Source organism: Aquarana catesbeiana, linkage group LG05 (genome assembly GCF_042186555.1).
Source record: "Aquarana catesbeiana isolate 2022-GZ linkage group LG05, ASM4218655v1, whole genome shotgun sequence".
Taxonomy (NCBI): Eukaryota; Metazoa; Chordata; class Amphibia; order Anura; family Ranidae; genus Aquarana; species Aquarana catesbeiana.
The window spans coordinates 175,660,067-176,236,782 of NC_133328.1; the positions used below are offsets into that span (position 1 = coordinate 175,660,067).

The following is a 576,716-nucleotide window of genomic DNA, read 5'->3' on the forward strand; positions in this document are numbered from 1 at the left end:
ATATAGAGCTTCAACATATATCTATGGACAGGTACAAGCAGATTTTTTTTTTTTAAATAATATTTTTAATATTATCTTCAATAAAAACAAACTCTTCAAAATATGCTGAGTTAAATTTTCTTGGCTTGTCACAGTTGTGCTTCAAAATATGCCATGTGTGGTAATGTTTTCATCTTGAAGACTTTGATGGAATATTCTTTGTCTTTCCCATGAAGCGTTATTATGAAGAGGTGAAACTCGTGGTAGCAGAGCCAATGCAGCTGGCACAAGGATTCCAGAAGTTTGATCTCAGTAGCTCATGAAAAGCCGGTCCAATCCGCTTGGAGGTGCAATAAAGTCTTTTGGGACGAGTTCCCTATTGTTAGGGACCTCCACTCAGGATTTTTTGGGCACCCTGTCTGCAGATCCTTTAACCACTTCCGGACCGCCCGCCATTGATATACGTCGGTTCTTCAGATAGCTGCCATAACCCTGGTATTTTTTACAACGGCGGGCGGTCCGCTTTATGATAAAAGTGGTCTCCGCTGCGGATTCACAGCGAGATCACTTTTATCGGCAGTGTCCCGGTCCGATCTGATGCTATCCCCTGATAGGCAGGAAGTTGAGTGAGGGAATGATGGCCCCCACTCGACTCCATGCCATTGGATGAAGCCAGCAACGTCAAACATCACTTCCGTCTAATAGCATTAAAGGGACAATTTTTTTTTTTTTTTTAAAAGACATTTCGTTTTTTGTTTTTTTATTGCTTTGAAGTGTAAATGTGAGATCTGAGATCTTTTTGACCCCAGATCTCACATTAAAGAGGTCCTGTCATGCTTTTTTTTTCTATTACAAGGGATGTTTACATATTGGGCGTGGCTTAAAGGGGCATGACTCAAAGGGGGTGTGGTTAGAGTCTGAGATGAACGAGGGATGTAGGGAGAAACAGAGAGAGAGAGAGAGAGAGAGAGAGAAAGAAAGAAAGAAAGAAAGAAAGAAAGAGGGATGGAGGGACAGCTGGCCCAGATCCTACACCACAATAGAAATATGTATATTTCAGAAATTTTAACAATCAACAGATAAAGACCTGGTGTTAGGATGATTGAAGCACATTATTACTATTATTACATTGTAATATAAAATGAAATAGTTCAACTCACCATAATGCAGAATCAGTGGGAGCCCTGAGCGTGTCACTTGTCACGTCGCCTGCCACCAGATACCATCAGGCGTCCCCAGCGGAGTCCCTCCTTACATCGGGCGTCCCCAGCGGAGTCCCTCCTTACATCGGGCGTCCCCAGCGGCGTCCCTCCTTACATCGGGCGTCCCCAGCGGCGTCCCTCCTTACATCGGGCGTCCCCAGCGGCGTCCCTCCTTACATCGGGCGTCCCCAGCGGCGTCCCTCCTTACATCGGGTGTCCCCAGCGGCGTCCCTCCTTACATCGGGCGTCCCCAGCGGCCTCCCTCCTTACATCGGGCGTCCCCAGCAGCGTCCCTCCTTACATCGGGCGTCCCCCCCCGGCGGAACCCCCTTTACAGTCTCAGCTGCCATTACAGAATTCCAGAAGTAACAGAGGCCGAGGGGGAACAAAATAGAAGCGGAACCGGCCAGGTGGCTGACAATAGAAGTTGAGCTGCAGCGCCGCCTCCAACCTCCCACCCCGCTGCCAGTCTGTCTGTGACCTGTTGTGGAAAGGGGCGGGGGTGGGCGGCGCCGCAGCTCAATTTCTATTTTCAGCCATCTGGCCGGCTCCGCTTCTTGTTTGTTCTCTGCGTTACTTCTTCTGGTCTTCTGTAAAATGGCGGCCGGCAGAGAAATTGTCTCCGCCGGATGCAGATCTCTAGGGGCAAAAAAAATTTTTTTTAAAAATCGGGAAAAAACTGATTTCCCGGGAAATGTTAAAATCGGGGAAAAGGTCTAAATCCCGGGAATGTCCTGGGAAATTCGGGACAGTTGGCAAGTATGGGTTTGAAGAGGTTAAAGCACATAGTGAGGAGGTGATATAACATCTCCTTGCTGCCTATTAAATGCTCTCTGAAGAGCGATCAAAATAGCAATTGCTCTTGAGACTGAAGCATTTGTGAACAAACCCTTTTTTTTACGGTTTTAAGAGTTGTTTTTTTTTTACATTTTTGGGAGGACTTGAGTCATGAGTCTAAACAGACCCCTGATGTCTCACTTTTGAAAGAGACTGAAGGCGTAAATGCTTCAGTTCCTTTCTCTGCAGGCTCAGCTGCACTGCACAGTGACTGAACAGAAAGTGCGCTGTGCAAACTGGCTTCCTATTCATTTGCATTGCTCACTGTTTATATTCAGGAAAAGAAGCGGCCAGTAAATATAACATATTTACTGACCCCCATGCACTTTAACCTGAAAAGATCCCTTTGTGTGTCCTGCAGCAGCTGGTGAAAGAGCACAGGACGGAATCCGGCAGCACTGTGTGGAGGGGCACACAGGGGGAATCTGAGCTGCAGCCTGCACAGAGGTGGTGGGTCAGAAAGTGAAGGGGGGTGGCACAACTGGAACCAATTCCCCAATGTGGCTCTGCAGCAGAGAGAAGGGGAGCTGGAAATGTTGGGGGGGGGGGCATACAGGGGGATAGGTGCAGTGGCTGGGTAATCAGAAAGGCAGTGGGGGGTGCTGGATACAGATACTGGAACCCCAGTGGAAGGGGAGAGGAGGAGAAGCCGGCTGTGCTGCAGAGGGATCAGACCCCAGGATCGGAGCAGGGTGATTAGTGCAGCCAGGTGTCAAAATTGGCAACGGCTCTGGGATTTAGCAATGGATCGGTGGGACACCGGGTTTTCAATCAAATCCCAGGACAGCCTGGCCCATTCCGGAATAATTGGGTGGTAGGGGTAGAAGAAAGATTAGCAGTGTTATGCCGGCTAGGGGTTAATGGTGGGCTGGAGTTTGGGCAGGGCAGAGAGACTAATGTTTCTGTTGTTGGATCAGGCTGGTTAGTGAAGCAGTGGGTGTGGTCTTGGTGGTGGATAATGTGATGAATAAATCATAGTCCAAATGCTAAAAGTGAGAAAATATGTAGATAAAATGTCCACTTGTGTCGACACACCGAGGGAAGAACAGAAGTGGATCGTTGAGGTCGAGAGTGAAACATCATCAATGGTGCTCAACATCAATAAATAGAAAGAGATGGGTACTCTTACCGGATAGTGCAGGTAAAAAAGGGGAATTTTTATTGCTAAAAAACTATAAGGATAAAATAGTGATCACAAAGATAATAACAAGGGCAGCATGGAGAGGGGGGTTACCCCCTCTCCATGCTGCCCTTGTTGTTATCTTTATTGGATGAGAACAATATCCACTTTGGGCGATCTATGTCATGCTGTGGCTTTGAGGCTCTGTACTTGGAATCTCTACCTGGAGGACCCACCTGACGATCTTTGGAGGTTCGTCGGTTGAAGTCCACTCTGCCAGTTCCAGCATTCTGGATTTCTCTTCCTCAGCCCGATGGAGCTTATTGCCTTACTGACTCCATGTCGCTGACAGGGGAGTCCTCCGTATCCGGTAAGAGTACCCATCTCTTTCTACTTATTGATGTTGAGCACCATTGATGTTGTTTCACTCCCACGGATTTACATCATCCTTACCAGTCCTTTTTGGATCTCAACCATCCACTTCTGTTCTCCCCTCGGTGTGTCGACACAAGTGGACATTTTATCTACATATTTTTCTCACTTTTAGCATTTGGACTATATGATTTATTCATCACATTATCCACTACCAAGACCACACCCATGGACTTGATTTATCGTTTTTTTTCTTTAATATTTTCTTAGCGCTGCATTTTTTACTCTCATTTTATTGTTTTTGTCACAACGTATGCTGCTGCTGATTCAGTTTGTTTTACATTTAGAGCGCAGTGTTTTGTATATTTTCCTTGGTTAGTGAAGCAGGAAGCAGAGATTCAATTCACAAGAGGTAGAGGCCACTGTCTACACATTCTGGGAGGCAGGTGTTCCATCAGATTAGGTAACGGAAGTGACGTTCAATCACCTGCTCATGCGTACACCCGCTAGCAGGTTGCCTACTCTGAGAGAACGCTGTACTCAGAAGAAGACAGCAGCGGACATCTTAGTACACCCACCTATGTCTTGAATTTAAGTCTAATTTTAGCAATAAAATGAGCGTATATACATAAATATAGTATGTTGGTGTCTGTGATGGTTATTTGATGTTAAATTTTGAAAGAAGGTGGCGGAGGCCATGTTGGTACACCCCGCAATGTTCAGCTTTAGGTTTGCAAAATTTAACATCAAATAACCATCACAGATGTCAACATACTATATCTATGTGTATCCGCTCACTTTATTGCTAAAATGACCATTAAATTAAAGACGTAGCTGGGTGTACTAAGATGTCTGCTCTCTTCTTATGACTGCATGTGTTCCATCAGATTAGCATGTGTTCCGTTTTCTAGCAGCTGTACGCATGCACAGCTGACAGAACGTCACTTTCATTATACCTAATCTGACGGGTCGCCGAGGACTGCTGGGGTTTGTGAGTATCAGAGGGTTTGTATCACATTTGGGGCCAAGTTGCATTACGGCTGTGCTAACACAACAAGTCTTCACTAGACAAGAGTGGACTGCGATGGGTGACCTCAGCCCACATTCACCTAGTGGTTCTGGGGGCATTTATTCATTATCCTCAAAAGGAACCCATGCCTGTAATCTTGGGACCCCTATTGTTATATAGGGTCTACATCACTGGAGTCTTCTTCAGCTTTGTCGAATGAGGTAGAGACTCCCCCATGGTGCCCTCAACATGCGCTTGGGACTTTTTGCCTATGTCAGTGTTTTCCAACCTTCTTTTTACTCAAGACACCCTTAAGAATTCTGCACAATCTTGGGGCAGACCAGGAGGTGTGTCCAAACGCGCACCTCTTTTTGCGTGTTCCCATACGTTGCATTATTCAATGGTCTACCCTGTGTGTATGAAACAAGTAAAAAGGTGCCTGAACAATTTTTTCTTGCAACCCTCCTATACAAGCCACATTTGTGCAGAATTTGTGATATTGTCACATGCACACAATGACCACTCTTTGTCATAAATTCCTGCAACTGCTTTAGAGTTGCTGTAGGCCTCTTCGTAGCCTCTCTGACCAGTTTCCTCCTGGCTCTTTCATCCAGTTTGGAGCGATGTTCTGATCCAGGGAGGGTCTGTGTTGTACCAAATACCTTCCACTTCTTAATAATAAAATTCACAGTGCTTCTAGACATTGATAAAGCCTTTTGGCATTTTTTTGTATCCATCTCCTGACTTGTGCCTGTCCGCAACTTTATCCTGGAGATCTGTTGACAGTGCCTTGCCACCCATAGCTGATTGTATGCTTCAGTTGCACTATCTGGGACTCAAATGCCCCAGGAAAGCTCTTTTCATGCTGCGCTATTCAAAATTACCACAACTGATCACAGTTGAAAATCAAATGGCTTTGTGTGCCATTGAGAAGGTGATTAGTTACACCCGAAGGTACAAGTCATTTTTAGGAGGGGGGTGATACTTTTTCCAACTCAGTGATTCTGTTTTTGAATAGTTTTTTTTTTTTTATGACATGTTGATGTTATATCTTTCGCTTGGATGTTATAAGTTGCTCTGAGTAAATACAGCAGGATAAAACAAACTGTGTCTGTCTTCAGTTCAGGCTGCTAAGCAACAACATGTGATTATTTTATAGGGGAGTGATTTTTTTCTATACCCACTGTACCTGCCATTTCTGTGCCTTCTGTTTATTGTGGGCTGCTCCGACCACCTCCTCTGAAGCTTTATGGACCTTTTGTAGTCAGCACCCTTCTGAAAGGCCCAATATACCTGTTAGATGTGGCCAGATAGGATCTATTGTTGGCGGCTACATGCCACCAATGGATAAGGCAGTTCAGCTTAAACTGAAATTTGGTATGGATTTTTTTCTGGAATACAGAATTCTACACATTAGTTACAGTGTGTATCCCATTGCTTGCAAGTGATTGCTTCTACTACAGTGTTCCCCTCAGAGCAGTTGGGTACCATTCTCAGCAGCAGTCTTCCGGCCCTATTGGAGTTTACTGCAGTGATAACTACAGGGAAAAGTTGTGTTGACCAGCCGCCCGCCCCTTCTGCTTTCTCTGCCATTCACAGAACTAGTATTACTACACTCCCACAATGCATTGGATTATGTGAATGGATGAAAGGGCAGTAGGTAAAGGAATTCCTAAAGTCGGATACACACTATTAGTTTATTTTTTCGTTCAACCTAGCTCCGGTCAGAGGCGCTGTACTAACCATGCGAGGTAAGTTCAGCGATCTCCCCAGCTGATCTGTTGTGTTCTGACAGGGGGACAGGCACTGAGAGCACTGACCGGGAGTTGGTCGGATGCTGGCCAAACGACCACGCTCCCCAATGCATTTCACTTTGCCCCCGGAGCTAAATCCTCACAGGGTTTTGCTGTGATGTGCGACTTTCAGGACTTCCTTTCCCTGCTTGGATGTTTTGAGCTGGGACGAGCTCTGTCCCTGTTGCCACTCCCAGCGGTTTGTCATGCAACAGGACCTAGTGGAGCCTTGAGTGGCATTTTTGTTCTGAATGGAGAGGTAGATTAATGGTAAGTCTTGTCCATTCACAGAACGCATGATGCATTGTGGGATTGTAGTAATAAAGAGTTCTGTGAAAACTTTCCTTTGTAGCAGAGGCAGCTTTAAACCCTTGTCAAAAAGGTCTATACCCTGTATGGGGAGTTTTCTCTTTCCCTCCATCAGGGGTGTGTAGGGCATTGAAGGAGCACCCCCTCAGAATGGTCTCCCCTTTTCCTGTTGATTTTTGGTCCTCCTCAACCCCCTCTCTTGCTATGGGCCTAGGTTCTGAGCAAGACAATCAAAATTATCCCTATGAACCAGGTAATCCATGGCTTGACTTATCTGTCTCTTATTGTAAACATGTGGTGGTCTTTTTCCCCCAGCATAAGTTCAGAGGACTTTGTGGGATCAAATTGGCTGGGTATAAGTCCTCCTTCTGTGACTGTTCTGCATCTCCTTGAGGAAGATTCCCCAGATACTTTCCTTTGCTCTGCCCTTATTCATGCAACTGTCTTTAGCAGTGTCTTGTTTCTTATCTGCCAGGTCCCAGGGACAACTCTGGGTGTTTGATTGGATGTTTCCTTGTTCATCCTTATTTTCTGCAGGTATCCCTGCTTCTCCAGTCTGGGGCTGAGATATAATTTCCATCCCTGTGTACCATTATGGGGGTGCTTTCCATACTAATGTACCCTTTTACTCAGGCTGACTTTGTTGGACTGTACCCTTGAGGTTTTTGTGTTATGTTCATTTTAAACATTCTTAGATATTTATTTTTTTTCGAAAGTAGCTGTCTGGCTTGCATGGAGTTTTCTTTCACTTAAGAGCTAGGAGGATAAGGCTTTGGCCTTTCCATGTAGACCAGCTGGTCTTGTGTTAACCACTTCCGTACCGCCGATGTACGCCCCTACTTTGAGGTCGGATATCATTTTTATGGCAGCAGCTAGCTACCATAACCCCGGTATACCCGTGTTCGGCGGTCTGGTACAAGATAAAAGTGGTCTCTGCGGCAGATTCGCTGCAAGATCACTTTTATCGGTGGCGGGAGAGGGGCCCCCCTCCCACCGCGATCTGGTGCCCTCCGACGCTTACCGGAGCCGTCGGCAGCGGCGGAGGCGATCGGATCCTTCCTGCGGCTGTGCATGGAGACGAGTGAGGGGAAGATGGCCCCCACCCGTCTCCATGATACTGCAGGGTGGAAGCGACGTCAAAACGTCACTTCTGCCCATAGCTCTTAAAGGGTAATTTTTTTAAATGACAACATTTTTTTTTTTTATTATTGCATTTTAGTGCAAATATGAGATCTGAGGTCTTTTTGACCCCAGATCTCATATTTAAGAGGTCCTATCGTGCTTTTTTTCTATTACAAGGGATGTTTACATTCCTTGTAATAGGAATAAAACTGACACAATTTTTTTTTTAAACAGTGTAAAAAAAAAAAAGGTAAAATAAATAAGAAAAAAAAAAATTTTTTAAACGTGCCCCGTCCCGCCGAGCTCACGTGCAGAAGCAAAGGCATACGTGAGTAGCACCTGCATATGAAAACCGTGTTCAAACCACACGTGAGGTATCGCTGCGATTGGTAGAGCGAGAGCAATAATTCTAGCTCTAGACCTCCTCTGTAACACAAAACATGCAACCTGTAGAATTTTTAAAATGTCGCTTATGGAGATTTTTAAGGGTAAAAGTTTGTCGCCATTCCATGAGCGGGCGCAATTTTGAAGCGTGACATGTTGGGTATCAATTTACTCAAAAAAAGGAATGTAAGGAAGATAGGGGGCGCTAGATACCATATTATTCAAGTGCTCTAAATAAATAAATCTCCTGCATTACCAAAAAAATGGAAATGTAAGAAAGCTAGGGGGCGCTAGATACCATACTATTCAAGTGCTTTAAATAAATAAATATCCTGCATTACCAAAAAAATGAAAAACATAATAGTGACAAATCATAATTAGATTACACATTGAAGTGCCCACAATAGTGAAAAAAATATATATAGTGATTGATTGTCCACATAAAAAAGTGATTTGAAGTGGTTGAAATGATATCTTTCAATAATCTCCCAATCTTGTTGCTGTAAACAAAAGTACGTTCGTTCAGGGAAGACGTTCATTACGAAACGTACGTCGGAGCGGTACGTGGTCACATGTCCTATCACCCAACAATATCCGGATCCTTTGGCTGCCCCCCTGTGTAAGCTGGAACGCACGCCAGCGTGGAGGAGACATGAAAGGCTTTTTCTGACTGCGAAGTCACCCTGACATGCAAGCAGCCCCAGTGCCGGGTAGGCACCCACCAATGTAAGCAGCCATTTGGCTTTTTAATTTGTTTACTTTTTTAATAAATGGTTTTACGCTATGGAGACTGTTTTTGTTTCCTATGTATCCTTATCCTATCTTGAATGAGCTTGACGGGAACGATCCATGCCTATAATACCAACCACAGTCCGGCCATCCATGTGAGCAGGCACAACCCTGCACAAGCGCTAGTGACTCTCTTTTTAACTAAAGGAGTCATTGGTATCTGGTAAGCAGATATCTACTACTTCGAGGTGTTTTCCTTTTCTTATTTTCCTTTGGTGATGGAAAACCTTTTGTTTACAGCAACAAGATTGGGAGATTATTGAAAGATATCATTTCAACCACTTCAAATCACTTTTTTATGTGGACAATCAATCACTATATATATTTTTTTCACTATTGTGGGCACTTCAATGTGTAATCTAATTATGATTTGTCACTATTATGTTTTTCATTTTTTTGGTAATGCAGGATATTTATTTATTTAAAGCACTTGAATAGTATGGTATCTAGCGCCCCCTAGCTTTCTTACATTTCCATTTTTTTAGGTAATGCAGGAGATTTATTTATTTAGAGCACTTGAATAATATGGTATCTAGCGCCCCCTATCTTCCTTACATTCCTTTTTTTGATTATCTATTTTTTTGATTATTCAAAAATTGGGGAGCAGCTTACACTGATTGTTTATATATTTCCACAAATTTTCTTTATTGTTGGGAATGTTTTCTTACTAGATGTATCACCAGTATATGTAATTCATATATATTATCTGCTATCGACACCACTGGCGCGAAGGTTTTTACTATTTTCCATCAATTTACTCAGCCTAACATTATCTTTCACAATATAAAAAAAAAAGTTGGGCTAACTTTACTGTTTGAATTAAAAAATAAGACAAGTGTATTTTTTAAAAAAAGTGCGCTTGTAAGACCGCTGCGCAAATATGGTGTGACAGAAAGTATTGCAACAACCGCCATTTTATTCTCTACGGTGTTAGAAAAAAAATGTATAATGTTTGGGGGTTCTAAGTAATTTTCTAACAAAAAAAAACAGTTTTTAACTTGAAAACACCACATCTAAAAAAAGAGGCTCAGTCTGAAAGTGGTTAACCACTTGCCGACTGCCTCACGCATATATACGTGAACAGAGCGGCACGGGCAGGCAAAATCACGTACCTGGTACGCGATTGCCTTCCCGCGGGCAGGGGGTCCGATCGGACCCCCCCCCCCCGGTGCCAGCGGCGGTCGGCATTTGTCTAGGAGCGATCAGAGATGAGGGGGAGGCCATCCGATCGTGGTCCCCCCCTCGCGATCGCTCCCAGCCAATGAGAAACATCCCCTGCCTGTGTATAGTACACACAGGCAGAGGATGTGATGTCATCTCTCCTCGGCTCGGCAGTTTCCGTTCCGACGCCGAGGAGAGAAGACATCTGAGTAAGTGTAAAACACTACACAACACAGTAGAACATGCCAGGCACACTAAACACACCCGATCCCCCCCCGATCCACCCCCAATCACCCCCCCCCCCCTGTCACAAACTGACACCAAGCTGTTTTTTTTTTTTTTCCTGATTACTGATTGGTGTCCGTTTGTGACAATTAGAAGTGGTAGGGCAGTGAGTATTAGCCCCCTGTAGGTCTAGGGTACCCCCCTAACCCCCCCTAATAAAGTTTTAACCCCTTGATCACCTCCCGTCACCAGTGTCGCTAAGCGATCATTTTTCTGATCGCTGTATTAGTGTCGCTGGTGACGCTAGTTAGTGAGGTAAATATTTAGGTTCGCCATCAGCGTTTTATAGCGACAGGGACCCCCATATACTACCTAATAAATGTTTTAACCCCTTGATTGCCCCCTAGTTAACCCTTTCACCACTGATCACTGTATAACTATTACGGGTGACGCTGGTTAGTTTGTTTATTTTTTATAGTGTCAGGGCACCCGCCATTTATTACCGAATAAAGGTTTAGCCCCCCGATCGCCCGGCGGTGATATGTGTCGCCCCAGGCAGCGTCAGATTAGCGCTAGTACCGCTAACACCCACGCACGCAGCATACGCCTCCCTTAGTGGTATAGTATCTGAACGGATCAATATCTGATCCGATCAGATCTATACTAGCGTCCCCAGCAGTTTAGGGTTCCCAAAAACGCAGTGTTAGCGGGATCAGCCCTGATACCTGCTAGCACCTGCATTTTGCCCCTCCGCCCGGCTCGGCCCAGCCCACCCAAGTGCAGTATCGATCGATCACTGTCACTTACAAAACACTAAACGCATAACTGCAGCGTTCGCAGAGTCAGGCCTGATCCCTGCGATCGCTAACAGTTTTTTTGGTAGCGTTTTGGTGAAATGGCAAGCACCAGCCCCAGGCAGCATCAGGTTAGTGCCAGTAGCGCTAACACCCATGCACCGTACACCTCCCTTAGTGGTATAGTATCTGAACGCATCAATATCTGATCCGATCAGATCTATACTAGTGTCCCCAGCAGTTTAGGGTTCCCAAAAACGCAGTGTTAGCGGGATCAGCCCAGATACCTACTAGCACCTGCGTTTTGCCCCTCCGCCCGGCCCAGCCCACCCAAGTGCAGTATCGATCGATCACTGTCACTTACAAAACACTAAATGCATAACTGCAGCGTTCGCAGAGTCAGGCCTGATCCCTGCGATCGATAACAGTTTTTTTTGTAGCGTTTTGGTGAACTGGCAAGCCCCAGCGGCCTAGTACACCCTGGTCGTAGTCAAACCAGCACTGCAGTAACACGTGGTGACGTGGCGAGTCCCATAAGTGCAGTTCAAGCTGGGGAGGTGGCAAGCACAAGTAGTGTCCCGCTGCCACCAAGAAGACAAACACAGGTCCGTCGTGCCCATAATGCCCTTCCTGCTGCATTCGCCAATCCTAATTGGGAACCCACCACTTCTGCAGCGCCCGTACTTCCCCCATTCACATCCCCAACCAAATGCAGTCGGCTGCATGAGAGGCATTTTCTTTATGTCCTCCCGAGTACCCCTACCCAACGAACCCCCCCAAAAAAGATGTCGTGTCTGCAGCAAGCGCGGATATAGGGGTGACACCCGCTATTATTGTCCCTCCTGTCCTGACAATCCTGGTCTTTGCATTGGTGAATGTTTTGAACGCTACCATTCACTAGTTGAGTATTAGCGTAGGGTACAGCATTGCACAGACTAGACACACTTTCACAGGGTCTCCCAAGATGCCATCGCATTTTGAGAGACCCGAACCTGGAACCGGTTACAGTTATAAAAGTTAGTTACAAAAAAAAGTGTAAAAAAAAAAAAAAAAACACAAACAAAAATAAAAAAAAATAAATAGTTGTCGTTTTATTGTTCTCTCTCTCTCTATTCTCTCTCTCTATTGTTCTGCTCTTTTTTACTGTATTCTATTCTGCAATGTTTTATTGTTATTATGTTTTATCATGTTTGCTTTTCAGGTATGCAATTTTTTATACTTTACTGTTCACTGTGCTTTATTGTTAACCATTTTTTTGTCTTCAGGTACGCCATTCACGACTTTGAGTGGTTATACCAGAATGATGCCTGCAGGTTTAGGTATCATCTTGGTATCATTCTTTTCAGCCAGCGGTCGGCTTTCATGTAAAAGCAATCCTAGCAGCTAATTAGCCTCTAGACTGCTTTTACAAGGGAATGCCCCTCCCCCCCACCGTCTTCCGTGTTTTTCTCTGGCTCTCCTGTCTCAACAGGGAACCTGAGAATGCAGCCGGTGATTCAGCCAGCTGACCATAGAGCTGATCAGGGACCAGAGTGGCTCCAAACATCTCTATGGCCTAAGAAACCGGAAGCTACGAGCATTTTATGACTTAGATTTCGCCGGATGTAAACAGCGCCATTGGGAAATTGGGGAAGCATTTTTTCACACCGATCTTGGTGTGGTCAGATGCTTTGAGGGCAGAGGAGAGATCTAGGGTCTAATAGACCCCAATTTTTTCAAAAAAGAGTACCTGTCACTACCTATTGCTATCATAGGGGATATTTACATTCCCTGAGATAACAATAAAAATGATTAAAAAAAAAAAAAAATGAAAGGAACAGTTTAAAAATAAGATAAAAAAGCAAAAAAATAATAAAGAAAAAAAAAAAAAAAAAAAAAAAGCACCCCTGTCCCCCCCTGCTCTCGCGCTAAGGCGAACGCAAGCGTCGGTCTGGCGTCAAATGTAAACAGCAATTGCACCATGCATGTGAGGTGTCACCGCGAACGTCAGATCGAGGGCAGTAATTTTAGCAGTAGACCTCCTCTGTAAATCTAAAGTGGTAACCTGTAAAGGCTTTTAAAGGCTTTTAAAAATTTATTAATTTTGTTGCCACTGCACGTTTGTGCGCAACTTTAAAGCATGTCATGTTTGGTATCCATGTACTCGGCCTAAGATCATCTTTTTTATTTCATCAAACATTGGGACAATATAGTGTGTTTTAGTGCATTAAAATTTAAAAAAGTGTGTTTTTTCCACAAAAAATGCGTTTGATCGCTGCGCAAATACTGTGTGAAATGAAACACCCACCATTTTAATCTGTAGGGCATTTGCTTTAAAAAAATATATGTTTGGGGGTTCAAAGTCATTTTCTTGCAAAAAAAAATAATTTTTTCATGTAATCAAAAAGTGTCAGAAAGGGCTTTGTCTTCAAGTGGTTAGAAGAGTGGGTGATGTGTGACATAAGCTTCTAAATGTTGTGCATAAAATGCCAGGACAGTTCAAAACCCCCCCAAATGACCCCATTTTGGAAAGTAGACACCCCAAGCTATTTGCTGAGAGGCATGTCGAGTCCATGGAATATTTTATATTGTGACACAAGTTGCAGGAAAGAGACAAATTTTTTTTTTTTTTTTGCACAAAGTTGTCACTAAATGATATATTGCTCAAACATGCCATGGGAATATGTGAAATTACACCCCAAAATAAATTCTGTTGCTTCTCCTGAGTATGGGGATACCACATGTGTGGGACTTTTTGGGAGCCTAGCCGCGCACGGGACCCCGAAAACCAAGCACCGCCTTCAGGCTTTCTAAGGGCGTAAATTTTTGAATTCACTCTTCACTGCCTATCACAGTTTCGGAGGCCATGGAATGCCCAGGTGGCACAAAACCCCCCCCAAATGACCCCATTTTGGAAAGTAGACACCCCAAGCTATTTGCTGAGAGGTATAGTGAGTATTTTGCAGACTTCACTTTTTGTCACAAAGTTTTGAAAATTGAAAAAAAAAAAAAATTTTTTCTGGTCTCTCTTCATTTTCAAAAACAAATAAGAGCTGCAAAATACTCACCATGCCTCTTAGCAAATAGCTTGGGGTGTCTACTTTCCAAAATGGGGTCATTTGGGGGGGGGGGGTTTGTGCCATCATGGCATTTTATGGCCTTCAAAACTGTGATAGGCAGCGAGGAGTGAAATCAAAAATTTATGCCCTTAGAAATCCTGAAGGCGGTGCTTGGATTTTGGGGCCCCGTACGCGGCTAGGCTCCCAAAAAGTCCCACACATGTGGTATCCCCGTACTCAGGAGAAGCAGCTGAATGTATTTTGGGGTGCAATTCCACATATGCCCATGGCCTGTGTGAGCAATATATCATTTAGTGACAACTTTTTGTACATTTTTTTTTTTTTTTCGTCATTATTCAATCACTTGGGACAAAAAAAAATAAATATTCAATGGGCTCAACATGCCTCTCAGCAATTTCCTTGGGGTGTCTACTTTCCAAAATGGGGTCATTTGGGGGGGTTTTGTACTGCCCTGCCATTTTAGCACCTCAAGAAATGACACAGGCAGTCATAAACTAAAAGCTGTGCAAATTCCAGAAAATGTACCCTAGTTTGTAGACGCTATAACTTTTGCGCAAACCAATAAATATACGCTTATTGACATTTTTTTTACCAAAGACATGTGGCCGAATACATTTTGGCCTAAATGTATGACTAAAATTGAGTTTATTGGATTTTTTTTATAACAAAAAGTAGAAAATATCATTTTTTTTCAAAATTTTCGGTCTTTTTCCGTTTATAGCGCAAAAAATAAAAAACGGCAGAGGTGATCAAATACCATCAAAAGAAAGCTCTATTTGTGGGAAGAAAAGGACGCAAATTTCGTTTGGGTACAGCATTGCATAACCGCGCAATTAGCAGTTAAAGCGACGCAGTGCCGAATTGTAAAAAGTGCTCTGGTCAGGAAGGGGTAAAACCTTCCGGGGCTGAAGTGGTTAAGTACCTGGTTTTGTCCAAGCCTCTGCCTGAGGGCCCATTCTCTTGGCGATTGCCCCATTATTTTTTTTTCTGTTATCCACATCATGTTGTGGGTTTGTTCTCCCTAATTAGGTTATTATGCCTGTTTTGGTAGATTATTGATTTCATAGTCTTTCTACTGGTTCAGGGTCAGTGTTCCTTCGGATGGAGTCATTTCACTCTGAAAGTGATCTCTATCCTGGTCTTCAGCTTTAGGTTGCTCCCCAGGGTTCTCCCTTGATCGTTTGAAGTTTCCCCTGGCTTTCAGGGGGCTTTTCCTCATCTAGTTTAGATTTGGGAATTGGTCCTTCTGGTGCTCCCAAGTTACAGATACACCCTAGTCTCTTATGTGGGTTTGGCAGTGGTTGTTTCCCACTCCTTAGTTGGACTGCTTTTGGATGTACCAACTGTATCTAAATTCCTGTGACTCTTAATGGACGAGAAAGAAAATCAAATATCTGTATTTTCTTTAAGACCTTTCTTAGAGTCCAAAAAGAGACACAAAACTGAGGTATGCTGGGTAGAAGAGGGGTTATAAGGTGACTGCAGTTTTTCTGTTTGCCGGCATCCAAACCTTTTGTAGGCAGCAGTATTACCTGTCTGTATCTGAATTCCCGTGTTCCATAATGGACTCAAAAAATAAATTTTATGGCAAGTACAAAATAATAGGAATTTTGACTTACTGGTAAATTCCTTATCTCGGAGTACAGGACTTGTTTTCTTATTCTTGGGTTATATGGCAGCTGCCTTCAGGTGATTGGAACCCAAACAAAAAAAATTGAAGTACCTTGCAGATGAAGCTTGCATCAGCCATGGCTTGAACATCCTACTGGTAGAACTTTGTAAACATGTAAACAGAGACACCAACAGCCCTGATGTAATGGGCTCTGAAAGGGAAAAGAGGAACTTTGCCTTAAGGCTTATGCAGGATAAAGAAGGTCTTGCCATTAGAAGACAGTGAGGGTTGACTGAAGAATCGAAAGATAAAATAACAGGAAAAAATAATAAACCAGTGAAGCTGAAGAGGGTCCATCATCTAGAGATGCTAGCAAAAACAGACTTACGTAGTGGGGTGGGGGTTAAAGGGGAGGTGCCACGGGGGGGCGTGTCCTTTAGAAGCTTGCCAGTGTCCAATTACCTGAATCGTCTGCATTAAGGTAAAAAAACCTTCTGTGTGCAGCCCCCCCTTAGACTTACCTAAGCCCTATCTTCATCCAGCGCTATGCACTAGAACAGCAGATTAATATCAGCAGGAGCTATTGACGCCTGCTGCTGTCAATCAAATCCTGTAAAGAGGGAACAGGGGTGGGGGTGAGACATGCTGTCTGTGTGTTTGAAATCAAGCAGTTTAATATGGTGGCACACGAAGAGGAGGAGCCAAGAGCGCCAGTGGGGAACCCAGAGGAGGAGGATCTGTGTTGCTCTGTAGAAAACCATTGATTGCACAAAGCAGGTAAGTATAACATGTTTATAATAAAAATACCCTTTACAGTCACTTTAAGATAATGGAGTCTTATGAAATGGGCACAGGGGCAGCCCTAGCAAGTTTTTTTTTGCCAGTGTCCAATCACCTGAAAGTAACTGCATATTACCAATGGTTTAAGAATACACGTTCTGTACTGTATCATTAAGATTTCTTCTTTTCCTCCATCTGCTGAAACCACACGCAGGCTTATGAAATCAATTTATTAGTTGTTGCAACAAAATCAAACCATGAATCCTATTTACAATCAATACAGATAAGTTAGTGTTATTAGTCTATTACTGTCGTCATAATAAAAGGCCTTGCTGGTACAAAACTACAAAAAAGATTTTAACATTAGTGGAAGCTTTTGACTCTGTAGTCCAGAAAGCTAATGGGCATGTGTACCACATCCAGTAAGTAGGCATTTGTTGGGAGTCCATGTTGCCGAGGGAATTGGAAAGTATCAAGCTAAAAGCTAGAAAATACTCTTCAGAATAACCTGCTTTGCAATAACACTGTTGCACTGAAAAAAAAATATATAATCTTGGTACCATTACTCCTAAAAGGCAATATAGCATGTTGTAGATTGATTTGGTTCTGCAATCAACAGTGTAATGATAAAACAGAATGTAATATTAAAAGAAAAGTAACGGTTTTGTTTTTTTTGTAGAATCATACTTGCCTAGCTGGATGCTGCATCTGTCCCGCAACGGCTCTAACACTGAGAACTGAGCGTTCAAACACAGCCGATCGCTTGGTTCTCACAGCTCCATAAGCAGAGAGCTGTAGACTGTCAGTCACCAGCTCTCTGCTCTGCCCCCTCTGTGGAGGCGGTGGTTGCGGCCAGTTCAGGCTCTCAGCGGCTTGCTGAGAAGGTGAGCTGAGTGGCATGTGGGCAGATCCCGACCATATGGTCTGGATCTTTCCTGAGCATGCACTGCCTCTTTGACATCAGCGGACTTTAACCCGCCATCTGCAGAAAACGGGCCACAGGAGTGCAGAACGAGCTGCACTCCTGTAATCCACAGGATAAGTACAGTCAAACAAGCTTTGGCTGTACTTCTCCTTTAAGTCTACTGTAGCAGTGTGATAGAATTGCCCAAAACACTGCTATATGTTCATTCAATATTTCCATTCTCCTAGGAAAAACGTCTACCTGAAGGAGCTCATCACATAAGGCTGCCTGTCAGTATGCTCCTATGCAATACAAGCAGTGTCCACCAGGTGTCAGAATTGTTTCAAAATACTGGGCAGCTCTGTGACTACAAAACTTCGAAAAATATCCACATTGAGAACGATACAAGGCTGCGACTGCTGACCTTTAAAAAAAACTAGCTGCCTGGCTAGCTCTAGCTAAAATAAGCTTCTAATTAGGTCGATTTAAGCTTGGTGGCAGTGCACAGGATTTTTTGTTTTTCATCTAGTTAACCACTTCAGCCCCGGACCATTTGGCTGCCTAAAGACCAGAGGACTTTTTCCAATTTGGCACTGCGTCGCTTTAACTGCTAATTACGCGGTCATGCAATGCTGTACCCAAACGAAATTTGCGTCCTTTTCTTCCCACAAATAGAGCTTTCTTTTGATGGTATTTGATCACCTCTGCGGTTTTTATTTTTTGCGCTATAAATGGAAAAAAGACCAAAAATTTGGAAAAAAAATGATATTTTTTACTTTTTGTTATAAAAAAAATCCAATAAACTCAATTTTAGTCATACATTTAGGCCAAAATGTATTAGGCCACATGTCTTTGGTAAAAAAAATGTCAATAAGCGTATATTTATTGGTTTGCGCAAAAGTTATAGCGTCTACAAACTAGGGTACATTTTCTGGCATTAACACAGCTTTTAGTTTATGACTGCCTATGTCATTTCTTGAGGTGCTAAAATGGCAGGGCAGTACAAAACCCCCTCCAAATGACCCCATTTTGGAAAGTAGACACCCCAAGAAAATTGCTGAGATGCATGTTGAGCCCATTGAATATTATTTTTTTTTGTCCCAAGTGATTGAATAATGACAAAAAAAAAAAAAATTACAAAAAGTTGTCACTAAATGATATATTGCTCACACAGGCCATGGGCATATGTGGAATTGCACCCCAAAACACATTTAGCTGCTTCTCCTGAGTATGGGAATACCACATGTGTGAGACTTTTTGGGAGCCTAGCCACGTACGGGGCCCCGAAAACCAATCACCGCCTTCAGGATTTCTAAGGGCGTAAATTTTAGATTTCACTCCTCACTACCTATCACAGTTTTGAAGGCCATAAAAAGCCCAGATGGCACAACCCCCCAAATGACCCCATTTTGGAAAGTAGACACCCCAAGCTATTTGCTGAGAGGCATGTTGAGTCCATGGAATATTTTATATTTTGACACAAGTTGCAGGAAAAAAAATTACTTTGAACCCCCAAACATTATATATTTTTTTAAAGCAAATGCCCTACAGATTAAAATTGTGGGTGTTTCATTTTTTTTTGTCACACAGTATTTGCGCAGCGATTTTTCAAACGCATTTTTTGGGGAAAAAGCACACTTTTTAAAATTTTAATGCACTAAAACACACTATATTGCCCAAATGTTTGATGAAATAAAAAAGATGATCTTAGGCCGAGTACATGGATACCAAACATGACATGCTGTAAAATTGCGCACAAACGTGCAGTGGCAACAAAATAAATACATTTTTAAAAGCCTTTAAAAGCCTTTACAGATTACCACTTTAGATTTACAGAGGAGGTCTACTGCTAAAATGACTGCCCTCGATCTGACCTTTGCGGTGATACCTCACATGCATGGTGCAATTGCTGTTTACATTTGACGCAAGACCACCGCTTGCGTTATCATTTTTATTGTTATGCCAGGGAATGTAAATATCCCCTATGATAGCAATAGGTAGTGACAGGTACTCTTTTTTTTTTTAAATGGGGTCTATTAGATTACATTAGATTAGATTAGATATACATTTGACGACAGACCGCCACTTGCGTTCGCCTTAGCGTGAGAGCAGGGGGTGACAGGGGTGATTTTTTTTTTCTTTATTTTTTTTTGCTTTTTTATCTGATTTTTAAACTGTTCCTTTCATTTTTTTTTTCAGACCTGACTCTGCGAACGCTGCAGTTATGCATTTAGTGTTTTGTAAGTGACAGTGATCGATCGATACTGCACTTGGGTGGGCTGGGCCAGGCGGAGGGGCAAAACGCAGGTGCTAGCAGGTATCTGGGCTGATCCCGCTAACACTGCGTTTTTGGGAACCCTAAACTGCTGGGGACGCTAGTATACATCTGATCGGATCAGATATTGATCCGTTCAGATAGTATACCACTAAGGGAGACGTATGCTGCGTGCGTGGGTGTTAGCGGTACTGGCGCTAATCTGACGCTGCCTGGGGCGACGCATATCACCGCCAGGCGATCAGGGGGCTAAACCTTTATTCAGTAATAAACGGTGGGTGCCCTGACACTATAAAAAATAAACTAACCAGCGTAACCCGTAACAGTTATAAGGTGATTACTGGTGAAAGGGTTAACTAGGGGGCAATCGAGGGGTTAAAACCTTTATTCGGTAGTATATGGGGTTCCCTGTCGCTATAAAACGCTGACGGCGAACCTATATATTTACCTCCCTAACTAGCGTCACCAGTGACACTAATACAACCATCAGAAAAATGATCGCTTAGCGACACTGGCGACGAGGGGATGATCAAGTGGTTAAAACTTTATTAGGGGGGTTAGGGGGGTACCCTAGACCTAAAGGGGGCTAATACTAACTGCCCTATCACACTAACTGTCACAAACTGACACCATGCAGTAATTAGAAAAAAAAACTGCTTGGTGTCAGTGTGATGGGGGGGGGGGGGGGAATGGGTGATCGGGGGTGAACGGGGGGGATCGGGGGGTGTAATGTGTGTCTGGCATGTTCTACTGTGATGTGTTGTGTTGGTGCACTCACATTGTAGTCTTCTCTCCTCGGCGCCGGAATGGAAAATGCCGAGCCGAGGAGAGATGACATCACATCCCCTGCCTCTGTGTACTACACAGAGGCAGGGGAAGATTCTCATTGGCTGGGAGGGATCGCGAAGGGGGGCCACGAATGGATGGCCTCCCCCTCATCTCTGAACGCTCCCAGACCAAAGCCGACTGCCTCGGCACCGGGGGGGGGGGGGGTCCGATCGGACCCCCCGCCCGCGGGAAGGCAATCACGTACCAGGTACGTAATTTTGCCTGCCCATGCCATTCTGCTGACGTATATCAGCGTGAGGCGGTCGTCAAGTGGTTAAAATACTTTTATCAGCTACTAACCTAGAACAAGCATGCAGATTAGAAAATCAAAGTGAATTTAGTATTTCTGATCTGTAAACTTATTCTAGGTCAGTGCTTGAAAAAGTATTGAAGCCACTGGATCAGCATGGCAGCCAGGAAACTTGCATTTTCAGGTGGATAGGTCAGCAATGTCAGCCTGTGTGCTCTCCCACTACAGGCTTCCTTTAATAGATGTCTACACCCTAAACCAAATCTTAAAATTTGTGGTAGATACTGGTAAGTTGAATCATAGGAAATGACAGCTGCACACTTAGTTCATTTTTTGTACACTGCAAAACAGGACCTGAGGGCCTCCTCTGATGCATTTCACCCAGAACAAGTTACATTACACACTTTGTTTCCTTTTAGTTGTGAGACTGACATGAAATTAACCTGCCATAGTTCTGAGCTCTGCACTGGTGTCACTTGAATCGCTCTTAGTAATACTCCTAATAAAACCTATGAACAAATCGGGAGATCCCACTGTTAGGTCCATGGCAGGTGGGCGGACCTGGGAAATTAAAAAAAAATCTGATCTTTCCACTGGAATCCCTACACAGATAAAGTGGTGTGATTAAAAATACCAGCATCTGCCAAAAACAGAAATGACAGTTTTTGGTTCACTGAACCTTTAAAGCAGTATTAAAGTCAAAAGCAAACATTTATTATATTGCCGCCTACCAATTTTTTTTTTTATAAATGTTGTCATGTTTACCAATTCTTAGATGTGATGGCTGCATTTGCTTTCTTTTTTAGGCTTTCTTTTAACCCGGTGATCCAGCCGTAAGTCTGTTGTTTTTCAAAAGAACAAGCTGTCCTGCGGATGTAACAACAAATAGTAGAGACAAACCATTTAACACTGATGGGTGCTTAGAATAGTCAGTTTTTATTTATTCATGTAAAACCTTTATCCCAAAAGGAAAAAAAAGGTTGGTTGTAACTGCTTATAAAGTATCAGCTGGAGTTGGGCTTCAATTTGTTAGTGTATCTAAATCTGCTAGTGCATCTAACACTCCCCTCATTACCAATGCTGCTGGTTCAAAGGTCTCTGTACTCCTTCATCCAGAGTGTAGGCACTCTAATACAGGAGGTGTGTTAAGGGCCAGATCACCCAGTGAAAAATAAAGGGTAAAAGGCCTAAAAAAAAAAAAATGAATGCAGCCACCACATCTTATGATTGGTAAGCTGCAATATATTATATTTTTGGTTTAATACTGCTTTAAGGAAACATTAACAGTGTATGATATGTCTTGGTCAGGGACAATTAGTACATTACACCTTGTCAGCCTATAAATGTCACAAGCATACAAAGCGCTCTTGTACTGCACAGCACATCATTTATCTTAGTAAATTTCCTAACGTTATGTGGACAGAATCACCTCTCAGGAATAAAAGCAAAGCTGAAGAAAATTCAGCATAAGATATCATGTCCAGCATATAGGAGGGCCCTCTGGAATACAGATTATGATCCACACCTAATTATAGAACTGTACACATTGGATATCTTGGAGAGTAAAATTATGCAGTCCGTCCCATTATTTCTCAAGTCCTTAAAGTCATCCCTGACATCAACTATGCTTCTTAAATAAATGTATACATATTTGTATGTTTCTCCTCCCAAATAATAATATAACATATTCCTACTATCATATGGTTTCCTTCTTGATACGGGCAGCCTGGACTGTTATGGTAGAACTGTTCTTACATTTCATAAACATTCACAGCCATTTTAATTGGCTTTAACATCATTTTGGCTTTTCACTAAATGAGTTGCATTTCAAAGTAATGCCCATTCAGTGTTCAGGGTTGCACCTTGGTTTTGTTAGAAGGAAAGATACACTGCATACAAATTAAGATCTAGCCTTTCCGGGCTATAATGCATTCATCAGTCATGATTATGATGTGCTAACATTACAGCACTGCAGGGCTTCAGAGGTCCTGATTGATTACATAGCAGTGTGGACACTAGAGGAATGTTGTGACAGTGTTCTTTGCAGCAGTAGTTCCCTGGGCTTCATTGATTCGACAGACTGACAGGTCACTCATTACTTGTGCAGGTATGCATCCAGCCACAACTCCCCAGACTCATTGAGAGAACTGCAGAACACACAATGCAAAATAGGTCATACATATTCAGAAAACCAGTAAACAAATCAGCATTATTTTTTGAAAGAAAAAGCCTGCTTTTGGCTGACGTCGCAGATCCGGTCCAGGCTCTGCACGGATCCCAACAATGTCAGGATCCACCCAGATGCCTTACTGGCAGCTGGCTTGGCCTCTAAGTGCACCACTGAGCCAGCTGTTCCCATCATCTCCACAGCCTGGCGCTCCAGTGAGCACTGGAGGGGCAGTGCACAGTCACCGCTCTGTGCTCAGAGCGGACCTGAGAACTGAGCGATCAGTGGTCTTTGATCACTCAGGTTTTCGGTATAGAGCCAGTGGGGGACAGCTGACAACTGCAGCATCTATGTGAGTGTGAATCCTTTTTTTTTTTTTTAATAATGCTTCTCTTTTTAACCATTTTAGACTACATAAAGGCTGGCCAGAAATTGTGTTCATTGCATTAACCAGGCAGGAAATCAGCTGTTCATGGGAATATCTTTCCAAATACAATTGCTACATCATCTCAACTATCTTCTGTTTTACTAAACATAATAAAAACTTTTATATACCAGTATTGTTAAACACATTGACCAGAAATGGCCAAGACCATAGCTGCATAGATAAAGGCAAAAGTACTTACATAGAAGTTGAACAGAAAGTGTGCCCCTGGGAGACAGCCGGGTGCTGTACACAGCGTCCCTGTATGAACGCGGCTATTTATATTCCCCGGCCGTGTCCCAGCTGACCTCTGAGGGAGCGTCATATGGCGTGCTTGCGTCTGGACGTTATTAATAGAATGGATTGTGGGGATTGTAGGCAGCCTGACGAGCGGACCTCCGCTCGATTTGCGCATGTGCACACTAAAAAGAGCAATAGAAGTGGATTATGGGAATTGTAGGCAGCATGACGAGCGGAGCTCCACTCAGATCGCGCTGGTATACAAGCAATAGGGGCAGAAGAGCTTGCTAAGGTGCAGATGAGATGTGTGAACATCAGTTCTTCTGGTTTCTCGTGGATGGTCTAGCATATGCTTTTTAATTTAATATGATTCAATATGTCTATGTAATATTTCTGATTTTGATTTTAATTGGAATATATCTCATTCCAGATAGTGAGATTTGCTCTTTTCGTGTTCATGTTATGTCTCTGAACCTTTGATCGTGTCCTGAAGAAGCCTCAAGGCGAAATGCGTAGATGCACAAGGGCTCACCGTACAAATCATTTTTCCATGTTTTTAACCTTTTTTGAATATTGTAATATATGATGAACTTTTTTCAATAAATACTATGACAATTATTTTTTCTGTTGTTTCTCCATTGTTTCCATGCCTTAAAAGTCCGACGTTTGGTTACTCAATTAGTACCCTTTCCTGTTTCCCTAAATTTCCAGATGTGGCATTAGGAGTGCTTCCCCCTCCCATTCTCGCCAGTCTTTGGGTCCCTGGTGCCGCCTTGTTGACTTTGGGAAGCCGGCTGTGAATTCCTGTGGCTTCACATCTGGCTCCCCACTGTATCTCAATAGTCCTGCAGTTTCTTGGGACCTGTGGCATGCCCCAGGGGGTTGGCGGCAGGGGAGGCGAACTTCACCTAGGCAAATCGAGTAGAAGTGGGAGCTGTCAGAATTAGATACCTGCTCCCGCCCGATAAAATATTTGTAATTGTAAATAATACAATAGCAAGAGAGGAGAGAGGAAGGCAAAGGATTAGTGGAGCTTTTTTTTTAAGTAAAGTTCCGATTTATTGTTCTAGTGAATGCTTTGTAAATTAGCACCAAAACTCTATAAACAAAATTTTAATTATCAGATCAATGACAGGAGTGATTATTTGTTCTCTACTTAATTTCAGAATGGTCAAACAAAAAAAGCTGAAAGAGTTGCAGGAGAGCAGCATGCTGAGGTAAGAAAATGTGTAAAAAAAGGTGAAAACAAGTATTTCATTTTTAAATGACAGTTGCCAATGGTAAACAGTGCTTTAGTAAATTAAATGTTATTCAGTTAGGGTTTACATCAATGACATTGTAGATTTTTATATGTTATATTTTTATGCACCGAAGGCTTTCTCATCTGTACCTAAATATAACCTGTGATGTGCCTTCGACAGGTAGAACTATGATATATAGTGATTAGTGGCATACATTAAATAGCAGCTATAATGGAGTAAAGCAGAGCAGGATTTACTATTCTCTTCCTGCTTTCCTCATTACATTATATATGCTAACCCGATACAGTTTGTCACAAAAATCAATCCTGTAGATTCTCGTGGGCTTGCATTGCAGACATTGCTCTTGATTTATTTGGCTTACTTTCTGCTGCAAGCAAAAAGTTTATAATGGAATCTAACAGCAGGAAAGGTGTCTGCAATTGGAGTATACAATTTCACATTCAACAAACTGCACTAGCATTGACTTTACCTGTTAACATGTATTTATTCCGGCTGTTTTAGTGCTAAGGTTACATACTGTAAGTGCTAGGGTTATATAACACTTGTTTCTAGATGACACAACACAGAATTCATACTTTTTTACACTTACAGATTGGCATTTTGTTACAGTATTTCTGGTGCTAAAAATGCAACCAGCTACGCACAGCAGCTCATAAGAAACGTTCTGCTTTCAGGTTTCTTTCACACAGACAATCAAGGGGGGGTGGTAACACAGGAGGTTGATCCACGTTTTTACTGCTGTCTGACTGCCCACCTACATAAAAGACATGGTGCCTCTTGAGTGGGTAAACATTATGGTGGCAGTCATGCTTTGCATTCCAGTGCTGCAATTTTACTGCTACATGCCAAGCTTGACAGGCAGTACTGCCAGTGAATCTCTGCCATGTACACTATATTGCTAAAAGTATTGGGACACCTGCCTTTACACGCACATTAACGTTAATGGCATCCCAGTCTTTGCCCATAGGGTTCAATATTGAGTTGGCCCACCCTTTGCAGCTATAACAGCTTCAACTCTTCTTGAAAGGCTGTCCACAAGGTTTAGAAGTGTGTGGGAATGTTTCACCATTCTTCCAGAAGCGCATTTGTGAGGCCAGGCACTGATGTTGGACAAGAAGGTCTGGCTCGTAGTCATCTCTCTAATTCATCCCAAAAAGTGTTCTACGGGTTGACGTCAGGACTCTCTGCAGGCCAGTCATGTTCCTCCACCTAAAACTCGCTCATCCATGTCTTTATGGACCTTGCTATATGCACTAGTCCAAATCATTTGGTGGAGGGGGGATTATGTTGTGGGGTTGTTTTTCAGGGGTTGGGCCTGGCCCCTTAGTTCCAGTGAAGGAAAATCTTAAGGCATGAGCATACCAAGACATTTTGGACAATTTCATTCTCCCAACTTTGTGGGAACAGTTTGGGGATGGCCCCTTCCTGTTCCAACATGACTGTGCACCAGGGCACAAAGCCAGGTCCATAAAGACATGGATGAGAAAGTTTGGGGTGAAGGAACTTGACTGGCCTGCACAGAGTCCTGACCTCAACCCGATAGAACACCTTTGGGTTGAATTAAAGCGGAGACTGCGAGCTAGGCCTTCTCATCCACATCAGTTCCTGACCTCACAAATGCGCTTCTGGAAGAATGCTCAGACATTCCCATAGACACACTCCTAAACCTTGTGGACAGCCTTCCCAGAAGAGTTGAAGCTGTTATTGCTGCAAAGGGTGGGCCAACTCAATATTGAACCCTACAGACTTAGGCCTCGTACACACGATATAAAAATCAGAAGGGAAAATTTGTAAGATGAGCTGTCTGCGGATTTTTGGATCGTTAGTACGGTGCATTCGACAGCCGATTTGACTTTTTCGTCAGACAAAAGCTGTATGTGCAGGCTATAAATTTTTTGTCGGATGTGAACTCAATGTCTGATTTTTGGATGGTCAGTACAGAAATCGTCACACAAACGTCGAAAGTACAAACACGCATGCTCAGAATCAAGGAACGACTGGGAAGAGTTTGGTCTTGTAAACTACCTTTCGTAATCTAGAATCTGGTCGGCAATTGAGGAAATGTCGAAATGCAGCGCACATTCTCCTCTTCTTTAACTGGATAATAATGAAGCTGCTTTGCTGGTGATATTGATGTATTTATGCCAAACGTATTTTAAAAGGCATTTGTTTTGTATGATCTGAAAATCGCAAATCAACGCTCACCAAACTTCTACTAACACGAAATTAGCAGAAGGGGCCCAAAGGGTGGCGCTTGAGAAATGAACTTCCTCTTTATACTCTCATAGTATGTCACTAAGTTCGTGTTTGTCAAAGGACAATTTGTGGATAGTTAGTATGCTAGACAAAATCCTGCACACGTGCTTTTGACAAAAATCAGACACTCAGTCGTACAACAATCAAACCGTGTGTACGAGGCCTAAAGCCTCGTACACGTGGTATGATTGTTGGAAGGGGATTGTCTGTTGACAGACTGCTGTCCTAAATTCTTACCGTTAGTACGCTCCTTTTGACAATTGTTGTCCAATTTTCCGCCAACAAATGTTGGATGACAGGCTAGTAAATTTTCACCGGACAACGGCTCCACATCTGATTTTTGTATGGTCAGTACACAAATCCTTCACACAAAGGTCGAAAGTACAAATACGCATGACCGGAACCAAGGAATGAGCTGGAAGCTGTCGGTCTTCATTTTCGTCCAAATGCATTTTTATCCGAATTTCAGGTATTTTTTCGTTATCATTTTAACAAACGATAACGAAAGTGCAGGATCCGAAAAATGAAAGGTCCGACATAAATGCTTTATTTTCATTTTCATTGCGACAACAGTTCGATATAGATAGGAGATTCGACATGATGCTGACAATAACAATCTGTGTCTATCGAACCTGTGGTCGAATGTGCCTAACCTTAGCTCTATTAGTCCAAGATTATTCGACATAGAGAGAAAATATTCGACATAGAGAGAAAATATTCGACGTAGAGAGAAAAGATTTGACGTAAAGAGAAAAGATTCGACATAGAGAGAAAAGATCGCTGCTGGAATTGGGTGGGGGAAGTAAAATAAAAATAATGATGATAATGAATGTTATTGGCTGATTGTAACCAAAGAGCAGGAGCAGTAAAATAGCTAGAACTAAGTACACACGTACAGCCAACTTACTTTCACTTACGATTTGCTAGCAGAGAGAGAAACACACACTGAATCATTTCAGAAGACAGTCAATCTTAGCTGGTCCGTTTGTCAGAGAATCTGAATTATTTAGCAATTAAGCATAAGCACAGCAGCAGAACAATAGTGAAGCAAGCTACAGTTCAACTTAACTTTTTCATAATAATCTGCTGCTATTGTGTTAGGGTTGCAAACTTGATAGTGATACTAGTGTTGTGATAGCTTTTGAGGCTGCCCGTGTGTGTGGGGGGGTTATTATATTATTATTATTATTATTTAATATAGATTCTATATTATAGATTGAGATTCCATATAGATTCTATATACCCTATCTTGTTACCTGTCTGATCAGTGATCACTATCACCAGTCCATTTTCTGTTTGAACTATATACAGTACATTCAACATGAACGACGAAGATTCGACAAAGCAGCGAAAAACATACAAACATCGAATCTTTGGCTTATGGTGTCTGTCGAAAGTTCTAAGAAGATTTGACAGAGCAGCTAAACTATGCAGCGTTGTACAGTTTAGCTGCTCCGTCGAATCTTCTTTGAACATTCAACAGACATCCTAAGCCTTCAATGACAGATTCGGATTTGGATTTTTAATTTTTAATTGGATTTTCGGACGAATGCAATTTTTAAGGAAAAACGAAATGAATAAAAACGAATTTCGGGAGTAACTAAATAAATGTATTTTTCGGACGAAAACGAAATTCCGAAACAAAATATTTCAGTGTGCACATGTCTAGTTCGTAAAGTAAGTCCTGGAGCAAGGGAGCGAAGGGATCAGCGGAGGGACAGCATGACATGTGCGGACTGCACAGTCACGCTGTCAGAAAGTGTGACTTTAAGAGAGGGGGAGTGGTTCTAGGAGGGGAGGCGTCAGGAGAAAAGTATTGGGAGTCTGGGTGGAAGTGACGTCAGTGCTGGGCGGCGGGGAGAGAAGATTCCCACCCACCCTCCCTGTTTTTTTTTTAGGTAAGTACGTAAAGGAGCTTTGGTGAGGCCCTAGGCAGTGGTTTGTGTCTGTGAGGAGGAGGAGATGTGTGTTATATGGAGATATAGCTTGGTTGGTACCCATATATAATATGGGGAGTTATCTGGTACCTTCCGGTTACGAGGGGCTAACCAGGAAGGGGTAAAGTTGGTCATTTGCGAAGGTTGGGTACTGTCTTGCTTTCCGGCCGTTGCGACTCGAAGCCTAAATTTTTTATGGTAGTGTATCGCAGTGACCAGTGGTGTGTGTTCCCCTCCAAGACCCCAAGAGAATATTTGAACGGATATTTTAATAGTTATTTAAAAGGTTATTTATTTGGTTTTATATTAATTTTACTAAAAGGCGGTTAAGGCCATTTACTCCAATACCTTGTCAAGTCTTTTGTGGGAAGGTTTGGAGGGTGGAGAGTATGTGTAAGGGGTAATTTGGGACTGGGGAGTAAGTCCTTCACATGTCATGGAGAATTAACATTTGTAACACGGCAAATAATGAAATGCAGAAATGCAGTGCACATTCTCTTCTACTTTAATGGTATAATAATGAAGCTGCTTTGCTGGTGATACTGATGGAGTTATGGCAAACTTATTTTAAAAGGCGTTTGTTTTCTAGTGATATCAAGAATATTATTATTATGCCTGTTTGTTTTTTTTCGGCAAGTTACCACAACAACCATTATCCCAGAGTTTTTAAGATCAAAGACACAAATATGTTGGTGTCCCTTGTTAATTTTACATTGTATTTTTTATAATGTAACTGCCTACTCCCAAACTGTCATTTGAAGTAAAACACATAGCCAAGTATTATTCTACCCATTTTTTTTATTGTGCAGAAAAAAGTAACACTAATTAAATTAAAATGCTTTCCATGCATACAAAAAATATAGAAAATATAACAAATAAAAACATTAAAAAAAAAAAAAAAAAATACTATAAAATAGTAAGTGGTGAAAGGGTTAAAATCCCCAGTCCAGAGGGGTTGTTGGGGTTCTTGTGGCTGGTATTGCCACTGACCGCCATGCTGCTGTGGTTGGTGGGGTGGCTGTGATGTGTGGGTTGGCTGTGGAGGTGGTGGACGGGGGGGCACAAAATCAGAAATGTGTGTAATTTCTGAAATTTGGCCCATCACCCCCTTGTTGAGGAGCTGCAGGATGAGTTCCTCACACATGCTCCTTTGCACACCGGCCATCTGCCTTAATTTATTGGCCGTCACACACCCAAATGCTTCAGCCTCATCTGGGTCTGTCCGGAGGGCAGTAGTGGCCTGGCTGAGGAAGGCAGCTGTGGCCTCCTCCAGATTCCTGCTCTTCCTGGCCCTTTTAGCAGGAGGGCGTAGAGGAGGGATCTGGGACTCTGTCTGGCTGCTGGCCGCTGGCTCCTCCAGACTGACACTTTCCTGTGTATGAAAATGGGACATAATTAGAATCTTTTTTTGGGTTTGGTCATGAATCACATACAATTTTGATCTCCTCACTGTTGCAAATTGAATGTGGAGAAATAGAAAAGACTATCATTCTTACCCCAGCATTTTTCATTCTTGTTGAAATCATTTTTGGTCACTACTGTCTATTGATATGGAAACCACTTTGTTAAGGCAGAAATATTTTCCCAATAACGTCTAGTTATCATCATGGTATTTTTGGATACAAATATGTTCAACAATTCTATACCTGGGTCAAGCTGCGCTCATCCACATCTTCATCCTGTGCATCAGGACCTGTGCGAACTTTAGGACCTGTGCGGACCTCAGGAACTGTGGCCTCAGCAGACGTCAAAGGGAGCATAGACAGCGATGGTCTGGGTTGTGTCTGGTCTGTCAAAAACTGCAGGCTGTGGTAATACCACAGCCTGGGGACATATAGGTCATCCGCTGCTGCTCGATATCTCTCAGAGTCAAGGACCTTGTTCAGTTCCCTTTTAAATGTACTCCGAAGGTTGGCTATCTTTTGCTTTACGTAGTTGGTGTCTGCCCTGGGGTACACAGGTTTGTACAACTCTACCAGTTTCTCCAAAGCGGCCTTTCTCAGTATTTTATTTGAGCAGTCTCTAATCTTCACCTTCCAGAGACAGGGCAGCTCCCGGTACATGTCAATGAATTGGGGAAGAAATTCTGGTAAAGTGAATTTATCAGTCATGATGATATGATGCCTGCAAGACACAACACAAGACAAACCATAATGTCTGGCTTAACCCATAAGCTGGTCCCAGTATAGGCCTCAATCTAAGCAGTACAGGCCACTCATAGGTGTGTGCAGCCTATTGCATTAGGGTGTGCACCCCAAAGTTCCAACACACATAAATGCCACCTTCTGTCACAGGAAGGGGGCTCTGGTGGTGGGAGGCAGTCGATTGGAAGCATATTATGGTACACCCTAAATACTGGTGTAACGTGTTCCTAAAGTTGAACCTAGACTTTAATATAAAGGGGGCATTTACACTGGCCACTGGCACCCCCAACCACCCACCTGGTGCTGCTTCTGGATAATACTAATGCACATGGGGTGATTAGGGTGTGCACCCTGTGCGCACGCCTATGAGGCCACTACCAACTATGCCCCAATTTCCAATAGTTCCTTAGCTTTCTGGTCCTTTCGTGCGTTGGTGATCATTCGTCCTCCACTCCAAGATCGTTCCTACGGCTGTTCCATCGACCGTGCGTTCTGGCTTTATACACACTGGGCATGAGTCAAACTCCGCTCTCAGTGTGTCATGACGCTGGGGCGTTACCATCTCTCTTCTGCATGCGACACACACGGTGGAACATTGGGGAGGGAAAACATGGCGGATTCGGCAGATTGCAGCCAGCCCCATGGTGGTGGAGCTTATAGGAGCTTATATTGTCCTAAAAAGGGTTTGGGGACCCGGGTCCTGCCCCAGGGGACATGTATCAATGCAAAAAAAAGTTTTAAAAACAGCCGTTTTTTCGGGAGCAGTGATTTTAATGATGCTTAAAGTAAAAAAAAAAAGTGAAATATTCCTTTAAATATCGTACCTGGGGGGTGTCTATAGTGTGCCTGTAAAGTGGCGCATGTATCCCGTGCTTAGAACAGTCCCTGCACAAAATGACATTTTTAAAGGAATAAAAGTAATTTAAAACTGCTTGCAGCTTTAATGTAATGTCAGGTCCTGGCAATATGGATGAAAATCAGTGAGACAAACGGCATGGGTACCCCCCAGTCCATTACCAGGCCCTTTGGGTCTTGTATGGATATTAAGCTGAACCCGCATCCAAATTAAAAAAAGGAAAGGCGTGGGGCCACCAGGCCCTATATACTCTGAACAGCAGTATACAGGCAGTGCAAACAAGACAGGGACTGTAGGCTTGTTGTTAAATAGAATCTGTAATTTTGAACTGGTACATTTTTAACGTGTTTAGCTCCAGCCAAAAAATCTATTTTAAGCTTTTTGGAAAACATGTTGTTTTGCTGTCTGTGCTCCTCTTCAGAAGATTTCACCTCACTTTCTGTCCCAATAACAAATGTTTTTAGAAAATTTGGCGTTTTTAGTGAAACAAGGATTGGAGATAAAGCATCAGTGGAAAGGAGAAATGTTTTTCCCATATTAACTCTTACAGGAGAGAATTTCCCTTCCTAGGGGTAAATTTCATCTCACTTCCTGTTGTCTCCTTCCGTTTGCAAGTAGGAGTCGTTCATAAGTTGGATGTTTGAAAGTAGGGGCCTGCCGTATATACTCTGCAGAAATTGTGGCTTTAGGTGTTGGTGTTGCCACAACACTGTAAGCCCTCACAGGGCCCTGCTGTGAAGTATAAGATCAAGAATTGTAATTACATGCCCCTGTTGAACAGGGGAAGAAAAATTGGGCCTTTGGTGATGGTGGTGGTGCTGGTGCAACAACACTGTAAGTCCTCACAGTTACTCTTGGTGGGTGCTGGAATGGGCCCTGCTGTGAAATATTAGATCAAGAATTGTAATTACATGCACCTGTTGAACAGGGGCAGAAAAATTGGGCCTTTGGTGGTGGTGGTGGTGGTGCTGGTGCCACAACACTGTAAGTCTTCACAGTTACTCTTGGTGGGCGCTGAAACGGGCCCTGCTGTGAAATATTAGATCAAGAATTGTAATTATATGTCCCTATTGAACAGGGGCAGAAAAATTGGGCCTTAGGCACTGGTACTGGTGCCACAACACTGCAACCCCTCACAGATACTCTAGTTGGAGCGCAGGAACGAGCCCTGCTGCAAAGTATTGCATCAAAAATTGTAATTACATGCCCCTGTTAAACAGGGGCTGAAAAATTGGGCCTTAGCCACTGGTGGCTGCGCCCAGAAACAAAAATGTTCTTACAAGCTATCAGCATGATCATTGAGGAGGAAGAGGATAATCACTCAGCATAACAGGATAGTCACTCAACATCAGCATAGGCAGTCTTGAAGGGATCTGACATTTCAAAAAAAATTATTTGGTTACATCAGCATCAGGTGCTTGGTAGCTGGTGGTGATCCAAGACTGATTCATTTTTATGAAGGTCAGTCAATCGACGGAGTCCGTGGGCAGACGCACCCTGTGATTGGTTACAAAGCCTCCAGCAGCACTGAATGTGTGTTCCGAAAGAACGCTGGATGCAGGACAGGCCAGTAGCTCAATTGCATACTGTGCAAGCTCTGGCCAGTGATCTATCCTCAAGACCCAGTAATCCAGAGGATTTTCGGTGGGAAAGGTATCCAAGTCAGATCTTGCCCCTAGGTATTCCTGCACCATGTAAAACAGACGCTGGCGATGGTTGCTGGAACCGATCATACCTTGGGGCAGCAGACTAAAAAATTGTCTGAACGCATCGGTCAGATGGCCACCTTCTCCACCGCTCCTTCTTTGACTGACTGAAGCCTCAGCAACACATTGTCCAGGAACAGCAGTTTGTAACCTCCCAGTCTCTGGGAACGCATTGCACAGAGCTTTCTGCAAGGCCTCCTGAAGATGTTTCATCCTCTGCTTCCTCTGCGACGGCAAGATAAGGTCCGCAACCTTACCCTTGTAACATGGATCAAGGAGGGTTGCCAGCCAGTATTGATCCCTCTCTTTGATACCATGAATATGAGGATATTTCCACAGGCTTTGCAGGATCAGGGAGGCCATGCAGCGTAGGTTTGCTGAGGCATTCGGTCCGGAGTCCTCTGGGTCACTAAGGGAGACATGATCCGCAGCCACCTCCTCCCAGCCACGTACAAGTCCATGGGTTTCTTGGGACTGTAAATGATCCCTTAAAAACTGCTGCTGATGCTGAGTGCCAGGCTCCACCTCCATGCTGACACAATCCTCCTTTTCCTCCTCCTCCTCCTCCTCTTCCTCTTCCTGTGTGATCGGCGGGCACGCAGGAACACTGTCTGGATAAAAGGGGGCCTTGAGAGGTAAGGAAGTCCTCCTCTTCCTGCCTCTGTTCTGCCTCAAGTGCCCTGTCCATTATTCCACGCAGCGTGTGCTCCAACAGGTGGACAAGGAGGACAGTGTCAATGATGCATGCACTGTCACTGCTCACCATCCTCGTGGCCTCCTCAAATGGTGACAGGACAGTGCATGCATCCCTGATCATGGCCCACTGACATGGGGAAAAAAAACAAGCTTCCCTGACCCTGTCCTGGTGCCATAGTTGCACAGCATGGCCAACGTTGAGTTCCACCTGGTGGGCATGTCACAGATTAGGCAGTTCTTGGGCAGGTTAAATTCCTTTTGGAAGTCTACCAGCTGAGCACTGGCATTATATGAAATGCACACAGACTTTCCTAGCCTGCCTCAGGACATCCTGTAAGCCCGGGTACCTGCTCAAGAACCGCTGCACCACCAAGTTAAGGACGTGAGCCAAACAGGGCACATGGGTCAGTTGTCCCTGTCGGAGGGTGGAGAGGAGGTTGGTGCCATTGACGCAAACCACCATTCCTGCCTTAAGTTGGCGTGGCGTCAACCACCTCTGAACCTGCCCCTGCAGAGCTGACAGAATCTCTGCCCCAGTGTGGCTCGTGTCCCCCAAGCACACCAGCTCAAGCACCACATGGCATCTTTTGGCCTGCGTACTTGCGTAGCCCCTTGAACGCCTAGGGAGCAATGCTGGTTCCGAGGACAAAGCACAGGAAGAGGCCATGCAGGAAGAAGAAGAGGAGGGGGTGGAGGAGAGAAGTGTGTCAGAATCGCCAGTACTGGCATTTTGGAGGCGTGGTGGAGGAACAACCTCCAACACTACTGCACCTTGTCCTGCATCCTTCCCAGCTGCCAGCAGAGTCACCCAATGCGCAGTGAAACTTAGGTAACGTCCCTGTCCATGCCTGCTGGACCATGAGTCAGCAGTAATATGCACCTTACCGCTGACCGCCCTGTCCAGCGAGGCCAAGACATTGCCTTCCACATGCTGGTAGAGAGCCGGAATCGCCTTCCGTGAGAAAAAGTGGCATTTGGGAACTTGCCACTGAGGAACCGCACATTCCACAAACTCACAGAAGGGGGCAGAGTCTACCAACTGAAAAGGTAGCAGTTGAAGTGCTAGCAATTTTGCCAAGCTAGCATTCATGGGGCATGTGGATGGCTGGGAGTGAACTTCTTTCTGCGGTGCAGCAGCTGGGGCAGGGAAATTTTGCCTGGTACAATCTGACGTTGGTGTACCGATAGTAGATTGCCCGCAAGTACTTGGCTGTGACACACCTAATTCTACACCTTCATTCCTCTCAGTGCAGGTCTCAGAGAGGACTGAAGGTATAGTGGGGTTGGAGATCCCAGCTGATGAGGAGCAAGGAGAGGTCCTCTTTGTTCTTTGGTGTGGGTCTTTTAGGTACGCTTGCCAACGAACTGCATGGCAGGTCAACATATGTCTGGTCAAAAAAGGAAAGGGTTCCGGCGCTCCAAATATTGTGATGCCTTCAAAGGATGGTGTAATATTTGCTAAAAATGTCTCATCTAATGTAGAAAATATAGAAAAAACAAAGGAGAGGAGGCAGCCATCCTCAGAGGGTGTCCAAGGACCTCTGTCAGCAAACAAATGAAAAGAAGGGGGGTTGGGAGGCGCCAACTCTATATATACTGACAGATAATGTTAATATAGTGCAGTATACACACTTACTAGTTTGTAGCTTCAGAATGGGGTGGCGGTGTCCATGAAACCCAAAGATGATGTCCTGTGATATGCTGGTGCTGGGGTGCAGGCTTCGGTTGCCGTCTATGAGTTCAGGGGAAGCAGTACTCCTGGATGGTGAAGCAGATCAGCGGTGTCCAGTGTATGGAAGCTCCACGCTAACCACCCTGGAATGCAGAAGAGGACCTGACGTCAGCAGGGCACGGAGAGCATCCAGCCATGGGTAGTGAAATATACAGGCTACGCGCTCGTGGCTCACAGCTCCTTCTACTGGCCTGTCAGCTCTCAGGAGGAGAGCAGTTTAAATAGAATTACAGGACATAGGACTGAAAGGAAGTGGGCGGGGGGTCCGCGGCTGTGGAACCATAACAGCCAGCGGACCTACATTAATGCAAATGGGGATAAGATTTAAAAGTCACTTAATTGTATGAAAAAGCACTTTATTATAAAGTATGACAATGAAAAATATATTTAAAAAAATGATATATGTGTGTATAGATAGATAGATAGATAGATAGATAGATAGATAGATAGATAGATAGATAGATAGATAGATAGATAGATAGATAGATAAAATAAATAGAGAAAAAAAATAAAGAATATATATAAAAAAATTATATATGAGAAAAGTATTAAAAATGCATGGAAGAGCAGAAAAAAAATTGTTGAAACAGTGGAACACGTAGGAGCGTGAAATTTTTTGGTAAAAAATTATTTCACTATGGGCCAATGGCAAAAAAACAGTAGGAATAAAATCTACAATAAGGAGTGTGTCTCTATTTCCTCATTGAGTCCCCCCGGCGAGAGGTTGTTCAAAGAATATATCCAGTAGGTTTCCTGCTGACATTTAAAACGTTCTGCAGCAGGAAGACCTCTGGGGATGGCCTCTATAACCCAGACTTTGAGGCCTGTGGTGGATTTTTGATGTTCCTTCAGAAAATGAAGAGGGACACTGTGTTTGTCATGGCCTTTCTCTATAAAGCGTCTATGTTCGCCAAACCGCTGATGTAGGGTGCGTATGGTTCTGCCTACATAGAATAGGCCACATTGGCAGGTCAAGCAGTATACCACGTGCTCACTAGAGCAATTGTAAATTCCTTAATGGTGTATGTTTTTCCTTGGATGGTAAAATTTTTTTGGCCGTGTTCGACAAATTTACAGGTGAGACATAGTTTCTTCTTACATTGATACATTCCCACTATGTTTCACCTGTAAATTTGTCGAACACGGCCAAAAAATGTTACCATCCAAGGAAAAACATGAAAAAAATTTCACGCTTCTATGTGTTTAACTGTTTAAACAATTTTTTTTTTGCTCTTCCATGCATTTTTAATACTTTTCTCATATATAATTTTTTTATATATATTCTTTATTTTTTTTCTCTATTTATTTTATCTATCTATCTATCTATCTATCTATCTATCTATCTATCTATCTATCTATCTATCTATCTATCTATCTATCTATCTATCTATCTATCTATCTATCTATCTATACACACATATATCATTTTTTTAAATATATTTTTCATTGTCATACTTTATAATAAAGTGCTTTTTCATACAATTAAGTGACTTTTAAATCTTATCCCCATTTGCATTAATGTAGGTCCGCTGGCTGTTATGGTTCCACAGCCGCGGACCCCCCGCCCACTTCCTTTCAGTCCTATGTCCTGTAATTCTATTTAAACTGCTCTCCTCCTGAGAGCTGACAGGCCAGTAGAAGGAGCTGTGAGCCCTGAGCGCATAGCCTGTACATTTCACTACCCATGGTTGGATGCTCTCCGTGCACCGCTGACGTCACGTCCGCTTCCGCGTTCCAGGGTGGTTAGCATGGAGCTTCCACACACTAGACACCGCTGATCTGCTTCACCATCCAGGAGTACTACTTCCCCTGAGCTCATAGACGGCAACCGAAGCCTGCACCCCAGCACCAGCATGTCACAGGACATCATCTTTAGGTTTCATGGACACAGCCACCCCATTCTGAAGCTACGAACCAGTAAGTGTGTATACTGCACTATATTAACAATATCTGTCAGTAGGGTTGTCCCGATACCGATACTAGTATCGGTATCGGCACCGATACCAAGCATTTGCCCAAGTACTTGTACTCGGGCAAATGCTCCCGATGCTTCAGCCGATACCTTGACTGTCAGCGGTGATGGACGTGTGGGGGAGTTACAAGCTTCTCCCCCCGCGGCTTTCAGCTGCTTAGTGACATACAGTGGTGATCGGTGCTTGTAATTCCCCCACACGCGATCACCGCTGACTGTCACCTCCTCCTCCTTAGTCCTCCTCCGTTCCTCTGTCCCCCTCCGCTGTCCTGCTCCATTGCTGTGTCCCCCTCCGTTCCTCTGTCCCCCCCCCCGCTGTCCTCCTTCTTTGCTCTGTCCCCCTCCGCTGTCCTCCTCCGTTCCTCTGTCCACCTCCCGCTGTCCTTCTTCTTTGCTCTGTCCCCCTCCGCTGTCCCCATCCGTTCCTCTGTCCCCCTCCGCTGTCCCCATCAGTTCCGGCTTTCCGTTGTCCCCCTCTCTCTTCGTCTGTCCCCTCCGTTCTGCTCTCTCTCCGCTGTGTGTATGGAGAGAGTCAGCTGACTCTTTCCATTCACATAACTGAAACATTGTAATCTTCTGTGATTACAATGTGTCAGTTTATGAATGGAGAGAAGCTGCTGTGTTCTCTCCATTCATTCTCAGTGCAGCTGACGCTGCAGAGAAAGGGACTGGGGAATCTCTATCCTCAGTCTATTTCTCTGTCTCAAGGGGGAGATATCAGAGGTCTGTTAAGACCCCTGATATCTCACCAAAGCCCCCCAAAAGGGCTGATTAAAAAAAAAAAAAAACACACACATAGTGCAATAAAGAATAAAAAAAAAATTGTAAAAAATAATAAATGTAAATGAAAAAAAACAAAACAAAAACACACACACAGACACCGTTCACTATACCACCACCCCCACCCCACCCGCCCCCCCCCCTCAAAAAAAAAAAAAAAAAAAAAACTGTCACGTGACATTAAAAAAAAGTATCGGTAATCGGTATCGGCGAGTACTTGAAAAAAAGTATCGGTACTTGTACTCGGTCCTAAAAAAGTGGTATCGGGACAACCCTATCTGTCAGTATATATAGAGTTGGCGCCTCCCAACCCCCCTCCTTTTCATATGTCTAGTCAAGCATGTGGTGCCCAACCGGGAGTTGTTTTGCCACTCGAGATACACTTGAGACATATGTAGCAAATAGCAGCGGTGGGATCTGATGCACTCGTCTCAAAAAAGGCCCAAACCAAAGAACTTTTGGAATAACGCGCAGAGACAGCAGCACCCTGCACATGCGGAGCTCTGCGGTGTGATGCAGTCAGTGTGCTGCCCTTAGGCTGGCCCCTGGAGGGCATCCTGCCTCGTTGGTGATGTGCCTCCTCCTCCTCCTCTCTCCTATCAGGCACCCATGTGGAATCAGTGACTTCATCATCCCCTCCCTCCTCATCACTGGAGCAAACTTGGCAGTATGCTGCAGCAGGGGGAACATGACTGCCAGATTTCTGTCTTTCTTGGGTACCCCCTCTGTGTGGGCTCACGTTACTGCCTTCCTCTAGCTGAGTACCATCAACGGAGCCTTCAAAACGATGGGCATCCTCCTGGAGCATGTACCCAACACTGTGGTCAAACAGTTTGAGGGACTCCTCAGGAGGACATGGTGGGGCTAGGGAAGGAGTCACTGATGCCATTGAGCCGAGGGAAGAGGCCGCATTGGCAGCTGCTTTGCCAGACAAAGTACCCTGAGTCTGGGTGAGAGAGGATGAGGACGATGAGGGCAGTTTGGTCATCCACTCGACCAAGTCTTCTGCATGTTGAGGCTCAACATGGCCAGCTGCCGAAAAAAGTCCAAGCGTGTCCCACGGCCACGGGCTGATGAGAATGCACTGTGTCCACGACCAGCACTGTTGCCTCTAGACACAGAGCCTGCTTGCCCTTTTTTATTGGCTTGTGACTGTCTGCCTCTCCTTGTTGGCCTTCCAGACATACTATTGGCCTGCAGTGAGCTGCACAAAACTGGGATGGATGTATATATATATAGAGATTATACTGAAGCTAGCAGAATCAACTGCCTGCCTGTAGTATTATTAGTATGATAACACCTGCACTTGTGTTCAGGTAGCTATACTGTAGGTGCAGCTGTGCAGGGTACACAGTACAGTAACTGGAAATACTTCAAGAGCCTACACAAGCACCTGGCTGCAGGTAGCTATACTGTAGGTGCAACTGTGCAGGGTACACAGTACAGTAACTGGAAATACTTCAAAGAGCCTACACAAGCACCTGGCTGCAGGTAGCTATACTGTAGGTGCAACTGTGTGGGGTACACAGTACAGTAACTGGAAATACTGTAAAAACACCTGCCTGCCTGTCAGTATATTAGGAAGAGAAGAACAGGATCTAGCTAAACTGAACACAGTATATATATATATATATATATATATATATATATATATATATATATATATATATATATATATATATAAATACACATACACATACACACACACACACACACACACACACACACACACACACACACACACACACACACACCACCTGGGATGCATAAATATACACAATACACTGAAAGTGCAGCTAACCTGCCTACTCTGTCTAACTTAAATCAAATGACACTGTCTCTCTCTCTGTCTATCTCTCTCAAGCCGGAACACACTACACAGGGCCGACGTACAGGCGGCCTTATATAGTGTGGGGTGTGTACTAAACCCCCTGAGCCATAATTGGCCAAAGCCTCCTTTGCTTTGGCCAATTACGGCTCTCTGTACACACAGCGCTGTGATTGGCCAAGCATGCGGGTCATAGTGCATGCTTGGCCAATCATCAGCCAGCAATGCACTGCGATGCCGCGGTGAATTATTGGCCATGACGCGCCACTCGAATTTGGCGCGAATGGTCCATATCGTTCGTAATTCAGCGAATGACCGAACACACGATGTTCAAGTCGAACATGGGTTTGACTCGAACACGAAGCTCATCCCTAAGCCTTGCTAGTGTAGACATGGGTAGAGGAGAGGCCCCGGGCTCCCAGTCACACAGAGTCAAGCTTGCTAGGATGGTCCTCATATATCCACATATATGTTCGCTTTGGCCCTCACTGTGACTCGTGTCAGGGGATTTGATGTCCACAATGACAATGTCTGTTCTGTGTCCAGGAGACAGGTCCCATAATGGTGTATTGTTTCTTTTTAGAGGAAAGAGTGTGATCAGCTCACCCAGAATGTTTCTTTGGAGCCATGGGATCTGTCTCCTGGACCCAGCACAGACATTGCCATTGTGGACGTCAAATCCCCTGACACGAGTCACAGTGAGGGCCAAAGCGAACCAGAAGAGGAATATAGTATTCGGGAGCCTCTTGTTTGCGCAAGTAAGTATTCTTGGAATCTTGCTTCAAATGTGTATACATGTCAAGTGTCTAGATGTCCAAACCAAACACCCACGCCACACATTAGCAATGTGTGTAGTGCCTTAACATTAGCATGGAGAAGGAAAAGGTGGAAGGAGCTGGCAATTATGCTAGGTACCCAAGTTTGGGAGACCCAGGCACTAGGGCCAAGATTACAGTGCAGTTGCAGTGTGTACATTCCCAGTAGTGTAGGTGTCTGAAGGGCAAGCAGGTTGCAAGCAACAATAGACTGGGTAGGTAAGTATTTCCTTAATTTGATTAGTAACTTGACCATAACTCACTATGTAGGGCCTCAGCCACTTGACCATCTTTCCCTTAACCACTTGCCGACCGCCTAACGCACATATACGGCGGCAGAATGGCACGGGCAGGCAGAATCACGTACCCATACGTGATCTGCTTCCCGCGGGCGGGGGGTCCGATCGGACCCCCCCCAGTGCCAGCGGCGGTCGGCATTTGACTGGGAGCGTCGGGAGGAGAGGGGGAGACCATCCGATCGTGGCTCCCCCCTCGCGATCGCTCCCAGCCAATCGGAATCCTCCCCTGCCTGTGTGTAGTTTCACACAGGCAGAGGATGTGATGTCATCTCTCCTCGGCTTGGCAGTTTCCGTCCCAGCGCCGAGGAGAGAAGACATGTAAGTGCACAACACACACACAAACACAGTAGAACATGCCAGGCATACTTTACACCCCCAATCCCCCCCCGATCGCCCCCCGATCCCCCCCCAATCACCCCCCCTGTCACAAACTGACAGCAAGCAGTATTTTTTTTTTTTTTTCCTGATTACTGCATTGGTGTCAGTTTGTGACAGTTACAGTGTTAGGGCAGTGAGTATTACCCCCCTTTAGGTCTAGGATACCCCCCTAACCCCCCCTAATAAAGTTTTAACCCCTTGATCACCCCCTGTCACCAGTGTCACTAAGCGATCATTTTTCTGATCGCTGTATTAGTGTCGCTGGTGATGCTAGTTAGGGACGTAAATATTTAGGTTCGCCGTCAGCATTTTATAGCGACAGGGACCCCCATATACTATCTAATAAATGTTTTAACCCCTTGATTGCCCCCTAGTTAACCCTTTCACCACTGATCACCGTATAACCGTTACGGGTGACGCTGGTTAGTTCGTTTATTTTTTATAGTGTCAGGGCACCCGCCGTTTATTACCGAATAAAGGTTTAGCCCCCTGATCGCCCGGCGGTGATATGCGTCGCCCCAGGCAGCGTCAGATTAGCGCCAGTACCGCTAACACCCACGCACGCAGCATACACCTCCCTTAGTGGTATAGTATCTGTACGGATCAATATCTGATCCGATCAGATCTATACTAGTGTCCCCAGCAGTATAGGGTTCCCAAAAACGCAGTGTTAGCGGGATCAGCCCAGATACCCGCTAGCACCTGCGTTTTTCCCCTCTGCCCGGCCCAGCCCACCCAAGTGCAGTATCGATCGATCACTGTCACTTACAAAACACTAAACGCATAACTGCAGCGTTCACAGAGTCAGGCCTGATCCCTGCGATCGCTAACAGTTTTCTTGGTAGCGTTTTGGTGAACTGGCAAGCACCAGCCCCAGGCAGCGTCAGGTTAGCGCCAGTACCGCTAACACCCACGCACGCAGCGTACACCTCCCTTAGTGGTATAGTATCTGAACGGATCAATATCTGATCCGATCAGATCTATACTAGCGTCCCCAGCAGTTTAGGGTTCCCAAACACGCAGTGTTAGCGGGATCAGCCCAGATACCTGCTAGCACCTGCGTTTTGCCCCTCCGCCTGGCCCAGCCCACCCAAGTGCAGTATCGATCGATCACTGTCACTTACAAAACACTGAACGCATAACTGCAGCGTTCGCAGAGTCAGGCCTGATCCCTGCGATCGCTAACAGTTTTTTTGGTAGCGTTTTGGTGAACTGGCAAGCACCAGCCCCAGGCAGCGTCAGGTTAGCGCCAGTACAGCTAACACCCACGCACGCACCATACACCTCCCTTAGTGGTATAGTATCTGATCGGATCAATATCTGATCTGATCAGATCTATACTGGCGTCCCCAGCAGTTTAGGGTTCCCACAAACGCAGTGTTAGCGGGATCAGCCCAGATACCTGCTAGCACCTGCGTTTTGCCCCTCCGCCCGGCCCAGCCCAGCCCACCCAAGTGCAGTATCGATCGATCACTGACACTTACAAAACACTAAACGCATAACTGCAGTGTTCGCAGAGTCAGGCCTGATCCCTGCGATCGCTAACAGTTTTTTTTGTAGCGTTTTGGTGAACTGGCAAGCACCAGCGGCCTAGTACACCCCGGTCGTAGTCAAACCAGCACTGCAGTAACACTTGGTGACGTGGCGAGTCCCATAAGTGCAGTTCAAGCTGGTGAGGTGGCAAGCACAAGTAGTGTCCCGCTGCCACCAAAAAGACAAACACAGGCCCGTCGTGCCCATAGTGCCCTTCCTGCTGCATTCGCCAATCCTAATTGGGAACCCACCGCTTCTGCAGCGCCCGTACTTCCCCCATTCACATCCCCAACCAAATGCAGTCGGCTGCATGAGAGGCATTTTCTTTATGTCCTCCCGAGTACCCCTACCCAGCGAACCCCCCCAAAAAAGATGTCGTGTCTGCAGCAAGCGCGGATATAGGCGTGACACCCGCTATTATTGTCCCTCCTGTCCTGACAATCCTGGTCTTTGCATTGGTGAATGTTTTGAACGCTACCATTCACTAGTTGAGTATTAGCGTAGGGTACAGCATTGCACAGACTAGGCACACTTTCACAGGGTCTCCCAAGATGCCATCGCATTTTGAGAGACCCGAACATGGAACCGGTTACAGTTATAAAAGTTAGTTACAAAAAAAAGTGTAAAAAAAAAAAAAAACACATACAAAAATATAAAATAAAAAAAAAATAGTTGTCGTTTTATTGATCTCTCTCTCTCTATTCTCTCTCTATTGTTCTGCTCTTTTTTACTGTATTCTATTCTGCAATGTTTTATTGTTGTTATGTTTTATCATGTTTGCTTTTCAGATATGCAATTTTTTATACCTTATGCCGCGTACACACGGTCGGACTTTCCGGCATACTTGGTCCGGCGGACCAGAGTGTGCCGGACAATCCGCCCGTGTGTGGGCGGCGGCGGACTTTTCCGGCGGACTTCTTCCCAAAAGCCCGCCGGACCTAGATTTTAAACATGTTTGAAATCTTTCCGTCGGACTCAGTTTCGGGCGGAAAGTCCGCTCGTGTGTGTGCTGGTCCGACGGAAAGCCCGCTCGTGTGTAGGCTGGTCCGACAGACCAAATGCGACACGAGGGGATGGTATTGCATCTCGCGCTCGCTGCAATAGGAAAAACAAATCTTCCTATTGCGGCGAGCGCGGGGCATACCAGGCCCTTAGGTCTGGTATGGATTATAAAGGGGAACCCCGCTACGCCGAAAAAACGGCGTGGGGTCCCCCTAAAATCCATACCAGACCCCGATCCGAGCACGCAGCCTGGCCGGTCAGGAAAGGGGGTGGGGACGAGCGAGCGCCCCCCCCCCTCCTGAACCGTACCAGGCCGCATGCCCTCAACATGGGGGGTGGGTGCTTTGGGGGAGGGGGGCGCCCTGCGCCCCCCCCCCCAAAGCACCTTGTCCCCATGTTGATGAGGACAAGGGCCTCTTCCCGACAACCCTGGCCGTTGGTTGTCGGGGTCTGCGGGCGGGGGCTTATCGGAATCTGGGAGCCCCCTTTAATAAGGGGGCCCCCAGATCCCGGCCCCCCACCCTATGTAAATGAGTATGGGGTACATGGTACCCCTACCCATTTACCTAGGAAAAAAGTGTAAGTAATAAAACACACTACACAGGTTTTTAAAATATTTTATTAAACAGCTCCGGGGGGGGGATCTTCCTCCGGCTTCGGGGGTCTTCTTCCGGCTTCGGGGGTCCCTCCGCTTCATCTTCTCCCGGCGTCCGGTTGGTTCTTCTCCGCTCTCCGGCCTCTTCTCCCGGTGTCGCAGGTCTTCGGCCGGCCCCTCCGCTCTCTTCATGTAGCTCTATTGCGAGCGGAGGTCCGGACTTCTGGGCTTCTTGGCTTCTTGGCTTCTTGGCTTCTCTTCCCCCAGATGTTGACACGACGCTCTCTCCGGCTGGACTGGTCTCTGAGGGCTGCGTTGTGACTTATATAGGCGGAGACCCCGCCCCCATATGATGTCACAGTCCCTGGGCATGCTGGGACTGTGACGTTTTAGGGGGCGTGGTCGACCACGCCCCCTAAAACGTCACAGTCCCAGCATGCCCAGGGACTGTGACATCATATGGGGGCGGGGTCTCCGCCTATATAAGTCACAACGCAGCCCTCAGAGACCAGTCCAGCCGGAGAGAGCGTCGTGTCAACATCTGGGGGAAGAGAAGCCAAGAAGCCAAGAAGCCAAGAAGCCCAGAAGTCCGGACCTCCGCTCGCAATAGAGCTACATGAAGAGAGCGGAGGGGCCGGCCGAAGACCTGCGACACCGGGAGAAGAGGCCGGAGAGCGGAGAAGAACCAACCGGACGCCGGGAGAAGATGAAGCGGAGGGACCCCCGAAGCCGGAAGAAGACCCCCGAAGCCGGAGGAAGATCCCCCCCCCCGGAGCTGTTTAATAAAATATTTTAAAAACCTGTGTAGTGTGTTTTATTACTTACACTTTTTTCCTAGGTAAATGGGTAGGGGTACCATGTACCCCATACTCATTTACATAGGGTGGGGGGCCGGGATCTGGGGGCCCCCTTATTAAAGGGGGCTCCCAGATTCCGATAAGCCCCCGCCCGCAGACCCCGACAACCAACGGCCAGGGTTGTCGGGAAGAGGCCCTTGTCCTCATCAACATGGGGACAAGGTGCTTTGGGGGGGGGGCGCAGGGCGCCCCCCTCCCCCAAAGCACCCACCCCCCATGTTGAGGGCATGCGGCCTGGTACGGTTCAGGAGGGGGGGGGCGCTCGCTCGTCCCCACCCCCTTTCCTGACCGGCCAGGCTGCGTGCTCGGATCGGGGTCTGGTATGGATTTTAGGGGGACCCCACGCCGTTTTTTCGGCGTAGCGGGGTTCCCCTTTATAATCCATACCAGACCTAAGGGCCTGGTATGCCCCGCGACGGGGCTAGCAAGGTGTCAATCTCGCCGATAAAAGCGGCAAGATTGACATCCTTCTCTAGTCCCGTCGCACCTGAGTCACGTTCAAAATGAACGGACTTGTCCGTGTGTGGGCAAGTCCGTTCATTCTGAAAGTCCGCCGGAACTCCGGCGAAAGTCCGTCGGAAAGACGGGCGGACTTAGCCCGCCGGAAAGTCCCGGCGTGTGTGGGCAAGTCCGTCCGTTTTAAAGTCCGGCGCACCTGGCGGACAAAGTCCGTCGGAAAGTGTGCCGGACCAAGTAGGATAGAAAGTCCGCTCGTGTGTACGCGGCATTACCGTTTACTGTGCTTTATTGTTAACCATTTTTTTGTCTTCAGGTACGCCATTCACGACTTTGAGTGGTTATACCAGAATGATGCCTGCAGGTTTAGGTATCATCTTGGTATCATTCTTTTCATCCAGCGATCGGCTTTCATGTAAAAGCAATCCTAGCAGCTAATTAGCCTCTAGACTGCTTTTACAAGCAGTGGGAGGGAATGCCCCCCCCAACGTCTTCCGTGTTTTTCTCTGGCTCTCCTGTCTCAACAGGGAACCTGAGAATGCAGCCGGTGATTCAGCCAGCTGACCATAGAGCTGATCAGAGACCAGAGTGGCTCCAAACATCTCTATGGCCTAAGAAACCGGAAGCTACGAGCATTTTAGGACTTAGATTTCGCCGGATGTAAACAGCGCCATTGGGAAATTGGGAAAGCATTTTATCACACCGATCTTGGTGTGGTCAGATGCTTTGAGGGCAGAGGAGAAATCTAGGGTCTAATAGACCCCAATTTTTTCAAAAAAGAGTACCTGTCACTACCTATTGCTATGATAGGGGATATTTACATTCCCTGAGATAACAATAAAAATGATTTAAAAAAAAAAAAATGAAAGGAACAGTTTAAAAATAAGATAAAAAAATAATAATAATAATAAAGAAAAAAAAAAAAGCACCCCTGTCCCCCCTGCTCTCGCGCTAAGGCGAATGCAAGCGTCGGTCTGGCGTCAAATGTAAACAGCAATTGCACCATGCATGTGAGGTATCACCGCGAACGTCAGATCGAGGGCAGTAATTTTAGCAGTAGACCTCCTCTGTAAATCTAAAGTGGTAACCTGTAAAGGCTTTTAAAGGCTTTTAAAAATGTATTTAGTTTGTCGCCACTGCACGTTTGTGCGCAATTTTAAAGCATGTCATGTTTGGTATCCATGTACTCGGCCTAAGATCATCTTTTTTATTTCATCAAACATTTGGGCAATATAGTGTGTTTTAGTGCATTAAAATTTAAAAAAGTGTGTTTTTTCCCCAAAAAATGCGTTTGAAAAATCGCTGCGCAAATACTGTGTGAAAAAAAAAATGAAACACCCACCATTTTAATCTGTAGGGCATTTGCTTTAAAAAATATATAATGTTTGGGGGTTCAAAGTAATTTTCTTGCAAAAAAAAATTATTTTTTCATGTAATCAAAAAGTGTCAGAAAGGGCTTTGTCTTCAAGTGGTTAGAAGAGTGGGTGATGTGTGACATAAGCTTCTAGATGTTGTGCATAAAATGCCAGGACAGTTCAAAACCCCCCCAAATGACCCCATTTTGGAAAGTAGACACCCCAAGCTATTTGCTGAGAGGCATGTCGAGTCCATGGAATATTTTATATTGTGACACAAGTTGCGGGAAAGAGACAATTTTTTATTTTTTTTATTTTTTTTTGCGCAAAGTTGTCACTAAATGATATATTGCTCAAACATGCCATGGGAATATGTGAAATTACACCCCAAAATACATTCTGTTGCTTCTCCTGAGTACGGGGATACCACATGTGTGAGACTTTTTGGGAGCCTAGCCGCGTACGGGACCCCGAAAACCAAGCACCGCCTTCAGGCTTTCTAAGGCCGTAAATTTTTGATTTCACTCTTCACTGCCTATCACAGTTTCGGAGGCCATGGAATGCCCAGGTGGCAAAAAACCCCCCCAAATGACCCCATTTTGGAAAGTAGACACCCCAAGCTATTTGCTGAGAGGTATAGTGAGTATTTTGCAGACCTCACTTTTTGTCACAAAGTTTTGAAAATTGAAAAAAGAAAAAAAAAATTTTTTTTTCTCGTCTTTCTTTATTTTCAAAAACAAATGAGAGCTGCAAAATACTCACCATGCCTCTCAGCAAATAGCTTGGGGTGTCTACATTCCAAAATGGGGTAATTTGGGGGGGGTTTGTGCCACCTGGGCATTCCATGGCCTCCGAAACTGTGATAGGTAGTGAGGAGTAAAATCAAAAATGTACGCCCTTAGAAATCCTGAAGGCAGTGATTGGTTTTCGTGGCCCCGTACGCAGCTAGGCTCCCAAAAAGTCCCACACATGTGGTATCCCCGTACTCAGGAGAAGCAGCTAAATGTATTTTGGGGTGCAATTCCACATATGCCCATGGCCTGTGAGAGCAATATATCATTTAGTGACAACTTTGTGCAAAAGAAAAAAAAAAAAAATTGTCACTTTCCCGCAACTTGTGTCAAAATATAAAACATTCCATGGATTCAACATGCCTCAAAGCAAATAGCTTGGGGTGTCTACTTTCCAAAATGGGGTCATTTGGGACGGTTTTATGCCATCTGGGCATTTTATGGCCTTCAAAACTGTGATAGGTAGTGAGGAGTAAAATCAAAAATGTACGCCCTTAGAAATCCTGAAGGCAGTGATTGGTTTTCGGGGCCCCGTACGCGGCTAGGCTCCCAAAAAGTCCCACACATGTGGTATCCCCATACTCAGGAGAAGCAGCTAAATGTATTTTGGGGTGCAATTCCACATATGCCCATGGCCTGTGTGAGCAATATATCATTTAGTGACAACTTTTTGTAATTTTTTTTTTTTTTTTTGTCATTATTCAATCACTTGGGACAAAAAAAATGAATATTCAATGGGCTCAACATGCCTCTCAGCAAATTCCTTGGGGTGTCTACTTTCCAAAATGGGGTCATTTGTGGGGGTTTTGTACTGCCCTGCCATTTTAGCACCTCAAGAAACGACATAGGCAGTCATAAATTAAAGGCTGTGTAAATTCCAGAAAATGTACCCTAGTTTGTAGGCGCTATAACTTTTGCACAAACCAATAAATATACACTTATTGACATTTTTTCTACCAAAGACATGTGGCCGAATACATTTTGGCCTAAATGTATGACTAAAATTGAGTTTATTGGATTTTTTTTAGAACAAAAAGTAGAAAATATCATTTTTTTTCAAAATTTTCGGTCTTTTTCCGTGTATAGCGCAAAAAATAAAAACGGCAGAGGTGATCAAATACCATCAAAAGAAAGCTCTATTTGTGGGAAGAAAAGGACGCAAATTTCGTTTGGGTACAGCATTGCATGACCGCGCAATTAGCAGTTAAATCGACGCAGTGCCGAATTGTAAAAAGTGCTCTGGTCAGGAAGGGGGTAAAACCTTCCGGGGCTGAAGTGGTTAATACTTTTTACTCTTCTTACTAGGTCATGATTTTCCATGATGTACTATTGGCAGAATGAGTGCAGATATTTTGCATTGTTTGAAGGAACTGGAGCAAATCAAGGAGGCTGCCACTGCTTTACAGCGAAGAATCAGAGATTTTGTGGACATGCTTGCCAAATTCTAATTTCCTCTTGCCTGGTCTGAAGTTTATTGTTCCACTTGTTGGCTTCTGTTTCCCCTTAATAAGTACCATGTTTTTATGACTTTAAAATGTGAAAGTTTAGGGACAGAACTCAGTGTTTCTCCACTCCACTCCTCTAGGTGGACCACCAGGTCCTGTTTTCTAGATTTTCCTCAGTCTATAAATGACTGTGCGAATTACTAACAGTGAAAATGACATCATCACCTGTGCAAAATTCAATAAATGTCAAAAACATGACCTGGGTTTTCATCTTGAGGAGGAGAGTTGGGAAACACTGCCCTAACTATTGTGAATTGTAATGTTTATGTGTTTTTTAGAATCTAAAACAAAAAATATGAAGGTGCCCACAAATTGGGCCTTAACATTCTTATTTCCTCCATGATCCCATGCCTAAAATGTGTGTAGTTCCATACATCTATTTTTCAAAAGCCCCAAAACACACAGTGTGTCAACATGTGCTATCTCCCATCACAGTGTATCAATGGATGCATTTTGGGGGTGCAACCCCTTCCTCATAACTAAAGTAGCTCTGAGGAAGGGGTTGCACCCCCGAAATGCATCCACTGATACCCAGTGATTGGAGATAGCACATGTTGACACACTTGTTTTGGGGGTTTAGAAAAATAGATGTTTGTAACTACACACATTTTAGGCATGGGATCATAAGGGACATATAATTGTTAGGCCTCTAAGTGTACGTGGCTTAAAATTTTGGCTTTTAGAGGGGTGAGATCACCCCATCTGAGGAAGGCAACATCCACACAGTCTTAGGATACTAATGTCTCGTTTGCCCTTCACTTTACCAAATTCAAACTTTGTAAGTTACTGAGTTTTGGATGTGTATCTAATGGTTTAAAACATGCCTGTCTAGCCACAAAAAAAGGAGAAATAATGCAAAACACACATGTTATACACCAAGATGTTGGTTTGTTTTAAAACCTTAAAATGCACATGTGAATGTGCTTTGAGTAAAATGTTTTTTAATAAACAATGTGTGGCTTATTATTTCATTGCTCAATACCAGTGTATTTTGTAAGTTGTAGTTACAGTGACAATGTGCTCTTAAATGTGGACAACTCCTGCCATTTTTAGTCCTCCAAAAAAATTAAGGAGTTGTAAAGAAATAGTGTTTTTGAACTTCATGCATTAGATTCATTAAGAACAAAAACATTGTGTGTGTGTGTAGCAGACCCACAGCACACCATAATAGCTAGCTGAAGAAGATATTGTCACCTCATGTAGCAATTAAGGTACATTTTCACTATTGGAGGAATTAAAGCCCATTTGGGAACATATTAGACATATAAGAAACACAGACAACAGTATTTCAAATGAAATAGGAGTATATGATCTCAAAAAAATATAAGAAATGATCAGCTACAATTTGCTGCCAAGTCACTGCCCCTCTACCCACAAAATATTCAAGGTATTTCTGACTTAAATCTCGGGCAACTTGTGAGGGCAATTCAGCACAGGCATTTTCAATAGCCATCAGTATGCCCACAGACGGACAAGCTGCAGCCTCTTCAGCTGGGCCTGCCACTGCAGGGTCCAAGTCTCTTGGCAGTTAGGCTAGGTAGCTGGTAGCATTCCTCCTTAAAAAATTATGTAGGATACAGCAGCACAGGACTACATGGTTTAGGATTGCCAGGTTGATTGGAGTCAAAAACAGCCCGAAACGAATCGATAGGATGTCAAAAGCGTTTTTGACCACCCTTCTGGCATGAGAGAGCCTGTAATGGAAGATTCTCTGCTCTGGGGTGAGGTTCCTCATAGGAAATGGCTATCAGATGTTCCTCCAGAGCAAAGGCCTCATCTGCCACAAAAACAAAATTGAGGTCCTCAACATTCTTCTCAGCAGGTGGCAAGTTTAAGGTGCCATTCTGGAGCTGCTTGTAGAACTCTGTCTTCATAATCACTCCTCCTTCAGAGTTGCGGCCGTTATTCCCAACATCCAAATACAAGAACTTGTAGTAGCTGGCATGACTATGCTGCAAAAGCCCTTAAAGTTAAAATAGTAGGATCCAGAGTTGGCTGGTGGTACAATCCGGACATGCTTGCCATCAATAGCACCACCACAGTTGTGAAAATCCCATTGATGATGGAACTGGCCTGCAACTTCCTGCCATTGCTCTGGGTTGGAAGGAAACTGTGGATTAAAAAAAGAAAAAAGAAATTACTACTTATGCACATAACAATGCAATCAGATTTGACACAAACATACTTAGCCAACATAAGGATACAATTAAATAAGTATTTAAAGACAAAAGTGGAAGGTCAACTTATCTGATCCCCCCCCCCACTCTGGTGGCCCATTAGACAAATTTTAGGGGGGTAATGGGTAGATGTTTTGGACAGATAAACCTCTCCACTTTCATGAGAGATGTTTGCATAAATAATCAGCGATACTTTGGCAGCCCCTCCTTACTTACACTATTGGCAGCCCAGTGGACAAGTAAGAAGTGTCATAATCTAAAAAGCTGGATACACACTGTCCAAATTTCATCATATTTTGACATTACGATTTAACCAATCAATATAATAGGAGACAAAAACTTAAGAAGTTTTAATTTGTAGGTAATCAGGCAGGCCCTTGCAATACATGGTTTGGGGAATTTATACAGAAATTTGAACACAAAAGAGGGATAGCGTGTATGGATTTTTCCATACAAGTCAGCAGATAGAGTATTTGGATCTGTTGACTTAGCATTATTTTTGGGGCTAGTTCCAAATGAGTTTGGGGCCCAAAAAAAGGGCCTCTTGCACTCTGCCTGAATTTGAGGACACCAATAATGTTTTGTATACGTTTTAGGGGTTGTTTAGGGTAAGCCCCAAAATGTAGCTGACAAAAAACATTGTTAAGTTACCAGGCTAGGTGTGTATGGGCCCAGGATAGCATGCTGGGGAGGTTAGTGAAGGAAAATATGCATGTAGGCCAAAAAGGAGCAGGAAAAGATTACAGCATGCATGAGGACAAAGAGGATATTATAATATTGATAATTATGTAATCAACAAATTAATAAAATACATTAGCAAATATAAATATATAGAATGTGATTTTAAAGGTAAAAACTTACCCCAATATAGTCCTTCTGCAGGACTTGAATGATGGCTGAGCAGGTCTCTGGAAGAATGACTCCAAGAGCTTGGGGGGAGATCCCAGTAGTAAACTTGAGGTCCTGGAGACTTCTCCCCATCGCCAAGTACCGCAAGGTGGCTATGAGCCTTTGCTCTGGAGTGATGGAAAGCCTCATCCATGTGTCCTGCTTCTTAATATAGGGGGTCACCAATGCCAAGAGGTGGTGAAAGCAGGGGTCTGTCATCCGGAGATAATTCCGAAAATCATCCAGGTTATTCTCCTGGAGCTCCCGCAGCTATGACATAATTGGTCACGATTAAGCAACACATTTGTGGTCCAAGAACTCCTCCTGTTCCTGGACTTGGGTCAAAGCAATAACTCCTAGCCCAATAATCACACGTTATCTCCTCTGATTACACAACATGGCTGGTTGACAAACGGCCGCTCAGAAACAAACTGAAAAGCACAAACTGAAAAGCGTGAATCGACACTCACCAAACTTCTAACATGAAATTAGCAGAAGGAGCCCAAAGGGTGGCACTTGAGAAATGAACTTCCTCTTTATAATCTCGTAGTATGTCTAGTACGTCACTACGTTCGTGTTATCGAACGACAATTTGTGAAACGTTAGTATGCAAGACAAGATCCTTGCACATGCCCTTTTGACAAAAATCAGATGCTCGGTTGGGCAGCAATCGTACCGTGTGTACGAGGCTTTAGATTGGGATGCCATTTAAGCTCATGTGCATGTCAAGACAGGTGTCCCAATACTTTTGACAATATAGTGTAAGTGAACCGAAATGCAAAATTGCAGATCAAAATAAAAAATTGCCACGCTAAATAAATAATATTCAGAAGTTAATCATTAAATAATAGTTCATAAGGTGCTTTGGACATTGAAGTGAATAGTGATGAATAAATAAACAAAGTCCATTGAAGTGAAATCCAAACAAAGTTGATGGTTTAAGGCCCATACACAAGCTTAGATTTTCAGACGTCAGTTGTGTTACGACTACTGATCGTCCGAAAATCTTACTGTTAGTATGATGCTTTCGACAGCCGATTTCACTTTTTCGTCAGACTAAAGCTAGAGGTGCAGACTATAAAATTTTTGTCAGATATGAACTCAACATCTGATTTTCGTTTCATTAGTATGGTTTTCGTAAAAAAAAAAATTTGTAAGAGCAAGACTATGCATGCTTAGAAACTAAAGAATACATACAAAATTATTCAACACGTTACGACACTTCTGACGTTGTATTCTGTCAAACGAGAATTCTCGTATTGTTAGTAACCTCTTCACTTTCGACATGAGATTGGCATGACACAAAAATCAGACGTTATTTCGTCCGAAAATTAAAGCGTGTGTGCGAGGCTTTAGATGAGTATCCACCAGGAGCACCTTCACTGTGATAATTAATAGGATGTAGGCTTACTAGATCTCTAGACTCCACAGTATAGGAGTCTAGACAAGCGTTTGGAAAATGACCCGGCACTTAAAACAAATTCCTCAGTAGTTAGACTGGAAAGGATGGTAATATGGCTGGCCAAGCAAGCCCCCAGTGTTCCTCAGACGTGACCAAATAAAGAAGAAAAAGGGGTCAACATAGTGTAAAACCGTAAAGCACTTTAATTTGAAAAAAAGTTGATAAACACTTACATCAATCCAGTAAATAATCAGCAGTTAAAATAGTAGTTCCCAGGATTAAAAATGACTTGTATACAAGCTCAGATGTGTGGTTAGTTCATGTCAGAACACTGGGGGCTTGCTTGGCCAGCCATATTACCATCCTTTACAGTAGTAGTTAGCTACTGAGGGATTCGCTTTAAGCGCCATCATTTTCCAAATGCTTGTCTACACTCCTATACTGTGGAGTCTAGAGATCTGGTAAGCCTACATCCTATTAATTTTCCCAGTGGAGGTGCACCTGGTGGATACTCACCTAAACCATCACTTTTGTTTGGATTTCACTTCAATAGACTTCTTTTATTTATTTGTCACTTTTCACTTCAATGTTTAAAGCACCTTATGAACTATTGTTTAATGATTAACTTTTGGATATTATTTATTTAGCACGGCAATTTTTTATTTTGTATCTTTTTACACAATTGGTTCTATTGTGACATTGCAAGCAGTTTTATTTCACTTATTATTATCACCTGCGCAATAATACTTTTTTCTTTAAAATTGCAGATCAGCAATAAAAAGGCGAAAAAAAAATGCATCAGGAGGCAGCAGCCTACTGAATGCCCGAGGACCTCCTTTCACAGTTCTATGAACTGCAATTCACAATGGATGACACCACTGCAAATTATAAAAGAGCCTAGGAATGTCATTTGCTTAAATTGCTAGTTGAAATTTGTGGGTATGACGGGTATCTGGATCTTGTTATTGGATGGTGCTGCAGTCTGGACAGGAAGAAAAAAGGGTTGGCTTCCTGGCCACCATGCCATACTGATTGGCTTTAAAACAGGGAATTCATGAATGAAACTGGCCATAGACTATTCCCACCATGCATGGGCAGGTTAAATGTACCATGTTGATAGATCAAATGACTTGGGTACAACCAGCCTGCCAGATATTTTAATGCAATTATTGCTAGCAGCTGTTATAGTCGCTAGCAATAATCACTGTGCTTCCCCCCCTCATCGGGAGAACACAATGGTTTAGCGGAAGGGATTTCCCTGTCAACACTGTCTGTGCAATAGGAAATGCATTTGCTTCCTCTAGTCGCGGCCTTTTGGGGGGGGGGCAGACAGGGGAAGCCATCTCCGTCGGGAGAAAACAGTGATTATTGCTATCAGTTACAGCTAGCTAGAATTAATTGCAAGGCTGGTTTAACCAAATTTGATAGATCGATCAACTTGGTACATTCAGCCTGCCCATCCTGCTGAATCGGTGGTGATTCGAAACCATGTATGGCCAGCTCAGGCATACTTGCCATGAAAGGTGTGGACCCAAGTTGTGTTTGTGTTGGATATGCTCGTGCATAGGATTATGGCTGCATGATCTACCTCACTTTAACCAGTTGCCGACCGCCGCACGACGATGTACGTCGACAGAGCGGCACGGGCAGGCAAAAGGGCTTACCTGTACGTCCTTGCCTGCCCGCGGGTGGGGGGTCCGATCGGACCCCCCCGGTGCCAGCGGCGGTCGGATCGAGGTCAGGGTCAATCAAAGGTGAGGGGGAGGCCACTCATTCGTGGCTCCCCCCTCGCGATTGCTCCTGGCCAATGACAAGCTTCCTCGGCTTCTGTGAATGTAAACAGAAGCGGAGGAAGTGATGTCATCTCTCCTCGAGCCGGTCTTTTCGTCCCGGCGCAGAGGAGAGAAGACATCCAAGTAAGTGCACCAACACTACAGTAACAGTAGAACACGCAGGCACACTTGTCACCCCCCTGTCATCCCCCAGTCACCCCCTGATCACCCCCCTGTACCCCCTGTCACTCTGACACCAATAGCAGTTTTTTTTTTTTTCTGATTTATTGCATTGGTGTCAGTTTGTGTCAGTTACAAATGTTAGGGCAGTTAGGTTAGCCCCCTTTAGGTCTAGGGTACCCCCCTTTAGGTCCAGGGTACCCCCCTAACCCCCCTAATAAAGTTTTAACCCCGTGATCACCCCCCATCGCCAGTGTCACTAAGCGATCGTTTTTCTGATCGCTGTATTAGTGACACAGGTGACGCTAGTTAGGGAGGTAAGTATATAGGTTTGCTGTCAGTGTTTTATAGCGACAGGGACCCCCATATACTACCTACTAAAGGTTTTAACCCCTTGATTGCCCCCTAGTTAACCCTTTCACCAGTGATCACCATATAATTGTTACGGGTGACGCTGGTTAGTTGGTTTGTTTTTTGTAGTTTATTACAGTTTTAGGGCACCCGTCGTTTATTACCTTATAAAGGTTTAACCCCCTAATTGCCCGGTGGTGATAGAAGTTAAGTTTTTAGGATCAGATAAGGTCTGCGTCGCCCCAGGCAGCGTCAGGTTAGCGCCAGTACCGCTAACACCCACGCACGCAGCATACACCTCCCTTAGTGCTATAGTATCTGAACGGATCGATATCTGATCCGATCAGATCTATACTCCCCAGCAGTTTAGGGTCTCCCAAAAAAACGCAGTGTTAGCGGGATCAGCCCAGATACCTGCTAGCACCTGCGTTTTGCTCCTCGGCCCAGCCCAGCCCAGCCCACCCAAGTGCAGTATCGATCGATAACTGTCACAAAACACTAAGCACACATAACTGCAGCGTTCGCAGAGTCAGGCCTGATCCCTGCGATCGCTAACAGTTTTTTGGTAGCGCTTTGAATCAGTCGCTGACAGTCAGGAGCTTTTTTGCCTGTGAGTCTCACTAGTGTACCCCTAAATTTAGAGCCCAAAATGGCAAATCGAAGGTACACTAGTGAAGAGGCCTACACGTTTCTGAGCATGACAGATAGTGAAGAGGAAGTCACTCATCTGTCAAGTTCAAGCTCAGAATACGAACCTGTAGAGGACAGCGGCTCCATGACAGATAGCTCTGATGACGGAGTTGTGGTCCCTGCTAGGGTCAGGCGTACCAGACCCCAAACTTCTTCTTCTGTCCTTGAAGTGCAAGAACTGCAGGGCTCTCGTAGTGCCGCTACTCCTTCTGGTGAACTGGCAAGCACCAGCGGCCTAGTACACCCTGGTCGTACATCCAGCACTGCAGTATCACGTGGTGACGTGGCGAGTCCCATAAGTGCAGTTCAAGCTGGTGAGGTGGCAAGCACAAGTAGTGTCCCGCTGCCACCAAGAAGACAAAGACAGGCCCGTCGTGCCCATAGTGCCCTTCCTGCTGCATTCGCCAATGCGAATTGGGTACCCACCCCTTCTGCAGCACCCGTACTTCCCCCTTTCACTGGCCAACCCGGAATTCAGGTGGAAACAGTTGACTTTATGCCACTGGATTTTTATTCACTGTTTTTCACCGAAGATCTCTATAGATCTATTGTGGACCAAAGCAATTTGTACGCTGGTCAACACATCGCCGCTAATCCCCAGTCCTCCCTTGCCAGAGATTGTAGACCAATTACGGTCTCCGAATTTAAGATCTTTCTGGGCCTTTCCCTCAACATGGGCATAACCAAAAAGAGTGAGTTGCGGTCATATTGGTCCACTGACCCAATTCACCATATGCCCGTGTTCTCTGCTTCAATGGCCAGGGCACGATACGAGCAGATTTTGCGGTTCATGCACTTCAACGACAATGAACTCTGTCGTCCTCGTGGAGACCCTGCATACGATCGGCTCTACAAAATTCGGCCCCTCGTAAACCACTTCAACCAACGTTTTGCAGACTTGTTTACTCCCCATCAAGTTGTCTGCGTTGATGAGTCCCTGATTAAGTTTTCTGGCCGCTTGTCCTTTAAACAGTACCTTCCCAGCAAGCGTGCCAGATACGGGGTCAAGATGTATAAGCTCTGTGACAGGGCCACAGGCTATACATGTAGTTTTATGGTTTACGAGGGCAAAGATAGTCACGTAGAGCCGACAAACTGCCCTGACTACATAGGAAGCGCTGGCAAGATAGTGTGGGACTTGGTGTCACCCTTATTCGGAAAGGGGTACCACTTGTACGTGGACAATTATTATACGAGCGTGCCACTTTTTAGTCACTTGTTTGATCAGCAGATTGGAGCATGTGGCACCGTGCGACCTAATCGCTGGGGCTTTCCCCAGCGGCTTGTAAAGTCCCGTCTTAGGCTGGGGGAGAGAGCCTGCTTGAAGTATAATAATTTACTCGCTATGAAGTGGAGGGATAAGAAGAATGTTTTCGTTCTCACCTCCCTTCATGCAGACACGACGACCCAAATTACTACGGCGACTGGTGTTGTGGAGAAACCCCTCTGTGTCCACGAATACAACCTTAATATGGGAGGGGTGGTCCTCAACGACCAGTTGTTGGCGCCGTACCTAATTGCCCGTAAGGCCAGACGCTGGTACAAAAAAGTGTCTGTTTATTTATTTCAATTGGCTTTGCTGAACGCTCATGTGCTATACAGAGCTTCAGGACGGACTGGATCCTTCCTTAAATTCCAGGAAGAGATCGTCAGAGCCCTTCTGTTTCCAGACGGTGCTCCACCTCACCTTCCCAATCCAAATGCAGTAGGCCGGCTGCATGAGAGGCATTTTCCTTATGTCCTCCAGAGTACCCCTACCCAACGAGCCCCCCAAAGAAAATGTCGTGTCTGCAGAAAGCGCGGATTTAGGCGTGACACCCGGTATTATTGTCCCTCCTGTCCTGGCAATCCTGGTCTTTGCATTGGTGAATGTTTTGAACGCTACCATACACTAGTTGAGTTTTAGCGTAGGGTACAGCACTGCACAGACTAGGACACACTTCCACAGGGTCTCCCAAGATGCCATCGCATTTTGAGAGACCCAAACCTGGAACCGTTACAGTTTTAAAAGTTACAGTTATAAAAAAAAAAAAAAGTAAAAAAAAAAAAATACACCAAAAAAATATAAAATAAAAAAAACAAAAATAGTTGTCGTTTTATTGTTCTCTCTCTCTCTATTTTCTCTCTATTGTTCTGCTCTTTTTTACTGCATTCTATTCTGCAATGTTTTATTGTTATGTTTTATCATGTTTGCTTTTCAGGTATGTAATTTTTTTATAGTTTACTGTGTTTTAAACATTTTTTTGTTTTCAGGTACGCCATTCAGCTGCAGCACGGATTTATTTATCTTGACAGCAACAGCGTTTGCTCCCACGATACATAAAGCCGTGACTCCAGCGCTGTCGGAGGTGATTTCACCACCACAGTTACATACTTCAGCATATATGCCGAAGCGTGGGGGCAGAAGTGGGTGGAGGAGCTATTTGCTCCTGCCTTTTGCGGGAGGATGCCCCCATGCTTCGGCATATATATATTTTAGGTAGGCACAGGTTGCGTTAAATGTTTTATTTTTTACTATGTTTTTTTTTGTATTTGCTTTGCAGGTATGGTAAGTATTACTGTTATACTGTAATGTTACTTTGTTTTTTGTTAACCATCATTTGCTTAGCAGGTACGCCATTCAGTTGCAGCGCGGATTTATTTATCTTGACAGCAACAGCGTTTGCTCCCACGATACATAAAGCCGTGACTCCAGCGATGTCGGAGGTGATTTCACCACCACAGTTACATACTTCAGCATATATGCCGAAGCGTGGGGGGCAGCAGTGGGTGGAGGAGCAATTTGCTCCTGCCTTTTGCGGGAGGATGCCCCCATGCTTCGGCATATATAAATGGTGCATGTATGCCCATCATTAGAAGTGGGTGGATGAAGGGAGGTATTCTAATGGTGGGCATACCCACCGATCAATATCTTTTTTTCATTCAGCCCACAGGCTGCATTAAAAAAAAAGTTTACAATATATGCCCAACAAGGACCAGCAACGTACTGGGATGTTGCTGGACTTTGAGTGGTTATACCAGAATGATGCCTGCAGGTTTAGGTATCATCTTGATATCATTCTTTTCAGCCAGCGGTCGGCTTTCATGTAAAAGCAATCCTAGCGGCTAATTAGCCTCTAGACTGCTTTTACAAGCAGTGGGAGGAAATGCCCCCCCCCCCGTCTTCCATGTTTTTCTCTGGCTCTCCTGTCCCAACAGGGAACCTGAGAATGCAGCCGGTGATTCGGCCAGCTGACCATAGAGCTGATCAGAGACCAGAATGGCTCCAAACATCTCTATGGCCTAAGAATCTGGAAGCTACGAGCATTTCATGACTTAGATTTCGCCGGATGTAAACAGCGCCATTGGAAAATTGGGAAAGCATTTTATCACACCGATCTTGGTGTGGTCAGATGCTTTGAGGGCAGAGGAGAGATCTAGGGTCTAATAGACCCCAATTTTTTCAAAAAAGAGTACCTGTCACTACCTATTGCTATCATAGGGGATATTTACATTCCCTGAGATAACAATAAAAATGATTAAAAAAAAATAAAAATGAAAGGAACAGTTTAAAAATAAGATAAAAAATCAAAAAATTAATAAAAAAAAAAAAAGCACCCCTGTCCCCCCCCTGCTCTCGCGCAAAGGCGAACGCAAGCGTCGGTCTGGCGTCAAATGTAAACAGCAATTGCACCATGCATGTGATGTATCACCGCAAAGGTCAGATCGAGGGCAGTAATTTTAGCAGTAGACCTCCTCTGTAAATCTAAAGTGGTAACCTGTAAAGGCTTTTAAAGGCTTTTAAAAATGTATTTAGTTTGTCGCCACTGCACGTTTGTGCGCAAATTTTAAAGCATGTCATGTTTGGTATCCATGTACTCGGCCTAAGATCATCTTTTTTATTTCATCAAACATTTGGGCAATATAGTGTGTTTTAGTGCATTAAAATTTTAAAAAGTGTGTTTTTTCCCCAAAAAATGCATTTGAAAAATCGCACGCAAATACTGTGTGAAAAAAAAAAAATGAAACACCCACCATTTTAATATGTAGGGCATTTGCTTTAAAAAATATATAATGTTTGGGGGTTCAAAGTAATTTTCTTGCAAAAAAAAAATTATTTTTTCATGTAAACAAAAAGTGTCAGAAAGGGCTTTGTCTTCAAGTGGTTAGAAGAGTGGGTGATGTGTGACATAAGCTTCTAAATGTTGTGCATAAAATGCCAGGACAGTTCAAAACCCCCCCAAATGACCCCATTTTGAAAAGTAGACACCCCAAGCTATTTGCTGAGAGGCATGTCGAGTCCATGGAATATTTTATATTGTGAAACAAGTTGCGGGAAAAAGACAAATTTTTTTTTTTTGTTTGCACAAAGTTGTCACTAAATGATATATTGCTCCCCAACATGCCATGGGAATATGTGAAATTACACCCCAAAATACATTCTGTTGCCTCTCCTGAGTACGGGGATACCACATGTGTGAGACTTTTTGGGAGCCTAGCCGCGTACGGGACCCCGAAAACCAAGCACCACCTTCAGGCTTTCTAAGGGCGTAAATTTTTGATTTCACTCTTCACTGCCTATCACAGTTTCGGAGGCCATGGAATGCCCAGATGGCACAAACCCCCCCAAATGACCCCATTTTGGAAAATAGACACCCAAAGCTATTTGCTGAGAGGTATAGTGAGTATTTTGCAGACCTCACTTTTTGTCACAAACTTTTGAAAATTGAAAAAAGAAAAAAAAAAAAACGTTTTTCTTGTGTTTCTTCATTTTCAAAAACAAATGAGAGCTGCAAAATACTCACCATGCCTCTCAGCAAATAGCTTGGGGTGTCTACTTTCCAAAATGGGGTCATTTTGGGGCGGTTTTGTGCTATCTTGGCATTTTATGGCCTTCAAAACTGTGATGGGTAGTAAGGAGTGAAATCAAAAATTAACGCTCTTAGAAATCCTGAAGGCGGTGATTGGATTTCGGGGCCCCGTATGAAGCTAGGCTCCTAAAAAGTGCCACTCATGTGTTATCACCGTACTCAGGAGAAGCAGCAGAATGTATTTTGGGGTGTAATTCCACATATGCCCATGGCATGTTTGAGCAATATATCATTTAGTGACAACTTTGTGCAAAAAAAAAAAAAATTGTCACTTTCCCGCAACTTGTGTCAAAATATAAAATATTCCATGGACTCATCATGCCTCTCAGCAAATAGCTTGGGGTGTCTTCTTTCCAAAATGGGGTCATTTGGGGGGGTTTTGTGCCATCTGGGCATTTTATGGCCTTCAAAAATGTGATAGGTAGTGAGGAGTGAAATCACAACTTTACGCCCTTAGAAATCCTGAAGGCGGTGCTGGGTTTTCGGGGCCCCGTACGCGGCTAGGCTCTCAAAAAGTCCCACACATGTGGTATTCCCATACTCAGGAGAATCAGCAGAATGTATTTTGGGGTGCAATTCCACATAAGTCCATGGCCTGTGTGAGCAATATATCATTTAGTGACAACTTTGTGCAAAAAAAAAAAAAAATTGTCACTTTCCCGCAACTTGTGTCAAAAAATAAAATATTCCATGGACTCAACATGCCTCTCAGCAAATAGCTTGGGGTGTCTACTTTCCAAAATGGGGTCATTTGGGGGGGTTTTGTGCCATCTTGGCATTTTATGGCCTTCAAAACTGTGATAGGTAGTGAGGAGTGAAATCAAAAATGTATGCCCTTAGAAATCCTGAAGGCGGTGCTTGGTTTTCGGGGCCCCGTACGCGGCTAGGCTCCGAAAAAGTCCCACACATGTGGTATCCCCGTACTCAGGAGAAGCAGCAGAATGTATTTTGGGGTGTAATTCCACATATGCCCATGGCATGTTTGAGCAATATATCATTTAGTGACAACTTTGTGCAAAAAAAAAAAAAAAATTGTCACTTTCCCGCAACTTGTGTCCAAATATAAAATATTCCATGGACTCAACATGCCTCTCAGCAAATAGCTTGGGGTGTCTACTTTCCAAAATGGGGTCATTTGGGGGGGGGGGTTGTGCCATCTTGGCATTTTATGGCCTTCAAAACTGTGATAGGTAGTGAGGAGTAAAATCAAAAATGTATGCCCTTTGAAATCCTGAAGGCGGTGCTTGGTTTTCGGGGCCCTGTACGCGGCTAGGCTCCCAAAAAGTCCCACACATTTGGTATCCCCGTACTCAGGAGAAGCAGCTGAATGTATTTTGGGGTGTAATTCCACATATGCCCATGGCCTGTGTGAGCAATATATCATTTAGTGACAACTTTTTGTAATTTTTTTTTTTTTTCATTATTCAATCACTTGGGACAAAAAAAATAAATATTCAATGGGTTCAACATGCCTCTCAGCAATTTCCTTGGGGTGTCTACTTTCCAAAATGGGGTCATTTGGGGGGGTTTTGTACTGCCCTGCCATTTTAGCACCTCATGAAATGACATAGGCAGTCATAAACTAAAAGCTGTGTAAATTCCAGAAAATGTACCCTAGTTTGTAGGCGCTATAACTTTTGCGCAAACCAATAAATATACGCTTATTGACATTTTTTTTACCAAAGACATGTGGCCGAATACATTTTGGCCTAAATGTATGACTAAAATTGATTTTAATGGATTTTTTTTATAACAAAAAGTAGAAAATATCATTTTTTTTCAAAATTTTCGGTCTTTTTCCGTTTATAGCGCAAAAAATAAAAGCGGCAGAGGTGATCAAATACCATCAAAATAAAGCTCTATTTGTGGGAAGAAAAGGACGCAAATTTCGTTTGGGTACAGCATTGCATGACCGCGCAATTAGCAGTTAAAGTGACGCAGTGCCAAATTGTAAAAAGTGCTCTGGTCAGGAAGGGGGTAAATCCTTCCGGGGCTGAAGTGGTTAAAAATAAACATGATTGCTATAAATCCTGAAACAAATGTTTGTGTGGACCAATACAATCTTTACTTGTGCTGAGGTCTGCTTGATGCTAATCTAACTGTATATCTTGTAAGGGGTGTTGTGTCCTTTTGTCTGTGAGGCAGTGTAGTTAGAGTACTTTATTAAGTTCAGGCATGCATCAACAGAAGCAGGAAGTGAAACCAACTTGTACAGAGTACTGAAAGAATAATACATGTAAGAACTGTAAATAGTGATATCTACAGACTAGAAGAATAAACACCACATATTCCTCTCATAGTACAAAAGTCTTTTTCCTCAATGTGGAAAAATACAATCAACTAAAATGTAAAGAATTATATCACAAAACAGTACGTAGCATTTTAATAACATCACATTATCATTGGTCCACATAGACCTTCTGATTCTGTGAATATGTAAGGGTAGGTAAAAGAAGTGCCCGATATCCAATGAGAAGCAAAGTGAAAGTTGAATTTGTAATTGTTTTATAGAGTAGCAGCAAATGATCAAGCCAACGCATTTCAGGGGAACAGAGACCCCCCTTCTTCAGGGCTGTTGCTGTAGCTTAAATCAAACAGCAACTATTCCGATTTCGGTGTCACAGACACACCAATTTGGGATACATCCCGACTGACCATTAGCATACAGCAACAGCCCTGAAGAAGGGGGAGTCTCTGTTCCCCTGAAACGCGTTGGCTTAAACATTTGTTGCTACTTTCGATAAAACAATTACAAATTCAACTTTCACTTTGATTCTTATTGGATATCAGGTGCTCTTTTTACCTACACTTACAAGTATATGCGGAAACTACCTCAAAGCTGTACCCAGAGGTAGCATCCCAAGCCTCCCAAAAGGGCTCACCATCACCTTTCTGTCAAGTTGGGCTGGAATCATCGGGAGAGAACTCTTCCAACCCACCCCCAGTATTACCCACTCCCAGGACTTCAACTGAGTGAGTCAGTCCAGCGTGATCTACAACCCTAAACAGTGAATATGTCTAGGCAGTTTAGGGTCCTGGTCTCCAGTTTGGTTGTTAACAGCAGGGATAGGAAAATATTCATTTTATGAGATTTCTGAAAAGTCCTGCCTATAGCATTCCATTTGCATTCATCAGACAGTTCAAAGGTGTAAGGTCCTGGTTGATTGTCACTCTAAGTAGATAGGAATATTTGTTGCTGTTTCAGTAAGCCATGTTTCTTAACTTTAGGCAGGAGTTCCAGGCAGAAAGTGTACTTATCTTGCACCATGTTTCTGATCAGTATATGCCTTGCTTTTATCAAGTTGATTTTTCATCAAAAACTTTTTGAGGTACAAACATATATTATTACATTCAAGTACAAAAATATGCCACAGAATTACCCAGAGTACCTTGAATGAAGAAACACATCCCGTTGATTTTTATCAGTCTGAGAAATTGATGATTTCAGAGGCAATGGACTTTGAAGGAGTTGCAGGTCTGTGTCAGGGCTGGGCTCATCCCTTCCTTCTCTGAGCTGGCCGCTCAGCTGTCAGCTAATTGCCAGCTCCCATCTCTCTCCACAGTTACTCAGCTGTTGTTAATATCCTGCTCATCAGTCCTGCCTACTTAAGCCATCCAGTCCAGAGGAGCTCTGCCTTCGCCTTGGTCAACATCACAAGAAACATCTCCTGCGTTCCTGTTTAAAGACTGGCTTTGCTGACATCCCTCCTGGCTCTGGATCCTGCTTGCTGTTCCACTACTTTGATCTCTGACTTCTGGCTTGGCTGACTATCCGTTCCGGTTACTGAACTTTGGCTATGTTTTGACTACGTTTGTTCTTTTTACTTTTATTATTAAACAAGTGTGATTTAACTGTACTTCTGTCTCAGTCTGATTTCATGGTTTCTGACATTCTGAAACCTGTAATTTTGTACACGTTTTTCTGCCATAGTAATTCAGTTGGTGGTGCTTGTGTAGACATGTAAAAACTCTAAAGTAAAAAACTTTCTAAGATTTCCCCATAAGATTTCTAGTCTAAAGAAATTATTTACAGCTCCTCCCAAATCAGCCAATTACTACTACATTTACTTATGAAATCTTCAGTTTATTACCCTATGTACAATATTTCCCTCTTTCAGAAAAGATTCAAATTCAAACAAAACAAATTGTGGCCTGTAGTCAGACACTTGCTCCTTTGAAATACAAAAACACTCATTTTGACCCTTCAGATCATCCTCCTAATTTTTACCACCATATATACAGTATGTGTGACAAAAAAAAAGTAATGATTTAGAACAGTGGGAGTCATCAGTGATGACAAAATGTAAAAAAACTCTCCAATATCGTGGTCTTGTTCCACATGTCCTTCTTCCCAAAGATCTATCACATCTCTAGGAATGCGATACTCTTGTCTCGTTAAACTGGACCAATTCCCGGGACTCAAATTGCAGTGTCGTCAGGACGTAGCTCCTCCTCCCTTATTTTCTTACGTTGTTTCGTCGCTACAGGACGTGGTCACGGGATGCGAGCAACGTCCTGACCCACCGCTTAAATGCAGAGAAAAAACACTGCTTCATTGTGGCAGGAAAAATAAAGCGCCATCCCATCTAAGGGAAACACTAAGGGCAAATACATATAATTATGTCCCTGATAGACATACCAAGACTTGGTAACAATATGTGATTCGGCACAGCCAAAACTGACATACAATATATATAAAACAGTGTAGCGCTAGACTGATAAGAATACGCATATATTAGTGTATGCGAGTAGACCAGGACCCATAAATGTGTAAATAAATACAAAAGAAAAAGTGTGTTCTCCGTCACGCCCACCTTAACGTCTTCCTACAGAATCACAGCTGCACGCTAAGAGGGCGGAGACTGTCGCTAGGGGAATTAGAGAGAGAGGGGCAGCATTTACTGAAACCGAGTCAGACATTTTTACTAAGGTATCAGAGGAAGCCACGGGCGGGTCTAGACTAGCTGCGCCACCCGCCAATGTCACCAGTGTAGAGAAGAGAGGCATTTGTGGTCCAATCTTTATTACATCCGGTGGCCAAATCCTTGCTGTACCCTGTCTGGAAGCCCCTCTTGGCTTGCCATAAGAACACTTGGAGAACACCTGGAGATTATTGGCGAGGACATCTTCTGGATTCATACATCCCTATTGAGCCTGTTTTGACCCCCCTGAATAAGGGTGGTCGCAGGCTGTCCGGTAAGCCTCCAACTTTAATCCCTTGGTGGTGGGCAACAGCTGCGGTGGAATATTGAACCAGAATTTGCGTTGGAGTGTCACTACGTTTTGGGACTTTTGTTCATAACTTTTGGGACTGTCCTAATTTATTTATTTCAATTTTTTACTTTCACTGTGATCACTAAGTATAAGGATCAACTAACAATACATAAGTGAACAGAGTTCCTTATCACATGTCGATGCAATTTTAATTTTTGCTGCCACATTGGTCCACATAACTTACTTTGAGTTCACCATTTTTGTATACTTTTGTATATATATATATATATATATATATATATATATATATATATCAATTTTTGTTTTTAGATATATGTAGGTGCACTTGATTAATTTTTAGTGTCACAATACACGCTTATAGACACTGAATTGTTCTAGATTAAGTGGTATATGGTTTTCTTTTGTATTTATTTACACATTTATGGGTCCTGGTCTACTCGCATACACTAATATATGCGTATTCTTATCAGTCTAGCGCTACACTGTTTTATATATTGTTTAGTTTGTGTGCCCTTGTATTGGGGTTATTGTGTTTTAGCCGCAGGACTCACTTCACGTCTTTTTCACTTTTTAAATTGAACACCGAGCGCAATTTCTTTCCCCTTCCTTTTCCTTTTTGCAATTTTAAAACTGACATACAGACATCAAAAACCTGTGGGCTAAAAAGGTGCTATTACAAAATTCTTTTTAAATAAAACATATTGAAATACAATCTAATAAAAGACTATAATTAATTATGTTTAAATAAAAATTTTAAAAAAATTAAAAAATTGGCACCATAAGCGCACAGTCTGTAGGTGGTCATTGAGGGACATAACTCCAACAGCCCAGATGATCTGACCCAAATGTCCTAGGCCATATAGAGATACAAATAGAATTCAATGCCACTGGCCAGAAGAAACAAACTAAATGTGGGTCGTGGCTCAGATGGTCTGGGTCACTAAACTAGAGTTAATAATCCCATATTTCATAACCTCCATATGGCTGAGAAATTAATATTAATAATCCATAAATAGGGTCATTGAATGCTCATAAGAGCAGAACCAAAATAGTAACGTCTCCCTGAGATAAGAAGGCACCCCAAATCGAGAAAGTAATACAAACACCAGATATTAAATCAAAAATACCTTAACAGTCAAAAATGAATCAATAAAAACACAGTGGGGTTCACATATATGTAAAAAATGTTAAAAAAAAAATAAAAATAATAAAAAATAAAGAATAAAAATATCTTGCTATAACCATAGTAACGCAAGGTATCTAAGAGTTGTCAATAAAAGAATTAACATCAACATCGATGTTAAGGCCAAATGGGGTATAGGTCTTTAGCTTATAAACCCAGGCCATCTCTAATCTCGAGATGCTCCGAACAAGAACGCTGCCCCTCCAGTGGGGCCTAAATTTATCGATTCCCAGGAAGATGGTGCCTGTGGGGTCTCTGCCCTGAACAGTCCAATAATGTTTCGATACAGAGTGCTTAGTGAATCCTCTCCTGATATTATTAATATGCTCATGATCACACCTGCAGGGGTCTTTTAGTCCGGCCCACATACTGCAGGCCATAAGGGCACTGCAGCATGTAGACGACCCCTGAGGTGGAACATGTAATGAAGGGCTCGATGGTAAAGGATTTTCGGGTACAGGTGGAAGTGAAATTCACAGACCTTCTACTCCTGCAACCGTTCAGAGAGCAAACCTGACACCTCCTACATTGAAAATACCAGGTCAGTTCAGAAAAAAAGGTAGGTCTTGAGGTGGGAGGGTCAAAAATGTTAGGTGACACTTTGTCCTTAAGTGACGGTGCCCCCCTAAAAACTACTTGGGGTTTATCTGGTAGGATAGATGTCAACACCCTATCATTTTTTAAGGATATGCCAATACTTGTTGATAATATGTTTGACCTTAGAGTGTTGGCAGGTAAAGTCAGTGACAAAGGGACAGCGAAAGGAAGCATCGACTGGACCCTTGTCTCGCACTGTGAGCAAATCCTTACGGTCCACTTTAACCACCTGATCCAATGTGCTAGCAACAAAATCAGGGGAATAACCCTTAGCAAAAAACCTCTGAGTTAAGATCTGTGCCTGAGTCTGGAAGGTGGCAACATCAGTGCAATTCCGTTTTAGTCTGAGAAACTGGCTCTTGGGCACAGATCTGAGCCATGAAGCATGGTGGCAGCTATCATGGTTTGAAGTATGTTGAGGTAATGAATTCATTATTGCATATGGAGATGGTAAGGTCCAGAAAATTGATCTGCTCCGAGCTGGCCTCATAATTGAGCTGAATGCCCCTCTCGTTGTTATTAAGAAAGCACATGTATTCAGATAGATCAGAATCAGTGCCATCCCACAGGAGGAGGATGTCGTCTATGTAGCGAACCCACAAGGCCACCTGGGGCCTTGGCTGGGCATAGACGACATCCTCCTCCCATCTGGCCATGAACAAATTCGCCAGACTAGGGGCATATTTAGCCCCCATTGCGACCCTTTTATCCTGGCGATAATTCCCATCGAACCAAAAAAAATTATGAGTGGCTGCAAACTCTAACAATAACATAATAAATCCAATTTGTTCATCAGGGAGATTGGACAATCGATTAAGATGTTCTAAAACGGCCTCCAAACCCAATTGATGGGGAATAACCGTGTACAAGGAGGTGACATCGGCTGTCACCAATATCATCCCCTCCCTCGGTGTGAGGTTGGAGAGGAGATTGATGACATCCCGAGTGTCCTTGACATAGGACCTCATAGTACGCACTAGAGGTTGTAGGTAAAAGTCTATGTATTTGCCCACCCGGGACGTAATAGAATCGATCCCACTAACTATAGGACGTCCCGGGGGGCAAACAAGGCTCTTGTGTATCTTCGGCAAATAATATATTATCGGTATCCTAGGTGCCCTAGGGACCAAGAAGGCACTTTCTTTCTTATTCAGGATACCAAGATTGGAACCCCTGATAACCAAACGTTCCAATTCGGTTTTATAAGCTGCGTTAGGATTGGATGGCAATCGGGTATAGGTAGTGTCATCTCCCAGAATGCGATACATTTCCTGCATATAGTCACTCTTATTAAGGATGCCTATCCCGCCCCCTTTGTCTGCACAGAGAGATTCTATGCCAAGCTGGATGTCCTTTTTGCTTCTCACAAACTTCACTTTCATGTTGTCCAACTCCCTCAAGGCCAAATCCCTGAAAACTTTAAGCGAAGGGGATAAATGGCCAGGGGGGTTAAACAGAGATGCGTTGGACAAACCTGAGTGGGAGAAGCCGTCAATCAATATCCTAGAGGGATTAATGGGATTTGCAACCATATACCTTTGGATGTTGAGTTTTCGAACATATTTATGGATGTCCATATAAGTTTGAAATGTATTGATATTCCGGGGTGGGGCGAACTTTAAACCTTTGTCCAGCACCCTAACCTCAGAGTCAGTCAGGGTCTGAGAACTCAGGTTAAAGATCCCAGTACCATCTATGTCCTTGGTCTTTTTTGACCTAATGCGCCTCCCCCTCTAGTTCCTCTCTTAGTTCTACCAGCCTTTTTGTACCCTGGTTGGATCTGGGAAAATCCCAACTCTGATGTCTGGGGTTATACAAACTGTTAGTTCCCATACCCCCAGCATGGTTAAATGCATATTGGCCACCAGAGTTCTCAATACCCTCCCTTATTTCAGGGGATGGTTGATAGGGGCCTTCCTCTGGACACTGAATATCTCCTAAAGGTAAGAAATTATTCTGTACGGGTATGTTATAACTGGTGGTATAATCTCCTTCATAGTGTACCACATGTTGCTCCCCATAATTATTAGGGTGAACATACCCAGGGCCCCGAAGATGGGGTGGAATGGATGTACGATGGTCAGAGTAACCACCTTGTGAGTAGCCATTGTTTATATAGCCATTATTAGTGTTGGGTGCAGAGCCCCGCCCCCGAGGTGGGGGTGGGCCCCGCATCAAACCCCTACCATGGCCTCGCTGAGATCCACGATGTGGAGAGCCATGCCTATAAGGCTGTTGGGGTAAGGGTCCATCACGAGATCGATACACCCCAAACCCAGAATGACTGGGGTAAGGGTATAGAGCAGGAGAACGCTTAACGTTCATCCTCTGGGGAAGTGGCTGTACCCCTACTGGGTAAGAACGGGCCTGCTGGGGCGGTGCCACACCATGGTTAAAATTGTTCACTGAACCTCCCTGAGTAACAGTCATGGCCTGGTTGTTGGGATATGGGGCAGTGTCCATAGAATGGGTGGCTTCACCACTCTGTTCAGCAAGTAATTTCTTTTGCCACTCAAACACTATATGGGACTCATAATCTGCTATATCTCTATTAAATTTCTTCCTTTTCTTTAGTTTTTGTTCTCTATCCTCCTTTTCTAAAAGCCTGAGCAGGTTTTTGGATATATCCAGATATTCCTCTCCTGATTGAAAGGGGGTAAGCTTATCCTTGGTCTACCTTATTTCTTCATCAAGTCTAGCCAGTTTACCGGCCTTTCTTTCGAGTAGAAATCTCAGGAGGCTGATACCTGCTTCATTAAAATGCTTATACCAGCCTCCCAAGTCATTCTCTCCCTTTTGGGGGCCCACGTCCCACTTAAGGCTCCGGGGTACCATGTGTTTTTTGACATATGTTTCTAAGAAAGCGATATCCCATTGTGTGTGGATCTCGGAAACAACCAAATTCTTTAATCGCACAAACAACCCACCAATATCAACCCACACAATCAAAAAATGTGTAAGCAGCGACTAGAGTGTTATACAGCACAATCAGATAAATAATAAAAAAAGTTGCGCTAATAATGTAATGTAGGCAACAAATAGATGCCTCAGGATGTCATGAAGGAATGAATTAAATATATAAACAAATTCAATGTGCAAAATGAATAATAAACAAGTGATGTTCAAAAAAAACAAACAAAGGGCGCAAAAAATGTCCATATGATCTGTGCGCAATATACAGTGAATGATTAAGAACGTAAAATCCCCAAAAAAGTCCATGTGTTAAAAAAGTGTTAAGCAAAAAACAAAGACCAAAACAAACGAAAAACTATATCCCCAAGTGACAGGTGAAAAAAACTCTTGCTGCAGTGAATGGGGTGCGTAGATGAAACCTCCACCTTGGGAGGAGGAGCTACGTCCTGACGACACCGCTATCTGAGTCCCGGAAGTTACGGGCTGTTCTGGAGCCGGACGACTTTTTTCTTATGCTGATTTACAACGGATGTTTGTAAGTTTACCTTTGGCTTTGTTTTAGTTAATAAATGTGAAGATTTTATGCTATGTGGAGCAATTTATGTTTTTCACGCTGACACACCAATCCTGTTGCGGTCTGTGGAGAGGGTTCCTGTGGACATGATGATATCCAGTGTCTGTCTCTGAGATCCCGGGCTGGGGTTACAGCCGTCTGCCCAGTGAGGTCTCCTATAATTAAGGGACCAACGTCCTCTGGTAAGCGGCAGCATTTTTGAAGGTGGAGGTTTCATCTACGCACCCCATTCACTGCAGCAAAAGTTTTTTTCACCTTGGGGATATTGTTTTTCGTTTGTTTTGGTCTTTGTTTTTTGCTTAACACTTTTTTAACACATGGACTTCCTTTTTTTTGGGACTTTACGTTCTTAATCATTCACTGTATATTGCGCACAGATCATATGGACATTTTTTGCGCCCTTTAAGATTGGTTTTTTGAACATCACTTGTTTATTATTCATTTTGCACATTGAATATTATTTGTTTATATATTTGTTGTCTACATTACATTATTAGCGCAACTTTTTTTATTATTTATCTGATTGCGCTGTATAACACTCTAGTCGCTGTTTACACATTTTTTGATTGTTAGCACAGTATTATATTTTTTCAATTGCAATCAATTGCAGCCACTGTGCCATCAATGCGGCCTCTGTACCCAGCAAATGCCACCACTGTGCCCATCAAATGCAGCCACTGTGCCCATCAAAGGCCGCCATTGTGCCAATCAAATGCTGCCACTGTGCCCATCAAATGCGCCACTGTGCCCATTAAATGCCACTATTGTGCCCCATCAAATGCAGCCACTGTGACCCCCGCTCGCCTGCTGTCTGACCGGCACTTACCCCATCTTGCGGCCTCTGTGCCCATCAAATGCCACCACTGTGCCCATCAAATGCAGCCACTGTGCCATCAAATACAGCCACTGTGCCATCAAATGCAGCCACTGAACCATCAACTGCTGTCACTGTGCCATCAAATGCAGCTGCTGTGCCCCATCAAATGCAGCCACTGTGCCATCAAATACATCCACTGTGTCATTAATTGCAGCCACTGTGCACATCAAATGCAGCCTCTGTGCCATCAAATGCAGCCACTGTGCCATCAAATGCAGCCACTGTGCCCACCATATGCAGCCACCGTGCCATCAATTGCCACCACTGTGCCATTAAATGCAGCCACTGTGCCATCAAATGCAGCCACCGTGCCATCAAATGCAGCTGCTGTGCCATCAAATGCAGCCACTGTGCCCATCATATGCAGCCACTGTGCCATAAAATGCAGCCACTGTGCCCCATCAAATGTAGCCACTGTGCCCCATCAAATGTAGCCACTGTGCCATCAAATGCAGCCGCTGTGCCATTAAATGCAGCCACTGTGCCATCAAATGCAGCCACTGTGCCCATCAATTGCAGCCACTGTGCCCATAAAATGCCGGCATTGTGCCCCATCAAATGTAGCCACTGTGTCCCCCGCTCGCCTGCTGTCTGACCGGCACTTACCCCATCTTGGTGGCAGGTCAGGCAGCGGTGAGCTGTGTCCTCCGTGTATCTCTTCTTGCTTCCTGCTAGGCATCCAATAGCAGTGCCTGTCCTTTTTAGACACTTGGGTGACGGGTATCAGACCCACGCTACCTGATTGGTGGAAAGGCGGTTCAGTGTTAGAAAAGCAAATATTAATTTCTTTTCTAATACACCTGGGTGGGCTCCGAGCGCAATGCTCTGCGCTCCGAGTCCACCTTTTTTGAAGCCTATTAGAGCCTATGGCGGCAGCCATGGATAGATTCATGCAATCCATGAATCTATCCATTCTACATAGAGGGGGTGGCTGGAGAGAGGGGGCAGCGCTCGTGAGCCCTTAATGGACGGGCCGCCCCTGCTCAGTTCATCCTGCCCCCCCCTTGAGGTCACATATTGATCCTTAACGTATTCCTTCATTATGGGATTTTACAATATTTGTGTGTTTTAAAACGTTGGGACAGGGGAGTACTGATTTAATGTATCAGGTACCCATATAACGGTAGTCAGTTGTGACAGGCCCCTGTTTGCACCGCCTGCTTTTGTGCCTATGGGGGGCTCCGCATCATTTTTTGGTAGGGGCCTATACCATTGTACCCATCCCAAGTCCCCACTGTCGCATTATTCATACTCTAGTACTATACTGTTCCTTTTTTGTGAGTTTACTTCTTTATGTTTCTTATATTTGTTCTGACCCCTCCCACTTCCTCTACCACCACGGGTTGGAATATTTTTAGGTATGTTTGCAGGTATATGTTATTGTGGTGCCATTTTAAAGTTTATATTTGATATGCAATAAAGTGTTCATTTAAATGAGCCCAGTGAGTGGATGATAGACATTTCTTCTATATAAAACACATTTTTTCATTTTTTTCAGAGGTGGTTGAGTTGAATCAGGTTTTTACCCAGGTTTTTTCACTTGCTCCTTTGATTTATCTTCCTGGCTGAAGGCTGTAGTGAGAAATATACAGTAATTATAGCTACAGATGTTATATATGAGATAAATGCAATTTCTGTCCATTTACTGTAATTATCCCTTAATACTGTAGAAAATTGGCAGTCTATAGTTTCCTCTGTGAAAGGACCTACACTATCAATAACAAGTGTCTCCAAGAAGAATTAGGGAATGGCACTGGCTGGAGTGGTGGAGCGGTGAAAGCAGATTTGTTATAACTCTGCTATAAAACACATCCAATAAACATTTTTTTAAAATCTAATTTCTTCATCCATTTAGGCCAATATGTATTCTGCTATATGTTTTTGGTAAAAAAAAATCCCAATAAGTGTATATTGATTGGTTTGCACAAAAGTTATAGCATCTACAAACCATGGGATAGATCTATGGACTTTTTTTTTTTTTAACAATCAGTGATTTTTAGTGACACTTTTTTGGGACCAGTGACACCAATACAGTGATCAGTGCTAAAAAAAATGCACTGTCACTATAGAAATGATACTGGCAGGGAAGGGGTTAACATCAAGGGCGATCAAAGGGTACGTGGGCGGTCCTTAAGCGGTTAATATGTAAAAGGTGGTAAGTATTGTACTCACAAACTGACAGATGCTTGTCATATAAAAACAGCAGCTTCAAGTCCACTGAGGAAAAGGCAAGCCCTGGAAACGTGTCTCAATTGACCTGTTGAAGCTGCTGTTTTTATATGACAAGCTTTGACCCATCTGCCAGTTTGTGAGTACAATGCTTACCACTGACCCAGCCACCCAAAAATGACAGTTGAGATAATCTAAAGCAGCATTTAGAAAGATTCAACTTTTGTCCTGTGCATTGAATACACTTTAGAACAATTTTAAGGTACCTGTTCAAGAGTTTGGCCGTATAGAGTTATGTCATCCAGATAGCACTGTATGTTCTGGAGGACTGAGAACATCAGTCTTGAAAATGACTGGGCGCTGAAGCTAATCTGAAAGGTATGGAACATGCCAGGTAATAAATTCAGTAGAGTCCCTACTAGAAAATAATTTATGGACAACTAAAAATGAATGTGACCTGACACGACCAGCAGTCGTGTTACATGACACGAGGCATGTCATTGAATATGATGATACATTAAATATATAAAAAAATTAAAATAATGTAATTTGATGTCGCAATCACATAGAATATCCATGATTTTGAGAAGCATAGTATAACAATGAACAATAATAATAATAATATGTTCCCCTTGGTCCTTTTCCTTTGGGGGGAGGTCTCCTGCCTCAACCCCGGGTGAGACATCATATCCCATGCCACCGCATTTTCCCATATAGAAGCTGGGCACAGCCTATGAGCTGATTTGTAAGTAATTGACCAGTTGTTCGTTCTTGTTATCTTCTTCCCCTAGAGGGCACCATATACTAATAGACATTTTATTCATCCATCTTTTCAGTATAATCTTGCATCTTACTCCTGATGAGTAGGGATGAGCTGAACACCCCCAGATTCGCACCAGAACATGCAAACAGTCAACAAATTTGTGAGAACATGGGAACACCATTAAAGTCTATGGGACATGAACATGAAAAATCAAAAGTGTTAATTTTAAAGGCTTATGCCGCGTACACATAAACGGAATTTTGGTTGGAAAAAGGTATGATGGCTTTTCCGATGAGATTCTGCTCAAGTTTGTCTTGCATACACACGGTCACACCAAATTCCTACCTTCAAGAATGAGGTGACGTCCAACACGTACGACGGCACTAGAAAAAGGAAGTTCAAAAGCCAGTGCGCCACCCTTTGGGCTCCTTCTACTAATCTTGTGTTAGTAGAAGTTTGGTGAGAGACGATTCATGCTTTTCAGCCTCGTGCTTTTTAGTCCATTACTGCTGTTCAATTTGTGCCTGTGGGTTTGTATCTGGTTTTCAGTGCGTGTAATCAGTTCGTATCTGTTTTCCAGTGCGTTCTTGTCCGCTCGTTTCTGATTTTCAGCTAGCTCTTCACAGGCCTCGCTCTTCTTCAGTGTGTTCTGTTAGTTCGTTCTGACCAGCCGACCGTTTTGAAGTCATGTTGCGGGTATGTGCTTGTCGTAGAGTTCGTGCTATGCGGGGGCTTGGTGTTGGGGTTCTTGCTTTGACCCAAGCCCAGTCCATGAACAGGGTGGGAAGGAGTTCATGGACCAAGAATTGGTTACTCCAGCGTGACCAATTCTCTCATATGCCTTTGCTGCGGGAGATCCAGGAGAATAATCCTGATGATTTCAGGAATTTTCTCAGAATGACGGACCCCTTTTTCACCATCTGTTGGCTTTGCTGTCCCCTTATATTATGAAGCAGGACACCTGCATGTGGCAAGCCATCACTCCGGAGCAGAGGCTAGTCACAGCGTTGCGGTACTTGGCCATGGGGAGAAGTCTCCAGGACCTCAAGTTCTATACAGGCATCTCCCCCCAGGCTCTGGGGATCATTATCCCAGAGACCTGTTCTGCCATCATACAGGTCCTGCAGGACTATATTAGGGTAAGTTTTCTCCTTTAACATTACATTCTATGTATTTAATGTATGCTAATATATTGTACTTATTTCATCATTCCCTAATTACCATGATTGGAACATGGTGTGAATGTCCCCTTTGTCCTCATACATGCTGTAAGCTTTTAATGCTCCTTTTTTGGCCTACATGCATATTTGCCTTCACTAACCTCCCCAGCATGCTATCCTGGGCCCATACACACCTAGCCTAGTCACTTAACAATGTATTTTTTCAGCTCCATAGTAGTGCTTTACCCTAAACACCACCTAAAATGTGTATAAATGTTATTTATGTCCTTAAATTCAGGCAGAGTGCAAGAGGCTTTTTTTTGGCTCCCAAACTCATTTAGAACCCCCCTAAACGTTTTCCAATGGGCCATCAGAGGGGGTGAGGAATCTGATAAGTGGACCTTATCTTTTTGTCTTTAAATACTCCTTAAAATAAATGTTATACTGATGTTGGCCAAGAATGTTTGTGTCTAATCTGCTTGCAATGTTATGTGCAAAAGTACTAATTTGTTTTTTTTCTGGTTTGACTCCATAGTTTCCTTCAACGCCACAGGAATGGCAGACTGTGGCCTCCCAATTTGCCGAGCGTTGGGACTTTCTGAACTGTGGAAAACACGTCAACATCGTCCCACCACCCCATTCCGGGTCATACTATTTTAATTATAAGGGTTTCAATAGTATTGTGTTGATGGCGGTGGTGTCGGTGACATATGAGTTTTTATATGTGGACGTGGGGAAGAATGACCAGATATTGGATGGTGGAGTCTTTGCCCAGATGGAGTTCTACCAACGTCTCCAGAGTGGTGGCTTGGGATTGCCACCTGCGGAAGAGAACGTTGAAGGACATTTGTTTTTATCGCTGATAAAGCATTTGGTCTGCGTGATCACATAATGAGGCCATTCCCCCAGAGGACCCTCACCCTGGAGAAGAGGGTTTTTAATTTCCAGCTGGCCAGAGCCAGAAGAGTCGTGGAGAATATCTTTGGGATAATGGTCAGCCGGTTCTGCCTATTTCTAACTGCAATAAATATGGTGGAGTACAAACTTAACCACATTGTGTTATGCTGCATACTGCACACATTTTTTAAGTGAAATTATCCTAATTATGTAGCCTCAGTTGGGCCTGAGGCCGGACTTCATGAACCAACACTGATGGCCCTGGAAGCCGGCCGTCCTGGCTTGCCCCCCCAAAGCGCTTGTGAAGTGCGCCAAAAATATGTCAGTTATTTTACGGGTAGGGGGGCCAGTGCTATGCCAGCAAATTTTTTAATATTTTCAAGATAAAAAAAAAATTGATATGATAAAATCTTGAATTAGATTTACGGCTTGTGTTTCTTTTATCTGTCTCCTAGGTTTTTCTAGTGCACTTGTAGTGCCAAGTGGTTTTTCCATTATTTAAATAACACCCATTGTCACTGTAAACACAGACTTAATACAAAAAGTGGCATTGAGCATTGAAAGAAGAAGCCACACATTGTTGAGTATAAAACCTTTTACTCCGTGCACATGTGCGTTGTAAAACCTTTTTTGGTAAAAAAATAACATCTTGGTTTTATAAAGTTTTACCTTGAATTTTTTTTTTTAACATAAACAGGCATGTTTCAAAACATAACATACACAACTCAGGAAACTTACAAAGTTCAACACTGAAAAACTGAAGGCAATATCAGACATTATAGTGTCAAAAATGTCTTGATATTGCCTTCATCAGATGGGGTGATGTCACCCCTGTAAAAGCCAAATTTAGAAGATGCACACAAATTGGGAGTCAAAATGGGGATTTGCCTCCTGATCCCATGCCTAATGTCAACATATGCTATCTCCCATCATGAGGGGTCAATGGACGTGTTTTGGGGGTGCAACCCCTTCTTCTCACCTACTAGAGTTGTGAGGAAGGGGTTGCACCCAAAAAACACGTACATTGATATCCCCTGATGGCAGATAGCAAATGTTGACACACTGTGTGCATCTTCCAAATTTGGCTTTTAAACTGTATTAAAACTTTAGTTACATTTTCTTTAAAAAAAAAAAGGTGTAATTTTTTGGATTTAGATTCTCCCTAATACATCAATCATGTTCTTCATTCTTTGTTCAGTCTCCTTGGTTTTTTTCCTTTATGAAGTCTAAATCTGACTACAAAACATTATGTCCTGGATTAGCCTTTGTGCACTGTCAGTGGTGAAATGAGTAGATTGTTCTTCCACAACATGCACATCACCTAAAAGAAAAATACACACCATGTATTATAAATATGCAGGCATACCTCTATTACCTGAAGCTGTGGTCTCAGACACTCACCTGTTGTCACTATTTCAACCACCTCTCCTTTGTCCACATCCTCTGGTTGTGTGCTGAGTTCCCCTTCTTTAGTAGGTGGGGGGTCCCTGGTGTCCTCAGACGTCCCGAGTCTTTTCTCCCCTATGAGAATAAAACAAAAGGTATACTTAGCACACCGATATTTGTGGCCAGAAATATGAATGTGAAACATTGCTTTGAAGTGGGGTACAATTGTCTGTTTGGGCAGAGTTCCAAGCTGAAGACATAATTTATTACTTACCTTTTTTGGACAAGTTTCACACATGGAGACACGCCAAGTATCCACTGGAGCACCTGTGTGGGACACCCTAAAAATTTTGTTCTTTTGTCCCACACTAGTGCTCCTGAGTCCAGATGTGCAAATAGCTGCTGAGTGTCCTTTCCATACATTACACTGATATTTGTGGCCAGAAATATGAATGTGAAACATTGCTTTGAAGTGGTGTACAATTGTCTGTTTGGGCAGAGTTCCAAGCTGAAGACATAATTTATTACTTACCTTTTTTGGACAAGTTTCACACATTGAGACACGCCAAGTATCCACTGGAGCACCTGTGTGGGACACCCTAAAAAGTTTGTTCTTTTGTCCCACACTAGTGCTCCTGAGTCCAGATGTGCAAATAGCTGCTGAGTGTCCTTTCCATACATTACACTGAACCAAGTTTGCATTTCATTCTAGTTACAAACACATCTAGACAACAATGTCCTAAACTTCTTTTGATACAAATTAGCATGACCAAATGTAGGTAACCCTGTATCTGCCAAAAACATCGTATGTAGTTGATGAACAAACAATATTTACTGCGAACGATTGCTGTGCCCAAAAGCCTAAAAGTTGCCATTTTAAACTGTACAACAGTAAAGAAAAGCACATGAAGCAGCAAGCAATAATAACAATAGGAACCCACGACAAGTACTTACTTTTTAGAAGCACTTTCTTGATCCTTCTGTACTGATCCTGCTCCCTCAATTTCAGGTCTGACCAGCGTTTCCTCAATTGCTCCATGGATCATCGTACCCCAAAATTCCTGTGCAGATTCTTCACAACTTTAGTCATGATCTTGGCCTTTCTCACATTTGGGTTTAGGTAAGGTCCATACTTCCCATCATCGTCGGCCCTCTTCAAGATGTCCACCATCTCCACCATCTCTACAAAAGCCATATTTGAGGCCTTAAATCTTCCCCTCCGGGATCGGCATGTTTCAGGCTCCGGGCTTTCCTCCTCATTATTGCTATTACGCACCTGCTGTGTCTCAGCTATGTTCATCTCCCACTGCGCCGAAAGAGAAGGGGCGGGGAATATTGTAGAAAGAACGTCAGGGGCAGGCGAAGCGGGCGGAGTTTCACACATGCGCAGTGTATATAAAGTTAACACGTGTGTGTCGTACCTACGTTCTGTGTGCGGAGGAAGGAGGACCGGAAGCACCGAACGTTATAACGAAGGTAACATTTTAACTTGGGACATCAGTGGCCTATACTGATTCTAGATTGAGGCCTATATTGGGATAAGATTAGGAGAGTTTAGCCTATTAGTGTTTTTGTCTTGTGTTTTGTCTTGCAGCAAATATGAAACAATTCAAAGACCCTGAATTCATGGGCCAGTTCATAGACAAATATAGGGATATGAGAAATTTGTGGGAGGTTAAAAACCCCTTATATCACAATAAACCAGCTAGGAAGACATCGCTGGAGAAACTGCTGCAATTTGTGAAGACGCAAGTCCCCGACGCAGACATTGAGTTTGTGGAGAAAAAAATTGGTAGCTTGAGAAGCACGTGTAGGAAGGAGCTTAATAAGGTCTAGGCTTCCATGAGATCAGGAGCAGCAGCAGAGGATGTGTGTGTACCCAGTCTGTGGTACTACAACAGGATGCGGTTTCTGGAAGACCAGATGGAAGCCAGGGAATCACTTTCTACACTTTCATCCAGCCTTCCCTCAACCCTTTCCTCAACCCCAGCTGAGGCGTCTAAGGACCAACCTGGGCCTTCCATGCTGGAAGAAGTGGAGGAGCCCAGCTGGAGCCAGGTATAGTATTTTTTAACATATTTATTGTCCGAAAATTATTGTTGTTAAATAGATGTTATTACTGATAACAAATGAATGATTTAACAAAAAGTGTTTTACATATCAATAGACAGTAGGGGCCAAAAATGATTGTGACAAGAATGAAAAATGCTGGGCTCAGAATGGTAATCTTTTCTATTTGTTAACATTCAATTCGCAACAGTCATGAGCTGAAAATTGTGTGTGATTGATGAACCAAAAACTAAAACTATGTCTCTTTTTCATACACAGGAAGACTTCAGCCAGGACGAGGCTCTGGAATGTGGCATACAGGAGGAGGCGGGGGTAAGTGTCAGCCAGGAGGAGGCAGAGGTAAGTGTCAGCCAGGAGGTGGCGGAGCCCTGTAGCCTCACCCAATCCCAGGTGCCTCCCCTCCGCCTTACAACGAAAAGGGCCAGGAAGGGGAGTAGCGTGGAGGAGGCAGCACTGGGCCTCATTAAGGAGGCTAATGCGGCCCTGAAAACATCCCCCGACACTGAAGAGGCCTATGGCTGCTATTTAGCTGCCAAATTGCAGCAAATGGAGGAGGGCCAACGCTTCATGTGTGAGAATCTAATTTTTCACGCCCTTCGGAAGGGGTTGAGGGGCCAAATTAGTGAGAACATGCACTTATGTGCGCTCTCCCATCCTCCTCCTCCTCCTCCTCCTTCTGCCACAAGTCCACCTCCAGAGCTACAGCCTCCAAGGAAGGCTACAAGGAAGGCTGCAGGGAAGTGTGGAGGGAAGGCTGCAGGGAAGACAAGAAAGTGATGGCCTGGGTTCAGTCTGGTCTGACAGAAGACGCAGCCTGTTGTAGTACCACAGCCTGGGGACATATATGTCATCTGCTGCTGTTCCTGATTTCTGGGAGTCCTGTACCAGATTGTGCTCCCTTAAATATGGACTTCTCAGGCTACCAATTTTAATTTACAAAGAGTTGATGTCTGCCCTGGGGGCCAAAGGCTTCTCAAATTCAAGCAGTTTCTCCAGCGTTGCCTTCCTCTTTATTTTGTTATTATGAGCCAGAATAAATGGAGATATATGAAAATACTTGCCTATGTGTTTTTCTTCAAAAAGGACAGTTTGTTTGTGAGTAGGCAGGTACATTTCAAAAATACAATGTCAAATTAACAAGGGACACCAACACAAACCAACCTCCTTGAGCTTAATAAAAATACAAGATAATGTTGTTGACACATCGAAAAAAAAAATTAGGGAGATCACTAGAAACTAATTTAAAAATAATCCAAATAACAGGAGATCTTGATTAAAAAATAAAAAAAGATGACTATAAAAAATAATTCTAAACATTATCATGGAAATCTGGCTTTAAAAACAAAAAAGATTATTCATGAGATCATGAGAAATAATAAAGAAAGCATTTTGTCTTAACTTTGTGTGAATTTCAGCAGCAAAACAACTTCATTATTCTAGCATTATAAAGAACAAAAAAATGTGCTGCATTAAAAGATCCAATAATTTGCAGCGTGATGAATGTGCTATCTCCATTACGAACGCTAGTTTTACCAGACTGATCGCTTCCATCTCATACTTGATTCTGAGCATGCGTGATTTTTTTGCGCGTCGGAATTGCATACAGATGATCGCATTTTCGGAAAGGAACTTTTACCGACCGAAAAATAGAGAACCTGCTCTCAATCTTTTGCTGGCTGGAATTCCTACAGAAAAAGTCCAATGGAACAAACACGCTCACATTTTCCGACCAAAACCTCTCATCTGAGTTTTGTTGTCGGCATTTCCGATCGTGTGTACGGGGCATTATTTGCAAGTTATTACCATGAAAAGTGTTTGGGGACCTGGGTACTGCCCTAGGGGACATGTATTAATGAAAAAAAAAGTTTTTAAAACTGCCGTTTTTTCAGGAGCAGTGATTTTAATAGTGCTTAATAGTGCTTAAAGTGAAACAATAAAAATAAAATATTCCTTTAAATATCGTGCCTGGGGGTTCCCTTATGCTGCGTACACACAATTGGACTTTCCGGCATGCTTGGTCCGGCGGACCAGAGTCCGTCGCACAATTCGATTGTGTGTGGGCTCCAGCGGACTTTGTTTTCTCAAAAGTTTGACAGACTTAGATTTGAAACATGTTTCAAATCTGTCCGACGGACTCTTCTTTCTAGCGGACAAACCGGTCGTCTGTGTGCTAGCCCGACGGTCTCAAACTGACGCATGCTCTGAAGCAATTACAAGACGGAACCGCTTGGTCTGGTAAAACTAGCCTTCGTATTGAAGCTAGCACATTCCTCTTCCGTGATCTTTTAATACAGCGCAATTTTTTTTCTTTATAATGCGAGAAGAAGGAAGTTGTTTTGCTGCTTCAATTCACACAGAGTTCTCACAAACTACTTTCTTCATGATTTATCCTCATGCCATGACTAATATTAGATTTTTGAAAAGCCAGATCTCCAGAAATAAAGTAGCAAATTTGTTTTTGGATTCATCTTTATTTTTTACAGATTTCAACAATATAGATTTTACAATGTGTGCTAAATTATCCAAAATGTGTTTTTTTTTTGGGGGATTTTGAGTTTCAAGTTACCACAATAACCTTAATAATTTTTATTGTTTTAATGAATCTTATTGAGGTTGGTGTGCCTTGTTAATTAGACATAGGGGGGTTATTTTAAAAAGGCAAAATCATTTTTCACTACAAGTGCAAATTGTACTTGGAATTGCCCTGAAAGAGCATTTGTAAGTGCATTCGCTGTGGATCCGAGGGGCACATGCAAGGAACCCCCCAACAAAAAAAAAAATACTCTTGCACATGATTGTATGATAAAATCAGCAGAGCTTCCCCTCATTTCAGATCTTCCCCTCAGATTTACAGCGACTGCACTTCCAACAAGTGCACTTGCAGTGCAATTTATCAAGTGCACTTTGCAATAGCACTTTGCACTTGAATTGCAAAATGATTTAGCCTTTTGTAAATAACCCACATATAGTCTTTTTGACCTGTACCTGCCTACTCACAAACCAAATGTCCTTTTTGAATCAAAACACATAGTCAATAATGTAAGGTAACGAAAATATCCATTTATTTGGGTCAAAACAGAAATGAGGAAGGCAACACTGGAGACACTTTTGGAATGTGTGAAGCCTTTTGTCCCCAGGACACACATCAAGTTAGAGGACAATAAAATTGGTATCTTGCGCCTAGGGAGCACAGTCAGAAGTCAGACCAGACAGAAGCCAGCCATTCACTTTCGAGTCTTCCCTGGAGCCTTCCCTGCACACTGCCCTGCAGCCTTCCCTCCACGCTTCGCTGTAGCCTTCCTTGGAGGCTGTGCCTCTGGTGGTGTACTTGGGGCAGGAGGAGGAGGAGGAGCAGGAGAAGTGGCTTCATCTGCTATATATGATTTTGCAGTAAGCTCCCCTCTCAAGCCCTTCTGATAGGCTTGAAAAATCATACACTCACAGAGGAGGCGTTGCCCCTTTTCGAGTTTCAGCAATCTGGTGGCCATATAGGTTCCATACGCCTCTTCCGCATTGGGTGGTGTGCTGAGGATTTGGCTGGCTTCGCGAATGAGGGCTAGTGATTCCTCCTCAGTTCAGGTCATCTTTCTTGCCCTTTTGGTGGTAATGTGGAGGGGAGGCACCTGACCCTCCGTGAGGCTTCTACTAGGCCCAGCCACGGCCTCCTCCTCTCTCCCACTGGGCAAGGCCTCCTCCTCTATACCTCTGGGCACAGACTCCTCCTGGCTGAGCTCATCCTGGGTAAAAAAAAAGGGACATACCGGTATTTGTCATTTTTGCTTACGCAATCACACACAGTTTTCAGCTCATGACTTGCAAATATAATTCTAAACAAATATTAAAGGCTATCATTTTGACCCCACCATTATTCTAGCTGCTCACCAATATTTGAAGTCTATTTTTGCGCACTACTGTCTAGTGATATGTCTACATATTAATAATTGTGATGAAGTAATTTTTGGTGAAGCACTTAAAACATTTAGAGGCTTACATCATTAATATTTACACAATCCCAAATTCACCAAAAAAGTATACCTGGCTGAAGCTGGGTGCATCCACCTCATCAGTGATGAAAGGGCCCAGTTCTTCTTGGGACTCCTCAGCTAGGGTGGAGGGAAGGGTGGAGGTGGAGGGAAGGCTGGAGGGAAGGGTGGAGGTGGAGGGAAGGCTGGAGGGAAGGCTGGAGGGAAGGGTGGAGGGAAGGCTCAAAAGTGATTGCCTTGCTTCTGTTTGGTCATCCAGAAATTGCATTTTTTGGTAGTACCACAGCTTGGGGACATACACCTGGTCTGCTGCTGCTCCGGATCTGCGCGACTCCTGGATCTTCCTGTGTTCCCGCCTATACATGTTGCACAAGATACCACTTTTAGTGTCCACAAACTTAAGGTCTGCCTGGGGGACTCGAGTCTTCACAAATTCCAAAAGTGTGCCCAGTGTTGCCTTCCTTGCCTCTCTATTGGAATATAATGGGTGCTTGACCTCCCACAGGTTTCTGTTTTGTTCACACAAATCAATAAAATGTGCCAAAAAATCTTGATCCTTAAAAGGATTAATTTTTGCTGAAAGAAATGACACAAGATAAAAACTGTAATGTCAGTCTAAACTCCCAGTATTATATTTGGCTCAATCTAGGGTACACACACACACACCAAACACATTCACCAAACACATACCCACGTTTAATCTTACCTTCGTTTCTGACGCTCGCTACTTCCGCTCGGACATACGTAGGCCAGCATAATAGCTTTATACACACTGCGCATTTGTCATGCTACGCCTGCGTCGCCCGCCCCTGACCTTCTTTAGTACGATTTGTCCACGCCCCTTCACTCTTCGTTGCGCAGTGGGAGTATACAGAGAAAGATGGCGGAGAGATTATCTGGAACTAGCGCGGAGGAAAGCCCGGAGCCACAACCATCCAGATCCAGGAGGAGATATAAGGCCACCAACATGGCCTTTGAAGAGATGGTGGAGATGGTGTCCATATTGAGAAGGGAGGACTAAGATGGCAAAAAAGGACCGTACACCCGACCCAATATGCAGAAGGACAAAATAATGTCCTCAGTTGTCACCGCTCTTGAACATAAATTTGGCACTAAATGGGCTAAAGAACAATTGAGGAAGCGCTGGTCTGACCTAAAAAGTAGGGAGCCTGAACAATATTGGCGAATAAAGAAGCTGCTTAAAAAAAGTAAGTACTTTTTGTGTGTTCCGAATGAGATACTTAACTTGCATGCTGATCCATATGCTTTTCGTTTATGCTGCATCGTTCGTAAAGACCGCTCTTTGTATAAAACATGATACTTAGAAAATGACGGGTTTTTTTTTTCGCCAAATACGATGGTACAGGGTTTGGACATACATTTAGGTCTTGATAATTTGTTGTATTCCAAAAATGTGGTGATGTTGTGTAGATGTGTTGGAAAATATAATGCTTCTTCAAAAATGATTCAGTGTAATGTAAGCAGTTGTTTCCACATCTGGACTCACGAGCACTAGTGTACTATGTGACACCAGAGAAAATTGTTGTGAGTAATACACATAGGGGCTCCAGGGTATACTTGAGGTCTCTGCATCTGTGAAACTTGCATGAAAATGTGTATTGTTTGGCATTTTTGGGCAGAGTGAATGTAGATCCTGTCTTCAAAAGTTTTGTTGGAAAAAAATGACAATTGTCCACAACTTCTAACGAACGTTTCATATTACTTTTTCAAGACTGAAATATCACTGTGTTTTAACTATAGCTTTTGTATAATTCTCATAGGGGAGAAAAGACTCAGACAACAGTCCAAGGATCCCAGGACCCCCCCCAAGTCACCAGCCTGAAGCTGAAATTAGCCCAAGCCCCAGCCCAAGACCACACACACCCCACGAGCTGGAGGAAGGAGAGGTGGAGGAAGTGTGCGATATTTGCACCCCACCAAGTGAGTGACTGACACCCCAGCTTAAGTTAATCTATTTAGGCGTGCATATTTTACATTTTATATTTTTTTCAACAAATTTTAGGTGATGTTCTGGTTGTGGAAGGCCAAGCGGCGGAGCCATTTAGCACAGACAGTGCACAAAGACTCATTGGCCAGATAATGGTGTGGAATGGCCAAATTGACAGCATGAGAAATCGGCTGGACAGCATGCAACAGGAAATGAAGAACATGATTGATGTTTTGGGCAGAATCTAATAACTTTTTGCCTAAAAACATCAATCATGTTCTTCTTTTCATTGTCAAGTTTTATTTTTCTAAAATGTTTTAACTTGCTAAATACTAATGTCAAAATTTTGCAGATGCACACGGTGTGTCATCATGTGCTATCTTCCATCAGGGATATCAATGTACTTGTTTTGTGTTTGCAACCCCTTCATCAGAATAATGTTAGTTTGTGAGAGGAACAAAGGTATTGCACACACAAAACACGTCCATTGCTCCCCCATGATGGGAGATAGCACATGTTGACTTAAACCTTTTTTTCAGTGGAAATTGTGAGCATCTGCAATTTTTTTTTGTTTTAGATGGGTGACATCACCAGCACCATTATTAACATGTTGAACTTTGTAAGTTCCTTTTATTTTTTGTTCTTATGGTTTTTAAAACCCTGTTGTGAAGCAGAATTTTTTGAAAAATGTATATTTTCGATAAATATGCCGAAACTAAAAAAAAAAAAAAATTGCAAAAAATAAATAAATATTAAAACAGGTTCAAACAAAATGCAACTTTCAATGTGCACACAGTAAAATGTTTTTACTACTACAATGTGTGTGGCTTCTTATTTATCAATAACATTTTTTAGTTTAATTGTGTGGTTACAGTGACAAAGGGCCTTATTAACTAAATGGAAATGCACTTGCCACTACAAGTGCACTAGGAGACAGACAAAACAGAATGTAAAACAGGAATCAAAACAAGAGATTGTTGGCCAAAAGTTTTTATTTTTTTGCTAGAAAAAATTAAAGATCTTGTGGCATTGCAATGGCCCCCCGACCATTAAAATAATTGACATATCTATCACGCACTTCACGTGCGGTTTGGGGGGCCAAGCCAATACGGCCACTTTCCAGGCCTGTGAGTGGTACATCAACACCAAGTACGGCCTCAGGCCCAACAGAAGATACACATGTTAAAGAATGTTGTCTCAAAAAATTGTGCAGAATGCAGCAAGCAAAGATCACATGATTTATTTTGTATTCAGCTAGATTTATTGCGGAGAGGAACAAGCGGAACCGGCTGGCCAGAATCCCAAAGGCATTCTCCACAACTCTTCTTGCTCTGGCCAGCCGGTAATTAAATACCCTCCTCTCAGGGGTGAGTGGCCTTTGGGATGAAGCAAGTGCTCGCCGAGAGCAAACGCTTCATCAGCGATAAAAACTGAGGGGAGTCCATCCACATTCTGGTCATCAGGTGGCAATCCCAGGCCAACAGTCTGGAGACGCTGGCACAGCTCGGTCTGTGCAAACACTCCTCCGTCAGACATCCAGCCGTTCTTCCCCACGTCCACGAACATAAATTCCAATTGTGCCGAGACCACCGCCATCAAAACTACACTATACCCCTTATAGTTGTAGAAATAAGACCCCGAATGGTGTGGTGGCACACATGCTTCCCATCGATCGCCCCGACACAGTTGGGAAAGTCCCAACGGTCAGCGAACTGGGAGGCCACAGTCTGCCATTCCTGTGTGAAGGAAACTGTGGAGTCAAACAAGAAAAAAAAATATAAGTACTTTTAAACATAACTTGAATATTAGATTACACAAAAACATTATTGAACAACAGCAGTTGAACATTATTAATATGTGTTATTTAAAAAAAAAAAAAAGGTCACATTACTCACCCCCTCTGATGGACCATTGATCAATTTGTATATGAGGGGTACTAATTGGGGCCAAGAACACACCTGACAGTTGCAAACATTTGAGGGGGTGGGGGAGGGGTACTAATTGGTGCCAAGAACACATATGACAGTTGCAAACATTTGAGGGGGTGGGGGAGGGGTACTAATTGGGGCCAAGAACACACATGACAGTTGCAAACATTTGAGGGGGTGGGGGAAGGTAAAACAGTACAATGGAGATGACAATATACATTGTTCAAAGGACTATAGGCTAGAGGTATAAATGGACCCAGGATTGCATGGTGGGGAGTAGGGATGAGCCGAACACCCCCCTGTTCGGTTCGCACCAGAACATGCGAACAGGAAAAAAGTTTGTTCGAACACCGTTAAAGTCTATGGGACACGAACATGAATAATCAAAAGTGCTAATTTTAAAGGCTTATATGCAAGTTATTGTCATAAAAAGTGTTTGGGGACCTGGGTCCTGCCCCAGGGGAGATGGATCAATGCAAAAAAAGTTTTAAAAACGGCCGTTTTTTCAGGGGCAGTGATTTTAATAATGCTTAAAGTCAAACAATAAAAGTGTAATATCCCTTTAAATTTCATAGCTGGGGGGTGTCTATAGTATGCCTGTAAAGGGGCGCATGTTTCCTGTGTTTAGAACAGTCTGACATTTCGAAGGAAAAAAGCCATTTAAAACTACTCGCGGCTATTGCATTGCCGGTCCGACAATACATATAGAAGTTCATTGATAAAAATGGCATGGGAATTCCCCACAGGGGAACCCTGAACCAAAATTTAAAAAAAAAATATGACGTGGGGGTCCCCCTAAATTCCATACCAGGGCCTTCAGGTCTGGTATGGATATTAAGGGGAACCCCGGCCAAAATTTAAAATAAAATGACATGGGGGTCCCCCTAAATTCCATACCAGACCCTTCAGGTCTGGTACAGATTTTAAGGGGAACCCCGCGCCAAAAAAAAAAACCGGTGTGGGGTCCCCCCAAAAATCCATACCAGACCCTTATTCGAGCACACAACCTGGCAGGCCGCAGGAAAAGAGGGAGGACGAGAGAGCGCCCCCCCTCCTGAACCGTACCAGGCCACATGCCCTCAACATTGGGAGGGTGCTTTGGGGTAGCCCCCCAAAACACCTTGTCCCCATGTTGATGAGGACAAGGGCCTCATCCCCACAACCCTGGCCGGTGGTTGTGGGGGTCTGCGGGCGGGGGGGCTTATCGGAATCTGGAAGCCCCCTTTAACAAGGGGACCCCCAGATCTCGGCCCCCCCCTGTGTGAAATGGTAAGGGGGTACGAAAGTACCCCTACCATTTCAATAAAAAACTGTCAAAAATGTTAAAAATGACAAGAGACAGTTTTTGACAATTCCTTTATTTAAATGCTTCTTCTTTCTTCTATCTTCCTTCATCTTCTTCTTCTGGTTCTTCTGGCTCTTCTGGTTCTTCCTCCGGCGTTCTCATCCAGCATCTCCTCCGCGGCACCTTCTATCCTCTTCTCCTCGGGCCGCTCTCGCACCCATGGCATGGCATTGACGGGACTTCCCTGTGACATCATGGGGAATGCCACAGGGAAGTCCTGTCATGTCCCGTGCGTCAGAGGGGGACGGGGTCACCGGGTGGCCCCGCCCCCGTTATTTAAGAACCGTCAGACGAGGAGACGCCGTCACATAGCGGAAGCCTCCCTCCATGCCAGCATGGATGCGGAGCGGCCCGGAGAAGAAGATGAAGAAGAGAAGAAAAGAAGAAGATGAAGAAGAAGATGAAGAAGATGAAGAGAAGAGCGGGAGCCTCCCCCCATGCCATGGGTGCGGAGTGGCCCGAGGAGAAGAAGATAGAAGACGCCGCGGAGGAGATGCTGGACGAGAATGCCGGAGGAAGAACCAGAAGAGCCAGAAGAACCAGAAGAAGAAGAAGAAGAAGATGAAGGAAGATAGAAGAAAGAAGAAAGAAGAAGCATTTAAATAAAGGCATTGTCAAAAACTGTCTTTTGTCATTATTAACATTTTTGACAGTTTTTTAGTGAAATGGTAGGGGTACTTTTGTACCCCATTACCATTTCACACAGGGGGGGCCGGGATCTGGGGGTCCCCTTGTCAAAGGGGCTTCCAGATTCCGATAAGCCCCCTGCCCGCAGACCCCCACAACCACCGGCCAGGGTTGTGGGGATGAGGCCCTTGTCCTCATCAACATGGGGACAAGGTGTTTTGGGGGGCTACCCCAAAGCACCCTCCCAATGTTAAGGGCATGTGGCCTGGTACGGTTCAGGAGGGAGGGCGCTCTCTCATCCCCCCTCTTTTCCTGCAGCCCGCCAGGTTGCGTGCTCGGATAAGGGTCTGGTATGGATATTTGGGGGGACCCCACGCGGTTTTTTTTTTGGCGCGGGGTTCCCCTTAAAATCCATACCAGACCTGAAGCGTCTGGTATAGAATTTAGGGGGACCCTCACGTCAATTTTTTTAAAAATTTTGGCAGGGGTTCCCCTTAATATCCATACCAGACCTGAAGGGCCTTGTATGGAATTTAGGGGGACCCCCACGTCATTTTTTTTAAAAACTGATTTAATATGATCCCCAGAGCCTGGGAGAGATGCCTGTTGAGAACTTCAAGTCCTGAAGACTTCTCCCAGTCGCCAAGTAATGTAAAGTGGCAACTTGCCTCTGCTCTGCTGTGATGGCTTGCCTCATGCAGGTATCCTGCCTGCTGATATAGGGGGTCAGCATAGCCAGCAGACGTTCAAAAACGGGGTCCGTCATCCTGAGAAAATTCCTGAAATCCTCAGGATTATTCTCACGGATCTCACGGAGCAAAGGCATGTGCGAGAATTGGTCACGCTGGCGCAACCAATTCTTCATCCATGAACTCCTCCTCGCCCTGTTCATGGACTGGACTCGGGTCAAAGTATTAACCCCAACACCAAGTCCCCACGCAGCACGAACTCAAGAACGAGTACGTCCACGCAACATGGCTTCAAAACGGTCGGCTGGTCAAACAAACTTAGAACAAACGCACTGAAGAACAGCAAGGCCTATGAAGAGCGACCTGAAAATCAGGAACGAATGGACCAGAACGGCCTGCTAGGCAGGTTATGAACTGACCAACATGCACTGAAAAGCAGATAAAAACCTCACAAGCACAAACTGAACCGCAGAAAATGATCGAAATAAGCTGAAGTGTGAAAAGCGCGAATCGTCTCTAACCAAACTTCTACTAACACGAGATAAACACGAGATTAGCAGAAGGAGCCCAAAGGGTGGCGTAGTGGGACTTGAACTTCCCTTTTCTAGTCCCGTCGTACATGCTGTACGTCACCGCGTTCAAAACCATCAGACTTTTGGAGTGATCGTGTGTGTCCAAGTCCGTCCGTTTTTAAGTCCGGCACACCTAGCGTACAAAGTCCGTTGAAAAGATCGCCGGACCAAGTATGCTGGAAAGTCCCATCGTGTGTGCGCGGCATAAGTCTGCCATTTCTAAAGGAAACAATGTCATTTAAAATTGCTTGTGGCTGTAATGTATTGTCGAATCCCGGCAATATACAGTATCTAACAAAAGTGAATACACCCCTCACATTTTTGTAAATATTTTATTTTATCTTATTATATTATATCTTATTATATCTCACAAGGTGCTTGGGGGACCCAAAACACCCTCCCTATGTTGAGAGCAAACGGTCTGGTATGATTCAGGAGGGGGGACACTTGCTCGCTCCCCCCCATCCTGGCCTGCCAGGTTGCTTGCTCGGATAAGGGTCTGGTATGGATTTTGGGGGCCCCACGCCATTTTTTAAAAAAAAATTTGATGTGGAGTTCCCCTTAAAATCTGTACCAGGCCCAAAGAGCCTGGTATGGACTGGGGGGAACACATGCCATTTTTTTTTCTTAATTCTGTCATAGGGTTCCCCTTAACCACTTCAATACCAGTGGCGACTGGTGCTTAAATTTTTTGGGGGGTGCAAACAAACTGAAATATTCTGAAAAAAAAACATCAATTGCAGCCTTCACTATATACCATATGTGCATTTAATATCTAATATCTATATAGATATATGGATTGGTTTAGCACATTGCGCTTTCCATTCCATTTAACCCTTTGAGGTTTGTTTACAAAGATTAAGCGGTGTTGAATTATTCATTGTTATGTATGTTGAACTACAAGAAAATTGTTGCTATGCACGCCTTATAGATAACCAAGAAAATGGCCGCTATGCGTGCCGTATAGATAACCAATAAAATGGCAGCGATGCCATTAATAGAGCGGGCTTCAAGAAAATGGCTGCTCTAACACTTCTGGTTTCTACATTTATAAATAATGTTTGAACAACCAATCTGGTTCCCCTGACAAAGTCATGTGATGTGACGCAACACGTAGGGAGTGGCCAAAATCAGACACACACCGGAAGTGACATGGGAAGGCGTTGAGAACTTAGTTTTTTAACCTGTCTTTGCCTGTTTTTATGTTTTTAATGTAAGAGTCCACCTACTAGCACCTTAATAAAGTTGCCCTGAGTTTCTTTAACCTACTACACCATTGGAGGCATTCTTTCTCTCTTCCTCTATTTTGTGTTCTATTATACACCGGAGCATATTAGGGTGTCTCTGTGGAGGGTATACACTGTTGGAAGAATTGTCCAAGACATCAGAATCTCTGTATGTGAGCAGGAAAAGGTTTCAATAGGATGCTGTGGATAGACATACTTATCCATTGATGCGTATTTCTTCATTTATATGAGGTGAGAGTTCTGTGAGACTACCATTACAAGAGGCAATCTGTGGAGTTCTTTATGGACTTATACTGTCATTAGCTTGCCGTTCCATTTCTTATCCATTTTTTGAACTCTTTCCCTGTAGGATGTTATTGATCTGTTGACTTTTGTGATCTCATATTCATTTTGCAATTTTTTACACTTTGTTTATTATTTTTTCAAGATTTTTATCACTTTTTGGGACATTTATATATGTTCTGTCTGCATTATACAGTTTACACTTTATACTTTGCACTTTATTAATCCCTGAGGGCTTTGCCATCACCCTAGAACCCTTCCTGGCCACAATTAGTCACAATGTTAACATACACGGCATTAAGGTGAACAATAGAATAGAAGTATGCAGCTTATGCTGATGACATCCTATTCTTTATCCAACAACCTTGCATCTCACTTCCGAACTTAATGCCAGCTTTTTCCACCTTCCAAACGATATCCAACTTCAAAATAAACCTCTCCAAGTCCAAAATCCTGAACATCAATCTCCCGAGATCAGAGGCGGATTCACTGAAGCCCCTCTTTCCCTTTAGATGGGAACAAACGACCATGAAATACATGGGTATATATCTTACCCCCAACCTCCACTCCCTTTTAAACATAACTATATTCCCCTATTAAACAGTGTTAGAAAAGACTTAAGGAAATGGTCTGACCTATCCCATTTCTGGTTAGGCAAAATAAATATTATTAAAATGAACATACTGCCTTGAATTCTTTTTATTTTCCAAATGATTCCACTGGGTGTTTCTATAGGGTTCTTTACTATACTACAGACCATGATCTCCCGCTTTATTTGGAGGAACAGCCACCTCAAAGTATCCAGAGAGGTGTTATTTCACTCCAAGTGTTCTGGGGGCCTGGCATTTCCCAACCTTAAGACCTACTACCATGCGGTTGTGTTGTCAAGATTGGCAGACTGAAAATATGCCAGAATCTCTAAGTTATGGGTACAACTAGAACACTCCTTAAGTGGCATAGACCTCTCGGTTGCCCCCTGGATACCCCGCTCCTTCAGGAATCTTGCCCAAACGGCCTCGGCACTTACCACATCCTCCTTGGATGTATGGGACACCCTACACAAAAAATTTTCCTGGGCATTTGACTCCCCCTTGATCCCTCTCCTCAACCATAATTATTTCTTACCAGGCTTAATGGATCCAGGATTCAAATCCTGGGCATCAGAAGAACCTCTCTTGCTGCATCACGTTCTCCAATCCAATACTCTTAAGCCGATTTCCAAGATTCTTCACTCCAAACCAATCACATTTATGTACAAATGTGAAACAATAAAGTGTAGCGCTCATAGAGTGTAGAAGGAACTATACTAGTAATTAAAAAGTCACTGTAGGTGACAATACCATAGATCCAAAAATAAAAGGATTAAAGGTGTGCACCTTAAAAAATACTTGATAAAGAATATTGAATGATAAAGTTACTGTGTCCTCCATTTTATTATTGGTTTATTTCACTTAATTTTGAGACCACACCTTTCTAGTCTTACACACCCACGTGAAATTCACTACTAGAGGTTATATCTAGCCTATTTCTAATATTGTTTTTCTCTTACCAGCACATCATAATGTATAACATATTTGATGTGTTTTTTTCATGTGATTTATTATTAGAGGTTACACATAGCCTTAGTTTTCATTACTATCTCAGTGGTTTAATATTATTTGGGGTTTACTTATCCCCCTTGGGGGTTACACCTGTTTTTCCCCTCACCTTCCGGTTGAATTCATGTGTTATTGCCACTCACAGTAACTTTATCATTCAATATTCTTTATCAAGTATTTTTTAAGGTGCACACCTTTAATCCTTTTATTTTTGGTATCTATGGTATTGTCACCTACAGTGACTTTTTAATTACTAGTATAGTTCCTTCTACACTCTATGAGCGCTACACTTTATTGTTTCACATATTCTTACAATTAGTCTGATTGTTGTGTTGGCTGCCTTTATTTTTATTATTTTTTGGGTTGGTGCAGCATTTTTCATTCATTTATGTACAAATGGAGATTTAATCAAATGCAACGCTTCCTCCGGACTCTCCCTCAACTTCTAAGAGGATTACAAGACCTCCATATTATTGAAGAAGTGTTCAAACAAATTAATCCATGAGGGGATTTCACATTTTTTTACTTTAGTATCCTCTTGTGGATTTCATTTTAGTGTTTGAGTGATTATTTATTACTGCACAAGATCAGTTTATATTACTATTTGTTTATTTTGTGTATTGTGAAGACTTTTAGGTTTTGCTGCAGGTTTTATACATTATTATCACTTGTTTCTGTACTAGGTTATTTATTTGTTTTTAGTAGCGCGAAGGACACCTTTACACAATTGCAGCCTCACTGTGCCCATCAATTGCAGCCACTGTGCCATCAAACGCAGCCACTGTGCCATCAAACACAGCCACTGTGCCATCAAACACAGCTACTGTGCCATTAAACGCAGCCACTATGCCCATCAAACGCAGCCACTGTGCCATCAAATGCAGCCACTGTGCTCATCAATTGCAGCCACTGTGCTCATCAAACGCAGCTACTGTGCCATCAAACGCAGCCACTGTGCCCATCAAGCGCAGCCACTGTGCCCATCAAACGCAGCCACTGTGCCATCAAACGCAGCCACTGTGCCATCAAAGGCAGCCACTGTGTTTTTTGGGGGGTGCAATCAAACTGAAAAATTCTGAAGAAAAAAATATCAATTGCAGCCTCACTGTGCCCATCAAATGCAGCCACTGTGCAATCAATTGCAGCCACTGTGCCATCAAACGCAGCCACTGTGCCATCAAATGCAGCCACTGTGCCATCAAACACAGCCACTGTGCCCATCAAACGCAGCCACTGTGCCCATCAAACGCAGCCACTGTGCCCATTAAATGCAGCCACTGTGCTCAATTGCAGCCACTGTGCCATCAAACGCAACCACTGTGCCCATCAAATGCAGCCACTGTGCCCCTCAAATGCAGCCACTGTGCCCCTCAAATGCAGCCACTGTGCCATCAAATGCAGCCATTGTGCCATCAATTGCGGCCACTGTGCCATTAAATGCCACCATTGTGCCCATCAAATGCTGCCACTGTGCCCATCAAATGCTGGTGTGGAGTTCTCCCTAAAATCTAACTTACTGGTGTGGACTGATAAATTCTGAAAAAAAAAAACATCAATTGCAGCCTCACGGTGCCCATCAAATGCAGCCACTGTGCCATCAAAGGCAGCCACTGTGCCCATCAAATGCAGCCACTGTGCTCATCAAATGCGGCCACTGTGCCATCAAACGCAGCCACTGTGCCATCAAACGCAGCCACTGTGCCATCAAACGCAGCCACTGTGCCCATCAAATGCAGCCACTGTGCCCATCAAATGCAGCCACTGTGCCCATCAAATGCAGCCATTGTGCTATCAAATGCAGCCACTATGCCATCAAATGCAGCCATTGTGCTATCAAATGCAGCCACTGTGCCATCAATTGCGGCCACTGTGCCATCAAATGCTGCCACTGTGCCATCAAATACCACCATTGTGCCCATCAAATGCCGCCACTGTGCCCATCAAATGCTGGCATGGAGTTCCCCCTAAAATCTAACTTACTGGTGTGGACTGGGGGGACAAATGTTTTTTTTTTTCTTACTTCGGTCATAGGATTCCCTTAACCACTTTAATACCAGTGGCGGCTGGTGCTCAAAATTTTTTTTGGGGGGGGCGCAAACAAACTGATAAATTCTGGAAAAAAAAACATCAATTGCAGCCTCACGGTGCCCATCAAATGCAGTCACTGTGCCATCAATTGCAGCCACTGTGCCATCAAACGCAGCCACTGTGCCCATCAAACGCAGCCACTGTGCCCATCAAACGCAGCCACTGTGCCCATCAAATTCAGCCACTGTGCCCATCAAATGCAGCCACTGTGCCCATCAAATGCAACCACTGTGCCCATCAAATGCAACCACTGTGCCCATCAAACGCAGCCACTGTGCCCATCAAACGCAGCCACTGTGCCATCAAACACAGCCACTGTGCCTATCAAACACAGCCACTGTGCTCATCAATTGCAGCCACTGTGCTCATCAATTGCAGCCACTGTGCCATCAAATGCAACCACTGTGCCCCTCAAATGTAGCCACTGTGCCATCAAATGCAGCCACTGTGCCATCAAATGCAGCCACTGTGCCATCAATTGCAGCCACTGTACCATCAAATGCAGCCATTGTGTCATCAATTGCGGCCAATGTGTCATCAAATGCTGCCACTGTGCCATTAAACGCAGCCACTGTGCCATCAAACACAGCCACTGTGCCCATCAAACGCAGCCACTGTGCCCATCAAACGCAGCCACTGTGCCATCAAACACAGCCACTGTGCCTATCAAACACAGCCACTGTGCTCATCAATTGCAGCCACTGTGCTCATCAATTGCAGCCACTGTGCCATCAAACGCAGCCACTGTGCCATCAAACACAGCCACTGTGCCATCAAACACAGCCACTGTGCCATCAAACACAGCCACTGTGCTCATCAATTGCAGCCACTGTGCTCATCAATTGTAGCCACTGTGCCATCAAACGCAGCCACTGTGCCCATCAAATGCAACCACTGTGCCCCTCAAATGTAGCCACTGTGCCATCAAATGCAGCCACTGTGCCATCAAATGCAGCCACTGTGCCATCAATTGCAGCCACTGTGCCATCAAATGCAGCCATTGTGTCATCAATTGCGGCCAATGTGTCATCAAATGCTGCCACTGTGCCATTAAACGTAGCCACTGTGCCATCAAACACAGCCACTGTGCCCATCAAACGCAGCCACTGTGCCCATCAAACACAACCACTGTGCTCATCAATTGCAGCCACTGTGCCATCAAACGCAGCTACTGTGCCATCAAAACGCAGCCACTGTGCCCATCAGATGCAACCACTGTGCCCCTCAAATGTAGCCACTGTGCCATCACTGGTGTGGACTGGGGGGACAACTGCCGTTTTTTTCTTACTTCTGTCATAGAATTCCCTTAACCAATTCAATACCAGTGGCAGCTGGTGCTCAAAATTTTTTGGGGGGGGCACAAACAAACTGATAAATTCTGAAAAAAACCCATCAATTTCAGCCTCTCGGTGCCTGCTCTCAAACTTTGTGTGTCAGAAAATCCGATGGAAAATGTGTGATGGAGCCTACACATGGTTGGAATTTCTGACAACATGGTCCTATAACACATTTTCCGTCGGAAAATCTGACCGTGTGTACGGGGCATTATTGTGAGACTTCCTTTGATACTTGATTATGATTTGTCTTTTATTCAATGTACATGCTTGTAAATTGCAACTTCCTGGAAAATAAAGGAATTACAAAAATAAATTTGATGGTGACTGTTTGTGGACTGCAGTCTTTAAGTCTTTCCACAGATTTTTAATGGGGTTTAAGTCTGGGCTCTGACTAGGCCATGCAAGGACATTCACCCTTCTCTCCTTTAACCACTGTGTGTTCATTTTGCTGTGTGCTTTGGGTCATTGTCATGTTGGAAGGTAAACCTTCTTCCCATTGACAACTTTCTGTAAGAGGGCAGCAGATTTTCCTCAATAATTTGATGGTACTTTGCCCCATCCATTTTTTCTTCTGTCCTGACAAGTGCTCCAGTCCCTGCTGCAGAGAAACAACCCCATAACAGGGCATTACCACCTCCATGCTTTACTGTAGGAATGGTGTTATTTGAATAGTGAGCTGTATTGGATTTCCGTCAGACATATTGTTTGGTGTTGAGGCTAAGTAATTAAATTTTAGTCTCATCTGACCATGTGGCCTCAGAATCTTCAAGGTGCATTTAACCAATTCAACCTCGGAAGGATTTACCCCGTCCTGACCAAAGCACTTTTTACAATTTGTCGCTGCGTCGCTTTAACTGCTAATTGCGCAGTCATGCAATGATGTACCCAAACAAAATTTGCGTCCTTTTCTTCCCACAAATAGAGCTTTCTTTTGATGGTATGTGATCACCTCTGCCGTTTTTATTTTTTGCGCTATAAATGGAAAAAGACCAAAAATTTTGAAAAAAAATGATATTTTCTAATTTTTGTTATAAAAAAAATCCAATAAACTCAATTTTAGTCATACGTTTAGGCCAAAATGTATTCGGCCACATGTCTTTGGTAAAAAAAATGTCAATAAGCGTATATTTATTGGTTTGCGCAAAAGTTATAGCGTCTACAAACTAGGGTACATTTTCTGGAATTTACACAGCTTTTAGTTTATGACTGCCTATGTCATTTTTTGAGGTGCTAAAATGGCAGGGCAGTACAAAACCCCCCCAAATGACCCCATTTTGGAAAGTAGACACCCCAAGGAAATTGCTGAGAGGCATGTTGAGTCCATTGAATATTTATTTTTTTGTCCCAAGTGATTGAATAATGACAAAAAAAAATTTACAAAAAGTTGTCACTAAATGATATATTGCTCACACAGGCCATGGGCATATGTGGAATTGCACATTTTTTTGATTTCACTCCTCACTACCCATCACAGTTTCGAAGGCCATAAAATGCCATAATAGCACAAAACCCCCCAAAATGACCCCATTTTGGAAAGTAGACACCCCAAGCTATTTGCTGAGAGGCATGGTGAGTATTTTGCAGCTCTCATTTGTTTTTGAAAATGAAGAAAGACAAGAAAAACATATTTTTTTTTCTTTTTTCAATTTTCAAAAGTTTGTGACAAAAAGTGAGGTCTGCAAAATACTCACTATACCTCTCAGAAAATAGCTTTGGGTGTCTATTTTCCAAAATGGAGTCATATGGGGGGGTTTGTGCCATCTGGGCATTCCATGGCCTCCGAAACTGTGATAGGCAGTGAAGAGTGAAATCAAAAATTTACGCCCTTAGAACGCCTGAAGGCGGTGCTTGGGTTTCGGGGTCCCGTACGCGGCTCCCAAAAAGTCTCACACACGTGGTATCCCCATACTCAGGAGAAGCAACAGAATGCATTTTGGGGTGTAATTCCACATATTCCCATGGCATGTTTGAGCAATATATCATTTAGTGACAACTTTGTGCAAAAAAAAGAAAAAAAAAAAATTTGTCTCTTTCCTGCAACTTGTGTCACAATATAAAATATTCCATGGACTCGACATGCCTCTCAGCAAATAGCTTGGGGTGTCTACTTTCCAAAATGGGATCATTGGGGGGGGGGGGGGTTTGAACTGTCCTGGCATTTTATGCACAACATTTAGAAGCTTATGTCACACATCACCCACTCTTCTAACCACTTGAAGACAAAGCCCTTTCTGACACTTTTTGTTTACATGAAAAAATTATTTTTTTTTGCAAGAAAATTACTTTGAACCCCCAAACATTATATATTTTTTTTAAAGCAAATGCCCTACAGATTAAAATGGTGGGTGTTTCATTTTTTTTTCACACAGTATTTGCGCAGCGATTTTTCAAACGCATTTTTTGGGGAAAAAACACACTTTTTAAAATTTTAATGCACTAAAACACACTATATTGCCCAAATGTTTGATGGAATAAAAAAGATGATCTTAGGCAGAGTACGTGGATACCAAACGTGACATGTTTTAAAATTGCGCACAAACGTGCAGTGGCGACAAACTGAATACATTTTTAAAAGCCTTTAAAAGCCTTTACAGGTTACCACTTTAGATTTACAGAGGAGGTCTACTGCTAAAATTACTGCCCTCGATCTGACCTTCACGTTGATACCTCACATGCATGGTGCAATTGCTGTTTATATTTGACGCCAGACAGACGCTTGCATTCACCTTTGTGCGAGAGCAGGGGGGGGCAGGGGTGCTTTTTTTTTTTTTTTTTTCTTCATTATTTTTTTGCTTTTTTATCTTATTTTTAAACTGTTCCTTTCATTTTTATTTTTTTTTAATCATTTTTATTGTTATCTCAGGGAATGTAAATATCCCCTATGATAGCAATAGGTAGTGACAGGTACTCTTTTTTGAAAAAATTGGGGTCTATTAGACCCTAGATCTCTCCTCTGCCCTCAAAGCATCTGACCACACCAAGATGGGTGTGATAAAATGCTTTCCCAATTTCCCAATGGCGCTGTTTACATCCGGCGAAATCTAAGTCATGAAATGCTTGTAGTGTTCGGTTTCTTAGGCCATAGAGATGTTTGGAGCCATTGTGGTCTCTGATCAGCTCTATGGTCAGCTGGCTGAATCACCGGCTGCATTCTCAGGTTCCCTGTTGAGACAGGAGAGCCAGAGAAAAACACGGAAGACGGTGGGGGAGGGGGGCATTCCCTCCTACTGCTTGTAAAAGCAGTCTAGAGGCTAATTAGCCACTAGGATTGCTTTTACATGAAAGCTGACCGCTGGCTGAAAAAAATGATACCAAGATGATAGCTAAACCTGCAGGCATCATTCTGGTATAACCACTCAAAGTCCAGCAACATACCAGTACGTTGCTGGTCCTTGTTGGGCATATATTGTAAACTTTTTTTTCATGCAGCCTGTGGGCTGAACGAAAAAAAGATATTGATCGGTGGGTATGCTCACCATTAGAATACCTCCCTTCATCCACCCACTTCTAATGATGGGCATATATGCACCGTATATATATGCCGAAGCATGGGGGCATCCTCCCGCAAAAGTTAGGAGCCAATCGCTCCTCCGCCCTCTGCTGCCCCCACGCTTCGGCATATATGCTGAAGTATGTAACTGTGGTGGTGAAATCACCTCCGACAGCGCTGGAGTCACGGCTTTATGTATCGTGGGAGCAAACGCTGTTGCTGTCAAGATAAATAAATCCGCGCTGCAACTGAATGGCGTACCTGCTAAGCAAATGATGGTTAACAAAAAAACAAAGTAACATTACAGTATAACAGTAATACTTACCATACCTGCAAAGCAAATACAAAAAAAACATAGTAAAAAATAAAACATTTAACGCAACCTGTGCCTACCTAAAATATATATATGCCGAAGCATGGGGGCATCCTCCCGCAAAGGCAGGAGCAAATCGCTCCTCCACCCACTGCTGCCCCCACGCTTCGGCATATATGCTGAAGTATGTAACTGTGGTGGTGAAATCACCTCCGACAGCGCTGGAGTCATGGCTTTATGTATCGTGGGAGCAAACGCTGTTGCTGTCAAGATAAATAAATCCGCTCTGCAGCTGAATGGCTTACCTGAAAACAAAAAAGTGGTTAACAATAAAAAAACAAAGTATAAAAAAATTGCATACCTATAAAGCAAACATGATAAAAACATAACAATAAAACATTGCAGTATAGAATACAATAAAAAAGAGCAGAACAATAGCGAGAGACTAGAGAGAGAACAATAAAACAACAACTATTTTTGGTTTTTTTATTTTATATATTTTTTTGTCTGTTTTTTTCTTTTTTTTTACTTTTTTTTGGTTTTTTTACACTTTTTTTTGTAACTTTAACTTTTTTAACTGGTACCAGGTTTGGGTCTCTCAAAATGTGACAGCATCTTGGGAGACCCTGTGAAAGTGTGTCCTAGTCTGTGCAGTGCTGTACCCTACGCTAATACTCCACTAGTGTATGGTAGCGTTCAAAACATTCACCAATGCAAAGACCAGGATTGCCAGGACAGAAGGGACAATAATACCGGGTGTCACGCCTAAATCCGCGCTTGCTGCAGACACAACATCTTTTTTGGGGGTCTCGTTGGGTAGGGGTACTCGGGAGGACATAAATAAAATGCCTCTCATGCAGCCGGCTTACTGCATTTGGTTGGGGATGGCGAGGTGGAGCACTGTCTGGATACAGAAGGGCTCTGACAATCTCTTCCTGGAATTTAAGGAAGGATCCAGTCTGCCCTGAAGCTCTGTATAGCACATGAGCGTTCAGCAAAGCCAATTGAAATAAATAAACAGACACTTTTTTGTACCAGCATCTGGCCTTACAGGCAATTAGGTACGGCGCCAACAACTGGTCGTTGAGGTCCACCCCTCCCATATTTTGGTTATATTCGTGGACACAGAGGGGTTTCTCCACAACACCAGTCGCCGTAGTAATTTGGACCGTCGTGTCTGCATGAAGGGAGGTAAGAACGAAAACATTCTTATTGTCCCTCCACTTCATAGCGAGCAAGTTATTACACTGCAAGCAGGCTCTCTCCCCCAGCCTAAGACGGGAATCTACAAGCCGCTGGAGAAAGCCCCGGCGATTAGGTCGCACAGTGCCACATGCTCCAATCTGATGATCAAAAAGGTGGCTAAAAAGTGGCACGCTCATGTAATAATTGTCCACGTACAAGTGGTACCCCTTTCCGAATAAGGGTGACACCAAGTCCCACACTATCTTGCCAGCGCTTCCTATGTAGTCAGGGCAGTTTGTCGGCTCTACGTGACTATCTTTGCCCTCGTAAACCATAAAACTACATGTATAGCCTGTGGCCCTGTCACAGAGCTTATACATCTTGACCCCGTATCTGGCACGCTTGCTGGGAAGGTACTGTTTGAATGACAAGCGGCCAGAAAATGTAATCAGGGACTCATCAATGCAGACAACTTGATGGGGAGTAAACAAGTCTGCAAAACGTTGGTTGAAGTGGTTTACGAGGGGCTGAATTTTGTAGAGCGGATCGTATCCAGGGTCTCCACGAGGACGACAGAGTTCATTGTCGTTGAAGTGCATGAACCGCAAAATCTGCTCGTATCGTGCCCTGGCCATGGAAGCAGAGAACAAGGGCGAATGGACCGCAACTCACTCTTTTTATTCAAGCCCATGAGGAGGGAAAGGCCCAGAAAGATCTTAAATTCAGAAACTGTAATTGGTTTCCAATCTCTGGCAAAGGAGGACTGGGGATTAGCGGCGATGTGTTGACCAGCGTACAAATTGCTTTGGTCCACAATAGATCTATAGAGATCTTCGGTGAAAAACAGCGAATAAAAATCCAGTGGCTTAAAGTCAACTGTTTACACCTGAATTCCGGGTTGGCCAGTGAATGGGGGGCAGTACGGGTGCTGCAGAAGTTGTGGGTACCCAATTCGGATTGGCGAATGCAGCAGGAAGGGCACTATGGGCACGACGGGCCTGTGTTCATCTTCTTGGTGGCAGCGGGACACTACTAGTACTTGCCACCTCACCAGCTTGAACTGCACTTATGGGACTCGCCACGTCACCACGTGATACTGCAGTGCTGGATGTACGACCAGGGTGTACTAGGCTGCTGGTGCTTGCCAGTTCACCAGAAGGAATAGCGGCACTAGTACTTCTCTGCTCCATACGAGGGACCTGCGGTTCTTGCACTTCAAGGACAGAAGAAGATTGGGGTCTGGTACGCCTGACCTTAGCAGGGACCACAACTCCGTCGTCAGAGCTATCTGTTATGGAGCCGCTGTCCTCTACAGGATCGTATTCTGAATCTGACAGATGAGTGACTTCCTCTTCACTATCTGTCATGCTCAGAAACCTGTAGGCCTCTTCACTAGTGTACCTTCGATTTGCCATTTTGGGCTCTAAATTTAGGGGTACACTAGTGAGACTCACAGGCAAAAAAGCTCCTGACTGTTAGCGACTGATTCAAAACGCTACCAAAAAACTGTAAGCGATCACAGGGATCAGGCCTGACTCTGCGAACGCTGCAGTTATGTGTGCTTAGTGTTTTGTAAGTGTCAGTGATCGATCGATACTGCACTTGGGTGGGCTGGGCTGGGCCGAGGGGCAAAACGCAGGTGCTAGCAGGTATCTGGGCTGATCCCGGTAACACTGTGTTTATGGGAACTCTAAACTGCTGGGGAGTATAGATCTGATCGGATCAGATATTGATCCATTCAGATACTATAGCACTAAGGGAGGTGTATGCTGCCTGGGGCGACGCAGACCTTATCTGATCCTAAAAACGTAACTTATATCACCACCGGGCAATTAGGGGGTTAAACCTTTATAAGGTAATAAACGGCGGGTGCCCTAAAACTATAATAAACTATAATAAACAAACCAACTAACCAGCGTCACCCGTAACACTCATACGGTGATCGCTGGTGAAAGGGTTAACTAGGGGGCAATCAGGGGGTTAAAACCTTTAGCAGGTAGTATATGGGGGTCCCTGTCCCTATAAAACACTGACAGCGAACCTATATACTTACCTCCCTAACTAGCGTCACCTGTGTCACTAATACAGCGATCAGAAAAACGATCGCTTAGCGACACTGGTGACGGGGGGTGATCAAGGGGTTAACCTTTATTAGGGGGGGTTAGGGGGGTACCCTGGACCTGAAGAGGGGTACCCTAGACCTAAAGGGGGCTAACCTAACTGCCCTAACACTTATAACTGTCACAAACTGACACCAATGCAAAAAAAAAAAACTGCTATTTGTGTCAGTGTGACAGGGGGTACAGGTGGGTGATCGGGGGGTGATCGGGGGGTGAAGGGGGGTGTCTTCTCTCCTCGGCGCCGGATCGAAAAGACCGGCTCGAGGAGGGATGACATCACTTCCTCTCCCTCTGTTTACATTACAGAGGAAGAGGAAGCATTTCATTCACTGGGAGCGATCGGGAGGGGGTGGCCATCAATGGATGGTCTCCCCCTCACCTCTCATCGTCCGCGAACAAGAGCCGACCGCCTATGGCACCGGGGGGGGGGGGTCCGATCGCCCACGGGAAGGCAATCACATACCAGGTACGTGATTTTGCCTGCCCGTGCCATTCTGCCGACGTATATCGTCGTTAGGCGGTCGGCAAGTGGTTAAGGTTGTCAGATGAGACAAAAAATGAATTATTTGGCCTCAGCATCAAGCAATATGGCTGGCAGAAATCCAATACAGCTTACCATCCAAATAAAATCATCCCTACAGTAAAGCATGGAGGTGGTAATATCCTGTTATGGGGATGTTTCTCTGCAGCAGGGACTGGAGCACTTGTCTGGATAGAAGGAAAATGGATGGGGCAAAATACTTTGACACTTTTTGGGGACCAGTGACACTAATACAGTGATCAGTGCTAAAAAAAAATGTGCTGTCACTGTACTAATGACACTGTCTGGGAAGGGGTTAACATCAGGGGCAATCAAAGGGTTAAATGTGTTTCTAGCCAATGCTTGTGTATTGTGGGGGAGGTGTTTTTCCTAAGGGAAAGCAAAGATCCGTGTCCCTGCTTTGCAAGAACACAGGATCAATGCCTTCCCTCCTCATGGAACAGCAATCTGCCTTGTTTACATAGGCAGATCACCATTCTGCCTGTGTACTGAATAATCGGTGGGTCCCTGGGTACGTGATCTGACACAGAGCGGCCACCCTGCTGCAGTATATGTGCAGTGGGCGGTCCACAGGTGGTAATGCAGAGAATGCATTAAGTTAAAAGACCTTCTATTGTTACAACCACTTTAACCACTTCAGCCCAGGAAGAATTGGCTGCTCAATGACCAGGCCATTTTTTGCGATACGGCACTACATCGCAAACAAAATTGACATACTTTTTTTCCCACAAATAGAGCTTTCTTTTGGTGGTATTTGATCATTTCTGTGGTTTTTGTTTTTTGCACTATAAACAAAAAAAAAGTGTGACAATTTTGAAAAAAACACAATATTGTACTTTTTTCTGTAATAAATAGCCCCAATTTTTTTTTAAAAAAAGCTAATTTTTTCCTCAGTTTAGGCCGACATGTATTCTTCTACATATTTTTGGTAATAGAAATCGCAAAAAGCATATATTGATTGGTTTGCGCAAAAGTTATAGCATCTACAAAATAGGGGATAGATTTATGACATTTTTATTATTATTATTTTTTTTACTAGTAATGGCGGCGATCTGCAATTTTTATTAAGACTGCGACATTATGGCGGACACATCAGACACTTTTGACACATTTTTGGGTCGATTGACAATTAGACAGCGATCAGTGCTATAAAAATGCACTGATTACTGTATAAATGTCACTGGCAGGGAAGGGTTTACCACTAGGGGGTGATCAAGGGGTTAACTGTATTCCCTATGTGTGTGTTCTAACTGTGGGGGATGGAATTGACTATAGGAGATGAGAGATTGTGGTTCTCAGCTCGTAGGAACTCACAATCTCTTTCTCCTCTCCTCAGAGAACTGTTCTGCCTCTCATGCCCACGATCGCTCGTGGCCGGTGGTCATTGCAACCACCAGTCAAGAGCATCAGCACCCCCGCTGTGCAGCGGGCGTCCTTGCTATCCTGTTTAAAGGGATCAACATATTGCTAAGACGGTTCGCAGGATCATGCCGACCTGCCACAGTATAATGACGGCAAGTAGTCAAACACACTTTTTTCTTTGTAAATGTCAGTTTTTCTGCAGTAGATTGTGTACCTTGTACAAATGTGCCACTTTACAGGCAGATCCAGGGCATCTCTCAGGAATGTTATTGAAAGGAATCTTGACACTGTATTTCCTATAAGCATTATTAAAATTTCTGCTCCCTGCCAAATGGAGTTTAAAAAAAATTGCTTATGCTCTAATCAATAGCTATTTACCAATAAATAATACATCCAAGGAATCTGCCAACACTATATTGTGTCCCCACAAATAAGAATAGTATATAAATAATAAAAAATGTGGTGCTACCTCAAAGTAAACAAGTGTGATCAGAAATAATAACAATCTCCAGGAAAAGCAAAACTGACCTTCCGGTTTCGGCCATGGCCAGAAGTCACAACACCGGCCTCCTCCCGACGTGTTGCGTCACCAATCACGTGACTTCCTCAGGGCTCTGGAAGGTCCTAGACAGGAACGTCAGTTGTTTTGCTTTCCCTGGAGATTGTTTATGTCGAATACCGCTTATTTTAATGTAAGTTTCTACTTTTTAATAAAACCTATGTGGAAGTACTTCTATATGGTGATTCTTCATATTGTACATGATCACTGCTGACTACAGGAGAGGAGACTGCATTTAAAGTGACATCCTGTAGAGGAATATTTTGCTTTCAAACGCTGTATGGAAGTATGGGTCTTAATTTAAGGCGAGCTGCTAGATTGCACAGTGGTGGAATACAGACTGCACATTCGAGTGTAATCACATCATGCAAGAAGCTACAATATTGCACCTTTATTGTCACTGGACTTTGGTTTCTTTTTCACATTTTTTAATATTTATGGACCTTTTTTATTTAAAGCACTGGAAGTGGACTTTATAATATTAGTCTGGCCAGAGGCGGCTCTAGGTTTTATGAGGCCCTAGGCAAAACTTAGACATGAGGCCCCACTCATGCCCATAATGGAAAAAAATTATTCAAGCAAGTTATCAATGGTGGATGAGACAATGGAGTTAGGGGTGAGTCTGGGCTAAGACAGGATCGCCACCACTACTGGGGAGGCTTGACAGGCAGGAGAAAGATCAGGTATATGACAGGAGTCCCACCACTGCTGGGGAAGCTTGACGGGCAGGATAGGGACTGGGACTGTGACAGGAGTCCCACCAATGTTTATGGAGGAGAAGGATCACAGATGAGGTGTGAGTTTATTTTACAAATGAGCAGTACAAAGTTTGTAGTATAGAGTAAAAGTGATGGGTGGCTGTGCTTTTCAAATAGAGATAAGCAGGATGGTGTAGAGGCAGCTAATCCAAATTATATTGTATGTGCTAGGGGGCACTTTGGGAAGAGAGAGGACTTGTGCAGAGTGGGTGGTCAGATTTCATTTCAAACCCCCCTTCTAGAACAAGCCCTCTCTCCTTCCAAAATGCCCCCTAGCACATACAGTATTCTCTTACTCACTCTCCCCCACCCCCAATCATTGCAAGTATTCTTTTATGTTAACTTGCCCCCCCCCCCCCCGATCCAGTGCAAGTGTTCTCTACAGTACATTAATCATAGACCTCAGATCAGCACGACAGATCATGCACAGTGGCAGCAGTGTCCCTCTTGCTGCCCAGCTCCTCCTCCTGTCTGTAGACATCAGAGCCGAGGAGGCAGCTGCAGCTTCAGTCCATTCTGGCAGCCAGCATCTCTCCCTGAGTTCAGATCGCAGCGCATTGGACACCAAACAGCCCGCACAAGCTGGGGGCGGGTGTGCCCACATTAACGCCCCCCTGCCGGGAAAGTCACTGGTGCCACTTGGCTCTGCTCCAGCAGGATTTAACCTGGATACACTGGCAAGGTCCTGGCAATGCAGGTAATTTACCGGACCAGAGAAGAACCCGAATCGCATCGCTTAGGGAGAGAGACATTCCCCAAAAAGTGATGCTCCGTGTGCAGGCAAATTAGGTGGCCGTGAGGCCCCTGTGAGAGTGAGGCCTTAGGCAACCGCCTAATTTGCAACCGCCTTAGGCAACCGCCTAAACCGCCTATTTAAAAAGCAACCTTTGAGTCTGGCTTTTTTTTCTATCTATGAAATATACGTATTGATTGTCACTAGTTTGCTCACACAGTTGTATTTATTTGTTGTTTGCAGCTCTGGTCATTTGTGCTCACTACCCAGTAGGGTACATTCATTTATATTATATTTCTTCATTTGTATTTTATTATTATTGCCAAGCTAGGGCTTATCTACATATTTCTTTGGATATGCTATGTTTCTTTGGATCTGCTATATTTGTTATGTGCATTTCGAGTTCATTAGATTGTATTTAGGTTTACATTACACTTGTTAACTTTGAGGTAGCTCCACATTTTTAATTATTTACTAAAAATGGTGATTACTATTTTTTTTCAGCTCCCATTGACTTTAATGGGGTTCGGTTTCGGTACCTGAACTTTAGCCATGTTCGCAGAACCCTTCTCTAACCGAACCCAAGTATGTTCCGCTTATTACTAGTTCATACTTCCATCTTATACAAAAGGTTAAATGATAAATCAGATTTTTAGGCACCCCAAAAGGTTACTAATTAAAATATTGTACATACAGAGTACATAAGTACATACACAGAGTGTGTACTGACCACTCCCCAGAAACATCATTTCCTGCTTGTGTGATTGGCTCACCAATTTTCCCAGAAGTCTGCCTAAGATACAAGTCATATTTCAGGCATCCCCTGCAACAAAAATGTCATTTTTGGTGAGATACTCCCTGTAGGAACACGTCTAAAGGGATGCAGGCCCAGCAGATTTCCTTATTAGAGCTCTGCAGGTGCACACCTGATAGATAATTATGAAACCACTCCCACTCAGCACAGAAAGAGAGAGGAACATACAGGGATTTCTTCAGAATAACAAAACTGCAACTGTATTTTATGATCATTAGCATTTGACTCCTTTCACATGACAGGTCTGATCAGGTCCGCCTGTCCATTTTTTAGGTGGACCTGATCTGACCCTCCATTCACTTCTATAGAGTGACTTGTGTCTATTTACACCCGCCTACCTCCAATCCGATCCACTAAACAAAACAGAAAGGGAGCCTTTCCCATCTGTCTAGCGGATTGGATTGGAGAGCAGTCCAGTATAAATGGTCAGCCAATTTGTTTGCACCATCCACCCTTACAACAGAGTGGGCTGCTACCATGTCCACTCTACATAAGCTGAGTGGACATGGACCTGTCATCCACCCACTCAGTGGGGGATCAGTGGACAGATCCCCCGCTGAACAAGCAGATTCTGTCCCTTGTGAAGGAAGCCTTGATAACACACAGCACAGGTTAAGATCATCAGCATTATGGTAACACACAGGCAGCAGTCAGCAGGTGCTATAAAATGGCTGGCTGTGTCACAGTGTGTTACATGACATGGCTGTTGGGTGCTGACCTTGTTAACTTATGACCAATACAATAACAAAATCAGCACCCAGCAGTCATACCATGTGACACACTATAACAGAGCTATGACAGGGAACCTGCTGACTGCTGCCTGTGTGTTATATCATCATAGTAATGAGGTTAGGAATATTTTCATATTCACCCAGGCACCCCTGTGCTGCAGCCACAATGAACTCCAGCTCATATTCTCTGTCAGCTGCCTGCCACCACCCGCCACCCTCACATAAGCCTCTTGGTCTTGGTCTCGGCTCGGCTATGGAGCTGAACAAAGGAAGATCACAACAGGGAAGACAATGGGCAGCAGCTGACTGGGGCTTGAGCAGCCAGCAACATGCGGGGGAGGCGCAGAGTGCACATGGGCCCAAATTTGAAAAAAAAGTCCCTCTACGTCTTCCACCATCACATAATCAGAGGGGGCCAGGAAATAGTAATAATACACCCCCTAAGCTAGTAGGAGCGGCCGAGAGAGGGTTTAACTCAGAAAGCTCTGTTTTTTTTAATTCTGCACTGAACTGTCTGTGAAGTTGCCTGGGCACCCCTTGCTGAGCTGATGAGTCCGGGCCGGGTATAACAGGGCCAGTTGTACTGGCTTATCAGCTGCCTGGATAGTTACACACAGTGGGCCTAACTTGAACTCCCCTCTTCAGCCAAAGGGTATTTTATTTTGTTTTTGTTTCAATAAAAGCAGAGAAGGGTTAAAAACCCTGTAAGTTCTTTTTTATTGCTGTTTGCATCTCTGTTCGAGAGATTGTACCTTATTTTTGATCCTGTTTACCACACAGGAGGTCTCACAAGTGAGCAGTGGCGCAACGGGGGTTGTCAGCGCCTGGGGCAAGGCAGGTAATTTGCGCCCCCTAACTCGTGGACTTTTCTGGGCTATTCTCCGCTCGCTCCAGTCTTGTCACTTGATCCCCTGTGTTAGTCAGCAGTGGCTGTAGTGGAGAGGAGAGAGTGCTTGACAATGGCCAGTAAAGCCTGGAGTGATGAGGTTCCTAGGTCCTATCTGTTGTTGGCAGGGGCGGCACCAGGTGGGTGCTTGGGTGTGCTGAAGCCCCCCCAAAAAATTTTCAAGCACCCTCATAGCACCCCCAAAAATCCCCCTGAGGTATTGGCATAAAACTCACACTTTTTTTTAAATAATATTGTACCTGCTGTGAATCTTGCCTGCTACTTGGCTGGGGACTCTTTTTGAAGAGGAGGGATACAGCCGCATAAGCCGCTGATGTTTAGTTAGTCCCGGCTGAGAGGCGGGGCGGATTGATTCAGAATGCTGTGCAGAGGTGCTACCTTTTAAAAGCCTCTGTGTCACATGGTGCCTCTGCATCTGGCGTAAGAAAGAAGAAAGAAAAGGGGTGGGAGAGAGAGAAAGAGAGAGGGGGGAGAGAGGGGGAGAGAGAGAGAGAGGGGGAGAGGGAGAGAGGGAGAGAGGGAGAGAGAGAGGGAGAGGGGGAGAGGGAGAGAGAGAGAGAGAGAGAGGGGGGGAGAGAGAGGTATTTGATTTATGTCAGCAGCAGGCGGTCTGATCTGCTGCAAGAGGAATCCTGTCCTGTGATCTTGGCACCCTGATTTGCCTTGGACTCTGCAATCATTAGACTGCCCCTCTCCCCACTTCACCAAGATCAGGAGTGCCTGATTTACAGTACCCAAACAGAGCTAGTGCTAGACTATGTTGTGCCCTAGGCAAGGCCACCCCCACCCTCTTAAAACAGCAGAAAATGATCTAAAATAAAGATGCTCCATGCATTCCCCACACCCCCTATACTCACAGCACACTCCATGCATTCCCCACACCCCCTATACTCACAGCACACTCCATGCATTCCCCACACCCCCTATACTCACAGCACACTCCATGCATTCCTCATACACTCCCTATACTCACAGCACACTCCATGCATTCCTCATAAACTCCACATACCCACAGCACACTCCATGCATTCCTCATACACTCCCTATACTCACAGCACACTCCATGCATTCCCCACACCCCCTATACTCACAGAACACTCCATGCATTCCTCCTACACCCCCTATACTCACAGCACACTCCATGCATTCCTCCTACACCCCCTATACTCACATCACACTCCATGCATTCCTCCTACACCCCCTATACTCACAGCACACTCCATACACTCCTCATACACTCCCTATACTCACAGCACACTCCATGCATTCCTCCTACACCCCCTATACTCACAGCACACTCCATGCATTCCTCCTACACCCCCTATACTCACAGCACACTCCATGCATTCCTCATACACTCCCTATACTCATAGCACACTCCATGCACTCCCTATACTCACAGCACACTCCATGCATTCCTCATACACCCCCTATACTCACAGCACACTCCATGCATTCCTCATACACTCCCTATACTCACAGCACACTCCATGCATTCCTCCTACACCCCTGTTAAGTGCAATTCTCAACTCAATTGCTCTCTAGTTTATATTGCTTTGCCAAATCTTAGCTCTTAAAGAAGTAAGACACAGAATCAAGAGTATCTGTATATCAGTTCCGAGCATTAAAAGGTCCCGTACTGTCTGTAGCTGCCCTTCTTTATTGAAGCTTTTATAGGGCTGGTTACACAAACATATGTTTCAGCAAAATTTCCATATAAGGTAACAAGCAGTATATTTCAACATACATGTGCTGGACACCCATATAGGGGAAAACCTCAAGCTAGTCTTGCAACATATGCTGACACGTACACATAATGCAGAGAAATGAAAAACAACTTAAGTAGAACTCTAATCCATTATTTCCAACCTTATCAATTTCCCCCTTTGACATCATCCCCTCCACGATTCTGGGTCCTTGCAAACAAGTGAACAGCCGATACTTCAAAGAGTACTATCCCTGACCGCGGGTTGTCAGAGGAGGATAAGTCTTCTCTATTTACCCTCATCCCTCAAATCCATACCTGCATCTTATAAGCAAAGAGAATAGAAAAGGGGTGATGTCAAGTTACCCTTTTTGTCATTAGAGTTCCTAATACCTTTCTCTTTCTATTCTGTCTGTTCGTGCCTTAAAGGGGTTGTAAAGGTAAAAATTTTTTCACCTTAATGCATTCTATGCATTAAGGTGAAAAAACTTTTGACAGTACCGCCGCCCCCAGCCCCCCCGTTTTACTTACCTGACGCCTCGAATCTTCGCTGCACGTTCTTGTCATCTTCGCTGCAGCTCAGCCTGGTCGCTGATTGGCTGCAGTGGATGGATTGAAAGCAGCGCAGCCATTGGCTCGCGCTGCTGTCAATCACATCCGATGACGCGGCGCGCCGGGGGGCGGGGCCGAGTGATACAGCGAGCGGCTATAGCCGCCGGCTGTATCACGGGAGCGCGCCCGCAAGCACTCACCACCATGCGAGGGAGCTCGCATTAAGGTGGTGAATGCTTGCGGGGAGGAGCTGAAACAGCCGCCGAGGGACCCCAGAAGACTAGGTTCGGGGCCACTCTGTGCAGAACGAGCTGCACAGTGAAGGTAAGTATGATATGTTTGTTATTTTTTTAAAAAAAAAAAATTACCTTTACAACCGCTTTAATCTTCCTATATAAGCAACAGTTTATCACGGCAAGCAGTACAAAAGCTAAAATTAGAATAAGTATCGGATTGAGCATCCAGTTAAGAATTTCCGTAGCAGTGGGTGACCATCCAGCAAATACATCATACCAATGATGTGTTGTTTCATCTCTTATTTGTGAGGATAAATGTATTAATTTCCCTTTATCTATAACCGCAGATATTAGATTATTTTGAAGGGTATGTTCTTGTGTCTCTATGTGTTTTCTAAGTATTTCGGACTCATTTAAGATTTGCCGTAAGGGCTCTAATGATATTATAAAAGATGTAATATCAGTAAGATTATCTACCGTCCATTCTAGATTAAATATTCTATGTGCATCTGGTTCAAAAAGGAAAGTGTCATTTTGCCATTTAAGCATTTTAACATTCTTTACGCATCCTGAAAAAGGGGGCCGTTTTATTTAAACTTTCCATAGTTTCCTGATCATTTGTGACTAAACAAATATGTTGTGGTCCTATCTCCATAAATCTGTTTCCTACACTTACTGGTAATCTCTGAAACTTACATATGTTAGATTGATGTTTCAATAAGCAAGGCTCATAGACTGGAGAACTTCTTCCACAGACTATTCCCTTATTAGTTTTAGCACATAGACTTAGATCATGAGTCATGTTTTGTGTATCTACATAGTGTCCATAAATCTCAGGGTACCAAAATTCAGGTAGATCCTTTCCTATCAGGAGTGGCATCACTATTAACTTACACATTACCTGGACCTCCTCCACTTTGTATACATCAAACCTTCCAGCACACCATCTTTCCTCACATTCAACTTCTTTTCCTGGTACTTCAAACCATGTACTTTCTAAATTTAAACCCTTGAAATAGTTCATCCAAGTGCGATAATTCCCTAATCGTAGCTCATCTCGAGCTCTATTAATTTGAATGTGATAAGATAGTGTAGAAAAAGCACATTGAGTAATGTTTATGAACTTCTGATTTGCTTTCCACAACTCCAGACTGGCTAGTGCTGTGTGATTAACCATAATATTGAGATATTTAGTTAATTGTACCTGGCTAATTTGTGTTTCGAATGTTGTAGGTAACCATTTGCTTGTGATTATTAAACTATCAGCTATGTGACTTCCTGCACGTTTCCACTTATTTTGTATCATTTCCATCTGTATCCCATTCATTATTCCCATTCCGGTTCCTGCAGCCCCGAGAACTGTATCATACCATTCTCGGCGACCTACATTCTGGTAGCTGGGGAAAAGTTACATTAAATTTGATTTTTGTTTTCTGTTGTGATATCGAAACATTTATGCAAGATCTAGGAATAGGAGTTAATACAGAGGATTCGAAGATGATGGGTAGAGCGTCCTCTATCTTTATATTGAAACCATAATGTTGCCATTGTATATATCCTCCTGTTGTGTTTTCCCATTTCCTTACTGGTACAAAATACCATGCTGCACACATATAGGTTGCAGATTGATTGGTACTAAGAGGACCTATTAAATTGAATTGCCCACTTCCCCTTGCTGGTCTAGAACCTTTTCCCTTCTGTGCTCTCTCGTATTCTTTTGAATTCGGAGTTCTAAGTAACTGTAGTAATTTGTCTTTTACTTCTCTCCATGTTTCAGATGGACCTAATTTATGACATTTATGCGGTGTGTTATTAAAGGGCCATGTTAAATTGTCCCTCCAATGGAAAGTTATGTTTACTTGTGCTTGTGATTTGGCTTTTATCCACACTACTGGTGATTCCATATTCTGCATCATATAAAAAGGACCCTCCTGCCCTGACACCGTGAAATTTCCTACCGTATACCATTCGTAGTAAGGATATTGCGTTATACTCTTAACCTGATTTACCCATCTAAGATCAGTACTATTTTCATGAACTGTTACATTGATACCGGGAGTCCATGCATAAACAAACATTTGAAAACATTCAAGTACTATTATCATAGTTAGAAGGATCTTCATTCTGTTTCTCTCGGTTCAGGACTCTTTTTGCAGTGTGATGCATGGATCCAGGCTGCTTTTCCTTCCAATTTCACTGAGGTGGCTGTGGTCAAAAGCACTTGATAAGGACCTTCAAATCTAGGTTCCAATGTCTTTCTGGTGTGTTTCTTAACATATACATAATCCCCTGGTAGCAGTGTATGTGTACCTGCTATTGAGTTAGGGTCTGGAAGAGAAGAATACACACTTTTGCGGATCTTAGTCAGACGTTGTTGTAATTGTATCACATATGCAGTCAAACTATCACATTGCAATTGCATACTCTGTGGAAAGTATAAACCTAATCTAGGTGCATTCCCAAAAAGTATTTCATATGGGGACAATCCTGTTTTCCCTGTTGGAGTGTATCTTATGGAGAACAAAGCCAAAGGCAGGCATTCTGGCCATGGCTTGTTTAACTCTTGCATGGCTTTCTGTATTTTTAGCTTTATTGTCCCATTTACTCTCTCCACTGATCCTGAACTCTGTGGGTGGTAAGGGGTGTGGAAACTTTGTTGAACCCCTAACATGGTCATCACATTCTGCATGATTTCTCCTGTAAAGTGTGTCCCCCTATCTGATTCTATTGTTTCAGGAAGACCAAACCTAGATATTAACTCAGTGATCAGTTTCTTGGCTGTGGCTTTTGCTGTAGCTGATTTTACTGGATAGCTTTCGGGCCAACCTGAAAATAAATCGATACACACGAGGACAAATTCAAAGGGGCCGCTCTTGGGCATTTGTATGTAGTCAATTGGCAGTCCCTGGAAGGGGTATTGGGCCCGGCCCTGGTGTTTTCGTGGGGTTTTTACTCTCTGTCCTGGGTTATTCAGGAGACAGATTTGGCAGGCTGCACAGTAGTTTCTCGCAGTACTACTGAATCCAGGGGCGAGCCATCCTTGGTTCACAATTCTATACATGGAATTGGAACTGACGTGTGTGGGTAGGTGAACTGCCGCTGCCATTGCTGGGTACAGAGAGGCAGGTAGGCATACTTTGCCTCCTTCCCTCCATACATTGTCATGGTCTGGTGCTGCTCCCATCCTGACCCACTTATTTTTCTCGCTCTCCCCTGCTTGCTCCTGTAATTTACTCAGCTGCTGCCATGTTGGTTCTGGGATACTCACCTCTACCGCTGCTAAGGTCTCAGGGCCTCCTTACCCTAGAGCTGCCTGTTTTGCAGTCAAATCTGCAAATGCATTTCCTTTTGCCTCAATTGTCTTTGCGCTCGTGTGTGCCGCTATCTTCATAATGGCCACTCGTTTAACCTTTTGAAGATTGTTCAGCACTCTCTTAATCCCTTCTCCATGTTTTACAGGTGTACCTGCTGCTGTCAGATAACCTCTAACCCTCCATATGTGGCCATAATCGTGCGCTACACCATAAGCGTAGGCAGAGTCAGTGTAAATATTCCCTTCTCGTCCTTTTACGTATTCTAGGGCTTGTTCTAAAGCTTTTAATTCTGCTTCCTGTGCTGACATGTGGGCTGGTAAGGGCTGTGCTTCAATCACCTGTGTATCAGTCACTACAGCATACCCTGTGTGATATTTACCCTTGTCATCAGCAAACCTGCTGCCATCTATGTACAAAGTGTGCTCAGCATTTAAGATTGGTGTATCTGTAACATGTGGGAATCCCATTGTCTCCTGTTTCATGAGCTGAAAACAATCGTGCTTATCTATCTCTTTAAACAGAAGGGTGTCAGTTTCCTCATCTCCTTCCTTCTTAACACTATTATTCCCCCTTGCCAAATCTGGTGACTGAAGAGGCAAAAAGGTGGCCAAATTTAAGGTTGTACAGCGCTGAAAAGTGACATTTGGAGGTAAGAGTAAAGTACACTGTAACCTTAGTTGCCTAGCCATTGAAATGTGTTTGGGCTGAACTTGAGACAAGATTGCATGTATGTCATGTGTGGTGTGCACTACAACTGGATTGTCTGGAACAATCTCTGATGACTTATCTAGGATTATCGACACCGCTGCTACCGCCCGTACACAGGACGGTGAACCTCTGGACACTGGATCTAATGCTGCTGAAAAGTAAGTGACGGGTCTTTGTTTTACATGTGCCTGTGTCAAAACACCTGTGGCGTGTCCAGTGATCTCAGCAATGTACAGATGAAATGTCTTAGTATAATCTGGAATACCGATAGCCTGGTGCAGAAATCAATAACCTTTTCAAAGTGACAAATGACTCATAAGCTACTTCTGTAAGCATATACGGTACAATTTTCAAACAATCGTATAATGGCTGCATCAAAGCGCTAGCGTGTGGTATCCATTGTCTACAATATGACACAATACCTAAAAACATACGCAATTGTTTGAAATTCCGTGGGGGTAACATTCTCTTTATCACTTGAACCCTCTCCTCAGTGAGATGTCTTGTACCCTGTGATATACAATGTCCCAAAAAGATAACTTTTTTCTGACACACTTGCAACTTTTTCTTATTAACCTTGCAACCTTTTTCTGCCAAAAATCCCAACAAATTAAGGGTGGTGGCCAAACAAGTTTCCTTGTCAGGGCAGCATAACAATAAATCATCCACATATTGTAACAACACACAGGAATCTGGTGGTACCCATTCTCCCCTTAAGTACAGGATATATCTTGTGTGATTTACGTTCTATGTCAGTATATGGGGGTGGGATGACTGAGCTGGGGTCAATCAGAGCCTCAACATTTTTTGTTCTTCTATCTTTCATATCCCAACCATCACAATCTGGATTATATTTCCACCTCTCTTCTTTCACTCTATTTGAGACCTTAATTAAGCATTGAACCTGACACATCCATTGCTTCTCTAACACCTCTCCTTGTCTGTCCCTTTTTATTTCACTCCATACATCCGGGTCTAAACCCGCTGCTCCTTTCACCTTAAATTTACGAAGGACATCCTTTAAGTCCCGCGCTTCATCTTTCCCATAGATGTTTTTAATTATCTGTGGCACCGTATAATGCGCCACAATTCCCTGACGGGGTTTCGTGTTCTGCTGGCCCATTCTGACAGTCCGTGCCTAGGTAGCGTGTGGGACACTTAGTGTACAATACAAAATACTGAAAAAGCTACACTAGTTCCTCATTGCCTTCCTTCTAGGATGCCAGAATACTAAAAACCTCTCCGGGATGAGATTTCTGAAATCGAATTACTTTATATGCTAGCCAACTAACAAATATTATGACCAGACTGACAGCTACAACATATACAAGCATTCCTTTAAGTGGCCAGGTATCCGACTAGATCTCCGGGCTTATGGAGACCTTATTCCCCCCGTATCTGGGATCCCTCTCATACACTCTTATCCCTGCTTTATGGAGCAGACAGGGCTTATACTCTCAACCCGCCTATGGTTTATGAGTTAGATGTGAGGTTAAGCATAAGCGTCAGACCCCCCGGAAGGGCGCATTCCTTTGCTTAGTTCGGCAATCCCCTTCTAACTCACACCATCCTTGACAAGGCTCATTCACTTTCTCAACAAGACAGACTGACAACAAACAATAAATAATTCCAGCAATATAAATCAAAATATGCAGTAATTCTAGACTCACCACTACAGAGGCTGGTGTTTTAAAACCAGGAGAACCGTAACTGACAGAATGGATAGGCACAAATCAGGGGAGCACAGAACATAAGAAAAATAAAGCTTTTTCTTACCTGGCCAGGTTTTCAATCTGTGGTTCCCGGAATGCCTGTTCCTTTTGTTCCATCAGTCTCATTCATCCACCTCTTGTAGTATCATCGGTGAGTCCCTGTTTTTGGGCGCCAGAATTGTTAAGTGCAATTCTCAACTCAATTGCTCTCTAGTTTATATTGCTTTGCCAAATCTTAGCTCTTAAAAAAGTAAGACACAGAATCAAGAGTATCTGTATATCAGTTCCGAGCATTAAAAGGTCCCGTACTGTCTGTAGCTGCCCTTCTTTATTGAAGCTTTTATAGGGCTGGTTACACAAACATATGTTTCAGCAAAATTTCCATATAAGGTAACAAGCAGTATATTTCAACATACATGTGCTGGACACCCATATAGGGGAAAACCTCAAGCTAGTCTTGCAACATATGCTGACATGTACACATAATGCAGAGAAATGAAAAACAACTTAAGTAGAACTCTAATCCATTATTTCCAACCTTATCACCCCCTATACTCACAGCACACTCTATTCATTTCTCCTACACCCCCTATACTCACAGCACACTCCATGCATTCCTCATACACCCCCTATACTCACAGCACACTCCATGCATTTCCCACACCCCCTATATGCACAGCACACTCCATGCATTCCTAATACACTCCTTATACTCACAGCACACTCCGTGCATTCCTCATACACTCCCTATACTCACAGCACACTCCATGCATTCCCCAACCCCCTATACTCACAGCGCACTCCATGCATTCCCCAACCCCCTATACTCACAGCACACTCCATGCATTCCTCGTACACCCCCTATACTCACAGCACACTCCATGCATTCCCCACACCCCCTATACTCACAGTACACTCCATGCATTCCTCCTACGCCCCCTATACTCACAGCACACTCCATGCATTCCTCATACACTCCCTATACTCACAGCACACTCCATGCATTCCTCATACACTCCCTATACTCACAGCACACTCCATGAATTCCCCAGACCCCCTATACTCACAGCACACTCCATGCATTCCTCATACACTCCCAGCACACTCCATGCATTCCTCATACACCACTATACTCACAGCACACTGCATGCATTCCCCACACCCCCTATACTCACAGCACACTCCATGCATTCCTCATACACCCCCTATACTCACAGCACACTCCATGCATTCCCCACACCCCATATACTCACAGCACACTCCATGCATTCCTCATACACCCCCTATACTCACAGCACACTCCATGCATTCCTTACACACCCCCTATACGCACAGCACACTCCATGCATTCCTCATACACCCCCTATATGCACAGCACACTCCATGCATTCCTCATACACCCCCTATACGCACAGCACACTCCATGAATTCCTCATACACCCCCTATACTCACAACACACTCAATGCATTCCCCACACCCCCTATATTCACAGCACACTCCATACATTCCTCATACACTCCCAGCACACTCCATGCATTCCCCACACCCCCTATAATCACAGCAAATGCAGCCAACTGTGCTCCATCAATTGCAGCCTTTGTGTCCATAATATGCGGCCGCTGTGCCCACCTGCCCGCTGTCTGCCCAGCACTTACCCCATCATGGTGGCGTGTCAGGCGGCGAGCTGTGGGACGGTAGCACGGCGATGGATGCTTTGTCCTCCGACTCCTCCATGCGTGTCTTCTTCCTGTATCCCTTGGCGCCAATGGGATCGCCTCTGGCTTCAGCCAATCAGGTGCCTGGTATTACATCTGGGCCTCCTGATTGGCTGAGATTTGCGCTTGCAGTGCGCTTTTTTTGAAGCCTGTTAGCGCCTATGGCTCTAATCGGGTGCTTAAAACCCCCCCGCCGCTGTAATTCAGGTGCCTGGAAAGGGCCCGGAAGCCTGAATAGGAGGTGGCTACAGCGGCCGTGGATAGATTCATGCAATGCATGAATCTATGCATAGTACACAGGGGGGAGCGGTGCCGAGCACCCCTAATGGACGCACCGCCACTGGAGCCCAGGTTGGCAACCCATGGACCACGATCTACCAGTCGATCGCATCCAGGTGACTGGTAGATTGGTCCTAGGCTTGCCGACCTTCTGTTACTGATTGTGGATAAAGGCGGCAGCCGGCCACAGAACAAGAGAAGCAGGGCTGGAGGGTGCAGATGGCCGTGGGGACATCAAGCCTGCCTCATGAGCCAATTCCTTATCCATAGTTCAGGTGGAGTGATACCAATAGCACTCCGCCTCTCATTCTTGGTAGCGGAATCCACAACAGCTGGAAGTGCTGCAAGAAGTTAAGGTCAGTGGGCATAATAGGGCATAGTAAAAGCTATGTGGGCACAATAGCAGCTATATAGGCACAATAGCATAAAGATGCTATTGAGCTCATATAGATGCACAATACCAGCTATATGGGCACAAGATGGCATGTGTACACCTTTGGCTGCTGCCTCTACAGGGGGGAAGGTAAAAGTGTGACTCGACCACCAGGTTTTACCAACCCAAATCTCATGTATAAAGAAGCCCTAAGGGTACCACAGCCAAATGCAGCTAAGGGGTGTTTTACAAGTGGAACAGGCACAACCGTTCCTCTAAAAAGTGATCTAAGAATGTTTGAGAGAAACTGGACATCAGAGTTCAAATACCTGGGTGTGAGGGTTGGGACTCCATTGTCCTCATATTATGAGCTGAACCTTCAACCACTTCTTAAAAATTTTTCACAAAAATGTACAGCTTGGAGGACTCTTCCCCTATCACCCGTGGGTAGGGTAAATTTAATTAAAATGGTTTATCTCCCCAAGTTCCTTTACCTCTTTCGTAATGCCCCTTTAATCCCTCCGGCCTCATTCTTTGCAAGAGTGAAAAGTATAATTTCGTCCTTTGTTTGGAATGGCGGATCCCCGCGACTGGCCATTACTACCCTCCAGCTGCCCGTCACCCGGGGCGGCCTGTCCCTACCAGATTTTCAGATCTATTTCTGGGCGGCCGTTCTGGTGACGGTCGGATGGTGGTTCTCACAGCTACAGGACAACCCGGCGGTAACCTTGGAGGCAGCCATAATGGGTTCATACTCCTCTCTCGGCAGTGTGGTGTTTAGGGGGGTGAGGTCTCACCCCGGCATCACGGACTTGATGCGTACAACCATTACTGTATGGCATAAGGCCAGGGCCCGCTTTGCCTCTCCCGAGACATTTTCTCCTCATATTCCTTTATGGGGTAATCCCAACTTACCACACCTGAATACTGTTCCAGATCCCCAGGTTTGGGCAGGGAAGGGCATAGTAAAACTGAAACATATTGTGGTGGGGGGTAAACTGAGATCCTTTGCGGATCTCAAAAGTGCCTACTCACTCCCGGGATGGATGCTGTTTAGGTACTATCAACTCCGGCATGCATACAAGAAACAGTTCCCAGCTCAAATTATATTGAAATCAGACTCTGTGGAGGGACTACTCACTGCTAGGGTCATAGATAGACCCCTCTCCTCCCTATATTTTCATCTGTCCGTAGCTCCATTGAAAAAACTTGAAAAAACTCATGATAGATGGAAAGTAGATATCCCAGATCTGACAGAGGAGGAATGGGAGTCCTGTGTATCATCCTTTGTCACTAATATGATCTCGGCCAGAGACCGTTTTATGCAGGTCAAGTTCCTCCACAGGGCCTATTATACTCCAAAGCGATTGACACTTATGAATCCTAACACTCCCGTGGCCTGTCCTAGGTGTGGTCAGAGTTCTGCTGCGTTCTTTCATATGATATGGTCCTGTCCTCGCCTTGGGGATTACTGGCTTGGGATAGCTGACACCCTTAGACGGGTTACCTCTCTAGAACTGGTCACAGACCCCAAATTGATGCTGCTCAATGTCTTTGACTCTAGGGTAAGGGGTAAATACACTAGACTATTTTTAAATTATGCCACATTTTACGCTCGTAGAGAGATATTTCTTCACTGGAAGGACAATGCCCCACCCACAGTATCCTTATGGCACCTTAAATTGAACTCGGTGCTACCATTGTATAAACTTACCTATACTAACCGAAACTGTCCTGCCAAATTTGACAAGATATGGTCGGGTTGGATAGATGCGTGGGGTACATTGGGGGAGGATGACCACCGCGATGAGGCTGTTGGACCCGCCCGATAATGGTTTACCACTATTTTAATTTTCTGATTGTTTAACCCTGCTTTGAGTACTGTGAACCTAGCAAGATGGATGTGGTCCTTCCCCGCCCCCCCCCCCTCTCTCCCCCCCCCCCCCCCCCTTCTCTCCCCCCCCCCTTTTTTTTTTTTTTCTCTCCAAGACCTTCTCAACTATTAGTCCTGGAACCTATTGTCTTTGATCTCATCTCCTAATGTGATGTAACTAGACACCTCTGCACTTTTTTTTTTTTTATATACTGTTCAAGATGTCGCTCACTTGTTTTGTGACAACTTATGTGATAATACTTCTGTGTACAACTGTGTATATGCATCGCTTGTATTGTAAACATTGAATAAACTATTTTTCTTGTTAAAAAAAAAAAAAGAATGTTTGAGAGGTTGTGAAAAGGCTGATTTAAAGCTATATCTGCCGTGCAATGCATGCAATTGCAGTTTGAAAGTACAACCATTGTAGGTGTAAACCAGGCAGTAAAGAAGTAATATATCGCCTCCTCACCACCTGCCGAACACCTCTGAAAAGAAAAATGCACGTGAATCAGTTTTCAAAGGAGCTTGCTCCAAGTTTCTGTGTAATTCAGTGTGCTGCGATTTTGCAGCCTATTATTTGAATGGCTGCAAATTGCACTAGACTGCACAAAAAATAGTGCATGCACTACTTTTCAAAAATGCACTGTGCCAAATAACATGATGCTGCACTACCTTACCTTAACCTCTGGTGAGTTTTTACCCAGTGGGTGATGGTGTACGGAAGTAGCTGCTAATAGCTTGCAGAGGATTCAATCTGCGTGTAGATAATTCTAATGAACTTTGTTGATGTGAAATTCTAATAGGGGTCACTTGTGTTGCACATTGCACTTTATATGCATGCACAGATTACACTTTTATTGTTTTTAGCACATATTTAATTTATATATTTATTGATACTTTTAATGCTTTTACTACTTTCTTTAAATTATTGTGGCATATATTGTGGTGATAATTACCTTTAGGACATTTTGTGGTTTTTTTTGGGTATGGGACAACGTGCCCGACTACATGGCCTGTTATCAATGTGTAACTGAGTTTTTAGATGGTTGTCTGGCTTCTTTGTGGCTGTTGAATTTTTATACTTAACTACAACCCACTGACTTGAGGTTATTGCTGGCCCTGACATATGCTGGGGGCTATAATTGTCGGCCTCAATTGAGCTTATTTTACTTCACAATCTCTTGAGTGTACCTCCAGGCTCTTTTTAGCCTATACAAAGAGGGAAAGGTGGCACACTACAAGCTATAGATCGGGAAGAATCACTGACATTTGGCCACACCAATTTTAGCCACACCCACACACACACATTTTGTGGCGCGCTTCGACTGGAGCAACCTGAAAATAGGTGTATACATCTTTTCTACATAGGTTAACCAGCATAGGCATTAGGAGGGGGATGGGAGAATTGTTAAGGCTAGTTAGGTTTAAACTGGAAATTTTACATTGACCCCTCCCCATTGGTGGGTATTGGAGGAGTTAATTAAACACATTGTGCTGCATTAGTGGCCACTGGCAGTGTTTTTATCCCCTTCATGAAGGGGCTAATTAACAATGACACTAATGCAGCACAAAGGGGTTAAAAAACTGTCACTGGTCACTAGGAATGTATTTGGGTGTGTTCGGGATCCCACCTGCCCAATCCCGAGAGGAAGCAGACACTGCACACCGCTAATCACAGCCAGTAAGACATTTCCCAATCCACAGCTGCACAGATCGGGAAATGTCTCACTGCCTGTGATTAGCCGTGTGGAGTGTCGGCTTTCTGGCAGGATTAGGCCGGTATGATCCCGAACACACCCAAGCTCCTCTCTACTGGTCACTTATGCATCAGTGACCAGTGGCAGAACATTAACCCCTTCTCACTGCACTTTACTGACTAACAATATTGTTAATTAATTAACCCCTTAACCCCCTCCAGGAGTTAACCAGTCCAGTTCACAGGAAAGAAGAAAGAGGGAGCTGGGTGAGAGAGAGGGGAGAGAATGAGGGGGCGATAGAAAAAGAGAGGGGCTGAGAGAGAAGGGGGCTGAGAGAGAGGGGGTGAGAGCAAGAGAGAAAGTGAGAGAGGGGTGCTAAGAGAGAGGGGGTGAGAGAGAGAGGAAGACTGAGAAAGAGGGGGTGCTGAGAGAGAGTGGGTGAGAGAGTGAGGGGGACTGAGAGAGGGGCAGCGAGAGAGGGAGGGTGAGAGAGAGGGTGCTGAGAAGGGGGTGAGAGAGAGGGGGTGAGAGACAGTGGGCTGAGAAAGAGGGTGGCAAAGAGAGGGGGGCTGAGAGAGAGGGGGGTGAGAGAGAGAGGGGGGGCTGAGTGAGAGAGGGGTTGAGAAAGAGGGATAGATAGGGGGCTGACATAGAGGGGCGTGAGAGAGAAAGAGAGAGAGGGGTGCTGAGAGAGAGGGGGTCAGAGAGAGAGAGAGGAAGGCTGAGAGAGAGTGGGTGAGAGAGTGAGGGGGACTGAGAGAGGGGGGAAAGACAGTGGGCTGAGAAAGAGAGGGGATGAGAGAGGGAGGGGGTGAGAGAGAGGGGGGGCTGAGAGAGAGGATTAGTGAGAGAGGGGGGCTTGGAGAAAGAGGGGGGCAGAGGGGGAGAGAGAGAGGGGGGCTGAGAGAGAGAGGGTTGAGAGAGAGGGGAATGAGAGATGGGGGTGAGAAAGAGGAATGGGGTGAGAGAGAGGGGGGCTGAGAGACAGAGAGGGAGGCTGAGAAAGAGGGGGGCTGAAAGAAAAGGTGGTTGAGAGAGAGCGGGTTAGGGACCTGGGTGAGATGAGAGAGAGACCCCTAGCCCTCTCTGTCCCTATTTGCAGTCCCTCCTCTGCCCCCCTATCCCAGTCTGTGTCTGCAGGTAGGTCTGTGTATCAGTATAATGCCCAGTACCTTCCATGCAGGTCTCCTTCTTGATCCAGGGGTGCTCTGCCCCTGCCTTTGGCTCCCTGGCAGTCTACGCCTCCCGCCCGTACCCCATCATTGTCCTCTGGGCAGAGGCGGCTCTAGACTTTGTGAGGCCTTAGGCATAACTTAGACATGAGGCCCCACTCATGCCCCTAATGGAAAAAATAATTCAAGCGATAAAAATGAACTGCATAAATTGCATATATTAACAGCCTTAAAGTTCTGGTTTCAGTGTCCTCTATCTCAATGCAGGTGTCAGTGCACTCTCTGAGCACTGGCGTGAGTGTGCTCTCAGTGCTGGTGTCAGGGCACTTTTTCTCAGTGCACTCTGTCTTGGTGCTGGAGTCAGTGTCCTCTTTCTCAGTGGGGGTCAGTGTTCTGTCTCTATCAATGCTGTACCTAGGTGAGAAGTTGAGAAGGGGTCCCTGTCCCTAGGGGAGAAGGGGTCCCTGTCCCTAGGGGAGAAGGGGTCCCTGTCCCCAGGGGAGAAGGGGTCCCTGTCCCTAGGTGAGAAGGGTCCCTGTCCCCAGGGAAGAAGGGTGTCTCTGTCCCCAGGTAAGATGGGGGTCCCTGTCCCTAGCTGAGATGGGGGTCCCTGTCCCCAGGTAAGATAGGGTCCCTGTCCCCAGGTGAGATAGGGGTCCCTGTCCACGGGTATGATGGGGTCCCTCTCCCCAGGCGAGAAGGGGTCCCTGTCCCTAGGTGAGATGAGAGTCCCTGTCCCCAGGTGATATGGGGGTCCCTGTCCCTAGGTGAGATGGGGTCTCTGTCCCTCGGTGATATGGGGTCCCTGTCCCTAGCTAAGATGGGGGTCCCTGTCCCCATGGGAGATGCGGGGATGGAGTGGGGTATAGAATTGTCTGTGGGGGATATGGAGTCTCACTCACCTTGAGCAAGTCTGCAAGGGCACGCTTCATGGCTGCCTGGACTTCCTCCAGCAGCACAGACAGGGCAATCAGCATATCTCTGAGGCGAGGAAGATCTGTGTATGATGGGAGAAGGGGGGCTGGCAGACAAGCTTGCGGTGTCCTCGGGCTCTCATACAGCTGCACCTGTGTGCTTAAACTTTGCACGGGAGAAGTGTACAGTACTCCTGAATGGATGCAGCCGACTCAGGGGGGCGGAGCTCTGGCTGGGGATGACTCTGGGCCACGCGGTGCTGCATGGGGAAGGAGAGAGCGACCCAGAGGAGCCTGTGATCACCGGCCGAGCACACAGGCAGGGAATGTGATACTTAGCAGCTAGTGCAGTAGAGGCGGGAGCTCTGCTACTCACCCCGTCCTCCAGCCACCTGGGGGCTGCTATTTCTACCCATCTCAAGCTCTTTAATTAGGCAAATTAGGTAGTTGCGAGGCCCCTGTGAGTCCGAGGCCTTAGGCGACCACCTAATTTGCCTAATTGAAGAGCCGCCTCTGCCTCTAGGCCTCTAACAGGGAACCTCGCCCTTCTCCAGTCTGCTTTAACCACTTCAGCCCCGGAAGGATTTACCCCCTTCCTGACCGGAGCACTTTTTACAATTTGGCACTGCGTCGCTTTAACTGCTAATTGCGCGGTTATGCAATGCTGTACCCAAACAAAATTTGCGTCCTTTTCTTCCCACAAATAGATCTTTCTTTTGATGGTATTTGATCACCTCTGCGGTTTTTATTTTTTGCGCTATAAACGGAAAAAGACCGAAAATTTTGAAAAAAAATGATATTTTCTACTTTTTGTTATGCAAAAAATCCAATAAACTCAATTTTAGTCATACATTTGGGCCAAAATGTATTCGGCCACATGTCTTTGGTAAAAAAAAATGTCAATAAGTGTATATTTATTGGTTTGCGCAAACGTTATAGCGTCTACAAACTAGGGTACATTTTTTGGAATTTACACAGCTTTTAGTTTATGACTGCCTATGTCATTTCTTGAGGTGCTAAAATGGCAGGGCTGTACAAAACCCCCCCAAATGACCCCATTTTGGAAAGTAGACACCCCAAGGAAGTTGCTGAGAGGCATGTTGAGCCCATTGAATGTTAATTTTTTTTGTCCCAAGTGATTGAATAATGACAAAAAAATTTACAAAAAGTTGTCACTAAATGATATATTGCTCACACAGGCCATGGGCATATGTGGAATTGCACCCCAAAATACATTTAGCTACTTCTCCTGAGTATGGGGATACCACGTGTACGGGGCCCTGAAAACCAATCACCGCCTTCAGGATTTCTAAGAGCGTAAATTTTTGATTTCACTCCTCACTGCCTATCACAGTTTCGGAGGCCATGGAATGCCCAAATGGCACAAAACCCCCCCAAATGACCCCATTTTGGAAAGTAGACACCCCAAGCTATTTGCTGAGAGGCATGATGAGTATTTTGCAGCTCTCATTTGTTTTTTGAAAATAAAGAAAGACAAGAAAAAGATTTTTTTTTTTCTTTTTTCAATTTTCAAAACTTTGTGACAAAAAGTGAGGTCTGCAAAATACTCACTATATCTCTCAGCAAATAGCTTGGGGTGTCTACTTTCCAAAATGGGGTCATTTGGGGGGGGTTTGAACTGTCCTGGCATTTTATGCACAACATTTAGAAGCTTATGTCACACATAACCCACTCTTCTAACCACTTGAAGACAAAGCCCTTTCTGACACTATTTGTTTACATGAAAAAATATATTTTTTTTGCAAGAAAATTACTTTGAACCCCCAAAGATTATATATTTTTTTAAAGCAAAGCCCTACAGATTAAAATGGTGGGTGTTTCATTTTTTTTTCACACAGTATTTGCGCAGCGATTTTTCAAACACATTTTTTTTGGAAAAAACACACTTTTTTTTTAATTTTAATGCACTAAAACACACTATATTGCCCAAATGTTTGATGAAATAAAAAAGATGATCTTAGGCCGAGTACATGGATACCAAACATGACATGCTTTAAAATTGCGCACAAACGTGCAGTGGCGACAAACTGCATACATTTTTAAAAGCCTTTAAAAGCCTTTACAGGTTACCACTTTAGATTTACAGAGGAGGTCTACTGCTAAAATTACTGCCCTCGATCTGACCTTCGCGGTGATACCTCACATGCATGGTGCAATTGCTGTTTACATTTGACGCAAGACCACCGCTTGCGTTATCATTTTTATTGTTATGCCAGGGAATGTAAATATCCCCTATGATAGCAATAGGTAGTGACAGGTACTCTTTTTTTTTTTAAAAATGGGGTCTATTAGACCCTAGATCTCTCCTCTGCCCTCAAAGCATCTGACCACACCAAGATCGGTGTGATAAAATGCTTTCCCAATTTCCCAATGGCGCTGTTTATATCCGGCGAAATCTAAGTCATGAAATGCTCGTAGCTTCCGGTTTCTTAGGCCATAGAGATGATTGGAGCCATTCTGGTCTCTGATCAGCTCTATGGTCAGCTGACCGAATCACCGGCTGCATTCTCAAGTTCCCTGTTAGGACAGGAGAGCCAGAGAAAAACATGGAAGACGGTGGGGGGGGGACATTCCCTCCCACTGCTTGTAAAAGCAGTCTAGAGGCTAATTAGCCGCTAGGATTGCTTTTACATGAAAGCCGACCGCTGGCTGAAAAGAATGATACCAAGATGATACCTAAACCTGCAGGCATCATTCTGATATAACCACTCAAAATCGTGAATGGCATACCTGAAAACAAAAAAAGGTTAACAATAAAACACAGTAAACAGTAAAGCATAAAAAATTACATACCTGAAAAGTAAACATGATAAAACATAACAACAATAAAACATTGCAGAATAGAATACAGTAAAAAACAGCAGAACAATAGAGAGAGAATAGAGCGAGAGAGAACAATAAAACGACAACTATTTTTGTTTTTTTTATTGTATATATATTTTTTTGTTTTTTTTTACACTTTTTTTTGTAACTTTTATAACTGTAACCGGTTCTAGGTTTGGGTCTCTGAAAATGCGATGGCATCTTGGGAGACCCTGTGAAAGTGTGACTAGTCTGTGCAGTGCTGTACCCTACGCTAATAACTAGTGTATGGTAGCGTTCAAAACATTCACCAATGCAAAGACCAGGATTGTCAGGACAGGAGGGACAATAATAGCGGGTGTCACGCCTATATCCGCGCTTGCTGCAGACACAACATCTTTTTGGGGGGGGTTCGGTGGGTAGGGGTACTCGGGAGGACATAAAGAAAATGCCTCTCATGCGGCCGACTGCATTTGGTTGGGCATGTGAATGGGGGAAGTATGGGTGCTGCAGAAATGGTGGGTTCCCAATTATTATTGGCGAATGCAGCAGAAAGGCCATTATGGGCACGACGGGCCTGTTTGTCTTCTTCTTGGTGGCAGCGGGACACTACTTGTGCTTGCCACCTCACCAGCTTGAACTGCACTTATGGGACTCGCCACGTCACCAAGTGTTACTGCAGTGCTGGTTTCACTACGACCAGGGTGTACTAGGCCGCTGGCGCTTTCCAGTTCACCAAAATGCTACCAAAAAAACTGTTAGCGATCGCAGGGATCAGGCCTGACTCTGCGAACGCTGCAGTTATGCGTTTAGTGTTTTGTAAGTGTCAGTGATCGATCGATACTGCACTTTGGTGGGCTGGGCTGGGACGGGAGGAGGGGCAAAACGCAGGTGCTAGCAGGTATCTGGGCTGATCCCGCTAACACTGCGTTTTTGGGAACCCTAAACTGCTGGGGACGCTAGTATAGATCTGATCGGATCAGATATTGATCCGTTCAGATACTATACCACTAAGGGAGGTGTACGGTGCGTGCGTGGGTGTTAGCGCTGACGTTAACCTGACGCTGCCTGGGGCGACGCATATCACCGCCGGGCAATCAGGGGGCTAAACCTTTATTAGGTAATAAACGGCGGGTGCCCTGACACTATAAAAAATAAACTAACTAACCAGCGTCACCCGTAACAGTTATACAGTGATCACTGGTGAAAGGGTTAACTAGGGGGCAATCAAGGGGTTAAAACATTTATTAGGTAGTATATGGGGGTCCCTGACGCTATAAAACGCTGACGACGAACCTAAATATTCACCTCCCTAACTAGCGTCACCAGTGACACTAATACAGCGATCAGAAAAATGCTTAGTGGGGGTAATCAAGGGGTTAAAACTTTACTAGGGGGGGTTAGGGGGGTATCCTAGACCTAAAGGGGGCTAACACTAACTGCCCTACCACACTAACTGTCACAAACTGACACCAATGCAGTAATCAGAAAAAAAAAACTGCTTGATGTCAGTGTGACGGGGGGGGAGGGGTGATTAGGGGGTGATCGGGGGGTAATCGGGGGGTGATGGGGGGTGTAAAGTATGCCTGACATGTACTACTGTGTGTGTGTTGGTGTAACTCACTCAGATGTCTTCTCTCCTCTGCGCCGGAATGGAAAATACCAAGCCGAGGAGAGATTACATAATTTCCTCTGCCTCTGTGTACTATACAGAGGCAGGGGAAGATTCTCACTGGCTGGGAGCGATCGCGAGGGGGGGGGCCACAAATGGATGGCCTCCCCGTCATCTCTGAACGCTCCCAGACAGAAGCTGACCGCCTCGGGCACCGGGGGGGGGGTCTGATCCCGCGGCAAGCAATCACGTACCAGGTACGTAATTTTGCCTGCCCGTGCCATTCTGCCGGAGTATATCTGCGTTAGGCGGTCGGCAAGTGGTTAAAAGATTTTGCTCACTTCCTGTGTTGGTGACTACACTGGAAGTAAGGGGCAAAATATCCTCAATGGCTACAGAAACAGCAATACATGCCTGACAGAGGTTTCTCCTTACTACAGTGAGTTGTATTTTAAGTGTTTTTTTATTATAATATTGTTTTGGTCCTCTACAGCTTTTTAGATTCAAACCTTCTTTCTGCCACTGCCATTCATTCAGATAGTCAATGTTTGTTTCAATTTGATAAATTACTATGTTAAGTATTTGTATATGTATGTATATATATACAGTATATACACTATATTACCAAAAGTATTGGGATCAAGGTACAATGTAAAATTGAGGGCGCTCTGGACAACAGGACTAAGCAGGAAATGTTTATATAAGAGCAGGGGTCCGGTGGTGGTAATGGTGATTCTTCAACACTAAGGGCAGCAGCTTTGAAAGTGGAAGCAAACTCTAAAAAACACAAGCAGGAAAAAAGGTGCCTCTAAGTGCAGAAGATTAAAATATTTAATATCCCCAGTGGCATTAAAAACACTTACAAGATCAGAAAGTAAAATAAGCATAACATTATGATGGTAAGAGCGATCCAGCATCAGGAGGGTCCTCAGCTTGTTGTAAGAATCCCAGGACTGTGGGTAAGTAGCGGCAGGGACTCCAATGAAGTTGCCAGCAGATGTTGGAAGATCCTGGAGATGCCGGAGGAAGTCACAGGATCCGAGTCTAGGGAAAACGAAGATCCCGGAAGTGACGTCGGCAGTGAGGGACAGCAACCAGCGTGGAACGGATGTAGTCATCAAAAAGGGACGTGTTTCGGAACTGCTATTGGTTCCTTTTTCAACCTATGGCTACAGGTATACCCATGCATAATTTATACTTTCTGGGCCAGCTGTGGGCGGCGACAAGGGCGGGAGGAAGTAGGAAATGGTGTATGGCATTCTCACAAGGACATGAATCATCAGAATAATGCTAAATACACTATTGGTGAAAACAATATTGATAAAAGGGTAAGTAAACAAGTGGAGGAAGAAATATAAGAAAATATGTATAAATAAATAAATAATTAAAAAATATATATAAAAATATATATAAAAAATAGTATAGAAATATATTGTAAGAAACACTGGAATACTATGTATATAGCCTCACAAATGGAGATGTTAAATAACCAGCAGTGATCAGTCAACTAATAGATAAACTAAAAAGAAATACAAATATAATAAAAAGGAATAAGAAATGAACAAATAAATGCAGGTGATATGCATGCTCGAGAGGAAATATATTGCAAGAAACACTGGAATACTATGTATATATCCTCACAAATGGAGATGTTAAATAACCAGCAGCGATCAGTCAAGTAATAGATAAACTAAAAAGAAATAAAATAAAAAGGAATAAGAAATGAACAAATAAAAGGGGACATCCGCAAACTGTTTCCACAAAGATGGGAGCATGAAATTGTCTAAAATGTCTTGGTATGCTGACATCTTAAGAGTTCCCTTCACTGGAACTAAGGGGCCAAGCCCAACCCCTGAAAAACAACCCCACATCATAATCCCCCTCCACCAAATTATTTGGACCAGTGTGCAAAGCAAGGTTCATAAAGACATGGATGAGTGAGGAGGGGCTCTGGAGGGGGCGGGAGCAGCTGGCTTGGGCTCTCTGTAGCTCAGCTGAGAGGCTGAGCCAGGTGCCAATTAAGGTGCTTCTGGGTGGATCCCGACCATATGGTCATGATCTTTCCGCAGCCTGGACCAGCACTGTGATGTCAGCCGACAGCAGGCTTTAGCCCGCTGTTGACTGAAAACTGATCACAGGAGTGCAGAACAAACTGCACTCCTGTGATCCACAGGAGAAGTACAGACAAACGTGCTTTGGCTGTACCTCTCCTTTAAAAATGACTAATTCCATGCAGAATTCTACATTTACTTGATATACAGTATACTATGAATTGATCTTTATTTATAAGCTACATGTAATTCCTGAAAGCTAGTGCAAGGAATATGTCCTTGTAATGAAAAAAAAAACACAACATTGCCTTGAGGGCACAGCAAGACATTTTCTTAGAACAGTGGAGCACAAAGTAATAAAGGTCATCAGATTTGCTTGTCATGGATTTTGTTGTAGATGGATATAATTATGTGGTTTTAACAGCCTATTATATTGCTAAATGTAAAAATAACTGAATTTGGTGATTGGATATATATCATTTCCACGAAATAGGAGATTTTATTATCGGTAGTCACAAGTTCTGAATTATAATGCCAAAAATGTACGGGCTTAAGGTAGGATTATTTTTGCTGATCTGTACAATGTTTAAGCACACAGATGTGATGAGGAAACATTTCTTCTGCTGTAACTGTGCCAGTGTTTTTTTTTAATCAACAAAATATATTTTTATTGAATAGAACACAAGGTAGTAAAAGTCTGTAAGTACATAGGCATACAATCAATAAACAGCAGTGGTGTTAATCCTCACATCATCACATACATGGTGGTGACTGTATAGCCAACTCGTCAGCACAGGTCGGGTAAGCATTGCAAACTACCCTGAGTACCCAGCTTTTTTTTTGAGAAGGAGATTGTAAACAATTGGACAGTACAAGTAAAAAAAGAAGGCAGGAAAAGAAAAAAAAAGAAGGGGGGAAAAAAAGGAAAAAAAAAACCCAAAATGGTCAAACCACCTAGGAGTATACATTCCGGGTTTTACATATTATTGCAAAGACAAATCTGCTCTGACAGGTCATCCAAGATCCAGTATGAGCATCTAGAGTCAAAAACAGGTAACTAGCATCCCATCAGCAGCCTGTTCAGGGCCAACTGTGGGGGTGCCACATCTGGGGAATTCAACCAACTCTGCCAAATGCTACAGAACTTCTGTGGTGACTTCCTATGATGATACGTTTTTTTTCTCTAATGAGAGTAGTGTTAATCATTTGGATCCACTGTGCCTCCTTCGGGGCTTTCGCTGAGAGCCAAAGTCGAGCAATCAGCTTCCTAGCCAGGTACAGTAGTCTCGTGAGAGCAATGTATACCAGTGTGCCAGTGGTTTAGTGAGTGTGATAATAATGCAAACAAGACACCCCAAGAACTGAGTGTGAAGACACAGGGCGGTCATGTTGTTTGAATTTCATGTCAGCATGTCAATTTGCCCTAATGACACCCCCCCACCACAACCACCACCACCACCACCACCATCCTCCTGCCAGACACAGTAACCCCTCTCCTGTATTAAAGTGTCCCCACTCTTGATGATGGAGCACAGGGGGCACGGCAGACACCAGCATTGTAAGTCTTGGGAGAGGGGAGTGTTAAATGTTGTAGCAGATTCAAATACACTATCAAACTGAAGCCAAAATGACACTTTATGATCAGTTTACAATAATTTATAATAAATAATGATCATTGTAAGCGCCCCTGTCAGGGGGAGATGGTTTGTCATATCCCTCTAACTGCTGTATTTGCAGGAGAGCTTTTTCTGTTGAAAAACAGACTTACTGGCCAGAACACCAGATGAAAATAAAAGAAAGTCTATAAAAGAAAACAAATACAACCATCACATCTAAGAAGTGTACCTGGGCAGTGCGACAGGAGAGGGGTACCTGGGCATTGTGACAGGAGGGGGGGCAGTATGACAAGAGGGGACAGTGTGACCAGAAAAGGATACCTGGGCAGTGTAACAGTTGAGGGGTACCTGGGAATTGTGACAGGAGGGGTGCAGTATGACAAGAGGGGACAGTGTGACCAGAGAAGGATACCTGGGCATTGTGACAGGGGGAGGGCAGTGTTACAAGAGATGGGCAGTATGACAAGAGAGGTACAGTGTGACAGGAACATGTGCAATCAAATGTCTTATGCTTATAATTGTATGCTATGTACTGTATTGTATATCATATTATTTAAAGGGCAATATTATCTAAATAATGAAAATATATACATTTTATGTACAGGACCTAGCACACAGTGCACATAGTTAAAAATAAAGTATATGTTTGTTTGTATGCTTTAAACACATCTTTATTGATTGGAGCTTTTATTATATAAATGTAGGCATAGATACAATGGGGGAGTCGATTTACCAAAACTGGAGCATAAATGTGGTGCATAGTAACCAATCAGCTCTTAGGTTTTATTTCCAAAGCTAAATTGAACAAGCTGAAGTTAGAAGCTGATTGGTTACTGTGCACAACTGCACCAGATTCTGCATGCACCAGTTTTAGTCAATTCCCCCCACCCCCCTCAGTGTCTTCTTGTTTATCATGCCCTGTGATATTCCTACAAGATAATGTTGGTTTCTTGTGTTTAAAATTAATCTGTGGCAGAGACTAAAATTAGTACAAATATGCATGACAAAACTGACGGCTTATGACAGAACCATAACTCTCCCACGTGTCTATACAGATAATGATTTACTCCTAGTCATAGTGTGTAGTGTGTAGACTGGAGCAGACAGAATCTGGAACAGCTGAGCATGGCAACCAATCAGCTTTTAGGTTCAGTTTTTTCAGTAATGTCCCGTACACACGATCGGAAATTCCACCAGCAAAAGTACGATGTGAGCTTTTGGTCAGAAATTGTGTGTATGCTCCATCGGACTTTGGCGGAATTTCCACCAGCAAAAGATTGAGAGCAGGTTCTCTATTTTTCCGACGGAAAAAGTTCCTATCGGAAATTCCGATCGTCTGTAGCAATTCCGACGTGCAAAATTCCTACGCATGCTCGGAAACAATTTGACGTATGCTTGGAAGCATTGAACTTCATTTTCTCCGCTCGTTGTAGTGTTGTACGTCACTGCATTCTTGACGGTCGAAAGTTCAGAGAACTTTTGTGTGACTGTGTGTATGCAAGGCAAGCTTGAACGGAATTCCGTCAGAAAAACCTTCCAAGGTTTTTCTGACGGAAATTCTGATCGTGTGTACGTGGTATTAGGCCCCTTTCACACGGGCAGACTGTATGTCTGTTTTCCATTCATCCGTTTTCGGATGAAAAACGGACATACATGTATCCCTATGGGATAGCGGATTTCAGCGGATTAACATCCACTGACATCCGATGACATCAGTCTCCGCTATGCTCCGTTTCTGGTGACGGAGGAAAACCCTACTTTTCCATCCGGCTGCAGATCGGATGAAAATGGACTCTACAGTCCGTCTTCATCCGATCCTCCATAGAGGAGAGCGGCGCTCTGACAGGTCGGTCCCTGCACAGTGTGCAGAGACTGACCTGTCATCTGCCTGCTCAGCGGGGATTGACAGAGCGATCCCCCGCTGAGCAAGGTGGAGCCTGTACACAGACACGTCCGTGTGAAAGGGCCCTTAAGCGATGAAAATGAAGGCTGGAAGCTGATTGGTTGCCATGCACAGCTGCTTCAAATTCTGTCTGTTCCAGTCCAGTAAATTATCCTCTTTGTGTATTAGGAGTTTTATCTGTCCTATTGTAGATTGTGTTTTATTACTGTGACGGATCACCTGGCACCCCGCCTGGGTGCTTCGCCAAGATACAGTTTTCTCCACTCTGGAACCAGGAACCAGGTATTATAGCTGAACATTGTACCCAAGAACTAGATGACACTAGCTTAGGTGCAAATTGGAACGGTTTGTGTATTAGGAGTTTTATCTCTCCTACTGTTGATTGTGTTTTATTACTGTGACAGACCAACTGGCACCCAGCCTGGGTGCTTCTGCCAAACTGCAATTTGCTCCACTCTGAAATCAGGAACCAGATATTATAGCTGAACTTGCCACCAAAGAACTAGACGACACTAGCTTAGGTGAAAGCTGGAACTGTTTATGTATTAGGAGTTTTATTTGTCCTACTGTAGATTGTGTTTTGTTACTGTGACTGACCGTCTGGCAGCCCGGACAAAGGATTTATATCACACAAAATCATATAACAGCTTGATCAAATTATTCTAAACAATACAAGCTTTAAACAGCAAGTTAATCATCAGTACATATAACAGTACATCTAATGAAAGCGGAGTTCCACCCAAAAGGGGAAGCTCCACTTGTTTGCTTTCTCCCCTCCTCTGCTGCCACATTTGGCAATTTCCAGGGGGGGGGAGGGGGGAGCGGGTCCTAGGGGACCTCGCCGCAACGAGGTCCACTGGAAATTTGGCCCCCCTCCTCCTTCCTCCACCACCATGCCATTCACAATGCAATTTGTGCATGCACAGTAGGGAACCAGCTGTGAAGCCACAAACTCTTCACTGCCAGTTTCCCTTACAAGGAATGGCCTTGGCAGCACCCAAGAGCCAATTGCCCAGATTGGGGGATCCCTGGACAGGTAAGTGTCCTAATATTAAAAGTTACCAGCTACAGTATTTGGTGGGGGGCTGGAGTGCCACTTAAACAGCTAACATAAACACCCCACAATGGTTCGGTAACAAGATAAAGTGAATACAATGCTAGTCACATCACCAAGAGGATTAGCAGACAGACAGAAACAACAGGTGATGCAATTGACAATGGGAATTCAGACCTAGGAGGCACACAATGGGGCAATTATACCATGAGAGAAAGACAGCTTAGTAAACAGATTATAGAAGGAGACCACAGCAACAGGTTGTTTAAGCTGATTATGTTAACATCTGCTCTGAGTCTGGGGGGGGGGGGTCAATGTGGTTTGGCCATAGAGGTCCCAAATCTGTGTCCTGTCCTAGGTTCCCAGAGTCTGTGTGTTTCAGGGAGACATGGACCTGAATCTAAAGCAAAGCCACTCCAAAGATCCCCCAGGCACACACCTCCCATAGAATAGAGCCCCCTCAAAAGTCAAGCCCATAGTCAGTAGGCAAGAGGCTACCCTGCAGTCCCCTCCAAAAGCCCCTGTCCCGGTTGGGTCTGTCACAATTACATATGTGCATGACCATACCTGTAAAACACATTTGAGCACCAGTTGAGCACATCACTTTTTGGTGTATTGTCATTGCCTCTCTACATGGGAATTACATGGCTTTCCCATGCACATACTGTATAATCTATAAAAATACAGATGATTTTAAAAAGATAGATGGCTTATGTCTTTATTGTTTATACTGTATATTTAATAAATAGGGAAGGTAAATTGGAGTCTTAACTTACCTTAAAATATTGCTTGTAATGCACTGTAATGGATACATTTTCTGAATTTTAAGAATATAATATAAAGACTTCAGTGCTGCTTTTGAAAAGAGAATTGTGTATAGATGACAAAAACAAATCATCACAAATGACCATTTATTTTATACTACTTTAAGAAATGCTACAACATAAATTACTATTATTCAAGTGCGGAAATCATTCTCAGAAGGAGAAATCACCCCAGCTGCAGGAAGGCATTACAGCCACTACATCACTAATGATGATTTGAATAGCTAGGAAATATTACATCATTTATCATACTGACAAAAGATCTGACCATGTGTGGCTAGCATATTATATACATAAACAGGACTCTTTGCTATACTATGCAATATAAAAAGTGGGATTTAGGCAGTAAAAATACATTGGCTCTAGAGAATCTAAGAAAAATGAAAATCAGAGATATTCAGCGAAGCCGATAAGCACTAAAGCTTGAGCTAAAGTGTTGTACAATAACATCACAGTATTGTACAGTGTAACAGAGTTATCCTACTAAAATGGAGCTGAGACAGCCTACTAGATCATTGGGGTTGATTTACTAAATACGAGAGTTGGAAGCTTTGATTCAAGAGTGCTGTGAATAAATTGGTATTGCTGAATCTTGGCTTCATTCTACACATGAATGGGCTATTAATCCTTCTGGCTATGCTGTCTTTCAGTAAGACAGGGTAAAATGAATAGGTGTGGGTGTCTGTCTCTATGTGAGAAGTGATCTCAAAGCGAGTGATAAAGAAGACTTAATTACTAAAGAATATGATGAAGGTGGACCATTATGGGTGGAGCAGCAAATGGGTGTGCATACATCAAAGTTAATTATTAGCGTTTGTTACAGACCGCCCAGTAATAATGAAGTGGTGGAGACTCAGCTCCTTGCACTGAAAGAAAGGGCTGCACAGGCTGGGACAGTGATGATAATAGTGAATTTTAACAACCCTGAAATTGAGTGGAGTAATGGCACTGCTAGAACAGTAAAAGGGAGGAAATGTATAAACCTATTACAAAAATAAATTTATGGTACAGTTCATCGAGGCCACAACTAGAAATTATGCTCTGCTGGACTTGTTAATCTCAAACCATGCTGAGCTTATTACTAATGTCCATATAAAAGAACATCTGGGTAGCATGATTTCATTTAGCCCAGGTTCATACTACCCAGCATGCGCAGGGACTCTGGGGCCACGCCCCCTTATGACGCCAGAGTCCCTGCGCATGCTGGGACCATGACGTCGTAAGGGGGCGGGGTTACCGCCTATATAAATGGCTCCGCAGCTCGCACACAGCATTCGAGCCGGAGAGAGCGTCGTGTCAACATCGGGGAAGAAGAAAAGAAGAGAAGAAGCGGAGAGACAGCGGCGACAAGACAGCGGCGGCGAGACAGCGGCAGCAGACCGGGCCCCTCGCTGGCAATAGAGCTGGAAGAAGATAGCGGCGGGGCCCGGGAGAAGAGGCCGAACACCGGGAGAAGTCGAAAGGAGACCCCCCGAAGTCGGAAGAAGATCCCGGAGCTGACTAATAAATTATTCTTAAAACCTGTGTAGTGTGTTTTTTTTATATTGACACTTTTCCCTAGGTGAATGGGTAGGGGTACCATGTACCCCAAACTCATTCACACAGGGTGGGGGGCCGGGATCTGGGGGCCCCCTTATTAAGGGGGGCTCCCGGATTCCGATAAGCCCCCCGCCCGCAGACCCCGACAACCAACGGCCAGGGTTGTCGGGAAGAGGCCCTTGTCCTCATCAACATGGGGACAAGGTGCTTTGGGGTGGGGGGGCCGCAGGGCGCCCCCCTCCCCCAAGGCACCCACCCCCCATGTTGAGGGCATGCGGCCTGGTACGGCTCAGGAGGGGGGGGGCGCTCGCTCGTCCCCACCCCCTTTCCTGGCCGGCTGGGCTGCGTGCTCGGATAAGGGTCTGGTATGGATTTGGGGGGGACCCCCACGCCGATTTTTCGGCATAGGGGGTTCCCCTTACAATTCATACCAGACCTAAGGGCCTGGTGTGCCTCCGAGGGAGGAACCCACGCTGGTTTTTTCATTTAAAATTTGGCGCGGTGTTCCCGCCTCAGGATTCATACTAGACAGCTGTCAGCGCTGCCTGTCACTCATCGCGGAAGGAAAACAAAGTTTTCCTTTCCCGATGACTGAGACATCTCGGCGCTGGCTCCTGCGACGGGGCTCGTAGGTGTCAAATCTCGCCGAGAAGTGCGGCGAGATTGACACAATATCGCGGTCACCTACTGTAGCAACATACTTTCTTGTAATAAAAGAGTTGTAGACTCCAGAGAGCAACATAATTGTGCTCCTGTACAAACATTAGTAATACCTCATCTAGAACATGCAGTTCAATTTTGGGCACCAGTTCACAAAAAGGATATCGGAGAACTGGAGAAAGTGCAGAGAGGGGCAACCAGACTGATAAGAGGCATGGTGGAGCTAAACTCTGAGGAAAGATTAGTTGAACTGAATTTATTTTCTCTTGAGAAGAGGTGATTAAGGAGGATATGATAAACCTATAAATACATAAGTGGTCCATATAGTCAGCTTGGCGTAGAGTTATTCACTTACAGCTCATTACAGAGGACTAGGGGGCACACTTTACATCTGGGGGGAAAGAGATTTAACCTTCACATACAGAAAGGCTTCTTCCCAGTAAGAGCTGGGAATATGTGGAATAGACTCCCTATAGTAGATAGGTTTAAAAAGAGCTAAATGCATTCCTAAATGTGCAAAATAATTTTTAGAGGTAATATCACCAGAGGTAGTTGAACCAGGCAATATCTTTTTATCTCTTGGGGATCAGGAAGGATTTTTCGCCCACTGTGGCAAATTGGATCCGGTTTTATTGGGTTTTTTTTTGCCTTCCTTTGGATAAACTGTGGGTATTGTATAGTGTATATTGAGGTTTTCTGTTTGTATGTGTGGACTAATGTATTTTTTCCACCTAGAATAACTATGTAACAATTTAACTAAAAGAAAATAGGTTGTTCACTTTGCAAATACATTTTCACTTGCAATTCAGGTATTTGCACTATTTACATTTAAAATAAATTTTATGATTTTTAAAATAATATCTGCTTGGAGCTTTAAAATGCAGTGTGCTTTCTATTTAACCACCTGAACACAGACTGTTTCACTTCCTTTCTTCCCAGGACATTTTTCAGTTTTCAGCACGGTCACACTTTGAATGACAATTACTCAGTCATGCAACACTGCACTCAAATGAATTTAAGATACATTTTAGACAGATAGAGCTTTATTTTGTTTTTTTTATTCTTTGCTATATAAAAGAAAAAAGGCAAAACATTTGGAAAACATTTTTTTTCTTAGTTTCTGTTATAAAACTTTGCAAATTAATAATATTTCTTCATAAACAAACAGTCAAAATGTATTCTGATACATTACTTTAGAGAAAAAAACAGGTGTTTATTATTTAGTATGTGTGAAAGGTATTGATTCTACAACTATGGTATATAAACAGTATTTTAAAATTGATCAATGCTGATGTTCTGACTGTGTGTTTTAATTCTAGAGGCCCTGAAATGCAAGGTCAGTACAAATACATCCCAAATTACTCCTTTTTGGAAAGTAGACAGTCTGGTATTTAATAAGAGGCATTGTGAGGTTTTTAAAGTTTTTTTTTACCAAATTATTTGGAAAATGGTGAACGTAAATAAAATGTGTTTTTTCTCCACAAGATATCATTTTTGAAAGTTACATTTCACACACAGCATAGGCTTACTTACAATTACACCCCAAAACACATTCTGATATTCTTCCCAAGTCTAGCCACATAGAAAGTCTCCAAATCCAAGGAGCACCTCCATACTTTCTGGGGGGATAAATTACACATTTAATTTCCTGACTATCCTTTAAACTGTAGGTGGCTCTGGAGCACCAGGACAGGAGAAACACCCACAAAATTACCTCATTTTGGAAAGCAAAGGTATTTTATGAAAGGTACAGTGAGTCTTGTGAAGACTTTTTTTTTTGCCACAAGCTTATGTAAAATGCAGAAAGAAGATTGAAATGTATTTCTTTGCACAAAGTTGTCAATGAAAGTGGGAGTAAACTCCCATACAATAATGTTACCTATAGGTAAGCCTATAATAAAACTTACCTATAGGTACTGTAAATATCTCCTAAGCATGTACCGTTTAGGATATATTCACTGTAGATTCAGCTAGTGATGGTACAGAGTCCTGTGCTGTAAATGGTGGCTCCCACTCACAAAGCTGGAGTCCGCGAACCCAGAAGGAAGAGCGGGTGAAGATGGGAGCGCCTTCAGTGGTGACAGTGCACCGCTGGAAGGCTTCATTTTCAGGTAAGTTTCAAATAATGTGCTAGTATGTGATGCATACTAACAAATTATAACATTGCCTTTCAGGTTTAAAAAAAAAAAAAAAAAACACCCAGCGGTTTATTACCATTTTAATAAGAGGTTTCTAACACACAGCATACATATACCTAAAATTATACCCCAAAACACATTCTAATATTCCTCCCGAACATGGTGATACCACATCATGGTGATACCACATTTGCAACACTTTCTCACAGCCTAGCCACATAGAGAGCCCCAAAATCCAAGGAGCGCCTTTAGGCTTTCTAGACCACATTTTTAAGCAAACTCCCCAAGGTATTTTCTAAGAGGCATAAAGTGTCTTGATAATGTACACTTTTGCCACAATTTTTTGGAAAATGTACAAAGAAATTGAATTTTTTTTTTTTTTTTAACACAAAGTTGTCAATAATAAAGATATTTCTAACCTACAACATGGGCATACTTAGGATTACACCTCAAAACACATTCTGCCCCTCCTCCTGAGTATGGGGATACCACATTGTGAGACTTCTTCAATGTTTGTACTGGTTATGTACCTGACATTACATCTTGCGTATCACAAAATCAACCAACACTGTATATAAATCAATGTACTATAATGATCACCTCTGTACGAGAGGTCAATGAATATATTATAGTGTAGATTCACCTACAGCAGATCCTATTCCTAAAAGCCAAGCAGTCCTAATCTACTGGTTTGTGGCTGTCCCCAAAGCACAATGCTATGTTCACTGACCAGGAAGTACAGAAGGCTGACCAAGGGGTGAATGTGTGGGACTGGTGTCTCACAGGAACGTTGTCAGCAGGACATGCAGGTGGGTCAGTACTGGTGGCAACGGCGTGGTCAGAAAAAAGGCAAAGGATCGGTCAAGGCAGCAGGCAACAACATGGTTAATTAACAGGCCAGTGTCAGTTCAGGTGGCAGGCAGAGATTTGGTCAGCATAGGAGACAATATACAGTCAAATTGTCTGTTCAGGCAGCGAGCAGAAACGTGGTTGACACAGGACATTAGGTACAGGCAAAATGCAGATAGTCAGACATAGGAGAAACACCTTCACTATACCTTCATTAATATAGTAATGAGGTATGGTAGCCACAAAAGCAGTTTGCTATGCAGAAGCCAGGTTATGAGGGACACTGGGACAATAGTGACATGTGTCATGCCTTATTCCATCTTTAGTGTGTACACAACATTTTTTGGGGGAGTCTTCGGCCTGTTTTGTTAAGAGGGATAATATCAGGGAAGTGTCTCTCATGCAGACTGTGCCTGTGTGAGAGGAGATAGAGCCGTTACAGGGGTGTCATGTGTTACACAGTGTTACACAGTGTTTTCATCATAAAAACACCAGTTTCTCCATTGAAACACCAGTGTTTTTCACCAAAGCACCAGTGAAGCAACCTACAGTATCCCTGTGTCCCTGATTGCTAGCCACACCAGTGTGATTTGCCACAAAAGTGCTGATAGTCACAGCTTCCTTGACCACCAGCACCAGTGTACCTGATTGCTAGCGACACCAGTCACACTGTTACCAGACCAGTGCAGCCAGCTAGTGACCCTAATTACTTTGTCATCAGAACAGCGTAAGCCAGTGTAAGCTAGCACCGGTGTCCTGATTGCTGCCACACCAGTGTCAGTATCAACAGAACCAGTAAAGCCAGGGAAGCTAGTAAAGCAAGCACTGTCACATACAGTACAGTGTCAGCATAACCTGATCACCAGCCAGAACCAGTGTCCTGACCACCACATCCAAAACATAGGATGACAATAAGCCGTACGCTCCAAAGAATTGGGCTTTATGGCAGAGTGGCCAGAAGAAAGCCATTACTTTCAGCAAAAAACAAAATGGCGTGTTTTGAGTTTGCGAAAAGGCATGTGGTAGACTCCCAAAATGTATGGAGGAAGGTGCTCTGGTCTGATGAGACTAAATTTTAACTTTTTGTCCATCAAAGAAATGCTATGTCTGGCGCAAACCCAACACATCACATCACCCAAAGAACACCATTACCACAGTGAAACATGGTGGTGGCAACATCATGCTGGGGGGATGTTTTTCAGCAGTCAGGACTGGGAAACTGGTCAGAGTTGAGCGAAAGATGGATGGTGCTAAATACAGGGATATTCTTACGCAAAACCTGTACCACTCTGTGTGTGATTAGATTACCTTCCAGCAGGACAAGGACCCCAAACACACTGCTAAAGCAACGCTTGAGTGGTTTAAGGGGAAACATGTAAATGTGTTGGAATGGCCTAGTCAAAGCCCAGACCTCAATCCAATAGAAAAGTTGTGGTCAGACTTAAAGATTGCTGTTCACAAGCACAAACCATCCAACTTGAAGGAGCTTGAGCAGTTTTGCAAGGAGGAATGGGCAAAAATCCCAGTGGTAAGATGTGGCAAGCTCATAGAGACTTATCCAAAGCGACTTGGAGCTGTGATAGCCGCAAAAAGTGGCTCTACAAAGTATTGACTTTAGGGGGGTGAATAGTGCACATTGACTTTTTCTGTTATTTTGTCCTATTTGTTGTTTGCTTCACAAAAAAAAAATCTTCAAAGTTGTGGGCATGTTCTGTAAATTAAATGATGCAAATCCTCAAACAATCCATGTTAATTCCAGGTTGTGAGGCAACAAAACACGAAAAATGCCAAGGGGGTGAATACTTTTGCAAGGCACTGTGCCAAAAAAAATGACGTGGATGTACCCCCCAAAATTCATACCAGCCCCTTCAGGTCTCGTATGAATATTAAGTGAAACCCCTCACCATTTTTTTTTTAAAAAGGTATGGGGGTCCCCCTGGCCCCCAGACACTATATACTCTGAACAGAAGTATATATACTATACGGCCTGCCCTATATACTCTGCAGAAAAACTGGGCCTTAGGTGTTGGTGGTACCAGAACACTGTAAGCCCTCACAGTTACTCTTGTTGGGGGCAGGAACAGGTCCTGTTGTGAAATATTATATCAAAAATTGTAATTACATGACCCTGTTAAACAGGGGCAGAAGATCCCCAGTTTGGATACCTTAGATTATTTTTCAGTCCATCGATAGAGTGATTACAGACTTTTGCTGGGGTGGGGGGACTCCACGTATTAGATTGCAAGTGCTACAGCAGCCCTGGAAACAAGGGGGGTTGGCGGTACCCAACTTTGTTATGTATTTTTTAGCAGGGCAGTTGGTATTGGCACATAGATGGCTGACTCAACCAGAGGATGATGCTGCAGTGACTTTGGAGGCCGCAGTGGTTGGCTCATATGAGGCACTATCTGGCCTACTATGCAGGGGAAGAGGGGCCCCCTATCATACGTCAGGGTCAATGCACTCAGTTATCAGAGCATGGGACCTGACTAGAAGGGCAGCACTACAGGACGGGGTAGTGTCACCTTATACTCCTCTGTAGCGCAATCCAAGCCTATCCCATTTTTTTGCCTATCCAGATCCAATAGTCTGGACCAGATATGGCATTAAAACAGTGGGTGCGGTGGTTGGAAATGGGGTGTTATTGACTTTGGATGTGCTCAGAATTAAGCACCAGCTCCCTAGCTCGCACCTGTTCCATTTTCTGCTGTTCAAGCATGCTTTTTCGGCTCAGTTTGGGTCCTCCACCCTAAATGTGCAGGCTGGTGACCTGGAATCACTACTCAGGGACAAGGAACTACCCAAAGCCTTATCTACTATGTATAACGAACTGTTCACTGACACTACAAAGCTTCTCACATCCTGTCGTGCTACCTGGACGTTGGATTTCCTGCAGCTTGATAATGATGACTGGGATGATGTCTGGAGCATCACATTTGCCAGACTGTTGTCGGTCCATGATCACCTTATACAGTTCAAGTTTCTTCATAGCATATACTACACCCCCGCTAAATTAGCAAGAATTTTTCTGTGCACCCCTCGAACTGCTGGAGGTGTGATGCACCTGGAGCAGATTTTTTTCATATTTTTTGGCTCTGCCCGCACATCCGATGGTTTTGGGTGGTTGTGATGGACTGTGTTAAGTTATTAACTACAATTGCTATTGCACCATCTATTGAAATTTGTTTGTTGGGCTTGGTGGACACATTAGCACCCAAAAATGTGATCCGTACTCTACTCACATTGCTCCTGTACTATGCTCGCAAAGTGATTAACTTATCGTGGAAGAAACTGCTGGCTCCTACCTTCATGGCCTGGAAGACATTGATTAACTAGGCTCTACCGCTGTATGAAGCTACATATCTCAGTAGAGGGGTACCAGATAAGTTTAAAAAGGTGTGGGGTGGCTGGATAGATGACGATTCAATTGCATCATATTAATTACCCCCTGGTGAATAGATGAACTATGTGGCGGGTAGTGAGGCTTGTGTAAGCCTAGATGGGAACCTATAACCTCTTTTACCACTGCTATTTGGGGATATCATACTGCATATAATGATTGTACATGGTACATGTCCTCCCCCTTCCCCCTTTTTTTATACCTTTACAAGGGTTTAATATAGAAGGATTTCTGATGCCTGTTATTATTTGGTATGGGAGTTGCATTGTACACTGGTGCTGGGAATTGTAGTGCTGAACGTTTATTATGTTCAATGTTTGTATATATCTTTTTTTATGTTTAAAAAAACCTTTCATAAAAAGAATTTACAAAAAAAAAAAAACAGGGCCAGAAAAATTGGGCGTTTGGTTTTGGTGGTGCCAGAACACTGTAAGCCCTCACAGTTACTTTTGTTGGGCACAGGAACGGGCCCTGCTGTGAAATAATATCTCAAAAATTGTAATTACATGACCCTGTTAAACAGGGGCAGAAAAATTGGGCTTTTGGTTTTGGTGGTGCCAGAACACTGTAAGCCCTCACAGTTACTCTTGTTGGGCGCAAGAACGGGCCCTGCATTGAAATATTATATCAAAAATTGTAATTACATGCCCCTGTTAAACAGGGGCAGAAAAATTGGGCCTTGGGTGGTGGTGGTGCCACAACACTGTAACCCCTCACAGTTACTCTTGTTGGGTGCAGGAACGGGCCCTGCTTTGAAATATTATATCAAAAATTGTAATTACTGTACAAGCCCCTGTTAAACAGGGGCAGAAAAATTGGGCCTTGGGTGGTGGTGGTGGCACAACACTGTAACCCCTCGGAGATACTCTTGTTGGGTGCAGGAACGAGCCCTGCTGTGAAATATTAGATCCAAAATTGTAATTACATGCCCCTGTTAAACAGGGGCAGAAAAATTGAGCCTTGAGTGGTGGTGGTGCCCTAAACCAAAAAAATTGTTGGAAGCTAGCATCATCAAGATTTAGGAGGATTAGTATAGTCAGCATAGGCAGTCTTCAAGGGATCCCAGATCCATAGCAAATTCAATCAGTTACATCAGCATCAGGTACTTGATAGCTGCTGATCCAAGACTGATTCATTTGTATACATCCAAGCTGACAACTAGCATTTTGCAGGCATGGTGGCGGAACAAATTCCAATAACACTGAACCCTGTCCTGCATGCTACCAGCTGCCAGCAGAGTTACCCAGTGCTCCATGAAGGAAAGGTAACGTCCCTGCCCATGCCTGCTGGACCATTAGTCAGCAGTAATATGAACTTTACTGCTGACCACCCTGTCCAACGAGGCCAAAACATTGCCTTCCAAATGCCAGTAGAGCACCGGAATGGCCTTCCATGAAAAGAAATGGTGTTTTGGAACCTGCCACTGATGTACAGCACATTCCACAAATTCACGAAAGGGGACAGAGTCTACCAGCTGAAAAGGCAGCAGTTGCAGTGCTAGCAATTTGGCCAAGCTAGTATTTAGACGCTGAATATGTCGATGGCTGGGACCAAATTTCTTTTTACAGTTCAGCAACTGGGGTAGGGAAATTTGCCTGCTAAAATCAATAGGTGGTGTACTGCTAGCAGATTGGCTGCAAGTACTTGAGACACCTATTGCTATACCTTCATTCCTCTCAGTGCAGGTTTTTGAGAGGACTGATAGTATAGTAGAGTTGAAGATCCCAGATGAGGAGCAAGGAGAAGTCTGCCTTTTTCTTTGACGTGGGTCTTGCAAGTGCTGTTGCCAATGGACTGCATGGCAGGTTGTCATATGTCTAGTCAAACATGTGTTGCCCAAGTGGCTGCTGTTCTGGGCATGCTTGATCCGCTTCAGAAATAGGTTGCAAACAGCAATGGTGCGATCTGCTGCACACGTGTCGAAAAAGGCCTACACCAAGGAATTTTTAAAAGTCAGGGGGAAGTCAGCAGCGCCCTGCACCTACAGAGCTTTGCGGTGTGATACAATAGGGTGGCTGCCCCCTAGAGGACATCCTGCCTCGTTGGAGTTATGTCTCCTCCTCACTTTCCTCCTCTTTTCTCTCAGGCACCCAAGTACAGTCAGTGACCTCATCATCCCCTCTCTCCCCGTCACTGGAGCAAACTTGGCAGTATGCTGCAGCTGGGGGAACAGAACTGACAGTTTCTTGTTCTTCTGTGGCATCCCCTCTATCTAGGCTCATGTTACTCCCTTCCTCAACCTGTGAGCTAACATTGGAGCCTTCAAATCGCTGCGCATCCTCCAGCAGCATATAACTGACACTGTGGTTGAATAATTCTGGGGACTCCTCAGTGCATGATGGTGGGGCTACGGAAGGAGTGACTATGGACAAGGAGCTGGTGGAATAGGCCGCTTTGGCAGCTACGTTGGAAGGCAAACTACTCTGAGCCTGGGTCACAGAGGATGAGGAGGATGGGGACGGCTTTGTTATCCACTCCACCAACTCTTCTGCAATAACATGGCCAGCAGCAGCAAAAAAGGACAAGCGTGCTCCATGGCCACCTGCAGAAGATGCACCATGTCCACAACCACCACTTTTGGCTGTAGACACAGAGGCTGCTTGCCCTCTTTTAGTGGCCTGTGAGCATCTGCCTCTCCTTGGTGGCCTTCCGGACATGATGTATTTTTTGTTTTGCAACACCACACTACACTCTATTAGATACTGTGTACACCACCTGCACTGTATTAGAAAGTGTACAATGGCTGCACTGTATTGTATACTGTGTACACCACCAGAAGTGTAGTAGAAACTGTACACACTGTATTAGATACTGTGTACATCGCCTGAAGTGTATTAGAAAGTATACACCACCGAATGCACTGTATATATAGGCTACACAATGCAGAGTATATATTTTTACTAGACTGTAAATATATATATATATATATATATATATATATATATATATATATATATATTAATACACTGCCTGACATCTATTAGAAACTGTACACACTGTATTAGATACTGTATACAACACCTGCACTGTATTAGAAACTGTACAATGGCTGCACTGTATTGTATACTGTGTACACCACCAGAAATGTAGTAGAAACTGTACACACTGTGTACACCGCCTTAAGTGTATTAGAAACCGCCTGCCCTGTATTAGATACTGTGTACACCGCCTGCCCTGTATTAGCAACTGTACAACGGCTGCACTGTATTATATACTGTGTACACCACCAGAAGTGCATTAGAAACTGTACACACTATATTAGATACTGTGTACACTGCCTGAAGTGTATTAGAAACAGTACAGCACCGAATGGACTATAGATATAGGCTACTCTGGATGCAGAGTATATACTGTATATATATATACTAGACTGTATATATATTAATATACCGCCTGAAGTGTATTAGAAACAGTACACCACCGAATGGACTATAGATATAGGCTACACTGGATGCAGAGTATATACTGTATATATATATATACTAGACTGTATATATATTAATACACCGCCTGAAGTGTATTAGAAGCACAAACAAAAGCTCCAATTTTCAGTGAACCACCCCATAATGTTTGCTGTTCAGAGCGAACGGGCAAACTTATGTTCGACCCAAACATCGAGCTCATCCCAAGTGATGACCTGGGGTTGTCACATGATCAGCAGAGAGCACGAAAATGATGCAGAGAGCAGTGCTGATGGTATGACTCCAGCTCTGTTCCCTAAAGCATTGTCCTGTAAGCATGGGCCACCTTAATGAAAACCCCATAAATTAATTCAACCTAGAGGAAGATGCTCTAAAAAGCAATCTGTATCTACTGAGCAGTTTTGGGCAGGTTGCCAATATTTTTTGCCCTGGAAAAGGGGTTCTCAAGATCCCGGAAGCGCATTGATATTGACTTTTAACAAATTAAAACACAACTTTAAATATCTTATGTTCAAATCATTTACATTTGAAGTACCTAAGCTTCAAATCATGCAAAGCCACAAGGGTCTGTCAGCTCAGCAAAATGGCGCCTGGCCCCTCCCAGGGTGATGTCAACACCTGCCTCACACGTATCATCCCTCTGGGCTTTCTCATGTTTACCTGTCATTCGGCGAGTGTCCCATCACGTCCTGGGCCAGGGTTGTCGGGAAGAGGCCCTTGTCTCCATGTTGATGAGCCCCCTCCTCCAATGCTCCCCCCATGTTGATGGCATGTGGCCTGGTATGGTTCAGGAGGGGGGGCACTCACATGTTCTCCCCCTTTCCTGGCCTGCCGGCTGCATGCTCAGATGAGGAGCCAATATGGATTTTGGGGGAACCCAACGCTGTTTTGTTTTAAAATTTTGGTGTGGGGTTCCCCTCAAAATCCGCTGTTTTTTTGTTTTTTTTAAACGGCACTTGTTTTGTTTACTTTTTGCTGACAGTGGGGATTCCTGCTGATAGCAGATGAGTCATCTGCGGCCGTCTTCTCCTTAACAACCAGTACTATTCTGAAAGAAACAAAATAAATGTTGAAGATACAAAAACCGAATTCCGAAAACGAATAGGTCCATATGTTTATCTTATCCATATGATATAAAGGAAAAGAAAAAGAAAATACAGTGCTGTGTAGGATGGAGATGTAAATAGCAGCCAACGCAGCTGTAGATTAAAAGCGATTTGTGTAAATGTGAAAAAAGTGTAGCGCTATTATACCAAATAAGAATTAAATCATGAAAAGTGAAAAACTACTAGAAGACTACCCTACTATACAGAAGGGTATACATAAAAGTGCATAAAGAATTTACCTTAGTGAAAAAAGTGACTTATATTCATATAAATAACTCATGCTAAATAAACAGCATGATATGTGAAAAATCAATCAATGGTCTGATAAAAACGTGAATAAAGTCAATAAAAACAGTACAATAAAATAACTGAGTACATGAATACAAACAATAAAAAATATAATGTGAATATGAAGACCAAAGCTAGCAAGTTCATTTTGGGATTAAACAAGTACACATAATTTTATTAAGTCCAAGGATAATCCGAAACACACTTAGACAGGTAGTCATACAAAGAACAGTGATATCAAATGGGCCACCACCAATGAACAAAAGGAGGCTTACCAGATGTTGATGACCTGGAGAAGCTTACGCCCCCCAAGTCATACTGGCTTGTAAGTCAACTGACTTGATGGATAACCGGACTAAGTTGGCACAACAGATCTTGGGTCAAACCACCAACATTTAAGACATCCAATTTGAAGATAGTATTCCAATAGGGTAAAGGCTCGGTGTTCAAAAATCATGCCGAGATAAATAAAAAGTTCCCATAGCGTGATACCATTTGAATAGGGTTTATTATAAAAAAAGTTGTGAACTCACATGTTAGAGGATCATCAAAATTGGCTTAGTAAATACAGGAGCAAGAGCGGTATATGTGTGTGGGTCCACCCGACGCACGTTTCAACTAAAAAGCCGTCATCTGGGGCGTCAGATGACGGCTTTTTAGTTGAAACGCGCGTCGGGTGGACCCACACACATATACCGCTCTTGCTCCTGTTCACATATACCGCTCTTGCTCAATTTAAAAAAATTCGCCAGGCCTCTTACTAAATACCTTGGACTGTCTACTTTCCAAAAAGGTGAGTATTTGTATTGTCCTGGCAATTTAGGGCCTCAAGAAATGAGATAGGCAGCCATGGGTGTGTGCAGCCTATTGCATTAGGATGTGCACCCCAAAGTTCGAACACACATTCCTTTCTCTGCAGCCTCAGTTGCACTGGACAATGAATAAATGGGATATGCTCTGTGCTGAGTGGCTTCCTATTCATTCAAACTGAAGCATAGTAAACACTTACCTACTTAGTAAGTAAACACTTCACTATGCTTAACTGCTTGCCGACCGCCGACTGTCAATTGACGGCCAGGCGGCGCGGCTCTCGTTGCAGGAGGGCGTCATATGACGGCCTCCCATTTAAACAGGGAATGCACGCGATCGTGTGCACGCATCCCTGTTCCTTTGGTGGCGGCGTGTCACGGAGACACCGCTCGCCACCAAGGGGGGTGAACAGCCATTGGACATGGCTGTTTACCACATGATCGGCCGTGATGAAGTAATGGCCAATCACAGATAGGTCCACCCCAATGCGCACGGCACATGCGCGGGATCGCAAATGCGCTGCGCGTGCACGTTGGTGGCAGCGTGTTCCCGGGAACACTGCTCGTCACCGACGCCGGTAAACAGCCATTGGCTGGCTGTTTACCCACGTGATCGACTGTGATATGTAAGTAGCTGTTACCAGCTCTTCTCTCCTCACACACCGTTTCCAGTGTGAGGAGGGAAGAGCCAGAAGCAGTGAGTTACCGATCTGTGTTCTGTAGTGTCTGCACCAACACTACACCTGTCCCATCGCCCCCCCAATTGTCATCTGTCACCCAACAGTCACCACAGTCACCCCATAAAGTGCACCTGTCACATAAGGGACTGCCATCGGTGACTGTCAGCTGTGCACCTGTCACACATCAGTGACCGTTAGCGGTGCACCTGTCACCTGTCACCCATCAGTGACCGTAAGCGGTGCACCTGTCACCCGTCACCCATCAGTGACCCTCAGCGGTGCACCTGTCACCAATCAGTGACCGTCAGCGGTGCACCTGTCACCCATCAGTGACCGTCAGTGGTGCACCTGTCACCCGTCACCCATCAGTGACCGTTAGTGGTGCACCTGTCAGCCATCACCCATCAGCCATCACCTGTCACCCATCAGTGACCGCCAGTCACCTGTCACCCGTCACCCATCAGTGACCGTTAGCGGTGCACCTGTCAGCCATCACCGTCACCCATCACCTGTCACTCATCAGTGACCATCAGCCATCACCCGTCACCCATCAGTGACCGTGGCCTGTCACCCGTCTGTGACCATCACCCATCAGTGACCATCACCGGTCACTGTCCATGGCCTGTCACCCATCAGTGACCATCGCCTGTCACACCGTCATCACCTATCAGTGAACGTCAGCTGCCACCCATCGAACAGCCCATCAGTGACCGTCACCTTCCACCTGTCACACAGTGTCATGTCCAAAAGAGTATACAACAGTGAGGAGGCGTTCTAGATTCTCTCCATGACCGATGACAGCAACAGGGAGTTCTCATCAGATTCCAATTCTGATTCTGAATCAAATTCGGCATTTGAACCGAATAGTGAATCGGCAAATGATTCTGAGGAAGAATGGGTCCCTCCTAAAAGGGCATGGCACTCTGGAAACCAAGATTATTTCCCCAGGCCCAGTACCAGCGCTGCCACCAGCAATAGGCCCCAGGAACAAATTCCCAGGCCCAGTACCAGCCACTGCCACCAGCATTAGGCCCTGGGAACAAATGCCCAGTACCAGTGCTGCCGCCGGCGATAGGCCCCAGGAACAAATGCCCAGACCCAGTACCAGTGCCACATCACGCCTGAATACCAGCACAGGAAATTCCAATCCAACTACTGGAGTGTCACACCCCCCAAGAGCCAGGGCCTCTACATACATGCCAGATGGTCTTGCCAACCCAACATAGCTGCCTTCCAATTCGGCATCACCAATTATTGCCCCTTTCACAGCACTGCCAGGTGTGCAGACCAACACCCAAAATTTCTCAGAGATTGATTGCTTTCACCTGTTTTTGCTCGACACTATGCTGCAATTTATTGTGTACCAGACAAATTTATATGCCCAGCAGTATATTGCCAACAACCCCCAATCTTCATATGGCTGTCCTTTTGAGTGGAGAGATCTGAATGTGGAGGAGTTCAAATTGTCTATGGGCCTCACCCTAAACATGGGGATTACAAAAAAAAATGAAGGACATGCTTATTGGTCCACCAACCCTATCCACAACATGCCCATTTATTCTGCCGTAATGTCCAGTTCGCTTTTTTTCACTTCAGCGACAACACCCAGTGCCCTCCCCACAATCATCCAAATTATGACAAGTTATACAAGATTCGCCCACTGGTAAATTTCTTTTCCCAACAATTTGCAGAACTTTATGTCCCCGATCAGAATATATGAGTCGATGAGTCCCTGTTACCCTTTTTTTAGGCCGGCTAGGAATAAAGCAATATATTCTTAGCAAAAGGGCCAGATACGGAGTAAAATTATACAAGCTCTGTGAGATAGCCAAGGGATATTTGTATGCGTTCCGCATATATGAAGGAAGAGATTCCCAGCTCCAGCCCCCTGAATGCCCGGCCTACATGGGCACAACTGGAAAGATTGTATGGGACCTGGCATACCCACTTCTGAACAAAGGATATCACATATACCTTGACAACTTTTACACGAGCCTGACCCTTTTCAAACACTTATACATTGCAAAAACCCTGGCCTATGGAACCTCCAGAAAAAATAGGAAGGGCTTCCCACAATCTCTAGCGAACAAAAAGCTGCGAAGGGGGGAAAGAGCATCATTGAGATGCAACGAAGTGCTGGCCTTGAGGTGGAAGGATAAAAGGGACATGCACATGATGTCCACCATTCATGACGACACTACAATTGAGGTACAAAGAAGACGAGGTCCCATTGAAAAGCCAACATGTGTCCAAGATTATAATCTCTACATGGGGGGGTGGATTTCAATGATCAAATGATTCAGCCCTATTTGTCAATAAGGAGGTCCAGATTCTGGTACAAGAAGGTAGCAATTTATCTCACCCATTTGGCCATTTACAATTCCTACGTAGTCTACACCAAATCCATTGAAAGCCCTGCCCCTTCCTAAAATTCATAGAAGACGTTTTCACGTCCCTCATCTATCACCAAAGACCCCTCCCAGAAGACTTTCGCTCTGAGGCTGTTTGCCGACTTCATGAGCGCCACTTCCCCTTCAGCATTCCACCATCTGAAGCAGGCCGAAAACAGCAAAAAAAATGTTGCGTGTGCACCAAAAGAGGATTTAAAAAAGATACCAGATAACATTGTCCCCAGTGTCCCTCCCAACATGGCCTTTGCATTGGTGAATGCTTCCAACTTTATCATACATCCCTAAAATATTAGCCCATATTTTTAACCATTTCCCCATTTTCATCATCTGTGCTGACCATTTTCCATTCTTCCCCAAATAACCATGCCACTGCCTTCCACGTGAACTGACCCTGGCCTGTTTTTTGACTATGCCTCTGCCTACCGTTTGGACTGCTTCCACGTGAACTGACCCTGGCCTGTTTTGTGACTATGCCTCTGCCTACCGTTTGGACTGCTTCCACGTGAACTGACCCTGGCCTGTTTTATTAACTACGCTACTGCCTACCGCTTGGACTGCTTGCACGTGAACTGACCCTGGCCTGTTTTATGGACTGTCCTTTTGCCTACCGCTTGGACTGATCTGTTGCCCTGCTACTGTAGTACACAGGGATCTCACATATGTGAGGGGCTCCAGAATTGTTTTTCCGGATGGAGAAAACAATTTTTTTTGTTTTCTCCGGGTTTTGGAATTTCCAGATTAGGGTCTGGAGTCCGGAGGCTTCATAGAGATTTGGGTGGGTCGCTCTACCCCTGTGCCCCTGTGCACAGGTCTTACCTGATTGGGGCCCTCAGCCTGCTGCTGACTTACTGCCACCATGCCTCTGCCTGTCGCATGAATGGACCACACCGCTACCTGGACTATGCAAATAATTAGCTGTAGCAAGAGGCAGTATGTTTATGAAGGGCTGGAGAGCTGTACAATAATGAGTGTCTGCAGGTAACAGTGTACCAGGACCAATATTATGGATGTGCTGGCTGTCTCTGTCTGGACAATTTCTATGGACTGTGCTGTGCTGACAATATCCTTGTGCTGACTATAGACAATATTCATGCCTGCTGCCTGGATAATTACTATTGCTGTCGCTAAGCACATCCCTGCCTGCTGCCTGGACCAGTGCTCTCCTCTGTGGATACTACTAAAAGCACAGGTAATGCTTTTTTTCTTACCCTTTCCGCAATAGAATTTATTTTGGATTGTAATTCTTGGTATGTGCATGCTATGTGTTAGAAATATGAAGGGTTTTCAAAAATGATAGGTTGCCAGGAAATTATATATGTCATTTATGCTCCTAGAACGCCTGATGGTGCTACTTGGATGTTGGGCCTCTGTATGTGTCCAGGCTGTGTAAAAGTCTCACACATGTGGTATTGCCATACTCAGCTCTGTGAGAGAGCCAAGGGATATTTGTATGCATTCCGCATATATGAAGGAAGAGATTCCCAGCTCCAGCCCCCTGAATGCCCGGCCTACATGGGCACAACTGGAAAGATTGTATGGGACCTGGCATACCCACTTCTGAACAAAGGATATCACATATACCTTGACAACTTTTACACGAGCCTTCCCCTTTTCAAACACTTATACATTGCAAAAACCCTGGCCTATGGAACCTCCAGAAAAAATAGGAAGGGCTTCCCACAATCTCTAGCGAACAAAAAGCTGTGAAGGGGGGAAAGAGCATCATTGAGATGCAACGAAGTGCTGGCCTTGAGGTGGAAGGATAAAAGGGACATGCACATGATGTCCACCATCCATGACGACACTACAATTGAGGTACAAAGAAGACGAGGTCCCATTGAAAAGCCAACATGTGTCCAAGATTATAATCTCTACATGGGGGGGTGGATTTCAATGATCAAATGATTCAGCCCTATTTGTCAATAAGGAGGTCCAGATTCTGGTACAAGAAGGTAGCAATTTATCTCATCCATTTGGCCATTTACAATTCCTACGTAGTCTACACCAAATCCATTGAAAGCCCTGCCCCTTCCTAAAATTCATAGAAGAAGTTTTCACGTCCCTCATCTATCACCAAAGACCCCTCCCAGAAGACTTTCGCTCTGAGGCTGTTTGCCGACTTCATGAGCGCCACTTCCCCTTCAGCATTCCACCATCTGAAGCAGGCCGAAAACAGCAAAAAAAATGTTGCGTGTGTACCAAAAGAGGATTTAAAAAAGATACCAGCTAACATTGTCCCCAGTGTCCCTCCCAACATGGCCTTTGCATTGGTGAATGCTTCCAACTTTATCATACATCCCTAAAATATTAGCCCATATTTTTAACCATTTCCCCATTTTCATCATCTGTGCTGACCATTTTCCATTCTTCCCCAAATAACCATGCCACTGCCTTCCATGTGAACTGACCCTGGCCTGTTTTTTGACTATGCCTCTGCCTACCGTTTGGACTGCTTCCACGTGAACTGACCCTGGCCTGTTTTGTGACTATGCCTCTGCCTACCATTTGGACTGCTTCCACGTGAACTGACCCTGGCCTGTTTTATTAACTACGCTACTGCCTACCGCTTGGACTGCTTGCACGTGAACTGACCCTGGCTTGTTTTATGGACTGTCCTTTTGCTTACCGCTTGGACTGATCTGTTGCCCTTCTAATGTAGTACACAGGGATCTCACATATGTGAGGGGCTCCAGAATTGTTTTTCCGGATGGAGAAAACATTTTTTTTGTTTTCTCCGGGTTTCGGAATTTCAAGATTAGGGTCTGGAGCCCGGAGGCTTCATAGAGATTTGGGTGGGTCGAAGCCTCTACCCCTGTGCCCCTGTGCACAGGTCTTACCTGATTGGGGCCCTCAGCCTGCTGCTGACTTACTGCCACCATGCCTCTGCCTGTCGCATGAATGGACCACACCGCTACCTGGACTATGCAAATAATTAGCTGTAGCAAGAGGCAGTATGTTTATGAAGGGCTGGAGAGCTGTACAATAATGAGTGTCTGCAGGTAACAGTGTACCAGGACCAATATTATGGATGTGCTGGCTGTCTCTGCCTGGACAATTTCTATGGACTGTGCTGTGCTGACAATATCCTTGTGCTGACTATAGACAATATTCCTGCCTGCTGCCTGGATAATTACTATTGCTGTCACTAAGCACATCCCTGCCTGCTGCCTGGACCAGTGCTCTCCTCTGTGGATACTACTAAAAGCACAGGTAATGCTTTTTTTCTTACCCTTTCCGCAATAGAATTTATTTTGGATTGTAATTCTTGGTATGTGCATGCTATGTGTTAGAAATATGAAGGGTTTTCAAAAATGATAGGTTGCCAGGAAATTATATATGTCATTTATGCTCCTAGAACGCCTGATGGTGCTACTTGGATGTTGGGCCTCTGTATGTGTCCAGGCTGTGTAAAAGTCTCACACATGTGGTATTGCCATACTCAGCTCTGTGAGAGAGCCAAGGGATATTTGTATACGTTCCGCCATACTCAGGAGGAGTAGCAAAATGTATTTTGGGGTATCATCTTTGCTATGTACATGCTATGTGTTGGAAATATCTGATAAATGGACAACTTTGTGTAAAAAAAATGCGTTTTCATTTTTTTTCCACATTTTCCAAAAACTTCTGGAAAAAAATGAACCGTTCCAAAGACTCATTATGCCTCATAGATAATATGTTGGGGTGTTTGCTTTCCAAAATGGGGTCATTTTGGGGGCAATTCCATTGTCCTGGTGCTCCAGGGCCTTCAAAAATGTAATAGGTGGTTGAGAAATGAGATGTGTCATTTATGCTCGTAGAACGCCTGAAGATGCTACTGCAATGTTGGGCCTTTGTATGTGGCCACACTGTGTAAAAGTCTCACACATGTGGTATCGCCATACTCAGGAGGAGTAGCAGAATGTATTTTGGGGTGTCATCTTTGCTACGTACATGCAATGTGTTGGAAATATCTGATAAATGGACAAATTTGTGTAAAAAAAATGCGTTTTCATTTTTTCCACATTTTCCAAAAGCTTCTGGAAAAAAATTAACTGTTCAAAAGACTCATTATGCCTCATAGATTATACATTGGGGTGTTTGCTTTCCAAAATGAGGTCATTTTTGAGGCAATTCCATTGTCCTGGTGCTCCAAGGCCTTCAAAGGTGTAATAGGTGGTTGAGAAATGAGATGTGTCATTTATGCTCGTAGAACGCATGAAGAGGCTACTTCAAAGTTGGGCCTTTGTATGTGGCCAGGCTGTGTAAAAGTCATACACATGTGGTATCGCCATACTCAGGAGGAGTAGCAGAATGTATTTTGTGGTGTCATCTTTGCCATGTACATGCTATGTGTTGGAAATATCTGATAAATGGACAACTTTGTGTAAAAAAAAAAAATGCGTTTTCATTTTTTTCCACATTTGCCAAAAACTTCTGAAAAAAAATGAACCGTTCAATAGACTCATTATGCCTCATGGATTATACGTTGGGGTGTTTGATTTCCAAAATGGGGTCATTTTGGGGGCAATTCCATTGTCCTGGTGCTCCAGGGCCTTCAAAAGTGTAAATGGTGGTTGAGAAATGAGATGTGTCATTTATGCTCGTAGAACGCCTGAATGTTGGGCCTTTGTATGTGGCCAGGCTGTGTAAAAGTCTCACACATGTGGTATCGTCATACTCGGGAAGAGTAGCAGAATGTATTTTGGGGTGTAATTTGTTGCATGCATATGCTCTGAGAGAGAAATAACCTGTTAATATGACAATTTTGAAAAAAAAATCTTCATTTTGCAAAGAATTATCGGAAAAAATTACAACTTAAAAAAATTCACCATGCTACTTAATACCTTGGAATGTCTACTTTCTAAAAAGGGGTCATTTAGGGGGTATTTGTACTTTCCTGACTTGTTAGTATCCCAAGAAATTAGATCGTCAGTACATCAGGTGTGATCAGATATGATCAATTTTCAGTGATTGGCACCATAGTTTGTAGACTCTATAACTTTCACAAAGACCAAATAATTTACACTAATTTGGGTTATTTTTACCAAAGATATGTAGCAGTATAAATTTTGGCCAAAATTTATGAAGAAAAATTACTAATTTGCAAAATTTTATGGCAGAAACTAAGAAAAGGCATTTTTTTCACAAAATTTACGGTCTTTTTTATTTATAGCACAAAAAATAAAAAAAACCACTAGTGATTAAATACCACCAAAAGAAAGCTCTATTTGTGTGAAAAAAGGCGCAAATTTCATATGGGTACAGTGTTGCATGACTAAGTAATTGTCATTCAAAGTGTGAGAGCGCTAAAAGCTGAAAATTGGTCTGGGCAGGAAGGGGGTGTAAGTGCACTGTATTGAAGTGGTTAAGCTATGAATGAACACAGTGAGTAAGGCTTCATTCACACCTGAGCGTAGCGCAGCAACAGCTGCCGCAGCATATTTTTTATAGCTTTTTTTGTTTTTTAGTGGATCGTTTTTTCAGCGGCACCATTCATTTGAATACGCCTCCCTCCACTCCAAAAACGCTTCAAAGAAGCTCATGTACCAAATCTTGGCACAGAGCCAGGAACGTTTGCAGTTGTGATTTTTGCCGTGATTGTAGCAGCATTTTGTTATGATTCTGCAATCAAGGGCAGAATCGGGGTGATTCTGCCCGCGATCCAAATCACTGAGACATGAATGGAGCCTGAATGTGTTTGCTCAGGCTCCAACAACACAGCGACCCAGAAAAAGCCACGGAGGGGTGACAGGGCAAAGGACACCAGTCCATACAGTAATCATTAAACAATGACAATTAAAGGAATGGTGCAAAGCTGATCGCATTGTTCAGTCCTGGAGGGGTGAGAGCCTTTAAATGGTGGATCCATCTAGTTTTACATTGTAAGACCAATTTATCAAAGTCTCCCCCTCTAGGATCCTCTGGTACATGATCTAATGCCATGAAACTCATAGCTAGAGTATTGTAGTTATGTTCTAAACCTATATGGCGTCCAATTGGGGTGTTTAACTTTGGTACATAATATACATGCTTATGGATGCCTTTGTGAAAAGAACATTTAGTCTTTCCCACGTAAAATGCACCACAACTACAGGTCATGAGATAGACCACCCCCGTCGTGGTGCAGTTTACCTGGTACAAGGGCCTGAATCGTTCCCCATTGGGTAATATACATGTGTCACATTTCCTAATATAAGGGAATTCGGGGCAATCTCCACATCTATAGGTACCCAGAGGACCCTCCTGTATCGATGGATGTTGTGTGGAGTTACTATGAACTAGTTTGACCTACTATGTCTAAACACTATTTCCGGACTCAATTTGACATATTTCCCTATGATATCATCAGTACTCAAAAGGTACCAGAATTTTTTAACCGTTTGTCTAATTATACTATGATGGTAAGTATAAGTAGTGATAAATTTAACAGTGTCACTCATTAGGGGGTCCCAAATTTTCTGTTTAAAAAGAAGTTCCGAACGTGGGGGACTTCAAGCTTTTTGGTAAGCCCTTTTCAGACATTTTTTACTATATCCATGTATAATGAGCCTATCTCTGACTGCCAAAGCCTCCCTCTCAACATCTTGTGGATTAGAACAGATGCGCTTAATGCATAAGTATTGTCTGTAGGGAATACTTTTGATTAAATTGGTGGGGTGTGAGCTGTTAGCTTTTAAGATGGTGTTACCCGCCATTCTGGACAATGATGTAACCACGTGGCCATCAGGTTGAACGGAAACATTAAGATCTAAAAAAGTGACCCTGTTAGATATGGTATGGGTGAAATCTAGATTGAAAGCATTATCTTCTAGTTTGTCCAAAATTGCTAAAAGTTCCACATATGGTCCTGTCCACACCATGAGGACGTCGTTGATGTATATCGACAAGTCCTCTCTGGCAAAGAGATGTCGCTCCCACCCCCCAGGTACATGCAAGCATACAGGCAACAAATAGCTGATTATTTGTAACCCACAGTTATGTGCGATACTAGAATATAGCGCCTCCGATTGCTACAAGGTTAGCTCCCTCGGGGAGAATCACTCCCTCTAGGGTACTCAGAAGGTCCTGGGTGTCCTTAACATAGGAGGGAAGGCTTCTTATGAATGAATGAATGAATGAATGAATGATTTGTATAGCGCTGCGCATGCGAACTGAATTGCTTCGAGGCGCTTGGATCTATAGATTTTTTTCTGATGTCTCATGTAAGAAGCCTTGTAGCAATGGATGTGGAGGCGCTATATTCTAGTATGCCACATGACTGTGGGTTACAAATAATCAGCTAATTTCTGCGGACAACAGATAAGTACCACTGACCTCTGATCATGTGACATGCGCCGGTCCATCTGAAGCCGCCGCAGCCGTTCTGGTATTGGTCCGGCATCCAGATAATTGATTTCGGCCGCCGGACCACAGCTGGGCACAATTTAGAGAACATTAGTTCTCTTATATGGCACAGTATAAGGGTATCTCTCTCTCTCTCTGCCTGGCACCTGCTGATCAGCTTATGCTGTGACTAATCACAGTGTGCATGCTCCCCCTACCCGAAAGTGCTGGATCGCGTATCAAATACGTGATCTAGCGCAGGGATGCTGCTTTGATTTTATGTTCTAAGTGAGGCAGTCAGCAAGCAGTTAATGGAGGCTTCGCCTTCCTATTATTCTAAGACATACGCTGGGGGGGGCGTGACACAGCCTGTGACTGTCAGAAATCCGCCCACACCATGCTATTACCAACAATAATAAAGATTTGATTTCAAATATATATTTGTATGACTATTTAAAAGAGTTTATTGATTTTAAGATATTAATTATTTATTTTTACTCTGTATTTCAAAGGCATGTGACCAACAGCAGAGAACTAAAAGCTCCTCCTGCTTATATTTCCCCGCAGACACACTGGGAAAAAGCTGGGTCATGTGACAGCTGTATATTGATTAGGAAAAAGGTACTTATATTGTTTTTTAATTAAAATAATTACAGTGCCATCATCCACATACAGCAATAGAAAGGAGAATGTAAAATAAACAGGGTGTGTTTAGTATCACTTTTTGTTTTTTTTTAAATTGTATTTTTATTAAAGAGTTTCAATGAAAATACAAAGAGAGGTAACGTCAAACAATTGTCAGTACAAAATGATTACAATCATTCGAAAAATATTTAGCATAAATTGAGATTTCTAAAGCCAGGTCACAGTGTTACCAAATTTCACAGGTTAACAAAAAAACAGGTATATAAATCATGAAAAGAAAGTGTAGATAGGGATAAGAGGGTGGAAAAGGACCCAGGGAGGGGGCAGTCTAGGTATATTAGTAATTCACATCATTGCTCACTGGGTCTGGGGTTAGCGGGGTCTCAGGAACGCCTATACCAGACAGAGGCGCTCCAAGGGATTCCCACAAAGGAAAAGAGAGGGGGGGAAGGTGGGGGTGCACCATGGAATCTCAGGTGAAATATGCAAATGGAACCGATAGGGCATACATTTACCCTACATGTTCAAGGGAATAATGTGCTCTTAGAGAGTGAGGGAAGTATTTCCGGGGTTTAGCTCCGTGTGGTCCCACAGATCCAAAATCCTCTAAAATTGAGGAAGTGTATCGTGAATAGTAGCAGTGAGGTGTTCCATTCTGCGAATTTGCTCCAATATTTGCAGGACTTATGAGAGGGTGGGTGGGGATAACCATCTCAAGGGTATGGCTCGTTTGGCTGCCAAAAGGATAAAGCCAGATAATTTTTGGGTGTGTTTAGGGAGGTCAGGGAATGGCAAACTTAGGAGAAAGTGGATTGGGTTTAAGGGTAGATTAGCTTCAAAAAGGTTTTGTAAATATATATGAATAGAGGACCAGAAGGGTTGGATAAGGGGACATTCCCAAAAAATATGAAAAAGGGAGCCGATGTCAGCACGGCATCTCCAACACACCTGGGGAGCCTTAGGGTCATATCTATGTAGGACCTCCGGAGTTCTCTACCAAAACAGTAGTATTTTATAGGACATCTCCTTCTGCTCAACACATCGTGAGGATTTGGACGTAACCTCCCATATTTTCTGCCATTGAGGGATGGGGATGGGTTGTTCGATGATTTGGGACCATTTCTTCATGTAGTTATGATATATGGGGGTGAGTGGAAAAACCTCATGTAGATATTTATAAATTTCAGAAATAAGATGAGTTTGGTATGGGCCCTGGGCACATACAAGCTCGAATGGAGTAGGTTTGTGTATAGTGAGAGTGGGGGATTTGGAGCCAAAGTAATGTTTAATTTGGAGGTAAGAATAGAATAAATGTTTAGGAAGTTGGTGTTTCCGTTGAATTTCCTCAAAGGATAGAAGTGTGTGGGTGAGTGGGTGTACAAGATGTTGGAGTTGAAAAATTCCAGCCTGAGTCCATGGAAGCATTCTAGTATATGCTAAACTGTCCGGTATGTCAGGATTAAACAGCACATTTAACAGGGGTGGACATGGAGATGAAAGGGAGAACTGGCGAGAGCATTTTTTCCAAATAGAGAGAGTGAAAATCATCGGATGTAAGCATAGGTTTCTAAGTTGGGTTATAGAGGACTCTAAATTTGTCCAAATCATAGAACAAGGGTGGACAGGGCAAGTTACGTTAATTTCAATGTCTGACCAGATACTGGATGCCATTCTATGCGACCAGACTATGGTCGGCTTTAGATGGGTAGCAAAGTAATATTTGATAAGGTCTGGAGCTCCCAACCCACCTCTGGACCTAGGGGCAAGTACAACCGAACTAGCTATTCGGTGGGCCTTGTAGTGCCAAATAAAGTTAAGGAATGACCTCTGAGTGGCTTTGAGTTGTGACATTGGGATGGGAACAGGAAGGGTCCCAAATAAATAGAGGAGTCTCGGCAGTATAGACATCTTCAGGACATTGATGCGACCCAGGAGAGAAATGGGATATGTGTCCCATTGTCGCAAGAATCGGTCAGTGTCACGGAAGAGAGGGGGAAAATTGGCCTGATAAAGGCTTGAATATGAGGAGGTTAAATTAATTCCTAAGTATTTGAGGGATTTTGTGCACCAATGATATGAGTAATTTTGTTGTAAGGCGATAAGATCTGAGGGGGGGATGAGTATGGGCAGAGCTTCTGTTTTGCTTGTGTTGATCTTATAGCCTGAAAGGGAACTAAATTCTTTAAGCAGAGCATGCAGGTTTGGGAGGGAGATGTGGGGTCTAGTCAAAGTCAACAGAATGTCATCTGCAAATAGGGACAATTTGTATTCATTTTGACATAATGAGACCCCATGGATGTCAGGGTGAATGCGGATGGCTGCAGCCAGGGGTTCCAGGCAAAGAATAAAAAGCAAGGGGGATAGGGGACATACCTGTCGCGTATCATTACTTAAGGAGAAAGCTGGTGATAAGTATGGAGATAGTTGGACTTGGGATGAAGGGCGTGAATATAAAGCCTGCAAATCGGCAATGAAGGGACCTTCAAAACCATAATTAGAGAGTGTAGCAAACATAAAGGGCCAGCTCAGCCTATCAAAGGCCTTCTGAGCATCCAGGCTTAGTATTAGAGCTGGGCGTGTTGTTTTGTTCAGTAGATCAATGAGGTCTATAGTGCGTCTTGTATTATCTCCCGCGTGTCTGGCTGTTACAAAACCCACTTGATCCTTATGTATAAGCCTGGGAATCAAGTGGGATAGTCGATTAGCTAGGATTTTTGTAAATATTTTGTAATCTGAATTGAGTAATGCAATGGGCCTGTAGTTGTCAGGGAGGGAGGGGTCTTTACCAGGTTTTGGGATTACAGAGATGTGGGCATGAAGGAATTGAGAGTGAGGTACGGTACCTTTGAATTGGGAGGAGAACAGGGAAATTAAAAATGGGCTAAGAATTGGTAGAAAGGTTTTATAATAAGAATGTGGCAAGCCGTCAGGGCCAGGGGATTTTTGGGCGGGGAGGTTTTTTACTACATCAGCTAGTTCCTCAGGGGTGACTATCGAGTTTAAAGATAAAAGGTGATCGGGAGAGAGTTTGGGTAGATTTAGGCATTCAAAGAAAGAGTCAAATTTTTCTTGTGTAAAGTTGTAATGGGGGTCTGATTGCAGGCAATTGTACAGTTTGCTATAAAAATCTCTGAAAACCTTAGACATTGTAGAGGGGCAGTATGTGGGAGTACCATCAGGTTGTCTAAGAAAGTCTGGGGAGGAGTGGAAAGGACGAGGTTTCAATTTGTTTACCAACATCCTGTGGGGTTTGTTTGAGTAGTCATAGAATTTCTGTTTGGACCATAATAAAGATTTGTCAATTTTATTCATGTCTAGGGATCTGAGTTGATTGCGTAAGGAAATAACGGCTCGGAGTCTAGCCACCGTGGGGGAGGAGAGTAAAAGTTTCTCAGCTTTGCGAAGTTTGGAGATAGCAGAGGAGCGTTGAAGTGCTGCGTCTTTTTTCATACAAGAGCTTGCGGAAATACAGTGCCCTCTAAAGACGGCTTTGTGAGCCTCCTACAGGGTGGAGGGCTCCGAGACCGTATTATCATTAAGCTGAAAATATTCAACTAAGCTATTGGATAGGTATTCTCTGGTTTCAGGAATTCGGAGAAGTGTTTCGTTGAGGCGCCAATGACAGGTTCTAGGGGATGCAGAGGATAGGGCAATATCTAGATGGACTGAGGACTGGTCTGACCAGGAAACGGGATTAATTTCGGACAAGACTGTGGATGTCAGGAGGGGTGGAGAGATAAAGAAATGGTCTAGTCTAGAGTAGAGTTTGTGAGGGTGTGAATAAAATGTGTACTGCTTATGTGTGGGATGTTTGATCCTCCAGATGTCCAAGAGATTCTTGGCTCTGATGAGTTTCCGAAATGATTTGGAAAGGCGATCAGCGTTAGATGGAGTCTTAGATGGAAACAATATATGCCTATCCTTACTAGGGGACATGGTCATATTAAAATCCCCACCGATCACTGCGAAGGGTTGAGAAAATTTATTGAGGATGTCAAACATAGCAGTGAGGAAATGAACCTGTCCAGAGTTGGGAGCGTATACATTAACAATCGTAAGGCATTGGGAGGGGTACATACAGTCCAGGATAATAAATCTGCCATTATTCTTAATTTGCAAGGGGCATAAGCGGTTAATAAAAATAGCCACGCCTGCTTTGCCAAACGGGTCAGATGCCAAAAAGGATGTCGGAAAATGTTTACTGGCAAATTTGAGAGAACCCCCAGGACGGAAATGGGCCTCCTGGACTAGAATTCAGATTTAGAAGCCTTAAACTCTTTCAGAGCTAGCCATCGCTTCCGAACAGAGTTTAAACCTTTAACATTACAAGTAAACAGTTCTAGTGCCATAACGACTTAACCTGGTGGATATGCGCTTGAAAAGTAACATAGCATTTGTTGGGTGAAGGATTCTATGGTGCAAAGGTTATAGGGAGGGTGTAGAGTAACCTGACAATATTTAAAACATCATTAAAACTGTAACCTTGACAATTCCAATCTATGAAATATAACCACCTCTGGTCATGAAAAAAGACCAGAGGAAAAACACTAAAAGAGACACTATAGAAATGAAAATGTAAATACAATAAAATAGCAATAAAAATGAAAAGTAGCAAAAAAGAAAAAGAAAAAGAAAATCCAGAAATCATCCAAAGAGAAGCCTGGAAGGGCAATACCCTCCAGGAAGCCCAGGTCTGTGCCTTGGGCTGGGAAGGGAAGCATGAGGACAACCAAAAATTGGGTGTCAGAGGATCCCCTTCCATCTACCGGAGCAAAAGACCTAGGTTTTAGAAATAACTAAACTGTGAAAAATATATGAAAAATATATAGGATTGTGAAAAATATAAAACTGGTAAACCAAGGTGTCATAATGAACAGCAACAGTTGAAGTTGAAACACCCCATGGGTAGAATGATGGGTGTGTAGGCCCATCAGAGGGGTAGGCAGTCTCCCAAGAACATCAGGAGGCCAAACAGAAATAACATACAGAGCCGTAGCCATGTGAGAAGTTCCTCAGGTTGAGAGTCTTGAAGATGGGCGCCTCTGAGGAGTGAGATTAGTCTTGTTTTTGCCTCACTGGGGTCCAGATACGGCCTGGAATTGCTGACGGTTTAGGAGTAGCGGGAAGCAGCACAGGATCTTCATCAGGAAGAGGCGGTAGGCATCACTTTCCTGGATGTCACGTAGAGAGTATTGTATACCATCACGGGAGGCAGAGAGGCGAAAGGGGAAACCCCAGCGATATAGGACTTTATGTGTCTGGAGTTCTAGAGTCAATGGACGAAGGTTCCTTCGTCTTGCCAAGATGATGGGTGAAAGGTCACTGAAGATCTGGATCCTGGATCCCCTGAAATCAAGCCTGGATTGATTACGAGTAGCGATGGTTAAGGCTTCTTTGCTGTCGTAGTAGTGAAACCTGACAATTACATCTCTTGGGTTGGATCCAGCCGGAGGTTTGGGGGCTAAGGATCTGTGTGCTCTGTCCAAACGCCAATCAATATCAGGAATTTTGGGGGCCACAATATTAAACAAACTCAGGAGATAAGAGCGAAGGTCTCTATCTTCTACTGTTTCAGGAATGCCTCTGATCCGTAGATTCTGCCTGCGCTCTCTATTTTCAAGGTCTTCTTGTTGGGCCTGGAGTTGGGTGACTGAGTGTTTAATGGCGGCATTGTCTTCTTCTAGGACTTGGACATATTGTACCAGTTCATCAAACTTCGTCTCAAGAGTGGCCGTACGGTCACCTAGTTGATCTATCTCACCTCTCAGCTCTTTAGCAAGTTTCCCTACTTCCTGAGCAATATCGTGGGTGATGGCCTGTAGCCATGATTGCAGTTTAATATCTAGGACATCTGCCGTTAATGGAGCTAGCGTTCCCTATGATGAATTAGGTATAACATCAAATAAAGTACCTGTCATAGGTTCAATTTGCTCACGTGAATCCTGTGCGGTGTCTCCGCCATTTGAAGCTGTGGAAGCAGGTCTGTGCAGGAAGCGGTCCATGGTTGTAGAAGACTTGGAGTTAAACACTGGGGTGTAATTCTTCCTTTGGTCTCCGATTTTTCCCATGGGGTGTACGGTTACTGTAAGAGATTAAGGAGGTGACTCCTGTGGCTGAAGGTGCTTCAGAAAGGTTAACTGGAGTCCCGGACAAACGGAAGGGGGTAAAGTACTAGGCTTACATGTCTGTCACATTTAAAGGCTATGTATGTATCTGGTAAGCCATTCTTCAGGAATGAAGCGGGTTTGGGGGGGTTTTATTTGCAGTGTGTCTCATATTTGGAGTGGGTGCTGTACGTTTGAAGAGGGGCAGTAGGTGGGCACCAGTGCTTGGGGATTAGGCCGAAGAGTGCAGCAATGCTAGCCTATCAGTGTGGGGTCGGTATTTGCTTCAAGGCACGATTCCTTTATAGTTAGGGTCAGGGAGGATGGTACAATATTGTAAGAGCACAGTACCTGGATTGTGAAGGATCTGTCCTGAACGTTAGGCCGCAAGATGGCGGCCGGCCCTGAGTGTCCAATCACCCCCTTTCTCTGATCTTCTGAAGTTTGTTAGGGGTTGTGTACTGACCAGCAATGTGCCTGTTTCAGGTGAAGGTATGTCTGCCGTCCCTTGTACCGCCGATCGCGGTACTCGAGCCCGGGGACACTGGAGGCCTCACAGGCCTCAAGGTGATGGTAGGCCGCAGGAGTCCGGGGTCTGTTTTCGCTGCGTTTTTGTTAAGGGACCAGATCCCAACACAGTCTGATCCGCTCCAGGGACAGTATTCCCGGCTGCAGGTGGATCCGTCTCTCCCCGCTAAGCCGATCGCTCAACTCGAGCCTGGGAATGCCGCAATTCCCATAGGCCGCAAGATGGCGGCGGATATCTGCAGTGTGGAGCCGGCCGCAGCTCAGGTATGACACGAGCGGCTAGTTGGATGTCACCAATTCCCCCGGGGGTCGATGCAGCTGATGCCCAGTAGACATTGGGTAATAGGTGGAGGCTCCTCGGGTTGTTATATGAGGTGGATGGCGGTGGATTGTTGAGGGCTCAGCGGAGCTCCTCTGCAGCACGTCTTGACTCTTCACCGTCCGGCGGACACACCCCCGTTTAGTATCACTTTAATGCAGCAAAAGAAAGACACATCATGCTTACTTCTCTTCAACATCAGAAGATGTACAGCAGTGCCATCAGAACTTGGGGAAACCAGTTGAACCCAGGTACACCCATCTACTCTCCTGAGAAGTCTGGCCAGAAGTGGTCTTCATGGAAGTATTGCAACCAAAAACCCATACCTCAAATGTGGAAACAAGACTAACTGACTCAACTATGCACGAAAACATAGGAACTGGAGTGCAGAGAAATGGCAGCAGGTGCTCTGGACTGATGAGTCAAAATTTGAAACATTTGGCTGTAGCAGTGAGCAGTTTGTTCACTAAAGGCCTGGAGAATGGTATAGAATGGGTGTCTGCATGCAATAATAAAGTATGGTGAAGGTGGAGGTTCCTTGAAAGTTTGGGGCTGCATCTCTGCAAATGGAGTTGGAAATTTGGTTAGGATCAATGGATCAATCAATTTTTTAATACTTAGAAATAGAGGCAGATACTTATCCATCATGTCATACCATCAGGAGGCATGTGATTGGCCCCAAATTTATTCTGCAGCAGGACAATGACCCCAAACAGCCAACATAATTAAGAACAATAACAGAAACAAGGGGACCTGGAAGTGATAGTTTAGCCCTCACAGAGCCCTGATCTCAACATCATCGAGCCTCTCTGGGATTACATAAAAAGACAGAAGGATTTGAGGCAGCCTACATCCACAGAAGATATGTGGTTAGTTCTCCAAGATGTCTGGAACAACCTACCTGCCAAGTTGCTTCCAAAATTTTGTGCAAGGGTACCTAGAATGATTGATACTGTTTTGAAGGCAAAGGGTGGTCACACCAAATATTGATTTGATTTGGATTTCTCTTTTGTTCATTTAATTTCCATTTTAATAATGGATAAAAAATAAACAACACTTGTATTTCTGAAAGCATTTTTAATTTACAGAATTTTTTCACACCTGCCTAAAACGTTTGCAAAGTAGTATATACTAGAGAGTCACTGGGAACTGTCTGATAAAGAGGAATTAGAAACCTATTTTAAAGTAGTGATAAAAGGCATTCTATGTAATACTTATTAGGCACTACATGTAAAACAGCAGTATAAGGCTCTGTGTGGCGAAGTGCAAATTGTTCAAAGTTTGGTTATTGGACACTCAACAAACATGGCATGAAGTTCACAAACCCCAAACATAGTGCTGAACCCCACCAAGGTCTATGGGAGACAAATCTTATTTTTTCTGCCTTTTTCAAGGCTAATTTGTAAGCTCTTTTATTTTGTTAAGGGCATGAGTAGCTGGGCACTGCGGTGGAGGATATACCTTATACCAATGTAAATATTTTTTTCACAAATAGCGTTCAGCATTAAGTGAGTTTTTTATTGCAGCTTTAAGGGCAGCATTAAAAATACAGTAAGAAAAAATGTAAATGGTCACTCGCACAACGTATTAAATGACCAATGTGCCAGAAAATGCTTATGCAAACACCAGGGTTGTTGCATCTTAATGGTGTGATAATACCATAAAAAATTGCAAAAAGTGAAAAACTGCACTACCCTACCATTGTTTAAAGGCGCTAGTGCATATATGAAACAATGCATAAAGTGCAAAACCTAAATCAATCAATGCAATAAATATACAAGTGTTGTGCAATATATGAAAAAAGTGCTTATGCATAAACTGCTGTGAATTCAACAAATTAATAAAAAGTCCAATGTATGTATGTTTATTGCAATGATTGATTTAGATTTTGCACTTTATGCAAAGTTTCATATATGCACTAGCAATTTTACTAGGTATACATTAAAATACGACAAACATAGAAAGGGGGTTAAAAAACACCCTCCATCTACAAGGAGTCAACAGATGCTCAATCCTATTGTATGGAGATAGGAGTCATAATATATCATAGAGTATGTTGAAGTCCAGCAGTAGAATCAATAGGTATAATGTCAATGTAGATCACCAGGACACAGCCCACTGTTGCTCCATACTTTATACGTCAATGCGTTTCACAAATGTGATGCCCCCTTTCTATGTTTGTCGTACTTTAATGTATATCTAAAAGAATTTGATAATCTCTTTTAATTCATACCGCCTCATGCTGTGCCTGCAATGTCCGTTTTTTTGAGAAGCTAGTAATAGCTTCTCTTCTTTTGTATACTTTTCCCCAAAGTTGAGGGGACAATGACCTCATCCCCACATCCTGTCCCCAAAAAGGGATGTGGGGGTTTGTAGGGGAAATCATTTTGCTACAGCCTAATTGACACACAATTACTTTAGAAGGATTTCACATGTTTTATCTCTATTCTCAGCATCAACACCATACAAATTGGTACAATTTAGGCCTCCGTTAATCACAATGACTCACTGCCTGACAATGTTAACCTGTTGCATTCCCGCTGCAAAATGACAAATCCTCGGCTGGCTGCTGTATGTAAATATACTAGCTTGTGATCCTAGGTGACATCATAGCCATATATCACCTATTGAAAAAAAGTGTACTGTCCCTATAAAAAACAAAACAAAAACAAAGCAAGGAAATGGAGAACACACTTCATCATTGAGAGAGTACTCTGCAAGGGTGGCAGCAAAGCCTTTCCCCCTTGCAGGGCACCTTGTCCCCAATGCTGAGGACACAAGGGCTTCCTCCACATGTTTATAAACATCAGGGCAGTTTAACTGGCCAAAGATGACTAGTTTGTTCCCCTATTTGCCAAACTGCAAATAGGCCAGGTTTGGGTTGAATCAGGGGCGGACTGACCATTTGGGCACTCGGGCACTGCTGAGGGCCCGGCCACTAGGGGGCCCCATCAAGGTGGCCAGCCTCAGTAAAACCAGGGACAGTAGGTAAAAAAAATTTTTTTTTTTTTACATCTGTCCCTGAAATATCCCTTAACGACATACTTTTGATGTAAAAATCCCGAGATTGTAGTTGCCCCGCCTCTCCACTGCCTCCTCAGCTAATGGGAACACAGTGTACCCACCCATTTCTCCAGCGTGGCTTATTTGAGATACGAGCAGGAGATACCGACAGCTGGAGGAGAGGAGAGGGAGGAGGGTACAGCCTGCAGTCTGATACAAGGTAAGCTAACTTAGCTGAATGTATTCTTATCAGTGGTTTACCCTGGTGGGGAGGGGGAGGCTGTGTTTCCTCTAGCATGGCTCCTCCTGTCTCTGAAGCAGTTAGATCGATTTTCTGTGTGAGGAGAAGTGCACTGCTTCTGGAGGAAGGACATGTCCTTAATGTCTCCCCCAATCTCTACTACACCTTCCTACTTATTATCTGCCCACCAGTACACAGGTACAGTCCCTCTCCCCTGCATTACCACCTCCTGTGTCTGTGAGCTGCTGGGGCACTACAAGTCCCAGCATGCCAGGAGATGGAGGCAGCAGTGTGTTCAGGCTGATTTTTGGGTGAAAATTGCTGGTGTGTGTATACTGTGTGTCTGTGTTGCATACTGTGTGTGTATACTGTGATACTGTGTATATGTATACTGTATGTATGACTGTGTGTGTGTGTGTCTATGTGTGTACTGTGCATGCGTGCATCTGTGTGTACACTGTGCATGCATCTGTGTAAACTGTGCATGCGTGTGTCTGTGTGTATACTGTGCATGTGTCTGTGTATACTGTGCATGCGTGTGTCTGTGTGTATACTGTGCAAGCATCTGTGTTTACTGAGCATGCATGTGTCTGTATACTGCGCATGCGTGTGTCTGTGTGTTTACTGTGCAAGCATCTGTGTATACTGAGCATGCATGTGTCTGTATATTGCACATGCATGTGTCTGTGTGTATACTGTGCATCCGTCTGTGTATACTGTGCATGTGTGTGTCTGTGTGAATACTGTGCATGCGTCTGTGTATACTGTGCATGCGTGTGTCTGTGTGTGTATACTGTGCATGCTTCTGTGTGTGCTGTGAATGCGTCTGTGTATACTGTGCATGCATGTGTCTGTGTGTATACTGTGCGTGTGTCTGTGTATACTGTGCATGCGTGTGTATGTGCGTATACTGTGCATGAGAATGTGTACACTGTGCATGCGTGCGTCTGTGTGTACTGTGCATGCGTGTGTACTGTGCATGTGTGTATACTGTACGATCCATGTCTGCCCACTGCAGCTCACCAGAAGTCGATCTAACAATCCCGTGCCTGTGAAAAATGCCTTGTTGCCATTTGGAGTCAGCTGAATGGTGAACTGCTGAGCTCGACCTCAGATCAGGCAGCAGGGCAGGCCTGGGTACACACCTGTGCAGTGATATCATAGTACACATCAAGCATGGCTTTTATTCACATGCCCCACTGCCCGATCTGAGGCCAACCACAGCAGTTCACTATTCCGCTGGCTCTACGACTGCACATGCACAGTTCAGAGCTTGCAACATGTGGATTTTTTTTTAAAAAGCCTTTTCCCACCAGCTGCTACCACACCAAGTACCAAGGTGAAAAAGCGTGTGCGAGGGGATACTGATGGAAGGTGACACTCTGGGGGCTGTGCCTTAGGGTGGCATACTGGGGGCTGTGCCTTAGGATGGCATACTGGGGGCTGTGCCATAGGGTGGCACTTTGGGGGCTGTGCCGTAGGGTGGCACTCTGGGGGCTGTGCCGTAGGGTGGTTCTCCTGGGGCTGTGCCATAGGGTGGCACATTGGGGGATGTGCCGTAGGGTGGCACTCTGGGGGCTGTGCCGTAGGGTGGCACTCTGGGGGCTCTGCCATAGGGTGCTACTCTGGGGGCTCTGCCGTAGGGTGGGGCTCTGCCGTAAAGTGGCATTTTGGGGTCTCTGCTGTAAGGTGGCACCCGTAGTGCTCTGCCATAAGGTGGCACTCTGGGGGCTCTGCCATAGGGTGGGACTCTGCAGACTGAGATGTATAGGGAGAATAATGGGACTTTGATGTAAGGGGGGACTCTGATGTGAGCTTAGCGCTCATCCTGACTGCTGTACTCTATGTGTTGTTTTGTTTGTTACTTACTCCTGACCCACTATACTGTACATAGACCTGACCAAGGTGTTCATTGTCTTAACAGTTGCTGGTTTTAATTAAGTTCTTCTGTAAGGTTGCCTCAGTAAGACGAAAATATCCTTTTTTGTGCATAAAAAAATATATATAATGGAAACATTTATTTTAAAAACAAATGATCCTGACTGCGATTTATTTGTGTCTGTGAGATAATCAGTTGCAAGACAGTTATTCGAATTTTATGGGTACATGGTCTGTGGTATGTTTGCATTGTATACAGCAGGTGCAGATTCTGTTTAATACTCCTTTAAGACTCTCCCACTAGCTATGCCCATTGTTTGCCATGGTGCACTATGCATGCCGCAGGGCATCATCTCCCTGGTAGGGGTCCCAGTGAAGTATTTTGCCCAGGGGTCCATGATGTTGTTAAGGTGGCACTGCCCATGAGAGGCTCCTGGTGTCTTTACTGGGTCACCAGCTTCAAGTCTCCTGCCACTCTGAATGTCGCCGAGCTTGGTGCCCCTGCTCTAAAAATTAGGCTGCCGTGTGGCGGCCATCTGTAAGCCTGGGGGCACCATAATCTCCTATTGCCCAGGGGCCCTATAAGTTGTCAGTCCGCCCCTGGGTTGAACTCATGTTCAACTCAAATCGAAAGCTCATCTATATATTTGTGAAAATGTATGATGTAGGGCTGAAACAACTAATCGATTAATCGACAACTAATCGATTATGAAATTAATTGATTACTATTTTCATAATCGATTAATCGCCCAATAATGTAATGGGATTAAAAAAAACTAAAATGAGCCCTTTATAGTACAAAAAGAGCAAATAAATCGCTACTGTAAATATTACTTTCATAGTTCAGCGGTAAAAAAAATGGACCCCTTACAGTAGTGATTATCTGCTTTTTGTGTACTATAAAGGGCTAATTTTAGTTTTTTTAACCCCATTATGTTACTAAACATCTTAGACCTGGTTCACATCTATGTGTTTTTTGATGCTTTTTGCAGAAACGCACTACAGTTCATTTACATGATTTCCTATGGGACACGTTCACATCTATGCTTTTTTCAGCCGCTGCATATTTTGAAAGGGTCAGGGACATTATTTTAACGCAAACATGTGTTTTTTTTGGTTCAATATACTTCAATGGAGAAGCTGCAGAAAAGCATGTAATGCATTTTTGCAGCAATTTGTGTTTTCTAATCTGCCCAACAAATTGGCCAAAAAAAAACGCAAAACGAAAATTTGCAGAAAAATCACATGCGCAAAAATCAAAACGCACAGCAAAAAGCACTGCAGCAACAGATCAAAAGCAAACTGCATAGGTGTGCACCGAGCCTTATACTGGCCGCACTGATCAATTTTCAGACGAAAAATTTTGGTACATTCGCTGAATGGAAGAATGTTGTTTTTAACATTCTGTTTTTAAAATTAATGTAATTTCTGATTGAAAACCACATACGCTGTCTGAAAATTCCTTTGACCAAGAAGTTTTATTATTTCCAAATTTTCCCGTCACTGTGGTTGAAAATGAACTTCGATTTGACCCCACTAACGATTAGAAAATCAAACAAACGTTCTTAAAATTACATTTTTTTTTTTTAAGGAAGACAAAGGGGGGTAATTTACTAAAGGAAAATCCACTTTGCACTGCAAGTGCACTTGAAAGTGCACTGAAAGTGCACTTGAAAGTAAAGTCGCTATAGATCCGAGGGGGACATGCAAGGAAAATAAAAAACAGCATTTTAGCTTGCACATGATTGGATGATAAAATCAGCAGAGCTTCCACTCATTTCAGATCTACCCCTTAGATTTAGAGCGATTGCACTTCCAAATGCACTTTCAGTGCAAAGTGGATTTGCCTTTCGTAAATAACCCCCATTGCTTGTTTGTTTTTCAAATAAAAAAAATTGAACTCTGAGTCTGATGATATTTACCAGATTCACCCTCTAATAGTATATACAGTATATCTCCTCTAATAGTATATACAGCATATCTCCTCTAATAGTATATACAGTATATCTCTTCGGTCTCTTATTCTCAGAGTGGATTAGATATTTTGCTCCCTAAATATATAGTTGGTTATTTATATTTACCACTGCATATAGAGATATTTAAGATAAAATTACCTTTTTTTTAAACTTTACATATTAACTAAATTATACACCACACTTTTTTTTTTTAAGGTTATTAACTGATTAATCGAAACAATAATCGGCCAACTAATCGATTATTAAAATAATCATTAGTTGCAGCCCAAGTATGATGCATTGTGTATTGAAGAATTTTATGGAGAAACATTTCTAGCTTGGTGTAATATAAGGAGAGAAAGGAGACACTAGGGGGCTGATTTACAAAGCATTTGCGCCATGAGTTGCGGCGCACGCCGATGCGCAAATGACATTTTCGTATTTACAAAACATTTGCGCCGGTAACACAGTGCAATCTCCCATTTACTATTCACTTCCCAGCGCACGGGAGGAGGTGACCGGTATGCCACTATAGACATGGCGCACGGCATCTTTAATTTAAAATTTAAACAAGCTGGAAGTGTCAATATTATGGGGGTGATGTGGGTGATGTGAGGAAGTATAGTACTAACTGACCAAGTCACAAATATGCTCAAAATAGAATGAGAAAGTAACTTTCTCTGAACAAGCCTGCAGCAACGGCAAATACATTTAGAACTTATTAAAACGGCATTTGCGCTTGTTCTAATGCGTTAGTTCAGTGCCCCGGCAAAATCTTAGTAAATGTCAAGCAACGTAAATGCATTTGCATAGGTTGAACGGGCGCACCTCTAAACTTTTTTTTTTTTTTTTTTTAACGCTGGTTCACTTCGCAGCTATAATGAAATGTCGGTCCGGCAATACACATAAAAGTTCATTGATAAAAACAGCATTAAGAAAAAAACAAAATTAAGAAAAAAAAATGTGTGGGGTTTCCCCGAAATTCCATACCAGGTCCTTCAGGTCTGGTATGGATATTAAGGGGAACCCCACGCCAAAAAAAAATGGCGTGGGGGTGCCCTTTAAAATCCATACCAGGCCCTTCAGGTCTGGTATGGATTTTAAGAGGAACCCGCGCCAAAATTTAAAAAAAAAATGGCGTGGGGTCCCCCTAAAAATCCATACCCCCAAAGCACCTTGTCCCCATGTTGATGAGGATAAGGGCCTTATCCCCACAACCCTTGCCCAGTGGTTGTGGGGGTCTGCGGGCGGGGGGCTTATCGGAATCTGGTAGCCCCCTTTAACAAGGGGACCCCCAGATCCCAGCCCCCCCACCCGTGTGAAATGGTAATAGGGTACAAAAGTACCCCTACCATTTCACAAAAAAGTGTCAAAAATGTTAAAAATGACAAGAGACAGTTTTTGACAATTCCTTTATTTAAATGCTTCTTCTTTCCATCTTCTTCGAGTCTTCTTCCTTCTTCCTTCAGTTTCTTCCTCCATCTTCTTCTTCCTCTGGTTCTTCCTCCGATCCTCTGCTTCTTGCTCTGGTGTTCTCGTCCGGCATCTTGTACCAAGGCGTCTTCTTCCCCTCTTTGTTCTCGGGCCGCTCCGCATCCATGATGGGAAGCTCCTGCTGTGTGATGCTTCTCTTCTTCTGACACTTCTTATATAATGGAGGGCGGGGCCATCCGGTGACCCCGCCCCTATGAAGCATGGTTCCGTTATATAAGTGTCAGAAGAAGAGAAGCATCACACAGCGGGAGCCTCCCAAAAATAAATGGCGTGGGGGTGCCCCTTAAAATCCATACCAGGCCCTTCAGGTCTGGTATGGATTTTAAGAGGAACCCCGTGCCAAAATTAAAAAAAAAATGGTGTGGGGTCCCCCTAAAAATCCATACCAGACCCTTATCTGAGCATGCAACCTGGTAGGCCGCAGGAAAAGAGGGGGGGACGAGAGAGGGCCCCCCTCCTGAACCATACCAGGCCACATGCCCTCAACATTGGGAGGGTGCTTTGGGGTCCCCCCAAAGCACCTTGTCCCCATGTTGATGAGGATAAGGGCCTCATCCCCACAACCCTTGCCCAGTGGTTGTGGGGGTCTGCAGGCAGGGGGCTTATCAGAATCTGGTAGCCCCCTTTAACAAGGGGACCCCCAGATCCCGGCCCCCCCTGTGTGAAATGGTAATAGGCTACAAAAGTACCCCTACCATTTCACAAAAAAGTGTCAAAAATGTTAAAAATGACAAGAGACAGTTTTTGACAATTCCTTTATTTAAATGCTTCTTCTTTCCATCTTCTTCGGGTCTTCTTCCTTCAGTTTCTTCCTCCATCTTCTTCTTCCTCTGGTTCTTCCTCCTATCCTCTGCTTCTTGCTCCGGTGTTCTCGTCCGGCATCTTGTTCCGAGGCGTCTTCTTCCCTCTTCGTTCTCCAGCCGCTCCGCATCCATGATGGGAGGCTCCTGCTGTGTGATGCTTCTCTTCTTCTGACACTTCTTATATAATGGAGGGCGGGGCCATCCGGTGACCCCGCCCCCTATGAAGCACGGTTCCGTTATATAAGTGTCAGAAGAAGAGAAGCGTCACACAGCGGGAGCCTCCCATCATGGCCCGAGAACGAAGAAGAGAAGAAGACGCCGCAGAAGAAGATGCCGGACGAGAACACCGGAGCAAGAAACAGAGGATCGGAGGAAGAACCAGAGGAAGAAGAAGATGGAGGAAGAAACCGAAGGATGAAGGAAGGAAGAAGGAAGAAGACCCGAAGAAGATGGAAAGAAGAAGCATTTAAATAAAGAAGGAATTATCAAAAACTGTCTCTTGTAATTTTTAACATTTTTGACACTTTTTTTTTAAATGGTAGGGGTACTTTTGTACCCCATTACCATTTCACACAGGGGGGGCCGGGATCTGGGGGTCCTCTTTTTAAAGGGGGCTTCCAGATTCTGATAAACCCCCCGCCCGCAGACCCCCACAACCACCAGGCAAGGGTTGTGAGGATGAGGCCCTTGTCCTCATCAACATGGGGACAAGGTGCTTTGCGGCCTGGTACGGTTCAGGAGGGGGGTTGCCGCTCGCTCGTCCCCACCCCCTTTCCTGACCGGCCTGGCTGCGTGCTCGGATAAGGGTCTGGTATGGATTTTGGGGCAACCCCCATGACGTTTTTTCGGCGTAGGGGGTTCCCCTTAAAATCCATACCAGACCGAAGGGCCTGGTATACCCCTGGAGGGGGAACCTATGCTGTTTTTTCTCACGCTGCTTTAATAGGAAGATGTGTTTTTCCTATTGCAGCGAGCGCAAGATGTACCTCGCCGAAAACCAGCGCGATGGGATTGCGCTGGAAACATTCTCGCGGGTACTGCTGTGCGTGCGCCGGTTCACACGCTCAATAAAGGATTCATGCGGCGTACCAATTAAGGTATGAACTGGCGCAGCACATTCATCTTAGTAAATTACCCCCTAGGTGTAATGCATAGGATGTGGCGTTGCATGTAATATAAAACCTGGAAGCACTGCATGCATAAGAGTGAGGGAAGGGGAGGAAATATGTGTACTACTTGCATAAAGTGCTGTGTTCTGTGTAATAGGCATGTGAAAAAGAGGCAAAAGGCACTGCATGCAGTAAGAAGGCATATGGAACTGTATGCAGTTGAGTGGTCTGTAGCAACAGATATAGAAAAAAGGCATGAGAAGCTGAATGTAATAGGGAAAAACTGCTTGTAATAGAGTGGGGCAAGGCGCTGTTTTGAAGGACAGGCATGAAGCACTGCATGGGATAAAGAGCAATGACAATGAGGCCCTGCATTTAATAGGCAGGCATTAGGCACTGTGTGAATTAGAGATACATGAGTAACTACATGTTATTCAGAGATACAATTGCACCTGCAGTGCTAGAGTCAAAAAGAAGCAGAGATATTGTGACAAATGATAAGAAAGGGTGAAACAGAACCATCAAATCACACCATGTGCTACCTGTCCCAGCCAGGGGTGGACTGACAGCTCATGGGGTCCCCGGGCAGGAGTGGATCATGGGGCCCCCTGTGTCCCTGCCCACACTCAAGCCTCACCTACATACATATTGCACTGACTATATTACAAACATTAGTCAAAGAAATTTCTGTTGTACGGACCTGACAGCAGGGGGTATCACACCCCTCTGAAGGGCTGGGCTATGGAGGGGGCAAGAGCAGCTGGCTTAGGCTCTCAGCAGCTTGCTGAGAGGCTAAGTAAGCCAGGTGCTGGTCCAGGCTTCTGGGTAGATCTGGACTTTAAAAGTCGGGATCTTTCCTGAGTGGACTGTGGACTGGCTCTGTGATGTCAGCCAACAGTGGGTTTTAGATCACTGTCTGCTGAAAACAGGTTACAGAAGTGCAGGACGGATTACACTCCTGTGATCCATAGGAGAAGTACATCCAAACAAGCTTTCCCCGTACTTCTCCTTTAAGGTTCTATGGAAGAAAAGTTATTGAAATAAGGTGGAGTTCAAACTATTCCATTACCTGCTGGGATTAGCGTTTAGGAGTTAAAACAGGCAGTGAGTATAAGCAATCATCTTCCCACTGCCTGTCAAATGCCTCTGAAAAGTGACCTGAGCATAGATCACTTTTCAGTGGAGTGGCAGTGCCTGCTGCAAGTGTAAAGAAGCCTTTGGGTTCACACTGGTGTCCTGGAGTTTGTCACAGAGTTGGCGTATACGCAGTTTTTGTGCATTTTATCCCCATTTTTAGCTGCAGTCCCACAGACTTCTATTAGGTTGTGTAATTTTAATGTGTTTTCTGAAAGAATATCAAAGATGCAGTACAGAGGACATTTCGTGCACTTTCAGAAAATGTTGCAAAAATGTGTAACTTAATAGAAGTCTGTGGGACTGTAGTGAAAATGGAGGTAAATGCAGGAAAACTGTGTATACACCAGCTCTGCAACCAGGGGCGTAACTAGAAATCACAGGGCCCCATAGCAAAATGTTTTATGGGCCCCCCCCCCCCACAAAAAAATGGCGGGGTTTAAATTAAATAGTGGGCGTGGCTCAAAGGGGGTGTGGTTCGAGTCTGATATGAATGACGGATGGAGGAAGGAAGGAAGGAAGGAAAGAAGGAAATAAAGAAGGAAAGAAGGAAAGAAAGAAAGGACAACAGGCCCAGATCCTACACCACAATAGCAATATATGTATTCCAGAAAGTTTAACAATCAACAGATAAAGATACTCCAAACACCTGGTGTTGGCGCTTCAATCACCCTCACCTGTGCCCAATGCAGCGTGACCAGTGCCCAATGTGGCCTGTGTGTTTCCAATACAGCCTCACCTGTGCCCAGTACTGCCTCACCTGTGCCCACTTGTGCCCAATGCAGCGTGTCCAGGGCCCAATGCAGCCTCACCTGTGCCCAATGCAGCCTCACCTGTGCCCAATGCAGCGTGGCCAGTGCCCAATGCAGCGTGACCTGCCTGTGCCCAATGCAGCATGTCCAGTGCCCAATGCAGCCTCACCTGTGCCCAATGCAGCATAGCCTGCCCGTGCTGAATACTGCCTCACCTTGCCCACCTGTGTCCAATGCAGCCTCACCTTTGCCCAATGCAGCATGACCTGTGCCCAATGCAGAGCGACCTGCCTGTGCCCAATGCAGCGTGTCCAGTGCCCAATGCAGCCTCACCTGTGCCCAATGTGGCCTGCCTGTTCCCAATGAAGCGTGGCCTGCCCCTGCCCAATACAGCCTCACCTGTGCCCAATGCAGCCTCACCTGTGCCCAATACTGCCTCACCTGCACCCAATGCAGCCTCACCTGTGCCCAATGCAGCCTCACCTGTGCCCACTGCAGCCTCACCTGTGCACAATGCAGACTAACCTGTGCAGAGGAAGAGGCGAGCCAGTGGCGGAACTACCGGGGAGGATGAAGAATGTATACTGCAGCCCTCAAATGGCTGTTGAGCATGGGGCTGCCTCAGAGTGGGGGGGGGTGAGCACCACCCGCATGGTCCCCCAGCCAGGGGAAGTGAGGAGAGGAAGAGGCGAGCTGTCCGTACGAGCAGAGAGCTCAGCTGCATTAACTTTCATTTGAATTTCCTGTGTTCCCAGGGCTCACCGTCACATAGCCCCACCTCTTGGCCTGGCACCTTTGATGACGTCACATGTCCCGCATTGGACCGGCGTTCTGTCTATCAAAGGTGCCGGGTCAAGAGGTGGGGCTATGTGACGGTGAGCCCTGGGAACACGGGAAATTCAAATGAAAGCTATTGCAGCTGAGCTCTCTGCTCGTACGGACAGCTTCCTCTCCTCACTTCCCCTGGCTGGGGGACTGTGTGGGCGGGGCTTGCCCCCCCTGCCCCCCGCAGTATGCATTCCTCATCGTATGGCTTGCTATGATGGTAGTTCCGCCATTGTCTGCAACTGAACCACGGCGCATCAGTGTGAACCCGCTTGAGTCCTGGTTCTAGTGCGGATTCTCGCATCACATTTCACTCGTCGGCAGTTCACACTGCCCTTTGCAAACTGTTACGGGTGTCAATGCAAAGTTAATGACACCCCCAGATCGGTTTGCATATCGAAGTGAGAACTGTGAAATGGTGCAGGAATCGGATTGCATAGGTGTGAACACCCATTCAAAAAAGAAAATTAAAACTGCGCTAAGGAATAAGTGATGCAAAAATAACGTGAACTTTTGACTGTGAAAAGCAGCAATTTAAAATATATGACACACATATACCAAATCAAAAATAAAAAAACACCTGAATCGCGCTAATATATAACCATAAAAATGATTTTGAAATTGTCAATTAAGAATATTATACACCCAAGACTGGATTGCTGAGGTGCATAAAGTCAAATGGGTATATAAGCTATATTAAATAATACAAATCTCTGTGATCACTAATGATGTGATCTACAACCAAATTAAATACATAATAACAAATTAAAAGTCTCTCAGTAGATAATGTAGATAGTCCACCCGTGCAAAACAAAAAAACAGCATAAAAGTCCACACAAAGAAGGATCTTCAACTGTTGTATAGCGAAAAATTTGTGATCCACCACCAGTGTAGAAGGGGTTACTCCTTACCAGACATAGATGATCCCCCATTACAGAGGATCATAGAAGACATGTCAGCTGTAATGGTAAGTGTATCTCCCGTGCTGGACTGCGGCTGTACCTCAGATCGTCACATGGACCAGATCGGTTCAGATGAAAAACGTGGCATGTAACAAAAAGTAGAAATAACTCAGATCGTGTGAAACCTTTTACATTTATTAATATAAAAAGTCAAAAACACACTTACAAACGTAGTTCGTAATCAAGCCTAGAGTCCGTTGTGTCAGACGAACACACACGGACAGACGCGCTGTGTCACCTCCCTAACTACCGAAACATCGTAACCAAGCCTCGCTCTGAACCGCGGTCCACCAATGAGCGTCCAGATTGCTTAATATGGACCGCGGGGCCAGACATGAATGGCCAGTAAGTATTAGTAGATAATGCCAATACTAAAAAACCTTATAATAAAATAGAACAAAGTACAACTAAAATTTAAAAATAAAAAGAGCCAAAACGTCTCATGCCACTCTGATGTACCTTATATCCCACAGAACAATAACATAAATAAAAACTATAGGGCACCTATGCATGGTTATCTGATATGAGTTCAGCCAAAGGCATCAAGTGCTGATAATATGCGTAAAAAAATAAAAATAAAAATATTAGTAAAAATAATTATAAAAACCTTTATATTAACAGAGGGGCCCTTGATACATATATCAAGGACACACCAGAAAATTGTTGATCAAAAGTTAGTGAGAGATGCATATCGCAATACTAAACAGGAATGCAATCGACATGTTAAAAGTGGTACAAATCAACCCACATGCAGTGTATTGTCCATCTCAGCATTAATATAACTTATATCTGGTAATTGAACGCTCAAATGACCAGCAGCTCTCACTAATCTGATAAATATAAATACCCTGTTTCCTAGAAAATAAGACCTAGCGTGATTGTCGGTAATGGCTGCAATGTAAGCCCTACCCCCCAAATAAGCCCTACCCTGTTTCCCCAAAAATAAGCCCTACCCTGAAAATAAGACCTACAAGGACTTTAACTAGGGCTTATTTGGGGGGAAGGGCTTATATTGCAGCCATCACCGACACTCAGGCTAGGTCTTATTTTCGGGGAAACAGGGTATATAACAAACACTTGAATCCTAACAAGTGATCTAAAACCGGAAGTAAAAAGATTTGGACGATTGGAACCACAGCCACAATGAGAATCACTGACATCTAGTGGTGAAACCACAAAATGTACAGCAAAAAATTATCATGCATTGGATAAACCCACTAAATTCAAACCATAAAATTGTTACTTAGAAATATTTTTTACACTGAACTTTTATATGGAAACTCCAAAAAAAAGAGGAACTGTGACTTGTGCCACAAACATGTAAATTTATAAAATAATAAAAATTAACTATTTTATATTATTTTATAAATTTACAACCGTTTTAAAAATGTTATTTTGTAAATAGGCTGAGTTATTACTCACATTTTTATGGTTAGTATGAGCATGAAGGAATCAAAGATCAAATGTAAAAGCCGTCAGAAATATCCTGTGTTCGTCTGGTTGGAGGTAACGCAAGATGTTTGTAAGCCACGCCCTACGTGTTTCGTCATTGAACATCAACAGGAGCATCCATCTTGCTACACCTCATGTTCTTTGCGGTTGCACACTAATTGTTTATCGGCAGCCATTTTGGCAGAGATACTGCAGACCGGAGCTTATGCCATTCGATTGTAATAAATAGCTGTCAATAACGACCCTGCAGATCCGCTCCATCGTAATGAAGTTGTAACTGATATCCTAGTTGGTGACACGGCAAGACTATTACTACCATTAACCGGCAGTTTTTTTGTGATTAATGCATGTGAACCCAATAAATAAGAATAGAAATATAAATCAAACACTGCATGCTAGTATTCAGGGTATATTATTTTGACGGTGTACACAACAACGTAATGAATTTGATGAATTTAGTCAAATACACATTGAGAAAATAAAAATAATGGTAATAGATTGATAATAAAAAAAATTCATAATAAAAATTAGTATATTGAAAATAAATATATTAAAATTGGTGTGATTAAAAACATCACATACCATCAAAATCATGCTCTATGTAAAAGATGCTTTTGAGGGTTTTATGAATATATTACATTTGACTCATACATTACAATCTATTGTGATTCGTTAGTTTTTTTGGTTTAAAAAGCTATAATCCACTGTTGATTGATCTTATCAAAGTGGGCCTACCATCAATTACCCACTCAGCCAGAACAGCGCCACACCTACACCCTTCTCACGATCATTTCAGTACACTCCACTCAGGTGGAAGTGTACTTGTAGAGGCAGCAGTTCTTTATTCTATCTGTACCTACATTCAATTGCGCGGACTCAACCTTTATTTTATTCCACAATGTCTATGATCGCACTAGTGAAAACCCTGGCTAAAGGAACATGATGGGGCCAACTATTAGCATAGGCTGGTTAAAAGAAAACTCTTTGGATAAAGTTAATGAAAAATTCTGCTGGAGGACAACAGAGGAAAGAGGGGGAGTGAAAGAGATTTGGGAGAGAGAGAGCAGAGTCTGACAGTGCTGCTAACTCACTTGGATGTTCCCAGGATGCTTACACTGGTTCAGTCGGCGGCTTCTGTAGCTATTGGCTACTTGTTTAAACATTTCCGCCTCCACGTTCCTTTCAGAGGCAGCACACGGGCTGCACAGAGCTTGGACGGACACAGGAACAGAGGGGAGGGAGGGGGCAGAGCCGATGCAGCCTCTTCCATTCCTGTGGAGAGGGGGGAGTTGTACTTGCTGGGCTGTTAGAATGTAACAGAGATGCACAGCATTGTGACAATTACAGCCAACATCCCTATATTTATGGATGGCTGCCAACATGGACGGTGCCCGACAACTCACACTCTATTGTTGGCAATGGACTTGTTCAAATTGGTGTGACTCTGACTTTGCGGTGCTGCACAGATTTGAAAAAAAAAAGGTTCCTGCACTATTTATATATTGTGACAATTACAGCCGACATCCCTATATTTATGGACGGCTACCAACATGGATGGGTCCCCCTAGCGGTGCCCGAGAGCCTGATGGGTCAGTCTGCCCCTGCCAATTACAGCCCTCTACACATGATGGTACAGGGAAAGAAGTGGGTGAAGTTGCCGTATGTGTTGCTGTGATCAGGTGACCCTCCTGTGCTCAAGAAGTAACACTACTCCTCCAAGGTGTGTAATTCTCTGGAAGAGGAGAAAGTGACATCAAAGCACTTTCTCATTCATAAAGTAGGATGGGATTGGCTTAAGTAGGGGGAGAACTGACTTTTGTATATCATGGCAGATCTCACTGGTGGCATGTATACTGGGGAGTGTTCTGTGTGTATTTTAAATACAGATCTCTTTGAAACTAGAATACCTATGTGTATTAGGAGTATGGATTCCATTGGTGGTACATGTACTGGGTTGTGAGCTGTGTGTACTGAGTGCAATTCTTACTGGTAATATGGATCCTTGGAAATTAGCTGAGTGTACTAAAGGGCAGATCTGCACTCTCTCTTAAACCTAGGTGGGGCCCTGCATTGCAGGGTATTACATGATATTAATATAAAATAGATGCAACTGCTAAAATCTGATGTAGTTGAAGTATAAAAGAATAAATTTTTCCTTATAATTTTGTATTTGTTTATCCGGTAAAAATCCAGTTTGTTATATATTTTGAAATGCCTGTTTCTCATTTAGTTTAAATCTATGATCCTAATTGACTTGTTTAAAGGGATTTATTATGTCTACCTGCTTCATATATATTCTCAATTTTAACAGCATGCAAATTGGTACAAGTTCAGTTTTCTAATTCCTGAAAGCAAGTCCATTTCAAATTTCATGAAATGAAATGTATTTGTAATGCAGTAATTGAATACCTTTTTTTAAGTGTGAGGCCAGATAAATCCACCCTAGATAAATTAAATACAATTATCATAAAAATATTTTTCATCCTAATTGACAATCCCACTGATTTACATTGACTAGGGTCCTGAATAATATGCCTATTCAGATCAGTCTGTATCTTTTTGGTTTTGGACTGGACAATATGCCATAGTTCAGCTGAAGTCTGGTTTTTGGATTGCTATGCCCAATATATTTACACCTGATTGTCCCCAAGTACTGGCCCTCCCTCCCCTGTACAGGGAACTAGCATATAGTCATATCAATTCAAATTCAGACATTTATACTAGTTGCAATTAAAATACATATAATTAATTTTTAACAAATTGAATTTTTAATACTTGCCTAAATCAAAAACATTTAACAAAATTATGTTTTAAAAAAAAGTAAAGAAAAAAAATTCAAACGCTCTGTACATTCAATTAAAGATAGTACTTTGTGAAGCTGTTGTTTTTCCATCATATTTGTTTTCATTCATAGCTTTCACATCTCGCCCCTTTTTTGTTCCTGTCACATAAGAGGCTGACAGATGGTTTCACACAAGTAGAGGGTTCCTAATCAACTGCAAGACTTCAGTAGGAACTGGTCACATTTGCAGTTCTGTATTTAAGAAGAGAAAGACTGCAAGGTATACAAAACATAATTTCAGCTTTAACCAAGTTAAGACCGGGCCTATTTTTCAAACTTGTTGTTTATAAGTTAAGTTTTTTGCTATTAAATTACTTAGAACCCCCAGACATTACATTTTTTTTTCTAACACCCTAGAGAATAAAATAGCGGTCATTGCAATACTTTTTGTCACGCCGTATTTGCGCAGAGGCCTTATAAGCGCATTTTTTTGGAAAGAATTTACATTTTTGAATTAAAAAATAAGACAACAGTAAAGTTAGCCCATTTTTTTTTATATTGTGAAAGATGATGTTACACCAAGTAAGTTGATACCCAACATGTCACGCTTCAAAGTTGCGCCCGCTCATGGAATGCAACAAACTTTTACCCTTAAAAATCTCCATATGCGACATTTAAAAAATTCTACAGGTTGCATATTTTGAGTTACAGAGGAGGTCTAGGGCTAGAATTATTGCTCTCACTCTAACGATCGCAGTGATATCTCACATGTGTGGTTTGAACACCATTTTCATATGTGGGCGCTACTCACGTATGTATTCGCTTCTGTATGCGAGCTCGGCAGGACGGGGTGCGTTTAAATTTTTTTTTTCTTATTTATTTTACCTTTTATTTTTAAATTATACACTGTTCTTTTAAAAAATAAAATTGTGTCACTTTTATTCCTATTACAAGGAATGTAAACATCCCTTGTAATAGAAAAAAAGCATGACAGGACCTCTTAAATATGAGATCTGGGGTCAAAAAGACCTTAGATCTCATATTTACACTAAAATGCAATTAAAAAAAAAAATTAATTAAAAAAAATGTTTGCTTTAAGAGCTATGGGCAGAAGTGACGTTTTGACGTTGCTTCTGCCCTGCAATGGTATGGAGACGGGTGGGGGCCATCTTCCCCTCACTCGTCTCCATATCTAACAAGAGAGAGGACACAATTGCCTCCGGCGCTGCCAGCAGCTCCGGTAAGCGGCGGAGGGCATCGGAGAGCGGCAGGAGGGGCCCCTCTCCCGCCGCCGATAAAAGTGATCTTGCGGCGAAAGCTTCAGAGACCACTTTTATCTGAAAGCGGACCGCCCACTGAAGAAGAGGATACCGGAGTTATGGTAGCTAGCTGCTGCCATAACAATGATATCCCACTTCAAACAGCCGAAGTATAATGATGGCGGGCGGTCTGTAAGTGGTTAAGTTGTCTAGCCATTTTTGTCTTACGTAAATTTGTTATTTGAGTGTAGCTTCCCCTTAGTTCAGCAAAGGTAATTTTAGTTTTTGGCTTCAGTGTAATCAGTGGAGTGGTGCTTTGCTCTGGTTTCAAGGCTGAGAGTTCGATTGCTTCCCCCTGCCTCTGGAAGAAGCTTCCAGAGCATAGGGAGGGAGATTCAAATGATCAGCTGAATATTTATCATACCCAGGGCAATCCCTCGAAGGGGGCATCCAAAAGGTGGTTGGAGAGGTGATAAATGTGCAGGAGCCCTGAGCAGCCTGTTCTTTCCTTGGTTTGGCCTTGGAGACAGGGTGGCAGACAGCTCCTGGGACACTGAGTAAAAATCTTACTGGGGACTGATAGTTGCGTTGAAGTGAAAGGGAATCAGTGCTAACAATTGCCCTATGGTCTACAGCTGCGGGGTTTTAGATGTGCTGACATCCCCAGCTACCTCCAGAGAAGCTGATATTCAGAGACTAGGGTTAAGTTTGTTCTCTTATTGCTGTTGATGATTGTCTTGGAGTATCGGAGGACCTTAAACCCCTCTCCTGTTAAAGTTCTTGAACAATAAATCTAGAAAGACATCCCCTGGACTGAGCCTTATTTGTCAGTGTGCTTGGGTGACCGGTGGCCTCTGTCCTCTATTTGGGGAGAACCTGTCTGTTTCCAGAAGCCCCTGTGGGGGTTAGCGCTACATGAGCATTATAAAAAGACATAAGTGAAGTCTGAATTATTTTTTAAGATTCTAAAATCTGAATATAAACCTGAATTTCTAAAATAAGCTCTTGTTTACAAAAAATGCACTTGGAAGACAAATAAACACTTCTTGTAAAGTCCCAGTAGGTTTAATGCCTAGGATGTGGGTTCTGTAGATGTGGAGACCTTGGTGGTCCTCCCATGTATGGCCCCATGGGTCTTGGCACCGGTGGGCTTGTCACAGCAATACGGGGTGTTGGCATTGCTGGACCTTCTTGTCTTGATAAGCCTGGGGTATTGTTGTTTGGTGAGGTTATACCACTGGTTGGCTGTGAAGTCATCTGTGTGTTACTCTCTGGAATAAAACAAAACAGGTTTAAGTAAATATCACTATGTTATATATATATGGGTTTTTTACTGTTACTTTTACCTTTGGATCATTTGCTTCTAGTACTGTACATCAGAACTGTAAGCTTTTGTTGAAATCAGCACAGTGGCTCCTGTTGCAGGACATGGTAAGTATGCAGGAGAAGGGAGGAGGGCAGACCACCCGAAAGTAATATTTTAGTTGTAGGTGGACCTTGATAGGCAACGTCAGCAAATTGCTTCCTATTTATTGGTTACTCTAACAGCAGGATCTCTATGCCATAATTCCTGACTCTGTTCCAGTCAATTTAACAGTTTTGGGAATTCCCACACACCTTTCCAGCATGTTTGAGTTTATTATATAATAACATAGATTCCAGAACTGGCATTGGAAACCCATCATCATAGCCACAGCAGGTGTTCAGTTTCAGAAACTCAGATATCTCACCAACAGAGTCCCTGAGATATAAGAAATTGTCAGGCTACTTACTGTACCCTTGAGGTCAGAACTAAGCAACATCAAGGAAGTCCCAGTGGAACATCTATATTTTTCTGGGAACAGCAGTCAAGACCACAATTATTTTCTATGATTGCTGTTGTGTGCCGTAATAATTCTAAATACTGTCTCAATAAAATTATCTCACAGAGCATTGCATTACAGTTTTTGCCCTGGTGCGTTTAAGGGGTTTTACATATATTTTTCCAAAAATATTTGGCGTCTTGTTCAATAAAGGCATTTTTTTTGGCCTTCCATGTACAAGAAGAAAGCTGACACTACCTGCATTTGAAAGCTATAAATGGAATATGGAAAATGTTAAACTATGTTAACAGTACTGTGGTAACTTTCACTATTCTCAGAACAGACTGAATAAAATACCCCATTTTGCTGCAGAAGTGATTGAACTGCATTTAATATTTGATATACTAATAGTCTGTTCTTACAAAAAAGAAAGTGCTCAGTTTCACCTTTGACTACTAGCAGACATAAAGAGATTATTCAAACTTGTTGTGATACGAGTCTCACCTTATAAGAATGTCAACTTGCTCTCAAACCATTAATTAACATAAGTTGCATACCAGTAATTTGTTCTTGCTTCACAATTCCATGCTAACTTCGGAGGCTTGTAAAGATAAGTGTCTACTGCTAGACATGTGCATTCGTATTCGTCCGAATGCATTTTCGTCCGAATTTTGGGTATTTTAGTTATCGGTGTAACAACCAATAATGAACTTGCAAAATCCGAAAACCGAAAGATCCGACATAAACAAATGCTTTATTTTTATTTTCGTTGTGACAACAGTTCGATATAGATAGGAGATTCGACATGACACTGACACTAGCGATCTGTGTTCATCGATCCTGTGGTCGAATGTGCCTAACTTTAGCTCTATTAGTTCAAGATTATTCTACATAGAGAGAAAAGATTTAACATTATAGAGACAATAGCAAAAAAGGTTGAATGTGCCTAACCTAACTCTATTAGTCCAAGATTATTCGAAATAGCGAGAAAAGATTCGACATAAAGATTCGACTAAGCAGTCGCCATGAGCGTACATTTATGGTCAAATGCTCCGCCCATAGGCTATAGAATTCTAATGTTGGTTGAATATAATTATTACTAGTATCATACAACATTAGAATTCTACTATAGCTTGTAGGAGGAACATTCCACCGGAAATGTACGATTACATCGTCGTACAGTTTAGCTGCTCCATTGAATCTTCTTAGAACATTCGTCAGACACCATAAGCCTTCAATGACAGATTCGACCTTAATTATTTCGGATTTTCGGACTAATGCATTTTTTAACGAAACAAAATAAATAAAAACGAATTTCGGGAGTAACTAAATTTATTTTTCGGATGAAAACAAAATAAAAAAAAAAAAATATTTCAGTGTGCACGTGTCTATCTACTGCTACAGTATGTACACACATTGTTTGTTTTTTTCCCAAAAATGTTATGGTGAAAGCCATTGGCCATACAAGGATATAATAAGAAGACGTCACACAAATAGGGTAGACCACCCCGTGAGAACAGGTAGATAGCATATAAACAGCTGGAGTTACCACAATAGATCAATATTTCCAATTTCTAACATCCCCTAACAATCATTAAAGGAAAAAAACAGACAAGACAAGAAACATAAGGTATTTAGAAATGGGGATAGGGAAAAGCAACTGTAATCTAGTGGGTAATCTCTACAGTACAGAAAGGTGATGCTGAAGGCAAGCTGACCTAACTAGCAATTTTCCCACTATAAATTGTTTCAAACTTGCTCAAGAAGCACGCCTTCTGTAAAATTTGTCAAATATCTGATGATTTTTAAATGTATGTTATTCAAGATAACAATATGATCTAGCCTCAAAAGCCACTGTGTACTTTTTCCTTTCCTTCATTTTTAAATTATATGATATCCTTTTTCTTTACTTTTATATATACAGTCTTTGATTTAACAAATTTTTAATCAATGACAAATCATTGCCAGAGTATTTTGGGTTTGCTAAGTGGCTAGCACAGCAGTGCTAGCCACCTGCTTTGAGGCTTGTTTTGTGTTATATTTTTTAGACTGCAGGATTGACTGGTAAATATGAGAACTTAGTTCTGACCATATTAAATAAAAATAAAAAATGAAAACGCCACTGTACATTCTCTTTTATGCTTTGGCTGCAATACAAATGGAAAGGGTAACTTTTTATATCTTCCATCAGGCTGCTCTGTACAGTAAAGTAATAGTTTCCTCTGGATCATTTTTAGGGATAGATTTTCTCATGGTTTTACTGCTTTCATACCTGTTCCAGTAGTCTGGAGCCTAAGTGCATTCCTTGCACTAGGAGGAAGTAATTCTTCCAGGTCCCTCATAATTGAATTAACCTGGGTGTTATTATTCCGTTTATTCTTTTCCTCTTCTCTTTGCTTTGTAAAGAAAATAAAGTTAGTAAACTATGCCATTAAAGAGATAGCAATATTAAAGCCTAAGTCTATAGCTAGGAGAAGTAAAGGTATCCTTTTTCTTACTCCATGGGAAAATCTATTACATCTAAATGAGGCACATGCTAAATATTTAAACATAATTGACTTTGGCAGACCTTGTGTAATGTACCATAAAATAACAACTGCTTGACTAATTACTAAATAGGAGAAAAACATTGAATGCAGACTTCTTTGGCCTTTCCAAATGGTCCTCATTCTGTTTGTTGAAAATAAATAAATATGTCACATTTTATGATGTCTGCACTTACCATCTGCATTTTCTTCTTAAGATCTATGTTTGCTTGCTGATAAGCTTTGGAAACAGCATTGAGGTAATAAATTGCTAATCTGGAAGAAAAAAAAGTTGAAATGGAGATATTTTAACATCACAATACATAAAATATTTGAGCTTTAATATGGATTTTTAGTGGCTGATGTGCATGTCCACTTCTGGAAATGTGAACAGCTTTTTTAACAGTATTGTCTTAATCTTTTATTAAAGATGAAGTAAACCCTGGTGGGTTTTTCTTCATTTCTTCTTCCCTGCAAAGTAAAGGCATAATGTGCTAGCATGCATTGCATACTAGCACATTATGTGACACTTACCTGCAAATGAAGCCCACGTTGTCCCCGCCGCAGGCCGCATCCATCTTCACCCATCTTCCTTCCGGGGCCTGCGGACTCTGGCTCTGTGACTGGCCAGAGCCACGTGAAGAAACAGCATGGGCGGCCATTCCTTCAGAGCACATGCATCGATGACATCATCGGCGCAGTAAACAATAAATATTTACAGTACCTATAGGTAAGCCTTATTATAGGCTTACCTATAAGTACAACTTGCACAAGGAGGGGACAACCTCTTTAAGGGACACAAGGCAGAAGGAATTTTGAGATTTATGGGTTATACTGCCATCTACAGGAGAATTGGACTCTCCCAATTTTTGATGAAATTTTTGGAAGAAATGAGAATTTCCCATATTCCTGTCAAGTCCTGTCAAGTTCCTTCTATAGTCTTCTGCATGGATTATTTTTTTAAATAGGATATTTTAGTATGGAGTTTAAAGTGATTGTAAATGATTATTTTTTTATTACAAAAAAAATAACAAACAGGTCGTACTTACCAGCTCTGTGCAGCGGTTTTGCACAAAGCAGCCCTGATCCTCCTCTTCTCAGGTCTCCCTGCCAGCACTCTGGGCCTCTCCCCCTTGCCGAGTGCCCTGATTGCAAGCTGCTTGCTGTGGGGGCACTCTTGCATGCTCACTCCCAAGCCAGCTTTCTGGGCCCATAAAACAAAGAGAGCGTGGCTCAGCATCCCCCCCGCTCCCACCTCACTCACTGTGATCGACAGCAGCCAGAGCCAATGGCTCCTGCTGCTGCATCTCAGCCAATCAGAAGGGAGAAACCCAGGAGAGCCTCAGGTCTCCTGCACATCGCTGGATCGAGATTGGGCTTAGGTAAGTATTAGGGGGGCTGAGGGAGGAGCTGCACACTGAAGGTTTTTTACTTTCATGCATAGAATGCATGAAGGTAAAAAACCTTTAGCCTTTACAACTACTTTAAGAAATGATCACCACATTTTTACATAGTGTACACCAATTCAAAAAGTACAATTCCATATCAGATTGACATAATAGATCTAGATGTGTGCTTGAATAGTTATATTCAGGATTTGAAATATTTTAATCATAATATTCAAATAGTTCCAAAAGAGTGATTAGGCCATTGTGCCGAAAACAGGGGGAAACATGGCAATATAATTCTGAGACATATAGGTTGTAATGCCATCTACATGAGAATTGGACATTTGCAAACAAAAAAGTGTCCATCTGGATAACTCCCCCCATTCCCATCATGTTTCAGTTTTTTGCTCATGTCTTAGGAGAGTAGACATCTTCTTTCCTTAGAGAGAAGCAAACCTATTTCACTAGGCAATTTTCTCCATTTTTATCAAGACTTTTTTCTTTAATAATTTCTTTTGATACTGCAGAGCCAAGAATACTAAATTTTTCAGTTTTCCTGATCAAGTTTGTTTCTAAATCCAGGAATTCACTGGTCATGGCCATGGACACTGTGGTGATTCAGTTAGGTAAGTTCAACTTGATCTACACTTTCCACCTTTGACGCTCCTTCCTTGTCTTGTCTGCAGAATTACGATGGAGGGAATTATAGTGTTTCTCTTAGCACCTAATTGGTCCTCGTGGATGTGATGCTTGGATCTCATCAGTCTTCTGGTAGACTCTCTGTTGGTTCTCCCAGATCGTCCTATTCACACATTCTATAACCAGGTGGATGCTCGGGCCTCCACTGATGTAAGCTTCAACTGTATAGTCCTTTAGGCAACTCCTAGAACTGCAAGCAGCCCGGATTTACTTAGTTGCCTTGTGGATTGTTAGCATTTCTTTGCTGTTTTGCTCACCTGTCAGTTGGATCACTTTTGGACTTCCCACACATCTCAGATTTCCTTCTGTCCTATGTCCCTTAATTAATGATTAAGGAAACAGGATTTTCAACTTACTGTAAAATCATTTTCTTGGAGACACGGGTCCTACTCCTACCGCTCTATCTTATGTTCACTTCAACTATTGCTTTTGCACAAAACTGAAGCATGATGTGAGTGGGAGGGGTTATACTGTCTGGCTGTCAGTGTTAAACTCTCTTGTAGATGTTAGTGTAATCCATGCTTCTCAGAACCCCTTCTGCCTTGCGTCCCTTAAAGCAAAATTACACTGCATCTGAGCTCCACAAACGAAAAATGCTATTTAATTCATTTTTAATATTCAAAGCAAACTCACTCATCCGTTATTTGTCTGCATGCCTTATTTTCTGAGAAATCTCTTTGATACCCCCCCTAGCATTTCTGGCTGTGGCCATCTTTAGTAAGGGTAAATGACTCATGTAGCATTTACTTCCCGGAGTCCCAGTATCCATTATGCCTTAGCTCAGGCATGCAGGCAGAAGGGTGTGCTTAGCTGAGAAAACTCATCCTCCCCTCCTGAAAACTCCTGGGATGTATGAAGTAAATTGTCTAGTCCCTAGTCCTGGAACCAGGAAGTAACTGAAGAAATGTAAAAAAAAAGGTTAAAACATGCAAATATGATATATATATATATATATATATATATATATATATATATATATATATATATATATATATATATATATATATATATGATACAGTTAGGTCCATATACAGTGCCTTGAAAAAGTATTCATACCCCTTGACATTTTCCACATTTTGTCATGTAACAACAAAAAATGTAAATGTATTTTATTGGGATTTTATGTGATATACCAACACAAAGTGGGAAATAACTGTGAAGTGGAGGGAAAATGATAAATGGTTTTCAATTTTTTTTTTTACAAATAACCATGTGAAAAGTGTGGCGTGCATTTGTATTCAGCCTCCCTGAGTCAATACTTTGTAGAACTCCCTTTCACTACAACTACAGCTGCATGTCTTTTTGGGGATGTCTCTACCAGCTTTGCACATCTAGAGAGTGCAATGTTTGCCCATTCTTCTTTGCAAAATAGCTCAAGCTCTGTATGATTGGATGGAGAGTGTCTGTGAACAGCAATTTTCAAGTTTTGCCACAGATTCTCAATTGGATTTAGGTCTGTACTTTGGCTGGGCCATTCTAACACATTAATATGCTTTGATCTAAGCCATTGCATTGTAGCTCTGGCTGTATGTTTAGGGCCATTGTCCTGCTGGAAAGTGAACCTCCACCCCAGTCTCAAGTCTTTTGTAGACTAACGGGTTCCCTGTCCCTGCTGAAGAAAAGTATCCCAACAACATGATGCTGCCACCACCATGTTTCACAATAGGGATGGTGTGCTCAGAGAGATGTGCAGTGTTAGTTTTCTGCCACACATAGCGTTGTGATTTTAAGACAAAAAAGTAGAATTTTGTTCTCATCTGACAGGACACCTTCTTCCACATGTTTGCTGCAAACAGGAATTTTTATGGCTTTCTTTCAACAATGGCTTTCTTCTTGCCACTCTTCCATAAAGGCCAGATTTGTGGAGTGCAGGACTAAAAGTTGTCCTGTGGACAGATTCTCCCACCTGAGCTGTGGATCTCTGCATCTCCTCCAGAGTTGCCATGGGCCTCTTGGGTGCTTCTCTGAGTAATGCTCTCCTTACCCGGCCTGTCAGTTTAGGTGGACGGCCATGTCTTGGTAGGTTTGCAGTTGTGCCATACTCTTTCCATTTTAGAATGATGGATTGAACAGTGCTCCGTGAGATGTTCAAAGCTTGGGATATTTTTTTATAACCTTAACCTGCTTTACACTTCTCCACAACTTTATCCCTGACCTGGTGTGTTCCTTGGCCTTCATGATGCTGGTTGTTCACTAAGGTTCTCTAACAAACCTCTGAGGGCTTCACGGAGCAGCTGTATTTATTAGGCATGTGCAATTCATTTTGTTCCAAATTCGTTTTTTAATAAATTTCGACAAATTCGTTAATTCGGACATATCCGAATTAACGAAAACCCGTTTAACAATTTTTTCCGAATATTCGTAAATTCGAAAAATTTGTAAATTCGTAAATTCATACTTTCCTACATTAGTAAATTAGTGAAATTTGGAAATCTGAAATAAAAATTAACTAATAATAACTTAACTACTATTACTAGTAACTATTAAATTATAGGTATTGTAGTTTCCTTTCAAATTTGGCTGTTAGTGAACGTAACACATACAAATTTATCCGAAGGTTACGAATGATCCGAAATAACGAATGCCGTATCCAAACGAATGGAACATAATGAATTAATAATAATAAATAACAATAATAATAATAAAAACTTTTTATTATTATTGTTTATTATTCATCTGTTCTGTTCCATTTGTTTAGATGCAGCATTCGTTATTTCGGATAATGCGTAACTTCGGATAAATTCGTATTTGTTACGTTCACTGACAGCCAAATTTGAAAGGAAATTACAATACCTATAATTTAATAGTTAGTTACTATTTCAGATTTTCGAATTTTCGGGTTTTTGGATTTTCAAATTTCGAATTTACGAATGTGCGAATGTACGAATTCACGAATGTACGAATGAATGAATGAACGAATGTACAAATTTACGAATGTACGAATGTATGAATGAAAGAATTTACGAATTGCGATCGTAACGAGTGACCTGAAAAATGAAAAAAAAAAATAAACTAATGAAACGAAAATGAAAATGAACGAATTTTTTGGCTGTGCACATGTGTAGTATTTATACTGAGATTAAATTACACACAGGTAGACTCTATTTACTAATTAGGTGACTTCTAAAGGCAATTGGTTCCACTAGATTTTAGTTAGCGGTATCAGATTAAAGGGGGCTGATCACAAATGCACGTCACACTTTTCACATATTTATTTGTAAAAAATTCTGAAAATCATTTATCATTCTTCTTCCACTTCATAATTATGTGCTACTTTGTGTTGGTCTATCACCTGAAATCCCTAAAAAAAAAACATTTACGTTTTTGGTTGCAACATGACAAAATGTGGAAAATTTCAAGGGGTACGAAAACTTTTTCAAGGTACTGTATGTCAGGCTGCTGGGTGGTGGGCTTTCTGGGGTGTTCGTTGTCATATTTCCCCTGTTCTAGATATGCCTTACAGCATTATAATTCCTGTGATTCTCAGGGAATTTTATAAATGTGATGGTTGCTCTGTGCAGCACAGTGGAAGCTCTGTGCTGCATTGTCACCGCCCACACTCTGGTCAGGAAGGTCAGAGGGGATATGGCAGGCCTTATTCACCAATTACCTAAATGTTGATGTATGGGTGTCAGCGCAGGCCCGAAAGGACTACAAAGTTTACTGAATCGGTCACCCCGTTCATGGAGAAAGAGGATTTGAAAAGACATCTGAGGCTGCCATTGAACAGATTGCAGATTCTCTTAAGGTAAGGTGATGATTTTGCAATGAGAAACTAACAATTGTAACTGGACTTCAGCTTTAAACTCTGTTTGGGAAAAATGCGCCAGATGGAAGAAGTTCAGTAAAGTTGTGCATTGTGTAAAGCAGCCTTTGTCTTTAGATATACTGGAGCTTACATGTTTGGGGAGTGGGACATTCCTAGTGATATTTCTCCCAAGTGGTTGAGGCTTGCATTGATTGATAGTGGCCATGCTGCTCCATCCCTGTATGACAGAGCACAGACAATCATCAGGCACCAGTGCTGTCACATGTGGAGTTGTCCACATGCTCCTCAGTACCTGGAAGTAACACCTGCACCTTTAGCTACTGAATGGTGCAATGTCAGAGTTAAGAAAAATTAAGTATGTACTGCTGGGGGACTAGGCTTTTTAAAACTCAGATTTGCTTTAAAAACATTTGGAAGAAAAATGGGAGAAAAATACATCCTTACATCATAAGAAGAATAGCTGGGATGATTAGTCCAGGATTTGCTATTGAACTGAGAATTTTGGCAACAAAAGGAGGAAAGTCATTCTCCATTGTTTCTTGAATTACATCAAACATTCTCTTTTTTCCACTGAAATCACAAACAAATCAATATGAACAAACACCACATTCAGTTTCTGCTCACCGATTTAAATCAAGAAAAATCTATAGTGTTATGTTCGAAATGTAATATATATACTGTATATATTTATATGAACTGTTGGAAAAGTACAGCTCAGTAAAAATACAATGCCTTTTGTTAAACTGGAGCCAAGTCTCTTAGAGCTGCTGTACCCTTTGTAAAAGTAGATATACAGTACCTTCCATGGGCTATCCATTTTGGGAACTGTACCTCTACTCTAGCCATTTTTATATAGCTTTGGAAAGGGTAGAGATGGATAAGATCTTCTGCTAGTGTTTTAATTTATGTTTTTGTCCCCTGGGATAACCTCTCTATTTGTACCCTTTGTCAATTTATAGAGATATATATATATATATATATATATATATATATATATATATATATATATATATATATATATATATATATATATATACATACAGTTGTGCTCATAAGTTTACATACCCTGGCAGAATTTATGATGATGATCTTGGCCATTTTTCAGATAATATGAATGATAACACAAAAACTTATCTTTCACTCATGGTTAGTGTTTGGCTGAAGCCATTTATTATCAACCAACTGTGTTTAGTCTTTTTAAATCATAATCACAACAGAAACTACCCAAATGACCCTGAAAAGTTTACGTAACCTGGTGATTTTGGCCTGATAACATGCACACAAGTTGACACAAAAGGGTCTAAACGGCTATTAACGATAACCATCCTCACCTGTGATCTGTCTGCTTGTAATTAGTGTGTGTGTATAAAAGGTCAATGTGTTTCTGGACTCCTGACAGACCCTTGCATCTTTCATCCAGTGCTGCACTGATATTCTGGATTCTGAGTCATGGGGAAAGCAAAACAATTGTCAAAGGATCTGCGGGAAAGGGTAGTTGAACTGTATAAAACAGGAAAGAGATATAAAAAGATATCCAAGGAATTGAGTATGCCAATCAGCAATGTTCAAACTCTAATCAAGAAGTGAAAAATGAGGGGTTCTGTTGAAACCAAACCACGGTCAGGTAGACCAGCGAAGATGTCAAAAAAGTATGTGTATATGACAATCAGCGTCACTCTAATGCTTACTAAAGTGCTAAGTGGAAAAATAGTCTGACCCTGTGTATATATAAACTACATAACTCAGCTGCTGTACACTCTATATATAGCAGAGCTGCTATAGTGATATCTAATACCACACCTTGTGCAAATAATACATAATTAAAATAATCCAATCGTTGCAATATCACACAACATAAAAGTCCTTATTATAAACACAATTCTTTATTGCTGTAATTTTCTGTGATAATCTTTCACCACTATGCTTTTCTTTAACCACTTGCCGACTGGCTCACGACGATATACGTCGGCAAAGTGGCAGGGGTGAGCAAAACCACGTACCCGTACATCATTCCGTCATCACCGGCTAGCAGGCGTGCACACGCCACCGGTGGCGCACACAACGCGGGAGCATGCCCACGGGTCCCGCAGACTCGATGTCCGCCGGTGGCCCGTGATCGTGGGACGGAGAGGCAGAACGGGGAGATGCCTATGTAAACAAGGCATTTCCGTGTTCTGCCTAGCAACATGACAGGGATCTACTGCTCCCAGTGATCGGGAGCAGTGATCTCTGTCATGTTCTAGTGAGCCCATCCCCCCTACAGTTAGACGCGCTGAGGGAACACAGTTAACCCCTTGATCGTCCCCTAGTGTTTAACCCCTTCCCTGCCAGTAACAATGGTCCCAAAATAGTGTCAAAAGTGTCTGATCTGTCCGCCGCAGTCACGATAAAAATTGCAGATTGCCACCATTACTAATAAAAAAATAATAATAATAATAAAAATGCCATAAATCTATACCCTAACTTTTAGACGTGATAACTTATAAATTGTTGCTCTTTTTTTGTCTATAGTGCAAAAAATAAAAACCGCAGAGGTGATCATATACCACCAAAAGAAAGCTCTATTTGTGGGAAAAAAAGAATGTCAATTTTGTTTGGGTAAAATGTCACGCGTAATTGTCAGTTTAGTCAAATTACATTCAGATGCTGTAGTATTGCATCTGTTTTATGTGATCTGGCTTAAGGGAAAGTGAGTTCTGGGACCCGCAGGAAGTGGGTTTACCTTGAGTCACTCAAAACTGCCGGGGAGAAGCCTGGGAGGTTGCCATAACAACAGTAGAGAATTTAAGGGCTTGGGTGAGGTGTCCCACCCATCTGCTGAGGATGACCAATCAGAGGTTGATACGCGTGCAGAGGGGAGGAACCAAACCTGTGAAGTCACGCAACCACGGTGGTGAGCAAGTGGATGCTCTTATTATACACACATGTGAGTGTTTGCTTTTATCTTGTAAGTGTCCTCTTTTAAGTGGGGTTTTTTAATAAATTTGAAAAATAGAGAGCATGATGTTTGCTGTATTTTTGATTACATGACACTTAAAACGAGTACCTAAGGGGTGGAGGAGAGTCTAAGGAGAGAGGCTTTTTGTATGGGAGATCAACCCTCTATCCAAGTGAAACACATTGGAAGTAGCTGAAACTACAAAAGGGCGGATGGTGAACAGCTGATCCACAGTAGAAGGGAGAGATCATTGAAGAGTGAAAGATAAAGAGTTATGTTTGTGTCTGCCTGACTCATTCTTGAGGTGAGCGGGTAAAATAGCTGGTGGAGGTGTGCACAAACATTAAGTGTTTAAAGAAAAGCACGGTGGTGAAAGATTATCACAGAAAATCACAGCAATCAAGAATTGTGTTTATAATGAGGACTTTTATGTTGTGTGATATTGCAATGATTGGATTATTTTAATTATGTATTATTTGCACAAGGTGTGGTATTAGATATCACTATAGTAGCGCTGCACTATATATATATTCATATATATATATATATATATATATATATATATATATATATATATATATATATATATATATATGTAACGAGAAAGCTACATTTGGAGAGGAGTCAACAAGGCCTATGATGAAAGGTACACCATTCCTACTGTGAAAAATGGAGGTGATCGCTGATGTTTTGGGGATGTGCGAGCGAAGGCACAGGAAATTTGATCAAAATTGATGGCAAGATGAATGCAGTGTGTTATCAAAAAATATTGGAGGAACATTTGCATTCATCAGCCAGGAAGCTGCGCATAGGACAAACTTGGACAAGGCCAAGCGACCTGTCATTGGCTACAGCAGAAGAAAGTGAAGGTTCTGGAGTGGCCAACTCAGTCTCTGGACCTCAATATCATTGAACCACTCTGGGGAGATCTCAAACGTGCAGTTCATGCAAGACAGCCCAAGAATTTACAGGAACTGGAGGCTTTTTGCCAAGAGGAATGGGCAGCTTTACCATCTGAAAAGATAAAGAACCTCATCCACAAATACTACAAAAGACTTCAAGCTGTCATTGATGTTAAAGGGGGCAATACACGGTATTAAGAACTGGGGTACGTAAACTTTTGATCAAGGTCATTTGGGTAGTTTCTGTTGTGATTATGATTTAAAAAGAGTAAACACAGTTGATTGATAATAAATGGCTTCAGCCAAACACTAACCATGAGTGAAAGAAAAGTTTTTGTGTCATCATTCATATTCTCTGAAAAATGGCAAAGAAATCATAAATTCTGCCAGGGTATGTAAACTTATGAGCACAACTGTATATATATATATATATATATATATATATATATATATATGTGTATATATATATATATATATATATATATATATATATATATATATATATATATATATATATATATATGTATATATATATATATATATATATATGTATATATATATATATATATATATTTATTTATTTTTTGTACAAGAACATGTAGGGACAGGAAAAAATTGAGGTTACACCTATTCTCTAATCCAAAGCCAAGTAGAACATTTTGGCTATATATACACTGTAACTCTAGATATTCAACACAGCATAAGCTGACAAACACCTATATATTAAACAGGAAAAGCAGGCTGCCTCTATGAAACCTAAATTATCAGAAAAATATGTAACATTTTTAATCATGCCGTCCTTTGGATACAGTTTAATGTTTACCCCCAACTGTGCCTGGGTTGCTATAGGATACTGACTGCATTGCTATAGCGATACTCACCTGCTTGGCCATGCTACTGCTCGATGCTCACTTGCATCCACCTCCAGTGCCACAGTTTCCCTTCAAGGCTTTATAAACCTTTCTACCTGCACCTTTTGTTTTTTATCTGCCTAAGATATGCATTGATCATGAAGTTCCATGGTGTTATATGATGTCCTGTACATACAGCTTATAGTAGAGTAAATCTTCAGATTTTTGGTCAAACAGTATGAGGTATGGCACTGCACAGGGTAACACATGGCCTCCATCTGTGGTGGGACAACTGACATTTTCTCTGAAGACTTCTTTGCAGATTGGACACATCTTCATACATATATTCAAGACAATAAAACATATGTAATTCACATAGATGAAAATTTGCTTGAATTTTATTCCCTTTCACTCATCATTAGCAAGGACTTTTAAAATGTACCATGCTTGGAGGGTTTAATTAACTTTGTCAGCAACTGTTTACAATTACACATTTGGAATTTGGTTTGTTCATTCATACCTAAATGGTCCACAGTCAAACGATGGTGGAAGAGACATGATTGTATAAGCCACAGGCAAGAGACTCAAGAAAAGAATGAGGAGGAGAAGTCCCATGTAGAAATTGTTTGATTTAGATGCTTTGAAGACCCGTTCATGAGGAACATTACTGCTCATAACAGCCCAACACTGAAAGTACATTGAGGTGTGCAGCCTAAGGACATTAATTCCGATCAGTCCTGGAGCATAAAATGAGCCCATCCTGTAAAAGAAGCAACAAATACCTTTACGGTAACATATTATTGTATTAATATAACATATACAGCTACACATTTTTCTCGATGTTTAAGGGTACTAAAATTGCAATAAAGCGTATCTTTTTTTCCCCCTTCTGAATCAACTGTGAGTAAAGAATGTATATATAGGGTTTTTCTATTTTTTCTTTTCTGCTATCGGTTGAACCAGATGGGTTTATCTCTATCATTTTTTTACTTTTTGATAGGGTAGGTTATTATTTGGACCATATCATGTTTTATTTCCTCGTTCCAGAGAGCAGAAGTGATAGAGTAAATCTTCAAAGTTTCAAACCCTTCCACACTCTATCCAACTGTAAGCAAAGAGGCTGAAGACAAGTAACAGTGTTTCCTAGTTAACGATCACTGCCAAAGTACGTTAGTCAACTGACTGTTATTAATAACATTAAGACATGCTTTCAATTGGACACATGTTGGCTACAGTTTGCAACTAACCTCAGCCATTAATTAGCAACTGACTTTAGCCATTGTTTGTTTACACATTTTAGAAAGCAAAAAAACGTTTAAATGACTGTGCATTGTGTAATTTACTCATTATCATGCTGCAGTCATTTCAATTAAACGCTTACTATTTAATGAGTGTCAAAATCAAATTAACTTTTTATAGTTTTAAAATATTTTTTACTGAAGAAAAACAATTACAGCTGGTATAATTATTTCTGAATATGCTACAATAAATTTATATTTGTTACATGGTTTAGCCAAAGCTGAAAAAATGACTCCCTTTGTTGCTCATTTACTAGATAACTGTACTAGCAGCCATATATTTTTGGACATCTTCTATATTCTTAACAACTCTAGAGCAGACAGTTTTGCCTTTTCTACTGTTTTGGCCCTTGGCATGGAAGGTTGCTGCTTGGAAGTGTGTATAAGAGACAGCCAAGATCCTCATTATTTTAATGAGACTATTTTGTTTTTTTCTGCTATTGTATTTGAAAGTTTAAATTAGGTAAGTTCAACTGAAGTTGAAAATATATTCTTGCATCTGCTTTACTGTACATACACAATTGCTTTCCTAAAACACTGCCAGATCTTTAGTAATTGAACAGATTACAAGAATATGAAGTTATATAAAATATCCCCACAGCTATTTTCTGACTGGAGCAGAAGCTGCCTGCTTCCCCTTCCAAATAACTACCAGAGCTTTGTATCTTTGTATCTTGGAGCCCTGATCTAATATGACTTCACTCAGGAATTTCATATATATTTATTAATCTTTCTGTGCAATGAACCACTTTTGTCCTTTGTTACCTTGTTGTATCACATATGCTACGTATCAGAACACTGCTTTGGAAAATGCCTTCTCTCTTCCTTTTCGTCCATGTCTTCCCATTCCCCAGCGCCGGCATCAGTGATGAGAAGAGATTGCTGACAATGGCTGCCGGCTGCAGAGCCTGGGTGATGACGTCACCCATAGGCTTACTATGGGGACCCATTGTCAGCTGTTCCTTCTCTACACTGAAGCCGGAGGTGGGACCCAGTCATGTGACTGGACCAGAGTGCCCCAGTATAGGTAAGTGTACAGATCTTTCCTTTCACAGGGTAGATAGAATCCATTTAGAATGGGGATGGGAGTAGATATTTAAGTATAGCTAGTGTTTGATGAACTTTCACTTTAACCACTTGCCGACCAGCTCACGCCGATATACATCGGCAAATTGACACGTTCCCGCAAAACCCTGTATGTACGTTGTCCCCTTTAAGACCCATAACAGCCGCGTGCAGGGTGGACCCAATGAGTGTGGCTGGCAGGCGAGGTTGCCGCTGGCCACCTGAGATCGCGGGCACGAGAATTTGTGTGTGTAAACACACAAATCCCTGTTCTAACCAGGGAGGAAATACAGATCGTCTGTTCCTACTAAGTAGGAACAAGATCTGGCTCCTCCTCTAGTCATTCATATCCCCTCATAGTTAAAAAACACACCTAGGGAACACATTTAACCCCTTGATTGCCCCTTAGTGTTAACCCCTTCTCTGCCAGTGACATTTACACAGTAATCAGTGCATTTTTATAGCACTTATCGCTGTATAAATGTCAATGGTCCCAAAAATGTGTAAAAAATGTCTGACCTGTCTGCCGCAATGTCGCAGTACCGCTAAAAATCACAGATCACCGCCATCATTATAAAAAAAATAAAAAGTAAAAATGTCAAAAATCTTTCCCACAGTTTGTAGACGCTATAACTGTTGCTCAAACCAATCAATATACGCTTATTGCGATTTTTTTTACCAAAAATATGTAGAAGAATATATATTGACCTAAGCTGATGAAGAAATTTGTTTTTTAAAAAACATTTTTGGGGACATTTATTATAGCAAAAAGTAAAAAATATGTTTTTTTTTAAAAATGGTCGCTATTTTTTTGTTTATAGTGCAGAAAATAAAAACCGCAGATACAAACATGAAGATAATTAGTGTAGCACCCTGTTCCCAAATTCATCAAGCCTCTCCCTTTATAAAAGGGCAGCATTTTCCCTTCTTCAACTGTTGTCACCCAAGGTTGACACCTAAAACAAAGCAAAACTAAATTGAATAGATTTTTGGTAATTGTGACTCTCTTTTTTTTCTAATAAAACCCTTATGCCGCGTACACACGAGCGGACTTTACAGCAAACTTAGTCCGGCAGACCGGACTCCGTTGGATAATTCGATCGTGTGTGGGCTCCAGAGGACTTTTTTTTTCCCAAAAGTTCGACGGACCTAGAAATGAAACATGTTTCAAATCTTTCCGACTGACTCGGCTTTCTAGGGTACACACCGTTCGTCTGTGTGCAAGTCCGACGGACCAAAACTGACGCATGCTCTGAAGCAAGTACAAGACGGAAGCGCTCGGTCTGGTAAAACTAGCCTTCGTATTAAAGCTAGCACATTCCTCACGCTGCTAATTCTGTGATCTTTTAATACAGCGCATTCTTGTCTTCTTTATAATGCGAGAAGAATGCAGTTGTTTTTCTGCTTATAGTCACACAGAGTTCTCACAAACTACTTTCTTCATTATTTATCCTCATGTCATGACTAATATTCTAGTTTTTAAAAGTCAGATCTCCATAAATAATGTAGCAAATTATTTTTTTTACTCATCTTTTGAACTTTTATATTTCATCAATATATATTTTACAATTTGTGATAAATTCACAAAAATCTATTGATTTAAATGTTTAATTTTTTTATGGAGTTTCAAGTTACCACAATAACCTTATTATTTTGTATTGTTTATGAACCTTAATGAGGTTGGTGTCCCTTGTTAATTTGACATAGGGGGGTTATTTTCAAAAGGCAAATTCATTTAGCACTACAAATGCAAAGTGCACTTAAAATGGCACTGAAAGAGCACTTGGAAGTGCAGTCGCTGTGGATCCGAGGGGCACATGCAAGGAAACCAAAAATAAATCATTTTAGCTTGGATGATAAAATCAGCAGAGCTTCCCCTCATTTGAGATCTTCCCCTCAGATTTACAGCGACTGCACTTCCAACAAGTGCACTTGCAGTGCAATTTATAAAGTGCACTTTGCACTTGTACTTTGCACTTAATTGCAAAATGATTTTGCCTTTTGTAAATAACCCCCATAGTCTTTTTGACATGTACCTGCCTACTCACAAACAAAATGCCCTTTTTGATTAAAAACACATAGTAAATAATTTTAGGTAAATAAAATAGCCATTTATTCTGGGAAAAACATAAATGAGGAAGGCAACACTGGAGACATTTTTGGAATGTGTGAAGCCTTTTGTCCCCCAGGGTACACATCAAGTCAGTGGAAATCAAAATTGGGATCTTGTGGAGTCCATAGAATAGGGAGCACAATCTGCGTCTTCTGTCAGACCAGACTGAAGCCAGGCAATCACTTTCGACTCATCCATGGAGCCTTCCCTGCACGCTGCCCTGCAGCCTTCCCTCCACGCTTCTCTGCAGCCTTCCTTGGAGGCTGTGCCTCTGGTGGTGTACTTGTGGCAGGAGGAGGGGCTTCAGCCAAAATATGGCTTGTTTGAGTAAGCTGGCCCCTCAACCCCTTCTGAAGGGCCTAATAAAAATTCCCCTCACAGAGGAGGCGTTTCCCCTTCTCAAGTTCCATCAACCTGGTGGCCAAATAAGTACCTTAGGCCTCTTTAGCATTGGGGGTGGGGGTTACTCAGCATTTGGCTGGCTTCCCGAATGAGGGCAAGTGATTCCTCCTCTGTTCGGGTCATCTTCCTGGGCCTATTGGTGGTAATGCGAAGGGGAGGCACCTGGCATTCGGTGATGCTTTTACTGGGCCCAGCCACCCCCTGCCTGCCACTGGGCATGGCCTCCTCCTCTCTACCACTGGGCAAGGCCTCCTCCTCTCTACCACTGGGCATGGCCTCCTCCTGGCTGAGCTCATCCTGTGTATAAAAAAAGGGACATAGTTGTAATTTTTGCTTCCTCAATCACACACAATTTTCAGCTCATGACTTGCAAATATAATTATAAACAAATAGAAAAGGCTATCATTTTGACCCCACCATTATTCTAGCTGTTCACCAATCTTTGAAGTACATTTTTGGCCACTACTGTCTAGTGATATGTATACATAATAATAATTGTGATTAAACTTTTTGTTTTTTAAGCAATTCAAACATTTTAGTTTACATCATTAATATTTACACAATCCAAAATTCCCAAAAAAAGTATACCTGGCTGCAGCTGGGCGCATCCACTTCATCAAGGATGAAAGGGCCGTTTCTTCCTGGGACGCCTCAGCTGGGGTGGAGGGTTTGGTGGAGGGAAGGGTGGAGGTGGAGGGAAGGGTTGAAAGCGATTGCCTTGCTTCTGTCTGGTCATCCAGAAATCTGTTTGGGGTAGTACCACAACTTGGGGAATCCTGTATCTTTTTGTGTTCCCGCCTGTACATATTCCGCAAGATCCCAATTTTATTTTCCACTAACTTAATGTCTGCCTGGGGGACTCAAGTCTTTACAAACTCCAGAAATCTCCCCAGTGTTGCCTGCCTTGCTTGCTTATTGAAAAACAAGGGGTGCTTGACCTCCCACACGTTTCGGTTCTCTTGATAGAGGTCAATAAACTGAGTGAAAAAATCCTCCTCCTTAAAGGGATTCATTTTATCTGAAAGACAAGACACAAGATAAAAAATGTAATGTCAGTCCAAACTCTCAGTATTATTTTTTACAGAATATAGGGTGCACACACATACACACACATTCACACACACACACACACACACACACACATACATACACACACACACAAAACACACACCCACGTTTCAATCTGTACCTTCGTTTGTGACGCTCGCTACTTCCGTTCGAACATACGTAGGCCAGTGGGAGTATATAGAGAAAGATGGAGGAGAGATTATCTGGAACTAGCGTGGAGGAAAGCCCGGAGCCAAAAACATCCAGATCCAGGAGGAGATATAAGGCCACCAACATGGCCTTTGAAGAGATGGTGGCCATATTGAGGATGAAGGACTATGATGGCAAAAAGGGACCGTACACCAGACCAATATGCGGAAGGACAAAATAAAGTACGCTCCATTGAGTGACATTGGTGAAACCAGTCAGGGACCAGCACTGCCGGAGCTGAGGGACTCTCCTAGCTGCCGGAGGAAGAACTCCTCCAGTGAGAGTGGGGGGGCAGCAAAGGGAAAGAAAGACAGATTCTGGTGGTAGGGGACTCAATTCTTAGAAGGACAGAGAGGGCAATCTGTAACCAAGACCTGAAGCGCCGAACAGTATGTTGTCTACCGGACGCTCGGGTTTGGCACATCACGGATCTTGTGGACAGATTACTGGGAGGGGCTGGGGAAGACCCAGCTGTCATGGTGCATGTTGGCACCAATGACAAAGTCAGAGGTAGATGGAGTGTCCTAAAGAACGATTTTAGGGACTAGGAGCTAAATTGAGGAAAAGGACCTCCAAGGTAGTATTCTCAGGAATACTACCGGTACATCGAGCCACACCAGAATGGCAGAGGGAGATTAGGGAAGTAAACAAGTGGTTGAAGAGCTGGTGTAGTAAGGAGGGGTTTGGGTTCCTGGAGGACTGGGACGACTTCTCAGTCGGTAACCGGTACTATAGAAGGGACGGACTGCACCTAAATGAGGAGGGTGCAGATCTGCTGGGAATGAAGATGGCCAAAAAGTTAGAGGGGTTTTTAAAATGGGGGGGAGGGTCCAGAGGCAGAGATAGCCAGCGCGAAAGATATTCCAGAGGGTAGTATTGGGGGCATTAGTGGTAGGTTAACCAAAACACAAAAACACAAGGTGAGTATAGTAGCAAGTCCTAGTTGCAATCTCGAAACACCCAATACAAGGACAATATGCGACCAGTCTAAACTATGTGGCATGTTCACCAATTCCAGGAGCATGGCGGACAAGATGGGTGAACTAGAGATACTGTTGTACGAGGAGGATTTGGATTTTGTGGGAATTTCAGAGACCTGGCTCAACAGCTCTCATGATTGACTGGCAAACATTCAAGGGTATACCCTATACTGCAAGGATAGAGAGGGTAAAAAAGGGGGAGGGGTATGCCTATATATCAAGAATAATGTACAAGTGAATTTGAGAGATGACATCACTGAGGGAGCTAGGGAGGAGGTGGAATCCTTATGGGTAGAGCTCCAAAGGGATGAAGCTAAGGGGAAAATAATACTGGGAGTATGCTATAGACCCCCTAACCTGAGGGAGGAAGTGGAGACAGATCTCCTATCACAATTTGGATTAGCAGCAAGGATGGGAAGTGTTATCATAATGGGGGATTTTAATTATCCAGACATAGACTGGGCGGAGGGTACCGCGCATTCATTTAAGGCTCGCCAGTTCCTTAATGTCTTGCAGTACAATTTTATGGGTCAGATGGTAGACGCACCAACTAGAAATAAAACACTACTGGATCTACTGATTACCAACAATACAGACCTGATCACGGATGTGGAAATACGGGGCAATTTAGGTAACAGCGATCACAGGTCAATTAGTTTCAGTATAAATCACACAAATAGGAAACATAAAGGGAATACAAAGACACTGAATTTCAAAAGAGCCAACTTCCCTAAACTACAAACCTTGCTAAAAGGCATAAATTGGGATAAAATATTAGGAACAAAGAATATGGAGGAGAGATGGGTTTGCTTTAAGAGCATATTAAATAAGGGCATTAGCCAATGTATCCCACTGGGTAATAAATTTAAAAGAGCGAACAAAAGTCCTCGATGGCTTAACACCAATGTAAAAATGCATATAAAAGCAAAGGAGAAGGCCTTCAAAAAATACAAGGTTGAGGGATCATCCTCAGCATTCAAACTTTATAAAGAATGCAACAAGAAATGTAAGAGTGCAATTAGGACAGCTAAGATAGAACATGAAAGACACATAGCGGAGGAGAGCAAAAAAAATCCCAAGAAATTCTTTAAGTATGTAAACAGTAAAAAAGGAGGACAGACCATATTGGCCCCATAAAGAATGAGGAAGGACATCTGGTTACAAAGGATGGGGAGATGGCGAAGGTATTGAATTTATTCTTCTCCTCAGTCTTCACGAGTGAATCGGGGGGCTTCAGTAACCAAAACTGCAGTGTTTATCCTCATGACACAACACAGGAAGCACCTCCATGGTTAACAGAGCACAGAATTAAAATTAGACTTGAGAAACTTAACATTAATAAATCACCGGGACCAGATGGCTTGCATCCGAGGGTACTTAGGGAACTCAGTCAAGTGATTGCTAGACCCTTGTTCCTAATTTTTACAGATAGTCTACTGACTGGAATGGTACCAGCTGATTGGAGAAAAGCCAATGTAGCACCAATATTTAAAAAGGGCTCAAAATACATCCCTGGGAATTACAGACCAGTTAGCCTAACATCAATAGTATGTAAACTCTTGGAGGGGATGATAAGGGACTATATACAAGATTTTAGTAATAAGAACGGTATCATTAGCAGTAATCAGCATGGATTCATGAAGAATCGTTCTTGCCAAACCAATCTATTAACCTTCTATGAGGAGGTGAGTTGCCATCTAGATAAAGGAAGGCCCGTAGACATGGTGTATCTGGATTTTGCAAAAGCATTTGACACAATTCCCCATAAACGTTTACTGTACAAAATAAGGTCTGTTGGCATGGACCATAGGGTGAGTACATGGATTGAAAACTGGCTACAAGGGCGAGTTCAGAGGGTGGTGATAAATGGGGAGTACTCAGAATGGTCAGGGGTGGGTAGTGGGGTTCCCCAGGGTTCTGTGCTGGGACCAATCCTATTTAATTTGTTCATAAACGACCTGGAGGAAGGAATAAACAGTTCAATCTCTGTATTTGCAGACGATACTAAGGTAAGCAGGGCAATAACTTTTCCGCAGGATGTGGAAACCTTGCAAAAAGAGCTGAACAAATTAATGGGGTGGGCAACTACATGGCAAATGAGGTTCAATGTAGAAAAATGTAAAATAATGCATTTGGGTGGCAAAAATGTGAATGCAATCTATACACTGGGGGGAGAACCTATGGGGGAATCTAGGATGGAAAAGGACCTGGGGGTCCTAGTAGATGATAGGCTCAGCATTGGCATGCAATGCCAAGCTGCTGCTAACAAAGCAAACAGAATATTGGCATGCATTAAAAAGGGGATCAACTCCAGAGATAAAACGATAATTCTCCCACTCTACAAGACTCTGGTCCGGCCGCACCTGGAGTATGCTGTCCAGTTCTGGGCACCAGTCCTCAGGAAGGATGTACTGGAAATGGAGCGAGTACAAAGAAGGGCAACAAAGCTAATAATAGGTCTGGAGGATCTTAGTTATGAGGAAAGGTTGCGAGCACTAAACTTATTCTCTCTGGAGAAGAGACGCTTGAGAGGGGATATGATTTCAATATACAAATACCGTACTGGTGACCCCACAATAGGGATAAAACATTTTCGCAGAAGAGAGTTTAACAAGACTCATAAAATTAGAAGAAAAGAGGTTTAACCTTAAACAACGTAGAGGGTAACTAATGTAACTAATGTCCTCAGTTGTCACCACTATTGAGGAAAAATTTGGAATTAAACGGGCTAAGAACAATTGAGGAAGTGCTGGTCTGACCTAAAAACTAGGGAGCCTGAACAATATTGCCGAATCAAGAAGGTGCTTAAAAAAAGTAAGTACTTGTTGTGTGTTCCTATTGAGACATTCAACTTGCATGCTGATCCATATGCTTTTCGTTTATATAGCATCGTTCGTAAAGATTGTTCCTTTGAAACTACATATGATTATAATAAAATGGCATTTGTTTTGCAAGAAATACGATGGTACAGGGTTGTACATTATTATTATTATTATTATTATACAGTATATATATAGCGCCAACAGTTTACGTAGCGCTTTACAACTTGAGGGTAGACAGTACAAATACAATACAATTTGATACAGTAGGAATCAGAGGGCCCTGCTCCTTAGAGCTTACAATCTAAGAGGGAAGGTCAAGAGATACAAGAGGTAATAACTATGGGTGATGTGCTGATTGAGAAGATAAATGTACAGTTGTTAGGTGGGGGCCAGATAGGCTTCTCTGAAGAGATGAGTTTTCAGGGATCGTCTGAAAGTGGATAAAGTAGGAGAAAATCGGACGGATTGGGGTAGAACATTCCAAAGGATGGGGGAGGCTCTGGAGAAGTCCTGAAGGCGAACATGGGATGAGGTGACAAGGGAGTTTGAGAGCAGGAGGTCTTGGGAGGAGCGAAGAGAACGATTAGGTTGGTATTTTGTGACTAGGTTAGAGATGTAGCTGGGGGCCAGGTTGTGGATGGCTTTGTAAGTTATAGTTAGTATCTTGAATTTAATTTGGTGACTGAGTGGCAGCCAATGGAGAGATTGGCAGAGGGGTGTGGCAGACGCTGAGCGGTTTGTGTGGTGGATGAGCCTGGCAGCAACGTTCATGATGGACTGAAGTGGGGATAGCCTATTTAGAGGTAAACCAATGAGGAGGGAGTTGCAGTAGTCGAGGCGGGAGATGACCAGGGAGTGGATTAGAAGCTTTGTGGTGTCATTGGTTAGGAAGGGGCGTATCTTGGAGATGTTGCGAAGACTGAGGCGGCAAGCTTTGGATAGTGATAGAATGTGGGGTCGAAAGGTTAGTTCAGAGTCCAGGATTACACCTAGGACCTTGGCGTGGGGAGATGGGTTGATAGTTGAGCCGTTGATCTTGACAGGGAAATCAGGGGAAGTGGCACCTGAGGGAGGAAATATCATGAGCTCGGTTTTGGATAGGTTGATTTTGAGAAAGTGATGTGACATCCAGGCTGATATGTCTGCTAGTAAGTTGGTAATGCGGGAGGAGACAGATGGAAAGAGCTGGGGGGTGTAGAGATAGATTTGGGTGTCATCAGCGTAGAGATGATATTTAAAGCCATGGGAGGCAATCAACTGTACATACATTTAGGTCTTGATAATTTGTTGTATTAAAATAAGTTTTGGATGTTGTGTAGATTGTTGTGTTTGAAACTAGAATGCTTATAAAAAAATGATTCAGTGTAATGTAAGGACAGGACACAGCAGCTGTTTCCACATCTGGACTCACGAGCACTAGTGTACTGTGTGACATCAGAGAACATTTTTGATGGTAATCCACACAGGGGCTCCAGAGGATACTTGAGTTGTCTCCATCTGTGAAAGTTGCATAAAAATGTTAAGTATTGCAGTTTTGTTAAAAGTGAATTTGAATCCTGTCTTAAAATATTTTTTTGAACAAACAGACAATTGTCCACCACTTCAAAGCAAGAAAAGGGGGGGAATTTGGGACTTTAAAATGAGGCACATATGCAGTGTGCCTCCATCCCTAATGCAAATGTAAAAAACGGGGAGTTTGGGACTTTGATTGAGGCAGTAAACATTGTGAAGGTTATGAGTGGAGGTACAAGTTTATTAATCATGATTACATAATACATCTAAAAAACAGAAACCACATACAAGAAAAACATTGTAGTGAATGTAATTCTCTAAATATTGACATGCACATTAATATGCGTGCATTCAATACAGGCATCAAGGGTACAACAGTGCATACCAACCAAGCGCCACATAGTGGTCTGAATAAAGAGGTTATGACATTAAATGAATAAATACATGTACATGAATCAACTGAACAGCATAGCAGAGACAAAATGGAAACAATATATAAAACCATTAGAACCACGATGAATACAATTGATGATGGAAGGTGTAAATATGCATATTCCTGCATCCCTGTTGCCCGACGCGTTTCGTGTATTGAGAACACTCATCAGGGGCAGGTGCTTCTGGGATATCTACAGAATATAAGGAAGTATGATCAATGGGTCTGATTATAATGTAATATATTGGAGGTGGGACAAAAAGGACCCACCCTGCGTACTTACATGGAAATACTGCGATGAGATGTGGTGAGTGTAGAACCAAAGCTACAACTAGTCCATCATGGGAGCTGAGGTGGCTTAGGGCCGCACGCCAACAGGGCGCACATACAAAGCCCCCCCCCAAAAAGGTCTATTAAGGGAGACACAGGACACAGGGTACTGAACTTCTTGGTGGGACCAGATGGTGGGCCAGTGAGGACAGCCAAGAAGAATCTGGAGAAATAATAAAGATGGTATCATTATATCATATTGTCTATCCACCAACAAGCAATAGATCCAGGCGGACAGACAATACTAGGAGTAAAGGTGTATAATAACCTGGGGAAGGCGTCCTTGGGTCCTGGGAAAGATGTAGAGACAAAATGTAACATCCAGAGATATGGCGTCTGGACTGTGTCAGGGGAGGCCATATATAGCCGCCCAAGGCACACGTGCACCATCCGCCACCAGCGTCACGCTGGATTTGGCAGATAGGGGGGAGGCGTCCCGACGCAGACGGCGTTCACCGCCTGCGGGGAACGCCCATATTTCCCCGCTGCCAGACCGGAGATGACATAACACATGCTGCACGCGATGACGCCAACCATGACGTCACACGTGCAGCGGGAAACGTGGCGCCGATGCACTGTGTGCGCCAGGATCTCCCCACGCATATCCGCCCGCCCAAGGGGGCGGAGGGAAAAGCAGTGGGAGGAAAAAGCGCGCAGAGCGCATCGCAGCTCCCATGAATAGACAGGCAACGGCCATGGATCACAGCCAGACACAAATCAAACACAGACCCAGGTCATGCTGCAAAAATGCTGAACAGAAACCTGAATACCACATGATTGTGTTCAGGATTTTGAACCAGACCCAGACATGATGCATGGTCAGTCCGAGATTGGGAAAGCAAGGTTTCATATTCCTATTTCTGGCCAGAAATATCTCTGTGTTAAGTATACCTTTTGTTTCATTCTCATAGGGGAGAAAAGACTCAGACAACAGTCAGAGGATCCCAGGACCCCCCCAAGTCACCAGCCTGAATCTGGAATTACCCCAAGCCCCAGCCCAAGACCATGCCCACTCGACGATCTTGAGGAAGGAGAGGTGGAGGAAGTGGGAGAGTTTTGCACCCCACCAAGTGAGTGACTGACACCCCAGCTTAAGGTAATCTATTTAGGCGTGCATATATCTAAATACATTTTTCTACACAAATTTTAGGTGATGTTCTGGTTGTGGAAGGCCAAGCGGCGGAGCCATTTAGCACAGACAGTGCACAAAGACTGATTGGGAATCGGCTGGACAGCATGCAACAGGAAATGAAGAACATGATTGATGTTTTGGGGAGAATATAATCACTTTTTGCCTAAAACATCAATCATGTTTTTCATTTCATTGGAACATTTTAAATTTTGTAATTTTTTAAAGTTGTGAAATAGTAAAAGCCAAATTTAGCAGATGCACACAGTGTGTCATCATGTGCTATCTGCCATAAGGGGATCTCAATGTACTTGTTTTGTGTTTGCAACCCCTTCCTCATAATGTTAGTTTGTGAGAGGAAAGGGATTGCACACACAAAACACGTCCATTGATCCCCCATGATGGGAGATAGCACATGTTGACTTTATCCATTTGGACTCACAATTTGTGTGCATCTGAAAAATTTTGCTTTTACATGGGTGACATCACCAGCACAGTTTTTGACATGTTGAACTTTGTAAGTTCCTGTTTTTTTTTTTTCTTCCCCACGTCCATGAACATAAAATCCAATTGTGCCGAGACCACCGCCATCAATACTACACTATTAAACCCCTTATAATTAAAGTTGTAAGACCCTGAATGGGGTGGTGGCAGATTGCGAACATGCTTCTCATCGATTGCCCCTACACAATTGGGAAAGTCCCAACGGTCAGCGAACTGGGAGGCCACAGTCTGCCATTCCTGTGGGTTGGAAGGAAACTGTGGAGTCAAACAAAAAAAAATATAAGTACTTTTAAACATAACTTTGCTAGCAGATTACACAAAAACATTCTTGAACAACAGCAGTCTAACATTTTTTAAAAGTATTATTTCTAAAAATCTAAAACATAAGGCCCACTTATAAGATTACTCACCCCCTCTGATGGCCCATTGATCAATTTGTATCTGGGGGGGGTGGGGGAGTTCAAATTTACTAGAAAACCACACATGACACTTGGAGACATTTGGAGACATTTGAGGGGGTGGGGGTGGGGGGGTTCTAATTTAGTAGAAGACCACACATGACATTTGGAGACATTTGAGGGGGTGGGGGGTTCTAATTTAGTAGAAGACCACACATGACATTTGGAGACATTTGAGGGGGTGGGGGTTCTAATTTAGTAGAAGTCCACACATGACATTTTGGGGGTGGGGGGGTCTAATTTAGTAGAAGAACACACATGACATTTGGAGACATTTGAGGGGATGGGGGGTTCTAATTTAGTAGAAGACCACACATGACATTTGGAGACATTTGAGGGGGTGGGGGTTCTAATTTAGTAGAAGTCCACAAATGACATTTGGGGGGTGGGGGGTTCTAATTTAGTAGAAGACCACACATGACATTTGGAGACACTTGAGGGGGTGGGGGGTTCTAATTTAGTAGAAGACCACACATGACATTTGGAGACATTTGAGGGGGTGGGGGTTCTAATTTAGTAGAAGACCACACATGACATTTGGAGACATTTGAGGGGGTGGGGGGTTCTAATTTAGTAGAAGACCACACATGACATTTGGAGACATTTGAGGGGGTGGGGGGGTTCTAATTTAGTAGAAGCCCACACATGACATTTGGAGACATTTGAGGGGGTGGGGGAGGGCAAAGCAGTACAATGGAGCTGACAATATACATTGTTAAAGGGACTATAGGCTGTAGGTGTATATGGGCCCAGGATTGCATGGTGGGGAGGTTAGTGAAGGCAAATATGTATGTAGAGCAAAAAATGATTTATGAAAAAAACATGCATGCATAAAGATAAAGGGGACACTCATAGCATATTCCAAGCATGGTAATTAGGTAACGATGAAATTAATACAATACATTAGCAAACATTAAATACATATCATGTAATGTTAAAGGATAAAAAACTTACCTTCATATTGTCTTTCTGCAGGACCTGAATTATGGCAGAACAGGTCTCTGGGATTATGATCCCCAGAGCCTGGGGGGAGATGCCTGTTGAGAACTTAAGGTCCTGAAGGCTTCTCCCAGTCGCCAAGTAACGTAACGCGGCAACTTGCCTCTGCTCCGCAGTGATGGCTTGCCTCATGCAGGTATCCTGCCTGCTGATATAAGGGGTCAGCATAGCCAGCAGACATTGAAAAACGGGGTCCGTCATTCTGAGATAATTCCTGAAATCCTCAGGATTATTCTCACGGATCTCACGGAGCAAAGGCATGTGCGAGAACTGGTCACGCTGGCGCAGCCAATTCTTCGTCCATGAACTCCTCCTCGCCCTGTTCATGGACTGGGCTCGGGTCAAAGTATGAACCCCAACACCAAGCCCCCACGCAGCACGAACTCGAGAACTAGTACGTCCACACACCATGGCTTCAAAACGGTCGGCTGGTCAAACAAACAAACTTAGAACAAACGCACTGAAGAACAGCAAGGCCTATGAAGAGCGACCTGAAGATCAGGAACAAGCAGACCAGAACGGCCTGCTATACAGGTTACGAACTGACCAACGCGCACTGAAAACCAGATACAAACCTAACAAGCACAAACTGAACCGCAGAAAACGATCGAAATAAGCTGACGTCTGAAAAGAGCGAATCGTCTCTAACCAAACTTCTACTAACACACGGTAGCAGAAGGAGCCCAAAGGGTGGCGTAATGGGGCTTGAACTTCCTTTTTCTAGTCCTGTCGTACGTGCTGTACGTCACCGCGTTCAAAACCGTCAGACTTTTGGAGTGATCGTGTGTGTCCAAGTCCGTCCGTTTGTTAGTCTGGCGCACCTACGCTACAAAGTCCGTCGGAAAGATCGTCGGACCTAGTCCGTCGAAAAGTCCGCTTGTGTGTATGCGGCATTAGTGTACTATTAGTCACCTTACACATGCTTTATATAATACAACTATTTTTGCATTTTAACAGTGTCCAGCAAATGTGGGTTATAAGCAGGTAAGAAAGTAAAAGGCACTTAATAAATGACAAACAGGCGTGGCTTGGCACCGGACCACAATGGTCACTTTTCACTCTCCCTCTCCCTGATAGTCCTCCCACACCTTCTATACAAAATTCAAACCTTACCAATTCACCTACCCTCCTCCTTCTTTGGCATGTATAAATCCATCTGTCGTGCCTTCATATGGCATAAGAAAACTGCGAGAATAAGTTGGGTCAAGTTGACACTCCCGAAAGGAGGTGGAGGCATTGGTCTTCCAGACATGCAGCGATAATATTGGGAGACCCATCTAGCGTGCACAGTCGATTGGAGGATACATGGCCACTGTAAGGACTGGGTGGATCTGGAGAATTTGGTTTTAAATGCTGATTTACGATACCTACCATGGATAACCAAGGAACATATAGCTCCCCCGACCTTAGCACACCCACTTATCAGCCCCACACTTAACGCCTTTAGTAGGGCCTGTGCCAAATATGCAGTTTCTGCTAAAGCATGCCCAATTACCCCAGTTCGTAATAATCTGGACTTTCCTCCTGGCGTGCCAAGAACCTTTGTGGAGACTGAATGGCCATACGCTGAAATGCTAGCTAAGCACTTCTTCAGTAGAGGCCGTTTCCTACACCAAACTGAACTTGCAGAACGCTCCAATACGGGGTCGTTTCCGTTTTGGCCCTACATCCAGCTTAAGCATTTCCTAGATGATCCAGCACGTAGGGGAGGCTTCACCAGGAACCCCACAGTATTGGAGTCACTGTGTTCACCCCCACAGAGGCATGTTATCTCAGCACCTTATGCTTCTCTTCACGAACAAGCACCAGAAAGTTTGCGCTCGGAGCGGGCCTACTGGGAGTCGGTGCTTGGCAGGGGTATAGAGGAGGAAAATTGGGACAGGATTAACTTCTATCTCCACAAGGGTTCTTTAAACATCTCAGTCCAAGAGAACGGCTATAAATTGAGAGCACGCTGGTACAGAACACCAGATTTAATACACAAATTTTCACCCACTGTGCCGGAGCAATGCTGGAGATGTGGTAGGGAGACAGGATCATTCATTCATATTTGGTGGAGTTGTCCGTCCTTGCAACCTTACTGGCGGAAAGTGCATGAGGTGGCAACAAAGGTATCCTCTCTCCAGTATACTCCGGCACAGTATCTCTTACACTTATCGGAGATACCTAAAAAGCGCTACTATAAATCAATCGCATTACATACCCTGTTTCCCCGAAAATAAGACCTAGCATGATTGTCGGTGATGGCTGCAATATAAGCCCTACCCCCCCAAATAAGCCCTAGTTAAAGTCCTTGTAGGTCTTATTTTCAGGGTAGGGCTTATTTTTGGGGAAACAAGGTAGGGCTTATTTGGGGGGTAGGGCTTATATTGCAGCCATCACCGACAATCACGCTAGGTCTTATTTTCGGGGAAACAGAGTATGATCAATGCGGCTAGGATGTGCATACCAATCCATTGGCGGTCGGCTTTGGCACCGACTCTGTCCGAATGGACTCACCAGATTAACCGGATTGCGGAGATGGAGGAGCTGATCTATACCTCACTTGATAAAATCTCTACTTATACTGCGATTTGGGGCTCTTGGACGTCCTTTAAGGCTTCTCAGTCTTACCTGGAATTTATTAAAGGCTAACTCAGTACCAACGGTGACCCATTTGGATGGTCCCCCACAAAATAGGCAACGGAGAGGGCAGCTGGTGATAATCTCACCCCCTCTTCCTTCCTTTCTTGCACTCATTCCACCCCGGAAGCTCCTACTCCCTTCTCCCCCCACCCTACTCCTCCCCTTTCTTATCCTCACCCACCCTTTTTTTTTCTTCTCTTATACTCCGAGAAACTTAAACAGGAGCTTTCCTAGCTTGCTGTTGGTTTGAGCTCTATTCATTAGCAGGCTTAGGCTCAGGATCGAAAGGACTGGAGATAGATTGTGACACACTTGGTTCATGCGTGTGCACGCTTTTGTTCTCTTTACTGTATCCTGTTTTTACTGGGCCATGCCCAGACAACTATTGTTCTGTATGTGATTGGTATAGATTCATGTAACTCGCATCTTTTTGTATTATTCGCATACATTGAATAAAATAAAATGTTTGTGGGGAAAAAAAAATAAATGACAAACAAGATACCAGACAGTTACTAGACATTCAGCATGATGTTACCATATCATTCCTTGATTGAAGACCAGTCCTAGCACATTACCACTGATATCAAACTCTGCATAGGAAGGCTAAGAGGGATAAACGTAAATGTGTTATTGCTTTCCAAAAAAGGTATATACAATAATTAAAACCTAATTTTTCAAACACAGATTAAAAAAAATCTACACTATGTTAAATAAAAGCATGTAGTTTACCAATTCACTTTCATCATAGGATTAAGACTTATTCTTTAGAGCCCAAATCCAGCCAAAATTTGGCTAGAGCAGGGAAAGGTTAGAACTTCTAAACAGGCCTCACCTTAATAGAAAACATTTTTTGCCGCTTGTGCCTCCTTTAGTACAATTTCCACACTGTTATCCTGATCAAATGAAGTAGAAGTAGGAAGAGTTTCCCTAAATTCATGATTTGTTTAAAACCTATCAAATATGAAATTAGGGTTATTTTTCCCAATAGGAACAGAGATGGTAATAAAAACTAGCAGAGGTTATGATTCCTCAGGATCAAAAACTGAAAAAATACTTTTGACTGGAATTAATTTTTAAAGTTGTGTTACGCTTTTAAAATAAAAATACCCCTATAATACACAAGCTTAATGTGTTCTAGTAAAGTTAATCTGTAAACTAAGGTCCGTTTTGTTAGATTATTACAGCATTTTGAAAGTTTATAAACTAGCATCAGACTGTGGCCATCTTAAGTGTGGGCGTCTGAAGCCAGACTGTATTTCTTCCTGGATTTCATCCTTGCAGATTTCACACATGCTCAGTGCTGCACAAGCAGTGTAATAGGTTTCAGGTCAGATTTCCATAGCAACGGCAGTGTCAGAGGAAGTTACCGACTCTTATCTATGCAAACCTCCCCTCCCCTCCTCCCTCCAGGAACCAGGAAATATAATGCATGTACAAGGAATATTATTCAAGAAATATATCTATCTATCTCTTGTTATACATTTATCTTGTACACACACTCACACACATCTACACTCGGCGGCTACTTTTTTCTGTACAGATTTTCATTTAAAAAAATAATAATAATCTCAGCAACACAATTCATTTATGCATCTAGATGTATTGAAGACGACTTTATAAAGTTCAAACTGCGCATATTAAAAATGTAGAAAAATAGGGCTTGTGTTTTGGGGTTATATGGGATGGGATGGTGGGAGTATTTAAAAGACTGCTTATTTACAACTATTTGCACGAACAACTTTCTCTATGTTACATAGATAATTGTGTTAAAATTGAGAAAATATTCCCCCATCACATTGCATCGCCCGCCGCCAAATCACATCGCCCCAGTACATTGCATCGCCCCCGCACATCGCATTAGCACATTGCATCACCCCCAGCACATTGAATCGCATCAACACATAGAATCACATCGTCCCCAGCACATTGCATCGCATCTTCCCAGCACATCGCATCGCACTGCCCCAGCACATCAAATCGCATCGCCCCAGCACATCAAATCGCACTGCCCCCAGCACATCGAATTGCATCGGCCCCAGCACATCGCATCGCACTGCCCCCTGCACATCGAATCACCCCAGCACATCGAATCACATCTCCCCCAGCACATCGAATTGCATCTCCCCCAGCACATTGCATCACCCCCAGCACATCGAGTCGCATCGCCCAAAGAACATTGCATCACCCCCAACACATCAAATCACATCAGCACATCGAATCGCATCGCCCCCAGCACGTCGAATCGCATTGCCCCCAGCACATCGAATCTCATCACCCAAAGCACATTGCATCACCCCCAACAAATTGAATCTCATCAGCACATTGAATCGCATTGCCCCAGCACATCGAATCGCATCTTCCCCAGCACATTGAATTGCATCGACCCAGCACATTGCATCACCCCCAGCACATCGAATCACATCACCCAAAGCACATTGCATCACCCCCAACACATCGAATTGCATCAGCACATCGAATCACATCGCCCCCAGCACATCGCATCAAATCGCATCACCCCCAGCACATCGCATCAGCACAGTGGGGTGGGATGGGGTGGGATGGGATAGGATGAGGTGGGATGGGATGAGGTGAGGTGGGGTATCGATCTATATCTATATCTATCTATATCTTTACACACACATACACAAAAAAAATTCTAAAAAACAAAAGACAGCAAGAGTATTAAAATACAATATCAATTTTATTAAACATTTGAACAAAAAGAAATCAATAATATACAAAAAAAATTATTTTATAAATTAGTATATATAAAGCATAATATGAGAGAGAGAGAGAGAGAGAGAGAATAGCGAACAAGAGAAGAGCGAGTGAGAGAAGAGCAAGCGAGAGAGAGAGATATAGAAAGACAAGAGCAAGCAAGTGAAGAGCAAGAGAGAGAGAGAGAGAAAGAAATAGAGAAGAGTGAGCGAGTGAAGAGCGAGCGAGTGAAGAGTGAGCGAGTGAAATAGAAAGAGGAGAGAGAGAAATGGAGAAGAGTGTGCTAGTGAAGAGTGAGCGAGCAAGAGAAGAGCAAGCGAGAAGAGAGAGGCAGAAATAGAAAAAGAGAAGAGTGAGCAAGTGAAGAGCAAGAGAGAGAAATAGAGAAGAGTGAGCTAGTGAAGAGCAAGCGAGAGAAAGAGAAATAGGAGAGAGAGAGAAATAAAGAGCAAGCAAGAGAAGAGCAAACGAGAGAAGAGCAAGTGAGAAATAGAGAAGGTGAGCAAGAGAAGAGCAAGTGTGAGAAGAGAGAGAGGGAGAAATAGAAAAAGAGAAAAGTGAGCGAGTGAAGAGCAAGAGAGAGAGAGAAAAATGGAGAAGAGTGAGCTAGTGAAGAGCAAGCGAGGAGAGAGAGAGAGAATGGCAGAAATAGAAAAAGAGAAGAGTGAGCAAGTGAAGAGCAAGTGAGAGAGAGAGAGAGAGAGAGAGAGAGAGAGAGAGAGAGAGAGAAAGAGAAAAAAAGAAATAAAGAAGAGTGAGCTAGTGAAGAGCGAGAGAAGAGCAAACGAGAGCGAGAGAGAGGAGAGAAAGAGGAAGAAATAGAAAAGAGAAGAGTTTTGTTGGGTTTGATTTTTTCAAAGCAGATGTCAGAAAGTGACACCAGACCGGAATCGGAAGTGGCGCAGCGGCCTTCTTGAATGAGGTTTTACATATGCCAATGTAAAAGCATAGAGGGAAATAAAAGCTTTTATGGATTTATTTGCTATACTATTGCCCTTCTTAAATTCTTTTACATCATTATCACTTACCGATCGGTGGAGAACATTGGATGGGGAGCAGAAGGGAGAGTGGATTAGAACTATATTGCGCATGTTGCTCTTCTTCTCAGTGGGCTTGGGAGTCTATATTTTGCACTGGAGTGTTACACGTGGTTGTATGCGGTGGACAGTCTTCCCGAAGGTCACAGGCAGGCCCGGACTGGCCATAGGGCAGACCGGGCATTTGCCCGGTGGGCCGGGATTGCGTGGGCCGAGGCCATCCACTCCATGGCCTGTTGATGTCCAGGCTGCACAGTGGGAGGTAAGCGGCGACCGCGGCCTGGACAGGGTTAACACAGGCCACGGGCGCCACTCAGCTACCGCTATGCGGCCATGCCTGCCTCCTCTGGCGGAACTACAAGTGACGTAAGCAGCTGCATGGGATGAGCTTTGTGTCTTTCTCAAACACAGCTCAGCCTCAGAGCGAACAGTTCCGCTCTCTGCTCTACGCTCGGGTGGACTGCTCCTCCTCCTCCCGTCCCTCTACTTCTGTGTTTGCCCCACACACACACTCAGGAAGATGAGAAGGAAGATTTAACTAGATAAATGCTACAGACAACCTGTGCCTGAGCCTCCATCCTGGGGTGAGCAAGATCACCCTCTCTCCTGCCTCCCACTGTGTAAAACAAATTTAAGGGGTGCTCTGTGGACTCTGATGCAAGAGGGGGGCTTTGATGACCATAGACCCCCTTACATCAGAGTTTCCCTTTGCACCAGAGTCCACAGCATTCCCCCTATAAGCTCGGTTCACACTTGTGCAATGCGGGAACCCTGCAAATCCACTGCGGGTTCCCGCATCACACCCGACTCGCATGGCAGTTCACACTGCCTTATGCAAACTGCTGGGGAGTGTCAAAACAATGTTAATGACACCCCCATTTCAGCTTGCATATCGAACTGCTGTCAGTTTGGACATGAATCGGATTGCATAGATGTGAACACCCATGCGATCCGATTCTGGTGCGGACCAAAAAAGGGTCCTGTGCGTGTTTGGTCCGAATGCGAGATATGTGTATAGCTGAAATTGCAATGCACGGACATCGCATGTGATTTGCACGTGCGGTGCAAATCACATGCGATATCGCACAGCACACTATTGTGAACCTGGCCTAAATCAGGGTTCTCAGAACACCACTTTACATGAGATCCCCCCTTAAATAAGGGTTCCCCTTTACATTAGAGTCCACAAAGCTCCCCCTTACAATAAGTGGAAATTCTGCAGACTCTAAGCGGGGTCTGTGCGGACTCTGATGTAAGGGGACTCTGAAGTAAGGGGGGCTCTGTGCGGACTTTGATGTAAGGGGGCTCTGATGTAAGGGAGGTCTGTGCAGGCTCTGATTTAAGGGGGCTCTGATGTAAGGGGGGGTTTGTGTGGACTCTAATGTAAGGGGGCTCTGATGTGATGGGGGCTCTATACGGACTCTGATGTAAGGGGGCTCTGATGTAAGGGGGGTCTGTGCGGACTCTGATGTAAGGGGGCTCTGATGTAAGGGGGGTCTGTGCAGGCTCTGATTTAAGGGGGCTCTGATGTAAGGGGGTGTTTGTGTGGACTCTAATGTAAGGGGGCTCTGATGTGATGGGGGCTCTATACGGACTCTGATGTAAGGGGGCTCTGATGTAAGGGGGGTCTGTGCGGACTCTGATGTAAGGGGGCTCTGATGTAAGGGGGGTCTGTGCGGACTCTGATGTAAGGGGGCTCTGATGTAAGGGGGGGGTCTGAGTGGACTCTAATGTAAAGGGGAGTCTGTGCAGGCTCTGATGTAAGGGGGCAGTAGGAGCTGGAGATCTGCACAGTGAGCAAAGAGTAAAAGGGAGGTAGGGATAATTGCAGGGGCACTGTAATATAGAGGAACCTATCTGTAAAGGGGCACTGTAATCATTACAGTGCCACTTTACAGTGCTGTCCCCATTATATCACAGTGACCCTGTACATTACAGTGTGGAGGACCCCGACACCAGCCACCTCCGCGAATGCCTTCCGAAACCAACACCCCCACCCCCCCAGTTCCTGGAAAAATTGGCCGCTCAGTCTTAAATGCCCGGGCCTATTTTTTGTCCCAGTCAGGGCCTGGTCACAGGGGTGGATGGTAACATTGGAGGATTACATTGGTCTACATTATTGGATCTAATGTGACCACAGTATACATGGCTTAATGTGATTTTAAAAGGTACTACACTATTATAGTCATTTTGTTTTTTGGGTGAATCATTGACAAATGAAGGTGTCATTGAACAGGTTTTGTGAAGAAAATTACATGATATGTGCAAGATTACATTTATTGGGTAAGAGTAGATGGAAAATGTGGTTGGCGGTGTGCATAGAAGAGCACAGAGTTGGCGGCACATTTTATTCACAAGATTGTATGCGCAATTTTAATTGAAGTAAGGATATTGTTATTTTAAACATACTACACTATTTTTTATGTCACATGGATGAGGGGAACACATAAGGAAGAGAAGAAACAAAGAAAACAAAAACAAGATGCATTTTCAAGTCTGTTACTACAAGCTTTATTAGATCCAGATACAAGGGTTTTTGCATCTGGTGCGAATTCTAGGAAAAGCATTATCTTCTGCTTGCATATTGGGGCTTTTTTTCTTTTGATAGAGACTTTGAATGGACATTTGAAAAGTCTTAATAGCGCTGGTTTTGAGTTTGTAAGCCATGGGCCTATGCATCAGCATTGTTGATGCTAATAGCCACCCCCCTGAAACATTTTTTACTGCACGGGGGTTCAAGCAGGTGCACTCTGTATGAGAATGAAGCACTGCTCTGAATTCACAAGCAGTATATCATAATTTCCACACCACACATGAAGCTGCATTAAGAGGACCTAAAGTGGTTGTAAAGGCAGAAGATTTCTTATCTTAATACATTTGATGCATTAGGATGAAAAACTTTCTGTGTGCAGCAGCCTCCCTCAGCCCCTCTCAGCCCCCTTATACTTACCTGAGCCCCGTCTCTATCCAGCAATGTGAACTAGCGACTCGTCCGTCCGAGACTTTCCCTCCTGATTGGCTGAGACACAGCAGTGGCACCATTGGCTCCTACTGCTGTCAATCAAAGTCAGTTAGCCAATCAGGAGGGAGAGGTGGTGGGGCTGAACCACGGCTCCGTGTCTGAATGGACACAGGTAGCTGCAGCTCAGCTCGGTGCCCCCATAGCAAACTGCTTGCTGTGGGGACACTCAACAGGAGGGAGGGGCCAGGAGCACTGAAGAGGGACCCGAGAAGAGGAGGATACAGGCTGCTCTGGGCAAAACCACCACACAATGCAGGTAAGTATAATATGTTTGATTTTTTTAAAGAAAAAAAAACAGACTTTAGTATCACTTTAATTGACAAAACAAAATAGCACTGGTGGGACTTTGTGGGGGAACTAAAAGAAAGTTGTATGTGCAGATGCATGTACAATTAAGTGCTGCAGAACATATTTTTTTTAAGTGAGTTTTACTTTAGTTCATGAGGTGGCATTTAGGGGAACCCAAAAGCAAAAATTGATATGTGAATGTGTTTCAAGTTTGCACATATCTTGACTATCTTGTTGTATGAGCTATATTGCATGTTGAAGTCTGACAATGGCTACACAGGTGTGTAACTTTCTGGAAGATAAAATATTTGCCCCCTGAAAAGCTTGATCTTGAGCTAGCATCAACTATATAGAGTGACAACCTGTCTAACTGGATATAAAGAAAATTGATTGGATAGGGATCCCTCACATTACATAGGAAATAATAAGATTGTGATATGTGTGGTTAGGCATATGTAGTGACCATTAACTTTTGAAAAACCTAAACAACAATTTTCACATAAAAGTAATTTGGTTAGTTTCCTGGACTAAGATCTTATACAGTTGCTGTCATGAGAGTGAAACAAACAAAATGAGAATTTATATAAACTGACATTGAAACTAGCTTGACAGCATTGCAAAATGCATCCTATAAAGCAAAAAAAGTTAGTTCAAAAAGTTCCTAGCTGTTAGGTTCCATTTGAATCAATTCACTGTTGAACTCTCAGTACAAGTAACATCATGAGGGAACTGTATACTCTACTTGGTTTTTACAGAAGATTAGGTACATTTCTTTGTGAAGTCATTTAACATTCAACTAAAGTGCTGAGAGTTTACAAATCATTCCAGTTCACTGAGACTGAGCTCTCCCTATTAATGCTGCAATTTACTGTGGAGCATAGGTGTGCACAGCATATTGCATTAGGGCGTGCACCTCAAAGCTCAAATACATATAGGTGTGCATGTGTATACATACTGACGGTGTCAGTAGAGCAGTGGCGGGTGCCAGTAAGGCAGAGATTGGTGTCAGTAAGGCAGTGGATGGTGTCAGTAGGTTTTATTAGTATTATTATTTTATTTTTATTCATATCAGGGGTTTAAACAGGGAGAATCTGCACCACACAGGGTGATTAGGGTGTGCCCAGGCACACCTGGCACACCCTGTGCGCACGCCTATGCTGTGGAGTCAGCATTCATGGTATGCAAGTACTGCCAGGGCCGGCCCTACCATGGGACCCAATGGGACCATAGTTGCAGGCGGCATGTAACAGGGGCGGTTGCGGCAGCCAGAATCCCGGATTATCAGTCAGCAAGACTCAGAGACTCTCAGAACGTGGTGCAGAGCAGAGCGGAGCGGAGGCTGTACTGGTCGGCTGTGAGCTGTCTCCTGGCTGCACTGGTTGTTAGAAGCGCCTGCTGCCTAGCAACCAGTGACGTCAGTGGTTGTGGCCGCCCCAGCATTCACAGAGCTCTGCCTCCGCGCCACCGTCTTCATCTTCCATCTCCAGCGTCACAGCATGAGGGAAGGAAAGGCTGAGCCTGAGGAGACCTGCGGGCTGCCTGCTTTGCAGCTGAAAAAATAGTAAGTTAAAAAGTTGAATAAAATAGGAAAGTGGCACTTACTGAGCTAAAACTAAATAGACAATAATAATATCTGTAAATATAAATATAGCAAATATCCAATAATCGTGCTAAAAAATGTGCAAAAATATGCAAAAAATAGTGCAAACAATAATGGTGCAAAGAATGTGCAAAAATGTGCAAATAAAGTGCAAAATAATGCTGAATCTGATAGACAATAAATGTGCAATTATCAGTTGTGCAATAATTGTCTGGGACTTCAAATGGTGTAAAATAAAGTTCTCAGTGCAAAATTGACATAAAAATAAAGTCCAATGTGTAAATCAAGTCCAACGTGTAAACAAGGTCTCTTTATAAAGTGCAATAAACTCCAAGACAAGTGCTGAATAGGGATGAGCCGAACACCCCCCTGTTCGGTTCGCACCAGAACATGCGAATAGGCAAAAAATTTGTTCGAACACGCGAACACCAATAAAGTCTATGGGACACCAACATGAATAATCAAAAGTGCTAATTTTAAAGGCTTATATGCAAGTTATTGTCATCAAAAGTGTTTGGGGACCTGGGTCCTGCCCCAGGGGACATGGATCAATGCAAAAAAAAGTTTTAAAAACGGCCGTTTTTTTGGGAGCAGTGATTTTAATAATACTTAAAGTGAAACAATAAAAGTGTAACATCCCTTTAAATTTCGTACCTGGGGGGTGTCTATAGTATGCCTGTAAAGGCGCGCATGTTTCCCGTGTTTAGAACAGTCTGACACCAAAATGACATTTCAAAGGAAAAAAAGTCATTTAAAACTACTCGTGGCTATTAATGAATTGCTGGTCCGACAATACACATAAAAGTTTATTGATAAAAACGGCATGGGAATTCCCCACAGGGGAACCCCGAACCAAAATTAAAAAAAAAAATAACGTGGAGGGTCCCCCTAAATTCCATACCAGGCCCTTCAGGTCTGGCATGGATATTAAGGGGAACCCGGACAAAATTTTTTAAAAAATGGCGTGGGGTCCCCCCAAAAATCCATACCAGACCCTTATCCGAGCACGTACCCTGGCAGGCCGCAGGAAAAGAGGGGGGGACGAGAGAGCACCCCCCCCTGAACCGTACCAGGCCACATGCCCTCAACATTGGGAGGGTGCTTTGGAGTACCCCCCCAAAGCACTTTGTCCCCATGTTGATGGGGACAAGGGCCTCATCCCCACAACCCTTGCCCGGTGGTTGTGGGGGTCTGCGGGCGGGGGGCTTATCGGAATCTGGAAGCCCCCTTTAACAAGGGGAACCCCAGATCCCGGTCCTCCCCCTTGTGTGAAATGGTAAGGGGGTACAAAAGTACCTCTACCATTTCACAAAAAAAGTGTCAAAAATGTAAAAAATTACAAGAGACAGTTTTTGCTTTATTTTTCCTTTATTTAAATGCTTCTTCTTTCTTCTATCTTCTATCTTCTTTCTTCTATCTTCTATCATCCTTCGGTTTCTTCCTCCATCTTCTTCTTCTTCTGTTCTTCTGGTTCTTCTGGTTCTTCCTCCGGTGTTCTCATCCGGCACCTTCCTCCACGGCGTCTTCTTCCCTTCTTCTTATCGGGCCGCTCCGTATCCAGCATGCGATGTGTGATGCTTCTCGTCTTCTGACGGTTCTTAAATAATGGAGGGCGGGGCCACCCGGTGACCCCTCCCCCCTCTGATGCACGGCGACTTGACGGGGACTCCCCTGTGGCATTCTCCGTAACGTCAGAGGGGGGCCGAGTCACCTGTTAAATAACGTGGAGGAAGATGCCGGACGAGAACACTGGAGGAAGAACCAGAAGAACCAGAAGAAGAAGAAGATGGAAGAAGAAACTGAAGGAAGATAGAAGATAGAAGAAAGAAAATAGAAGATAGAAGAAAGAAGCATTTAAATAAAGGAATTGTCAAAAACTGTCTCTTGTCATTTTTAACATTTTTGACACATTTTTGTGAAATGGTAGGGGTACTTTTGTACCCCCTTACCATTTCACACAGGGGGGAGGGCCGGGATCTGGGGGTCCCCTTGTTAAAGGGGTCTTCCAGATTCCGATAAGCCCCCCACACGCAGACCCCCACAATCACCAGGCAAGGGTTGTGGGGATGAGGCCCTTGTAAATATAAAGTGTGGTGCAAAAAATACAAGTGAAAAACAAAAGAAAATAGAGAGGGGAGTATCTAAAAGAAACAAATCCCTCTCTGGTGAGAACATATGTGAAAAAGGTGTGATCCCAACTACACAAAATATATAAATAGTAACATATAAATAGTGGTGGGTCAGTAAGATGTAGAGTGGGGGGCCTGAAGCCAGGATCTTGGGCTGGACTACACAGTGATCCCTCCGATAGGCAGATGAACCTCCCAGACGCCAAACAGGAAGATGGATAGAAGGTGGTGACGCCCACCAAACAGGACCCAGCTTACTCCGGTTCAGTTGACAAGTGCTGAAGAGCATATAGGAGAAAATAAGAGTCTCCACATAATGTGAATCCGTGGGTGGGATTTATTAATAATAAAAAAGTGGATATCCACAAAATCTTCAATAAAATCAACAGATAAAAAGAGTGCAGTAAAGGTGGCCAGGGCTGGCGTGTTAACCCTATGCGTTTCGTCTTAAGAGACTTCAACTGGGGTACACACCAGCCGCTCACCCACTGCGCTTATATACAAATGGGAATTATCTCAATTACTAGCCTGTGTGGCCAATCGGAATCACAACTTCCGGTGTCCTATTTGCGTTCCAGGCGTCGTAACGCCACGTAATAGGACGATCCGGCTTAGAACGTCTTGGACGTCATGACGTCAGCCGTCAGGAAGCTCCAGGATAAATAGATGTACAATGTACCAACCAAGCCTCCGAGCTGCCAATGGTGTCCTTATCTGAGATCACATGACTTCCACGTCATTACCCAGCACAGCTAAACATACGGGCCTGGTACGGTTCAGGAGGGGGGGCGCTCTCTCTTCCCCCCATCTTTTCCTGCGGCCTGCAAGGTTGCGTGCTCGGATAAGGGTCTGGTATGGATTTTTGCGGGGACCCCATGCCTTTTTTTTTTTTATTTTGGCACGGGGTTCCCCTTAAAAACCATACCAGACCTAAAGGGTCTGGTATAGATTTTGAGGGGGACCCCACGCCATTTTTTTTTTTTTTTTTAATTTTGGCCGGGGTTCCCCTTAATATCCATGCCAGACCTGAAGGGCCTGGTATGGAATTTCGGGGCACCCCCACGTCGTTTTTTTTTTTAATTTTGGTTCGGGGTTCCCCTGTGGGGAATTCCCATGCCGTTTTTATCAATGAACTTTTATGTGTATTGTCGGACCGGCAATTCATTAATAGCCGCGAGTAGTTTTAAATGACTTTTTTTCCTTTGAAATGTCATTTTGCTGTCAGACTGTTCTAAACACGGGAAACATGCGCTCCTTTACAGGCATACTGTAGACACCCTCAGGTACAAAATTTAAAGGAATATTACTAGACATGTGCATTCGTTTTCGTCCGAATGCATTTTCGTCCGAATTTCAGGTATTTTCGTTATCGTTTTAACAAACGATAACGAAAGTGCAGAGTCCGAAAAACGAAAGATCCGACATAAACAAATGCTTTATTTTCGTTTTCGTTGCTACAACAGTTCGATATAGATAGGAGATTCGACATGATGATGACAATAACAATCTGTGTCCATCAAACCTGTGGTCGAATGTGCCTAACCTTAGCTCTATTAGTCCAAGATTATTCTACATAGAGAGAAAAGATTTGACGTAGAGAGAAAAGATTCGACGTAGGGGAGGAAAGATTCGACGTAGGGGAGGAAAGATTCGACGTAGGGGAGAAAAGATAAATAAAAATAATGATGATGATGAATGTTATTGGCTGATTGTAACCAAAGAGGTGGAGCAGTAAAATAGCTAGAACTAAGTACACACGTACTTTGGCTTATGGTGTCTGTTGAAAGTTCTAAGAAGATTCGACGGAGCAGGTAAACTATATGGCATTGTACAGTTTAGCTGCTCCGTCGAATCTTCAATGACAGATTCGACCTTAATTTGGATTTTCGAACGAATGCAATTTTTAACGAAAAACGAAATAAATAAAAACGAATTTCGGTAGTAACTAAATAAATTTATTTTTCAGACGAAAACGAAATTCCGAAACGAAATATTTCAGTGTGCACATGTCTAAATATTACACTTTTATTGTTTCACTTTAAGCATTATTAAAATCACTGCTCCTGAAAAAACGGACGTTTTTAAAACTTTTTTTGCATTGATCCATGTCCCCTGGGGCAGGACCCAGGTCCCCAAACACTTTTTATGACAATACCATGCATATAAGCCTTTAAAATTAGCACTTTTGATTTCTCCCATAGACTTTTAAAGGGTGTTCTGTGGCTTTCGAATTTGCCGCGAACACCCCAAATTGTTCGCTGTTCGGCGAACTGTTCGAGTTGAACATGAGTTTGACTCGAACTCGAAACTCATCCCTAGTGCTGAATCCAAACATGCAGACCAATTCATACGATGTAAAGTGCATGTGCCACAATCAAGTTAGCTTCCAGTGTGGGTGATACCGTTTCCCCCAGCCTCTCACCTCATAGATCGAGTAAATAAGCCAAACAGTGTGGATGATACTGTTCCCCCAGCCTCTCACCTCATAGATTAAATAAATGAACACTGTAAGTTTTTATGAATTATATTAAAAGTATTATCAAAATTACTGCACCATGGAGCCCCCCTCTTACTTTTCCATGTTACTGAGCATTATCATCCTGGGAGTTTGATTGTTCCTGATAAACGGGGGATCGACCTACCGGGAACCGATTGGCCAGTGTGGATCGCTCAAGTTTGGCTCATTTATTTAATCTATGAGGTGAGAGGCTAGGGAGAACGGTATAGTTCAAGGGTGCCCTGACTGGATAAAGATGATAAATTAAATTTTAGTTATCATGATATAAAATAATGAATGTGGGGGCGTGATTTTTTTTAGTGGGGGGGGGGCAGCATTTCATTCTTGGTCCCAGGCAGCACCATGTCTTGGGCCGGCACTGAGCACTGCATATATGGGACAAACAATTATGATGGATTTTGACTTTCAGAGAGCTAATAAACACCCCCATGGGTAGCATGAAACCTTTAATTTAAGATGGAAGGTGTATTCATTAGAATGCTCCATACATCTTTGCATACAGGTTTAAAGGGTTTAACCCCTTGCTAAATTGAGACATACTTACCACAAGAAAGACTGTCCTTGACATTTAAATTGTAACTCTTTTGTTCTTCTATTAAGTTGTACTATAGACATTTGTGTGTGTATATGCAGTATATGTAAATACACTTATGCAAGTTTATATAGTTATTGTTGACATCTTTGCAATCAGGACATTAATGTGTAACTAAAAGAAATTGCAATCAGGCAGGTTCTTTATTGCAGAAGAGACATGTAATGCATTTACCTTTCTTCTCACTGGTGTTCGTCTATTGAAGAATAGGTGAGTATTTCTGCTTTTAGTTCTACTTAAGGGCTGGGCATTTTGGGTCATTCTGATAAACATCTGGATCATCAGGTCAAGTTTAAGCAGACCTATCATCTATATGTATTAGCATATTTAATCGGTGACTAATACAATACAACTCTGTCTTAATTTGCTAATAGATCACTAACTGAGCAGTATACAGGTTATATTATCCTTGTATATTTCCAGTATTCATCTTTATAAAGAGATCGAACAGTGCAACAATATATTGTAATTGCACCTACATATCTATAGAAGGTATTATGAGGCATAGTTGTCTTATAGATGGCTTCTTCTCCTATCTCAGCTATGCATCAGTACTTTTAGAGTTACCACTCGCATCCTTGTTGTTTCTCTACTTTTAGCCCTCCATACCAGGCCACTGAATTTTGGCAGTTGGTCTTCTTGGGTGTGACACATTCTTTTATTTGTCTACTAATAGATTTATGATTGTGTAGCACCCTCCTAGATTAGGATGCTAGGTACATTTAGTTTTTGGCTCCTTCTGTAATCGAGGGAGCAGTAATTGTTTAGCCCAGTCTGTTCAGGGTTCACAGGCTGGGAGTTTTGATTGCTTCCCCCAGCCTCTGGAAGAAGCTTCCAGAGCTCGAGACAGAAGATTCAAATAACCAGCCTGAATATATATTAGGTGCCAGATAATCTCTGGAGAGGAGTGTCCAGAAGAGGGCAGGATGATGATAAATAGTCTGAGATCCCTGAGAGCAGGGTTCCTTCTCCCCAGGAGGTTTTCAGAATCTGAGGGGCTGCTGCTCTCAGGTAGCTTGTGGACTGTACAGCTGCTCTAGAGGCCTCAGTGATATTAGGCCTGAAGGCCTAGATGGACTTTTCTAGGAACTTTTTGCTGAACCTTAACACAGGGATTTTTCTTTCGAGAGGTTCCGTCTCACTCACTGGATTGTGTCCAGAGGAAGCTGGAAGGTGGCAGCTGTCCTGTGGACTTGTAAGTAAAGACCCTAACTTTTTAGGTTTTCTAACAATAAATTACAAAAATTACATCCTTTAGACCAGGGATCTGCAAACCCATGGCCCTCCAGCTGTTGCGGAACTACACGTCCCATGAGGCATTGTAAAATTCTCACATTCACAGACATGACTAATGGGAATTGTAGTTCCTGAGCAACTGGAGGGCCATAGTTTTGAGACCCCTGCTCTAGACTTATTCATTGGAGTTGGAGAGTTTTTGCAGTGGTGGGCAATCCCTGCACTGTTAGGGATGAACAAGCTATTACCAGCGGCCCCTGCAGAGGTAGCACTACAGATGTTTCAAAGTTTGTTATCCTTTTTTTCTGTAGCCTCACCACTTCTCCAGAATTTTATCTTAGACCTATTTTGATAGCTTTTTGGTCATCAAAATGTTGTTTGTTCAAATATGCTTTTTAAAAAATGTAGAGAATCCAGGGAAAACGCATGTATCTATTTCAAAATAATTTGAGGCTTGCACACAGGTGATACCCATTCTGTTAATATAGTAAATTCTGAAGACAGTTGCTTATACTAAAGCTTATTAGTAATTTTACAACAATGCTGGTAATGCATCATGACTTTTTTTGTTAGTAATTTACATAGTTACATAGTAGGTGAGGTTGAAAATAGACACAAGTCCATTAGGGATGAGCCAGATGTTCGTGTCGAACGTAAGTTTGACTCGAACACTGGGTGTTTACCTGTTCGCCGAACAGCGAACATTATGCGGTGTTCGCGGCAAATTTGAAAAGCTGCAGAACACCATTAAAGTCTGTGGGACACTAACATGAAAAACCAAAAGTGTTAATTTTAAATGCTTATATGCAAGTTATTGCCATAAAAAGTGTATGGGGACACGAGTCCTGCCCCAGGGGACATGTATCAATGCAAAAAAAGGTTTAAAAACAGAAGTTTTTTCGGGAGCAGTGATTTTAATAATGCTTAAAGTGAAACAATAAAAAGGAAATATTCCTTTAAATATCATGCCTGGGGGGTGTTTATAGTATGCCTGTAAATAAAATGGCAAAGTTTTCCCGTGTTTAGAACAATACCACAGAAAAATGACATTTCTAAAGGAAAAAAGTAATTTGTTGGGTCTCGGCAACATAGATAAAACTCATTGAAAAAAACGTTATGGGTCCCCCCCATCCATTACCAGGCCCTTTGGGTGTGGTAAGAATATTAAGAGGAACCCCGAACCAAAATTTTTAAAAAAAATGCGTGGGGGTCCCCCCAAAATCCATACCAGGCCCTTCAGGTCTGGTATGCATATTAAGGGGAACCCTGCACCAATTTTTTTTTTTAATGGTGTAGGGGTCCCCTAAAATCCATACCAGACCCTTCAGGTCTGGTATGGATTTTAAGGTGAACCCTGCGCCAACATTTTTAAAAAATGGTGTAGGGGTCCCCCCAAAACCCATGCCAGACCCTTATCCGAGCACGCAACCTGGAAGGCCGCAGGAAAAGAGGGGGGACGAGAGAGTGCCCTCCCTCTTGAACCATTCCAGGCCACATGCTCTCAACATGGGATGGATGCTTTGGGGCCCCCAAAGCACCTTGTCCCCATGTTGATGGGGACAAGGGCCTCATCCCCACAACCACTATTTTTTTTTTTAATTTGGCACAGGGTTCCCCTTAATTTCCATACCAGACCTGAAGGGCCTGGTATGGATTTTGGGGGGGACCCCACGCAATATTTTTTTAAATTTTTGGATCGGAGTTCCCCTTAATATTCATACCAGACCCAAAGGGCCTGGTAATGAACTGGGGGGAACCCATGCCATTTTTTTCAATGAGTTTTATCTTTATTGCCGGGACCCGACAATTCATTGCAGCCGCGATCAGTTTTAAATGACTTTTTTCCTTTAGAAATTTCATTTTGCTGTGGTATTGTTCTAAACACGGGAGAACTGTACCACTTTACAGGCATACCATAGACACCCCCCAGGGCATGATATTTAAAGGAATATTTCATTTTTATTGTTTCACTTTAAGCATTATTAAAATCACTGCTCCCAAAAAAAGGCCGTTTTTAAAACTTTTTTTGCATTGATACATGTCCCCTGGGGCAGGACCCGGGTCCCCAAACACCTTTTATGACAATAACTTGCACATAAGCCTTTAAAATGAGCACTTTTGATTTTTCATGTTCGTGTCCTATAGACTCTAATGCCCCGTACACACGGTCGGATTTTCCGATGGAAAATGTCCGATCGGAGCGTGTTGTCGGAAATTCCGACCGTGTGTGGGCTCCATCGGACATTTTCCATCGGATTTTCCGACACACAAAGTTGGAGAGCAGGAGATAAAATTTTCCGACAACAAAATCCGTTGTCGGAAATTCCGATCGTGTGTACACAAATCCGACGGACAAAGTGCCACGCATGCTCAGAATAAATAAAGAGATAAAAGCTATTGGCCACTGCCCCGTTTATAGTCCCGACGTACGTGTTTTACGTCACCGCGTTTAGAACGATTGGATTTTCCGACAACTTTGTGCGACCGTGTGTAGACAAAACAAGTTTGAGCCAACATCCGTCGGAAAAAATCCTAGGATTTTGTTGTCGGAATGTCCGAACAAAGTCTGACTGTGTGTACGCCCTATAACGGTGTTTGCGCGTTCGTCCAAATTTTTGCCTGTTCGCATGTTCTGGTGCAAACCGAATCGGGGGATGTTCGGCTCATCCTTAAAGTCCATCAAGTCCAACCTATATGTGTGATTATATGTCAGTATTACATTGTGTATCCCTGTATGTTGCAGTCGTTAAGTGCTTATCTAATAGTTTTTTGAAACTATCGATGCCCCTCGCTGAAACCACCGCCTGTGGAAAGGAATTCCACATCCTTGCTGCTCTTACAGTAAAGAAGCCTCTACGCAGTTTAAGGTTAAACCTCTTTTCTTCTAATTTTAGTGAGTGGCAACGTGTCTTATTAAACTCTATTCTGCAAAAAAGTTGTATCCCTATTGTGGGTCACCAGTATGGTATTTGTAAATTGAAATCATATCCCCTCTCAAACGTCTCTTCTCCAGAGAGAATAAGTTCAGTGCTTGCAGCCTTTCTTCATAACTAATATTCTCCAGACCCTTTATTACCTTTGTTGCCCTTCTCTGTACTTGCTCCATTTCCAGTACATCCTTCCTGAGGACTGGTGCCCAGAACTGGACAGCATACTCCAGGTGAGGCCGGACCAGAGTCTTGTAGAGTGGGAGTATGATCGCTTTATCTCTTGAGTTAATCCCCTTTTTAATGCATGCCAATATTCTGCTTGCTTTGTTAGCAGCAGCTTGGCATTGCATGCCATTGCTGACCCTATCATCTACTAGGACCCCCAGGTCCTTTTCCATCCTTGATTCCCCCAGAGGTTCTCCCCCTAGTGAATAGATTGCGTTCATATTTTTGCCACCCAAATGCATTATTTTACATTTTTCTACATTAAACCTCATTTGCCATGTAGTTGCCCACCCCATTAATTTGTTCAGATCTTCTTGCAATGTTTCCACATGCTGCGGAGAAGTTATTGCCCTACTTATCTTAGTATCGTCTGCAGATACAGAGATTGAACTGTTTACCCCATCCTCCAGGTCATTTATAAACAAATTAAATAGGATTGGTCCCAGCACTAAACCCTGGGGTACCCAGTGGTCGGTCTTAGCCTAGGCCAACAAGGCCCAGGCCTAGGGCTGCACTTTGTGGGGGGGTGGCAAAAAGCCGGGAGGGGCGGGCTCGTCTCAGCTCGGCTGTGCTCCGGATGGGGCAGGCTTGTCTCACCTCGGCTGTGCTCGGGAGGAGGCGGGCTCGTCTCACCTCAGCTGTGCTCGGTAGGGCGTAGGCTCACCTCGGCTGTGCTCTGGAGGGGCGGGAGCAGTCACAGTGATGTAATGGTAACCGGCTTTATTATTACTATTAGAAGAAGCACAATGATTATGTCACAGAAGATGCTGTAACTTATCTTGCTTGTCATGTTTTAGAACTTAAGCTGTTTCCCACTGTGATTACAGTGAATGAATGGCTGGAGACTTTTCTATTCACTCTGATGACCATGAGGAGTCATGTCTTCAGTCTCTGACCCTCTCCTGTATCCTGTCTGCAGTATCTGACCATCTCTTGTATCCTGTCTGCAGTCTCTGACCCTCTCCTGTATCCTGTCCGCAGTCTCTGACCCTCTCCTGTACTATTTCTGCACTCTCTGACCATCTCCTCTATCTTGTCTGCAGTCTCTGACCATCTCTTGTATTTTTGTCTGCAGTCTCTGACCCTCTCCTGTATCATGTCTGCAGTCTTTGACCATCTCTTGTGTCTTGTCTGTAGTCTCTGACCCTCTCCTGTATCATGTCTGCAGTCTCTGACCATCTCTTGTATCTTGTCTGTAGTCTCTGACCATCTCTTGTATCTTGTCTGCAGTCTCTGACCCTCTCCTTTATCATGTCCGCAGTCACTGACCCTCTCCTTTATCATGTCCGCACTCTCTGACCCTCTCCTTTATCATGTCCGCAGTCTCTGACCCTCTCCTGAATCATGTCTGCAGTCTCTGACCATCTCTTAAGGTGGAGCGCTAATAGGAAGAGGTGGGGCCTAAAGAGGAAGTGTTGGGGTTTCCAGATGAAGGGGTGGATCTTAAACAGGACAATGGGGTGGGGAAAATTTAAATGGGGTGCCGAAATTTAGTCTTGTCTAGGGCAGAACAAAACCAAAATACACCACTTGGGGTACCCCACTTCCCACCCCTGACAATTCCAAGTACTCCCCATTTATCACCACCCTCTGAACTTGCCCTTGTAGCCAGTTTTCAATCCATGTACTCACCCTATGGTCCACGCCAATGGACCTTACTTTGTACAGTAAACGTTTATGGTGAACTGTGTCAAATGCTTTTGCAAAATCCAGATACACCACGTCTACGGGCCTTCCTTTATCTAGATGGCAGCTCACTTCCTCATAGAAGGTTAATAGATTGGTTTGGCAAGAATGATTCTTTATGAATCCATGCTGATTAATGCTAATGATGCCGTTTTCATAACTAAAATCCTGTATATAGTCCCTTATCATCCCCTCCAAGAGCTTGCATACTATTGATGTAAGGCTAACTGGTCTGTAATTCCCAGGGATGTATTTTGGCCCTTTTTTAAATATTGGTGTTACATTGGCTTTTCTCCAATCAGCTGGTACCATTCCAGTCAGTAGACTATCAGAAAAAATTGGGAACAATGGTCTGGCAATTACTTGAGTTCCCTAAGTACCCTCAGGTGCAAGCCATCTGATCCCAGTGATTTATTAATGTTAAGTTTCCCAAGTCTATTTCTAATTCTGTCCTCTGTTAGCCAAGAGGGTGCTTCTTGTGATGCGTCATGAGGATAAACACTGCAGTTTTGGTTACTGAAGTCCCCGATTCCCTTGTGAAGACTGAGAAGAAGAATCAGTTCAATACCTCTGCCATCTCCCAGTCCTTTGTAACCAGATGTCCTTCCTCATTCTTTATGGGGCCTTTATGGTCTGTCCTCCCTTTTTTACTGTTTATATACCTAAAGATTTTCTTGGCATTTTTTTTTTGCTCTCCTCCGCTATGTGTCTTTTGTGTTCTATCTTAGCCGCCCTAATTGCACCCTTACATTTGTTGTTGCATTCTTTGTAAAGTCTGAATGTTGATGATGATCCTTTTAGCCTTGTACTTTTTGAAGGCCTTCTCCTTTGCTTTTATATGTATTTTTACATTGGAGTTAAGCCATCCAGGACTTTTGTTCACTCTTTTAAAAGTATTTCCCAATGGGATGCACTGGCTAATGCCCTTATTTAATATGCTCTTAAAGCAAACCCATCTCTCCTCCATGTTTTTTGTTACTAAGATTTTATCCCAATTTATATCTTCTAGCAAGGTTCGTAGATTAGGGAAGTTAGCTCTTTTGAAATTCAGTCTTTGTATTCCCCTTATGTTTCCTATTTATGTGATTTATACTGAAGCCAATTGGCCTGTGATAGCTGTTTCCTAAATTGCCCCGTATTTCCACATCCGTGATCAGGTCTGTATTGTTAGTAATCAGTAGATCTAGTAACGCTTTGTTTATAGTTGGTCCGTCTACCATCTGACCCATGAAATTGTCCTGCAAGACATTTAGGAAATAGCAAGCCTTAGACGAATGTGTGGTGCCCTCCACCCAGTCTGTGTCTGGATAATTAAAATCTTCCATTATGATAACACTTCCCATCCTTGCTGCTTACATGATTTGGAAAATCATGTAGAAAGTATCCCAATTACATATTTTTAATTTCCAAGTTGTAACACTATAAAATATTGTAAAGTCCAAAGGGGTAAATATTTATGGTATATGTTAAAAAAGAAATGTTTTATTCAAAGACAAATCTATATAATAAGCCTTCATACAGCTTGTGTTTTTTCCTATAGACCCCTTTCACACTGGAGCGTTTTGCAGGCGCTATAGCGTTAAAAATAGCGCCTGCAAACCACCCTGCTCCATTCACTCCAGTGTGAAATCTTTCACACTGGAGCAGTGCGCTGGCAGGGCGTCAGAGGGCTTTCACACTGGAGCAGTGCGCTGGCAGGGCATCAGAAAAAGTCCTGCCAGCAGCTTCTTTGGAGTGGTGAAGGAGCGGTGAACTCACTGCTCCTCCACCGCTGCTCCCCATTGAAATCATTGGGGCAGTGCTGCGATAACACCGATCTGGCGGCGTTTTGCGGGCGGGTTTAATCCCTTTTCGGCCGCTAGTGGGGGGTTAAAACTGCCCCACTAGCAGCCGAATAGCGCCGCTAAAACGACTGTAAAGCGGCGCTAAAAATAGCGCCGCTTTACCGTTGACACTGGTGGTGGCACAGTGTGAAAGGGGTCTTACTAATACAGTATAGATGTTCATGCTGTTTGTCTTTAGATGTTTATTATGCTGATTAAAGTTCATGGCAGTAGATTTACATTGCAAATTCACCTAGCAGGTTTAAATATACACACATCATCTCAAAGACACTGATGTTAACATATTGCACTTTGCAAAAATGACCAGTTCAAGTAACTGTACATCACCAGTGGGTAGGACCACCATGTGTACATTACTTTACTGCTACTATAATGCCTGAACAAAATAGACATACATTCACTTTTTATTATTAATGCATCTAATTAGAGATCTGATATATTTCATTTGTTTATTATTAATGACTAGACATGTGTATCAAGTTTACAAAAGACAGAAGTAGACAACAAAAATAAAAGGTTAATTTTAAGAAATAGAATTAAACTTACAAACCCAGCTTCCAAGTCCCAGCACCAGCAGTAGTTCATAAATCTAACAAAGCAGGCACGTAGGAAATCTCCAACTAGGATGGTGACATATGTTACTAGTATGTCTGACACCGTCAGCCTTACAAACTCCTAAACAGAATACAAAAAGTGGAAAGAAATGAAAAATCTAGTGATTGATGTGGTATAACTTCAGAGAATATGTAAATCAAGGGTGTCTCTTTGGGGCTCAGGAGCCACATGGGGTTGTCTTTCATTTTGTCTGAGGACCTCATTTACTACATGCATATAGGATGGATAGAATTATATTCTATTAGTATTGATTTTTCAACCATTCAATTACAGAGTTCCAGAAATATAGAAAAAAAAGAAATCAGGACCTCTAGCAATGCATAGCACTTATGATTGGTCATTGTGTCTGGCATACATAGCACTACTGTTGAAGGGCCTGCTTTTTTAAATTCTTGTAGTCATAGTATCATAATACTGTGATCAGTTACAGAATAATGAGTAAGGTTTAATAACAATATGTCTTGTCTGTAAAATTTCTGAATCAGTTTACACATCTGGCCAAATATTAGTTCTGACTAATGCATTTGAATATTCCTCACACATTACATAATGAAATTTGTACAGTATCTGACAGATGTACGTATGTTGACTCAGATCACATAGAGGAGCCAGATAATTTCACAAATGCCGGAGGATGTGAAATGCAAGAATTCAACACCTCTCATGTCCTTCCCATGTGTATTATTGCCAATACTAATTGCAAAAGAAAAAACACTGTTCTGTTTTTTACCTCCTGTATTAACTAAGAACTAAGCACAATGCACAAAAAAACAAATGGACACATGAAAAATCCCTTTAGGAACCCTCAGTTCCTGCTACTTTCTATAGCCATGTTAGAATACTGTTTATTTTGTCATAGTTGCAACAACGGTTCTCATATATTATACTGTGATTATGTGATTATATTGTTCTGCCACTAGGTAGTAGTGTGTTACCGTATGTTTAAAGCTTCCAGAATGTATTATTCCCTCTAGTGAAACTATAATTTTTATCGTGTGTTTTTCTGTTCTTTTCTCTGTAATCTTGTGTGTTCCTGCTGTTTCCAATAAAAGAAGGTCTCAGCCAACACCTTGACTAAGGATGAACTTGGATTTGGTCTGAAAATCGGTACTGACCAAACCCAAAAGGAAGCTGTCACTCCTGACCACTGTTGCCCAATAAACTTTGGACAGGGAATTGCCACCCTGCATCTACACGTACAAAAATGGACGGCACTACTCGTGACATCATTGACTTAATATGGCAACACCAGAGGGCTAATCTTAGCAAGAAATGGTACTTCATTAGAAAGCTATACCAGACTAAACCGATGAAAGGCCAGCACATGCAGGACTATTTAATATGCACTTTCGAATTGGGAGAATGCCTGCTACTGGTCTCCCTAAAAGCTTTGAGACATTTGTTACTGCACTTGATGCTTGTCCAGATGATGTGCTTAACCTGAATATATTAAAGGCAAGGTTGTGGATGAATAAAAGAGATAAACAGAAAGTGCAGTAAAAATGCTCCTACAACTGAATCTGCACTAAAAACCATCAATTGCAATAAGAGTAATATGCAGCATGAAACACGTGAATTGTATGTGTACAAAAAGACAGGTTACTTAAAGGCAAACTGCAGAATTTGAAAAGCTTAAATGAATGAGCAAAAGGGACAATATGTTAAAGAAGAAACTAAAGCTAAGGTGTGAGGAACTCTGAATGAAAATGGGAAATATACAGGAGGAGAGGTATGGAAGCACAGATCCAAAGTATAAATGAAACAGAAGTAGGGCAATCCTTGCACTGCAGGTCTTTAAAGCGGTTGTAAAGTCACTAATCACAAAAAATAAAAATAAAAATCATTCCTAAATACCTTATTTTACAGCGCCGCTATGTGGTCACGTGACCTCCCGGCGCTCTCCTTTCCTGATCCAGGGACTACAGTGGGAGGGACTGAGATTCCCCTCTGATGTCAGCTGGGAGGAGAGGAGGAGAGCGGCAGGAGGCCACATGAGCGCACAGTGGTGCTCTGAAATAAGATATTTTGCTGCATCATTTTTAAAAAATAGACACTGTGCAGTATATCTTTCTGTAACACAGGGGATTCCAGAATTTGTAATTAGTGATTTTACAGCCACAGTGGGATAGCGGTGGGAGGGGTGACTCACACACACACAGACTCCTGAGCTGACAGGTAGGGAGGAAGGGGGAGAGGGAGAGACTGCAGGATGACGGAGGCACGTAAACTGCCCACGCTATCATGGATCAGCAGCCATGATTACTGTGGTCAGCACACAAAGAGGGACACAGGAACAGGCAGGATCAACCAGGTATTTTATAGCATAGAGAGGGGCAAATTGCACAGCACAAGCACTAGCCTGTATATTCTGCTTTAAAGGAACTGGATAATAGGATTTTTAAAACAGCTTACCTGTAAAATCCTTTTCTTTGAAGTACATCACGGGACACAGAGCCATAGTAGTTACAATGTGGGTTATAGGCCACCTTCGGGTGATGGACTCTGGCACACCCTAAGACAAGAAGTCCACTCCCTATATGACCCCTCCCACTACTGGGAGTACTTCAGTTTTTGTAGCAAAGCAATACACGTGTATACCAAAAAGAAAGTAGGGACCACTGTGTCCTGTGATGTATTTCAAAGAAAAGGATTTTACAGGTAAGCTATTTTAAAAATCCTATTTTCTTATTGTACATCATGGGACACAGAGCCATAGTAGTTACTATGTGGGGTGTCCCATAGCAATGCCAAATGAAGGGAGGGAGACACAACAAAAGTAGGGCACCAAGAGACTAGAGGACTTATGCTGCTGCCTGCAGTACACTGCGCCCAAAGGCGATATCCTCATGACCTTTTACATCTACTTGATAGAATCTGGTAAATGTATGGACTGAAAACCAAGTTGCGGCCTTGCAGATTTGAGCCATGGAGGCTTGGTGATGCACTGCCCAGGAAGTATTAACAGCCCTGGTGGAGTGCACTTTAATATGAAAATGTGGAATTTTTCTCTTTAAACCATAAGTTTGGACAATTACTTGACAAATCCATTTAGGAATAGTAGATTTTGATGCTGCCTGTCCTCTCTTAGGACCTTCTGGCAACACAAACAAAACATCTGTTTTAAGAATCTGAGCAGTCGCCTTCAAGTAGACCTTGACTGCTCTCGCCACATCAAGAGAATGTAGTGACCTTTCTTCCATAGAACGAGGCTCTGGAAAAAAATGAAGGCAGAACAATATCCTGGTTTAAATGAAAACCTGACACTACCTTCGGTAGGAAATTAGGATGAGGACGTAATACAACCGTATCCTTGTGAATAATCAAATATGGCTCTTTACAAGAAAGAGCAGCCAACTCTGATACCCTTCTTGCAGAAGATATGGCAACCAGAAAAACAAATTTCCTTGTCAAAAGGACCAAGGGAATATGTCGTATTGGCTCAAAAGGCTGTTTTTATAACACTGACAGAACTAAATCCCAAGGGTTCAGGGGTGACCTAACCGGAGGATTAATCCGCGTTACCCCCTGAATAAAGCTACAAACTAGAGAGTGCAAAGCAAGTGGTCGTTGAAATAATACCGATAAGGCCGACACCTGGCCTTTGATAGTACTCAAGGCCAGCTTCATTTCTAATCCCATCTGTAGAAATTCAAGGATCCTACCTATGACATATTTCCTGGGGTGCCAACCCTTGGATTCACACCAGGAGACATAGGCCTTCCAGACTCTATAATATATAACCCTGGAGGCCGGCTTCCTAGCATTAACCAAAGTAGAAACTAAACTAAAACTAAACCTGACAGCCCACGCTTCCTCAAAATGTGGGTCTCAATAGCCAAACCGTTAAATTTAGCGTTTGTAAGGTAGGATGGATTACCGGTCCTTGCAAGAGAAGGTCTGGCCATGATGGTAGGGTCCATAGGTCCCCTACCGCCATCTTTACGATCTCTGCATACCAAGATCTCCTTGGCCACAAGAATCACCGCCTTCCCTTCCTGCTTGATCCTGCGAAGAGATCACGGAAGCAACAGAACAGGAGGGAATGCAAAAATCAGTGAAAACGAATCCCACGGAAAAACCAAGGCATCTGTTCCGCATGCTAGTGGATCCTTTGTCTTTGACACAAAGTTGTTGATCCTGGACGCAAACAGATCCACGTCCAGAATTCCACATCTTTGACATATTGATAGAAAGATGTCGGGGTGAAGAGACCATTTTCCCAGGAACAACTGCTGGCGACTCAAGTAGTCCGCCTGCCAATTCTCTATTCCTGGAATGAAGACTGCCGAGGCAAGGAATGTTGTTTTCTGCCCAAGATAGGGTATGATTCACCTCTCACAAAACATCTCGTGCCCCCTTGGTGATTGATATAGGCCACGGCTGTGGCATTTTTGGATTGGATCCGGACAGGACAATTCCGTAATCTGAGCGTCCAGGCTTTCAGGGCCAGACGAGCTGCCCAAATCTCTAGATTATTGCTGGACAAGGTCATTTCTGATTTGGACCATCTTCCTTGGACAGACGCTTCTTTTAGGACTGCCAACTGCCATCAACCACCAACTGAGGCTTTGACGCACTTTTGGGGATAAACGCATTGGGAAGTCTAGAGTTTGGACCTTCTTGTTCCAAGTTGATAGGATACTGTTTTGCAGCAGTCTCGAATGTAACTGAGCATAAGGAACATCCTCGAATGAAGCAACCATCTTTCCCAACAATCTCATGCAAAGTCAAATAGAAGGATTCTCCTTTGCTTTGACCACCTAAATCAGTTCCCTTATGGAACTGATCTTTGCCTGGCGCAAAAACACCTTCTTCTGAGCTGTATCTATGATCAAAACCAAGTACTCCAATCTCCTTGATGGTTTTAAGGAAGATTACTCTAGGTTGAGAATCCAACCTGGAGGCTAATGCTCTTGGCACTGGAGAAGAAGCTTGTTTAAAAGAAAAATGCTTAAGCCTCTTCTTAACTGGTAAAAGGGAACTTTTTCCATTAGAAATTCTTTGGATGTATTTATCCAGATCGTCCCCAAACAACCGTTCACTGCAAAATGGAAAACTAGCCAAGAGGTTTTTGCATGGTGCTTCGGTTGACCAATTTTTCTTTTTTTTTTAATTCTTTATTTTATTTTATCAAAATATACACCATTATACAACAAAGAGAGCACAATAAATGATTGCTTTCTACTGATATTCTCATCAATTTCCTTTAAAAGCCCACCTCCCCCTCCTTACCCCTATTTTTGCAGAAAACGCTAAAGGAAGATGTTTAAACTATTTATAATTATAATTATTATTATATTTCCCATCCTTGTCCCCTATCCCATTATCTAGTGATCTCTTCAACATATTTCCACGTTTTTTTAAACTCAAGCCACATGTACCATTTATCATTACGTTCTATCCCTTCATCCCGTTCAATTCCCTTATCGTCAAGACTCTCTAAATTATAAATTTTGTTGACACAGAAAATCCAATCCCTAATTTTTGGGCTCTCCACTTCCTGCCATTTTTTCGGTATTTGCCCTTTCGCAGCATTTAACAAGATGGGAATAATAGATGTTTTATATTGTCTAATTGAACTGTCTGTCCCGTGGAACAAACATATCCACGGGTCTTCCGGGATCTCTTTGTTAGTGACATACTTTATAATTTGTAAAACTTCCTTCCAGAATTCCTTAATGATGGAGCATTCCCACCATATGTGGGCCATTGTTCCCGGTACTTTGCACCCTCTCCAACACTCCGCAGATTTTTCCGGTTGGACTTTGCTAACCTTGTCAGGTGTAGCATACCACCTAACCAGGCACTTATAATTAGTCTCAGACGTTTTTGTATCTACCGCAGAACAATGTGTCAACTTAAATTTTTTTTCTAATGTATGTTTATTACATTGTGAACCCAATTCCTCTTCTCATTTATTGATATATGGCGGGGCATCCAGCTCCTCTCTAATCATTTGTATTCTATATATTCGCTATATATTCTTTTTTTAGTTTTCTCTCATGCACAGTTGCTCCAACGGCCTTAGATCTTCTACATCTCTAATGGGCTGTGGAAATTTTTCAACAAAGTGGGTCAGCTGTATAAACCGCCATGTATCAATCATCATTAACTCCGTGTCTTGTTTTAATTCTTGATAAGTGTTTATTTTACCTTTCTTAGTTATGTCTTTCAATTGTGCACTTCCCCTTTTAATCCAATTCCCACCCACCACCCTCATCCCTGGCTCAAAAAACTCATTATCCTTTAAGTAAATCAGAGGTGAGTTATACTCCCAATTGTTTTGTTTGTGAATCCTATCCCATATTAATAATGTGCTCCCTGTTAACTCGTGCGTATGTGGTCCCAGTGATCTATATTGTGGGGGATTCCATATTATGTGACTTAACTGTGTATTGCTCATGGTGTTTTCTATACTGACCCATCTCTTTTCTTTAGATTCTTTTGCCCATTCCACCACCCTAGACAGGGCCACTGCAATAAAATACTTTTTAAAGTCCGGGATCGCTAGGCCACCCTGTTTTTTTCCCCTATTCAACACCGAATATGCTATTCGCGTTTTTTTATTACACCAAATAAATTTAAATATCAGGCCTCTTAAAGCTCTAAAATATGATTGTGGGAGAGATATTGGCAGCATTTGAAACTTATATATAATTTTTGGAGCTAGCACCATTTTCACTGTATAATTCGCCCAATCCATGAGAGAGGGCGCATTGATATTTTTTTGGCTTCCTTCTTAATTTCTTCTAACAGAGGGATGTAATTTATTAAATATATTTTCCTCGGAGAGTCTGACAGTCTAACCCCAAGATATTTTATATCCTTTCTCAAAGGGAAATTAAATTCTTTAAAGAGTTTAGCTTCTTCCGACTTAGTTATATTTATACTTAGGGCCTCTGACTTGCTGAGGTTAATTTTAAAGTTTGAAAAATCACCATATCTTCTCAACAACCTCAGCAAGTTTGGAATTGTAATTGGAGGATTAGTGAGAAAGAAGAGCACGTTGTCGGCAAACGCCACAAATTTGTGCTCCTCTACACCTATCTTAATCCCACTAACATCTAAATTGTTTCGGATTGAAGCAAGGAGGGGCTCTAAGGTTATTACAAACAAAAGGGGCGACAACGGACACCCTTGTCTGGTTCCGTTTTCCATTGTAAACTGCGAAGAAAAAACCCCATTCGCCTTAACCGTCGCTGGAGGATGGTTATATAATACTTTAATCCATTGGATCATTCTTGGGCCTATCCCCATGACTTCCAATGTTTTCATCATGAACCCTCGGTCTACCCTGTCAAATGCTTTTTCGGCATCCATCGACAGGAATAGACCTGGGGACCCACTTGACTTAATAGCCTCAAGGAGAAGCAACGACCGCACTCCGTTGTCTCGCCCTTTCCTTCCTGGTATGGAACCAACCTGGTCTGGGTGCACTAGGGCGGTCATCCTTTCCTTCAATCTCATTCCCAAGACTTTTGCATAAAGTTTAGTGTCTGCATTTAATAGGGCTATTGGCCTTTAGCTAGAGCAAAGCGTCCTATTTTTGCCCTCCTTTAATATAACTGTTATTGCTGCAGACAATGCTTCCCCTCTCATTTCACAATTCAGACCTAAACCATTCCAATTCTGGCATAGCTTCGGAACTAAAATCTCCTTGAATCTTTTAAGATAATAAATTGTATAACCGTCGGGGCCCGGGCTTTTTCCGGGGGCAGATTCTTTTAACGCTAAATATATTTCCTCCTCTGTAATAGGTCTATCCAAGTCTTCTCTATCTTTCTCGGACAGGCGCGGTAGTCCTGCTGTATTTAAAAATTCTTCAACTTTGTCCATGCTTTCTTGTTCGCCTTGACTCTTCTGTCTTACTGAGTATAAGGCTTTATAGTAATTTCTAAATTCTTCCGCTATCTCTTTAGAGGTGTGGACCGCTTCCCCCTTCTTATTTTGAATTTTTTCAATGAAGTTAATTTCTCTCTTTTTTCTCAACATCCTAGCTAGGTGCTTACTTGTCTTATTCCCCCAAAGGTACCTGTCTCTGGGTGAGCTGTTAAATATCCTTCTAGATTCTTTTTCCATTATATCCTTCAATTCTTCTCTCTTATTTATTAATTTATGAAAGAGGTCCTGATGGTGACTCTTAGCCTTTTTATGATCTTGCTCTAATCTATGAATTTCCTCAAAGAGGGATTTCCGTTTTCTTATTCTCTCTTTTTTTATTCCAGAGCCGATAGATATAAGGACTCCCCTAATATAGGCTTTATGAGCCTCCCAAAAGGTGGATTCTGATACCTCCCCTGTATCGTTAACCGAAAAATAAAATTCTATTTCTTTCTGTACTGTTTCTACTATTTTATCATCTTTTAGAAGGTTTTCTTTCAAATGCCATGTATACGGTAATCTCTGAGTCCCCGGCATTCTCAGCCTCATTGAGACCGGGGAATGATCGGATAATGTTATTTCTTAGTTTCACCTACTAGGTCTAGTAGACTATGGTCTACCATTATAAAGTCCAGCCTAGAGTACGTCCCATGCACAGGTGAGAAAAAAGTATAATCGCATATTTTTGCGTGTTGTACCCTCCACACATCCATAATTTGACATTGATGCAGTCTACGCCTGATCATATTTAGTGAAACTTTACTCATCCCCTGCGCACGAGACGTACTATCCAGAGAGGGGTTCAGACAAAAGTTGAAATTCCCTGCTAGAATAACCTCTCCTGTCTTATAGTCCATCAGCTTACTCAGTACCTGTTTTAAAAATCCGATCGTATTTTTGTTAGGGCAATAGACGTTTGCAAATGTAAACGTCTTACCGCCCATACTACCCTTCAGAAAGAGATAGCGACCGTCAGGGTCTGTCATTCTATCCATCAACAAGAACCTATTCATTCTTGAGAACCCAATAGCCACCCCCTTGGCCCTCCTGGTTGACGAATCACCATATAACCAGGTCGGAAAATCTTAAGAAAAAAGTTTAATGCCTGACTCATGAACCAAATGGGTCTCCTGCAGGAACACCATGTCTGCCCAGTACTGCTGAAGTTCTTTTAAAATTTTATGTCTCTTAACTGGGGAGTTAAGGCCTTTGACATTATGTGATATAAAATGTATTCCTGTCATTTATAGTGGTCTAATACGGGCTCTTGCTTCAGTGTTTAAACTTGTCTTCTGCATGTAAATTATTCTCCTGCAAAATAAGTCTCTTACCTCACCTAAAAATAAGAAAGTCCTATTTTCAAACTTTGCAATAGTACCCTTCAATCACTGTATTTGATATTTTTCCCCTCTATCTAGGGATATTTGGGACTAAAATGTCCAGATTTTTGCAAAAGTCCTGTAAGTCTTCCAAAAACTTCAGTCTAATGCCCCGTACACACGGTCGGACTTTGTTCGGACATTCCGACAACAAAATCCTCGGATTTTTTCCGACGGATGTTGGCTCAAACTTGTTTTGCCTACACACGGTCGCACAAAGTTGTCGGAATTTCCGATTGACAACCACGCGGTCACGTACACCACGTACGACGAGACTAGAAAAGGCCGGTTCAGAACCAAGCGCGGCACCCTTTGGGCTCCTTTTGCTAATCTCGTGTTAGTAAAAGTTTGGTGAGAGACGATTCGCGCTTTTTCAGACTCGTGGCTTTCAGATCGTTTTCTGCCGTTCAGTTTGTGCTTGTGGGTTTGTATCTGCTCTTCAGTGCGTGCAAGCAAGTTCCGCGTGACTTTTGTCACTGTATTCTTGTTCGTTCGTTACTGGTTTTCAGGTCGCTCTTCACAGGCCTTGCTGTTCTTCAGTGTGTTCTGTTACTTCGTTCTGAGCAGCCGACCGTTTTCTAGCCATGTTTCGTATGCGTACTCCTCGTAGAGTTCGTGCTCTGCGGGGGCTTGGTGTTGGGGTCCTGACCTTGACACAAGTCCAGTCCATGAACAGGGTGGGGAGGAGTTCATGGACCAAGAATTGGTTGCTTCAGCGTGACCAGTTCTGTCATATGCCTTTGCTCCGTGAGATCCGTGAGAATAATCCTGATGATTTCAGGAACTTTCTCCGGATGACGGACCCCGTGTTTCACCGTCTGTTGGCTTCGCTGACCCCCTATATCAGCAGGCAGGATACCTGCATGAGGCAAGCCATCACTCCGGAGCAGAGGTTGGTCGCTACCTTGCGGTATTTGGCCACAGGGAGAAGTCTGCAGGACTTGAAGTTCTCGACAGGCATCTCCCCCCAGGCTCTGGGTATCATCATCCCAGAGACCTGTTCTACCATCATCCAGGTCCTGCAGAAGGAGTATATGAAGGTAAGATTTTTATCCTTTTATATCATATTTTATTGTATTGAATGTTTGCTAATATCTTGTATTTCTTTCCTCATTCCCTAATTACCATGATTGGAATATGCTGTGAATGTCCCCTTTGTCCTCATGCATGCTGGATTTTTATGTAATTATTATTTTAGGTCCTTCATACTTATTTGCCCTTCAATAACCTCTCCAGCATGGTGTCTCCTGCCCTATATTCACCTCATGTAGTCACTTAACAATGTATTTTATCAGCTCCATAGTAGTGCTTTACCCCAAACACCCCCTAAAATGTTTGTTAATGTTATTTTAGCTTTAAATTCAGGCAGAGTGCCAGAGGCTTTTTTTGTGGTGTCCACAAATTTTTGGTAACCCTCCCTCCCCCAACTGCTAAGTCAGCTGATCCCAATTCTCTATCCTCAATCATCTATCTGCTGACTTTGCCAAACCCATACACACTATACCCATCTCTTTACTGGTCAGATTTATGGATGAATTCCCCAAAGCATGTAGTGCAAGGGCCTGCCTGTATACTTTCCAATGGAACTGTTTAAAGTTTTTGTATCCTATTATTATCTTGATAGGTAATAGCAGAATGTCCAAATGTCCTCAAATGTGTACAATGTGTATTTATATCTTTGTATTCAGACACTTCTTACCTGTCCAGTGGTCTGCTAATAGTGTAACTAAGGAGGGGCTGTTCCAAGTAATACCCTGTATTTAGGCATTCATCTCAAAATGAAGTGAAGAGGGTTACCTGTCCAAGAGTTCCCCCCCCCCTATAATGTTAGAAATGGCCCATGAGAGGGGGGGAGGGGGAATATGATAGGTGTACCTTATACTTTGGCCTTGTTAAATTCCCCTTATTAAATGCTATCTGGAGGTTGCCCCATAATGTTTGTGTATAATCTGCTTGCCATGTTTCTGTGAAAAAATAGTAATGTTTATTGTTTTTTCCTCAACAGTTTCCTTCCACGCCACAGGAATGGCAGACTGTGGCCTCCCACTTTGCCCAGCGGTGGGACTTTCCTAACTGCGGAGGGGCAATTGAAGGGAAACACGTCCACATCGTCCCACCACCCAACCTCGGGGTCGTACTATTATAATTACAAGGGGTTTAATAGTATAGTGATGTTGGTGGTGGTGTCGGCTAATTACGACTTCTTGTATGTGGACGTGGGGAAGAATGGCCGGATGTCCGATGGTGGAGTGATCGCCCAGACGGAGTTCTACAGGCGTCTCCAGAATGGCAGCTTGGACTTGCCACCTCCAGAGGACAATGTTGAAGGTCTCCCATTTGTGTTCGTTGCTGATGAAGCATTTGCGCTGGGGGACCACCTGATGCGGCCATTCCCGATGAGGACCCTCACCCCGGAACAGAGGGTTTTTAATTACCGGCTGGCCAGAGCCTGAAGAGTGGTGGAGAACACATTTGGAATCCTGGCCAGCCGGTTCCGATTATTTCTGACACCCATCCATATGGCGGAGTATAAACTGAACCATATAATACTTGCCTGCTGTGTTCTCCATAATTTTTTAAGAAAACATTCAGCCAACTATGCTGGCTCAGTTGGGCCTGAGGCCGGAATCCCAAATCCATCAACACTGACGGCGCTTGAAAATGGCCATCCTGGCTTGCCCTCCCTGAATGCCCGTGATGTCCGGTTACGCCACCTGGAGTTCTTTGCGGGTAGGGGGGCTATCAATATGCCAGAGAATCTGTGACACCTTTTTCAAATAAAAAACAAACAAAAGAAATTCTTGGTGGACACTTACTGCTTGTGTTTGTTTTAGCTGACCCTGACAGAAATGTTTTGAGTGCAGAAAATGTCGTGATTGGGTAACCTTATAAAAAATAGTGTTGGCTGGTACTTCCTAAATGCCAAAACACATTTCACTACAAGTGCACTTGCAACTGCACTGAACCTGCACTTGTAGTGCAAAGTGTAATTGCCCTTAGGAAATAACCCCCATTTGTGCATAAAACAGCAATTACATCACCCCAAAAGTGTTGTAGTGTTGAGACAATAATCCACCATTCTTGAGTAAGGCACTTTTTTATAGCTGCACAATCACATGTGCATTTCCGCAAGGTTTTTAAAACAAACCAACATGTTTGTTGTATAACAATGTTTGCAGTAGCATTATCAAAAATTGAAATATCCATTTCAGATAAAACAGGCCTGTGTAAAACCAACAAGAAAGCCAAAAAACTTGAACTTACAAAGTTCACATATGGTAAAACCTGAAGGCTATATCAGACATGAGTATTTAGGAACTGTGTTTGATATAGCGTTCAGATGGGGGGAAATCACCCCTGGAAAAGCCAAATTTGGAAGATGCACACCAAGTTCAGAATGTCAACATGTGCTATCTGCCATCAGGGGGGATCAAGGGACGTGTTTTGGGGGAGCAAGCCCTTCCTCAATGCGACTTTATAATTGAGGAAGGGGTTGCACCCCCAAAATGCGTCCATTGATCTCCCGTGATGGCAGATAGCACATGTTGGCACACTGTGTGCATCCTCCAAATTTGGCTTTTCTAAACATTGTAAAAATTTTAGTTACATAAAACAGGTGATTTTGTGGGGTTTAAATTCGCCTCAAAACATCAATGATGTTATTATTTTTTTTAATAACATCAGTGATTTGTTGCTGGATGTTTTGCAATTGGAGATTACACCCCATGATCTCCCCGATGAGTATCTGGGCACTTTCAGATGTAAAGCGTTCTGGATCACGATCACCTAAAAAGAGATAAAGAACAAAAAAAAAGGTCTCAAAAATCTGCCACCATCCATCTCTTTTACCTGAGTCTGTGGTCGCAGACACTCACCTGTTGTGGTGCCAATCTCCACCACATCTTCTTCTTCCTCCTGCTCTTCTTCTTGGGTTGGTATTTCCCCTTCTTCCAGAGGGGGGGGGCTCTGGTCTCCTGGGATGAGGGGTGTCCTCTGAGTCTTTTCTCCCCTATGTAAAACAAAAATGGTATAATTAGCACACAGATATTTGATGGCAGAACTAGAAATAGGAAACATTGCTTGGAAGTGGGGTACAATTATCTATTTTAGCCGAGTTCCAAGATGTATATTTTTTATTGCCCTTTGTCAAGCTGCAATACTTTACCTGTTTGGTACAAGCTTCACAGATGTAGCCCCCCCTATAGTATACACTGGAGCACCTGTGTGGCCCCCCTAATAAAAAGGGTGTTCTGGGGTCCCACACTAGTGCTCCAGTGTCCAGATGTGAAAACAGCTGCTCAGTGTCCTCTCCTTACACACAATCTAGTTTGCATTTCATTCTAGTAACAAACCCATCTACACAAACAAATATTTGGCATCCAAGTAGGCCCCCAAAAATGTGTGAAAATGCAATGGTGTTCTAGAGGCCGAAAGAAAAATGTTTGATACGAACGAATAATGGGCCCATGAACATTAAAGTTGACCTTTTGAAACGTTACAATTACTAAAAGCATATGGAGCAGAACGAACGGAATAAAGACAGAAAGAATAGGAACACAGCACAACTACTTACTTTTTTACAGCACTCTCCGGATCTTTCGGTACTGCTCTGGCTCTCTCAACTCCAGGTCCGACCACCGCTTCCTGAGCTGATCTTTAGACCTTCGTACCCCGAAATTCCGCTCAAGACTCCTGACCACTTTCGCCATGATCTTGGCCTTTCTGATGTTGGGGTTGGGGTAAGGCCCATATTTTCCGTCATAGTCGGACTTCTTCATGATGTCGACCATCTCCAACATCTCCCCAAACGACATATTTGTGGCCTTAAAACGTCTCCTTCTGGATCGGGACGTGCCTGGATCCGGGCTTTCCTCCTCCTCCTCCTCGTTGTTCGAATTAGCACGCATCTGCTGTAACTCCGCCATGTGCTCTTCACCCACTGCGCCGAATGAAAAGGGGCGGGGAATAGACTAGAAAGAACGTCAGGGGCGGGCGGAGTTACACGCATGCGCAGTGTGTATAAAGCGTAACACGCGTGCGTATTACGTACAATCTGTGAGCGGAGGAAGGAGCATTGGACGCGCCGATCGTAAGAACGAAGGTAAGAGCCAAACTTGTGCCTATACTGCTTCTAGATTGAGGCCTATATTGTAACAAGATTAGGAGAGTTTTGTCTGACATTAGGCTTTGTCTTGTGTTGTGTCTTGCAGTGAACATGGATATCTTAATGAAAGATAATGACTTCATGTCAGTATTCATAGATATGCTAAGTGAGCTGCCCTGTCTGTGGGAGATTACCCACCCCCATTTCAAGAACCAAGCAAAGAGGAAGGCAGCACTGGAGCAATTGTGTGAAATTGTGAAGCAGGTGATCCCCACGGCAGACATCACTTATTTAAAGATTTTCATTGGTGGCCTGAGGAGCACATATCTAAGGGAGCACAAGAAAGTCCTGGATTCCCAGAGATCCGGAGCAGCAGATGACATCTATGTCCCCAGGATGTTGTACTACGACAGGCTGCATTTTCTGGCAGGCCAGACTGAACCCAGGCCATCCCTCTCCAGTCTTCCTTCCACGCTTCCTTCCCCCCCGGCTGAGGCTTCTGATGCCCAACCTGGGCCTTCCAGGCCACATGTGGAGGAGCCCAGATTGAGCCAGGTATAGCATTCCTCTAAATATTTCTGCTTGTCCAATCAATGATGTTAACTAGATGTTAGTTGGGAGTACTAATTTAGGATTGTGATTGATGATGCAAAACATTACAACCATGTCCCTTTTTCATACACAGGGAAGTCTCAGCCAGGAAGTGGCCGGGCCGAGCCGGCTGGCTGATATCAAGGTCCCTCCCCTACACCTGAAAACAGAAAGTGGCAGTAGGACGAGTGCCCTAGAGGAGGCGGCTATAGCATTCTTTTGGAGGGCTACAGAGGTCCTGGGAGCACCCCACACCAGGCAGGAGAACATTGCTGCATTCATAGCATATAAAATGCAGAGGATGGAGGAGGGCCAAAAAGCCATGTGTGAGGCCCTCATATCAGAGGCTCTGGAGAAAGGTATGAGGGGCCAAATTACACCTCACACACAGCTTTGGGATGGTCCTCCTCCTCCTCCTGCAGGTCCTCCTCCTCCTCCTCCCTCTCCTCCAGGTCCTCCCAGTCCTCCTCCAGGTCCTCCCAGTCCTCCTCCTCCTCCTCCTCCGGGTCCTACTCCTCCTCCTGCCACATCTCCAACTGCACAGCCACAGCCCGGAAGGAAGCGTGGAAGGAAGACCAGACAGTGATTGCCCTGGGTTCAGTCTGGTTGGCCAAAAGATGCAGCCTCTTGTGGTACCACAGCCTGGAGACACAGATGTCATCTGCTGCTATCCGGATCTCTGGGACTTCTGGACCAGACTGCCCTCCCTTACATATGGACTCCTCAGGCCACCAATTTTGATGTTGAAGAATTGATGTCTGCCGTGGGGGTCCCAGGCTTCGCTAATTTCTCATGTTGATCCAGTGTTGCCTTCCTCTTTCTTTGGTTCTGATCCCTTAATAAAGGATTTTTGTTTTGAATTATACTCTATGTGTTTTACTTCAAAAAGGACAGTTGGTTTGTGAGGATTCAGGTACATTTCAAATATACAATGTGAAATGAACAAGGGACACCAACACCAAACAATCTCCTGGAGATTAAATAATAAAAGATATCAATGGTGTTGGGGTAACTTGACACACAAAACACACACAAAAATATTCTGGAGTAAAAATAAAAATAACATTGAGCAAAGATCAGCCTTGGAAAAAATCCAAACATTAAAGAAAAAAAAAGGCTGAAAATCCAAAAAAAATAAATAAATAAATAAAACTGTCAGATGTGACAACTAATAACAATATATTGAGGGAATCCCACTAAAAAAACACAAATAAAACTTTGTGAGAAGTGTGTGTGAATATGAGCAGCAAAACGACTTAATTCTTGTCACATTATAAAGAAGAGAGTGCGCTGTATTAAACCATTTTTAACATTGCAGCGTGACGAAAGTGCTGTATCCATTGCGAACGCTAAGTTTACCAGAACGAGCTGTCCCGTGTCGGAATTTCTTCTGAGCATGCGTGGCACTTTGTGCGTCGGAACAGGCCACACACGGTCGGAATTGACGCGATCGGATTTTGTTGTCGAAAAATTTTATCTCCTGCTGTCCAACTTTGTGTGTCGGAAAATCCGATGGAAAATGTCCGATGGCGCCCACACACACTCGGAATTTCCGACAACACGCTCCGATCGGACATTGTCCATCGGAAAATCCGACCGTGTGTACGGGGCATTACTGTTCTTCCGTCTTTTTGCACGATTAATGATGTTGGAAAACCCCAACTGTATCTGATGTCGGCCGTCCCCAATTGTTCCTGAAGGGGTTTCAGTTGGCATCTCTGGGCCAAAGTTCCTGTTGATAAATCAGTAAATATTTGTAAACCTACTCTCTCGTATTTCACAGGATGCTCCTCTGAGATTCTTCCAAATCTTGGCTTTATCCTCATACTGATGGAATTTGATGATAACGTCCCTCGGTATTTCCTCTCTCAGACCTGGGGGCTTTCTGACCCTTTGTACCCGATCAATGTTTAGCTCATCTTCCACCCTTCTGTCTAAGATTGGGTTAAATATTTTTTTCATCTTAGTCTCTAGGTCCTCCCCTTGTTTTTCCGGTAGCGCTCTAATCCTGATGTTTTGCCGGCAGCTTTGATTTTCTTGTTCTTCTAGTTTATATAGTATATATAGTATATCTCGATGGTCAGTTTGCATTTTTCTCATTTGTGTTTTTAGATCTAATATTTCTTGAGCTTGTTTCCCTGTTAATTCGTTCGCTTCTTCAACTCTCTTCAATAAATGGCTCATATCCGTCCTTACGTTTAAAATTTCCGTTTTAATCGAGCTTTCTAATTTAGCAAACATTTCCAGCATTTCTATTTTCGTTGGGATTAAAGCCAAATTTCTTTGTTCTTCAATTTTATTGAGATCAAATTCTCCCGTCGACTCCAACTCTTCTCTGGACTTTTCCCCTTGATCTACTTTATGTTTCACAGGCTCTTTCTTCTTTTCTTTTGTACCCAGCTGCTTTTTTTCCACTCCGGGACTCCTTGAACTCACTTCCTTTAGGTATTTCTGAATTGTACTCGTATTCAAACTCTCTTTGGGGGTCTTAGGTTCTGTTGCTTTTTGCGACCAACCTCTCATGTTCTCTTTTATTATTTCTCTGCCTCCCCCGCTAAGCTCTCAATACTCCAGGAGTTCAAGGAGTCCACTCCTAGGAAACTTATCTTAGTCCCCTTTTAGCGCCTTACACCCAGCTATTGTCTAACCTCAGTTAGAGACTGTATTAACCCAACACTTATTCGCTTTCACGCTCCTTGTGGTGGTGTAAGCACCTGTAGAGTTTTGCTTCTCAGATACTCTCGGTAGAGTGAAAACAAGCAGGACACAAACAATGGGCGTTTGCCATAAACATTGGGATGGCAAAACCAATGCCTTATGCTCTAGGACCCCAAGACATTAAATCCTTTCCATTCCAATCAATTCATTGAAGACATTAATTGTAGCTAAATAATAAAGAGTTCATTTCTAAAGCAGTCTCATAGGGGCGTTCTTGGGGTTCTCGCTTTGTATTGTGGCCTTTGCTTGTAATGACGTTGGAATGCAGTATTATCAAATCTATAGAAGGAAAAAAAAATGAAGAAAATCTTTCTCTTCCCACTGGCTTCTTCTCTGGCTGTATACCCGAGATCATATACCCTTCTGAAAGAACAGGTGCAAAAACACGTACAGTCCTGTAACTCAGTGTGAACAGAGAAGGACAACAATCCCTGAACATTATCAGCAGTATGTCATACAAATTGGCTTCAGTCCATTTGTTGTCACATTCCTGTTTTAAGTACTACCGTACTACAATTAGCATTTAGGGTCTTGAATAAGACTCACACATGGGTCCCGTAAACTGTTAGATTAGTTCTACAGCATTACACCCTCTTCAAGGTTCCAGAGTCCCTTTGTCATACTTTGTTAATATGCTTGGCACTGTCATTTAGGGCTAGTCTCTTTAGAAAGTCTCTGAGGTATTAATAACAGCAACGATTTACTTGTAGAAGCAAAAAAAATCATACCTGGAGAGGAGTTTCTTCATACTGCATTTCTCAATTTTTCAACCATAGAACTCTACGCACATGCACCAGCCTGAGCATAAGCCGTGAGGCCCAGAGAATAGAATCTCTCATAGCGTCTATTGTAAAACATAACGCCCCTGATATCCAGAGCCAAATCTTGGGCCTGCTGATCAGGAATAATCTTGAGCACCTATTTAAACTGGTCTTTTAAGGACTGACATACACCAATCGCTGCCAGCGCAGGCTGAACCACTGAACCTGCCAGAGAAATAATGTTTTTAAATAGGAATTCCAACTTCTTATCCATTGGATCCTTCAGCATTTGAGCATTGTCTACCGGACAAGTCAAGTTTTTATTCACAGAGGTTATAGCAGCATCAATTGCTGGAATCCCCCATTTCGTATTAAACTCTTCCTCCATAGGATAAAGTGTTGAAAACTTTTTTGGAGGAAAAAAACTACTTATCTGGGTGCTCCCACTCAGAATACATAAGCTTTTTTAGTAATGAATGGATTGGAAAAGCATGAATAGCTTGGGGAGGCTTTAGCGAACCCAAACAAGAAGTGGGCTCATTGACTGACCCCGCTACTGGCAGCAAAAATGTGGAGCGGACCAATTCAGTGAGAGATCGTACCAACAACCTTTCAGATTGTGAACCTGATCCTTCTGTATTAGACTCTTCAGAAGAGGAGTCATCAGCTTCTTCCTGGTCCCCTGAGAGAAATTTGTTATCTCTCGCCCCCTGTTCCTCAGTTTGAGTGTCCTGGGTAATGGAAGGGGACCTGTCACGCTTAGTCCCACTCTGGGATGCGATTAACGCATCAATCTTTTGTTCCAAGCCTAAAATGGTTGAGGAAAAAAACCTCTTCAGTAATATATACAGGGGCTGCAGTGTTAAGAGCAGCTTCAACACCCGACGTCCCTGATGGCTTATTCTGACCAGCCATTTCACTGTCAGGGGAGGATGCCATCTTTTTTTAGATGGTTCTAGGCTTTTTTGTGGCTGTAGAAGTCTTTCTATAGCTATTTTTTTAGGTGTTTTTACCCCCCCCCTCTTCCGACCATAGCCCGATGCACAAAGCAGAAGTAATACCAGTAGGAGCGCATCAACTGCTTGAACAATAGTCCAGCCCTGCCGTTACTATTAATGTTCAGCCTGATGCAATAGTAAATGTGTCAATAGGAAATGCCTGTGTCACCAAACCTCTTTCATGTCCCTCCGTCAGCTTGCAGCAGCAACTATGGAGCTTTTAAAAAGCACATTCCCCTCGCTGGACGTTGGAGGACGCCAACGCTGCGCTAAGCCCCGCTCCCCCCTCTGTCTCATTCGGCCCCCCTCCTCTTTTTTAAAAAAGAGTTTTTCCGTGCCTCTGATCCTACGGGATCGTTCAGTGAGGGAGGAATGATGAGGAGGGGACCTGGAAGCTGCCGCAGAGTAGGGCGGCATGCTGATCGCTTTTTTTTTGTTTTCTCCTAACGCTCACCTCATGAAGAGGGGGAGAGTACAGCCTGCATGGGGGGTGTCTGGTAAAGAGGAAAAACCCCCCAAGACTTACCGGAGGTCTGCCTGCTAGCTGGAGAAAAAAAGAAGCCTGCTGCTCCGAACACAGTGTGATCTCTTGAGGAAGCATGAGAAGGTACGTGCTCCATACAGCCCCCAGTGGTGACACTTAGGCATGACAACATTTACTAACTAAAGGAGACATTTCATAAGAAAATTCAAAAATTTCTTAGAAAAACTCCACTTACCTTTTCCGCAACAGGGTTTTCTGTGGTAATAACCCACAGACCCAATCTTCACCCTTCACGGTGGGTTCCGTTAACAAACCTTCAGGAGCCAGGGACCCTCGGGGAACCCACAATCCTGGATCTGTAATAGCATCCCGCCAGTAAAATGGCCTTAATACCAAAAGTAATGGATCCCGGGTCCAGCTCTCTAAAAAGAGAAGCATTACAGGCAAAACTTCGTTTTTTCGGACACGAGGCCCGGGTACCATTCAATTTGGCCTAAAGGACACTTTGAATGGATCTGGCTGCATAGCTAGCCCCAGCAAGGATTGCTCCAGTGGAGCTCAGCACAGCACAGCACATCTTCACTCGTGACCAACACCTTAGACACTGGCAAAAAAACTGAGGTACTCCCAGTAGTGGGAGGGGTTATATTGGGAGTGGACTTCTTGTCTTAGGGTGTGCCAGTGTCCATCACCTGAAGGTGGCCTATAACCCACATAGTAACTACTATGGCTCTGTGTCCCGAGATGTACGATAAGAAAATTTATATTTATTTTTTTAGGGTTAAAACCACTATAAGTATAGCTTTCTCTTCAGGAAAGAGAATAGTTAGCAGCACAGTAAGGACATCACCAAATCTCATTCCAAAATTTGTGAGACTAGAAGTCAGAGGTGCAATCCCTTTTACTCACTTTCCAAATGTGCATCTATGAGACTAAATCCAAAGTAGTGCTTAGGCACAGAATGTTTGCTGTTATTTTTCAGGAGGAATTTAGGACAAAAAGTGACATTTTTTAGGCTACATGCCCATGGACATTTAAAAAATGAGCTGCAAAGCTAGTACCGACGCCAGGAAAAATGCGGCATTAAAAACAAGATTTTTTTCGCGTTTTGCATTGGCATCAATGCCCTTTTAACCACGCTAGCTTTCAGCCACGTTTCTCTGTCTCTATTCAAAATCAATGGTTCCCTATGGGAGCCCATTGATTTGAATAGAAGTCGCACCAGAAGTCGGATCAAGATGATTCGACTTCTGGTGCGACTTGTGTGCTGAGAATTCTGCAGGGGGACCCTGACAAAATTTTGTGTGAGGTTCCCCCCAAGATCCATACCAGACCCTTATTCGAGCATGCATCTCGGCAGGTCAGGAAAGGGGGGGACGAGTGAGCGCCCCCCTCCTGGACCATTACAGGTCACATGCCCTTAACATGGGGGGTGGGTGCTTTGGGGCAGAGGTGGCCCCTGCGCCTCTCCACCCCAAAGCACCTTAACCCCATGTTGATGAGGACAAGGGCCTCTTCCCGACAACCCTTGCCCGGTGGTTGTCAGGGTCTGCGGGTGGGGACTTATCGTGCTCTGGAAGCCCCCTTTAACAGGGGGCCCCCCAGATCACCGCCCCCCACCCTAGGTGAATGAGTATGGGGTACATGGTACCCCTACTCATTTACCTAAATAAAAAAATGAGGTGGCCCCTGCGCCTCTACACCCCAAAGCACCTTAACCCCATGTTGATGAGGACAAGGGCCTCCTCCCGACAACCCTTGCCCGGTGGTTGTCAGGGTCTGCGGGTGGGGACTTATCGTGATCTGGAAGCCCCCTTTAACAAGGGGCCCCCCAGATCACGGCCCCTCACCCTAGGTGAATGAGTATGGGGTACATTGTGCCCCTACTCATTGACCTAAATAAAAAATGTCAAAAATAAACACACTACACAGGTTTTTAAAGTATTTTATTAAAGCAGCTCTGGTTCTTCTCCTCTCTCTTTTGCTCTTTTGCTGGGTCTTCTCCCCTCTCCAGTTCTTCTCCTCTCTCTTCTGCTCTTTTGCTAGGTCTTCTGACTTTTTCCCTCTCCGGTTCTTCTCCTCTCTCTCCACTATCTTCTGCTCTTCTGTTGGGTCTTCTCCCTCTGTTCTTCTTCCGATGTTGACTCGACGTGATCTCCTGGTGTAATGCTGGGTCCGCCGCGTGCAATGACTTATATTGGCATGGGGTGGGGCCACCCGATAACGTAAGTAGGAGGGCACGCCCCTTGTGACGTCACTGCCCAGGGCATGATGGGGCAATGACGTCACGAGGGGCATGTCCTCTGACTTACGTCATAGGGTGGCCCCACCCTATGCCAATATAAGTCATTGTACACTGTGGACCCAACATTACAAGTCAACATCGTCAACATCAGAAGAAGAACAGAGGGAGAAGACCCAACAAAAGAGGAAAAGTTAGCAGAATGAGAGGAGAAGAACCGGAGAGGGGAGAAGACCCAGCAAAAGAGCAGAAGAGAGAGGAGAAGAACCAAAGCTGCTTTAATAAAATACTTTAAAACCTTTGTAGTGTATTTATTTTTGACACTTTTTTATTTAGGTGAATGGGTAGGGGTACGATGTACCCCATACTCATTCACCTAGGGTGGGGTGCCGTGATCTGGGGGGCCCCTTGTTAAAGGGGGCTTCCAGATCACGATAAATCCCTGCCCGCTGACCCTGACAACCACCGGACAAGGGTTATCGGGAAGAGGCCCTTGTCCTCATCAACATGGGGACAAGGTGCTTTGGGGTGGGGGGGCGCAGGGGCCCCCTCTGCCCCAAAGCACCCACCCCCCATGTTGAGGGCATGTGATCTGGATGGTCCAGGAGGGGGGTGCTCACTCGTCTCCCCCTTTGCTGACCTGCCAGGCTGCGTGCTTGGATAAGGGTCTGGTATGGATCTTGGGGGGGAACCTCACGCAAAATTTTGTCGGGGTTCCTCTGCAAGATTCTCAGCACACAAGTCTCACTGCAAGTCGGATCATCTTGATCCAACTTCTATTCAAATCAGTGGGCTCCCATAGAGAACCATTGATTTTGAATAGGGACAGAGAAATGCTGGACAGTGCATAACACTGTGTATGCAGTGTTAAGCCCTGTTAAATCACGTTTAACACCTTCTACCGGCGTTTTTACAGCTCTAGCGCTGGAGCCTCAGAATGCACTGGTCCTGGGTTTTTTTTTAAGCTTAAAAACGCCTATGCCACTTACAGCTCAAAAATGCCATGGTGGGCATGAGGCCATAGGCTAACATGGAGAGACATTTTTAAGCTGCAAAAAACGCTCAAAAAAGCGTCTGTAAAAATGTCAGTGGGCATGAGGCCTTAAGGTATTGCTTAAGCAAAATTAAGATTTCTATATTTTTCCTATAAGAGAGCCACTTTAAATCTGGTTTGCTGTAATGATTTAATATATGTGTTTGGCTTTGCCCTATGTGAATAAATACATTTAAATCTGTATAATGTCAAGGCTGCAAAATTATACATAGTATAAAAGCAAAGTCTTCTTACAACTCCAACATTGGTCTCCCAACAGGGTCCTCTAGGCACGTCGGCTGGATGCAGAGGTGGTGGTGTAGTATCAGTTCCATTTATAAAGGTGGAAGCATTGTAATAATTGTATAGTGTCCAGTGAGTGATGTTCTTTATTATGTCTTCTTGGGCTAGCTTTAAGAAGATATAATTATGCTTAGATGCATCAAGTAGTGATAGTACATTTTAGAAGCAAATTTCAGTAATTTTTTGTCTTACTTTTTCATTGACATCATCCATCAGAGCTAGTAAGAAGGTGTAAAGGTTGCCAAGGAATAAAGCAAATATTCGACCAAGCTGCCACTTTAGAGCCACACGGGGATGGTAATCTTCCAGATTTGCTATTGTTTCAAATAAAGGTGGGCAAAACATCCCAAGCAAAGACATTACAATCTCAACCTGTAAAAGAATCAAATAATTAAATGGTCAGTGTGCAAAAAATGACTATTTGACTTATGTGACAAAGCTAATGCGTTCACTCACTCACTTTTAAAATAAATCTTTAAACTTAACCGCTATCACAAATAAGATGCAGCTAGAGGTGCCTTTATGTATATTTTATTCATAGTGTTTTTGTAGCTGACAAACTTGGGCCATTACATTATACAAGTTTTAAATTGAGCTATTGATCAGCACTTTGGCCCACCAGCTACAACACTTGAATAGTTGACCCAGCAATTCCATTGGCACCTTCCCTGACCAATAGAAAGATAAATGGGCAGCCCAATGTTGTTGCATTCTAGCTGAAGTTCAGATTTGCATAAAAAGAGAGACCCAGATTTTCAGGTGGAAATCTAAAGGCATATGCAGACACATCTAGGTGCCTGCATTTTAATACATTACCTGTTAACAGTTATACAGTTATAGCAATAACAAGTCAACTTAAAATCATCTGGGATTGTCTGTAACTGAGTTCATGTTCTGTGCATTTGCATCTGCATGTTCTGTGTATTTGCATCTGCAAGAGGATATGGAATCTCCATGTGTTTCCTGTTAGTGAAGTTCACATTAGGTCTCCTGAAATTTTTGCGGCAAACATGTCTACTGGTACTGTGGCCAAACAGCTCTGTGACTGATCAGTTTTTAACACATCGTTCCAGAAGACCTGGTGTTTACCTACACTGTATGTAAAATGGCATACTCTAATCTTGCTCTGATGTTCTTTATATGGACAGCAAAGGATTTTTCGTAACACACCTCCCATGTAGGTTGACTTGTGGATGTATGTACTTTGACAGCAAAATAAACAATAAGTATACAGCGCAATCCCAGATGTATAAAAGCAGGTAACTTCCTAATAAATCCTTATGAAATAAAGTGGACTAAGTAAGTTCATAATAGGCCATAGTAGTAAAAACAGTCCATAAAAAAAACTTCAAGCACAAAGCAGTCAACTCCACCAAGAGACAGGAATAGATCTTTGAAAAGGACACAAGGGGTGCCACTAAGTGCAGTATTAAAAACATCCTTAATAAGAAAGTCAAATGTGCACTCATGTAAATTCATAAAGGGAGCGCTTGTAGTTACGGTTGCATCTGTAGAGGGATTGTCCACACACCAGGGAGGAATATTGGCAGCAGCAAATAACATGGATTGATAAGCCAGGGAGCCGCCCATGAGCTGGAATGGAAGGGCATCCAAAACCACTGTGGAATGCAGAACTGGAAGTGGCGTCATAGGTAACACGTCTTGGAGTGCCACTCAGCTCCTTTGTCAGACCTAATAGGCTATGGAAGATGATGCTTGTACTTATAGTTGCAGTGGACCCTGGAGAGGAGGGGGGGCAGCCCCAGCACTAGAGGAAAGGCAGAAGTGCTGCCAGACTACACAGCAGCCTCACAAGACTTCAAGTGTGATTCAACAAACATCCAAATAACTTTAAAATGAAAAAACAAAAACATAATAATAAAATAATAAAAAAATATAATAAAATACAATGATTTTAACACTCATGTAACCTTTCTCAGTGTCAGTATGGTTACGACAAACACAGTGTCCCCCCACACTTTAAGTAACATCATGAAAAACTTTCTGGCGGTTTAAAAGTATGGGTCAATGAAGGTATGCCCAAAACCTACTCTTCAGCTGAAAATTTCATAAAACTGTGTAAACAGGAAACCTACTGAATTTACGTACTGGATACGCAGGCTACAATAGGTCTCAATGAGGAGATAGAGATTAGTATGATTTTATAATAATACTCCTTGTGCTGTTTCTTTCCTTGGGTTATCGATTTCTGACCATTAGTCCCCTCTCCCTCTGCTATTATAAAGTGTACAGCTAATACAGAGTAATTAACAAGATAACATTTCTATAATATTTCTAAGATATGGTTACTATCATTGTATTTTGTATTTTATTATGCCTTATTGTTTTTTTAATTTTAATGTCTTTGGATGTTGATTGGATCACACTGTAATGCCCCGTACACACGATCGGACATTGATCGGACATTCTGACAACAAAATCCATCGATTTTTTCCGACGGATGTTGGCTCAAACTTGTTTTGTCTACACACGGTCGCACAAAGTTGTCGGAATTTCCGATCGCCAAGAACGCGGTCACATATACCATGTATGACGAAACTATAAAAGGGCAGTTCAGAACCAAGCGTGGCACCCTTTGGGCTCCTTTTGCTAATCTTGTGTTAGTAAAAGTTTGGTGAGAGACGATTCGCGCTTTTTCAGACTCGCGGTTTTCAGATCGTTTTCTGCTGTTCAGTTTGTGCTTGTGGGTTTTTATCTGGTCTTCAGTGCGTGCAGCGAGTTACCCTTGACTCTGTCATTGTGTTCTTGTTCGTTCGTTACTGATTTTCAGTTCGCTCTTCACAGGCCTTGCTGTTCTTCAGTGCGTTCTGTTACTTCGTTCTGAGCAGCTGACCGTTTTCTAGCCATGTTGCATATACGTATTATTCATAGAGTTCGTGCTGTGCGGGGACTTGGTGTTGGGGTCCTTACCTTAACACAAGCCCAGTCCATGAACAGGGCAAGGAGGAGTTCATGGACCAAGAATTGGTTGCTCCAGCGTGACCAGTTCTGTCACATGCCTTTGCTCCGTGAGATCCGTGAGAATAATCCTGATGATTTCAGGAACTTTCTCCAGATGACGGACCCCGTATTTCACCGTTTGTTGGCTTTGCTGACCCCCTATATCAGCAGGCAGGATACCTGCATGAGGCAAGCCATCACTCCGGAGCACATGCTAGTCGCCACCCTGCGGTACTTGGCGACGGAGAGAAGCCTGCAGGACCTCAAGTTCTCAACAGGCATCTCCCCCCAGGCTCTGGGGATCATTATCCCAGAGACCTGTTCTGCCATCATCCAAGTCCTGCACAAGGAGTATAATAAGGTAAGATTTTTATCCTTTAATATCACATTTTATTGTATAGAATGTTTGATAATATATTGTATTTCTTTCCTCATTCCCTAATTACCATGATTGTAATATGCTGTGAATGTCCCCTTTGTCCTCATGCATGCATGATTTTTTTTTTTTTGGTCCTTCATGCATATTTGCCTTCACTTCTCTCCACAGCATGCTCTCCTTGGCCTATATTCACCGTGTGTAGTCACTTAACAATGTATTTTGTCAGCTCCATAGTAGTGCTTTAACCTAAATACCCCCTAAAATGTTCAAAGTTGTGATGTGTGCTTGAAATTCTGGCAGAGTACCAGAGGCTTTTTTTGGGGGTCACAAAATCATTTGGAACCCTCCCCCCCAACTGCTAACTCAGCTGATACCAATCCTCTATCTATCCTCAATCCTCTATCTGCTGACTTTGCCAAACCCATACACACTATACCCATCTCTTTTGTGGTCAGATTTATGGATGAAATCCCCAAAGCATGTAGTGCAAGGGCCTGCCTGAATACTTCCAAATGGTACTGTTTAAAGTTTTTGTATCCTATTATTATCTTGATAGGTAATAGCAGAATGTAAAAATGTGCTAATATGTGTACAGTGTGTATTTTTCTCTTTGTATTATGACACTTCTTACCTGTCCAGCGGGCTGCCAATAGTGTAAAGTAAGGAGGGGCTGGCCAAAGTAATCCACATTATTTAGGCATTCATCTCTCAATGAAGTGTAGAGGGTTACCTGTCCAAAACATCTCCCCCCCATAAAATTCCCAAAATGGCCCATGAGAGGGGGGGGGGGGAATCTGATAGGTGGACCTTATGTCTTTGTCTTTAAATAGTCCCTAAAAAAAAGTTAGACTGATGTTGGCCAAGAATGTTTGTGTCTAATCTGCTTTCCATGTTTATGTGCTAAATGAATAATTTTTTATTCTTGTTTGACTCCACAGTTTCCTTCCAACCCACAGGAATGGCAGACTGTGGCCTCTCACTTTGCCCAGCAGTGGGACTTTCCTAACTGCGGAGGGGCAATTAATGGGAAACACGTCCACATCGTCCCACCACCCAACTCGGGGTCATACTATTACAACTACAAGGGGTTCAACAGTATTGTGATGTTGGTGGTGGTGTCGGCTACTTACGAGTTCCTGTATGTGGATGTGGGGAAGAATGGCAGATGGTGGAGTCATCACTGACACAGAGTTCTACAGGCGTCTCCAGAATGGCAGCTTGGACTTGCCACCTCCAGAAGACAATGCGGAAGGACTCCCATTCGTCTTCGTTGCAGATGAAGCGTTTGCGCTGGGGGACCATCTTATGCGGCCATTCCCTATGAGGAACCTCACCCCGGACCAGAGGGTTTTTAATTACCGGTTCCGCCTATTTCTTGCATATTGTAACCAGCCCCTGCTCGCTCGATTTCACTCTCCCGACACTCCTCTGCAGCTATAGAATCAGATTGCAGATCGCAACATCTGATGGTTCGGTCATCCAATGCTCTGGGATTAGAACTACAGCTATGTGCCGATCGAATCCAGTTGTGATAGCTCAGAACAAACACCAGGCAGGCTGTATGTAGGTTCAAACAGGAATCTCACTTTTTATTGATGCACACAACACACTTTTATACACAGCAGTTTGAACATCCCGCCCCCAACAACCACTTTGCTATTGGTCAATTGTAAAGTACACTCGAGTCTTCACTCAGGTCTTCTTGTCCATGCAAATGAGGACTTGAAACAGGGTCAGCAGGGATTGGTCCGATAGCTTGAAAAGGTGGACTAATATGTGTAATGACACAGAGAAGCCCCAGGGGGTAATTAAAGTACATAAACAAACGGTCAAACACAGAACAATGCCTTCCTTTCAGACCATGGAGCCGTCTGGAGGGGGTTAGCCTTAAGACAGGGCAGAAGACCCCCCACTGTTTAATCAAAGGAGAAATACTTCAGTATTCCAAGGTTCATGACACATATCATCCTGGCTTGCTGTGTTCTCCACAACTTTTTATGGAGAAATTCTGTGAACTGTGCTGGCTCAGTTGGGCCTGAATCCAGAATTAATGTAAATGAACCAACCCTGACGGCGCTTGAAGCTGGCCATCCTGGCTTGCCCCCCCTCAGTGCCCGCGAGGTCCGTCTAAGATACATGGAATACTTTGCGGGTGGGGGTGCCATTAATATGCCAGACAATGTCTGAGCCTTTTTGAAAATAGAAAAAAATTTTAACTTACAAAATATTTGCTTACATTTACTGCTTGTGTTTCTTTTAGCTGACCCTGACATAAATTTGGGGAGTCCTGAAAATGGCGTGATTCTGTAACATTAGAAAGCACTGTTGGGTGTTATTTACTAAAGGCAAAGACACTTTGCACTACAAGTGCACTTGAGACTGCACTGAAACTGCACTCGTAGTGCAAAGTGGATTTGGCCTTAGGAAATAACCCCCATTATCACAGAAAACACCAATTTTACCACACTAAAAGTTTTGGAGCATTGAAAGAAGAATCTACACATTCTTGATTATCAATCTTTTTAATACAAGCACAATCACATGTGCATTTATAAAAGGTTTTTAAAACAAACCAACATGTTTGTTGTATAACAATTTTTTTGGTCACATTAATAAAAGTAGAAATGTCCATTTAAGGTAAAACAGGCATGTTTAAAACCAACAAGAAATACACAAATCTGGAACTTACAAAGTTCAACTTTGTTATAAATTGAAGGCAATATCAGACATGAGTATTTATAAACTGTGTTTGATATTGTGTTCAGATGAGGCGAAGTCACCCCTGGAAAAGCCAAATTTTGAAGCTGCACACAAATTGCCGAATGTCAACATGTGCTAGCTGCCATCATGGGGGATCAAGGGACGTGTTTTGGGGGTGCAACCCCTTCCTCTCAGCTACTTTATTATTGAGGAAGCGGTTGAACCCCCAAAACGCATACATTGATCTCCCGTGATGGCAGATAGCACATTTTGACACACTGGGGTTGATGTACTAAAGGCAAATAGACTGTGCACTTTGCAGTTGCTCTCTCCAAGTGCAGTTGCTCCAGAGCTTAGTAAATGAGGTAAGGCTTCAGTTTGCAAAGAGTACCCAATCACGTGCAAGGAAAATAAAAAAAAACTGCATATTTTCTTGCACATGATTGGATGATGGAAGTCAGCAGAGCTTCTTCTTATTTACTAAGCTCTGGAGCAACTGCTCTTGCAGAGTGCAACTGCACTTTGCAATGTGCACAGTCTATTTGCCTTTAGTAAATGCACCTCACTGTGTGCATCTTCAAAATGTTGCTTTTCGTGAATATGTAAAAAAATGTGAACATTTTTTCCCGTAAAAAAGCACAACAAAGTAAGGGATTTGGAGGTGTTTTAAACTCTCCCTAAAACATCAATGATGTTCTTCATTTTGTTTTGAACATCATTGATGTTTTGCTTGATGTTTTCCATGTCCCTATTACATCCCATGATCTCCCCGATCAGGATCTGGGCACTTTCACTGGTGAAATGACCTGGATCCACAACATCACGAGCACCTAAAAATATAGAAACAAAAACACACCATGTATTATAAATATGCCGGCATCCATCTCTTACCTGAACCTGTGGTCGCAGACACTCACCTGTTGTAGTGACAATTTCCACCACATCTCCTTCCTCCTCCTCCTGTTGGCTTTGGGGGATTTCCCTTTCTTCCTGAGGTGGGGGATCTGTTGTCTCCTGAGTGGTGTCCTCTGAGTCTTTTATCCCCTACATTATAAAAAATAGGTATACTTAGCACACAGATATTTGATAGGAATATGAAACATTGCTTGGAAGTGGGGTACAATTGTCTGTTTTGGCTGAGTTGCAAGATGAAGAAATATTTATTTACTTTGTCAAGCTTGAATACTTACCTGTTTTGTACAAGCTTCACAGATGGAGACACCCCTATAGTATACACTGGAGCACCTGTGTGGGACCCCTTAATAAAAAGGGTGTTCTGGTGTCCCACACTAGTGCTCCAGCGTCCAGATGTGTAAACAGCTGTTGAGTGTCCTCTCCTTACCCAGAATCTAGTTTGTATTACATTCTAGTTCCAAACCCATCTAGACAACAAAATTTATTTAACAGAAGTATGCCTGAAAAAATGTTTTGAACTGCATCTGGACAAAACATGGTGTTTTCTAGGCCGAACGAACAATGTTTCATACGAACGAATAATGTGCCCATGAACATGAAAGTTGCCATTTTAAACTGTACAACAGTTAAGAAAAGCACATAGAGCAGCACAAACGTAAAAAAAATAAAGAATAGGAACACATCACAACTACTTACTTTTTTGCAGCATTCTCCTGATCCTTCTATACTGATCGTGCTCCCTTAATTTGAGGTCCCACCACCACTTCCTCAGTTGATCCTTGGATCGTCGTACACCAAAATTCTTCTGCAGACTCTTGACAACTTTCGTCATGATCTTGGCCTTTCTGACATTGGGGTTGGGGTAAGGTCCATACTTCCCGTCATAGTCGGCCCTCTTCAGGATGTCGACCATCTCCAACATCTCCCCAAAGGACATATTTGAGGCCTTAAATCGTCTCCTCCAGGATCGGGACGTTTCTGGCTCCGGGCTTTCCTCCTCCTCCTCGTTGTTGCTGTAATTAGCACGCACCTGTTGTGTCTCCACCATGTGCTCTTCCCCACTGCGCCAAAGAGAAGGGGCGGGGAATAGACTAGAAAGAACGTCAGGGGTGGGCGGAGTTTCACGCATGCGCAGTGTATATAAAGCGCAACACGCGTGCGTAGTACGTACCATCTGTGAGCGGAGGAAGGAGTTTTGGAAGTGCCTATCATGATAACGAAGGTAACAGTTAAACTTTGGCCTATACTGATTCTAGATTGAAGCCTATATTGGGACAAGATTAGGAGACTTTAGCCTGACATTAGAGTTTGTTTTGTGTTGTGTCTTGCAGATAAAATGGATGGCTTCAATGACCACAACTTCCTCCCCTTTTCATAGACAAATACAGGGAGCTGCCCTGTCTGTGGCAGGTCAAACACCCCCAATACAATAATAAACAAAAGAGGCAGGCAGCGCTGGAGAAACTGCTGGAGTTGGTGAAGCCGGTGGTCCCCACGACAACCATCCACTATTTAAAAGCCAAAATTGGTGGCCTGAGGAGCACATATCTTAGGGAGCGCAAGAGGTTCCAGGGTTCCATGAGATCAGGAGCTGCAGCAGATGACATTTATGTCCCCAGGCTGTGGTACTATGAGAGACTTAGTTTTCTGTCAGACCAGATTGAAGTCAGGGAATCCCTCTCTACTCTTCCTTCCACTCTTCCTTCCACCCTATCTTCCACCCCAGCTGAGGCTTCCGATGTCCAACCTGGGAATTCCAGCCAGGAAGAAGTGGAGGAGCCCAGCTGGAGCCAGGTATAGCATTCTTCTACAGATTTCTGGTCAATAAATAAATTATGTTTACTAGATGTTATTAGTGATCACTAATTGCTGATTTAATAAATTGTTTGACATATCAATAGACAGTAGTGGGCAAAAATAATTGGGACAAGAATGAAAAATGCTGGGCTCAGAATGATAATCTGTTATATATGTTAACATTCAATTTGCAACAGTCATGAGATGAAAATTGTGTGTGATTGATGAAGAAAAAAATAAAACTATGTCCCTTTTTCATACACAGGAAGACCTCAGCCAGGAGGAGGCTGTGGAATGTGGCACACAGAAGGAGGCTTTGGAATGTGGCAGCCAGGAGGAGGCGAGGGTTAGTGGCAGCCAGGAGGAGCCGGGGCTAAGTGGCAGCCAGGAGAAGGCCGGGACCAGTAGGAGCCTGACAGAATCGCAGGTCCCTCCCCTCCGCCTTCCAAACAAAAGACCCAGGAAGGGGAGTAACGTGCAGGATTCAGCACTCAGGCTGATTCGGGAGGCTTCTGTGTCCCTCAGAGCCTTCCCCACTCGTGAAGAGGCCTTTGCCTGCATGGCTGCCACAAAACTGAAGGACATACAGGAGGGTCAACGCCTCATGTGTGAGGACATTCTTTATAAAACCTTAACTAAGGGGGTGAGGGGCGAAATCACACCCAATACCCACCTGTGTGAGTTGGACCATCCTCCTCCTCCTCCTCCTGCCACAACTCCACAACCACAGACACAGCGTGAAAGGAAGCATGGAAGGAAGACCAGAGAGTGATGACCTGGGTTCAGTCTGGTCTGACAAAAGATGCAGGCTCTTGTATGACCACAGCCTGGGGACAGATATGTCATCTGCTGCTGTTCATGATCTCTTGGACTTTTGGACCAGATTGAACTCCCTTATATACGGACTCCTCAGGCTACCAATTTTGCAGTAAAATAATTGATGTGTGCCCTGGGGGCCAAAGGCTTCACCAATTTGTTTGGTTATGAGCCCTTAATAAAGGAATTTTTCTTTCAATTATACTCGCCTATGTGTGTTTTCCTTCAAAAAGGACAGTTTGTTTGTGAGGAGGCAGGTACATTTAAAAAATACAATGTGAAATTAACACCAACACCAATTAACACCAACACCAAGCAACCTCCTTGAGATTAAATAATACAAGATAATAATGGTGTTGTGGTAACTTGACACACAAAACACACCCAAACTATTCTGGAGTTAAAAAAAAAAAAAAAAAAAAAAAAAAAAAGATCAGGCTTGAAAAAAATACTAACCAAAAAAAAAAAAAAATCAAAAAATGAAAATTTTTGAGTCAGATGTGACAAATCAAAATATATTGATGAAATCACGATAAATAATAAAGAAAGAAGTTTGTGAGAAGTCTGTGTGAATATGAGCAGCCAAACAACTTCATTCTTCTAGCATTATAAAGAAGAAGAGAGTGAGCTGCATTAAACAATTTAAAACATTGCAACGTGACGAAAGTGCTATATCCATTCCGAATGCTAATTTTACCAGACCGAGGAGTTCCGTCTTGGAATTTTTTCTGAGCATGCGTGGCACTTTGTGCGTCGGAATTGTCCACACACGGTCGGAATTTACGCGATTGGATTTTGTTGTCGGAAAATTTGGAATTTGTTGCTCTCAAACTTTGTGTGTCGGAAAATCCGATGGAAAAAGTCAGATGGAGCCCACACACGGTCGGAATTTCCGACAACAAGCTCCTATCTCACATTTTCCGTCTGAAAATCTGACCGTCTGTACAGGGCATAAGGCTGTAAGACTGCTGTGTAGTCCGGCAGCACTTCCGCCTTTCCTCTAGTGCTGGGGCTGAGAGTCCCTCTCCCAGGCTCCCCTGCACCTATAGGTACGAGCATTGTCCCAAAGCCTTTTCACTTTGACAAAGTAAATGACTGGCACTCTGAAACGCGTTATCTAAGCAACAAATCACCCCCTGGCTTGATGTCACTTCCCATTCTGCTCACAGTGGTTTCAGGTGCCCTTCCATTCCAGCTGACATGTGGCTCCCTGGCTTATCTATCCATGCGGTTAGCTGCTGCCAATACTCTTCCCTGGTGTGAGGACGATCTCTTTACAGATGCTACTGTAATTGCAACTGCTCCCTTTGTGGATTTATGTGAGTGCACATTAGGCTGCCCTAATAAAGTTAGTTTTACTACTACACTTAGTGGCGTCCCCTTTAATGCTTTAATGTACTTTGACCGCAACTGTTACAAAAGTTACCGAAACACCCTGCAAAAAAACTTTGATTTTCCTGGAGGCATTTTTTAGCATCAAATGATCAACTTTTGGGTTTGTTAGTTTGTTTGTTTAGTTTGTCCTGGACAGATCAGCAGTTGTTTTTGAAATCTATGCCACTTGTAGATTTTTTTTTTCTGAACAGTGGAATGATATATTTATTTTTTCAATTAATTGTCACTCTTTTTAAATCTTTTGTCAGGCTTATAGGCATTCATAACTTACTTTCTGTTGACCTTAGGGAGAGCTATTCAGCTTGGCATAATGACACCACACAAACACAAAGGGACCCTAGATGCTTGAGGTTTAAAAAAGACAGATTCTACCTGATACTCCCTAAGGAACTTCTATTTATTGGCACCTAATATGGAACACCAGATTCAAATTTCATGGATTTGAAATGGTGGCAAATGTATAGGTGTACTTATATTTTTAATATGATAAATCTGCATTTTGGTTCATTTAGATCAGGGGTGCTCAACCAGTGGCCCTCTGATGTGGCCCGTGACCTCATTGCTCTGGGATGGCGGGTTGGCAAGCCCCGATCATGGGTTGTGGACAAGCCATCCCAGAGCATCAGTGTCGTGAATGAAACTGGCGGTAGAGAAAGCAAGTGGCTGTGGAGCAGAGGCGCATAAGCCAATGCTTCCTGTATAACGCCAACTTCTGTCACAGGTGGAGTGATACCAAATGTACTCTGCCTGGGACAGCAACAGCCGGCGATACCTAAATGGAAGACTTTTATTAAAGGTAAGTTTATTACTAAAATCACATTGTATATATGGGCATATCTGTTCTGCAGTGATTTAGATCATGAACATAATTATATCATGTCACTTTTATGTGTCATTTGTTTAAAACGATATTAAACCCAAAACCAAAAATGTAATATTTTGCAGCTTACCAAGCAATAGATGTGGTGGCTGCTTTAGTTTTCTTTTTTTCTCTCTGATTTCACCTGGTTATATGGCCAGTAACACACTTCCTGTATTGGTTAGAGATAACTCTGAAGAAATAAGCACTGGAGCCACAGCAGACGGCAGCATTGTCAGTCTGGGGGCAGGGTAGAGTTAAATGTATTAGCAGATTTAATTACACTTACAAAGTGAATCCAAACTCCAGCTCAAACTTTATAATCAGTTACAGTAGTTTTTTTCCTTTAGGGATAAAGGTTTTGCACAAATAAATACAAGCGGATCATTTTAATCACCCTTGCCAGTGTCAAAGCGGTAGGAAAGCACAAAAAAAAAAAAATCTTCTCTCTGGAAATTCATTATGTGCTAGTATGCATCGCATACTAGCATATTATGAAACATTTACCTGAAAACAAAGCCCTCCAGCGGCGCGCTGTCACCGCTGACAGGGCTTCCATCTGCACCCTGTCTTCCTTCAGGGTTTGCAGGCAGCAGACATTTGTTTAGCCGAGCCACAATAATCTCACTCCCGCGCATGCGCACGGGAGTCACGGCCTCAGTGCGGCTCTCTCTATGGTCGGCACCCTGCTAAGGTAAATATCTACTAAAACGGTGTACATTTAGGAGATATTTACTGTACCTACAGGTAAGCCTTATTATAGGCTTACCTGTAGGTATAAGTTTAAACAATGCTGTTACTACCACTTTATGTAGTTTGTCTCATCCATGTAAACCGATTATGCTGGAGAGCTTGAGCTTGTGGAAAACAGACGAAAGAAAGCCTAAAAATTTAAATGTTTTCCTGTTCAATCACTTTGAAAAAATCAAACATTTCCATGGGGTGTACTTAATTTTTCACGTGACTTGTAGAAAACTTTAGTCTTTATTTGAACATTGTATATATAAACTACCTCATTTCTTTCATACCATCCCACATTCTGCATCTTGGAGAAAGTCTGTGAACGCTTCACAACAAAATAAATGAGATAACCGCTCCCGCACAAGCAGCAAATTATCATTACATTGGCCAGGACCCGAAGGAATCTAGTGAGATGAATGTTTTCATCCTTATGACTTTCCTCCTCGTCTACAATAGATTCCTGAAAGAGAGAACGCAAACTACAGAATCACATTATCCCCAAAATTGAAAAGTAATGCTGATTATAGGTAAGGAAAAGCAAACAAAAAAGAAGAAAATCTAGGACATTATTATATCAAAGCAGTCTGGGAAACTGCTCGAGACCTGGCAATTGATATAGTCAGAAAACGGACATAATGTCACTGGAAAATACATTGAATATCATTTAAAAAGCTATAAATATAAGGAAAAATTGAGTCTTAATAATACTAAAGGTACGTCTCAAAGAGGGATATATACAGTATCTCACAAAAGTGAGTACACCCCTCACATTTTTGTAAATATATTATTATATCTTTCCATGTGATAACACTGAAGAAATTACACTTTGCTACAATATAAAGTAGTGAGTGTACAGCTTGTATAAAAGTGTAAATTTGTTGTCCCTTCAAAATAACTCAACGCACAGCCATTAATGTCTAAACCGCTGGCAACAAAAGTGAATACACCCCTAAGTGAAAATGTCCAAATTGGGCCCAAAGTGTCAATATTTTGTTTGGCCACTATTATTTTCCAGCACTGTATCTTGGCATGGAGTTCACCAGAGCTTCACATTTTGCCACTGGAGTCCTGTTCCACTTCTCCATGACGACATCACAGAGCTGGTGAATGTTTGAGACCTTACGCTGCATTTGAGGATGCCCCACAGATGCTCAATAGGGTTTAGGTCTGGAGACATGCTTGGCCAGTCCATCACCTTTTCCCTCAGCTTCTTTAGCAAGGCAGTGGCCGTCTTGGACGTGTGTTTGGGGTCCTTATGTAGAAATAATGCCCTGCGGCCCAGTCTCCGAAGGGAGGGGATCATGCTTTGCTTCAGTATGTCACCATACATGTTGGCATTCATGGTTCCCTCAATGAACTGTAACTCCCCAGTGCCGGCAGCGCTCATGCAGCCCCAGAGCATGACACTCCCACCACCATGCTTGACTGTAGGCAAGACACACTTGTCTTTGTACTCCTCACACATGCTTGACACCATCTGAACCAAATAAGTTTATCTTGGTCTCATCAGACCACAGGACATGGTTCCAGTAATCCATGTTCTTAGTCTGCTTGTCTTCAGCAAACTGTTTGCGGACTTTCTTGTGCATCATCTTTAGAATAGGCTTCCTTCTGGGATGACAGCCATGCAAACCAACTTGATGCAGTTTGCAGCATATGGTCTGAGCACTGACAGGCTGACCCCCCACCCCTTCAGCCTCTGCAGCAATGCTGGCAGCACTCATACGTCTATTTCCCAAAGGCAACCTCTGGATATGACGCTGAGCACGTGCACTCAACTTCTTTGGCCGACTATGGTGAGGCCTGTTCTGAGTAGAACCTGTCCTCTAGAATATCTTTTTCATATTTGTTATATTTTTAAGAACTGTGATTTCCATAGCTGTCAGCCAACCCCATTTTTTTCACAAAAAAGTTAAATCTCTTCATGTATTGCAGTATTATATAGTAATGTTTAGTGCTAATAGATATTTCACTAGATAAATTGTTCAATACTTCTTGTGTGAGGTAAGCATTATGTTCATTATATTGAATGAGACCAAATCTTGATGTCAATAAAATATCAATAGAAAGTAATGAGATCAAATTTTGCAGTTGGGAATGCATCAATAAAGATTAATGAGATTTATCATGGAAACAGCAGGTCATGTAATCAATTTAAATTGGTGTCTCAATAATCAGACATAATCCTGCTAGATGTATATATGTATAACAATCTGTAAACAGAGAAAAAAAACACGAGTACTATCTGTAATACAATAAAGTTGCAAGCATTTCACACACACATATATATTATATATATATATAATTCACACACATATATATATATAATTCACACATATATATATATATATATATATATATATATATATATATATATATATATATATATATATATATATATAATTACATGGTCCATTCCTGAGAGTCACAAATTTATAGTTATAGTTGCTGTTAACAACCCACAAAGGTGTGTGACCTGATTGTGAAAAAACTGCTTCCAACAAGCCTGAATTTATCTCACCAGCAAGCTTAAAGTGGAACTTACCCACTGATATAACAGTTTCCCAAAACAGTAAAATTCAAGGCATGACTTGAATAATGTGGTGTAATAGGAAACTAATCCTATATAGATAATAGAAGAAAAACAGGCTCCACAAAGCCCTTGCGCTATGTGGAGCCTGTTTTTCTTCTATTTTTGAACATTCTATGGTTGTCCATTTGGAGCACAGATGATGGCAGAGAGCTGCTGATTGGAATTCAGGTGTGGAGCCCGTGATCGTTGAGATCTGATCGCGGTCTGGATCTCAAATAGTGTGGGAGAGCGGAGGTTTTCTCTGAGTTTTTTACTGGGACCACGGACCACAAGATACTGACGGAGCCGTTTCCAGTACCTCGGGTCACTCAGATCATACAGCGCTTTTGGCCTCTCTTGCTGTAAGGTAATGAGGGTCAACTTCATTCGGTGAGTAGAGACCTTCACTTTATTAATCGATTGGGAGCACAATCAATTGTTTTTTCACTCCATGGGAAACTGAGCACGGTTTCATTTGAACAAGAAGTTTATGGAATTATTATATTATTATATTATTATTATAATTATGGAATTTAATGCACATTCATTTCCACATATATTTTTTTACTTTCAAAGTCTTTTATTGGTTTATCAAAACAAAGAATACAAACTCTGTAACAAAGTTTCATGACACATCAATTGTTGTACGGCATACCCCTGAGGGGATAGAGTGCTAACAATGAAAAAAGCTATAGAAAACTGTCTAAATATTACAGAAAGGATCAATACCTATAAGGTTGTTACTGAAACACATAATAAAAATAGACCACTAAGTACATTCACCGTTGTCTAGAGGGGCTCAAGGGGATCCCGCCGGCACCCCAAAAGGGATCATGCTGTGCGCGGGAGGATCCCCGGCGCCTCCTCTATCCTATTATTATCCTGGAATCATAGGGTCAAGGATATCGTTGTAAATAAGCAACTGCATGTGACCTAAACCTTCTGTATGAGGAGAAAAAACAAAAATCAGGTATATGCCCCAATAACTAGGAATCTCCTTGCAGGGGATACTTTACACCATTTTCAGAAGGGCTTTTCCTATTCTCCCTCAGCGCGTGAACACAAGAAGAAGAAAAAGAAAAAGAAAAAAAAAAAAAACACAAAAAGAAAAGGCACTAAAAAACAAAATCGGAAAGAAGAGGAGAGAATCGGGAAAAAAGAGGAAAGTAAGAAAGGGAGGCTAACCAGCCATCAGGAGGGTCCCCGCCCCCCAATTTGTCCACTCTTAGTTTTGAGGTTGGACTCCGGGTATGAGAGAAATACCAACGAACTGTGCCCAAGGCTCCCAGACCGCTTCAAATTGTGCTTTTTTGTCATCTAAAATGCTTGCCAGTTTCTCTTGGGACATAATCCAGGAAACTTTGCGAATTGCAGCCTTCACAGAGGCTTTGGGCTGTTTCCAAGCCTTAGCAATGGTGAGTTTTGCGCCTAGTAGGATGAAGTGTATAAGTTTACGTGATTGCTTTGGAGTCTTGGGCAAGCTATCATTGAGAAGAGCTATGGCCGGGGTTTTCGGGATTTGAATCTTCGTTATTTTCCGGATATGGGAGAATATCTTACCCCAGAAGGACCTCAGTCTAAGGCATTCCCACCACACGTGAGCCATTGAACCCAAGAGCTGACACCCACGAAAACACTTGTGGTCAGCTGTTGGGAACATTTTGGAAAGCCTGGTGGGGGTAAAATACCATCTTGTTATGACCTTGATACTTGATTCAATTAGGGAAATATTTTGAATGCCTTTAAAGGCTCTGTCAAAGGAGCTTCTCCATTTAGCAACTTCCCATTCGATGGCAAAATCACTTTCCCAGGCAAGCATATAAGGAGTCTTTTGGGTGTGGAGGGCTAGTGACTGGTAGATAACAGAGATCCCTCCCTCTGTTCCAAGGAGCGCCCACACCATAATTGGTATGGCGTAAAGGCGTTATGTGAGGGAGTGCCTCCTCTCCAGAGTTGATGGAGAAAATGTCTTATTTGGTGGAATCTGAAACGCTCAGAGTTCGGAATTTCAAGAAGCTTGATACCGAGTTCCAGAGAAATGGGTCCCTCATTAGTAAAGAAATGTCCGATTCGGTACAGTCCCTTGTCCAGCCACCAACGGAAGGCTTTGATATCTAACCCAGGGGCAAAATCAGGATTATTAAAGATGTGCGCTAGTGGTAAACATCTCGAGATTAGAGCGGGGTTGTTTCTTAGATTATCCCATAAGTGAAATGTTTGAGATAGAGATGGGGAGAGTATTGGGGGGTCTCTGTTTAGGGGGAGTCCAGAGAAGTCCAGGGTGTATGAGGGGGCTGCTCGTCTCTCTATCTGAATCCAATCTTGTTTCTCTGCCTTAGAGTAGACCATGGAGAGTTGGGCTAGCCTAGCGGCTTGAAAGTACCAGAAAAGCTGAGGAGCCCCCATGCCCCCCTGAGTTCTGGGAAGGAAAAGGGTTCTTTGTTGAAATCTATGGCCTCTCCCCCCCAGATAAATTTGGTGCATTTCCACATATATTTATTACTCATTATGTATAATATTGGTTTAATATTGGTTTAATATTGTTCACTAATTTTGCACCAGGCACATTGCTAGCGCTGTTTGTCTAAGGCCTCATTCTCATGAGGTGGATGCGCTTCCACGGAGTCCGCCTCGGTCCGCCGGCTCAGGAGATCTCTCCGTTGATCTCCGCTGAGCCAGCGGATGACAGGTCCCTCTCTGCTCACTGAGTGGGGAGGGGCTTTTTGAGTGCTGCTGGTTTCTATGGAGAGATCGGATGAAAGCAGACATGTCCGTTTTCATTAGATCTCACCAGATCCGCCAGTGACGGATCTGAATGTAGAGGCATCCGTCTGCTTTTAGCAGATCGGACCGGGTCAGATGTCAGCGGACATGTCACCGCTGACATCCGTCGCTCCATAGACTAGCATGGAGTGCCCGTTCAGGTCCGCATTCAAAACTGACAGGTGGACCTGAACGGTCCGACCGTGTGAAAGGGGCCTAAGGATTAGTTTCCTATGACACCATCTTTTTTCTACTATCACTTGATTGAAACAGCTGCTGCACTGATACATTGTTGTTAATGTGTTTTTTTTTTTTTTTTTAACAAAAAAGTTTATTTAGGTTTTCCAAAACAAACAGTTTTTAAATGGATTAGACATAGATAGAGACATCTTACAAAGTTTTCTTACATTTCTTAACAAATGCAGGAGTAGCAGTCAAATCAACAATATGTTAACAAGAACATTGCACCCATCTCAGGTGGAGGTATAAAAGGTCACATTGATTGCCTTTAGTTCGTACATTTTAATCCCACACTCTCACAGGTAGACACAAAAATCTATTGATGAGGACTAGTTTATATCAATTATCGTGAGCCCCGACCTGGGGGCCTCAGCCAATAGTTAGATGTTTTGCCTTCACCCATGCTGCCCAAATCTTCCCAAATTTTGGGGGGAAATTTCTTCCCATACATGTCATTTTATATAATGGTAATGCCCTATTTATCAAGGACTGCCAAAGCTGTCTGGTGGGTGGCTGTGACTGATTCCACTGTAGTAGGATTGCCTTTCTAGCATACAGTGTGGCGTAGAAGATAAATAGTTTCTTCCCCCATGAGACCTCTAGGAAGTCGCAAATACCCAACAAGAGAGGGATCAGGCTGTATGGAATCATCACTCTCCCAATAGAATTAATATCAGCAAGTATATTTTCCCAGAATTCCTTCACACCAGGGCAGGACCAGACTATATGGAAGAAGTCAGCGTCATCCGAACCACACCTAGCGCACCCCGCTGACCTATCAGGGTAAATTCTCGCTAAACGTACTGGAGAGTAATATGCACGGTGAAGAAACTTCAGTTGCATGAACCTATCTCTAGCCGAGATTGTAAGGGGTAAATATTGCTGAATCCCCCCGCCATAACTCACACAGCTGGGACACTCTAGATGTGTCGTGGGACGCAAATATATTGTACAGTGTGGACAGCGTTTTCTCAGTATCTGGGGATTTAAGTGTATTTTCCACAGGCGACCCCTCCAGATTTAGTGGGCCAGGGAATTGGGACCGGAATGCATGGCGCAACTGAAGGAATCTGAAGAACATATGATTCGGGAGGTCCTTAAGGCATCAAAAGAGACCAGTCGGCCCTGTGCTACTATGTCCCCCAAAGTTTTGACCTCATATCTAGCCCACACGACCGGGTCAGGAATAGATGGAAAGTGAGGCAGACGAGGGTTGACCCATAAAGGAGTCGCAGGGGACCAGTCATTGGGTCCCATGAGCTGTTTTTGGACCGTGTCCCAAACCTTAAGGGTCGTCTTCATGGGAAGAGTCACCCGAAGATTGGATCTGGGGCCTCTATAAACCAAATTCCCCAACTCCGCAAACGAACTAACCAATGCCGCCTCCGTAGTGGAAGCAGGATTAGCCGGGTCCTCCGAGAACCACCACTTAACAGTCACCAGGACCGCCGCCCAATAATATTTCAGAAAACAGGGCAAGGCCAATCCCCCCAGCACACCTGGCAGTTGTGGAGTTGATCTAGCTATTCTAGGAGCCTTCCCATTCCAGATAAATGAGGTAACAATACTGTCCAAGTGTTTAAAGAAGGTTATCAGTATAGAGATTGGAGTTTGACGGAATAGCTGCCCTCCTCCGTGCTGCACCGGAAATTCGGGAGATCACAAGGGGTAGTTAATGTGTTTACTCTAGGCACAAGTGTTTTCACTTATATGCCTTAAATAATAACTGTGCTTATGTTGGCTCCCAGTCAAAACTGTCAAGCCATCAAATGGTTGGTGTTCTAGCTGATCACATGTGCAGTATTATGGCAATTGCAGAACAGAGGCCAAAATGGCAGCTTACTTGGCTGTAAAGGATAGGAAGGTTTAGTTCCTCTTTAACCACTTAAAGGGGTGGTTAAGGTGAAAAAACATCCAACAATACTGGCCCCCCCAGCCCCCCCGTTTTACTTACCTGACCCCTCGAAAGTCCCGCGCTCGCCCCCGACATCCTCTTCGCCGCTCAGCCTGGCCGTTGATTGGTTACAGTGGATGGATTGAAAGCAGTGCAGCCATTGGCTCGCACTGCTGTCAATCACATCCAATGATGCGCCACGCCGAGTGGCGGGGCTGAGTGATACAGTGAGCGGCTATGGCCACCAGCTGTATCACGGGCGTGTGCCCGCAAGCACTCAACACCATGCGAGGGAGCTCGCAAGAAGATGTTCAGTCCTTGCGGGGGGAGCAAGACAGCCGCCGAGGGACCCCAGAAGACCAGGTTTGGGGCCACTCTGTGCAAAACGAGCTGCACAGTGGATGTAAGTATAACATCTTTGTTATTTAAAAAAAATATATATATATCTTTAGTGATCCTTTAACGTCTGCTAACAGAACATTTACTGCTAGCAGATGGCATAGCCGGGCTAAGAGACGTACTGGTAAAAAAAAAAAAAATTATTTAATTTCTTAATTTTCTGTACAATTGGGACAACAATTTACAACTTTAAAAATCTTAATAAATTGCTTGGACTATCTATGTTACAAAAATGGATCATTTGGAGGGTGTTTGTACTGTCCTGGCATTTTAGGGTCTCAAGAAATTTGATCATTACATCAGGATTGATCAACTTTCAAATATATATACCATAGTTTGTAAACTCAATACCTTTCACACAGACTAATTTATACACCAATTTGGGGTATTTTTACCAAAGAAATGTAGCAGACTACACTTTGGCCTAAATTTATGAAGAAATATTATTTGTTTCCAAAATGTTATAACAGAAACTAAGAAAAACAAATTTTCTGTATTTTTTTCATTCATTTAACACAAAATAAATAAAACCCACTGGTGATTAAATACTACTAAAAGAAAGCTCTATATGTGTAAAAAAAATGATATACCGTATATACTCGAGTATAAGTCAAATTTTTCAGCCCCTTTTTTGGTCCGGCCGTGTCTCTCCTGTAGAGCCTTAAAAGGCAGTAAAATACCGTTTTGGAAAATATCTTGAATGTATATCACCTCATATCTTTTCCATAAGGCCCCATGTTGTAGCTGTGCTATTTCCGGATAAGTCCCATTTGACCATATGGGCTAAACTCCGTGTATCCTGTTACTCCCTGCAGGTATCTGATTTTGTTCCAAACTTTCTGGAGAAGATTATAGGTCGGGTACGTCTTATTTGGTTTCCCAAAGGCTAAGGCTTCAAGTGCCACCAGCACCGAGTCTCTTTTTACCGTGTGCAACATCACAGTCTCTGAAGAGCTGTGGGTAGTACGCATTCTGTCAGTCTCCCAACCCATAACTCCTATCAGGTGATGCAGCTGCGCCGCTAGGTAGTACAACCATGGATTCGGCAGGGTAAGTCCCTCCTCATCTTTAGGGAGCTGTAGGTGTTCAAGCTTAATCCTGGGGGGGGATTCTTCCAGATTAGCAGGCGAAATAGGGAGTTAATTCTAAATGTTTTCAGAGGGACCACTACTGGAGAGTTGTAGAGGACCTAGAGCAGCTGGGGCATGAGGATTATCTTGATCAAATTCACCCTACCAGCTATCGACAGGCAGAGTGAGTTCCACGTCTTAATCTGGTTTCGGAATCTTTGCAGCAGTGGGGAGATGTTCAGTCTCCCATAATCTCTTACCGTAGGCGTCACCTGGACTCCTAAATACCTAAAGGATGCGGTCACGGTTATGGAGTTGTTGTTGGGAGGTTTACCCCCTTCATCTATGAGCATTAGGGAGGATTTTGTCCAGTTGATCTGGAGCTCTGAATAAGTGCCGAATTCCGTTATGGCCGAAATGGTTTCCTGAAGGGAACCTTCGACGTCCCCAAGCAGAATCATAGTATCATCGTAGAGCATCAATTTCTCTTGTCTGTCACCATAACGGAAGTCGGTAATATCCGGGTGGTCTCTAATTGTGATTGCCAGGGGCTCTATAGCTAGTGCAAAGAACAGGGGAGACAGGGGGCACCCCTGTCTCGTGCTCCGACTCAGCGCAAAAGTATGGGACATTCTGCCCATTTCCCGAATGGCTGCCTGCGGGCAGCAGTAGAGCAGAAGGACCCAGGAGATGTACGTTTCCACAAATCCGAACCTGTGGAGAACTGCCCATAAATACTCCCATTCTATGCTATCGAAGGCCTTCATAGCATCCAATGAGAGCAGGGCCCTCTGTCCCATGTTGTCTGCCTGGGACTGAATATTCAAATAGAGTCTCCTAAGATTCACCAAGGTGGACTTGTTCGGCATGGACCCCACCTGGTCTGGGTGCACTCATAGGTGTGCGCAGCCTAATGCATTAGGATGTGCACCCTTAACTCAAACACACATGCATGTGTATGTAACTACATATATATGACTCTGGCACATTGATCTCCCTGCTGGCACAGTGAAAGCGAAAAGGATAAACACTTCTCTTATGGCAGAGCCGGTAAGAGGGAGATCTTTCCCATGTTCCTGTTGCTACACAGAACGATAACACTAATGCGCATGGGGGGATTAGGGTGTGCCTGAGCACATCCGGCACACCCTGTGCGCACACCTATGGGTGCACTATAGATGTAATGACCTTATTCAGTCTAATTGCTAGAATTTTAGCCACAAGTTTAATAACACTCTGTAGTAGAGAGATGGGTCTATATGATCCTGGGTCCACAGTAGGGATGAGCCGAACACCCCCCTGTTCGGTTCGCACCAGAACCTGCGAACGGACTGAAAATTCGCACGAACGTTAGAACCCCATTGACGTCTATGGGACTCGAACGTTCAAAATCAAAAGTGCTCATTTTAAAGGCTAATTTGCATGGTATTGTCCTAAAAAGGGTTTGGGGACCCGGGTCCTGCCCCAGGGGACATGCATTAATGCAAAAAAAACTTTTAAAAACGGCCGTTTTTTCGGGAGCAGTGATTTTAATGATGCTTAAAGTAAAAAAAAAAAAAAGTGAAATATTCCTTTAAATATCGTACCTGGGGTGTGTCTATAGTATGCCTGTAAAGTGGCATGTGTTTCCCGTGTTTAGAACAGTCCCTGCACAAAATGTCATTTTTAAAGGAAAAAAATCTCATTTAAAACTGCTTGCTGGTTTAACGTAATGTCGGGTCCTGGCAATATGGATGAAAATCAGTGAAACAAACGGCATGGGTAACCCCCAGACCATTACCAGGCCCTTTGGGTCTTGTATGGATATTAAGGGGAACCCCTCACCCAAATTAAAATAAGGAAAGGTGTGGGGCCACCAGGCCCTATATACTCTGAACAGCAGTATACAGGTGGTGCAAACAAGACAGGGACTGTAGGTTTGTTGTTAAGTAGAATCTGTTTGTAATTTTGAACGGGTACATTTTTAACGTGTTTAGCTCCAGCCAAAAAATCTTTTTTAAGCTTTTTGGAAAACATAGGGAAGGGTTATCACCCCTGTGACATTTGTTTTGCTGTCTGTCCTCCTCTTCAGAAGATTTCACCTCACTTTTTGTCCCAATGACAAATGTTTTTTGAAAATTTGGGTTTTTTTGTGGAACAAGGATTGGAAAGCATCAGTAGAAAGGAGAAATGTTTTTCACATATTAACTCTTACAGGAGAGAATTTCCCTTCCTAGGGGTAGATTTCATCTCACTTCCTGTTGTCTCCTTCCGTTTGCAAGTAGGAGTCGTTTGTAAGTTAGATGTTTGAAAGTAGGGGCCTGCCCTATATACTCAGCAGAAATTTGGGCCTTAGGTGTTGTTGTGGCCACAACACTGTAAGCCCTCACAGGGCCCTGCTGTGAAATATTAGATCAAGAATTGTAATTACATGCCCCTGTTGAGCAGGGGCAGAAAAATTGGGCCTTTGGTGCTGGTAGTGGTGCTGGTGCCACAACACTGTAAGTCCTCACTCGCTCTTGGTGGGCGCAGAAATGGGCCCTGCTGTGAAATACTAGATCAAGAATTGTAATTACATGCCCCTGTTGAACAAGGGCAGAAAATTTGAGGCCTTTGGTGGTGGTGGTGGTGCTGGTGCCACAACACTGTAAGTCCTCACTCGCTCTTGGTGGGTGCAGAAATGGGCCCTGCTGTGAAATATTAGATCAAGAATTGTAATTACACAACACCTGTTAAACAGGGGCTGAAAAATTGGGCCTTAGGCACTGGTGCTGGTGCCACAACACTGCAACCCCTCACAGATACTCTAGTTGGAACGCAGAAACGAGCCCTGCTGCAAAGTATTGCATCAAAAATTGTAATTACACACCCCTGTTAAACAGGGGCTGAAAAATTGGGCCTTAGGCACTGGTGCTGGTGCCACAACACTGCAACCCCTCACAGATACTCTAGTTGGAACGCAGAAACGAGCCCTGCTGCAAAGTATTGCATCAAAAATTGCAATTATACGCCCCTGTTAAACAGGGGCTGAAAAATTGGGCCTTAGGCACTGGTGCTGGTGCCACAACACTGCAACCCCTCACAGATACTCTAGTTGGAAAGCAGAAACGAGCCCTGCTGCAAAGTATTGCATCAAAAATTGTAATTACACGCTCCTGTTAAACAGGGGCTGAAAAATTGGGCCTCAGGCACTGGTGGTGGCGCCCAGAACCAAAAATGTTCTTACAAGCTATCAGTGTGATCATTGAGGAGGAAGAGGATAATTACTCAGGGATAGTCACTCAGCATAGGCAGTCTTTGAAGGGATCTGAAAAAAATTATTCGGTTACATCAGCATCAGGTGCTTGGTAGCTGGTGGTGATCCAAGACTGATTCATTTTTATGAAGGTCAGTCGATCGACCGAGTCGGTGGACAGAGGCACCCTGTGATCGGTTACAAAGCCTCCAGCAGCATTGAATGTGCGTTCTGAAAGAACGCTGGATGCAGGACAGGCCAGTAGCTCAATTGCATACTGTGCAAGCTCTGGTCAGTGATCCATCCTCAAGACCCAGTAACCCAGAGGATTTTCGGTGGGAAAGGTGTCCAAGTCAGATCTTGCCCCTAGGTATTCCTGCATTATGTAAAACAGATGCTGGCGATGGTTGCTGGAACCGATCATACCTTGGGGCTGCGGACCAAAAAATCGTCTGAACGCATCGGTCAGATGGCCACCTTCTCCACTGCTCCTTCTTTGACTGACCGAAGCCTCAGCAACACGTTGTCCAGAAACAGGAGTTTGTAACCTCCCAGTCTCTGGGAACGCATTGCACAGACCTTTCTGCAAGGCCTCCCGAAGATGTTTCATCCTCTGCTCCCTCTGCGATGGCAAGATAAGGTCTGCAACCTTACCCTTGTAACGTATATCAAGGAGGGTTGCCAGCCAGTATTGGTCCTTCTCCTTGATACCACGAATACGAGGATCCTTACGCAGGCTTTGCAGGATCAGGGAGGCCATGCAGCGTAGGTTTGCTGAGGCATTCGGTCCGGAGTCCTCTGGGTCACTAAGGACGACATGGTCCGCAGCCACCTCCTCCCAGCCACGTACAAGTCCATGTGTTTCTTGGGACTGATCCCTTAAAGACTGCTCCTGATGCTGAGTGCCAGGCTCCACCTCTATACTGACACAATCTTCCTCCTCCTCCTCCTCCTCCTCCTCTTCCTGTGTGATCAGCGGGCACGCAGGAACACTGTCTGGATAAAGGGGGCCTTGAGAGCTAAGGAAGTCCTCCTCTTCCTGCCTCTGTTCTGCCTCAAGTGCCCTGTCCATTATTCCACGCAGCGTGTGCTCCAACAGGTGGACAAGGGGGACAGTGTCACTGATGCATGCACTGTCACTGCTCACCATCCTCGTGGCCTCCTCAAATGGTGACAGGACAGTGCATGCATCCCTGATCATGGCCCACTGGCATGGGGAAAAAAAAAACAAGCTCCCCTGACCCTGTCCTGGTGCCATAGTCGCACAGGTACTCATTGATGGCCCTCTGCTGCGTGTGCAGCCACTGCAGCATGGCCAATGTTGAGTTCCACCTGGTGGGCATGTCACAGATTAGGCGGTTCTTGGGCAGGTTAAACTCCTTTTGGAGGGCATTATATGACCAGCGGAAATGCACACAGACTTTCCTGGCCTGCCTCAGGACATCCTGTAAGCCCGGGTACCTGCCCAAGAACCGCTGCACCACCAAGTTAAGGACGTGAGCCAAACAGGGCACATGGGTCATTTGTCCCTGTCGGAGGGCAGAGAGGAGGTTGGTGCCATTGTCGCAAACCACCATTCCTGCCTTAAGTTGGCATGGCGTCAACCACCTCTGAACCTGCCCCTGCAGAGCTGACAGAACCTCTGCCCCAGTGTGGCTCCTGTCCCCCAAGCACACCAGCTCAAGCACCGCATGGCATCTTTTGGCCTGCGTACTTGCGTAGCCCCTTGAACAGCTACGGAGCACCACTGGTTCCGAGGACAAAGCACAGGAAGAGGCCATGGAGGAAGAAGAAGAGGAGGGGGTGGAGGAGAGAGGTGTGTCACAATCATTAGTAGTGGCATTTTGGAGGCGTGGTGGCGGAACAACCTCCAACACTACTGCACCTTGTCCTGCATCCTTCCCAGCTGCCAGTCACCCAATGCACGGTGAAACTTAGGTAACGTCCCTGTCCATGCCTGCTGGACCATGAGCAGCGGTAATATGCACCTTACCGCTGACCGCCCTGTCCAGCGAGGCATGGACATTGCCTTCCACATGCCGGTAGAGAGCCGGAATCGCCTTCCGTGAGAAAAAGTGGCGTTTGGGTACTTGCCACTGAAGAACCGCACATTCCACAAACTCACGGAAGGGGGCAGAGTCTACCAACTGAAAAGGCAGCAGTTGAAGTGCTAGCAATTTTGCCAAGCTAGCATTCAACCGCTGGGCATGTGGATGGCTGGGAGCGAACTTCTTTCGGCGGTGCAGCAGCTGGGGCAGGGAAATTTGCCTGGTACAATCTGACGTCGGTGTACCAAAAGCAGATTGCCCACAAGTACTTGACTGTGACACACCTAATTCTACACCTTCATTCCTCTCAGTGCAGGTCTCAGAGAGGACAGAAGGTATAGTGGGGTTGGAGATCTCAGCTGATGAGGAGCAAGGAGAGGTCCTCTTTGTTCTTTGGTGTGGGTCTTTTAGATACGCTTGCCAACGAACTGCATGGCAGGTCAACATATGTCTGGTCAAGCATGTGGTACCCAAGCGGGAGATGTTTTGGCCATGCGAGATACGCTTGAGACATATGTTGCAAATAGCAGTGGTGCGATCTGATGCACTCGTCTCAAAAACGTCCCACACCAAAGAACTTTTTGAATAACGCGCAGAGACTGCAGCGCTCTGCACACGTGGAGCTTTGGGGTGTGATGCAGTCAATGTGCTGCCCTTAGGCTGGCCCCTGGAGGGCATCCTGCCTCGTTGGTGATGTGCCGCCTCCTCCTCCTCCTCCTCCTCCTCTATCCTATCAGGTGACCTCATTATCCCCTCCCTCCTCATCACTGGAGCAAACCTGGCAGTATGCTGCAGCAGGGGGAGCATGACTGCCAGATTGCTGTCCTTCTTGGGCACCCCCTCTGTCCGTGCTCATGTTACTGCCTTCATCGAGCTCAGTATCATCATCAGAGCCTTCCAAACGCTGGGCATCCTCCTGGAGCATGTACCCAACACTGTGGTCAAACAGTTCGAGGGACTCCTCGGGAGGACATGGTGGGGCTAGGGAAGGAGTCACTGATGACATTGAGCCGAGGGAAGAGGCCGCTGCTTTGCCAGACAAAGTACCCTGAGCATGGGTGAGAGAGGATGAGGAGGATGAGGACGGCTTGGTCATCCACTCGACCAAGTCTTCCACATGTTGCGGCTCAACACGGCCAGCTGCCGAAAAAAAGGCCAAGCGTGTCCCACGGCCACGTGCTGATGAGGATGCACCGTCTCCACGACCAGCACTAGACACAGAGCCTGCTTGCCCTCTCTTATTGGCTTGTGACTGTCTGCCTCTCCTTCTTGGCCTTCCAGACATACTAATGGCCTGTAGCTGCACTAAGCTGGGATATATATATATATATATATATATATATATATATATATATATATATACTGATACTGCAGCTAGCAAAATCAACTGCCTGCCTGTAGTATGAGAACACCACCAACCTTCTACAGGTAGCTTTAGCTGAACACTGTGCAGAGCTTGCAAAAAACTAACTTGTAGCTTTTTTAGCTGCCTGCGGTAGTGATAGGATCAGGAAAACACCACCAACCTTCTACAGGTAGCTTTAGCTGAACACTGTGCAGTGCTCGCAAAAAAATAATTTGTAGGTTTAGCTGAACACTGTGAGGAGGACGCACCACACTAACTTGTAGTTTTAGCTGAACATTGTGAGCAGGACCCACTGTATTAACTTGTAGTTTTAGCTGAACACTGTGAGGAGGACGCACCACACTAACTTGTAGTTTTAGCTGAACACTGTGAGCAGGACGCACTGCACTAACTTGTAGTTTTAACTAAACACTGTGAGGAGGACGCACCACAATAACTTGTAGTTTTAGCTGAACACTGTGAGTAGGACGCACTGCACTAACTTGTAGCTTTAGATGAACACTGTGCAGAGCTCGCAAAAAAATAACTTGTAGGTTTAGCTGAACACTGTGAGGAGGACGCACTGCACTAACTTGTAGTTTTAGCTGACCACTGTGAGCAGGACGTACTGCACTAACTTGTAGCTTTAGATGAACACTGTGCAGAGGTCTCACTACACTAACTTGTAGTTTTAGCTGAACACTGTGAGCAGGACGCACTGCACTAACTTGTAGCTTTAGATGAACACTGTGCAGAGGTCTCACTACACTAACTTGTAGTTTTAGCTGAACACTGTGAGCAGGACGCACTGCACTAACTTGTAGTTTTAGCTGAACACTGTGAGCAGGACGCACTGAACTAAATTGTAGTTTTAGCTGAACACTGTGAGGAGGATGCACCACACTAACTTGTAGTTTTAGCTGAACACTGTGAGCAGGACGCACTGCACTAACTTGTAGCTTTAGATGAACATTGCAGAGCTCGCAAAAAAATAACTTGTAGGTTTAGCTGAACACTGTGGGGAGGACGCACTGCACTAACTTGTAGTTTTAGCTGACCACTGTGAGCAGGACGTACTGCACTAACTTGTAGCTTTAGATGAACACTGTGCAGAGGTCTCACTACACTAACTTGTAGGTTTAGCTGAACACTGTGAGGAGGACGCACTGCACTAACTTGTAGTTTTAGCTGAACACTGTGAGCAGGATGTACTGCACTAACTTGTAGCTTTAGATGAACACTGTGCAGAGGTCTCACTACACTAACTTGTAGTTTTAGCTGAACACTGTGAGCAGGACGCACTGCACTAACTTGTAGCTTTAGATGAACACTGTGCAGAGGTCTCACTACACTAACTTGTAGTTTTAGCTGAACACTGTGAGCAGGACGCACTGCACTAACTTGTAGTTTTAGCTGAACACTGTGAGCAGGACGCACTGAACTAAATTGTAGTTTTAGCTGAACACTGTGAGGAGGATGCACCACACTAACTTGTAGTTTTAGCTGAACACTGTGAGCAGGACGCACTGCACTAACTTGAAGCTTTAGATGAACACTGCAGAGCTCGCAAAAAAATAACTTATAGGTTTAGCTGAACACTGTGAGGAGGACGCACTGCACTAACTTGTAGGTTTAGCTGAACACTGTGAGCAGGATGCACTGCACTAACTTGTAGCTTTAGATGAACACTGCAGAGCTCGCAAAAAAAATAACTTGTAGGTTTAGCTGAACACTGTGAGGAGGACGCACTGCACTAACTTGTAGTTTTAGCTGACCACTGTGAGCAGGACATACTGCACTAACTTGTAGCTTTAGATGAACACTGTGCAGAGGTCTCACTACACTAACTTGTAGGTTTATCTGAACACTGTGAGGAGGACGCACTGCACTAACTTGTAGTTTTAGCTGAACACTATGAGCAGGATGTACTGCACTAACTTGTAGCTTTAGATGAACACTGTGCAGAGGTCTCACTACACTAACTTGTAGTTTTAGCTGAACACTGTGAGCAGGACGCACTGCACTAACTTGTAGCTTTAGATGAACACTGTGCAGAGGTCTCACTACACTAACTTGTAGTTTTAGCTGAACACTGTGAGCAGGACGCACTGCACTAACTTGTAGTTTTAGCTGAACACTGTGAGCAGGATGCACTGAACTAAATTGTAGTTTTAGCTGAACACTGTGAGGAGGATGCACCACACTAACTTGTGGTTTTAGCTGAACACTGTGAGCAGGACGCACTGCACTAACTTGTAGCTTTAGATGAACACTGCAGAGCTCGCAAAAAAATAACTTGTAGGTTTAGCTGAACACTGTGAGGAGGACGCACTGCACTAACTTGTAGTTTTAGCTGAACACTGTGAGCAGGATGCACTGCACTAACTTGTAGCTTTAGATGAAGACTGTGCAGAGGTCTCACTACACTAACTTGTAGTTTTAGCTGAACACTGTGAGCAGGACACACTGCACTAACTTGTAGTTTTAGCTGAACACCGAGGAGGACGCACCACACTAACGTAGTTTTAGCTGAACACTGTGAGCAGGACTCACTGCACTAACTTGTAGCTTTAGATGAACACTGTGCAGAGCTCGCAAAAAAATAACTTGTAGTTTAGCTGAACACTGTGAGGAGGACGCACCACACTAACTTGTAGTTTTAGCTGAACACTGTGAGCAGGACGCACTGCACTAACTTGTAGTTTTAGCTGAACACTGTGAGGAGGAGGCACCACACTAACTTGTAGTTTTAGCTGAACGCTGTGAGCAGGACACACTGCACCAACTTGTAGTTTTAGCTGAACACTGTGAGGAGGACGCACCACACTAACTTGTAGTTTTAGCTGAACACTGTGAGCAGGACGCACTGCACTAACTTGTAGGTTTAGCTGAACACTGTGAGCAGGACGCACCACACTAACTTGTAGTTTTAGCCGAACACTGTGAGCAGGATGCACTGCACTAACTTGTAGCTTTAGATGAACACTGTGCAGAGCTCGCAAAAAAATAACTTGTAGGTTTAGCTGAACACTGTGAGCAGGACGCACTGCACTAACTTGTAGCTTTAGATGAACACTGTGCAGAGGTCTCACTACACTAACTTGTAGTTTTAGCTGAACACTGTGAGCAGGACGCACTGCACTAACTTGTAGCTTTAGATGAACACTGTGCAGAGGTCTCACTACACTAACTTGTAATTTTAGCTGAACACTGTGAGCAGGATGCACTGCACTAACTTGTAGTTTTAGCTGGACACTGTGAGGAGGACGCACCACACTAACTTGTAGTTTTAGCTAAACACTGTGAGCAGGACGCACTGCACTAACTTGTAGTTTTAGCTGAACACTGTGAGGTGGACGCACTGCACTAACTTGTAGTTTTAGCTGAACACTGTAAGGAGGACGCACCACACTAACTTGTAGCTTTAGATGAACATTGTGCAGAGGTCTCACTACACTAACTTGTAGTTTTAGCTGAACACTGTGAGCAGGACGCACTGCACTAACTTGTAGCTTTAGATGAACACTGTGCAGAGGTCTCACTACACTAACTTGTAGTTTTAGCTGAACACTGTGAGCAGGACGCACTGCACTAACTTGTAGTTTTAGCTGAACACTGTGAGCAGGACGCACTGAACTAAATTGTAGTTTTAGCTGAACACTGTGAGGAGGATGCACCACACTAACTTGTAGTTTTAGCTGAACACTGTGAGCAGGACGCACTGCACTAACTTGTAGCTTTAGATGAACATTGCAGAGCTCGCAAAAAAATAACTTGTAGGTTTAGCTGAACACTGTGGGGAGGACGCACTGCACTAACTTGTAGGTTTAGCTGAACACTGTGAGGAGGACGCACTGCACTAACTTGTAGTTTTAGCTGAACACTGTGAGCAGGATGTACTGCACTAACTTGTAGCTTTAGATGAACACTGTGCAGAGGTCTCACTACACTAACTTGTAGTTTTAGCTGAACACTGTGAGCAGGACGCACTGCACTAACTTGTAGCTTTAGATGAACACTGTGCAGAGGTCTCACTACACTAACTTGTAGTTTTAGCTGAACACTGTGAGCAGGACACACTGCACTAACTTGTAGTTTTAGCTGAACACCGAGGAGGACGCACCACACTAACGTAGTTTTAGCTGAACACTGTGAGCAGGACTCACTGCACTAACTTGTAGCTTTAGATGAACACTGTGCAGAGCTCGCAAAAAAATAACTTGTAGTTTAGCTGAACACTGTGAGGAGGACGCACCACACTAACTTGTAGTTTTAGCTGAACACTGTGAGCAGGACGCACTGCACTAACTTGTAGTTTTAGCTGAACACTGTGAGGAGGAGGCACCACACTAACTTGTAGTTTTAGCTGAACGCTGTGAGCAGGACACACTGCACCAACTTGTAGTTTTAGCTGAACACTGTGAGGAGGACGCACCACACTAACTTGTAGTTTTAGCTGAACACTGTGAGCAGGACGCACTGCACTAACTTGTAGGTTTAGCTGAACACTGTGAGCAGGACGCACCACACTAACTTGTAGTTTTAGCCGAACACTGTGAGCAGGATGCACTGCACTAACTTGTAGCTTTAGATGAACACTGTGCAGAGCTCGCAAAAAAATAACTTGTAGGTTTAGCTGAACACTGTGAGCAGGACGCACTGCACTAACTTGTAGCTTTAGATGAACACTGTGCAGAGGTCTCACTACACTAACTTGTAGTTTTAGCTGAACACTGTGAGCAGGACGCACTGCACTAACTTGTAGCTTTAGATGAACACTGTGCAGAGGTCTCACTACACTAACTTGTAATTTTAGCTGAACACTGTGAGCAGGATGCACTGCACTAACTTGTAGTTTTAGCTGGACACTGTGAGGAGGACGCACCACACTAACTTGTAGTTTTAGCTAAACACTGTGAGCAGGACGCACTGCACTAACTTGTAGTTTTAGCTGAACACTGTGAGGTGGACGCACTGCACTAACTTGTAGTTTTAGCTGAACACTGTAAGGAGGACGCACCACACTAACTTGTAGCTTTAGATGAACATTGTGCAGAGGTCTCACTACACTAACTTGTAGTTTTAGCTGAACACTGTGAGCAGGACGCACTGCACTAACTTGTAGCTTTAGATGAACACTGTGCAGAGGTCTCACTACACTAACTTGTAGTTTTAGCTGAACACTGTGAGCAGGACGCACTGCACTAACTTGTAGTTTTAGCTGAACACTGTGAGCAGGACGCACTGAACTAAATTGTAGTTTTAGCTGAACACTGTGAGGAGGATGCACCACACTAACTTGTAGTTTTAGCTGAACACTGTGAGCAGGACGCACTGCACTAACTTGTAGCTTTAGATGAACATTGCAGAGCTCGCAAAAAAATAACTTGTAGGTTTAGCTGAACACTGTGGGGAGGACGCACTGCACTAACTTGTAGGTTTAGCTGAACACTGTGAGGAGGACGCACTGCACTAACTTGTAGTTTTAGCTGAACACTGTGAGCAGGATGTACTGCACTAACTTGTAGCTTTAGATGAACACTGTGCAGAGGTCTCACTACACTAACTTGTAGTTTTAGCTGAACACTGTGAGCAGGACGCACTGCACTAACTTGTAGCTTTAGATGAACACTGTGCAGAGGTCTCACTACACTAACTTGTAGTTTTAGCTGAACACTGTGAGCAGGACGCACTGCACTAACTTGTAGTTTTAGCTGAACACTGTGAGCAGGACGCACTGAACTAAATTGTAGTTTTAGCTGAACACTGTGAGGAGGATGCACCACACTAACTTGTAGTTTTAGCTGAACACTGTGAGCAGGACGCACTGCACTAACTTGTAGCTTTAGATGAACACTGCAGAGCTCGCAAAAAAATAACTTGTAGGTTTAGCTGAACACTGTGAGGAGGACGCACTGCACTAACTTGTAGTTTTAGCTGAACACTGTGAGCAGGATGCACTGCACTAACTTGTAGCTTTAGATGAACACTGCAGAGCTCGCAAAAAAATAACTTGTAGGTTTAGCTGAACACTGTGAGGAGGACGCACTGCACTAACTTGTAGTTTTAGCTGACCACTGTGAGCAGGACATACTGCACTAACTTGTAGCTTTAGATGAACACTGTGCAGAGGTCTCACTACACTAACTTGTAGGTTTATCTGAACACTGTGAGGAGGACGCACTGCACTAACTTGTAGTTTTAGCTGAACACTGTGAGCAGGATGTACTGCACTAACTTGTAGCTTTAGATGAACACTGTGCAGAGGTCTCACTACACTAACTTGTAGTTTTAGCTGAACACTGTGAGCAGGACGCACTGCACTAACTTGTAGTTTTAGCTGAACACTGTGAGCAGGATGCACTGAACTAAATTGTAGTTTTAGCTGAACACTGTGAGGAGGATGCACCACACTAACTTGTGGTTTTAGCTGAACACTGTGAGCAGGACGCACTGCACTAACTTGTAGCTTTAGATGAACACTGCAGAGCTCGCAAAAAAATAACTTGTAGGTTTAGCTGAACACTGTGAGGAGGACGCACTGCACTAACTTGTAGTTTTAGCTGAACACTGTGAGCAGGATGCACTGCACTAACTTGTAGCTTTAGATGAACACTTCGCAGAGGTCTCACTACACTAACTTGTAGTTTTAGCTGAACACTGTGAGCAGGACACACTGCACTAACTTGTAGTTTTAGCTGAACACTGAGGAGGTCGCACCACACTAACTTGTAGTTTTAGCTGAACACTGTGAGCAGGACTCACTGCACTAACTTGTAGCTTTAGATGAACACTGTGCAGAGCTCGCAAAAAAATAACTTGTAGTTTAGCTGAACACTGTGAGGAGGACGCACCACACTAACTTGTAGTTTTAGCTGAACACTGTGAGCAGGACGCACTGCACTAACTTGTAGTTTTAGCTGAACACTGTGAGGAGGAGGCACCACACTAACTTGTAGTTTTAGCTGAACGCTGTGAGCAGGACACACTGCACTAACTTGTAGGTTTAGCTGAACACTGTGAGCAGGACGCACCACACTAACTTGTAGTTTTAGCCGAACACTGTGAGCAGGATGCACTGCACTAACTTGTAGCTTTAGATGAACACTGTGCAGAGCTCGCAAAAAAATAACTTGTAGGTTTAGCTGAACACTGTGAGCAGGACGCACTGCACTAACTTGTAGCTTTAGATGAACACTGTGCAGAGGTCTCACTACACTAACTTGTAGTTTTAGCTGAACACTGTGAGCAGGACGCACTGCACTAACTTGTAGCTTTAGATGAACACTGTGCAGAGGTCTCACTACACTAACTTGTAGTTTTAGCTGAACACTGTGAGCAGGATGCACTGCACTAACTTGTAGTTTTAGCTGGACACTGTGAGGAGGACGCACCACACTAACTTGTAGTTTTAGCTAAACACTGTGAGCAGGACGCACTGCACTAACTTGTAGTTTTAGCTGAACACTGAGCAGGACGCACTGCACTAACTGTAAATAGTCTAGCTGCCTGACTGTGGTACTAATAGGATCAAAAGAACACCAGCAATTTTCTTCAGGTAGCTGTAAATACTGTAACAAGACAAGCCTGCCTGACAGTAAGAAGATAACAGGAACGGATCTAGCTAAACTGAATACAGTGTATATATATAGATAGATATATATATATATATATATATATATATCTATCTATATATATGCAACACCTGGGATGCATATATATACACAATACACTGTAAGTGCAGCTAACTCACTGATTGTCCTGCCTAATCTATATAACTCAAATGAAATGACACTGTCTCTCTGTCTATCTATCTCTCTTTCAATGCCGGAACACACACTACACAGGGCCGCCGTGCAGGCGGCCTTATATAGTGTGGGGCGTGTTCTAAACCCCCTGAGCCATAATTGGCCAAAGCCACCCTGGCTTTGGCCAATTACAGCTCTCTCTACCGACGGCGCTGTGATTGGCCAAGCATGCGGATCATGGTGCCTACTTGGCCAATCATCAGCCGGCAATGCACTGCGATGCCGCAGTGAATTATGGGCCGTGACGCGCCCCACGAATTTGGCGCGAACGGCCCATAACGTTCGGAATTCGGCGAATGACCGAACAGCCAATGTTCGAGTCGAACATGGGTTCGACTCGAACATGAAGCTCATCCCTAGTCAACAGGATCTTTCCCTTGCTTTAGTATTAGGACTATATTAGCTGTGGACATAGAGGGGGGTAGGGTCCAATTTTCCCTTGCTGCATTAAACACTGCCATTAGTTTAGGAAGATGGATATCTGCATATTGCTTATAAATTTCAATGGGGAGCCCGTCCGACCCAGGGACCTTACAGTTAGGGAATTATGCTAGTGCTGTTTGTAACTCCTCCACTGTAAGCGGAGCATCTAGGTCCCTCCTGTGCTCATTCGTGATTTGTGGGAAGTAAATGCCCTGTAGGTAGCTCACAAGTTCCTCCCCGGTGTACTCCCCTGTTGTGAGATACAGTTTCTCATAGAACCCCACCAGTTCCTGCAAAATTAGATCCAGGGAGCTCTTTAATTTTCCCTCTGATGTTCTGATTGCCCCAATAACCGGGGAATGCTGCTGTGAATTTGCTATCCTGGCCAAAACACGGCCCGTGCTTTCTCCTTCCTAAAAAAATGCTGCCTTTGATAAGAATCACTTCTTGTCTGCTGTAGAGGGCAGCAGTCGCTCATTAGCAGATTGAGCCGACTGCCATGACTCCCTAGCAGAGTCTGTGGGATCCTGAACATACCAGCTTCTCAAGCCCCTCCCTCTGCCCCATTGACTGCCTTTTAACCTTGGTAATTTCTGCAATGAATAGCCTCTCAAATCGGCCTTAAAAGCTTACCACTACGTCAAAGGAGAATCATCAAAGTCCTGACTGGCTAGAAACTCCCTCATGCTCTGCTCCATCTCTACGGGAGACAAGAAGGTATTACATCTCCAGGGTGCCTTGGGCAGCCTGGACAGTGGAGCCACAATTAGGCTAATCCTGATATGAGAGTGGTCAGACACACTGCAGGGTTTGTATATCACCTCAGAGATGGATGGGAGCATGGCAAGGTTACAGACAGGTAAATTAATCCTGGATAGTATTCCATGTGATTTGGAGAAGCAGAAAAACTGCCTCTATAAGGGATTCCTATGTCTCCAAACATCCACCCAACCCACCTCATTGAGCAACCTCAGCAATGGCGACTCCCTCGATGAGGCAGACACCCCCAAACTTGGGTGCCTGTCCATGGAGGGACTCAGCCAGCAATTGAAATTTCCAACTATCAGTAATGGCAGATCTGGCCTACTCGCCCAATAGGTCAACAGATTCCGGAGCACCACCACCGCAAATGGAGGAGGAATACATATGCATGCCAAAATACAGTGCAGTGACCCAATGCGAAAATGCAGGAAAATATAGTGCCCTTCAGAATCTATACATGCATCAAACTCTTGGAAGTCTATAGAACTGTGCACCAGCACTCTTACCCCCCTAGAGAAGGAGGTGTGTGTGGAGTGGTATACTTTTCCTGCCCAGGAATACTTAAGACAGATCTGAGTTTCCACAGTCAGGTGCGTTTCCTGGAAACACAGTATGCCTGTGTGAAACTTTTTCAAGCAAGTGGAGATTATCATATGTTTAACTGGGGAACCTAGCCCATTCCAGGATATTACAGGTACTTCAGCCATTTGGAACAATAATATTTGGGAATGCTAGAGTACATAAAGACAATACAGGAATTGGTCATCAGACAAAGTAAGGTTAGGTAGCCCCTAGTGGGGAAGATGGGCCGGCACAGTGTTGGCCGGGTTTGACCGCAGCCAAGGATATTTAAAGTGAGCCATAGGCTAGTAACATCCAATATGCCATAGTTTGCATAGTAGCAGTTTCAGATTCTAATGTCCTTCATGCGAAGCCTGGGGGTAAAAAGGAATAAACAAACAAAGCAAACATAAAACCAGACCGTCTACAATAATAGGTGGTTGGACTATGAACAGGGAATAACTAAGACGGATCTCCCAATCCCTGAATATATAATACACAGATAAAAAGAATGATGGTACTCTTTCAAGAGGGAGTGGGGTTTTTAAGGTGCGACTATTGATAGTAGGTAAAGATCAGTCAGATTAATAAAATATATACATTTTTATTGAAACATAATTAAAATATGCATAGCAGACATAACATGTAAGAAAACACGACCATCCAGTAGTATATTCAGAATTCATTCGTGACTGTCAGCCAACATGTTTCTCAAAGGATTTTTCGCTTCATCAGGGCATAGAACGACATCACTAATTCATTTTAACTGTATGGACAACAGATAAACTGTAATTATATGGTGGCCATGCATGGTTATATATCAGAACATGATGCAAAAAATCTAATAAAGGATTCATTCCAATAATTCTCACCTACTAGTGCAGGCCTAGAAAACAGATCAACCAGAGCAGAGCAACAGGAGCCAATGCACCACAAATTACCTATAGAAAGTCACGGTCCATTAGGGACACTTTAGTTCACAGCCACTTGCAGCCCTCGACATCTGTATTGGGGGCGGAGGGTGGGAACGGTACTTTTCGGTGTGGACACTGCGAATTTTGCCCGTGGATAAAAGAAGGTATAGGATGCTCCCTCCCAAGAGGAGGCTTCTATAAGCTAAAGGGCTATGCAGATTGTTCCACGACAGGCATTGTATATCTCACCATGTGCCGTTGCGGCGCATTTTATATCGGCAAAACCAAACGCCCGTTCGCCAAAAGAATCCAGGACCATCTATATTACCTGGATGCAGGGCTATTGTACACCCCCATTTGCAAGCATATTGGCCTTCACCATAGCTTCGATCCTAGCTTTGTATCCTTTTTTGCCCTAGAAGTCATACCTGACTTCGAAAGGGGAGGAAATGTAGACAAAAAGATACTTCCGCAAGAAGCCAGGTGGATCTTTAGCCAACAAGCTACTTACCCACCTGGCCTCAACACAGCACTCTCTTACAAACCTTTTCTGTGATGGTACGGTTTGGGATGACATGGCTATTACATACAACCAGTACCACCAAATAAGCCTTATATTTTTCTTTCTTTTTTTTTTTTTTTATATTGTCATACTCTATCATATACAGGACCTTTCTGTGATGATCTCTAGTTACCCTCTGTTCACTAGTCCCTCATGCTTTATATCTTTCTACCCCATCACACCACTGTAGTGATTGAGTTGTTATAATGCATCTGTATCTCATTTTTGAATTATGCCTATACATGCCTGTTTTGCTTTAAGGGAAAGATCCCTGTATAGGCTACTGTATAAAACTATGTATGTATATTGAGCTAGATGTATATTTTGTACAGTCTTTGCGGGACTGTTTTACGGGCCCCCTCATGCCAAGGTTGTTGTGTGCTCCATTGGTTGCAATTGCCTTAGACAGGGGGACTCAGACGTCCCTGCCTAAGGGGGCAGAGTCCTTCTCATCTGCCCTCACATGCCCTTCACGCCGCTGAGCGTAGTATGGGCAATGCGCGCACATCTCCGGGAGTGAATGCGCGCGCATTCACCCTGCAGTGTGCGCGCACATCATGTGCAGGGACGTCCAGACCGGAAGTGATGCCGGAGGTAACCCCTGACCTTTTCACTTCCAGTGGGACCGCGCAATTTAAAGATGGGAGCACCGGTGCGCTGTCTGACAGACGCACCCTGCGGCTACCCATCGCTACTGGCAGGAACTGGCTCTCCTGGTTAGGAGCTGCATTATCAACATTTCTCTTCTATAGGTAAGCTGTATGCTGTACGCTTTTTTACATACTGGTGGGGGCATTTGGTCGTTATGGGGGAGATCTAGTGACATTTATATTTATTTATTTTCTGATATTGTGGCCACTATGTTGCTCTGTGGGACTTTGGTGTTCCCATTATGTTACACCTTCAGGCTGCTAAATATATATATATATATATATATATATATATATATATATATATCCTATATAGATGTTCTGATGCTAACCCCCTCCCCTCTTCCCCTTATGGACAATACTATTAGTAATGCCCACAATTAGTCAGCAATTTTTCAGCTAAATATGTCTTCCATATTTGCTATAGCTCCTCCGGGACGCCTACACGCCTGATTGGATGGTGTTCATCCCGCATGTCACGGGGATGGGACGGTGACGTCGGCGGGTCGGGCGTTCAGTACCTGATCGACGTTGCCGCCCGCCCCTTTCTTGGCTTTGCAGCGTGACGTTGGTGGGTGGTCCCCGTGGTAGCGCCTATAAGGGCGTAGCCTCGGCGGTGCTGGCTCTCGAGGCTTTCACTTCACTGGATGTCACGTTCGTTTGGGGGTACTGCCTTCTTCCCCTTACACTGTTCCATACTGCACGCCAGGTATCCTTATTTCTGTCATGTCCTCTCATGCTTTGTCTGTTCCTCTTTTCTCTATATCTTCACCTCAGGGTACTTGGTCTTTTCCCTTTTTCCATCCTCAGCATTCTCAGGTGTTTTAATCTGGATTTCCTTTCAACCCTCACATGGGTTCAATTTCTTATTGGGGCAGTATCACTCTTGTATTCTCACTTTCACACTGCTCTCTATCTCTTGGCAGTTTTGCAATTTCTTCTCTAACCTTCACCTATCACTTCAGGTTTGCCTCGGGGGACCATGCCTGCCCTGGATGGCGCCCTGTGGGCTGCCCCCGTTGATCCATCCATCTCAGCTCCCGGGGGGGTGGCGTCTCCGATGGTCGGGCAGTCTACAGCTCTCTGCCACCACCCTACAAACCAGAATGCGTACGCATGTACTTTGTGTGGGGCTTTTTTATCACCCCACCTTTGTTTCATGTATATACTTACCAGACCAATTTTTTATATTTTCTATCCTAGATAAGATACGCGCTTGCTCCTGACGAGTGGCACAACAGCCACGAAACGCGTAGAGCTATCATTGTCGCGTTTTTTACCAGCGTCATGCATTTCTAACTTTTATTTGGAATTTTTGGAGGCCTTTGGTGTATACTCTTTTATATATGTTTGTGTAATAATATCCAATTGGTGTACCATGGAGAATTTTTGTATTCATATAATCATGTAAAATTGCTGCTATTGCCAATATTTCTTTCCATTTATGATTGATATATTTATGCATGTTATATATTTTTTGAATTGAATAAAATTTTCCTAGTTGTTCATCGATTTTGTTTCCGAGCATTCACGCAATTCATTTAAAGTCCCACCCTTTTCTCTTAGACTAGTACAGGGATGGAAGCGCATGACCACATCAGGTCATGGTTTCATTTAAAGTCCCACGGGATATACAGTCCCAACCACTTTCTAATATAGCTCCTTAGCTTTTATCTGTATACGGCTGCTAATATGCCTCCTATTTAAAAGTGTAGGGATTGGCTCCCCAGCTTACTCTCTTCTACCATACTAGATTAAATTAAATCCTGCTTTAGTACTATTTGAGATAAATGATTTACCACTATTATTGCTATATATAATTATTATTCTCCTCTGATAAGGAACTTAGCAGTCTCCTGTTTTATTTATTACATGTTTTACTAGATTCTTGCCTTGCAACTGTGTGGTCCAGTTCCCCTGTTGGCATTATCCTGTTGGAATCTGGCACCCATGGATATTTTGCACCAGTTGGTACAGTAGATGACTTTTGGCAATGGTGGTGGTTGCTCTGTTTTCTAGACCAGCACTAGTAGGTGAGAATTATTGGAATGAATCCTTTATTAGATTTTTTGTATCATGTTCTGATATATAACCATGCATGGCCACCATATAAATACAGTTAAAATGAATTAGTGATGTCGTTCTATGCCCTGATGAAGCGAAAAATTCTTTGCGAAACATGTTGGCTGACAGTCACGAATGAATTCTGAATATACTACTGGATGGTCGTGTTTTCTTACATGTTATGTCTGCTATGCATATTTTAATTATGTTTCAATAAAAATATATTTTATTAATCTGACTGATCTTTACCTACTATCAGTAGACGCACTATCACCCTTAAAAATCCCACTCCCTCTTGAAAGAGTACCATCTTTCTTTTTATCTGTGTATTATAAAACCAGACCGTCAACAGGACAGGCCAAATTAATCCAACTTGGAACAAAAACATGTAAGGCACTTTTTCTCTACATCTCACGTAGAAAGATCGCATTTTTCTTGCAACGTCACATGCTAATATTATGTCTCCCAGCAGAACAAAAACATAATTGTCCCCTCTTCTCAAGATCAATCGATCGTAGAATCAAAAAGAACGGTAGGGGGGGGGCGTGACCGGACACAGAGCAAGGAAGACGTGCTTGTGCTGAGCTCCGCACAGCCAGCGAAAATCCATTCCCTCTTTCTCACCCCGGAGATCTTCTAAATCTCCAGCATATCTCTCAGGACATCTTGTACCACAACTACAGCTGTTTTTTTGCTGCAGACTCTGCCCGGTTGTGTGCATCCCGGCTCGGCTCCCTGGTCTCTGGGCTCAAGGCCCGCCGCCATCTTGAGGCCTGCCGGCTCCCTTACTCCTACACATCGAGATCCGGGGGTTGAGCGAACACCCCATCTCAGCTCACCAGTAGCACACCTCCGGAAGACATTGGACAAGCCTACAGCGGGGGAGAGCTGCCTGTGGATTCCTAGTCGTGAGCTCCGACATACCGCGGCCTGTCGTCAATCTGCGGCCTGCGGCCTACTGATTCGGCCACATCCTCCTCCCATGGGCACAGTGAGTAGCGGACCATCTGTCTCTCCCCTTACACAGCTAATACCCCTGACAGCGTCTGCCCACTGACCCATTGGCTGTAATCACTGAGGAATCCTTAGGCCCAAACAAAGCGGATCTTCCGCGGCCAGCCGGCTCATAGGAAAGTCCACGGCTTCGGCCTATACACGGAGGTCAGGGGCCATCTTAGGACTCCAGATACACCTGGCTACTTTTGTCTCACTCCATTACAGCTCAATCTTATACTCACTAAATGGTGTTCACCACTGGGGATACTATGCCCTTCCACAGCTACTTAAATAATTACCTTCAAAACAGACAACTGCAAGGCACACACGCAGCTTGCAAATATGGAAGACGTCTGAGATCTGAGCTCCGGCCTCCGTCTGCATATCCGAACCTCCCGCTCCGCAACGCTAGCTTTTCAAGCTTCGGGAGACACGCCAACCTTCCAGGGAACCCCACAGCTACCCTCCGATCGGTGTATGGGTAAAATTGTAAACCATATACTCAAAACAAGCTTCGCAGGCCGTGCTCCGGCAAGCCCACTCAATGGAGAAATACCTCCGGAGGCCTCTTTCCCCGGCCTCAAGTACTCCGGAGGCGGCTGTGAATAAAACTGACAATTTTCCGTTGGTCGCCCCCTCTCTATTTGCTGAAGACCCGTGACAGTGGACATTCTAGATACCAAGCTGCAGGCTCTGCTCCACAGCATCACCCATAACATCACCAGAGAAGTAAATAAGCTAGCCCATGAGCTTAGAGGTGAAATAGATCAGCTAGGTGAACATACAGATAATTTGGAAACTAAATTCGATGACATGGTTCAATATATCCATGTCCTAGAGGAAGAGAATGCAGGCCTGAAAAATACAGTCTCACAACTACATATGCAGCAGGAGGACCTTGAAAATACAGAACGCCACCAGAACCTATGCGTTCGTGGAGTCCCTGAATCCATACCAGATAAAGAAATTCGGCCCTACCTCCTTGCTCTCTTTGTCATGTTGGTACCTCATATTCCTGACATAGAATGGCGCCTTGATAGAGCACATAGATCACTGGCTCCCAAACCTCCTCCCGGTGCTAACCCCAGGAACATCATCGCTCGCTTCCATTTTTATGAGAGCAAGGAGGCCTTGACCATTGCTACCCGAAACAGATCAAGGGTTGAATTTAAAGGCACAAAGCTTCAAATTTTTAATGACTTATCACCCATCACCTTGGCTTTACGCCTTATGCCCAGTCACCTCTCCCTTGCAATAAAACCAAGTCCCATATCCTTGGGGTTTCCCGTTCCGACTGTCGGTCATCAAAGACTGATCACAACACTCCATGCAAGACCTGCAGGAATGTGAGACTTTTATCAAGAACCTAGGTCTCCTATACCAGATGAAGACCTGCAGACACAAATCCCGCCATCTCGACAGGTGTCCACGCCTGGGAAAATCTGGACCCTGGTGCGCCAGAGGTCACGGAAGACACCAGCCACCCCTCAAAGAGCTACACCATTTAAGGGCCCTACCTGAAAGTGATTCTTGAAATATCCTTTTATTCCCTTTTTGCATGTAGGTCTTATTTTTGACATGTGTTTTGAGACTCTGGGCTCAGAGTCAAATTTCCACCCCTGAAGTGCCTCGCACATATACCTGTTTCCTACATTTCCACACAAAACCTCCATGTCAGCGGTTCCCTGTTTTTCACGACTGATCTTGTAGGCTGCCATACCCCCCCCAACATGGTCTTGAATCGAGACAGTGATTTCCTGAGGTTCTCATGTTCCTCAGGCCTAATACCTATTTGGTATATATTTTTTCTTTTTTTCTTTTTGCTAGAGATACTTTTTGGTCTTATCCTGGATCCCCGTTTTTTTGTTTTCTTTGTTTCCCTTTTCCTTGTTTCGGTTGTTTTTTCTTCACACATAGGATCTTTTTTTGATCCACATTCAAAATTCAGTTATATTTCTAAAGTTCCACAATACTGTCATATGGTTATTAATGATGTTTTTATTGATACGTTTTATACATCATGGTGCACATATCTTTACCACTTTCTAAATGTAATGTATGCTCTACTCACTTACCTGAGCTATGGCTGTAAGTATATTTTCATGCAATGTTAAAGGTTTGGGTTCCATCCGCAAACGTTGGCTGGCGTTGAAAGAGTTTAGGGCATCTAAAGCAGAAGTGATCATGGTTCAGGAGACACATTTCAAGGTGGAGGGCTCTTTTAAATTTGCCTGCATCCGATCCCTCTGGAAGGGCTGGAGTGGCCATATTACTGAAACGTAATTCTACCATACGTGTCACATCGACATATTTAGACCCCCCGGGCCGCTTTGTTCTCCTGAACTGTGATCACAAAAACATATAATTTACCCTTGCCAACGTATATGCACCCAATACAGGACAGATTGGATTTCTTGAGGTATTTTTTTAAACACTGCAATCCTTCTCTCAACCTTTCATGGTCATTGGGGGCGATTTTAATTTATGCATGTCACCAACTAAAGACAGATTTGCTATTTTTGCACATACCCCACCTCCCCAGGTCCAAAAATGGGCTGCATCTTGTAGAAAACTTATCAGAGCTCATAACCTCTTTGATACTTGGAGGGTGAAACATCCTACAGCTAAACAATTTACATTTTATTCGCCCCCCCACAAGTTATATACAAGACTGGACCATTTCTTTGTTTCTGTGCCCTTACTGTCATGTGTAGTTAACTCAGAAATTAATACAATTACATGGTCGGACCACGTCCCCATAGTACTAGACCTTCTTATAACCAAGCCTACATCTAGGACATGTCATTGGCGTTTTAATGAGATCCTTCTTAAAATACCTGACATTTATATCCATCTTCAGAAAAAACTGACAGAATTCTTTAAAATCAACGAGGGTTCGGTTCCTGGGGCGTCCACTCTGTGGGAGGCTCATAAGGTCGTCTTCAGGGGAGAATGCATCCCCTCAAGTTCTCATCTTAAGCGAGACCAAGCTCTCCAAAGAGCATCACTTTTACATGCTTTATCTAAAGCAGAGGGGTGCCTTTTCAGCCTTCCCACAGTAGGGCGCCTTAGATCTGTGGTATCATTGCGTAACCACATCAAATCTCTAGACCTAAATACATTTGCTAAGTCCTTGCTTTGATCCAAGCAAAAATTTTATGAATTTGCTAATAAGCCCCACAGAATGTTGGTCAGGGCCGTTTTTAAGGCAGGGCAAAAGGGGCAGCTGCCCTGGGCCCTGTCATTGTTGTGGGGCCCAAAGCAGCTGCCTCATACTTGCCAACTATCCTGGTTTAAATTCCCTCGTCCCCTGAGGTTTTAGTCCCTTGCTGTGTCCTGATATCTCAGTGTGAAGTGCTGCTACTAATGCTGCCCAGCTCTGCCCTTTTGTTGTGTACAGATGACTCACCTGCAGACCCTGTGTTTACATGTAAATTACCGGCATTCATATGTAAATAGCGGCAGCATTCATATGTAAATAGCAGCGTGCGGCGGCATTGATATGTATATCATGCACCCCTGAGGTCATATCCACAGTAATCTCTAGCAGCCAAACAAGCAGAAATCGTGTCCTGTAACCTCTAGCAACTAATCAGTGAGCCGTAATGTGTGCTGTAACCTCTGGCAACCAATCGCAATAGCTGCCTGATCTGATTCAGTAAACTGATTGAGTCTAGCTGCTATTTATTGTATGTCTCAGAGCAGGTGGAGAGAAAAAACTTCATGGGGGCCCCAAGAAAAGTTTTGCCCAGGGTCCAATCAATATTAAAGACAGCCCTGATGTTGGTCAATAAATTAAAGCCAAGACCGGCCGCCTGAAGCCCTGATTTTATTCTACAACCCAACGGTAAACCCACCTATTGCCCCCAACACATGTCCAAGGTCTTTGGTGACTATTACCAAAAACTCTATAACTGCTTGCCTACAGACCAAGTTTCCGAATTCACTCAAGAAAAATTTGATACCTTCATTGCGTCTCTAAATCTCCCTACACTTTCCCCTGAGGATCGCTGAGGACTCAATGCACCCATATCTGCTGCAGAGGTTACTGCGGTTATAAACCAACTTCCGACCCACAGATCCCCTGGGCCCGACGGACTTCCTTATTCATACTTTAAAAGCTTCCTATCGGTTCTAATGCCCCATATGATAGACCTGTTTACCTCCCTGATGTCAGGGGTTGTAGCACATTCCCAATTTCTCCACGCCTTTATTACAGTTATCCCGAAACCGGACAAAGACTTATCATTACCAGACAACTATCGCCCCATTGCTCTCTTTTTATAAAATCTGATTATAAAATTTTCACCAAAATCTTAGCTAACAGACTATCCTTACTTCTCCCTCACTCATACATAAGGACCAGGTTGGTTTTGTTCCCACTAGACACGCAGGTGACAACACTAGAAGAACTATCGATCTTATTGACCTATTGACTAAAACTAAGAGACCCGCGTTAATCCTTAGTTTAGTTGCCCAGAAGGCATTTGATCGCCTAAACTGGTAATTTATGTTCGCTATTTTGGCTAGATATGGATTTTCAGGTCCCTTTATACACGCTCTGAAAGCGCTTTACTCCACGCCCACTTCCCAGGTACAATTGTCTTCCCATGTCTCTCCGCCATTCTCCTTAAGTAACGGTACCCGACAGGGGTGCCCCTTGTCCCCTTTGCTTTTCATTCTCAGTCTGGAGCCGAAGCTATTCGCTCCCATCCAGACATAGGGGGGGTGTCGCTGAGACATCTGGAGTACAAGCTGTAATTCGCTGATGATATCCTATTAACATTGACAAATCCCCATATATCACTTCCTTCTCTCCATGCAACCCTAAATCAATTTGGAAATATTTCAGGCTTTAAAATAAACCCGACCAAAACTGAAGCCCGCCCTATTAACCTCTCAACAGCTATGCTCTCGACTTTACAGGAAAATTTCAAGTATTGATGGTGCCCTCACTCATTAAAGTACCTCGGTGTTCACCTGACCTCCTCATATCCTACTCTTTTTCAGGCCAATTTCCCCCCTATGTTTATAGAGATTAACAAATTATTGAAGACATGGACAAAGCTTCCCTTATCCCTTCTTGGAAGGATAAATGTCCTCAAAATGTCGGTGCTCCCTAAACTCCTCTATCTCTTTGAGACCCTTCCAGTTAAGATTCCAATGTCCCAATTAAAGCTATTCCAACGAAATTTCCTAAACTTTATATGGAATCATAAATCCCATAGGATAGCTAGCACAGTACTTTTTGCAACCCGAGCTGGTGGAGGTTTGGGGGCACCTGACATAATTAAGTATTACTATGCTTCACATCTAAGAGCCATAACCTCTTGGAGGTCTAGATACGCACCTAATAGATGGTCTGAAATAGAAATGGGAATTACAGTACCCGCACACCCATGTTACATGTTATGGCCATCTTCGGACAAATTCATCTCTCAATTACGTAAAATCAGTTTGAATCCGATGTTGTTTACACTTTCAATATGGAAAAGTTGCTCTAGTAAATATACGCTTTTGTCTCCTTTAATAAATATTACTTTTAATCCAGAGATCCCTGATAGCCTTTCTTACGACGCCATGTTGCCATGGACAAAAGCCGGTATTTTTCAACTACGTCACCTGGTTAACCCGGTGACACGTAAACTCCTTGCTTTCCCTGACCTACAATCTAAATATAAAATCCCGAATAACCTTTTTCTATTCTTTCCTACAAATTAAACATTTTTTTTCCACCAAAATCCCACAACTGACCCTATCCATACCTACTGAATTTGAAATGGTGTGCTCCAGAGGTCCTTATGAATCTCACCTCATATCTACTATTTATAAAATCCTACATGCTGCCTCCCCCATCACAGAACAAACTCACACATATATGCTGAAATGGTCCCACATTTTAAACAGACCTATCTTATTAAGTGAATGGAAGAATATCTGGAAAAGTGCATCTAAGATATCTAGATGTGTGACTCAGAAGGAAACAACCTATAAAATACTGATGCTCTGGTACAGGATCACGGAACTTCTATTAAGACAGAAACTGACAACCTCTGGGCAGTGCTGGAGATGTGGTTCATCTTTAGGCACCCATTTCCACATATTTTGGGAATGTCCTTTGATCGTGCCATACTGCTCACAGATTCATGCCCTTTTGGAGAAGGTCCTAGATATCCCTGTACCCCACCAACCTGTATATCTCTTACTAGGCTTACCCCTCCCAAAAACGACAGGAAACTGATGGCTTTCATTTTATTAGCAGCTAAACGGGTTATACCTCAATGTTGGTGTGTAAGAGTTAGCTAGTACCCTACTCTTGCACAATTTTTGTCAGCCATCGCAGATATTCGCAGGATGGAACATATCACAGCCATAATTGATGATTCCCTCCCTAGATTTGATGCTATATGGGGGAACTGGGACTCCTCTGAATATAACATAGAGAATCCCCAGGTAGTCTTGAGTTAAGGGGGTGAAATGACAGATTACTCTGTTGTACGAGTAAAATAATGCCAATAACCACAACATTGCAATTTGTTTCACTAATTAATCCTCTTATTTTTTACCATGATGTGTATGTAATGTCTGACAATCATTTGACACTTTATGTTACTTTCCTCGATGCATAATATGCTACAAAAATATTCCTGCATTAAAATTATACTGCTTTTGATGACTTTTCTATGTGAATGTATACTCTGTTTATGTATACTTGAAAAATACTTAATAAATAAACAATTTAAAGAAAAAAAAGAACGGTAACGTATCGTACCAAAAAACAGAAAAAAGAAGAAAGGGGGAAAAAAAAGGGACCAAAAAGTGAACAGAAAGTGAGCTTTCCATATAAAACTTGCAGGTGAACCCAGTGTATCAGGGATTCGGCGTAGTGGCTGGCAGCAACAGCCATCAGATCAATCACCTTCCTCCTCTCCTCCATGGTGACATAAAGCCTGCTCATTGCAATCCAGCCATAATGCAGCATCTTGGGCTGATTCAAAGAAGTGGGTTTGATGGTTAGCAGTAACTCAACTTGGCGGGGTACAACATGGTGTATGGTAGTTGCAATGATCTTAGATGCCTTTTTACATCTGAGAACTTGGCCCGGCGTCTCTGCATCTCTGAAGAAAAGTCCGGATAAAAGGACACCCAGGCCTCATTCACCTGGACATTGGCCTTCTCTCTGGCTTGTCTCAGCACCGCTTCCCTGTCTCTGTAATGTAGGAGATGAGCAAGGATGGGCCTGGGAGGGGCACCTGGTTGTGGTGGCTGACCCGGTGTGCGGTGAGCCCTCTCAAGAGTAAAGAACTTGGAAAAAGCCTCCTTTCCAAAAACTTCCAGTAGCCATCCTTCAACAAAGGTGGTGGGGTCCCTCCCCTCGGTTTTCTCGGGCAACCCCACAATGCGTATATTGTTCCGTCCCAATCCGTTTTCCATGTCATCAGCTCTGTTATTAGTATCTTTAGCCAGCTGATGTGCTACATGGACCTCCCAAGCAACTGGGGGCAGCTTGTCTTCAACATCGCTCACCCTGCTTTCCACTGCGGTTGTGCACTCCCGGATCTTTTGCAAGTCCTGTCTCAGCAGGGATACATCCTCTCTCAGTCCCCCTAACTGCTCCTTAAGGGTATTTACTGAAGCAGTGCAGGCCCTGGGAACCCCCCCGCCAGGACGGTCTCCCGCACGACATTGTGTTTAAACCACACTGATAAGCATCACTAATAGGCTGCACTAATGGGCACTGATAGGTGACATTGATGAGCACTGAAAGGGGGCACTGACAGACGGCACTGATGGGCATTGATAGGCAGCATTGATGAGCACTGATAGGTGGCACTGATGGGCACTGATAGGTGGCCCTGATTATCAGTGTAAACAATGTACTGATAGTCTTTCCAGTTAACAGCTTCTTTCCTCACACAGACAAAAGGACAGGAAAGGACTGCCGATAACCAGCAAGTCTGTTTACATGTGATCAGCTGTAATTGGCCCTTTACAGTGATCTATGATCAAGACACAGCAGTCACAGAGCGAGCTGGATGCGTGCCCAGAAGGCACGCGGGAGGCAAGGTACTGGGAGGATGTCCAAAGATGCCCTCCCAAATCTAGAAACTCGGATGGAATGGGGAGGGGTGTCAAGGGTGGCCTTCATGGTTTCTTGCACCGGGGCCCTGAAGGATCTAGTTATGCCTCTGTGTCCAGTACTACAGGAACTCTAAATAAGAATGTATAGGTATTGCATAGTGAACATTTTTTTTTTCAAAGAAAAAAAAAGACAAAGTCATATGTTTTCTTATATTTTTTTCTGATATATTTTTCTCTACAAATTGTCATAACCCAGCATGAGGAAATATGGGAATAGTATAACTGTCATGCTATCTAATTCACAAAATCTTTAAAACTAAAATGGGTGTAATATGAAAACTGTATTATTGCCCAACTGTGTATGTGTGCTTCTGGGAAAGTAATAGAATACACTTGAAAGTTCTCACGCTTTGCAGAAAATCCCCAATCAAACAAATCCCAGGATGTCCTCTAACCTACAAGGTCCAATCAATATGTTGTTTTCTCTTGATGAAACCTTTTATTTGATTTATTCTTTTCTCCACTGATTTGTATAGTAAAAAAGATGCATCTGACATTCTAGAGGATTATATATACCAACATTCCTTTTCTATCCACATTATCTGATTAAATGATAAAAAAATGTAGGAAGGAGAACAATAACTGATTACAACATAACATCACGGACTTAATTTACATTAATGATGGGGAATGAATTATGAACCATATTGATGCTGTCAAGTTAAACTACCCCTAAGCATCAGGATTAATAGACTTTTCTTTTTACCTTAAAGCTAGTTGTTATTGATGCAAATTTGTTATCTGCCGTCTCTGGGTTTCCAATCAAATAATCCCAGCTAGTAAACATTTTAAAGCTGAAATTGTAATTCCCATCATCTCCATCAGCAGTGTTTTCGTTGGCATTACTTGCCATCCTGGAACACAAAATAGTTTATATTTAATATGAAGCATACTCATATATTACAAGTCACAGAAAACTTTTGATTGGCTTTTTTAATTAGAGGCAAAATAAATGCAAGCCACATGAAGTCACTGGGGACAATTTTCAAAATGATTATCCCACAAGTTATGACTATAGTACTAGCTTCTGCCTGGAGATGCGTTTGAAGCTATATGACATATTTATTGATGAGAAAGTGAAAAAATACCCATTTGTGTTTTTGGTAAAACAATGATTCAAATGAAATCCTGAATCCTGAGAACATACCCATTTGTGTTTTTGGTAAAACAATTCGAATGAAATCCTGAATCTTGAGAACATGAGGTTTTCAGTAGTTAGAAATCCATTTCACCAACACCAGTGGCACATCCTATTTTATCATAGAGAAATTACCCTAGAGTTTCATATCTCATACCGATGAAAGCTTGGTTGAGGTCAGCGCTATGTCCAGGCCACTTTAGTTTCTTCATACTGAACTTATCAAGTCCATCAAATCATGGATCTGACTTTGTGCACAGTGCTCAGTCATGCTGGAACAGAAAATGGTATTCTCCGCACTGTCACCATAAGGTTAGAAATGCACAATTGTATGACACATCTTTGCAAGTTGTGGCATTAACAGTAGCCTTCGCTGAAAACACCTAAACTTAATAATGTGGAGGGGTGTCCATATACTTTTGTCCATATATTAGGTGTAATGGTCAGATGTTTAAAAACTTTTGGCTACAGTATATAGTATATGTAATCATTTCCACCTATGGCCCCTTCCTAGTTTCCCATCCTTAATTGCAGCGACTCCATTATCCTAGTTTCAACATAAGCTGAATAAAACTTTTTTGCTCATCATATGTTTGTACAAAATCATTGCTCCCATACCTCCAAATCACTCATTGGCTTTCTCTTATCACTAATTTAAATGCTCTCACATAGTATACCTATGTCATCACCCACCATAACCTTGCTTAATTTAAACAATGTTAGAACCTGATGATTATATCAAAACCAATTGTAATTTCAGACAAATTATGGCATTATAAAAATATATTCTACATACAACTCAATTTCAAAATTTAAAAGACAAGTTTATGAATTGAAAAAAAATAAAATATCCAGGCTTTTTCTCTAGCCCCCCTAAATACAGCAAACATCCTCAATAGGTCCTTTCTTACCTCCTCCAATGACTGTGGTGTCCCACAATGTCAGTAGAACAATCGGTAAAAATCTAGTGCTCGGCTGCTAATGCACATGCCCATTTCCTATATATTTAAATTGGAAAAAAGGCGTTGCTACTGCAGCATGGGTATGTCCCATTCAAGTCTATGGGATCATAGTGCACAGGCATGGGCAGGTTAGCACCTGATTTTTAATGGCTGGGCTGCTGTCAGAAGAAGTAAATTAGGGGAAGTTGTAGTTGGCTAGAGTTTACTGTATTAGGGGTTGGGAGCAGTTGCGGCTGGTGAAGTTTTAGGATGTGTCACTTACCTGATGGTGGAGCCCGATATGCAGGGAGAGGCCTCTCTTACAACCCTGACTCGAGAACCCCTGATAGGACAGACAGGAGGCTCGGGAGTACAGCGTGGCACAAGTGCCTGACAGGAACTCTGGTGCTGGAGCTGAGCTGGGTCTTAGAAGACTCTGCAAAGATACTGGCAGTGTAGAAGATGACTGAACTGCAGACTGGTTGAAGACAAGAACAGCTGGAAGCCGGTCACAGCAGTCAGAGAGGGAGGTGTTCTGTAGATCGGAGCACAAGCAGGTGGAGACAGGCCGGGTCGGTAATGCACCTAATGCACGCCTGCGCACGTGCGTGCGCCAAACAACTCTTCTTGTGGGAGACCTGCACACAGGTGCTCTTCTGCCATCTTGGTTGCTGGCTTGCCCTTCTTGACATTGCCCTCTCCTAATGGGCAGCCTCCGGATGCCCAACTGGGCCATCTTAACTGGGTGGGAATCCTTAAAGGATTGGATCAATCTTTTGGCATGGATATTGCGTTCTAGTTCCCACGAGTTTTCTTCCGGGCCATACCCCTTTCACCAAGTATTGAACCTGGTTACGCCTCTTTCTATAGTCCATGAGAGATTCTACTTCAAACTCCACTTCACCGTTGACTAGTATTGGTTCAGGGGGGCCTGTCTTTCGGCTGGTGAAAGGATCAGGAATTGTGGGTTTAAGTAGGGATACATGGAAGACAGGATGCATCTGAAATGACTCCGGTAACTCTAATGCCCCGTACACACGGTCGGACTTTGTTCGGACATTCCGACAACAAAATCCATGGATTTTTTCTGACGGATGTTGGCTCAAACTTGTCTTGCATACACACGGTCACACAAAGTTGTCAGAAAATCCGATCGTTCTGAACGCGGTGACGTAAAACACGTACGTCGGGACTATAAACGGGGCAGTGGCCAATAGCTTTCATCTCTTTATTTATTCTGAGCATGCGTGGCACTTTGTCCGTCGGATTTGTGTACACACGATCGGAATTTCCGACAACGGATTTTGTTGTCGGAAAATTTTATCTCCTGCTCTCCAACTTTGTGTGTCGGAAAATCCGATGGAAAATGTCCGATGGAGCCCACACACGGTCGGAATTTCCGACAACACGCTCCGATCGGACATTTTCCATCGGAAAATCCGACCGTGTGTACGGAGCATAATTCATAGGCCACATTGTTAATCCTTCTTTTAATCGGAAAGGGGCCCACAAACTTTGGACCAAGCTTCTTTGACGGGCAAGCAAGCTTCAAATTTAGTAGGTGTATGGGGTAAATCCGCGCAATGAATTGAATGTTTTAGTTATGGATATGGCTGCTGCCTCTACACATATAATACCACCTAAGTGGAAAGTATTAAAAAATGGTAAAAAAGCAGGAGTAGTATGGCGCTGCCCTTATGGAGACAAAAATTTTTTTTTCTTTTTTTTTCTCTTTCCCTTTTTCCTTCTTTGTAGTGAATGTATTGCCTAGTATCCTTATAGAATTGCTTCTAAAACCTGTATATGTTCAAAAATTGAATAAAACTGACTGGTGGTGAATATTTCTATTCAAAATGAAAATACAACAACTGGTGCTCCAATTGTTCAACAAAGGTGCATTGTGCCCTTTAAGTTAAGTAATAAAGTAGTTGTGGATATAGATGTAATATCATCTAGGTGGAAAGTGTTAAAAAAAAAAAAAAAAAAGGAAAACAGGAATAGTATGGCGCTGCCCTTATGGAGACAAAAAAAACAAAAAAAAAAAAAACACCTCTCTTTAAAATGACTTTATAATTCCTAAAGTGTGTGTGCCAAAAATGAATAAATATGTGACTGGTGCCAAGTCCTTACTGTTAAAGGTACAATTGCAACATAAGGTGCTTCAATTATTCAACAAAAGTGCATAGTGCAGCATCACTAAAGTGACCAGTGTTAAATCATACAAATCCATACAACATTGTACAAAATATCCATCATAAATAGTGACTCTTGTGCTGTGACCAGTATTGGTTGGATAGGAAAAGTTCCGTTTATGAAAAAAACAAGTTCTTTTTTGAGTATTTTGTAGTGTTCAATCTTTGAGGGTCAAATATCTGTAGGAAAGCTTCTTATCCAGGTGCTGGTTTCTTTAATTAGTGCCTTGTCTGCATGCTCTGACAATGCTTGCACTCACCGGATTCTCCTTTCCCCTGCAGGGGTATGGATGGTCACAGTGTCTGCCACTGTGCAGCAATCAAGGATGTCCCCCAAACTTTACTTGCGTATTGTGGTGTAGTAATTACATGTAAAGGAAAGAAGGTATGTCCATCGCGTAAAACCATAGGAGGACTTTTATTAAAACTTAATAGACAAATGTACTCACATTTCAAATTAACAAATCAAGCATGCCAAAAGTTAGCGAATTCCCTTTGTTAGAGGTGCTGCAAGACGTTCGTAACCCGCCCTACGCACGTTTCGTCGTCAGACTTCTACTGACGCCCCAGTAGAAGTCTGACGACGAAACGTGCGTAGGGCGGGTTACGAACGTCTTGCAGCACCTCTAACAAAGGGAATTCGCTAACTTTTGGCATGCTTGATTTGTTCATTTGAAATGTGAGTGCAAGCATTGTCAGAGCATGCAGACAAGGCACTAATTAAAGAAACCAGCACCTGGATAAGAAGCTTTCCTACAGATATTTGACCCTCAAAGATTGAACACTACAAAATACTCCAAAAAGAACTTGTTTTTTTCATAAACGGAACTTTTCCTATCCAACCAATACTGGTCACAGCACAAGAGTCACTATTTATGATGGATATTTTGCACAATGTTGTATGGATTTGTATGATTTAACACTGGTCACTTTAGTGATGCTGCACTATGCACTTTTGTTGAATAATTGAAGCACCTTATGTTGCAATTGTACCTTTAACAGTAAGGACTTGGCACCAGTCACATATTTATTCATTTTTGGCACACACACTTTAGGAATTATAAAGTCATTTTAAAGAGAGGTGTTTTTTTTTTTTTTTTTTTTTTTTTTTTTGTCTCCATAAGGGCAGCGCCATACTATTCCTGTTTTCCTTTTTTTTTTTAACACTTTCCACCTAGATGATATTACATCTATATCCACAACTACTTTATTACTTAACTTAAAGGGCACAATGCACCTTTGTTGAACAATTGGAGCACCAGTTGTTGTATTTTCATTTTGAATAGAAATATTCACCACCAGTCAGTTTTATTCAATTTTTGAACATATACAGGTTTTAGAAGCAATTCTATAAGGATACTAGGCAATACATTCACTACAAAGAAGGAAAAGGGGAAAGAGAAAAAAAAAAAAAAAAAAAAAAAATTTGTCTCCATAAGGGCAGCGCCATACTACTCCTGCTTTTTTACCAAGCTTCAAATTTAAGGTAGAAAGCCAAACCTGATTTCCAGGTTCTAAATTAAGCTCATCTCTTCTCTTTTTATCGAACACTTCCTTATTGTACTCCTGCGTTCTTGTCATTGTTTCTTGTAACAACTTATTGTTGGTATCAAAAAAGTTCAATGTTTCCTGGGCAGCAGGTACTGTACTTTCTGGAATACTGTTGGAAAGGAACAATGGGTGAAAGCCGTAATTCGCAAAAAACGGAGAATGCTTCGTGACGGAGTTGACAGAGTTGTTGTATGCGAATTCGGCAAGAGGTAGTAACGACACCCAATCATCTTGAGAAAAGGATGAAAAACAACGTAAGTATTGCTCAAGCGTCTGGTTTGTCCTTTCCGTTTGGCCATTTGTCTGTGGATGATAGGCAGACAAAAAGGATAGATCAATTTTCAGGGACTCACATAGTGTTCTCCAGAATTTGGAAATAAACTGTACCCCTCAGTCAGATATAATATTTGCAGGAATGCCATGGTGCCTCACAATTTCCTTAATAAAGATTTTAGCGGTCTCAGGAGCAGAGGGTATACCTTTCATGGGCAAGAAATGCGCCATTTTCGATAGTCTATCCACCACCACGAAGATAGTAGTGTAGCATTCAGAAGGAGGGAGTTCCACGATAAAATCCATGGAGATCATCCTCCATGATTTCTCAGGGATGGGAAGTGGCTTCAACAAGCCCCATGCCTTGGACTTGCTACCCTTATTCTGGATACAGGTAATACAAGACTCCACGTATTTCCTACAGTCCTTCAGTAACTGCGGCCACCAAAATGTGCGCTGTAAAAGTTCAGAAGTCTTGTACACACCGAAGTGGCTGGCCAGTTCGTGGTCATGGCAAGAACCAAGGACAGCAACTCGCAAGTCTTCTGGTACAAAAATTTTATCCTGGTACCACAGTAAACCATCTCTTAGTTGCAGGTCTGTACCCGACGGGGAAGGGGCCCCCGAGGAAGCTTGCCTGATTTGGGACAACAGATCTTCCTGAAGCAACAGAAAATTCCCTGAAGACAGGATGGTGTCAGGAGGTGTGGAGACTTCTGGGTTGCTGAATATGCGGGAGAGCGCATCGTTCTTTGTATTTTTTGACCCCGGCCTGTACGTTATATGGAATAAAAATCTGGTGAAGAATAGTGCCCACCTGGCCTGGCGTGATTTCAGTCTCTTGGCAACTTTCAGATATTCCAAGTTCTTATGGTCCATATAGACTAGAATTGGATGTGCTGCTCCTTCTAATGCCCCGTACACACGGTCGGACATTGATCGGACATTCCGACAACAAAATCCGTGGATTTTTTCCGACGGATGTTGGCTCAAACTTGTTTTGTATACACACGGTCGCACAAAGTTGTCTGAAAATCCGATCGTTCTGAATGCGGTGACCTAAAACACGTACGTCGGGACTATAAACGGGGCAGTAGCCAATAGCTTTCCTCCCTTAATTTATTCTGAGCATGCGTGGCACTTTGTGCGTCAGATTTGTGTACACACGATCGGAATTTCCGACAACAGATTTTGTTGTCGGAAAATTTTATAGCCTGCTCTCAAACTTTGTGTGTCAGAAATTCTGATGGAAAATGTGTGATGGAGCCCACACACACGGTTGGAATTTCCGACAACAAGGTCCTATCACACATTTTCCATTGGAAAATCCGACCGTGTGTACAGGGCATAATAGGTACCGCCACTCTTCAAGTGATGCCTTTATTGCCAACAGTTCTCGATCTCCCACATCATAATTTCTTTCGGCTTCAGATAATTTGCGGGAAAAGAAGGCAACCAGATACAAGAGAGCCTTGGGTCCCTGTCTGTGGGAAAGGACTGCCCCTACTGCCGTTTCAGATGCATCCACCTCCAAGATGTATGGCAAGGCTGGATCAGGATGCTTTAGGATGGAAGCAGAGGGGAAAAAGTTCTTGAGGGTTTCAAATGTGGTTTGGGCTTCAGAGGACCAATGAAATGGAATAGCCTGTTTAGTCAGTTTGGTAATAGGGGCAATAATGGTTGAAAATCCTCTGATGAATTTCCTATAGAAATTTGCAAACCCCACGAAGCGTTGGATACCCTTCTTGTCCACAGGGACCGGCCAGTCCAGAATGGCAGCGACCTTCTGAGGGTCCATCTTAATACCTTCCACTGAAATAATTAATCCTAGGAACTGGATACTTTGGCGTTCAAATTAGCATTTTTCGGATTTTGCGTAAAGGCCATGGAGTCGAAGTTGGGTCAACACTTATTTAACATGTTCATGATGCTTGTCCAGAGATGGGGAAAAGATCAGGAAATCGTCCAGGTATATTATAACAAACAGATCAAGGTAGTCTCTAAAAATGTAGTTTACAAAATGCTGGAATGTAGCAGGAGCATTACAAAGTCCAAAGGGCATCACTAAATATTCAAAGTGCCCAAAGCAGGTGCGAAAAGCAGTCTTCCATTCATCACTGCTTTGGATACGCACTAAGTTATAGGCTCCGCAGAGATCCAATTTTGTGAAGATAACTGCAGTCCCAAGTCTCTGTTCAGGAACCAAAGGAAGAGGGTACCAGTTCTTAGTTGTGACTTTGTTTAGTTTCCGATAGTCTACGCAGGGGTGTAGGGTATGGTCTTTTTTTTCTACAAAGAAAATTCCTGCGCCTGCCGGAGAGGTAGAGGGATGGATAAACCCTTTCTTTAGGTTGTCATCTATGCAAGTCTTTAAAGTCTCAAGTTCAAGTTCCGTTAAAGGAAAAATTCTTCCAAAAGGGATTTCGGCCTCAGGGAGGAGCTCAATCGGACAGTCATAAGACCTATGTGGGGGAGAGCTTCTGCTCCCTTCTTACTGAAAACATCCAAGAAGCTATGATATACCTCCAGAACAGATTGACGGGTTTCAGCATCAGAGTCCAGGTAAAGCAGAGGAGAAGGGGCACATGTAGCTTCCTGTAAACAGTGTTGCTGGTTATGTGCCTGTAACCAGGGCATGCTCAAAATGATGGGGAACAGGGGAGACTCAATGACATCCAGACACAGTAGCTCCTGATGGTTTATGGCAACGGTAGTGGTTAAAGGGCACAGTTTCCTATGTGACTGGTCCGGATTTAATGGCTGACCCGTCGGCCAGATGCACAGAAAGTCTCTTTGCCTTGAATCGCAGGGGAACTTGATATCTGGCAGCAAATGACAAGTCCATAAAGCAACTGCAAGCTCCTGAGTCGATGATAGCACTGACCTGGGTACTGGGAGCTGCAAAAAGATGGAAATAGCCATATGGGAAGAGTTGCTTGGCAAGACAGGTGCATGAACAGAAGATAAGGAGAAACCTCTATGAAGTTTTGCGGGGCAAGTCCTCATGTAATGTCCAGATTCTCTACAATAGAGGCACAGGTTGTTGACCCGCCGGCGTGGGCGCTCCTCTGGCGTGAGCGAGGGGCGGAGTAGGCCCAATCACATGGGAGCAGGATTTCTGGTGGTTCTGGTGGTTCATGGAGCCGAGGAGATTCACTCAGACCTTCATTCTCTTAAACGTCTGTCAATTTGAATGGAGAGATTGATGAGGGCATCCAAGGACTTCGGGACACCCACTGGAGCCAGCTCGTCTTTTATTGATTCAGAAAGGCCCATACGAAATTGAAAATGCAAAGCGGCATTGTTCCAGTTTGTTTCGATCTGCCAATGCCTGAACTCAGATATATAGTCCTCAGCCGCTCTGCGGCCTTGCTGGTGGGTGTACAGGACCCTTCTGCAGTGGCAGTCTGAAAAGGATCCTCATATAGTTGGGATAAGGTGTGGAAAAAGGTGTCCAAGTTGTTGAGGGAAACGTCCTCTTGTTCCAGGAGACGGTGAGGCCCAGGACTGTGGCTCACCAAGCAGAAGAGAGATAACGAAGCCCACCTTGGTGGACGCCAAAGAAAAAATCTGTGGTTGCAGGGCAAAAAAGAGTTTACAGGCGTTATGGAAGGCCCTGAATTTACTTCGCTCCCCAGAGAATCTCTCGGGCGTAGGGACCTTGGGTTCGGAAGGCAGCATTTTTACTGAGGGCGTAGCAGAAGTCCCAGACGAGATGGAGGCAGGAGAAGATAAGTCCTGGATATGACCCTCTAATCCAGTATAGCCTCCTTGCAAGTCCTTGACCACCTGGGCCACTTCAGCAAGATGCTGGCAAAGTTCATCCAAAGGGGAGGCTCCCTGCGCGGGCTCGGACATGGCTGTTCGGTACTGTCACGTACCTCATGGTGGAGCCTGTTATACAGGGAGAGGCCTCTCTTACAACCCTGACTCGAGAACCCCTGATAGGACAGACAGAAGGCTCGGGAGTACAGCATGGCACAAGTGCCTGACAGGAACTCTGGTGCTGGAGCTGAGCTGGGTCTCAGAAGACTCTGCGAAGATACTGGCAGTGTAGAAGATGACTGGAACTGCAGACTGGTTGAAGACAGGAACAGCTGGAAGCTGGTCACACCAGTCAGAGAGGGAGGTGTTCTGTAGATCGGAGCACAAGCAGGTGGAGACAGGCCGGGTCAGTAACAGGCAGGCAGATCAGGTACAAGTTCAGAGGCAGAAGCAGAGTCGTGGTGCAGGCCGGGTTGGTAGCAGGCAGGCAGACCAGGTAGAAGACAGGAACGTAGTCAGGACAAGCCGGGATCAGAGGCAGGCAGAAGGCAGGGGTAGTCAGGAACAAGCCGGGTCAAACAGAAACAGGTATTAAGGAACAAACAGGCAGCAGAGATCTCCGGGAAACATTGTAGACCGAATAGCAAGAGGCCTGGGCATCAGTCTCCTTTAAATAGCGCATCTAGCACCAAGAATTGTCACGATGCGCCTGCGCAAGAACAACTCTTCTTGTGGGAGACCTGCACACAGGTGTTCTGCCATCTTGGTTGCTGGCTTGCCCTTCTTGACAGGATGGGGGGGCCCCACCCTTCCTTTTTGACCCCTCCCACTTCTCATAAGCCCCACCCCTTATAGAATCTACTCACTCCATCCCCTGTGTTCCACTTGCTTCCACCCATAGTGTCAGTAGTATACAGCCCGCAACATCATAGCACAGAGTATACAGCCCCAGCATCACAGATCAGGGTATATAGTGCAGCCTCAGTCACAGATATATTAAACCCTCCTGTACATATTACCCCCCTATACATATCACCCCCCCGTACATATTATCTCCCTCCCTGTACATATTACCCCCCTGTACATATTACCCCCTGTACATATTACCCCCCTCCTGTACATATTACACCCCCCTGTACATATTTCCCCCCTCCTGTACATATTACCCCCTGTACATATTACCCCCCTCCTGTACATATTACCCCCTCCCTGTACATATTAACCCCCTCCCTTTACATATTACCCCCTCCTGTACATATTAACCCTGTACATATTACCCCCCTCCATGTACATATTACACCCTTCTGTGCATATTACCCCTCCTGTACATATCACCCGCTTCCTGTACATATTAACCCCATCTGTACATATTGTCCCCCTGTACATATTACCCACCCTAGACAAATTAACCCCTCCTGTACATATTAAACCCCTTCCTGTACATATTACACCCACCTGTACATATTACCCTCTCCTGTACAAATTACCCCCCTGTACAAATTACCCCCCTGTACAAATTACCCCCCTGTACATATTACCCCCTTCTGTAAATATTACCCCCCATACATATTACCCCCTCCTGTACATATTACCCCTCCCTGTACATATTACCCTCCCTGTACATATTACCCTCCCTTTACATATTCACCCCCTGTACATATTACCCCGCTCCTGTACATATTACCCCCCTCCTGTACATATTACCCCCCTCCTGTACATATTACCCCCCCGTACATATTAACCCCCCCCGTACATATTACCCCCTCCCCTGTACATATTAACCCCCTCTCTGTATGTAGTATACCCTCCCTGTACACAATACCCCCTCTTGCCCACATTTACCCCCTTCCTTTTACACATCCCCCCATGTATTGCATTCTCCATGTACACATTGGCCCCCCATCCCCCTACACATTGCTTTCTTGCACTTGTCCACATATGGCTGAGATGTTGCAGTAATTACTGCTAAGCCTGGCAGGGGTTAAAGCTGATGCCATCGCTGACTCACATTCTCTCCTCACATTCTTGAGATCCCCAATCTGCCAACCTGTCAGTTCCCCAGAGTACACAGACAGCAAGGACGGCAGAGCTGAGAAAAGTCACTGAAGCCAGAGTCCTGCAGGCTTCCAAGAGAGAGGTCTGATTCTTACCTCGGGCAGTCACAGCGTGAGAGACATCCACCTGGAGCACGCCTATAGGAGCTGGAGGACAGGTAGGAGGTAAGCCAGGAGGAGGTCTTCCTCCGTCCCCGCCAATTAAAAATCTGAAAGGAGGCCACGTACGAATCAGTGAGGAGTGGGAGTGTTTGTGGGCACAGTGCTTGCTCCCCGAACCCTCCCTTAACAGGGGCAAGTCAGCTTCCCAGCTTGCAATCAGCTAATTGCAAGCTGGGAAGCTTCCCATAGACTGCCGTGTGTCCGGCGCCCGGACACTCTTAAAGGGCTTCTTTTTTTTTTTTTTAGCTTGGGGGGGTCGGCGCCCATGCACCCCTATATGGATGGGCCGCCCCTGGTTAGGAGGAGGGCTGGGTGGTGGTGTTAAAAACTGTGAACTTTACACTGTGATGTTTTTAATCTATTTGGGTTTCAGAATGGGTTGCACAATTCGAAAATAAATATTTTTGCAAAGGTTTATTTTGTATGGGGGGACTCTGATGTGTTTTTATTGAATACACATATATTGAATATACACAAGACCAGTCAATCTAGTAACATGGAAGTTGCCATTGCTAAATTGTTTTTGAAAATGCAAAAAAAACTCATATGCACATGCTTGTTCCAGGTCAGTGACTTAGCAAGAGAAGAATAGAGATAATGGCCCTGGTTGCAACACCTTAAAGAATACACATCAATAGTTGCAGCTCCCATATTTCTGTTTAACATAATGCTTACTTCTGCATATTTATTTATTATATTTGTAGTGCTACCCCTACAGGAGCTGCTTGGTAGATTGGGCTCTGTTCTTCTGCCTCAACTAAGGACAACATCAGCTTCACTGACACACCAGGGTAGCCTCCCTGGCGGTATTCCCGAGTGTGGCTCGGGGTTAAAATTCAGTACCATTAGCGGTAACCCCGAGCCACACTCGGGATCGCATTGCAGGATCCTGGGGCGGCTTTACTTACCTTGTCCCCGGGATCCTGCGATGTCACCCGCAGTGTCCGAGGGCTCCGTCCTCCTCTGAAGCCTCTCCGTGCCAGGCTCCGTTCCCTGCGAGCTGCGCGACGCACGGGGGCGGAGCCTGGCGGCAAATTAAAAAAAAAGTAAAAATCATAACACATACAGTACTGTAATCTTACAGATTACAGTACTGTATGAAATGATTTCACATCCCTTTTGTCCCCAGTGCTTTGTCCCATGCCCTGCATGCAGTTTTACATGATATACACTGTTCTTTCTGCCTGGAAACTGGAGATTGTCCATAGCAACCAAAAAGTGTCCCTTTACGTCAAAAGTGGCTTTAGACCAGCTAGAAAACAGCGATAGTAAATTAGAACACTTGCAGAATTGAGCGATAGTGAATTGTGGGGAAATTTATTTTAGTACTATTTTTTTTTTTTTTTAATTATTTATTTTTATTTATTATATTATAATTTATGTTTTTGTGTTTCAAACTTTATCATACCCGGGATATCTACTAGACTCTGGTTTGGACAGATTTAAGTGTGTTATTGTTAAGATTTACAGACCTACAATATAAAACGCCAAATTTCCATGCAAAATAATTGTACCGCTTTCAGCACCTAAAATCCAAAATAATCATACCGCCAGGGAGGTTAAGGAAATGGATACTGCACTGCTACTGGGAGCACACATATCAATACCCTGCACACAACTAAAGTTCAGTATCAAAGAACAAACATCAGTCTGGTTAGTGGTAAATAAACTCAATATATTGCCACGGGTTGCAGTAAATGGCAGTATGCACTTATATAATAATTAAAGGATTAGATAAATCCCAGTTCACTAGACAATATCTTCACTAGGCTATAACAGCATAGAATGGAGTTCTATGCCACTAAATTAGCGTAAAACTGGTAACAAATGAAATCAACAATAAGTAATGGCGTTAGAAAACAGTAACAGCAATGGTAATCATGATAACTCTACTGTAAACAGTAGGTAGACTATATTCACTTTAGAGTGCACTCTTTATGAATTGCAGCAATGAAATTTAAGACCCTCTGAAGATGTACCTCTTACTAGGGACAATAGGCAAAGTTCTTGTTAAGCAGTCTATGAGTAAACAGTCTTTAGCGCTAGTTCTTCATATGGCTAGCATTGGGGTCCAGTCTGCCTGCATTAAAGTGGATGTAAACCCAATGTCATCCTTTCTAAACTACTGCCATAGGGGTTATCTATAAGGATATACCGTATTTATCGGCGTATAACACGCACCGGCGTATAACATGCACCCCAATTTAGGAGGGAATTTTAAGGAAAAAAAAACTTTTAGGAGGGAAGTTGAAGGGAAAAAAACTTACATTTAAATGCCCATCATTGCAGCCTTCTCAGTGCAGCCTTGCCCCAGTGCAGCCATGTCAGTGCAGCCTTCCCCAGTGCAGCCTTGTCAGTGCAGCCATGTCAGTGCAGCCTTCCCCAGTGCAGCCATGTCAGTGCAGCCATGTCAGTGCAGCCATGTCAGTGCAGCCATGTCAGTGCAGCCTTGTCAGTGCAGCCTTCCCCAGTGCAGCCTTGTCAGTGCAGCCATGTCAGTGCAGCCATGTCAGTGCAGCCTTCCCCAGTGCAGCCTTCCCCAGTGCAGCCTTGCCCCAGTGCAGCCTTCGATCAACGGTCCTTGCTTCCTGGGCTTCAAAATCGCCGACCGCGATTTGAAAATGGCGCCGCCGGCGCAGAAATACACAGAGCCGGTCCTCGGCTCTTTCCGGCGGCTCTCGTTTACTTTCGGCTCCACTCGTAGTCCCGAGGACCGGCTCTGTGTATTTCGGCGCCGGCGGCGCCATTTTTAAATCGCGGTCGGCGATTTTGAAATTTTGACAGCTCGGGATCGCAGGATATCGGCGTATAACACGCACCTGCGACTTTCCCCTGATTTTAAGGTGCGTGTTATACGCCGATAAATACGGTACATGTCTCCTGCATGTATCTTTACCTGTCAAATGTCTTCCCTCTGTCTGTTATTAGACCCAAAAAACTGCATATTCTGTGGGTGGGTCTGTTGTCTGGAGCTCGGTGGGTGGAGTCGTGATGTCAGTAGACTCCCCGCCCACCTCTACACTCCCCTTGTCAATATGCATTTTCTCCTGTGTATTTCTAACACTGAACTTCTGCTGAACTTCTGCTATGATATCTAACATCCAGTGAAAAGACAGGAAAGTAACCACATGACTTCAGCATGCCAAATGCTGAGGTGTGGAACAGCCAATCCTTGCAGAACTGCTGAAAAAAGGAGTGGGGTTGGGAACTAAAAAATAATGCCTGTGTCTTAGGCTAGTGCACGGGATGTAAATCACCTGTCACTCACAGCAAGGGGGAGGATTTGACAAAGTTTTTCTCAGTTTGTCAAGATTTTTCTCACTGAACAATAAAAGAGGATTGCTCAGAGATGGATTAACTCTGTGTGGCAAGACTGGGCTCAAATGATAGGAAATCTTATACTCTACAGTATGATATAAAAAAAAAAAAAAATTCGGGTTTACATCTACTTTAAATGATTCTGCTAATTAGATAGCCAGCCCCTATGTTTTTAGTCTCTGCTAGCAGCAACAAGGTTATTGACAACAGTGTCCTCACCCCAGTCCCAGTGATACAACAACAAGGGTCTCACTGTTTAGATTTCAGGTCACATCTGGATCTGCCTGGAGAGACTTCGGTCCTCAGCACACAACTGCAGGCTTGTAGCAGGTTGATGTGCGCACGGGAGTGTGTAGACTTTGGTCTCCTCGCAGCAGAAACAAAGTTCTTCAGCATTCAACCTGAGAAAATATAACTTTCTCTTCCCTTATACCTAGCTCGCATTGGGAATTGTAGTCCAATTGTCCATGGACCCCCATAGTAAATTTTCTTTCTCAAACTTCATCTCCCATGATTTCATGCTGCCACATATATTCCAGCTTCTACTTGCATAGCCGCATAGCTGCATAGTTGCTTAATTGCTTACTATCCACCGGTGGCATGTGCAGAACTTTCTATTATCTGAAGGAATATGTGCAATAAGACTTGTGATTCCATACGATAAGTGCATAAGACTACTATATACCAGGACAGCCGTATATTTGCAATATTTGCTATTTGCTAATCTGCCTATCTTGCAGTGGTATATTGTATTTAACATTTTACTGTGGGTAATTTATTCTGAGTGCAGTTTAATAATCATGATTGTTTATTCATCAGATCAGCTAAAGACGCTGGATACAACTGGTCGAATTTCACAGAGGGTAGCTGATAAACTACAGAAAGTGGGTTTATCTATGTCCTCTGAGCCTACATGCTCAAATTTTTTTTTAAATACTCTAAAAATTGCTGAAAGCGGCATAGGCAAGTTCAAAAATAAAAAAAAAAGACCTTAGGTTAGTGAGAGGATTAATTAATGCTCGCTCAGCTATAAAGAATGCCACTGCTATTCATGATATCATCTGTCTGCACAAACTGGATTATTTAGCAGTCATGAAAACATGGTTTTCTTCGGCCGCTCCCCCTAGAATGGATGAACTAGTCCCTAATGGCTATAACATCATAAATCATGATAGATTAACAGGGAAGGGGGGAGGAGTGGCTCTTATATTTCGCTCCCAGCTGATGTTCACCAAAATTGATACAGACGAAATGGTTTCTTCATTTGAATTTGCCTCTTTTCAGTGTAAACTAGGACCTAAAGAAACCATGGGGTTAATAATTATCTACCATTCCCCTATAAATCAGCTGATTTCCTAGAGGAGATATGCCAAGTATTCATTAACCAGTCTTTGCGTTATAATAAAAACATTGTGCTTGGAGATTTCAACTGCTGGGCGGATTATGCTGAACATCTAGTCGCCCAGCAGCTGATAAATTTTGCTGCGAATGTGGGGTATACCCAGGGTGTTAGCGGTCCCACTCATACGGCAGGCCACACTCTGGATTGGGTTCTATATGGTGGGCTCCTACTTAAGTTCTTTCCATCCCTTGAGATGATTTGGAGCGACCATCATTTAATCCGGTTTACCCATGATGTAAAAGCGAATAAAAAGGAACCTCATATTCCTAATAGAAACATCCCTGTAAAAATGATACGGAATATATCCAAAGTGTCTGCTGATGATTTTGGCAGACATTTTGTGAAAAACGTAGATAATATAAGTTTTTTTAAATCCGAATCAGTCGCTGAAAAAATTGACCTTTTCAACGCTGCCATTATAAACACCCTTGATTCCCTAGCTTCTTTAAAAAAAAACCTCTATAATAAGGGCACATGAGAAAAATCAGCTTTGGTTCTCTCAGGAGACAAGAGAATTAAAATGGCAATGTATGGCTGCTGAAAGAGCATATAAAATATATGATTAATTAAAAAAATTACAAGGAAGGTATCAGAAATGCCAAGAAAAAGATTTTTACAAACAAAATAAAAAACGCGGCCAACGCACCGGCAGAGCTCTTCAGGGTGGTGAGGCGATTGGCTAATTCCATGTGTGGTCAACCTGAAGAGGAAATCTTCTGAATTGTGAAAAATATTATCCCGTTATTTTAAAGAGAAAATAGAAATTATCAGGAAAAACATTTTATCAGTGGAGGTGGAAGAGATATGCCCACCTTATGCAGGGACTCGTTTCTCTGTATTTTATCCGGTGACTCCAGACGATAATAAAATCATCCTCAAGTCTCTCAGAGCCTCATCCTCATAACTTGATCCCTGCATTGCGCAGTTGGTGAAGGACTCCTCAGATGCTCTGGCACTTTTTATTGCAGACATTGTTAGTATGTCATTTGCTACCGGGGTCGTTCCATGTATTCTGAAGCAGGCGGTGGTTATACCCCTCCTAAAGAAAGCTAACGTGGAGCGTACCGTGTTGAGCAACAATCGTCCTATTTCCACCCTGCCGTTTTGGCTAAAATCATGGAGCGAGCTGCGGTATGGCAACTTCAACCTTACCTGGAGTCTAATAAAATTTTTGATGACTTCCATTCAGGATTCCAACCTGGGAGAGGTTCAAAAACAGTCCTAGTAAAAGTGCAGGATGATCTACTCTGGGCCTTGGATGAGAATGAAGCTTCGGCCTTGGTACTTCTGGATCTGTCGGCAGCTTTTGACACCATTGACCATTCTATACTTGTGGATAGGCTGAAGGTGGTATAGCTCTGGCATGGGTTGCCTCGTTTCTGCGAGACAGGGTTCAGAGGGTAAAGCTGGAACCATTTTATTCCTCTGATAGCTCCCTGTCTTGCGGGGTCCCACAAGGATCAGCTTTATCTCCGATCCTTTTTAACATATATGAGGACGTTGCTGTACATCATTCGCCGTCACAACCTCCCGTTCCATGTCTATGCTGACGACACCCAGGTCAGTGATCTGGGTGTCATCTTTGACTCTAGGTTGAACTTGCGCCCTCAGGTAAATCAGGTGGTGAGTTCATGCCATTTCTACCTGAGACTCCTGAGGTCGACTTTTCGCTATATCGCAGATTCTGATAAGATCATAATGGTCAATGCCATTATCAGCAGTCAACTGGACTACTGCAATGCTCTGTACTTGGGTTTGCCAACTTGTACCATCTACAAGCTCCAGTTGATTCAGAATTCTGCAGCCAGGTCATTGACGGGTGCTGGTCGTTGTGACCACATCACTCCAACTCTTAGATCCCCGCATTGGCTGCCCGTGAAAGAACGTGTTCTGTTCAAAACTGGATCTCTTGTCCATAAGGCATTACATTGACGTGGCCCAGAGTACCTGAAGGAAATTTTTTTTTAAGTATGTGCCTACCCGATCCTTGAGATCAGCAAATTTGGCCATATTAAAGATTCTAAAATTTAAAAAGAAAACATGTGGAGGGAGAACATGTGAAGTACAGGGAGCTGAATTTTGGAACTCCTTGTCTCTGAAACTGAGACTTGAGAATGATTTTCTGAGATTTTGAAAGAAATTGAAAATCAAACAATTTGTACAAGCTTTTGGAGTCACCTAATTTTATTAGGGTGTGTTGGACAGACCCACAGGTTTTGATTTTGTATGTTATCATGCTGGTATACTGGCTCTCTTAAGGTCTTTTAATGCCAATGTCTTTTGTTTCGTGCATCGAGGCCTTCAGGTAAGACTGCGTAGGTCAAGCATTTTAATAAATAAATAAATAACCATCAAGTCTTTTGAGCTCCTTCTGCTTGTCAGCTCCTCCTGGTAGATGGAGGCGAGGTAGTGTTGATCCATTTAGCTGAAGTCCATTGGGAGCACAGAGAGCACTGCAGCATAGTGTCCTAAATTGATCTCTGTCTTTCTAGCCAACCACCCGTGCTACTTTTTTTACTTAATTTATAATGTGAAATGTCTTTTTGCAAAATGATCCACATGCTCAGCATTCCTGTAGAAAAACTACTGTAATTGTAGGATAAGCCACACTAAGTCTATATTTTGCTACCAGCTTTAGCAGACAAGTATGAATTTATTTACTAAAGGAGCAGTGTGTTCATTTTGCACAGTAAATATTTCCATAGTTTAAGCAATTGCATAGTAAAAATCCTATTTTCTTCTTAAATTTCCCTTGTATGGGTATTCAGTGTGAACAGAGTACCACCTTTGCAAAGCTAAGTGAACATTTACTTTGCTAAGTGAACACGCTCTTCTCATTTAATAAATCAATCTCATAAACCCTACTCAGGGAGAGAAGAACAATAATGCATAATTACTCTGCAGCAATACTGCAGAGGAAGTATATCTTGCATGTATAATAATCTCCCATTACATTTATATGTTTACAAATTACCTATAGAAACACATTTTTAAAAAACATTAACATATTGATGGGATTGTTTATCATATTCACGTATATATCAAATTAGAATTCAAGAGACTGTATATTGCAGTAGAGGTTCTTTGAAATTACAGGCAGTCCCTGAGTTATGAACATCCGAGTTACGAACGACTCCTACTTACGAATGGCCTCAATGCCGGCCGCTTGTGCTCCACGCTGGTCCTGGATACCTCTGAGCAGCTATCTTGCAGCGCCTGACACATCCCACTGGCCAGAAGAGCCCCAGATAACATAACTGCATGCCCAGAAGCACCCGGAACATCCCACATCCATGCACAGGTGGAAGTTACACTTACAAATGCAGTGTTCTGACTTACACACAAATTCCACTTACGAACAAACCTACAGTCCTTATTGTGTTTGTAACTCGGGGACTACCTGTATACAGACAACATCACATCAGTTTCCAATTATGTATTCAATGCTAGATATAATACAGTTACTGTATATCAAATAAGTAAAGCTTTAATGACCAGAGTAAAAAAATTCCCTTTGTGTAAAATAAAATGGCTTTCATACTAGCCTATAATGTAAAAATTACCAAAGACGAAAGTTGTATATTAACATAACAGCCAGACTTCTGCTTGCCTACTGTCATGTACAATTGTAGCAATCAGAAAAACAATTGTTAAATTCATAGAGTTTGGCTAAACCCTTCCTTATAAACATGTTTCATATACTCTAAGAGAATCTGGTGTTTTATATTTCTAATATAATGTTCTTAAAAAGGTACCACATAGTACTGCAATAAACACAAGTACAAGATGGAAATCTAAGGATACAACGAAGATGTAGATAGAATGTATTACATTACATTAATGGTTCCATTTTTTTCTCCTCTTAAAGTGGTTGTAAACCCGGAAAAAACAAACAAAAAAAAAATCCTGTAAAACAAAGACATAATGAGCTAGTATGCAGTGGTGTAACTGGGTTTCCAACCACTTTAAATCTGTAAAGCAGTATGCCAGTAGGGTACATATTTGTGTGAAAAAGTATTTGCATATTTCTCACACTTAGATGATTCAGATCATGACTGATTTTAATATTGCACAAAGATAACCCAAGTAAATCCAAGATGCAGTTTTTAAAATATCATTTCATTTATTAAGGGAAAAAAGCTGTCCAAACCTGCCTGTGAAAAAGTATTTGCCCCCTCCCATGCTGAATCCCATGCATCATCATCATATCAACTGTGATTAACCACAATTTTTTGGAACGCTGAGTTCAATTTCACTTGCCACACCCAGGTCTGATTACTGCCAGACCTGTTGAATCAAGAAATCACATAAATAGTAGCTGTCTGACAAAGTGAACACATCATGCCACAATCTAAAATAGTTCAAGAACAGATTAGAAACAAAGTAATGTACATGTATCGGTCCAGGAAGGGTTTCAAAGCCATTTCTAAGGCTTTGGAACTCCAGTGAACCATGGGGAGAGCCATTATCCACAAATGGAGTGGTGAACCTTCCCAGGAGTGGCTGGCCGACAAAAATTACTCCAAGAGCAAGACGACGACTCATCCAGGAGGACATAAAAGAACCCAGAACAACATCTAAAGAACTGCATGCCTCATTTGCCTCAGGTAAGATTACTGTTCATGATTCAACAATATAGCCCTGTACACACGGTCGGACCTTGATCGGACATTCCGACAACAAAATCCATGGATTTTTTCTGATGGATGTTGGCTCAAACTTGTCTTGCATACACACAGTCAACAAAGTTGTCGGAAAATCCGATCGTTCTGAATGCGGTGACGTAAAACACGTACGTCAGGACTATAAACGGGGCAGTGGCCAATAGCTTTCCTCCCTTAATTTATTCTGAGCATGTGTAGCACTTTGTGCGTCGGATTTGTGTACACACGATTGGAATTTCCGACAACGGATTTTCTTGTCGGAAAATTTTATAGCAAGCTCTCAAACTTTGTGTGTATAATAATCTCCCATTACATTTATATGTTTACAAATTACCTATAGAAACACATTTTTAAAAAACATTAACATATTGATGGGATTGTTTATCATATTCACGTATATATCAAATTAGAATTCAAGAGACTGTATATTGCAGTAGAGGTTCTTTGAAATTACAGGCAGTCCCTGAGTTATGAACATCCGAGTTACGAACGACTCCTACTTACGAATGGCCTCAATGCCGGCCGCTTGTGCTCCACGCTGGTCCTGGATACCTCTGAGCAGCTATCTTGCAGCGCCTGACACATCCCACTGGCCAGAAGAGCCCCAGATAACATAACTGCATGCCCAGAAGCACCCGGAACATCCCACATCCATGCACAGGTGGAAGTTACACTTACAAATGCAGTGTTCTGACTTACACACAAATTCCACTTACGAACAAACCTACAGTCCTTATTGTGTTTGTAACTCGGGGACTACCTGTATACAGACAACATCACATCAGTTTCCAATTATGTATTCAATGCTAGATATAATACAGTTACTGTATATCAAATAAGTAAAGCTTTAATGACCAGAGTAAAAAAATTCCCTTTGTGTAAAATAAAATGGCTTTCATACTAGCCTATAATGTAAAAATTACCAAAGACGAAAGTTGTATATTAACATAACAGCCAGACTTCTGCTTGCCTACTGTCATGTACAATTGTAGCAATCAGAAAAACAATTGTTAAATTCATAGAGTTTGGCTAAACCCTTCCTTATAAACATGTTTCATATACTCTAAGAGAATCTGGTGTTTTATATTTCTAATATAATGTTCTTAAAAAGGTACCACATAGTACTGCAATAAACACAAGTACAAGATGGAAATCTAAGGATACAACGAAGATGTAGATAGAATGTATTACATTACATTAATGGTTCCATTTTTTTCTCCTCTTAAAGTGGTTGTAAACCCGGAAAAAACAAACAAAAAAAAAATCCTGTAAAACAAAGACATAATGAGCTAGTATGCAGTGGTGTAACTGGGTTTCCAACCACTTTAAATCTGTAAAGCAGTATGCCAGTAGGGTACATATTTGTGTGAAAAAGTATTTGCATATTTCTCACACTTAGATGATTCAGATCATGACTGATTTTAATATTGCACAAAGATAACCCAAGTAAATCCAAGATGCAGTTTTTAAAATATCATTTCATTTATTAAGGGAAAAAAGCTGTCCAAACCTGCCTGTGAAAAAGTATTTGCCCCCTCCCATGCTGAATCCCATGCATCATCATCATATCAACTGTGATTAACCACAATTTTTTGGAACGCTGAGTTCAATTTCACTTGCCACACCCAGGTCTGATTACTGCCAGACCTGTTGAATCAAGAAATCACATAAATAGTAGCTGTCTGACAAAGTGAACACATCATGCCACAATCTAAAATAGTTCAAGAACAGATTAGAAACAAAGTAATGTACATGTATCGGTCCAGGAAGGGTTTCAAAGCCATTTCTAAGGCTTTGGAACTCCAGTGAACCATGGGGAGAGCCATTATCCACAAATGGAGTGGTGAACCTTCCCAGGAGTGGCTGGCCGACAAAAATTACTCCAAGAGCAAGACGACGACTCATCCAGGAGGACATAAAAGAACCCAGAACAACATCTAAAGAACTGCATGCCTCATTTGCCTCAGGTAAGATTACTGTTCATGATTCAACAATATAGCCCTGTACACACGGTCGGACCTTGATCGGACATTCCGACAACAAAATCCATGGATTTTTTCTGATGGATGTTGGCTCAAACTTGTCTTGCATACACACAGTCAACAAAGTTGTCGGAAAATCCGATCGTTCTGAATGCGGTGACGTAAAACACGTACGTCAGGACTATAAACGGGGCAGTGGCCAATAGCTTTCCTCCCTTAATTTATTCTGAGCATGTGTAGCACTTTGTGCGTCGGATTTGTGTACACACGATTGGAATTTCCGACAACGGATTTTCTTGTCGGAAAATTTTATAGCAAGCTCTCAAACTTTGTGTGTCGGAAATTCCTATGGAAAATGTGTGATGGAGCCCACACACGGTCGGAATTTCGGACAACAAGGTCCTATCACATCCATTGGAAAATCCTATCGTGTGTACAGGGCATAGGAAAGAGACTGGGCAAAAATAGCATGGAACACAAAGGCTCATCTTACATTTACCAAAAAACATCTTGATTATCCCCAAGACTTTTAGGCAAATATTCTGTGGACTGATGAGACAAAAATGTAACTATTTGGAAGGCATGTGTCCTGTTACATCTGGCATAAAACAAATACAGCATTTCATAACAAGAACATCATACCAACAGTCAGACGTGGTGGTAGCATGATGGTCTGGGGCTGCTTTGCAGCTTCAGGACCTGGACGACTTACCATAATTGATGGAACCATGAATTCAGAGCTCTACCAGAAAATCTTAAAGGAGAATGTCCGGCCATCAGTTCATGACCTCAGGCTCAAGTGCACTTGGATTATGCAGCAGGACAATGATCCATAACACAACAGCAAGTCCACCTCCAAATGGTTCAACCAGAGCAAAATGTAGGTTTTGGAGTGACCTAGTCAAAGCCCGGACTTAAATCCAATTGAGATGCTGTACCATGACCTTACACAGGCCGTTCATGCTGGAAGTCCATCCAATGTGGCTGAATTAAAACAATTCTGCAAAGAAGAGTGGGCCAAAATTGCTCCACAGCAATGTGAAAGACTCAATGCCAGCTATCGCAAACGCATGATTGCAGTTGTGGCCGCCAAGGGTGGCCCAACCAGTTATTAGGTTTAGGGGGCAATTACTTTTTCACATAAAGCCATGCAGTTTTGGACAGCTTTTTTGCCTTAATAACTTAAACCATCATTTAAAAACTGCACTTTGTTTTTAATTGGGTTCTCTTTGTGTAATAATAAAACTTGTTTGATGATCTGAGTCATTTAAGTGTGACAAATATGCAAAAAAATTTAAAAAATCAGAAAGGGGGCAAATACTTTCACACAACTGTATAGTGCAGTGGTTCTCAACTCCTGTCCTCAGGACCTACTAATAGGCCAGGTTTGCAAGATAACTGAAATACATCACAGGTGATATAATTTGCTGCTCAGTGGTTTCATTATTCTAGTCTGTATCTCCCCAAGGTTATACATAAAATCTGGCCTGTTAGTGGGTCCTGAGGACATGGTTGAGAACCACTGGTATAGTGCTTTTTGTCCTTATGCCCCGTACATACGATTGGACATTGACAACAAAATCCATGGATTTTTTCCGAGGGATGTTGGCTCAAACTTATCTTGCATACACTCGGTCACACAAAGTTGTCGGAATTTCCGAACGTCAAGAATGCGGTGACGTGCAACTTGTACGACGAACTGAGAAAAATTAAGTTCAATAGCCAGTGCGGCTCTTCTGCTTGATTACGAGCATGCGTGGCACTTTGTATGTCGGAATTGTGTACACACGATCGGAATTTGCGCAAACGGATTTTGTTGTCTGAAAATTTGAGAACCAGAGATCTCAAATTTTGTGCGATGGAAATTCCGATGGCAACTGTACGATGGAGCCTACACGCGGTTGGAATTTCCGACAACAAGCTCCGATTGCACATTTTACGTCGGAAAATCCATCCATGTGTACGCGGCATAACACAAAGAGCACTGCATTTAAATGTATTCAGAAATTATTTTAACTTGCAAGTACAATTAAAAATTATTTAATTTTTAAAACAGGAATTGATACTAGTGATGAGCTAGTTATTCAGCTCACAGTCGGTCTCTTTACTACCACCTCTGACTGCTTCCTGCATCTGCACCCCTCGTGTGTACTATATTTTGGATTGCAGCTCCTCTCATGTCTCACATGGACATGTAGAAACAGGACCTAGGACAAGGAAGACCACCTTACAAATTTGGGCTGTGAGTACAAATGAAGGTAGGAGGCTTTTTGTGTACAGGGGGCAGCTGAGTGTGTACAGATAGGTGTGTGTGTGGGGGGGGGGGGGGGGCGTGTGTTAGCTGAGTGTGTACAGGTAGAGGTGTGTGTGTGGGTGCAGCTGAGTGTGTACAGGTGTATGTGTGTGGGGGGACTGTGGGGAGCTGAGTGTGTACAGGTGTGTGGGGGGGGTGGGGAACTGAGTGTGTACAGGTTTGTGTGCATGGGGGGGTGGGGAGCTGAGTGTGTACAGGTGTGTGTGTGGGGGGGGCACCTGAGTGTGTACAGGTGTGTGTGTGTGGGGGGGGGGGTAGCTGAGTGTGTACAGGTGTGTGCGTGTGTGGGTGGGCAGCTGAGTGTGTACAGGTGTGTGTGTGTGTGGGGGGGGGCAGCTGAGTGTGTAGAGGTGTGCATGTGGGGGGGCAGCTGAGTGTGTAAGGTGTGTGTGTGTGTGTGGGGGGGAGCTGAGTGTGTACAGGTGTGTGTGAGGGGGGGGTAGCTGAGTGTGTACAGGTGTGTGTGTGTGGGGGGGTAGCTGAGTGTGTACAGGTGTGTGTGTGCGTGGGCAGCTGAGTGTGTACAGGTGTGTGTGCATGTGGGGGGGGCAGCTGAATGTGTACAGGTGTGTGTGTGGGGGGGAGCTAAGTGTGTACAGGTGTGTGTGTGGGGGGGAGCTGAGTGTGTACAGGTGTGTGTGTGATGGGGCATCTGAGTGTGTACAGGTGTGTGTGTGTGGGGGGGCTGAATGTGTACAGGTGTGTGTGTGTGTGGGGGGGGGTGGGCAGCTAAGTGTCTACGAGTGTGTTGGTGGCTGAGTGCATAGACGTGTGAGGGGGGTCTGAGTGTGTAGATGTGTGAGGGGGCTGAGTGCATAGAGGTGTGAGGGGGCTAAGTGCGTAGAGGTGTGAGGGGGACTGAGTGTGAGAAGTGTGATGAAATGGCTGAGTGCGTAGAGGTGTGACGAAGGGGCTGAGTGCGTAGACGTGTAAGGGGGGCTGAGTGTATAGAGGTGTGAGGGGGCTGAATTTGTAGAGGTGTGAGGGGGGCTGAGTGCGTAGTGGTAGGAGGGGGACTGAGTGTGTAGGGGTGTGAGGGGGACTGAGCGCATAGAGGTGTGAGGGGGACTGAGTGCATAGGGGTGTGAGGGTGACTGAGTGCGTAGAGGTAGGAGGGGGACTGAGTGCATAGAGGAGTGAGGGGGACTGAGTGCGTAGAGGTAGGAGGGGGACTGAGTGCATAGAGGAGTGAGGGGGACTGAGTGCGTAGAGGTAGGAGGGGGACTGAGTGCATAGAGGTGTGATGGGGACTGAGTGTGAGAGATGTGATGAAGGGGCTGAGTGCATAGAAGTGTAAAGAAGGAGCTGAGTGTGTAAAGGTGTGAGGGAAGCTGAGTGCGTACAGGCATGATCAGTGAAGGGGGGTGCCAGATATAGGATCCGCCCCGGGTGCCAAATGAGCTAGGTACGCCCCTGATTCCTTGGCTTACATACAGTATCCAACCTGATTCATTTTAACCTAAAAAACATCTTTATTAGGCACTTTTTGCTGCTTGCTTTTTTTAAATCTAGCCGTAATAGGATTGAATTGAGAGTTTGAGGTAGCAAACAGAACAGATCTAATTTTTTTTTTTTTTTTTTTAAATTATATACCTCACTCTTTGGTTTTTAAGGTATAACTCCACACAGAAAAAGCATGAGGACTCCTTCATAAAACATTCCAGACATGTATTCGAACATTCAGCCTGGCAGACCTGGAAAGGGGGATAAGCATGTGCCCTCCAATCATACTAGGCCACATGTCCTCAACATGTGGAGGGTACCTTGTCTGGGGGTATCCCCCTAGCAAAACACCCTATCCCCAAGGGATTCCTCCCCACAACCCTGGCTTGGTTTTGTGAGGGTCCATGGGCAGGGAGTTTCTCAGGATCTGAAAGTCCCTTTAAAAAATAGATAATGCAGAGCACCCAGAAACCACCCCCACATGAATAAGCCTTCTGTGATTGGACAAGGTGAAGAGTGTGAGTTCCTTGCCTCACCCCTCTTCCTTGTCCAATTAGAGAATGCTTTGCATTCATTCACAAAAGGAAAAGCATGCTCTGATGCCCGTATCAAGCAGCAGACATTCTGTGTTCAGTATACAGGAGTAGAGATGTAAAATTTCCTGAAATTTTAAAGCCATGGGGAAAATGAAAATTTTGGAAAAACTAACAAAAAAAAAAAATGAAATGTGGAGTAGTTTTACAAATTGAAAGTCATTTTGTTACACTGAGAAGATGAAATGCAGTGTATATAAAAGTACTATGCTTGAAATAAGAGTACAGCTCATTCAGTAAATAAACGGGGAGGAGGAAGGGATGGTATTGAGGATATTGAAATTAGGGTAGTATGTTGTGATGTGGAAGTATCTGTGTATCTCTCTTGCTTCCCTCCTCAGGAAGAGGCTTGTTATGTTATGAGCAACTGATACACTTACTGAGGATCTGCCTGAGGATAATTGGATCGCTGCAATGCGATTTACACGATCTCTAGCTTATAAAAGGCTATGGTGGATGAGGACAACTATCCAGGTGATCGAAGTCGTTCTGTTGATGGTGTCTGGTTATCATGCCCGTATGACCTCCTATAACTTAGAGGTCCAACAGTTTTGGTAAGCGCATTTCTTACAGATTTAGTGTGCAAGAGCTTTGGAGAAGAATATATACGTCCTTCTATGATCAAGGGTTGAAGTTTAATCCATCTATGAATTATTAAGGACTCTTGTCTTTATGCTGATCATACTTTTTTATTGCGCTGCACTTATCTTCCGTAATATATTGTTTTTGGGTTGGTGAATCCTTTAGTGTTCAGCTTGCAATATCCATCTATTTGTTAATTGTTTGTGCTGATTGTTCTCTCTATTAAATAAACTAAACTTGCTTTTTAAAATTGTATTTTTTTATTACAAATGGAATAACAAGGACTGTATATGTTAACCACTTCAGCCCCGGAAGATTTGGCTGCTCAATGACCAGGCCATTTTTTGCGATACAGCACTGTGTCGCTCTAACTGACAATTGTGCAGACAATTTACGTCCTTTTTTTCCCCACAAATAGAGCTTTCTTTTGGTGGTATTTGATCACCTCTGCGTTTTTTATTTTTTGTGCTATAAACAAAAGAAGAGCGACAATTTAAAAAAAAAACACAATATCTTTTATTTTTGCTATAGTAAATATCCCAAATTTTTTTTAAAAAATACATTTTTTCCTCGGTTTAGGCCGATATGTATTCTTCTACAAATTTTTGGTAAAAAAAAAATTGCAATAAACGTATATTGACTGGTTTGCGCAAAAGTTATAGCATGTACAAAATAGGGATAGATTTATGGCATTTTTATTATTATTATTTTTTTACTAGTAATGGTGGCAATCAGCGATTTTTATCAGGCCTGCGATATTACGGCGGACATAACGGACACTTTTGATACATTTTTGGGACCAGTGACATTTATACAGCGATCAGTGCTATAAAAATGCTGTATAATGACACTGGCAGGAAAGGGGTTAACACTAGGGGGAGATCAAGGGGTTAGCTGTGTTCCCTAGGTGTGTTCTAACTGTAGAGGGGATGGGGTATGAACACACAATCTGTCTCCTCTCCCCTGAGAGAACCGGGATTTGTGTGTTTACACACACACACATCACACACATCCCCGTTCTTGTTTTTTCACGAACGATCTCGGGTGCCCGGCATTCATCGCTCCCGTCGGGCACTTGCATCGGCATCAGGGACATGCTTTGGGCATGCGCGCGCACCGCCAGATGCATCTTAAAGAGCCGATGTATTCCTACGATGGCTTGCGCAGGGGAGCCAACCTGTCTCAGTATAACTGCAGTGGCTGGTCCGGAACATTTCACCTATACATGAGAACAGGCAAGCACCCCCTTTCCATCAAAAATGTAAAATCTTCCTGCTAATATACATTTTCAGTTGTTGACAAAGCTGATCCATAAGCATATATTGCTCTTGCAAGAGCTTGATGAATGTTCTCCTGATTTTCAGGTGTCATTTTTTCTACAGTCAGGTCCATAAATATTGGGACATCGACACAATTCTAATCTTTTTGGCTCTATACACCACCACAATGGATTTGAAATGAAACAAACAAGATGTGCTTTAACTGCAGACTTTCAGATTTAATTTCAGGGTATTTACTTCCAAATCAGGTGAACGGAGTAGGAATTACAACAGTTTGTATATGTGCCTCCTTCTTTTTAAGGGACCAAAAGTAATGGGACAGATTAACAATCATCCATCAAACTTTCACTTTTTAATACTTGGTTGCAAATCCTTTGCAGTCAATTACAGCCTGAAGTCTGGAATGCATAGACATCACCAGACGCTGAGTTTCATCCCTGGTGATGCTCTGCCATGCCCCTACTGCAACTGTCTTCAGCTCCTGCTTGTTCTTGGGGCATTTTCCCTTCAGTTTTGTCTTCAGCAAGTGAAATGCATGCTCAATTGGATTCATGTCAGGTGATTGACTTGGCCATTGCATAACATTTCACTTCTTTCCCTTAAAAAACTCTTAGGTTGCTTTCGCAGTATGCTTCGGGTCATTGTCCATCTGCACTGTGAAGCGTCATCCAATGAGTTCTGAAGCATTTTGCTGAATATGAGCAGATAATATTGCCCGAAACACTTCAGAATTCATCCTGCTGCTTTTGTCAGCAGTCACATCATCAATAAATACAAGAGAACCAGTTCCATTGGCAGCCATTTATTTATTTATTTTTTTTAACAAAAAAGTTTATTTAGGTTTTCCAAAAACAAACAATTTATAGCGGATTAGACATAAATACAGACATCTTACAAAGTTTTCTTACATTTCTTAACAAATGTAGGTGTAGCAGATTGGCAGCCATTCATGCCCACGCCATGACACTACCACCACCATGCTTCACTGATAAGGTGGTATGCGTTCAATCATGAGCAATTCCTTTCCTTCTCCATACTCTTCTCTTCCCATCACTCTGGTACAAGTTGATCTTGGTCTCATCTGTCCATAGGATGTTGTTCCAGAACTGTGAAGGCTTTTTTAGATGTTGTTTGGCAAACTCCAATCTGGCCTTCCTGTTTTTGAGGCTCACCAATGGTTTACATCTTGTGGTGAACCCTCTGTATTCACTCTGGTGATGTCTTCTCTTGATTGTTGACTTAGACACACATACACCTACCTCCTGGAGAGTGTTCTTGATCTGGCCAACTGTTGTGAAGGGTGTTTTCTTCACCAGGGAAAGAATTCTTCGTCATCCACCACAGTTGTTTTCCGTGGTCTTCCTGGTCTTTTGGTGTTGCTGAGCTCACCAGTGCGTTCTTTCTTTTTAAGGATGTTCCAAACAGTTGATTTGACCACACCTAATGTTTTTGCTATCTCTCTGATGGGTTTGTTTTGTTTTTTCAGCCTAATGATGGCTTGCTTCACTGATAGTGACAGCTCTTTGGATCTCATATTGAGAGTTGACAGCAACAGATTCCAAATGCAAATAACACACTTGAAATTAACGCTGGACCTTTTATCTGCTCCTTGTAAATGGGATAATGAGGGAATAACACACACCTGACCATGGAACAGCTGAGCAGCCAATTGTCCCATTACTTTTGGTCCCTTAAAAATTGTGAGTTACATATACAAACTGTTGTAATTCCTACACCGTTAACCTGATTTGTATGTAAATACCCTCAAATTAAAGCCGAAAGTCTGCAGTTAAAGCACATCTTGTTTGTTTCATTTCAAATCCATTGTGGTGGTGTATAGAGCCAAAAAGATTAGAATTGTGTCGATGTCCCAATATTTATGGACCTGACTGTATAAATGTATTTTTGGGAGGCCGTGGTTTGTAATCTTTCCTTACTGGAAGATGCTGCTGGTGAAGAAACACTTTGTGATGATCCAGTAACAGCAGCAGAAAGAGTGTTTCTGGAATGAGAACTCTGGAGGAAAAAGCTACTCGCACTTTCATTCTGGTCCTCACCATTTCATTCTATAAATTATTTTTACTGACCTTAGGGCACCTTTGGAATGCAAGGATGTATTTTGTTATCCTTGAAGCATTTGGAAAAGAAGACTTCTCACAATATTTGCAAATTACAGCTTTTGTTTTTACAGAAATTGCACTGCGGAAATGTTTCCACTCTCTAAATGTTGGTCGTTACTTTAGCTGACAATTACGTGGTCGTGCGACACTGTACCCAAAAAAGTCCTTTTCCCATAAATAGAGCATTGTTTTGGTGGTATTTGATCACCTCCGCAGTTTTTATTTTTTGCGCTATAAACAAAAAAAGACCGACAATTTTGAAAAAAAAACAATAATTTTTATTTTCTGCTATAAAACACACCCAATAAAAATTTTTGAAAAATCTAATTTTTTCTTAAATGTAGGCCAATTTGTATACTGCTACATATTTGTGGTCAAAAAAATCCCAATAAGGGTTTATTGATTGTTTTGCGCAAAAGTTATAGCTTCTACAAAATAGGGGATAGATTTATGGCATTTTTATGTTTTTATTTATTTTTTCGAGTAACAGCGGGGATCAGCCAGCGATTTTTAGCGGGACTGCGACATTGCGACAGACAGATCAGACACCAAACTGACATTTGTGACAGTTTTTTGGGAACCAGTGATATTATTACAGTGACCAGTGCTAAAAATATGCACTGACATTGTACTAATGGTAATAATATAAAGGAACCGCGCTACAGGATTGAATTATTATACTACAGAAAGTATAACAAACAATATCAAATATAGAAATTACAAAATTCATAAAAAATCAATCAATTATAAAAACATAAAATAAATTCATGTGACATTGAACAGAAAAAAAGTCCCAACACCAAATCGGTATCCAATGGTGAATAACCAAAATCAATTGTGATAACATAAATTATGAAAAATAAATAACGATGACCGGAGAGAGAGGTCCCCAAACCCAAATCAATGTCCAATGGCGATTAGTCAAAATTCATCGAAAAGCACCCATTGAAGAATCCACCACCTATAAAAATGCACGCTTACCAAAGGCAAGCTATAAACCAGCTTGTAAACGGATATCCACTCAATGGGGACAACACATTCGACCTCCTCAAGATGGAAAGACAAGCAGGAATGCTCCGTCCAGAGGATCAAAGCACTCAGCAAGGGGGACCTTTCAGGCCTGGTGACAACAGATAATACAGAAGGCGAATCTCCCCAGCATACAGCCTCCTTTCAAACAAAACCCCTCACTAAGCATTACCACTCCATGACCCAATCAGAGTGCGCCCTCAGCTTGGAAGGGCTCCTAGCAGCGGCTCACACTGTACTAATGGTACTGGCAGAGAAGGAGAAGTTAACATCAGGGGCGTTCAAGGGGTCAACTGTGTTCCCTCAGTGTGTTTATAACTGTGTGGGAGGATGGGCTGCCTGGAACAACACACAGATCCGTCTTCCCGCATAGCAGAAAGACTGGATCTTTGTGTGATCTCCTGTCAGAACGGAGATCTGCCTTGTGAACTATGGCAGATCCCTGTTCTGTCACTGCGGGGAACGATCACGGGTGGCCAGAGAACATCGAGTCCACCGGACCCGTTAATTGGCTCCCCCGCTGGCCAATCAGCGCATGTGCGCCGCCCACAGTTTGTTGTGTACGAGCGGACGTACAGCTAAGGTGATTCACGCAGGCGAGCCAACCTCCTGCAGTGTAACTGCTGCGGATGGTCGGTAAGCGGTTAAAGGTTAATGAGATAAACTAATTCTTCAGATAAATTTACACTCTTACTTGTCAATTAAGGTCTTAGAGGATATCTACTGTATCCCAACAATCACTCAACTATAGGAGGTACAAAATGGAGCCTACAAGCAAACTAAACTGGAATATTTCCCCTGCAGTGCCCCCTAGTGGAAGACATGCATATTTCTCTTGTTTGAGAACTGCAGTGAGAAGTACAGTGTTACTTGAATTGTATTTCAGGATTTGCTTGTCTTCAGCTGAGAGAATTTGCAATAATTTAAAGGAGTTGTAAAGGCAGAAGGTTTTTTATCTTAATATGCATTAGGATAAAAAACCTTTTGTGTGTAGCATCCACCCCAGCACCCCCCTAATTACTTACCTGAGTCCCATCTCTCTCCAGCGATGTCCACAAATGTCTAAGCTGTCCGGTATACTCCTCCTGATTGGCTGAGACACAGCAGTGGTGTCATTGGCGCCCGCAGCTGTCAATCAAAGCCAGTCAGCCATTCGGGGAGAGAGGGGGCGGGGCCGGGGCAGGGCTCCGTGTCTGAATGGACATACAGAGCTGTGACTCGGCTCCAGTGACCCCATAGGAAGCTGCTGAATGTGGGGGCACTCGATAGGAGGGAGGGGCCAGGAGCAGCAAAGAGGAACCCGAGAAGAGGAAGATCTGGGCTGCTCTGTGCAAAACAAACTGCACGAGACAGGTAAGTATCATATGTTTGTTATTTAAAAAACAAACAAAAAATTAGACTTTACAATCGCTCTAAGACTTTACATAAAGACTCAGAAATCTTTCATTAGCCACTTGCCGACCGCCTCACGACGATATACGTTGGCAGAATGGCACGGGCAGGCAGAATCACGTACCTGTACATGGTCTGCCTCCCGCAGGCAGGGAGTCCGTTCGGACCCCCCCCGGTGCCTGAGGCGGTCGGCATTTCTCCCCTGGTGATCGGAGGTGAGGGGGAGGCCATCCATTCGTGCCCCCCCCTCGCGATCACTCCCAGCCAATGGGATCTTTCCTCTGCTGCTGTATAGTAAACAGCAGCAGAGGAAGTGATGTCATCTCTCCTCGGCTCTGTATTTTCCGTTCCGGCGCCGAGGAGAGAAGACATCAATGTGAGTGTACCAACACACACACATACAATAGAACATGCCAGGCACACATTACACCCCCGATCACCCCCCAATCACCCCTCCCCCCCCCCGTCACACTGACACCAAGCAGTTTTTTTTTTTCTGATTACTGCATTGGTGTCAGTTTGTGACAGTTAGTGTGGTAGGGCAGTTAGTGGTAGCCCACTTTAGGTCTAGGATACCCCCCTAACCCCCCCTAATAAAGTTTTAACCCCTTGATCACCCCCCGTCCCCAGTGTCACTAAGCGATCATTTTTCTGATCGCTGTATTGGTGTCACTGGTGACGCTAGTTAGGGAAGTAAATATATAGTTTTGCCGTCAGCGTTTTATAGCGTCAGGGACCCCCATATACTAACTAATAACGGTTTTAACCCCTTGATTGCCCCCTAGTTAACCCTTTCACCAGTGATCACCGTATAACTGTTACGGGTAACGCTGGTTAGTTAGTTTATTTTTTCTAGTGTCAGGGCACCCGCCGTTTATTACCGAATAAAGGTTTAGCCCCCTGATCGCCCGGCGGTGATATAAGTTAGGTTTTAGGGTCGGATAGGGTCTAGGTCGCCCCTGGCAACGTCAGGTTAGCGCCAGTACCACTAACACCCACGCACGCAGCATACGCCTCCCTTAGTGGTATAGTATCTGAACGGATCAATATCTCAACCGATCAGATCTATACTAGCGTCCCCAGCAGTTTAGGGTTCCCAAAAACGCAGTGATAGCGGGATCAGCCCAGATACCTGCTAGCACCTGCGTTTTGTCCCTCCGCCCGGCCCAGCGCACCCAAGTGCAGTATCGATCGATCACTGTCACTTACAAAACACTAAACGCATAACTGCAGCGTTCGCAGAATCAGGCCTGATCACTGCGATCGCTAACAGTTTTTTTGGTAGCATTTTGGTGAACTGGCAAGCACCAGCCCCAAGCAGCATCAGGTTAGTGCCAGTACCGCTAACACCCACGCACGCACCATACACCTCCCTTAGTGGTATAGTATCTGAACGGATCAATATCTGATCCGATCAGATCTGTACTAGCGTCCCCAGCAGTTTAGGGTTCCCAAAAACGCAGTGTTAGCGGGATCAGCCCAGATACCTGCTAGCACCTGCGTTTTGCCCCTCCGCCTGGCCCAGCCCAGCCCACCCAAGTGCAGTATCGATCGATCACTGTCACTTACAAAACACTAAACGCATAACTGCAGCGTTCGCAGAGTCAGGCCTGATCCCTGCGATCGCTAACAGTATTTTTTGGTAGCGTTTTGGTGAACTGGCAAGCACCGGTGGCTTAGTACACCCCGGTCGTAGTCAAACCAGCACTGCAGTAACACTTGGTGACGCGGCGAGTCCCATAAGTGCAGTTCAAGCTAGTAAGGTGGCAAGCACAAGTAGTGTCCCGCTGCCACCAAGAAGAAGACAAACAGGCCCGTCGTGCCCATAATGCCCTTCCTGCTGCATTCGCCAATCCTAATAATTGGGAACCCACCACTTCTGCAGCACCCGTACTTCCCCCATTCACATCCCCAACCAAATGCAGTCGGCTGCATGAGAGGCATTTTCTTTATGTCCTCCCAAGTACCCCTACCCAACGAACCCCTCCAAAAAAGATGTTGTGTCTGCAGCAAGCGCGGATATAGGCGTGACACCCACTATTATTGTCCCTCCTGTCCTGACAATCCTGGTCTTTGCATTGGTGAATGTTTTGAACGCTACCATTCACTAGTTGAGTATTAGCGTACAGCATTGAACAGACTAGGCACACTTTCACAGGGTCTCCCAAGATGCCATCGCATTTTGAGAGACCCGAACCTGGAACCAGTTACAGTTATAAAAGTTACAGTTACAAAAAAAAGTGTAAAAAAAAAAACACAAAAAAACACAAAAAAATATATAATATAAAAAAAAATAGTTGTCGTTTCATTGTTCTCTCTCTCTCTATTCTCTCTCTATTGTTCTGCTCTTTTTTACTGTCTTCTATTTTCTTTTTTCTTTACTGTATTCTATTATCATGTTTGCTTTTCAGGCATGCAATTTTTTATACTTTACCGTTTACTGTGTTTTATTGTTAACCATTTTTTTGTCTTCAGGTACGCCATTCACGACTTTGAGTGGTTATACCAGAATGATGCCTGCAGGTTTAGGTATCATCTTGGTATCATTCTTTTCAGCCAGCGGTCGGCTTTCATGTAAAAGCAATCCTAGCAGCTAATTAGCCTCTAGACTGCTTTTACAAGCAGTGGGAGGGAATGCCCCCCCCACCGTCTTCCGTGTTTTTCTCTGGCTCTCCTGTCTCAACAGGGAACCTGAGAATGCAGCTGGTGATTCAGCCAGCTGACCATAGAGCTGATCAGAGACCAGAGTGGCTCCAAACATCTCTATGGCCTTAAAAAAAACAGAAGTTACGAGCATTTCATGACTTAGATTTCGCCGGATGTAAACAGCGCCATTGGGAAATTGGGAAAGCATTTTATCACACCGATCTTGGTGTGGTCAGATGCTTTGAGGGCAGAGGAGAGATCTAGAGTCTAATAGACCCCAATTTTTTCAAAAAAGAGTACCTGTCACTACCTATTGCTATCATAGGGGATATTTACATTCCCTGAGATAACAATAAAAATGATTAAAAAAAAAAAAATGAAAGGAACAGTTTAAAAATAAGATAAAAAAGCAAAAAAATAATACTCTTGCGCTAAGGCGAACGCAAGCGGCGGTCTGGCGTCAAATGTAAACAGCAATTGCACCATGCATGTGAGGTATCACCGCGAAGGTCAGATCGAGGGCAGTAATTTTAGCAGTAGACCTCCTCTGTAAATCTAAAGTGGTAACCTGTAAAGGCTTTTAAAAATTTATTTATTTTGTTGCCACTGCAAGTTTGTGCGCAATTTTAAAGCATGTCATGTTTGGTATCCATGTACTCGGCCTAAGATCATCTTTTTTATTTCATCAAGCATTTGGGCAATATAGTGTGTTTTAGTGCATTAAAATTTTAAAAAGTGTGTTTTTTCCCCAAAAAATGCATTTGAAAAATCGCTGCGCAAATACTGTGTGAAAAAAAAAATGAAACACCCACCATTTTAATCTGTAGGGCATTTGCTTTAAAAAAATATATAATGTTTGGGGGTTCAAAGTAATTTTCTTGCAAAAAAAAAAAATTTTTCATGTAAACAAAAAGTGTTAGAAAGGGCTTTGTCTTCAAGTGGTTAGAAGAGTGGGTGATGTGTGACATAAGCTTCTAAATGTTGTGCATAAAATGCCAGGACAGTTCAAAACCCCCCCAAATGACCCCATTTTGGAAAGTAGACACCCCAAGCTATTTGCTGAGAGGCATGTCGAGTCCATGGAATATTTTATATTGTGACACAAGTTGCGGGAAAAAGACAATTTTTTTTTTGCACAAAGTTGTCACTAAATGATATATTGCTCAAACATGCCATGGGAATATGTGAAATTACACCCCAAAATACATTCTGTTGCTTCTCCTGAGTACGGGGATACCACATGTGTGAGACTTTTTGGGAGCCTAGCCGCGCACGGGACCCCGAAAACAAAGCACCGCCTTCAGGCTTTCTAAGGGCGTAAATTTTTGATTTCACTCTTCACTGCCTATCACAGTTTCGGAGGCCATGGAATGCCCAGGTGGCACAAAACCCCCCCAAATGACCCTATTTTGGAAAGTAGACACCCTAAGCTATTTGCTGAGAGGTATAGTGAATATTTTGCAGACCTCACTTTTTGTCACAAAGTTTTAAAAATTGAAAAAAGAAAACATTTTTTTTCTTGTCTTTCTTTATTTTCAAAAACAAATGAGAGCTGCAAAATACTCACCATGCCTCTCAGCAAATAGCTTGGGGTGTCTACTTTCCAAAATGGGGTCATTTGGGGGGGTTTGTGCCACCTGGGCATTCCATGGCCTCCGAAACTGTGATAGGTAGTGAAGAGTGAAATCAAAAATTTACACCCTTAGAAATCCTGAAGGCGGTGATTGGTTTTCGGGGCCCCGTATGCGGCTAGGCTCCCAAAAAGTCCCACACATGTGGTATCCCCATACTCAGGAGAAGCAGCTAAATGTATTTTGGGGGGCAATTCCACATATGCCCATGGCTTGTGTGAGCAATATATCATTTAGTGAAAACTTTGTGCAAAAAAAAAAAAAAAAAAATTGTCACTTTCCCACAACTTCTGTCAAAATATAAAATATTCCATGGACTCAACATGCCTCTCAGCAAATAGCTTGGGGTGTCTACTTTCCAAAATGGGGTCATTTGGGGGGGGGGTTGTGCCATCTGGGCATTTTATGGCCTTCAAAACTGTGATAGGTAGTGAGGAGTGAAATAAAAAATTTACGCCCTTGAAATCCTGAAGGCGGTGCTTGGTTTTCGGGGTCCCATACGCGGCTAGGCTCCCAAAAAGTCTCACACATGTGGTATCCCTGTACTCAGGAGAAGCAGCTGAATGTATTTTGGGGTGCAATTCCACATATGCCCATGGCCTGTGTGAGTAATATATCATTTAGTGACAACTTTTTGTAAATTTTTTTTTTTTTTTTTGTCATTATTCAATCACTTGGGACAAAAAATAATTAAATATTCAATGGGCTCAACATGTCTCTCAGCAATTTCCTTGGGGTATCTACTTTCCAAAATGGGGTCATTTGGGGGGGTTTTGTACTGCCCTGCCATTTTAGCACCTCAAGAAATGACATAGGCAGTCATAAACTAAAAGCTGTGTAAATTCCAAAAAATGTACCCTAGTTTGTAGACGCTATAACTTTTGCGCAAACCAATAAATATACGCTTATTGACATTTTTTTTACCAAAGACATGTGGCCGAATACATTTTAGCCTAAATGTATGACTAAAATTGAGTTTATTGGATTTTTTTTATAACAAAAAGTAGAAAATATCATTTTTTTTCAAAATTTTCGGTCTTTTTCCATTTATATCGCAAAAAATAAAAAATGCAGAGGTGATCAAATACCATCAAAAGAAAGCTCTATTTGTGGGAAGAAAAGGACACAAATTGTGTTTGGGTACAGCATTGCATGACCGCGCAATTAGCAGTTAAAACGACGCAGTGCCAAATTGTAAAAAGTGCTCTGGTCAGGAAGGGGGTAAATCCTTCCGAGGCTGAAGTGGTTAAGGTGTTCATGTTTGAATACCATGTCATAGATATATTATTTATCATGGTAAAAGATGGTAACATTTTTCTGAAATAACCCTCCAAAAAACAACTTTGAAAAAGACGGAAAAAACCCTGTTTCCATTTTTCCCCAGGCTTTCCCATCTCTATGCAGGAGTGCAGCTGCTCGCCATGGGACCTGGAAGCAACTGGAGATCACTGAAGTAGTGGTGTCCACTTTGGTGATTTCCAGTTTCCAGGTTTATACAGAGTTACAATTGGTCCAAGCTATACCAATGTAACTGTATAATAAAGCCATGCCTGGAATCATTCTTAAGAGCTGCCTGGGCAGTGAATGGGCAGCAACAGACTGATAATATCATCACTCTCCCTGTCCTACCCCTCCTTTCTGAGTACTGCTGTACAGAGGACTGCAGAAGACAGATACTGTATCTAGACACATCCTGTTATCTAAAACGACCTGCACTGAAGAATAAATGTATTAATGTATTAATAAATACCTAGTTGCAATAATGTGTTTATTTATTATATGCCTAGAGTTCAGCTTTAAAATTGTGCTTTAAAAAAAAAAATCCTACTTACAGTGCATTCAGAAAGTATTTACAGCATATTACTTTTTCCACATTATGTTATATTACAGCCTTATTCCAAAATGGATTCAATTCATAATTTTCTTCAAAACTCTATAAACAATACCCCATAATGACAACTAGGGATGTGCTAAACACCCCCTGGTTCAGTTCGCGCCAGAACATGCGAACAGGCAGAAAGTTTTAGCGAACATGCGAACCCTATTAAACTCTATGGAACATGAACATGAAAAATCAAAAGTGCTCATTTTAAAGGCTTATATGCAAGTTATTGCCATAAAAAGTGTATGGGGACCCGGTTAATGCGCTAGGGGACATGTATCAATGCAAAAAAAAAGTTTAAATCTATTCCAGACCCAAAGGGCTGGTATGGATGTTGGGGGGGGGGGCACATGCCATTTTTTTCTTCATTCTGCCAAAGGATTCCCCTTAACCACTTTAATACACTGTATTATATACTCTGCACTATATACCCTGCACTGTATTATATATACTACACTGACTGCAATATATACTCTGAACTGCATTATATATACTATACGGACTGCACTATATACTCTGAACTGCATTATATATACTATACGGACTGCACTATATACTCTGTACTGCCTTATATACTATATGGATTGCACTATATACTCTGAACTGCATTATATATACTATACGGATTGCACTATATCCTCTGAACTGCCTTAAATACTATACAGACTTCACTATATACTCTAAACTGCAGTATATATACTATGGGGACTGCATTATATAATCTGAGCTGCATTATATAAACTATACGGACTGCACTTTATACTCTGAACTGCAGTATATATACTATACGGATTGCACTATATACTTTGAACTGCCTTATATATACTATACAGACTGCGATATATAATGAACTGTATTATATATACACTGTGTTATATATTCTGCCTTATACTGTACTATATACTCCGCAATACACTGTGTTATATACTCTGACCTACACTGTGATATATACTACACAACACTGTGCTATATACTCTGCCCTACACTGTACTATATATTTTGCAGTACACTGTTATATACTCTGCCCTACACTGTGCTATATACTCTGCAGTACACTGTTATATACTCTGCTCTACACTGTTATATACTCTACACTACACTGTCATATATACTCTGCCTTACACTGTTTAATACACTGAGCTGACTGACTGCACACTACGCTACACTAAATAACCTGCCTAATCATTCATAAATACTATATATATGGCTACTGTGTAAGCAGCCTTATATAGTGCGGGGCGTGGACTTAGCCCCTGAGCCATGATTGGCCAAAGGCAGAAAAGCAAAATACTCTTGCGCACGGGTGTGTAAGCTAAAGATCCCAAAGGTTCAGGAAGGACTATGGATTTCGGCCTTGCTGCTCTTAAGGATGGGATGTCCTAATGCCAAAAATGAAAAAGAAGAAAAAAGAGCGCACCAGCCTAGTGCATTATCCTTTACAGATTTATTGATTAAAAACAAGATAAAATCTACTCACAAAGGTTGAAGGAACAAATCGCATTTGTAAATTGCCATAGCGGTAATAAATCCAGTGGTAGCAGTTTTCCAGGTCCCAGGAAGGAGGCGTACGGACTACTGCTGGCTAACGCGTTTTGAAGGTTACCCTTCTTCATCAGAGCCTTAGTAGTGTTAATCTCCTGCTGGTTTTTATACATGTGTCCATCTAACCAGGGCTGGTCAGATTGGTTCTGAAACTCCTCCCTTAATTAGTGGGCGGTTCTTTGAGGGGGGGGGGGGGGGAAGAAAGGGATTTTGGTCTAGGCTATGTTGTTATTATTAATAAGGGGCCATGATAAAAAAAAAAAAAAAAAAAACTTTTTATATATTTAATATAGTTTTGGTCTGATTTGATTAGTAGTTCTAATTTAGATATTTTAATTTAATTTTTAATTTTTAATTTTTAAGTTTTAAATTTTTGACACTAATTTTTAAGTTTTTTATTTTTTTATTATTTATTTTTGATTTTTGATTAATATTTAAATATATAAAAACTGCAGGCCGTATGTGATCGGGAGTGCAAACAACCAATAGCAAATAGATTAAAATAGTCCTATTATTACTGTTACATAAGTGAATCAAGACATATCGAGTGTTCCTTGGAGCTCCTCTCCCCTTTAGTCTGTACATTCTAAACCTCAGGAGAAAACTAACCAGAGGTTACAAAAAGAAGAAGAAGATTGGAGACAAAGTAGCATACCTTATGATATGTATGTCTGATGTCACCCCATTAGCTCGGATGGAATGTCTCAGCAATAAACGTAACTGTACCGGCATCTTTTGCTAGCCGGTATCATGTTCCTGTGTATAATAGAGACTGATGGAACGCACGCCGCTCCTCCGCTTCCGGGTTGCGGTCCACAGGGCGGAAGTGCGGTCGTGACGTCATATCCGGTGCGCCCATCGGCGCATACGATTGGCTAACTGTAGTGATCTCCATTTTGTTGAAGGCAAAGATAGAGGCAAGGGGGGGGACAAAAACGTCTAAGCTATGGGTTATATGGGGATACTAAATTGATTAGATTGCATTTTTGAAAGAGATTAATAAACATATGATACACTAATTCGGGTGATGCCACTGGAAGGGAAAGGAAGGGAAAGAAAAAAAGAAAAACTGGGGGAAAAAAAGATAAGCCTAGTTACTGGATGTTAGGCATATTATTTGTCCAAATATACACTGGATGGAGACAGGGGCTATTAAAAAGATGGTTCTTAGAGCTGTAACCAAAGGGTGACAATATACTGAACGCATGTATTTAGAAAAACCAGCAAGAGAGACACTGACAAAGAGATAATAATATAAAATATATATATATATAAAAAAAAAAAAAAAAAGGGGTATAATATATAAAATATATATGTATATATATATATAAAAATACATAAAAATATATATGCATCAGCATAGACATATAAGCACATGGAAATCAGATTAAAATCAATTAGAAGTAGAACCGTATAAAAGTACACAATATGTGTACTTAGTCGATGTGATATAAAAAGGGGGTTGTTATGACCACATATAAAAAAACATATAATGGTTTTTAACATTATTTCTGGTATATCTAGAGATTATTTAGTAGACACCAGCGAAAGGAATAACAGAACTGTTATGTCAACTTACTTTGTAAAATAGTGGTAATAATAGTAATGGTGATAATTTCAATAAAAGGGGAAAGTTTTTATATGGTATTTGATAACGATAACGATTAGATTGTATTAGATTAATGAAATTAAAAATATATATATAAAAAATTATTATTATTATTAAATGATGAATTAATTATATCAGATGAGGTAGATATGGATACTAGATTGTAGAATGTTAGATAGAGCCACTGCCCACTGATAGATGTACATATATATATATATATATATATATACACACATATACATACATACATGCGTACACCCATGATAAATCATGTATAGGCATATATATAAGCGCATAAACATACATATAGCCGCGTAAAGACCCGTGAATGCTATGGTCTAATCTTGTGGTGCATGCATTTTGGACGCCGTCTATGAAAGGGGTATTAAATTAATATGACTAGGATGTATATAAAAAATTGATCTAGGATCTAATAGGATATGACTTATTGCAAGGAAAATGAAAATGAAAATGAAAATGAAATGATAGTGCCTAAAAAAATCTGATATAGGGCAATAAGTAGGGTCTGGTGATGACTGGGTGTCATAGCGGTAATGAATTAATAATATGAAGTTGAATACATATAGAATTGGCCCTCTGCAGTGGCTTGGTACTTGCATTAGACTATTTTATGTATTTCTGGGTCTTCGTTTAGGCCTCCCGGGGCGAGACTACCAAGGGTGAAGATCCAGAAGGCTTCTCTCTTACATAGCCTCTGGTGTCTTCTTCCTGTATCTAGCTCGCCTCCGATCGACTCAATCCCAAATACTCTCATGCCTGCAGGGTTCCCTTGGTGGACCTCTACAAAGTGTCAAGGAACTGGATATTTGTCTCTTAGATTTATGATGCCACATTTATGTTCACCGATTCTGACTCTCATTGGGCGTTGTGTACGGCCAACGTACAGACGCCCACATGGACAGACGATACCATAGATAACATACTCTGTTCCACAGTTTATAAATTGTTTAATTTGGTGAACGCGCCCATCTCTCCCTGCTACAGTTTTTTTCCTATGCCACATGTACATGCATGTGCCACAGTTCTTAATACCACATCTGTAGCACCCTTTTTGGTCAAATATCGTTGTCCAGCTATTAGTCGGTTTGTTGGTAAATGTTTTTACCCTACTTGGGGCTATCAGGCTCCTAAGATCTCGGGGCTTCCGGAACACAATATTAGGGTGATCAGGGAGTGTCTTACCCAAAACAGGGTCGTGTTTCAGAATATTCCAATTCTTTTTAATAACATTCTGAATTTCGAACGCTTTATTCGTATATTGGGTAGAGAAACAGGCCTGTTGGATATCAGAAGTGGTGATCTGGTATCGAGATTTTTTGTTGTTTAAATCTGCACCAGGTGGATCATCGTACAGAGCCAAATACTTAGAAAAGGCCAATTCTATATGGTTGGCTTCATATCCTTTTTCTCTGAACTTCAGCATGAGGAGTTTACTCTGTTCTAGATAGTCGTCTTTTTTGGTACATGTCCGTCTGAGGCGACAAAATTGCCCAAAGGGGACATTTTTTATCCACCTGGGATGATGGTTACTTTTAGCGTGTAGATACGAATTTCCCCCACTGGGTTTAAAGTGAGTTTTGGAGAAAATGTCTCCATCTTGGTCACTCTGTAGTTCCAAATCTAGAAAGACCAAACATTTTTCGTCTAAAACATGAGTAAATTCTATCCCAAACGGATTGTTTTTACAGTGTTCTAAGAAGTTCTGAAGACTTTGATCTGGCCCATCCCAGATAATCAAAATGTCATCAATGTATCTCGCATACAGGACCAGATTTGCCCCAAAGGGATTGTTTTTCCATATAAAGTGTTCTTCCCAAAATCCCATAAAAATATTCGCATAACTTGGGGCAAACCTGGCTCCCAAAGCCTGCCTTTGTCGAATCATGGCTCTCACAGCAGATTGTCCTGTGATTGGCCAAATAATGCAGGTCAGGTGCATGCTTTGGCCAATCAGCAGCCGTCAATGCACTGCGATCTCGCTGTGCAATATGGGGCGCTCCACGGCTTTGGAATTTGCCGCGAATGCCCCATAAGTTCACTTACGTTCGACTCGAACATTGGGACCATCCCTAAGTTTGTTTGAAATCTTTGCAAATTTATTAAACATAAAAAGCAAAAAAAAATCACATGTACACATGTATTCACAGCCTTTGCCATGATACTCAAAATTGAGCTCAGGTGCATCCTGCTTCCACTGATAATCCTTGAGATGTTTCTACAGAAACATCCTTGATGAAAATCTGCTCCAGATTGCTCTGGCCCTCAGACTGGGGCGAAGGTTCATCTTCCAACAGGACAACGACCCTAAGCACGCAGCCAAGATAACAAAGGAGTGGCTACGGGACAACTCTGTAAATGTCCTTGAGTGGGCCAGCCAGAGTCCAGACTTAAATCCGATTGAACATCTCTGGAGAGATCTGAAAATGGCTGTGCACCTACGCTCCCCATTTAACCTGATGGTGCTTGAGAAACCCTGCAAAGAAGAATGGGAGAAACTGCCCAAAAATAGACGTGCCAAGCTTGTAGCATCATACTCAACTTTCGTTTTTTATTTTTAATAAACTTACAAAGATTTCAAACAAACTTCTTCCATGTTGTCATTATGGGGTATTGTTTGTAGAATTTTGAGGAAAATAATGTATTTAATCCATTTTGGAATAAGCCTGCAACTCTCAGGGCTGGGCTCAGCCTTTCCTTCTAACGCCCCGTACACACGGTCGGATTTTCCGATGGAAAATGTCCGATCGGAGCGTGTTGTCGGAAATTCCGACCGTGTGTGGGCTCCATCGGACATTTTCCATCGGATTTTCCGACACACAAAGTTGGAGAGCAGGAGATAAAATTTTCCGACAACAAAATCTGATCGCGTCAATTTCGACCGTGTGTGGCCTGTTCCGACGCACAAAGTGCCACGCATGCTCAGAAGAAATTCCAAGACGGAACAGCTCGGTCTGGTAGCGTTCGCAATGGATACAGCACTTTCGTCACGCTGCAATGTTAAAAATGGTTTAATACAGCGCACTCTCTTCTTCTTTATAATGTGACAAGAATTAAGTAGTTTTGCTGCTCATATTCACACACACACTTCTCACAAAGTTTTATTTTTGTTTTTTTATTGGGATTCCCTGAATATATTGTTATTAGTTGTCACATCTGACAGTATTTTTTTTTTTTTATTTAATTTTTTTGGGGATTTTAAGCCTTTTTTTTGGATTTAATGTTTGTATTTTTTCAAAGGCTGATCTTTGTTCAATGTTATTTTTATTTTTCCTCCAGAATATTTTTGTGTGTGTTTTGTGTGTCAAGTTACCCCAACACCATTAATATCTTTTATTATTTAATCTCAAGGAGATTGTTTGTTGTTGGTGTCCCTTGTTCATTTCACATTGTATATTTGAAATGTACCTGAATCCTCACAAAAAAACTGTCCTTTTTGAAGTAAAACACATAGGAGAGTATAATTCAAAACAAAAATCCTTTATTAAGGGATCAGAACCAAACAAAGAGGAAGGCAACACTGGCTCAACATGAGAAATTAGCGAAGCCTGGGACCCCCAGACATCAATTCTTGAACATCAAAATTGGTGGCCTGAGGAGTCCATATGTAAGGGAGGGCAGTCTGGTCTAGAATTCGCAGAGATCCGGATAGCAGCAGATGACATCTGTGTCCCCAGGCTGTGGTACCACAAGAGGCTGCATCTTTTGGCCGACCAGACTGGATCCAGGGTCCTCACTTTCTGGTCTTCCTTTCACGCTTCCTTCCCGGCTGTGGCTGTGCAGTTGGAGATGTGGCAGGAGGAGGAGTAGGACCTTGAGGAGGACTGGGAGGACCTGGAGGAGAGGGAGGACGAGGAGGAGGACCTGCAGGAGAAGGAGGAGGACCATCGCAAAGGTGTGTCTGAGCTGTCATTTGGCCCCTCATACCTTTGTTAAGAGCCTCCAATATGAGCGCCTCACACATGACTTGTTGGCCCTCTTCCATCCTCTGCATTTTATAGGCAATGACGACAGCAATGTCCTCCTCCATGGTCTGTCGTGCTCCCAGGACCTCTGTAGCCCTCCAAAAGAGTCCTCGGGTAGCCTCCTCTAGGGCACTCCTCCTACTGCCACTTTCTCTTTTCAGGGGGGGTGGAGGGACCTGCAGATCAGCCAGCCGGCTCGGCCCAGCCACCTCCTGGCTGAGACTTCCCTGTGTATGAAAAAGGGACATGGTTGTAATGTTTTGCTTCATCAATCACAATCCTAAATTAGTACTCCAAACTAACATCTAGTTAACATCATTGATTGGACAAGCAGAAATATTTCGAGGAGTGCTATACCTGGCTCAATCTGGGCTCCTCCACATGTTGCCTGGAAGGCCCAGGTTGGGCGTCAGAAGCCTCAGCCGGGGGGGAAGGAAGCGTGGAAGGAAGACTGGAGAGGGATGGCCTGGGTTCAGTCTGGCCTGCCAGAAAATGCAGCCTGTCGTAGTACAACATCCTGGGGACATAGATGTCATCAGCAGCTCCTGATCTCTGTGAATCCAGGACTTTCTTGCGCTCCCTTACATATGTGCTCCTCAGGCAACCAATGAAGATCTTTAAATAGGTGATGTCTGCCGTGGGGATCACCTACTTCACAATTTCACACAATTGCACCAGTGCTGCCTTCCTCTCTGTTTGGTTCTTGAAATGGGGGTGGTTAATCTCCCACAGACAGGACAGCTCCCTTAAGATATCTATGAATACTGACATGAAGTCATTATCTTTCACTAAGATATCCATGTTCACTGCAAGACACAACACAAGACAAAGCCTAATGTCAGACAAAACTCTCCTAAATCTTGTTACAATATAGGCTTCAATGTAGAAGCAGTATAGGCACAAGTTTGTCTCTTACCTTCGTTCTTACGATCGGCGCGTCCAATGCTCCTTCCTCCGCTCACAGATCGTACGTAATACGCACGCGTGTTACGCTTTATACACACTGCGCATGCGTGTAACTCCGCCCGCCCCTGACGTTCTTTCTAGTCTATTCCCCGCCCCTTTTCGTTCGGCGCAGTGGGTGAAGAGCACATGGCGGAGTTAGAGCAGCTGTGTGCTAATTATAGCAACGAGGAGGAGGAGGAAGAAAGCCCGGATCCGGACACGTCCCGATCCAGAAGGAGACGTTTTAAGGCCACAAATATGTCCTTTGGGGAGATGTTGGAGAAGGTGGACATCATGAAGAAGTCCGACTATGACGGAAAGTATGGGCCTTACCCCAACCCCAACATCAGAAAGGCAAAGATCATGGCGAAAGTGGTCAAAAGCCTTCACAAGAATTTCGGGGTATGAAGATCGAAAGTTCAGCTCAGGAAGCGGTGGTCGGACCTGAAGTTAAGAGAGCCAGAGCAGTACTGAAAGATCCGGAGAGTGCTGCAAAAAAGTAAGTAGTTGTGCTGTGTTCCTATTCTTTCTGTCTTTATTGCGTTCGTGCTGCGCCATATGCTTTTCTTAATTGTACAGTTTAAAAGGGCAACTTTAATGTTCATGGGCCCATTATTCGTTTGTATCAAACATTTTTCTTTTGGCCTCTAAAACACTATTGTTTAGGCCATATGCATTTTCCCACATTTTTTTTGGGCCTACTTAGATGCCAAATATTTGTTTGTGTAGATGGGTTTGTTACTAGAATGAAATGCCAACTAGATTCTGTGTAAGGAGAGGACACTGAGCAGCTGTTTTCACATCTGGACACTGGAGCACTAGTGTGGGACACCAGAACACCATTTTTATTAGGGGGCCACACAGGTGCTCCAGTGTATACTATAGGGGGGGCTACATCTGTGAAGCTTGTACTAAACAGGTAAAATATTGCAGCTTGACAAAGGCCAATAAAAAAAATACATCTTGGAACTCGGCTAAAATAGACAATTGTACCCCACTTCCAAGCAATGTTTCCTATTTCTAGTTCTGCCATCAAATATCTGTGTGCTAATTATACCATTTTTGTTTTACATAGGGGAGAAAAGACTCGGAGGACACCCCTCATCCGAGGAGACCAGAGACCCCCCACCTCTGGAAGAAGGTGAAATACCACCAACCCAAGCTGAGCAGGAGGAAGAAGAAGATGTGGTGGAGATTGGCACCACAACAGGTGAGTGTCTGCGACCACAGGCTCAGGTAAACGAGATGGATGGTGGCAGATTTTTGAGACCTGTTTTTGTTTTGTTTCTCTCTTTTTAGGTGATCGTGATCCAGATCCTTTCACTTCAGAAAGTGCCCAGATCCTGATCGGGGAGATCATGGGATGTAATGTCGAACTGCAAAACATACAGCAAAAAATCAATGATGTTATTAAAAAAAATAATAACATCATTGATGTTTTGGGGCGAATTTAAAACCCCACGAAATCACTTTTTGGATTGTGGTCCAATCTTTTAAATTTTTTTGCAATGTTTTGAAAAGCCAAATTTGGAGGATGCACACAGTGTGCCAACATGTGCTATCTGCCATCACGGGAGATCAATGGACGCGTTTTGGGGGTGCAACCCCTTCCTCAATTATAAAGTAGCGTTGAGGAAGGGCTTGCTCCCCCAAAACACGTCCCTTGATCCCCCTTGATGGCAGCTAGCACATGTTGACATTCGTAAATTGGTGTGCATCTTCCAAATTTGGCTTTTCCAGGGGTGATTTCCCCCCATCTGAACGCTATATCAAACACAGTTCCTAAATACTGATGTCTGATATAGCCTTCAGGTTTTACCTAATGTGAACTTTGTAAGTTCAAGTTTTTTGGCTTTCTTGTTGGTTTTACACAGGCCTGTTTTATCTGAAATAGACATTTCGATTTTTGATAATGCTACTGCAAAAATTGTTATACAACAAACATGTTGGTTTGTTTTAAAAACCTTTGGTAAATGCACATGTGATTGTGCAGGTATAAAAAAGTTGCTTACTCAAGAATGTGTGGATTATTGTCTCAACACTACAATACAACACTTTTGGGGTGATGTAATTGCTGTTTTCTGCAAAAATGGGTGTTATTTCCTAAGGGCAAATCCTCTTGGCACTACAAGTGCAGTTTCAGTGCAGTTGCAAGTGCACTTGTAGTGAAATGTGTTTTTGCATTTAGGAAATAACAGCCAACAGTGCTTTGTATAAGGTTACACAATCACGACATTTTCTGGACTCAACACATTTCTGTCAGGGTCAGCTAAAACAAACACAAGCAGTAAATGTCCACCAAGAATTTCTTTTTTTTTTTTTTATTATAAAAAAAAAGGCTTCACAGATTTGCTGGCATATTGATAGCCCCCCTACCTGCAAAGAACTCCAGGTAGCGTAACCGGACATCACGGGCACTCAGGGAGGGCAAGCCAGGACGGCCACTTTCAAGCACCGTCAGTGTGGTTTGATGTAGGATTCCGGCCTCAGGCCCAACTGAGCCAGCATAGTTGGCCGAATGTTTCCTTAAAAAGTTATGGAGAACACAGCATGCCAGTATAATATGGTTCAGTTTATACTCCGCCATATGGATGGGTGTCAGAAATAGTCGGAACCGGCTGGCCAGGATTCCAAATGTGTTCTCCACCACTCTTCGGGCTCTGGCCAGCCGGTAATTAAAAACCCTCTGTTCCGGGGTGAGGGTCCTCATTGGGAATGGCCGCATCAGGTGGTCCCCCAGCGCAAACGCTTCATCAGCAACGAACACAAATGGGAGTCCTTCCACATTGTCCTCTGGAGCTGGCAAGTCCAAGCTGCCATTCTGGAGACGCCTGTAGAACTCAGTCTGGGCGATGACTCCACCATCGGACATCCGGCCATTCTTCCCCACGGCCACATACAAGAAGTCGTAATTAGCCGACACCACAGCCAACATCACTATACTATTAAACCCCTTGTAATTATAATAGTACGTCCCCGAGTTGGGTGGTGGGACGATGTGGACGTGTTTCCCATCAATTGCCCCTCCGCAGTTAGGAAAGTCCCACCGCTCGGCAAAGTGGGAGGCTGCAGTCTGCCATTCCTGTGGCGTGGAAGGAAACTGTTGATGAAAAAACAATAAACATTACTATTTTTACTCTGAAACATGGCAAGCAGATTATACACATACATTATGGGGCAACCTCCAGATAGCATTTACTAAGGGGAATTTAACAACGCCAAAGTATAAGGTACACCTATCATATTCCCCCTCCCCCCCCTCTCATGGGCCATTTCTAACATTATAGGGGGTGTGTGTAAATCTTGGACAGGTAACCCTCTTCACTTCATTGAGAGCTGAATGCCTAAATAATGGGTATTACTTTGAACAGCCCCTCCTTAGTTACACTATTGGCAGACCACTGGACAGGTAAGAAGTGTCTTAATACAAAGATATAAATACACACTGTACACATTTGAGGACATTTGGACATTCTGCTATTACCTATCAAGATAATAATAGGATACAAAAACTTTAAACAGTACCATTGGAAAGTATACAGGCAGGCCCTTGCACTACATGCTTTGGGGAATTCATCCATAAATCTGACCACAAAAGAGATAGGTATAGTGTGTATGGGTTTGGCAAAGTCAGCAGATAGATGATTGAGGATACATAGAGAATTTGGATCAGCTGACTTAGCAGTTGGGGGAGGGAGGGTTACTAAAAATTATTTGGGGACACCACAAAAAAAAAGCCTCTGGCACTCTGCCTGAATTTAAATCAAAAATAACATTTCCAAACATTTTAGGGGGTGTTTGGGGTAAAGCACTACTATGGAGCTGATAAAATACATTGTTAAGTGACTACATGAGGTGAATATAGGGCAGGAGACACCATGCTGGGGTGGTTAGTGAAGGGCAAATATGTATGAAGGACCTAAAATAATAATTACATAAAAATCCAGCATGCATGAGGACAAAGGGGACATTCACAACATATTACAAGCATGGTAATTAGGGAATGAGGAAAGAAATACAAGATATTAGCAAACATTCAATACAATAAAATGTGATATAAAAGGATAAAAATCTTACCTTCATATACTCCTTCTGCAGGACCTGGATGATGGCAGAACAGGTCTCTGGGATGATGATACCCAGAGCCTGGGGGGAGATGCCTGTCGAGAAGTTCAAGTCCTGCAGGCTTCTCCCTGTCACCAAATACCGCAGGGTAGCGACCAACCTCTGCTCCGGAGTGATGGCTTGCCTCATGCAGGTATCCTGCCTGCTAATATAGGGGGTCAGCGAAGCCAACAAACGGTGAAACACAGGGTCCGTCATCCTGAGAAAGTTCCTGAAATCATCAGGATTATTCTCACGGATCTCACGGAGCAAAGGCATATGAGAGAACTGAAGCAACCAATTCTTGGTCCATGAACTCCTCCCCACCCTGTTCATGGACTGGACTTGTGTCAAGGTCAGGACCCCAACACCAAGCCCCCGCACAGCACGAACTCTACGAGGAGTACGCATACGAAACATGGCTAGAAAACGGTCAGCTGCTCAGAACGAAGTAACAGAACGCACTGAAGAACAGCAAGGCCTGTGAAGAGCGACCTGAAAAACAGCAACGAGCGGGCAAGATCGCACAGAAAACTCCGATACGAACTGACTGCACGCACTGAAGAGCAGATACAAACCCACAAGCACAAACTGAACGGCAGAAAACGATCTGAAAGCCACGAGTCTGAAAAACCGCAAATCGTCTCTCACCAAATTTTTACTAACACGAGATTAGCAAAAGGAGCCCAAAGGGTGCCGCGCTTGGTTCTAAACCGGCCTTTTCTAGTCTCGTCGTACGTGGTGTACGTGACCGCGTGGTTGGCGATCGGAAATTCCGACAACTTTGTGCGACCATGTGTAGACAAAAAAAGTTTGAGCCAACATCCGTCGGAAAAAATCCTAGGATTTTGTTGTCAGAATGTCCGACCGTGTGTACGCCCTATAAGAGCTCAGGCTGCTCAGCTGTCAGTTAATTGCCAAGACTCATCATTCCACAGTGACTCACCTGATGATCATTGCCTGCTTGTCAATCAGTCTGCTGGCTTATTAAGCTGCTTGTATCAGATCTATGCCTTCGCGTTGGTCAAGATATTAGAATACTCTCTGCTAGGTTTTCCTATTAAAGACTTTTGCCTTGCTGACTTCCCTTCTGGTTCCTGAATCCTGTTTGCTGCCTCTGACTACGCTGATCTCTGGACTCCTGTTTTACTGGCTTGTTCTGACTACCTGCTCTGGTTACCGAACCCTGGCTATGTTTTGACTATGTTTGCTCTGTTTGTACCATTTTACCATTTTATTAAAGTGTGATTTTTACTGCACTTCTGTCTCAGTCTAATTCATGGTTCCTGATAGCAGATCAGAGTTTGTGGCTTCCTTTAAAAGGGTATCTGATGTTCCCACACACTCCACTTCTGCTGGCAAAAGCCTCCTGTCCGTCAAACAGGGTACGAGAACTGTTCCCAATTACGCCATTGAATTTCGTACTCTGGCAGCAGAGGTTGCTTGGAACAATGAGGCCCTCGTGGCTGCTTTTTCTCATGGTCTCTTGGATAACATCAAAGATGAGATAGCAGCCTGAGTGTTAGGTACCTGGTAGTAGAGCCTGACTTGTAAGAGAAGACCTCTCATACAACGCTGGTTCAGGAGCCACTGGAGTGGGGACAGTGGTCTCGTGAGCACAGTGGGGTAGGGGTGCCTGGTGAGGTGGAAGTCTCTGGTGCTGGAGCAGAGTAGAGATCCCTCCAAGGATGGCTGGACTGCAGGTAAGGTGGTCAGCAGAGAGCAGCAGGCTACAGCACTGGAGATGCAGAGATCACTGGAGCTGGAGCTGAAGGTGCAGCAGCACGGAACGGCAGGCACAAGCAGGGTCAGACAGTCCGGGTCGGCAGGCAATAAGGCAGGTAATAATGGCAGGCAGAAGCAGAGTCAGTAGGCAGGCAGAGGTCGGCAACGGTATTGGCAGAGACAGCAGCAGGGTCAGGCAAGCCGGGTAGGATTGGAGAGGGAGGAATGGTCAAACAAGCCGGGTCAGTATGGTAGACAGATCAATCAGGTGCAGGGTACAAGTTCACAGAAGCTGAAGACGAAACAGCAGCGCGCCCATGCAGCAGGAGGATTCTTATGCGTTCCTTGGCGCCAAACCACGTTAACGCGCACGTGCACACACACACACGCCACGCACCCACGTGCGCCCAAGAGACGCGCTGATGCACAGCAACAGCTGGGGATTGCTGCATAGTCTGAACAGGGGCGCGCCGGCGCATGCGCGCATGCAAATGTCCCAGTCTGGAGCTGACAGATCCCTGACATTGCCCCCCCCAAAGGGCAGCCTCCAGATGCCCACACGCCTTCTTTTCTCAGGATGGGCAGAGAAATAAGCGCAAACTAAACGCCTGACGTGAACATTGCTGTCTGGTTCCCATGAATTACTCTCTGGGCCGTAGCCTTTCCATTTAATCAAAAATTAATTTTTTCCTTGTCTTCTTCTGCAGTCAAGAATAGCCTCAACCTCAAATTCCTCACTTCCATCTACTAAGATAGGTTCAGGAGGTCTGGTTCCTCTATCAGGGAAAGGGTCAGGTATAGCAAATTTAAGCAGTGACACATGGAATACCGGATGAATCCTGAGAGAATCAGGCAAAGTCAGTTCATAAGATACTTTGTTAATTTTCCTCTTAACCAGGAAGGGTCCCATAAACCTAGGTGCCAACTTCTTAGAAGGACATGCTAACTTGATATTACTGGTGGAAAGCCATACCTGATCACCAAGCTGTAAATTTAGTTCCCCTCTTCTCCTTCGATCGAAGGCTCTCTTGCTGTCTGCCTGGGCCTTGGACACTGCCTCCTGCAACATCCAATTGTTGTGGCTGAGGAAGTCCACTGTATTCTGTACTGCCGGAACTGAAGATTCTAGAAGAAAGTCAGGTAGAAAGGTTAAATGAAAGCCGTAATTGGCGAAAAAAGGGGACTGACCGGTGGCTGAATGGTTGGCATTATTGTATGCGAATTCTGCTAAGGGCAGCAGGGACACTCAATCATCCTGTGTGAAGGATGTAAAGCATCTGATGTATTGTTCAAGGGTCTGATTGGTCCTTTCTATCTGTCCGTTAGTTTGAGGATGATAGGCCGAGGACAAGGCCAGTTCAATTTTTAGGATTTCACACAGAGCTCTCCAAAAATGTGAGATGAACTGAACCCCTCTATCAGACATTATATTTGCAGGGACTCCATGTAGTCTGATGATTTCCTTGATAAATATGCGGGCGGTTTCAATGGCAGATGGAGTTCCCCTTAAAGGAAGGAAATGGAAATGGCTGAACACCCCTCAGAACATGGAAGCTCTACTATAAAATCCATGGAAATCATTTTCCAGGGTCTATCAGGTACAGGCAAAGGTTTTAACAGACCCCAAGCTCGATTTCTAGACATCTTGTTCTGGGTACAGATAGGGCAGGAGCTGACATATTTTTTACAAAAGTCTTTCAGGTTGGGCCACCAGAATGTGCGTTGTACAAGTTCCAGGGTCTTGCGGACCCCAAAATGACCTGCCAGCGGATGATCATGAAGTAACGTCAAAACTTTAACTCGAACATCCTCAGGAACAAAAATTTGGCTCCCCTTCCAGAACAAACCATCTCTGCTCGTCAGAGTAATCCCTGGAGGTCTAGATGAATCAGAGGATGCTTCTTTAATCTGGGAGAGAAGGTCTGTCTGCAGGAGTAGGAAGTTGTTTGTGGGCAAGATGGTGTCAGGAATGGATAAGTCTTTCGGGTTGTCGTGCATGCGTGACAATGCATCCGGTTTGATAATCTTTGAGCATGGCAAAAAAGGTGAGAAGAACAGGGCCCAGCGGGCTTGTCGAGGCTTCAGTCGTTTAGCAGATCTTAAATACTCCAAGTTCTTGTGGTCAGTGTATATTAATACTGGATGCATAGCCCCCTCTAACAGGTACCTCCATTCCTCCAGAGCAGCCTTGATGGCGAGTAGCTCCCAGTCACCAACATCATAGTTCTTTTCTGCGGAAGAAAGTTTGTGGGAAAAGAACCTCACAGGATGCATTAGATCTTTGCTGCCTTGACGTTGTGAGAGTACTGCTCCCACCGCTATCTCAGAAGCTTCAACTTCCAAAATGAACGGTAACGACAGTTCAGGATGGCTGAGGATTGGAGCCGAGGTAAACAGTCTCTTGAGATTCACAAAAGCATCTTGGGCAGACTGATTCCAGGAGAAACGGGCATTCTGTTTAGTCAACTGATGGGTACAATTATGGCAGAGAATCCCCTGATGAATTTCCTATAAAAGTTTGCAAAGCCGATAAAGCGCTGAATCCCCTTCTTGTCTAGGGGTACTGGCCAGTCCAGGACAGAGGATACTTTCTGGGGATCTATTTTGATGCCAGTTGGAGAGATTATCAACCCCAGGAATTGGATGCTTTGTTGCTCGAACTCGCATTTCTCTGCCTTTGCATATAGTCTGTGCAAGCGAAGACGACCCAAAACCCTGCAGACATGTTCCCAATGCTGATCAAGAGATCCAGAGAAGATTAGGATATCGTCCAGGTATGCAATCACAAACACATCTAAAAAGTCTCTGAGTACATCGTTAATGAAATGTTGGAAGGTCGCAGGGGCATTGCAGAGTCCAAAAGGCATGACCAGGTATTCACAATGCCCGAATGGGGTCCGAAAAGATGTCTTCCATTCATGCCCAGCCCGAATGCGGATCAGGTTGTAGGCCCCTCTTAGATCAAGTTTAGTAAAGATGGCAGCAGATCTTAACTTTTGGAATAGTTTGGGTATCAAAGGTAAGGGATACCGATTTTTTACCGTAATTTTATTCATTCCCGATAATCTATACACGGGCGGAGAGTCTTGTCTTTTTTGGTGACGAAAAATATTCCGGCACCTGCTGGGGAGGTGGAGTGGCGGATGAACCCCTTGGCCAAGTTTTCATCAACATATGTCTTTAGTGCCTCTTGCTCTTTCTCTGATAAGGGGAAGATACGCCCGAATGGAATCTCGGATCCCGGAAGCAATTCAATTGGGCAGTCGTAGGGACAATGAGGCGGAAGGGAGTCTGCCCCCTTCTTGCTGAAAACATCGATGAACTCATGGTATTGTTTGGGTATGGACTGGAGTAATTTCTGATCGGTGTCAAGACATAGCAGAGTAGCTGAGGAATTGGGATTTTCCACCAGACAGTGTTCTTGGCAGTAGGGGGAAACAAACTTTACTTCTCCAGAGACCCAGTTGAAATGCGGGTTGTGGGCTTGGAGCCAGGGAATGCCCAAGATAATTGGAAACAGTGGAGAGGTAATGGCATCAAGGGTCAGCAGCTCTTTATGCTGGGAAGAAACAGTAGCAGGCAAAGGAAGAGTCTCTTGAGTTACTTGTCCAGACCTAATGTGGGGGCCATCAGCCAGGAAAACAGAGAGTCCATGAGTCTTAGTCCATAAGGGAATATTATGCTGGCTGGCAAAGGTCGAATCGATAAAACAGCTGCATGCTCCGGAGTCAATGATGGCGTTGACTGGAATTATCTTTTCCCAGGGCTGTAAGGAGAGAGGAATGGCAAGGTGGGTAGAGTTGGCAGACAAAGCAGAGAGACTGGTAGACACAGAAGATGAGCACTTACTTATCTTGACTGGACAGTTATGGACATAGTGTCCTGTTCCACCACAATAGAGGCACAGGTTAAGTTGACGACGACGTGCCCGTTCTTCAGGAGATAAGGCAGGACACATCAGTCCTAGCTGCATGGGTTCGGAAGTGTCAGGCATTGAGTTGACTGGATTCACACTGGGTGGAGGTAGGTAGCGAGCTGCAGGAACCGGAGCCCTTGCCGTCATCCAAGCCGGGCGGGTTTGTTGAGCGGAACGTTCAGATCGACATTCCCGGAGGCGATGGTCAATCTGGATTGCCAAGGAGATCAAGGCCTCGAGAATATCTGGTATGCCAACTCGAGCAAGTTCATCTTTCAGCCCTTCAGACAGGCCCATGCGGAACTGATGATGTAGGGCTGCATCATTCCACTGAGTGTCCATGCTCCAGCGTCTGAAGTCTGTGACATAGTCCTCGGCCGGTCTGCGGCCTTGCTGGAGCGCGAACAGGGCTGACTCAGCTGTGGCAGTCCGCTGAGGGTCCTCGTAGAGTCATGGCTTCAAAGAAGGAGGGTAAAGATTGGGTTAAGACCGAGTCCCCCTCAAGTAATCTGTAAGCCCAGGTCTGGGGTTCTCCTTGTAGGAGGGAAATCACAAACCCCACTTTAGTAACTTCCAGCGAGAAGGTTCGGGGTTGCAAGGCAAAAAAGAGCTGGCAGGCATTGTGAAAAGCCCGAAACTTGGTCCGGTCTCCAGAGAATCTCTCTGGGATGAGGACCCTTGGTTCAGGTGGGAGCATCACAATGGAAGGAGCAGGAGCAGGCTGTGCTGGAGCTGCAGCTGAAGAGGAAGCCATGGGACTAGGGCCAGCGAGATTCTGAACTTGTCCTTCAAGTCTGGTATAATTGTCCTGAAGGGATTGCACAGCTTGAGTGAGGGCCGCAAGATGCGTGCAGATCTCCTTCATCGGGGAGGTCTCTCCTGCAGGCTCAGTCATGGCTGTTTCGTACTGTTGGGTACCTGGTAGTAGAGCCTGACTTGTAGGAGAAGACCTCTCATACAACGCCGGTTCAGGAGCCACTGGAGTGGGGACAGTGGTCTTGTGAGCACAGTGGGGTAGGAGTGCCTGGTGAGGTAGAAGTCTCTGGTGCTGGAGCAGAGTAGAGATCCCTTCAAGGATGGCTGGACTGCAGGTAAGGTGGTCAGCAGAGAGCAGCAGGCTGCAGCACTGGAGATGCAGATGCAGAGATCACTGGAGCTGAAGGTGCAGCAGCACGGAAGCAAACGGCAGGCACAAGCAGGGTCAGACAGTCCGGGTCGGCAGGTAATAAGGCAGGTAATAACGGCAGGCAGAAGCAGAGTCAGTAGGCAGGCAGAGGTCGGCAACGGTATTGGCAGAGACAGCAGCAGGGTCAGGCAAGCCGGGTAGGATTGGAGAGGGAGGAATGGTCAAACAAGCTGGGTCAGTATGGTAGACAGATCAATCAGGTGCAGGGTACAAGTTCACAGAAGCTGAAGACAAAACAGCAGCGCGCCCATGCAGCAGGAGGATTCTTATGCGTTCCTTGGCGCCAAACCACGTTAACGCGCACACACATGTCGCGCACCCGCGTGCGCCCGAGAGACGCGCTGACGCACGGCAACGGCTGGGGATTGGTGCACAGTCTGAACAGGGGCGCGCTGGCGCATGCACGCATGCAACTGTCCCGGTCTGGTGCTGACAGATCCCTGACACTGAGACATTCCCACTGAGCTTGAGAAATTGATCACATTTGCCATTCTCTTCGACTCCAGACTCGGAGAGAGACCTTCCTTTAAGGAGCGCTTGCGAAAGCCTCCTGTACGTTTGGCTCCAAACTTTGTAGTCCCACCCTTGCCTCCCTCACCTCTCATACCTCCTGGTACCGAGTCTGCCAGTGAGGTAGAACCCATGCAGAACACGTAGAACATGTCTCTCTGTGAATGAGAGGGCCTTTAGGAGGAGGGAGAGATTGTGCCTTTATTGTGGCCAGGCAGGTCACTTTTTGAAGAGGGGCATACAATCATGTGAGGATCAAGGAGGGCGACAAATGAAAAACTTTGTTTAATACCAGAACAGGCCATTATGAGTACCTCGTAATGCCGTTTGGCAATTGCAACACTCAGGCAGTTTTTAGGAATTTATCAACAATGTCCTCAGAGATTTGTTTGCAGCTATGTGTGGCGGTTTATTTCAAAGATATCCTCATATTTTCCAATTCTCTAGAGAGCCACCACACAGATGTCTGTTGTGTACTTCAGAGGCTGAGCGAAAATAACCTGTATTGTAAATTGGAGAAGTCCGAGTTCCATCGTGAACAGGTTAAATTCCTGGGTTATGTCATTTCCACTGCTGGTTTTTCAATGGACCCAGATAAACTTTTGTCAGTTCTACAGTGGCTCAGACCCATGGGTTTACGTCCACTGCAACGTTTTCTTGGCTTTGCCAAATATTGTCGGAAGTTTATTTGTAACTTCTCGTCTCTGGTCAAACCCCTGACTGATATGACCAGAAAGGACGATAACACACAGAATTGGTCTCCAGATTCCATTAAGGCCTTTGAGAGTCTCAAGGCTGCTTTTGTTACTGCTCCTGTGTTGGAACATCCTGATCTTCCGTTACCCTCTATCCTTGAGGTTGATGCATCCGAGACTGGAGTTGGCGCCCGTCTGTCTCAACATCCTACCTCTGAGAGCGCTATGCATTCTTGTGGCTACTTTTCCAAGAAATTGTCACCTGCAGAGTGCAATTACGAGATTGGGGACAGAGAGTTGTTTACGATGTTTTTGGCTCTTAAAGAATGGAGGCCTCTCCTCGAAGGTACCACTGTGCCGGTTTTCATTCTGACTGACCATAAGAATCTCACATTCTTGTCTGAGGCTAAACGCCTCTCTCCCAGAAGGGTAGGATGGGCTCTTTTCTTGTCAAGCTTCAATTGTATAGTCTCATTCTTACCCGGTGCTAAAAATGTAAGGGCTAATGCATTGTCGCTACAGTTTTCCTCCGCTTCCAAGATGGAGTCGGTTGCTGTTCCTGTGATATCTCCTGATCGTATTCTGGCTATGGTTCGTACCAGTCTCACTTCACCTTTGGGTGACAGAATTCTTGCCGCTCAGATCCATTCTCCTCCTGAGAAACCTTGTGACCGCTGTTTTGTCCCTGAGAGTCTTCGCAGCGCTGTGCTCCAGACTTACCATTCTCCCAAGGCTGCTGGCCACTCAGGGAAGAATCAACTCATTTGGGTTATTTCCCAACAATTCTGGTGGCCTAGTCTCTGCGTTGATTTATCCACCTTTGTAGCTGCCTGTTCTGTGTGTGCTATGAGTAGGACACCATGACACCTTCCAGTGGGCTTTCTACAACCCATACCCAATGGAGAGAGGCCTTGGACCCACTTGTCTATGGATTTTATTGTGGAGATACCCAACTCCCAGGGCAACACAGTTATCCTTATGGTGCAAACAATTATTGCGCTACCTAAAAAAAAGAAACAGGTGAACAGCTACAAACGAATGTGACAAAAAATTCATAAATGGAAATGGGTGAAAATGTAGCACTGATAAACGTAAACAGTGTTAATAAAAAACTGTGCAAACTCAAACATATTAGTCCCAACTGGGTAAGAGTAAAAGAACAACTGATGAGTCCCAAGTGGGTAAGTCCAAAAAAAATGGTGAATTCACCACAAACACATGGTTGTTCACACAAGGAAGAAGTGATAAACTGAGTTGTGTAACATCTGGAAAACAGTAACATCCAAATTGGAATAAGAATGGTTACTCTTACCGGAACCAATGGACCTGGATGTCAGCGACACCAGGTCAGTCAGGCATGGATATCCAGATCTACGGATCAACAGAAACAGTCCAAGGGGTCCAGAAAGGTCCAGAGATCTCTCAGTGGGGTCTCGATGATGGAGACAGCCGATGAGCCGTGAATAACCAGATGGAAGGGTCAGACAGACTCACATCAATGAGGATATGCAAAAAAGAAGGGGACTTCCAATAGTGCAGATAAAAAAGGTAGGTTTTTCTTCGTAAAAACCAACATACAAGATAAAAATGTGATCACAGGTAAAAAAGCAATATGGGAAGTGGTAAAAACTAAGCCCTACGCGTTTCGTCCTACTACTTCTACTGGGGCATCTAACAGCTCCCCCATATTGCTCATATATCTATATATATCTATACAATTGTAAAACCAATTAAAGAAGCAATCAAAGATCAGCAGTAACGGGTTCCCTGATAGGGGAGAACTGGTCACATGACAGCCCATGTTCCAACCCCCTAATAAGGACCTATCATACCGCAGTATACATGGCCCTAAAATCAACTACAAGGTCACCCGGAAGTAGATGGATCCACACATGGTGCAAACAACGTGGGTGGAAAGCACGCGAAAACTAACGTGATGGTCATGTGATCGGCACCGTCAAATCGCAATCAATGCTGTGGACAGGATAAGCACGTAATACACCACCAATCAGGATTAGACAATGTACATATATCCAGATCGGGTCAGCGCTCACCTCGTATCGGAACTGACATCATATGCTGATCACACCAGCGTCATGACGCATGTAATGCATACATATATCTGGATCGGGTCAGTGCTCGCCTCACAACGAGGCTTGGAGCGGTGACCACATACCGGAACTGACGTCATACGTTGGTCACGCCAGCATGGTGATGCATGTAGTGCATCAGGCGCAAGGCGTGAAACAACAAAGGAAGGGCCATGTGACAAGGGCGACCAACATGACTGATAGGGCCGGCCAATTGCACCGAACACCAGTAATGGTGCAATGGAAGTCTAAGTCACGTGACCCACAAAGTCCAGGGGCACGGTCTGTAACAATACCGCACAGCCAACATCAAGTTACCGTAATCATCATAAATATGACAAACCAAAAATGGATATGGAATTAAAAACAAGGACAAAAATACATCAGAGACATGATGTCAAAATCCTAAACTAACATAATAAAAATCACAACATGATAGGGCTAACGATGGTATATAAACTTAACAGAAGTGAAGGAGAAACAATAATTATATAACGACAGGGATGGTCACCCAAAACCAAGAGAACCTCATACGTTAACAACCCCTAAAAATCTGCATTCTTAGAAACGCGACCCAGCAAAAGGGTATTAAACAGTATGCCACACAACGTTTGTGGCAGACGTAAGAGTGACACTTTCCAATCCATGGTCACTCAACGCATTTACTCTATGGAACACTTAACCACATGTGCCACTAAATTTGTAGTCCATCTACTGACTTGTCCTTGTAACAAGCAGTACATAGGACATACAGTGGGGATGGAAAGTATTCAGACCCCCTTAAAATTTTCACTCTTTGTTATATTGCAGCCATTTGCTAAAATCATTTATGTTCATTTTTTTCCTCATAAATGTACACACAGCACCCCATATAGACAGAAAAACATAGAATTGTTGACATTTTTGCAGATTTATTAAAAAAGAAAAAATGAAATATCACATGGTCCTAAGTATTCAGACCCTTTGTTGTGACACTCATATATTTAACTCAGGTGCTGTCCATTTCTTTTGATCATCCTTGAGATGGTTCTACACCTTCATTTGAGTCCAGCTGTGTTTGATTATACTGATTGGACTTGATTAGGAAAGCCACACACCTGTCTATATAAGACCTTACAGCTCACAGTGCATGTCAGAGCAAATGAGAATCATGAGGTCAAAGGAATTGCCTGAAGAGCTCAGAGACAGAATTGTGGCAAGGCACAGATCTGGTCAAGGTTACAAAAAAATTTCTGTTGCACTTAAGGTTCCTAAGAGCACAGTGGACTCCATAATCCTTAATTGGAAGATGTTTGGGATGACCAGAACCCTTCCTAGAGCTGGCCGTCCGACCAAACTGAGCTATCGGGGGGAGAAGAGCCTTGGTGAGTAGGGATGAGCTTCGTGTTCGAGTCGAACCCATGTTCGACTCGAACATCGGCTGTTCGATCGTTCGCCGAATTGCGAACGTTATGGGCCGTTCGCGCTAAATTCGTGTGGCGCGTCACGGCCCATAATTCACTGCGGCATCGCAGTGCATTGCTGGCTGATGATTGGCCAAGCATGCACTATGACCCGCATGCTTGGCCAATCACAGCGCCGTCAGTAGAGAGAGCTGTAATTGGCCAAAGCCAGGGTGGCTTTGGCCAATTATGGCTCAGGGGATTTAGTACACACCCCACACTATATAAGGCCGCCTGCACGGCGGCCCTGTGTAGTGTGTGTTCCGGTGTGCTGAGAGATAGAGAGAGAGAGAGACAGTGTCATTTGATTTGAGTTAGATAGATTAGGCAGAACAGTCAGTCAGTTAGCTGCACTTACAGTGTATTGTGTATATATATGCATCCCAGGTGTTGCATATATATATATACACTGTATTCAGTTTAGCTAGATCCGTTCCTGTTATCTTCTATCTAGACTATTTACATTTAATGCAGTGCGTCCTGCTCACAGTGTTCAGCTAGATCCGTTCCTGCTATTTACATTTAGTGCAGTGCGTCCTGCTCACAGTGTTCAGCTAGATCCGTTCCTGTTATCTTCTAGACTATTTACATTTAGTGCAGTGCGTCCTGCTCACAGTGTTCAGCTAGATCCGTTCCTGCAATTTACATTTAGTGCAGTGCGTCCTGCTCACAGTGTTCAGCTAGATCCGTTCCTGCTATTTACATTTAGTGCAGTGCGTCCTGCTCACAGTGTTCAGCTAGATCCGTTCCTGCTATTTACATTTAGTGCAGTGCGTCCTGCTCACAGTGTTCAGCTAGATCCGTTCCTGCTATTTACATTTAGTGCAGTGCGTCCTGCTCACAGTGTTCAGCTAGATCCGTTCCTGTTATCTTCTAGACTATTTACATTTAGTGCAGTGCGTCCTGCTCACAGTGTTCAGCTAGATCCGTTCCTGCAATTTACATTTAGTGCAGTGCGTCCTGCTCACAGTGTTCAGCTAGATCCGTTCCTGCTATTTACATTTAGTGCAGTGCGTCCTGCTCACAGTGTTCAGCTAGATCCGTTCCTGCTATTTACATTTAGTGCAGTGCGTCCTGCTCACAGTGTTCAGCTAGATCCGTTCCTGCTATTTACATTTAGTGCAGTGCGTCCTGCTCACAGTGTTCAGCTAGATCCGTTCCTGCTATTTACATTTAGTGCAGTGCGTCCTGCTCACAGTGTTCAGCTAGATCCGTTCCTGTTAAATTCCTACTGACCGGCAGGCTTGTCTGGTTACAGTATATAAAGCTACCTGAAGAAAATTACAGGTGTTCTATTTGATCCTATTAGTACCACGGTCAGGCAGCTAGACTATTTACATTTAGTACAGTGCGTCCTGCTCACAGTGTTCAGCTAGATCCGTTCCTGTTATCTTCCTACTGACAGGCAGGCTTGTCTGGTTACAGTATATAAAGCTACCTGAAGAAAATTACAGGTGTTCTATTTGATCCTATTAGTACCACGGTCAGGCAGCTAGACTATTTACATTTAGTACAGTGCGTCCTGCTCACAGTGTACAGCTAGATCCGTTCCTGTTATCTTCCTACTGACAGGCAGGCTTGTCTGGTTACAGTATATAAAGCTACCTGAAGAAAATTACAGGTGTTCTATTTGATCCTATTAGTACCACGGTCAGGCAGCTAGACTATTTACATTTAGTACAGTGCGTCCTGCTCACAGTGTTCAGCTAGATCCGTTCCTGTTATCTTCCTACTGACAGGCAGGCTTGTCTGGTTACAGTATATAAAGCTACTTGAAGAAAATTACAGGTGTTCTATCCCAGCTTAGTGCAGCTACAGGCCATTAGTATGTCTGGAAGGCCAAGAAGGAGAGGCAGACAGTCACAAGCCAATAAGAGAGGGCAAGCAGGCTCTGTGTCTAGTGCTGGTCGTGGAGACGGTGCATCCTCATCAGCACGTGGCCATGGGACACGCTTGGCCTTTTTTTCGGCAGCTGGCCATGTTGAGCCGCAACATGCGGAAGACTTGGTCGAGTGGATGACCAAGCCGTCCTCATCCTCCTCATCCTCTCTCACCCATGCCCAGGGTGCTTTGTCTGGCAAAGCAGCGGCCTATTCCCTCAGCTCAATGTCATTAGTGACTCCTTCCCTAGCTCCACCATGTCCTCATGAGGATTCCCTCGAACTGTTTGACCACAGTGTTGGGTACATGCTCCAGGAGGATGCCCAGCCTTTGGAAGGCTCTGATGACGATACTGAGCTCGATGAAGGCAGTAACATGAGCGCGGACAGAGGGGGTGCCCAAGAAGGACAGCAATCTGGCAGTCATGCTCCCCCTGCTGCAGCATACTGCCAGGTTTGCTCCAGTGATGAGGAGGGAGGGGATGATGAGGTCACTGACTCAACGTGGGTGCCTGATAGGAGAGAGGAGGAGGAGGAGGAGGAGGAGGAGGAGGAGGAGGCGGCAGCACATCACCAACGAGGCAGGATGCCCTCCAGGGGCCAGCCTAAGGGCAGCACATTGACTGCATCACACCCCAAAGCTCCACATGTGCAGGGCGCTGCAGTCTCTGCGCGTTATTCAAAAAGTTCTTTGGTGTGGGCCTTTTTTGAGACGAGTGCATCAGATCGCACCGCTGCTATTTGCAACATATGTCTCAAGCGTATCTCGCGTGGCCAAAATATCTCCCGCTTGGGTACCACATGCTTGACCAGACATATGTTGACCTGCCATGCAGTTCGTTGGCAAGCGTATCTAAAAGACCCACACCAAAGAACAAAGAGGATCTCTCCTTGCTCCTCATCAGCTGAGATTTCCAACCCCACTAGACCTTCAGTCCTCTCTGAGACCTGCAGTGAGAGGAATGAAGGTGTAGAATTAGGTGTGTCACAGCCAAGTACTTGTGGGCAATCTGCTTTTGGTACACCGACGTCAGATTGTACCAGGCAAATTTCCCTGCCCCAGCTGCTGCACCGCCGAAAGAAGTTTGCTCCCAGCCATCCACATGCCCAGCGGTTGAATGCTAGCTTGGCAAAATTGCTAGCACTTCAACTGCTGCCTTTTCAGTTGGTAGACTCTGCCCCCTTCCGTGAGTTTGTGGAATGTGCGGTTCCTCAGTGGCAGGTACCCAAACGCCACTTTTTCTCACGGAAGGCGATTCCGGCTCTCTACCGGCATGTGGAAGGCAATGTCCATGCCTCGCTGGACAGGGCGGTCAGCGGTAAGGTGCATATTACCGCTGACTCATGGTCCAGCAGGCATGGACAGGGACGTTACCTAAGTTTCACGGCGCATTGGGTGACTCTGCTGGCAGCTGGGAAGGATGCAGGACAAGGTGCAGTAGTGTTGGAGGTTGTTCCGCCACCACGCCTCCAAAATGCTGATTGTGACACACCTCTCTCCTCCACCCCCTCCTCTTCTTCTTCCTCCATGGCCTCTTCCTCGGAACCAGCGGTGCTCCGTAGGCGTTCAAGGGGCTACGCAAGTACGCAGGCCAAAAGATGCCATGCGGTGCTTGAGCTGGTGTGCTTGGGGGACAGGAGCCACACTGGGGCAGAGGTTCTGTCAGCTCTGCAGGGGCAGGTTCAGAGGTGGTTGACGCCACGCCAACTTAAGGCAGGAATGGTGGTTTGCGACAATGGCACCAACCTCCTCTCTGCCCTCCGACAGGGACAAATGACCCATGTGCCCTGTTTGGCTCACGTCCTTAACTTGGTGGTGCAGCGGTTCTTGGGCAGGTACCCGGGCTTACAGGATGTCCTGAGGCAGGCCAGGAAAGTCTGTGTGCATTTCCGCCGGTCATATAATGCCAGTGCTCGGCTGACGGACCTCCAAAAGGAGTTTAACCTGCCCAAGAACCGCCTAATCTGTGACATGCCCACCAGGTGGAACTCAACGTTGGCCATGCTGCAGCGGCTGCACACGCAGCAGAGGGCCATCAATGAGTACCTGTGCGACTATGGCACCAGGACAGGGTCAGGGGAGCTTGGTTTTTTTTCCCCACGCCAGTGGGCCATGATCAGGGATGCATGCACTGTCCTGTCACCATTCGAGGAGGCCACGAGGATGGTGAGCAGTGACAGTGCATGCATCAGTGACACTGTCCCCCTTGTCCACCTGTTGGAGCACACGCTGCGTGGAATAATGGACAGGGCACTTGAGGCAGAACAGAGGCAGGAAGAGGAGGACTTCCTTAGCTCTCAAGGCCCCCTTTATCCAGACAGTGTTCCTGCGTGCCCGCCGATCACACAGGAAGAGGACGAGGAGGAAGAGGAGGAGGAGGAAGATTGTGTCAGTATGGAGGTGGAGCCTGGCACTCAGCATCAGCAGCAGTCTTTAAGGGATCAGTCCCAAGAAACACATGGACTTGTACGTGGCTGGGAGGAGGTGGCTGCGGACCATGTCGTTCTTAGTGACCCAGAGGACTCCGGACCGAATGCCTCAGCAAACCTACGCTGCATGGCCTCCCTGATCCTGCAAAGCCTGCGTAAGGATCCTCGTATTCGTGGTATCAAGGAGAAGGACCAATACTGGCTGGCAACCCTCCTTGATCCACGTTACAAGGGTAAGGTTGCGGACCTTATCTTGCCATCGCAGAGGGAGCAGAGGATGAAACATCTTCGGGAGGCCTTGCAGAAAGGTCTGTGCAACGCGTTCCCAGAGACTGGGAGGTTACAAACTCCTGTTTCTGGACAACGTGTTGCTGAGGCTTCGGTCAGTCAAAGAAGGAGCGGTGGAGAAGGTGGCCGTCTGACCGATGCGTTCAGACAATTTTTTGGTCCGCAGCCCCAAGGTATGATCGGTTCCAGCAACCATCGCCAGCGTCTGTTTTACATGGTGCAGGAATACCTAGGGGCAAGATCAGACTTGGACACCTTTCCCACCGAAAATCCTCTGGGTTACTGGGTCTTGAGGATGGATCACTGGCCAGAGCTTGCACAGTATGCAATTGAGCTACTGGCCTGTCCTGCATCCAGCGTTCTTTCGGAACGCACATTCAGTGCTGCTGGAGGCGTGGTAACCGATCACAGGGTGCGTCTGTCCACCGACTCGGTCGATCGGCTGACCTTCATAAAAATGAATGAGTCTTGGATCACCACCAGCTACCAAGCACCTGATGCTGATGTAACCGAATAATTTTTTTTGAAATCTCAGATCCCTTCAAAGACTGCCTATGCTGATGCTGAGTGACTATCCCTGAGTAATTATCCTCTTCCTCCTCAATCATCACGCTGATAGCTTGTAAGAACATTTTTGGTTCTGGGCGCCACCACCAGTGCCTAAGGCACAATTTTTCAGCCCCTGTTTAACAGGGGCGTGTAATTACAATTTTTGATGTAATACTTTGCAGCAGGGCTCGTTCCTGCATTCCAACTAGAGTGTCTGTGAGGGGTTGCAGTGTTGTGGCACCAGCACCAGTGCCTAGGGCCCAATTTTTCTGCCCCTGTCTAACAGGGGCGTGTAATTACAATTTTTGATGCAATACTTTGCAGCAGGGCTCGTTCCTGCGTTCCAACTAGAGTGTCTGTGAGGGGTTGCAGTGTTGTGGCACCAGCACCAGTGCCTAAGCCCAATTTTTCTGCCCCTGTCTAACAGGGGCGTGTAATTACAATTTTTGAAGCAATAATTTGCAGCAGGGCTCGTTCCTGCGTTCCAACTAGAGTGTCTGTGAGGGGTTGCAGTGTTGTGGCACCAGCACCAGTGCCTAAGGCCTAATTTTTCAGCTCCTGTTCAACAGGGGCATGTAATTACAATTCTTGATCTAATATTTCACAGCAGGGCCCTGTGAGGGCTTACAGTGTTGTGGCCACAGCAACACCTAAGGCCCAAATTTCTGCTGAGTATATAGGGCAGGACCCTACTTTCAAACATCTAACTTACAAACGACTCCTACTTGCAAACGGAAGGAGACAACAGGAAGTGAGATGAAATCTACCCCTAGGAAGGGAAATTCTCTCCTGTAAGAGTTAATATGGGAAAACAATTTCTCCTTTCCACTGATGCTTTCCAATCCTTGTTCCACAAAAAAACCCAAATTTTCAAAAAACATTTTTCATTGGGACAAAAAAGTGAGGTGAAATCTTCTGAAGAGGAGGAAAGACAGCAAAACAAATGTCACAGGGGTGATAACCCTTCCCTATGTTTTCCAAAAAGCTTAGAAAAGATTTTTTGGCTGGAGCTAAACACGTTAAAAATGTTCAAAATTACAAACAGATTCTACTTAACAACAAACCTACAGTCCCTGTCTTGTTTGCACCACCTGTATACTGCTGTTCAGAGTATATAGGGCCTGGTGGCCCCACACCTTTCCTTATTTTAATTTGGGTGCGGGGTTCCCCTTAATATCCATACAAGACCCAAAGGGCCTGGTAATGGACTGGGGGGTACCCATGCCGTTTGTCTCACTGATTTTCATCCATATTGCCATGACCCGACATGACATTAAACCCGCAAGCAGTTTTAAATGAGATTTTTTCCTTTAAAAATGACATTTGGTGCAGGGACTGTTCTAAACATGGGAAACACGCGTCACTTTACAGGCATACTATAGACACCCCTCAGGTACGATATTTAAAGGAATATTTCACTTTTTTTTTTTTACTTTAAGCATCATTAAAATCACTGCTCCCGAAAAAACGGCCGTTTTTAAAAGTTTTTTTTGCATTGATACATGTCCCCTGGGGTAGGACCCGGGTCCCCAAACCCTTTTTAGGACAATACCATGCAAATTAGCCTTTAAAATGAGCACTTTTGATTTCGAACGTTCGAGTCCCATAGACGTCAATGGGGTTCTAACGTTCGTGCGAACTTTCGGTCCGTTCGCGGGTTCTGGTGCGAACCGAACCGGGGGGTGTTCGGCTCATCCCTATTGGTGAGAGAGGTAAAGAAGAACCCAAAGATCACTGTGGCTGAGCTCCAGAGATGCAGTCGGGAGATGGGAGAAAGTTGTAGAAAGTCAACCATCACTGCACTCCAGTCGGGGCTTTATGGCAGAGTGGCCCGACGGAAGCCTCTCCTCAGTGCAAGACACATGAAAGCCCGCATGCAGATTGCTAAAAAACACCTGAAGGACTCCAAGATGGTGAGAAATAAGATTCTCTGGTCTGATGAGACCAAGATAGAACTTTTTGGCCTTAATTCTAAGCGGTATGTGTGGAGAAAACCAGGCACTGCTCATCATCGGTCCAATACAGTCCCAACAGTGAAGCATGGTGGTGGCAGCATCATGCTGTGGGGGTGTCTTTCAGCTGCAGGGACAGGACGACTGGTTGCAAATGATGGAAAGATGAATGTGGCCAAGTACAGGGATATCCTGGACGAAAACCTTCTCCAGAGTGCTCAGGACCTCAGACTGGGCTGAAGGTTTACCTTCCAACAACACAATGACCCTAAGCACACAGCTAAAATAACAAAGGAGTGGCTTCACAACAACTCCGTGACTGTTCCTGAATGGCCCAGCCAGAGCCCTGACTTAAACCCAATTGAGCATCTCTGGAGAGACCTAAAAATGGTTGTCCACTAACTTTTACCATCCAACCTGACAGAACTGGAGAGGATCTGCAAGGAGGAATGGCAGAGGATCCCCAGATCCAGGTGTGAAAAACGTGTTGCATCTTTCCCAAAAAGACTCATGGCTGTATTAGATCAAAAGGGTGCTTCTACTAAATACTGAGCAAAGGGTCTGAATACTTAGGACTATGTGATATTTCAGTTTTTCTTTTTTAATAAATCTGCAAAAACTTATTTCTGGACCCCTTGGACCATTTCTGTTGATCCGTAGATCTGGATATCCATGTCTGACTAACCTAATGTCACTGACATCCAGGTCCATTGGTTCTGGTAAGAGTAACCATTCTTATTCCAATTTGGATGTCACTGTTTTCCGGATGTTACACAACTCAGTTTATCACTTCTTCCTTGTGTAAACAACCATGTGTTTGTGGTGAATTCAACATTTTTTTTTGGACTTACCCACTTGGGACTCATCAGTTGTTCTTTTACTCTCACACAGTTGGGACTAATATGTTTGAGTTTGCACAGTTTTTTATTAACACTGTTTACATTTATCAATACTACATTTTCACCCATATCCTTATGGTGGGTGACCGGTTCTTGAAAATGTCACATTGCATTCCACTTAAGAAGTTGCCCACATCCAAAGAACTGGCATCCATTTTTGCTGGGGAGCACTTTCGATTACATGGGCTACCCAAGGTTATCGTCTTGGACAGAGGTAGCCAGTTTGCATCCTTGCTTTTTGTGCACAGTTGGGAATTCAGCTTTCCTTCCCTTCTGCCTATCACCCGCAGTCTAATGGGGCCCCAGAACGAGCCAACCAGTCCTTGGAGCAGTTTCTACATTGCTATATTTCTGACCACCATAACAACTGGTCAGATCTCTTACTTTGGGCGGAGTTTGCTCACAATAGTGCCGTCAATACCACTTCCCGATTGTCTCCATTTATGGTGAATTATGGGTTCCAACCATCCATGTTGCCTGACTCATTTGTTCCTCAGAGGATTCCCATGTTAGAGGAGCATCTCCTTGGTCTTTGCTCTACTTGGGTACAGGTCCAAGAGTCTTTGTGATGTGCCAATGATAGGTACAGACTCCATGCTGACCGCAGGCGCCTACCTGCACCTTTCTACCAAGGTGGGGAGAGGGTCTGGCTGTCATCTCACGACCTTCGACTCTGTGTTTCCTCACTGAAATTGGCACAGTTTATTGGGTCTTTCTGTATTCTCTGCAGGATTAACCCAGTGGCTTACGCTTTAGACCTTCCTTCTGATATGCGTATCTCTAATGTATTCCATGTCTCCTTATTGAAACCTTTAGTGTGCAACCTTTCCACCACCTCATGCCACGTCCTCATCCAGTACAGGCTGAGAACCATGAGGAGTATGAAGTATAATCTATCATTGACTCTGGTAGGTTTTGTGGGTGCATACAGCACCTGGTTCATTGGAAAGGGTAGGGTCCAGAGGAGCGTTCTTGGGTCTCATCCTCGAACGTACATGCCCCTTTCCATAGACATTTTCCCCTCAAACCTGGTGGACCTCTGCGGGGGAGGGGTCATTGAGGAGGCCAGGGCTGGGATCAGCCCTTCCTTCTCAGAGCTCAGGCTGCTCAGCTGTCGGTTAATTGCCAAGACTCATCATTCCACAGTGACTCACCTGATGATCATATCCTGCTCGTCAATTAGTCTGCTTGCTATTTAAGCTGCTTGGATCAGATCTTCTGTGCCTTTGCATTGGCCAACATATCCGGATACTCTCTGCTGTGTTTTCCTGTTAAAGACTTTTAGTTTGCTGACTTCCCTTCTGGTTCCTGATTCCTGTTTGCTGCCTCTGACTACGCTGATCTCTGGACGCCTGTTTTACTGGCTTATTCTGATTACCTGCTCTGGTTACCGATCCCTGGCTATGTTTTGACTACGTTTGCTCTGTTTGTACCATTTAACCATTTATTAAAGTGTGATTTTCACTGCACTTCTGTCTCAGCCTGATTCATGGTTCCTGACAGTAACATAACAAAATTTGGAAAAAGTGAAGCACTGTGAATACTTTCCGGATTCACTGTGTATAGGGCTTGAGTTATAAATGTTAAAATTACTGTATATTATTTAAGTAATCCAATATTACAATATTATGAATTTGATTTTTTTTTTTACTATTGGATAGTCAAGAAAGATTAGAACTACTGTCGAGTTTTTACTGCTGGCTATGTCCCATTTGGGAAATTTTTTCCTCACTCACTGTTAATTTGATGCATATTGGATCAAACTGGCAGTTTGGGACAGGAAGGAGAAAAAATCTCCCCTAAGGGAACAAAAGAAGAACTCAAAACCCAAAAGAGGCACTAACCCTTACCCAATCTACCTAGTACCAGAAAAAAACTACAATGGTTTGAGCTGGGCTTTAATTGAGCTACATAACTACTGTCCCTAAGCAATAGCACTTGGTGACTGCAGACATTTCCATGGTTTGATCAAAGAAATTTATGCAAATGATGGCCAGGAAACAAGTCTCAGAAGTGTGCGCACATATGCAGATGCCCTAAAGTAAGAGGATGGCCTATGATGTGGAAAACTTTAGTTAGCTGGCCTTGAGCTCCCCTGTGCATACATCCATGTGCAAGGAGGAAGGCAGCAGGAGGCATTGGTAATGAGTGCTTCATTTAACATATATTTTTACTGACACTATAAAGTAAAGAAAAATGATTGATTAGATCTCAAATGAAATATACTGCTTGTTATTTGCATGGGTATATTGGCATAACAGCCTAGTTACAGATATGTACTATTAAAGTACTGTTTACAAGCTATATATCAGCTCCTGATTATTAGAAAATACTGAAATATTTTTTTCTAATTATAGATCTTAAGGAGAAAATTTATAATACAAGTTAAAATCAAAATGAGACTAAAATATTTACTTCATTTTTCAAATGTTAAAGTCTGAATAAAAAAATTATAATAACAATCATATTTTAATGACGAAAACAATCCAGCATTACAGGTGTTTTAAAACATTCTAAGAATAATATTCTTCTATCTTAATAACCCCTTGCTTGCTCTTGTAATAAAAGAAGATGTAAGCCTCAAAATAAGTTGTTACAACCACAGGGATTTGTGATAGGTTTTAGTTATATTGTGTGCACATATTCCCAAGTTAGGTATGTATGTGCCTATTGCATCCTAGCTGGATAAGTGTATGTAAACATATTAACAATGTCTATGAAAAGTGCAGAGAAAAATGAATATACACTCAGAAAAATACCCTAAAGTTGTTTTTCATTTTTGCTCACAAGTCACTATTTTAAAATATGAATCTGCAACACAATAAATAATATTTGTATCCTTATTAATATGAACGTTTTTAAATTATATTATGTATTTCAGCAGGAGGCAAAATATTCATAATTTTTTAAGCATTGAAAACTTTAAAGAATTTCAGATAAATTAATTTTCTCCAACAATCCCTTTATTATTCACGGTCAGTTATAGGGCTGATAAATCTAAAGCTAAAATTGAAACATAAAATTCCCTCAAGAAATGTCAGTTATTTTTTATGTACAAGTAGAAATGAAAGGGGCTGATAGGCACTGTTATGCCCTGTACACACGGTCGGAGCTTGTTGTCGGAAATTCAGACCGTGTGTGGGCTCCATCGGACTTTTTCCATCGGATTTTCTGACACACAAAGTTTGAGAGCAGGCTATAAAATTTTCCGACAACAAAATCCGATCGCAACAATTCCAACCGTGTGTGGATATTTCTGACGCACAAAATGCCACGCATGCTCAAAATAAATTCCGAGATGGAACTGCTCGGTCTGGTAAAATTAGCTTTCGGAATGGATATAACACTTTCGTCACGCTGCAATGTTTTAAAATGTTTAATGCAGCGCACTCTGTTCTTCTTTATAATGCTAGAAGAATGAAGTTGTTTTGCTGCTCAATATTCACACAGACTTCTCACAAACTTCTTTCTTTATTATTTCTCGTGATTTCATCAATATAATATTTTTATTTGTCACATCTACCAAAAAAATATTATTTTTTGGATGTTTTTATATTAAATATGTTTTTTTGGATTTTTTTAAAGCCTGATCTTGTGTTTTATTTTTATTTATTTTTTTTACTCCAGAATAGTTTTGTGTGTGTTTTGTGTGTCAAGTTACCACAACACCATTATTATCCTGTATTATTGAATTTCAAGGAGGTTGTTTGGTGTCTCTTGTTAATTTGACATTGTATTTTTGAAATGTACCTGCCTCCTCACAAACAAACTGTCCTTTTTGAAGGAAAACGCACATAGGCGAGTATAATAAAACAAACCAAAAATTTACTAAGGGCCCATAACCAAATAAAGAGGGAGGCAACGCTGGAGAAACAGCAGAAATTGGCAAAGCCTTTGGCCCCCAGGGCACACATCAATTATTTCCAGGCAAAATTGGTGGCCTGAGGAGTCCATATATAAGGGAGTACAATCTGGTCCAGAAGTCCAAGAGATCATGAACAGCAGCAGATGACATGTATGTCCCCAAGCTGTGGTCATACAAGAGCCTACATCTTTTGTCAGACCAGACTGAACCCAGGCCATCACTCTCTGGTCTTCCTTCCACGCTTCCTTCCACGCTGTGTCTGTGGTTGTGGAGTTGTGGCAGGAGGAGGAGGATGATGCAACTCACTCAGGTGGGTATTGGGTGTGATTTCTCCCCTCAACCCCTTATTTAATGTTTGATAAATGATTTCCTCACACATGAGACGTTGGCCCTCCTGCATGTCCTGCAGTCTGGTGGCAGCCATGGAGGCAACGGCCACTTCACCAGTGGGGGTGGCTCTCAGGGACGCAGAAGCCTCCTGAATCAACCTGAGTGCTGAATCCTGCATGTTACTCCCCTTCCTGGGTCTTTTGTTTGGAAGGCGGAGGGGAGGGACCTGCGATTCTGTCAGACTCCTACTGGGCCCAGCCTTCTCCTGGCTGCCACTTAGCCCCGCCTCCTCCTCGCTGCCACTAAACCCCGCCTCCTCCTGTGTGCCACATTCCACAGCCTCCTCCTGTGTGCCACATTCCACAGCCTCCTCCTGGCTGAGGTCTTCCTGTGTATGAAAAAGGGACATAGTTTTAGTTTTTTCTTCATCAATCACACACATCTCATGACTGTTGCAAATTGAATGTTAACAAAAATAAAAGGCTATCATTCTGAGCCGAGCACTTTTCTTTCTTGTCCCAATTATTTTTGCCCACTACTGTCTATTGATATGTAAAACACTTTATTAAATTAGCAATTAGTGATCAATAATAACATCTAGTAAACATCATTTATTTATTGAACAGAAATCTGTAGAAGAATGCTATACCTGGCTCAAGCCGGGCTCCTCTACTTCTTCCTGGCTGGAAGTCCCAGGTTGGACATCGGAAGCCTCAGCTGGGGTGGAAGATAGGGTGGAAGGAAGAGTGGAAGGAAAGGTTGAGAGGGATTCCCTGACTTCAGTCTGGTCTGCCAGAAATCGCAGTCTCTCATAGTACCAAAGCCTGGGGACATAAACGTCATCTGCTGCAGCTCCTGATCTCTGGGAATCCTGGACCTTCTTGCACTCCCTAAGATAAGTGCTCCTCAGGCCACCAATTTTGGCTTTTAAATAGGGGATGGTTGCTGTGGGGACCACCGGCTTCACCAACTCCAGCAGTTTCTCCAGCGCTGCCTGCCTCTTTTGTTTATGATTATACTGCAGGTGTTTCACCTGCCACAGACAGGGCAGCTCCTTGTACTTGTCCATGGACAGGGGGAGGAAGTTGTGGTCATTGAAACCATCCATTTTACAACAATACACAAGACAAACCCTAATGTCAGGCTAAAGTTTCCTAATCTTGTCCCAATATAGGCCTCAATCTCTAAGTAGTATAGGCCCAAGTTTAAATTTTACCTTCGTTATTACGATCGGCACTGGAGTAAAGCCCGGAGCCAGAAACGTCACGATCCCGGAGGAGACGATTTAAGGCATCGAATAGGTCCTTTGTAGAGATGGTGGAGATGGTGGACATCTTGAAAAGGTCCAACTATGACGGGAAGTATGGACCTTACCCAAACCCAAATGTCAGAAAGGCCAAGATCATGACTAAAGTTGTGAAAAGTCTGCACAGGAATTTTGGGGTACGGCGATCCAAGGATCAACTGAGGAAATGATGGTCGGACCTCAAATTAAGGGAGCACGATCAGTATAGAAGGATCAGGAGAGTGCTGCAAAAAAGTAAGTAGTTGTCCTGTGTTCCTATGCTTTATTTTTATTACGTTTGTGCTGCTCCAAGTGCTTTTCTTTACTACTGTACAGTTTAAAATGGCAACTTTCATGCTCATGGACACATTATTCGTTTGTAGGAAACATTGTTCATTCGGCCAATAAAACACCATGTTTTGTCCAGATGCAGGTCAATACATTTTTTCTGGCCTACTTCTCTTAAAATAATTTTGGTGTCTAGATGGGTTTGTAACTACAATGAACTGCAAACTAGATTCTGTGTAAGGAGAGGACACTCAGCAGCTGTTTACACATCTGGACACTAGTGTGGGACAACAGAACACCCTTTTTATTAGGGGGCCCCACACAGGTGCTCCAGTGTATACTTTAGGGGTGTCTCCATCTGTGAAGCTTGTACAAAACAGGTAAGCATTCATGCTTGACAAAGGACAAAAATATTTCTTCATCTTGGAACTTTGCCAAAACAGACAATTGTACCCCACTTCCAAGCAATGTTTCATATTCCTATTTCTGCCATCAAATATCTGTGTGCTAAGTATACCTATTTTTTTTTACATAGGGGAGAAAAGACTTGGAGGACACCACTCATCAGAGGAGACAACAGCCCCCCCACCTCATGAAGAAGTGGAAATTCCACAAACACAACTAGAGGAGGAGGGGGACGTGGTGGAAATTGTCACCACAACAGGTGAGTGTCTGCGACCACAGCCTCAGGTAAGAGATGGATGCCGGCATATTTATAATATATGGTGTGTTTTTTTTATATATTTTTAGGTGATCGTGATGTTGTGAATGAAGGTCATTTCATCAGTGAAAGTGCCCAGATCCTGATCGGAGAGATCATGGGGTGTAATAGGGACTTGGAAAACATCAAGCAAAACATCAATGATGTTCAAAACAAAATGAAGAACATCACTGATGTTTTAGGGAAAATTTAAAACCCCTCGAAATCCCGAATTATTTCAGTTTTTTTGTCCGGAAAATTTTTTGAACATTTTTTGACATATTCTCGAAAAGCCAAATTTTGAAGATGCACACAGTGTGTCAACATGTGCTATCTGCCATCATGGGAGATCAATGTATGCGTTTTGGGGGTACAACCCCTTCCTCAATAATAAAATAGCTGAGAGGAAGGGGTTGCACTCACAAAGCATGTCCCTTGATCCCCCATGATGGCAGCTAGCACATGTTGACATTCGGCAATTTGTGTGCATCTTCAAAATTTGGCTTTTCCAGGGGTGACTGCTGAACACAATATCAAACACAGTTTATAAATACTCATGTCTGATATTGCCTTCAATTTCTATAAAAGTTGAACTTTGTAAGCTCCAGAGTTGTGTATTTATTGTTGGTTTGAAACATGCCTGTTTTACCTTAAAAGGCAATTTCTACTTTTATTAATGTGACCTAAAAATCTGTTATACAACAAACATGTTGGTTTGTTTTAAAAACCTTTTATAAATGCACATGTGATTGTGCTTGGATTAAAAAGATTGATAATCAACAATGTGTGGCTTCTTCTTTCAATGCTCATAAACATTTTTTGTGGTAAAATTTCTGTCAGGGTCAGCTAAAAGAAAGACAAGCAGTAAATGTAAGCAAATATTTGTTCAGTTTAAAAAAAAAAAACATTTAAAAAATGTCTCAGACATTGTCTGGCATATCGATGGCCCCCCTACATGCAAAGTATTCTATGTATCTTATACGGACCTCGCGGGAACTCGGGGGGGGGGGCAATCCAGGATGGCCAGCTTCAAGCGCCGTCAGGGTTGGTTCATTGAGGTTAATTCTGGCTTCAGGCCCAACTGAGCCAGCATAGTTCACAGAATTTCTCCTTAAAAAGTTGTGGAGAACAGAGCAGGCCAGAATGATGTGATTGAGTTTATACTCCGCCATGTGTATCAGTGTAAGAAATAGGTGGAACCGGCTGGCCATTATTCCAAACGTGTTCTCCACCACTCTTCTGGCTCTGGCCAGCCGGTACTTAAAAACCCTCTGGTCCGGGGTCAGAGTCCTCATAGGGAATGGCTGTATAAGATGGTCCCCCAGTGCAAACACTTCATCTGCAACGAAGATGAATGGGAGTCCTTCCGCATTGTCTTCTGGAGGTGGCAAGTCCAAGCTACCATTCTGGAGATGCCTGTAGAACTCCGTGTGGGTGATGACTCAACCATCTGACATCCGACCATTCTACCCCACGTCCACATACAGGAACTTGTAAGTAGCCAACACCACCATCAACATCACAATACTATTGAACCCCTTGTAGTTGTAATAGTATGACCCCGAGTTGGGTGGTGGGATGATGTGGACGTGTTTCCCATCAATTGCCCCTCCGCAGTTAGGAAAGTCCCACCGCTGGGCAAAGTGGGAGGCCACAGTCTGCCATTCCTGTGGGTTGGAAGGAAACTGTGGAGTCAAACAAGAAAAAAAAATTAATCATTTTGCACATAAACATGGAGAGCAGATTAAACACAAACATTTTTGTCCAACATCAGTATAACATTTATTTTAGGGAGTATTTAAAGACAAAGGTATAAGGTCCACCTATCAAACTCATCCCCCCCTCTCATGGGCCATTTAAAAAAATGTTTTGGACAGGTAACCCTCTCCACCTCATTGAGAGATGAATGCCTAAATAATGTGTATTACTTTGGCCAGCCCCTCCTTACTTTACACTATTGGCAGCCCACTGGACAGGTAAGAAGTGTCATAATACAAAGAGATAAATACACACTGTACACATTTTAGCACATTTTTACATTCTGCTATTACCTATCAAGATAATAATAGGATACAAAAACTTTAAACAGTACCATTTGAAAGTATTCAGGCAGGCCCTTGCACTACATGCTTTGGGGAATTCATCCATAAATCTGACCACAAAAGAGGTGGGTATAGTGTGTATGGGTTTGGCAAAGTCAGCAGATATAGGATTGGTATCAGCTGAGTTAGCAGTTGGGGGGAGGGAAGGTTCCAAATTATTTTGGGACCCAAAAAATAAAGCCTCTGGCACTCTGCCTGAATTTAAAGCACACATCACAATTTTCAACATTTTAGGGGGTATTTAGGGTAAAGCATTACTATGGAGCTGACAAAATACATTTTTAAGTGACTACACGAGGTGAATATAGGCCCAGGAGAGCATGCTGGGGAGGTAAGCGAAGGCAAATATGTATGAAGGACAAAAAAAATTACATAAAAATCCAGCATGCATGAGGACAAAGGGGACATTCACAGCATATTACAATCATGGTAATTAGGGAATGATGAAAGAAATACAATATATTATTAAACATTAAATACAATAAAATGTGATGTTAAAGGATAACAATCTTACCTTAATATAGTCCTTCTGCAGGACCTGGATGATGGCAGAACAGGTCTCTGGGATAATGATCCCCAGAGCCTGGGGGGAGATGCCTGTCGAGAAGTGAAGGTCCTGCAGGCTTCTCCCCGTCGCCAAGTACCGCAGGGTGGCGACTAGTCTCTTCTCCGGAGTGATGTCAGGATTATTCTCACGGATCTCATGGAGCAAAGGCATGTGACAGAACTGGTCACGCTGGAGTAACCATTTCTTGGTCCATGAACTCCTTCTCGCCCTGTTCATGGACTGGGCTTGTGTCAAAGTAAGGACCCCAACACCAAGCCCCTGCACAGCACAAACTCTACGATGAGTACGTATACGCAACATGGCTAGAAAACGGTCGGCTGGTCAGAAGAAGTAACAAAACGCACTGAAGAACAGCAAGGCCTGTGAAGAGCGACCTGAAAATCAGTAACGAATGAACAAGAACACAATGACAAGTCAGTGGTAACTCGCTGCACGCACTGAAGAACAGATACAAACCCACAAGCACAAACTGAACAGCAGAAATACGATCTGAAAACCACGAGTCTGAAAAAGAGCGAATTGTCTCTCACCAAACTTTTACTAACACGAGATTAGCAAAAGGAGCCCAAAGGGTGCCGCGCTTAGTACTGAACTGCCCTTTTATAGTCTCGTTGTACATGGTGGACGTCACCGTGTTCTTGGCGTTCGGAAATTCTGACAACTTTGTGCGACCGTGTGTATGCAAAACAAGTTTGAGCCAACATCCGTCGGAAAAAATCCATGTATTTTGTTGTCGGAATGTCCGATCAATGTCCGACCGTCTGTTACGGGGCATTAGACTTGATGAAAAAAATACTTTTTCTCAGGACACTGTTGACACTGTTGGGAGTCTATCCTAACACACCACTTTTACAATGATCTTCCGCAACCACAAACATTTATCTACAATACCAACAGTACCCATCACCGTCTAAAAAATAAACATATATTAAATAATACATAATAGATCATTTCTGTTCTTGTAGACTTGCAAAAGGCATGCGAAGTGCTGAGAACATGTAGTAGCATTACCAATTTAAAAAGTAAAAAAAAAAAAATCAACTTTAAATTCAAGTTAGTTTTTCTTTTAATTTAGAAGAGACAGTGTGGTTGATTTAATAAAGACAAATAGGCTGTTCACTTTACAAAATAATTTTCCCTTTCTTTAGCTAAGTGAATAAGATGAAGGTCTATTAACTTCCATCTTCTAATCATGTGTAAGCAAATATATTACTATTCTTAGCTTGGTGAATATGAATTCACTTTGCAAAGTAATTCAACCCCTTTGTGTCATACATCCAATACATCCATACATTCATCAATATGATTAAAATACATTAAGGGCACAGGCATGATGTCAATTGACTAAATTCATGAAAGCACATATGGTATACAATTGTAATTTTACTTTGAGAATCATCTTAAGCAGCTGTGGTTGATATGTAAGTATACAATATACCATATAGAATGCTATATCATCTAATGGTTACTATTAATGGGACACTGATCCAGAATAAGGATTGTGTATTACTTACTTGGCAACCCTGACACTTGAAATGCAGATGCTTATTTTAGACAAAACGAAACATAAGAATAACAGTTCTGAAGCATGCATGGTAAAAAATTGTGGCAGCTCCCATATATTTCCAGGTTTCTTTTACTGTAAATGTTTAGACTTTTTTAATCTGTACTACTGGCACAAAAGCAAAGAAGAATGCACATGTGTACTTAATAAAAAATAATTAATTGCATTTTAAAAGCAACTGGAAGTAACTAAATTTGACTTGGTATCAGCTTCTTGTAATTCCATATACAGTCAAATTCTGGCTGGGAAAGGGAAGTAAACCATTATGTAAAGGCTATTCGGGTTCTGCTACATGATTTAAGCTGACAGAAAACAAGCTTAAATGAGGTGGGAGCAGATAAGCTAATTAGTGCTGTTACTCCTTTGCTGGCTAATGGCAGCTTGGAGGTGACCATTCTGTATTGTTTGGCTGAAATAGATTCAGGTGAGCAACCTGGATGTGATACCCAGAAGCGCTTTGTACATATCAGGACTGGAAGGAGAGAAGTGCAAATCCTCTGGGAAGTAAAACAACTCTCATATATGTTTGCATACTGTGAATTTAGCGTTTTGCCTGAAGTTGAATTTTAAAGATTTCCTTTTGAAAAATAAATACTACTTTTACTCAATGTTTTTTATCTAAGCTTTCCTATTTATCTTTCGCTGTTAGAGACATTTGGACCATGCCTTATGGGTTTTTGCTCTCCTCTGCATCAACTGTAGGTTAAGGGTTCTGTAAATCCAAGTTTTTTTTAATATATATATATATATATATATATATATATATATATATATATATATATATATATTTTTTTTTTTTTTATTGGTTGTACCTGATGAACATATTGGATGTCTATTTTCGACATAACTTTGTTGATTTATTATTGTAAAAAAAAAACATTTAATAATAATTAGGTGTTTACAATCCTTAAATGTATGTTAAAAGCAGCATAACGACAAAAGTTTTAGGCAGGTGTGAAAAAATGTTGTAAATTAAGAATGCTTTCAGAAATAGAATTGTTAATAGTTTATTTTTATCAATTAACAAAATGGAAAATAAATCAACAGAGGAGAAATCCAAATCAAATCAAATCATTATTTGGTGTGACCATCCTTTTCCTTCAAGACACCATCAATTCATCTAGGTACACATGTACAGTCCTGCAACATCTTGGAGAAGAAACCACAGATCTTCCATGGATGTGGGCTGACTCAAATCCTGCTGTCTCTTCATGTAATCCCAGACAGACTTAATGATGTTGAGATCAGGGCTCTGTGGGGGGGAAATCATCACTTCCAGGACTCCTTGTTCTTCTTTTCACTAAAGATAGTTCCTAATGACATTAGCTGTATGTTTGTGGTGGTTGTCCTGCTCCAGAATACATTTGAGGCCAATCACACGCCTCACTGATGGTATGGCAGGATGGGTGAGTATCTGCCTGTATTTCCTAGTATTGAGGACACCTTTGATCGATCAACATTTAGGATCGTAGATGCAAGTGGTCAGCCAAGGAAACATAATGCAGCAGATGAAAGACACATCATACTTACGCCCCTTTGACATCAGAAGATGGCCAGCAGTGCCATCAGCACAGAACTGGAAGGAACCAGTGGGACCCAGGTACGCTCATCTACTGTCCAGAGAAGGCAGACCAGAAGTGGACTTAATTGAAGAATTATGGCTAAAAAGCCATACCTCCAATGTGGAAACAAGGCTAAGACTAAGTACGTGCCTATATTTCTCAGCATTGATCCTGACCAAATTTGCAACTCCATTTGCAGCCCAAACTTGCAGGGAACCTCCACCTTACTTCACTGTTGCCTGCAGACACTCATTATTCTACCACTCTCCAGCCCTTTGGCAAACAAACTACCCCCTGCTACAGCCAAATATTGCACATTTTGACTCATCAGTCCAGAGCACCTGCTGCCATTTTTCTGCACCCCAATCCCTATATTTTCTTGCACAGTTGAGTCACTAAGCCTAGTTTACATTACATTGGAGGTATGGCTATGAAGACCATGTCTGGCCTGACTTCTCGCGACAGTAGATGGGTGTACCTGGGTCCTGACAGTTCTGTGCTGATGGCACTGCTGGCCATCTTCTAATTTCAAAGGGAAGTAAGCATAATGTGTCTTTGATCTGCTGTATTACGTTTCCTTGACCAACCACTGCATCTACAATCCTCAATGTTGCCCTATCAATGGTGTCATCAATGCTACAAAATACAGGCAGATACTCATCCAGCAAGCCATACTATCAGGGAGGTGTATGATTGGCCTTAAATGTATTCTGCTGCAGGACAACAATCCCAAACATACAGCCAATGTCATTAAGAACTATTTTCAGTATAAAGAAGAGTCCTGAAAGCAATGGTTTGGCCCCCACAGAGCCCTGATCTCAACATCATCAAATTGTCTAGGGTTACACAAAGAGACACAAGGATTTGAGGCAGCCTACATCCACAAACAATCTGTGGTCAGTTCTCCAAGATGTTTGAAACAGCCTGCCAAGTACCTTCAAAAACAGTGTGAAAGTGTATCTAGAAGAATTGATGCTGGTTTGAAGCCAAAAGGGTGGTCAAACCAAATATTTATTTGAGTTAGATTTTTCTTCTGTTCACTCACTTAAATGGATAAAAATCAACTATTAACACTTCTATACCTTTTTTCAAATGTATTTATTTTGCAAAAAAAAAAACAGCAGTACCTCCTTGGAATCTATTATTCTCTGTCAAATATAAATTATTATTACTTACGTTCTAATGACAACCATGAGACTGTATCCAAAAACACCAACACCGACCATGAAATAGGAAAGTGGCAACCTGAATTTTAACCATCCGATTGTACGTTGGTCATTGTAGAAGCCATAAAACAAAACAGAATATTTGGCATAACCCTGCGGAATTTGAAAACATGAAAATGGCATATATCATGTACTTTCTCAAACATTTTTTTTGTTCATCTAAGCTGCTTCTCATTCTGTAAATTGAGGAGGTTGATAAACTCAGCAGCAGCATAAGGTGATATTTAGAGGAAACAATTACACAGCTCTTACAGAGCAGACTGTGTAGTTTATTATGATGTTATTAACTTGACAAGTTAATTCACAACTGCGCTTACTTTAGATGTTGTTGCTAAGATCTCACAATAGTATTGTAATTGTTTTTCTATCATGCTATAAAGAACTACCCTGGTTCCCTTTTAGAACACAGTTCTAAAGCTGTACTATTGGCAGACAATTACATAAACCCTTGCTGATAATAAGAAAAAAGAATAATATACCTCAAAGTCCCAAAGCACGGAGAAATCCATAGCAGTTTTCTCTTCACTCCTAGGCACTGTCTTTCGAGGTAAACTGCCATACGGTAGACCCATTAAAATCTGGTTAGTGGAAATATGACAGTACAGTGAAATATGTGAAAAAAATTAAATAATAACTGATTTTGCAATTTTAATGAAGTGTGAAACTGTTTTAAAGACTTTAATTTAAAATTTGCAAGGATTATCTCAGTGTTGAATGCTTAAATGTCAAAGAGAAATTAATAAAATGTAAACATGTAAATTATAGTTATTCATACAGTAGGCATAGGCATCTAGGCTGTAAACATTAAATGTATTATCACTTAGTTTGACCTTGTGACATCAGGACAAAAAATTAGGCGAATAGATGCTTCTGGGAAAGGAAGCCGCAGACAGCAATAGGTTCTAACCTTTCAACACTTAGATTAAATCATCACATATAAACTTGATTTAAAAATCATTTACAGTCAAGTCCATACATTTTGGGACATCAACACAATTCTAATCTTTTTGGCTCTATACGCCACCACAATGCATTTGAAATGCAACAAACAAGATGTGCTTTAACTGCAGACTTTCAGCTTTAATTTGAGGGTATTTACATCCAAATCAGGTGAACAGTGTAGGAATTACAACAGTTTGTATATGTGCCTCCCACTTTTTAAGGGACCAAAAGTAATGGGACAATTGGCTGCTCAGCTGCTCCATGACCAGGTGTGTGTTATTCCCTCATTATCCCATTTACAAGGAGCAGATAAAAAGTCCAGAGTTCATTTCAAGTGTGCTATTTGCATTTGAAATCTGTTACTGTCAACTATCAATATGAGATCCAAAGAGCTGTCACTATCAGTGAAGCAAGTCATCATTAGGCTGAAAAAACAAAACAAACCCATCAGAGAGATAGCAGAAACATTAGGTGTAGCCAAATCAACTGTTTGGAACATCCTTAAAAAGAAAGAACGCACTGGTAAGCTCAGCAACACCCAAAGACCCGGAAGACCACGGAAAACAACTGTGGTGGATGACCGAAGAATTCTTTCCCTGGTGAAGAAAACACCCTTCACAACAGTTGGCCAGATCAAGAACACTCTCCAGGAGGTAGGTGTATGTGTGTCAAAGTCAACAATCAAGAGAAGACTTCACCAGAGTGAATACAGAGGGTTCACCACAAGATGTAAACCATTGGTGAGCCTCAAAAACAGGAAGGCCAGATTAGAGTTTGCCAAACAACATCTAAAAAAGCCTTCACAGTTCTGGAACAACATCCTATGGACAGATGAGACCAAGATCAACTTGTACCAGAGTGATGGGAAGAGAAGTGTATGGAGAAGGAAAGGAACTGCTCATGATCCAAAGCATACCATCTCATCAGTGAAGCATGGTGGTAGTGTTATGGTGTGGGCATGTATGGCTGCCAATAGAACTGGTTCTCTTGTATTTATTGATGATGTGACTGCTGACAAAAGCAGCAGGATGAATTCTGAAGTGTTTCGGGCAATATTATCTGCTCATGTTCAGCAAAATGCTTCAGAACTCATTGGACGGCGCTTCACAGTGCAGCAACCAAAAAGTTTTTTAAGGGAAAGAAGTGGAATGTTATGCAATGGCCAAGTCAATCATCTGAACTGAATCTGATTGATTATGCATTTCACTTGCTGAAGACAAAACTGAAGGGAAAATGCCCCAAGAACAAGTAGGAACTGAAGACAGTTGGAATAGAGGCCTGGCAGAGCATCACCAGGGATGAAACCCAACGTCTGGTGATGTCTATGTGTTCCAGACTTCAGGCTGTAATTGACTGCAAATGATTTGCAACCAAGTGTTAAAAAGTGAAAGTTTGATGGATGATTGTTAATCTGTCCCATTACTTTTGGTCCCTTAAAAAGTGGGAGGCACATATACAAACTGTTGTAATTCTTACACCGTTCACCTGATTTGGATGTATATACCCTCAAATTAAAGTTGAAAGTCTGCAGTTAAAGCACGTCTTGTTTGTTTAATTTCAAATCCATTGTGGTGGTGTATAGAGCCAAAAAGATTAGAATTGTGTTGATGTCCTAATATTTATGGACCTGACTGTATTTCTTATTAAAATCTTATGTTAATGTGCTTACATGTAACTTGCAGCTTTTACTGATAGAATAAGTGGTTATCCTGCCATGAAGAGATTTGTTAAGGCTCCTCTGTTTTTTGGGTGATAACCTTCTACAACTGTGCTTCTATGTTGTCACCCTGTCATAAGTATACTTGACAGAGACTACAAGCACCCATTATGTAGACATGATTCACCATTGCCATCATCAAGAACTCGGTGCAGAGCAATGATATGCTGCCCTGCTGGAGTGAGTGAATGTAGGCAGGAAGTAGCTGAAAGGAGGAGATCATCAGCACTGAGATGGAAAAATAGTTGGAAAAAAGGTGAAACCAGGATTTTAGCTAGTGAAGTTGCACTTTGCAAGGAATTTTTTTCCCCAGAGCTTAGTGAATGAATTAGACCTCTGCTGACTTCTAGCACCCAGTCAAGTGCAAGCAAAAATGCTGGTTTTTATTTTCCTTCCACAGGATTGTAAATTCTCACAGTCGCTAAGCTCTGGGGAAAATTCCCTTGCAAAGTAAAATGTTCTGTTATAGTCAGGAAACAGAAAACAGGTGCAGCTCTCAAAAGAAGGAACCACTATACAAACTTGAAGTGAAATCCACAGACAGGTGCTCTGGCTCTGATGTCCTCCAACCATCAATAATGCTTGAAATAAATGATAGGGCCGGCAACTCTGAAATCCATATAAATGTCTTTATTTGCTTACATGATAGAGAGTATAATAGAGGTCTAACGCATTTCAGTGGGTAGCCTTGATCACTGCAGTTCTGTTATAGTCTTTGTGACTGTTGAAAAGCCTTATGACTACTTCCTGCCCCCATCAGAAGTAGACTGGAATAGGAAAAGTAAAGAACAAGAAGTAGCAGGAAATATCCTCAATGATTTAGGTATCACTACAGTATCTCACAAAAGTGAGTACACCCTCACACTTTTGTAAATATTCTATTATCTCTTTTCATGTGACAACACTGAAGAAATGACACTTTGCTACAATGTAAAGTAGTGAGTGTACAGCTTGTATAAAAGTGTAAAATTGCTGTCCCCTTAAAATAATTCAACACACAGCCATTAATGTCTAAACCGTGGGCAAAAAAGTGAGTACACCATTAAGTGAAAATGTCCAAATTGGGCCCAACACGTCAATATTTTGTGTGGCCATCATTATTTTCCAGCACTGCCTTAACCCTTTTGGGCATGGAGTTCACCAGAGCTTCACAGGTTGCTACTGGAGTCCTCTTCCACTCCACCCCAACGACATCATGGAGCTGGTGAATGTTAGAGACCTTGCGCTCCTTCATCTTCTGTTTGAGGATGCCCCACAGATGCTCAATAGGGTTTAGGTCTGGAGACATGCTTGGCCAGCCCATCACCTATACCCTTAGCTTCTTTAGCAAGGCAGTGGTCCTCTTGGAGGTGTGTTGGGGGTCGTTATCATGTTGGAATACTGCCCTGCGGCCTAGTCTCCAAAGGGAGGAGATCATGCTCTGCTTTAGTATGTCACAGTACATGTTGGCTTTCATGGTTCCCTCAATGAACTGTAGCTCCCCAGTGCCGACAGCACTCATGCAGCCCCAGACCATGACACTCCCACCACCACGCTTAACTGTAGGCAAGACATACTTGTCGTTGTACTCCTCACCTGGTTGCCACCACAAACGCTTGACAACATCTGAACCACATAAGATTATCTTGGTCTCATCAGACCACAGGACATGGTTCCAGTAATCCATGTCCGTAGTCTGCTTGTTTTCAGCAAGCTAATCTTTAGAAGAAGCTTTCCTCTGGGGGCAACAGCCATGCAGACCAATTTAATGCAGTGTGCGGTATATGGTCTGAGCACTGACAGGCTGACCCCCCACCCCTTCAACCTCTGCAGCAATGCTGGCAGCATCCATACGTCTATTTCCCAAAGACAACCTCTGGATATGACACTGAGCATGTGCACTCAACTTCTTTGGTCGACCATGGCAAGGCCTGTTCTGAGTGGAACCTGTTCTGTTAAACTGCTGTATGGTCTTGGCCACCATGCTGCAGCTCAGTTTCAGGGCCTTGGCAATCTTCTTATAGCCTAGGCCATCTTTATGTAGAGCAAGAATTCTTTTTTCAGATCCTCAGAGAGTTCTTTGCCATGAGGTGCCATGTTGAACTTTCAGTGACCAGTATGCGAGAGTGAGAGCGATAACACCAAATTTAACACACTTGCTCCCCATTCACACCTGAGACCTTGTAACACTAATGAGTCACATGACACTGGGGAGGGAAAATGGCTAATTCACTCATGCTTGTTGCCAGCAGTTTAGACATTAATGGCTGTATGTTGAGTAATTTTGAGGGAACAGAACATTTACACTGTTATACAAGCTGTACACTTACTACTTTACATTGTAGCAAAGAGCCATTTCTTCAGTGTTGTCACATGGAAAGATATATTAAAATATTTACATCTAATATCTAAGATGTGAGGGTGTACTTATTTTTCTGAGATACTGTAGCTAAAAAAAAAAACAACCTAACATAGTTAGTCCCGTTTAAAAAAGACACAAGTCCAATGAGTTCAACCAATAGAAAAGTGAATAAATAAATTAACTGAAAAACTGCATATACAATTTATCCAGGGGAAGCAAAAAAAACCCTCATATAGCATGCTTTGCTCCAAAAGAGGAAAACATTATCCTTCATGATCCTCTAGGGCATTTGGATATGCCCTGGATCAACAGTATATGGGAATATTTAGAACATTGGTTCCAACCATTCCCTTTTCTGAAAAAAAAAACAAATATGAAAATAAATGGCAATTGGAGCTTTAAATCGTATTGATACATGCCTAAATTGACTGAACTTTTTCAACCAAGCTTTTATATCTAAATTGATATTGACCAACCATGCAAGTTGTTTTTGTCTAAATAATTGCTCATATTTTTCTACAATATTTGCAGCTGCTAAAATTCTTTTACATGGTGGTACGTTATATTTACGTTCTAATGGTAATAGAACTATTAATAATGCTACTAAAACACATACAAGCATTAATAATTATCTGTTAATTGATAACGTTTGGAAAGTTGCCTATTTTGCAAGCTTATAGTCATTGTAAAAGTCTAAGTGGTAAAGCACTACCCTTTTATGGTATGGCAAATGCAATGCAACTGTCGGTCATGGTACATGGAACACAGGCAACATCTTGACATGTACTGTTTCTTGTATAGGATATGCAGGTGCTAAGAGGAATTTCATGTTGGCTATGAATAATAATCTTGGGGTATGTAGTATGCATGAGATGTGTGGCATCTTACATGTACCAGCATAATAAATGTCTTTTGGAGTATGTGATATGCAAGTAATGAGTGGAATTTCTTATGCTACGTTTCATATTTCTGATAAGTGCCTGCTGTACCATGTACTTTGTATTACTTATTACGTCCTTTGTGTGAAATCCTCTGTGTTCCTGCTAGCCAGTCTGCTTTCCGAATACAAACTAAACACACTAGGCACAGTGTGGTCAGTTTCCTGCTGTGCTGAGAACTCAGTCTGTTCTCCTCCAATGACCCTCCCCCACCATCCCCACATAGCCTTTCACTGGGAAGACCTGTATACTGCTGTTTCTCCTCCTTTTAGCTCCTTATGAAGGTGAGAACATAGGGTATGTGATCACTTATAAAAAGGGAAAAAACAAGGTATTTGTTCTATGTGTACACAAATGTTTTGCACTATGTGATACTCAAGTAATGACTAGGATTTCTTATGTCACATATACTAGTTCAATAACTGACTCTAGTAGTATGTGGAATGCCATCTATTTCTGGTATTTCTGATGTAACATGTGCCAGCTTAATAACTGTCTCTTGCGGGATGTATTATGGGTATGATTTCTGAAGTAACATGTAACAACTGCTTTTAGCAGGATATAGATTCAAGTTATTAATGGTATTTCTGAAGTTCAGTTCTTCTATTAAGGGAAAATGTTCTTGTGTATAAAAATCTGATTGCTTCTCTTGAGAAACATGTGCACTTATCCTTTAGAATACACTTTTTATACATAAAGCTCTGTCGCTCCATGCTGCGTAATCAGAAACAGAAAAGAAATATTAGCAGAAAGCCTGGTGACAAAAGAGATCATGCTGGGAGTGACAGGCAATTTGTACAACAAGCATTCTACAATAAAGGGGAGGAATTATTGAACTGCATGGCTTGTTTGAGTCACTCCTCATTCAGTGGTGATCCTGAATGAATCCACTACATGGTAGAGAAGATGCAATTGTGGAAGAAATAAATCTCTGACCATATAGTGCGACTTTCACCCATCTTAGAGCTTGTAAACAACAGTCAGAAATATTTTTGTTTTCCATTTTTAAAGTTGAACTCTAGGTAGATATAAAAGACAATCCAGACTTTTTCTCACATTTGTTGTTTGCAAGTAAAAAAATCTGTATTTTTTGCTCGAAAATTACTTAGAACCCCCAAACAATATATATATATATATATATATATATATATATATATATATATATATATATATATATATTTTATTTTTTTTTTATTTTTTTAACAGAGGCCTTGCATTTTTTTTACATCACACTGTTTTTGCGCAGCAATTTTTTTTTGTAAAAAATACACTTTAATGAATAAAAAAAAACCCAAAAACATAATATATGCCCCAATTTAAAATTATGTGCGCTTGTGGAATTGCGCTAAACTACAGTACTTAAAAATCTCCAAAGGTGACGTTTTCAAAGTTTCTACAAGTTACCTGTTTAGAATTACAGAGGAGGTCTAGTGCTAGAATTATTGCTTTCGCTCAGACATTCGCAGCAATACCCCACATGTGTGGTGTAACCACTGTTTACATATGTGGGCATGACCTACGTTTGCATTCACTACTGCGCACGAGCATGCGGGAACAGGGGTGCTTTAAAAACATTTTTTTTTTATTTATTTTATAAAGTTTTTGAAATCTTTACACTAGCCCTTTAAAAACATTTTTTTGATCACTTTTATTGCTATTGCAAGGAATGTTATCATCTCTTGCGCTAACAATACAGCATAAGGCAGGTCCTCTTTATGGAGAGATCTGGGATCTAAAAGACCCTAAATCTCTCCTTTTTGCTTAAAAGCAAAAGATTTAAAAAAAAAAATTATCTTTTGATTTAAGAAAAAATAACATGTTTACATGGCCCAAGAACCAGTCCTCCAATGACAGAAATGAGTGGTGGCCATCTTGCCATCACTTATCTCTATGGGAAAACACTGCCGATGCCAGATGGTTCCCAGGCTCACCAATTGATAATGTAAGCCTAGGTACCACCGGAAAGTGGCAGACCTCTCCCGCCACTTCTAAAAGTGATTCTGTGGCAAATCCGCCGCAGGGACCACTTTTATCTGAAAGCTGGCTGCCTAAGGGAAAAGAAAATACTGGGGTTTATGACGCACATTTACAGTTAGGCAGTCAGCATGTGTTTAATGCAATCTGTAATCATTTATATACTATTTAATTTCTTTTTTATTGCACGCAGTGTAAGTGTACTGAAATTTTAACTGGCATTAGCATCTTGTAGTCAGCAGCACAAGAAGCTAATCAGATCACGTGATAACAAGAGGCATGTTAATTGGTTCCCGACCGGCTCCTGTAGATATACGTCAGCAGAATGGCACGGCTGCGCAAAGTAACCTGCCCGTTAGGGGGATAAGGCAAAGTGACAGAGTGATCACCGTGCTGCTTCTCCTTTCACTGTCCAATCATAGGTGAGTGGGTTATTGAGCAATTGGTGCAGTGACACAGAGAAGGGAACACATGGTCAGGAGGGGAGCACATGGAGCAAGGATGCAGTAGACACAGTTGCCAAGTAACATACCTATAGTGACATACCCCAACAACCACTGCACATAGGGACAAAGAAAAATGGAGCTTTGCAACTTTAACTCACACTTCAATCCTGGCTCTCTTTTCCATCAGTGGCCAGCAGATCTCACATTTTAATCATAGTACCTAACACTGCCTCTGACAAGCAAGCAGTAAAAACTTTGATCTCAGGGTTTAAGAATTGCAACTGCAAAGGCGTGCATCATGTGTAGTCAGCATGTATGGTGATAATAACGCGTAACTGTGATAAGTGGGCTTCCTCATTGCTACTGCACATGGGTGATTTGTCCTTGCTATGTTTCCTGATTACTGCATAGTATTGTGCATGTCAGGTGATGTATGCAATGTCAGCAAATATGGCAGCTATAATCCACACATGCATGGTAGAGATCAGACTTTGAAACTTCTACTGTGCATGTATGGATCATTGCTGCTGTATGAGCATCATCACTCTGCATGTCCCAGCCATTTATGACTGCACATGAATGGGATATTACCATTAACTGTGTATGAGGATATCACTGATGGCTGTGTATGCGCGGGGATATTTTTGATCTATTACCTGCCTGTCTGCTACGTAGTTGGTGGATATTGTCTCTGACATTATTTTCCACTACGTTTGGCAGAAATGACTTCTAATAGGTGTTTTGTATAATTGCCCACCATCTCTGACCTTAACTCTTAAAATGTTTGACCACTCTTACATACAACATTCTTTTTAGTTGCAAGATGTTTGTGGGTTTTCATGGATGTGGTTGCATGGACCGCTCTTTTCAAATCCCCCCACAACATTTCTGTTTCAATATTTTATTGAGGCATAGAAGCCAATATACACAGACCATAGTAAACTAAGCAAATTACACAGGCCTCAGAACAGGACAATAATACTACTGTTCCAATTTACATGCACAGGAAACCACCCTTGGGGTCAAGCTTATAACACCTGAACTACACAATTAGGGTAGGTTGACCCAGGGGCCTGCATACAAAGGCAAAATGAACTAAAAACAGAAAAGAAAGAGGAAAAAAAAAGGGGAAGGAGGAAAAACAGAAGAGGGGATTGTGGGTATATCCCACACTGACCTGGGTCATAGACGCCAAGATGAGAAAGTTACAAAGCTCCCAGGCTAGAAGAGTTTAGGGAGGGCAGTGCATAGGTAAGCCACAGTTTTCAAATTCAATGGAATTTGGATTGTGAGTCTAGAGAACACTTAACAATTTCTCCTTGACTAACAACAGGGTCATATGATCCTTAACAGACTGAAAGGGAATCAAGGTTTTTTTTGGCTATCAATTGTTTGGCTGCCAGAAACAGGTACATAGTCAGTTTATGTTGATAGTAATAAAGGACAGGAATTGGCTGATGAAGAAGGGCTGCTTGGGCATTCCGAGGGACTATTGGGGGGAAAAGGGTTTGGAGGAGGCCAGTCAGGACCACCAAATGTGGACCATGTCCTCACATTGACCACAGCCCCTGAAGCATATATTATTATAATTAGGATTGGCTGTAGAGATCTGGACAGTGACCCAGTACCACCTGAAGAGGACTTTAAAAGCAGTTTCCAGGATGGATGTTCTAAACCCTCCACAACATTTCAGTGTGATTCAAATCAGGCCTTGCCATTGACTGTCAGAAAGACCCATCACAGGGTCTTTACAAGGTCCTGCAGCTTTCAGAAATGACGTCATGTGAGGGATGAACAGAAGACTTGTCAACCGTTTGACTAGACTGGTGAAGAGAACAGAGAGCATCTTGAAATCACTAGGTTTTATGTGTTTTGGAGGGCTTCAAATAACCCTTTAAATAAACTCTGTTGCCAGACCATTTATTTTAACAACCAACCTCCCATAGGGTTACACAGTATGTGCATTTAACATATTTTTTTGCATGGTTTTACCTGTAAAAGTCATCCTTGTGTAGACATCCAACAGCCCTGAGTTTTCTGGTAGTTGTCCCCATCTTGAATGTGATGTCAGCAGTCCCAGAAGACTCAGAGCTGTCACCCACTATAGAATTCCCTTTCCTTATGTAGGGATATGAGGGGCGGAGATGCTGGGCCAGTACCCCAAATAATTACACACTCCCAGGAAAGTAGAGGACTATGATGTGCAAGAGTGCAAGAAGAAAAAGCGAGGGTGTTAAATATTTGACTTTTCTGGAGTAGTCAGATTTTATAACTTCAAAGTTCAAAGGAACAATTTAACTTCATATCAATTTGTTTACAGAAAGGGAAAACACAGCAAGTAAGCATTTAAAATACCCTTTTTCTGTGCTTTTACTTGCACTTTTTTAAGTTTATGACAGGTTCTCTTTAAAATGTGCCCAATTGTATTCATGAGAATATTGTTAACTGTAATAATATTCATAATAATAACAATAATAATAATAATAATATTCATACTTCAATATGGTTGCATGTTTTGTTTGCAACATAAAATGGTCATCCTGGGTGACAAGTTATCAGTTATAGTGATCCAGATCTCATGTTGTTTCAGGAAGAAGGTATGTGACCTATCATAACATGCTTTATATTTTGGTGTATCTGGCAGAAGTAGATTTTATAATTTCTGGTTGTTATAGGTTGTCACACACCATTGTGTTAAAAGGCCCATAGATGTACCATTTAACCATAATATTCAATGTTCTTATTTAATGGATGTAACATCAAACCACAGTGGTGCAAACCCACGCAGGGGCAACAGCAGAAGAATAGCATAAAATGAAAGTGAACAATTCGTGAAATTACACCTTAGGGTAACAAAGGTGGTATGGCACACATGCACAAGGGTATTTAAGAGTGTAACAGATAAGTAGATAAGAGAAGTATACTAAAGAAAAGAGGGGGTGTCCCTATGGCAAACATACACATGTAGTAATAAGGCTAAAAAGTTCAATTTATCAGACGGCCATCTCTGAAGCACTGGAGGGATCAGCCAATCATTTGAACCAGACCCTATCATACTTCCTGGGGCAGCCCCTCTTATGCCGTGTACACACGAGCGGAATTTCTAACAGAAAGAGTCCGATGGGAGCTCTTCATCGTATATTCCGACCGTGTGTATGCCCCATCAGACTTTTTCTGTCAAAAATTCTGATGGACTTAGATAGAGAACATGTTCTATTTTTTTCCGACAGGAAAAAATTACTATTGGAAAAACGCTCGTCTGTACGCTGTTCCGACGCACCAAAAATGACGCATGCTCTGAAGCAAGTACGAGACGGAAGCTATTGGCTACTGGCTATTGAACTTGCGTTTTCTAGTCCCGTTGTACGTATTGTACCTCACCTCATTCTGGACGGTTGAAATTTGGTGTGACCGTGTGTATGCAAGACAGCTTGAGCGGAATTCCATCGGAACTCCGTCGGAAAAACGTTCAGAGTTTATTCTGTCGTGTGTACAGGGCATAAGTGTAGGTGTCTTAATAGAGAGGCAGCCTGTTATTCACCAATTGTTTCCAAAATGAAATGGGGGGGGGGGCTAGTCAGCATACTTGAGCCACAGCTGTAATAATGTGTTCCACCAGACCCAATACACAAATGCACACACAGGGTTGTAAAGGAACAGATATGACACCATTTATTGCCACTAGCACATCTGCCCAGAACACCAGGACAAGACCAGAATATGTGGCAGAAATCACCCAAGGGATCTCCGCATCGCCAACACTCTGGCGGGTGAAAGGATTGCGTCTTATGAAGTCTATAGGGAGTGAAGTAAGCTCTATGAGCAACTTTGAATTGTATGTGTCTGTCCCATAAGGACACCAAAGACCGAAAAGGAAGGTCCCAAATATTCTCCCAATCATCATCCAGGTCTGGTATGCCGTGCTGCCACCAGGGCTGGTGAGGAGTAAATTCAGGGGTGGTGAGGAGACCAACAAGAGGTGAGAGTATAAACGAGACGTGGGCCTCTCAACATATTCTATTTGGAGAACATCCTCCAAGGTCGACTGGACAACAAGAAGAGAGGATTGTGGGGAGAGCTGTAGATAGCGGAATACGTAACTAACAGGGACATTATAGGCTGCAGAAAGTTGGGGTAGTGGAAGCAAGGGGTGGCTGACTTGGGAGTTCTAATGCCATACTTAGTCCCAGCACTAGGCTTCGGGAGCATATAGAAATGGGATAAAGTAGGGTTAAGCCACAAGTGGGAGCTAGAGGGAACAGCCAATTTAGAATAACCTTCAAGTGCCAGACCTGCCTGCTATGCCCGTAGGGTGGTGGTCATAGAGGGTGTGAGAGGGTAGGGAGCTTGGGGGCCTCTGAATAAAAGGAACTTAAGGGCTTCTAAAGGGCGGACCACTGCAGCTTCTAACAGGGTGGCAGGGTTAGCAGGGTCAGGGCTCAATTACCAGGCAGCCTAGACTAAAAGTGTAGCCAGAAAGTATTTGTAGCAATCTAGGAAAGCCAGGCCCCCTTGTGAGGTGGGTTGCATTAAGGTAGATAATTTGTATCTAGGGGATTGAGGCGCCCAGCGCTATTAATTTTTACTTTCAATGTTTTTTTTTTTTTAAGATTTAGGATACAATACATAGTAAGAAAGATTGTTATAACATGCAAAAGCAACATTAATGTAATAGTCCACCATTACACTAACAAGATTGACTAAAGTGGCTCTGGAGACAAACAGAAGAGAGAATCCACAGAAAATAAAAAAAGCGATCACCATAAGGCTCATAACTGCACTGAAGGTCTGTATCACCATTGTTGGCTTGAGGACTGTACGGGTAAACCAATATGAAGCCCAAGATGGTAACGGACTTAGAGGTCAATACACATATGGTGTGCCTATTGGCTCCAGATGATTTCAAAGTGTTTGCCTGTATCTTGAAAAGTGTTTGCCTGTATCTTGAAGGATACTGGGAGTTTTTCATGGGTCATGATCCATGAGACTGAAGTTTTTTTCCATGATCTAGTGATGGTTAATTTATCTGCCAAGAAGATAAAGAACATGGGTCTCTGAGAAGCATGGGAAACTTTCTAGAGTGGCTCATTCAACAGGGCTACTTGTGGGGATTGTGGGCTTGAGACTCCCATCTCTATAGGGTAAAAATTCTATTTCAAAATTCCTGGGGTCTAGGACATGGCATCCCCTAAAACTGCTGTGCTATTTATTTTAACAAATGTTGTTTTGTGCAATATTACATTGATTTTTACTTTTCATGTCTGACTATCAAAACATAGCAGGTCTACTTTGGAATAAAGCCGTTAATACAGTTTTTTAGCCACAAATATTAAACAGAATTAGAAATATTACTTACCTCTGGAATTACAACAAGTCCAAATATTAGGCCAAAGAGAACGAGATTCACCCCATACATCCATCTTAGGAATATAAAATATGAGGCAACAGATGATCCAAAGTGACCTGAAACAGCACAGAATCACAACTGATCTTTTACTATGAAATACAAAGTAAGCAAAAAGCCTCTGCACAGTCCACGGATTTACAGAACATTGCTTCTGCCGACTTTTCTTTATTTACTGTAATGTTCTGCAACCTTTACTGGAGCAGTGACTTATCACATGTTGGATTGCCCAGCAGAATGTCACCAGCAGTGCTAAGACAAAGTCATCTAACTCCTCCTTCCCTTCCCCCTGATGTCTAAGCTAAAATCCCCTCCTTCCTCCCCCAAAACATCCAGCACTAATCTGCACATCCCCCCAAGAAGAAATTCCCTCTGCAAAACCAAAATTGTTCTTAACCAAGAATGCCAAAATTTCCCCCTCATCCCAGTGCAATTTCCCCCTCCCAGCATAAATCTTTGCCCCCCCAATCCCCCATCCCAACACAAATCCCCTCCTCCAGCCCTTCTTCCAGCATAAAACCTCCCCCACCCCAAATTCCCCCTCCCAGCACAAAATTCCCCTCCCCGAATCCCCCCCAGCACAAATCTTCCTATCCCCAGGACAAATTCTTGTTACGACTCACTCATTGTGTCCCCCAGTATCATGCCAAAGTCCCTCCTTTTCTTTCTGCAATATTCTTTCTGAAACATTCTAGAACTTTCCAGAACATTCTAGAACTTTCTGCAATATTCATCCCGAAACACATTGGCTGTTCCAAAAAACTTTTAAAAAAGTCTGTAAAAGCTGGTGTGGTGCTCCCATTCTAAAACTTCAGCAATATTCTTTCTGGAACATTCTGCGATACTCTTTCAGGAAATTTCTTTCTAGACCCCTCTAGAACTTTCTAAGATAGTTTAGAGCTTTCCAGAACATTCTCTCTGGTACATTCTAAAACTTTACAGAACATTTTAGTACTTTCAGCGATATTCTTACCAGAAAATTCTATAGCATTCTAAAACTTTCTGGCACATTCTAGAACATCCCTCATATTCTTTCCAGGGCTCTCTAGAATGTTCTGCAATATTGTTTATGGAACATTCTAGAACCTTCTAGAACATTCTAGAACTTTCCGCAATATTCTTTCTAGAACATTCTAGACATTTTTAGAACACACAGTAGATGGTCAGAGAGCACACACAAACTATAGGAGATGGTCACAGACTCAAGATACCTACAGGAGATGGTCAGGGACTGCACCTATGCTTTAGAAGTTGTTAAAAAAACATCTTCAGGAGACAGCAATAGACTGCAGACACATTACAGGTAACTGCCAGAGATCAATGGAATAGGGAAGTACAGACTACTGCCTACAGAGGCCCCAATGGCCATACAAAAAGTGCCAAAGAGCTACAATCAATCCCAGAGTGTTGGTTGGGCACCAGGACTATAGATCCACACCCATGATGACTATTGTGCCTGTCCACCACATTCTTACTGGAACTTTCTGGAACATTCTAGAACTTTCCGCAATATTTTTCTAGAATATTCAACAATATTCTAGAACATTTTAGAATGTGCAGGAGATGGTCAGAGACTACAGCCATGATATAACATAAACCCCTGGGCGTGGACAGAACGCAAATATGAGGCCTCTCGGCGGGTGGGCCTTGGTGGCGAGCGGCCATATATTTATGCACCAATTAGCAGACACAGCTGTGCTGAGATCTTATGCCCTGCGCGTTTCCAACACAGTTACTGGCGGCTAACATAGAGCTCTAAGTCTCTAGACACTATGAACACTGGGACAGTAAATCCAATGTGCTCTGTTTAACCACTTGCTGACCGTATTACTTACATATATGGCAGCACGGCAGCTCTCCTGAGACAGATCACATACTTGGTATGTGATCCCGCACTTTCAGGTAGGGGGCACGCATGTGATTAGACACAGCAGATGCCAATCAGCGGGTGCCGACCAATGGATGACCGCCAGCACTTTCCGATAATTGCGAAGACACACAGGACAGAGCCCTGCCCATGTAAACAAGGCAGAACTCTGTCCTGTCAGTGGGGAAATAATAAGTTTTTTTTCCTGGTGAAGCAGGGAATAAAATCCATCACTTCCCTTAGTGAAAGCACCACACACAGTAGACCAAAACACTGGCTAGGCACATATTTAACCCTTTGATCACCCTAGATGTTTAACTCCTTCCCAGCCAGTGTTATTACAGTGCATGTTTTTAGCATTGATCATTGTATTAGTGTCACTGGTTCCTAAAAAGTGTCAAAAGTGTCAGTTAGTGTCCAATTTTCCACTTCAACATCACAGTCCCACTATAAGTTGCTGAGTTTGTAGACACTATAACCTTTGCGCAAACCAATCAATATACGCTTATTGGGATTTTTTTACCAAAAATATGTAGCAGAATACATATTGGCCCAAATTTATGAAGAAATTAGATTTTTTTTTTTCATTTGATGTTTTATAGCAGAAGGTAAAAAATCTTTTTTTCAAAGTTGTTGTTTTTTTTGTTTATAGCACAGTGCCGTATCGCAAAAAATGGCCTGATCATTAAGTGGAGTAAATCTTCCGGAGGTCAAGTGTTAGAATATCAGAATTTATGAATGGTTGAGTTCTTATGATAATTGAATTATATATATAAATATATATATATATCTTCTATGTTGTAGAAAAGGTGAAGTTATATAGGTTTTTATACTCATGAAAGTTTATGCTGGTATAGGCTTCGTATGCATTTCTTGGGAGAGATTCATCTCACATATGGATACAATTTAGTGTCGACCATTTCACCTCCCCCCATGGTAAGAGATAAGATTAGAGTCTTTTCGAAAGACACAAAGTTCCAGTATGTTAAGAATAAGCTGTTTCTTTACATTACTATATTTCTTGATTAGTATATTAATAAGAACACTGCATTTTAAATATATGCATACTAATATGTAGGATTTTATATGTTTAAAGGAAATGTATATATTGTAAGTTAAATGATTCTTATTTTAAGTATCTTCATATAGTTCATAGCCCCACCCTTAGGAATGTTGAAGGGATTGAATTTCCCGGTCTTTTCTGTGGGACTATAAGTATAATGAAGCTTTTTGGGACAGGCTCTTTGGAAAAAGGTGGGGGTTAATTGTAGGAGGACAGACAGACTGCGGGGGAAGACTCTCATGCTTGTGAGTTCTCCATGAAGACACACAGACAGACACACACACACACACACAGATCTCAAGACATTGAAGCTTTTACACAGACATATCTGATTTAAACTTTATTTTAAGAATAATCTATTTTTGTATTCTACATTTTGACATTGTTTTTGTAACATTTTGCTAATTGATCATTAAATCAATTTTGGAGGTTTTACACGAGAACTTAATGGATTTTTCTTGGAACTTTTCTCATCAATATGAATTATTGAAATATAGTTATTAATACAGTAACTATTCGAATTTTACATCAAGTGGTTAAATAAAATGTATATAGATCTTACATACTTTCCACTTCTTTAATCTTCATTTCCCATGGTATGCAGGCTGTTCTAAAATTTTCAAAATCCCTTTTAAACTTTATCCATTTCTGAAAGACAGTAAACAAACCTTTTTTCTTTATACTTTGTCACAATCAAAAGTAAGAATAAAAACAATATTACCACTTAAATTCAGGAAAGAGCTAAAGTGGAACGCTTGACATGTCCTTTTCTATTGAGTGTTTGGAAACCAAGCCTAATGCCCCATACACACGGTCGGACATTGTTCGGACATTCCGACAACAAAATCCTAGGATTTTTTCCGACGAATGTTGGCCCAAACTTGTCTTGCATACACACGGTCACACAACGTTGTCGGAAAATCTGATCATTCTGAACACGGTGACGTAAAACACGTACGTCGGGACTATAAACCGGGCAGTAGCCAATAGCTTTCATCTCTTTATTTATTCTGAGCATGCGTGGCACTTTGTGCGTTGGATTTGTGTACACACGATCGGAAATTCCGACAACGGATTTTGTTGTCGGAAAATTTTATAGCCTGCTCTCAAACTTTGTGTGTCGGAAAATCAGATGGAAAATGTGTGATGGAGCCCACACATGGTCGGAATTACCGACAACAAGGTCCTATCACACATTTTCCGTTGGAAAATCCGACCGTGTGTACGGGGCATAACACTTCAAAATACACTTCTACATTCATCAGATGTGCCTTTACCTTTTCGATCCAAACAATGTCTGAAAAATTCAAGCCATTGCTGGCAACTGATTGCTGTTATGCAGATGCTTCGGCTTTAATACTTTCATCAAGTAAAGATACAGAATTTTGATGTTTTCCAAATTTCCCTTTGCAGCATGCTTGTTCCAGGTTAGAATTGTTTAGAACAGTGGTCTCCAAACTGCTGCCTGGAGGCCAGATATTGCCTTTTGCTTGCCTTTTTCAGGCTCTTGGAACACTATTCCTCCCACTAATACACCAACAATGGGGTATAATTCCTGTCACTGATACAGTGGCGGCCGACCGATCAGGACAGGAGGCAGAGCTAAAGAAAACCAGTTTAGCCAGGAGGAGAAGCCGGAAAAGCTCTGGCGCTGTGGCCCTGGAATGGTGAGTGCTGACTTAAGGGAGGTTTTTGTTTGCCGCCCCCCCCCCCTGGAAAAAAGGTTAGCATCAGCCGCCACTACACTGATACCAACAAAAGGGTACTATTCCTACCACTGACTCCAACAATGGTGCACTATCCTTCCTACTGGGACTATTTCTTTCCCTGATACCAACAATGGGGCACTATTTCTCCCACGGACACCAACTGCAGGGCCCTTTTCTTCCCATTGACACCAATGATGGGGCACTATTCCTCCCAATGACACCAATGATGGGGCACTATTTCTTCCCCTGATACCAACAATGGGTCACCATTCCTCCCACTGACACCAACTGCAGGCCCTATTCTTCCCACTGACACCAATGATGGAGCACTATTCCTACCCCAATACCAACAATCGAGCACTATTTCTCCAAATGACACCAATGACGGAGCACACTACCCTTAATACCAACAATGGGGCAATATTCCTCCCACTAATACCCACGATGGGGCACAGTCCTGCCCCCTCAAAGTCTGAAGGGCAGTAAACTGGCCCTTTGTTCGGAAAGTTTGGAGACCTCTGGTTTAGAACTACTAAAACCAGACACAGCCAAGCAACTAACATTTTCAGGAGGCCAGCTTTGGCAGTACCATATTTCTTTCTAAAGAACAATTTCCAAGTACCACACTCCAGGATAGGACTCCAAAAGTGTCCATTATTAGTAGAAGAGTCCACAAAAAATTAGCTATAATCAGCTGTTAAAAAGTAATAAAAACAGAGATAGTTTTTGGACAATTCCTTTATTAAACATAAAAAAACAATAAAATAAATAAATGTCCCCTAATGTAGATTCATCGTCAATCACACCGCCGCCACCACCGCCGAAACCAAAAAAATAAATAAGTAAACACTCTGCCAGCAATGACGGCTAACAGCCTACTGCAGGCTCTGCTGTTTGACAGTTCTTATATAGATAATGGGCGACACTGACCCAGCATGCACCGGTCGGTGCCATCACAAGGGGCAGTGCCACCAGGTGATGTCATCGCATGGCTCTGCCCCTATCTATATAAAAACTGTCAAACAGCGGAGCCTGCAGTAGGCGGTTAGTCTTCATTGATGGCAGATAGGTTTTTTTTTTTCCTTTTTCGGGTCGGCGGTGGCAGCGTTGTCATGATTGATGATGGGTCTACATCGGGGGACATTGTTTTTTTATTTTTTAATAAAGGAATTGTCAAAAACTCTTGTACTGTCTTTATTCACTTTTAAACTTTTTTTGATGAATGGGTAGGGGTACTATGTTAAAGGAGGCTTCCAGATTCTGATAAGCCCCCACCCACAGACTGCCCAGGGTTGTCGGAAGAGGCCCTGGTCCCCATCAACATGGGGGCAAGGTGCTTGGGGGGTGGGGCAGAGCCCCTGCTACAAAGCACCCACTAAACCATATTGAGAGCATGTGGCCTGCTATGGTTTGTGGGGAGGTGCTCGCTTGTCCCCCCTTTCCTGGCCTGCCAAGCTGGATTTTGGAGGTGACCCCACGCTGTTTTTGTTAATTTTCACTTTAAGTGAAACAATAAAAATGAAAAATTATCATAAATATAATGCCTGGGGGGTCCCCTTAGTCTGTCTGCAAAAGTGGCATATCTGTACCATATATAGAACATGATGCAGCAAAAATGACATTTCTAAAGAAAAAAAATGAGTCAAATCACATTTAAATTGACTCTGGTATGGATTTTAGGGGGATTTTTTGGTGTGGGGTTTCCCTTAAAATCCATACCAGACCCTTATCTGAGCATGCAGCCTGTCCCCATGTTGATGGGAAAAAGGGCCTCTTCCTGTCAACCCGGGGTGGTGGTTGTGGGCATCCGCGGGGAGGGGGCTTATCAGAATCTGGAAGCCCCTTTTAACAAAGAGGCCCCCGATCCTGGTCCACCCCTATGTGAATGAAGGCCAGACCCCAAAAAAACACTGATGGCTGACTGCCGAATGCCTCCTCAGCCGGGTGTCAGTTCTTAAATAGGTAAGTATGAGTAGGTGAATGAGTTGGGGCCCCCTTATTAAAGGGGGTTTCAAGATTCCGATAAGCCCCCTGCTCGCAGACCCCCACAACCACCGCCCATGGTTGTTGGGAAGAGGCCTTTGTCACCATCAACATTCGAACAAGGTACTTTGGGGTGGGGGGGCCTGAAAGCACTCATCCCCCCATGTTGAGGGCATGTGGCCAGGTATGGTTCAGGAGGATTTTGGCCATTTTCTTCTTTTTTTTTAACCCCTTTAATTTTTTTTTCCAGCTGGGGAAGCCCGTTGACAGCTGATGATTCATCCTTTGTTAAGAATGTGGATGCCGGCTTCCCGGCCCCGCTCCTTAACATATTGACTGTTTATCGAACTTTTGCTTGGCCCAAACTGTTTGTCCAAAACTACTGATTGTGTGCATATACAGTATTCATTTAAATGATCAGGGTTTGCTGCTGTTACTAAGGCAAAATCCTCAAACTACTGATAACATTACTCACAGCCCTACCCCTTTAAATTCTTATACCCGACTTATGTAAATGATCACAGCAATGTTCCACATCCAACACTATCCACATTACTGTTCATAAATATGCATAAAATTATGTGGATGTAGCAACAATTTATAGTCCACAATACCAAATGTGTGTCAGATACTTAAGGATGTGCCAAACACCCCCGGTTCGGTTTGCACCAGAACTTGCGAACAGGCAAAAAATTCAGACGAACACACGAACACCGTTAAAGTTTATGGGACACAAACGTGAAAAATCAAAAGTGCTAATTTTAAAGGCTTATATGCAAGTTATTGTCATAAAAAAGTGTTTGGGGACCCGGGTCCTGCCCCAGGGGACATGTATCAATGCAAAAAAAAAGTTTTAAAAACAGCCGTTTTTTCCGGAGCAGTGATTTTAATAAGTCTTAAAGTGAAACAATAAAAATTAAATATTCCTTTAAATATCGTGCCTGCGGGTGTCTATATTATGAAACCAAAAGTTTTAACAAAAATTGCGAGTGGGTCCCCCCAAAATCCATACCAGGCCCTTCAGGTCTGGTATGGATATTAAGGGGAACCCTGCGCCAAAATTTTTTTTTAAATGGCGTAGGGGCCCCCCTAAAATCCATACCAGACCCTTATCTGAGCAACCTGGCAGGCGGCAGGAAAAGAGAGAGCCCCCCTCCCGAACCGTACCAGGCCACATACCCTCAACATGGGGAGGGTGCTTTGGAGGGCCTCATCCCCACAACCCTTGCCCAGTGGTTGTGGGGGTCTGCGAGCGTGGGGCTTATCGGATTCTGGAAGCCCCCTTTAACAAGGGGACCCCCAGATCCCAGCCTCCCCCCTATGTGAATTTGTAACGGGTACATTGTACTCCTACCATTTCACAAAAAAGTGTCAAAAATAGTAAAAAAGACAGAAGACACTTTGGGACAAGTCCTTTGTTAAAAAAATAAATTAAAAAATGTCCCGCGATGTAGATCCATCTCACGTCACCCGACGAACCGGAAAAAGAAAAAAAAGCCGCAACAGCTCTGCCTCCATGGGGGGCTCCCGCCGAGTGACGCTTCTTCTCGGTGACATCTGTTATATATCTGGGGGAAGGGCCACCTGGGGATTTTTGTAACTGGGTGACCCTGCCCCCTCTGATGCCACGTGACGTCAGAGGAAGGCGGGATCGCCCCTTTACGTCCTTTACGAAATGGATCTACATCGTGGGACATTTTTATTTTTTATTGTTTAATAAAGGACTTGTCCCAATGTGTCTCCTGGCTTTTTTACTATTTTTGAAACTTTTTTTTGTGAAATTGTAGGGGTACAATGTACCCATTACCAATTCACATGGGGGGAGGCAGGGATCTGGGGGTCCCCTTGTTAAAGGGGCTTCCAGATTCCGATAAGCCCCCCTGCCTACAGACCCCCACAACCACCGGGCAAGTGTTGTGGGGATGAGGCCCTTGTCCCCTTCAACATGGGGACAAGATGCTTTGAGGGCTACTCCAAAACACCCTTCCCATGTTGAGGGCATGTGGCCTGGTACGGTTATGGAGGGGAGCGCTCTCTCGTCCCCCCTCTTTTCCTGCGGCCTGCCAGGTTGCGTGCTCGGATAAGGGTCTGGTATAGATCTTGGGGATGAGATGACCACTACGCCATTTTTAAAAGAATTTTGGCACAGGGTTCCCCTTAATATCCATACCAGACCCGAAGGGCCTGGTATGGATCTTGGGGAGACCCCCACACAATTTTTGTTAAAATTTTTGGTTTGGGGTTCCCCTCAATATTCATACCAGACCCAAAGGGCCTGGTAATGGACTGGGGGGCAACCCATGCCATTTTTTTAATAAGATTTATCTATATTGCCGAGACCCGACAATTCACTACAGCCGCAATCAGTTTTAAATTACTTTTTTCCCTTAGAAATGCCATTTTACTGTGGTACTGTTGTAAACACAGGAAAACTGTGCCACTTTACAGACATACTATGGACACCCTCAGGCACAATACGTAAAGGAATATTTCATTTTTATTGTTTCACTTTAAGCATTATTAAAATCACTGCTCCCGAAAAAGTGCCAGTTTTTTTTTAAAAAATTGCATTGATACATGTCCCCTGGGGCAGGACCCAGGTCCCCAAACACTTTTTATGACAATTATGCCCCGTACACACGGTCGGACTTTGTTCGGACATTCCGACAGCAAAATCCTAGGATTTTTTCCGACGGATGTTGGCTCAAACTTGTCTTGCATACACACGGTCACACAAAGTTGTCGGAAAATCCGATCGTTCTAAACGCAGTGACGTAAAACACGTACGTCGGGACTATAAACGGGGCAGTGGCCAATAGCTTTCATCTCTTTATTTATTCTGAGCATGCGTGGCACTTTGTCCGTCGGATTTGTGTACACACGATCGGAATTTCCGACAAATTTTATATCCTGCTCTCAAACTTTGTGTGTTGGAAAATACGATGGAAAATGTGTGGTGGAGCCTACACACGGTCGGAATTTCCGACAACAAGGTCCTATCACACATTTTCCGTCGGAAAATCCGACCGTGTGTACGGGGCAAAACTTGCATATAAGCCTTTATAATGAGCACTATTGGTTTTTCATGTTAGTGTCCCATAGACTTTAACGGGGTTCCGCGGCTTTCAAATTTGCTGCGAACACCTCATAATGTTCGTTGTTCGCCGAATGTCCGAACAACCAAAGTTCGGCCCGAACTTATGCTTGGGCCGAACCATTCGCCCATCCCTAGTGTCAATGTGAATTCATCTGTGCAATCTCTGTGCTGTGCATACTCAATAACGTGCTCCAATCTTGTGCTTACACTCACCTGAAGGTATTTATCCCATGTATAAGCTTGCGAGTCAGATGCGCCATAAATGATGGTATCTTCAAATGTATACTCTCCATCACTGTACTTTTCTTTTTCTCCTACTTTCCTTCCTCTGTTGGTACAGTCTGCAGGGAAACCTCTGTGTCTCTCATGGGTTTAAGGACAAACAAGGGAGTGCTCCCATAGTGTGAATCAATTTTATTAAAATAATATCAATTTAAAAACAGATTTCAATCACTCTTATAATATCTTGTTACAAGCAAAGCATAGATACCACAGAAGAACCGTGCTGGTGTGGGCCTCATGTGTATGGTATGACGTCATCAGTATAGACCCCGACTTATGCGTTTCGCCCCTCGTCTTCAAATCTTGTCTGTAACAAGATATTTTAACAGTGAATGCAATCTGTTTCTAAATTATTATTTTAGTAAAGTGGATCCACACTATGGGAGCACTCCCTTGTTTGTCCTTACACCCACGAGAGACTCAGGGGCTTCCCTGCAGACTGTACCAGCAGAGGAACGAAAGTTAGAGTATACAACTGGAGATACCATCATTTAAGGCGCTTCTGACTCACATGCTTATGCATGGGGTCCATACCTTCTGGTGAGTGTGGGCACAAGAGAGGAACACATTATTGAGTGTATACATCACAAATTGATTATCAGCATGAGAGACTGGACAGAAGAGTTCACGTTGACATGGATTAATTAAATGTGAATGAGTACCTGGCACGCATTTGGTTTACATCATCGAAGGACTATGAGAACTATTTAAGAGTATTGTGGACTATAAATTGTTGCTACATCTGTATCATTTTATGCATATCTATGAACAGTAATGGGGACAGTGGTGGCCCTTCCATTAGGGGTGCACGGGCATGGCCCCCCCTATCTATGCGTCCGGCCCCCTGATCTACATACAGGACACCGGACCATGGATTCCAATGGGGAGGTTTGAAGCACGTGATTCGAGCCAGAGGCTCTACTAGGCTTAAAAAAAGGGTGGGCACAGAGCACCAATCAGGAAGCGGGTCTTGGTCAGCCAATCAGGAAGGGGGTCGTCAGACCCATCACCCAATTGGCTGAAAGGACAGGCAATCCTATTGGATGCCTAGATCCTAGGAGGAGGAGATGCGCAGCGGAAGCCACTGTGCTGAAGGAGAGGACACAGGAGCCGCTGCCTGCAGCCCACCGCCTATCACCTAGATGGGGTAAGTGCTGGACCGACCGGCACACAGTGAGTGAGGGGGAGAAGTGCTGCCGGGGAGTGCCGCCAGCTGACCAAGGGTGGTTATTTGCCCCCCCAAAAAAAGCCACCAGTGAAAAACCGCCACTGATTGGTGTTGGATGTAGCCTTTAGAGCATTGCTGTGATCATTTATATAAGTCAGGTATAAGAATTTAAAGGGCTAGCGCCGGGAGTAATATTTTCACTTGTGAAAGGTTTAGTATCTTGCAGGTTTAACTTTGTCTCTGTTGTATTAAAATTAGCCCTAATGTGTTAATAAATAATAACCATAGAGGTCTTGATGTGTTCATAGCAATCTGTATGCGCCTTAACATCAGGCAGATGACTCCCTGAGTCCGGTACTTCAGAGCAGACAGTTCCAGAGTCGAGGGATCCCACTCTAGGTCAGTCTTTTGAACTAGCCTCTAGAGGCTGCAAGATCTTCATCTCCAGAAAGATTTGAGAATTTCTTCTGCAACAGACTAGATGGCCTATTCCATATGCTGGACACTGTTGATTGTGTCATTCATTACCACACTGTCTTTCTTATAGTAAATATTGTTTCTGTTTTTAGATCTACTCTTCTAATGACCCCTACTTCCAACAATGAGGTTTCTACACATGCAGGTCACTCCTTACTTCTCTACTAGTAAGTATCCTTTTTTGGAAGGTTGTGTACTACCCTGAGTGGTATTTTAAATTCAAAGGCCTTCAAAGTACCTGATTAATAGAAGATAGATTTTTTTTTAAAATCTCTGACTGAGCTTGGTCCTCTGAAGAAGTCTCTCACTCATCCTTCCTATTCCCTATCAGGTGATTATTGATAGTGCTTGTACAAGGATTCTTAAACCTTGTTCCTTGCAGAGGATTATGTTTTTTACAGTGGTAGGTTGGGTGATTCATATCTTAAAATATCATATAATCCTATATTTAATAACTGGTTAAACAGTTGTACAGTGTGGCTACCACATTCCTGAAACACCTGGGTTTTGGTTGGGAGGACTTCTCATCCTTCTGGTTCACATGTTTTGTTCTATGCCAGTTTGCATTTCAATATATCATAAACTCTGCCTACCCTTTTACAGATGTTGTTGATCACCCCACTCTCTCCCTAAGAAAGATTCAGGATCTTCCTTCCACCTCAAGGGTTTTTTTCCCTTCTCCCCATTTAGATTTCTCTCCATTATGTCAGAATCCCCCCTTTCATACCAGCGTCCTCGGTTCTCCTCCCTTCACATTAGAGTCCTCACTATGCCTCTTTCGCATCAGAGTTATCAGTCCCCTCTTTCACTCTCTCACATCAGAGTCCTCATCCCCCCCCCAACCCTACCACATTCCTGAAAAACCTGGGTTTTGGTTGGGAAGTGTTCTTCTCATCCTTCTGGTTCTGGTCCACATGTTTTTCTTTCCAATAATTAGAAATTTTAGGAATCATACAGAGGTTTATGCTTAAATAATGTCAGATAGTTGTCAGAACAAGAATGCATTTTCCAAAGTGATCAGAGGCCCTGATCAGTTAAACATAGAAAAACCATATCAAAAGGTTTTAGGTCTAACAATCTGGCTCTACTCATTATCATGACTATGGCTATGAGCCCATAGGAATTAGCAACTAGCCACCAAGAAAAATCAACAGATAGAAATGATTATCAAGTAACATTACAGTAGGTTGGTGATCAACATGTGAGATATAAGATCATTGTCATCTAGGGCTAGTCTCGATACCTCAAATCATTTGGTCTCGATCTCAAGAAAATAGAACAATTGGGGAGGTTTAGCCGTCCCCCAATACCATTCTACCAAAAATTATTATTATGGTATAACAGAACCAATAACAGGAAAAGTGAAAAATGAGAAAGAAAGAGAAGAGACAAAAGTAGGAGAAGGAATTCGACTAGAGTAGGTCCCCTTAGCCCGGGCCTCCCCTCACAAAATTGCCCAGTGTTTAGGGAGCTTGAAGATACACAATCCAGGGGTTCCACACTTTTCAAATCTAGCTTGCTTATCTCTACGGATACTGGTCATTTTTTCATTAAGAATATTTTATGTTTCATCAACGTAACATTAATCACGGGGTGATTTCCACGCTATGGTTATTTTAGCTGCTGGAAAAATGAAAAATATGAGAGTTCGTAGATGTTTGGGGATCTCTTCCGGCATGACAGCAAACAGCACTGTTTTGGCACCTCTAGGTACATTCTGTCCCGTCACTAAATAAACCAGATTAAACATCCTGATCCAGAAGCGTCGGACCTTCGGACAGGACCACCAGACATGATACATCTCGCCTTCTTGTCCACATCCCCGAAAACATAGGGGCGAGGTACCAGAGTATAATTTTGCCAACCTTGTCGGGACAAGGTACCAGCACGATAGCACTTGGTAATTTGCTTCCACCAAGCAAGTGTTAAGTATGCCCTTGTGCACTATGGTCAACGATTTTGTCCTCCTCCTCAGTTGTCTCCCCAAAATCCAATTCCCATGCCATTTGGTAGGAAGGTTTGCTATCCTGATTACTGAACAGAGCATATAACTCTGTGATTCCTCCCCATGATTCAGGCCCATGTATGCACTTGTTCCCAAATAGGGTCCTGGTGGTTATGTCAACCTGATCCCTAATTAGGGTTTGCATGAAATGGATAATTTGGCACAGATGATAAGTCACAGGAGGCATCTGTAATGTTTCCTTAAAATAGCTAGGTTGTCTTATCCCCTTATGGTCTATAAAATGCGCTATTTTGTTATGTTTTTTTATCTATTCCAGTTTATATTTCAGTTCATCCCCATCTTTGCCTACCCTTTTATACAGTTGTTGTTGATCACCCCACTCTCTCCCTAAGATGGGTTTAGGATTAATACCTTCTTCCTTCCACCTTAAGGGTTTTTTCCCCTGTGTCCGGTTATATTTCTCTCCATCACGTCAGAATCCCCCCTTTCACACCAGAGTCCCCACTATCCCTCTTTCACATCAGAGTTATCAGTTCCCCACCTCATTCTTTCTGGTTCAATATTTTTTTAAGTTTTAAGAGGGTATGACAAGCCATGGTTTGCCCACACAGGGGCAACATTGAACAGGCACATACAAAACAGTATGTAGGTGTGATAAATAACAAAACTATGAACTGTTAATAGGACCTAAGAGGACCAGGGTAGAGATTAGGTAAGCATCACAAGCACTTCTGCACTGTCCCCAACAGGACATCAGTCTCCATCTAATAGCTTTCAAATCAGGAATGAGAAGGAAAGGAAAGAGACAGAGGAGGAAGAGAAAGGAGAAAGAAAGAAAAGAGAGAAAGGCCCCAGGAGAGGGTGAGTACCACGGATGCGGCACTTGTACAAGCAGGGTGTACAGTTGACCATAGCTAGTTAGGGGCAGGGATGGACAGAAGTAACTTATCCGAGGGTTCCAAACTCTTAAAAATTTTGCATGTGAGTCCTTCAAAATACTGGACATCTGCTCATTAACCATCATAGCTGTCATTCTGGTTTTCACTTCCTGAAAAGCAACAGACGGAGTCTTCCAGGCCTTGACAATAGTTCACTTGGCAGATATAAAAAGGTATGAGGCCAATTTTTGCTGAGGTGTGAAAAGAACTGGTATAGGGCAATGTACTGTAAAAGAGCCTGCTATGCATCCCCCCCTTGATCTTTTCACATCAGAGTCTTCATTTCCCCCCACATCCTTTAACATCAGAATCCTCAGTTCACCACCCTATCCTACTGCATCAGAGTCCCAAGTTTCCCTCCCCCCTGCCTCTCCCTGAAGTCCAGGGTTTGGAGTGTACAACTTTAGCGTTTGGCTATTGACTGTTTTTTTTTTTCTCTGGACATGATCTTTCTGTCCAATCTTGCTTTCCCTAAAGCCAAGGCTTAGGCATGTTAGGCTTATGCTGTTCCTGCAGTTATTCAAAATTTTTATTTTGCTATTGTATGTTAGTACTGTATGATAAAATGTTTGTTTGAATTTCTGTTTGGAGATTTATTTTCTCTCAGGAACTTTTCTCCTGGTCAGGTAGTGTGCTATTCTGCCTGTTTTTTGGTCGATGCTTTGTTGGGCCAAAACTTTGCTGATTGAGGCTCATAATTCCTTCAGGTAGCAGTTTTTCTCCTTGTTGGTGATGATCTGTCCTGGTCTAGAGCACCAGGTCGATTTTCGTTGCTCTTGAGTCATGGCGATTTTGATATTTAGTTGGCCCTTCTACATCTTGCCTTGATTCCTACATGAGTTGTTTGGACCATTTTTAGCACTACTCACAACCCTTTAACACCCTATAAACACACTGGTTTGCTGAGGTGCCTTTCAGTGTCTGGTTGTGCAAATTTCTTTGCAAATAGAAAATCCATTTTTCCCACACATTTTTTGTGATATGCTTTACCATGATCACTTATCAAACCAAAGTTAATCATTTGCGTTTCTTCCCCTGCAATTTTTAGAATGCAGGGGAGCAGAACACTGTGATTATTCTGATGAGTGCCTAAAAGCATAGTCTAAGATTTATAATTAATTATGATTTAGATCATTTAACAAGCAATGATTCACCTTTCTTAAAAGAGCATCACAATTTTACATCTTAAATGTGATAATACGCATTTCCTATTTATGCAAACAACACATAATTTGTCAGCTAGAATATTTTAGGTATGTATTTTTATCACTACATAAACGTGGTATTTTCTAAATTGTTTCAGAAGTTCAGGCTAGTCTGCATTTAATTTCTGCTGTATAGGGTAGTATGTGTCAACACATTGAATTTTATAGAGGCTGATATTCTAAAAGGTTTAAGTTTTACTTCTGTGGTCCTGTGCCCTAAAACAAGTTAGGCTAAAGTCCCTTTTTATCTTCTAAAACAATTGTGCTGTAATGCTTAACTTTAACCAAACTTTTCACTTTTTTCTTTTGCAGTGTGTTTTACTAGGTAATTTCCTCTTATTTCTTATCAGGACCGAATGTGATGAGAAATTTCTCCAGTGGGGACAATAAGTAAAAAACTAATTTTTAACAGTAACATGCGACAAAGTTAGAACATCTCTACTGTCTGGGTCTGCCAGTTTGGGTAACAACCATTCCCCTAATTTTCTTGTCTTGCTGTCACAGAAACAGGAACTTTAGTGAAATTTCAGCATCATAAAAACTTGACAAAAGCATTTACTAAGGGCATCTTCATTTATACTATGTGCCTGCTAAATCCCCCCCCCCCCGGCGCTGCCATTATAGCAAGTGCGCAGATGTGTTTAAGGGGGCTTAAAAGAGCCCTTCAGCACATCTGTGCACTCGCCGGTGATTTCCTATGCATGCACAAGGACTTCCCTAATGACCATCTTTGTACTCAGGACCCAAAGTCCTATGGCACATCTGCGCACGAGCAGGGGGGTGGTTAAAAAATTGTTACTCTCACCCAGGCAACAAATGAGAAGTTCTGCTTTGAAGCATAAATAAATGTCACTAATAAATAAAAGCAATTATGTCCAGTTGTAAGAGAGGGAGGGTGGAGGAGACAAGGCAACATGACATATTATGTCCAATTTAGGTCTATTCAAACAAAAAATCATGTCTAAAATTTTCATCTTATATGTGATGTCAGGGAGCATATAGACCACAAAAGAACTTTTGTGCTTATTGATCAGCCTTCTTCGCCAATTTTGGACTTGAAGTCGTTAAATTCTGAATTCTTCTACATTTTGAACATTTCAAATGGTACATTGTCTACATATTTAAGGTAAGGATGATAAAGAATGTGATTTGGCCATACCAGAAGTATGTATTGATGCTAATTAGACTTGAGGGGTCTTCATGGTTCAAATGGCAATTTGGAAAACAATATAGTGACCTTAAAGAGGAGGTCCAGCCCCCCCCATGAAAAATTAAAAGTCAGCAGCTACAAATACTGCAGCTGCTAACTTTTAATATATTGTAAGAGAACTGTCAGGATGCGCCCGGCACGCACACATGCGCATGCGCGCATTCACGGCATCGGCAGATTTCCTTGCGCAGGAACACACATCTGACAGCATATTTAAGGGTTGCTCTGATTTCTGACAGGTGCTGCTTGATCTTCAGCTGTGTCCTGAGATTCTGAAACCCTGTTTGTTTGACTTGACTTCCTGTTGCTGAAACCCTGGCCTTCCTGACCCTGTTTCTGGACTCTGGTTACTCTGATTACCGGTTCCTGATCCTGGCTTCCTGTTTGACCTTGCTCCTGTTTATACCTTGGTACCTCGCTGCCCACCTGTTACTGAACCCGGCTTACCTGATGACCTCGCTCCTGTCTCCTGTTTGGCTCCACGCTGTTTCCGAGTACCTGTGCTGGCCGTCCATCCTCTCAGCTTTGCTGATTCCAGCTCTTCACCAGAAACCCTGCCTGCACTTCTCAGTCTGCAACACTTCCGTCAGGTTCTGCACGCAGCATTCACAGGCACTCGTGTTCCTCCTGATCCTTGCCACCATCTCTTCCATCTCCAGTGGGGCTTGGATTGGAGATACAAGAGAGGCTGATCTCGTCATTTCAGACTCCTACCAGGTACGTGACATATATGGACACTTACCTGTCCAGGGAGCCCACGATGTCAGCACGGATCAGCTGTCGGGTGCAGCCACCGCCATTCCTGGTAAGGGAACCCAGCAGTGAAGCCTTTCAGCTTCACATCCAGTCCTGTACTGTGCATGCGCGAAGTGTGCTGCGCTTTCTAATTGGTCCGGTGGCGGAGAGACGGGGCCGGAAGTCGGGAGCGGTACCTGTCAAAAACAGGTACCTGTTCCCCCCTCCCCTCTGAAAGGTGCCAAACGTGGCAGCGGAGTGAGGGAGGAGATGGATTGCTAGTGCTAATTGCTAGTGCTAGTAATTGCAGTAGGGTCTTTTAGTCTTGATTAACAGCAAGATTAAAAGTGTTTGGTCAACCAATCAGAAACTCCTCCAGTGTCACACAAAGTATTTCAAGTTTTTAGCTGTTAAGATTCATTTCATTGACACATCATAATTATGGAAGCACAGGTCTAGATGATAACACACATTATTGCATGCATGAAAGCTACCTAGGTGCATATTATAGATGGGACATATATGCTGGATGGTGTAGTGTTTCTTTGTTTGCTATGACAGTCAAGGACTAAGGCCAGCCATTAATGGTGCAAATTCACACAACTCCCCTGTCAACACAGACAGTGCTGACAGGGCAATCCCTCCTGCCGAGCCATTGTCTGCTCCCAGCGGGGGGGCGGGCGGGGGAAGCCTTCCCCACCGGGAGAAGACAGTGATTATTGCTCGCCGCTATCGTAGCGGTGAGTGATATTCTTAAGAAAAACTTAGCAGGCTGGTTGTACCCAGTTGATCGATGGAATCCGGTTCCTGCTGAACTGGCTGAGATTCGAACCATGTATAGCAGGCCTAAGTATATTAAATTGGATTCTGAGGGCCTCTGGTCATTGTAATATTTACAAATACTCTATGGACTCTGTTACCTGTTTGGAAGACCAATAAATGTATCTCTCTGGATGAACCAAGTTGCTGCAGGAAAATTCAGTTTGGATTAGAGGAGTTTGCATCCCATATCGGCTAGCGCACTCTTGCCTCAACAACAATAATCATAACAATAATTATCACTCCTCATCCTTCTATATCACAACACTACCTGTCATATCTATATGTATATTTAAAGCATGTGAAACACTGTAAATGCTTATGCAAAGATAACCAGCAGGATGTAAATGAGATCTCACTAAACAACCATTCTGTCTTTGATGGCATTTTAAGCTCTAACAAGGTTGAAATTTGTTAACTAGGCCATTTTATTAGGCATGTCTAATCAATATAGTGTTAAATTAAGGGAACTTTATTGTCTGAATTAATTAAAATACTCCTACAAAGAAAGTGCCTATGGTGCTTACCTTCAAAAACATAAATTGTAACATAAACTCTGTTTGAAGGCCATTTCTGCATACAATCGCCTGCCAAAAAACCCTAGGATAAAGATTCTGTGGATACTAGATGCATTTAATAACTAAATATATATATTTACTTTTTGTAAAACATATCCCTAAGGATTGTTCAACATATACAGTAGAAAGACATGTTCTTGTCATCTTATTGACCACTTTTAGGGCCAGTGTCAACCTCCTCCCGACCTGCATTTGACCTGCTTCAAGAGGGTTTTGCATTTCCACCAACCTGTATGCAAATACAAAGGCGGTCTGATGTGAATAAAAGCCTATATTAATAATCATGATTATTTGAAAATTATGGGATAAAATGCTTGTTTTTAACACTTTTTCAAGTGAACAAGATGAAGATAGAAGCTGATTGATTGTCTTGCAGAGCTGCTCCAGATTCAGTCTCCTCCAGTTTTGATAAATCCCCCAATTGTTTTTCATTTCATATAGGACACTTTCACACTGGGGCGTTGGGGGCATCGGTGGAAAAGTGTTGCTATTTTTAGCAGCGCTTTACTGTTGATTTAGCAGTGCTTTTTGGCCATTAGCGGGCGCTTTTAACCCCCGCTAACGGCCGGAAAAGGGTTAAAAAAGGCCTGCAAAGCACCGCTGCAGAAGCAATTTGCAGGCACTTCGGCGGCACTGCCCATTGATTTCAATGGGCAGGGGCACTTTAGGAGCGGTGTATACACCACTCTTAAAGCGCCTCAAAGATGCTGCTTGCAGGACTTTGTTTAATGTCCCGCAAGCGCACCACTCCAGAGTGACAGGAGAGGCGCTTTACAGACACTTTGCAGTCGCTATTTTTAGTGCTATAGCGCCTGTAAATGGCCTCAGTGTGAAAGTGGCCTTATAGTGGTCACTTAAGACTTAATTTGTTGGAGGCACCTACATACCAAACTCAATGCTAAGGCAGTCTACTCTAACAACTAATGTATGGCATTTGTCCAAGCATATATGTATGCTTCTTCCATACCTTTAACATCATGACTTTGTAGGCATAAAATTTCTTCCCTTTTCCCTTTCCCAAAGCACCTTCAAATTTCTCCACAAACTTTTGCGCATCCCTAGGAAAAACAAAGATTATAGTTACTACTTCCCACATTGTAGTGGATAAAACAAAGACTCAATATTAGAAGTGCCACACTGGTTGTGTCAACGAAATCAATAGATCGTACATAAAGAAAATTCATAAAATTCAGTTTCACCATCACCATGGGTGTGAGATGAATCCCCCACATTCACAAAGTGCTCAAATCATAAACTTTTGGCTGAACCTTTTGCAGGTTAGCCGCCAAAAGTAAGGAACAATTTATAATGCAGTGCATGGCTACAGTATTGCCCCTGGTCAGCTGAGTCACAAGAGTCAAAAATATGAAGGAATGCACAACCTTCCCCTCTTCCTATAAAAAAGGTAAGTTCAGAACAGTCACACTGTCAGTGTGTTTGTGCTGTTAAAGCGGAGGTCTGCCCAAAAAAGAAAAAAAAAAATTAAAAACCAGCAGCTACACATACTGCAGCTGCTGGCTTTTAATAGGACACTTACCTGTCCTGGAGTCCAGCGATGTCGGCACTGCAGCTGATGTTTCCAGATGTTGAGTGCTGCCGCCACCATTGCGGGTAAGGGTACCCGGCAGTGTAGCTTCACGCTGGGAACCCTACTGTGCATGCGCGAGGCCCGCTCCTCTCTCCTACTGGCCCGGCGACAGGGGAAGGAGGAGGTAGGAGGAGGGAACCCCAGCATGATGTCAATAGCCACAGCTGAGGCTCCCAGAAGTGGGAAAAGATACCTGTCAAAGACATGTATCCTGCCCACCTCCCCCCCGAAAGGTGCCAATTGTGGCACCAGAGGGGGGGAGGAATCAAATGAGCAGAAGTTCCACTTTTGGGTGGAACTCCGCTTTAAGGAGAGCTGACAATTCCGTGTAAGAAGAAGTGTTTTCACAAACTTTAAGCAAGATTTGTGAAACTGTTCATCACTAACCAAATCCAGGCAGATTCACTCAACACCAATTATAACATATGGCACACACATGTCTGAGAATAAATTGTTGTACAGTAAATTTGTTCCAGAAACATGCTTGTATATACAAAGCACTTGTATATCAAAGCAAATTTCCCACATAAGAAATAATGGAAACTCAAATGATTCGTTCCACAACCATTTATTCATAAGTCCTTCAGTTTATAGTCCATATAAAAAGATTATATCAATGTGATAGGCTGTTTTACCGTAAAATGTCCATCCACAAATGGAAGCCTCCACAAGGGGATTAGAAGCAAAATCCAACAGGAGCTACAGAGTATAAAAGAGAAGAGAGGCACCTAAATGTAGCAATATGGTTACATTTAATGAAGGTACAACATTTAGCAACTCACATGGTTGATGATTAAAAGGGGCACATCTAAGTATGCAGGTATCTGGGTAAATCTGTCCACATCTGACCATCCCCCGCACTGCTTGTTCTTACTGCTGTCAGTCTGCAATCGTGACCGGGAAGACTACCCTGCAGTAAAGCGATCTGAAAGCATGGTTTGAACCGCTCATGGAGAGCAGCATGGAAGGGATGACATTGATGGCGGTGAGGAGGATGGTGGACAGCTTTACCCCAGATGTCTGCATACTTAGATGTGCCTGTTTTAATCATCAACCATGTGAGTTGCTAAATGTTGTACCTTCATGATTAAATGTAACCATATTGCTACACTTAGAGGCACCTCTCCTCTCTTTAAGGCCCCTTTCACACGGATGGATAGAATGGTGCTTTTAGCTGCGGATTTTCTAATTTTCTACCGCAGCTAAAAGCACACAATGCTTTCCTATGGCACCATTCACACACTGCGTTTAGCTGCGAATTAGATACATGCGGTTCCGTGCGGATAGAAAAAATAGAATTGACTGCGTCCAGGAGCGACTTAGCGCAGCTATCCACACATAACCGCAGGTAATCGCAGTGCACTGTGTCAGCTGCGGATAACAGCGCTGAGCTGCTCATCGGGAAAGGAAAAATGATTTTTACTTTCCCAATGAGCGACAAGCACGGGGATCCGACTCGGATCCCCGCCAATGCCCAGCACTGTTTGGTATGAATCTTGAGAGGGAACTCCACTCCAAATTTTAAATAAAAAACCGGCGTGGGTTCCCCCCAGTGGCATACCAGGCCCTTAGGTCTGGTATGAATTTTAAGAGGAACTCCCTATGCCAAAAAAACGGCGTGGGGTGCTCCACAAAATCCATACCAGACCTTTATCCGAGCACGCAGGCCGGTTGGTCATGAAAGGGGGTGGGGACGAGCGAGTGCCCCCCCTCCTGAGCTGTACCAGGCCGCATGCCCTCAACATAGGGGGGTAGGTGCTTTGGGGGAGGGGGCGCCCTGCGCCCCCCCACCCCAAAGCACCTTGTCCCCATGTTGATGAGGACAAGGGCTTCTTCCCGACAACCCTGGCTGTTGGTTGTTGGGGGCTGCGGGTGGGGGGCTTATCGGAATCCTGAAGCCCCCTTTAATAAGGGAGCCCCCAGATCCCGGCCCCCCACCATATGTGAATGAGTATGGGGTACATGGTACCCCTACCCATGCACCTAGGGAAAAAGTGTCAATAAAAAAAACACTACACAGGTTTTTAAAGTAATTTCTTAGACAGCTCCGGGGGTCTTCTTCCGGCTTCGGGGGTCTCTCCGGTTCTTCTCTGCGCTCTCTGGGTCTTCTGCCAAGCTCCTTCGCTGTCTTCTGCTCTTTTGCCGCTCTTTTGCTAACGGAGGAGCCCGGTCTGCTGCCTGCTGCCTTCTTCCCTCTTCTCTTCTTCCGATGTTGACACAACGCTCTTTCCGGCTGGAATGCTCTCTGAGCGCTCCGCTCTGACTTATATAGGCAGTGACCCCGCCCCCTTATGCCATCACAGTCCCTGGGCATGCTGGGACTGTGACGTTTTAGGGGGCGTGGTCACCGGTTGATGTTGACCACACCCCCTAAAACGTCACAGTCCCAGCATGCCCCAGGGACTGTGACGGCATAAGGGGGCGGGGTCACCGCCTATATAAGTCAGAGCGGAGCACTCAGAGAGCATTCCAGCCGGAGAGAGCGTTGTGTCAACATCGGAAGAAGAGGGAAGAAGGCAGAAGGCAGCAGGCAGAAGGCAGCAGACCGGGCTCCTCCACTAGCAAAAGAGTGGCAGAAGATAGCAGAGGAGCCCGGCAGAAGACCCGTAGAGCGCGGAGAAGAACCGGAGAGACCCCCGAAGCCGGAAGAAGACCCTCGAAGCCGGAAGAAGACCCCTGGAGCTGTCTAATAAATTACTTTAAAAACTTGTGCGCCTTATACTCATTCGTGACATGACACTATTATAAATATATATAAAAATATAAAACTTCAATTTGAAACTGAAAAAGCTGTAAAAAGGAAAAAGAAAACAAAAGTAAAACTGACCACAAACTATTACATTTTCCCTTTAAAAAAGTTGAAAAGAGAAGAACCCTGGAGAAAAAAAGATAAATACTTATCTTTTGGGCAAGTTGAGTCCAGTTTTCATTCAGTTAAAAATGTACTGGACATAGATGCTAGACAGCCCAGTTATCCAGTTATCCAGATATTATTCTATTTTAAATTTTATTAAGACACCTTATTTTTTTAAAACCCCCATGCTGATAATTAATGTTTTTTCTGGTATTGTTCGAGTAAGATAAACAGCTTTGTTTTAGAGAGAGCACAAATCCTTATAGCTGTCTTGCAAGTATTGAATTGCAACATGGCTTTAATTAAGGCAGTAAATTTGATCTGTGTCTAGATGACGGTAAGAGAAGCTCTTTGCATGTCACAGCTCTGGTTTCAGTCTTGCTGCAGAATTAAAATATTGCTTTAATGCAATTTGCTGTTTTGGGTTGATGTTTTTCTGTGTGATTGCTACAGGTTTGGATGTAATTGCTAGCTCTAAAAGAAATGATAAAATGTGTATTCAGATTTCTGTTCCTCCAAAGCAGGGGCTTATACTAATACTCAAATATATTTTTCTCTTAGCGCCAAAAGTCTGACCCTGGTAGTTTTTGTTATTAAAGGGTTGTAAACCTTAGTTGTTTTGTTTTTTTTTTTTAATTCAAGAAAAAATGTCCATATTTACCTGCTCTGTGCAAGGGTTTTCCACAAAGCAGGCCTGATTCTCTTCTTCTGGGGTGCCCCTCCGGTGCTCCAGGCCCCAACTCTTCATCGGGTGCCCCCACGGAACACCACTTCCCCTGTGGGCACCTGTGTGGGCTCACTCCTGAGTCCCACTGCTGCGTCCATTGATACAGATAGTGGGACTCAGCCCCTCCCCCCCTCCTGTGTCACTGGATTTGATTGACAGTAGTGGGAGCCAATGACGCCTGCTGCTATCAATCTGTCCAATGAGGAGAGAGACAGTGGCTGGAGCCGCTGCGCTCGTGTACATCACTGGATTGGATTGAGCTCAGGTAAGAAAAAGAGGGGGTCTGGATCTGGAGGGAGCTGCAGCATAGAAGGTTTTTCACCTTAATGCATTAAGGTGAAAAACCTTGAGGCTTTACAACCACTTTAAGCTTCCAACACCCAGAACAGTGAAAACAACCCTGTGAATTTTATCCCCCTTAAAGCTGAAGTTGAGCTAAAAAAAAAAAAAACCCTACAGATTTAGGCACATCACTTACCACAGTATAGAAGGATGTTAGACAGCGTGCAGGCAGCTGGATCCTGGAGGTATCTTATGGCAGCTGGATCCTGGAGGTATCTTCTGTGCAGGGATGCCCCATTCACCTCCCGTCTATGAACTTCAAGAGCTGTAATGGTTAATAGCTTTGGTTCTTCAGGCAGAAAAGTAGTAAAGATGGCCTGATGGGGGCACGCCCCCTCCTTTCTCCTCCTCAAATAAGAAACGTTCTTTCATTGATTAAACTACTTGTAACATGATCTGTGAATGGGGAGGAGACTCTTGTGACTGATCTCCCCTAATTACAGATCGCGTTACAAGCAATGTGATTAAAAAAAATAACTTTTCTGAAGGGAGGAGGAGAAAAGAGGGGGCGTGTCCCCATCAGACCATCTGTACCACTGTTCTGCCTGAATTACCAAAATTGGTAACCAATGCAGTGCTGGAAATTCAGAGACAGGAAGAGGACAGGTATTCCTTCAGTGAAGATTTCTCCAGGATCCAGCTGTCTATATAAGGTGGGACATACTTTATTATAGATAAGCAATGTGACTAAAGCTGTAGGGATTTCTTTTTTAGCTAAACTTCAGCTTTAACCCTGCCCTATCTGACCACTTAACCAACCCTTAAAAATGATGCTTTAATCCCCCAAACACTTAAAGTGGTTGTAAAGGCTAAAGGTTTCTTTTTACCCTAATGCATTCTCTGTATCAAGGTAAAAACCTTTCATGTTGAACTAACCCCCAGCCCCCTAAGTACTTACCTGAGCCCAATTTCAATGCAGCTCTCTGCACAATAGCAGCAGTGCCCAATCAGACCCTGTGAAGAGGGAGTGGCGGGGCCAAGCTGCACTGTGCGTGTATCAATAGACACACACAGCCCAGCTCGGAATTGAGCCTGCATGTTTGTCCCCATAGCAAATGCTTGCTATGGGGGCAGACACAGAAGAGGAAGAAGGAAAAAAGTTGGCAATGCTATTGTACAGAGCAGATAAGTAAAACATGTTTATTATTTTAATTTTAAACAAAGTTGACTTTAGAAACGTTTTAACTTTTAAATGAAGCCCTAGCAAGAGACCTTTCTCATTTTAAACCACCTAATCAAACACCTAAAACAAGCCCTAAACCTTTATCAGTTAACCCCATAAAGTGAGCCCTTAACATTTAACTCCCACAACCTTAGCAATGACATCCCAGTACCAGAAGACACCGCGATGGACTAATCTACAAGACCATTTGGAAATACAATAAATATGAATGACGAAAAAATAATACAGGTTATTTGTTCTTCAAGTAGACTTTCAGTGTATCAGGGAAGAACTGCTCTAAGAATGCTGTATGTAATTTCAGTAAATACCAACTGACAGGTTTCACCTTCAGGGTTACCTTAAAACAGAAAGCTTTTTCTTCATGCGCCAGGGCTTGTTCCTAATAGTGGAGATTAATTTCTTCTTTTCCTCAACTTGCTCCATGAGTTTTGCCATTTCTTCTTCAGTAAATGATTCTTCATCAGATGATGAAGCTGAATCACTGTAAGAGGTAAATTAAACTTTATGCTTTATTACTTTATGTAATAATATGTAAAACAAGTATATTAGAGTGTGGCCTCAGGTATTAATGATCAATATGGGATAAAAAAATACCATCATCCAGACTGAAGTATGGCAAATTGAGAAGATGGAAATGTGGGGGCAGTTGCTGATGCTGACCACTACACAAGACCACCTATCGTGGTTAATGGACTATCTTGGTACTCATACAATGACCCAATGCTTTTATGATAAAAAATCTAATTTTAATACAAATCAGAAAAAAGAACTGACATACAAATATTAAAAAATACATCACATTAACTAGCTAACTGCTAATGGGTTCCCCTGTAGAGCTTCTGTTGCCATAATAATATGTAAAGACAACTACCTGTAGTTACCATTTCTGACACCTTTCTGAAAATGTTCATTATTAATTTGTCATTCTGATCTTTTGACTTTAATACCTTGTGCTTCTCTAACCCAAAGCAAGAATGAATCCATAGAAGTCAGGAATTTTGATCTGCATACTTGTTCTTAGCCAGTGATTTATTAAATGGTATCCCCGTGTTCCCAAAATATAAAAATGCTACACAAGCCTTTATTTAATTCAATAGGGCTGATTTACAAAAGCCGTGCGCCATCAGTGAAGGCGCACGGCGAGGTGCAATGCACAACATATTTACGAAACGGTGCGCCGTGAACAGAGCACAAATCCCCCATTTACTATAGTGATCTCGGCGCACGGGAGAATGCAATCTGTGCGCCACTATGGACATGGCGCACAGCATCTTCAATTAATATCAACAGAAGATGGAGGTGCCAATATTATGGGGTGATGTGAGGAACTGCGTGAGATCAATGTAAGCAGTGTGCATGCGCAAGCGGCTGTTACGCTTGTTCACATGCGTTTGTTCGCTGTGTGGCCAAAATCGTAGTAAATGTTAAATAACGTACAAGCAATTGCGTAGGTTGAACCTCTAAACTTGACACATTTTTTTTACGCTGGTTCACCTTTATGTATTTTTTTAAGGAGATTTGCACACAGGTCATGTTAGCACGTTACGTTGCCAACATGCGACATGAACCTTGTTAAAATTATGTAAAAAGACTCTCGCTCCTCTAGCTCCTCCTAAAAGGGCATTTAACCTTCCCCCTCTAATGCATATGATTTCCTTGGGCTAGCTTTTGCTTTTAAAGGGGAACTCCACACTCCATTCTCCAATGCTCTTGTCTCCCTCCTCTAATTCCTTGGATTTCCATGGGCTAACTTTTGCTTTTAGAGGGGAACTCCACACTCCATTCTCCAATGCTCTTGTCTCCCCCCTCTAACCCCTTGGATTTCCATGGGCTAACTTTTGCTTTTAAAGGGGAACGCCATACTCCATTCCCCCAATGCTCTTGTCTACCCCCTCTAACCCCTTGGATTTCCATGGGCTAACTTTTGCTTTTAAAGGAGAACTCAACACTCCACTCTATTCTCAAAAGGCTGTGAGCTGCCTTCACCAATCCAAACCACATCCTTTTTCAGAGCATACGACAGGGCCAGCTAGGAAAGGGGTGTGAAGATTGATTGCCCAACCCCCTCCTGAACCATACAAGGCTACATGCACTCAACATAGCTTGCTGCCTTTGGCGAATGTTGGGCTCAGCCCAATACCAACCACAAAGCACCTTGTACCCACTAGTTTAAAGGGGCTTTCCACATTCTGTAAAGCCCCTTGTCTGCAGCCCCCACAACTCCAGCCTAGGGTTGTGTGGAAGAGGTCCTTGTCCCCCTGAATATGGGAAAAAGGTGGTTGGCTTTTGGGGTGCCCGGGCCCCTCCTGCCCCCAAGTATCCACCCTCTTTCATGGGCTGGCTTGCTGTGTGTTTGGCTAGGGGTTTGTTAGTGTGTGGGAGGGGCACAATATTTTTTTAGTTTGGGGTGGTTTTTTTCACGTGGGGGTCCTCATTTTAACAGACCCAAATGGCCTTGCATGTATTGGGGGGCAAGCTATTTTTTTGTTTTGGGTTAAAATCTTGCAGCTGCAATGTAGTTTTGTAAGTTTTCTCTAAAGCCGTACATCTTGGAAGCAGCATTTTGGATACAGGCTACAGATGCACCACTTTACAGGCAGAGTAAGCCCCCCCCCCAAGTTACTAGCTTTTAAGTAATTTTGCATTTTTAAAGGCAGGAGACATTGATATATGTCCCTCAGGGTGGGATCTGGGCCCCCCCTCCACATTTTAAGGCCAATAAGTAGAATATAAGTCAGCCAAATGGGGACTAGCAAAATTAGCAAGTCAGTTCCCATAGACTGCAATGGTATTTGTTGTATAACTTTTGCCCATGTTAGGCTCTTTGTTTGCCCCCCTGGACCGGGGGGGTGTTTTTCCCATCTGTAATTTTGTAGCATGCTGGATGATGTGCTTAATTTTGGACAGGGGGTGACTTATTTTGTGCTAGCTGCATTTGAGTTGTTCTGGGCATGCTCAGGGACTTCGTTTTTTTTATGTGGCTTTTAGTATGTGAAATGCATTTGTGTTGTTCTGGGCATGCTCAGGGACTTTGTTTTTTTTTTTTTTGTGCTTTTTGTGTGTGAACAGCACTTGGATTTTTCTGGGCATGCTCAGAGAGTGTATTTTTTGGGTTAGTAATTTAAGAACATCCTTAAGAGGTATACCCACTTTGAAGTTCTCTCTACATTGGGTGAACTTTCTTTTCATTCTGTGTGTTTTATGGACTGTGCACGTGTTTTCAATTGCCTCATTAGCACACAAACCTATATTATATAAAGCTTGCAGATAGCATTCTTTTCCTTGCCTTGAAAAGAGGCAAGATTGCTTGATGGCCTAAATTTTCTTTGCTGAGCTCGATGGAGCCAAAGGGGATGCAGAACATTCTGCGGTTTCAGGTTATGCCTGGTCATTTGATAATGTGAGTTTGGAGTTCCTTGTGCAGGATTTGCTGGAGAAATCGGTTGGAGTGGAACCACAACACATCTATTGTATCCAGGACCATGCAGCACCAAGGAACTATGATGTTTCTTTTGTGCATAGAAATTTTTGCACTGGAGTTATTGAGAAGGGTAAGGAATTGGAAAAAGCTAACCATGAGTCTATATAACGCCTTTCATAGTGGAACCCTTGTATGCCACGGAGGAGAAACTATTGGTTGTTCACCTGTTTAACTTCTTCATGGACATTGCCTTGGTAGTGGTCTTTTTGAAGAGATACTGCCCTTCAGTGAAGGGAGGCTTTATGCTGACTAATCGTCTGGGGATCTTTAATAGCAAATTTACGTTTTTTTGTCAAACTGAAGGTGGATTCTGAAGGGATTGTTAGATTGCTAATTTTTCAATAGCAGGAAATAGAGGGTTTCTACTACTACCCCGGTCAACCAACATGCAGGAGATGGCATAAGTTTGGGCATACCAGAGATGAATGTAATGTGGAGATGCACTGCCGGAACTGTGGGGAGGAGGGACATAAGGCTGGGGCTTGCTTGGTCAAGTGGGCCTGTGATATATGTGTCGCATGATCACACAGTGAAGAATTGTCCAAAAGTAAGAAGGGCCTATGTCTCTTATGCTGAAGCTGTCAGGCGCACCACTAAGAGTGGATGACCAGTGTCCACACATGTGCTGTCTGACTCTCCTGAAAGACAGAAAGAGGAGTGGGCGGTGGAGATGGAAGAGGAAGAAAGTGGACACCAGGGTGTAGAGGAGAGAGTGGAGAGAGTAGAAGTGTCACCCACCAGTGTGGAGCCATTAACAGTGGAGAGTGGAGCAGAGGTGGAGAGGGCGGTGGAGGAGGCTGTGGAGGAGTTGGCAGCAGCCTTATAGTGGGAGCCGGAGGTGCAGGAAGCCCAAGAAGAGGAGGTGGAACAGATGGAGACACTGGGTGCCAAGACCAAGATGGACGCTTTGGGGAGCCCTAAGAAGAGAAGGGTTAAGAAATTGAAAGTATAGATAAAGGGGGAGAGGAACCTCTAAGAATAGAGAGAATACATTGAGTTGGACACCGGCGAAACTCAGCAGAGAGACCACGGGACATTGTTGTCAGATTTGGATTTTATGAAGATAAACTGGAGATATGGAAGAAACTAAGAGGAAAACCACCCTTGACATATGAAGGAGCTGAGCTCTAGGTATATGCTGATTTGTCCCAAGAAACCCTGGCAAGAAGACGACTTCTTAAACCCCTTCTAGAAAAGATGAGACAGCAAAATATTAGATATAGTTGGGGGTTCCCAGCCTGTTTGAAAGGATATAAGGAGGGGAGATCGGTGAGAATGCGCTTCCCTGAAGAATTGGAAGGGTTCTGTAAAAAACTAGACTTGCAAATACCAGACATGCCAGGCTGGACAAGGGAGGACTAAAACGCTCCTAGAGGGGGGATACCTACTAGGGGTATTCTATGGTGGAATGTTTTTTTTTTTGTTGGGGGGGGAGAGGGGAGGTAAATGGAGAAATATTAAAATACAGGTCACTCAGATCATGAGAACAGAGGCTGGCTGACCCACCATCCCTCAACTTGAAATCTGGTGAAAGGGTGGAAGGGCACATTGGGTACCACACCTTAGGACAAATAGATTCGTTGAGAGCCTTGATTATCAAGGCACCCAACGAACTAGGGGCCCGTATGGGGCCAAGTGGGGGGAGGAGGGGAGGGGGTGGATTGGGGAGGGAGGGGGGAGGGGGAGAGGGACAGAGGGGGATACATTGTGCAAATACTATGATAGAACAGGAATAACTCGATATAGGCTAGAGGAACAAAAACAGGCAGGAACAGGGGGAAAATGACAACACTTACATTTTTATCCTACAATGTAAAGGGGCTAAATTCACCTTTCAAAAGACATAAAATCTTAAGGGAATTGCAGGCTTATGGGGCAGAGGTGGTGTCCCTACAGGAGACCCATTTGACGCATGATTCAAATATTAGACTATGGTCGAGAGAATTCCCGAATTGGTATTATGGGGATGCAATATCAAAAATAGCAAGGGGAGTGGCGATAGGGCTGGCAAAAAAGGTACATTTTAAATTAGGAGGCATGATGCAAGATCCAGAAGGGAGATTTCTGTTTCTTAAAGGTACACTCGGGGAAACAGAATGCACCCTAGCGAATATATACGCCCCTAATAAAAAACTAAATTCCTGAAGGATACATTGGAGAAACTAATGGACTTCAGGAGTGGGGGATTAATAGTAATGGGAGACCTTAATATATGTCTAGATCCAGAGGTTGATAGTACGTCCGGGGCACAGGGGACGAATAACAGTCAGCAGAGGAAGATAAAACAGGAAATATATAAAAGCCAACTAGTAGATATATGGAGGATTATGAATGGTAAAGCACGAGATTACACGTTTTACTCCCCTGTGCACCGGACGTACTCTAGGATCGATTATATATTAGTAGACCATAGACTCTTGGATAGGATAGTAGGCTCAAAAATAGGAATTATCACACTATCGGATCACGCCCCCATAGAGATGGAGATGCAAATTTCCAGGGCCCAGGGACAACAGTCACTATGGAGAATAAATGAAGATCTATTGCAAAATGAAGATACCTCAAATAAGGTAGAGATAGAGTTAAAAGATTACTTTGCAACAAATGAAACAGGTGACATCTCTGGGTCGGTGATATGGGAAGCACATAAAGCCTATATCAGGGGAATAATAATACAAGAGGGAGCAAGGAGAAAGAAAGAAAGGAAAAATAAAATGGGAAACCTTACAACAGAAATATTTAATTTAGAACAAGAACACAAAAAATATAGAGGACGCCACCAAGCAACATATTTAACGCTGGTAAACAAACGCGATGAATTAAAACAGTTAATGGAACAAGAAACAAAGGAAAAATTTTATAAAATAGCTAAAGAAAGATACCAGTGGGGGAATAAGGTGGGAAAACATCTAGCCAGAATGCTTAGGGAAAAAAAAGCCCTAAATTTCATAGGAAAGATACAAACTAAACAAGGAAAGATGGTCTACGAAACTAAAGAGATAGGTGAAATATTTAAAAACTATTATAGTGAATTGTATACGGGGGAGATGAATGGGGGCCAGACAAATGAAAAAATTAAAAACAGGAAGATAAATGAATTCTTAAAGCAAGCCAAGTTACCTAAGATCACGGACAACGCCAGAGAGTCCTTAGAGAAACCAATTACAGAAGAGGAGATAGTAAGAGCATTAGCGGACACCGCACAGGGGAAAAGCCCAGGCCCGGATGGATTCACTATATACTATTACAAGAAATTTAAAGATATACTAGTCCCTAAGATGTGTAAGTATATGAATGGGTTGGGAAGAGATTTTGAACTAAGTAGTGAGGCGCTCTTTGCCACAATTACCGTGATCCCAAAAGAGGCAAAGGATGAGACCCTATGCTCTAGCTATAGACCGATATCGTTACTAAACGTAGATACAAAAATATACGCAAAGGTCTTAGCTATGAGGATGAAAGAACTAATGAATACCGTGGTCCATCCGGACCAAGTGGGCTTTATAACAGGAAGGGAAGGAAGAGACAATGGGGTGAGAACCCTATTGTTGCTCCAGAAGAGAAAGGAGGAGGGACCCCCGGGTCTACTTCTGTCGAGTGACGCCGAAAAGGCATTCGACAGGGTAGACTGGGGGTTCCTGTTTCAAACTCTAGAAACAATAGGAGTGGGTCCAAAGATGATAAGAAGGATTAAAACATTATATATACAACCCAAGGCAGCTATTTAGATCAATGGATCCCTGTCAACACCCTTTGAGATGAAGAGGGGGACAAGACAGGGATGCCCCCTGTCTCCCCTGCTCTTTGTACTGGCCCTAGAACCACTTCTCGCAACAATTAGAGCCCTTGCAGACTGGGGCGGGGGGCGGTGTCGGCGGTAAAACGCCGCTATTATTAGCGCCGTTTTACCGTCGGTATGCGGCCGCTAGCGGGGCGGTTTTACCCCCCGCTAGCGGCCGAGAAAGGGTTAAATACCACCGCAAAGCGCCTCTGCAGAGGCGCATTGCCGGCGGTATAGCCGCGCCGCCCCATTGATTTCAATGGGCAGGAGCGGTAAAGGAGCGGTATACACACTGCTCCTTCACCGCTCCGAAGATGCTGCTGGCAGGACTTTTTTTACCGTCCTGCCAGCGCATCGCTCCAGTGTGCAAGCCCTCGGGGCTTTCACACTGGGATGACAGCAGCGGCACTTTCGGGGCGGTTTGCAGGCGCTATTATTAGTGCAATAGCGCCTGCAAACCGCCCCAGTGTGCAAGGGCTCTTATAAACAACCTTGATATTGAAGGATTCAAGGTAGGAGAAGAAGAGCATAAGTTGGCCGCATTTGCGGATGACGTGCTCTTCTACATAAGTAATCCCGGAAGTACAATGCTAAGATTTATTAAAATATTAAAACAATATGGCGAAATGACAAATTTTAAGATTAATATGGGGAAATCGGAAATTCTGAATATAAATGTTAGCAAAGTAGAGGAGGAAAAGCTGAAGAGGGATTTCCAATTCTGATGGAAAAAAGAGATAAAGTATCTGGGAATAAGACTTGCTAACTCCCTGGAGAAGATATACAAGAAAAACTATATTCCTCTTTTGGATGAAATAAAGAGGGAGGGAAAAAAGCTTCAGATAAAACCACTTTCCTGGATGGGGCGTATTAATGCCATAAAAATGATCCTCCTCCCAAAGATCACGTACAAATTCCAAATGCTACCAATCAAATTACCACAGGTATATATCAGAAAGGTAAAATCAATAATATCCAACATCATATGGAAAAATAAAAAATCAAGAATTTCGTTAAAGATCTTAAAACAAGATAAAGATAAAGGGGGTCTGGCGGTTCCTGATATTCTAAAATACCACAAGGCAATAATTTCATCAAGAGCGATAGAATGGGTTAGGGATAACCAAGAAAAAAGATGGGTAAACATAGAAAAATTTTATAGTAAAACACGTTTAGGATCTATTATTTGGAATCCTCCGAATCACAGAACGGTAGACGAGAGCACACATTGTTTGACACAGGTGGTCTTAAAGACATGGGATGTAATATATAAGCAATTGGATAAGGTTTATAATTCTCCTTTAATAGAATTAAAAGAAAACAAATATTTTGCACCAGGGAAAATAAGTATAGGTGGGAATTGGATAAAAAAAGATAAAGTACAACATAGAGAGATATTAAAAAAAGGGAAAATAGTCACATTCCAAGAGTTGAAACAAAACACAGACACATGGGTGATAGATGCATGGAGGTACATGCAATTAGACCTCTTTGTGAAGAACTTGCCTCAACCGATAAGATCAGGAGAAAAACTGACGGCGTTAGAAAAATTATGTATTTCGGAAAATACAAAAAATACTATATCAAAGTTATATAAATTGTTATTGAAAGAAGAAGAAGCAGAGGTACCTACATTCATAAAAAAATGGGAAAGGGAATTGGGGACACAGAAAAATAGAAGCACTATTAGAAAAATGTTAGACCTAGCCCATAGCTCAGCAGCAGATATAAAAACAGCCGAGATGAATTATAAATGCTTAGCGAGGTGGTATGCAACACCAGACAAGACGTGTAAATTCCAAGAAGGGAAATCAGCAGATTGTTGGCGGGGATGTGGAGGAGTGGGCACAATGGCTCATCTATGGTGGAACTGTCCGATTATCGAAAAATATTGGAAAAAGGTCTTGGTAACTATTAACCTCCTTGGCGGTAATCCCGAGCGTGACTCGGGTCTGACTTTTACTGTCAGGAGCGGTAACCCCGAGTCACGCTCGGGGTAACAGTGCAGAGCATCCAGCGGAGCCCTTACCTTCTCCTGGGTTCCAGCGATGCCCTCCACTGTCCTCCACTGTCCTCGGCTGTGCTCCGCTGTGATCGCCAGCGCGATCACAGCATCTCACTTCCTAGTTCCGTTCCCTGCGAGCAGCAGCGGCGCACGGGAGCGGAACTAGGCGGGAAATTCAAAAAGTTCAAAAGTTCACAACACAATAACACACATATAAAAAGAGGTGATACAGTGTAATCTGAGAGGATTACATTGTATCATCTCAGATCTCACTGATACAGTGCCCCTTGCCCCAGTGCCCCTTGCCTCCAATAAAATATAATAAGATGGAATCCAAAAAGCGCCATTTCGCTACAAAATCGCCTTTGGAGCAGTTGAATGACAGCGACAGCGACAGCGACATGGAGTTGCTCCCAGAACTCAGCGATAGTGAGTCGTGGGGAGATTTGTCGTCTGACACTGAGCTGACAAGTGACAGCGATGACAGCGGTGATGATCCTGCACCTGACATCAGCGATGTGCGCACTTGGTGCCCTATTGAGTGCGATACGGACCAGGTAGCGCCGCCAAGATTTCCCTTCACTGGATCACCTGGGATGAAGGTCGAAGTTGAGCGTGGCAACCCTCTGGCATACCTGCAATTATTTCTCACAGAGGAGGTAATTGAAAAAATTGTCATAGAGACAAATCGCTACCAACAGCAGCAATCCGCTACGCTGCATGCCAGGTTTTCCCGAAGCAGAAGGTGGGAACCGGTGACTAAAGAGGACATCTGGCTGTTTCTCGGACTCATTATTCTTCAGGGGGTGGTGGGGAAACCACGCCAGAAATGGTACTGGACCACCAACAAGTTATTAGCCACTCCGTTTTTTGGTACTGTGATGTCCGAATACCGTTTTTCCCTCATCATGAAATATTTTCACTTCACTAACAATGAAGAGTTTGATGAGGCCACGCATCCTGCGCCCAAGCTAAAAAAAATCTGGGAGGTATGCCAAATTATTGGGAACAATTTCCAGCGGGCCTACGTGCCAGAAAGGGACGTCAGCGTGGATGAGAGTTTGATGGCCTACAAAGGACGCCTAAGCTGGATCCAGTATATTGCATCCAAAAGAGCGCGGTTTGGCATCAAATCATACATGCTCTGCGAGTCATCCACCGGGTACATATGGAACTCGGTCATTTACACCAGTAAAGGCACGAAGTTCAACCCCAGGTACAGCAATTATGGGATGGCCACATCATCTGTCCTTACACTGCTGGAGCCATTACTGAACCAGGGATATTGTGTGACCATGGACAATTTCTATACGTCGCCGGAACTGTTTGAGGTTTTGATCCAAAACAAGACGGATGCCTATGGTACAGTTAGGCCTAACAGACGTGACATGCCATCTATGTTTGGAAAGAAAAAACTAAAACCCGGAGAAATGGTTGCCTGGCAGAAGGGTAAGATGATGGCAATACGTTGGCGAGACAAGAAGGACGTGTGTCTCATGAGCACTGTGCACAATACCTCCACTGCCACGGTCCACACAAAAGGTGGGAAAGATGTGCTGAAGCCGCAAGTCGTCATAGACTATAATTGCACTATGGGAGGTGTCGACCGAGCGGATCAGGCAATGACCTTTTACCCGACTATGCGGAAACAACAGAAAAAATATTATAAAAAGATTTTCAGGCATCTTCTGGAACAATGCCTTTGGAACGCTTACATCTTGTACCGAGCAGGGAGTGACAGGCCTCTTGTTCATTCAGATTTTATCTGGAAGGTGGCTGAGCAGATTTTTGCCAAACACCAGATGCCATCAGTTGATGCGAACAGACCTGGACGACGTGCTGTTGGTGTTGCCAACCCAGAACGCCTAACAGGTTGGCACTTTATGGACTATATACCGCCAACCGCAAAAAAGGCAGCACCTACCAGGATGTGTGTGGTTTGCTGTTCACACAGAGATGACAAGGGAAAAAAAATCAGAAAAGAAAGCAGGTTCTATTGTCCGGATTGTGACGTGGGACTGTGTGCTGTACCTTGCTTTAAAATTTATCACACTCAGGATGTTTATTGAATTTTCTTTGTCTGACAAATTTCTTTAGTTTGTATTACATTATTGAATAAAATTATATTATTTAAAAATTTAAAATCATGATTTTGTGTTTCAAACTTTATCACATCTGGGATGTCTACTAGAGTCTTGTTTAGTCAGGTTTAAGTAAGTAATTACTAAGAATTGCAGGCCTATAATACATAGCATCAAATTTCCATGCAAAATAATTGTACCGCTTTCAGCACAAAATTCCAGACAGAATCATACCGCCAGGGAGGTTAAAGAGATTACTAAAATAGAGGTAAAAGAGGATCCATGGATAGTACTCTTCCACGGCATAGAAGGGAATGTGAAACAATACAAAGCTTCCCTGGTCCCACACTTAATGCAGCAAAAAGATAAATTCCTAAAAATGTGGGGAAAAGAAAGCCCCGAGATCTGGGATTGGATAAATGCCATGGAGGAGACCTATACCATGGAGCAGATTCATTATAATAAGGAAGAAAAGAGAGAAGTGGACAAATGGAAGTGTTGGAAGGAGTTTCAAAAATCCTGGAGTTTTGCAGAAAAAATTAGGATTTAAACTAGCTATCGAGGGAAATACGGGTATTGCACAAGGGCGGGGGAGGGGGAGGGGAGGGAGGGGGATTTATATTTATACATATATATATTTGTTGTAAAATTGAGAGATTTATAAATAAGATAACATTTTAGAGAGTTGAAGAGGGGGGGGGAACTAAGAGTTTGGTACGGTTAGGTTTCATGATTTCTCTATTATCCCCTTGTAAACCCTTGTAACCCTTGCTTTTGTAATGAAATATTTGCCACGGTGATGAAAAGATGAGAAGAGACATTTATGAGCGGCGAAGCTGCATTAAGTCTCTCTAGAAATCTTCTGAGGTGGCAAAAAAAAAAAAAAAAGAAATTGAAAGTAGAGGCAGCTGGAATTGAAACAAGTAACCTCTTTGAGGTCCTGGGGGATATCTGAGTGGAGGTAGAATCACCAGCACTAAGTCCGGGGACTTTTCACCCGGCCACAATGTCACCTAGTCAGGAGTTTCTGGATGATGAAAGCGTTCTGGCCCTGAGGAATGTATGTCAGTTTTCTGGCTTAAGTGATAGGACTAGGGGTGAATGATGCACATCTTCATGTGAATGAGCATCAAGCTGATGTCCCTCAATGTGAGAGGTTTTGGGTCTCATGCTAGACAGAGTGCTGTTTTTGAGGACTTGAGGGTCAATGGAGGAGACATCATCTGTCTACAGGAATGTTTTTTTAATCGACTGCCCAAACCTCTGGAGTGGGTGGTGGATTACATATGGTCGGCAGTTGGGACAATAAGAATGCTGGGGTAGTTATTATCATTACAAATAGAAATATTCGCATTATGTCACATGTTGTGTTGGTGCCTCAGGGATCCCCCTGAGGAAGACACGTGATTAGCCCTGTGTCGTCACATGTAGAGGAGGGGCCAGGATGGTGGAGGAGCTTGGATACATGCTTGTTTGTTTCTAAATAAATGTTTTAAACTAGTGATAATGCACTATAAAGCCTCTTTCTTGTTTTAAAATTGAGGAAAACTTCTCTGGATTTTCCTGTGGGATCCTGCTGAGCCAGTTTCACTTAGAGCCCAGGAGTGATTTAACTGCTTATGTGGATCACACTGTTGGTGGTGAGTGCATTCACACGGGAGGGGGGGGGACACGTGTGTGAAGTCACCCTCTTCTGATCAGGATTATCATCACTAGAGTCACTTTTTGGACAGTAATAAGTATAATACCCCAATTTGCACTTTTGTCTCTGTGGTTTGATGAAAATTGGGAGAAAAATCTTTTTTTTTCTTGGACACTTGATATTAAGGAATAATACTAAATTTCTTTCACTGTGAGCTTGCTTGTTACACATTTTTTTTTTAATGTTCATAGTTAAATTTTTTAGCAATATTGATTTTCATTGTTTATGGCACTATCTATGCATTTGTAAGGTTCAGTATCACACAGTGCTGCATTTTTTTGTTTTTTGTATAAATGGTACAGGCTTGTATTAAGCACAGGCTGGTAATTTTTTCGGACCATGTGGCAGTGTATGTTGATTTGAGTATGGGTGATAATATTAAGTTTGGTTTAGGGGTATGGAGGATAAATAGTTTATTGTTGCAGGAAGAGCATGTCAAAGCCCATTTTAGTAATGTATATAGTAGATGGGTTAATAGGAAAAAAGATTTTAGTAATATTTTGGGGTGGTGGGATTGGGTCAAAAGGAAAATTAAATTATTTTTTCAAAAAAAGAGTTGGGATAAAAATAGCAGTGAGAAAAGGAGATATTCTAGGTTATAAGTCAGGTTGGCTACATTATATTAATTTAGGAATATGGGCTTTGACATGGCCGATGAAATAGACCATGTTAGGAAGAGGATTAAAGAGCTATTAACTGAAGAAAGAGGAAAACAAATTATTTTTCATGTGAGAGTAAAACACCTGGAGCAGGATGAAAAATGCTCTAGATTTTTTTCAAGGAGGTTTATGAGGAAAAAAGAGTGTTTGAGGGTGTGTATGATGAAGAAGGGAGGGAATGTAAGGGAGAGAATATGTTGGAATGCGTGACTAAATTTCATGAACGGTGGTATAAGGGAGTGTGTGTTGATGAGTCAGATACTAGAATGATTGATATGGTAGAGGATAATTTAGATGAGGATGATAAGGTTTTTTTGCAGAAAGCGGTGAACGAGGAGGAGGTGTGGAAAGCTGTGACAAGCATGGGGGACTAATAAAACCCCCGGGAGGGGATGGCTTACCAACTGAGTTTTTAAAATTGTTTTGGGATATTATTAAGGGGGATGTGGTTGAGGTATTTAGTTACATGATGAGGGAAGGCATTATATCCAAATCTATGAGAGAGGGGGTAGTGGTATTATTTATAAGAAGGGGGATAAGAAGGATATTCGAAATTGGAGGCCTATCTCCTTGTTAAATTCAGACTACAAGGTCTTTGCAAAAACGGTGGCAAGAAGATTATCTAATGTCATTAGTAGGATGGTTAGCAAGACGCAGACCTGTGCAGTGCCGAATCAAATGATCTCAGAGAATTTAATTTAAGTTACAGATATAATTAATTTTTGTAAAAATGGGAATAGTTTGATTATCCTGACATCATTTGACCTAGAGAAGGCATATGATAAAGCGAATCATGGATTTTTGTGGGAGGTTTTGAAGCGGATGGGTATACCACAGCAGCTCATTAATGTAATAAAAGGGTTGTATTGGGAGATCAGTAGTCGGGTTCTGGTTAATGTGAGTTTGGGGCGGGCTATTTTGGTTAAATCTGGGGTGAGACAGGTGTGTCCCCTGCCCCTATTCTCTTTATTTGTTTTATTGATCCACTGTTAAGGATGATACAGAGGGATAAGGTGGTGAGGGGCTTTTTTGGTGCCTGGGAGTGGGGGGGAAATTGTGAAATGTTTAGGTTATATGGATGACCATAGTCGGTGGTGGGCGTAAGAAGGGTGAAGTTACTTTTGTCTATTTTTTGTGTATGTGCAGGAATGAGTTTGAATTGGAATAAATGTAGTTTGGGTGTGTATGGGAGACAAGTGGAATGTGTGGATGATCAGATTGGGAAGGTTGAGGATGGAGTGAGCATTTTGGGTATTGTGTTTGACCATGGAATGAAAGGCAAGCTTGCTGGAATAAAGTGGGAGAAAAGATAGCCAAGAAGTTGAGGTTTTGGTGTCTAAGAATATTGTCGATTTATGAGAAAGTTTTAGTAGTCAAGGCAGTAATCTTACTTTTAATTTTGTATGCAAGCAATATCTTCCCTCCTGGGGAGATAAGATTGAGGAAAATTAATAAGTTATTATTACTTTTTTATGGGGGTTCGAAAATGGAAAGAGTCAAGAGAGAATATGTGTGTAGACGTGAATGTAATGGTGGGTTGGGTTTTCTGAATGTGAGTGTTTTTGTTAATGTATTATTGGTTTTGCGTGGTGAAAGTTTTGAGGAATGGTGGAGTGTGTGCTAGGATGATAGCTTTTTCGGGTGGGTGTTTGTTTAGGAGTTGGGGGTGGTTGGGAAGGGATTCAAGGATAGCGGTGGCCTATGTGGTGGCACGCAACTACTGGGTATTAGAAAAGTTTAGGGTAGAGTTTAAGTTGGCAGATTTAGGAGGGGAGAGGGATAACGTCAGTGGCTGGGTAAGTATGGAGGAAAATGAGTGTATATGGGGTGACAAATGCACAGAGACAGATAGTATGGATGAGTTTGCATGAATGTCTAGCTACAAGGCTATTTATGAAAAGGAGGAATTTGTGTGTCTGATATTTGTCCAAGAATTAATGGGGGTGTAGAAGACAGTGAGCATGTGTTCTGGGGGTGTGGTGTAGCAAAAGATGTGATCAATAGAAGTTAAGATCTGGAGTGAAGGTGAGTGAGTGGAAAATGATGATATATGGCTTGGGAAAACTGGGAAAAGATAAACAGAGAGTATTGTGGTTAGTGTTATGTGCATTAAAGGAAGTGTTGTGGGATGCACGCAACTTGCATGTATATAAAAAGGTTTCGTTAGACAGTAAATCTATAGGATTATGGCTAAGCAAGCTATACTTCTTTTTCGTGTTGGATAAAAAAGGGTGTGGATGCCGAAGGCATCTGGAAGTTTAAAAAATGGAGGATGTTGATTAAAAATTAAGTCTCTACCATGATGTTCTAAGACCTTCTTGGAGACAGTGAATGAGCGTCAAGCTGAATAGTCTCTCGATAGAGTTTTCTGAAGTGGAAAAAAAAAGAAGAGAGTACATTTGGGTGTAACACATGTATTTTGTGTGTTATGTCTTTGCAAAACAGATGTGTTTTAGAGCAAGTGTTTTTTATATCTTTTTTTTTGGGGGGGGGGGGGGTATTTTTCACTGAAATATTTTTGATGTTGTCAAACTGTGTTGTTTGTAGGTTGTTAGTTTCGCTTTGATTTAATTGTCTGTGCTGCATTATTTTGCAAAATCTTCCTCAAGCTGTTGTGACTACTAAATGTTTAAATCCTTAACCTCCCTGGCGGTATGATTATGTCAGATTTTTGCATCTCAAAGCGGTACAATTATTTTGCATAGAAATTTGGCGTTTTATATTGTAGGCCTGTAATTCTTAGCAATAACACACTTAACCAGACCTCAAAACCATATTCTGTTAGTGTCTCAAATTAACATACATGTGTTTTTTGCTTTCCTTGCTCTTTTCCAAAAGTCCTGTTTTGTTGACCAATAAAATTTGTAGCAAATTTTTATGTTTTATGTGTTTTATTAATCTGTTTTGAAGATGCATGCTCAATCCAAGTAATGCATTTTACACCCCACCCCCCCAAACAATTTTCATGCAACAGATTTCCCAGCAGCAGCTTAACTAGGCTGATTGGCATGGCAAAACAAAAAAAGGTGTGATTTGTCTAAAAGCTACTTTCCTGGTGCCTTCATGGTAGCATATGCATGGATTGTGCGTATGCTGCCATGGATAGGCACCAGGAAAGGAAAATTACAGAGAGGTAAGCTTTCCATTTTCCATTTTAGTGCAGTGGTTCTCAGTCTCAGTCCTCAAGTACCCCCGACAGGACATGTTTTGGGAATTAATCTTAGCTAAAATAGCTGTGCAAAATTCCCAGACATTAACTGTGATTTAAAGCAACCTGTGCAAGATGAAGGAAAACCTGCAAACATGGCCTGTTGGGGGTACTTGAGGACAGGGTTGAGAACCACTGATTTAGAGCACTGAGCTAAAATCTAGCTCAAGACAATCCTATTCCAATTGTGGACATTTGAGGGAAACCAAGTGAGTGTTAGAACCCCTGCTTGTCTTTTTTATGTTGGGCTTTGTGTCCCTTTTCTGAAAATTGGCTTCACTTCCTGTCACATAGCCAAACAGGAAGTGAGGGTAAAACCCGACCAATGTCTTTCCTTGGGGACACACAGGTCAATCTAGCTAGTGTCCCCATTAGGCAAATTGCACTCTAACACTTTGTTGTCTACACCCCAAATTATTAGGTATTTTGCGGTATATTAAAGGCTAATCCACTCTGCAATACAAGTGTAATTGCTGTAAATCTGAGGGGAAGCACTGGTGATTTTATCATCCAATCATGTAGAAGCAAAGATGCTGTTTTTTAATTTCCATTGCATGTCCCCCTCGGATCTCCAGCAACTGCACTATCAAGTGCACTTGTAGTGCAATGTGGATTTGCCTTTAGTAAATAAACCCCAAAGTCCAAGATACCTAATAACTTATGTGTACAGAGCAAAATGCTAGAGTCAATTTACCTAATGGGGAAACTGTTTAGATTGACCTGTGTGTCCCCAAGGAAAGACATTGGTAGGGTTTTACCCTCACTTCCTGTTTGGCTATGTGATAGGAATAAATAAATTTGAAGGAGAAACTGGCAAAATTTGTGAGGTGTTTTCACCCTATCAGGGGTGCAGACATCCCCAAAAACTATCAAGACTTCTAATCCCTCTGCACTCTATCCCCAAGCAAAAATAAGAAAGGATTTCATTTAGTTTAACTTTGCAAAGACGCATTTCTAAGTTCAACTGTGATGCATGTCAATGACCCATTTAGACCTTGTTTAATAGAAAACACCAGTTGCCTTTCACTATAAACATTTGTTAGTCCACTCCTGAAAATCTGCATTTGCTTTACTATTAATTTTCATAAAAAAATGGGTTCCTTCAGCTAGATATGCCAAATGCATCTAGATGCGTGACCGCTGTGTATGGGAAATGCGCAACTGCTGTGTGCGCGGAGATGTGTACCTGTGGCGCACACAGCAACGACATCACGCCCCTCCAGAAAGTTGCTTGTACTGCTGCTAATTTCTTCCCACCACCATGCCCCGCTCCCTGTTCTCTGAGGAAGAGATGGTCCTTATTTGCAAATTAAGATAATTTTTTATTTATTAATACATGGGGTGGTGTTTGTGTGGGTCATGTGTGTATGTCTAAATATGTCTAAATGATTTGGCCTCAAAACACACACCTACTTCCTTCTTACTTCCGGGCCAATGTATATTGCTTCCTGCTTCAGTGTGTGTGTATATATATATATATATATATATATATATATATATACACACATATGTATATATATATATATATATATATATATATATATATATATATATACCGTATTTATCGGCGTATAACACGCACCCCAATTTAGGAGGGAATTTTAAGGTAAAAAAACTTTTAGGAGGGAAGATGAAGGGAAAAAAACTTACATTTAAATGCCCATCATTGCAGCCTTCTCAGTGCAGCCTTGCCCCAGTGCAGCCTTGCCAGTGCAGCCATGTCAGTGCAGCCATGTCAGTGCAGCCTTGTCAATGCAGCCTTGTCAGTGCAGCCTTCCCCAGTGTCCATTGCAGCCTTGCCCCAGTGCAGCCTTGCCCCAGTGCAGCCTTGCCCCAGTCCAGCCTCGCCCCAGTGCAGCCTTGCCCCAGTCCAGCCTTGCCCCAGTGCAGCCTTGCCCCAGTCCAGCCTCGCCCCAGTGCAGCCTTGCCCCAGTGCAGCCTTGCCCCAGTTCAGCCTTGCAGCTCGCTGAGCTTCAAAATACACAGAGCCGGTCCTCGGCTCTTCTCGGCGGCTCTCGTTCACTTTCGGCTCCACTCGGGATGGGCGTGACGGTGAGCGGAGCTATCCGAACCTAGCCGAGTACACTCGGCTAGGTTCGGGCGGCGCTCGAGTGAAGCCGAAAGTGGCCGAGAAGATCCGAGGACCGGCACTGTGTATTTTGGTGCCAGCGGCGCCATTTTCAAATCGCGGTCGGCGATTTTTTACATCTGGCAGCTCAGGATCGCAGGGGATCGGCGTATAACACGCACCCGCGATTTTCCCCTGATTTTAATGGGAAAAAAGTGCGTGTTATACGCCGATAAATACGGTATATATATATATATATATATATATATATATATATATATATATATATATATATATATATGTATATATACATATATATATATATATATATATATATGTATATATATATATATGTATATATATATATATGTATATATATATATATATATATATGTATATATATATATATATATATATATATATATATATATATATATATATATATATATATGTATATATATATATATGTATATGTATATATATATATATATATATGTATTGATGTAGGTTCTTGTGTCCACCAGCAGAGAGAAGTTGGGTAGTTGCCACACTCCCAATTCTGGAAGCATAATAATGGTCTAGCACAGGGGTCTTCAAACTGAGGCCCTCCAGTTGTTCAGGAACTACAATTCCCATCATGCCTAGTCATGTCTGTGAATGTCAGAGTTTTACAATGCCTCATGGGATGTGTAGTTCCGCAACAGCTGGAGAGCCATAGTTTGAAGATTCCTGATCACTCTAGCATGTCTTTAAAAAAGGTGGTTTTTCGTGTGCCTTGTTCAATGCCCAAGAAATATCATTTGTAAAATACAAGTGGGTCATGGCACATCTACATTCCAAATTTGGCACTTAAGATGGTCATGCACTATGCATTCTGATTGGCCAATTTCTGTACAACTCGATATTTAGGCAAAATAGGTAATAGGAAGACGCACTTGAACAATTAATTCAAATTATAGGAAATCAAACAGACTCTTGCACTAAATCTAATTTAAGATTTAACTGATTGCAGTGTATGGTCACCTTTAAAGATCAAGATCTGAAAATATTAATTTATTGGGTTTAGAAACTCTTCTCTGTTCTTTGTAATGTATTGAAAGATTTAGGTAAAAAGAAAAAAAACATTTCAAAGATATATTAGAAGTGATAGGAATGAGATTAGCATCAAAAGGGTTAATTAACTGCGAACACCTACTAATTGCCTAACAAGACACATCCAATGAGATGAAATTAACCAATTGTATTGGGCGTGCGCTATTATCAATGACAAAACCGCAGTTACCCTAGCGACAGTTGCAGTTTACATATGCGGGTATTTATTATTGCTATTTGCGTTTCAATGTGCGCAGGTTCGCACTTTTAATTAATGACTTTTCCAGCGCACCAATTAATGTATGAACTGGTGCAGTGCCTTCTTCTTAGTAAATCACCCCCAGTGTCACTAAAACATACCTTCTACTATCTACAGCCAGCTATGGCTTACTTGTGTAGTAGTTTTCTGTACACTGTTGGTCATTTCTTGCTTATTTGATTGGCTCACTGCTGTTCTCTGCAGTGTTCCTCCTATTACAACACTGGGAATGATCATGTGACTGTATGTGGAAGGCTTTTCCAATTAGCATTTAACCTCCCTGGCAGTATTCCCGAGTGTGGCTCGGGGTGAATTTTTAGTACCAAAAGCGATAACCCGAGCCACACTCGGGATCCAGGCAAAGTTACTTACCTTGTCCCCAGGATCCTGCGATGTCTCCCCACTGTGTGTGCGAGCCATGTCTCCGCTCAATCCATCACTGTGCCGGGCTCCGTTCCCTGCGAGCATTGTGACGCACGGGGACGGAGCATGGCACCAAATTCAAAAAGTTAAAAACACATTACACATACAGATTACATTACTGTATCACATTATTTCACCTCCCTTTTGTCCCTAGTGGTTTGTCCAGTGCCCTGTATGCAGTTTTATATTATATCTGCTGTTCTTTCTGCCTGGAAACTGGAGATTGTCCATAGCAACCAAAAAATGTCCCTTTACATCAAAAGCGGTTTTAGACCAGCTAGAAAACAGCAATAATAAATTAGAATCACTTGCAGAATTGAGCGATAGTGATTTGTGGGGAAATTTCTCATCAAACACTGAAAGTAATGACAGCGACAATTCTGCAACTGATCAGTGTTTTTAATTTGATTACATTGTTGAATAATTTTTATTATTATTATATTATTTGTTATAAATATTTATAGTTATTTATTATATTATAATTTATGATTGCGTGTTTCAAACTTTATCATACCTGGGCTGTCTACTAGACTCTTGTTTGGACAGATTTAAAGTGGAGTTCCACCCAAAAGTGGAACTTCTGCTTTAAGTACTCCTAGCTGGGTACCTGGTTTGGAGTGGGACTTCCTGTCTCACTTCCTCCTTCCGACCGCCTAGGCAATTCCTAGGCAGCCCCTCCCTCCGGACAATGTTCTGGGACACGTGACAGCTCCCAGAACATTGCCTGGCCATTGATGGAGCGCAGCGAGGCTCGCGCATGCGCAGTGCGTGCCCAGCTGTGAAGCCGTAAACTGTCACAGCCGGGCACCCACACTCACAATGTCAGCGCCACGAAGAGGAGGGGGAGAGAACGGAGGCTTCGGGTGGCCACATCGCTGGACCATGGGGCAGGTGAGTGGCTGTTTATTAAAAGTCAGCTGCTATACTTTTTGTAGCTGCTGACTTTTAATAAACTCAAAAACCAGTGTAACTCCACTTTAAGTGTGTTATTCCTAAGAATTATAGGCCTACAATATAAAATGCCAAATTTCCATGCAAAACATTATACCGCTTTGAGCATCAAAAATCTGACATAATCATACGGCCAGGGAGGTTAAGAAGCAGGAAGTAGTAACAATGTATGTAACTGACCAGGGCTGGCTTGCTTTTTTCTAATTATATTTTAGAGGATAAGTTCACCTTTTGTAACATCTGTATTTAGGGTGTAACATGTTACTTTGGAACAGTTCCCTGCATACCCCCCTGCTATTTTTTTCTAAAGAACAGCGGAGTAACTCGATAAATGTGGTAGATGCATTCTATAGTTTACACAGGAAATAAAAGGAATGTGTGGAGCAGAGATGCTGATTTGCAAGTATATGTGCATCCAAAACAGTTTTTTTTTCATTTTGGATAAAGATTTCCCCTCACTTCATGTCCTGGGGACATAAAAGGAAATATAAGGAAATCCCTTAACTGCTTACCAACCTCTCCCTGTAGCTTTACTGCTATAGTGTGGGCCGACTGTGCAGAATCACGCTTTTACAGGTAGGGGGCGTGCGCGGCTGTGCTGTGATTCATCACAGCACATGCCGATTACTGGGTCCTAGCCAATGATTGATTGCTGGCACTCAGTGATCGGCTCTGATCTTCCCTGAACACAGTTCTGGCTGTGTTCACTGACAGGGGATCTCGTTGCTTTTTTATTCCCTGCTAAGCGGGGAATAAAAACAACGAGATCTCCAATAAAAGCAGCACACAGTACACGCATAAACACTTGTTAGGCACATATTTAACTAATTTTAACTTATTAGCACTGATCACTATAATAATGGCACTGGTGATGTCAGTGGCAGTTAGTTCCCCCCCAACATCAGTTAGTGTCAGATTGCTCGCTGCGCTACCACAGTCCCGTTATAAGTCGCTGATCACCACCATTACTAGTATAAAAATAAATAAATAAAAAATCCACTATATATCCGTAGTTTTAGTTTGTAGACACTATAACTTTCACGCAAACCAATCAATATACACTCATTGGGGCTTTTTTTTTTTTTTTTTTTTTTACCAAAGACATGTAGCAGAATACATTTTGGCCAACATTTTTCATTTCAAAAGATTACATTTTTTTTCACTTTTATGGGATATGTTTTATAGCAGAAAGTAAAAAATATTGTTTTTTTTTCAAAATTGTAGGCCTGTTTTCTTTTATATAAAAAAAAATTAAAAACACAGAGGTGATCAAATACCACTTATAGAAAGCTCTATTTATGTGGAAAAGAAAATTATATAAATTTTGTTTGGGTACACCATTGCAAGACCCTGAAAATTGTCAACTAAGATACTGAAGTGCGGAATAGCAAAAAATGGCCTGGTCATGAAGTTGGTAAAACCTTTCAGAGCTGTAGTGGTTAAAGTGGATGCTCTCCCATTATAGAAAGGTGTCCTTTTGGGAGGTTTATTTTTGGCCGAGTCATGGTTTTAGCGCTCCAATAAGCAAATCTCATGTCCCCTGCTATATTGGCAACCCTAATGCCCGGTACACACGGTCGGATTTTCCGATGGAAAATGTGTAATAGGACCTTGTCGGAAATTCCGACCGTGTGTGGGCTTCATCACACATTTTCCATCGGATTTTCCGACACACAAAGTTTGAGAGCAGGCTATAAAATTTTCCGGCAACAAAATCCGTTGTCGGAAATTCCGATTGTGTGTACATAAATCCGACAGACAAAGTGCCACGCATGCTCAGAATAAATAAAGAGATGAAAGCTATTGGCCACTGCCCCGTTTATAGTCCCGACGTACGTGTTTTACCTCACCGCGTTCAGAACGATCGGATTTTCCGACAACTTTGTGTGATCGTGTGTATGCAAGACAAGTTTGAGCCAACATCCCTCGGAAAAAATCCTAGGATTTTGTTGTCGGAATGTCCAAACAAAGTCCGACCGTGTGTACAGGGCATAACTCTGACTCAGCAGGTTGAATGTCAGATATCTGAAGATGGACCTCTACTTCCACCCAGAGCTGCAGCCACAGCTGTTGGTAGAGCACAGGTTTTTCGAGATGTTTTTTCTAGAGAAGAAGGATGAAGAATTATGGTAGGAAGAGATTGCTAGTGGAACATTTAAATATTGAAATGCAGGGGCTGGCTAAGCTAACCAAACACCTCCATATACAAAATATCACCTTTGGGTGGGCTGACACCATATAAAAAAATATGATCAATGAAGTTGCAAATTAGTGTTTACAAACACTTTTCCATGTTAGAAATGTTAGAAAAAAAACACAGAATACATTACAATGACAATCTCAGTGGGACATTAATAAACAGTTGCAATAGGTTTGGGGTTCTTTGACAAGATCTCTTGTCTCATGTTATCGATTACATGTCTGTGCATGGCTAACCCTAGTGAATAAAGACTGTTCGTGATAACTACTTAGGGCCCCATTAATAAAGGAGCAATATCGACTTACTGCAGTCATATCACTGCTTTAAACAAATTTATAAATCACAGCTGTATATCTTATATATGTGCTTTATGTGCCACTGGCTTCAGAACTGAGATATAAGTGAAGATCTATTCCTTCTAATAAAAGAAAAAAAGTGCCCAGAGGAAGAGAGTCATGTGACTGGCCTCTCCTCCAATAAGGAAGAGTTATCTGGAGCATATGGCAGAGCACAATCCATGGGAAACTGGTAAACCTAAACTGCAGACACAGTACAGTGGTTATACACTTCCATACCCAGCAGTGAGTGGTATTCGGTGCAAAAAATAGGCTTTGTTTTTCTTCATTATTTACAAAGCCTTGGTAGAAAATTGCATCTTGGAAGGTACCGTAATTGATTGTTTTGAGCAAAAATAATAATTCCATTTAAAATACTGTTGAGCCATGATTGTCTTTTGAGCCTAATATATCACGTGTGTCATACAAATATATTTATTTACTTTGTATTTATATTTCCTGATTTAACAATTTTAATTTTTTTTTCTAATTTCATATCCTATTGAAGGAAGTCTTTTAATTTTTTCCAATTAAAGTCAATTTAAGACTATTTTTTTTATTCTAAAAAGATACTAGGTACTGAATAGGCATTTATTTACTGCTGGAGGAAAATAGTCCCTGAGGTGAAATGCAATAGTATGTAGAAAAAATGCACTGTAATTGTTGGCCACAGGAATGAATCCTGCAGATTGGGGCTAATTGGCCTTTGCCACAAACTGATTAAATATTTGTAGAAAGCTTTACGGCAGCAGGAATGATAGAAAAGGTTGGAGGCTCCACTGATTATGCGGCAGAAGTCATCACATAAAATATAACTAGTTGTAAGGGCTTATGATATGAGCTCAGGGAGTTATCTAATGCCCCGGTGGAAACAAAACAACATGATCTACTGCCTGTAATGAAAATGCAGCATGGATGAAATCAGAAACAGTAATTTAATTTACCTTAAAAAGCTAACATGGAACCAATTTTTAGTAAATGTAGTCGTAAATGCTATTGAACTTATCTTAAAAAAAGGCTGAGCAATTTGAAAGGTACAGTAACTTATCAACCAATCAGCAGTCATTTATTTTTGCTCTTGTGGCTCTAAACAAAAGAAAGTTAAATCTTATTGGTCGCTTTGAGTTAGTGCACATTATAGGGGGCCAGTTTAAGAAATGGTCAGAAATAACAGAGCATGGATTGCATGGCTGTAAAGAAGGTCCCTAGAAATAGTTCTGTGACAACACGTGTCAGAAGGTGAGGCAGAGGCACCTACTGGTACTAACATTCTTACAGCTTTCAAGTGGGACACACTACTGGTGCAATGTTATGCAGAGGTACTGGGCAGGTGGAGAGATGCTTGATATAACTGTGATACATAAACCTGGCCATACATGATTCATTTTTTTCATTAAACCAGCGGTTGGAATGACAAAAAAAATGATCCAATGCCCCTATCTACACATTCAATGTGGATTGGGGAGTGTTTTGACTGTGGGGAGCTTTCCCCGTCATCAGAACACACTGATCAGTGTTGCCGGCTATAGCTGGAGACACCGATCGTCCAGGAAAAACCCGGCAGTCTGGTTTTACACAAGGTGATTGGTAGATCAAATTGTGTGCAACCAGCTTGCCCATACATGGATTGAAATTCAGCCTTTAGTTGCAGCGGCACAGAGGTTAAATCAAATGAAGCTTGTCATATTGGTAAAGACTGTTGCACCATAAAAAGGTGAGTGCGTGTGCCAGTGATATGTTTGTTTGTGATTTTAAATAAAAGGTGTTTCAGTGGTATAAACACATTTTGGAGACATGCTGTCTGGGTACAATGTGATGTGGATGTTATGTGGGTTAATCAGGAGCATGAAGGGGGTAAAACCCTTAATTTAAGGGATTTTTCACAGATTTAAACTAACACAGTAAAAGTTTTTTTTTCTTTTATTGTGTGGAGGATTTACCGATATTAGTATATTTATTATAATTGATTGCTATGCTGTTTTTTAATGACACTGCACTGCCTGATTTTTATATGGCCATAGACTGTTGGGTTTTTTTTTATTTTTTTATTCAGCCAGCGCATTCAGGGAAAAAAGATTCCCCTAGCCACACAAACAATTTGAATGAATAGAATCCTTCCTGCCAGGACATTGTATTCTGACAGAGGGACCTGGCGTTTTCGGTAAAAAATCAGATCAGTGGCTGCAACTGCTGGCCAACAAAAGTTTTCCACTTGTCTGTTTGGCAAAAGTTGAGTAAGAATTGACATCTATCGATTAGGGATGACCACATTCTGATCAAAATTAGGTTGGTCCTTGCTGAACTGGCTGAATTTCAATTTTGTATATGACCATCTTAACCTCCCTGGCGGTATGATTATGTCAGATTTTTGCATCTCAAAGCGGTACATTGTTTCACATGGAAATTTGGCGTTTTATTTTGTCGGTCTGTAATTCTTAGGAATACATCACTTAAATCTATCCAAACAAGAGTCTAGTAGACATCCCGGGTATGATAAAGTTTGAAACACAAAATCATAAATTATAATATAATAAATAACTATAAATAATTATAACAAATAATATAATAATAATAATACTAAAATGTAATAATAAAATGTATGCAATAATGTAATTAAATCAAAAACACTGAAATTTGCTCAGTTGCAGAATTGTCACTGTCATTACTTTCAGTGTTTTTGCCCACGAATCACTATCACTCAATTCTGCAAATGATTCTAATTCACTATCGCTGTTTTCTACCTGATCAAAAACCGCTTTTGACGTAAAGGGACACTTTTTGGTTGCCATGGACAGTCTCCAGTTTCCAGGCAGAAAGAACAGTATATACAGTCAGGTCCATAAATATTAGGACATCGACACAATTTTAATCTTTTTGGCTCTATACACCACCACAATGGATTTGAAATGAAACAAAGAAGATGTGCCTTAACTGCAGACTTTCAGCTTTAATTTGAGGGTATTTACATCCAAATTAGGTGAACGGTGTAGGAATTACAACAGTTTGTATATGTGCCTCACACTTTTTAAGGGACCAAAAGTAATGGGACAGATTAACAATCATCCATCAAACTTTCACTTTTTAATACTTGGTTGCAAATCCTTTGCAGTCAATTACAGCCTGAAGTCTGGAACGCATAGACATCACCAGACGCTGGGTTTCATCCCTGGTGATACTCTGCCAGGCCTCTACTTCAACTGTCTTCAGTTCCTGCTTGTTCTTGGGGCATTTACCCTTCAGTTTTGTCTTCAGCAAGTGAAATGCATGCTCAACCAGATTCAGGTCAGGTGATTGACTTGGCCATTGCATACCATTCCACTTCTTTACCTTAAAAAACTCTTTGGTTGCTTTCGCAGTATGCTTCGGGTCATTGTCCATCTGCACTGTGAAGCGCCATCCAATGAGTTCTGAAGCATTTTGCTCAATATGAGCAGATAATATTGCCCGAAACACTTCAGAATTCACCCTGCTGCTTATGTCAGCAGTTACATCATCAATAAATACAAGAGAACCAGTTCCATTGGCAGCCATACATGCCCACGCCATGACACTACCACCACCATGCTTCACTGATGAGGTGGTATGCTTTGGATCATGAGCAGTTCCTTTCTTTCTCATACTCCTCTCTTCCCATCACTCTGTACAAATTGATCTTGGTCTCATCTGCCCATAGGATGTTGTTCCAGAACTGTGAAGGCTTTTTTAGATGTTGTTTGGCAAACTCTAATCTGGCCTTCCTGTTTTTGAGGCTCACCAATGGTTTACATCTTGTGGTGAACCCTCTGTATTCACTCTGGTGAAGTCTTCTCTTGATTGTTGACTTTGACACACATACACCTACCTCCTGGAGAGTGTTCTTGATCTGGCCAACTGTTGTGAAGGGTGTTTTCTTCACCAGGGAAAGAATTCTTCGGTCATCCACCACAGTTGTTTTCCGTGGTCTTCCAGGTCTTTTGGTGTTGCTGAGCTCACCGGTGCGTTCTTTCTTTTTAGGGTGTTCCAAACAGTTGATTTGGCCACACCTAATGTTTTTGCTATCTCTCTGATGGGTTTGTTTTGTTTTTTCAGCTTAATGATGGCTTGCTTCACTGATAGTGACAGCTCTTTGGATCTCATATTGACAGTTGACAGCAACAGATTCCAAATGCAAATAGCACACTTGAAATGAACTCTGGACCTTTTATCTGCTCCTTGTAAATGGGATAATGAGGGAATAACACACACCTGGCCATGGAACAGCTGAGCAGCCAATTGTCCCATTACTTTTGGTCCCTTAAAAAGTGGGAGGCACATAAGCAAACTGCTTTTAATTCCTACACCGTTCACCTGATTTGGATGTAAATGCCCTCAAATTAAATCTGAAAGTCTGTAGTTAAAGCACATCTTGTTTGTTTCATTTCAAATCCATGGTGGCGGTGTATAAAGCCAAAAAGAATAGAATTGTGTCGATGTCCCAATATTTATGGACCTGACTGTATTATATAAAACTGCAGGCAGGGCACTGGACAAAGCATTAGGGGCAAAAGGGATGTGAAATAACTTGATACAGTAATGTAATCTTACAGATTACAGTGTACTGTATGTGTTATGTGTTTTGCACTTTTTGATTTTGCCACCGGGCTCCGTCCTTGTGCGTCGCAGCGCTCACAGGGAATGGAGCCCGGCACTGTGAGGAATCGAGCAGGGGATACAGCCCGCACACACAGCGGGGAGACATCACGTGATCCTGGGGACAAGGTAAGTAACTTTGCCAGGATACTGCGATGTGATCCCAAGTGTGGCTCAGGGTTGCCGCTTTTGGTACTGAAAATTCACCCTGAGCCACATTCAGCATTAATGCCAGGGAGGTTAAGTCCATGAATATGACCTTGTATCAGCCTGTTGCAGTCCATCTAAAGCAGCTCTGGGAGAACCAGAGGGAGAAGCAGCACATGAAACCAATTAGTTGTGCTGGAGTACAAGGAGAATGCTAATAGGAGAAGAGTGCAGAGCAACATAGGGGGACCTGGGGTGGGAGGAGACTGAATTGCAGCGGAGAAAAATAGGTCTTCTGCCCTGCCAATCAGGTCTGTGCTACGCAGCTGAGCTGTGTAAGTCTCAGAACTGGATGGACAGAAATACAAACCCTTTGGCAGGTAAAACATCTCCCTTATATGTATTTCATATGGGTCTGTAGTTGTTTTCTGGAGATTAGCTTCAAATGATTATTTGTAAAAACTAACATTTTATTTAAAGAGTTATAAAAAATATTTGGAAACATGTAAAAATTTAAATGATAAGCCTGTAAACTTAAGAATATAAAATTGAGCAAATAACTATGTGAAATAATTCTTAAACTGTGAAAATATTTGATAATTAATATTTATGTAGATTAAGCATATTTATTTATTTTACTTGTTAAACAGTGTGCAGCCTTAAAAATCTGCAGTCATGGGGGCAACATAATTAAATTGGCTTAGGGGATTTATTTAGAACTGTTACACATGAGTAAGTAACAAAGTCAAAGCAGCCTTCATACTAATCAAGTAATTAAATTCAGTGCTCCTTTGTGTAAAATATAGTTTGCAAGAATGGATAAGCATGCACATATACAGGCACCAAATATATATTTCATCATACACTATCTAGCAACAAATGCATCTGCTGGTAAATCAATGTAGAATCTATTGCTAAATCAATATAGGATCTACTGTTTAATCAATGTGAGTTCTTCAGGTAAATGAAGGAGCCTTTTAAAAAACTAAGTTCCCAGCTCACATTTCAAAAATAATAACATATTGCTACACAAATAGAAAGGTTATGTTTTGTTATATTGCTTACAATCTCGTTGAGATGTATTTGAACAAATGTCAAACATATAAATGTGCTTATCTACATGGATATTATCATTAACCACTTCGGCCCCTGAAAGTTTTACCCCGTTCCTGACCAGAGCACTTTATATAATTTGGCACTGTGTCATTTTAACTGGTAATTGCGCAGTCATGCAATGCTGTACCCAAACAAAATTTGCGTCCTTTTTTTCCCACAAATAGGAGCTTTCTCTTGGTGGTATTTGATCACCTCTGTGGTTTTTATTTTTTCTGCTATAAACAAAAAAAGAGTGACAATTTTGAAAAAAAACAAACAATATTTTTTACTTTTTGCTATATAAATATCCCCCAATTTTTTTTTTTTTAAACAAATTTGTTCATCAGTTTAGGCCAATATATATTCTTCTACATACAGTATTTATGGTAAAAAATAACAATAAGCATATATTGATTGGTTTGTGCAAAAGTTATAGCATCTACAAACTATGGGAAAGATTTATGGTATTTTTATTATTTTTTTACTAGTAATGGTGGTGATCTGTGATTTTTTTAGCGGTATGGCGACATTTGTGATGGACAGATCGGACACTTTTGACACATTTTTGGGACCATTGACATTTATGCAGCGATCAGTGCTATAAACATGCACTGATTACTGTGTAAATGTCACTGGTACGGAAGCGGTTAACACCAGGGGGCGATCAAGGGGTTATATGTGTGTTCCCAAAAGTGTTTTCTAACTGTATGGGGATAGGACTAAGTAGGAGAGGAGACATATCGCTGTTTCTACTTACTAGGAACAAACAACATGTCTCCTCTCCTCTGACAGCACAGGGAATTGTGTGTTTACACACACAAATCCCTGTGCTGGCACTCGTGCCATGCATGCCATGCCATGCGCATCGGGTCCGCCACCATGCAGGGGGAGCACGCCTTCTGGCGACTCTTAAAGGAAACCCCATACGGGTATGGGTTTTGTGCAGGGGTGCCATTCTGCCCCCCGTAAATAGACGTGAGCCAGTCGGGAACCAGTTAAGCAATTTTGCGTTATACTGTACATTACTCCGAAATAGTGGAAATTGGTCCAGTGGTGGTCAACAATGCAAGTACCTGTTTTAAAAAAACTTAATGCCCATAGATATTTTCAAACACAGACGCAAACCTATCCATTTATCCTCTAATATATCTATTTATAAAATAAATCAACTCTTACTCTCTGTTGTGGACCATCCAAATAAAGTGGTCAACAGCGCTGAAAGTGATACTAAAGTCTCAAGTTTTTTTGTTAAATTTTATAAAAAAATGTTATACTTACCTGCTCTGTTGCAGTGGTTTTGCACACAGCAGCCCAGATCCTTCTCTTCTCGGGTCCCTCTTCGGCTCCCCTGGCCCCTCCCTCCCTCCTGTTGCGTGCCCCCACAGCAAGCAGCTTGTTATGGGGGCACCCGGCTGAGCCGCAGCTCCCTGTGTCCATTCAGACACATAGCCGCGCCCAGCCACATCCCCTCTCTCTCCTCATTGGCTCACTGAGTTTGATTGACCCCAACGGGAGCCAATGGTGCTTCGCTGCTGTCTCAGCCAATAAGGAGGGAGAGTCCAAGGCAGCCAAGTCTCTCGTGCAACATCGCTGGTCGAGATGGGCCCAGGTAAGTATTGGGGGGCTGAGGTGGCTGCTGCACACAGAAGGCTTTTTATCTTAATGCATAGAATGCATTAAGATAAAAAATGTTCTTCCTTTACAACCACTTTAATTAAAACATCAACCCCGATAAGGATCTCCAGAACAGCCTCCTGGTATCCTTAAATCCTCTGGACTGGAACACTCCACCAAAAGTGACAACAAACCATGTAGTAGTGGGAAATAAAGCAGAGCCTCATTGCGCAGTATTATGAACAATCAGCATTTATTATAATACACCAGAATACTCACAAGCAATGAGGATAAAAACAGCATGTCAATCCACCCACCGATGTCATCAGCGTAAGAAAAAAAAAACGCCATGTGTCACTGACAGTGAAGAGAGTACTGGTTACGCATGATTGGAATCTGGATGCTTATTTGAAACCCTGTTTATGTGGTTTAAAAGTGCCTTAGCCTAGCACGAAAATGCAGGCATTGGATTTCCGTGAGGGAGTTTCTTGAGGGGAGTGGAATCACTGGTGTGGTGGATGAAATAGGAGAACTTCACAGCAACTTTTGATTCATTTGTATACTTTATGGACTTTATATTTTTTTGAGTTGATATATTATTAAGTTGAATATTTTTTGATTTTTTTCACTTTTATATATATATTTATATGAGTCACGTGTCACGGGGTGGAGAAATATATATATATATATATATATATATATATATATATATATATATATATATATATATATATATATATATATATATATATATATATATCTGTGTGTGTATTTACATATATATTGATTTATTATATTTAAATGGTTATTTAGTAATTTTCAGTTTCTGTTACCTTGGGGTGACCAAGCATTTGTTTCAACACATGTTTAGCACCACTATTTTCACCTTTTGTCATCTATTCTGATAAGTGGTCAAAATACAGCTCATATCTTATTACTCTTTAAGTGGCAGCTTCCAGATAGGTCCTTTAGTCCTGTGGCGCAGTGGTGGTAATTTGAGTGGTGGCGAGTTTATCTCTGATTACTAACAGAAGGTGTTAATCCAGAATGGTAAGAAAGTTTACAATCAACAAAATGGTTAACTACTGTGCGTGGTAACTTCAGGTGTCCAGGCTCCGCCCAACGCATTTCGTCATGAAAAGTCATCATCGAGGCATATCCATTTATACTCTAATTCACGATGTACCTGCTGACTATCTGATTTACAGAGGACAAATGCAATACACAATATTAGGGCGCAAAATCAGGCAGAAAATTCTATCTTGCCCAGTGCTCAACCATTGCAGAACCCTAGTAAAGGATTGCTGCAATTATGTTATAATGTCAAAATCACAACTACTAAATGATGATTATTTAAAGCTAAACTTCTGGCAAAATACAAAATTAAAGAGATTCTTTTACATAAAAAAGAAAAAAAGGAATTTTGCACTAGGGCCTAGTCTAAAAATAAACATGTAAAAAAGCAGCTAGCATAATACTTGGGTACAAAGTTTAACTGAAATAGAAAAAAACAAAATGTTCAGAGTTAAAGGAATATTACACTCAATATGGAGAGAATTTAAAATGTGTCCCAACCTCCTATTAAAAATGAAACATGCAAAAAACATGCAGTACAAATTATTACCATATAATAACAGAAAAAAACAAATGCACATTGGTGAATAAACATAGAGGCCATGGAGGAGCATAAACAACTGAACGCCAATCCTCAATATTGCAGAGATGGTAGGGAAAGTTCAAAGGCAAGGCAACCTTCTCAGAGTTTATCAGAGTGAACAGTCAGGAAAACTAGAGAAACCTCCAGATCCCAAGGATTATACACACCACCTCTACAATTTGTACTGCATATTTTTTTTGCACACTTCATTTTTGGTGGGACACTGTTAGATTCTTTCCATATTAAGCAAGTTGAGTGTAATATTCCTTTAGCGCTGCACTTTTTTTTTTTTCTTTAAAGAGATTCTAAAGAGATTAAAGAGATTCTACTGCCAGATTTTTTATTAAAGCGTCAACCTGCCAAAGAAGAGCTTTGGCAGGCAAAAAACAGGCAATGAATGGCTGTCAGCCACTCATGCACTGTTCTATGACAAGCAATCCACCGCAGGTCACTCCTTAGACAGCAACACAGGTTTAAACAAGCCCTGAATATGTTACTTTGTCTGTTATACCTGGCTACATAAAAGGTCTCTTTTTGTTTAGTTGACAAGTTGTAAATGTATGCACATGGAACAATAGGTGTTGGATTACTGTAGGAAATCATTAGCTATTTCAAAAATAATAGGGCAGTAAGGTAATAGCCGAGGGAGATATACAAATATGCTAACAAAATAATTTAATTCAGTAAGCCAACCCAAACATAAGGGATGGCCCCAAGTCTCACTTAAGGATAACTGTTGAACTGTAGATAGTGAGTGATTACTGATAATGCAGTGGGACAGTGCAACAGAACACCAAGAGAGATGCCAATCCAAAGAAGGATTTTCCAACCCAGTATTATGGACAAAGCAGAAACTAAGGTACTAATATACAGCAATATTTGTATGTAATGTATTATGATTACATTTAGTATACCATGCATTTCTGTGCCATAAAATATTTAACTTGTTATATTTCAGATAAAATTGTAAGGTATTTAGAAAAATCTTGTTATTAATTATTTATTATAAATTATAAATGATTTAAGGGTTACAATTCTCAAGAAAATTTTCAAATATACTGTGCTTCACTGGCACCAAAGGAAATCTGCTGATCCTTGTAAGCTCTGCCTTAATCCAAAATCCATATATACATGCAAAATAGAAACACAAAGCAGAGCGCACTGGATTATGCAGATAAAAACAAATTTTTTTGAATAAAAAGAGTAAAATTGCACATGCAAAATTTTCCATACTTTGTGGATGTTTTTGCATGTTTCTACCCCATGACCCCTGCAGTGTCCAATTCAGAAATGACCACCCTTAGTCAAATCTCTCCTAGCAAGAGTGTCTTTAGCATCTGTTGTTGTGACTTGATGTGCCTTTCAAGGGAGTTCTCTTAGTAATAAGTCCTCATCAAGCTACTTCATTGTAAGTGCAATTATACCTTTTTTATTCATTAAAAGGTCTTTTATCTGGATGGTCTGGTGTGTCTTGTTTTATGTTCCCATGTGAGAAATTTTGAATATGGCAGACTCACATCAAAAGCCCAACCGGTCAGTTAAGGGGAAATTCAAAGAAACAGACATTTTGCTTAAACAATTTGTAAATTCTAACAATGAATTTATATTATTTGCTTCATTTTGGTCTGTTAAACATACCATTGAAAATGTCTTGTTATATGTGTTATATGTGTTTCGTATGTACAATAAAATCTGTCAGAAATTAAGAGCTGTCCTATTTAGCCCCCTCCAGTATTTATCTTGGACTTCAATATATCTAGTCCCCATGCTTTAGATGTTAAGACAGTGGTTGAACAGCTTTGAAAAAGACAATGGACAAGTCTGACACCACTCAGTTCATAAAAAATGCTTTGTGTTGTCACTCCACATTAAAGGACAATAAATGTTAAGTGCATTTTTGGCTGACCAATGTGTATTTTTCTGCACTTGCAGGGTATTTAATGGGAAAATGTGCATGTATTGCAGAGATGCACTGCATATACAGTATGTTTTCATTTTTCCTTGAAATATGCTTTAACCCGTATAGGCCTTTAGAGTTATCACAGCTTAATGTGTCTGGATCAGCACTGACACTCATTGCCAAATTTCTCTTAGAATAGCATGGTTTCACATTATTTTCTGTCTAAGTACAGTATTTCCTGTTCAATGCTTGACAACGTAAAACAGAAATAACCCCACAGTGTTAAGTGCAGAAAGAAAGAGAACCAGCACATGGATTTGTGGTAATAAATGGTATTTTCAGCATACACATTGTCCTGTGTTAAGTATGCATATCCCCAGTATTACCTAAAGATACACATCCAGAAACAAATGAAGCCAATTGTTAAGCTACTAACAATATCCAGCAAGCCACAACTTTGATGTAAACAGAATGCTCACAATTTCAAGGCGCATTTATTTGGACTGATAACTGTGAGAAACCTGTTAACACTATTATTTTTTCCATCAACTGTCTATGTGAGAAAAAGCAAGAAGCCTGCCATGGTTGTCTTTGAAATAGCATTCTCACACATTCTTAGATCATCAAATCATCAACACAAGATATTGGGGTGACTAGTGCATTGTTGCAATGCATGCATTTTCAGATTTGACTGGACTCTGCTTTTAATCTGCTTTGTATAAATGCGAAACTGACAACATAAAAATTACCACACAGGTTATCACTGAGTTTTAACCAATTCCAGTCTGAGTCAACTCTGACATTTCTCTCATACATGTAAAAATCTGCATTTGTTTGCTAGAAAACTACTTAGAGCCCCCAGACATTATATATGTTCTAAAAGAAATTTCATTTTTTTTTATGTCACGTTATCTTTGTGCAGCAGTTTATCAAATGCACATTTTCAAGAAAAAATACTCTTTTTTGGTGCACATAAATGATGTTACTCTGAGTAAATAGATACCTAACGTGTCATGTTTTAAAATTGCCTGTGAAATGAGGACAAACTATAGAAGCCTACAAATCTTCATAGGCAATGCTTTAGGAGTCCTATACTAGCTAGCCTGTAGAACCACAGGGTAGTTAGTACAGGACTTAGAATGGGGGTGGGAGCAGGTTTAATAATAGATATTATTAGAATGAACTTTAATTTCATGACCTTAGCTGATCTTATAGCAAAACTTACTAATCCATGATGAGGAAGAGACAACTGCATGGATGTACATTTCTAACACTAACATCCTTATTCCCGCTTTCCTAGTTGCATTATACAATCTGCAAGTTCTTATTTGACATGTCTTACTAAGGACTTTGAGGGCTTGATGTTGTCAACAATAAAAGGCATTATGTGCCAAGATGTCATTATACCTCTGATTTCATATTATTTATGATGCTCTTTTGTTGATTATACAAATTTCACATGAAACGGGATTATGCCCAACCATGATGAACCACCTGCTTTAATTTAATCCCACTGTTAGGAAAAGTTTTATGGCAATATTGCAGGTTGAGAGCCCAATGTCATTTCATGACAGCCATGCAATTTTTTACTCGTAATCTATCCTAACAAGGAACTTAGATACATTCAGGGGATAATCCTCTAACTAGGAGCTGGCTGATATTAATATTATATAGCAATAGCAATATAGCCCAATGTAAAGGTTGTGCTTTACATGGGCCTATGAGACGTTATTATTTTTGTGGCTATTTTGACGTCTGGATGCCAGTTTTGTATTTGAACTGTAGACAACTTTGTCTCATTTATATGTGTGTAGGGTAAAGGGTATAATTTATTATTTCTGCATATACATTTTTTCATTTTCAGAATTTTTTTATAACAATAAATTACATTTTGTATGTAATATTGCTAAGTAAAAGCCATGTGAGTATTTTTATTGGTGGCAGCTTTTTGTTAACACAGTGTCTTTGAGCATAAAGGTTTGATCTGTGATGTGTAAAAACTGTTAACATATGTCACATCTGTATTATACCAGCATACCTCTATCCAGCATGGCAGTCTGTGCACTACTGAATAATAAGTATCATGAGTTATCCAGGATAAATAGGATTTTTTGGACATGGTGATAGAAAAGGATAACCAAGGAACTCATTTAACCGATTCACACCGACGTCACACAAATATGCAGCCCCGCTGGACTGGGATTTTTGCCGTGGGTCTGCATATTTGCATACCTCCTTTTGAGCTAGAAGCGTGCAACATGGCGCACTCCCAGCACAGAGGCCGTAGTCTCACCGTGAGCCTCGGGCCCCGTACTAATGACTGGGACCCGGAACTCGAGATTCCGGGTCACCTGATCGCCGTAATGGCCTCTTATTGGCTATCACAGTAATCTGTCACTGTGAAGCCCACCCTCATGTTTTCTTTTTCTGTGAATGGAGGAAGGAGATACACTGTATCTCTCTCTGTCCTTGCACAGAAAAAAAAGTGTGTATAAAAAATAAATTAAAAAATAATAATAATAATAATTTAAAAAATACCAAAAAAATACCTAGAGCAATGTTTGACCGAGGTCAGTGCCAGGGTTAGTGTTTATGTCAAGGTCAGGGTCAAAGGTCAAGGTCAGGGTCAAATGTCCAGGTCAGTATTTTTGGGGGGACAGAATGTAATTCTTTTTAAAATTAGTATCAGTGTCAGTGTATTTTAAGTAGAATAAAAAATAAAGCAAAATGCGCACTATTATTTTTGGGCTATACTACAGGTACAAATAACAACTAACATACACATATGTGGTATTGCTGCGATCGTCAGGAGCAGGAGATTTTTTTTTTGGTTGTTCTTTAGTTCTAGGTTATAGCAACACTATGAAATATACAGCTACATTTTTAAAAAAATGTGTTTTTTTTTTGTTTTTGTTTTACTATTTTAGGCCAGTTTTTCTTTGATAATAAAAATAAAAGCGGGAGACATCAATTACCATTTACCACCAAATGAAAGCTCAATTTGTCCATAAAAAAAACAAGGTACAATCTACCTGAATGCACAAAGTAGTTGTGGTGATATGTACAGTTTTACACATGTCAAAGTCACAAAATTGGGCTTAGGCATTTCGATTTGTTTACCCTTAGACGCGAAGAGGTTAATTTACATTTAAAAGGTATTTCAGAATGGTATCAATCTTGATTTTTCAAATTTTTTTCTATCACCACCCAAGTGGCATTATAATAATCAAAATCCAAAAAGTTACTTCAAATTGTTCTGAGGGATTTCAAATTATTATTATAAATGTATAAAAATTTCTCAGAAAGTATGAAAAAAGAACACAATAGAGTAAGATGCATTGCAATGTCACTAAAATAAATAGTGATATATTGCAATGCAATCAAGTGTACTACTTCATCCACTGTTCTAAATGGAATTCCAATAGTAGAGAATATAACTGTTATGTGTAAGGTATGCAGTATATTAGCATATAGATTACGTATTTGAAACTTAGAATAATGTTTATCACGACCTGCACGATTTGTAATCAACCATTACAATATACAGTATAGACATTATCATGTGTTCTTTTTTTTGTTCAGTTCTAGAGTTTGATAGTAATGGGAAACTAAAATTCATTTAGCTGTTGTATATCAAGCCAGTCACACCTTTAATTGAGATGAAATTATTATACAAGCACACTGCAACAGAAAGGAAATGTTGGGAAATATGAAGTTAACTTTGTAGTAGCTAATAGTCTATTTACAAAACACAGCAGTACCTGCCACTTTTCTTTTTCTGATCTTCACCCTTTTTTCCCTCCTTCTTTTCATTTTGTTCTTCTTTTTGTCTTCTATTTGCAGCATTCCTGGTTCTGTTTCTGTTAGCACCTCTCTTGTTGGATCTGTAGTCTTCATCCTCATCCTCCTCACCATCTTCATCATCTTCGCCTCTTGGTTTACGTCTGGCTCTGGTCCTTCTGTTTCCTCTTATTGATTCATCCTCACTATTATCTTCACTGTCATCTCTCCTCTTGTTTTGGGATTGCTCTCTGCCACCTGGCTTTCTTTTTGTGTTTTCTTCCTCTTCTTCATCTGCAAGGTTGAATTTCCTCATGAATTATTAGTAGGGCCACATGTTAAAGTCCCAGATATACGTTGAAAAATTGTCCTCATTAAAATGATCAAACATTTATGTAATGCTCTTTTATTAAGTGTAGTTATATAGTGTGAACAAGTGGTAATGTGTGAATTAACAATATGATAAGATTATTTACCTTCCTGACTCACTGTATTATTGTTAATGGAACTTCAAATAAAGTACAATAACCCTACATTTGTCAGACTCAGTCATAATGGTGAAAGTGGACACTACACAGCTCCTAATGAATTTAACTATTTTCAAAGCAGTCCGTGCATTCTGCAGTAACCAAGGGCTTTAAAGTTGCCAGCTTGTCTCTCATCCTGAATAGCTATGGTAAGAAAAAGAAACAAACAGACAAAAAAAACTAAAACAATTGACTTGTCCTTGGATCTTGGCTTTTGGCAGGTTCACCTAAACAAGAAAGCTGAGTGACTTCACCAACACCTAGGCAAGGTGGCCAAAAGCCAGGGTTCAAGGTAAGTATTTTTTCCTTGTTTGTGTCTTTTTCATTTATTTATACATTTCTTTCCTTATTTATTTATACATTTTTTTCCTTATTTATTTATTTACTTTGCCCTAGTAATTTAGGATGGAGTGGTTGAGGTTGGGCATACTATATAGCCTTTGTTTGCTATGGACTGTTAGGTCAACTTTAAACAAGGACTAACACAATAAATAAATTACTCTGGGTATCTATTTTGGGCAATCAGCTAAAATACAGTGCCTTGAAAAAGTATTCATACCCTTTGAATTTTTCCACATTTTGTCATGTTAACAACCAAAAATGTAAATGTATTTTATTGGGATTTTATGTGATAGACCAACACAAAGTGGCACATAATTGTGAAGTGGAAGGAAAATGATAAATGGGTTTCAACATGTTTTACAAATAAATATGTAAAAAGTGTTATGTGCATTTGTATTCAGCCCCCCCTGAGTCAATACTTTGTATAGCCACCTTTCACTGTAATTACATCTGCATGTCTTTTTGGGTGTGTCTCTACCAGCTTTGCACATCTAGAAAGTGACATTTTTGCCATTTTTCTTTGAAAAATAGCTCAAGCCCTGTCAGATTGAATGGAGAGCTTCTGAGAATAGCAATTTTCAAGTCTTGTCAAAGATTCTCAATTGGAGTTAGGTCTGGTCTTTCACTGGACCATTCTGATGCCACGTACACATGAGCGGATTTCTCGTCGGACTGAACTCTGAAGGACTTTATAACGGAGTTCCGACGAAACGGACTTGCCTACACACGATCCCACCAAAGTCCGATCGTTTCAAACGTGATGACGTACGACCGGACTAGAAAAGGAAGTTCAATAGCTAGTAGCCAATAGCTAGCTTCAGTCTGTCGGACTAGCATACAGATGAACGTTTTTTTCGATAGGAATCGAGTCCGTCGGAAAGATTTGAAACATGTTCTATCCCTAAGATCCATCAGATTTTTTGACAGAAATGGTCCGATGAAGCCCACACACGATCGGAATGTCCACCTTTTCTGCAGGAAAGTCTGCTCGTGTGTACACGGCATAACACACGAATATGCTTTGATCAAAACCATTTCATTGTAGCTCTGGCTGTATGTTTAAGGTTGTTGTCCTGCTGGAAGGTGAACCTCCACCCCGTCTGAAGTCTTTTGCAGACTCTAACAGGTTTTCTTCTAATGCCGTGTACACACGGCCGGACTTGCCAACGGGCTAAACTCCATCGGCATTTTCGATGGAAAGATTTAGAACATCTTCTATATCTGAGTCCGTCAGAAATGCCGACAGAAAAAGTCCGATGGGGCATACACACGGTCGGAATGTTCGACTGACTGCTCCCATCGCATCGGAGATTTTCTGTCAGGAAGTCCGGCCGTGCGTACGTGGCATAAGATTGCCCTGTATTTGGCTCCAACCATCTTCCCATTAACTCTGTCCAGCTTCCCTGTCCCTGCTGAAGAAAAGCATCCCCACAACATGATGCTGCCCCCCACTATGTTTCACTGTGGGGATTGTGTGTTCAGGGTGATGTGCAGTGTTAGTTTTCCGCCACATGTAATGTTTTGCTTTTAGGAAAAAAAGTAAAATTTTGGTCTTATCTTACCAGAGCACCTTCTTTCACATGTTTGCTGTGTCCCCCACATGGCTTCTCACAAACTGCAAACAGGACTTCCTATGGCTTTCTTTCAACAATGGCTTTCTTCTTGCCACTCTTCCATAAAGGCCAGATTTGTGGAGTGCATGACTAATAGTTGTCCTTTGGACAGATTCTCCCACCTGACCTGTGGATCTCTGCAGCTCCTCCAGAGTTACCATGGGCCTCCCGGATGTGTCTCTGATTAATGCTCTCCTTGTCTAGCCTGTCAGTTTAGGTGGACATCCATGTTTTGGTAGGTTTGCAGTTGTGCCATACTCTTTCCATTTTCGGGTGATGGATTGAACAGTGCTCAGTGAGATTTTTCAAAGCTTGGGATATTTTTTTATAACCTAACCCTGCTTTAAACTTCTCCACAATGTTATCCCTGACCTGTCTGGTGTGTTCCTTGGCCTTCTTGGTGCTGCTTGTTCACTAAGGTTCTCTAACAAACCTCTGAGGGCTTCACATAACAGCTGTATTTATACTGAGATTAAATTACAAACACAGATGGACTCTATTTACTAATTAGGTGACTTCTGAAGGCAATTGGTTCCACTAGATTTTAGTTAGTGGTATCAGAGTAAAGGGGACTGAATACAAATGCATGCCACACTTTTCAGATATTTATTTGTAAAAAAAATGTGAAAACCATTTATAATTTTCCTTCCACTTCACAAATATGTGCCACTTTGTGTTGGTCTATCACATAAAATCCCAATAAAATGTATTTACATTTTTGGTTGTAACATGACGAAATGTGTAAAGTTTCAAGGGGTATGAATACTAAATGTGACAAAACAGGAGTCTCACCACGACACCTATTTAATTTTTTATTTCTTTTTAAACTTTCTTTTAGCATCATCTACTAGTAAATGAAACACAATTTCTGAGGCATGGAAATATAGCTTTCTAGGCTAAATATCATTGTAAGTATTTCAGTTGCTTGATCTATGTTCCTGTATGTCAAAAATGAATAACAATTTCCACAATGTAAAGTGTCCTTCAAATATTTGGTGAAGCCGTGTATATACTTATACACTATGGACATGTATTGATTTCCTTCAGAAATTTACTCTCCTTCTTTTTAATAACATGCCAAGCAACTTTATTTCCCCTGACTCTGTGTTTAATCTTTATAGCCCACCTATTCATTTCAGCAAGCTATGTGATGAAGTCTCCATACTGTAAAACTTAAGGAAGAAGAGAATTATCTTCACAGAACTTCTAAAGAGAAACCATCAGACAGCAATTCCCATAGCTATAGCTCAACTTTGTACCATCAAATGCCTTTTGTAGTCTCCTACAGGATGTTTCAAGTACTCAACAAGAACTGCCTAACTGCCTGTGAAGATATCTAGTGCTTAGTCTACCCACTCAGAATGTAAGATATAATTTACTGTTGCAATATATTATTAAAAAAAGAATTGAAATAGATGAGATTAAATTACTGGAAAACTATTTTAGCAGTTCCTTTTATTTAGATTTTAAAGGTGTTACACAATGGATCATAATACAGGTGTGCTGATTGAATATACAGTATCTCACAAAAGTGAGTACAACCCTCACATTTTTGTAAATATTTTATTATATCTTTTCACGTGACAACACTGAAGAAATGACACTTTGCTACAATGTAAAGTAGTGAGTGTACAGCTTGTGTAACAGTGTAAATTTACTGTCCCCTCAAAATAACTCAATATACAGACATGAATGTCTAAACCTCTGGCAATAAAAGTGAGAACACCCCTAAGTGAAAATGTCCAAATTGGGCCCAATTAGTCGTGTTCCCTCCCTGTGTCATGTGACTCATTAGTGTTACAAGGTCTCAGGTGTTAATGGGGAGCAGGTGTGTTAAATTTGGTGTTATCGCTCTCACTCTCTCATACTGGTCACTGGAAGTTCAACATGGCACTTCGTGGCAAGGAACTCTCTGAGGATCTGAAAAAAAGAATTGTTGCTATACATAAAGATGGCCTAGGCTATAAGAAGATAAAGCTAAGACTCTGAAACTGAGCTGCAGCACGGTGGCCAAGACCATACAGCAGTTTAACAAGACAGGTTCCACTCAGAACAGGCCTCGCCATGGTCAACCAAAGAAGTTGAGTGCTCATGTTCAGCGTCATATCCAGAGGTTGTCTTTGGGAAATAGATGTATGTATGAGTGCTGCCAGCATTGCTGCAGAGGTTGAAGAGGTGGGGGGTCAGCCTGTCAGTGTTCACACCATATGCCGCACACTGCATCAAATTGGTCTGCATGGCTGTCGTCCCAGAAGGAAGCCTCTTCTAAAGATGATGCACAAGAAAGCCCGCAAAGAGTTTGCTGAAGATGAGCAGACTAAGGACATGGATTACTGGAACCATATCCTGTGGTCTGATGAGACCAAGATAAACTTATTTGGTGTAGATGGGGTCAAGCATGTGTGGCGGCAACCAGGTGAAGAGTACAAAGACAAGTGTGTCAATTCAAGCATGGTGGTGGGAGTGTCATGGTCTGGGGCTGGGAGTGTCATGGTCTGGGGCTGCATGAGTGCTGCCAGCTCTGGGGAGCTAGTTCACTGAGGGAACCATGAATGCCAACATGTACTGTGACATACTGAAGCAGAGTATGATCCCCTCCCTTCAGAGACTGGGTCGCAGGGCAGTATTCCAACATGATAATGACCCCAAACACACCTCCAAGATGACCACTGCCTTGCTAAAGAAACTGAGGGTAATGGTGATGGACTGGCCAAGCATGTCTCCAGACCTAAACACTATTGAGCATCTGTGGGGCATCCTCAAATGGAAGGTGGAGGAGCGCAAGGTCTCTAACATCCACCAGCTCTGTGATGTCATCATGGAGGAGTGAAAGAGGACTCCAGTGGCAACCTGTGAAGCTCTGGTGAACTCCATGCCCAAGAGGGTTAAGGCAGTCCTGGAAAATAATGGCGGTCACACAAAATATTGACACTTTGGGCCCAATTTGGACATTTTCACTTAGGGGTGTACTCACTTTTGTTGCCAGCGGTTTAGACATTAATGGCTGTGTGTTGAGTTATTTTGAGGGGACAGCAAATTTACACTGTTATACAAGCTGTACACTCACTACTTTACATTGTAGCAAAGTATCATTTCTTCAGTGTTGTCACATGAAAAGATAGAATAAAATATTTACAAAAATGTTAGGGGTGTATTCACGTTTGTGAGATACTGTGTGTATATATATATATATATATATATATATATATATATATATATATATATATACAAATGTTTTGCCTTTCATTTTTTTTAATTGAATGGGTTGTTTTAAAAGGTGAGAGTTTACATATACTTTAAAATAAAATATACCTCACCCAAAATTAATCCTCCAATAAATACAACTAAAACACTAAACACTATCTGCTGACCTGAGTTCTTTTAAGCACTTTCAAAAATGTTAAGCCCTGTTAAAGGAGAATGTTTGGCCCCCACAATGCATTGGCTTCTTTCCTTAATTAATCAGTTAATGAATTTTATTTTTGAAAAACTTGGACTCTTGGAGATTTGTTTGGCATTTTTCTTATTGGACTGAATATATGTTTTATAGGGAGGGAGCTGGCACATAAGAAAACCTCCATTATTGACCCTTTTAAGCCATTGGACTATGGTTAAATGGGCACATTACTTTGCCATTTTCCCAATCTGCAAATGGCTTGGATTTTGGGTTGAACTGATGTTAGAGCCGAACCTGAAACTTATCCCAATGGGACAGACAGAGGGGGTGAACCTCCCTAGATGGGACACAGCAAAAAAATCTGACAAAGGTTCTAACCTTTTACCAGTCTATCCAAACAAAAAAAACAAAAAAATTTTAGGTATACTTACACTGTAATCTTTCTTTTTATATTTTTACTGTTCAAAACATTAATGTACTACAATAATATTACACATATAAAATTATTTTATGACATGACAATATGATATGTAATTATTCACAAACCTTCTATAGTAATAGCAATGATCAAGAACAGCAAAAATCAGCTGTACCACAACAATTCATTAAGTCATTGAAATGAAATACTCACCATCACTTTCTGTATCCAGCTGTCCATCAATTTCAATGCCAACTATGAAATATATAAATTACAGCTGTGTTTGAATGTGTGCTAAATTCATTAATATTATCCTTATTTTTAAGAACAGCTTTTAATCTAAAATGTATTAAACCCAAGATAATAAGCATGCACTTGCAAAAAAACTGTAAACTTTAGTGACAAAAAAATTATAATAAAAACTCAATTAAATCAAACAGACAGCAGCATCTAAATCACCAATCCGAGTAGGATGTGTAACAAGCTTCAACCAAACAATAATTAAAAGTGCCCTAACCTTGTGATACATATACGTTATTAAATTACAATAGAGACACAATAAAAGTGCATTAAAAATATGATGATTGATGAACTCATCTTAAATTGACATATCTCTACAAATAATGTCCATATAAAATGTCTAAGCACTGTGCAAAAAAATCTATTATAAAATATATACAGTATATACCGTATTTATTGGCGTATAACACACACTTTTTCCCCTTAAAATCAGGGGAAAATCGTGGGTGCGCGTTATATGCTAATCCCTGCTGTCTCTGAGGGAAGAGGAGGGAGCGCCGCTGAATTATATAGAGCTGCGATCTCCTGTGTACCCCTAGCGCTCCGTCACGCACAGCCACGCCTCCTGGCCCCGCATTGGGCCACTGTTCTGTCTATCATATGAGCAGGGCCAGGAGGTGTGTCTGTGAGTGACGGAGCTCCGGGTACATAGGAGATCGCGGCACTGTGTAATTCAGCAGCGCTCGCTCCTCCTCTTTCCTCTGAGACAGCAGGGATAATCTAACACTGGCAAGGCTGCAATGATTGGAAAGGTGAGGCTGCAGCTGGGCACTGAACAGGCTGCATTGTTGGTCAATTTATAGGCTACAGATGGGCGCTGAACAGGCTGCATTGCTAGTCAATTTATAGGTTGCAGATGGGCACTGAACAGGCTGCATTGTTGGTCAATTTATTGGCTGCAGATGGCCACTGAACAGGCTGCATTGTTGGTCAATTTATTGTCTGCAGATGGCCACTGAACAGGCTGCATTATTGGGCAATTTAATGGCTGCAGATGGCCACTGAACAGGCTGCATTATTGGGCAATTTAATGGCTGCAGATGGGCACTGAACAGGCTGCATTGTTGGTCAATTTATTGGCTGCAGATGGCCACTGAACAGGCTGCATTATTGGGCAATTTAATGGCTGCAGATGGGCACTGAACAGGCTGCATTGTTGGGCAATTTAATGGCTGCAGATTTGCACTGAGCAGGGTGCATTGTTGGGCAATTTAAAAGGCTGCAGATGGGCACTGAGCAGGGTGCATTGATGGGCAATTTAGAGGCTGCAGATGGGCACTAAGCAGGGTACATTTTTGAGCTGTGACCCTAATTTTGCTTCAAAGTTCTTTATTCAAAATGTACGTTTTTTTTCCTTAAACTTCCCTCCTAAAATTGGGGTGCGTGTTATATGCCGATAAATATGGTATATGTAGTGCAAAAAGGTGCTCAGATTTTCTAAACATCAATAGTCCCTCTTTCTTTGCCACAAAGGAATGGTGACAACGTGTACCACCAAAGAAAAAGTGCTCCCAAAAGGAATCACCACAAACGATTCGCTCCTTACCAGCTGTTCTGATCCCAAAAAGGGACCATCAGACATCTTGCTGCATAGCAGCCATATACACCATGATCTTGTATGCAAAGGTTCCACAATCACCTAAGCCAAGATAGACTCCAGGGAGGATGTTAAAGTACAGAGGAAAATCCATATAGTGTAGTATTTCACCAAGATTTTAATAAAACGTTAAAATCACACTTACAATTTTGAAGGGATTACACAGCATGTGTTACAAACAACCAGCAGGTCCAAGTGGTCAGGCCAACTTGCTGAATAACATGAGATGTGAGGCCCCTCCCAACATGTTTCTCTGTAACCAGCATTGTCTGTGTAATCCCTTCAAAATTGTAAGTGTCATTTTATCATTTTATTAACCGGGTGCGCATAACGTTATACATCATTCCATCATCAGCAGCTAGCGGGCGCACACATGCCGCCGGTGGCGCATGTGCCTGCGGGTCCCCTGGACTCGATGTCCGCCAGTGGCCCACGATCGTGGCACGGAGAGGCAGAATGGGGAGATGCCTATGTAAACAAGGCATTTCCCTGTTCTGCCTAGCAACATGACGGGGATCTACTGCTCCCAGTGATTGGGAGCAGTGATCTCTGTCATATTCTAGTGAGCCCATCCCCTCTACAGTTAGAACAAACTGAGGGAACACACTTAACCCCTTGATCACCCCCTAGTGTTTAACCCCATTCCCTGCCAGTGATATTTGCACAGTAATCAGTACATTTTTATAGCACTGATCGCTGTAAAAAATGCCAATGGTCCTAAAATAGTATCAAAAGTGTCTGATCTGTCTGCCACAATGTCGCAGTCATGATAAAAATCGCAGGTCGCCACCATTACTAATTAAAAAATGAATAATAAAAATGCCATAAATCTCTCCCCTATGTTGTAGACGCGATAACTTTTGCGCAAACCAATCAATATATGCTTATTGCGATTTTTTTACCAAAAAAATGTAGAATACATATCGGCCTAAACTGAGAAAGAAATTCATTTTTTTATATTTTTTTGGGGATATTTATTATAGCAGAAAGTAAAAAATATTGCTTTTTTTCAAAATTGTCTCTCTTTTTTGTTTATAGCGCAAAAAATAAAAACCGCAGAGGTGATCAAATACCATCAAAAGAAATCTCTATTTGTGGGAAAAAAAGGACACCAATTTTGTTTGGGTACAATGTTGCATGACCGCGCAATTGTCAGTTAAATTGACACAGTGCCGTATCTCAAAAAAGGGCTTGGTCAGGAAGGGGGTAAATCCTTCCGGTTTAAAATCTTGGTCAAATACTACACTATGTGGATTTTTCTCTGTACTTTAACTTCCTCCATCGAGCCTATATTGGCTTAAGAGATCTTAGAACCTTTGCATGCAAGATCGTGGTGTATATTGCTGCTATGCAACAAAGCATCTGATGGTCTCCTTGTGGGATCAGAGAAGTTGGAAAGGAGCTCAGTCTTAGTCCATAGGGTTCAATGTTGAGTTGACCCACCTTTTGCAGCTATAACAGCTTTAACTCTTCTGGGAAGGCTATCCGCAAGGTTTAGGAGTGTGTTTTTGGGAATGTTTGACCATTCTTCCAGAAGCACATTTGTGAGGCCAGGCACTGATGTTGAACGAGAAGGCCTGGCTCGCAGTCTGTGCTCTAATTCATCCTAAAGGTTGAGGTCAGGACTCTGTGTAGGCCAGTCAAGTTCATCCGCCCCAAGGTTGGTCATCCATGTCTTTATGGACCTTGCTTTGTGCACTGGTGTGCAGTCAAGTTGGAACAGGAAGGGGCCATCCTCAAACTGTTCCCACTAAGTTGAGAGCATGAAATTGTCCAAAATGTCTGGTATGCTGGCATCTTACAATCTCCCTTCACTAGGACTAAGGGACCAAGCCCAATCCCTGAAAAACAACCCCACACCATAATCCCCCCTCCATCGAATGATTTGGACCAGTTCACAAAGCAAGGTCCATAAAGACATGGCTGAGCGAGTTTGGGGTGAAGGAACTTTTCTGGCCTGCACAGAGTCCTGACATCAACCCAATAAAACACCTTTGGGATGAATTAGAGTGGATACTGTGAGCCAGACCTTCTTGTCCACATCAGTGTCTGACCTTACAAGTGTGCTTCTGAAAGATTGGTCAAACATTCCCATAGACACACTCCTAAACCTTGTGGACAGCCTTCCCAAAAGAGTTAAAGCTGTTATAGCTGCAAAGGGTGGGCCAACTCAATATTGAATCCTGAGGACTAAAACTGGGATGCCATTAAAGTTCATGTGCATGTAAAGGCAGGCGTCCCAATACTTTTCGTAATACAGTGTATATCCTGTCTACAATAACCATTGCTACTCAAGTGCTTCAAGAAAAATAGTTATATTTCATTAATGATTGTATTTCATTGCCTCTCTGGTATATGGACTTTTTAAAGAGAACCTTCATGTGAGTGAAGGACTGTGCCTGGACTTCTTATGGCAAAGTCAATTGTCTAAAACAAATTAACCTAGGGCCTCAATGTCTGTAATGATTTTAAATGGCATCAGTCACATTGGGGGTTATTTACGAAAGGCAAATCCACTTTGCACTACAAGTGCACTTGGAAGTGCAGCCACTCTAAATCTAATGCCCCGTACACACGGTCGGACATTGATCGGACATTCCGACAACAAATTCCTAGGATTTTTTCCGATGGATGTTGGCTCAAACTTGTCTTGCATACACACGCTCACACAAAGTTGTCGGAAAATCCGATCGTTCTGAATGCGGTGACGTAAAACACGTACGTCGGGACTATAAACGGGGAAGTGGCCAATAGCTTTCATCTCTTTATTTATTCTGAGCATGCGTGGCACTTTGTGCGTCGGATTTGTGTACACACGATCAGAATTTCCGACAACGGATTTTGTTGTCGAAAAATTTTATAGCCTGCTCTCAAACATTGTGTGTCGGAAAATCCGATGGAAAATGTCCGATGGAGCCCACACACGGTCGGAATTTCCGACAACACGCTCCGATCGGACATTTTCTATCGGAAAATCCGACCGTGTGTACGGGGCATAAGGGGTAGATGTGAAATGAGGGGAAGCTCTGCTGATTTTATCATCTAATCATGTACAAGCTAAAATGCTGTTTTTTATTCTCCTTGCATGTCCCCCTCGGATCTACAGCGACTTTACTTCCAAGTGCACTTTCAGTGCACTTGTAGTGCAAAGTGGATTTTCCTTTAGTAAATAACCTCCATTGTGTGTTTACTTGTGTTTAGGTACATTCAGTTTAATTGTGTTTCAGGAAAGAAGAATTCTGTACATCCAGCGGCATATTAGATACTCTGAATTTGTCAAAATACATGTAAACACACATAAACACAAGTAAACTCTGGTAAAAGCACGTACATTACCTCTAAACATAGAAGAACTTGTTCTGGGAAGCATAACATTTTGTTTTACTTCCCTGATCATTTCTTCCACATTTAAATAACCTAAATGCAGGCTTGCTACTGTGTAACTATTTACTTATGAAATTACTGCTGAAATGTGTCAAAAACAATTGTTATATATTTTTAAATATTTATATTTCATTTCTCCTTCTTGTATCTCTATGTAGAAATATGTGCGTTTCTGAACAATTATCAGAATTGTATAAAGCCTAAAGAATGAATAAGGCATTCTGAAAGCTTTCATGTTTAATAACTTAAGTTAGCCAATAAAGGGTATCATTTAAATTCACAACTTTTTGCATTTTTAAAATATGAAATCAGCCATGACATTTTCATTATTGAAACATTTATGTTCCTTTATAATCCTTTGTTATCTTTGCCTATAATTAAAAAAAATAAGCATACATTTTGTTCACTCACCATCTTCCATTATAATCTCCAAACGACTTTTCTTTTTTTTGCCCATTGCAGCAGTCTGGAAATTGCTCTATTAAATTGTCCCAGACAGAAGATACTCCCTCCAGCTGATAGAGTTAAGGTGCTTGAACCTTTTCTGTATTTAGTCGGAAACACATTTTATGACTTTCTCTTTTCGTGCCTGGTGCATGCACTCAGCAAGAGCCTGATATATCTTCCGCTGTGCCGTTCATTTTCAACCTGTGCTGCACCTGTGCTATTAGATTACACTACACATCACTTAAACATGAAGAAAAAGCAGGGAGATCAGATAGAGCATCTTGTGGCCTTTTAATGCAGGATTCATGACTTTTATCTTAGATCATATTATTACCAAAATAAACCTGTTATCATTGTGTTTGTTACTTACTAATAAGGTGACAGGTCAAACGGGTAAAATTTCTCTTTCCTTTGACATACAGGTTATTTAATATACTGATTCAGTGTAATTGGATTTCTACTATACTGGGTTTTTTTTTTAATGTCTTTACTTTATTGCTTTTAAGAATGTATGTCAAGCTGCTATTTATAACATATGCTGACTAAGGATAGCTTTCACTAAGTAGAATGTTTGACCTAGGTAGACTTAATGAAGAAAAAGAAAATGATGAGAATAGCACTTAAATATAAGAGTTACTGAAATATATCAAAATTATTAAAGTGGACTAAAAGGAAATTTCATAAATTCATCAGACCTTGCACTAAATGGCATCTTCATAATTCCATCTGCCCCCCCCCCCTGCCTCATATGAAATTGTCATTCAATAATAGTTAGAAAAAACTGTGGGAAAAAAGTTACAACACAAACCTCTTTTATCCCTATGATGAACCTGTTCTTCTGCGAAGATCTTGGAAATTTAAAAAAACTGAAATATACCGTGCATATTATCAACATACAAAAATGTGATATAAAAATCAAATCAAATCAAATAAAAATTTAACTACACTGAATACCCAAGGCACAGAACATTTTTTAGTGTATGTGCAAATCACCTGCACCAAAATCATTGTGCATATATTAAATGAATAAATAGATAAATAAATAAATCAGGCAGCTGCTGTTCAACCATGAGAACCACAGCTGAGTCAGCGTGCAGTCCACCATAACGTAACGTGATGTAATGTGCGTTCCAAACTTACGCATTTCATCATGCGTAGTGACGTCATCAGAGGCTGGATAGACTAGACCTTTATTTATGCACATATTGGCATGAATCTACTTGATGCCACGTTTCACTATTTATTGATTATTGATATTTATTAGGACATGCGTTGTTTGTATATTAATATATGCATTTGTAAAGGAAATTTGTAAGTTCTTTATATAATTGTATTCTATAATTCTAGAAATAAAAATAAATAAAAACAAAAAGGACCAACAATCTGTATATGACAGAACAGAAAACTCTCAGCCACATCAAAAACTATACAATTGGCTGCAGGTGGGATCTATCCTAACAGGGTGTGTGGACTTGATGTGATGGGTCTGTTATATTTAAATTGTATTTATTATTACTCTCACATCATGGACCACACATCAAGTTATTATGAGACCTTTAGATTTCATTTTTGTAGAAAAACTTCTTATGTATCCCATCCATCTTGGCTTTGCTAAACATTATGGCAGCTGTATTCCAATTAACAACCTCATCTTAATCTTTTTTTTCACTCAATAAATGTAAAATTACAAAGCTGTTATCTTAATCTAAACTAATCCTATTTTTACAAATTTCCCCATTAACCTGGATTTCATTTCCAACAAAAGGTTGTCTAAACCAGTTACAATATAGCTATGTTATTAATAAAATTGTTAAACTCATATCAGAAATGAATACTCAAGTGATAATCTCAGTATCACATCCTATTTCTAATATATATCCACAGATATATTTCCTTAAAGGGGGACATATTACTATCAAAGGATATTCAATTTGTGTAATACACGGTTAAATGCAACCTTCATTTTACCATGTTTGGAAAACATATTCAAAAATAATTGTGATCACATTGTCCATCATTAGATTAATCAACCTGGCACATTTTGTTATAAATGTTTTGTCTAAAAAACAGAAATTGGCATGGTGTCCTTCCAGCTTATCAATGATCTCTCTTCCCAGCTGCATTCTTTCATAGCTCTTAAAGGGCCATTTTGTTTATTTATTTTTTATTGCATTTTAGTGTAAATATGAGATCTGAGGTCTTTTTGACCCCAGATCTCATATTTAAGAGGTCCTGTCATGCTTTTTTCTATTACAAGGGATGTTTACATTTCTTGTAATAGGAATACAAGTGACACAACTTTTTTTTAAAAGAACAGTGTACAAATAAAAAATAAAAGGTAAAATAAATAAGAAGAAAAAAATTTGAATGCGCCCCATCCAGCCGAGCTCACATGCGGAAGCGAACGCATACGTGAGTAGCACCCGCATGTGAAAACAGTGTTCAAACCACACATGTGAGGTATCGCCACGATCGGTAGAGCAAGAGCAATAATTCTAACCCTAGACCTATTTACTAGCTTAGTACAATACTATTTGTGACATTCTACAGAATGTACTACAGCACAATATTACAGTGTCTAATAACTCAACTCAAAACATGCAACCTGTAGAATTTTATAAACGTTGCCTATGGATATTTTTAGGGTAAAAGTTTGTCGCCATTCCACAAGTGCAATTTTGAAGCGTGACATGTTGGGTATCAATTTACTCGACATAACATTATCTTTCACAATATAAAAAGAAAATTTGGCTAACTTACTAACAACTACTGTTGTTTTATTTTTTAATTCAAAAAAGTGTATTTTTTCCAAAAAAAGTGCACTTGTAGGACCGCTGCGCAAATACGGTGTGACAGAAAGTATTGCAACGACCAGCATTTTATTCTATAGGGTGTTAGAAAAAAAAGTATAATGTTTGTGGGTTCTAAGTAATTTTCTAGCAAAAACACCTGTTTTTAACTTGTAAACAACAAATCTCAAAAAGAGGCTCAGTCCCTAAGTGGTTAATATTGTGTGTTTGGCTTCCGTGTGCTTCTTGCTGTGTGTTCTACGTCTGATTCTAGTTACCAATCTTTGCTTGTTCCTGACTGTCCTTGTCTGCTTCATATTCTGACCTTGGCGTGTTCCTTTACCTGCTTGTTGCCCCAATCTTTAGCTATCTCCTGACTATCCTTTGTTGTCGCAGTACCTTCCTGTACTCTACCGTGAGCGTGAGCTGGAAGGCACTGGGGGTCGCGACCTGGAGCCAGACTGCAGCTAAATCCATTCCCACCACTAGGGGCCTCTGGTGAACACCCGCTGGCTCTTAGATTCTGCGCCCAGGGAAATCTCATGCTCTAGCTCCCAGTGAGATTTGTGTTGGTGCTCCAGAATACCTGCTCTCCTGAATCACCTGGAGCTCCATCCGCAGCAGTCAGCCGTAGGGTCCACTACATTGCAGTGCACTCCTGACCCCAACGGGGTGCATCTGTCACCTGGATTCAGGTGACCTGACAGTTGTGAGGCAATAAACCCAACCACTTCAAGATATTTGTATACCCCAACACCAACAGGCAATTCTAAACTATGGGGCTGACTTAAGAAAGAGCTAGAGAATATTTACCGAGCTTAGTAAATAAAAATTGCAATACTATTTGTGACATTATACAGAATGTACTACAGCATAATATTATAGTGTCTAATATCACACTACTATATTTGATGTCATGGTACCCACAATGACATAATATTATGACCGTGACATCCAAATTGAATGACCTCACATTACTTCACATAAAGGGGTATGTGCGAGTACCTCACCTGCAATGCCATCATCATATTGACTGTGAAACCACAGTACCTACAATGACACCATACTATTGACTGTTACATTTCCATACCTGCTATGAGATAGAATTCTTCACAGTGTGCCAACACCAACTCAAAAGGAAGCCAGCGGGGATCAACATTCAATTAACTTGTTTGCTTGAATATTGCATACTCTAATGGGGCGTATACACGGTCGGACTTTTCAGCTACAAAAGTCCGACAGCCTGTCCGACAGACTTTCGACGGACTTTCGACGGACTTGCGGCGGACTTTCTAACGAACAGACTTGCCTACACACGATCACACAAAAGTCCGTCGAATTCTTACGTGATGACGTACACCGGACTAAAATAAGGAAGTTGATAGCCAGTAGCCAATAGCTGCCCTAGCGTGGGTTTTTGTCCGTCAGACTAGCATACAGACGAGCGGATTTTTCAACCGGACTCGAGTCCGTCGGAAAGATTTGAAGCATGTTTCAAATCTAAAGTCCGTCGGATTTGAGGCTGAAAAAGTCAGTTGAAAGTCCGGAGAAGCCCACACACGATCGGATTACCAGCCAGCTTTAGTCCGTCAGCGTCCGTTGGACTTTTGTAGACGAAAAGTCCGACCGTGTGTACGCGGCATAAGATCCTAATATTTTGCATTACTGAAGTTCTTTTTTAAAAGCACCCAGTATTTTTCATATCAGTGTGTATTATTACAGCACAAGACCCTGCCACTGTAAAATGATTGTGGAAAGGACACAGGGTTTCTGCTTTCTCTGGATTTTGATATTCTTGGGCTCCATAGTTTGGAGATTTCTACGTGCTTTAGGAGGGAAGATATCACCAACCCGGTGTCCAGGTCTTGCTGAAAACCAGAAGGGTGTGTGTTCAGGTGCACAGAGCAATTATAATGATAGGCTTGGGCATAGCTCAGGGCTCCCTTCAGGAGGCAGGTGTGTGCTCCATCCTGGAGACTGGCATACTCCTGTTAGGAACAGGTGTGAGCTCCCTTCAGGAGACCCGCGTACTCCCGTCAAGGGACAGGTGTGGGCTACCATTGGGAGAGTTGATCCACTCAAGAGACAGCACTCCATGCTGGAGGAGAGATTCCCTACCCACATGAACGAGAGGTGGGAGGTGGCCATAGGTGTGCGCAGCCTATTGCATTAGGGTGTGCACCCCAAAGCTCAAACACATATGCATGTGTGTGTATATATACAGAAGGTGTCAGGAGAGCAATGAATGGTGTCATAAGGGCAGATACTGGTGGTGTTACTAGGGCAGTTAAAATATTACTTTAATTATTTTTTTTGCAATTTTTTAGGAGGAAAAAAAACTGATTTTTGTATTTATTTGGTGAAATATCAGGGGTCTAAACATTGGAAATATGCACCACAAGGGGTGATTAGGGTGTGCCCAGGCACACCTGGCACACCCTGTGCGCATGCCTATGGAGGTGGCTAAGCATGTCTGGAAGACTAAAAGCTGGGACGACTGGATGAGTCCAGTGGACTAAGCAAATCTGTAGGTCTCAGAGGAGTGAAAGAGCCAGGTGTGCCAGGAGATACCCTAATGAAAGGCCAGAATGTGGGCCCATGCAGCAGGCTTCTGTAGCAACAGGATTACAGTACACAAACACTATAAACTAAGCACTAAGAAAAAAATAATAATATGGCCTTGGATAGATAATTTTGTGGATAGGAGTTTTTGCCTTGTTTACGCCTGCCGAGTTCCTCTGTTCTTTGCCAGGGGCCTAATTTGTTTACCCCATTGTTTCAGTAGAAATTCATCCGTTTTCTCTGGACATTGATATTTTACTTTCCAGTTCTTTGCTAATAACCTCTTTTGTTCATCACTCCTCACCTGAAAGTTTGCTACCGAAGGTGGTAAATTAATAATGTGGATAGAGGTAAAACAAATTGAACGTGCAAGTCAAATATTTGTAAACCATCAGCACAAACTTTTAGAGTGTTAACATTTGCCCCTAGGGCTGACCATATTAGAAGGCAATTTCATAAATACTTTGTGTTTCTAATATCTACGGAAGTGCAAGTCTTAAATAATGAGATGAGGTTTTAGAGGAAAGTGTAACCCAATGATACAAAAACAAGCAACATGTGTTTTAATTATTGATGTCATATTGTGTTGCTTCTCCCTGTATTTGTTTAACACAAAGCCAAGATAAGTAATCTAGAGGTTATCAGTCTTCAGTATTCTGCGAAGTGTCATGTTGATGTCCTTTGCACTACCAAATTGGCTTTTCAAGCGAATTCTATTTTAGGCTTTCATTTGCTAAAATGCAAGAACTTTGGTTTAGTAGTCTATAAATAATAAGACGTTTGACATCACTCACTGAGGTAACATGTAACATTAGCAATAGCGTCTCCTGGTAGCAAATCACACCATTTTTTAATGTAATTATACACTGACAAACTGATTCCCTTAATGATATGCACTCAAGTGAATTGTGTGAATCTATAATGCAATGTCATTTGATAAAGAAGACATTGTTGTGAAATATCAATAAACATTATTTTTCTTTATGGGACTGATGGATCATATCATAGAATTTACACTTAGCAAAATAGGTACATTTAAGCTTTATGCATCTAAAACTTTAGCGTTATCTATATATTTAATTTAAACATTTTATTAAAATATACATTTCAAGCTATGGTTTTCCAATATTATGCTACTAACTAAACATAATAGGCAAATCATTTTATGTTTACAGAAAAAAAAATATGAATTGCGGACTATTGTTAGAACTAGAAAATGTAAAGAAAATCAGTCAAATTTAAAGGTTCTTCTCTTTGTGCAGTTAGTAAACCGATAAGAAGTACTAAAAATAAGGAGCTTGATTTTGCCTTTATTACATTCATGATAAATCGTTTTGAATTTTTTACTTCAAGTGTTGAATGCTATTGTAATACATTTCATTAACTGAATTTCCAAGCGCAAGGATTTGAAAATCTTTCAATCTGTGGATCTGTCGAAATCTGGGGGGAAATGTTCTTCTGCATATGCTGGAGTACATTGTCACAGCATTTTGAGCACCTAGCTTTCCTAGGAAGCCAAGAAAGGAAGTTAGGACAGGAGTCACAGGTAAGTTTTACCTCTATGTAATTCTGTCAAAAAAACAATGCATTGGATTAGCTGCTGTGCATGTTGTACAAAATGAGATGCAGAATTAGCTAACTAGTGCTTTGGTTTTTTTTTTTCAAACAATGAAGGTGACCAACCCACATCCCCAAAACAGAATGAATTGCACAAGCTTTTCCTCTAAATGAGACTCTAAAGGGGTAATAGCCATCTACAGGTCATACCATTATCGTAAAAATATTAGTTTTATTGAAATGTGATTAAAAATTTAAGTGTACAATACATAGACTATACATAGGATGCAAATACAGAGATATGCAAAAACAAAGCAGTTGCAAAAACTACTCTGTTGAACAGACGACAACAGAGATAACCCAGTGTGTTTTGAGTCTGTAATATTAATTCTCTTCTTCAGGGGTAGGTGGTTTTACAGCAGGACGTAAATACGTCTATAATTGATAAAGAAAAAGTATAAAAATATATACATTTCTAAAAGTAGACATCAATTTATTGAGTTACTCAATTATATATACAACAACTGACCGTCTAACTTGCATAGAAACTCAGAAATGTTGCATCCAGATTTAAAAAGGTTTGGAGAATGCTACTGTCTCAAGCCCACCGATTTAGGTCCAAGAAGAGGCAAATGCACCCAGCAGAGCAACCCAAGGCCCCAAAATAGTCACTTACTAAGGGCACTCCAGGACAGCCCCAAAGGATTCCCACATGTTGCCCAGAAGTGATTAAGTATGGCTGAGGACAGAAATGAAAAAAAGAGAAAGTTAATCTGATAATGAAACCAGAAAAAACGTGAGTTTGCCCTAAAAAAAAGGATGACTCTCTTCATGTTAAATCATACATACCTAGCTTGTTATTAGATATTGAGAAAAAACAGTGGAGGAGGACCTGCTGGTGAAGTGATAACACCAGCTTTAGAAAGGCATGGGTTTATACTCTACGATACGCCAAAAGGCAATTGCAAGGCCTATAAAGTAAAAGAAAGGGGAAAAGTAATGAAAGAAAAACAAAAGGATGGGGAACAGGGGGAGGGGTTTTGGGTGAAAAGGGGGGGAAGAAAAAGGGGGGGGTTTGAGGTGAAAAAAGGCAGGAAAGCCGTCACCGTCAAGTCACCCAGTGGCTTGCATATGTATGCATACAAATGGCGATGCTAAACTGCAGCTAACTAGTAATAGCGTAATTTGCCCCAAGGTTTGAAAGAAAGGGGAGAGGAAAATGGGAAGGAAAGAGGGGGAGGGAAAAAAGAGGGGAAGGAAAAGAGGGATAAAAGGAAAAGGAAAGGGCCAAATTGCTAATTTTTACCCCAAAAGGGGTAATTTACCTTAATCAGAGCTTCCTGCCTGTGTGGTCCTATCATCCCAAGGTATGCAGCATAGAGAGGTGAAAACAACAAACACCACCATTATACATGTACCTAAGATCTGTTGGCCAATCCTAAAAGAAGTGTGGGGAGGGGCGGCCATCGGTGTAGCGCCCCTTTGAGACAAAGGCGCACGAACGCCGTCTCCGCCACATTTGCCTGATGGAAGGAGGAAGCTAACCAGCATCACAAGGCACCGGGCACAGCGTGGTGACGTAACGTCGTCAAGCGGAAGGCCCGCCCAGCGTGATGTATTGGCGGTGCCGTCCCACGCCAGCATCTCGTGGCGCACGTTTGAAGCCATGTAAACAAGGCAAAGCCTGATTCCCCAACCTCATGGGGAAGATGCCGAACACGTCATGAAGAACGTCACATTTCAATAAAACTAATATTTTTACGAAAATTGTAGGACCTATAGATTACTATTATCCCTTTAAAGTCCTATCTAGAGGAAAATCGTGTGCAATTCAAAATGAGATGCAGTATCAGATAATATAGATACTTTCCACAACAGGGATCTAGTAGAGCATAGCTATAGGCAGCCTACAATGAATATCAGGATGAAAATGAAAGCAGTTACAAGACCCATGAGTAAGCTTAAATGTACCTGTATGCATAGGCATTGCCAGGGGGTGCAGCGGGCGGGCGGGCTGCATTAGAAGTGGAGGAGAGAGACAAGCAGGTGGATGAGCAGAGATGATATCATCTCTCTCAGCCCACTCCACATCAGCACTCTTCCACCCTCACAGAGTGGGCCTCTTCAATGTCGGAGGTGCGGCGGGGAGCAGAGAGATTACATCATGTCTCCCTGCATCTCCGCTCTCCTGCCCTCACTAAATGGACCAGTGCTGCCAGCCTGCCACCAATGCAGCGACAATGCACATTTGGTGACACTGGCTGGCATGGCAAGTGACAATCCACATCAGTTGACAAGTGACAACCCACATCTAGTGGCAGGTGACGTGGCAAGTGACAATCTGCTAATGGTGTCAGGGGACGTGGCAAGTGACAGTCTGCAAATGGTGGCAGGTGACCTGGCAAGTGACAGTCTGCAAATGGTGGCAGGTAACATGGCAAGTGACAGTCTGCAAATGGTGGCAGGTGATGTGGCAAGTGACAATCTGCAAATGGGGGCAAGTGACGTGGCAAGTGACAATACACATCTAGTGGCAGGTGACGGTGGCAAGTTAAAAAGCTGCATCTGGTGACGGGTGACGGTGGAAAGTGACATGCTGCATCTGGTGGCAGGAGATGTGGCAAGTGACATGCCCAGGGCTCCCACTGATTCTGCATTATCACCAATCTGTTTTAGTGCGATTCCACCCCCCTTTTTTTCTTATTTTATTTCACTGTGTTTGTGTTACATAGATGAATCGCGGCTATAATTGTTATTGTTTATGTATTTCACTGTAGCGCAGTTATTCCCCTCATTTTTCTTACCCCCCCTCGGGCCTGCAAAAATATTGGTGACCACTGCTATGGGCTCTAGCCCCAGATTTTTTGAAGACCTAGCAACACCCCTGTCTGTATGACTGTGAAGTGTGCCTTTTAGGAAATAATGTAAGAATGATGTCCCTTTGATTTAAAAATAACCCTGAACAATTGTGCAATCATCTACAATATCTCATAAGCTCTATTTGCTGTCATTTTAACCTGATACATACATCTTCTGTTCATCCTTGAGTTTTGTTCTGTGAATTTTAAAAGAAAGTAATGCTTTCTTTATCTGCCTGGAAGACTTCCTGTACATACTTATCTTTTCATACTCTCCATAGCACCCATTAAACATGAAAAGGACCAAAGTGACCTGAACTGTTTATCAGTGCATAACATAAATATGGAATTCAATGACAGGAAGAGAATGAGATTCCATGTAGTTTTCCCACTCAGTCGGTTTTCAACCATCAATTTATGTGACTTCAAAATAACTGATTTTATCATGGATGTTTCACAAACACAGACATGTTGTTGCAACGTCCTTTGGAGTTATTGCTTTATATAGACCCTTTCACCAGGCCTCACTTTTTAATTAAAACCTTTATAGTAATTGGGCTTAAATTGTTTACAGGTTTCCATAGTGGTTATTTAAACTATTTTTCCATTTTATGAGCAATGAAAGTTTAGAAGGAATTCCATAAATGTCAGATGTCTATGAGGCTTCAGTTGACCCTACCCCAGCCCTCTAATGGCCAATGTGTCAATTGCTTCTGTGTGGCACACTCAGGACAGCCTTGCTTTGACCAGCATATTATTATTATTATTATTATTATTATTATTATTATTATACAGGATTTATATAGTGCCAACAGCTTGCGCAGCACTTTATAACTTTAGAGGAAACAGTACTGGTACAATACAATTCCATACAGGAGGAATCAGAGGATCCTGCACAGACATTGATCCAACATGCTTGGAAGTTGAAAATTCCTACTACACTTGCATTACTTAAAACTCAGAAAAAACGAATTTGTCCAAAGAAGCAGTGAGGAACCCTTTAAGAATTTAATATACTATGTTCTACTGCTGCAAGGGTTTAACAAAAAGTGATGTGTCATGACAGAATTTATTTTAACTGAGACATCTTTAATCACCATGCTTCCCACAAAAGTACAAGATGATGAGTGGTACTGTAGCAGATTGTTCTTTTCTGTGACAGTGATTTTATATTTCTTGCTCTATTCCCTGTTTCATGCACAAATGAATATTAGTTGCATTATTTTGTTCTCAAAAAGTATGTTCACACAGAACAGAGCTATGTGAGTCAATGAAAAGGCAGGATTTTATGACTGTTAGCAAAATGAAACATTTTAGTAAACACCTTTATGTACACAGCTAAATATTATTCCACATGTTGGCCAACAAACATATTTTCATAACTATTTTTCATTTTATTTAAGAATGAGGAACTCTCAAAGAACAGTGGTGTGCAATTGTAAATCAATAGTTACGCATAGCAGGAAGATGTTAACAAATGATTACTTGTTGTTTTTGTTACTGTTTGCTCTGTGCACAAGTTAATAGGATCCCTTTACTCAAGGCTTGTATACTGAGTGGGAGTGCTAATTTTATTATCATTCAGCACTGCATGATAATTAATTCTTCATTAATTCACTTTAAGTAAAGGAAGACTTGCATGGAATTCTGAGCCTTAATTGATATCAATTCCAAATGCAAAAGTCAAATTAATTTGCAAAATGGAATTCATAGGCAAGAATGTATTTAAAAATAAACACTGAAGCTGAACTACAGGCTCACAAAATAAAATAAATAAACAAGTCCCTAATTCAGTTACAATGTGATGTACAAGCCCTCTAAATTTGCACCTATTGTATGCTGTAGCACATTTTGTTGAAGGAGGCCATAGTTCTACTTTAACAGGAAAAAACCCCTAAGGCTAGGTATAAAAATAGCATTCTATATACTTTAATTGCTAAAAGTTTGCTCCCATAATTTGTTTTAGCCTTGGCTGGTTTTAAAAAATAAGCTAGTATATGTCAGTTCAGACTACAGGTACAAATCAACCATTGTTGAAAAAATGATCCACACGCTGGTTGTTGCTCTTAAATTTTCTTCATTTTATTAAATAGCCACAGTGAACAAACACAGGTTAAGTCAGTTGACGCGTTTCAGCCTATAACGCCTTAGTCATAACCACTAACTAACCATTAACCACTAGACAACCAGCTGCCACAGCTATACTGCGGCAGGTTGGCTCACCTGGGCAAATCGCCGTAGGTATACATCAGCCGCTTTAAGACCACAAGCCGCGGCACGACGACAGAGCCGATGCGCACGTGCGGCGGCCGCGATGTTTGCCGGGCACCTGCGAACGCTCCTGAGAGACACAGAATGGAGATCTGTCAATGTAAACAGACAGATCTCCGTTCTGTCAGGGGTAAGGAGACACATCTGTTGTTCATACTAAGTATGAACAGCGATATGTCTTCTCCTTCAGGCAGTCCCATCCCCCCACAGTTAGAATCACTCCCTAGGACACACATTTAACCCCTTGATCACCCCCTAGTGTTAACCCCTTCCCTGCCAGTGACATTTATACAGTAATCAGTGGCTGTTTTTAGCTCGGATCAATGTATAAATGTCAGTGGTCCCAAAAATGTGTCAAAAGTGTCCGATCTGTCTGCTGCAATGTCGCAGTCCCAATAAAAATCGCAGATCGCCGCCTGAATAAAAATTCCATAAATATATCCCCTATTTTGTAGACGCTATAACTTTTGCGCAAACCAATCAATATACGCTTATTTCATTTTTTTTACTAAAAATATATAGAAGAATACATATCAGTCCAAACTGAGGAAGAATTTTTTTTTTTTATATTTTTGGGGGGGATATTTATGATAGCAAAAAGTAAAAAATATTGTTTTTTTTCAAAATTGTCGCTCTTTTTTTGTTTATAGTGCAAAAAATAAAAACCACACAGGTGAGAAAAAAAGGACATCAATTTTGTTTGGGTACAACGGTGTACAACCACGCAATTGTCAGTTAAACAGATGCAGTGTCGTATCGCAAAAAAATGGTCTGGTCATTAAGGGGGCAAATCCTTCAGGGGCTGAAGTGGTTAATGATTCTGCAAAAGTTTTTTGTCTCTTAGGGTATACTTTTAATTTTTCACCTGTTTGGCTACTAAGTGACAGGTTTCTATTTGGACAAATAAGCTCCATTTTGGTGATTGGATTTATGAAGGGATTTTTATACAATCAAGCTGTCAGCTGGAACTGACAGTTGAAGTCAATAAAGAAAACAGATAGCATGCCATTTTGAGTCCAGAAATCTGTGCCACTAATAGAGATGCTGTTCAATTACATCTATCCCACTGTCTGGGGGACCATGAGTTACAAGCTGTAAAAAGTGTATAATTTTGTTGGCCGTGCACACCACTATGAACCAACAATCAGCTGAGATATGGTGTACCATGAAATCAGTGGACCCGTGTGCAAGATCCAAAGTGGGCCCCCATGCAGTGTCAAAGGAAAAGCTGCAGCACGGCAAAAAGTGAGTGTGGTTTAAGTTGCACTAAATATTTGGCGTGGCTTAAAGGCCTGTGGTTAAATAGAATCTGAGATGACTTACATAGTTCAGAATGTGGTATTGTTAAATAGGGAGTACCTGGGTCCTGGCGCTGCTGAGTGGAGTGGCGCACGTGTTTCTTTGGTAAGATGAAGGTGTATAGCAGTGGGCGTACCGGGGCTCTGGTCCTGCTGAGTGACTCCAATCAGCAGGACCAGGACCCAGGTACTCCCATTGCCACTCTATACACCTGCGCTAGTTGTGTGTGTGTGTCACTCCACTCAGCAGGGCTACCAGGTACTCATGAGTGTGCCATTCCTGGCCGCCACAGTCGCCACCGTGTCAGTACAGGCTGGAGCCGCTTCCAATCCAGTCCTCACATCGTCACCTTGCTTTCTTTTTTCACAGCTCCACCCTTGCAATTTATAGAGTGCGCCAATGCTGGAACAAGGTCATCCAGTGCCCAGGACAAACATGGCAAACTCCTCACCCCCATATACCCCCTTCTAGCACAAATCCCCCCTCTCAGCAGAAATCCTCACTCCCCATATCCCCCTTACAACATACATCCCCCAATCTCCCCTCTCAGCAAAGAGCCCCACTCTCAGCACAGACTCCTCCCCTCATCTCCCTCCTATCAGCAAAAATCCCCCCTTTCAGCACAAATCCTCACCCTCCTATAACCCCTTCCAGTACAAATCCCCCCTCAGCACAAACCCTTGCCTCTGCCTCCTCACCCTCATATAACCCCTTCCAGTACAAATCCCCCTCCCAGAACAAATCCCCCCTCTCACCACTAATCCTCCTCATCTCCCCCTGCAGCATAAATCCCCCCTCTCAGCACAAATCATCCCCCATCTCCCCCTCCCAGCATAAATCCCCCCTCTCAGCACAAATCTTCCTCATCTCCCCCTCCCAGCATAAACCCCTCTCTCAGCACTAATCCTCCCCATCTCCCCCTCCCAGCATAAATCTCCCCTCTTAGCAAAAATCCTCCCCATCTTCCCCTCCCAGCATAAATCCTCCCTCTCAGCAAAAATCCTCCCATTTCCAGTATAAATCCTCACTTTCAGCAAAAATCCTCCCCCATACCACTCCTTTCGGTATAAATCCCCCCAAATCCTTCCTTCTTGCACAAATTATCTTACCCCAACCCCCTCTCCTCACCGTTATATACCCCCTTCCAGCACAAATCCCCCCAGCACAAGCCTGTGCCTCCTTCTCCCCCCTCCCAGTACAAATCCCTCCTCAGCTCCTTCTCCTGTTCTATAAGAGCATCCTGCTATGCTGTGCCTTGTAGTACCCTAAACTACAGGGGACTGAAGAATGGCATCCCACTATGCTGGCACTTGTAGTGCCTCCCTGTGAAGGACTGAGGATTCCTCAGTCCCCCCCACAGGCCAGGGCACTACAAGTCCCAGCATAGGAGGCTGCCATATCTCAGTCCCCTACAGAGGGCACTTAAAGTCCCAGCAGAGCAGGCTGCCACCAGTCCTCCAAACACAGCATGAGGAGACTGCAGCCTTCCACCCCTATACACTCGCTCCCTGACTGCCATACACCGCACCCTCACCACTCTCTAAATTATTATAAATTATTATAAAAGCATGCCAAATTATGACATAAAATAAAATATTAGAACATTTGCTTTAATTAAAATAAAGGTAAAAAGGTGTTTCTAAATAACAGAAGCTACTTTACCAGTGTTATACCTCATCTGCCTTTGTACTAGATCTGCTACAGAGTTAAAAGTCTTCTATCTGATTGCTAGAAGGAGATGGCCAATCATGGCAAATCATTGGCAAAAGGCTTAGATGGGTAGTTAAAGACCTACCCAGCATGTTTCATTTATCCTTTTATCCACAAAATTGCTCTAATAAAGCACCCAATTGTAGTCCAAATTTAAAAGGGGGCACCCCATATATCGTAATGTACAGATTCACTCAGACCAGACTGTTAAACAGGTATACCAGTGTGCACAGAAGGAGTTGGTGATTGGCTGTTACATGAATGTTTTTGCAAGCAAATCTTAATTTTAATATATTACAGATTACCAGTCCTTACTGTAGATGTGTTGACTGCATTTGATTCCTTTTTCAGGATAAGTTTGATGAAAAGGAACTAAGGTCGGGCTGATCCTAGGGACCACTGCCACATCCCATAATTAAAGAGAGAGACAAAAACTACATACCCCAAAGGGATATTACGGGCAGTGGATCGGCAAGGATCAAAAGATTGTGGGTGCAGATAAAGTACAAAATATAAAGTAAAAGTATCAAAATTTTATTAGTACAAAAATATACAAAACGCATACTGACATCTAAAAACAACAGTACAATGAGAGCAATTGGTGTCAGAATATAACTGCTAGAATGTTGCAGTGAACCACAATAGGGGGCCAATAAATGGTCAAAGGTAATTTGTGGGACTGCAACGAAATACCCTACATGTTTCAGAAAAACACAAAAAGACTCATTTCTTTTTATGGTGTGTACTTCCTTCCTCAGGGATTTCAGAAAAGCAGATTATTGTATTTCTAAAAAGAGAAGATACATGCATATATATATATATGTAAGTAAATGTGTTTTGCATCTGCATAAACAGTAAAAAAGATGGTAACATTGTTTAGAAAGCTTAAATTCTCAAAAAAGGGGCAGAAGAAAACATCAAATTAGATGCTAATCCAAAAGGTACTCACAAGACATCTGTTTCTCTATCGCAACAATAATGTACACAGGGATGTTATGAGATGGAACTCCCACGCCCATAGGTCCAGTAGATAAAGGCAATCCTCACAACTAAATCCAAGAGGATAATGGTAGTATAAAAAACAGGAAGAACCTTGATTCTAAATAGGGTTGGCCTTTTATCAACAGGCAGAACAGCAGGTCAGGGCTCACGAGAACCGGCACAGAAAGGCATGAATGGCGCGCATCTAAAAATAGTGAAAAACAGGGGACATTATGTATATCCGTGCACTGTAACATAGTGCGCATTGAGCTATATGTGTAAGTATACCAAGAGAGATAGAAGAGAAATCTCTCTGAATGGGTATGTATAAGTAGGGCACAGATCAAGATACATAAATAGGTAACTAACCTTAACTATTCAAAATAGCCGGTCACTGTGTAGGGAGCTGGGCTCCTCTCAGCTGTGTAGCAGGATTGTGTGTGTTTTTTGACTGAGGTTAAATACCTGGTAATGTGGGAGTGGTATAGCCAAACAGCCAATCCCGCATAGTTTAGAGAGATATAGGTTCAGGAGTGGGGAATAAACTTTTAATGAGGGGCAAGGATAATAGACTTTGAGCACTCAGATGAGTGCACGGTTGTATGTTAACCAATTGCGGTTCCCCGGCCTGAGCGGCGTCCGACCCCAGCGCGTAGGGTAGCACAATGACGTCAGGCGTCGACGGAGGCCGCCAACACGGAAAGAGGGCAGCCTGGCAGGGCTGAAATGGAGAGCCCATTGCGCAGGCGCGGGATGCTAAATCGGGCGCATGCGCATACGTGCTGCTACGAGATGCCTCCGTCCCCGCTGAATGAAAACGGAGGCCTTTCCGTGTCGGGGAGCACCAACGAGCCATTCCGACAGGGACAAAAGGATAAAACCAGGGGCCCAGACAGCTCAAAGTTAATATAAAAGAAAGTATACATTGTAATGGGTATTAAGTAGGTATTAAATGGGAGGAATTTGCCGACATAGCCTCGACTGGCAGGATGTGGGAATCACATCTGTACAAGATAATGGTGTTCCCTAAAGAACAAAAGAGGAGAAAAAAAAGGAATTACAATTAAACATGTAAACAACAAAAGAAACAAATGATTGTTTTAATACTAGAGTCAATCGTACTATCTTGGCAATAACACATTAATATGTCTGGTATAGAACTTGTTTAAAGACGTCCTTCATACAGTTAATACTCCAAGGATGATTGTAAAAGTAGGACAGAGTGGGAAAAGGGTGAGAGGGAAAACAGGAAAAAGAAAAAAGGGGGGGGGAAGAAAAGGGGGAAGAAAAGAAAAACATAATTGGGATTAACGATTTAGAGTTCCTTATTATAGCCCCCTGTAGCGAAGCCTGGAAGGAAAGGCTTCAAATTAAAGGCTTCATTGAGGCTGGGTGGCATAGTCGCGTCAAGTCTTGATATCCAGTGAAGTTCTCGCTGTAGGAGAATTTTGTTAAATTCTCCACCACGAGAATTCGGATGTAGGCGATCTAATACCAGAACGGATATTTTTGGACAGATGCCGTCATGTACTTGGGCCACATGCCTACCTAGCGGGAGATCGGGGTCAGCTGTTTGCATGGCCCTGATATGGCGGTAAAGCCTTTGCCATAGTTGGACCTATGGACGTGGGAGTTCCATCTCATAACATCCCTGTGTTCATTATTGTTGCGATAGAGAAACAGATGTCTTGTGAGTACCATTTGGATTAGCATCTAATTTGATGTTTTCTTCTGCCCCTTTTTTGAGAACTTAAGCCTTCTAATCAATGTTACCATCTTTTTTACTGTTTATGCAGATGCAAAATACATTTACTTACATATATATATGCATGTATTTTCTCTTTTTAGAAATACAATAATCTGCTTTTCAGAAATCCCTGAGGAAGGAAGTACACACCATAAAAAGAAATGAGTCTTTTTGTGTTTTTCTGAAACATGTAGGGTATTTCGTTGCAGTCACACAAATTACCTTTGACCATTTATTGGCCCCCTATTGTGGTTCACTGCAACATTCTAGCAGTTATATTCTGACACCAATTGCTCTCATTGTACTGTTGTTTTTAGATCAGTATGCATTTTGTATATTTTGTACTAATAAAATTTTGATACTTTTACTTTATATTTTGTACTTTATCTGTACCCACAATCTTTTGATCCTTGCCGATCCACTGCCCGTAATATCCCTTTGGGGTATGTAGTTTTTGTCTCCCTTTTTCAGGCTAAGATCATTTTTAGCAAGACAGCATGAAAAATGTCATGTCTCTTTTGTAAACTACTAGTCCAATCAATCCACCCTGTAATGGAGATGAGCACACATGCTAAACATGGCTCCTTCCATAGATACCATGGAGAAGTGACTGTAGACATGAAGGGGCAGGAAATGTGTTATTTGCAGAATTACCAGGTGAAAATAAAGTAAAAATGAATGAAGTCACCATATCTAAGGACTGGTGTGGGATTAGATAAAGTATTAGGAAGGAGCTGTCCAGTGCTGATCCTGGTACAGGCTTAGCAATAGATTATTGATTCTTTCTATATTTTACCATAATTTAAAAAAAAATAGCATGCTCTAAAAAATAACTCTAAACAACTGAAAAGCCACTGAGTTCTTGAGCATAGGAAAGAGAAAAGTATTTATTTAATAATTCTGGAGGAACAAATAGTCCCCTTTACTACCCCTGTGTGCTTTCTCTGATAACAGACAGTTAGGACAGATAAAATATGTAGAAAGACGAAATTAGAGAAATCCCAAAACCAGAAAGAGGGGCTGTTTGTTTCTTATATTAAGATGAACATTTTTTTATTTTCATGGAGGATTCAGGGTTGGTTTCTGGAGAAAGAGGCACCAGGAGTCTTTAAAAGAGAAGTATGGACTATACAAAAAACCCATTCTACTCATTTAGGTGAATGCAGCATCGATCTGATGCTGCATTTGCCCCACGCTGCCTCTGCACTTAAAATGTGGCGATCAAACACCACTAGATTACTCAGTTCTCCCCTCCGCTCTGAGCAGACAGCGGTGACTATCAGTCACCTACTCGCTGCTCTGCCCCTCCAGTGCTCACTGGAGCACTGGACTGTAGAGGGGGCGTGAGCAGCTGGCTCAGCCTCCCAGCAGCTTGCTGAGAGGCTGAGCCAGTCACCAGTTCAGGGTCCTGGGTAGATACCAACCATATGTTCGGGATCTTTTAAGAGCCTGAACTGGCTGAGTGACATCAGCTGACAGTGGACTTTAGCCCTCTGTCAGCTGAAAACGGGTCTGAGGAGTGCAGAATGAACTATACTCCTGTGGTCCATGGGACAAGTACAAACAAAAAAGCTTTGGCTATACTTCTTTAATTCTTCAGAAAAATAGGTCAAAGTAAGAGGCAGTGTTCTTCAAATTTAAAGCAGTTCTGCAGTCAGGTTTAAAAATATTAAAAGTCGGCAGCTTCAAATACTGTAGCTGTTGACTTTTGAAAAAAATGACACCTACCTGTCCAGAGATCCAGTTCTGTTCCCACCCGGGCCGGTTCTTTGCTTCTTTTTGGGTCCACACTAGCATGTTTAGAATAAGAAGCCGGCTGTGACTCCTTGTAGCTTGACAGTCCGCTTCCCACTTTGTGTATGTAAGCCATGCTGCACTGTATGAATGCTCCCGCATTTTTGTCCCAGAAGGTTGCAGACAGGGCGATTCCAGCAAAAATGGGAACGGTTACCTGACAAAACTAGGTACCCGCTCCCCTCAAAAAAAGTTCCAAAACAAGTAGAGGAGTGGGGAGGAGGGCATAAAATGGAACTTCCCCTTCAGGGGTTAGTTAAACTGTTTCAAAGTGGTTGTAAATCCTTACATATACCCAGTGAAGTGACTAGCCTCAGGTGATACACAGAGATGAAACAAATCATTCTACATAAGTTGTACCTGTTTATCTGTGTCCATTTCTTTTGTAGATCATTTTAAAAATGCACAGACCAAAGGATTTTTTTTCAGCTCTAGCAGCAGGGGGCAGGGATTGAATGTCACACATACTACAAAGCAAGAGCACAGAGTTCCTTGATATCTGAGAGCTTATTGGAGGGTAGGGACACACCCCCTGTACACAGGCTTACAGACTCATAGAAGAATGCACAGAGCTATGACTATGAGTCACCTGCTGTTGCTGGCAGGCCATGTCCTGGAAGGCAGAGGTGCTGGCAAAAACATTTTCATCGAAGTAATATTGCAACATATAGCCGTTTTTTTATGCAGCTTTTAACTGTAAAGCTTGCACTTCTTTATTTATGTTGTTGACCCTGGTCCTGTATTGGATGTGATGATGTCATAAGTGCTGTAACCAGCCTGACAGCAAAATGAAGCAGTATTGTGCATCAGTGGCAAGGGGAGGAGAAATCCAGCAGGAATAAGGAATAGGGGAAGTATTTGTACTTATTCCTACTCCCCTAGCCAAATGAGCATTTACTATGTGGATTAGCAAGTGAATAAAATAAAGTGAATGCAATAAAAACTGGCAACAAAGGGATTCATTGCCCCAAGAGCTAGCAATCAGAATTTAAGAACAATTTACTAGCTGAATCTAGTCTCACCCTATACAGTTTGTCATCTTTAGCTATCCCATGTTTTACAGCAGCTTCCAATACCCTGACAGTATGGCTGCGCTGTGCCCCCCCCCCCCTTTTGTAGTGAGGGAGTTTGCTTAACCAAAATGCCCCTTATCTGCCCTTCTAAGCTTGCTTGTCATATTTTAAAGACCGTGCATTGTGGTGTGAAAAAAATGTTACCAAGTAAATTCTTTGGGACTACAAACCCATGGTTGTGGCAAACCCAAACCTCATCCCTAGTCCCAATTATTTGTTAATCAGTTTTACCTGTATCTGAAAGAAAACAGTACCAAGTATCATCTGCATGAGATTGCTCTTACTGATTATCATGTAACAACATCCATAATTGTTCATGTGTGAACATCCAAATCTTAGCCAAATCTTCAAAATACTATTTACCAAACATCGGGCTGAATGGAATGAATAAGACAAATATGGCCACCCTAACAAATATGAAAATAGGCATATTCTTTTTACTTTTTACTCCACTCTGCTACTGTTTGCTGGGTTTTTGAAGACTACTTTAATAACTGCAAAGAAAGCTACAGATGTGTACACACTTTTAAAACAGTAACCTGCTGTGCTAGTATTCTTGGAAACTAATTAGCTACAAAAAGCCTTATTTCAAGGTTTTACATTAACTCTAGTGAAGATTCTTCTAAAAAAAAAAAAAAAAAAACTAATTGAAGTCATGATGACATTGTAAAGGTAAACCCAATTACTTAATAGCTCTGGTCCACAAAATTAAATTTTTGCTTCTTACTTTATTCTGAATTAAGTCTTTAAAGAATTAGAAAAATTCTTACATTTCAGTAAACCCATTTATGCTCAGATGCTGTTCTAAGGAAACCTTCAGTTTCTCAAAGCATTTAGAAACTGTGTCCAATGACCCTGGGATCTTGTGTACAATGATGTTGTTGAACTAATTTAGACCAGGATTAGGGTCCACGTTGGAGCTAGAATTGTAACAGGGATCACTGTGTTAACTAAAGGTCACTGTGCCCAGTGACAAAATGTTAATGCCCCCTACCCCATGACCTCTCTCTTCTGCAGTGTCATCTGCCATTGTTAAAGGTAGCAGGATTGCTGTCAGCATAGACCAGTGCGTTGAATATAAGCTGTCAGAGAGTAGGGTGACAGCAGTGTACATTATTTTGCAGCTAAATTCTCTGTACTCTGTAGCTCCCTAGGCTTTTTCCAGCATCTCTCATCTTAGGGCTTTAGTGTAAATTCTAAACCCCCTACCCCTTGTACTGCTGCAGCAGAACTTTTTTTTTGGCAGAACTACAGACCTCATCTGTCTTATCAGTTTTTATCTAAGATGAATTGAAATTTTTGTAGCCTGGGAAAGACTGAGTTAGACAGACAGGGTTAATTTTAGTGCTGGCTGGGATGACCAGAAGCTCTGAAGGCAATTTATCTACACAACTATGGCCCCTTTCACACAATAAGTCTGCTCAGATCCGCCTGTCTGTTTTTCAGGTGGATCTGAGCGGGCCACCCATTGACACCTGTGGGCAGGCGGATTTCAGCCTGCCATCCTATCCGCTCAAAACAGACATATGGCGATACGTTCATCATCTGTCTTAGCGGATCGGATCAGATCTGAGGAAAACGGACATGCTGTCCGTTTTCATCCAATCTCCCCATAGAAATCAGCAGGGCTCTGACAGGTCCCTCCCTGCTCAGTGATCAGAGACAGGCCTGTCACCTGCCGGCTCAGTGAAGATCAACGGAGCGTTCTCCCGCTGAGCTGGTGGACTTCGCTGAGTGGATTCCCCCATGTGAAAGGGGCCTAAGAGAACTAAACAAATTCCCCTTCATGCATGCCAACAAAATGGGATTTGTGACTAGCAACAATGATCCTGAAGACTTCTTCTGTGCAAATGTCACAAGGGGTACAGGTGTCCACATTAACATCTCCAAACTTCAATTTAGTACTGGATATGTGTTATCTTCACAAGCACATGTTGCTATGGGTATAGTTATGACACTGGATTGAGATTGGGTCTAGTTTACAGCAAGGCCTAGGTTTAGGAATATATTTCCTCGACTACTGCAACTCCCTCCTTATTGGATTACCTTTACATAGACTATCCCCCCTTCAGTCCATAATGAATGCCGCTGCAAGACTCATCCACCTTACCAACCATTCAGTGTCCTCCACCTCTCTCTGCCAATCCCTCCATTGGCTTCCACTCACCCAATGAATAAAATTCAAAGTACTAACAATAATTTACAAAGCCATCCATAACTCTGCCCGCAGCTACATCACTAACCTATTCCCAAAATACCAACCAAGCCGCTCTCTTTGGTCATCCCAAGACTTCCGGCTCTCTAGCTCCCTTGTTACCTCCTCCTATGCTCGCCTCCAGGATTTCTCCAGAGCTTCTCCCATCCTTTGGAACTCCCTACCCCAATCTGTCCGACTGTCCCCTAATCTATCCATCTTTAGGCGATCCCTGAAAACCCTTCTCTTCAAAGAAGCTTATCCTGATTCTAACTAACACTGTTTTATTTCCTCCATCAGCTCATCCCCCCACATCTATTACCTTTTGTATCAATTGACCCTTCCTTTTTAGATTGTAAGCTCTAACGAGCAGAGTCCTCTGTTTCCTCTGGTACCAAATTGTAATGTAACTGTAATGTCTGCCCTCATGTTGTAAACTGCTGCACAAACTGTTGGCGCTATATAAAACCTGTATAATAATAATAATAATAATAATATTTAAAGTCCAATTGTGCATTCAGTTAAAAATCAGGTGCATCAAAGTAAAAGGTGTGCAAAATTTATAGTTCATTTTCTTTGGAAAGCAGCTATAGCCTGAGTAGAAAAGCCTGCCCCAGCCAGCATCTTGCACATATAAACACTTAATCTCTATGTGTAAACAGTGGTCTCTTCGCAGAGGTCTAACAGGCCCTCTGCTGACCTAGAACTGTAGCTCTGCAATCAATCTGTTACCAAGCAGTAGGCATACCATTGCAGGGAAATCACTGCTTCCATGCACAAATTTTCCTTCTCTACAGCATGCTAGCAGGGGACAGGTTAATACATTCTAATGCAGCGTACAGTCCAAATTTGCACCAGGTGTGTCACCCCTATGCTGGAAACAATGTGGTGAAACGGGTACACTATTCCTCCTGCTATGGGCTTGCCCTAACATAACACAATACTGGAAGCAGATATACAATCTCATATCGCAGATTTTAAAAATTAATCTAGAACCATCTCCAGGTATGGCGCTGCTCTCTCTGGGGATGGACCTTGTCCCTCACCATGTGAGAACTTTGCTATCACACATCCTCCTTGCAGCCCGTCTAACCCTGGTCAGACGCTGGAAGGATATAAAGTACCCAGAAATCTCTGAAGTCACACAAATAATCAATACTCATGGTACATATGAACAACTCTACGCTTCCGGGATGGACAATTATTTACTAACTAACAAAAGTGGATCTTGGCATAAATCCAAGTATGTAAACAACAAGATCAGAGGTGAAGCCTCCAGCAAACAATTACTTATTGTAACTAACTGCAACTCTTGACTCTTACTTCCTAGTTTTCTTTTACTTTTCTTGTTTAAGTTTTGTTTAAATGCAACGACATAAAACCATGTTGGTTTTTAGTCTGAATCTAGACTTTAAGGACATGTTTAATCTTAATATCCATAAATGTTATAATCATTAACAATAACTGACGAGTTTATAACACTTGTTCTAATGTGGTATGCTATATGTCCTACAAGCTAATATATCATTCAGATGTCATGTTTGTATTTGTTTGCAGAATAACGGCTATATATGTTAAAACCCAATAAAAAACTATTGAAACTAATGCCGCGTACACACAGCCAGATTTTCCGACAACAAATGTTCAATGGGAGCTTGTTGTCGGAAATTCAGACGGTGTGTAGGCTCCATCGGACATTTTCTGTAGGAATTTCCGACAAACAAAATTTGAGATCTGGATCTCAAATTTTCCGACAACAAAATCTGTTGTCAGAAATTCCAATCGTATGTACACAATTCTGGCTCACAAAATTCCATGCATGCTCGGAATCAAGCAGAAGAGCCTTAATGGCTATTGAACTTCATTTTTCTCGGCTCATCGTACGTGTTGTACGTCACCGCGTTCTTGATGATCCTACAACATTTGAGTGACCGTGTGTATGCAAGACAAATTTGAGTCAACATCCGTTGGAAAAAAAACATGGATTTTGTGGTCGGAATGCCCAATCATGTGAACGCAGCATTAGGATAAAAATTTTTAAATATTGTTTGTTTTGATGCACCCAGAATGTATCTAGCTGATCTAAACTAAAAAGTTAATTTGATCTAGTATTGGGGAACAACTGTACATTTTCATTTTCTATTTGTAAAAAAAAACATGAAATTGACTTAACAAACTGCATTAGAATTTTTCATACATTTTACATGTCATGTACAGATTGCAGATAGTAGAGTGAGACTCCTAGAGTAAGACTCTATCACAAAGGGCAGCTGCGGTAGAATTCTCAATCACTGTGAAGCTGGCCACACAGATTCTGATTATGTGTTTCTCCTTAGATTTGTATCGTGATGGCCCACTTGCTGATGGGGGGATTTCATATTTCCCTATTAAAGTTGTCTCAGAATATCTAAGAAAGCAAGCCTCCAAATCTAGTTACTTCAGATGACTTTATACCAAAGGAATGTCATTACAAACTGACCAAGCCCTTAAAAGGTCATGTTGCTTCAAGGAGTGGGTTGGTCATTTCTTTACATTCGAGTCCTATATATACTACAGCTAAAACTTGTAATAATTGTCTAGTCTCAGAGCTACGTTATGCATGTGCCTGATCTGGTCATCTATGCTACGGCATATAAGATGGAGGGACCTGTGGTGGAAAAGACATCTTTAGTTAGGTATTCATATTACATTTTCTAATATGTAATATCTAATATGTAATATTATGTAATATTGACCAATATCTGGGACACTATGACGGACTATACAGGTACAGAGTGGAAAGGACTTATGTCCAAAATCCATAAGGAATGTGGAGATGACCATGGGATAGAATTGGAAATTGAGGTCTTGATACATAAACTCAAACAGGCATTGGAGAGGAAATCAAATCTTTTCTGGCAGGTCAAGTTTCTGGAACAATATATTAAAGAAGACCTGAACCCGCAAGGCTTGCGGATTCAGGTGTTCCCTAATTTATGAGATTTAAATACAGATTTCAAAAAACAGTGGGAGACCAACCTTCAGGAATGCACAGTAAAAATAATATATGCACTTATCAGTCATTATAATGAGGACATTAGAATCCTCGATAAAGAGTTGATTGAGTTTCAAAAACAGAATGTATCTTTATGTGCCCACCCAAAATTCCTAAAGAAGGATAAACTACTGAACGAACATATTGAAAAATTTAATAAAGATTTGATAAAGAAAAAGGATATCAAATTTGTCAGGGATAAGATGGCATTCAAAAATATGCCTACAGATGGCCACAACAGGGAGGAAAAAAGAGTAGAGGCAGTCAGAAGAAAGTTTCATATAAAAGTGGGATTGATACTACAGAAGGTATTGATTCAGATTCGTCATACAGTATGTCTCTAATGTTCCGTATTTCTCTCCTTTTCACAGTCATCGGGAAGAGGAAGAGGCAGATCCCGTGGATATAAAAAAAGGCACAATACGGGTGATGGCTATAGTGGTGGTGGTAAGGGAAAGAAAACAAAGGACCATGCCCATGACAAGTATCCTGATTCAGATGTGGGTTCTGAGAATAAAGCTGGTGATGGGTCACGTGGTGATACACAGGCAATAGACAAAGGGGCTGGTGGATCAGATATTCTGACAGGTCCAAATCGTACCCCCCTGTCCCCACAAATTTCCATGCAGGCACATGTTCAGACACCTGGAAACACAGGAACTATTTCCAAAATAATGAAAGGTAAGGATTTTCATCTGTTTCCTCCTGTGCAGGACCAGCCCAACAAACGGCTGGCCCCGCACAGCTTGGACTGATATGCATACAGAGGCAAGTAGATGTTGAGCAGCTGCATATTATAAATCTCTCTACAAGGGTTCTTTCCCAGGATGAGACTCAGGTCCTTGCTCTGGGACTGAGTTTTTGTCCAGCCTCACGAGCAGACAATTTTGAATTAGTGAAAGATATGAATCTATTTACGAGAAGGTTGACATATAAATTTATGTATGATAGGGAAAGGAAAAAGAAAACACAAGAACTTATTAATCATGAACAATGAAAGAGTTTCACCGTGAGGGAATTTATGGCATTAAAGGACCTTATGGATTTGCTGGATGAGAGTGAGTCCGCCCCTGGAGGCGCTGGTGGGGTGGGTCCTCCAGATTCATGTCTGGGGGTCCCCCCTCTGGCGCCGCCTCCGGAGGTGGACTCTAGATTCCGCAAAAAATCCACACAATTCCCACCACTAAAAACTAATCCCCACATGTGGACATTTCTCTCTCAAGTAACCGCAGATATTAAAAAATTAAATTTTAGCACTGATGATGCAGAGAACATTACTTTTGCTCAGAAGCAAGCTATTAATGAATTACAAAATGATAGGGACATAAACATAAAAATGGCGGATAAAGGAGGGAATGTTGTGGTAATGAATACCACAAATTATCATGAAATGTGTATGACCATCCTATCATATAGGGACTGGTATGCTCCCATATTGTTGGAAAAAATACAAGAATTCAATCGTGAGTATGATACGTTGATACACAATGCTTTCACGACTGGAGTAATTGATAGGGAGATCTATGAGGCCCTAAAAAATCCTTTCCCGAGAATAGCTTCCTTTCATTCCTTACCGAAAACACATAAAAACATGGAGAAACTGCCTGGACATCCAATAATATATGAAATTAGGACTAAGACTGAGAAAGGCTGTCATTTGGTCGATATTTTCCTACGACCAAACATCCTTGAACTTCCATCATATATTAAAGATACTGGTGATCTTCTAGAAAAACTGTTTAATATCATTGTACCTAGAGATAGTATACTTGTATCCATAGATGTGGAAGCACTTTATTGCAGTATTCCACATACTCGTGGTATCTCTGTGGTAAAAGGATTTCTTGACAGGATGGATGTGATCACGCAACCCCACAATACCTTTATACTACAGCTACTACAACACATACTTACCAGAAATGTGTTTACTTTTGATGGGTCCCTCTACCTCCAGGTGCAGGGGGTTGTGATGGGGACTTGTTGCGCCCCATCGTATGCCAACCTATACCTGGGGGGGTGGGAGTGTACTGTGTTTGCTGATCATTCCTTGTCTATGTATCTGTCCAACATTATATGCTGGTACAGATATATAGACGACATTTTTATGACATGGAATTCCGGTGAAACAGACCTGCTGGGATTCATGGAAAAACTGTCAAAAAATGATTACAACTTAAAATTTACCATGAATTATGACTCAGTGTTAATACCCTTTCTTGATGTTAACTTTAAACAAGGGACTTCACTATATAGAAAACCTACGGCTGGAAACACTATCCTCCATGCCACCAGTGCCCACCCCCGATCTCTAATTAGGAGTATACCATACTCCTAATATTTACGCATTAGACTGAACTGTTCAAAAGAAGATGATTTCTTCAGAGAATCAAAGCTTTTGAGAAAGAGATTACTTGACAGGGGGTAAACAAAAACCACCCTAAAAAAAGCCTTTAATCAAGCCTGCCAGAAAAACAGACAGGAATTACTATTTGGCATAAAAAGGAGCAAACAGGAAGAGAGAGTAAGGATAGTCACCACTTTCTCTGACAACCATGAGACTGTGAGAAAAACTCTGGAGAAATACTGGTATCTCCTTACAGGGGGCCCAATTCTGAAAAAGTACATTGCGGATTATCCTCAGATCACACATAAGAAATGCAGATCATTAAAGGACCACTTAGTACATACCCACTTTGAGGAACCTTGTGGACAAACTGAGAACCTGACAGGCATGTTTAGAAGCAACAATTGTGACTACTGTAACTGGATCCTAGAGGGAGCATCTTTTTTGCTGCCAAATGGATGTATACATAAAATTAAACATTATGTGGATTGCCAGACTACATGTGTAATATATATTGCATTATGCAAATGTGGATCCTTCTACATAGGGAAGACCTTTATAAATTTTTGGAGGAGGATCTACGATCATATTTATTACATTAGGAAGAATTTGTTGTACACCCCCATTGGCAGACATGTCGCTCTCCAGCATAGACATGATACCTCGATGATACAGTTTACAGTGTTAGAAAGAATTTTTGAAGATCCCAGAGGTGGTAATATTGACAAGAAGCTATTATAATGAGAGGCCAGGTGGATATTTAATTTAAATGCCACCTCGCCTCCCGGTCTAAACGAAGCCCTAAGCTATAAGCACTTTTTGGGCTAAGGAACTAAATTGGCTTTCCCCTGGATTTTTCCAGATTCTTGTGGATGGGGTTATATGACATAGAGTCTCCTATGGATATGATCATTCCCACTCAACTGTATATTGTCCAAATAGCCATTTGGTCTAACCATGAAATTAATTAATAGATATTTTTGTAATGTTTGTAATTGTTTTAAAATATGTAAATGAAAGGTTTGACAGTGGGCACTTGTTGTCTATTATTCTAAACGGGTATATTATTCTAAACTATGGTGTATTACCTGTGGCATCTTTAAACAAGAAAATGGTAATATAGGGACTTCGCTATAGAGAAAACCTTCGGCTGGAAACACTATCCTCCACGCCATCGGTGCCCACCCCCGATCTCAATGATTAGTGGCTGGAAGAGGTGCTCTTTTTTCCTAATCTGTCTTTCTATATATGGGGGACCCCCTGCATGGATAACAACTAGCTACAGTGGGACATAGTCCCCTCGTATGGCCTAGGTGGTGGTGTTGCGGTGGTAGGAGTTGGGGGGATAATTTACCCTTAATTTGAATTGACAGATTTAAATTCCTCTTAATTTTAATACTATGCTGAAAGTTTCTGGTAGGCGGTTTTATATTTTATTTTCTATTTTGTCTGCAATATTGAAGATGTAGAAAGATAATAAATCGCGCAATGGGGATAGGTACAAATGTGGTTCAGAACTGCTGCCTCCACAGATGAAATCACCATCAGAGTGGAAAATGCTGGGATAAAGAGAAATTGGATGTGGGTGCTGCGCTGTTCTGGTAATATGGCAATGTGTTGTACAATGTAATTACATGCTGTTGTCACCTCTGGTGAGTGAGTGGAGGTGAAAAAGTATTAAATAACTGAATTCCTAAAAAATTGGATCCCAAAAAAAGGGGGTTTTACACCCAAAATTAGTTTAACATAAAAATATAAAATAATATATATTCTTCAAGAAGTGGTTGGCCCCATGCAACTCACATCTACCACGTGATACTAATATACAATCATATCAAAATATGCCCATAAAATCATATGGTGCATTACTAAAGTGCATGAGAAAAAAAGTGCTGAAGTGAAATGTTGGGAGGGGGAGGGGGGGAAGGGAAGGGAAAGGGGAATGGGAGAGGAAGGGGAAAAGGGACCGGGGGAGAAAATTCAGTTGATGGTAAAGTGACTTGTGCTCAAAACAACAAGTGTTAGAGAAACAATATTGTTTTAAATAGTCTTATTAAGTGCACAAATGGTGCTGTGCTTGAAAAGATTGTTCCTTTTGATAAAACAATATTGTTCAAATCAGTCTTCTTATTCCAGTGTTCCTTAGTGACAGTGCTGTTTATTCGTGCTCCTACTGTGCAAACACTTACCGGATACTATCACCCCTGCAGGGGTATTGTGTGGTCACAGTTTTTGCCACTGTGTAGCAGTTCCTGGTGTTTTTTAACATGAAAAAGAAGGGGTGCCCATAGCGTAAAAACAATTAAAAACTTTATTCCAAAAGTAAACAGAATGGTACTCACATTGTGAAAATTCAAGTAAAGCATGAAAGATCTGAGTTCGAACCATCAAAAGATCGTATACTCGTTTGTTTGGAGATGACGCAAGATGTTGGTCAGGCCCTTCCCTACGCATTTCGTCATTGGACGTCTACATGCTTCTCTTTACATTGATCTGTAATCTAGCTATTTTTTTACTACAAGCTATTGTGCTCGAAGTGTCTTTTTGGTGCTTGTGCGCATGTGCACACTTCTGGACTGGTGTTCATATATAGTGGATGCACTGTGCATGCGTGAGCGTCGCACGGCGCATGTGCAAAGGTCGGTATAATATTCCATCGGCTTTTTAAAGGCTGATTACTGGGTGGAAAAGGACTGACACCCCTCACCCTTTACCGCAATGGGAGCGCCGATGCAGCTGATGGCAATGATTGCTATCCAGCTGTTTGGCGCCGTTTGCAGACACTATTTAAAGCTCCTTGATAGATGCCTGCTATAGTGGTGTTATGTCTTTGGACTCATCACAACAGGTTTGTTGATATATTGATATTTCTTTTACTCTGGGATTATTTCTTATTTATGGCTGTTCTATTGAATTGACTTGAACTTTCTGGTCTTTCAGATTGGTTGTTTAAAACCACAGCGTCTCTTTGTAATAATTATACTTTACCAGCTTAATACAGGACCCTGGAATCTAATGACCAGTAGTCTTTGGTAAGCCTGTTCTCTAGGCATATTCTAGTAAGGTTACCAATACATTAGTTTATTTATTATTTTTATCTATGGAAGTTACCATGGTGTCACCTGCTAGGTATCTTTTCTAGACTGTCATTTACTGTGTCCCCTTGAGACATCTCTTCTAGCTGTACAGTGATACTATATTGCCCTTTAGAGGTATTAATTCTTCTTTTTTACTATTTTTTGATGGTGGGATATATTATCTTTAATAAAAACTGGTCACACTTTGTTTCCCTCTTTTTTCTTTTTTTTTTCTCTATTTCACTCTAAAGTTTCTGCTATGCTATCTTGAGCCCCTTTGACATCTTGATATACACCTGCTAGGCTCTAGCGGGATAATTGCAGCGCACCTATAGCTGAGTGAGTACTTGCTAAAACTAATGCAGTCTTGCCTGTTTAATATATTACTTTAGCTTGCTGTTCACTGACAGCATTTATTTTCTATATGATATTTACTTACCATCTGGATATTTGTATTACCTCTGGTACAATCCAGCACCATTTGGGATGGCGCGGGGCATGCCACACGTATGAGAATTTGCTGTTCTATGTGGTGGTTATCTCTTGCGCCATATCTATATCTCTGCTATGAGGAAATCTCACCCCTGGGATATATATATGTGCCCATTGTCCATAAGTGAAGTATGATTATCTTCCCTTTCTCACACAGAATCCCTCTGCTTGTTGTCAGGCAACTAGATCCTGAGGAAGCGAAAGCGAAACATCGACCAGCCTTTTTCAAGCATTAACAGGGACTATATACACAAATCTATGTGCTATCTCTCTTATCAAGAGCCAAACAATATTTGTTTTTAATGAGATACTGTCTTTTTATATGTATGTTAAATAAAGTAATTATTTTTCTAATAATATTTTGTATTCCTTGCTGGTACCTATAAAGTCCTAATCTTTCAATTAATTTTCTAATATTATTATTTGTATCTGTCATTACTCAAAGGCCCCTTTCACACGGGACGGATCCGTGTTGATCCGCCCCGTGTTTATCCGCTGCTCAGCGGGGATCGCTCCGCTTTCCCCAGCTGAGCAGGCAGATGACAGGGCGGGACCCGCACACTGTGCAGGGACCGCCCTGTCAGATCTCCGCTCTCCCCTATGGGGGATCGGAGGAACACGGACTTTCTTCCGTCCGCAGAATCAGACGAGAGCGGAGCCGGACAACATCGGGTGTTAGCGGATGTACATCCGCTGACACCCTCTATCCCATAGGGATGCATGTATGTCCGTATTTCATCTGAAAACGGATGGATGAAATACGGACATACTGTCCGCATGTGTGAAAGGGGCCAAAGTGTCACTAAACCCACATCATAAAAAAACTCAATAAATGCTGCATTACATGCTGTTCATATTCACTCAGTCACTATGAGATTTGTTTTCTGTATTTTGCAAAAAAACTGGCTGATCCTTCTGTACTCATCTCCTCTTTCTGTCCAAGTCCCCAATTCAGCTAGGGATTTTGCAGAGCAGTGTTGGCAGCCCTGCACATGATCAGCTTTCAGTAAGTTTATATGCTGAGCATTAACTCACAATGACATCTGAGAAGCCCATGTGATTATAAAATCATACATGTGGGCGTATACACAGTGTAAATGACAGCCCACTCCCTCCCTCTTCCTCCATGACCACTAACCAGCTAAACACAATGGGGGAGGGATATTACACGTAGATTGTTCGAGTCTTCACCTCCCTCCTATTTTAAGACAAAGGCTAGAGGGGCGTGACACAGCCTGTGACTGGCAGAAATATGCCCACACCATGTTATTGCCAAAAATAATAATTTGGGATTTCAAATATATATTTGTATGACAATTTAAAACAGTTTATTGAATATTTATTTATTTTAATTCTGTATTCCAAAGGCTGTTTTTTATTTTGACCATGTGACCAGCAGCAGAGGACTAGAAGCTTATCCTGCTGATGTTTCCCTGCAGACCAGCTGGGAAAGAGTTGGGTCATGTGACAGCTGTATTTCAATTAGAACAAAGGTGCTTAGATTTTTTTTTTTATTAAAATAATTACAGTGCCATCATCCATATACAGAAATAGAAGGGACAGTGTAAGTTAAATAGTGTGTGTTTATTATCACTTTAATTAAATGATATACAGTAAGTATTTGTGTGATCTCTTATTGCACGTCTCAAATACAAACCCCGAAAAATGTAAACTATCATGTATCCATGCTAAAACACTTGCCTAAACATAAACTAAATGGGCTGTTTAGGTTTAATCTTCACAATACATAGCTCCCTATAAATCTAAAGGGGATTGTAAGGTTTGGTTTGCACTTGTGGTTGAGGGGAGTAAAAACACATGGTTTAGTCAAGTTTTTACTGCCTCCCAACTGCTCCCCTCAAGCAACAAGGGCAACGAAGAGGGTGTACAGATGCTTTACATCGTGGCAAAAATTATTCCTTCAGAAAGGACACAACTTCCCTGCATCCACATGCACACGGTTGCAGGTTTTTTATGGGGCTAAACAACAGTGAGGAGGTGACATAATGCCTCCTCAATGCCTGTCAAATACCCTCTAAAAAGCAATCCACTGTGGATTGCTTTTTCAGAGGGCTCGGTTAGTGTAAATAAGCCGTAAAAAGATTGTACAATCAGATTAGAACATCTAGCTTTTTACCTTTACAAATACACAAATCTACAGATTTACAAATACAAAGCAAAAATACTACTTACCACAATATATACTGTATATACATAAGGTATTTTGGCAAAATAATTTCCCCCTTGGTGCTGATACTCAACAACCCACTTTTTCCTCCAGGGCCGGACATATACATAATTTTTTGAATTCTTACTCTTTTTCAACTTGGGCCACCCTACAGGAACTGCACAAAGCTACCACTATCAAATATTGCAGATACCTCCAACTGGCATTGGATCATGCCCTAGCGTAAACTGTCTGATTTTCCATATACAAAAACAGTGTTCAAGCCTACCCTTTCCCCTAAACTCATTTCCACTCTTATGTAACTAACCGGTCACAAGACCTGGATGCTTCTATTGACCAAGAAGAATGGAGTAAAGTCTGGTCCAAGGTAGCAAAATGCTCCTAATGCTCCATAATCGTGTTGGAATCAGCCTATAAAGTTCTTTTCTGGTGGTACTGGGTCCCAGCCTGGGTTGCCTTGATAAACCTGAATTCTTTCTCCATCTTGGTTCTTGGTGATCTTGCCCAAAACTACTCTCATTCTGGTCCAGACCTTGTTTCAACTCATAGTCCCCAAGGATGCTAGGATAGTTCCTCTTCATTGCCCAATACCAGATCTTAATCCCATCAACAAAAAGTGGCAATGTATCTCTTCTTAGCTGCCAAACAGATGCTAGCCAAGGCCTGGAAGAAGCCCTCTGTCTCCTTAAAATAAGTCAGAGACTGCATTAACCTGATGTTAACTAATGAAAAAATTTCTAGCATTTTTAACGACTCCCAACCCAAATTCTTGAAAACATGGTAAGGTAACCATGGCTTAGTTAGGCCTTACCTTCTTTACACCCTGCAAATCTATCATACTTTTAGTCTTAAGTCTAGGCAGGGACTCAAGTCTGTGGGGACTCTTCTCCAACCCTTTTTACCCCTTTCCCTCCATCCTTTTGTTTTCCTACCCTGAAATTTTTTTTTTCACTTAAAAGAACTCCTCAGCCCCTTGGGATAGTCTATCTGGCCTGCCGCCCACCAATTCTAAAACAAACCTTTAACAACCCCCCTTGGGAGTATGAACGCGTTTGTTACTTCTGTTGTTATTTTTGTTCTAAAATCTGTTTTCTGCATATGTTTTAGCCCCTGGGTGGGCTTTCCAGCTGTTCTCCTCTCTTGAAAAATCAATAAATTCATCGTATGAGAAAACAGATTATTGACTGATAATTCCTATGCACAGAAACACATCCAGGGCCCTGATGTGCATATGCAATGTAGCATTGGTTTGTACTATTTATCAAACAAGAAAAAAATTAAAGTAAAAATAATACACAGAATATTATGTTTTCTATGTGCCATTGAATTTCTGTATGAAAAGGTAAAGAATATGAAGAGTGTATGGTAGAAATTATGACCTGGATATGTTGGTTTACATTGTCTGCAAGAACTTTTGACTTGCTGACTGTAGATTTATATTTCAGTCACATAAAGGAAAAAAGTTGTCGTGCTGAAAATAAATTGCCTGTTTAGCATTCATGTCTCCACTCTCAGGTTCTGACGCACTGACCTGAGCTGAAAGGCCAAAAACATTTCCAGCTAGCAAAATATAACTGCTTTTGTTTCAAATGTCTGCGTAAAATGTCTGCTGTCTGATAAATTGCTCAGAATTGGTTGGCAGGTGCCAGACAGACAATGAAAGAATGATACAGGTACATTGCTATGGAAAACAAAATTTCAACCCAAAAGACAATGCTATCTATGTTAAAGAGATATTATCACTCCTAAAAGAAATTGTAATGATTTCCATATAAATGGTGCTGTAGATTCTTTCCTGCATCTGTTGTTAATAGTGAAATGTATTTTATTTACCATGTACACCTTAATACATGATAACTGGATACTGCAGTCCACATTTTTATTCTTTTGTGTTTAAAAAACTGTTTCACTTCATGGTTGCTGTAAAACAATTTAAATTAGATGGAACTACAAGTCTTAAAAAACTAATATGAAAACATTTTTGAAACATAGCTTTTGTTTGGATCCATTTTCGAAGTGTAGCACTCTCTTACCCCTGAGCAGCGATAGGTGAGCCCTAGTGGCTTACATGGCTAACATTTCAGCTCATGTATGGTCTTTGGTGTAAGGTGGGACCAAAAATAAGAAGGGTCGACATTGAAGTAATAGTAGGTCCTTTAAGAATAGCCTATTTATAATTTCTGGAAGGGGAAGTGAAGGAACAGCCAGACAAATCCATGACCCTATGAGAGCAGTCAGAATACACCGAATAGGTCAGTCTTTGGTCTTTTTTGGAAGCCACAAATATCTTGAATTATCGGCAATGAATCTTTCTTACCATATCCAGATGGAGATCTATTTAGATCCTCTGCAACACTCTTCATCAACAAGATTCTTTGTGAGCCAAGCTTCAGGAAATTGTTATGGCTTCAGTTTAGATTCTCGGGCCTTCGGCACATATATCAGGTTGGGGCAAGCAATCCATATACAGGCATTGGAGGGAAAAGTGTGTTTTTGAAAGGTGCTTCCAAATATTTATCATCTCCCTAAGCCATACCTGAACACAGCTCATCAGGGATTGGCAGTAAAATACAGATTCCTAAACCAGAGAGTTTACCCTCCTGCATTGCTTACTGGAACCTTCCCCCAGCAACCGGCAAAAACAATAAACCCCATCGGGCTTAGGGAAGACCTGCAGAACTTAGCCTAGCAATAACAGACACTAAATTTAGATATAGACACAACTGCCTAGGGCAGGGTCCCTACAGATGTAATAATACTGTTACAGATTTGGATTCCTCTGATTAGAGAAAACTGCTCTCACCTGCTGTAAAAAGGATTTCCACAGTCATGATCGATTTACACCATCGCACTGCAGTAACGTATGCACATTGAGTGCTTTGCTGCACTGTGGTGGCCACCAAATGCATGTGCACTGCAATGCACAGCATTGCTGTAAAACACACTGTGTCATGTGCATTTTGTTTGGAGGGAAATGCAGCCTGCTCCATTTTTGTATGTGCTGTGGTGCACTTCAGCGCATTCATTTTGTGGTGTGGTGTGATGTAGTGTGAAGGGGCCTTTAGTACCAATACTGTGGCAGGCTACAGTTATAAAAACATATTCTAAGTACACATGGCCTGCTATTATGAATTTACACAAGATTTTTGCCAAATTGAGTTCTCTTCACAAAAATGAAACAATAAATAATAGCTATTCCTGAATGGAATATAGTAAAATTTACCTCTCCGGCCTGTCAGAGGAACTACCAAGCACACTGGAGGACATAGGAGATTCAACACCGCTGGAAGTGTCAGTTTTGTGACATTCATTGAATGATTCTTTTTATCAAATCAGGGTATAGCAGCATGGACTGTGGAAGAGATATTTATTCTCTTCTTTAACCACTTCCCTTCCAGCCATTGCACATAAATGTCCGGCGCTTCCTGGATGTGCTCCTACCATGCTAGGGAATCACAGATCATGCTGCAAGACCACAGAAATTGGCCCTGTACCATGAGATCACCATAACCAAACAGCAATCACACTTGTAAACAAATTGGACTGTAGTAGGCACTCAGGGTGGTAAAAACAAAAAAAATCAACACCCCCTGAGCAGTGCAGTGTCACTATGGTGACATTTGCTGCTCTGCCTGGTGATCAGAGACACTGGCTGACTACAATTGTGACACTCTATAGCAGTGCAGCATGCAGTGTCTCTGATAACTAGGCATAGTAGAACAATGTCACCATAGGGACACTGCACTGCTCTGGTGACAGTATGTAAAAAGAAAAACCATGGTGGGTGTTATTGTACTGCTGTGCCGGTGGGCATATACAATGGCTGGCTTCTCTGATATCACTGTATGTGAGTGCATCCAGCCATTGTCTCTGATCACTGCCACAGCAGTTCATTATTACCAGACTGGTGCAGCCAGTGTCCCCAATCACTGCCACACCAGTTCCAGTGTCATCATAAGGCCTTGTGCCACACCAGTGCCAGTGTCACCAGAGCCAGTGCAGCCAGCAACAGTGTTCCTGATCACTACCACACCAGTGCAGTGTTGCCTCTGCCTGCTGCCTGTATTATCCCTGGCCTTTTTACTGACCACAATTCTGCCTGCTGCCTGGACCAATCCTTTGCCTGTTTGCTGACCTTGTCTCTGCCTGCTGCCTGAACTGACCCATCTGCACGTCCCACTGACCACAATTCAGCAAGACACAACTCTTTTGTGCTTCCTTCTTCAGCCTCCTGTACTTCCTGGCCAGGGAATAAAAGTGAGGGGTGGGGCATAAAATGTCCCCACCCCCACCACATATGGGATTGTGAGAGACTAGTTTAAATTAGTAAAGATTTATTAATAAATAAAAAATATACTTAATTAATACTTACCACAGTTAGGAGAAAGGAGCTGGCAGTCATCCAATAAACGGTCCTCAGGCACGAGCAGATAAGTATAAAAAGAAAGAGGATGCATCATCATACAGGCAGACAGAAGAAGACACAGAAGAAAGCTTGTCCACAACGCTGAAGATGGAGAACTTACTGCGTAGAATGATGGATCGGGCCGCTGCCGAGGATGGCGATGCCTGGCTTTAGCTTCACCTATGACTGCTTCTGGTTCTCTGCTTGTTCTGTCCATTTCTGCGGGGTATGTGGAGAGGATTGCAGAGCCGATTCATCTTCGGCTGGGAGCTGTGTGTATTCCTTCAACTGCCCTCCGGCTACTACAGGAATTTCCGGGTCATGTGCTCAAAGTGTATTTCCTTCACCAGACCCACCTGCTTCTGTCATGATGGTCCCGCCTCCAGAGTCAGATCTCGCCCAGCCCTCTGCTTCGTATGATGGACGTGATGACGCAGCAAGGAGATCAGGGAGACATACTACCAGATCTCTTAAGAGGCCTCGCAGGTTTGACTCTCCAGTCCGACGAGTGTCTGCAAAGAAAGGTAAAATTATTAAGAAAAGGTCAAAAGACTCTGGATTGGCTCTACCTATGAACATGATGGTGTCTAATTTGTTTGAAGTTCTTGCTCCTATTGTTAGCCCTGAATGTTCATCTGAAATTTATTCCGTTGCATTTAATGATGTTTTTAATCGCTCTGAGGTTACTGTGGTTACAGATGGTGGTCGTCGCTCCGTGGAAACGGATTAGATGGCATTGCAACAACAACCTGCTGACGCTAATAATGCATCCATCCCTGTTGTTATGGCTAGCAAGGGTGAGTCCACGGACATGTTACATTTTAAAGAATTTTTGTTCTTCGATGTGTGGTTTAATGTCTATGTTTTCTTCAAATTTTAACAGTTGATTCGCAGCCCCCACTGGATCCAAATATTGCCTCAGAGTGGCTTGCTCCTCCATCTCAGGGTACTCCTATTTCTACTTCTGTTGCTACGGCAACAAGGCTCCTAACGTTGTGGGTTCCTTACTTGTTTCTGAATCTTGCCTAAAAGAGGTGATTACATGTGAATTGTCGCTTTTAGGTTTTCATTTGCACAGTAATATTAAAGAAAAGATTTAGAGAGGCGATTATATTCATATTCTATCGTTGAGCTGATAGGAAGGATGTAGATGAGTTTAAAGATGATAAATGCAGAACAGCGCCTTTGTCTTTTAACAACTGGCTCCAAGTTTTCTGCGTTTTTGCTAGTGTTCTGGGAGAGAGAAGATCTGACTTATGCTGTGGTTTATTAAACATGTTGAAATAATTCTGGAGGCCTACAAAAATTTCCCTGGACTTTCATGGTTTGCTTACGACACATAGTTTCATGAAAATTATCGGTTCATAAATGCATGAAATGGGGAGTTAAGAAAGTAGAATTGTGGCAAAATCTTTTGTTGCCTCAAAAACAATTCCTCAAACAACAACCTGCTGCTCCTACTGTTTATAGGCGAGGAATTTGTTTTCACTTTAATGATGGGCAGTGTAAATGGCCCAATTCGTGTAAGTATAAACATGAATGCAATTTTTGTGCTGGTCTGCACCCAGCTTCACGATGTTTTGAATGATTGTCCGCCAGTTCTGCGGGTGCTTCCAAAGAGCTTTTTCTCAAAATCAACCACCCCAGTGATTCTTCAAAACATGTTGCCATGGCTCCAGCAGTATCCAGAACGTCAGAAGGCACTCATTTTGCATGATGGTTTTTTACATGGTTTTGTGCTGCCATCATTTCGGGGTTTTGGTTGTGATGTTGTTCATAACCTTCCTTCTATCTCTTTACATATGGCTATAGTTCGGAAGAAAATTGAGAAAGAAGTTGAAGAAGGTAGAGTTGCTGGTCCTTTTGCTGCACCTCCTTTCTCTAATTTTAGAATTTCTCCTTTAGGCATTATTCCAAAGAAGAAACCGAATATGTTTAGGTTGATACACCACCTGTCATACATGAAGGGGTTTTCGTTGAATGATGACATTGATCCCGACCTTTGTTCTGTTCAGTATTCATCTTTTGATGATGCATTGTTGAAAATGAGAATGATGGGTGGGTCTGCTTTACTTGCGAAAGCGGACATCAAATCTGCATTTCGATTATTGCCTATAGTTCCAGATGCGTTTAATTCTTTGGGTTTTCACTTTCAAAATGTATTTTATTTCAATAGATGTCTTCCTATGGGGTGCTCCCTTTCCTGCCATTACTTTGAACTTTTTTCTTCTTTTGTCGAATGGGTTGTTAGTCATCATGCGAATTCAGAAAATTGACTTCATTATCATGATGACTTTTTGTTTATTGGTAAAGCAGAATCCGATGATTGCTTATATCTTTTCACCAAATTCAAGATTGTATGTAGGGAATTCGGTATTCCCTTGGCTCAGGAGAAGTCTGTTTATCCAACGCCATGTCTTGATTTTTTGGGGATACAAATTGACACTATTTTGATGGAATTCCGTTTACTGCTGGACAAAATTGTGTGATTGCAGAAATTATTGGATTTCGTATTAGCTAAAAATAAAGTAAGATTGGGGATACTGTAATCGTTATTAGGATTGCTGGCTTTTGCTTCTCAAGTGATGCCCATTGGTAGGATTTTTTCCAAACGACTTTATAGAGCTATATCGGGGTTGTCTTCTCCATATCATTTTGTCAGGATTACTAAGGATATCAAGGATGATTTAATTGTTTGGCATATATTTTTACGCACTTATAATGGTTGTTCCCTTTGGCAATCTCCATTTTGTTCTGCATCAGCGCTTAATTTACATACTGATGCAGCTGGTCATTGGTCGGCAGAGGTATGGCCGGATAGATGGAAAGCAGCGGGTTTAACTTCTAATGTTGTTCTTTTGGAACTCTTTTCAGTTTTGGTTGCTTTGGAACTTTGGGGCATCCATTTTGTTAATAGAAGGATTCTGCTTCATTCAGACAACAGAGGTGTAGTCTTTGCTATTAACTGTTTGTCATCTAGATCATTACCAATTATTACTATCTTACGGCACATTGTTTTTAAATGTTTGTCCTTTAATATCTTGATTAAAGCACAATATATGCTTGGTGTTGAGAATTTAATAGCAGATCATTTGTCCCGTTTACAGATTTCAGAATTCCAGAGATTAGTTTCGGATGCCCTCTACACTTATGTGACCTAGTGTAAATCCTATCCTTCATGTGATCAGAATTTAGTTGCTCCTACCACGTGGGCATTAAACAAGGCAGCGTGGTCATTATGGTATTCCTTTCTGATATCGTCATTGGGGCTACAACGAGCTTCATTCTCGGAAGGCTTGGTTTTGTCTTTCCTTAACTATCTTATGTCTTATTCTTATATTGTAAAGATTTTAGCAGGTGTTTCTTTTTTTATGCGTATGTCTGACGCTGGGTCCTGTTTACAGTTTTTTGCTGTAAAAAGTGCTTTAAAAGGCTACCGCAAACAAAATAAGGTGACTGATTCCAGGTTGCCTATTTCAGGAGGGAATTATTAGCTTCTATTGGCGCCACTACTAGCGATGTATATTTCTTGTCTTATGAAGCTTTATTGTTTAAATTGTTTTTTTGCCTCTGTTTTTTTGGTGCATTACGTGTTTCTGAATTTCTTCCTCATTACCGAATTGTATAAGGTTCATTGGTTCGGAAAACGTGGTATGCAGTGGAAGGATTTACATGGACAATGGCTGGTTCCACAAATTGTCATTTTACGTTTGTCTGGAAATTATATTGGTCATTATAACACGTACACACAAATCAAGTTAGATTTATTGTGTTTGCATGCGGTGCTACCTGATACTGTTTTTATATTTTCTGAAATAGTTCCTCGTTTATATTGGTTACTGTCCCTAGAGCTTAGATACATTGATAAGATCCGCAGACGTCTCAATAGGACATTGATGAAATATATGCCTTCCATAAATGGATTATCCTTCCGACATATGGAACTTGAGGGAGGATTATCGGGTTTGTACAGACCTAATAGTGTTAATTTATCGGACATAGCTCTTGATATATTCAATCTTGACATTCAGACCTGTGTGGAGTTGGCTGTGGCCCAGGGGGTGTGCCATTCTCATTAATTTTGAGCCTCGCGTATGGGCTGTTATGTTGGTTTTAAAGTATTAGCTTGGGCTTATATAGCTGAGCTATAATTATGAGAAACAGGTTTATAGAAAAGGGATACGAACCCGTTGAGTTAGATACAGAGATCCCACGGATTTGCTTAATTGACAGACAGACCTTGTTTGGGGCACGCCCGAGGGTCGCTATGGATAAACACAAGTGGTCTTTTTTTACCACATATTCAGTTCAATTTAGACAAATTCAGAATATTATTAGAAAACATTGGGGAGTTCTCCAGAATGACAGACTTCTGGGGCCTGTTATTCCAGACCGAGCAGTGGTGATTTTTAGGGGCAGCTAGATCTATTCAGGGACAGATAGCTCCCAATGTTATAGATCCCCCCAAGACCATTTCTTTCTTTCAGCAATGTAAAGGATATTTTCCCTGTAGGAAGTGTAACGTATGCCTTAATAACACCCATGGCAGATGCAAAACAGTCACATTTCAATCTTCCGTTACACAACAGATATATCCTATGAAACACTTCACCACCTGTGCCACAAAATGCATAGTCTATCTTTTGACCTGCCCCTGTAAGAAACAATATATAGGGTGCACCATTAGAACTTTTTCCACTCGTGTAAACGAACATTTGACCAACATCAGAGTGGGTAAAACCGATCACAGTGTCCCCAAACACTACCTGAGACATCATAACCGAGATCCCACGTTAACTCAGTTTCTAATTATTGACTAATTTGACCCTAATTGGAGAGGGGAGTCCCGTGTCCGTGGGGTCTCTAAACTCGAGACTTTCTGGATACACGAGTTGCGGTCCTACTCGCCTTATGGCACGAATGTCGAGTGGGACATCAACTCGTTTATTAGCCGGGCTTGATTCTGCCCTCTTGCGTTGGCCTTTTATGTTTGAGAGAGGTTGGTTCACGTCTATTGGTTATTATGGTGGTCATTAACATTTGCCTCTATCCATGCACTTCAACCTACCAGTTTGTATATTGTTCTCTATTTCATTTATTCTAATTATTACACACATTATTTTATTATTTATGTTTGTTTTAATTTTTCATTATTTATTGTATACTTTTTGCCTTGGGGTTTTGTGATCTGTGGTCCCCCTGTCTCACATGCCCCCATAGACTGCTCGTGACACCTTTTTTGCCTTTTGAGCTATGCTGGTTGGTCGTCCTATTACACCATGGGACGTTACACAGCTATGCCCTCCTTCCACACCAGACGGGTTGTTTAACACCAATTAACATGAGACCTACTCGTATTAACTGCGCGCTAGATTTGACGTGTGGCGGATACGTGTTGTGTCTCTTGCTTTGTTCCTTTATTTAGTAACACAGGGAACATCGGGAGCGCGCGTCAGACGTCACCACGTTCGTTCCCTGCAGGCACTTAGACACGTGACGGCACAACGTGAGGAGTCGCGCAGTCATGTGATCCACGCACGCCATGACGGTGGTTTTGTTTACACTAACGTCTTCCGGGTCTGTGACTCATGACGCACACCGTAGACCAGGGAATGGTACTACATTGCGGACACTTCCCTCTGTATCCATTCCTATTGGCTAAGGGAGAGTTGTGTACTCCCATTGCCTATCACAAGACGGTCATATGTTTTTTGCGGGCTTTTTCCTAGCTGCAAACACTGTTTATGAGTCATTTCACCTCCCCTGTGGTTGGTGGTTATAGTAGTATATACCTATTGGTTGTCTGCATTGAGGCTTGGTCAGCGAACGTACAGCTGACACCCCTCCACCAATAGCATAACTGCATTCTCTTATGTCCAAGGATGTATTCCTTTTTAGATATTTATATATATATGTATGTGCAATGTAGGGGAGCTGTTATATGCCCCTGTTGATGTTCTTTTTGGATGAAACACGTTGGGTTATGCTATCTGCTCCCTACATTGCTTTTACTATTGGTGACATCTGTGGAGACCCAGACTTCCATTTCCATCGAAGGGAGCCACTGATTCGATCATCTAAGCCTTACTGACCTAGTGTCGCTGACATCTAGGTCCACTCTATCCGGTAAGAGTACCTTATCATTTTGATCCCTTGGATCCACCACTGTTGAAGTCGCATTTAGTCGTTTGCATGATTGAAGATTCACCCTTCATTATCACATTTTTCCTTGGACGTTGTCATTTATGCACACATTTTGGACTTTTCACTTTGGGATTGATTGTCCTAATTTGCGTTCATTTCCCATAATTGTTTTTCTTTTTTTCTTTTGTTTTCACTTACCACAGAGCATACATCATGTTAGCGCTACATTTCTTTATAGTCTTTGTTTAAAAATTATGGTCACATTTTGTGTAGCAACTGTCACTATATATCCATACTTGCGCAGTATTTTATCACTTTCCCTATAATTATGCTATGTAATATTTTACTAGTATTGCTTAATTAAATTTAATAATTATTATTATACCTATAATAAAGAGCACGGCCTATTCAACCCACAGGTTATTGAGTCTTGAATATTATTTTGTTTGATATATAGAAGTTCTGTCTACAATCCTACATGGCAATCCTGGGGGCAGCCACATACCAGTAGGTTAGGCTTTCTTTGACTTGGAGGATCGGGGACGGCTACAGGTAATGCTACACTAAGCTATATTCCCTGACCATTCATACAGAGGTGACCATTACAGTTCACTGTTTTTAATACAACAGTGTACTGCAATGGTACTGTAATGATACACACTGTCCGGTACATAAACTAAACATTGAAAAAATCTCACACATGCAGTATTGCTATACTCAGAAGGAGTAGCAGAATGTGTTTTGGGTTATAATTCCCAATATGCCCATGCTGTGTGTGAAAAATATCTTATCAAATTGCCAACTTTGGGTAAAATAATTTTTATATTCTTTCTCTATTTTCTTTCTCCAGTTTCCATAAACCTGTGGCAAAAAATGTTTTCAAAATACTCACCATGCCTCTTAAAAAATACCTTGGGGAGTTTATTCTCCAAATATGGTAATTTCATGGGTGTTTCTATGGTCCTGGTGCCAAAAATGCAAAAGGCATTCAGGAAATTAGATGCATAATTTATGCCCCTAGAGAGCCTGAAGGCGCTTTGTGGATTTTGGGCCTTTTTATGTGGCTAGGCTGTGAAAAAGTCTCACACATGTGGTATTGGCATACTCAGGAGGAGTAGCATTATGTGTTTTGGGGGGGAAATGCTAAGTATATCTATGCTGTGTGTGTGACATATTAACCACTTCCCACCCAGTTTATAGCAGATTGATGGCTGGGAAGTGGTTCTGTTATCCTGACTGGGCATCATATGACATCCAGCAGGATAACATGCCGGCGGGTGCCTGTGGGGGCGCGCAGCGCGGCGATCGCGGGTGCTGTGCGTCAGTCTGACACACTGCATCTTCGATCGTGGTGTGGAGCCTCTGACGGAGGCTCCTTACATGTGATCAGCTGTGACCAATCACCGTGCATCATTGTGAGAACCAGGAAGTGCCGGTAAACGGCTTTCCTCGGTTCGCACTGACAGGGAGAGCCAATCAGCGGCTCTCCTTGTCAGAGGGGGGGTCTGTGCTGATAATCAGCACATTTATTATCAGCACAGCCCCCATCAGATGTGCCCATCAGCTGCCAATCAGTGCCCATCAGCTGCCAGTCTGTACCCCATCAAGAACACCAGTCAGTGCCATAACAGTGCCAATCAGTGCCCATAACAGTGCCAATCAGTGCACCATCAGTAATGCCTGTCGGTGCCCTTCAGATGCCAATCAGTAAAGCCTGTCAGTAGCTCCTCATCAGTGCTGCCTATCCAGTGCCATCTATCGGTGGCCACCAGTGCCACCTATCAGTGGCCATCAGTGCCGCCTATCAGTGGCCATCAGTGCCCATCAGTGCCACCTATCAGTGCCACCTATTAGTGCCCATCAGTGCCGCCTACCAATACTCATTAGTGCCACATATCAGTGCCCATCAGTGCCACATATCAGTGCTGCCTATGGGTGCCCATCAGTGCGGCCTATCAGTACTGCATATCAGTGTAGCATATCAGTGCCCATCAATTCTACATATCAGTGCCTCCTCATCAATGCCCATCAGTGCCACCTTGTCAGTGCCACCACATCAGTGTCCATCAGTGCAGCCACATCAGTACCTGTCAGTGAAAGAGAAAACAAAATTATATAACAGAAACAAATAATTTTTTTTCAAAAATGTCGATCTTTTTAGTTTGTTTAGCAAAAAATAAAAACCTCAGTGGTGATCAAATACCACCACAAGAATGCTCTATTTGTGGGAAGAAAATGAAAATTTTTGTTTGGGTACAGTGTTGTATGACCGCGCAATTGTCATTCAAGTGTGACAGCGCTGAAAATTGAACTGGGCAGGAAGAGGCGAAAGTGCCTGGTATTGAAGTGGTTAATTGACATCTTTGTGTAAAAATTTTATTTTCATTCTGCATGTTCCAAAAATTTGTGGCAACACAATGAAGTCTTCCTAAGACTCATCATGCCTCTTAAAAGATAACTTGGGGTGTTTCTTTACAGAATGTGGTACTTTTGTGGGTATTTAACAACTTGCCAACCAGCTCACGCCGATATACGTTGGCAAAGTGGCATGGGTGCGCAAAATGACGTACCTGTACGTCATTCCGTCATCTGCGGAGAGCGGGCACGGGCCCGCCACCGGCAGAACACCCGCCGCGGGTTCTGCCGACTCGATGTCCGCCGGTGGCCAGCGATCATGGCTAGGAGAGGCAGAACAGGGAGATGCCTATGTAAACAAGGCATTTTCCTGTTCTGCCTAGCAACATGACAGGGATCTACTGCTCCCAGTGATCGGGAGCAGTTATCTCTGTCATGTTCTAGTGAGCCCATCCCCCCTACAGTTAGAACATGCTGAGGGAAAACACTTAACTCCTTGATCGCCCCCTTGTGTTTAACCCCTTCCCTGCCAGTGACATTTACATAGTAATCAGTGCATTTTTAGAGCACTGATCACTGTATAAATGTCAATGGTCCCAAAATAGTGTCAAAAGTGTCCAATCTGTCCACGCAATGTCACAGTCACAATAAAAATCGCAGATCGCCGCCATTACTAATAAAAAAAAATATTTATAATAAAAATGCCATAAATCTATCCCCTATTTTGTAGATGCTATAACTTTTGTGCAAAGCAATCAATATACGCTTATTGCGATTTTTTTTTACCAAACATATGTAGAAGAATACAGTAGGTGACCGCGATATTGTGTCAATCTTGCCGCTGTTATCGGCGAGATTTGACACCTGCAAGCCCCGTCGCGGGAGCCAGCTCTGAGCTGGCTCACTCATCTGGAAAGGAAAACATTTTTTTCCTTTCGCGATGAGCGACAGGCATTGCTGACAGCTGTCTGGTATGAATCATGAGGGGGAGCGACAAATTTTAAATAAAAAACCGGCGTGGGTTCCCCCCAGGAGCATACTAGGCCCTTAGGTATGGTATGGATTTTAAGGGGAACCCCCTACGCCGAAAAATCGGCGTGGGGGTCCCCCCAAATCCATACCAGACCCTTATCCGAGCACGCAGCCCGGCCGGTCAGGAAAGGAGGTGGGGACGAGCGAGCACCCCCCTCCAGAACAGTACCAGGCCGCATGCCCTCAACATGGGGGGTGGGCGCTTTGGGGCAGGGGCACCCTGCGGGCCCCCCCACCCCAAAGCACCTTGTCCCCATGTTGATGAGGACAAGGGCCTCTTCCCGACAGCCCTGGCCGTTGGTTGTCAGGGTCTGCGGGTGGAGGGCTTATCGGAATCCGGGAGCCCCTTTAATAAGGGGGCCCCCAGATCCCGACCCCCCACCCTATGTGAATGAGTATGGGGTACATGGTACCCCTACCCATTCACCTAGTGAAAAAGTGTCAATAAAAAAACACACTACACAGGTTTTAAAAGTAATTTATTAGGCAGCTTCGGGGGTCTTCTTCCGACTTCGGGGTCTTCTTCCGACTTCGGGGGTCTTCTTCCGACTTCTCCGCTCTCCGGCCTCTTCTCCTGGTGTCCGTTTCTTCTCCCGCTCTCCGGCCTCTTTTCCCGGTGTCCGGTTCTTCTGCCGGGCTCCTCCGCAATCTTCTGCTCTTTTGCCGCTCTTTTGCTAGTGGTGGCCTGGTCTTCGCCATCTTCTTCTCTTCTTCTCTTCTTCCGATGTTGACATGACGCTGTCTCCCGCTGTTATGCTGTGTGAGCGGTGTGCGATCACTTATATAGGCATGGGGCGTGGTCACCGGGTGCTGTCACCCGGTGACCCCGCCCCTTATGATGTCACAGTCCCATCATGCCCCAATCCGTTGTCGTAAATTCCGAGCATGTGTAGACAATTCCGACGCACAAAATTCCTCGATGCTCTGAATCAAGTACAAGACGGAGGCGCTCGGTCTGGTAAAACTAGCGTTCGTAATGGAGATAGCACATTCGTCACGCTGCAAATTTTTTAATCTTTTAATGCAGCGTATTCTCTTCTTCTTTATAATGCTAGAGTAATGAAGTTGTTTTGCTGCTTATATTCACACAGAGTTCTGACAAACTGATTTTTTTATTATTTCTCGTGATCTCTCGTGATCTCCTGAATAATCTTTATTTTTTTTTTCGCCAGATCTCCAGAATAATGTTTCTACATTTTTTTATCAAGATCTCCTTTTTTTTTTATCAAGATCTCCCGCTTTTTTTTTTATGTTTTTTTTCTGATGATCTCCTTAATATTTTTTGTTGTTTTGTGTGTTAAGTTATACCACAACCTGCCTATTCACAAACAAACTGTCCTTTTTGAAGTAAAACACATAGCCAAGTATTTGTGAAAAAAATAGACATTTTTTAGGGGTCATAACAAAATAAAGAGGAAGGCAACGCTGGATAAACTGTTGAAATGGGTGAAGCCTTTGTACCCCAGGGCAGACTTCAATTATTTGACAGAAAATATTGGTAGCCTGAGGAGTCCATTTAATAGTGAGTACAATACGGTCCAGGACTGCGAGAGATCGAGAGCAGCAGCAGATGACATATATGTCCCGAGGTTGTGGTCTTACAACAGCCTGCGTCTTTTGCCAAACCAGACTGAACCCAGGCCTTCACTCTCAAGACTTCCTTGCACGCTTCCTTCCAGGCTGTGGCTGTGGTGTTGGAGTTGTGGCAGGAGGTGGAGGAGCAATATGGTCCAACCCACATACGTGACTTTTTTTGTGAGTTCACCCATCACCCCCTTATTTAGGGCCTGATAGATGACTTCCTCACAAAATGAGGCGTTGGCCCACCTCCATTTCCTGCATTTTGCTGGCTGCCATGCAGGCATAGGCCTCTTGAAAATTGGAGGTGGTTCTGAGGGCCACAGTAGCCAGCTGAATCAAAGAAAGTTCCTCCTGGCTGCCACTTTCCCCCGCCACCTCCTGGCTGAGACTTTCCATGGCCTCCTCCTGGCTGAGACTTTCCTGTGTATGAAAATGGGACATAGTTTTTGTTTTTTGGTCATCAATCACACACAATTTTGAGCTCATGACTGTTGCAAATTGAGTGCTAACAAATAGAAAAGACTATCATTCTGACCCCAGCATTTTTCATTCTTGTCCCAATCATTTTTGGCTACTATTGTCTATTGATATGTAAACCACTTTGTTAAATCAGATATTAGTGATCAATAATAACATCTAGTTAACATCATTCATTTTTGGACAAGAAATATGTTGAACAATGCTATACCTGACTCAAGTTGTGCTCCTCCACATCTTCTTCCTGATTGGAAGGCCCAGTTTGGACTTCGGAAGCCTCAGCTGAGGTGGAAGGAAGAGAGGAAGGAAGTGTGGAAGGAAGGGTTGAGAGTGATGGCCTGATTTCAGTCTGGTCTGACAAAAACCACAGTCTGTCATAGTACCAGAGCCTGGGGACATAAATGTCATCTGCTGCTGCTCCTGATCTCATGGAATCCTGGACCTTCTTGCGCTCCCTATTATATGTGCTCCTCAGGCCACCAAGTTTGCATTTCGAAGAGAGGATGGTTTCTGTGGGAATCACTGGCTTCACCAATTCCAGCAATTGATCCAGCGCTGCCTTCCTCTTTATTTTATTATTACAGAATGGGTGTTTCACCTACCACAGACAGGGCAGCTCTCTGTATTTATCAATGAAGTTAGGGAGGAAGTTGTGATCGTTGAATTTTATCTGCAAGGCACAACACAAGACAAACCCTAATGTCAGGCTAAACTCTCAAAATCTTGTCCCAAAATAGGCCTCAATCTATAAGCAGTATAGGCCAATGATGCCCCAAGTTAAAATTGTACCTTTGTTAGCACGATCGGCGCTTACGCTACTCCGTCCTCCGCTCACAGATCGTACGTATGACTCACGTGTGTTTTTACGCTTTATATACACTGCGCATGCATGAAACTCTGCCAGCCCCTGACCTTCTTTCTAGTATATTCCCCGACCCTTCTCTTTCGGTGCAGTGGGAGAGCACATGGCGGAGACAGAGCAGGCGCATGCAGAGGAGAGAAGCAACGACGAAAGCCACAAGCCACAAACGTCCCAATCCCGGAGGAGATTTAAGGCCTCAAATATGGCCTTTGTTGAGATGGTGGAGATGGTGGACATCTTGAAGAGGGCCGACTATGATGGGAAGTATGGACCTTACCCAAACCCAAATGTGAGAAAGGCCAAAATCATGATTAAACTTGTGAAAAGTCTGCACAGGAATTTTGGGGTACGACTATCCAAGGATCAACTGAAGAAATGATGGTCAGGCCTCAACTTGAGGGAGCACGATCAGTACAGAAGGATCAAGGGAGTGCTGCAAAAAAGTAAGTATTTGTCTTGTGTTCCTATTATTATTATTACTTTTGTGCTGGTACATGTGCTTTTCTTTACTGTTGTACAGTTTAAAATGGCAAGTTTCAGGCTCGTGGACACAGTAATCATTCGTAGTAAACATCGTTCCATCGTCCACGAATATAGTGTTTTTGGTAGATGCTGGTCAACTACATTTGTTAATGCCGATTTGTATTAAGAAGTTTGTTGTCTAGATGGGTTTGTAACTAGAATGAAATGCAAACTTGATTCAGTGTAAGGAGAGGACACTCAGCAGCTGTTTACACATCTGGATGCAGAAGCACTAGTGTGGAACACCAGAACACCCTTTTTAGGGTGTGCCACGCCGGTGCTCCAGTGGATACTAGGGGTCTCTCTATGTGTGATACTTTACCAAAAATGGTAAGTATTCCAGCTTTAAGAAAGGGAAAAAAATCATGTCTTCAGCTTGGAACTCTGCCAAAACAGACAATTGTACGACACTTCCAAGCAATGTTTCATATTACTATTTCTTGCCTCAAATATCTGTGTAATAAGTATACCTTTTTTTTTAAATTCACATAGGGGAGAAAAGGATCGGGACATCAGAGGACACCAGGGACCCACAACCACCTAAAGAAGGGGAAGTCACCACACCATAACCTGAGGATGTGGGGGGAGAGGTTCATGAAGTGGTTGAAATAGTGAACACAACAAGTCAGTATCTGAGACCACAGCTTCAGGTAATAGATGGATGCCTGCATATTTCTAATACATGGTGTGTTTTTTTTTATTTTAGGTGATGTGGATGTTGTGGAAGAAGAAACTCATTTCACCAGTGCAAGTGCACAGATCCTCATGGGGGAGATCATGTTGTGCAATCGTGATTTAGAAAATATAAAGGAAAACATCAATGATGTTCAAGAAAAAAATGAATCATTGATGTTTTAGGCAGAATCTAAAACACACAAAAATTGTACTGTTTTGTCATGGAATTTGTTATTTTAAATCCAGTTTTAAACTAATTTAAAAGCCAAATTTTGAAGATGCACACAGTGTGTCAACATGTGCTATCTGCCATCAAAGGATATCAAGGTACACGTTTTGTGGGTGCAACCCCTTCCTCGCAACTCAAGTAGGTGAGAGGAAGGGGTTGCACCCACGAAACACGTCCATTGATCCCCCCATGATGGGAGCTAGCACATGTTTACATTAGGCATGGGATCAGGAGGGAAATCCACATTCTGACCCCCAATTTGTGTGCATCTTCAAAATTTGGCTTTTACAGGCGTGACATCACCCCATCTGATGAAGCCAAGATCAACACAGTTTTAACATACTAATGTCTGATATTGCCTTCACTTTTTCAAAGTTGAACTTTGTAAGTTCCTGAGTTGTGTATGTTATGGTTTTAAACATGCCTGTTTAACCAAAAAAAAGGATATTTATAATGTCAAACATAAAAATGTTATACACCAAAGATGTTGGTTTGTTCAAAAAACCCTTTTCTAACGCACATGTGAATGTGCACAGAGTAAAATGTTTTATGCTCAACAATGTGTGGCTTCTTCTTGCAGTGCACTTGTAGTGCAAAGTGGATTTGTCTTTAGTAAATAACCCCCACAGTGCTCTAAAATTTGACACAATCAGGCCATTTAAGGGACTCTAAACAATTAATACATGGTGCTAAAAGGATGATTATTTTTATCCTTAATGCATTACATACATTAACAACAAAAACAATGTATGTGTGTAGCAGACCCACAACATAATAGTTAGCTGAAGAAGAGATTGTCACCTCATGTATCAAATAAGTTACGTTTGCACCAGTGGCGGCTGGTGAAGTTTTAGGATGGATGGAGCCAGACCCGCCCCTCCTTTTTGATCCCTCCCACTTATAAGTCCCATCCCTTATAGCATCCACCCACTCCGTCCCCTGTATTCCACTTGCTTCCACCCATAGTGTCAGGAGTATACAGTTCAGGACAGCTCATCACAGCTCATCACAGGACTCACAGCAGAGTATACAGTCCAGACTCACAGCACAGTATACAGTCCAGACTCACAGCAGAGTATACAGCCCAGAATCACAGCAGAGTATACAACCCAGAATCACAGCATATCATAGCATATAGCATTTCTCACAAAGTCTGGTATATAGCATTTCTCACAAAGCCTGGTATATATAATTTCTCACAAAGCCTGGTATATAACATTTCTCACAAAGCCTGGTATATAGCGTTTCTCACAAAGCCTGGAATATAGCGTTTCTCATTGGTCTCCCCTTCTACTTACGTCTGTCGCATGGCTACTTAAAGTGCAAGTTCACCCTACAGAAAAATCTGTAAGGTGAACTTACACAGGTCCCCCTCCCATTTGTGCCTACTAGTGCCTTCTCATCTGTGCCCACCAGTGCAGTCTCATCTGTGACCACCAGTGCCATCTTATCTGTGACCACCAGTGCCATCTCATATACAGCTATATATACCCCACCTTCCTTCCTGTATATAGAGACTTTTCTCTATCATCACTGACTGCAGATATACATGATTTGTACTGTATACAGCTATATATACAGTAACAGGACAAATGATGTATACCTACCTTTCTCCATACCTACCTGTATACCTACCTTCTTCCTTCCTGTATACAGGACAGATGTACTCACAATGTGTGTATATAGTGTATACAGCTAGCTATATATACACATGACATCCAGGCACACAGGGATCTCTTAATATGAGTGCAGTCCCCCTAATCCACAAGACAGGGGCTCCCCCATTGTAATTACATTGTTCCTGCTCAGGACACACAGGGCCCCCCCCATTAAATGAAGTAACCCCCCCACACACACATACATACAGGGTTTGCTACCCCCCCCCATGTTCCATCACACATGTTGCATTGCTTCACCCGCTCTGCACTCATATTCACCATTGATGGTAAACAGGGATCAGTGTACACAACCGTGACAAGAGGGGCCACTGGCTCTTGCCCCTCTTGCTCCAGCAGACATTTTATTCTCCAGGCTGCACATTGTACTCCCCAGCACAGCCGGGACTTCAGGGGGAGGCAGGTGCAGAGCTGAGTGACAGGACTGCAGACCAATCGGCGTCCAGCTGCATTTGGGTAAAACAGCAGCCAGCCAGACTTCCTGCTGGGAATTATGCAGATAGCAGTGTGGGAGAGACACATCGCTGTTCTCACTGACATGAGGGAGATGAATAAAACAAGTCACAGTCACACATGCAGCCCTATTTGCCGGCGGTGCTGTGAACTTATGCCGACCCTGCCTTGAGTTCTCTCACTGCTGGTTCAGGAGGTGCTGGTGCCGCCTCCTCCTCCCCCAGGCTGTCTCTGGCTCTTTCTCTCTCTGCAATCTGCATAGGACCGGCCCACTTACTCCATCCATCCCCCCTGTCCTCAGGCTCCGAGGAGCCTCTTATACGCTCCTCTCTCTGAATCCACCGCATGCACGCACATGTACTCCAGTCGACACCTCCCCCTGGAGGTGACCGGGAAACCAGAAGTGATGTTAAAGCACCGCCCACTGTCCTCTCCTCTGGTGTTCTCCTGTCCCAGTCGACTCCACCCCCATAGTACCGCCCACTGTCCTCCAGTCCCTGCCTCGCAGTCACAGCCAGTCCTAGCCACTACTAATAGCATACTGACGAATTCCAGTAGAGTGGCAGTGTGTGCGGCGCACAGCTTGCGCCCTGCACATGCCCTAAACACGTGCAAATCAGCTTCCCAGCCTGCAATCAGCTGATTGCAGACTGGGAAGCCTCCCATAGACCGCCGCATGTCTGGCGCCGGTCACTCTTAAAGTGACATTTTTTTTTTTTTTTTTAGCTTGGGGGGGCGGCGCCCAAGCACCCTCTATGGACAGGCCACCACTGGTTTGCACTATTGAAGAAAATGGCCAGAAAGGAAAGCCCATTGGAGAACCTAGGAGACAGCTAAAAGAAACACAAGCAGTAAATCAAATAAAATACTAGTTCATTTAAAAAAGAAGACAAGTTTGAGCCAACATTTGTCAGAAATAAATCCACGGTTTGGTTGTCGGAAATTCCGATCATCTGTACGCGGCATTACTATGCCTATACTGTGTGTTATTAATAGACAGCTTTGTGTAAAAAATTATTTCCAAAATGTGGTCATTTTGTGGGTGTTTCTCCTGTTGTGACACTTCAGAGACGCAAAAATATTATGTTGTTTTGGGGTCTAATTTTAAGTATGCCTATGCTGTGTGTGAGAAATAACTTGTGATAAACAGTGTGATATAAAGTGTGATAAACATTTAAACAAAAACTCACCATGCCTCAAGACTAATTACCTTGGACTGTAAACTTTCCAGAAAGTGATAATTTTTGTGGTATTTGTACTGTCCTGGCATTTTATGTCCTCAAGAATTGAGATAGGCAGTCAGTACATCAGGACTGATCGATTTTCAAATCCATATATACCATACTTTGTAGACTCTATAAGCTTAATACAGACTAAATAATATACACTGTTTTTTTTAACCGCTTGCCGACCAGCCGCTGAAGTATAAGGCGGGTTGGCGTGGCTGTGCAAATCACCGTAGCTATACATTGGCTCTTTAAGACGCTATAGCAGGCGCGCGCGCGCCCTCAGCCTGTCCCCGGAGCTGATTTGCGTGACTGGCAGGTGCGATGTCTGCTGGGCACCCGCGATCGCTCCTGACAGAACCAGAACGGGGATCTGTGTGAGTAAACACACAAATCCCGGTTCTGTCAGGGGAGTAGAGACAGGTGGTGTGTTCCTACTAAGTAGGAACAACGATATGTCTTCTCCCCCAGTCAGTCACATCCCCCCACAGTTAGAAATACACCCAGGGACACACACTTAACCCCTTGATCGCCCCCTAGTGTTAACCCCTTCCCTGCCAGTGACATTTATACAGTAATCAGTGGGTATTATTGGCTCTGATCACTGTATAAATGTCAATGGTCCCAAAAAAGCGTCAAAAGTGTCCGATCTGTCGGCCGCAATGTCGCAGCCCCGATAGAAATCGCCACCATTACTAGTAAAAAAAAAAATAATAGTAAAAGTGACATAAATCTATCCCCTATTTTGTAGACGCTATAACTTTTGCGCAAACCAATCAATATATAAAGGAAAAAAAAGGCGCTGAAAAGATGTGTCCTTGAATGCACCAATGAAAAATCAGCAGCATATAGTGCGATAACACAAAAGTCCAAAATAAAATAAAGAAGCTGCGCTAAAAAGGATTGAAGTATGCCCAAAAAATTACGAATATCCAAATGGAAGCACTTAAAATCTTGCAATCACCATAGTGTGCACACACAAACAAGGTAAAGTGCCCGACCACCGTAGCTGTAGATTAGGCTTACCAGACGGCAAGCTTTAAAGGTGGATGGCTTTCAACCCAGCCTTGGCCTCTAATGAATATATGCTTATTGCGATTTTTTTACCAAAAATATGTAGAAGAATACATATCGGCCTAAACTGATGAATAAAAATAGTTGTTTTATATATTTTTGGGGGGGTTAATTTATTATAGCAAAAAGTACAAAATGTGTTTTTTTCAAAATTGGCGCTCTTTTTGTTTATAGCGCACAAAATAAAAACCGCAGAGGTGATCAAATGCCACCAAAAGAAAGCTCTATTTGTGGGAGAAAAGGATATCAATTTTGTTTGGGTACAACGTCGCACGACCGCGCAATTGTCAGTTAAAGTGATACAGTGCCGTATGGCAAAAAATGGCCTGTTCAGGTAGGGGGCAAATCCTTCCGGGGCTGAAGTGGTTAAACCAATGAAATGTTGCAGAATACATTTTGGCTCAAATGTACGAAGAAAGATTATTTATTTGCAAAGTTTTGTAACAAAAACTAAGAACATTTTTTTCTTTTTCAAACTGTTAATTTTTTTCCCTTTATATAGTAAAAAGTAAAAAAACAAGTGGTGATAAAATACTGCCAAAAGAAAGCTCTTTCTTTCTCAAGAAATTACATAACATTAATTTGATTATAGCGTGATTATGTCATTCAAAGTGTGACAGCACTGAAAAATGAAAAATGTTCTGAACAGGAAGGGAGTTTAAAATACCTGTCTACAAGTGGTAAAGGTGCAACTGTTATTTCAAGTATATTTTTTCCAGCAAAGTAACTTTAGCCACCTAAAGGAGAAGTATGGGAATGCAAAAATAGGTAGTACATGCTACTATCATACCTGCATTGCATTTCTTTCTTTCCCCAGTCGTTTAGTTTTTGCAGAATAGCCTTTTGAAGCTCCCAGAATCAGCCTCTAACGGTTCTTTCCCAGTTCAAAAGATTCCAGGGGGTGGAAACATCTCCAAAATCCAGCCGCTCCTTCACTCCCTCCCTCTGGAGGGCATGTGGGTCTGATTGGTGAAGAGATGTACACCCAGGCTGCTATCTAGAATGAGCACATTCTTCACATACCTCTGTTTCAATGGCAGCGTGTCCCCAGCTAAAACCCAGAAGCAGAGACAGTGTGATACAAGCAGTGAAATGCTCACCTTTCCCTGGCTGTTATCTGCAAGCTCTCCTCTCTCCTGAGCATTGATGTTCCTGTATCATCCGAATTCCCCCCTCCCTCCCCTCACTCATTCAAAGTCTGTATCAGCTTCTCGTCCAGCCAATGGGGGAGGGGGGAGAGTCATTTCTCATGTCCAGAAATTAACACAGGTAATCTCTCTACACATAGCACTGTGTTATATCAGAAGATGAGACATGGTGAGGAGCATAGTGACCTGTGCCCTGTGTCTGTTTTCTGAAATGTACACAGTGCTATGTGAAGAAAGTATACCTGTGTACAGTACATAGGAGAGGGAGACTGACAACTCCCCCACATCTAAAATGACCCAGATATGTCCCTAGAGTCTCCTTTATTGTACATACAAATCATCCCTCTGTCACTGTACTCCTATACAGTCCCATCATCCCCATCCCCGTATGGCAATGAATGGCACTGTACGGCATGTGATGGCACTGTACAACATGTAATGATATTGTACGGCATGTGATGACTCTATACGACATGTGATGGCAGTGTACGGCATGTGATAGCACTGTGCAGCATGTGATGACTCTGTACGGCACGTGATGACTCTCTATGGCATGTGATGGCACTGTACGGCATGTGATGGCACTGTACGGCATGTGATGACTCTGCATGGCATGTGATGGCACTGTACGGCATGTGATGTCTCTGTACGGCATGTGATGGCACTGTACGTCATGTGATGTCTCTGTACGGCATGTAATGACCTGTGTACAGCACATAGGAGAGGGAGACTGACAACTCCCACACATCTAAAGTGACCCAGATATGTCCCCAGAGTCTCCTTTATTGTACATAGAAATCATCCCTCTGCCACTGTACTCCTATACAGTCCCATCATCCCCATCCCCGTATGGCAATGAATGGCACTGTACGGCATGTGATGGCACTGTACAACATGTAATGATACTGTACAACATGTAATTATACATGTATAATTAATAATAATATAACCACTCCGCCGTGAGGAGGGAGAGCTAGCCGAGGCTCCGTGGCGATGGGCGATGACGTCAGCTCAGCTGGGAGGCCGTTCCGAGGAGGGAAGGGCTCGGCTTCTCACAGGAAAGCCGCTGGAGTGTCAGCTGGTGAACACTGAGCCGCTGACTTGCCGGTCTGTGTCCCCTCAGGGATGAATCGCCTCTGTGTGAATGGTGTCACTCAGGGGATGCAGCAGTGCAAATTGAATAAAAAGAAGCCAGGGAAGAAGCCTGGCTTCTTTTTATTCAATTTGCACTGCTGCATCCCCTGAGTGACACCATTCTGGAGCCGGTGAGTCATCCTTCCAGGGATCGTACCCCACATCCAGCGGGGATCCTGTGGGTCTCCTTAGTGCCTTCACACCTGGATTCCCTCCTCCCTTTTCCTTCCCTCTCCTCAACTCATCACAGTTTGGGACCATGTAGTTGGATGGATCTCCCGTTTTGTATTCTTGTTGCTTGATTGACAGTCTGTCATATTTAGTTCCTTACAATAGTATTCTAGTACTGTGTTTCCATGGGACTGTTTTTATAAACTGCCTTTATTAAATTATTCAGTTTTTTTACTTTGGGCTGTTGCAGTTTGACTTTGTGATATACAGAGTGCTGGACAATTTTTGTTTTTGCTCTTCATCTGTATCTACCAGCTACGGTTGCTCTAGCTGCACTGGTTTCACATTCCCCCCCGAGTTAACACATGCTAAATGTATATTATATGTTACATATCACATGTTATGGTTTAACTCCCCAGGTGTCCAATTACTGGCGCTGGGATATTGTTGTTGTTTTTTACTGTACGGCATGTGATGGCACTGTACAACATGTAATTATACTCTACGGCATGTGATGACTCTGTACGGCATGTGATGGCACTGTACGGCAGGTGATGACACTGTACGGCAGGTGATGACACTGTACGGCATGTGATGACTCTGTACGGCATGTGATGACACTGTACGGCATGTGATAACTCTGTACGGCACATGATGACTCTGTACGGCATGTGATGACACTGTACGGCATGTGATGGCACTGTACAAAATGTAATGACACTGTACGGCATGTGATGACTCTGTACGGCATGTGATGGCACTGTACAGCATGCGATGACACTGTACGGCATGTGATGGCACTATATGGCATTTGATGACTCTGCACAGCATGTGATGGCACTGTACGGCATGTGATGACTCTGTACAGCATGTGATGACATTGTACGGCATGTGATGACACTGTACGGCATGTGATGACTCTGTACAGCATGTGATGACATTGTACGGCATGTGATGACACTGTACGGCATGTGATGACACTGTACGGCATGTGATGACACTGTACGGCACATGATGACTCTGTACGGCATGTGATGACACTGTACGGCATGTGATGGCACTGTACAAAATGTGATGACTCTGTACGGCATGTGATGGCACTGTACAGCATGTGATGGCACTGTACAGAATGTGATGACAATGTACAGCATGTGATGGCACTGTATGGCATTTGATGACTCTGCACAGCATGTGATGGCACTGTACGGCATGTGATGACTCTGTACAGCATGTGATGACATTGTACGGCATGTGATGACTCTTTATGGCATGTGATGGCTCTGTATGGCATGGCATGTGATGACACTGTATAACATGTAATGACACTGTACGGCATGTGATGGCACTGTACAACATGGAATGTCACTGTACGGCATGTGATGGCACTATACTTATTTATTTTATTTTTATTTATTTCAGGTACTTATATATCGCCGTCAATTTACGCAGCGCTTTACATATACATTGTACATTCACATCAGTCCCTACCCTCAAGGAGCTTACAATCTAAGGTCCCTAACTCACTTTCATACATACTAGGGACAATTTAGACAGGATCTAATTAACCTACCAGCATGTCTTTGGAGAGTGGGAGGAAACCGGAGTACCCGGAGGAAACCCACGCAGGCACAGGGAGAACATGCAAACTCCAAGCAGGTAGTGTCGTATACAGCATGTAATGACACTGTACAGCATGCGGTGGCACTGTACAGAATGTGATGTCACTGTACGGCATGTGATGGCACTGTACGGCATGTGACGGCACTGTATGGTATGTGATCCTGTAATACTCTATTTACAATGAAGGAAAAATTATTACTATAGGGGTACTAGGTAATACACCAATTATGGGGGAGCAAAGCTCTGTCCATGTCTGAGGAGGTCTGGGCTTCAGTATGAAAATTCAAGTAGATGTGAGTGGAAGGTTTCATTGTCTCATATAAAAATCCAGATAGTCAATAAAAGGATTAATTTACAATGTTAGCTCTGATTTTATTACATTTTACTATACCAGTAATGCATGGAATGCCTGTGTGCTGTCACATCCATATGTGTATTCTGCTTTACAAATACATTGCTTTCACTTTGGTAGATAATATTATGTAGGACATTTACATACACAGAACTATCAGTGACTTCTCCTACCTTAGTCACTGAATGAAGTGCTCATATCTCTGCTGACACTTATGACCATTTAAACATGCTGCGGGGGAGAAGGAAGGGGGAGAGAGAAGAGAGAGAAGGGAGGGGGGGAGAAGGGAGGGGGGAGGAGAGAGAAGGGAGGGGGGAGAAGGGAGGGGGGAGGAGAGAGAATGGAGGGGGAGAAGGGAGGGGGGAGGAGAGAGAAGTGAGGGGGACAGGCTACACTCTGTGAAGTCTCGGGAGCGAGCAGAGAGAGGACATCAATCAAGAAAAATGACAGGAAAGTGGGTGGATCCAGACTCCAGAGCCAGACCATTGTTGGTATTACACTATATGAAAATCTGTAGACCCTCCCACAGGTATTTATCTCAATTTTAACAGAATGGGGGCACTTCTGAGAGGGCTGGAAAGATTTATAGATATCAGTAGCTCACATAGAATAGATGTAAGCAAAAAAGGAAACCAGGGAGGGGTACTACTGGAGTAGCAAAAATCTGACTTTTAAGGCATGGAAACAATGGAGAAGTGACACAAATAATATTTAAAACATTTATTGAAAAAAGTACATCATATGGACACAGTGTTCAAAAAGAGATAAAAAACATGAGAATAATACAGTCTGTACAGTGAGCCCTTGTGCGTCTATGCGTTTCGCCGTGAAGCTTCTTCAGGACACGATCAAGGTTCAGAGACGTAACAAAAGAGAAAAGAGAGCAAGTCTCACTGTCTGAAATGAAATACACTCCAATTAAAATCAGAAGTGTTGCACAAACGCATTACAACATGTTACATTAAAAAGCAAGAAAAAGCAAAAGAGAAGCGCCTCCGGGTCAGAATCAGTTAAAAAGCTTTATTTTACAAAATGAATATGTCCACTTACATGGATAAAAGGCAAGTAGAGCTCAGATTTCCTCGAGTGGTGATGTCCCAGCGTGAGTGCCTGTATGTCAGCTCATGACCAGGGGAGAGAGGGGAGACAATCCGTCCAGCAGGTTGTGTAAACTCCGTCCCAGGGATGAAAACGAGGCTTGGCTCGTGTGAGTAGTGGAACGCAGGCCTCCAACACGGTAACGTCGCAGACAGTGCAACGACGTGTCGGCGCATGCGCACTGTGTATTACAGACGTGCGCCTTCTTCAAGCATTGAGGATAGAGGCTCATAGGAGCCTTATATGTGCTCAGTGATGGAGCCATCTAGTGGAGATTGAGTATTATAACGCAATCTAAATAGAGAGGCTCCACCAACAAAGGTAAAAAAGGTAAAAAATAATCGATTGAAATAAAAATGAGGGGGGGGGGCTGTGAGGGAAGAAAAAAAATGAAAAATTGTATATATATAAAAAACTAATGGGAAAGGGTATATATGTGCATGTGAATATATTGACCTTTGCAGAGCTACTGTATGCAGACGGCAGTATATAGATAATATTATCAGAATGGGTGTACTGCATACAGTAGCTCTGCAGAGGTCAATATATACACATGCACATATATACCTTTTCCCATTAGTTTTTTTATATATATATATATATATATATATACAATTTTTCATTTTTTTTTTAAAATTGGGACAGAGTTTACACAACCTGCTGGACGGGATTGTCTCCCCTCTCTCCCGTGGACATGAGCTGACATACAGGCACTCATGCTGCGACATCACCACTCGAGGAAATCTGTGCTCTACTTGCCTTTTATCCATGTAAGTGGACATATTCGTTTTGTAAAATAAAGCTTTTTAACTGATTCTGACCCGGAGGCGCTTCTCTTTTGCTTTTTTCTTACATGTTTGGAGCCTGCCTCATGCTTCCCTGGATAGCTTGCCCTGGAACACAGACTATTTTAAGCCTATGCAAAAGGTTTTTTGTCTTTCCCCCTACTCCCATTGTGCCATTGTTTACTAGCCATCCATTCCCCCAGAGGACATTTGTATTTAAACTATTTCATAACTGGCAACAGCGCTACCTACTCACATGTTTCTACTATGTACATTAAAAAGCATGTGCTGAACCATCCAAGAGAAATGGGCATGAAACAATAAGATGGCAATAAAAAGGTACCATCAATTTGGTTAGGCCTCATGTACAAAATCCCCGTAACCGGAAATTCTCCAAAATATGGAATGTTTATGACAAACTATGGAGAAGTAAAAAATGCAAGAGGCTCTAACATACAGAGTATAATACAGCGGATAGCTAATATGCTATTAGAAACTAGCACAAACAAGCACAAACAGGATACCTACTAGTGTGTAAACTTCAAAGCATTGCTACAACAGGGGCAAGTGTATGTCTTGTATCCAGGCAAGGAAAGACCATCAGGATAATGATACTGACAGGTCCAGCATCCAAACAAGGGAAAAAGCCTTAGTAAGGTTGAGTACTGCTAGCGGCATGCAATGCAGCCCTTGCTAGCATGTAATACCTATGGACATAAGGATGAAAGGGGGGAATGCATTGAACAGCCAAAAGTGGTAGCCAGGACAGTACCTATAAAAGTAGCAGATAAAAACTTACATGGAGCTGAAGAAAAATGGATATGCCCTTGGGAGACAGCCGGGTGCTGTATACAGAGCCCATGTTAAAAACATGGGCTATTTATACAGCCTGGCCGTGTCGCTGGAAGCAGTAGCGTCATGTGACGCAATCACGTCCATACATCATGATGAGAAGAATTATGGGCAATGTAGGCAGTGCAGCGAATGGACCTGCCGTTTAATTTGCGCATGTGCAGGGTACATGAGTCGGGACAGCTGAATTATGGGGCTTGTAGGCAGAGTGGTAGGTGAAACTCCACTCGTATTGCATTAGCATACAAGTCAGTGAGACAATGAAAACTGCTCAGATACTGTGCATTGGATGTAGTGATGAATAGAAAATGTTCTTGCTAAGAATACCTCTGTGGGGAAAAATAGAATAGGATATGTAACATCATCTTGTAAATAGGAGCCAAGTACTGTCTCCATAGAGTCCCGTGAATGGAAAATGCAAAGGATTAAAAACACAGTGGGGATTAAAGCTCTATTTATGTGAAAAACAGTATAAATATTTTATATGGGTACAGGGTTGCATGACCGCGCAATCATCATTCAAAATGAACAGCACTGAAAGCTGAAAATTTGCCTGGTCAGGAAGGGGGTGAAAGTGCCCAGTATTGAAGTGGTTAAAGAATAATTACAGGCATTGTATATTTTTACAATGTTACATTGGTCCAACTATGCCTATACTATACCCAGTCAATGCATTTGAAAGCTGAAAATCACTGAAGTAGACACTGCTACATCAGTGATGTCCACTTGCTTCCTGGTCCTGTGCTGATTGGTAGCTTGATGCATTGTGATTTGTGAATACAGGAAGTCAGTCACTCGGAATGGGCACCATTCAGAGAATTGATTGTCCTTTATTGACTTAACCATACCTCCCAACAGTCCAGGATTGTGTTGGTCTGTCCTGCATTTAACCGTCATTAATTGAACAAAGTGTTCCCTAATTGGAGAAGGTGGAGATTGTGACATCACCATCCTTCCTCTCCATCTCATCAGATCAGAGAATGCTTTATATTTATTATAAAGATATATTCTATGAACTGCAGCAGTGCCAAGCAAATGATCCCTTGTGATCAGTGTGCAAAGGGGAAGCCACCTGGGACATGACCTAGAAGCTAGCAGCTATCACTGTATTAGTGCCAACTACTGCAGTGATTGTCAGCTTCTTCAGTGAAACCTCATGTGTGCAGTTCACATGACCATCACTTAGAGCCAGGACACCACCTAAAATACAGGTTACAGGGCATGACATGTAGCTCAACCCAACTCATGAACTGTAGTGTGCACAGATTGCAGCCTTAGGGCTTCCCGACCATCCTCCCTCTCACTGCTGCTTAATCCTTTCACACCCAGAGCACATACTAGCCAGGGGCGGATCCAGAGTCTAGTCTCGCGAAGGGCACTGCCAGAAAATACTTTTTTTTGCGGGCAATTTGTCGAGGCAATGGCTGGTGTTGGCTTTTTAATCATCCCGGCACCATAGTTGTTATGGTGTCAGGATTATTGAAGCACATTATTTCTATTATTACATTGTTATATAAAATTAAATTGTTCAACTCACCATAATGCAAAATCAGTGGGAGCCCTGAGCCACCATCGCCTGCCACCAGATGCGGATTGTCACTTGCCACGTCACCTGTCACACGTTGTGGATTGTCACTTGCCACCGTCACCTGCCACCAGATGCGGATTGTCACTTGCCACGTCACCTCCCACCAGTTGCGGATTGTCACTTCCCACGTCACCTGCCACAAGTTGCGGATTGTCACTTGCCACGTCACTTGCCACAAGTTGTGGACTGTCACTTGCCACATCACCTGTCACACGTTGCGGATTGTCACTTGCCACTGTCGCCTGCCACCAGATGCAGATTGTCACTTGCCACATCACCTGCCACACGTTGTGGATTGTCACTTGCCACTGTCTCCTGCCACCAGATGCGCATTGTCACTTGCCACGTCACCTGCCACAAGTTGCGGATTGTCACTTGCCACGTCACCTGTCACAAGCTGCGGATTATCACTTGCCATGTCACCTGCCACACATTGCGGAGTGTCAGTTGCCACATCACCTGCCACAAGTTGCAGACTGTCACTTGCCACGTCACCTTCCACAAGTTGCTGTCTGTCACTTACCACGTCACCTGTCACTCGTTGCCGATTGTCACTTGCTGCTAAGGTGGGATTGTCTCTTGCGGTGTCCTAGAGTCAGGCAGCAGAGAGATGATGTAATCTCTCTGCTACCCTCAGACCGCCGGTTCGCTGATTGGCCACTCAGCTGCCCCGCCTGCTCTCTCACCTGCCCGCCGAGCCACTCAGCTGCGCGGCCCGCCCGTGGAGCCGCTCGCTCTATCATCCTCCCACAGAGCCGCCCGCTCTATTATCCGCTCATGGAGCCGCCTGCTCTATTGCCGCAATTGCCACGTTGGCCCCCCTGGATCCACCCCTGATACTAGCACAGGCCTGTAGCCTACTTGTGGTTCAGGTCAGAGTTCCCATAGCCCACCCGAAATCTTAGGGCCCACCACCAGAAGGCTGACTCTGACTGTTTCTCTAACCACCATCAGCTCTGTGACTGACCAGGTTTGCACCAAACACTTAACAGTCAACGCAGCTCTTCACTGTTAACATGATTGACCAGGCAGTGTAATAGGCACTTCTCCCATTAGATTATCACACAGAGGCTTGTTGTTGCATTCAAACTTTACACACAGGGGGCGTGGCCGGCCGGTGCGAAAGATGGATGCTTAAGACCAGCGCTCCATAGTGAGGGACGATAACGGAACGACTAGAGCCCGCCTGAGGCACAGCTATCATCCCAGACTCGCACAGATACTTCCGGACACCTCAAACAACAATGTCCCACAAAAGGATTGGCGTTCACAAGCCCAAGAAACTCACAACCCTGCTGTTTCCTCCTGAGGACCAGGTCACTCATAGTCAAGTGGCAGCCTAGCCGCACTGCGGGAAGCCTACACAGACCTCCTTTATGAATATCAGGGAGAAATAAGCCCTGAAGAAATACCCAGGTCCCCTACACTTGACCCAGGTGCAGACCCAATCCTGAACAGCCCGGCCAAAGCAAGGATGCGGATGGATGCGCCGCTATCGCGGCCATCCCAGCCACTAATTGAGACCCAGGCCTTCAATCCCCTGCAATTGAACCAGGCCTTACACACCTCTATGGCAACCTTCCCCACATCAGGGCAGCCAGTCATCGACACCACGTTAAAAGACATGCTAATGTCCCTACAGTCTTCCCTGATGACAGACTTATCATCCTTATTCAACAAACTCACTGCTGAGGTAAGCTCCCTGGATCGTAGAGTATCCACTGTTGAAAAGGGCATGTCAGATTGTTCATCCACGGTGAATGACCTCATAGACATGTGCGATGAGGTAAAAGAAGAACAGGACTGGGTCCGGGCCAAGCTGGCCTATTTAGAAGACCGATCCAGGTGTAATAATGGTTTAAATAGAAGATGGTGCACTACCACATAAGAGTATGAAAGTAAATTTATACCCAAATCACCGCATCCCAATAATACATTACAACAAATAAAAATGAAAAGACGGGAACCCTGGGATGGTACGGGTGAAGGGGTAGGGAGTAATGAATGGGTAAATCTGAGTATAGGGAAAAGAAACGTACTAAATGGTATGTTTGGTATGAGAAATACCCAGAAATAGTAAAAAAAGAGAAATACTTTTTTAGAATATACAAAAAATGGTTATAAAAAAGGTGAACAATACATACAAAATACCTAAACCACACAAATGTGCATACTGGTAAGAGGAGGCATACATATGTGTGGTACATAGGAGCCCAACATGTTTCTGATAGGAATAAAAATTCAGTTCCTTCTTCAGGGGTTTCCTGTAAGGATTTTTTGTATGATCTGGGGGAAGTATATTAATAGAACATACCAGTCATTAGTATATGTATATATAAACACATATATGTATATACAAAAATCATGAATGTATATCATAGGTGTAAAGGATATCAAGAGCAGGATTGTTTAAAGGCTAAGAAAGGACATATATATGGGATGAAAAATAGAAAATAAAAAATAAGAATGAGAAATGAGAGATGATAAGAATGTGAAAAGATGAATAACAATAATCATAATACGGGCTCAGAATAAGCCAGAAATTCAAAGTGAAATAGAGCATAATGGGGACTTTCTCGTTCAAATAATTAACTGCATACAGATCAACAGGCTATGGTCTGGCAGTCTGCTGAGTGGTATCCCAGGTCATCATCACCATGGTTCATCACAAATTCGGATAAAGAAGGCCATATGTGAATTTATATGTAATGGAGGCCTAGGCTCAAAGGTGGTATGGAGATTTTCTGATATATATCAAGGAAAGGTCATTGATGCCAAATAGATGCAGTGAGGTACGTCGAGCCACCAGCGTCCACGAGGAACAACCAATATGAAAGGGGGATGTACATCCCTACATGTAAGAAATATGATATTGAAGTATAAATGTCAAAGGTCCATGGATTCATCAGAAATCCATGCGAAGATAAGTGTTAAATGTACAAATATATATAATTATAATATATATCATTAATATAATTACAACCATCTGGGCCCTTTGGTCATATTGGGTTAGACCCCTATACCCTATATAGAGCACTAACATCAATTATGGCAGAATTCATAGGTCAAGCGTGGCTCGCATTTGCAAATAACCTTCAGAAGGATTACGAGCAGAAGGAGTCAAAAGAATCGGAACTATCTTTCCTTTTCTTTAACCTCACTAAATGGCTAGAAAAGAAATCTTCTCTCTACTGGCACACTAGGACGTTCCAGGAATATATCAGGGAGGATCTGAATCCCTTGGGTCTCAGGGTTCAGATTTTTCCCTCATTCGATAACATTGATTCTACCTTTAAAATGGCCCGGGAAAATGTCTTGAAATCATGTTCTAGTCAAATGATGAATCTCCTTATTGAAGAATACAAGAGGCGACTCATAGATATTGACAGAAACATAGATAAATTATATTCCCAAATAAATACATTAAACACTCACCCTTCTTTCCCAGAGCTTAACGAGAAATTGAAGGCACATATCGAGGCTTTCAACAGAGATATTCTTGCTAAAAAGGAAAATAAATTCCTACGCGACAAACAGGCCTTCCAAGAAGGAAGGGCCTATAAATGGCACCAACAGACTAATACTAGGAATCGCCAACGCCGCTATAAACAAAACGATTACCAATCAGACGCTTCCGATACTTCATCTGTAGCATCAAGTGTGTCACAGTCATTTCCAAAAATCAATAGATATACAAAAAAACAAAAACGACAAAGGGATGGCGATAGCTCTGAGGGTAGGCCTAAACGAAATCAAAGAACTAGAACACATAAGACTCCCTCTAAAAAATCTACCCTCCCTGAGAACACCCCTGGTCCAATTCCTGCCGCTCCAATCACTAAAGAAACTCCTTCTACTACTATTAAAATCCCGAGTTTGTTTCAGCCAAAAAACTTGAATACCCTCTCCACTGTTCAAACATAGAACATTCTGTACCTCAATCATATAACATAATTAATCTTTCTTCATACCCTCTCACAGTGGATGAATCCTCGGTACTATCCAAGGGTCTCACATTTTGCCCCAACCGAAAAACTGACAAATTTGAAATAATAAAAGACATACACCTGTTCACTCGCAAGCTCCAACTTCAGAGTATGTTTAATAAAAGTGATGTAAATTCAACCACTTTTCAAACAGCCAAAGAACGCCAAGCACTAGCAGATTTAAATTCACTCTTAGAAGAGAGCGATACCCGAGACCTTATCGATATTATCGACCTGGAGTCTTGCTTAAACACACCGACTAATCCAATTACAACGGTACAACAAGTTTCTAAATTAAAGAAAAAGTCAGACCTCTATCCTCCTCCATCTTCCAATCATGGGATAGCTACCTTTCTAAAATTAATCACCCAAGAGATTAAGAGTATGAGTACCAACTCTCAAGTAGCTGACAATTTAACTACGAATGAACAAATAGCCCTGAATGATCTAGCCCAAAATTCTGATTTGGTTATCAAACCTTCAGATAAGGGTCGGGAACATTGTTCTGATGAACAATGAGCAATACATATCCATGTGCATGAAAATATTGAATAATTCAGACTGGTACAGACCTATCGAATTCCAGACAATTACTCGATTCAACGAGGAATTTTACATTCTCGTTGATCGAGCATTAAATAATAACATCATTTCCAACTCAATGTGGAAATATATCCGCACCGCATTTCCTACAATCCCTACATTTTATTCCCTCCCCAAAATTCATAAAAACCCTATAGATCCACCAGGCAGACCCATCGTGTCGGGCAAGGGTTCCATCACTGAAAACTTATCTAAGGTCGTTGATGAACATTTCAGACCATTAGTGTCGTCCTTACCATCTTATATAAGGGATACCATCCATCTATTCCAAATTATCAACGGAATCCAAGTGTCTGACCATACGATATTGGTTTCTGTTGATGTGGAAACATTATACAGCTCAATACCGCATAGCACAGGTCTAGCGTGCATTCAACGTATTCTGTCACAAACTATCCCTTCTGAGAAAGCATTCAATGACTTTATATTACAGTCATTGGACTACATTCTTCAACACAATGTTTTTAGTTTTCACGGGCGGTATTTCCTCCAGGTGCAGGGCGTAGCCAGGGGCACTTGCTGTGCCCCTGGCTACGCCAATCTGTACCTGGGGGAAGGGGAAAAGACCTTGTTTAGCGATGACGATCTCTCGATGTACCTGCGCCACATTACTATGTGGCGCAGGTACATCGATGATATTCTTATTTTGTGGGAGGGACCAGTCAACTCACTTCATGATTTCTTAACCATACTCAATTGTAATGAATTTAACCTAAAGTTCACTATGACGTATGATTATACCTCAATTACCTTTTTGGACGTTGAGATATTCAAGAATACAAATAACTTTCTGGCCTGCAAACTCCACCGCAAACCCACATCTGGGAACACAATCCTACACTCGGATAGTTTCCATCCAAGACAATTAGTTAACTCTATCCCATTCAGTCAATTTCTCAGAATCAAAAGAAATTGCTCTAATAATGACGATTTCGTACATGAGGCCAGAGTTTTAAAAAATCGCCTCTTGGATAGAGGCTATAGCCACAAGAGTTTAAAACGAGCCTTCAATAAAGCTAATAGTCGGGACAGACAGGAATTAATACAACCACGCAACAGAGCCAACCGTGATAATAATCCTTATACCAGGATAATTACTACATTCTCCAACGAACATACAGAGAAAAGGCAGATTGTTGCTAAATATTGGCATGTATTAACTAATGACCCGTTGGTGGGCCCTTTTGTTTCCCCCAACCCCCTAATCCTTTTGTTTCCCCCAACCCCCTAATTACTTTCAGACGCAACATCTCGGTTGGAGATCGTCTGGTTAAGAGCGAATTCAAGGGACTGACCCGTGGCGACCCGTGCAACACACTTGGCACCTTTCCATGTGGGTCGTGTGGTTACTGCAAGTATATTAATACCAATATAAATCCACGCCTTCCTAATGGATGGACATTTTTTCCAAAGCATTACGTTAACTGCCAGACCACACTCGTCGTGCATTTAATACAGTGCGAGTGTGGTTGTTTTTATGTTGGCAAAACTATCCAGAAACTTTGCAAGCGCCTATATTGACACATAGCGGCTATGAAATCGAAAGACCCTGATTCTCCATGAGGCCGCCACATTAAGTTGGTCCATTGTGAACGCTTCCCTAAAATCTCAGTTACAGCCTTGGATCGTATCCACCAGACGGTTAGAGGTGGAGACTTTAATAAACTGCTTCTCCAACGAGAGATGAGATGGATTGCAAATTTGAATGCCACCTCACCCCCAGGCCTAAATGAAATTTTGAGCTTTAAACCATTTTTACAAGGCTTTACGTCAGGGGGTTAGGAAAGGGACCTATAGCCACCTAATTTGATTCTACTAGCTGGCCACTTAGCAACAGTCTCCCTTTCACACTTGAGCATACAGTATCTTGTATATACATATATAGATTATGTTAAAATTTGATTTCTTTCCAAATAAGTCTCTGTCATTTATAATGATGCTGCATGATGTATATTTTTCCGTTTATTATGTGAGATACAATGTTACATTGATACTTATAATTCCATTGGTATTCCCATAATATATCTCTGGTAATTTAATACTTGATTGTATATTATGCTTGCTGTATATACATATTATGTACAATTACTGATTATCCATGCCCTGACTGTATATTAATGTACACAGCTGGGTTTGATTTTGATCTGGCACTCTGCTGTCTTCTCTCTCAGGTCTTATAGGATCACCCATTGTATATTACATAAAATCTTATATTTCTGGATGGCCTGCCCTATTTGGGTTAGCTGCCATGTGGTCGGCTGTGTCGTTCTTATCACCAGCATCATGTCCCCCGGCACAGGTAGGCTCCACATCCTTTGTTGGTGGAGCCATACCCAGGACTCTTGGCCGCCCATTGGCTCGCCGCTCGCGCACGCGCGATGCGGTTGCCATTCAGGGTGGCCTGACTGAGTCCTCTCTTCCTGTGTCGGCGGCGCTGCGACGTCTGACGTCACCGCGCCCGGTGACGCGGTGTACGCTGGACGCCGCCTCGCCGGGGGAACAACTTCCCGGCGCACATTACCTCCTCTGCTGACACTGATCAGCGGAGGGGCAGTGACGTCGGGCCCCATCCATACCTGGCTTCACTATTCATTACCTACAATTGTCAGTAACATACATTCCCTGCCCAACACAGGTGCAATCATTCTTCCCCCATCTGTTTCCTTTTAAAGAACCTCCAAATGCAAACACATTTGTGCTGCATACCCAGGCTATACTCCTGGGGGGAGGTTGTGATTCCATACACTCTACAATTTGTAAGTAAATACTTCTTAATATCATTTGAATATATTGAACTAACCATGTATTGTCATCCTTTTGCCTATGCCACGATTGTACAGAACTACGTGCATTAGGTAGATCCCCATTCAACTCACTTTACCTACATTAAAAGCCTTGGCTGTATGATGCACATTATAGGATATGGTTGTCAGTATGGCTGTCAGGGGCAAATGTGCGGAGATTGGCCCCAGACACCCACTATTCCTATATGTCTTTTTAGGCACTACATACTACATTAATATATATATGCACCAACCTTTGCTACCTTCTTCCCTCTTTCCTCTCCCCCCCCCTTCCCCTCCCTTTCCTTCCCCTTTTGTACCCCTTCCACCCCCCCCTCCCCCTTTCCAACCCTTCCAACTTGTTCCCCATTTCCTCCCTTTCTTCCCTCCCCTCTCCTTCCCCTCCCCCCCCCCTCTCCACTCCCCCCCCCCCCCTTTTTTGGTCTAACCCAATATGACCAAAGGGCCCAGATGGTTGTAATTATATTAATGATATATATTATAATTATATATATTTGTACATTTAACACTTATCTTCGCATGGATTTCTGATGAATCCATGGACCTTTGACATTTATACTTCAATATCATATTTCTTACATGTAGGGATGTAAATCCCCCTTTCATATTGGTTGTTCCTCGTGGACGCTGGTGGCTCGACGTACCTCACTGCATCTATTTGGCATCAATGACCTTTCCTTGATATATATCAGAAAATCTCCATACCACCTTTGAGCCTAGGCCTCCATTACATATAAATTCTCATATGGCCTTCTTTATCCAAATTTGTGATGAACCATGGTGATGATGACCTGGGATACCACTCAGCAGACTGCCAGACCATAGCCTGTTGATCTGTATGCAGTTAATTATTTGAACGAGTAAGTCCCCATTATGCTCTATTTCACTTTGGATTTCTGGCGTATTCTGAGCCCGTATTATGATTATTGTTATTCATCTTTTCACATTCTTATCATCTCTCATTTCTCATTTTTATTTTTTATTTTCTATTTTTCATCCCATATATATGTCCTTTTTTAGCCTTTAAACAATCCTGCTCTTGATATCCTTTACACCTATGATATACATTCATGATTTTTGTATATACATATATGTGTTTATATATACATATACTAATGACTGGTATGTTCTATTAATATACTTCCCCCAGATCATACAAAAAATCCTTACAGGAAACCCCTGAAGAAGGAACTGAATTTTTATTCCTATCAGAAACATGTTGGGCTCCTATGTACCACACATATGTATGCCTCCTCTTACCAGTATGCACATTTGTGTGGTTTAGGTATTTTGTATGTATTGTTCACCTTTTTTATAACCATTTTTTGTATATTCTAATAAAGTATTTCTCTTTTTTTACTATTTCTGGGTATTTCTCATACCAAACATACCATTTAGTACGTTTCTTTTCCCTATACTCAGATTTACCCATTCATTACTCCCTACCCCTTCACCCGTACCATCCCAGGGTTCCCGTCTTTTCATTTTTATTTGTTGTAATCCAGGCGTAATAAGGTCAAACTACGGGGGGTCCCAGAAAATATTGCGACTCCAGACCTACCCAAGTATGCCAAAGACCTTATACGCACCATTTTTCCTGACACAGCGCCTTGCAATCGTCATTGATAGGATCCACAGAATTACGAAACCCTTGCACCTGGCTGCCTCAGTGCCATAAGACGTGCTTATGAGGGTCCATTTCTTTCACTTCAAAGAGAAAATGATGTCTGAAGCCAGAGCCGAGGGCCCTCTACCTCGTCCGTTTGAGGGAATCCAAATATTTCCTGACCTCTCCAAGTACACACTACAACTTAGGAGAGACCTGAACCCAGTCACTAAAGGCCTCATCAACCATAAAATAGTATACAAATTGCGCTATCCAGCTATTTTGCTTGTCACCAAAAATGGAGCGACGCATGTCATCAGCACTCTCCAGAAGGGAATACGACTCTTTCATGAATGGGGGATCATTCTGGAACTCCCTAAGGATACTATTTCGCTTTTACCGCAACGACACCACCAGCACCATTAGTGCCATCAGGAGTCCAGGGGTCACCAGCCAAAACATGCCTCTGGATCTTGAAGGGCCCAAAATCCACTTATTAAGCGCTCCCTCACAGCAATATGTTTTATCTTCCGGCTATTAACTGTTTCCCTCTATTGTGGCAGAGCTAATTTAGGCTTTTCTTTGTGTACTACACAAACCACTGCCTACCCTCTACTTCAGTAGTTATTCTGTTTATGACTTGTTGTTTGTTACAGCAACGTTCTTATTTCAGAAACAGTTCCAGTATACCTTCATTCAGGAATACACAGCCTGATACATCACAGCTTAAGGATTCGATCACTCGCCTCACGAACCACCTACCACCTACTAACTGTAAGTACTTTAGATTTTTCCAAACCACTCGTTGGCCCCACCAACAACTATGCCACTCACAGTGATTTCTCTAAATGCCAAGGGGCTTAATCACCCGGCAAAGAGACACTCTCTATGGCAAACAGCCGAGAAACTTGGAAGCGACATTCTTTGTGTCCAAGAAACTCACCTGACGCCAGCGACAGCAAACCTCTGTCACAACAGTAAATTCCCTCATATCTACAGATCCAACTACACCTCTAAAAAAAGAGGAGTCCTCATAGCAATTAAAAGAGACACTGACTTCCACCTGATACAAGAAATCTCTGATCCCAACGGTCGCTTCTTAATCCTAATCTGCACATTAAACGGGACCAAATACACCATACTGAATTTATATGCCTAACAAAATTCATCAGGAAAACTATCTCCAAAGTACTATCTGTTCATCAAGGTCATATCCTAGTATGCGGTGATTTCAACCTAGTGGCATATGTCAAAAAAAGAAGAGGGTTGGTGGGACTTTACATGAGACGTGTCTGTGTATTTAATTTTAAGGGTAAAAGGTATACATTCTGTAATAAAGTTTGATATTGGTGTGATGTGATGCAGTGGCCCCGCAAAATGATGCAAAGCCATCGCACACGTCAGACCGGTTAAAGTGTATCAATTGATGAAGATAGTTAGAAGTTAATAACAGTAGTGATAACAATGATGCATCACCACTGAAAATATTAGAATTCATGATAATGGTAATAATAATGATATTAATAATGGTAATATTCATAATAATAATCATAATTAAAGTAATGATAATAGCATTAACTCTAGTATGGTTGTACTTTAATCAAGAACACATTGGGTAATAAAAAACTTGATTGATACAGAATTGATAAATAAATAATTATAAAAAGTATATATACATATATATATATATGTATATATATATATATATAATCACATAGACATGATCAAAAATGCAGCAAATCCAAAATGACATAGTACATCAGATATACACCTCGGTAGAAAACATTATAGTAAAATATTGAATTAAAATTCCTAATTGTGACAAGCTTGTCTGGGCACCCTTGTTGTAGACTCTACATGTTTCGTAGCCTAAAGCTAGTCATCAGGAGTGGGATGCTATAATAAAGCTATAATTAAAGAGAGGGCCATTAGCATATAGTGTCTTTAAAAAGGGGACATAAATATGGAAGAAGGACCACATATACAATCAGAGACTTACAATACCGCTCAAGGACACGGTCCAGTTCCAAGATGGAGAGGGCAGGAGGTCCGGGCATGGTGTCTCCCCCGAGGCTGAGACGGGGCCACTGCATCCCATCACACCAATATCAAACTTTATTACAGAATGTATACCTTTTACCCTTACAATTAAATACACAGACACGCCTCATGTAAAGTACCACCAATCCTCTTCTTTGTTTGTTATATCACATATACAGGGATGGAGGCGTGTAGGTGCTGGCTGTGACCGGTCGCATTTGTTCTCAATTAGCCAACCTAGTGGCAGATGTTCATATGGACACTACCTCGGCAGCAAAAAGGAGAACCTCTCCCTTAGGTCAGCTCCTGACACAAGTTCCAGAATCACAAGCTCCTTATCACAAGTTTCAGAATCGATATGTTTCTTACCGATAAATGGCTGTTACAAAATGTAAGCGCATCTGTTATCCACACCATGACATGGTCAGACCACAACCCAATATCCATATCCATCGACACCTCACCTCAGCGGAATACTTTCCTCTGGCGTGCGAACAACTACATATTACAGCACCCCTCATACTCTAAAGAAATTGCTGATCACTTGAAAGAATACTTTGAAATAAATAATGATTTAGTGGGGGACCCTGCCATGGTGTGGAACGTGCATAAAGCAGTAATTAGAGGTATTATTATAAAATTA

General features: G+C 42.8%; 1 protein-coding gene and 2 long non-coding RNA genes across 3 annotated transcripts; 1 reads left to right on the forward strand and 2 right to left on the reverse strand.

The window, feature by feature from the left end:
* Nucleotides 1-23,824: 23,824 nt before the first annotated feature.
* On the forward strand, nt 23,825-41,538 carry LOC141145838 (uncharacterized). Its single transcript, XR_012244669.1, has 3 exons — nt 23,825-23,927; nt 24,802-24,852; nt 41,388-41,538. It is a non-coding gene; the product is annotated as an uncharacterized lncRNA (long non-coding RNA).
* Nucleotides 41,539-192,770: 151,232 nt separating this feature from the next.
* LOC141145971 (transmembrane channel-like protein 2) lies at nt 192,771-449,805 on the reverse strand. Its single transcript, XM_073632759.1, has 18 exons — nt 449,801-449,805; nt 448,872-449,015; nt 442,808-442,898; nt 426,240-426,321; nt 422,696-422,802; nt 409,461-409,559; nt 408,932-409,074; nt 324,099-324,246; nt 285,237-285,425; nt 272,595-272,774; nt 272,355-272,510; nt 248,840-248,968; nt 227,004-227,071; nt 209,062-209,301; nt 204,295-204,420; nt 198,192-198,270; nt 197,742-197,865; nt 192,771-194,938 (listed from the first exon to the last, which is right to left on the reverse strand). Exons 1-18 carry the CDS (start codon nt 449,803-449,805, stop codon nt 194,733-194,735), a joined length of 2,316 nt encoding a protein of 771 aa, XP_073488860.1. The 3' UTR covers nt 192,771-194,732.
* A 111,611-nt stretch (nt 449,806-561,416) lies between these two features.
* On the reverse strand, nt 561,417-563,540 carry LOC141145839 (uncharacterized). The gene is made up of 2 exons (XR_012244670.1): nt 563,394-563,540; nt 561,417-561,608 (listed from the first exon to the last, which is right to left on the reverse strand). It is a non-coding gene; the product is annotated as an uncharacterized lncRNA (long non-coding RNA).
* Between the last annotated feature and the right edge of the window lie 13,176 nt (nt 563,541-576,716).

Excerpts from the sequence above, each read along its gene's own strand:
- LOC141145971 (XM_073632759.1), bottom strand. Across the intron at positions 409,560-422,695 it reads GACTTGTTGTAATTCCAGAG|ATTTTAATGGGTCTACCGTA; the intron begins GTAAGTAATATT and ends TCCACTAACCAG. Across the intron at positions 198,271-204,294 it reads CCAGCTATTCTTCTTATGAT|ATTAGCAATTTATTACCTCA; the intron begins GTAAGGATGTAT and ends TTTTTCTTCCAG.